Source organism: Rhopilema esculentum, chromosome 21 (genome assembly GCF_057945365.1).
Source record: "Rhopilema esculentum isolate cy_ngs chromosome 21, ASM5794536v1, whole genome shotgun sequence".
NCBI classification, from domain to species: domain Eukaryota; kingdom Metazoa; phylum Cnidaria; class Scyphozoa; order Rhizostomeae; family Rhizostomatidae; genus Rhopilema; species Rhopilema esculentum.
The window spans coordinates 3,462,353-4,039,068 of record NC_142835.1 but is presented as its reverse complement, the minus strand read 5'-3'; the positions used below and the strand labels follow the sequence as shown (position 1 = coordinate 4,039,068).

Below are 576,716 nucleotides of genomic sequence, written 5' to 3'. Positions count from 1 at the left end.
TCCGAAAATTGTTTGTAGTTACTTTTGCTCCTAGAGACTAGGAATATCCACATAAAATTTGAAAGGTAGTGTGTAAGAATGGACATTTTCCAGGGCCTCTGACGATGGGAAGGAATACGGTTGAGCCAGACCATCCACTTTTTGTATAACAGAAGATCTTTTTGCAGAATCTTTTGTTGCCAGCCCTTAGTGTGCCTTTGCCCCCTTTTTAAACTCGCGTAGGAGCCCCTGTATTTGTATGGTTAAAATTATGACACTCTGATACTCAGATTCCAAATAGAAAACATTGATAATTGCAGATGTTATTTGTTTATGTGGATGGTGCTTCTTTGGCTTAGGACTAATATTTCCAGAAATGATTCTGTGAAAAGGAAAACTTTCCCTTGCATAATCGGTTGAATTATGAATAAGAATTGCTCAATCTTAATCTCATCTTGTAACTGCAACTCACTTATGTGCATTCTTTAGTTAAATATAGCACCACAATGTGATCTCAAGTTTCTTCCCTTTTTATTTATATTCTTTCCTCATACTTTATAAAATCGATTGCTAGTCGTTTAGGAACACACTTTGAAACAGTTTAGAAAATTTTAGATAAAACGAGAAAGCTGCATAAGAGACATGTCATAAAACTTTAGATTAAGAGTAGTTGGTCTAAAAAACGTTCAAATTTCACCAACCTTAATATTGCCATTTCTTATTCTGTGGTACTGATTTTAGGAAAAGAGGTGAAAAGCGAAGAGACATTCGGTGCCCTACCGATTCACGTGAGAGGCCATGCCCATATTTACGATGGTCTTGATGCTGCCATGGATAATAACGAAATCAAAACGAATGATGATAACTCCGCTGGAAGTTCTTCACAAGAGGTACTGGCATTAACTTATACCTACCCTGGTTTGTTCCCAGTACTCGAAGTGTAAACATCTATTTCATGATTTGAGAACCTCTTTTCAAGCATGGCTGACAATTTGAACTTTCAGCTTATAAAGGAATTTTTTCTAAAGGAAATCTTCAAGCTTGTGCGTAAATGATCAAGAGTTTTAGAATGACATGAGTAAGCCACAAACAGACGCGCCAGCTCCCCCTTCTCTAGTTGTACTAGGACTCAATTGCTTATCACGTGCCCAGGGTTTTAGTGGATGCATGTAAGGGCTTGCTAATTAAGACTGTAAAGGGGATTTGAGTTGAGTAGAGCTCGAGCGTAAAAGAAGCTGAGGTGTTATTAAATTATCAATGAAGACCCTTCTTTACAGAAATCTACTGAGGTTAAACGTGGATGAGTGACGTAACCAGGTCACGATCAAGCCTGTTTTCGAGTCCTGGAAGTGTCAATCACTTGCTTTTCTCTCGCTATATGTTATGAAATGTTAACTTTGGTAGCCGAAGTTTTTCTTAGGCCGAAGCCTTATTAAGACTGCTTTGCCACGCAGGCTCTCAATTGTCAATACTGACAAAGTATTTTTCTTATTCATTTGGGCTGTTTATACGAAGCATTGAATCTTGATGTCCCTTTGATGGTGGAAAATGCAACAAGCATTGCATATTGAGCCTCGAAACTCAAAACACAGCTTGCTCTATTATCCGTTTCTGAATTGTGAAAGGACAGTCTACAGTGTCTAAACCACAGGGCTTGATTGATTTGCTTATGATTTTGCAAAGGATGATTCAAACTAGCATAATGAAAAGCGAAGATTACTTTAATTCTCCGTATTCAAAACGATCTATTTGCTTTGAACGTCCAAGCGTTTTCAAGTATTTGTTAAAGTCTTCGGATCCAAGTATCATGCTTTATTTCCTAATCTGTTGAATTGCTCTGCAAACAACTTCAATCTATCAATGATGTCTTTGTTTCGGAGAGAATTTAAAAGCCCAGTTACCGCGAGTAGCAAAACCTTCTAAACCATTCTCTTGCATAGGAAAACTTTTTATCGTAATTTTTTCTCTCCATTTAATCTTTACTGAGTTAACCTTAACACAAAGTATCCCCGTCCGCACGAAAACATCGTTTTAATTGGTCATTTCGTCTCCAATTGAATTTATATTGGAATACCACTGAGATGATGTCCGCAGACAGGGTTCAGTAGGGCAAATACATGCGATAACTGAGAAATTTAAAACTAGTTTTTATCCTAATTGTTTGCGGGAATGGGAAAACTCGACCCAGAGATCAAACAATCCTGCTCAGTAAGTGCTTTCAAAAAACAACTATTAGCAATTATCCATCCACCTCAAAAACTAGTCTACAACATCCACGACCAGAAAGGTTTATCAATTTTAACACAACTTCGTGTTGGACTTAGCAAGATGAATTTTCACATATTCAAACATAACTTCAGTGATACCTTGAATACTTTATGCCCAGTAAATGATGGTATTGAGGATACGGAACACTTTGCTGCTCTGCCATGCTTATGATACAGATAGGCGTGATCTTCTCGACAATGTGAAGGTGATCTTACAACCCCATGGATTAACAAACCTTACAAATGCATTTTACTGCATATAATTCTCTATTCTCTACGAAAAATTATCTTTGAATTCGAATAGAAAAATTCTCGAGGCAACATGTATTCAGACTTCTGAAAGGTTCGAATAAGTAGTTTTAGAAATCTTCTCTTCGATGTAATTTGTCTTTCATTATTTTCGTTTTGTTTTTTCAATGTAATTTTTTTGTGTAACTTGATAATTGTGAGTGTTGTTTTTTATGAGTAATCTGTAACATGTAATTTGTAACATTTAATGTAAATCCAATTTGAAGTAAATATGTTTAATTTAATGGTCACAGGGTTGCCATGCTCCTTGAGGCATCTTCTTGTTGTTAGTTTGTTTTGTAAAGTTTTCATGAGAATATATATAAAAATGATGATGTTCAAAGCTTAAAGATTTATTTCGATTTTGTCAACAGCATTGGTTCACCCACCTTCCTCCTGTACTTACGTTCGAATTATCAAGATTCATTTTTAACCAGCAACTTGCGAGAGCCGAGAAAATTCACGACCCATTTAGAATTGAGCAGACAATCCATTTAGCAAGGTATTCGTTATTTTGATTAATCGTTGTTAATTTTTCGTAGATTTATCCTTTAGAAATGGTTTTATCTTCTGTATTTGCAACATATTGTCACAACTTTGCTTACGACTGTACAACATGAAATGCTTGCCAAAAGTACTTGAAATACCCAAGCCCCCTTCACAACACCCCCCCTCTGCCTACAAAGAAAATGTTGGAAATACACGAGACTGCTAATAGGACAGAAAATGATGCTGTTGGTTTTCCAAGACTTTTTGCAGGCATTACAGATCATTCATAGAAATGTTCAGTGATAAATAACTTTTTAAACGTAGGTATATGGAGCAAAATAAAGCTTTAACTAGAGAAAAAAGACGGCTTGTTGACAGAGCTAAAAGGAAAAGGAAGGAACTCCTAACAAAACTAGAGGGGTGAGATGAATTTTTTTCATTTTTTCCTGCGATGACAATTACCACATCTTTTTATCTATATTTTTTCATTGTTTGTTCAATCGTCTTTCTGTTGATTTGACTCTTACGTATCACGACTTTTGTTTAGATTTTAACACAAAAAGGTATTATTTTCATGACATCTCTCTTACCAAAAATCACAGACTGTTTCGTTTCATTAAAGAAACTTGGAATATTGCCTACAGAGCTTTTGGTTTAAATCTTTTGTGAAAATAATTTGCTGACGGACTTTTGTTAAATATTTCTTTGCAATGCGCCTTTTAATTTGTCTTTTAAAATAGTAAAATTTGTCCTCAATCATTTTTTGAGGAACTTGATGATAAAAACTTTGTTATCATCGAAAATGTTTGTTACCCAGTTTTTCTTGAAAAATGCCTACCTTATCAGTACCTTATCTTTCACATGAATTGCTCTCAACATCTTGTTATTTTTATATTGTAGATACATGTCATTTGGCTCTGGGCCTAAGAAGAGCCCAATAATATCCACATTGGATTCAACCCTCGAGTTTGTTCGAATGGGACTAAACAAAGAGGAGGAGGAAACCCCTATGACAATATCACCCAGCTCTTCGCCAAGCTCCAGCACGATGCAGGAATCCATTGAATCCTCGTCAATCCTTGCGACTGCGGAGAGCATTGAAGGCCCATCACCAAAAAACATGACTGCGGTGGAGGGCAATACGTTGATCGATTGTCTACAGCGGTTAAAGGAAGAAGTTCAACAAGAAACGGAAGGTCTGTACCTTGATTGAATGTATAAATGCAATATAAATGCAAATGGCAGAATTCAAAGGAGTATAGATTTTGGTATTGCCAGTGAAATGTTGCTGCTCGTTTTGTTTGCCAAAATACTATGGGGAAGAGTGTTTGTTTTTGCATAACTTTGTAAATCGTTCCCAAATGAAGTTTTCTTCAAACAGTCCCTGATCTTATCTTTCTTGTGATTGCTCTTTTGAAGCCGCCCAATATATTATTTCTCAGCTTTAAAATCTGTCCTCAGGACCCGAGGACAATGTTTGTCTACCTTCGTAGTAAACTGTACATTTGCCAGTATCGAAGCAATTTGTAGGTGCACGTGAGTTCTCTAAAAGAATTATGTCAAGCAACACACATTGGTATACGTGTTCAGTTCAATGTTCTTTTTTCACAGCACTCAAAGATGCAATTGAATATATCGATCGTGAACTGCACCATGCATATGATGAAGACATCTTGCAGCAGGTTTGGCTTGCGATTGATCATTTTATATGAAATCAAGTTTAAATTAAGTTAGGGTTAAAGTAGAGATAAACATTGTTTATATCGTGCTATCATTGCTATCATTTTAAATGCATTTCACGATTAATATGCCCTTAAGATATTTCTCAAGATTTTTATACGGGAAATTATGATACTTGCATTTAACCGAATATCTGCGAAGCCTTTCCAACCTCCAGCTTTACAGTTTTTCTTTACCCAGACATTCAAGCAGCATCTTATTTTTTGCTAAAAGAACAGTCCTATTTACACATGGCAATTGCTCCTGCCAACTACTCTTGCAGAGATTTTCCAGCTAAAATTTTCAGTTTAGTAATGACGTCACACTAACAACAGGTGCCGTACAGACTGCATGCCATCCTGGTACACGAGGGGCAAGCCAACGGTGGGCACTACTGGTCGTACATATTCGATGCGCAAAAGAAAATATGGCGCAAATTTAACGATGTGACTGTCTCAGAGACAACTTGGGATGAGGTACAAAGGGAGTCAGTTGGGGGATACAGAAATGCTACCGCCTATTGTTTGGTGTATGTTGACGCCCAACGAAGTGATTTGTTTCAAGTGGATCCTGTGGAGGCGGGGGCGTCACTAGGCTTTTCAAATATGCAGAGATTCGCTGCATCGGATAATGAAAATTTTTGCAGAGAGATTGAGGAATGGGATGCGAAACAAAGGAAAGTAGAGATAGCAAAAGAAAAGGGTACGTTTAATAAGAGCATTTTTCGTAATGGATCCATCCATAGTTATTTATAAACTTTACACTGTTTTACAATGTAGACCATAGTGGTTTTGACACAATCGTTCTCAGAATTCTTTTCCTTTTGATTATGCTGTGTATTTTTTGTAGAATTTGAAAAAATATCCAGGTAAAATGCTACGTTTAATCTAGCAAGTTATTTGCAAATAGTAGAACGGTGCTAATTAGCAATGAGTCAAGACAGTGTAGCACAACGAGCCAAATATGGAGTAATAGTATGACACTTAAAAGTCATTTGCCACAGCGTTTCCTTGCAACCTTTCTACGGGCTTTTTCTATTTTTGTGATGGGTGTGGATTTGTGCAGTTTTGTAGCATTGTAAGTTTATGTTAAACTAAGCTAGTACAGTATCGTAGTATCAAAAATCCCAGTGTGTGTCAAGATTTCTGTCCTCAGTACAAAACTTAATGTTATTTTGCCCCAGGCTGTACCTCTTTGAAATTGTCAGGTATTAGGTCAGGTGCAAGGAGTTTTTGTATAGTAAATTGATAAAATTCTTATATATTATAATTATATTGTTTTTATTTTAGTTCAGAATAACGATAAAGAAAACATTCCAATGGCAGTTGATTCAGCAAAGGTTTCACCAAAAATGTCCTCGTCTAGCGATGTGTCTTTGGAGGAGCAGCTGGATGCCTTCTATTCTGACCATCGTCAAAGAATGTCAAACTACATTGCACAAAGGAAGACGTATGATCCAGATGGACGTTTGGAAAACTTTGATTTGTATTTCTTTAATTCAGAAGCACCTCGTAGCGTATTAGACCAAGGATTCTTGGAATGGTTCACGGAACATTTCAGCAACAAGGAACCAAAGTAATTATTAAGACTAGCATTCGTTTAATCACTGATTCCTACGTCGATTAACCTACCCTGCAGGGGATGACATTTTGAAATCATCGTCTATTGGCTATTGAATAATTTTTGTTCTATCATGTGTGTACAGTTAAGGCCTTGTAGTGAATCTGATTGGTTAAAATAAACTTGGCGAAATCAAAGGCAAATGGAATCAATGGAACAAATGGAACAGTAAGAATCCGAGTCACGTGTCAAAAACGAAATCTTTCAGTAGCTTTCAGTCCGTGTTTTAGACTCCCCATGAACTAAACAGTAGAAGGGTTTTCAATTTGCCGTACCCTTGAAATCAACTGTTGTGCCTATAAATTTTATCTTGAAAAATAGTCTTTACGGGCAAATCAATAAATGTCATAATGAAGCATTTTTATGAAATTATTTGTTGTTTATAAGTAAATTCGTTTGCTTCATTCGTTTTTTTCCAATACGCCCTTGATATCTCATTTCAGAAGTTTGTTATTACAAAAGCATGCAAAACGGAAACTGAAAAAGATTCTAGAAAGTGCTGGGGATAACGAAGAACATAAGGTTCGTAATTAATTTTAAAGAATTGTTGCTTTATCAGGTTCAGTAGTCGGTTTTTGCATGTTTATGCGAGCTGGACAATAAACTTTGATTCAGAAAATTTTTAAGTCGCAGCAAAAAAATAAATAAATGCAATTTGTTTTCATAATAGTTCTAGCTTGCCGTGTGTCAGTGTCAATGTTTATAACATTATTTGCCTTTATATTTTCACATTTGTGCTGTTTGAGTTTGTTTATTATTTAAAAATTTCATACTGTGCTGTGTTGTATATAATTTTTGATTTATTAATGTCACTTAATACTAGAAGATATTTTTTGCAAGCAGCGTACCAAAGTTATAACACAGTCTTTCATTCTACAATTTAGAAATGGACAAAGTACTACAAAATGTTCTTAAAATGCAATGCCTGTTTTGTAACTGGAGTCGAAGAATATTACAATAAAAGGTAAATTTTATAACTTTCTATTAATTCTTTGCATGATGCATTTTCAGTAGAATTCGATTATTATTCTCCATTGAAAATAATTCAATATTTTATTGCAAGTTATCAAACCTAGATTTGCTTGATTTTTATACTTCAGGTACTTTGCTTAATTATTAATATAGTTTGTCAGGTGAAAAATTGAAGAAAGCCTATTTTTAGGGTTTCTTTTTCAGATTTTGGCAGCCATTTATTGTTATTCTGAAGATCATTTCTTTTCGTCGCTTTCAGAGCTATCGAGGCCTAAAAAATTTTAAGAGCAATGAACTGTTTTACACAAACAGTTGTTGCTTATAGGATACTCGACGAATAATTGCAAGTACTAGATTGAACAGCCTGTTGGATATAATTTTAAGGCATTTTTAATATTCAATATTTCTAGAATTTTTACATTTGGACCAAATAGCCCGAAAAAGCATTATAAAACACCTCTAAATAATCACAAACATAACTGTGTGGCAAATTGACTGTGATATGGTTACATAAGCAACGGCTCTTACCCAATCAAATCTCTGTAATTTGGTCTTGGTTAAAAAAGCTAAGAACCAGGCCAAAGAATAATGGCGTGTTAGCAAAAGACAGTTCACTAGCTATGTTTTTTGTCAGTTTGCAATATATTTAACAGATTTTGCAGTGTAAAGGTTTTTTCAGACTATCTCGTCAAAAGTAAAAGTTTTGAAAATATATAATTGATAATGGCACAAATTAGCTGAAACATAACAGTATTTTGTGTCCGACACTCTTCGGCATGTGTATATTAGTAAGTAACAAATATAAATATATGTTTCTGGTGACGCCATGCTTTGTCACTCTAAATAAGAAAAATTGTATACATTTTTAATGGGTCTCCTTTTGTATACATTTTTAGTGATTTTTGAACTTAATTGATTTTTACACACTCTAAGCAAAATATCTCAATTTAAGTTATCCTGGTATAACTTGGAATCCAGTAAAACAACTTGCTCTTTGCTATTTTAGATTCAGAGGGGCTCTTCCGTGCTTTATTCATGCGATAGAAATCAACAAGAGGTTGATGAATGCTGAAGGCACTCCGGGACACGTCGATAGCGCCTTATTGTCATATTTTAGAAGGAGCTGTTTACAAGTATGTTTTCCACATCTTATCTGATGTACGCTGTTTTGCTTTTCTTTTTAATGCAGCCGGACTGTGATTGTGCCTTTTTAGTGAGTGACATCCTATTGGGGGGGGGGGGGTATTTTAAAGAGGACTGGGGTAGAATTTCGTAATAAAACTTTTCACTTGTTTGTTGGATTTTTGTTCGTATATACAAGACGTCTGAATATGAAATCAGTGTGGATAGATGCGAATGCCTTGTATTCAACAGGCACTTAAAGCATATTTATTAATCACAATTTCAAATTTAACAAGACTTGACACCTTTCTAACCACATTAAGGCCTTTTTTCATGACTTCTTGTTAAACCTTCTATGACGCTGATCTGTTGACAATGTCGATTTAATATCCAAAAATAAAGTCGCAAAGCTTTTTCTGACCCGAGATTAAAGTCCCTCAAGAGGCAACAGTTTTAACTTCAAAATCGTAAAAGTTTTAACCGAAGCCGCTTGACAACTACAAAAACAACATTGTATGGTAAATAGTTCTCTTGAATACAAGTTAAGAAAGATTTGATGTGCATCTTCATGTATAACTCAAGCAATTCATTGCAATTCGACTCAAAAAAAGCTCTCTTGTTTTGTAGCACGTCAATGAGGAAGCCTCGACCAGCTTCCAGAGTGACAGCGAGCAAGATGTTGAAGAAGGTTGTGCTTTGATGAGGGAACTTGTCATTCCCAGCTTGGCCAGCTTTACTGAAACAGACGATCCAGACGATTTGCTGATTGGGGAAAGTTTAAGGGGTCGTTGGTGTGCATTTGTTGGCTCCCCAGAAATTCAAGGTTATTTATTTTGATTATATATATTACATAACTTATCTCATCAAATTATATTATATTATATTATATTATATTATATTATATTATATTATATTATATTATATTATATTATTTTATACTATATTATATTAAAGCCATGTTGTGTTATGTTGTGTCATGTTGTGTTATGTTGTGTTATGTTATGTTATCTTATGTTATCTTATGTTATCTTATGTTATCTTATGTTATCTTATGTTATCTTATGTTAATTTTTGTTATGTTATGTTATGTTATGTTATGTTATGTTATGTTATGTTATGTTATGTTATGTTATGTTATGTTATGTTATGTTATGTTATGTTATGTTATTATATCATATGGTGTCGTTTCTATCATATTATATTAAGTCAGAGCATCATCCTTTCCCAGGTCAGAAAAATGAAATGCTGGAAGAGATAATAATGGGTTTGGTGGACAGTTGCACAAAAATGACAGTTAGAGAGCCAACCATAAAAGGACCCATTAACGGGACACACCTTTCCAAGAGATATTCTGATGTCATGGAGCTCCTTAAAAGTGATGAGTTACTCCCACTGCAGTGAAAGAGGTACGTTTAAGATTTACTAGGAGAGAACCTGCTTTTCAGCCTACACATGAAAGTGCTTGTCGGCAGTTATGCTTGTTGTAACCTGCCTGTATCTAAGGTTTAGACTAGAAAATCGCGCCATTTGCGAAAAGAACAGAACAGAACTGAACTATAATCATATGTGATTACAACAACAACAGCAGCAGCTTAGAAGGGGGTCTTACTTGTGACTAACGTGAATACTACAATGCTTGTCATAGAATATAAAGGACTTTAAGGTTAAGGAAACTCAGAAAAAGACAACGTCCCATTATCATTTGGCGGTACCAAAACTTCTTTTTTTCAATAGTTTTTGTTTTTTTTATTTCTAAGCGAATGAAAAACGTGTAAGGGATCAGATTGCATGTTTCTATAAGATAGTAATTTATGCTTTATATCACTATGAATTATTCATTTAAACTTTATCCTTTTCACATTTCACATGTAAACTGTCATCCAGTGGCGGACACTTGCGGGGGCGAGGGGGGACGACCGCCCCCCAATACTTTGGAGGACAATGGTCTTTTGTTCTAAAACAATGGGAAATGTGACGTCATCTTATTAAAACAATAGGCTTGCCCCCCCAATATTTGATCAAGTGTCCGCTCCTGCTGTCATCGCACATTTCTCAGTAGATTTCAATTGTCCAAGGTCTTTTCCATTTTGTCTCTGCTCTTCTTGTTAACTAAAGTGATGCATTTTTTCACAGGAACCGATGTTAATGGCTCGAGAATGTTCCTGGCATGCTCTACCTTTTAAGATTACCGTCACCCGCCTGCTGTTTGTGACTAGGGATCTGAACATTTAAACGTAAGCATGTTTTGATCTTTTGCTCAAATGTCTCCATCAAATGGTTTAGAGTAACAGTCTTCAAGCACCACTTGTTATGTCCTAAAAGTCTTTAAAGTTTAAGTAAGAATTTCAACGCTCGTGTACAGATAAAATTGTAACTATATAACTTAGTAAATTACTGATGATTTAAAAGTGAAAAGTTTATGAGAGGAAAAGCTCTAATGTAGAAGACACAAGGAATTTGGTTTTTAAGACACCTATCTTGCTTAATTATGGCGTGTTCTTTATCCCCCTTCACTAAGAATATTCTTGTCAAAATCAAGTGACTGAAATGTTAAAACAGCACAAACTTTGTGCTATCCAGTGAAGAGGTTTCAACAAGAAAACACTGAATAATTTTTCTAGTATCCTCAGTATTCTCTTTGTTGTAAATGGTATACAGAAAATATTTATATTTTTTATAATTATGTTACTGTTTGTACTGTGGTAAATGATGAATAACAAAAGTAAGTGGATTGTCATGTACGTCTCCAAAGAAGTTTTTGCAGCAAAACTGCCTACAAAACCTGTCGACAAAGACTCAGGAATAATCTCTCCCGTTTTACTGAGCTTGGCAACAATATTATATCAACTAGATCGCTGGTTTTGCTTATTGCACTTATTGTTATTATTACAAAAGTAATCACAGCCCAACTGTTTTAGCGTGCTAGCAAATGTTTCCGCGTACTAGCAACAGAAACCAACCTGTAACAATTTTTTGTTAAAGAATGGCGTTTGTGGGATAGCGGACATCTTATTATGAACAAATTCGTAAAGGTTAAGTAAAATGCACCTAACATTAGCTGATATTCCAAAAACCGGCTTCGTCAAAGAGTCTCTGCGGTTCTCCGCCGCTTGCTCATCTCTACGATTATCTGCCACATTATTTTTATGAAAAAGGCAAGGCTATAGGCTATGAAAATTACCACTTTTTTGAGGGGAGTATTTTTATGAAAAAGGCAAGACTATAAGCTATGAAAATGACCACTTTTTTGAAAGGAGTATTTTTATAAAAAAGGCAAGGCTTTAGGCTATGAAAATGACCACTTTTTTGAAGGGAGTATTTTTATAAAAAAGGCAAGGCTATAGGCTATGAAAATGACCACTTTTTTGAGGGGAGTATTTTTATGAAAAAGGCAAGGCTATAGGCTATTAAAATGACCACTTTTTTGAGGGAAGTATTTTTATCAAAAAGGCAAGGCAATAGGCTATGAAAATGACCACTTTTTTGAAAGGAGTATTTTTATAAAAAAGGCAAGGCTTTAGGCTATGAAAATGACCACTTTTTTGAAGGGAGTATTTTTATGAAAAATGGCAAGGCTATAGGCTATGAAAATGACCACTTTTTTGAGGGGAGTATTTTTATAAAAAAAGGCAAGGCTATAGGCTATGAAAATGACCACTTTTTTGAGGGGAGTATTTTTATGAAAAAGGCAAGACTATAGGCTATGAAAATGACCACTTTTTTGAGGGGAGTATTTTTATAAAAAAGGCAAGGCTATAGGCTATCAAAATGACCACTTTTTTGAGGGAAGTATTTTTATGAAAAAGGCAAGGCAATAGGCTATGAAAATGACCACTTTTTTGAAAGGAGTATTTTTATAAAAAAGGCAAGGCTCTAGGCTATGAAAATGACCACTTTTTTGAAGGGAGTATTTTTATGAAAAAGGCAAGGCAATAGGCTATGAAAATGACCACTTTTTTGAAAGGAGTATTTTTATGAAAAAGGCAAGGCAATAGGCTATGAAAATGACCACTTTTTTGAAAGGAGTATTTTTATAAAAAAGGCAAGGCTTTAGGCTATGAAAATGACCACTTTTTTGAAGGGAGTATTTTTATGAAAAATGGCAAGGCTATAGGCTATGAAAATGACCACTTTTTTGAGGGGAGTATTTTTATAAAAAAAGGCAAGGCTATAGGCTATGAAAATGACCACTTTTTTGAGGGGAGTATTTTTATGAAAAAGGCAAGACTATAGGCTATGAAAATGACCACTTTTTTGAGGGGAGTATTTTTATAAAGAAGGCAAGGCTATAGGCTATCAAAATGACCACTTTTTTGAGGTAAGTATTTTTATGAAAAAGGCAAGGCAATAGGCTATGAAAATGACCACTTTTTTGAAAGGAGTATTTTTATAAAAAAGGCAAGGCTTTAGGCTATGAAAATGACCACTTTTTTGAAGGGAGTATTTTTATGAAAAAGGCAAGGCAATAGGCTATGAAAATGACCACTTTTTTGAAAGGAGTATTTTTATAAAAAAGGCAAGGCTATAGGCTATCAAAATGACCACTTTTTTGAGGGAAGTATTTTTATGAAAAAGGCAAGGCAATAGGCTATGAAAATGACCACTTTTTTGAAAGGAGTATTTTTATAAAAAAGGCAAGGCTTTAGGCTATGAAAATGACCACTTTTTTGAAGGGAGTATTTTTATGAAAAAGGCAAGGCAATAGGCTATGAAAATGACCACTTTTCTGAAAGGAGTATTTTTATAAAAAAGGCAAGGCTATAGGCTATGAAAATGACCACTTTTTTTGAAGGGAGTATTTTTATGAAAAAGGCAAGGCTATAGGCTATTAAAATGACCACTTTTTTGAGGGGAGTATTTTTATGAAAAAAGGCAAGGATTTAGGCTATGAAAATGACCACTTTTTTGAAGGGAGTATTTTTATAAAAAAGGCAAGGCTATAGGCTATGAAAATGACCACTTTTTTGAAGGGAGTATTTTTATGAAAAAGGCAAGGCAATAGGCTATGAAAATGACCACTTTTTTGAAAGGAGTATTTTTATAAAAAAGGCAAGGCTATAGGCTATGAAAATGACCACTTTTTTTGAAGGGAGTATTTTTATGAAAAAGGCAAGGCTATAGGCTATTAAAATGACCACTTTTTTGAGGGGAGTATTTTTATGAAAAAAGGCAAGGCTTTAGGCTATGAAATGACAACTTTTTTGAAGAGAGTATTTTTATGAAAAAGGCAAGGCTATAGGCTATGAAAATGACCACTTTTTTGAAGCAGTATTTTTATAAAAAAGGCAAGGCTATAGGGTATGAAAATGACCACTTTTTTGAAAGGAGTATTTTTATGAAAAAGGCAAGGCTATAGGCTATTAAAAGGACCACTTTTTTGAGGGAAGTATTTTTATGAAAAAGGCAAGGCAATAGGGTATGAAAATGACCACTTTTTTGAAGGGAGTATTTTTATGAAAAAGGCAAGGCAATAGGGTATGAAAATGACCACTTTTTTGAAGGGAGTATTTTTATGAAAAAGGCAAGGCAATAGGGTATGAAAATGACCACTTTTTTGAAAGGAGTATTTTTATGAAAAAGGCAAGGCTATAGGCTATTAAAAGGACCACTTTTTTGAGGGAAGTATTTTTATGAAAAAGGCAAGGCAATAGGCTATGAAAATGACCACTTTTTTTAAGGGAGTATTTTTTATGAAAAAGGCAAGGCTATAGGCTATCAAAATGACCACTTTTTTGAGGGGAGTATTTTTATGAAAAAGGAAAGGCTATAGGCTATGAAAATGACCACTTTTTTGAAGGGAGTACATTTTATGAAAAAGGCAAGGCTATAGGCTATGAAAATGACCACTTTTTGAGAGGACTATTTTTATGAAAAAAGGCAAGGCTATAGGCTATGAAAATGACCACTTTTTTGAGGGGAGTATTTTTATGAAAAAGGCAAGACTATAGGCTATGAAAATGACCACTTTTTTGAGGGGAGTATTTTTATAAAGAAGGCAAGGCTATAGGCTATCAAAATGACCACTTTTTTGAGGTAAGTATTTTTATGAAAAAGGCAAGGCAATAGGCTATGAAAATGACCACTTTTTTGAAAGGAGTATTTTTATAAAAAAGGCAAGGCTTTAGGCTATGAAAATGACCACTTTTTGAAGGGAGTATTTTTATGAAAAAGGCAAGGCAATAGGCTATGAAAATGACCACTTTTTTGAAAGGAGTATTTTTATAAAAAAGGCAAGGCTATAGGCTATCAAAATGACCACTTTTTTGAGGGAAGTATTTTTATGAAAAAGGCAAGGCAATAGGCTGTGAAAATGACCACTTTTTTGAAAGGAGTATTTTTATAAAAAAGGCAAGGCTTTAGGCTATGAAAATGACCACTTTTTTGAAGGGAGTATTTTTATGAAAAAGGCAAGGCAATAGGCTATGAAAATGACCACTTTTTTGAAAGGAGTATTTTTATAAAAAAGGCAAGGCTATAGGCTATGAAAATGACCACTTTTTTTGAAGGGAGTATTTTTATGAAAAAGGCAAGGCTATAGGCTATTAAAATGACCACTTTTTTGAGGGGAGTATTTTTATGAAAAAAGGCAAGGATTTAGGCTATGAAAATGACCACTTTTTTGAAGGGAGTATTTTTATAAAAAAGGCAAGGCTATAGGCTATGAAAATGACCACTTTTTTGAAGGGAGTATTTTTATGAAAAAGGCAAGGCAATAGGCTATGAAAATGACCACTTTTTTTGAAGGGAGTATTTTTATGAAAAAGGCAAGGCTATAGGCTATTAAAATGACCACTTTTTTGAGGGGAGTATTTTTATGAAAAAAGGCAAGGATTTAGGCTATGAAAATGACCACTTTTTTGAAGGGAGTATTTTTATAAAAAAGGCAAGGCTATAGGCTATGAAAATGACCACTTTTTTGAAGGGAGTATTTTTATGAAAAAGGCAAGGCAATAGGCTATGAAAATGACCACTTTTTTGAAAGGAGTATTTTTATAAAAAAGGCAAGGCTATAGGCTATGAAAATGACCACTTTTTTTGAAGGGAGTATTTTTATGAAAAAGGCAAGGCTATAGGCTATTAAAATGACCACTTTTTTGAGGGGAGTATTTTTATGAAAAAAGGCAAGGCTTTAGGCTATGAAATGACAACTTTTTTGAAGAGAGTATTTTTATGAAAAAGGCAAGGCTATAGGCTATGAAAATGACCACTTTTTTGAAGCAGTATTTTTATAAAAAAGGCAAGGCTATAGGGTATGAAAATGACCACTTTTTTGAAAGGAGTATTTTTATGAAAAAGGCAAGGCTATAGGCTATTAAAAGGACCACTTTTTTGAGGGAAGTATTTTTATGAAAAAGGCAAGGCAATAGGGTATGAAAATGACCACTTTTTTGAAGGGAGTATTTTTATGAAAAAGGCAAGGCAATAGGGTATGAAAATGCCCACTTTTTTGAAGGGAGTATTTTTATGAAAAAGGCAAGGCAATAGGGTATGAAAATGACCACTTTTTTGAAAGGAGTATTTTTATGAAAAAGGCAAGGCTATAGGCTATTAAAAGGACCACTTTTTTGAGGGAAGTATTTTTATGAAAAAGGCAAGGCAATAGGCTATGAAAATGACCACTTTTTTTAAGGGAGTATTTTTTATGAAAAAGGCAAGGCTATAGGCTATCAAAATGACCACTTTTTTGAAGGGAGTACATTTTATGAAAAAGGCAAGGCTATAGGCTATGAAAATGACCACTTTTTGAGAGGACTATTTTTATGAAAAAAGGCAAGGCTATAGGCTATGAAATGACAACTTTTTTGAAGAGAGTATTTTTATGAAAAAGGCAAGGCTATAGGCTATGAAAATGACCACTTTTTTGAAACAGTATTTTTATAAAAAAGGCAAGGCAATAGGGTATGAAAATGACCACTTTTTTGAAAGGAGTATTTTTATGAAAAAGGCAAGGCTATAGGCTATTAAAAGGACCACTTTTTTGAGGGAAGTATTTTTATGAAAAAGGCAAGGCAATAGGCTATGAAAATGACCACTTTTTTTAAGGGAGTATTTTTTATGAAAAAGGCAAGGCTATAGGCTATCAAAATGACCACTTTTTTGAGGGGAGTATTTTTATGAAAAAGGAAAGGCTATAGGCTATGAAAATGACCACTTTTTTGAAGGGAGTACATTTTATGAAAAAGGCAAGGCTATAGGCTATGAAAATGACCACTTTTTTGAGAGGACTATTTTTATGAAAAAGGCAAGGCTATAGGCTATCAAAATGACCACTTTTTTGAAAGGAGTATTTTTATAAAAAAGGCAAGGCTATAGTCTATGAAAATGACCACTTTTTTGAAAGGAGTATTTTTATAAAAAAGGCAAGGCTATAGGCTATGAAAATGACCACTTTTTGAGAGGACGATTTTTATGAAAAAAGGCAAGGCTATAGGCTATCAAAATGACCACTTTTTTGAAAGGAGTATTTTTATAAAAAAGGCAAGGCTATAGGCTATGAAAATGACCACTTTTTTGAAAGGAGTATTTTTATAAAAAAGGCAAGGCTATAGGCTATGAAAATGACCACTTTTTGAGAGGACGATTTTTATGAAAAAAGGCAAGGCTATAGGCTATGAAATGACCACTTTTTGAGAGGACTATTTTTATGAAAAAGGCAAGGCTATAGGCTATGAAAATGACCACTTTTTTGAGAGGACTATTTTTATGAAAAAGGCAAGGCTATAGGCTATGAAAATGACCACTTTTTTGAGAGGACTATTTTTATGAAAAAGGCAAGGCTATAGGCTATCAAAATGACCACTTTTTTGAAAGGAGTATTTTTATAAAAAAGGCAAGGCTATAGGCTATGAAAATGACCACTTTTTTGAAAGGAGTATTTTTATAAAAAAGGCAAGGCTATAGGCTATGAAAATGACCACTTTTTTGAAGAGAGTATTTTTATAAAAAAGGCAAGGCTATCGGCTATGAAAATGACCACTTTTTTGAAAGGAGTATTTTTATGAAAAAGGCAAGGCTATAGGCTATTAAAATGACCACTTTTTTGAGGGAAGTATTTTTATAAAAAAGGCAAGGCTTTAGGCTATGAAAATGACCACTTTTTTGAAGGGAGTATTTTTATAAAAAAGGCAAGGCTATAGGCTATGAAAATGACCACTTTTTTGAAAGGAGTATTTTTATGAAAAAGGCAAGGCTATAGGCTATTAAAAGGACCACTTTTTTGAGGGAAGTATTTTTATGAAAAAGGCAAGGCAATAGGCTATGAAAATGACCACTTTTTTGAGGGGAGTATTTTTATGAAAAAAGGCAAGACTATAGGCTATGAAAATGACCACTTTTTTGAAAGGAGTATTTTTATAAAAAAGGCAAGGCTTTAGGCTATGAAAATGACCACTTTTTTGAGGAGAGTATTTTTATAAAAAAAGGCAAGGCTATAGGCTATGAAAATGACCACTTTTTTGAAGGGAGTATTTTTATGAAAAAAGGCAAGGCTTTAGGCTATGAAAATGACCACTTTTTTGAAGGGAGTATTTTTATGAAAAAGTCAAGGCTATAGGCTATGAAATGACCACTTTTTGAGAGGACAATTTTTATGAAAAAGGGAAGGCTATAAGCTATGAAAATGACCACTTTTTTGAAGGAAGTATTTTTATAAAAAAGGCAAGGCTTTAGGCTATGAAAATGACCACTTTTTTGAAGGGAGTATTTTTATGAAAAAAGGCAAGGCTATAGGCTATGAAAATGACCACTTTTTTGAAAGGAGTATTTCTATAAAAAAGGCAAGGCTTTAGGCTATGAAAATGACCACTTTTTTGAGGGGAGTATTTTTATAAAAAAGGCAAGGCTATAGGCTATGAAAATGACCACTTTTTTGAAGGGAGTATTTTTATGAAAAAGGCAAGGCAATAGGGTATGAAAATGACCACTTTTTGAAGGGAGTATTTTTATGAAAAAGGCAAGGCAATAGGGTATGAAAATGACCACTTTTTTGAAAGGAGTAATTTTATGAAAAAGGCAAGGCTATAGGCTATTAAAAGGACCACTTTTTTGAGGGAAGTATTTTTATGAAAAAGGCAAGGCAATAGGCTATGAAAATGACCACTTTTTTGAAGGGAGTATTTTTTATGAAAAAGGCAAGGCTATAGGCTATCAAAATGACCACTTTTTTGAGGGGAGTATTTTTATGAAAAAGGCAAGACTATAGGCTATGAAAATGACCACTTTTTTGAAAGGAGTATTTTTATAAAAAAGGCAAGGCTTTAGGCTATGAAAATGACCACTTTTTTGAGGGGAGTATTTTTATAAAAAAAGGCAAGGCTATAGGCTATGAAAATGACCACTTTTTTGAAGGGAGTATTTTTATGAAAAAAGGCAAGGCTTTAGGCTATGAAAATGACCACTTTTTTGAAGGGAGTATTTTTATGAAAAAGTCAAGGCTATAGGCTATGAAATGACCACTTTTTGAGAGGACAATTTTTATGAAAAAGGGAAGGCTATAAGCTATGAAAATGACCACTTTTTTGAAGAGAGTATTTTTATAAAAAAGGCAAGACTATAGGCTATGAAAATGACCACTTTTTTGAAAGGAGTATTTTTATAAAAAAAGCAAGGCTTTAGGCTATGAAAATGACCACTTTTTTTGAAGGCAGTATTTTTATAAAAAAGGCAAGGCTATAGGCTATGAAAATGACCACTGTTTGGAAAGGAGTACTTTTATGAAAAAGGCAAGGCTAAAGGCTATTAAAATGACCACTTTTTTGAGGGAAGTATTTTTATGAAAAAGGCAAGGCTATAGACTATGAAAATGACCACTTTTTTGAGAGGAGTATTTTTATGAAAAAGGCAAGGCAATAGGCTATGAAAATGACCACTTTTTTGAAAGGAGTATTTTTATAAAAAAGGCAAGGCTATAGGCTATGAAAATGACCACTTTTTTTGAAGGGAGTATTTTTATGAAAAAGGCAAGGCTATAGGCTATTAAAATGACCACTTTTTTGAGGGGAGTATTTTTATGAAAAAAGGCAAGGCTATAGGCTATCAAAATGACCACTTTTTTGAGGGGAGTATTTTTATGAAAAAGGCAAGGCTATAGGCTATGAAAATGACCACTTTTTGAGGGGAGTATTTTTATGAAAAAGGCAAGACTATAGGCTATGAAAATGACCACTTTTTTGAAAGGAGTATTTTTATAAAAAAGGCAAGGCTTTAGGCTATGAAAATGACCACTTTTTTGAGGGGAGTATTTTTATGAAAAAGGCAAGACTATAGGCTATGAAAATGACCACTTTTTTGAAAGGAGTATTTCTATAAAAAAGGCAAGGCTTTAGGCTATGAAAATGACCACTTTTTTGAGGGGAGTATTTTTATGAAAAAGGCAAGACTATAGGCTATGAAAATGACCACTTTTTTGAAAGGAGTATTTTTATAAAAAAGGCAAGGCTTTAGGCTATGAAAATGACCACTTTTTTGAGGGGAGTATTTTTATGAAAAAGGCAAGACTATAGGCTATGAAAATGACCACTTTTTTGAAAGGAGTATTTCTATAAAAAAGGCAAGGCTTTAGGCTATGAAAATGACCACTTTTTTGAGGGGAGTATTTTTATAAAAAAGGCAAGGCTATAGGCTATGAAAATGACCACTTTTTTGAAAGGAGTACTTTTATGAAAAAGGCAAGGCAATAGGGTATGAAAATGACCACTTTTTGAAGGGAGTATTTTTATGAAAAAGGCAAGGCAATAAGGTATGAAAATGACCACTTTTTTGAAAGGAGTATTTTTATGAAAAAGGCAAGGCTATAGGCTATTAAAAGGACCACTTTTTTGAGGGAAGTATTTTTATGAAAAAGGCAAGGCAATAGGCTATGAAAATGACCACTTTTTTGAAGGGAGTATTTTTTATGAAAAAGGCAAGGCTATAGGCTATCAAAATGACCACTTTTTTGAGGGGAGTATTTTTATGAAAAAGGCAAGACTATAGGCTATGAAAATGACCACTTTTTTGAAAGGAGTATTTTTATAAAAAAGGCAAGGCTTTAGGCTATGAAAATGACCACTTTTTTGAGGGGAGTATTGTTATAAAAAAAGGCAAGGCTATAGGCTATGAAAATGACCACTTTTTTGAAGGGAGTATTTTTATAAAAAAGGCAAGGCTATAGGCTATGAAAATGACCACTTTTTTGAGAGGACTATTTTTATGAAAAAGGCAAGGCTATAGGCTATCAAAATGACCACTTTTTTGAGGGGAGTATTTTTATGAAAAAAGGCAAGGCTTTAGGCTATGAAAATGACCACTTTTTTGAAAGGAGTATTTTTATAAAAAAGGCAAGGCTATAGGCTATGAAAATGACCACTTTTTGAGAGGACTATTTTTATGAAAAAAGGCAAGGCTAAAGGCTATTAAAATGACCACTTTTTTGAGGGAAGTATTTTTATGAAAAAGGCAAGGCTATAGACTATGAAAATGACCACTTTTTTGAGAGGAGTATTTTTATGAAAAAGGCAAGACTATAGGCTATGAAAATGACCACTTTTTTGAAAGGACTATTTTTATAAAAAAGGCAAGACTATAGGCTATGAAAATGACCACTTTTTTGAGAGGACTATTTTTATGAAAAAGGCAAGGCTATAGGCTATGAAAATGACCACTTTTTTGAGAGGACTATTTTTATGAAAAAGGCAAGGCTATAGGCTATCAAAATGACCACTTTTTTGAAAGGAGTATTTTTATAAAAAAGGCAAGGCTATAGTCTATGAAAATGACCATTTTTTGAAAGGAGTATTTTTATAAAAAAGGCAAGGCTATAGGCTATGAAAATGACCACTTTTTGAGAGGACGATTTTTATGAAAAAAGGCAAGGCTATAGGCTATCAAAATGACCACTTTTTTGAAAGGAGTATTTTTATAAAAAAGGCAAGGCTATAGGCTATGAAAATGACCACTTTTTTGAAAGGAGTATTTTTATAAAAAAGGCAAGGCTATAGGCTATGAAAATGACCACTTTTTGAGAGGACGATTTTTATGAAAAAAGGCAAGGCTATAGGCTATGAAATGACCACTTTTTGAGAGGACTATTTTTATGAAAAAGGCAAGGCTATAGGCTATGAAAATGACCACTTTTTTGAGAGGACTATTTTTATGAAAAAGGCAAGGCTATAGGCTATGAAAATGACCACTTTTTTGAGAGGACTATTTTTATGAAAAAGGCAAGGCTATAGGCTATCAAAATGACCACTTTTTTGAAAGGAGTATTTTTATAAAAAAGGCAAGGCTATAGGCTATGAAAATGACCACTTTTTTGAAAGGAGTATTTTTATAAAAAAGGCAAGGCTATAGGCTATGAAAATGACCACTTTTTTGAAGAGAGTATTTTTATAAAAAAGGCAAGGCTATCGGCTATGAAAATGACCACTTTTTTGAAAGGAGTATTTTTATGAAAAAGGCAAGGCTATAGGCTATTAAAATGACCACTTTTTTGAGGGAAGTATTTTTATAAAAAAGGCAAGGCTTTAGGCTATGAAAATGACCACTTTTTTGAAGGGAGTATTTTTATAAAAAAGGCAAGGCTATAGGCTATGAAAATGACCACTTTTTTGAAAGGAGTATTTTTATGAAAAAGGCAAGGCTATAGGCTATTAAAAGGACCACTTTTTTGAGGGAAGTATTTTTATGAAAAAGGCAAGGCAATAGGCTATGAAAATGACCACTTTTTTGAGGGGAGTATTTTTATGAAAAAAGGCAAGACTATAGGCTATGAAAATGACCACTTTTTTGAAAGGAGTATTTTTATAAAAAAGGCAAGGCTTTAGGCTATGAAAATGACCACTTTTTTGAGGAGAGTATTTTTATAAAAAAAGGCAAGGCTATAGGCTATGAAAATGACCACTTTTTTGAAGGGAGTATTTTTATGAAAAAAGGCAAGGCTTTAGGCTATGAAAATGACCACTTTTTTGAAGGGAGTATTTTTATGAAAAAGTCAAGGCTATAGGCTATGAAATGACCACTTTTTGAGAGGACAATTTTTATGAAAAAGGGAAGGCTATAAGCTATGAAAATGACCACTTTTTTGAAGGAAGTATTTTTATAAAAAAGGCAAGGCTTTAGGCTATGAAAATGACCACTTTTTTGAAGGGAGTATTTTTATGAAAAAAGGCAAGGCTATAGGCTATGAAAATGACCACTTTTTTGAAAGGAGTATTTCTATAAAAAAGGCAAGGCTTTAGGCTATGAAAATGACCACTTTTTTGAGGGGAGTATTTTTATAAAAAAGGCAAGGCTATAGGCTATGAAAATGACCACTTTTTTGAAGGGAGTATTTTTATGAAAAAGGCAAGGCAATAGGGTATGAAAATGACCACTTTTTGAAGGGAGTATTTTTATGAAAAAGGCAAGGCAATAGGGTATGAAAATGACCACTTTTTTGAAAGGAGTAATTTTATGAAAAAGGCAAGGCTATAGGCTATTAAAAGGACCACTTTTTTGAGGGAAGTATTTTTATGAAAAAGGCAAGGCAATAGGCTATGAAAATGACCACTTTTTTGAAGGGAGTATTTTTTATGAAAAAGGCAAGGCTATAGGCTATCAAAATGACCACTTTTTTGAGGGGAGTATTTTTATGAAAAAGGCAAGACTATAGGCTATGAAAATGACCACTTTTTTGAAAGGAGTATTTTTATAAAAAAGGCAAGGCTTTAGGCTATGAAAATGACCACTTTTTTGAGGGGAGTATTTTTATAAAAAAAGGCAAGGCTATAGGCTATGAAAATGACCACTTTTTTGAAGGGAGTATTTTTATGAAAAAAGGCAAGGCTTTAGGCTATGAAAATGACCACTTTTTTGAAGGGAGTATTTTTATGAAAAAGTCAAGGCTATAGGCTATGAAATGACCACTTTTTGAGAGGACAATTTTTATGAAAAAGGGAAGGCTATAAGCTATGAAAATGACCACTTTTTTGAAGAGAGTATTTTTATAAAAAAGGCAAGACTATAGGCTATGAAAATGACCACTTTTTTGAAAGGAGTATTTTTATAAAAAAAGCAAGGCTTTAGGCTATGAAAATGACCACTTTTTTTGAAGGCAGTATTTTTATAAAAAAGGCAAGGCTATAGGCTATGAAAATGACCACTGTTTGGAAAGGAGTACTTTTATGAAAAAGGCAAGGCTAAAGGCTATTAAAATGACCACTTTTTTGAGGGAAGTATTTTTATGAAAAAGGCAAGGCTATAGACTATGAAAATGACCACTTTTTTGAGAGGAGTATTTTTATGAAAAAGGCAAGGCAATAGGCTATGAAAATGACCACTTTTTTGAAAGGAGTATTTTTATAAAAAAGGCAAGGCTATAGGCTATGAAAATGACCACTTTTTTTGAAGGGAGTATTTTTATGAAAAAGGCAAGGCTATAGGCTATTAAAATGACCACTTTTTTGAGGGGAGTATTTTTATGAAAAAAGGCAAGGCTATAGGCTATCAAAATGACCACTTTTTTGAGGGGAGTATTTTTATGAAAAAGGCAAGGCTATAGGCTATGAAAATGACCACTTTTTGAGGGGAGTATTTTTATGAAAAAGGCAAGACTATAGGCTATGAAAATGACCACTTTTTTGAAAGGAGTATTTTTATAAAAAAGGCAAGGCTTTAGGCTATGAAAATGACCACTTTTTTGAGGGGAGTATTTTTATGAAAAAGGCAAGACTATAGGCTATGAAAATGACCACTTTTTTGAAAGGAGTATTTCTATAAAAAAGGCAAGGCTTTAGGCTATGAAAATGACCACTTTTTTGAGGGGAGTATTTTTATGAAAAAGGCAAGACTATAGGCTATGAAAATGACCACTTTTTTGAAAGGAGTATTTTTATAAAAAAGGCAAGGCTTTAGGCTATGAAAATGACCACTTTTTTGAGGGGAGTATTTTTATGAAAAAGGCAAGACTATAGGCTATGAAAATGACCACTTTTTTGAAAGGAGTATTTCTATAAAAAAGGCAAGGCTTTAGGCTATGAAAATGACCACTTTTTTGAGGGGAGTATTTTTATAAAAAAGGCAAGGCTATAGGCTATGAAAATGACCACTTTTTTGAAAGGAGTACTTTTATGAAAAAGGCAAGGCAATAGGGTATGAAAATGACCACTTTTTGAAGGGAGTATTTTTATGAAAAAGGCAAGGCAATAAGGTATGAAAATGACCACTTTTTTGAAAGGAGTATTTTTATGAAAAAGGCAAGGCTATAGGCTATTAAAAGGACCACTTTTTTGAGGGAAGTATTTTTATGAAAAAGGCAAGGCAATAGGCTATGAAAATGACCACTTTTTTGAAGGGAGTATTTTTTATGAAAAAGGCAAGGCTATAGGCTATCAAAATGACCACTTTTTTGAGGGGAGTATTTTTATGAAAAAGGCAAGACTATAGGCTATGAAAATGACCACTTTTTTGAAAGGAGTATTTTTATAAAAAAGGCAAGGCTTTAGGCTATGAAAATGACCACTTTTTTGAGGGGAGTATTGTTATAAAAAAAGGCAAGGCTATAGGCTATGAAAATGACCACTTTTTTGAAGGGAGTATTTTTATGAAAAAGGCAAGGCAATATGCTATGAAAATGACCACTTTTTTGAGAGGACTATTTTTATGAAAAAGGCAAGGCTATAGGCTATCAAAATGACCACTTTTTTGAGGGGAGTATTTTTATGAAAAAAGGCAAGGCTTTAGGCTATGAAAATGACCACTTTTTTGAAGGGAGTATTTTTATGAAAAAGTCAAGGCAATAGGCTATGAAAATGACCACTTTTTCGAAAGCAGTATTTTTATGAAAAAGGCAAGGCTATAGGCTATTAAAATGACCACTTTTTGAAGGGAGCATTTTTATCAAAAAAAGCGAGGCTATAGGCTATGGAAATGACCACTTTTTGAAGGGAGTATTTTTATCAAAAAAGGCAAGGCTTTAGGCTAAGAAATTGACCAATTTTTGGAGGGGAGTATTTTTATTAAAAAAGCAAGACAATAGGTCATGAAAATGAACCTTTTTTAAGGGGAATGTATTTATGAAAAAGGCAAGATTATATGTTATGGAAATGACCACTTTTTGATGGGAATAATTTTATGAAAGAGATAATGTTGTAGGCTATGAAAATGATTACTATTTGGAGGGGAATGTTTTTTACAAACGGCAAGGTTATAGGCTGCTAGAGTATATAGTTTTTGAAATTGAATTTATCATTGCTCTAAACCGAGGAAGCTATGAAGATTTTTGGTCTTGTAAGTTATTTCAGAAAGCAGACTCAAAGTAATATGTTTTCTTTTAAGTTCCATCTGATTTAGCAATAATACAACATTATAAATCTTGAAATTGAACTCGTGTTACTGGAAAAAATAAGGCCATCTTGATACTTGATTTTTTTAAAGAGAACTTGAGATCAAACCAATAACCTTCAAAAGTTAATAAAGTCCACTGCTAGTGAAGTTATGTAGAATCAATAACAATTTTTTCGTTTTTAAATAAAATCTGATCAAGGAGAAGTATTTGCAGAAACATCTTTAACAAAAGTACATGCTCAGGAAAGATATCATTTGTATGATATGTTCTGTTTTGCATAGAATTATGCCACCAAGTTCGTTCTAGGTTTTCACATACAATAATCACTACAGAAAATAATACATGAATTCTCTTGAGCTCAGTGCCCGAGGTCTCCCTAGGAATTAACTCGATCGTTGCAGATGAAGCTTAGGCCTCATGGAGATTGTTCGAGGGGACAGATATTTACATCATCGACCGTCAACCTCAAACGAAGTCCGGAAGAAGCGCGATTTCAGGGTGTAAAAAACTGACAGCAACGCTCATTTTTTACTCTTCTTCCTTTTCTTTTTACTGCTGCTGCTCCTTTTTGGTGTTGTCGGTGACGTAGATCCGGACCGAGACCTCTTGGATTTATGTTTGCGACTTGACCTTGAAACATCACGCTCATCTTCGGATGACTCGTCCTTTTTAAGTCAGAAAATTATGTTACTAAAAAGGGCTCATTTCCGACGCACAAAAAAGAAATAGCTCGGTAAATACAAAATGAAAGATTAACAAGTGATTGCACTTGCTTGTAACTGCTTGATTATGAAAGAACCAATGTCAGTGCGCGATGCTTCACGAATAAATGATAACCGAAAGACGGCTTCACGGGCAAAAAATTAAAAATTGCATCGTGTTTAATGATCGAGTTTCTGTAGGTTCGCTCAATTTTTTGAACATATTTTATTAAGTGCAAATCCATTTGAAATTATTTCCTCAATAATAACAGATCTGCAGTTTTTACAATTACAGATCCATAATTACCATTTACAACTCCACAAATTCATTAATATCCACGCTTATTTAAGGCGCTGACCTATTCCTCAAAAAAGTGTATTTGTTTCATTTAGCCTCAAGCTTTGGCCTACGTTCAAGCTGGGTTTTTCAAAATATTAATCCTTCGTTTTCCTCTTTGATAAAACTTCCCCTATTACATAAAATTAAGAGATATGAAAACCAGCTTTTTAAATCACCCAAACAGTGCATGGTGCATTCAAGAAACCTTTACATTTTGTGTCTTTTGAGAAATTCGCCTATTCAATGTACAAACGAGAAGGTAATAGCCTGATAAAGACCCTGGATATGCCAAAAAGTAAAACTGTGTCAATTGAGAAAATGAATTTTATAGAGAAAATTGAAATAAGCCTATATTCAGTTTGTTCTTCTAAAATCCCTGCCAAAAGTCTTTAGCAGTTTATTTTCCGAAAGCAGCGGAAAGGGGCATTCCAAGGATAACTGTTAAAGGTTTTAAGTTGATTCCAGAAATAGGGCTATCCTACTGGTGCAAACTCGTTTACGGATTATAAAATTAAATGTTTAGAAGGGAGTGTGATCTGTGTGATGAAAAAAACTCATGCTGTTTTATCAAAGTGAGATCTGAAATGTCTCTGGATAATTTCAATCTGTTTTTTGAAGTATGTGGATGTAGCAAAAGCTTGCCTGGTAAGAAAATGTGTGTGAAAGCTCATAAAATACAAATAAAGTGACTCACACTTATCGATCTTGATCTTGATCTGCTCCGGTGACTTCGCTTTTTTCTCGGACTCTGAGCATTTCGAATAGGTGTTGCATTTGGAGACGAAGAGAGACTTCGATCCCGTTTTCGATCTTTTCCCCGCTTTCGCCTTTCTTTTTCGTGTTCCTATGATTTAGAGACAACAGTAAAAATCATGCGAAATAGCTAAATAGAAGACAGGCTTCATAGTATGTTATACTTCCTTTTAAATTGTAAGTGGTGAGAGGAAGTTTAAAACTATGAAAACAGCAAATAAAGTTGGTTACCCCTGGTGCATTAATTATGGTAACTTCCAAATAGCAAAAGCAGGGGTGGAAGGGGTGGGGGCGTGTGGGAAAAAAAGTAAAAAAAGGAAAGTAGCACCAAAAACCTTAATTCAGGGTAAGTGGTGTCACCAGCTACTATCCCTTTGTAACCACTTTGTAGCTTCGTAACACGAATTGATAAAAAATTGGGAAAACTGTTCCTTTTTTAATCCATCCACTGACAGTATTATTGTCGATGTTTATTATCGAACAGAAACTCCATCTCGACTGAGCAGATCTAAATATGTTGACAATACTCACCTCAATAAGACCTTGTCTGTATTTTTCTAACTGATATTGAAATGAGGAAGACGACTTTGACATTCCGTTTGCTTCTAGTTTGTCGGCATACCTCATAACTTTTAATTCGACTTCACGGAGTAGTTTCCTCCGTGGCTCATCAACCTCACCAACGTGTACAGCAGGCGAGTCGTGTGCCGAGGAGCGGGAATCCTCATTAGAATGCCTGGGAGAAACAAAATTTATGTCGGTAAGGTACACAATGTACTGCAGTAAATCCTTCAATCGATAAAACATTCATCAAATTTCATATCTAAATCAATCCGTAGTAGTATCAGGGCAAGATCTCAGTCAATATTAATTTCGGTTCATAAGACCAATTTTTTATAATGTTTCGCTATATAGACAATATTTAAGCTAATAATATATTTTCAATGTTTCCCCAAACTTTTGCAGTGCCAGAGGCTATTTCAGTGTTTCATTAAGCCAAATTAAAGATGAAATTACCTCTCTTTTGGAGAACCTGTAACCCTCTGCCATTTTGAATTGGCACTGTCCTCCACATTCCATTTGTTTTTACTTCCACCATCATCTTCGCGTTCCCATTTCGATTTCGGCATATCTGGATCGTCGCTCTCCTCTTTTGCCCACTTTGACTTTCTTAATGGAGAATCTGGGTCAACAGGTTCCCATCTTGAGGCTTTCATTTTGCCGGCTATAGACAAAGGCATTTCAAGAAGGTATAATATCAGATTATAATATAATATAATATATATAATATAAGATAATATGATATGAAATAATATAACAAAATATGATATAATATAATATAATATAATATAATATAATATAATATAATGTTAACACATAACAAAACATAACATAACATAACATGTTATATGATATTATTTTATGTTTTATGATATAATGTTATATGACAAAATTTGATAAATTTCAAATAATCCAACTTCATATAAATTTATATGTGTTGGAAACGTACTGTTAAAAATTTTCAAGCAGTGCAGCACTGCATTTGTATTCGTGATCATACAAAAAAGGTCAAGAAGAGAATTTAATTATTAAGCTTCTAAAAAGTCTGTTACTTACTAGATTGCTTTTTGATGTCTTCAACTGAATGAATATAAAAAATAAATCCTTACAAGTTGAAACACGTTTAATAAGTTTAGCAAATGAGTACAAAGAAAAAAATCAAGAAAGCAATCCTAGTTATGCTACTGAACAGAACATAAATCCGCTACATAAAACTGAACGAAACAGTAAAACATATTTATTTATGTGTAATGATGCATAGAGGAATGATGCATAAATAAGCGACCTAACAGAAAGATAACTCCTATTTGAGTTCAGAAAACGCCTCAGCCTTCCTCCCGATGAAATTTCGTCCCATTTTCCTTCCTCGGAAGTTTACTTCTACCTTTTCAATAAAAGTTTCATAGCGAAAATGGAGCTCAAGTAAAAATCATTCATGGTTCGGTCTTTACGCTTTGTGCGGAAAACAGAAATGTTCAAGCACAATGGTAAATACTTCTCACTTTATATACTTTTGTAAAGTTATGTATTGGCCTTTCTCAAGGCTACTACATTTTTCATAACCTTCCTCCGGCCAATACATCACAGTGGTGGAGCCGTAATGTTTTCTGGACTGTGACTCTTATGAATTTATTTTTCAATGCACCTCCTTAAATATGTATTAAAATTGCATAATAAAGACAGATTGTCTTAACAGGAAAAAATAAGGGATTTTTATGATATTAAGACCTTTCAAAATAGTACACATCAAATGGGGGGTAAATAGTTCAGCTGTTGAACAAAATATGAATCCAATAGAAACAGAAAGCTTCTAAATCTTAAATTCACAAATGGAGAGAAGTAACCGTGGTATAGGCAATGTGAAGACAAAAAATACAAAAACATGCATACTTGGGGCCCCATCGATGTCACCACCAAAGGGGATGCCATCGATGTCTACTTCGGCACCTTTTGAAAGGGGAAACCCATCTAGGTTGTTGTCTTGATCATCTATAGGGATACCATCAACGTCATCTTTACCCACAGGGTGACCATCTATGTCTTGGTCTTTTGCCAACGGAAAACCATCGATTTCATCTTTCTGTTAGGGATTGATATTATTTTAGTTAAATAAAAAAATCATGGCAGAGCAAACTATTACAACTAGTTTTTTTCATCCTGTCATTAAATATGGTCGATTTGAATATAAAATCTTAAGCTACACCACAAGCAACGCAACTACAAAGTCTTCTTCAACAATCTCCTCTTATCTGAAAGTTTACCATAAACTGAATATCAGGCACAAATTTTGACAATGACAAATTATAATCATAAATTACCCGAGCAAACGCTGTAATCATTGCCGTCTTGGATAATTTCTCATGATAACAGATTCAAGGCACAGATAATAACACACAGGTCAGATAATAGAGTAGAAAAGTTTATAGTTTGTAGCGTGCCTTGTGTACCTAAAATAATTGTGTGTACTATTTTTTATTCATTTCCATTAAAAATTCATTCATAGAAGAAGTACAATGCTACAGTATTTTACCATACCCCATTACAACCATTTTAATGTGTCCATTGAACATGGTGGAGTGAAAACTGAGAAAACTGACAATATCTTATCAATATGAAGACCCCCTCAAAAAGCGGGTTGAACAAACCATGGTTTCGGCAACATTCAGTTAAAACTGCGGGTAAATTGGCTGGGGTCTTCATATTTAAAGGGTCCTTAACTCGTTGATTGATCAACCATGAACATGAATAGACTCAATGGGCATTTTCGGAGACGGTACCTTGATAATAAACATGCATTAATTCATAGTAATAGACTGTATAATAATAAAATGGACCCTTAGAAATGACATAAAGATCACAATCACACAAAAATCATGTTTACCTTTTTATCTGAGAGCCCGACAAATGTATTTTGAAGTTTGATTAGAAAACCAGGGGGGTACAACGACCAATCCTGCCAAGCAGCCAAGCAAGACAAAACTTGTTTCTAAAAATGAACAACAAAGTGAGTCTGCATTATTTCATTAGATATTAAACAAGATCGCTAGAAAAAAGAAACTGACCAGCATGGAAGTTAAAAATGAAGTCCCTTCTTGCAGCTTGGGTCTTGTCGAATATGACAATCAAACTCAACAATCGAAGGGAAGTCGAGCTCCAATTACAATCGAATTTGATTTCGAGGCATTTAGAGCGTTGTATTCGAAATTTAACACACATTAACCCCGTTTACATTGGATTCAAAGAATATACTACTATTTGGTTCCGTTCTGATGAATCTTCCATTATCCAAACTACTGTTTTAATAGCAACTAATTCTCGCACATAAGTTTACAGCAACAATATATTGCTTTCCAGCAACAAAATATTGCGTTCCAGCAACAAAATATTGCTTTCCAAATAGTCAATAAAAAACACTCACTCTAAACTTTTCCGCAGTTGATTTACTTGATGCTGATACAAGTGCTGATCTGAGATGCTCCATGACTTCAGAAAGTTTATTTTCAAACCTATAAGGTAAACATACGGGTCTCATATCTATTGATCAAAAGAAGGACTTTCGTGAACCATCAGATGTTACTTGACAAACTTCCAAAGATTGATATCAACGTTGCTGAATTTGATATTTTTTAAATTGTATTTGCATACTTCGTATGTCAGAAGCATGAATTGTGGGACTTCCTCAAGGCTGAAGCCGTGGTCCATTACTGTTTTAATACATACAAACGATCAATCATACGCATTACGCAAAGAACACGTGAAAATGTATGCAGATGACACGACAAGTTTTCTTTTATCTGGAACCCTCTTAAAGTGAAAAAAAACTTGAACAATAAACTAACCGGGCTACCCATGCAGATGGAATTTAAAACGTCCACATAGTTGACCGAAATTTTGGGATACTTCTCGAGATAATTGTCATGCAATAATCGCCATGCAATAATTGCCGGATGACTGTGCAAGCTCTCTGCTAAGGTTAATTGGTGGCTAGTTAAAAATTTAAGAAACTGACCACAGCAAGGGACACATAATCCAGATCTTTCTCATCAGTGTATGTAAATCTTTCTCGACTCACTGCATTTAGAAACCACATGCAAATGTCTTAAACGAAAAAAGCATGTACTTACCCCCGTCTAAAATGTGATGCGTGGTGAATTTTAGCACTCGAGTTATGCAAAATATCGCTCACAACATACAACCGCGCAATCTAAAAACCGAAAGATTGATTGAATAACAAAAAATATTGCCATTTCAACAAGCATTGAAATTGCTAGAAGAAGGGTAAGACTTAAGCATATTTTGTCTTAATTTTCTATCTATTTAATTTTAAAGAATCCAAGGAAAGACATTTATACGTAGATACAGAGGCCGTTGTTAACACGAGGGTCTTAGGGTTAATGACCAACAGTAAACAAATTCTCATTCATATCAAGGTCTTTACACTGAAATTCACCAAGGTTGATCTGTCTGAGATTCTTCGTATTAAAAATCCAATGACATCATGAATGACATCATGCAATACCTCTCAAATGTGCAAAATCAATTAAATGTGTTTAAAATTGGCTGAGATATGGCCATACGAGCACCCGCCCTTCCCCATCAAACCATTGTAATTTGGGCTCTGTTCATAACTTTCAGAGCCAAAATAACAGAAATCCCTAAACAAACTTCAAATTATCCATTGTCCATATTTAACCCAATTATTAATACGTTTAGCGTAATTGAAGGCATTTCATGGTATTTTTAGGTTATATGATCAAAAGTTAAAAACAATAAAAATATAGAACTTATGAAATCACACCATACAATTTCATTGGCTACTGAAAGAGCTTTATTAGAGCTTCTTTCCTTTTAAACATAGTTTGTCTCTGTGTTCATGGTAAACAAATTATTATACATGTCAATATGAACTGCGATTCCATGTATTATATCTTACCTTGGTCGGAATTGGCGTCTCGAGTAAAGAAAGCGATTCAGTGATGCACTCAACGATCTAAAAGCATTACAATACAACGGTGAGCCTTATCCAATAAAGGATTTTACTATTAAGAAACAAAATTTGGTCCATTATCGGGTGCCATAAAACTCCAAAACAGTTAAAATTGGGGCTGTTATTCGCCAATTGACTGCCATCTCGGGTATAAAAGAAACCAACATTCACTACAATAGGAAAATGAAAAAATAGTAAACCGCTGGCCCGAATTCTGTTTCTCTGTAAAAGCTTGGCAATGGAAAAACCATACACCACATTGCATGTTGTTGCGATGTCGAGTTCCGCATTCAGAATATGACCGAATTTTCCTATCCACAGAAGAACAATTTATCACAGAAAATGGGTGCAGAGACGATTTCAATCATCGTTGCTCAAAAATTGTTGCTTGACTTACTTCATCTGCAAAATCAGCGTGATCCAAAGACCAGACCATCAGTTCTCCGACTTTCCGTCGGTCTGATGTGACTGTTCTTAAAAGGTCTTCGAGTTTGTCTCTTTGGCTAAAACAAAAAAGGACGATTGCCCCTTTAATGACATTAAAACAAAGCATGACAGAAGTGATGAAGTTGCAAAAAGTACAATAAAAACGGACACAAAGTACTTCAAGTTGATTAAGTTTGAAAATTGGGGATTGAGGTGAAAAGGAAACAAAAGAGTGAAGAAGAAAGGATTAGGTGTTCCCTTGAAAAGTTGCCTCCAAGTCAACAATTTTTCATTTTTTTGCAAAGACACTTGACCATTCTAAAAGGGCCTATTTCTATTTGCAAAGGATTGCTTTGTTGTTCTCAAGATTTTTTCGATATCCAGAGGATATTGAGCGTAACAAAACTCTCGTGAAACAGGGGAGTCCTCTCCATCTTTCCTTCCATGTCCATGGGCAAAAAAGTTAAAGCTCACTTCAGATCTTCCAATCATTGAACTAAGTACCCAGCAACTACATTGCAATTAAATCGTCTACGAAGAAATACCATTAACTTACCTGTCAGTTAGTAATTGTTTTTTCGTTATCTCTTGTGCTGGCTCTGTTTTTTCTTGCTTGGGTAAAATAATATTGGAAGCCACAATTGCTGACGATACCGCTGCCATTGCCTGGGATGTTTGTGACACTGTTGACACAGCGTAAGGGTTCATTGGAGGGGGCCTCCAGATCGAACCCCCATCGAACATTCTGAATTCCACCTGGGACCACTTTTGCGGTGTATCTCCCTGCCAATGGATTTTAAACATGATTAAAAAGGGAAGATTTCAGCATGCTTTGAGATTTCAGTTCACTAGATTGATGCAGTTTTCCCATTGCATCAACCTAGTAAACTCAAATCTGTTTAATCTGAAAAAAACTACAAAAATATAGAAGTATCACACCGCTCAAAATCAACCTTGCGTTGGGATGAAATTGTCTTGTGTGATGGTGAATTGCTTTGTGAATACACAGGCAATTACATTTGCACCTAGTCTTGTTTTTCCATACGTTCTTAACAAGGGGTACTTTTAGCTGTTCAGGAAATATATTAAGCAAAGAGTGTTGATCGAAATCCAAAACGTTTCAAGAAAAGAAAAACTTACTTGAAGAATAGAAAACAGCCGCCATCTGTAGTATATATGCTCGTGGCCTTTGTTATCAAACAAAAATCTATGACAAAATTTTATAAAAAGAATTAAATACAATAACATGACCCTTGCTTTGCTTAAGTGATTTTATCAGGATATTAAGAAATTTTACGATGGTGTCAAAATATTTCTCTGTAAAAATATACCATTGAAATATCAGCACTTTTATGTGCTGAGAGGAAAAAGAAAACATGAAGTTCAATATGGAAGCCGAAGATCATAAACATGTTACCAAAATCAGTTTTAAGCAAAATCTATTGAAACATATAAAGGTCATCAGGCTCTGTTTAGAAAACGCTCATCAAAAACTAGTTCACCACCCCTAACAAGAAGTAGAAAAATTGCGCCCTAAGAACTGTATGCAATCATTATAAAAAGAATAACAAGTTCTCATTCCGTAAAAGACACTTACCTGAACATTGGATTGTTTAGTTCCTTGTTCATAATCATTGCTTCAAACATAGGACCTTCTCGCGCTACAAACTCCACCATTCTGTGAATGACGGCCAGCTGACTCCTAGGATCAGAGATTTTGCAACAGAACCATTTTTAAAACGAGGATTTCACTTGTGGTTAAAGGTCATTTCGAGAAAAAGTGTCAAAAATTTCCTTAATAGTTCACGGGATTGGTTTAAAAAAATTAAGTGAAAATGCTATTTGAAAAATATCGCGCCGGATTGGAAAACAAAAAGGAAGAAATCCTCAAGAACGTGTGTCGAAAGTACAAAGTTTTGAAGGAAAGCTTTGAAGGGTAGGATTATCGCAGAGTCTGGAAAGAAAAAACCAACCTCGTATGGATTGATGAATTGAAGATGGACGATAACAGTAATCAAGAAACGAAGAAAAAGACTCTAATCTATAAAGTTCTGAACAACTAGATTAATGGACACGTGTAGCTAAATTTAATACACATTTCAGTTTTATAAGAATATCTTGAAAACTGTTTTCTGAAAATCAATTAGATTTACAAAAATGGTATTCCTTGAAGTAGTTTAAGTTCTGAGTAATGACAAAAAATTTTTATGGCTTGTAAAACAAGGGAAATGAAAGAAAGACTGTTTACTGAGGACTGTTTAGAAGAAAAGACCATGAGAGAGATCCTGCAGACAGCAGACGAAATACAGTTTGCAGAAGAATGAGTTAAAAACGGCAAAGGAAAGCGCATTTAATACAATAAATGATGCAATCCACCAGATGTCGCGATGATGGATTCGTTGACGCTGCAAAGAGGCTCTCTATCAATGTAAACGAGGCTGAATGCAATACCTTTCCATCGGGATAACAACCTTGACAATGGTATTCTCTAATTTCTATGAATGAACATCAAAATCGTAAATATCCATTCCATTAAGCATCTTACATGTTCGACTATTATATAAAAGCTACTTATAGCATAAATATAAACATAACTTCTATGTTAATTAATTTTTAAGAATACTTTTTCACAGCAGGTACATTACCGTAATAATTCGAATAAGCCTAATATGGGTGATTCAAAACTCGGGTCTAGAGAAGAAAGCCTATTCAAAAGCAGCAAGCTTCGTGGCCCGAAAAGCTGCACAAAAAGTGAATTAAAGGTTTTTTCAGCTAAAATACATGAAACTAGCCACACATAGGGGGACTAATGCAAAAAATGAAGAAGTTCCAATTAAACCGCTTTTTTAAAGAGGAGTGGCATCGGCGGCATCATTTCTTTTTCAATACTCGATGCTATGAGAGTGGTGATGGGTGGGAGGGGGGTTGGGCTTAATCGAAATATTACGGTAGACTCGTACTTTATAACATAAATTGAACCTTCCAAAGGTTGTTATGCGTTGCTTATTATTCCAGATTTAACTTCTATATACTATAACAGTATCCTCTTATATCACTTTATTTTGAGGATTCGCGAGTCACAGTCAAAAAACTTCTGGAATTTATTCTGGTAATGTTATTTAAAAAATACTAAAATACTAGCGTCGCAATGGACGCTTGCATTGTGAATTTTCTAAAAAAAGTTATTTTAAATCTCGAAGATGCTTAGTTGATTAAAAATATCAATTTTTTCTTTTTTACGTGTGAATATCAAGGTAACAGAGAGTGAAATATTATGAAAAATTGACTATAAAAGATGTCACTAGCACCAATCAACGAGATTCATCTTTTTTAAAAGCTGTATTATTTATAAAATTTTCTCTAAGAGATGCCTTAGATTCGTTGCTTTGGGGGGGATGGAATCCTTTTGTTTTCGTGGGATTGGCCTAAACCAATAACAAAAGTGCCCTAACTGAATGACAAAATACCAAGTAGATTTGCCAAGTAACTTCAAAGTGAAAAACTTTTAAAAAACACACCACTCTGATAAATGTCTTTCTTTAGTAAACGCCTATCAAAGTTTTACTTGAGAATATAAAGGTAATCGACAGATACTAGAGTGAATATGGCAACCTGTCAATCAACATCAGCCAATCAAAAGGCGTGTGAGTGGTTACCACGCTCACTGATGGCCAATTGTTGATGGAAAGATGGTTTGGTATCTGTTGATTGCTTTTAAGAAACAACCCCCGCGTTAGCATGAGGAGATAAGGCAGGCCTTCATTAAGCTTATCAATACTGACTTCTTTATAGAATTATAATTACTATGAAATAAATGAAGATCGAAATAATATGCATAAGCAAATCAAAGCATTTTAAGTTTACACAAGTACAAGGGATGGAGGTAGGTGGAAGCAGTTTAAAGAAAGACAATTCAATATTGATAATGGACCCTCGCAAGGATATATCTAAAATGTTTAATTAACGCGCCACGTTGCATTTCTACCAGAAAAACACAACTTTAAAAAATAATTTTCTTTGCAAATCAAATAAGCAAATAGCAAAAAGTTTGAACTTACACCATCAAATTGCTTTCCGTCTCTTCCAAGCTTTGCGGACAACTGTGCGTTGAAAGGTAACCCTGATGGAGGTGGGGGCTTTTGCGCCTCGATCATTTCTGGGGGTACATATATTGGCTGTGGGGGGATTGGAACACTCTTTCCCCATCCCAGCCGCATGTCAAACCCCATTATATCTTTACCTAAGATAAATAAAACAAATAAGTCACTAACTAGAACATTTGGCAGTGTTTTGCAGTGTTTGATAATTTTGGCACCGATACCAATTGCAATGTGAGGTATATTGATTCAGTTAGACAAAGCTGGTGAAGAAGGCCACAGCTGTTCAGATTTGAGTATTTAATGATGATCCAGTGCAGTGATTATACCCAACAAAGATTGTATCTTAGCTTGCAAAGATCAGCTGAACAGCTACAAAATATTATGCTTTACTGTCTCTAAAATGGCAACAAGGTGAAGCTTAGCGGAGAACCAAATCATTCTTTACTGTCTCTTGAATGGCACTATGCAAACGTCAAACGGTCACCATGCAAACGATCATGGTGCAAACGTCAGATTTAGTTAGATTTTGTCAATTATTAATAACATTGAGAAAGGTTCGTGAATAGAAGCTATTTCGAATGTAGAAAACTACACTTTGTAGTCTAAGAACTTATACAATTGAGCTTTTTACAATACCATTTGCAGACTAGCAACTGGATAAGAAACGTTTAAAGAATGGAAAACGGGAATAATCTGGTAGTAACAAAACATCTTTTTGTTGGGAAAGGGTATCAATGTTTATTCAGAGCCAATCACGGAATGTCAAACTATGGTATTATATCAAAGAGGATGGTCCCAATATGTTTGCTTTATGATCAGAGGTAAGATTTTTTGTACAGGATCTTGAACATGGTATTAAAACAACAATAATTCTACTTTGTATACTAACCCGTTAAATCTCTCAGTGCTTTTTCCCCATCTCCTCGGTTCATGTAAGCAACAAAACCGCAATTTCGATTCCTTGCTTTCTCTTCATCAGTCCTTGGCCACATAATTTTTACACTTGCTAAAGGTCCATATTGCCCAAAAAGTTTACACAACTGTTCTTCAGTCATCTAAAGCAGAAAGGAGTTAGGTATGAGAAGAAGCAAAGCACACCCCGATCAACATAACAACCAAATCCTGACAGGGTTTTTCATGAGCAGCTAAACTTTGAAAATGGGATGGCTTTCCTGTACAATTGTAAGGAATCAGGTATTGCTTTCAAAAATTCACGTAAATGTTTTCATAGCATTCAATGGCATACCATAATAAAGACAATCAAGACCTTAGTATAAATCATTAGCCTAACTCTCTCTAAATGAATTTGTTAATTGCATAAAGAAAAAACATCTCTAAACATGACCAGAACCTACCCACATACGAGAAATTATTAGCATAAAATGTCTTTGCAACACAGGACTCTGTCTTCTTTAGATGGGAAGTAAGCTTGAATCACTTTTTTAAAATATCTTACCAACAAGATCATAATTGTGAGCATTTCTGAAGTCAAAAGATGCCAAAAGCATGATAAACGTTCTAATATACAGTTGCTCCCGATTTTGAGATCAAAAATATCTGTAATGTCCTTGCTTGACTTTGTTTAACATAACCTGATTTCTACTACATACTGTTGCAGAGATATGAAATTATTAAGATTTTAGGACTGATAAAGAAATGTGAGGAGAAGAGAATATTTTTGATAAATTTACATAGCGCTTTATGATCAAAATAAATACCTTTGGATTAATATTGCCAATGTAAAGATTTGTGGTGTTTGGATCTCCATTGTCCATTGAGCCAGACTGGGTATCATTGTCTAAAAAATTATTTTTCAAATCAAAAACATTAAAAACATACAGAGAGATACGTCTTTTCATTTCTTCAAAGAGAAAGGAACAGAAACAAGAAGGCTACTAATGTCTCCAAGAACATGCATCAAAGAAAATATGCTTTCCTTGAACATAGTTTTATTAAATCCAAGTATAATTGAGCTTGTTTCAAAATTTCAGCCTTGTTTTGTCAAATATTCTCAAGAGAATGTTAACACAGCAATTTTGTCAATAAATATTTAGAAATACCAGTCTGAGACCATTGATGTGTTGCAAACTAGTGCATGATAAACAGAAAAAGTCAAAATACTCATCTACCATCATCAAACTTTGGTGGGGGCCAGTCACCTCTGCTTCCACCACACCCACTGCTTGTTGAACCAGTCTTAAAAAAACTTGTTGGCAGATTTTTGAGAACATCATCTGGGATTCCAGAAAACTCCCCTTTCTTGATTTTGTGTCTTATTTCTCTTTCTTTCTGAGATCTTATGAAGAGAAAGAAATTCAAAATAAATACACTGCCACAGAAAGACACATGTTTTCCCCTATCACAAACCCAATCACAGCCAAGAAATATGTCTAACAGTTCTAAATCTTATCACCTTAGACCTAAAAAAACTTCTACAAACATAATTGATTTTGCTTTGATAAAATAATAACCAAATAACAAAAAAGTACAACAAATAAATGACAAGAAAAGAATTATTTATATATATTTCCTAAATAAAACTGAAGAAAACTGTTAACCTCTGTTGCTCAATAGCTGAAGTTGCTTTATGGACAATTAAATACTTATCAGTTCAGTTCAGTTTCATGTTTTAAATTCTCTACATACAATTTGTTCACATCAACAATAAATAGTAACTGATATATACAATTCAAAATTACGCAAAGTCATAACATTATCATCAAAAATTAATACAAAATTTAAATACAAAACAAAAAGAATGGGACAAATTGTATGGAGGGAATTACTTAAAGGGCCTCTCCAGCCAAAAAAAAATTTTTTTGACTAAAAAGTTAGCATCTGGTGGGTGTATAATGGCAAAGTTGTTGTTTTTGCGAAATTCTAATTAGTTTAGAAGTTATAAGCCTTTAAAGTTGCACCTTTCTGAGAAAAAAACGACAAAAGCCGAATCAGTTTGGTGACATTCTGACGTCACAATGTGCGGCTCTCGTTCGCCATGAATTTCGTATATCTTCCACCGAATTGTGAAGAAGTCATGGTCACACATTGATAACTGCGTGAGCTTTTTAGGATCGAAAAATATCAAATGTTTACAATCATTCTAAGTCCGCGGGTCGGAATGTGTCCATGCTGTGTCACGACTTTGTTTTTATCTCCTGTGTGGGCCCACAAAGCTACGGCTTCATGTTCCAGCTCTTCCCTGGCATATAATTAATCAAAATTGATACTTGTGTTGTTCTCCAGAAAGGATGAACAACTAAAGGCTTCAGAATTGGTGTCTGAAATGCTCAAACTAAAAGCCGGTGGAACAGAACTGAGAGTACCATCACTTGCAGTGTTCAATTTGCGAATTGCCGACGTTCGATTCGGTTTGAGGCGAGACTAACATAATACACTGTGACGTCAAAATTGCATCACACTGTCACCAAACCGAAAACTTTTTGTTGGCTAATTCAATTCAATTATCAAAATGCAAGAGCTTATATCTCACAAACTGTAAAAAAATATCGAAAAACAAATAACGAATTCGTGATCAGCAGGTTCAACTCCTTTAGATTAGCCAATAAAATGCAAGTGCAAAATTTGGCTGGAGAGGCCCTTTAAAGGAGGAGCTCTCTCAGTAGTTACACTAATCGAGGAGAGAGCACCCCCTGCTTAAAATTTGTACATACGTTTGGTTCAATTAAGGAAAAAAGCTATGTGTAGATCATGAATTACTATATCAGAATTTTTGCGTTCAAACTTGGTAGTGGTTTTGAAAGAGGAAGGCTTTGAGTTTTCCTCGAAAATTACTACTAGATGGTGATGTTTTTATATGTTTGGGAATTTAATTCCAGCATTTAGCTCCATAGTAGCGCACTGACCCGATACCGTATTGCAGAGTATTTTTCTGTGCTAGGAGAATATCATTTTTGGTAGCTTGCCACATACTATATTGATGAACAGATCCAACAAAATCAAAGAAAGAATGGAAACAAGAAGGAGAGTTCCTATTCACACAATCACAAACAAAACTAAGTAGTTTCAGCTTGAAGAGATCATGTAGTTTTAGAATTTAGAATCTTATACATAACTAGAATTCCAAAGTACCTTAACCATACATATTCAAGTTTAAAGAATTATTTAAGGTCCAAAATCAAGCATACAAAAATCATTGCCTGGCACAAATTCAAACATTTGTAGCATACTTATTATACATTTAAACCAGATTCTGTTCTTGAAAAAGCAACTTTTGAAATGGTAGTGTAGCACATTTCAACCCTGGAGGGAATGGTTAATTACACTTTTCCTGAGCAACAATGCTAGCAAAGAAAGTCCTGATAAATATCTTTACAGCTCAGAATTCAGAATATCATTAAAACTTTGCATTGATACAAATAATAGTAAGAGCTTTGATTATCTCACCTTTCAAGTTCTTCTTTGAATAACTCTAAATTACTCTTCTTTTTCTCTTTTTCTTTTTTCTTTTTTAAATCCTGACAAAATCATAACGAAATCATTCTTTAATCAAGACAGTTATCTTAGCAACATACAATGAATAGTTAAAACAGTCAATCCATATTTGAGAAAATCCATAAGCTCTAAAAAAATGTACAGCAGAAAGTAGGAAAAATACTGGTCTTAATAAACACGAGTGTAAAGCTATTGATAAATAGATTCAACAAAAACAGCCAATTTTAGATTGAAAAAAATATAACATTAAAACATAAAATGGCAGCCTTTTAAAGTTGACCTTAGTCTGTGACTTTCAATAATTACAAAACTAGATAAAACTAATTTAAGACTAGAGACAATATAATGGATGAGGCAGATGTTATGGAAAATTCACTGGCTTAAATGACATTGCTATCAATTAATATTTTTGATTAAGTGAACTGAGTGCTCATCTTGGCAACAAATCTACAGCAAGATAATTGGGAATGGTGCAAAAAACTTGATTTCCTTGATGTACAACTCTACCTTTACTATCACTTTAAGTTTGGAGTTGAATGTTTGTAATAAATACAAAGCAATAGATAAAAATCAGAGCTATACATAAAAGCGTATTTCAGAGGCTGTTTCTCTACTGATCAAAAGGGCATACATCAAGAGATATTTGTAGCAACTGAGAGCAAGTATAAATTGTAGCTTTTAAAAACATGGTTTTTTGAATGAAATGCAAAAAACTTGATTAAAAACTATATACCACTTTTTGTGCTACTGATTGGTCCTTGTGCTTCTTGAATTCTTCAGCAAGCTCTGCCAATTTTGAAGTGTTTTTGTGATATTTGTGGTTGGTTTTCTCATTTACTGCAAAAATTTTAGAAGCTTCATAAACATGTGGTAATCAACATAATTGAAATTGACATACAGTTGATCACAATGAAAGGCAAACATGAAATATTCACTGCAAAAAAACTTGAAGAAATGTTTTCATGAGTATAACAAAATGATCAAGAAAACATACTTTCTTCATCTGCATTTATGATGTTTGCTCTAACAAAGGTTTTCCCAACAGATGCAGATTCTTGAAAACTTTCAATGTATTCTGCATATACCTCTGCTGTAGCTGCTTCTTCAGCCTATCACACAATAAATAAAGAACATTAAATGTTGAACAATGGCTAACTGTTCAAAAATATAAGGTTACTGTTTTCTTTTAGGATACTTAATCACCTAACTGTTGGTTGCATCATATCTTGCTTTATATCTTGTTTCTGCCCTGGGTTGCCAGATTGAATTCACAAACGAAGGCTAAACTGGTGAGCAGTTCAAGCCAAAATGCTCATCAAAAGGCCAAATCAAAAACTTTCTCAAGAATCCATGGAGCAGGCACTGGTTATATTTCTATGCTTGTGTCTGTTAGATAATTTCTTAACTTAGATAAGAATCTTACTTTTTTCCAAAACCCTTTGCTAATATCAAGATAATATTTAGGCTAGGTGATAAAATTTGAAATTTGGTTAACACTTTGTAGTTAACTACTAATTATTCCATGAATGTAGTAATTACTCATTAGTTTTAGACGCTCTGCTGAAAAGGCCAACAAGGTCAAATTTAAGTAGTAAGCAAGAAACAATTTTTCCAGGCAATCTAGATCTAAAAATTTGTCCTAAAAAGCCAATCTGGCAACCCTGGACCAAATTTGTGAATTATATCATCCAGTCTTCCTGTTTCGTGATGACGAGCACTTTCATTTCAAATCTGTATTTCAAATTTCCGAAACAATCCGGCTGGAACCGGATTTTAAAAAAATTAGCGATTGGGTGCCGGATTATCCGGCCTACCGGATATCCAGTACATCCCTAATTTCTTATCCAGACCATGTATTATAGATAAGAAAATACAAATGTTGATACTATTTTAAGTGAAAATGAATAGTTTGCTTTTATTGATTATTTCTAGATACATTGTCATTTATAGCTTTGATCAGGATCTTCAAATACATCCATCAGTATTGATTGCTATAAAATAGGACAACTAACCTTCTTTTTCTCTTCTTCTTTTAACTTTGATGGGGCTTTTCCTTTTAATGGGTTGCGCCCCATTTGAAAAGCTTTAAGCTTTGACTCTGGAAGACCCTGTAATTAATACATCATTGGTAAGGACATTTTTTGCTTTGTTTTTTTCTCTCGATAAATTCCTTTTATAAAACACAATCGATAATAATGCTAAAACTATTTTTCTGTGTACTCAAAAAACAAGCAAATAACAAGCAAGTTTGCATTTCATCAAAGTGCAAAAGGAATCCCTCCAAACATCATTTTCCACAAGACACCACATCTTTAAACTAAAAACTTGATAAACTGATATTCAAATTCAAACACCAAGTTAAACTTTTCAGCTTGAACTGTCAACAGCAAGCAGAACCAATTTGCTGAAAAATGAAACTGAAAGAGATGATTAAGAGGATATTTGGTTGCAGATCAGCTAGACTATCTGTTGTAACCTGAAAGCTAATGCATTTGAGCTTCCAGCAACATTGACCTTAGTATATATAGGTGGGAGTGCAAGAGATCCTGGCTGCGACATGTAAGTGTCTATCTAAAGCGTAGCTTCGAGCATGTGCAAGTTTTCCAGCTAGCCTGGAGCAGTTGAAAACAAATGCAAAATTTGCTTTAAAACCAAGATAGAACTGGCGTATATAAATTAGAAGGTAGAAAAACAGACAAAAGTGACAAGAGGGAACTACTACGAGCGGTTGACAGTAAGCTCAAAATCGCTGTTACACATTTACATTCATAACAGTAAGGAACAAATATCACTCATTTCTACTTCGATGCATCAAACAGACCTTGCAGAAATGTAGGTCAACCTGAGCGAAATGTTTCTTGAATGAAGGTGTGCTCTCGCGTGCTCAAGTGTCAACCAGAAGACCTAACAAAGATTTTTTTAAAAAAAAAACAGAAAAGATGCGGGAAATTTGTACAACATGTAAACAAGTGATTGAATTTTACCAACCTTCATGGAACTTGGTGCCAGCGACTCGGGTTTCAGGCCCCATGGTAGCTTCTTCGGTTTATCATCAGCCATGTTGATGTCCACTTCTCATGAGTGCATTGCGATCGTAAAAGCAGCGTGAATACACTACTGCGCAGCGCTGGAAATCTACTTCACAGCGGCTTTCTGAATTCAAGACAACCAAATTGCGAGAAAATGATATCTTGGTAAGGATAAAGAAAATCAAAATGTTGATCTATGTAACGGAAGATATAAGTTTCCCTGCATCTGTTTCTCAATCTTCCTCTTGAAAATAACAGGAAATACAAAGAATGAATGTCCAGACTCTTTCCAGAATGCTTGATAGCAAAGATCCTGTAGAAAGTACTAAATTTGTCCCCCAATTTTGAAACTCCTGTTATTCTTAGTTCATTTTACAGTTCCTGATCACTTATGCGTTTCCCAAAAGCTATTAAACCGTTCCTGAATCCAAGTTGAAATACATGGCAGTTCCTTATTCCCGTGTCAAGAATGGGTACCCGCATTCGAATCCTAACTAATATTCCTGGAATAAAGGGATTTTGTCGGACCTTGTTAAACATGACCTCCCTATAACATGCCTTCTTTTTCTTTCTTAACCTCAACAAACAGATATTCCAGGAAATCAACAATATCATCAAATCAAGTGACAATTTTTGAGATGAAAGTCAGTGAGATGAAAGTCAGTGACGAGACCCTATCTACATACCTACGAATATCATCAATCTCAATACCTGATTTCAGTGCAATTGAGTGTTAAGTTTTTCAAGCTAAACCACTCAAATACTGAGATAAAGGCAGGGGTGTAGTGCCAGGGAAAAAAAGGGGGTCATCGGAAACAATTTTATCGAAAACAACATCAAAAATATAATGAGAGCTATCGCATAAACTAAGGGGCTCAGCCTCCTATCACTACCCCTAACACAGGTTTTCTGATTCGCTTCTGATTCGCTCTTTTAAACAAAAGACATATTTTATATTGAAAGATATACAGGAACAAAGCAATACGACGACGAGAATCCAATGTCACGATATAAAATTTTCAAAATAAATTAAATTTAAAGAATATACTAATATTTCGCCCCGGCATACAAGGCTTCATCAGAGTAAATGAAACGAACGAGTGAATGGATTTGAAATGCGAGATGGTGGTGCCGGATTGGTGGATGTTGATTTGTGTGAATGCAGCGCAGTGGAGAAAAAATGGGATGATGGAAGTGGGGTAGGGAAGGGTGGTGGGTGAGGGAAGGGTGGTGGGTGGTGTAAAGGGATGTGGGTGGTGCTTATTTTATATTGACAGCCATTAGACTGCGCCTTTTCAAACTTTCATCACAAGATGTTCAGAGAGAGACTTCTCATAAAAGAAAACGCAACCAGTATCGAGAGGATTCTAATTTGGAAAAAAATTTTATTCATGTAGCAATAATTAATTCAGGATCAAAATATCAAATCGTTAGAATTATACTAATTTTTGATTGTCTACGGAGTGCAAAACTTCTAATTCGACGATCAAAATATTATAAAAGATTCATTCTATTTCAATACATAAGTGAGTTTATCACTACTAAAGTTCACCGACGGAGTATGCAGGACGAGAGGCTTTCGCTACGAAAGAGTGTTTCCGATCGAAAAGTCGTAATGACTAAGAGATTCGGTTGTATGGGGCTGCAGAAAACAACAGGGGTTCACTACAGGGGTTCTTTACCATAAGATAAGAGTTGGCACAAAGGTGTTTAAGCACTTCTTTCAGAACATGCTTTTAAAATACTATTGGGTACGTAGTTACATTCCAATAATACTGAGTCAGGACCGTAGCAAAATGAAAATTATGTGGGGGAGGCGCACAATATTATCCAGTATCATCTTAATAAATAGGCATGAAAGAGTACACTATAGTCTATATAAATTATTGGTGGAAAGGCCAATCCACAACTCCCATAGGTGCTACAGGCCTGTGATTTAGATCCCTATTACAGGAAAAATGTTCTACCTTCTTTGATTGGCGGATACTTTGCTTGGTATACGAGAATTTCAAAATTCTTCATTAGCTGGTTTACTTTATTTACTTAAATTAAAATTATTTACAGTTTTGTGGGATTCTACTGTGTCTGTGGCCTTGTACCAAATCAATTCAATGGGAATATGTTACTGGGTATGAGGTTCTTGGGAAGTTCAAATTGTTTGATTCTTATGCTTATGTGAATGCTCTACCTCGCTTAAGTAAAGCTTACGTGAATGCTTCCTGATCGGGGAGAAGAGGCTGAAAAGTAAAGCTTATGTGAATGCTTCCTGATCGGGGAGAAGAGGCTGAAAAGTAAAGCTTATGTGAATGCTTCCTGATCGGGGAGAAGAGGCTGAAAAGTAAAGCTTATGTGAATGCTTCCTGATCGGGGAGAAGTAACATTAGAAGTAATCAAAATAACAGTTTTCAAACGTAAATACGAATCGAAAAATCAGCTCAGGTTTACACAGCTATGGTCTCCAAAATCAACACTTGTTAACGGATCTAAAGAGAAATAACAAATAATAGGAAACCATAAATAATCACGAGAAATATAGTAATTACCAAATATCTTATATCCCGGCGCAAATTAAATCCAGTTAAAATTTATGTAGCATTAAGATAAAATATAATTATTTAATACCAATACACCTGGCATTTGCGACGACACATTCAAAACGTTCGCTGCAATAAATACCAATAAAATACCACCAATAAATAATACAGAACCCATGGTTAAATTAAAAAGTATTTCATAACTGCAGGTATCATCAAAATATACTGCTTTAATCATAAAAGACAGAGAAAGTTATGTGGTCTATCTTCTTACCTATTGAGCTGATCAAATAGAGAGCCAAAATATCTGAAGCTCTCCTAAGCTTCTTTGAACCTAGAGAAGCTTTTTGATTCTTAATTGTGAATAGAGCTGTTAAGTACCAGCCCTAGCATGACAGCAGTGACGCCTAAACCTTCCTGATCGGGGAGAAGAGGCTGAAAAGTAATACTTCTGAAGAAGATTTTGATGAAAAAATTCATAAAATAGTGCGGGTACCATAACTGTCAGATAAGTCCCTGTCTATGAGTTTTAACAGATTTTCAAACTTTCGATAACCCCATTCAAACAGGTCCCTTGGAATGACAAACAGCAGTCAGTTCAGAAAATTTGCCTTTAAATGTCACAAGATAAGGCTGCTGCACTCCTAGCTTTCTCAAATGGCGTTTTAATACTCCGGGTCGCACTAAACAACAACAAGGGAGCACTTAAAAACTCAATCAGTGCAAGTTTTCCCTGTGTGCTGTTCTGACTGTTTCAAAATCTGAAGGGGGCAGGCAGAAGAAAAATTTTTCGACAAATTTTGGCATAAGGGTTCGAAAAACAGTGAAGTTCCAGTGCACGCCAATTGTTCTAAAAACTTCTACAAAATCCGATGGATTGTACTACGGAACGGCCTATGCCTTACCCTTGACCACGACGCCACTGTCAAACGTGCTACCAATAAAGGCCTTCTTTTAGTACCCTTAAAGTTGCCTACGTCAAGCAATTTCTGGATTTAATGCAGGAATTAAAGTAACACTTAAAATACCTCTAAACTAATACGCTCAAAGTCAAAAATGTATTTCCTAAACAGATTCAAAATATGATGATACGCTTGCATCAGAACCGAACTGGTTGGCATCCTCTTGGTTGACTGAGTAAAAACATCCTACTTTCTGTGGGAAATTGTCCCTCGTATTGTTGCAGTTTTCCTCTGCTTGTTCATGTTCGAAAGCATCTGCGATATGTATGACGTCAGCAGATCATCCATCTTGTATCCCTGTTGGGGAAGATGATAAGAAGCCATGAAAATCATGAGAAATTCAAATATCAAACAACAGAAGCAACTAGTTATCGCTCCAGACGCTCCAAGCAAATACCGAATAAATGCAAAGGGCAGATCTATGATTTTAAAGTTGATATCATACCATTATTAATCTGTCGGTACTTCGTTTAATGCCACAATGTAGGGGAGCTTCATTAAGAACACTTTTTGTTTATTTCAATCCACGAAAGAAATTTTAGGATAGATCTTGAAGAGCAACGCACTGATCACCAGGACGAAATCAGCTGATTTTTTCTTTAGACCCCGTTTACACTGTCCCGTGCAAGTTTGGAACCGTGACAAAACTGTCGCGGTTCGCCCTTGCGTTTACACTAGCACTGTGGAACCGTGACGATTTTGCTCTGCTATCCGGAACAGTTTTGACCCTGCTTTGAAAGCGAACGAATTTTGTACCGTCACGGTTCCGTTTTTGAACGGGACAGTGTAAACACCTATCCGAGACGATTTTGTCACGGATTCACAAAGAGGTCTTTTGTATGGCTGTTTCAGGTAATCGAGGCTTTGATTGTGGCGTAACTACGTTCTCAAATTCTGAAGAAAAGGAAATTCTGAAGAAAAGACGACCACAGAAAAGGCTTGTAGTGTTTCCCAGTCCAAGCCTTGATTGGACTTGGCAGTTTTGTAGTCTAAAATAACATTGAAAATTAAAGCCACCTTGTCTTTCGTCCAAGTAAAGTTTTAATCGGCCTTCCGCTCCATTTTAACTCACAATAAAAATTCGATTGTTGACTTCAGCGGCAGAATAAAAGCCTTGGTTGACTAAATACAGCTTCTTCTAAACAATGTTCTACCATTAAATTAAGGTCGTACCGGTACAGTGTAAACGGAACGGCTAAACGGAACAATTTGGAACCGCGACAGTGTAAACACTTGCGAACCGTAACGGTACAAAATTGTCCCGGGACAGTGTAAACGGGGTCTTAGACACAATGCTAAAAGGGACTTTATGTCCATTTTTGATACGCTATAGTTTTCATTAATCTTTTAATAGAAATCGGAAAAGATCAAAGCCTGAGACCATTTCATCTCTGCAATTTCCTTATTTGCAAAAAGCAAAACAAGATCAGCTGACCATTTTGTCAAAAAGTCAAGAAAGCATATGATCTCCATTGCCAAAACATGTACGACGCCATATTTTTTCTTTAAGAGAGCAACATTAATACAGAATAGATCAAACATGAAGGGGGGATTCAAAATACAGAATAGATCAAACATGCATGGTGACGGGTACTCGTTCATCAAAAAATGTGTACAATACTATAAGGATGATTAAGAACGTTTAAATGCGTGATTGGTTCCTTCAATAATATGAAACTTTTCTCCATAATTTGCAAGAATTTTCGAGGACTAAAAAGTCTCAAAAGTTTATTCGCTTAGTGCTTACTAAGATTAAAACCAAGTGAAGGATGATGAAAAAAGTTACAAATACTTGCCAAGTTTGTTTCGCACAGAAGCTTGGTTCCTTTCACGAGATTACCGATTGTCATATGGAAGTAGCTGTTTCCACTGCTCCAGTTTGAAATTTTTGTAAAAGGGTATGTCGTAAAGTTTTCCTATTAAATAATAAACTTACGATGAAAATTTACATGTTGCAAAAGCAAGTTTCAATGAATGTGTTCCTTTACTGAATTTTGCAGAAACTTTACTGTCATATAACTATTTCAAGAATTTATCTATACGAAAAATTATTTTTTTCCTGAAATCGATTGTAATAATGAAAAAGGATTTTTGTTTTCTGACCTAATATTGAATGGTTCCTAAGTATTGGCTAAAGAGGAAACTGTAAAAGGAGCCGAGTAACAAGAAACTCTATTGTTAAGAGCATCATATAATCCAACATAACAGAAATTTCCTGAATAAACCCAGTGGCAAACTGAGAATATGGAGACAATATTTCTCTTAACTGAATCAGTTTTTAGTAAAATTATTGTAACAGACGAGAAAAAGAAAAATGGGCTAAAAGATTAACAAACCTTTGAAATAGGGTCAATCAAGTTGACACCATTTTTGTTTATTGCAATCAAAAGATTTTCAGGGTAATTTGGATCCGTCTTTTGCTGAAATGAAAAAAATCCACGTAAAAGCGATTTTCTTGGATAACTGGGAAGTTAAGAGAAAAATATCAGTCATAAAATAAAAATATGAAGAAAAAGTTCAGAAAAAGCAAGACAATGGTTGTTAGATCATGTCAACATAACTTGAAACTAAGGTTAAATTGAACAAAGAAAATAAGTGCGACCCTTTAAAACGACGTTCGAGCAAAGCCCGTTCTCAAGTGAAAGCCTGTTGTTAATTCAAGACAATGAACTGTGTGTGGGGTATTTCTGCCTCGATTTATAAATGTAGGGACACATTTTAAATCCAGTTTTGTACTTCGTGGAAACGAATTTCACCAGGAGATCCTGGAAAACTCTACCAAAAGAACGACATGGTTATGATACGTCAGAGATTCAAGTTGAGGGGGCACCTCAAAACTAAACATTGGATTGCCATAAGATGTATAAAGAATCATATGATCATCTACAGCGAATGCTTTGAAAAAGTTTTAAAAAAGATTATGGTATGATAAAGCTTGTAAAGGAAATTATTACATACTGTGACTTCAAAAAATGCTGATCCAAATGTTGGCAATTTGGAAAGGATTTTCAAGAAAACAGTTTTGCATTCCAGCTTTGTCTTTCCGGCTAGCTTGTTGTACTGATTCGATATATTCTGTAAATAATAAAATTGCATGGAAATTTTTGAAAGAATGCCTTGAAAAATCAAATAAACTGCATACAAATCTTGAGAAATTCTGAGCAACAATATCCTTGATACCATCACATATCCTTAGATAAACTGGTAGCAAATTATTCGGAGACTGACAGGATGACAATGAAAACTGCATATAAATACACTAGAAGGAAAAGAATCGTTTTTTAAAAAAATACAGTGTTTGTTGTCTAGAGATGGCTTGCACAAGATCTTCAATCGTATGGGAAATTTACATTTGCTTGGCCGTTGATTAGTTAATTTAAGGTGTTCTTAAATGAAAATTTTTCTGTATTTAAAATATCAATACCTTTGACCAGTCTTCAAATGTGATGTGATCAATTATGTCATTTGGAACCAGAGAATGCAAAATTCGACTGAAAATGAAATGACAATGTCAGAAACATGTTGATCAATTCAAGACTAGATCCTTAAAAGGTTTTTGAATGTAAGAAAATCTTAACAACTTCCAAAACATTTTAATATTATATAACTTAAGTGGCTATGAAGAAACATCAATCGATTTCAAACAATTTTGCTTTGAATTAGTCCTAAATACACCCCGATTCTCTTTAGTGTTAAAATATCAGCATTCAGAAAAGTGTAACACTCAAATGAAACGACGTCATTGAAATGACAGAAATGGTTAAGTATTGCAAATGGGTTTCTCTAGCACATGGCGTCAAATTCGAAATGATATGATTCTAATCAGGGCATTTCACAACAAACATTTATGAAATAATCTGAGCAATGATTATAGCACTTTTTGCATCTTTGTAAAATCTCAAGGACTTTTAATTAGCAAATACCAAGCACAATTTTAATATAAGGTTGTCACAAAAATAGATAAGTAAGGACTTAAAAAGGGTATCCCATCCCCTCCCCCTCTCCCTATATATATACACGATACAACAAGTTAAAATGAATTGAAATGATGAAAGCGCCAGCCTACTTCAGACTCTGCATTGGAGCACGATCGTCCCCGTAGCGGATTCGATACTGAGCCGCAGCCAGTTGGAACGCTTCGTCAAGGCTGACTCTGTGATAGCCACGCAACAACTTGGGTAGCTCCTAGGAATAAATACGATTAAATGTCATTTTCCAGGTAGCAGTCATTATATTCTCTGCATGATTTGCCTGGAGGTCTGGGCGTTAACTCCATAAATCGAGACAACATTTGCAGCTATTCCGCTTAACGTTACTGTAAATTATTCCGTTAATCTCCTTACAGTTACACCCAACTTACAGTAAAAAATGTTCAAGCTCTCTTAGGTGTGACTAAAATTAGAGTAAAAATATTGTATAGGTTCATCTGTATAACTTTGTGGTGTAAAACTCAATCAGAACAAAAAGGAACAAATGTCAAAATTCAAGTGGTGAATGATGGTAAAATCTCCATAGAAGGAATCAGGTATCAATTTGAACGACTGAACAATTTTTCTATACTACAATGATATCAACAATGCATTCCCAACATAGATTAAAATAAAGATAAAGACATGAAATGTAAACAAAGTTTTGAAGCCACCCAGAGGAAAGCAAAAACAATTGTGTTTTATCCAAAAAACTAAATGTTGAATTATCAGCAGAAACTGCAAAACAGTAGAAGACATGTAGCACGTGTGTAGAAAAAACTGACCTGATGATAATGAAATATTGAATCAGCATTGGGATCTTTGCCAACGACAGTTGTAGTCCAAAGTTTCTTCATAAAGAACACTTGATAATTGACGTGCAGTGTTGTATTCCCTTCATGATAAAATAACAAATATAATTTTGATATCTAAGAAAGAGATAACCCTGGTGATAACAAATATCCTAATCCTTGACTTCACTGACTCGCACTTTGAGATAAAGGTCCTAGGCAGGCAGCGAATGTATCCTTACTATCCAAGAAGAGCAAATACCACTAGTTCAATCACAAGTGTATTATGGTTTTGCACAATCAAATGCAGTGCCAGTTATGGCTACAGCAATGGAGAGACAGTGTCGGCTGTAAAAAGCTGAGGGATGAAAGCAGGATTTCTTACACCAAGCCACGTCACATTTGTGACATTCATATGCGACCCAAGCCTTACCTTATGCCCCCCCCCCCCCCGCTAGGAATTTAGGTTGTCTTCGGATTTGAAGGAATTTGAACATCATCAGTTTTTATCCTAAGGAACTAGAAGTAGAAAACTGCTATACTGCTCTTTCGTTTCGACCTTAAAATACACTTTCACTGCTTCCTTAAGATGCAATTTTAAAACGATGAATAACAAAATTATTATGCTAATAAAAATATCTTTTTTAATCTGTGCAATACATAAAAAAGTTGAGAATCTCTTATCTGACATGGCTGCTCATAATCTCAGCGGTAAATTACTGGATATATGCGCTGCCAGTGGATATCAAAGCTCCTGTATCCAGCCTATATACGCTCTGCTCCTTCGTGGCCTCACATTAGGATAATCACAGTATGGTATTTGTAGATTAACAATTTTCTCATTAAAACTTGCAAAAGAAACGATTATTTCCTGTTGGCTTCTCAATCAAAATTTGACAAAGACGAACAGTATCCAAGCATTACGATGACCTGACAAGCTCAAACAGCGAAAACGACAACTTTTATCTCAATTAAAATGAAAGAAGCAGTGATGTTTCAAAACAAGAAAACAAGAGAACAGATAAACGAAACTTACCATCTCGTTGATGGAGGGGTCTCGCTTTCTTCAGCCATTCACTCAAGTGACGCACGAAGTCAAAGAAGAAATCGCTTTCGGGAACACTGATCACTGCAAGACGAAGTTTAGGCCAACTGTAAGGCTATTTATTATACTGACATTTCTAGATCATCACTGTGACACAAAGAAAAGCGACTAGAATATTTTATTGAATCGTCACTTCTCAATGCAAGTGCAAAAATTGCTAAAAGAAATCCAGTGTATGAAAGTGTATGTATCGCCACGATATTGAATTGAACAAAACTGCATAGCAGGTGAGCATTCTATCCTTTAAAATATTGTTTTCAAAATTTTAGAAGGTCTAAATTGCTGTATTTTTGCCTAGAATTGCATTCCTCTCCCACACACAGTTAGGGGTTACAAATAATACAACTCAAAAGTAAACAATTAACCCCGTGTCTCTCTGTTTGGTATCTAAATAATATGAAAAATAATGGTAAGTAAACACTTAAGAAAGCTACATCCATGTAGTTCTGATTAAGGATTTGCTTATATGAGAATCATCAAAGCCAATTTCAGAGCATCAACACTCACCTTTGTCAGCAATTTTTAGAAACAGACTGAATCCATCAGCTGATTTCAATTTCAATTTCTTTGCAATCAAAGTACACATATCCTTGGCTCGTGTGCATGATTCAACTTCAAAGTCCTGTTTGAAATCAAGGTAGCATTTATGTTACCAAAATCAAGTGATCAATGTTGGTAATTGATTCATGATTCCTTAATAGACCAACAAAAACATGTTATTATATAAGGATCGACTCAAGATATACATATAAAGCTCAAATAGAACTCAAGATTGGACGACTTTGTTCTACTTATTCAATATCAGCTAAAAAATTGTAGAATCAACTAGGTGATTGATAAGCGATTCTTGATTGACTTACTGATTAAGTAAAACTGACAATATTCACAGCAAAATGGCTCTTAATCATTCACACACAATGATGTACCGATCAGTCCAACAAATACAACCCAAGAATATCTGAATTTGTTTTGTGCTACTTACATTTAGGCATGAAAACTAAATGATCTCGGTAATATTATTACAGTAGGTGTCTAATTTAACAAATGTAAAACCAAACCTCAGTTGTGTCATCTGGGAAGTAAACTTTATGAAATATTCTTGTCATGCTCCCCTGCAAGAATATACGAGGTATGACGTTATAATATTATATTCAACCCTCTCTATCAAAAAAAAGACGTCAATATTTGATAAGGAAGTATCGCTAATTCAAAAAGCTTATATTTAGACGCCATTTCGACTTTTCATTCACTGACAGATCAAAAGTTTAGCTATTCGATTCAAGTTATTATTCTAAAGTTGTTGAAGGTAATTATAATCTGCAGTGCAGGTGGAATTTCATACGTACAAAAATTTTCTCGCATTTTCTGACCAGTCTGGGTGTGATTTAGACATCTCCTAGCGCAATTAATTCAAGCAATGACCAGCCACGTATCATAAATCTGATGTTAATACCTGTGCTGCCTCAACCTCAAATAGGTGAGGTGGATATTTCCTAGGTCCATGTCTTATAGTCTTCAGAAGTTTTGCATAGCAGTCTTGGGCGATCTTCCATTTTCGACTTCGGAACTTGAGGAAAAGCTTAACATCATCCAGCAAAATCGAGCTGTTTATTAAAATAAGAAAGTATCAAGATACTGGATAACAAAGATAATAAATATAGACAAAGAATTAAGACATAAACTTTTGCCCATGCATCAAGACAGGCAGTAGATTTAATGAAATATGAGTTAGGCCTAGTTCGAAAATAAAATTGAAGAATATCATACCTGCAGGCAAAACATCCAGTTAAAAGCCACATTAGTTCCCAACCTCGATCTTCACTCCTCTTCCGCCTTTAATTAATAAAGAGTTCATGTCAACGTGGTAGCTAACGCATATACAATGTCTTGAATTTTCACAAATAACTGCATATATAAAATGCTGTATGACCAGTCGAGAAGGGAAACTTTCAGGATTGGAATGGTTATATTTTCTGCTGCCAATGTTGACTTGGCAATGCTGAACCATTTCTTCACTCTTTATCAATTGATTATTTATTACAGTTGCTTCAATTGTATTCAAATACTAGGATTCCAAAGACATCATTTGCACTTGCAAATAACCTTTGAAACTGAAGATGCGAGGAATATGCCTGTAAAAGACGGCGCAAGAGCCACAAACAAGCCAAGAACCTATGGTATAATCTTTACCACAAGCTATGCTATTTATATTGGAGCTAATAACAAGGTATAGATAAATATAATGCTTGCCACTCTTGACAAGAGAAGAATTCAATAACTATAGCGAGGCTAAAGGTGGTTGCGAGGTCATGCATGGAGGAACCATTTGTGACGATTCCCGTTCTTGTGTATGTTTCATCTATAGTCTTAGTGGCACTATCCGAATGGTACTAAAACAGGAAAGATCTCACAAATAATACGGATAGATTTCACGATTATTATAAAGCACTTAGAATGGATTTTTAGAAAAGGTTGCAAATGCTACTCACGGGTTGTCTGTTAACTGTTTTATAATCTGGCAATAGACTTCATCTCGGAGTGGTTCCTGAGCAAGAAAATGTAATGACAGGTTGAGAAACGTTCATCACGCCTTTTCACTCTTCAGTTCTTTAATGAATATTTCCTTGAGACTATGTTATATTCACCTGGGAGGATCTTACAACAAAGCAGTAAGCAAAAGCAAGCTCAAATTTTCTCTGGACTGAAAGATCAAGTAAAATTCTGCTTTCGTACATTGGTACGAGAGGAAGGGGGAAATTATTTAGATTTTTAAAGCAGGTTGAAAATTTTATAATCTACTTTGCCACATATTTAGTAAATATGCTCAAATGGCCATGTCACCCAATTCCCACTGTAAACTTATTCGAGACCAGCTTTGAAAATAGCGGGTAGGAAGATTTGAAAAAATGAAAATTGTGTAAAGCATCCTAAACTTGAGCAGCTCCAGCTATGAAACAAAAGCTAGATGACTAAGTTGATTATAATACTCACATTGAGCAACGGCGCTTCAAATATGATATCTGTCAGCTCTGTATTTCGCCTTCCTTGATTTTTGGTTGACGAGTAGTCACCCATGTACTTTAAAATCGGTGATAAAAGTCAAGGAATAGTCATAAACACAAAGAAAAAGGCTGCTAAAAGAATGGAATTTTGGCCTAAAGGAACCTTTCCCAAAAAAGGGATATTGGAAACTGGTTGAACGATAACAAATGTCTCCCATCATTTCCATGATGACGAATCAGACTATTAATCTGTTGACGTCTTTGCATTCCTCTTCTCTAGGGTTTTCAAGCTTAGCAATCTTACTTTGTTATCTTCGATCAAGAAATCGATCTATCATATAGCTATGTTATATTCATAATTTCCCTACGAAAAGCGAACGGAAGAAATACAGCATTGATTACAAGGCAGAAAAGGATATCAAGGAATGTCTGCTTTGCTTTGTGACACAAGTCTTCAACATCATTCAGTCTTTTCATCAATGGCTGCTTTATGGGATCCTGCAATTAAAATAACAAACTTGTCGCTGGCATCTCTACATAAAAATGAAAAAAGGAAAAACCAAGCTGAAGAAAAAAATATAAACATCGCGAAGAGGAAACCTTTATTTTTTTCTGTGTGATAATGAATGGTAGTAAACATAACTAAGGAAGAGGGAAGACGGGGATATTTTAATGCTTTCAGTGGAGACGATCTCTACAAAGTGTTTTTCTTTATCAAGGTTTGTCTTGTTTGCTTAGGCAGCTTAGAAAAGAAAGTCTATAGACAGTTAATATTTTCAAATGGTCTTGCCTACCTTGGAGTACGACCATGGGAAGTCCCTCTCTCTTTTTCTTAGAGAATTAGCTAAAGCCTTGCTTAGCGTTCTCTTTGGCAACGTGTTGAAATGCTGTAGGGAGAAGCTTTCAAGAGTGTGAGGCTCCTCTGGCACTGGCGTATCGTCAATTTCAATTGCTAAGTCAAAATTAGGCCCAAGCTTGTCCGAGTAAAGATTGCTCTGATTGCTGAACAGCTCCTGAAAAAAAAAACGTCAAAATAAACATGAAAATTTGCTCCTGGTATTTGGGAATATCTCTCATTCATAAAATATTGCGCTAGAGCCTCAACAGGTGAAAGCAATTTCAATTTTCTGATGCGGAATTTATTGCTGAGCGCACCACAGAAGACATCTGTTAACACCTCGAGTTTTTAAAATTTGTCAGATTTCTATCGTGGTTTCAGAAATAAGGCCTAGACTGTGTTATTTTCCATGTTAAAATAGTCCTGTTATACCAAATTAGTGATTGATTATTGAAATATTTTTGATGATATGGTAAATTTTCACGGAGTAATTCTGACAAAATTTGAATATATTTTAGCAAAAACAATGCATTCTGAAAAATTTCCAAACATTACTTTTAGTGACTACACACTGTATGAAGCTAAACTAACATGAAAGTAAACTGACCATTATTTCCGTTGTGGGTTTGTCCAGTGTTGGTATCACATAAACAGCCTCGCATGGAAAATCACCTGTTTGACCAGTCCGCTCTGAGGTTCCTTTGCACCAGCTAGAGGCCAGCACACTTTCTCCAGTCTCGTTTTCGAGCACGATTAAATCACCCTTTTGCAAGGCTAAAAAGTTGCTCTCTCCTAAAAGAAATTATTTGCTTTCTTCTTGAGGCTGCATTTATTTATAGATATATAGTCAGTAACATAAGATTATTACGACAACTTTAACATTAGTCATGAAGAGATGTTAATCTATTCAATGTTTTGTTTGCTAACAAAAAGCTGACCTGGTTGGGGATTTTTCCACTTTCTAGACAAGGTGGAAATGAAACCCCCTAGCATAACTGACCAACACTTATGGTTAAAGTGTAGTGTTTTGAAAAGAACAGGGGGGTTTTGCATAAAACATTTGGTATACCCGAGCATCCCTTTCCCCCTCCACCAGTACTAAATCCCTGCCTAGGGCACGCAGCTCTTTAACAATTAAGAGTTTACTAGAAACTCGGCGATTTTACCTATCACTAAAATAAAATAAAGAAAATAAAAACTGTGGATGATGAATTACCTTTATTGTCGTAGTCAACCATAGCAATAACAAATTTCGATCTTTTCCTTAGTCCATCTAAGAAATATGAGATAAGTTCCCGGATGTCTTCTGCATTCGTGGATGTGAACGTGTATTCGTGTCCCGCGGTTGTCAAGGTAAAACTTTGGCTTGGTGCATTATTTCTGGAGAAAAAGGTATAAACAATTTTGAAAAATAAAGGAAAAGTTTCTAGAGGACAGAGCGAATAGGTAGTTAATTCAAAGGCTATTTGGAATTGCAAGCTAGAGGAGTCAGAAGTTCTCTGTAAAGATACATATCTTGCCTGAGATAAATATTAGAAATAGCATCCAAACAATATTCATCAGGCGATCCCAATAAAGGCAAAACCCGAGTACAAACCTTCCTTCACCGACTGCTAGCACCTCAGGGAAGGCGCATTCCACTAAGACCCTTTCCTCTGCATCTACGATATAAACTCCGGTCCAATTGATGGCAATTATGACATCATCACGTGGAAGAATTGGACCCGAGAATCGATGCGCTTCATAGAATCGAGAGAACAGCAGCGGCCAGCGATACTTGGCAAAGATGACAACATCTTGTTTGACTTTGGAGGACTCATAGGAAGCCTTGGCATAGTACCCCTGTTTTTTGAAAAACAAAAGAAGGGGATGTGATGATAAAATAACAAGGATCGTCTTTAACTACGATCATTTCAATGTTTATTCGTTTCAATTCCATACCCTATAACTCTTTTACCCTTGAGTGCTTTGTATCTTCGGTTGTTTCAAATGTGTGCCTTACATCTTATCCTGGTGGCTGTCCATAGTGCTTTTTAAACAAATCTTTGCAACATTTGTAAGCGTCACCCAAAACAAGCTGTAATTTACACACCCCAAAGATTAACAGGAATCAAAATGGCCCCAAGTAACTTTTTCATGTGACAGAACGATGAGACTTCTGACAGAACCGGACAATTGACTTACTTAAATAGAACATCTTATAATATTGTGATTTTGAAACAATCTACTTGCATTAGAGGTGTTTAACAGGGCATTAAACTGATCTCAATGTTATCAAATATGTCGTAGCCGTGTAACTCCTTGACTTCTTTTTGGCAAGGTATTATTTTCTTCTTGTTTTCATTAGGTCCCTTGAAAATATGAGTCTTTAATGAAGAGTTACAAATTCAGAAACGTCAGGATAAATTGATGAAATAGAAAGACTCGAACCTTTTGAAGGTTTGATACAATGAGGTGAAACCACATCTCTACGGCTTTTGGCGGTTGTAAATAAGAGTCCGGAATGTAAGTCGGTATCAGTTTCAACAAGCGGTCCGAGGTGATATCTGACTGGTACTCCACGTAATACTGCTTCGCGGCTAGATCGGCAAATTCTTCTTTCTATAAGACATTTAAATGGGTTTAAGTATAAACAGAGAAATGTTAACGTGATGCTTTTTGGTTATCGTTAGTTGCTAGCTTGGCGATCTGACTAGGACTTTAGAGATGCAATTCTCTAAGAAACATGGCTCGTTTAGAAAGATCCATGCAAAGATTAAACAGAATAGATGTAACTTCACAAGCAAGTCTTAAAAATGGTACACTTAGTGCTTCTCTGCAAAGAATTGGTAGGGAATAAACATGCAGTATGTATTTATAAAGGCATTAGAGTTGAACCCCGATTAGTTTAAATATTTAAAGGCATTTAATTTTTAAAGGCAACAAAAAATATCGAAATATTCGACTTGTCCGTAGTTCGACTTATCCGGTGCAACTTCTGTACATAAAGCATATCAAAATCAAGGGAGGCGAAAAAACGTTGGAGTTGGCGGGAATCCGAATTAGCTGTGGTCGACTTATCAAGGTTCAACTGAATTATCTTTCACGATAGCATAAGAATCCATTTCTCTCTCAACCTACCGTGTTGCAACGGTATTCACCAAACTTCACTCCTCTAATGATTTGCTGGTAGATCAAGTGTGTTCCCATCGGATCAATTATTGGGTCATGCCACGGTGAGAATATCTCTTTTCTAAAAAACAGCCTCCAAGGTGCATTCCGTTCTTGGCCTCCACGCTCTTTGGCGTATTGCTCGCATTGGGAGACAGCATCCATCACGTGGTCACGGCCACTACCAAGACTGGAAACCTACCAAAAGAAGAAAGTTATGTTAACACAAATACTTAATTGAGTCTTTGGATCTTCCAATAAAGTGCTATTGTTCAAATTTCCTGACACAATTTCTTTTTACCGAATATTGAGAACATTCCTTGGTTCAAGGGTTTTCTCCTGGAATATCTTAAACCCAAAATATCGCAAGAATTCAGATATATAATATGAGAAAGGATCACCTTATCATAGAGAGATATGTAAACAGAAAATCCAAACTGGTCCTTCAAGTTAGTCTTCTCGGCGAGCTGTATGCAAAGTTCTCTTGAGGTCGTCGCAGAATCAGCCAACAGCGTCTTCGTATTGCCATCCATGAAAGTGATAGGAAGCATCAGCGGTTTCTTTGACTTTGTGGCCTAATCGGAATTAACAGTGATCTAAAATTCATCGACTTCAAGTAAAAAGTAAATTGCACTTATAATTTAAGTATTTAGATTCTGGTTAAAAAGAAGTAAATGATCTTACAAGCAATTACAGAGCCTGACTGAGATCGATGACAACTCCAAGGTTTAGACGAAACAATTACTCTTATCAGGATAGAATTCAGAGAGCCTAATACCCAAATAAGGAAAGTTCTTACTGCTGGAGCGAACGTCTCATGTTTTCAACTACATTTCGCGTGAAATGTTATGTACCAACCAGCTTCTTATTCAGTGCTCTGATACCAGGCACAGAAAATCAGAAAATGTCCAATACATATAACACCCAAAGATGAAATAAAAAAACAAAGGGTCACCCTAAAAAAATCCAGGTTGAGTACTCTCAAAGAATGTATGGCTGATAGAAGTCAGGCATAAATTTCAGTCTTCTGAAGTTTACTGAATCTATACTAAGCATTTAATTAAGAAATTTCATCCAACCTGAAGCTCGAGCCAACTTGGTGGCTGATGACGAGTTCCGTTTTTCAGCGTTCGTCGCAGCCTATCAAGGTTATACGCAACGGTATTCTGGGGTGCCTCTTCTTTAATAAAATTCTGCAAGTACCTGGCAAGCTGGAAAAAAAATAAATGTCAAAAAAAGGAAAGTACTTAGTAAGTTCAAAAAAGAGCATATCTTCATCATAACTGTCCATATTAGTTGTGATAAAACCCCGAACTATTTAGATACATATGAGAAAACAAGAATCATAGTTACAGAAATTGACACAAATCGGTAAGAAAAATTTTTTTTAGCTTCTTTTATAATTTCGGTATAAAGCCTACATTTTTGAGAAATACCCTGCTTTTATAGAGATAATTTTTCATGCTAATAAATTCACAATCACGGCCCTTTTTACACTTAATCAAGATTAGATGGCAATGCTTTACTTAAGTAGAAACATCTGATAAATCACCTTCTCTGTCGGAGCAAAGCAGCCAAGGCAAAGAGACAGCAATATCCATCCTTTTCTTGCACTTTCCTTGTTTTGATTTCTTAGCAGCTGCTTGCAAATTTGGCAATAAATTTCATCTCTAAATGTATGAAAAAGAGTATTGTTCCAAACTGCTATACACGAAATTGCATTTAAAAGTGACCGATCCGAGATCAACTTCCAATTTAAATGATAAAATTTTTGATTGGACTAATTAAGTTGCGCACCAAGAGTAACTTCGTGCTCTGATAGAAAAAATGTCTTTTTTATTTAAACATTTACACTGAAATCACAAAATTCTGGCTTGAAAAATCTGTCCTGCAAAATATATGGCTTAGTAAACAGGTTTTCAATGACTAAGTTTACATCGAAGAAATATTGAAAGCTCAACTCATGAAACAAAATTTTTATTTTATCAGAATCTCCCAGAATTTTCATTTAATCAGAACTAATTTTAAATATCCCACCCCTACTGCATTGGCAGCGTTGTTAAAAAATCCTTAAAAGTTCTAGATTTGCATATCTTGTAATGAATCAACATTCTATCATCTAATTTACTATCTACATTTGGTTGATCCAAAATTGTCTCGCTCACTAGGAATAAAAACTCTATTTCTCAATCAACAGAGCAAATATTCACTTAGTCAAAAATTAGAGTACCTTAAGGACGGTCTCACAATGGCATGCCCGATGACAAAATGCAATTTTTCTAAATTTGACGTTGGCCTATCCTCTGCCCTCAATGCGCCCACTATTTCAATACTGTCCTCACTGCGTAATCTCGAGGCAACTTCCTGTGAATGCAAGCAAAATCAGTAATTCTGTCTACATTTTTAAATTGTAACCGAGCAGATACCTGTTATCAAGAAATAATGTTTATAAAGCTAATGTGCATTCCTTAATTGGATAATAATAACTATTTCTCAGCATGGCCTACAAGGTTTTCCTCTAGACTTCCAAAACTTTATTTCAATATTCTTTCTAGCTCTCGATTCCTCGTGTGATACAAACATATCTTCAAATTGAATGACTATCCGCAGTCTGTTTGCAAAGTGTTTAATATCCTTTTTGCAGAGTACAAAGTGCTTTATGTTCATTAATATGCTTCTTCGAGTTATACTTAACGCAACCATAGGCAAATGTATATTCAATGCGAAAATAAAAACTTGTTCTTGGCTCTTAAATCAGCCAGAAGAAGTCTACCTTGGTTATTTTTGACTTTTTCTTCAACGTCATTGAAACGATTCGGTTTCTCAAAGTTTCTCTTCTTGCAATCTTACTTGGTTCCTCCTATGAAGACATGAAAACATGGAAAATTAACTACACAATACAGCAGTACCAAATCTTCATAACAGTATACTGCAATGCATAGAAAACACTATTACTATTACCAGAATCCTTACAAACAGACACATCTGATTGACATGCTAATGTCACGTGATTATAGAGTATGATTATGCGGTGGTTAGGTTCAGTTGAATAGCAAAATACTTGATGTGTTTCTGGCGTTGTGTCTATCTTGAGGCACGGGATTGACTATCTGTCTCACAAATAATCTATCTGTTCAACACTAGTCTATTCATCTAACTAATAAATATATTGAGTAATATTTTAATAACAAATCAATACACGCCATTGAAAGATGCAATTTCTAATGGCTCTACTTGAATACATATCTATTCTTCTCAATGACGAGATACATAAAAAACAGTAGATATATTTCGACCAAAATCGAATGGACTGTAAATAAAGCATACGTTTTCTCTGAAATGAGACAGCGTTCCAGACTTCGAAGCTGATCTTCCAAGTGTATCGTATATCTTGTTCATTACTGGTGTATTGTCCTAAAAATCCAAAAAATTAACGAGAAAGTCTTTACTATATGAAATGTTTCGAACCAAATTTAAAAGCTTCTTGAAAAGTCTTGCTCACTTAAAATGTAGCATGATTTAAACATTGGACGGCTTTGAAATTTTCAAACGAAACTTGCTTAAAAGAGATGGAGACTTATTTTAGGAAAGTTATTGTATCCACATTTCTTCTCTCAGTCTGACTGATTCTCCTGAGTCAATTCTGATTCAAAGTACTGCCAATTCTCATATAGGCATTAATGCCAATGAATCTCAGGCATCGAATCCAAATCTTACTTGTGCATCATAAAAAGGAATTTATGTGGAGAATGCCCGAATGCACTTGATTTACTGTATAAACATATTGCGGATGACAGTTATAAGCAGATAAGAGTTGCATACCTTGTGATTGCCAGCTGAGTAGTTGTACTTTGGTTCTGGTTGGTCGCCCATAAAACGAAGGATTGTTATGAACACTGCAAGAGCAGCCTGGAAGTAAAAGAAATGCAAGTCAGAATAAGGACTTGTAGGATTCAAAGTAAACAACATTCAGGACAAATGCACCATTCCAATGTCACTTATTTTTTCTACAGGTAGTCAAATAATTCAACTGCCTGGTGATTTGAATTTTACCAACTTCAATTTTTTAATAATAATTCCTGTTGTACTTTTGATTAACATAAGCCCACTTTTGAACACTTGAGTTACTTAATGCGATTTAAACAAATCTCACTTTACATGAGTACATATGTATCTAGCAATCTAAAAATTTTGCAAAAATAAAAAAAATTTGTAGCAGACTGAGGCGAACAAAGACCAGAAAAAATTAAAATCGCAAGATGAAATTTTTCTTTATTTAAAAAGTCTCAATGCCTACAAACTTCCGAATTTCATTCAGTGTAAATTAGTGTAAATCAACTTTTTACAACACATCCAGCAATTCTCCTGTAAGTGGTAAATGTTTCTACAGGATTCTTTATTTTAAATCCAGTTCTTCGCAGATTTTTTTCTGAGTTTCAAACTTTTGTGGTCTCATGACATGACACATGCTATTTTGACTCATAAAATTTTCTTGAGAATGACACTGAATAAAAAATACCCATGGAAAACAATGAAGAAGAAAGATTTATTAAATTTATCCAAATGGTTTGCACATACCAGTTTATCTGTCTCGTTGTCATGAGCTAAGAGCGGGCGATCGAGGTTCTTTGTTATGTGATAAGCAGTTGCTTGGCCTTCGAAATAAGTGGCGGCGAATTTGGAAAATTTAAATTCGGAAAAGTCATCTTGGTCCTGAAATTAGAAAAGCATATTTGCACATTAGTAAATTATAGGTAAGTAGTAAAGAGTGAAGGCTCAAAGACAACTGGATTATTTATTTTGTCGTCCGTTAAAATCAACTTTTAAAATTTCAAATCAATTTCAATGTACAAAGGAAACATTTTCCGGTAGGCCTGTGCTACAATGCATTATATTTCATGACATGTGTCAAATAGGATTGCTTGATATTTCAGCATCTACACATTTACAAGCATCAAGAGTAATAGCAAATTCTTGCAGAAGCATACGGGATACATCTTTGGACTAGACAAAACTTTTAGTTACCCCTGTTGCAACATGAATTTATGATATTCCTAGATGCTGTCTACGGATCTAGCATCTTTTGCCCCCTTTTCTCGTCCGAGATCTATCAGTTTATTTATGCTCGCATTCCAAATAAAACAAACGTAGAAGAATTGGCCAGGTTTAGAAGTTTTAGACCCACTTCAGAAGGAAAATTAGATCTGCACTGTCGTAACGAATCACAAACACTTTATGCACAGCCCCAGTACTGCATGTCTTGTAAAAGATTAGTGCTAGTCTAAAGTGATATTTCTCTTTAGGCCTTTCCCTGTCAATGAATATGTGGGCGCTTATTTGAGTAATGAGACGCTCATGGAGGGAGGGGGCGCTTATTCAAGGAGTGACTGCTCATTTAAAGTTCGATTGTTGTAGGAGACGATCTTTCAAAGGAAAGCAAGGAATTACGGTAACCTTATTTAACACGTAAACTGCGGTGGGCCACTATAGTGGCCCAACCAAAACGAGGCCCAGGCCACTATAGTGGCCCAACGCACCACTATTGTTTAAATGAGTCTTGTTTCAAAAGAAAGTTTATCACATGACTATTTTCTTGTTTTTTTAACCAATCATTGCACGTATGTCCTTTGAAAACAACAAAAGCGGTGTCCTTCCTTACAACAATGCTATATTATGGCAGTTGAAATTTGACTTAGGCCAACCGCTTACTAAAGTTCGATCAGCTGATTTTGAATTTTGAATTTGTGTCTTCGCGTGTCTTTGGCAAGAAAATAACAATTAGCACTGAGAATGTCCGATAGCGGGGAAGACAGTGATTATATTCCTTCCGACTTTGATGTGGAAGATGAAGACAGTTCGGAGGAAAGTGGCAGTAGCGACGAGGAGGATGAACTTTTAGGCCTACAGCAGCCATGTTGGCTACCCGTTGGAAATATTGACGATGATATTTCACCAGATTGGCCTTCATTTACTGCTGCAAGTGGACCTAAGCATATTGCCAGGGAGGAAGCAGACCCCCTTGTGTATTTTCAGTACTTTGCTACTGATGAATTTTTCAAGACACTGCTTGATTTTAGCATCAAGTACGGAGATCAGATTGTTGCAAAGAAAGAAATTTCAGCGAAGTCTAGGTTCCGGCTCTGGCAAAATATGAAAGCAGACGCTGACCTAGACACCTATAAGGCATTCTGGGGCCTTTTTTTAACATGGGCCTTATTCAAAAAGCAAGTTTTGAGGAATATTGGAGGGAAAGTGACTGGTCCCAAGCCACCCCTCAGTTTTCGCAGGTAATGGGTCGTGATAAGTGGATGATTTGGCTGAGGATGTTGCAAACATTCGATGTCACAGATCCAACTGTTGATAGAACTGATCCAGGTTTCAGGGTTATATACCCTTTGAATCACATGAACAAAATGTTCAAATTTCATTACCAGCCAATCCAAACCTTGACAGTCGATGAAGGTTTATGTGGCTTTCGTGGTAGAGTTCCTTTTAGACAGTATATTCCAAATAAGAAGCACCACCAATTTGGGATAAAGATGCAAGAGTTGTGTGACACAACTGGCTATTTATGTAAAGTGCTTTTGTACTGTGGTTCCAAGCAAAAAGTTCCCGCTCGTTTTCATCACAAATATCCAAGTGATCCCAAGAGCATTGTGATGACTTTGGTGAATGACTTGCAACACCAAGGATACCAGCTGACAACAGATAACTGGTACACTTCATTGGAACTTTCTAAACAATTGAAAGAAATTGGGATCACACACATTGGGACCATCAAAAGAAACCAGGCAGCTGGCTTTCCAAAAGAAGTGGTGAATGCAAAGTTGAAGGTTGGAGAAAAGCTTGCATATCGCATGGATGATAATGTTTGTGTTGCAATAAGGGACAAGAAGAGTCAGACAAAACCACTCTTGATGACCTCAACAAAATACTCTGCTTTTTATGTTGATGGGGATGGTCACAAAGTCAGAGAGGAAAACCATGTAGCTGACAAAAAGTACAAATGTCAGCTAGTTTGGGCTTACAACCACTCTAAATTTGGTGTTGACAAATCAGATGAGATGGTATATTCTTATGAGGTGGAAAGGAGAACCAGACGCTGGCCTGTCAAAGTGCTGCTAAGACTGATGCAGAAGGCACTGCTGAATTCATATGTTTTGTATAAGGCATTAGCAGAAAAGCCAATGAAGCGCTTACGCTTTTATGTGAAGGTATTTGAGGGGCTGATGAATCCAGCCAGAAACAGAAGAATCAGGCCTCAGTATTTGAGACCAGACATTGAGGGAAAAATTTGTCAGATGGAACAATTGCCAGGAGGAAAAAGAAAAGATTGTATGGTTTGTTCCAGCAGGCAAGAGGGCAAAAGGAAGAGGACAGCATTTCAGTGTGTTCGTTGTCAAAGAGGATGCTGCCCAACATGTTTTCATCAGCATTTTGACTGATTTTGAGCCCTTCTTAGTATATATTTTATTTATCATGTAACTTTTCTTACATTATAAATCCATATTTGTACAAAAACTGCCCTTGAACATGTTTGATTCAAATTCTTACAGAGCAGCTGCCATTGATACTTTTTCTGAATTGCGTCATTACATTACTTTCAAAATTAAATTTTTTCATACTTTCATATACAATTTGAAAGCTAAACTTTGATATTTTGACTGAAAATGTTAGACAGAGAGGACTTGTTTGCAAATAATATTTATATAATGTCCATAAAGACCAAGGTTTCCATGTTTGTGGCCTTTTGGCTAAGATATAGCAAAATGGTGCCTATTTTTCTAGTTTTTATGTTTATTCAGTTTGCAAACTTTTTTATTTTATTGCTAAAATTTTGTATTGTGATTGAAGATTATAACTAGGTTGTAGCTTGTAAATTGTGCAATAACAAGTCTTGGTATTATATCCTCCTGTCATTTTCTGGCTCTGATTTATAGAGAAATATCTGTTTGTTAGAACTTTTCCTGTCTTCGTATTCAGTATAGTTTCAAAATGGCCTTATTCTCATTTTGTAACAAACAATTTCAAACCAATTTTGGTCTAAACCCTGTAAGTGTAGTCTTAGATACCTTGATATTACAAAAATGGTGTAAATAAATGTCAAAATATGCCCCAAGCTCTCTAAATAGGTAAAGAAAACTTCCGAATGTCTTCATTTTCGTCTTATGTACATTTAAAATAAGGTGTGGCTTTTGTTGCTATGGTAACAAATTTCTTATATTTTTGTTTGAAAAGTATATTTTGATCCTAATGTTCAAGAAAATGTATAGTTTTAAGTAATTCAAGTAGCCTGTTTGCAAGAAATCAATCAAAATGCTATGCTGCAACTTAATTGACGTTTTGGTTCTTCCGGGCTTTAGCAGTTAACAGAATAGCCTTTAGCAGTTAACGTGTTAATTAGATCGTATAATTCAATTAGGAAAAAAATGGCTGAACTGCTTTCTGTCACTCCACGATTCGGATACTTTCATCACTTATATATACTTTCTCTATGTACGAGTGGCATACAGCATTCGCAGTTAACTCTAACTTAATTTAATAGTCCTTACCGAGTTTTCCGATATAATATCCTTGTCTGAAAATCCGTATTGTTTATCTGAAACTTTCAAATCCTATAACAAAAAAGATTTGGATTGCATTAGTATAACTTTAAGCATTAGGGTACATCTGAAATGTAAATACAAAAATTCACAAATCATTAAAGAAGAAATAAATAGAAATTTATAGTCAAGAAAGAAAGAACGCATAATTAAACTTGATAGGTGATAGAAAAAATTAGATTGAATCACCTTAAATGCAGTTGGGACTTGTCCCATTTGTTTGTCGTCAGAAGGAAGGAAGCCAAACATTTCATCGACCTAAAAAACCAAATCAATCGATAAGCTGAAAAGAAAATCATCACCCAGTCTACTATCTTGGTTAATCAATAAAAATGAATTTCAGACAAATAAAGACATTAAACAAAGTGGAAATTATGAGCTTCAAATAAATAATGCTAAATAACAGCCCTTTATATCGTGCCTAGCCAGCCCTTTGACTGATATTGCTTGTAAATTTTAGTCCAGTCACAAACATGATGGTTTTCACCAACTCTTGATTTACAGCATGAAAAAAAACTGCATGGATGGGATCACACTAAACTGCATGGATGGGATCACATGGATGGGACAGAAAAACTGTATATGGGATCACACTAGGTTACAATGTGGACTAAAGAGGATTCTTGGTGCTACATAAATGGCAGGGTAAGACAGCAAGACTTATAAGCAGCGGAAGTTGCAACCTGCAACCAGTGTATTCTGTTGTATTAAGATTATTATTATCATGCTGTTTAGCATCAAAACGGTAGCTGTTTTGGTATCGAAAGAAAATTCAGTTGGCTACACGTTTCTGGAAACGAGGCCTGTTCTCATTTGTCCACATCTATTGTTCAACCTTTAACTGATTCAACATATTCGACGCAATGTGATCATCTCAGCAAACTTACAATTTTAGAATCGTCGACATCTTCTTCTCTTCTTCGTTTTGCTTCTGCTTCAGCTTCTTCGATTTGTATTTTCTTGCTTTCAAGAAGTTCCTTTCTGACAATTTCTTCTTGCAGTTGTTCGGCTTCGATTTTCGCCAACCGTTCCTTCGAAGATTAAAACAAAAATCAATGACAAAACGATAATGAAAAATCTTGGTTTAACCGATTGGTTTAAAGGGGAGAAGTGGTTTCACAGAAACACAAAGCTGTATTGAAAATAAACAATGTTTGGATATTCATCAACTTTTTGCATAAACTTAGCTTCCTTAAAGTTGGAAACAACGTTATAGAATATTACGTGGCTACACTATACAATATATTCTTTTCTGGTGCAAGATGTACAGATATTGCTAATAGCTTTTACAAATGCATTCTTAATTGCGATGAACTTCCGAAAAGAAAATTTAAGAAACCTTCATAAGCCTTTCTGCTTCTTTCTTCGCCTTCTCAGCAGACATTCCTTTCCTCAGTCTGTTTTCTTCTTCCTTTCTCAGCCTTTCCGCTTCTAGTTTCAAAACACGCTAGAAACAAAAAGATGATGCTTTTATATTTCTAACAAGCTTACTTCAGTATCCATTTACGAGTAGATCAATATTTATGCCTTTTTGCAATCTTCAAGATTAAATTAAATTTCTACATTTTGAATTCAATTTCAAAGATTTATTTTTTATCTAGGCTTGTGAAATTGCAAGCAATAATACTGAAAAATTTAACTGTAAGCAGGCAAAAAATAAGTGTTTGTAAAAAATTAAAGTTGGCGTAAGAAAAACAAATGAGCGGGATTCTGTAAAAAATGACAGTTTGCACTTTTCAAAGAACTAAGTGCATAATTTTCAGGCAAAAGCAACTACGCCCAGATTGGCAACAAATATTTACCTCTTTCTTTCGCTTCTGTAACTCCTTCTTTGCATAGAACATTTTAAAACCTGCTTGAATGGTAACAATGGCTCCCATTTTCATCTTCAACTCACGGCGCGCCATTGCACCTCTGCAGCAGGCTTGGAACACTACAACGCGTCTTCGCATCTCTCTGTATGACGTCAGCAGCTGGCGTGTGCGTACCAGGGCTTGAAGACGCTCAAAGCCAAGTCGCATCTTAAAAGGTTGTGGAAGAGAGGTCACAGAAAGCGAAAAAATCATAAATTTTTCAAACCTTTCAAACATTCACAAGCAAGACCTTAGAACGTCCAAAATTTGTTTGTCCATGTCTGCAGCCATTTCTTTGGAAACATCTACCCTTCACTTAGTCAATCATTTAAAGAATGATATTTGGTAACAGTGATCTTGACAATGGACAAAGGCTTAAGGTTTTAGAACATTAAATGATAACATTCTATAACAAATATTTGAATATGATTTAAACTACAGAAGAAAATGTCATTATTTGAACTTGATAGTAACCATTGCAAGAACAACTCTTGTAGAAAAATGGAGTTTATTGGCTTAGATTCACTGTCGTAGCCCCTCGGATTTAATGTTAATACCAATGCTGAAGCTCTCCATGTCCGTAGCCAGACAAACATTTTGACATTAATCAACTCCTCCCTTTTTGACATTGATAATGAGAAAAAAGCATTGATAATGTTAAGGAGAAACACTGCAGTTTGTAACGAGATAATCATCTGAGCCAACCCCATCTTTTTTTATACACAGTCTAAAAAAGTACTTTTTGCAAGAACAAGATTACAAAGACGATGCAAATGGGAGCATGATAGGCATGGTTACCCATTGACCTTAACAAAAAACAATACAGTAGCACCAAAAGCTATACCAAAATCCTGTTTAGTCCGTGCGGATAGCTGGTTCGATCAAAAGATAAAGAGGCTACAACCCAATCTGAGCCAACCCCATCTGAGCCAACCCCATCTGAGCCAACCCTCACTGAGACAACTCCTACCGAGACAACCGCTTACGATGTAGAAAATCTTGGCTGTGTGCTTATACTTGTAAGTGATTGCAGTTTCATATTACTCGATGTAAATAGCTAGGGTACAATGTAAAATTTACACGTACCTTTCTGTACTTCCTTTTTGCAGCATAAGCCCTCCAAGCTCTTTGGATCTTCATAGTGTTTTCTCTCAAACTCAAATACTGCTTCCGTTGATAATATCCGCGAAATGTTTTTTGAATAATTACTACGCCCATTGTGATTATCTTGTCTCTCTTTAGTTCAAGCTCCTGATCTTGAGCATCCTAAAAGAGAAAATTGCCCACTTTAAAACAGGGTCTTTCTATAAGATCAATGCAAGAGAATCGTGTTATGACACATTAAAAGTTATGTAAAATTATGCTATCTTGTGTAAAGAACAGGACAGTTCTAAGTTAATACTCCGAGTTTCACGTTTAATGTGATCATCAAGTAACGAGTTTCACGCGTAATGCGAGCATCAGGAGTTACCTGATGATTGCATTAAGTGTGAAATTCGGAGAAGCATATTAAAATGGTCCTGTTCTATACATCAAATTGCGTGAACAGCTCTGCCTATATACGGCAAAGAGCACTTTGACAGACCGGGAAACATTAGTTTTCATTAAGGTTAACTTAACTTAAAATAAACTCTTCAGTTAACTTGAAATTTTCAAAAAATTAGAATAGTACAAAAACAGACAATCGTTTTCAATTTAAGCAAATTCAACACACCTCTACAAATCACTTCTGTCTCATAGCATTGGTTTCTAATCTTTCATTGTTAAGGATAACGGGGAAAACAGACAAAAATAGGAAATTACCTTAAGAAAGATTTTGGTATGTCCAATTTGCCAGTCAGAGTCACTAATGGCATTGCGTGCAATTATCTTTGTAGCCTCTTTTGAGTTTTCAGCAACCATGCGACCGAGGCCGATGACCAACATATGATATCGAACGGCAAACACGTCGAAAGCGTGCCGGATAGGATATCCCGCCCGTCGAATCCTGAAACATTGAAAAATAGATTATCATAGGAAGTGTAGATTAAAGTTGATCAATCAATTAGGTGGTAAATGCAACTTGATCATAATGGTAAGCATGATTTTCATGCATGCAACTAACTGAGATAGGTCATAGTAAGTATTAAGAGGCAAAGGGACAAAGTGGTTCGGGTCTAAGCTCAGCCATTGGACCATACATCAACACAAGGAAGCGATCGAATTTCTCCATCTTGAGACCTCTCGCGTCTAAAGCTTTGGGCTGTCAATTGTTAAAATGGTGCACACACACAGTGCTGCGCTTTAAATTGTGCATTAATCATTAAATTCTTAAATATTCTAAGAGAAAACAGGCCTAGGAAAATAAGTGAGAAGTGGATTAACCCTCGCCCACACATCGAATATGGGACTCACCATTACCTTTACGCTTATTTAGATCGATAGACCTTAAGGTCTTTTAAGATTAGAAGGTATGCTTTGCTCCCTGGGCCGTTATCAACCATGGATAATACGAGGAAATTCCAGCTGCCATTTGCTCATGAACACTTCCTTTTTCTCAAATTTTCTATTTTTGATTGCTTAGTTCACTATATCGAATTAGCCGGCCTATTTTTTCCTGTCATCGTCCCTGCCCTTATAACCAGTTTCGTGAAACAAAGCCACGATTTTCATCGGCACGAATTTGATTGACCCAGGCTCTTTTCGTCTGAAAGTATGAAAAGTATGAAAGTATGAAAAGTATGAAAGTAAGAAAGGACGGTTGTTGTAAAGCAATGACTAGGATACCCACCTGATGGTTTCCATCATTCCAGAATATTTCAGTTGTCTACAGCATAGCACCCGGTCAAACATCTACAACAACAACAAGTCAATTGATAAAAAATACCTACTGATTGACTGCTGTGTTATGGGATATGGTAAATGATCTATAATTTAACTGGCCTGACATACGAAAGACGAGCACAGTAATAGCCAGAGTATCACGTTTGAGAAGCTGATATTTTTTGTATACCAACACATCCTTTGTATCATCATCAATGAAATGGGAAATGGGAATGCAATAAAAAACTACAGAATTCTTTAATTCAAGACTGAGTAATAATGGTTAAAAATAACGTTTACGTACCAATGGTCTTTTGAAATCGTTTGGTTTAATGCAACGAACAAAGAAAGGATGACGGCTATTTAAGGTTGCCATCAATGAGTCAAGAGATTTCTTAAACTGCGCGCCTAAAGTTGGTGATCTCTTTCTCGTCTCGTCGCCCTGTATACGAAGAAAAGTGTTAAGTATCGATTGGACAAACCAGAAAGAATTCACATGAATATAGAAATTCCAAGTCCTGAAATTTTCTAAAGTTGAATTGTTATGAGATTGTCTACACAAAAATGCCGGATAATTTGTTCTCACTAAAATTCATGTAGTGCACGATCAAAATTCGATAAATTCTTTAGCTAAATTGGCTTACCATTCTCAGTTCTCTTCGAAACAAAGTCAGCAAAAAGGGGCATTTGCTTGTGGCAACCAAATCGTTAAGGTCTGCATTAAAGGTGTCACGATTCTTGTCGAGGAAACCTATAAGATATAAAAAAGGTTATTAAGAATGAATACAAATACTGAATGTATTATCGATACAAAAACCAATACACAAGGGCCAAGTAAGATAGATGTGCACGCCTCACTGGGTTCGCTCGCATTTGCTAGGAGCTGCATAAGTAATGCTGTTAATCTTTACAGGCGGCACTTCTCTAATGAGCAAGCGAGAAACCAGTTAACCAAGAAAACGTTACCAGGTGGGTTTGCTGGGTTAACCAGTATAAAATCTTCCACCAATGCCAAACCAAATACATGCAAAAATGATATTCTTTATTTGATGAAGAGATCGACCAGCATAGCCAGTAGCTTATTTTAAAGGGCATATGTCGCGTTAGCAATTGGCTAATACAAAAAATGCTTGGAGTGCAGTTCCATTGTTTCGTGGCATTAAGTTTTACTGCTGTTAAAATTCATCGTAGATTTCGTGCTTTGTACTAGTATTGCATTAGCCAATCAGGCTCACGATACATGCCCTTCAACGCAAAGGGCAATGCTTCTCGCTAAAACGGACCAGATGATTAGAACTTGATCCTATACATCATAAAAAAGTTTCAATAAAGTAGATTCGTTGTCCTTTGATACAGGAGTCACTAAAAATAGACATACAAAATTGTTTTTGATTAAACTTCGTGCTTGATTATCTTACTGGCCAAAACTGTTCGAGTTGATCAACTTCATGGAACAGGACCATACAGAGATGGTATGTCTAAATTCCGTCAATTCGAAATCTTCCTCCAGCTCCAAACCGCGCGGGACGACCCGTGCTGCGCAATGTTTACGTATTTCTTATCCAGCCCCTTTAAGAGTACACAGTACTATGACATACTGAAAGCATACAAAAAAGTGTTTCTTGAAGTCCTATACCTCGAATGTCGTAGTAAACAGAGCCAGCGAAATGAACGATGCCAAATGTTTTGGCAGCTTGAGACTTCATTGTGAGGAAATAAGGACAGCTGCCATGATTAGCCCGTAGTTTGTCTAGCATAGTTTCATCTGTTCCCTGCAATATCAACAATGTTTCACGTATAGTGTACCATATAAAGGACACAAAAGTCTGTTTTAGGCTTCAAGAATAGATCTTCTATAAAACTCAAGGCAATTTCAGATACCCAGAAATTTCCCAAATTATTCCAAGCCACGATTCTCACTGAACAGGAAATAAAAAATCAAATCAAAGTATACTTGAGTTATATGAACAGTACATCATCTCTAACTCGTAGAATAAGGTAGCAAAAATTGGCTTGTAAAGCTTGCAGTTCAGACAAGTAAAGGACGTTTAAGGAGAGTTTTTACTCTAAAATGGGCACTTCTCCAGACATGAAACTGCTGATACCATTCGAAAGCTCTTGTGTATGAAAGAGGTTTTTCAGAAAAGGTAAGTTAGTTTCCAAGGAAGCTATTTTCTTACCTTAGGGAACCTGCTCTCTTCATCTATCAAGGCAATGATGTTCATTGGTCTGTGTGCTAGCATATCAAGAGTTGCTTGATTGTCCGTAAATTGAATGTGTTGCCAACGGATACCCTCTAGGTCATACTCTTGCTGCAGAAAAGATAAAGATACTTTATTGCATGGTATGGTTTGGTGTGGTTCGGTTTGGTATGGTATGGTATGGTTTGGTTTGGTTTGGTTTGGTTTGGTGTGGTTTGGTTTGGTTTGGTTTGGTTAGGTTAGGTTAGGTTAGGTTAGGTTTGGTTTGGTTTGGTTCGGTTCGGTTTGGTTTGGTTTGGTTTGGTTTGGTATGGTATGGTATGGTATGGTATGGTATGGTATGGTATGGTATGGTATGGTTTGGTTTGGTTTGGTTTGGTTTGGTTTGGTATGGTTTGGTTAGGTTTGGTATGGTTTGGTTAGGTTTGGTTTGGTATGGTTTGGTTTGGTTTGGTTTGGTTTGGTTTGGTTTGGTTTGGTTTGGTTTGGCTTGGTATGGTTTGGTATGGTTTGGTATGGTTTGGTGTGATTTGGTATGGTTTGGTATGGTTTGGTATATTTTGGTAAATTTTGATATAGTTTGGTATGGTTTAGTATTTTTTGGTATCTTTTCGTATCGTTTGGTATCGTTTGGTATGATATGGTGTAGTATTGTTTGTTATGGTATATATTGTATGGTACAGTATGGTATAGTATGTTACTTTATGTTTGATAAAGAAAATCTTTAATTGATTGAACTTACCTGCTCCAATTTAAAAATGTGTTGTACAAAAAACTGTTGAAGATTTTCATTGGCAAAATTGATACACAGTTGCTCGAAGCTAAAAACAAGCAAAAATTGTATATTAACTGTTACTTCTACAAAAAAGCTCTCTTTACTCGCATTGCTTGCATTAACGTATTATGTTGTGGAAAGGCTGGTAATGATTATAATGAGATGTATTCTAGCATAAATAAAAAGATGGGAAGAAACTTTGAATGGTCCCTACAAACGTGTGTAAAAATGTCGTGGGACTTTGTGAGGGACTGCGGCTTTCATCTGACAACGACACTTTCAAAGATTTAAAACATCAGAACAGGTTTTTTAAGAGCTACAAAAGAAGAGCTACCTGTTTCTTTGAAAACTTTCAAAACCAAAAATATCCAGAACACCAATCGATTGTCGAAAGTGTGCCTGTTGTTGCTAAAATGAAAACATATAACTAAGAAAACTACAAATAACAAGAGAAAATAGTATGAATAAGATAAGACAGTCATTAATAGGAGCTTTAAGACTGAGGCTAAGAATTTTCAGAAGCAATATTATACATGCTTTCTGAATGTTTCGTTCTTTAGAACTGTTAATAAATCTTACGATATCATAGCCAATTCTACAAAAACAAGCTAACACGTTTCACTGACATGGACAGCCGCGATAGTTTTCTAATATAATATAACATTAAGGCAATCGCTAACTGTAAAAAGTTATAGCTAAAAGCATCTATGATATACACGTTCCTTTTTTTCTCAAATCAGCAAAGAATAGAAGTTTGAAGCATGAAAATTATAAAGATGAGAATGTAACTTCATTGTCAAATGAGTATAGATGACATTGTAACTTCATTGTCAAAAATACATTTTATCAATCCTAGGGAACGCTGAATGGAACATATCACTTTTGACATTTTTTCCTCTAATGGTAGATCAATTTTTGCAAACAAGGCATTCCATATGTGATAGGATACACAAGACAAATTAGATATAAAGGATAAGTTTAAACCTTGCAAATATAGAAGAGAGGATTGATTAGTTGGACAAAATGTTCAATTGTTGTAAGAGCACAGGATTTGAAAGAACGAAAGGACTAAGCAGAATATGTTACACACGTATGCCCAGTATTGCTGAATATATGATGAAGTGATAAGCTGTTTGCAACATCAGGTGTGAACAGAAACACTTACCAAAGGTGTATAAACTGCATTGTTGATTTTTCCCACAATCCACTCGAATATCCTGCCATAAATGCCCTTGACAAATGCATCTCGCACGTGTACTGATTGCTTAGAAACCAAAGGAGACACAATCATTTCGCCACGTGCAAAGGTTGATCTGCTTGTTAGCACCTCCATCAGCTTGTCTGCTGCTACCTGAAGGAGACAGATAACACTTTTCACAACGAGACCTCGTTAAAGCAAGCCTATTGTCTAGCAAGCAAAATAGCATCTTAATTTTCTAACTCAAAGATAAAATTTTTGGATCGCCTCCTCAGAATAATGGGCAAAAGTTTATGATATTTTTCACAGCTGCGTTTTTTGATATATCAGTTACTCGGTGTTTGTATCTTCAAAGCGCTCTTCTCCATCCAGGGCCTCCCCTTTCTGGCTATGGGTATACACGGGTTGCATGGGATTGTCCTAATGATTCCTTCACGGAAATACTTCCGACCTCAAAAAATCTTAGTGCATCATTAATGGGAGTTGCAAAAGAAATGTAAAATGAAATCAGCCAATTTTTCGATATAAACCAGCATCTTAGCATTTTTCGCAGGTTTCTGAGGAGTTGCAATAATAAAACCAGAACATGTCACATTGTAACATAACGAAAAAAAATGGACTTGGAATAGCCATCTGAAAGTTCTTGGCATCATCTGAAAAATGGACTTGAAAAATTTATTTTCTTTGAAGTCTTTGAAACGATCCTTTAGCAATCCCTTCTTCGTGTAGTTAAAATGCAATTGGCATGTATCAAAATTACCATTGAGCATAGTCTATGACTACAAGAACGAAGGTGGTTTCATTGTTGAATGTTTTTATTTTCATCCCCTCAACAAATTCACAAAAATACCTCGAGCATCTCAGCAGCAACTTCAATCATTTCAATGTTTGTGACTTGAGATGCATCCAAATTCGATTCTGCTTTGGCTGGAAAATAGCATTTCATCATGATATCGATAGATCTTATCATTTTAAGCAAAAAAATATGTAACAGAAAAAAGTTCTGTCTTAGGTCTGTCTTAGAGTTGAAATGAGTAAACTGATAAATCTTCCTCGAAAAAAAACTTAACTAAAAAATTACAGTCAAACAATGTATGCCAGTATACACAACCAGAGAGCTCAGTTTAAAAAAAAGAGCTGTTAAAATGTTACAACGCTGATTTGGAAGGTCTGTCCTAAATTGGTAAATTCAGCTTGGATTCATATTGGAAATCCGTAGCAAATCTTAGACAAACCATACAACAAATTTTACAACAATTCTCTCAAATGCAATATTCCATTATTTGCCCACTCATGTTGCACTTGCAAGATGCTGCACTGAGTTTGAAAGCAGGCAAAATTGTTGTACAGTACACATATTTCGCGCCACTTAGCCGCATGCGTAAATTGGAATCTCCATGTCAAACATTACCCCTGGACTTCTGAATTGGTTTATTTTCCTATCAATTTGTTCAAACAGCTTTTCAAATATTGTTAAATTCCAAAGAAAATAGGAACAAAAGGGAATAAAATATCGACTTGAACCAAGGCCTAGATGTTGGACCATCTGTGCAGGGTTGGCCCTGGGTATTGACTTATCAGTAATTACGTCATTGTCAAAACACTCAACACATACCTTCAAATTTTATGTTTCCTAGATGTAAAATTGCAGACAGGAGTTTGAAAATGTACCAAGTTTCATCATCCGTAAACAACAAAACCTTTAAAAATTGAATAAAACGACATTGAATAATATGATTGACAATACAATTAAAAATCGAATAAACACTACACTCTGATAGAACATTTGCTGAATCAAGAGGAGAGTTAAACCATGCCGAGAGAGATCATAGCGGCAGCAGCAAAAGTAGATAGCTTAGAAAATTAGAATCTATCACCAAAAACGGGCACTGATGACATCAAGATGTTCTATTTTTGCAAAAATAATATGTTAAGCTGTGATGTAGTAAAATTCACAAACACAAACCTTCATAGCTCCTCTAATGACGGCAAAATTCTCTTTGTCATCAACACCATCGCATTTAAGGCAGTTCCCACGAGTTAGATAATAGTAATCCTTTGCATTTGTAAGCTTAAGTTTTGCTTTTTCAATCGGACTCATTCCGACCAGCATTTGGTAAAAAATATGGTAATTTCTTTCATCCTTGGACTAAAAAAGAGTCATTTTGAATTTTGGTAACTAATCGTATGACTGAGCTCTCGTTAAAATTCTAGGCAAAGAAGAGTGGAAAAAAGGAAAGAAGCTGAAGAAGAGCCCTGAAAAGGATGCAAAGTTAGAGGTAAAAGAACCAATTCGAAGATGTAAAAGAAGGAAGAAAACGCTAATGATGAAGGAAGGTAAAAACAAAGAAGAGAAATTGGAAGCAGGAAGAAGAATAACAAAATGAAGAGTAAGGGAGTTAAAAGAAGTGTATGACAAGTTGAATAGTAAAAAGAGGAAAATTGATATTAAGAAAAGAGATGAATACACATAAGCAGGGAAAAAAGAAGAGAAGATGAAGCAAAGGAGAAAATAAAGAAAAAAAGAATAAAAAACAAGAGGAAGAAAAGAAGAAGAAAAATGAGGATAAAGACCTTGAAGAAGGAGCAGAACACAAAACACAAAAACTTTAGAGAAAATTGCTAAAATGGAACAGAAGGTGGTAATTAATTCCTTCTTGAACTTTTCAATAACTTGCTGATAATCATAAGCATTAAAATGGAACGAGCACAGGGCACCAAGCAAATAAGAATCAGCTGGTAGTGTAAATATCATAAGAAATTAGCGAGTGGCAAAGATGGTTTGTACCTATTAAAACTGGAGCTGCAACTTTATATTTTTTGAAAAAAATCGAGCTAGAATGCAACTATGATTACTAACCTGGGCGACAATGCGTGATTTCTCTAAAAGATATTGTTCAATTTTGGCTCCTTCTATAAAACCTGACTTGTCAAAATGAACATCGATGTATTTGCCAAAGCGACTTGAATTGTCATTTCTCAGAGTTTTGGCATTTCCGAAGGCTAAAATGAAACAAAGAATCGCATTGAAATTGAATGAAAGTCGCGTTTAAAGACATATATAAAGCATCTTTCATATGGTGAAAAGAACAGGCAAAGAAACAAACGTCACCGGATGCTGGCATTCCCAGAAAAAACCAGAGAAAACGTATACGTCCAAAAGAAAATCTTTATGGAAGAAAAAAAGGTGAGTTTTGAAGGACTGCTGCCATATAATTTGATGCAAAGTATTGATACTTGTAAGTAATAGCTGCCTATCGCTATAAAATGTTTTTAAGACCCCCTTAACGGCTATATAAAATTTGGCGGGAAAAATGTCACGTGATGCTGTGACGTTGAGATTGACAACCTCCTAATCGTACCTAGTGTAAACCAGTCTAGGTTTGTCACGGATACGTGATAATTTGCGTCCATAGCTCCCTCAAAACAAGATTTTTTACGGAAAACTTTAAAATCCTAAATTTTGACCCGTTTTCCAACCTAGTCATAAATAAAATGACCAATAAAAATAGGTGGCATAAATCCTTTAAGCACAGAAATTATTGATTTTGATCATCACTTCAAAAAGAAAGGAGTATGCCACTAAAAATATGCAACATTGTTGTGCATTGCAAGAAGACTACAGGCTGGCGTTGCACTCTCAAATGTAGATGGTTGTGAAGCCTGGTGTAAACGAGTGCGTGGGAATACAATCGAAAGCGTGCATAACGACCTACCTTCCATCACAGGATTTGCCTCTAATATCTGCTGTTCAATCCAAGAATGCTGACCACTAATGGCAGCTAGATATTGCAAGATCAGCTTTGTTGATTCGGTTTTACCGGCACCGCTTTCACCACTGGAAGTTAAAGACACTAAACAATCTAACAACTGTTTCTGATTACATAATCACAATATAGCACATGTACTGGCGCAAAGGCCATCCTTGCTTTGTTGAAAACTGACGGCCCGCCCATGCTTCTATATGATCAACAGAACAATATACCTGATTCTTAGTCTCTAATCCCTCTACCTTTTGCTGAGTAAGGCAAAAGTGAGACCCCGTGCAAGAAAAAGGGATGCCTTTTGCAAAATTCTATGGTAATTAGTCTTAAAATATGCAAAAAATATATCCCTAGATTTGTGTCTCTGCCGCCTTGACTAAGTAGTTTCCAAGAATTTACAAACAAACGATATTAAATCGAAAAAGGGGGGGGGGTCTTTAACAGCCATGCAGTTGAACAAAGTTTGTTCAAAACACCGGATAATAAATAAAATTCTATATCATCACAAAAATGAATCAGCCTCGTTTTTTGTAAGCCAAAGGAGGTTAATAATACTCACCTTATTATAATACACTGATTATCTGCCTCTCTCTTCATGTGATAATAAGCATTATCTGCAATCGCAAATATATGTGGGGGTAGTTGGCCAATCTTTCTACCTTGGTACTTTTTGATGTACTCTGCATCATAGATCTGGTAAATCTGGTAGGGATTCACAGCTACCAAGATCGATCCAGTGTATGTCTAATAGAAAAAGCTTTAAACAATTAGCTCATTTGTTATGAATAGAAAGTGTAAGAAATTTTTTTGGTTAATGTTCATACTGTCCTGCCTCGTCCTCTGTGTATTTGCGTGGCAACACGTACGAGGCTTAGAGCTAGGGACATTTTCAATCAAGTATCAACAAAGTTTGAAAAGTATCAAAGTCAAAAATTAAATTGTTCTACATTAGAGAAATTTCAATTTTTGATCACAGATTTGCCCAATGTTGAACTCAAGATTGAAAGAATTTTCAAAACACGCGAGTAGAAGCACTACATCAAAAACAGCATAAAACATTACCTAAGCTTCATCATAGAGTGCAACCGTAAGCAACATTACTTTTAGGACACATTCTTGAAAAACATCATCAATTTATGAAAATTACACAGAAAGCAATGCTTAAATTGAAGGATCCCTCCTTTCTAAGATGAGCACACACTCTAATAAAAAGAAATTAAAAAAAGGATATTACAAAATCTTTCTTTATCCGCAACGTATGAAAACCCCACAATGCATTAAAAAATTTGAAATAATTTGCAGAAAACAGAAATAATAAAAATGGTGTTTAAAAGGATTTTTTCAAATTCTGAATTTATATTACAATAATTTGGTATAACATGACTAGTAACAATTGTTCTTTTTCTAAGATGATTGAAATCTCGAAATTATACATATTTTTTAGAATACTTGTGACAATTGTGATAATGCATGAGCAGAAACAAGTAATTTCTCACCAACCTTAACCAAGATTTACTAGAAGGATAATTAAGAGACATGAAATCTACGCTTGGCGACGTAATTTACCATAATTTTTACATTTTAGCTCAGTTTGGCTATTAAATTGAAAATATTTATACGTCTGTGTTGCAAGCATGGTTGATGCATGGGCTCTTGTCTGCAGCTATTTAAAATATCAGCCGCAAAATTGAAAGAACGCAATATTAACTTGCAAGTTGAGATCTTGGTACAATCTGATAGGATGTAAATGAATTCGGACGGTAGTCCAAGGGAAGGGAGGGGGGCTTAGAAAGGAAAGCATGTAGGAAGGGGAGAAAAAGTCGGATGGGGATGGGGATGGGTTTAGAAAGGCAGTATTTGAGGGGATGGAGACAAGGTTCGGAAATATTTATTTTAGAAAAAAATGTTTTTAAAACATTAGTGAATCTGTTAAGTTTTTTATCACGCAAAATGTACCAAAGTAAATTTATCAAATGCGACAAATTTTGACTTCCATTAAAGATATCTAACTTTTATTTTGCTGTTTCTAATCCCACCAGTTCTACAAAAATGATATTAATGAGATAGAGGTTTATCGTAAAAACATGATTGGAACAATAACACTGAAATGATTGAAATGAAAGGCCTCATGTGAAAGGGCCTACTAGCAGCGGTTTTAGTTGCATTTTATACGCAAGCAGTTTTCTTTCGAATGACCAGTAAACCTATATCTTATCAGCGACTGCTTAAATTAATTTTCCATGGCAAGGTGACGTTCCTCTACGTCTAGATTTGGAACTACAATCCTTACCAAAAGCATTGGTACACGAAGCTAAAATTTCGCATAACTTCAGTAGCATCCCCCTCTCCCCCTTGAAACAATGTTGAATAACAACAGTTTCAAAGCTTGAAATTCGTCCAGTGTCACTTTATCAGCTAGGGTAAGTAATGGGCTTTTAAGCCAACATTGTTTTTTTTGGGGGGGGGGGATATTTCTGTATCTTACAGCCGGAAACCTTTATTTCTTCAAAATCTTTCATTGGTCGCAGGGAGTTCCAAGGACTTTTGTCAAGGATTGTAGTTGTTAAATGAATGAGTAAAATAAGATTGTAGAAAATAGGAAACACCGCAACGCGCCGAGAATGAACAATAAACACAAGCAACTATTAATAGAGACCAAGCAATAAACACCGAGAATGACTAATATTTCACGCCGGCATAAGCTTGATGAATTCACAATGTCAAAAATACTATGATATAAAATCAAAGCCGAGATGACAAACAAGTAGTTATGATTCCTCATCAATTACAAATTCTAAAAAATTCTGGGGTAATAGCAAAGTTTCAGGACCCAGAGATATGAATAAAACATGACAAAGCTAAGAGTGGTTTTTCTTAGAATAAAAGTTCGATTGGGTGGTACTTTGAAAACGGAAATGGTTCCTTGTGTTGACCGCTCCGCCTAAGAAAATTCTAAGACAATAACTATTTAGGCTACGCGATGAAGAATATTGATTTCATTAGATTACACAATAAAGTATATTTAAAACCAAAATTGCCATTGAAATAAAGATTACAATATCAGGTAAGCTTGTGTGTTTATATCTCACCGTTCTTTGCAAGCAGTCATTAATTTTAATTGGTAGTTTGATGTATCACAAGGTATTTTGTGGTAAAAACGTAGGCTGAAAAATGTCTGATTCACTTTTGACATTTCAAACTTCACGAAGCCAGTCATTAACATTGATAGCCTATGAATTTGTATATGCCCATGCGCAAAGGGACGCATCGTCAAAAGCTTTACAACTGAATTGAAGGAGGTATGGATTCGAGGTATTTGCAGCCTGTCACAACAAAAAGTGACTGTATGCAGACTGAGTATGCGAACTTTTCAATGACGATTCCAGCACAGCAAGTAAGAATGGGAAGATTTCCTCTCGAACAACGGCATACTGTACCATGGGAACGACACGATAGACCGAGTTTTGTACCACAACCTGTACCACGAAGCCCGGCCATGTATGTGCCAGACAATAGGATGTGTCGCTATACTGGACCCAGTGAAGCATCACGAGTACCAGATTTTATACAAGGTCAAATAGGGGAGAGTTTCTCTGAAGTTGACATGTTTTTAGTCACGGAAGAAACATTAATACCGGATGAGCGCAAGTCCAGTGATTTTACCAATGATGAATTTCCACGATCGTCATGTGCAAAGGCAGATTTTGTTGACACTGAAGAAAAATCAGAAATCGAGAAGAGGGAATGTGAAGAACTATCGTTGAAAAAAGCAGCAACAAACGTCGAAGAAGAGAGCGAAGAAGCACGTGCGTTGAGAATAAAAGAGAAAAACAGAATCGCAGCGAAAATTTGCAGACGACGGAAGAAAGAATATATAAGATGCCTTGAGCAGAGAGTCGCTTCTTTGGAGAAACAGAATGAGGCACTGCTTTTAAAACTTAAGTTCTTTAAAGATATATATGACAGAGAGCATAATTTTGGATGCTAGGCCGTTGGTACAGCTGAATCTAAATCTTTTTAAAAGATTCAAAACAAAGCCTTGTAAGAACAACAGCATCTTGTGGAAACCTTGTAAGAACAACAGCATTTTGCGAAAGTCAAATTTCAAATTTGATTCAGATAAGATCAGTATTTTGATTACGCAGGAGAATGCACAGTGGTGACTGAATGTTGCACCATTTCCATTTTGAAGCAAAGTTGAAAAATTTTCATACCGAGTTCAACTTTCTTACAAAGCAAAGATTTCGTACAAAATCATCACGCATTTCTCTATGAACAGTCGTCGTGCAGAAGTAGAAAATTACAGACTGGTATTGTGAACCAACTTGGTTCCACCAAAACATAACATAAATATGTATTTGAAAGAACAATGCTGATTCATTGTAATCATATGGCAGTTCATCTCCTTGGTTTATCAAACACTGTTCGTCACAAATCTGGAAGATCCAAAGTAATTCATATGACAAACAACTTATTCTCATACGCAGAAGAAGATGACGTACAGGCAAGATAGACGTAACGTTATTTAAACTAGAGTTAATGCCCTGAATATTTTAACTAGCTGGCTGAACAAGTGGTTAAACATAATAAGAACAAAGCTATCTTTCTAATTATCAACAAAGCTAATAACTGGTGGAGTCTATCGATTATGTAAAGCGTGTTGCTTTTGCATAATATGTATTGAGTTGCTGAGCTGAAGATAGAACACAAATTAAACTTTCAAAACTGATGTTTAACACTTTTTCATAATTTAGGAAAATGTGTAAGAGAAAATAGCAGAAAAATGAATAGGATAATGATAACAATAAGCAAAAGTGCATGATCCTTTGAAAGGCAAATAGAGCTTACTATGCCCTAAGACAACTAAAAATTTCTCAGCTGAATCTAAATTATTCTCAGATCGATAAAAGTTCAAAAGAAATTTTTGCTCGAAAAGATGGGAGAGGTATGCAAATATGGGGAGAATCAAAATTGCAATTTTGTAGAACTGGCTGTTGGAATAAATGGAAAGTTTTGAAAATATTGTAAATAAGGAAAGACAGCTCGTAACAGAGGAAGGAAGTTGGCCGCTCATAACAATTTAAATGAAAATTTAAACCAAACAAAAAAGCAAGGGAATGCTTGAGGCTCAATACTAATCAGGATCCCAAGGGAGTCACTCAGGCTTTTTATATACGGGGAGGTCCATCCGTGGTTGTTAAAATTCACCTAAAAGTATCAAAAACAAATTTAACAGACCCTAAATTGTTAGCTAAAGAATATTGATAACACCCAGAAATACTAAAATACAATATCTTGTTGTTGAGCACAGAAGATACCACTAGTTATAATAATTTAGACTGTTCCCTTTAATTTCTGTTTAAACACATCTGCTCTTTTATTTCTGTTTTTGATATTATTGTTATGTGTTAGTTAAACCCATAAGTATCAAAAAGGTATGTTTTTAAATCAAGTACCCAAAAGTATCAGATCGCAAGAAAAATTCTCACTCATAATTGTCGGATGAGCCCCCTTGTATATAAAAGTTCAAGTGACCCTGCTAGGATCAAGACCAGGTGAGAAATGAAAACTTTTGTGAATAATTTGTGAATAATGAATACGATTTGCAAAAAGCATAGATTTGAGCAATAAATTGTAGAGAAAGTTTTTGGGTTAATTGGAAAAACGATGCTAAGTAAAACTCATCATTGGAATGAACACTACATGATAAAGCAGTATCCGGATCTCGGTTGAAGCTAAGATTCCTTTAAAGAAGTGATTATATTCATTGAAAAATACAAATTGATAAATAATACATCAGATTGTTGTTAAAACGGAAATTTTACTTGCTCAAAAGTAGGTTGCTTATGTTGAGACAGTAAAATTGCAAAGGATTAATAGCGTCATTGTAGGGTTTTTCTCGCCCCAGTGTGGGGTTTTTCTTGCCCTATTGTGGGGTTTTTCTCGCCCCACTCAAAGTGTTACAAGCCAGACTGGACAAGCGTGATAAATCCAAAACACGTTCAGATACAAAAGTCCCAATGCTTCTACAGCAATCAGTTCCTGTGTTAAAAATCTGTATAAAATACATCTCAGCTTCTATTTGTCGTGGATTTCTTTTGATTGACATCAAATAACCAAATTAAAAAAGGCATTTTCCTCTACTCAATAATTCACTCGTCTACAAATATAAACAAACCCATTTTGTGAGGAACTTACGTATATCTGGCCGTTGTAATATCTTCGGTATAAATTATGTAAAATACCAGCTTCGTTTAAATCCCCGAGGCGTATCTGAAATAAATACCATTAAATTCAATTAGCAAACAAAATGCTATATCTGCATTTTGTATGTGCTACATATTTGCGATTACAAGTACTTTGAAAGTTATCAAAAATGTATGTCACTTCAGCTGTGTTTTCGTCCCTAGGGTTAACAAATATAGCGTCGATGAAAGCATAAAGACATGGTCTGAGGAAACACGATAGAGTTTCAAATAAAACCAGAATAAATGGCCTATGTAGAAGTTTCTGAGTATTTTTCTCTTTTAACAAAGTTTTTAATCTTAACACTAGTATTTCTTATTTTTCTATATTATTCTATTTTTTCTCCAAACTGTCTCGGTGTTCTTCAGATACATAGAGGCATTTTAGGCATGTTAGGTTGTGGGTTCAAACAGAACGTATACCAAAGACACTTTCTTCAAGATGCTCCTTGGTAGGCATGAACATTTGATGGACAAACTGAATGACTGCTAGATCAAAGTATGGGGTTCCTTAACATTGAATAGTTTTAAGACAACAATTCTCTCTTGGCAAGATGAAAATAACACGCTTTTTATGTGTCCTCACAAATGCCAAGTCAAACCAAACTTAAAATTCCTTTCTTCAGAATAAAAAAACAATTTTAAAAAACGTTTTTGTAAAGATAACACAGATACGCAAATAATATGTGGTTGAATGCAGTGGGTTTAAGGAATCCCTAGGTATCGTTTTTAAAGTAGATTTCAAACCCATTCTTGGCAACAAAAATTCCTTCGTGGAGACTTATCGCTATTTTGAAAGCAATCGATCTGCATGGTGAGTAAAAGAATTCGCAACTTTGGATAGCTATCGCGCTGGATTATTTTATTCAAAAGGCAATGCTACACTAGACCAAAAATGATATGATGAACCATTCAAAATTCAGTTAAATATTTTGCTTGGTTTGCTAAAGTGCAGTTTCATCAAATTTTTATAAAGAGATGGAAAGCCCATTTTCGAGATGGTCAGGGATACGAGGCTTTTCGAAAAATAGCCTGTGAAATTTTTTAGCAATAATCGTATGCTGATCGAACAAAATAATTTAATTATCTTGGAATTCATTATAATTTACCTGCCTATAAATTGTAAATAAATAAACATTTCTATTTGCCTTCATACTTTTCATTGATGTGGTTAAACTTAATCAATGAGAAACAATAAAGGAAATTTGAAAGCACTGACGGGACTTGGGTGATAGCACGTGCTTAAAAACGACCCTTCTTTTATCTCATCAAACTTTGTAGATCATAAATATTTCATTAGAGCATTTACAAACAAAATTTGTGGTTGCTGTTATCGAAGAAAAAAAGAAAAATTCTGATTTAATTTTGAACTAATTTGGTAAAAAGAGGTACCATGCAATGTTATTGAAAAGAAATGAAGAAAATTGTTTTAACTTTATCTCCATATGTCTCATCATAGTCCTGAAGCCTATCTATTATTAATTGAATTTCTACTATGAAAATGCCTATGATTTAGAAATGCTTTCAGGGGTACAATAATCTGCTGATTTCAAATCTTTGAAACCCAGCAAAAGTTTTTTGAAACACGCTGAAGTTTCAAAAGTTGGACAACCTGATACTTGTTCTACAAAACTAAACAAACAATTTCCAATGGTCTTTCCAAAGACCGGAAAAGTTTTAATTTATCTTATAACAGTATTCCAGTGATAAAAAAACTAAAAGCTACAATAAAAATTAGAGCCCTTGACATTAAGACTAGCAAAGCATCAATTAGCCTTGAAAACCAACAAATAATCCACTTGAAAGTCCTGTTGTTTAACCATAAAGATATAATTAGCAGCTGTGCATTTTAGAGATAATGTTTATCATAACAAACATCCCACATCCCACAAAGAAAATGCAAACAAAAAGAAAGAATATATAACTTTTTGTCAACATTGGTGCTAATTATGTAGGATTTTGGCAAATGTTCCACCTTGGCTTATGTTGTAATCGTCAATCTTAAACAAAATTATCATGGAGGAGGTAGGTCAAGATTCCTGCCAAAAAATTGCATTCTCTCTTTGCCAGCAATTATTCACAAAGTTATTCAATTCTCATTTAGTGTTAAGAAATGCTAGAAATAAATGCTTTAATAGAAAGAAACAGTTTGTTTCTGCTATGGATGGTATAAAAATTTGTGTCTTTGTTTAGCTTTGTTCTAGTTTTAAAAAACATACCATGTCATCAACACCTTCAATGCTTGTTTGGTGCATAAGTCGTAGTTTTGAGACATCTTTGGTATGGATCCAGTGCTCCTAGGACAGATAAACAGATTTAACAGATTTTCACCCTTCTTTGCACTGAAAAATACAATGGTAGTGCTATCAGAAGACACATATCTTTACGAAGTTTTAAACTGCTGGAAGGCAAATTTGAAATCTATTTAGCCATACCAGCTTAGACAGCAAACCTATAATCTACAAAGGGGGTTTGAAGCTGATTCAATAAAAAACAATACAAAATGGCACTATGGGGACACTATGATGTCATAAAAAATTGAAATATGAAAAATCAAATCAAATACATTACCTCCCCTTCATCATCTACTAATTTTGTCTTTCCAGACTCTTGATAGACAACTTGTGCCCCAATGGGGACATGAAATTCTGAAGTTCCACCATTAGGGATCCAAACATGATCCCCCTAAAAAGGAAAGAAAACACAAAATATTATCAGTATACTAACCAATCAAACTTTTATCTTAATTTGATAAAATTTACATAATAATGACAAAAGTGAAAATTATACATTTAAATGGTCAAAATTTTGCCAAAATCAGCATCACTTGATACTTACTTTTGTCACTATAGGCATTTTGGCAGAAAATCTTGCTTCTTATGCCACCTGGAAAATGAAATCATAATACATGACATAGAGCCAGCATATATAAGACCTGTTAATAAAATTTTAAAAATATCAAAAAGTAAAATTCTAATGTGGAGACTGTCAAGGCAAGTAGATTATCCACATTATTTCTTAAGTTTATTTATAATATTAGACATAAGTAGGACTTGCATAAGTTAGACATTCCAAAACTAAGACAAAGATGCTTGGTCCCTGCCATTTGGTATAAAAGGTATGAATTTCATTTGCATATTAAGTCAGATATTTTCATAATTCGTATTATTTTATGAAGTCCCTGATGAAATTGGCATCACATAAGTTGGTAATTTGCAGCAAAACAAAGCTATTGTCATCTCAATGGCTTCTTGAGACACAATTTTGAAAGGAACACATAGTTAAACAAATTAGGTGTTAGTGTTGATAGGGACAGCAGCCTGGTATTCAAGCCACCTGTTGAGATAAAAGGGGTGGAAAGTTTGATTTGCCATAGCCAATGATGCATCTTCAGATGGCCCATCTGCTATGATGGCTTTAGCTTTTTAGACTAGCAGAATGGAATATCTAATAATTTATTATTAGTTGCTTATACAATTTATTAGAGAAATCAGTGAATATTTTTAGATACTGAACAGACATCTGATTAACATTTATGCATGTGAAGACATATATTCTTCCATTCTATATATTCAAAATCTATTCTATATATACTTAAGGTGTGATGCTTGATATCGTAAAACAATTTCAACTTTCCCAAACTTTGCATAAGTCCAAAAATATCAACTTATGTGTAAGTCGATTTTGCATAAGTCGATCATTTTGTATAATCTGAGGATATCTGACCTATGCAGGTCTGACTGCATAAAGTAGGTGTAAGGTAACTCTCTTCCTATTAATATATCTACCTAGGTAGCACTCCTTAAGAATACTGCTTTTTTCTCCATCTATCATTAAATTTACCATCATTGTAGTTTTTAGAACTTGCTGCTGTAACTTCACATTAAACTTTAAATTGTTGTCAGATAATGGATGCATAGTAGAGTTTGATGCATAGTAGAGTAGAGAAAAATTCACACACACACATACACTGATGTCTGCAGAATACAGTAGATGCAAACCAACAAAATAAGAAATTGCACATCAAATTGACTATAAGTGCTAATACATTGAACTTCTGATTGTACACTATATGGTTAGTAAAAGGAGAATTGCATTTGGAAAATGTGCCTGGAATGACTGTCGACACAAGATCTCGTCAAAAACTGACATGCTCTGCAGCCTCATCCAAACTCATGCTCAATAGAGGGAGGGCTAGTCAAGAACAAAGTTTAAGTGTGAGCAGGTTAGGATCACAGACTCAAGAGCAAAGGGTCTAAGGAAGGTGTCTCTGTAACAGCAAATATACCAATAATATCAGAGTTGAGAACTTTTTGCTTACTTATCCAACTAAATGCAAAGGCAATTCTTTTGTTTCTAAATATCAATTCCATTTGTCAGCATAGCCAAGACTAATAGTGTTTGAATGCTTATTCTTAAAACCTGTTAGTTTGCAGCCATAAATGCATGATAAGCATAGCAAATCATTTACATATGCTAATAGATGTCGTCGAGAGCTGCTAAAGTACAAGCAAGGTTAATTGCTTGCTAAAGGCACGAGCTACAACATGAAATAAATCATTCTACCTTGCATTTTATTAAAGGAAATCGACAGTAAAACTGAAGTAGGCTTACTTTATTCTGTTATAAAACAATGTGTTTTTGAAAAGGACACGCATATTGCTAAAATTTTGAATAACAAAGTAAATAACCGGCAACTCGAATACTTGCAAGCGAAGCAATATAAGAAGTCACTTAATCGTAATTATGGCGGCGTTTGATTATCGTTAAATTTCCACAAAAACTTCCTCAAGTTGAATCCATAAATAATGAAGTCTTTAGCATCTATTAAAAAAGGTGCTGAGAAATCACAATACGGTTGGGCCCATGCAAACGAAAATTCAAACCTGGATGACTTCAAAAACTCTAACATCTGATCTGTGCGTTAAGCTAATTTCTTTTTCTCCACTAGATTGAGCAGGTCGTATGCAAACAAACTTGCCAAAGTCGAACAGAGCAAAATTTTGAACTTGCTTGGGGTATGATAAAAGTTTACGTACCTGCAGCTAATGACTCACAATAAAATTATCATCAGGCAGCAATTTCTACTCGACTCCAGGTCCATACTTCTTCGTGTGTAGGCCAAATTGAATTTAAGCTATAAACTAAATGTCGTTAAGTCCTGAGCAGAATATCGTGCATCATTTAAATGGGATCGTTCTTGTTGAAACAAAAACATGCGACGCAAACCGGCCTCAGAGTGATGGGGTTATAAAATATTCAAGCTCAATTAATTTTTTATAAAATTCCACAACTTTGCCCATATTTCGATTGTTTATGAATGCGGTGGAGCGCTTTTGTACTTCATGTAAAACTCACTATAACAACTCCCCTTGGTACCGTGTTGACTAGAAGGTTCTATACATTTTCCACGAAGATTAACTTTATAAATTCCCCTCTGATTTTGACCTGAAACCTAATGTATTGAAAACGATTTCTTCGCCATCTTGACAAATTTCAAGAATTTGGTAAAAAGTCATTTTGCCAGTATCGGTCTCATTTCAAATTACAGTTTCCGTGGTGATAAGAACAACCATGCGGCATTAAATAAAGGCTGTTTTAGTTTCAACATGAGGACCTCAGAAAATTACACTGTCACGAAACAAAGAAACAATGCTGCTTTAAATCAAAACTTCTTGTAACTTCCTTTTTAGAAATCAATTGTTTCAAAAAATCTAAGCCTTTCGACTTTTGAATACTTGGCGAAAAGTCAATATTCTTATCAAGGCCGGCGGGTCAGAGAAAGTGTCAGCCTTCAATTGTACAGGTTAGATAGTACAGATATAGTGAATTAAAAGGGTGTTGTTTCCTACATTTATTGAAAACATCAGTCCAATCCGTTCTGTTAACGTTTGAATCGTATTCCTTGCTTTGCTAGCAATGAAGTAGAAAAGCTCGCTATTTGTCGTCGCAGCAATAAAAGGAGCATACTGAATGGGGTTCTGGAATAAGATGATTCTCGGGAGTCGTTTTACCACAACCAGCCTACTGCTAGGGAAAAGTTTCAGCACTTCCATGGACGTACAGCCAGCATCTAACAATTAGCGCTTTACCTAAGGCTTTTACGTGGAGTGTGTCACTAAAGACTAAAGTGTCAAGATAAAGATATCATCAGTCCTCTGAAAACATGGTCGTTGCCCGTACCAAAGCCAATTTTTCTAGAATCTGCAAAAGAGATTCATTGTGTCATTTTTGCAGCCATACTTGCGGGCTTTACATGATCATCGAAATATCCCCCAAGTGAAGAAGCTACTATTTAAAGCTCACTCGACAAAGAGTTCAAAGGTGGCGGTTGAAGAGCTCCCAGCAGCAGACTCCTTTTTGAATACTTTTTGTTTATTGGCATCTCGTAGCACATTAGCATAGGAAATAAACTCTGGATATGAAAATGGAGGCTGTTATGAATGAAAACGAAATTTCAAACCTTTCCGAGAAGATAGCAATAAGCAATATGCAGAAAGGGTTACACTTTTGGAGCAAATCCTATAGCAAATCTGTTTCTTTGGCCCCCAAATAAGCCAGTTTCGTATGGTTCCCCAAAACCATATCTCGTCGAAAAGAATCAAATTGAAAAATTAAAACAAATAAAACATCATCTTTAATCTTAAAGGCAAAAGAAATCAGCTTGTGAAAAATCAGATATTTCAAATTGAACTGCTTCTATTTCATTTCAACAACACAAAGTTTCGCTTTCTGCTACTTTTGCTTCTCGGAGAAAATGAAATTTTCTGAAGAAGCCTAAATGACACGTAACGTACTACCTCGAACAGGCGCCCCCCTCAAATAAGCGTCCCCGTCAAATAAGCGCCCATCCTTCAACCTTCAGAAACGGGCGCTTATTCGAATTTTCGAAGACAACATAATTGATACACCAAGGCAATTCACCATAAAAGATTGAATGACCGACACAGTTTGTTGTAGTTTTCATTCTCTTTTTTTGCCTTTCCATCATAATAACATGCTTCAATTGTAAACACATTTATTTTTTAGTCACTTCCAAATCTATTTTTGAAATAAGCGCCCCATCGATTAAGCGCCTCCCTCGAGTAAGCGCCCACCCTGGAGCCTCAAAAAATAAATAAGCGCCCGGGCGCTTATTCGAGGCATTACGGTAGACGAAAAATATTACAATTAAATGTTTCTTTACAAAACTCAATTTTAAGATTGGGTTCAAAATAGGGAAATTTTAGGACAATTTCAAATATAAGAGACCTACATAACAGACAATTAAAATAATTTGTTTGAAATATTTAAGAAGCACAGTATTAATTGTTTGGCATGGGATTATCAAAACGAAAAGTTTTCCTTATATTCTCGTGAACAGTATGAAAAAGCTCTATAGACTTTCCACTATCAACAAAATCCCATGAATAACACGAGTCTGGATTCAGTTAAATGATATGAAATGAAGGTCTAAAATCATCGCAATTATTGACACAACACATGAGTGATTTGTAATCTAAACAAGCAGATTTTCAATACATGCATTCTTTAGAAAACCTACACGAAAGTTGTAATAGAAATAAATCAGGAGATGAAGCAGTTTTATCTTTGATGGCACGGCAGTAGAAGAGCTGTCCAGATTTTGTGTACACTGATGGACCGGATGAAATCTTGGACTGATAATTAACGATATTATATTTTCAATCTTTTCTAATTCTGCTGGGTAAACCTTTTCGTTTCCATGTTCCTTACTGCGGTTCTATCCGATTGACATTGGAATCTCCCGTGCTTGTGCTTCGAAAGAATTCACAGTGGACACTGCATCCTTGTCGGAATCATCCCCTTCATTTTCTGCTAAAACCCCTGGCTCTTTACTGTTATCAAACCGTGTTTCTGTTTCCATTTCAACACGCTGGGAACTTCCAACTGAGGCTGCAACACGCTCTGCATCAGCACCCGATAAAATGCCTCCAAGGCCAGTTTTGAGTAAATCTCCAGCTATGGTTTGACTAATACTGGGAACACCATTAGAAGAGTGAAGATGTGATGCGGTTGAAGCCGAGATCTGCTCCTGTGATACATTTATCATTGGCTCGTCGTTAGGATTTAGGGAGTTTTCACCTGTGTCGATTATTAGGCCATCAGTATCAAGCTGAAGGGCTACAGTAGTTGACGCAAACTGCTTTATTGCACTGGCATCGGACGCTTCAATATGTGGCTGATCAGTAATGCCTTCTTCAAGCCCCGTGTCTTGCATTCGCACGTGCTCCCCGTCCATTGTGATCATACTTGGTGCGTCAACAGGCTGTGTCACCACCATCGTCCTGTGCTCACTTTGACTGCCTGGGTTTAGCCCTAGAGCAGCAGCTACCTCGGGAAAATTCAAAATATCAGCAGCAGCAATAGTATGGCTTCCATGCAGAATTTGGTCCGGGTTGTCGATAATCCCAGCTTGAGCTAAAGCGTGCGCCGTAGCGACGGTATCGCTATCTGTGGAGGAGCTTATACTCTGTGCAAGTGACACGATTATGTCATTTGAGTTACAAGTGGCAACAATTGCATCATGGGATGACGTTATCGTTGCTATTGCCTGCTGTGCAGCCTCTGTTTCGTTGCTTTCATCTTGAGATCCATCAATGAAACTTTCTCCAGCTAATGACGAGTGCATTCTTTTTACATGTTTGTAAAGAGAGGATTTTTCTTTGAAATTTTTCGCACAGTGGGAGCAAGGATATGGCTTTTCATCAGTATGGGATAACTGATGACGTTTAAAATCGTAATTTCTGGAAAATTCTTTGCCACAATGATCGCATGAATAAATGGTAGGTGCAAGTACATCTTTGTCTGGCTTTTCCGGCTTCTTTTCACAGTTGAGGAAGTGCTGACGTAAATCGCTCTTTCGATTAAATTCTTCATCACAAAACTTGCATGAAAATAAATTATACCTGGGCGTTCCTTTCCCACACACATTTCGTTGATGCTTTCGAAGATGCGACATTCTGCCGAAATTCTTGCCACAACCTTCACACGAAAAAGGTTTCAGATGATCGTGTCGAGTGCGGATGTGCATTGTTAGGGTAGAATCGTGTCGAAACTGAGCGCCGCATCTGCAAACGTAAACAAAATACATAAGCAATAGGGACAACAACAGCATAATAATGGTGGTCAAATCAAAATAAAATCATCTTTTTACAGCCAATTAAATACACCAGTACCCTATATAATTGAAATATTCAAAAGAATCAATCCTCTCATAAAATACTGTATAGGTAACTGCAGTGGTATTTGACATGTTTTATCAAAATGCTGTGATTTCTTTAAACAAAATTTTCATCAACAATACAAGATCTTCAGGTATGCTTTAACCATTGTAGATTTTCAGTTTAGAATATAATGACTCAGTGGACTGAAGAAAAGAAGACGAAAAAGCATTGGATCACAAGGAAAGCTTTCTCGAGAAAACGAGCAGAAAAAAAATTTTAGGAAGTTTTTTCTGTGCATGCACAAGAAAAGATGTGCATCAAAATAGATAATTAAGCTAGAATTCCTACAAACTTCTTGCATTAGTAGCTTAGTGATTGGTTTGCATGAATTAAACTAAAAGACAGCAAACCGTGTTTCCTTGATTCTTTTCGCTAGAAGTTTGATAAAACTTATAGTGTTTCCAGGAAAGGGAAATTTCTTTAGTAATTGTTCAAGAAGTTGCATGACAGAAATTTTTAAAAAGGTACTTCACCTGTTACATGAGTAAGGTTTCTCCCCACTGTGTATCCTTTTATGAACATTTAATTGGTGAAGCCTTCGGAAACATCGACAACACTCATCACACTGAAATTTCTTCATATCTGTAAAATAACAGCAAAATTGATATTATTTCGAGAAAAAGGCTACGATAAAAACATAATCACAAAGCCATAAGGACTTATGCAGTGGTGTTTTGCAATATTGCTGACCAGACAATCTCAGAGAAGTATGTGCACTTTTGTGTATCACTTGGTATTGTTTTCATACTTGAACTTTAGTTAGAACATCTCACACTTAAAAACAACTGACGCCCAGTTTCTAGAAGAACTTTAACCTCAAATCAATCTTTGAAGGCAGAGCCATACTAGAAGTGGGTACAACTGCTAAAGAAATCAATTGTTATCACATGCTCCTGGTATGGAATCTTAACAAGAATCGATCACTAAATTTTACATTTTAATTTTCATTTGATATATTACTTTGTTGACTTCCAATGCAGCTGACCACACAGAATTTGTGTGAGTTAGATAAAGAGACGGAAATACAAACCTGTGTGTATTTGAAGATGCTTTTTCAAATCCGACGGATACTTGAACGATCTTCCACATTCATCGCATGTCCTGGGGTCGTTGCTGAGACGCCTTCGTGACTGCGCAGAAGCCGCCACTGAGACAGCATTCTGTGCGCTTTGAACTTGCTTCTGTCCTTGCGCAGGAGGGCTAGGTGGTTGTATGGGGACGGGAACTAACCAATTCAAAAGAAATATACTATTTCAAAATAAGTTTTAAACCAAAAGGGATTGTGTTTTCTTAAAAGTAAACGGCTCTCTTCAGGCATAAAAAACACCCTAATAATATTATTACTTCAACTTGATTTCTGGCTGTATAAAGTTATCAACAATGAATTCGTTTACTCCTAGAGATATCATTTGGAAGCGTGGTTTTTTAAATGAAGATCTATAAGTAAAGAAAACCATTTATCAAAAAATTATAAAAACTTTGCACGGAATCAGTTTATAATTTGCATCACTTTACATTGAACTTCATAAGGAACATGTAAATAGATGGTAACGAGTCATGATAGCGAAGCATACTATTTATATTTTATTACTTGTAGCCAAAGCTGCATAATAAATTATCAGCCTAACTAAAAGAGGTTACAGGGATTTCAGCCATGAATTTGTCAGCTACCAGGCAACATCAAACTTATATCAAACGTACAACAAAGAAATTATTGACTAACCACCAATGAGGTTTCCAGCAATAGTTGCTGCTTCCTTGGCCCTGATCCTGACAGAATTACCATTATCCAATGTCTCTGATTCGTCTTCTGCTACAGCCATCAATACTTGGGTGTGTCCACCACTCATTGAATTAACTGGTTGGATGTATGTTATTACACCACTTCCGGTCGGATCTCCATCACTGGATGTAACAAGATGGCCGGATGCAGGAATATACATCTACAAAAAAAGTTTCATTTCGTCCTTGAAATTCATTGCTTCTCAAATTTCACAATTTGAGAAGAAAAATCGGAAAAGTGTGTTTTGTATGACAAAGTTCACAGTTTATAAAACAACCAACAGTAAAAGAGAGGTCTCGGGGTAGTGAGGTGCTAGAAAAATGTATAGAATGTTGTATTTTGTATAGAGTTGATGTAAAGGTATAGAGCTTATGTATTCATCTCTGATTTTGGGACATCATCTTGGGTTCTTTACTGTAAGATTAACCAATCCAATCAACATAAATATGATAAGGTAGACAAGTACTGGCATCAGAATTTCAAATGTTCTAGTTCAAATGTTCTTTTGACCAATCTTTGATAATACTAGGGATTAATACTACCACCTTTGCCCGCATCTAATAAAAAAACTTGAAATTTCTCTCCCTCTACCATTCCCCTATACTGTTAACTTTTGCAGCAATATGAATAGAAACGGAAAAAGTGTGTGACTACTTGTTGACTTCAAAGCTCTGTGCCAATTGTGCCAATCATAATTTAATACCAAAAGCATTTGAAGTACCTGTGAAGAAGCATCAGATACTGAGGACAACTGTAGTCCTTTGACATCTGCCAAGGAAACATGAGGATTGAGCTCCAGCGAGACATCACCAGATATACCTGATTGTGAAAAGACTGCTTGCTGAAGATTAAGACCTTCAGTGGACAAAGCACCTGTGATTTCCTGACCTTCCACAGAAACTGGGTGCAGTGTTATATAAGCCTGTGGAAATATTTCACAAATAAGTTGCTGACAAAGATTGATTGCGTTAAATAAGAGTAAAAAAACTAAAGTATTTTCTCATCATTTCTATGTAGATATAGCTCCTTGTATGTCTGAATACAAAGCCTTACTACCTCAAAATCTTTCATCACTCTTTGGATCCAAGGGGCTCAAAATTATTCAAAAGTTTGCATAAATAATGAGTTCTTGATTTTCAAAAGGGAACCGAAATGGTCACATTCCGTAACAGGCCAAACTTCAAGTGGCCAGTTCGCCACAGCTTGCCTAAACTCAGGGACGGAAACTTGGTTGAATATTGTGAGGGGGGGGGGGGGAATTTATTAAATTTAGGGGGATGACTGCTCCCCCTTGCCTCCCAGGTGTCAGCCACTGCCTAAAATTATGCATCAATTCAGAAATTCCTTTATAAAAAACGTGGATAAATAGCATAGCATTTACTTGGAGTTAAATGATTCAGAGAAAGATACCAAAGCTTTAAGTTGAAATGCTTCTTAATTTGCTAAAAATATGATGATATAGATATCAACATAATAAGGAAAACAAAATGCTTGCTACTCTAAGACATAGACTGTAGTACATGAAGTAAATGCTCCTATATGTTCTTCAATGTGCCAATTTAAATCTTGAAGCTTCAGCCAACATTAAAATTCATGCTTATGCTTCCTTGTTAAAGAATGACCCTCCTAAGTGGCTCTTTTTCTCTCTTGATATTTCTCTTATTCATACCTGTGAATCCTGTCCTGATACAGAACCTGTCTGCATAGCAAGGAATACCTGGGGCTGTCCATTGCCATCTTGGTCCCCAGTTGTCTGTAAAAGCACATATGTTGGCTGTTGCTGATAAAGCTGTCCTCCTTGGTTCTCAATTGCCTGCATTGTGACAACTGGAGTTTCTGTTGACTGAGATTCCTGTGAGGTTGAGATTACTGATGCATCAGATAATATTTGCATCTCTCTGTCATCCTGTACACTAGATTTCACCTCAGCATCTGTGAAAAGTTTTATAATTCAGTGTTTACAAAGTTCTGGAGTTTGGAAAAGAACCTTTGGAAAAAAAATTGTTCCATGTGCAAGATTTACATGTATTGTTCAATTCCTATGCTCAATCATACATGAATTGAAAGGACTCATGGCAGTCAAATCCATTAGCTTGCAAATGACACAAGCCCTTTTTTATATATACCAATAATTTAATGGACCACTAACACTTTCAAAAGACAGTAGAGTATAAAAAATGTTTTAACTTGCAACTTACTGAAAAAAAGTCAAAAAAAGTCAGTTAGTGATTCAATTCAATTTATAAATGTGTGATCTCCTCATTAATTCTTCTTCAGTAACACTTGGGACTGGTGATCAAAAACTAGGCCTGCAAAACCATGATTATATACCCAAGCGATCACCATGATGACATATGAGTAACATGCATGGTGACAAATAGCATCGACTTGGCAGCATCAATGGATACAGCAAGAGCTAAACCAAGCACTTTGCCAATCTAACATCTAAAGAATGGCTTCAAACACTCCTTCCTTTCTAATTGCATACCACTTTTGTGAAATTTTTCAAACATCAAACTTTAACGAAAGCAAAAATTTGTTATAGCACCAAGAACCTTTCTTACATAATATTTGGGAATGAATCATTTGTTATTGCTATCAATATATATATGCTAACATGATATTGATTTTTTTCCCTTCTTACATACTGCTTTCACAATACGACCTTCAATGAATTTATGATTTTAAAAATGTGCAAATCCAAAGATTCTTAAGTTTGGTATCAGTGGTAAAAAATCAACCAATTAAATGCAGATTCTTACCTGACAAATTAAGCCCAGTTTCATCAGAAGTAACTTTGTTAACATCAGTGCATGTGTCTGCAGCCACTGCATCATTTCTGTCTTTTAAACTACCTGACAGAGATGATTGTGGAAACTTGCTGTCTGGGGTTGCCAAATAAACATCTGCTTCCTCTGGTGGTGTGTCAAGCACATGAGCATTTGTTGAATCTTCTTGAAATGTACCAGTGAACAAATCAGGTGGCTGTTGGCTTGCATCAAGAGAGCCATGCTCAGAGCTTTCTTTTTCCTATAGAACACATCATAATAAATTAAAAAAATGGCAGTAACTTGATAAAATGGGGCTCCAACTCAATTGTAACAAATTTCTATTTCTTAGACATTGTTAAGAACAAAATGACAAAGATAGAAACATATGGAAAAATCAAAGTTTTAATTTCTGTTTAGTAAAAAAGGTAGGAATTTCAAATTGGTGTAAAAAGCATGCAATAGAAATTGGGAAATCAAGAACTTTTCACTTCATACCTTTCCAAGGGCATGAGACCTCAAATAATGATTGAAAGTTTTAAAAAAATGTATAAACAGGTCTAGAATAGAAATAATAATTAAGCTGGTGTCCAATTGACAATAAAGAAATAAGTATATAGCTTTTTAGCTTAAGTAACCTGAGCCTTAGAGTCTTTTCTTAAAAACCATAAAAACAATTTACAGCTTTGGAGGGTGTATGCAAAGACACCCATTCAACAAGGCACCAGAGCCTACCTTAACATCACTTGATTCATTGTCTTTAATATCTGGTTTGATATTTTCTGAATCTTCGCACTCATCTGTTATCATCAATTCATCTGGGTCCTGAGTTTCAAGACCATCTCTGGTTGATAAATAGCTTTTATTTTCTGCTTGAGCTTCTTCCAAATCATCTTCTGTCTTTATTTTAGTGGGCTCCTGCTGTGAAGCAGCATCTGCAATAAAGAATTCTCAATCAAAAGGTTTCCTGAAGCCAATAGAATACTAAAGAACAGGATTTAAGAAATAACTTCAGATTACTTGCCACGTTTCAAATGTTCCAACTGTCTCAATATCAACAAGAAAGTTAAGCAACAATTCCTGACCACCTGACTTGGTCTCCTTTGTTTTTGACAGGCAAAATCAAGATAGAAGTTAAAAATTGACTAATTAAATGTGTCTAATGATTCCTTCCATTCTTGTTTTTGTGTTTTTAACAATCAAACGGTTTTATTTTCATTCTGGTACTCTATTTATTTGCTAACTATAATATCATCATTTTACATCACTCTCAGCAATTGTTATGTCATTTGTTCATTTTTACATGCAATTCTAGTTCATGATTATATTGATATACTGCTTTCACAAATCCAAGAGTACATAACATACATACAATCACACATACACATACATACTAACATAGGTTTTCAAAGCCAAATTCAGCCATCCCCCTCTCCCCCAAGGAACAATGTTGATTTACTTTAGAAAAAAGAAAGGTGTTATGGAGTACACTTTTTCTTGTGGATTGTTTGATATTTTTCTATACTTTCAACATTGTTTTGGGGGGAAATGGGGCGGAAGTTGTTGTATGCAAGAAAATAAATGAAAAATAGAAAAGCATAGCGCAAAGTGTTAGGTGTTTCAAGTAATATTGGCAGTGATTGTAGGTGGGAACTCAGTATAAGGCAACTTGCCATTTTTCAGACTTTTTAATGAATATAAGTTACCCTATCTTACTCGTGCATTTCTGCTTGCAGGCAAATAAATTCGAATTAGTCTTCAATATCAGTTTTACATAGTCAGATGTGCAGCCACATAGTGAGGCAAGATGGAGCAGTTGCCCTCCCAATGACTGAAAATCTCTTTGGAAAAGGGCATCTTCTAGCATTGCAAAAGGCTTGGACCTGCATTTTTCTCTGGCCCAATTTGCTTTTGCCCCTCCAATCTCACCACCCTGGCTACTCTTATACAGATGTACTGATTTTTCACTGCACTAGCCCATATATTAGCAAACTCTCAAGTATTAAGCTTTTAAAAACTAGTATATTGGTTTAGGAAGATTGTCTGACAATAATAGTCATATTAATTAAAATTAAAACTCAAAATCTTTTTCAGCAAGCAAACAAGTTAATTACAATATACTGATTTAAAATACAATTACTAGAAATTTAAAATTAGAACAATAAGTAAGATCAGAAAATCAATTGGTAATTTATAACGCTGAAGGACACACAAAAACTCACGATGAGCTATCAAGTCACGTGCCCTGTTTGACATACTTAATACAATTATGTATAGATTTTAGTTTGAATTGAACATAACAGAACAGTAAAGAAAATTGAGAAAAGAATAATAATAATAAGGTCATAAGTAACCAGTAAAGGTGTAGGGAGGGTTGAGAAGTGTAATTAAGGTTTTAGGTGGTTAAAAGTTTTGTATCAGGTAAATTCTCATCATTCTTTTGAAGGCATTTTTGTTGCGAGTAATTTTAAGTTCCTCTAGCAAGGAGTTTCAGAGCTTAGCTCCATCAAATGTTACACGACACTGTTTAAATTGCATGACACTGTTTAAAATTAGTCTCCTACAATTGTTTTTTCACTTAGAGCTCCTTCTTTAAATAATTTTCTGTATACAGTTAGTTCCCTTGCTTTGTTTTTTGTATCAATTACCAGCTGATTTACCTATTGACTATATTTCTTTGCCTTACTTGTACCTTCTTCTTAAAGTTTAGTTATTTGATATTACAATTATTATACTAAAAATTTTGCAAGCTGTGAATTTGAGACATGTGAAGGAGAACTATAACTAAGCAAAACCGTTTGACATTTTCTCGTGTGATAATCATTTGACGCAAATATATTATATGTAAAAATTAATGATTAATAATTCCAGGTTTAATACGGTAGGAATTTGAAAACAAACTTGCAAATCCTAAGGACTCATTAAAGCACAGCGGAGAAACTATATTTTCTCTCTTGAATTCATTGCCTTTCAAACGTGCCTTCGACCGATTCTCACCCCGTGCTTTTATTCGAGTCCTGGGTAAAAATCCGCGTTCCCTTTGCAGAGTCTGGTGAAGAAATGGCGCGCCGTTTTCCAATGGCCTAGAAACTAGAAAACGGAATCTGGGTTCCATTCCCTTCCATCCCCATTCCCCAAGAAACTACGCATTATTCTTAAGGAAAGAAGAAGGTTGTGTTGATTATGTTTCGAAACGCCTTACCTTGAAGAGTCGCCATCTGAGCTTCCTTCAAGCGGATGGAGAAACCCCGAGTACTTGTTCGAATTTGTGATGTGCGTGTAGTAGGAGAAGACGACAACAATGGCAATCAACGCAGCACTTCTTTTCAACCAATTCCGTGGCCTTTCGACCGGCTAACTCGTCGAAATAAAACTTTCACCTAGCTGCGATACTGCTCTGAAAGAGGGCCAATAGATCACTCCTTTTCGACAAAATAACGATGTTTTAAGCAGTATTCGTTTTGGATTTTTGAATCAGTTTCAAATGCAAATGGTGGCCTTTCAAAGAATAACGGCATGCCAGTGTGACCACGTGACCTATGAATAAATTATGCAGGTTTGGTTTGTGGCCTCCCTCCTAAATCTTTGGGGGTGTATTCATTTCGTTGTATCCCGTCACGATAAAAAATGTTCTTTTTTTGTTCTGCCTATCAAACACAGTCGTTACTAATATTTTTCTTTTCTGCCTCCCAAAGGATATTTGGGGGACAAGAAATCCTTTGTATTCAATGAACAGTTCTTTCTTTACCTTTGTTCTAAAACAATGGTGCCCCAATAATTCTATCCTTCCTACAACATTGACAATTGTGCTTTTCTACACCTTTTAAAGTTTCTCTAACATCAATCACCGCAGGTCAATAAACAGATGTTATTAAGAGGGCTTGGCAGGCACCGCGCAGCGTTGAGAAAAGAGGGGGGTCTAAGAAAGTGTGGGGGGGCTACAGAATAAAAGAGGCATAAATGGTGATTCATTGTCAAGTTTTTGCAGTTTCGAAAGCCTCTAGCCCTCTTGCTACGTGATGCCTGTAGGGGTGTTCTTTTCAAGATGATCGTCCAAAAGTGGAATCAAGCAAATTGGAGGTTACTTATGTTCTGGCAAAGCTTTTGCTCTGAAAAAAGGGGTAAAGAAATCCCTGGTCCAGGGGAGATAATTATGGCAGCTCTCTAATTTGTATGTTCAAGTTGGGGCCAGTGGCGGCGCCAAGGAGTGGTATGGAGGGGGAGGGTAAGACCAGGGAGGGTAATTACCCCCCCCCAGTTTTCTGACAATATGGTCTATATATTTCTTTAAAAAATGGAATAAAAAGCGCTAGGGGCACGGTCTCACTGGCCGCGCCCATTACCCCTTTTATTCTGTGATAGCTGGCGCCGCCACTGGTTGCAATGTTTAGGTATAGCTCCCGTTTAGTTTGCACACATCGCGCATTGAATAAATGCGTTTTCATATGTGCTTCAGTTTGAGAATGACCCAATGTATTTGGGATCTTCTTTTTGATTTTTCATTTCATGCAGATTTTTTGCAATAGAATGTTTTGATTTGTTTCAGTTATTTGTGTGTTTTTCTTTCACCTTTTTGTATTTCTCCAGACGAGTTTCCACGAACCATTTCTTTTCCCACCAAGGCATCCAGGTCTGCTTTCATAATTTTTCATCTTCTACTGTAGTTAAGATTGAAAAGATATCTTGAAAAAAAATTATGCAAAGTAATTTCAATGCAGATCCATGTAAATAAAGGTTATCAGTAAAGGGCCAAATCTACATTTTTACCTTTACTGTGAGGTCATTGATGCATACCAAAATTAACATTGGTCCCAGTACTGTACCCAGCGGTACTCATTAAGTAGCTCCTGAGCAGGTAGACTTCTTGCCAGTTTTTAACATGAATCACTCATTTTCATTTCACTGAGTCTTGCGTAATAACTAAAAATCCCCACACACTAATGGCGTAATAAAAAAAAATCTAAAGGGTATGAAGTCACCTAGATATAAAGAATCCTTTTTTTGCTTTCAACAAGTTGAACTGTGTCTAAATCAACGTAGGGAAGTGAAGATATAGCTTTTTCTGAGCTTTTATTGCCAAACCATTCTACGAATTTACCAGGGGATATTGATATATACCCACCCATCCCCACTGGTTGTGCCACTGCTAAAAGAACGAAGACCTGATGACTTTACTAAACCTAAATTTATATTTTGCGTTTCCTAGGGCAAATAAAAAGATTGAAAAGATGTCTTGAAAACAATTATGCAAAGTAATTTCAATGCAGATGAACTAGGCAGATGATAATTTGCACGAGATTCAGGCCATCTTTAAATGTTTCCAAATTCATTTCTGGGTAAGATTTTTTTGACTGGAAAAGTAATATCCTTAAAAAAGTGCATCTTGGCTTTATGCAGTCTTATATTTTTTATTTCTTGACAGTTCTGAGGGAAACGTTTTTACAATAGCTTCTAATTGAACCACGTCTCAATCAAACAGGGACTTACTACACGCTTTGCGAGAGGTTTAAGGTATATCAAAATGAGACAGTAGTGTAAAGACTGTTCACGACGAGAAATCAATATTCATAACTATTGCTACATTAAGATTCTTTGTTTTGTTGCGACAAGCAACACAACTTACAGTGTAAAACGAGATTACGGTATATTCCAGAGTTTTTGAAAAGTACAGCTGTGAAACTACAAGTTCAGAAAATGTCAAACAAGGCGGTCATCTATGATAACCACTTTAGCAACCAATGCCTAAATTCTAACTTACAACTTAATATTGTGATAAATATGCCATTTCCTTGAATTTTTCTAGGGTGACAGGGTCAAGATATGACGTCAATTATATAAGTTTTATAATCTATTCAAAGCAATTATGCAAAGTTAAAGGGGTATTATTATTATTATCATTATTATCATTATTATTCGCACACTGCATTTTGTGTTCGATTAAACCTACTCAAAGTTTCGACAAACGACAACTTACTAAAATCGGGAAGTACTTGAACAACTAAAATAGTTGTCCCAGTTTAAATAAACCCAGTGGAATTACTGGAGAATTGAGCCTAAATTGTGTACGCCTCGCCATCAACACAAATAGTTCATTGAAAGTATTTCGAAACACTCTAAAAGATTTTAGCACTCAACAGTTCAAACTAAAATGATGCAAGCGGAATAACAGTTTCAATTTTGTACCCTAGATAAAGCAAGTGACATGAAGGAAAAAATTAAATTAACAATAAATCGTCTATTCAGACAAAATTTTTTACTACAACAACCTTTCCAGATTCATAACTCATAGCTCTTATATCCGGAGAACGGAAAATAATGACACTCGAGACAATGATATATTTCGAGCAATTATCTAGCGGGAACCAAATTAATCCGATTAGGTCTTATGAATAAAAGTACGGTAGACATGTAAAGCTTCTGGCGATAGAAGCAAACCGAAACTAGTCTTTCAAACCGACAAAAATTTGACATTCGAAATAAATTTCAGCCTATTTTGTTAAGTCAAATCAACGGTATAAAATTTGCAATGAAATATCAATAACTAACTTCCGACCTAAGTTTTAAAATGAAGCAAGTCACTTCGCTGGTGAAGCAAAACCTTTCAAGATTCTACGTGCCAACGCAAAGTTATTGTCTGCAATAACTAACGCCCTGGTTATCTGTTCCCTGGAGTAACCTTGAGCCATCAATATGTTAAAATCTTCCTCGTAAAACTTAATGTGTCTCTCGTTATTGCTAGATTGTCCGGGCTGAAAGAATCTACCGGGGCCGGCAACAATGGTTTGCCCGGTTCTCTGGTCAAAAAGGGAATCTAGCCTCTCTTCAGTAGTAGCTTCGTTGCTAGTTAATACTCGTTTGTTTGACCGTGCTGATCTTGTGGGCTGATTGCTCGGTGGCGGGGCAATAGAATCCCGCGCATCTGGCTGCGGTGGCAATTTAAAGAATTCATCATCGTGAAAAGGATCGTTCACTGTGTTGTTAACCGTTGGAAACATGCTGGAGAAATCGTCCTCAAACCCTAAGCATCCACTAGTTCCATTTTCCCCATTAGTAGGCATCGGTGCATTTATCACCTTGGTGGGCGATTCGTAAAGAGGAGTCGCATTCTCCCCGTCATCCTCATTGAAGAAATCAATTTCCTTACTCACCTCCTGAAGAGGTGGGATATCTTTCGGCAGGGTGTAGTATACACCGTCCTTTTCAAAACCGTCTCTTGATCCATCAACTCTACGTGGGCTGGCATTCAGAGAAAAATCTTCCTGTATTTTGTCGTCGTCCTTCTTTTTCATTTTCATTGACTGCCTTTTCTTAACTGGAAGAACTGGTGCAGGTTGGTCACAATCAGCAACGGCTGGGTCAGCTCTCGAAAAATCTGTTTTCCAAACTTCAGTGCTCTGTTTATTACTGTCCCAAATTGCTCCGTTTGTATCCGATTTATCTTCAGAATATCGACGCTGCAGTTCCATTAATGTCTTCCCTGGAGGGATGGGCAATGGCTTGTTAAAATTGGGTTGATCGCTAAGGTGCTCTTTTCGGGTTGGTTTCGACCGGTCCAAAGTTGCACTTCGATTCCAATCATTTACTTGATCTGGACACTGCTCTACCGGAACTGGACAGGAATGTCTTCTATCCTCGCTTAGAGCTAAAACATGATGGTTAAAGGGGTTGGGGACTGATTCTTCAGCCAAATAAAGAGGTTCGTATAATTGAGTGGGAAGCAACGAAGACTCTATCTCTTGGTTATTAACTATCTTCTTCACATCTTCATCTCCACGAAACTCGGAATTTTGGTCCAACAAATTTCCCTTTTTCTTGTCCGTCGTTTGTTTTTGCTTTGCAGAACCTCCTTTTGAGTCCTTACTGTTTATCTTGTTCTGAATAGGTTCTCGTGCAGGCCGTAGCTTCACCGAATTATCCGATATATCCTTCGACGTAATGTTTTCGACGGCTCCGAGATTTCGAGAATTAGGGTTAACAATTTGACTAGCAACGTCTAGTTTCTTACAAGCACCATCTGGAGGCATCCGATGGAGAGGTATTGGTGGTGCGTCCAGAGCCACGTTGTCTGTTTCCAGACCTTCAATCATGTCAAATTGTTCTTTCTCGTGTGGCGATGTATCCTTCAATTTTTCATCTTCAATACATTCACCGGCGACATGAATCTCGTCATTGCTTGCAAAATCAGGTTTATGGAAGTAAGACGAATGTTCTGACAACGAATGAGAAATCCTTGCATCCTCTTCTACACTAGTCACTGGTAAAGGATCATGGGATTTTGATAACTGTTTCCTTATCAGATTTTCAGGTATACTTACTGCACTATCTCCATGGGGATTACTATTTACGCGTCTTGACCGGTACGTTTTCCGCAATTCTGAGAAAGACGGCTTCGGTGGAATTACGGGTGGTTCCTCGTTTTCATTTGGGTAGTCTGAAGGGGGCAGTGGTGGCGGCATTTTTCTAGAAACATTAACGGGGGACCCTACTGGAGAAGTCTTAGGCGAGGTAAAGGGTGACGTTCTGGGAGATTGAGCTGGGGATGTAAATGGGGAGCCACGTGGAGAACTAAATGGAGACCGTCGACCAGGCAGTGGAAACCTAAATGTAGCTGGCTTGCGATCAGGTAGTGGTGGGGGTTGGTCACTGTTCTCGGCGATTGGGGTTTGTGGAGGTGATGTAGGTGATAATAAATTTGGATTCTGTGACGATGGAACAGCCGAGCTGTGGCCGAACTTTGATCGTGATTCGCTAGTATATGATTGATCCTAGAGAGAGGGAGAGAGAGCAAAGAAACTTAAATGCTGGAGGAAAGATGATCAATAAAAACTAAAGATGAAGTAGTACTAAAAATTTGAAGTCGAATGATCCGAGGGGAAGAGATCCGAGGGGAAGATACTGCTGGAATCCACTGGTCCGACTTAGACGAGTTTATCTGAATGTGCACATGCAGAGGTACCAGGATTCAATCTAACAATCTCCAAAAATCCGGTGTACGTGATAACGGATATCATCAACTTCAACGCAAGATATTACCTCAGGTGATAACTGAAAAAATTACTACTCAATACAAAATTTAGGCCCTTTGTTCAATTACAGGTCGGTATTCCGTTTCATAAAAGTGGATCTCCAACCTCCACTAGACGATCGTCAACCGCGCGACGAACGTTGTTCTATTTGTAGAAGCGTGTATCGCAGCATGCCCAAACAAAATGATGGCTACCAAACTGCCACAGCGTTTTCATGATCAAGGTAATAAACGAAGGAAATATCGAGTTTAGGTATTTTTACTTACGTTAATGTGTTCCCTTTTTTTATTTTTTTCAATATTTATTAACTTTCCTTTATCATTACACAGACCCTGTGAAATTATTCAATGTTTGCGGAGTCCTAAATCTGCAACGTTGATGGTGATGGCCTCTCATATTTTACTGAGAACTTAAGCTTCAAAGTAAACGGTTTAACACTGTTTGAGGAAAGACGGTTTCTTCCATTTATCTGTACTGTGAATCCATTTCACGTTGACAAAAAGTCTGAAAATTTTTTGAATTCTATTGGCTAATATTGTGATGATCGTCAAAAGCCTTGACATTCGTTAAGATAATATTTTCACGTTTTCTGACGATCGTCTTAAAAATCGTCTAGTGGAGATCCGCCTTAAAGAGAGTGAGAGATTTTGACGACAATTTTCTCCAATAAATGTTTAAAAACTAAAATTATTTTTACCTCGTTTTCGTCGTCTGAATAATGGCCAGGTAGGTTCTCAATAACTGGCCTTTTCTTTGGATCAGTTTTATGTTGCGGCATAGGGTCTATTAAAACATGCTCGATGCCCTTTATTTCTGATCGGCAAAATGGGCATCCTGAAAAAGCAAAATATGCGATGACACTGAGATGGATAGTCAGTGTAAAATTAGATTCTACAAATCATGTTGAAAGAAAGCGGCAAAAATGGGGTGGTGGGTGGAAGGGAGATTGTTTACCCTTTTAACGAATTTAACATATTCCAAAATTTTGTACTTTACATTGTTCGGGTAGAAAGAAGGAAAGTTAATCCTAACATTAATAAATGACATGTTCTAGCAAAATCAAAAGGCTTGTATATTTAACATTAATCTTTATTTGCAAAGCAAATGTAAACAGTGATGAAATTATGATAGGGAAAGACAGAATGCAAAAGTAGCTAAAATGCCCGAAAATATTCTTAAAAATCTGACATTCTTTCAATAGAGCTTCTTCATTTCTATAAAAAGACCAATGGAGTGTGCAAGATGAGACTCTTTTCTATCAAGAGTATTTTTAAGAAGAATTACTGTGCAAAACCATGGAGAGTTCAAGGGCGGATTCAGAGGGGTGCGAAGGGTGCTCGAGCACCCTTCGCACCCCTCTGAATTTGCAAACTATTTCTTTAGCGATTAATAGCCTATTCTGTTCAGTTTTGTTTATTGTAACTTACGCTACCTATTATCTGTTATACCGAGCCCTCTGGTTTACGCAATATGAAAGGGAGGGTACGATCTGGATGACTAAAGGAAGGGTACAATCAGGCAGATTGGAATCAGACGAGACAGTGGTAGAAAGAATGTTTTCTCTGTCAGGTGCAACAATACGAGAGAGGTACTTCAATAGAGGAATCCAATGTCAAGAATTATAAAAAGATGAACCATACCATCACCACCCGATTCTTGCCATTGCATTAGGCACATGTTGCACATAAGGTGACCGCACGGCTCTATTTTCACGTTTTTATCATTTTCAGCACATATTTTGCATTGTTGAAAGGTCGATCCCATTTCAACATAGAGTTCGTATTGCTCCTCCGTTACCTTGATTACATGTTGAGATCGTGGTGTAAGATATTCTTGCAAATTTGGGTTGGGCTCACGTCCATTCGGATACAAATAACTACAAACAAAGCAATTTTTACCGCTCTTAAATACATTAAACTGAAATTTTAGATATGAATAATATCAAAATTACCAGTCTACCGGATAATTCAATTAACCTCCCACTTTAACCAGGCTAAAAATTGATATTATATTTTCTTTGTTAGAGTCTTTGTGCAAACAAGACAGGTGTGGCTTTCACGCAGAAAATTGAGCTTCACTCTTCAAGTTGGTATGTTTCATCCTCTAAAATGTTTCCACGATGAAGGAAAACAGTAGCAAAAATTAAATTTTTACGCCATTATTATCAAAACCACACATTGTTTAACTTAAGAATGATCCGATAACAATCTTAGGCCCACAATAACAAATTTGAATAAATATCGAGGCTCAGCAAAAATTAAATTATTTGTTAAAGGTATATTTCGGCATTCATAACCCATTATTATTAGTTTCTTTTTCTCTCCGTTTGGGATACCCAGAACATTAATTTAAGTCACTTTCTTTAAATCCCTGGCAAGGTGAATGCCAGTTATGACAAGAAAATAAACGCTCCCAAAAACATGTTTCCTAGGTAATTTCTGTTGGGACGTTTCAAACCAAAGTTTGCTGTCACAGATACTCAAGTCTCATAGATTCAGTAGTGTGCCAAAAAACGTTTTCATGATCTACATATAAGCCAGTCCATAAACAAATAAGAAATTATAACTTCTTGTTAATAATTTGAAAGCAAGATGCCTTTGAACTGGCGAATGATTATAGATAAAAAAATGGACTGACTGAAGAGGCAGTTAATGGTTATGATTGACTACGTTCCGGAAACTGAAGGGTTAGTTGTCCATTAAACGATGAGGAAGTTATGTTTACAGATGTCAAAAGCAGTCTTGAATGACACTTTGGATGTTTTGAAATGGGCTTTGCTCAGGATTTTGTATCATTAACTTTTTCCTAGCCAAGCCTCCTTCCTGAAGTTTTATACGGATGCCTTGCCTCAAACTACGTCTTGTCTCTAATCTCATTTGTGTGTTTCTCATTGTGTAAAGGATCAAAGAATATTGGAAGCAGTGCTGAGCAATTTAATCCGAAGACCCGCTTTGCGAATACATGTCAAAACGTGAACTAAGAACTCTTTGAACATACAACTAAGTGACAACGACGATTAAATAAAGAACCAATGGTATTTAAATTAGGCAAGATTTTCAAGAAGTGTTTGAAAACCAGTTACGTAACTTTAGAAGAACGATTGGAATTACAGTAAACAGTAGTAGGGTTAAGAGACATGCTAGGGAGGCTGTGTCAAAACGTAAAATAAACTACCATGTTGAGGTCAGTACCAAAATACATCAAACGTTTTGGGCACTGCGTGGACACTGACCGGTCAAAATAAATCTGAACATTGACAGACAACATGGGCATCGTGGCGATAGGATTCCAGAGGAGGGCAGGGAGCAAGGAGACAAATTCTCCAGCAAAAAAAAATTTTTTGATTGTAGTTCTGTTTAGAAATTGCTCATTCAAATTTCACCAGAAATCTGGAAAAAGGGGAGCCTCTGATGCAACTTGATATTTTCAAATATTTATCTATTTAATATTTATTTCGTGAAGGCATTTGTTAGCCTCATCCCAGAACCGATATTTCACCTTGACCTGCATTGATATTCTTTTTCACTTTTACAGTTGTATGGTAAATTGACAGTGTCTTGAAAAACCACAACCTTTACATAACTTGTTATCAAAAATTATAATGTTTACATTCAGTTCAAACACTAATACAATAAAACATTCATGTCAATAAAGGAAGAAATGGCAAACATTATTGCTGTCTCAACCTTTGAGGTACCATTAAGAGAGATGATGACAATTATGCATTCCTTTACTGACCTTACTCAAACTTTTGATGGGGATATCATAGAAATACTCACAATAATTCCCTCTCCCCATCAACAAGAGCCTGCATCAGAGTTTTATTTTGAGGGATTGTCTGCAAAATGGTTCCTTGCGTTGTTACATAGCCAATGGCCCATTGACCCAGCCTTGTACAGCTTTGCCGAAAGACATAGCTGAAAAAAGTAACTTGCATTAGACATGATCCAAGAAAACAAGATTAAATCTATTTAGAAGGACAAAAGAATGGGGTATCTGGTCATTAACATATTTTACTTATCAGAAAGGCTTAAGTAATAAGAATGTAGTCTGCAATCCAATTTATTGAGCCCCTTATCTTTACAGACACAATAGAAGTGTTAACCCACATGTCAAGGCAGTGTTTGTTTGTTAGGCCTTTGTCATTAAAATGTTACAATAATACTCATAACATACAATATATCTATATCTAAACTGGTTATTTTGCTGGAACTTGTCTCGTAATTTCAATGAGGAATCATCAACTGGTTCAATCATTATTGTATGCAAATATGAATATTAGAAATCTCTGCTTTTGTGTGTCTGTGGTACAGTGCTCAATATGTAGATATGTTGAGCACGATTTATGTAATGAGCGGAAGAAAAAATCCATGTAGATTGATTTCCTCATCAAACAGGCTTGTAGAGATGAAAAAAGTTTGTTTTTTCAACTCTCAATATATAAATAGATGATATATTTATTCATTAGGCCAAGGTTGACATAAGGATGATTTTAAGCAAGGGTGCTGCCCCATGGTAATTACTAGATTGAAAACTACAGTTTCCTGAGTCAAAAGCCAATGATCATTACATTGAACCATAAAGTTCAAAGAAAACAGTGTTGGACTTTTCAAGCCAATCCTGGCAATTTCAACACATTCTAGACCATTTGCTCAGCTCCTCAGTTACTGCAGCGAAGCTTTCTAACAAAGCTCACAGAAACTTTACCTCCAACAACAACATTGAATTTTATAAATTAAAAAATATTTAGTTCCTTGTGTATGGTTTATGGTACAGAGAATGATTTCATAAACAAAAAAAAGATTAATAGATCATGTAAAGCTCTCATTTCAAAAAGTTTTTATATTCTGTTAAAATGTTTGAGCAAAAATCTTGAAACAAAGGCTAAACAGTAAGTGGGTGGAAACAACCATTTCATCCCCAGAGGTTGACAGTATTGTTTTTAACATATGATATTAAAAGCGTCCATAACAACTCAACCTAAGAAATTTCATGGTTGAAAAAATATCTCAAACAATTCACTGGCAAAAAACCAGGGTAAACTAAAATACAAATTTATATGTACATATAAATAAAAAATTGACTACTAGAAAATGAAAAGTGGCTATTCAATATCCTAAATATGAAATGAGCTTAACACAGAACAGAATAAGAAAAAAACTAAAATCACAAATTTTAATAGTTCAGAGATAAATCTACAATCAGAAATAAACCATGAATTTAAATAGCTCAGGGATTTAAACCCAAAACATTTTATAGTTACATTTTTTACTTACCTTCCAGGTTTATCAATAAATTGAGACAGCCGTTCTTTGACTTCATCATATGTCAAAAATGCCATGTAGCCCGGATGAGTAACAGCTAGCACATTCCAGTTTTGAATAATATTTGACCATGGAGCAAAAAGTCTGCTAAATACATCAAATTCAAATATTGAAACATGTTCATTTCCTGTCAAATCTATGGTCCTCTTTAAGGCAATGGCTTCAAGTCCAGACTTAATTGGGTTTGCCATTTGCAGCTGTTCACGAAAATATTTCCAAGGTACAATAACCCTAAAAGAGATATTCCAAATTAAGTATCCAAGCTGTTTTACTAAGTATCAATTTTGGTAACGTATCTATTCAAAATCGAGATAGCAACTATGACGATTTAGGTATTCTTAAATATAACGAAGTCATAGTTTAACAAGGTTTGTCCCTAAACGATTTCCAAGCTACTTATGAAGTAATCGTCATATTTGCTTTCTCGGCTTCATTTATCATTATTAGGACTAAGGCTAAAACAGACAGCGTTTGCTAAAATTTCAGCTTTGTAGAATCCCTTGTCAATCGGCCGATTCTTTATTATTACAGTTTCACGGGTTTCGTTCAAAAACTTCCTCTGACTGTCAACAAAAGACGTGTTGTTGTTAGGCCATTTTCAAAGTGGCAATTAACTTATTTTGAATTTTCAAAAGGCGAGATAAACTGGTTTCTTTTTCCAAAAGAAAACTTTCATAGCAACGAATCACTTCGTCTGATAGTCCAGTATTGATTTTTAAAAGGATATAGATAATATATCAACATTTCAATATCATGAGGAATGGTTTGATGCACATTCGTCTGCTGAACTGACTCATATCTAATTGGTTCAGTGTGACTAATCGCTTTTCGGAGGTGACCGACGGAAAGTAAATTGAAGTTACCTTTCTCCGAACGAACTCTTCCAGAAATCTGCAGCATCCTGCTTCGTGATTCTAAAACCTTTACCAATAAATTGTCCATTTGGAAAAATTGCTTTTAAGTCGGCAAGCATGTGACTAAAAATCAAGCTCAGTTTTATAAGAGTCCTACGATAAGGCGAGTGATCGTCATACATCTTTTCCTTGCCCTCTCTGAAAAGCTTCAAAACTTGTTTGCATTTATTATTCAAGTTTTCCAAATAAACCCTAAAGTATTCACAGTCATTGAGCATCGACATTCGTTCTTCGTAATACTTGACGATTAATTTTAAATGCTGGTAGGTATCCGGTAGAATCTCAAGAAGATAAGGGGGACTGTTCTTCAATCCTAACCGCTGGGTATTACATTGTTTTCCCACTTTCTCCATAGTTCTCCAGCATTTCTCGATGGCTTTTCGATCTATCACCATTCTGCTCTGTCCAGTGGCATGAGAAAAAGCTTCCTGAAACCATGATAACAGTTTGTTGTTGTGCTGCCGCCCTTGATCGCCAGAAGTCGCCATCTTTCCCTCTCCGTTCTATTTCTTTTCCGGGTGAAACCTTATGCTGGCTCCTGCGTAAGATATTTGTTACGCAGCTACGAATCCAGAATTATCCCGAACTCTTTTGTAAAGTAGCTCTATTTTAACGCAGGAAATCACCAGGATCCAAATTTTTTGATGATTGAAATACCAATAACATTTGTTCTGATATTCTTTCTCTCTAAATCAAAAAGGAATTTTCTAAGCTCCAATTCAGTGGCCAAGGTTTTCGCTGTCAGCATTTTGTACTGTACTGTCACGCCTCTTTGAATTTGATGTTAAATTTATCGTCCTAACCAAAAAGGAACTCGACGAGCTTTAGTAGCTTTTACCTAAATACCGATTTCCTATGACGATATTACAGACATGTTATGTTGACGTCAGAACTTGCAAGTGTTCTGTATAAGGAAAGGTCAGGACACGAGAAGGCAAATTAAGGCTTCTAGGACAAAAAGCTACATAACAGTTGTCAGACGTTTCTTTCCAAAAAACTCTTTGAAAACCATGTTTACAGTTGGCCCCTAAATTGTCGATATTGATGCTCTGCTTGGGGCTGCACCGTTTCAGCCGAAGTTAGTAGGTTGGTCATGCAATTTTAACAAACAGCAGCTGATGCCCCTAAAAGTCCACTTATCGAAATTCCGGGGTGGAAAACCGTTCTGGGTCTTCTTCAAAATGAGTCTCAAACAGCGGTTGTCACACCCTTCCATGTGTTGGTGCCGTAATAATTGTTACCTTTCCACCATGAGCTCACAGTGCTCCTCTTACTACCCTGGGTACCAGAGCCGCAAAAATTTAACGGCAGCAACGGCTCTGGTACCCAATAGTATCCTCTTACAGACTCTATTATACTGCTGCATGTTGCATACGGCTACCATTCAAAAGAATTTGTGAATAGAATAAGTAAGTGGATAAAAATTCTGCCCCTTTCGGGGAGCAAAGATGGAAAAGTTTCTAACCCTATACTTAAGGATACTCTATTGACTATGGCCTAAGCAAGCATCATCTCTAAATTGTTTAAAATATAATTAAATTTATATTATCCTTTGTAAATATTAGCACATTGTAACTAGGATTTTAGATTGCAAATAGGTTTTTAGTATTATAAGTTTTAATTATTTCGTTGCAGCTCAATCTTAATTTAATCAATTTTATTTCATAAAAGGACTGATTGAAAACCAGCACATGTGCTAAGGGGCTAGATGGTATTATAAGCAAGGTACCAAGAAAATAGATGATTGCATTCCCCACAGGCCCCTTAATGTACCCATTCTTCGTAAATAAAATTGAAATCAGATTATCGTGAACATCACACCAGTAATTGTTGCTTTTCATATTACAATACAGTAAATATCCGATTTTTTGATAAGAAACTAAGGCCCGGTGCTGGTAGGCAGTTTCCTAAATTTCTGGCCATTTTGCTATCAAAAGTTTCTTACATTTTTTTGAATTTTCTTAGGTAATGTATTTTTTAAACGTGCTTCCAAGGTAAAGTAAATAGTTAACTCACATTCAGAGATAAACTAACAGTTAAGCTCATTGAACTGCATCAATGTCAAATTGAAGTCAAAACAAATATTTAAATGGAAACTTCTAGTGTGCAGTTCACTGAGAACGAATGCAAACTGCATGTGGAGTGTAGTGTTGCAATATACAGTGATATTCAATGTCAAGACTGTTTCTAGTGTCAACTCGGAAAATTAAAACTGCAAATTATAAAAGTTTCTTAGCTTTTTTCAATTTAGGTAGGGTTGTTTCTCAACTTTCGAAAAATTGAGCCTACCGTTTCTAATAACCTGTTTCTTATAAAAAAAATGAGTATAAATCATACAACCTTGACATGGAGATAAGAATTTATTTGGAGATCACGCAATGTGCAAATTGAGACAAATCATACGATCGTCTTGACTTCGCCTATATTTTGAAAAGGGCAGTCTGATCACGCCCATCTTTCCCAATATGGACACCTTCGAATGATGTTTGAAAGGTTAAGAATATTTCTCGAGAATATCAATTTCCTTTTTGACAGTGAGGGAAAAATTCTAGAACAACAATTTGTTTCTGGAGAAAAGGTGGAAGTTTCAATCGACTTTGCTCTGTTCTTGAACTACCCGATCAAGACTTCGCATCACAATTGTAAAAATACTGTCGAATTTTGCGTAATATGTATTTGAAAATAGGCTAAACACAATTCAAAAATCTTTTCAATCTGTTGAAAAAGTTTCAAAACAGCAAATTATGATTGCTAACTAGATTTGGTTTCGATTTCGAAACATTTCCTATTTGGTGACACACCTGAATTCTGAAACGATTAACCAGCCCACATGTGGATATACAGAAATGACGTCATGCGGATAAAGACGTCGATCTTTTTTGGATTGGCAGCTAGTTTCAAGCTTAGGATTCTTTTGGTAAAATTTTCAACACACAATTATTTGAACACAAAAGTTGGCCAAAAAACCACGCGCTTTTAAAAACTGGCGCGCTGTTGATTCCAAAAAAGCTTTTCGTGGGTTGCGTGGCACGAATTCTCATATGAAAGAAGTACTCTTGTTTTCTAAAAGGTATGAAACAGGTATAAACTACATGGTATAAAAAGTATGAACCACATTTGTATTATTAGTAGAATAAGACAGTGCGGCGAGAAGAGAAAGAATGCACCTCTGAGGTAGTGTAGCATAAAAGTATTCCTTCAGTAGTAGGTGGTATAAAGTATCGGAGTTAAGGGTTGCTCTTTTTTTAAAATTGGAGGGCTGCTACACTGTCCCTGGAAGCTACTTAAGGACCAAATAACCAGATGATGCGGGAGGCTGCTTGACTTTCTATACCATTTGATTCAAGTAATAAAATTCAAAAGCTTGGTTCTCATCCTAACCAGCGACACAAGCACAAACGCTCGGGTGTTCTTATTATTGTATACTACCATATTCCAAGGTTAATTTTACTACACAACAGATCTGCAACAAATTTTAAGCTGTACAGTTGATTTACCGATAAAATTTTCTGTTTTGTAAAATATTCAAAAATATGTCGAGTATTTTTCTAATTTTTCATTTAATTCTTCACGGTCCCAAATGTTCTTGATATTTCTGGGGCAAATCGAGTCTCGGCTTTTTTAAAATAGAAAGTGCAATTTGCTGTGCCATAAAGCGTGTCTACCAAAATAAAGTACGTATGTATACGCTTTTTCAAAAGGATCCTAAGCTGACAAAGGAGTTATGTCATAATACTGATCCCCCCTCAACCTCGATACATATTTTAGCTTTAAACATGTCCAAGCTTGTCTGAAAGCAGGACCAATTCTGATTAAAGCTAATGTGAAGTGCATAAATAGAACTTGACTCCTTTGAAACGTATTATTTTGTTGGTAATCACCTGCAGATGGCTGGGCACTAACAACTTGATATGACAAATATTTTGAGAAGCTGAATTAAAGGGTGTAACAGATACCGCCATTTTTGATTTTCCATCGGCAAGGGTCCTTGCTAAACCTGCATAATGGTATGGTTTACCGTAACGGTGCAACTGCATTATTTGCATGGCGCTATATCAGCGTAAAAGATGCCAAAAGAAGATACTGAGAAGAAAAACAACTGGCTGGTATATTCAGGTTGGAGTGATTTTCTCGATTTCATGATCGTGTTTACGTTTCGAAAATTTTATCATAGTCAAAGACGATGCTACACCCACAAAGCAAGCGGAAAATTTAAATAGGGACTTACGCTCTAATCTTCTTGAGATTAAAGTTAAACCTTTTGATGGATAAACTTTAACCGCCATATTTTCACAAACTATTTGAGCTACATCACGTTCTTTGTTTAACATTAGATGCCTGTCTCAACAAGGTTGTAAAACAGGATAAATTGAGTGACAGAAATCTCCGAATCCTAAGAAATTCTGAAGAGAGGATACCAAAATGTGCAAAATTGGAAGGGGATGGCGCGAGAGATATATTTCATAAAGGACGCAAAAAGAAAACTTTCATAAGAGGGGGGGGGGGGGGGCGTTGTGTTAAACTTTTCTACAAACTTTGTGGTTTTAGCTGATTGGATACACGGTGAGATCAGTTGAAAAACCCTACTTGAAATACTTAAACCTGAAATACTTCATAGCATCAAGTCAAGCGGTTGAAAATATGGTTCTGCCTTTGGAACACATTATTAGGTTTTTTAAGTTTTCGACAACAGCCGACAGGTTGAAGATGAATTTTCAGGGCTAAGGTCGAGTGACTGGTAACACGGGTGACAGAAAGAAACATCTGTTGAAAGACAGAAGGAAGGATTTTTGGTTACATTGCTTGAATTTTGATGACATGAAGTAAATATATTCAGAGTTCTACGTCCTTTGTCAACTTACCAGGAATGAAACACAAAGGCATTAGAATACGGTTCGACATCTGCAAGAACAGGGGCAGTGTAACCACTCAGAACAATGAACCATGAAATGAACTACCGTTGTCAGCGAGAGCAAAGTCAAAGCCAACTTTGACTCTAGCGGTCAGTTCACGTTCACATCTACATTCCTGAGGGCAATGAGTGTCAAAGAACAAACCAGAGGATTTTCGCTTGAGATTTGGCAAACGGTTCAAACTGCATCGAAATAAGGGCACGGGAAAGCTGAATCATTGTATTACTTCAGGGTAACAGGCCAAAACTGAAAGCGAGAAATACATCTGAAGTGTTCTCTGACAGCTCTTATTCGACAAATCCGAGTTTGGGCATCTTACCAAAAAAGGTGATGCTTAGCGAGTGACGACTGCGATCTTAATGGTCATCTGTCAATATATGACATATACAGGGCCTTTTCTAAGGCAAAAACGCGCGAATCCACGCACGGATGCGGCTTTCGGGGAGCCAATTCGTTTTACTGTGCGCAGGGAGATTTGCTCGCGCGCATTGTCAATTGTACGCAAACGCATAAGCCGCGCGCAAAAAAATCAGTTCAAGGAACCTTGATTGACTCCTGAACAAACTGTTCAAAGGTACAATTTTGTTTGCAAAGAGTATAGCGCAAAGATGTTTTGACAAAACTGCATTACGTCTGCAAAGTTGTGCAAAAACCACTTGGCAGAACGACTGCTTCAGCAAAGAATAGTTTTCAAAATTCAGACAGCTCATTTTACCCCTTTACCACTGGGTCATAGGAATTGAGCTGTGATCTTGTAAATTCAAGTCTGGCAACATAATGCAGCAATGTAACTGCTAAGTAATAGCCAGAAGCAAAATACGGACCGGATTGGCCTACAGCGAGAATCCACACGAAGTAGATTGTGCCTCTATTTTAGACTAGTTTATAAAAAAATAAACTAGCCACCGCAGAGATGGAGTTTTGCAACTACATTCAAAATACGGGTTGGATGAGGCTGGCCAAAAATCTTCATATCTGCTAACAAATATCGAATAAAATCCAATTTTGCTAGTTTGCATGAGGGCTTATGCATCAATTTGAAGCCCTACATAAAACGCAAGATGCCGGCAAACACACCTTCAGAAAAGTGTGTTTCTCAACTACCCATAATTTTCAGGTTTGCAGGACTGCCGGCAAGGGTCGCTGCTTAACATATTAATAGGTAGAAAACGCAAAATAATCACCGTAAAACACTGCTCACTTGATAATCAGGCTTGGCCGGCCAATGGAAGTTCTCCCCTCTTTGGCAACACACTTATTCTCAATGCCATATATTGTTACCCACAAAATATACCTCCTATTCAACACTATACCTCCTATTCAACAAGCCGATAGGCCCATTTACAAGCAGAGCAATGTTTTACACGCAAGCTAAAATCTAAATTAAACTCGCCCATTATACCTTTAAAGATACCGCTTACAACCCACTCTATGCATGCGTTTATCACGCATAATACACTCACTAGTAAGAAACAGTCTTTCCTGTAAACGATAATTCCCCCTATACTGAGCTAAGCTCAGATTACCATGCTGTTAACACGGCTACCTTCGCTGACATACAAAAATAAGACTAAAGGAAGAATGGGCTAATAAACAAATCAAAGGAATTGAACTCGAGCCTTCACGCATTTTGAGACTGTTCCTCGAATTCACGGTTGCTAAAAATTTTCGAAAGAGCACTAGGAATGTTTTCCTACGGTTCAAAACTCAACATTTACGGAAACGTTATTGATACATTTAAATTGTCTTGAGCTGGCCAAACAAAAACTAGTTTTCTATAATAATAATTGACCGAAAGAAGAAAACTTGAAGGCTCGGTTCCATGTACGTTTGTAATCTTGAGTAACGGAGGCCTTCTTTGAAGGCCTATAGCTCTATGGTACAATTTCAACAGCAATTTTGAGATGAACTGCGTCGTAAACTATAATTATGTTCAATATATATTTACAATGATTCTAGATAATATAAACGACTGACTCATCCGCAGGCGAACAAGAATGCAAAGACGTTTATAGAGAGACAGTTTCCCGTAATATTGTAGCGAAAACTTGTTAAAAAAGCCTGCACCTCAAAGTCGGTCTAAACACAAAAATTGAACACTTTCAGTATGGAAACGTCTTTCTAATAACGCCTTCACAAAAGTGCCCTGCTGACTTTGGATCGTTTATTATGAATGTTTATAGCTCACGTGATCAGAGCTCCCGCAAACCATTTGCAGGATAGCCCAAACAACAACAACAACAGCTCGAGAATATTCCAATGATTCTTGCAAGGAAAGATAACGAAACTGTTTTCAATGCAAAACCAATGACATAACTATGTCTCAAATCAAAAAAGCGCCAGTTCCAAGACATGGGCACTGGGGGAAGCTTCTGATCACATGAACAGCAAGTTGAAACATGCAAGGAGACTTCACATAAAAGTGACAAAGAAAGCCCCAAAACAATTAACTAAACCAATTATTGCACGGCTGGATAGAAAAAACTCTTCAGCGAAATTATTTGGCTAGCGGAGGGCTATTTGTCACTTCTTTGGGAAGCACCTTTATCAAATACAAATAAATGGCGGACGAAAATGCCAACAACGACACATCAACACTTACGCTTTAAAACTTTACATTTACTGTAGCTTGGTTCTTACTTCTCTTCTTCGCCCTCCATTTGGAATGATGCAACATACAACTTCTTTTCAATGGTTGGTGGGATGGGCTTGATTTCTGTGCCAAGCTCTTGTTCGATTTTGAACAGGTTCAAACGATCTTCATATGTAATGAGGTTAATAGCAATACCTAAAAACAAAAGTGCCCTATGGTAAAATCACCTTAAAATAACAAAAAAATCAAACACCGTTTTACCCATCGACCAATATAGAAACATAACGGTCTGTGGAACTTCCTTGTAGGCCTGTGGTTAACATACTTTCTGGTGCGAGAAAGGAATTCATGACTGGATTCAAATTCAAAGAAACTTACCCAAGTGGCCAAATCTCCCTGAGCGGCCAATGCGATGCAAGTAGGTCTCTGAAGTTTTCGGGAAATCGAAATTGATTACCACATTCACTGCTTGCACGTCAATACCACGGGTAAACAGGTCTAGGAATAACATACAGACATACTCAAAGTGGATTCAAAATTTGTCATCTACTTTTTACTTGAGTCACAATTCTTTGCTCTTTGTTTGCCCAAATTCTTGCTAACAATGAATTTGTTGTCTTTGGGCAGGAAAACAAGAGGCCATGAAAACAAGAGGCCAGGTTACACGAGAGGCCAGATTACATGAGAGGCCAGGTTAAACAAGAAGCAAGGTTAGTCTTACCAGTGCATACAAGGTTTCTAAACTGACCATCCCTGAAGTTGTGGAAAACACTGTTTCGATGCTCTTGCTGCATCCTTGAATGTATGAAGAAACACGAATAGCCAAGATCTGCGATCTTTCGTGCAAGCAGCTCAACACGTTGAACTGTGTTACTGAATATGATGGACTGGTTTATCTGCAACTAAAACCAAAACCAATCTTCAAATTCCAATTTCAAAATAAGAGAGTTTGGTTTGACATTGGAACCATGAACCCTTGTTTGTTTATACAAACATGGTATTGGAAATAAACTCATGTTGTAAGCGATTAAAATACTGTAAGAGACTTAACGTATTAAAAATTAGCAAGGTGTCGATACTTTACTAGATACAAATGTTCTGTGTAGTGCAGTATTTTAACACTTATATATATAAATAAGCAAAATAAAGACCTGATTACACAGATAAACATACCTTAAACGCTTTCTCCTTAGATTGACTATTCTATAACTACTTCTACAACAATTCTCATGCATTTTAGGTCCGGACACTGAGGGACATTTAATCTAAGAAAACAAACAAAGGGTTTTAAAGCACACACACATATATATATAGCAAAATATGATCCATACCTTTGAGAACAGTGTATTCAGGCAATGAACTTTTTGTCTTTCCTCGACAAAGGCATAATACTGAAAGAAAATTGACAATATTTTAATGTGGACTATTCTCCATAAAACTGTGAAAATTTAGAACAAAACATTTTTTTTCACTTCTAGAGGCACATATAAAGCCACATACCTGAGTTATGCCTTTCAAAGTCAGCTCTTCCATAAGGTTTATTTCATAAGGCTTTGTAAGGTATCTTTCCTGGAAAGAGGAAGTGATTTTGTTATGACTTAACACTGAACCGGGAACAGAAAGTAAAGAAATTAGTTGATACTGATAGTTTTGCACTATCCATCACACCATTAATTTATGACAAGAAAAAAATCTAGAACATATTTTCAAAACCAATGAACTTAAAAATGATTTGAAAAAACAACACATCTTTAAATTTTATATATACATATATAATAAGCTTACATCTGGGTACCACAGTTTTGGGTCACTTATACAGGATTTCCTTTTTAAATGATCTCAGATGTCAGGTATTCATAGTATTAATATTTGTTCTCAAAGGGACATTGATCTGAACCTTAAGGAAATTTGCTCTTGTTGAGAAGGCCATTGAGACCAATATGGAACTGGGGGTCAATTTAAAAAACATTGCTGGACAACTTTATGGAGATCATATTTTCAAAATTTAGCATATTACAGAGATGATAATCCTGACAGGGGAGAAATTATAATTTCACACAATCTCAAGATAGATTGGTATATTCAAATCAAGACTTGTTTACAGTAGCTGTAATCATTAATATAAGACAAATACCTTGAAAGCTTTGACAGACAGTGGAAATGTAGCAGAATATAGTAAGATTTGTCTGTCTCTAGGCAAGTGACCAATCAGACTATCCAAAACATTCTTGAAGTCGATTGAGAGAAGCTTGTCAGCCTGAAAGTAAAATAGAAATGATTGTCAAAAATTTATTTTCAAAATGATTTGCAATCTTGGATGGATCTGTTGAGACAAACCCCAAGTCAAATCACATCCCTGGCAGCATGCATGTCCTGTCAAGCCTCTACCCCACTCACCCATCAAAAGTTGGGTTGCACATCCTTTTACATCAGTCATATCAACATGAAAGTAAGGGGAGGGGGTGAAAAATCTAAAAACATGTTCCGTCCAAGGTTGTAGATCAATTTTGTATAATAAAGTTTGATAATAAAGCTTAAATTTGTATAATTAATCTTAACCAAAATTCTTTTGGGTACTCTTCTATAACCTTTTTAATGCTGTTTTGATTTTTAAAGTAAGTTTTCCAGATATAGAGCCATTTTGTAGTATAGGCTGGAACTAATCCATCATTTTTATCATTATTATTAGATAAATTCTATAATACATCTTATTTCCATTTTACCATTTTCCCCTTTGTGTCTAAGCTCTACCAAACACATTACAGAGCTTCCAGAATCTTTACATATTCATTTCAATCATGAGAATGCAGGGAAAAACAATACTTTATGAGGTGCACATTAGCAAACAACATTGGAAAGAAAAACTCAACAAATTGTTTCCTTACTTCATCCATAACAAGCATGGAACATCTGTCCATTTTTGCAACTTTTTTATTCATCAAGTCAAGGATTCTTCCTGGTGTTGCAATAACAATATGAACTGAAAGAAAACAAAAACCATTAAGACAAATTAAAGTAAAAAAGGTTACAAAACTAAGGACAACATCTGACATTACATAAGAATTCATTCAGTGAAAATGTGTGTCATTCAGTGAAAATTTATCAAGACAGCAATAATGTCAGAGAATGCTGACTAGAATCATTAAAACCAGGTCTTCAATTTAAAATGAAGAAAATCCACCATACATTATGCTGAATATTTGACCAAATTGATCAGATATCTTCAATGTAGCCAAAAAGGTAACATACCTGTTTGGTAAAGTCTCATAATATCATCCTTCAGACCAACACCTCCCAAAGTCACCATAACTTTAACATTCATGTGTTTGCTCAATTCCTTGCAGGTGTGTGAAGTTTGTAGAGCCAGTTCTCGTGTAGGAACTAATACAAGAGCTAAAACATGAAAGAATAACTTTCACTTGATTGTTTTTTATCTTTGCAGAATATATAGGTTGAACAGGGGATGTAAGAACATATCAATGATTTCAAGTCACTGGGTCAAACTATCTCATCAACCAGAAGTCTAAATCTACAATTTCATGTTTAGTTCAAATATTTAAATAACATGATGCTCCATTTATCAACAATAGTAAGAAAAAGCCAAAAGTCAAAACAGCCTTGCGTCATACTGATTCAGTATGATATCTTCTGTATTACTGAAGGAATTTTAGATCATCATGTAAAAACTAAGCAACAGGTTTAAGACTTAGGAAAAATACTATACTATAGAAAAAAAGGAACATTGTGATCCAAAAACATGGAATCAATATTTCAAAATTTGCAAACTTCAGCTCAAACACCTCCAAATAGAGATGCAGATGATGCGATATGAATCAATGAGATTTTTTTCAAATTTCAAATTTTAAAACCCTGATGTATATGAATGATTATTATGACTGGAATAAAATGTTAAATTCTTTGTTTGATAATGATGATGACTGTAGTACATCAGGCCTGGCTCACCTACACGCTCCTCTTGCAACCTGAGATGAGCTGTGAAATGATCTCCTTAACAGATCCAAATGAAAAATTGCTTCCCAAAAATTTCTAATCATTTGCCCTGTTTGTATTCACAAAACCCCAAAACACTTGTGAGGGTTAATTGGTTTATTTTTGTAAAAGCAATTTCTCTCATCATTACATTTTTTGCAATTAATCTTTTGCCCATCAGATGTGTTTTTGTTATGATAGTCACAAACTTCAATCTATTTGGAAAACAAATAAATTTTGGAAATTTTCTTGCATTTGCTGTATAATTCAGCTGTACAACAAAAAGATTGTTTGGTAACAGAAAGAGTCTGTTCTTTTTGCTACCTTTGGGAAAGGAGGTGACAGAGCCACATTTAAAGTATATATAAACTGAACAAAAAAACAGCAAACTCCTTGACTTTAAGACTATTTTAAGGCAATCAAAAGATATGTCAAATGCCGCGCCTTGTACATTACTTTCACGCAATTTTAAGGGCAACTCTCTGATTAGTGAATTAAAAGTTCTTGAAAGTTAAATTCTTTGATACACTGCGAAAATTCCATGATGTCAAAAAATTGTATTTTTAGGTTGGTGTTTCAAAGTGGTCCATCTAATCAGTGATTTGGCCTGAAATCTGCTAAGATAATGACAACATTGACAATAATTGCTATTTATGATTATGTTTTGAAAAGCAAACCTTGAATATAGTCTTTTGAAATATCAATTCTTTCCAATAGTGGCACAAGATATGCTGCAGTTTTTCCTGTTCCATTTTTGGCCCTTGCCATGATGTCCCTGCCAGCAAGGGCTACTGGAATACTCTCTTCTTGAATTGGTGATGGTGTTTCATATCCTTTTTCAAATATTCCCATCAGTAGCTCTCTTTTCAAACAGTAATCACAAAAAGCATGTCCTTTTGTGCCTGTCACATCCTAGGAAAAAGCAAACTGCTGTATACATCATAACATCAAACTTACAAAATAGAAAATTTTTCACACTTTCAAGGAAATTCAAAAATTTGTCACAATTTCTTACAATCTACTGGCTAATCAAACATCATGCCAACCTTTGTTTAATTTTTGTTCAGATATTGTTGATCAAAGTTTCAACAGTCTATGGGGGTGGGATGGTGAAGGAATGGTCCTGTTAGAGTAAAGGTACTGCCAAGGTTGTTTTGATGGAATTGTACTGCACAACAAAGTGTTTTTGGCAGCAAGACCATTCTTGGATGGGTCTATGTAAAATCACAAGAGCATTTTTATCAATGCACAGCTTGATTCTAAGGAGTCAAATTGATGACTTATCATAGCATAAGTGCAGAGTCATGTGACATGCAGAAGTGCGAGGGTCAAAATTTGCTGAAGTTCCTCTGGTTTTTTCCTAAATACAAGACATCAACTGCATTGCAATAGGAATGTGTGTCCTTAAAAAAGGATGGAGCTCTTATGTCTCAAAACTACACAAATGTATATATACAATTTATGTTTAGAAACCCTCTTGTATTGAATATTTGAATATGTAAAAGGGTGATTTAGTGAAGTCCTGCCGATATTCTTAAAGTCAGCACTATATGATACTAGATGTGAAAATGTGTGTGCATATATATAATTAACATTATATTGTTTCTAACTGTGCAAAAATAACACAAAGTTATGAAACGAGTAAGCAAATATCATCAGTTCAAATAAATACTATATATATGACAAACCTCTGTTTTGATTCTTCTATCTTTTTCTGGTAAACTGAGTTTACTTTTCCAATCATTTGTTTCCTTTCCAGTCATATTTGTCTTTGCAGAGCTTTAAGGATGGAAAAATTTCTAATTAGTAAAACTTCATTAAAGTTATGACAATACATTACTAAGAAATTTACAAAACAGGACTGAGTTTATCTTGCACAAAACATTTAGCATGGAAATTTGTTCATAATCAATGCATAATAGGCTTTATTCATGATGTCAACTGTGTTTTGAATTCTTTAAGTAGACTGGCAATTTTGAAACAGTACATTATGGGAGTAGGCCAAGGGCAGCTGGGAGTTGGGAAATATTGGTTTTAGCCTGCTCAATTTGTGTCACAATAATTCAGGTTGTACAACTATTTAACAGCGGTCAGAGATTAAATTACATGTTTGGAGGATTAAGCAGGTAGCAAAAAGACCTTTCCAACAAAAAAATTTGCAGTCACTGACCCCTGGTGAGGCTGATGTTCCTCTGATTGAAAATTTTCTTTTTATATTTTTAAATTTAGTTTTATGGAAAGGTATCAAGCAAGTTTTGGGTGAATGATGTCTCCTACAAAGATACAGCAGTTATATGCCTGGTACTTGAGCCCCCAAAGTACCGTAAATTCTCTTTTCAGCCCCTGGGGGCCTATTGTTTCTCAGCACCTTAAAGGGGGGGGGGGCAGGCCTTGCTCTAAGCAAAATGAAGGTGCTCCATAAAAAGAGCCTCTTAGAAACTCTAGGCGCTCCATTTCGAACCTTTAAATAAAGTATCCTTGAGAGCATCCTTCAAGAGCTTTGGAAGATCGAGAGCTTCATATCGAAAGCTTTGGAAGAGTGTTAAAAAAGAAATTCAATGGTGATACCAAAAAGCACCATAATATGAAATAACAAAACATGCAGCAAACACTATGTTAATACAAATATAGAAATATAGGAAAACGCATGGCTTTAAGTCGAACATCAACTTTGTTTCCCTTTTTATGCTATCCATTCTATAAGACACACTAGAACATCTACTACCCGCGAAAGCAAATGCAAACTGAAAAGCAATGCGATAATTTGGACGGAAATGTGATCTCTGATTTGCAATGGTGATTTTAAATAATTAAGAAAAAAAGAAAATAATACTTCAACAGATAATTAACGCTTGCTCGAAAATCAAATAAATCTGACGGAGAATACGATTGATGGCCTGTGTCCTTGATGGTTATTAGAGGGTTATTAGATTAAAAATGATATCAAAAACCCAAGGTTGAATTTGTTGAATTTTTTTCTCAAGGGGTAATCTTACGCAAGTCATAATATTGCGGTCTATTGGGAAGATTGTTTATGCTTGATCAAGTTTATTAGACAAAGGCCAAAAAATTAATTTGCTCCGTGGTAATATTGTTTTTACGTTTTGAGGCGCTCTATAAATCGCTCTCCAAGGCTTCTTTTGGGTGCGCTCTAGGCGCGCGCGCTCGATCGAGCGCCTTTCCGGGCAAGGCCTGGGGGGGTGTTATAAGAGAGGAGGGCTAAATTGAGGGGGCTTAATAAATATTTTGTAATAAAAAACCATTTATAGTGGTAACATTTTTTGTTAGTTGCGAAATAAAAAACATCAAATCAGCCTTCTATATCAATAATATTGTCATTGTCATCGCCAAAAATTATTAATTCTAGAGGAATGGTGTGAATTTTGATTTGATGCGGAGAATTGAACGACCAATGTATAAAACAAAAATATCTGTTTTTGTCAAGTTTACTTATTTCAGCATCAGTGAAAATTTGGGGACTAAATTGAAGAGGGGGTGGATTAGACAGAAAAGCATATACAGCTCAGCCCTTTCAACATTGAACAAATTGTTGTACAAAAGTGGCTGGGTGGCAGCGCACAGAATGGCAAAAGAATTTTTTCACGAGTTTTGAGCATGAACGTTTCCTTTTTTTGAAATTAAGATTGGTTTTAAACTAATACCTTTTTAATACAACCCGACGATACCCCTGGAGTAGGCTGAAAAGCAATGGTAATCTCTTTCTTGGATAAAGATTCATGGACAATTACCATAATGCCTCGAAAAAGCGCCCCTTGCAAATAAGGGCCCACCCTAGAGGTGAAGTTATTGAATAAGCATCCCCCTCGAATAAGCGCCCAACCCTTGAATAAGCGCCAATCCTTCAACCTTCAGAAACGGGCGCTTATTCGAATTTTCAACGAAAAAATAATTGGAAAGCAATTCAACAAGAAAGATTAATGAGCAACACAATTTGCATCCAAATTTACTTTTTAAATAAGCGCCCCCCTCTATTAAGTGCCTCCCTCGAATGAACGCCCACCTTGGAGCCTCAAAAATTAAATAAGCGCCTGGGTGCTAATTTGAGGCATTACGGTATAAAATTATTTTATATATTTTACCATTTTACCATTGTGCCATTTTTAACTTTTCCATTATATCACATGCTGAAAATGATGACAAAAATCAATAAAAATCTCCTGTATCTAAAAATCTCATGTACAGATTTTGGATGCTTTTTGTAGACAAAAAACTAATAATAAACATTAGTAACCAGATATTTGGATGGTAGCAGCATCGTCTTAAAGAGGCACCAACGCAAAATTTCAACCCTCAAAAATTTTGGTCATATGAAGTGGGGACAAATTTTCTACTGAAAAATGGTTTTACATGCTTTGTATCACATACATGTTGTGAGAAACAAGTGAGAGAAACATGTATGATTGAATTTTTAGGTAACCTAGTATTTTTACAGTATGTTGGTCATAAGCAAATAATTGATTGATCATTTGATATCAGAAAATAATTGTGAAAGGTCTAAATCAGTCAAGAATAGAGTGTTGAACCGCTCCCAAACGGCCTCTTCTAGGTATTAGATGCTAAACTTTCCTGTTATAAAATGAATATTATGGTTCTCAAACCTATGTATGATAGAATTATACTACTTGCTAACCCTCAACCTTGCTAAGAGCTTGTCCAGAATAGAAAACGTTTTTTACTCTTTCCTCCTTTTTGCGCCTTGTTTGTTCAAAATTGGTTTGTTTTCAATTTTCACGGAGCATGACAACAAACATGTGCCCGTTAAAATCTTCTGATATCAGCCTTCAGACGACCAGCGCTCGCAGGCACTCATACCCTTGCTCGCTTCAAATTTTTTCCCCAAAAATAAACCCCCTTTCTGTATTCTAGACAACATTGAGCCTTTTTGTGATAGTCTTTGCTGTTCACACAACAAACTAGAATGACAAAAAATGTTTTTTGGCGAAAGCCAATTTTTTTGCGTTGATGCCTCTTTCAGTGATCACCCTAATACCGTCAAGGCATTACTGTGAACTAAACTGCCCTTTCATGAAAAGGTTTCAATACTTGTCTTAAACTCATGATTAGAAGCTTTCTGGATAAATTATATAGTTTGTGGCTGGGCTTATTGTTTCACTTCTGCCTATTCTTTCTGGAAACAAAAAAACTTTGCAAAGTTTGCACCTGGCATATTCATTTCATTTGAATGAAAACTAGCATTATTACCTGTACAACTTATACAGATTCTAGATGGACAAAAAATGCTGCTTTAAAATGAATCTTTTGTGAAAGCATAGAGTTTTTTGATCCATTTTCTGACAGTTTTACTCTGAGAAGTGTTAGACAGAAAGCCTTAGTAGCTTGTTTCAAAGTGCTTGCTTTGTTCAAAGCTTCTTTGAAATATTATTTATTTTTTTCATGATAGTAGAGCTGTGTAAGCTGTTTTAAAAAGGAGACTGACCACTTTGAGAAATTAATTTATTCAAATGATGTAACTGCCAAGGCATGCGAAGGCAATAACACAACATGTCAAAGCAGAATTGTTATTTGATGTTTCTGAATAAGCGCTTTAGTGGGAAGTTCCTCTAAAAAAACGAAATAAATAAAAAAATAAGAAGAACCTTCACTTTTTGGTGAGCTAGAAGCCTTCATATTGGACAGAATTAAAGGTGAACTGACACGCAAAACTATTTTTTGATATAATGCAGAAAACGATGCATGGAATCTTAATTTCAAGTTTTCGGTTAATTATTATTGTCCGTTTTGACGCAATTCCGCCCTAAATGTCATGAAATTATCGTTGAGTGTTCGACCATTGTCGGCATTTCATGTGACCCAGTGCGTGTGACGTCACAAACACCATGTTTTGATTCCTTGAATGGAAATCACGCATGGACTGGGCAGTTCAGTTCATCTTGTTCAGTTACTATTCGAGGAGATATACGTAGCCTTTGGTCCAAGACTCATGAAAATTCGAGGCTAATGAAATGTACGAAGGATATGTGCTGGCTGGTACTGCGTTATATTAGGTTTGTTTGGAAGGAATAGGCACTTTTAGCTGCTCGAAGAAATTCTCAATTCTGAAGTCAATCATGCGGACGAATGTAAGAATCTTTTCATTTTATCATGAATCTAGCTTCTTTTTCGAATAAATTCAATATATTATTACTTCGATATACATCCATATAAATCATGAACGTTATTTTATTTTGGGTTTGCAAACTCATCGGTTCACTCTAGTTACAGGAGGGCAGCGGCCTGGGAGATAAAAATTTTACTAAGTTGTTATCCTGCAAATAGCGAAGCGATCGTACCAGGTGCATAACCCCTGAAAATCTTTCATGTGATTGAATAACAAATATGCCGAAAATGAGCGACTTTAATTCGAAATCTTTACTGCGTATATTGAAGTAAACCAGGATCAAAGACCAGAGATTAACTTTTGGGGGGAGGGGGGAAGCCCTGATAAATAAGTCAAACAGCAGCCGTATTTAACAAAATATAAGTATTTTACTTAGGTTTCCAGAAAATAAAAAATCCTGCCAATATTTTATCGCTACCATTATTCGATATGTTGGCCCGTCACACACTGGGTCCTGCAAGACGGAGGAAGGGCCTCAAACGCGTTGAATAATACGATATTCTTGCAAATCTTGTTATGAAAGGTTTGTAAAGAAGTCATAATCTGTTTTCCAATCACATTGTCAGAATGGAGCCAAAACCAACTCAATTAATGTATCGATGCTCATCCGCAAAGTCATGAAAGTACCACCCTCCAGACTGCCGTGTTGTTCAAGTGATGTGAACATGGTGTTTGTGACGTCACGATTATGCGGAAGGCTCGGGCAAACTCGTCCGTGCTCGGGAAATGTTCGGTAGCTAACTTTGACGCTCAATAACTCGAAAACTGTGTTGAATATTAAAAAATAATAATGTACCAGGTATTTTTGCTCGATATGCTTTCATTTGAGGTCAAGTTAATTTTGCGTGTCAGTTCACCTTTAATCAGTTTTTTTAAATTAATCTGAAATCTATACAGTTCATGATACTAATACCCTTGAAGAAAGAACAAAGATTGCTTTTAAGTGCTTTTGAGTACAACTTTGCATGGTGAACAAAACCTTAGCATTTTTGCTTACAAAGGTTGTTTCAAAAGGGACTTTATTTCAGTTGATTCCACATTTTACTTAGCCCAAACAATATTTGTGACGATAGACCTCACTGGTAAATGCAAAAAAATCAATAACACAAGAAGCATGGACATATTTGTCAGCTGACATAATTACTTAACAGCTTGCTTTTTACCAATTGTTTTAATCATGAATTATAAGATGTTTGACTTTTTAGCTATAATACTGAACTAAATTCTTTTCTTAACAGCTCAAACTGTTACACTTGAGTGAATCTTGGCATGGTATTCATTCAATTTTCTGGCACTAAGTTTTTCATTGACTTTCTTCTTTTCAAAAGCTGTTTTAAAATACTTTTTGCTGTGAATTTAGCCCATGTAATAATTTCCAATGACTACATATATATATAATATTTGGGTTCATAACAATTATTCTTATCTTGAATCAAAGCTAGCATCCAGTGTACGTATGTGCTTGCATAGAAAAATTGGATTATCTACAAGATTTCAAAAGATGTAACGGAAGAACTAATAATCAAATTAGGTTTGATAAATGGCTTACAATAAAAAGTAAGTATCTAAGTACCGAACCGCTTGCACAGAACTACAAAGGCCTAACCTCACTTTTAAACCTTTTCCAGACAAAATTATGAAAACTGTCGATATAATATATTTAAAGAGCGCTGTCAGAGAAGAATTGACAAAATGAGCAATTTTGCATAAAATAATTTAAAAAATAGTTCAGAAAAATGTCTAGCACATTATCAAGACATACAGAGTGCAAGTGTCAGTCACTCTTTTGTGCCCCTGACATTGGCAGGACAACCTTCCCTCTCCATTCGCATTCTGTTTTACTATTGTGGTAACTTTCATGCGTAACCGTTGTTTTATAAACATATCATAAAATGGGAGACTTACATGGCTATAACAGGCTAAGCACAAAAGATACCCAAATTTCCTGCCAAATATTTACCTTTGTTTCATTTGCGGGCCTGGAGCCTGAGCGGTAGCAGTAGTCGCCATTTTCTTCCGTTGGCTAGTCTTCGTTTGCCCCCTTGATTTCTCGCAAGGGAGTCAATAGAATGACTGCGGAAAAGCTTATATCTGCAGCTAAATATATATTTCAAACTTCTATAGTAAATTCCTAACTTATCATGCAAGGATTGATGAGATATCTCAAGATTTCTTCGTCTGACTAAAACGTCTCCTTCGGCTAACACAGCCAACAATTCGCCTACCTTCCAACGAACAACTGTTGTTGTAAACTGACAGAAGAGAAGCGCATGCGCCGACAACATCGGGATTCCACAACATAGGTGACGTAAAAGGAGATTCCCTAAGAGAGCCAGAGCCGGAAGATGGTACTGAGGATAGATATGGCGACGACAAAGAAAAATATATTGTTGGCATTTATATCGGGCTTTATTGAACAGAAAACAAGCTATTTATTTTCAATAAAACTTAGATCAATTTGCTTTTCTAACCATCTATCTGCTCTTTTTGTTGCATATGATCTGCTTGTCTGGGTGCCAGAGCCCTGCCGAACATTAGAAGAGTGGAGTCGAACAGTGGAAAGCCGTAAAAGAAGGGGAGGAGAGACGAACACAAAAAATTATTTTCTCACCTCTTAAGGACTTCCACTGTTTCACCCCGTTCTTCTAATGAGGCTTTGGAACCAGGGTAATGATATATATATATAGTGACTATGTCGAACCGTAACAATGTTTGTCACTACCAAGGGGGTGAGTCACCTCATTGGTCAAGCAACATTGTCTCTTTCTAGCTCAGTGTTTTCTGCACACTAAAAAAATCATAATAACCACTGCACCATCAACAGAAGTGAATTGTGATAACCATTTAACATTACCAAGCGTTCCTATTGATGTGCAGACAAAATAAAACTACGCACGCCCCCTAAAAAATCGAAAATCAAAAATTTTGAGACACTCCTTCGAGGATTTACAGTAGGTCAAGTGACCCGAAGTTCCTGATAAATCCCAAGATGTTGGGGAATTTTTCGCAGTACAAAAATGAATGAGTACAGGGTTCTTGTATTTTTAGCATTTGGCAAGCATTTCAAACGCAAGTAACAAATGCCAGAACAAACGGATGCTGGGCAGAAGAAGGCTTAACATGAGTTAGAAGATGTTTCGAATTGTAAACTGATTTACCATCGACTGTGATTTTGTGACAGAGAATGTAAAATTAAAGACCGGATTGACTTATACCCCACATAAAAGCAGATAAACGATTGTAAAACTGCAAAAAAAATGTATGACAAGATTGAATAGCAGATTATAAAGACGTATGTGAAGAATAGCACATAATTATCCTTGAAGATTTCAGTTACAAAACTAGAGATCGAATAGAGGGGAATGATCAAGAGATATCCAGAGAAGATGAAATTTTGTTAAATTTTGGATCAAGTTCTTTTGCATGGTTACTCAAAAGTAGCAAAATGTGTTTACCAAAGCAGTAAGGTGTTTACTGAAGACGTTAAACTTTGAGCTCCATACAAATTATTCTAAGAAGATTAAATTGGTTGATCAAATATTTTTTTAGCATAATGTTATAACATTGAATGTGAACCGGCTAGAAAATGAAAAGATCACCAAAATGTAGAATAATACCGAATATGAACTGACTAAACAGTTTGAAAAGCAAAGAAAAGATTGTCAAAAAGGAAATGAAGGAAACAGTTCTAAGAAATTCAAACAAAGAACGATTGAAAGCACCATAACTATCATATGGCAAGATCGATCTGAAGAAACCGTCAATGAGAAAAGCATGCTGAGTAGAATACGGAAGTGAAAAGATTGGCAAAAGTTCAGTTACTAAATGATTATCAACAAAAGAACGCCTTCTAAGAATAAAATAAGAGAACGGAGAGACAGAAACCAAAGAGAAATATAACAACTAAAGAAAAAAACTTGCGATCATGGAAGTTGACACAATTAATTGTCCCATTTCTATTTTTGAGGATAACAGCAAATCATTTTAAGGGGAAAACTAGAAGAAACGGAACAGAACTGAAACAATAGACCTATCGTAAGCTGTGAGAAGTACAAGAAAATGTCCAAAGCACAGGCAACACACAAGAGATTAAAATTGAAAGTATAGCGTTGTATGTTGAAGAAATAGCAATACAAAGCCTTGAGCTTTGGTAAAAGGAGGGCAAGCAACATTTTATGTTTTGGGTCTGCACTTAAAAAGAATAGCTCGGTGTTACAAATGAAGAGGACTCTGGAAAAAACGATAAAACCACAAGAAAACCACGAGAAACAATGAGTAACCACGAAGTGGAAACCCTACCAGTCCCGTCAGTAACCAGCTTGTAAGATTTTTGACATCGGTTTAGCCCCAAGCAAAAGCTTCATTCACAGCAATAACATATTTCATTCAGATCAACCCCCTATCTCTGACCTGGTTCTACGATTTCCCTTTGGGTCAATGTATTTTGGGCATGACGTGGCCACCCTAACACTAGTCCGAGTGTAGACTACCTGAACATTTAATTATGTACTGCTAACTACATATATTATTGTTACCTGGACACTTGTCGAGTATTTCTAGGGGTGATCATCTTCCGGCCACATATGTTCGACTTTCTTAGAACTTTTACCACGACATTTTTATAAAGTATAGAAGTATCTACAGCAAAAAGCAAAGGTCATCAGTACTGATCATGGCTTAGCTCAAAACACTTTGTTCATAACAAGAAAAAACCTTTGGGCTTTTACTTTGAAATGTATTGTTACCACGAATCTAAACGGATTTTGTTCTACAAAATGTCGAAACTTAGTACGATAGAGATATGAATCGCACAAGGTAGAACTATCATTGTAAAAAAACAAGAAACCAGTAAACAATTAAGTATCTTTATTGGCATTAGTATTTACAAATTGTATTACAAAATAGGACGACATATTGATTAAACAATATTTGAATCAAATAAAGGGATACTTTGCGAAACTAGAATCTCTTGAATCATTAATCCTAACGCATCACTAATTTCCTAACGGATGTTCAAGGTTGCATTACATTGTTCAACTAGATCGTATATCAACTATGATACTATGATAAATATCAACGTATATCAACTATGATACTATGATAAATATCAACGTATATCAACTATGATACTATGATCAATATCAACGTATATCAACTATGATAAGGAATCATGCGAGGTTAACAATTCAATTAGCACAAAGCATTTATCTTAGCATTTTTGAATTCAAAAAGGCCTGTTTCTGGATTTCGATCTAATTACGGATTAAGAATCTGGTTTCGGATTTCGATCAATTATGAATGAAAACAAGATCTCAAGGCCTCAATCCTTAGGATTCTCGCTCAAGGAAATTCTTTGAACTCAAGACAACACAAAGTATCACTACTGCTTGGATATCACAGGCGAGAAATAGAGCTTAGCTCATTAACGCGAATGTAATGAATGATCACACTTGGACTTAAATCACTTAGCTAAAAGCTGTTTAATGAAAACTAGCGTCGTAAAATACGTTATCTGTTTTGCTAAGAGCTTAAGGTAACAATATTGTGTACGGTTAAGCAATCGATAAAATGATACAATAAACTGATTTTACTTTATAATTAAATACAAAATCATTTCAACGAAATTCTCTTTCTTTGATAATATAACTATGATACATAAGTTTTATTTAGAGGGTTCTTTGCAAATTATAAACGTGTTAAGCTTATACCGACCATCAATTAACTTTCTTTTAGTAATGACAGGCATTTAGATGTGTTAGATTTTGAAAAAGATATTCTTACGCTATTTATTGGAATAGCATCATTAGAGAAATCGATTGCATGGAGGTGGGATGACACACAGTAGAACTTCAAGTACAAGTGTAGACAAAGAGTCAAGTGGTAAATTTAAATTAATAAGCGTTTAAAGTCACGGATAGACGTATTGCATCATTTCTAGGCAGGTGAACGTGAGAATTTGCTGAAGTTGTATCTGATCTGTGACAATTTCACTATTAGATGATACAATATTGCATCAGAGACCAGTTTTAAGCGTGGTGGGTGCAAAGGAGCGTGCAGGTGTTGGGAAGCAAAATATGACGCAGTAAGGGGGATTCCACAAATTATGTGAGCAGAATAGAGCACAAGCCTTGCATTGTAAACAGCCTTGAAAATATGGTGTCACGAAAGGGAGCAATTTCGCAAAATCGAGGCAAGCATTCTTTGTGAATGGTCCGTTCCTGGAACTTAATACCATGGAATTCAAGGATCAGCAAGTTTAAAAAAACGGCTAGTGAGCAAAAAATTTACAGATAACATTAAATTACGCTAAAAAAACAGATTCCTTAAAAAGTCAAGTTGTTAAGCCAAACGAAAAACTCAAATACTTTTGGTGGATTAGAGGAGACGCTGTGTTGTTCCACAAAGAACTTTTTAGTTATCATAGAGGCAGAGTCCAGAAAATTTTGTTAACCTTCCTCCGGACAAAAACATCCCAGAAGGCAAACCTTCCTCACAAAACAAAAGAAAGTGGGCGTGGCTTGGGTGAGTTATAGGAGCTTCTATTGTTTTTCTTGGACCTTCCTCCGCTCAGTAATCGTGTGACCGTAATGTGTTCATGACTCTGCATAGAGGCACACTGATTTAAATGTGAGCATTGGAGAACATAAATAACTCTTAAGAGAGCAGTAATTATCTCCTTTCGCTTGAAAGGTTATTGACAATAAAGCTGGCCCTTTATTTGGCTTTTTAAAAATTTACTAGGAATCACAGATTTTAAACATGCCAAAATGCAGTATCAAAATTTTGCAAAACAGTTCAAAGATTGAAAACTAAAAACTCTCTCTTCGGGCAATACAGGAGGACCACACTTTTACTTTGAATCAATTTTTTTTATTTGTAACTTTTCAATTCCCAAAGTACATAAAGCTTAAGCATTAGACTTGGTTGTCCCCAAAATTTTTCAAAAATGTATACTGACCGCAGTCTATGCGAGCAGAGAAAAAAAAGTAATGTTTTTAGCCTTATATTTTTGCCATATGAAATACTAAGGATAAAGTCTATAAATCTAGGTCTTTGAAAAGTCGACAGAATTTGTGCATAGCAAAACTAAATGAACAGCAACAGCACATAACAGCCTTCACCTAAACTCCAAGCAGATCGGGCATTTGAAGTGAAAAGCTGGTACTATCTAGCTTGTTTATTTTAAACTTAAAGCTGTAAATTTATACACTCAAGTTTGTACTACTCTGCCGCCCGCGAGGCGCAGCAGCAATTAGCGGGGTCCTTTCATTTACCTCTTCATCAGTATCGTGTCTACTTGCCTCGTCGTCAGTTGGAGGATGGCTATCGATCGTGACTGAGCCGCCCGACGATGTTGACTGCTCTTGTCGCTGTGATTTCTTAGCTACCAAAACTGGACGATTACAAACAGGGCATGACTTTTTGCCACCAGTTAACCAAGGATCGACACATTTGCAATGGTAAACTGCAAAAAACGAAAAGGTGTTTTCAGTTTCTTTATTTCAAAACCAGAAAGTATCATTATATGAGCTGCCTTACTTTTGTTAATTCTAATCGTATGTTCCATGACCATGTATTTAGGTTTTTTTGGGTTGGGGTTTAGTTTGTTTGGTCTTGTCCATTCTGAGATGTTGAAAAATTCATGTTGTCCCCTTTGAACTAATTTTCTCATGTTGTCTCATGTAAGAGCCACATGTGCATCACCTTCACTCATAACTTTCCTTGAAAATGTCAAGATATATTATAAACAAGAGAGAGCCTAGGAAAGGGGCTTTAGGTATACCAAAGGCCACTCTGTAAACAAATAATTAAATGCAGTTAAAGAATACTGTTTCCTTTTGCTAAGGTCAGAGGTAAATCAGTCACCAGTGATCCATCTCATCTCGTTTACCCGTAATTTCTCTACCATTATTTTTTATCGAAAGTGTCAAATGTGCATGGTTCCTTGATGCACTAGATGCACTTCCGGTACTCTTAAAACAGGTAGGCGGTTAGAAAAAGGGCAATGTTTGGGTAACCTTGTAAAATTGTCCTATTTTGCATAGAGAAAGGCTTTTCATTCATGACAGTTTATTGTTCAGATAAAGACCGCCTAGATATCACGTTCACATGTTCACAGGTCATAAAACATTCAAAACACACAGTTCACAGGTCATAAAACCTTTTGTGGCCATGCCCCCACTTTTTGCGAAACAAGTAGTTTTAAAGCTGCAGTAAAAGGGGAAAGAAGCCTTGGTCCCCTACTTTTTCTAGCCTTAGCCCCCACTTTCAAATTCGTGGCGTGAGTACTGTAGTAGAAAATATACCGCACGGTGTAAACATTTCCTTAGACGTCGTTATCTAACATTTCATTGCCAAGGAGCGACGGAAGAAGTTTCTATCGTCAAGCCTATGCGATCATATCATATCCAAGCGTGCAACCTAAAGGCCCCCGAAAAAACAATACAGCGGAATTTCATGTTATGAAATTGTAAACATTTGGCGGTCTTTTTGAGTCAGAAAAGCGTCCTTTTAGTCAACGAATTCTCACGTTTTGCCTTTGGAATAAGCAAAAAAAGATCTGCTTCATCACAGTCATTGAGTAAAGTTGTGGTCCCAGTACCAAGATGAAGATGCTTGACTGGATGAAGGAAAGGCTGAAGATGAGGAAAGATGTTGAGATTTGGAATATCGCAAGAGACAGAGAAAGATGGAAAAGATCGGACAGACACTGAAGGAAACCCATGAACTTCTACAGTATATGCTATGGCACAAGAAGAAGAAAAAGAAGAAAATAAAAAAGAAGAAATAGAAGAAGAAGAAGAAGAAGAAGAAGAAGAAGAAAATAAAAAAGAAGAAAAAGAAGAAGAAGAAGAAGGTGAAGAAGAAGAAAATAAAAAAGAAGAAAAAGAAGAAGAAGAAGAAGAAGAAGAAAAAGAAGAAGGAGAAAACCAAGCCTTATTCAGTACACTGCGTGCAAAGGATTCACGTTTTACGTCACACTCTTGAATGATTAAGTACATTTGGTACTGTTACCGCTTTTACTAACATCTTGAAATTTCACTAACAATCTTATGGAGACATTCCCAGCTAAGTTTGAAAAGAAAAAAGGCATACAACACCCGGTAAATGATCTTATAGCATATGGTAGATGTTCACTCACCGTGACTGCAAGGCAGTATTCTAAGCTTTTCTCCTACTTCGAATTCTTCTAAGCAAATTGCACAGATATCGTAATCGTCTCCTGTCAAGTAAGTTAACTTCAGATAAAATGGATGGTGTAATAACGATAGGCCATGAAAATGATCTAAACATTTTGCTAATTACTATAACGGTAGGGGGCGGGGAGGGAGGGGTGGCCAACTTTTTGGCAAATGGCATTTTAATACCCTGGGAATCCAGCACTATCTGACAGACATGTAAACGAAAGGTATGTATCGTTTGAAATATTCGTAAGAAACAAAATTACGAACAAAATTCAATGCCAAAGCCCGACAAAATGTAGATATATCACAAACATGGACAGGGACGGATACAAAATCATTCTCTAGAATACTTTTAGCAAAAACATCAACATTTGTATCAAAATTTTTTCATCTTAAGACCTTCCTGTTTTCAATTTGTGTCTACAGTAGCATTTGTGCTTGCGATAAAAAGCTCAACACAATTTCTGTCTTTTGCACCGCTAAAAACATTGGCAAATTGATCGTAAAATGGGGCAGCATGCAGTATTTTTTATGTGTAAATTTTTGTTAGCTTGTGTCCCTTAAAGGGTTTCATTCAAAGAAGGGGGCTGGAAGGTAACAAATTTCAAATCTTTTGGCGGTACAGAACTTGAAAATGGCTTTGAAAAAGCAAACATTCTATCACATACTAAAAGCTTTTTCTTCTGACACTTCTCACAGTATAAAACGTCAGAATAAGGGTCCAAAAGAACAGATATAAAGAACAAATATATACCCAGTTGTGGATCGAAATAGGCTAATCAGAAAAACAAGCACCTGATCACTTTAGTTGCCCAATCAGTACCGCGTGCATTTAGGAAAAACACCACTGGAGTCCAAGAGAAAAAACGAGCTCTTTCTGTCTACACAATAGCAGCTTTTTTGATTGCATGTAAATTGATTCCAAAACTGCTACAAGAAAAGACAACCGGCCGTCTTTTGAGCTATCTAAAATGGGCTATCTAAAAGATGCTGTCCGATGGCAGAATCACTTGATGTTTCTAGACCGAGGATGGTATAGGCCGTTTGATCGCGTTTCTCTGGTTGGACTATTTCGATGAACAACTGGGTATATAATTTCCATCTTGTTCTTTCGGAACCTTATTCTATCGTTTAATTCTCTGAGGAGTGTTAGACCAAAAAGCTTTCCGTATATTGTAAAATGTTTGCCTTTTCACATCCATTTTCAAATTACAAATCAGGAAACAACATGAATTGTCGTTATCAAAACACCTTAAACGAACCTTTTTTAAACTTTTTAGTTGGAATAGACTTCAGACTTTCTCTAGAAAGTCGTGAATTTCGAATGTTTCTTCTTTGTCGACAATAGCGACCAACCTGAAACACGTGACGGTGAATTTTTGTTAATCTGATGTGATTTATGATGCTTAACAATCTAAAGGATTATGACAATAACATCAGACTTTATAAATCATACGAAATCGCAACTGCTTTGATTTCAAAGAAAAGCTATCACAGAATGTTTACAAATTTTCTACAAAGATTTGCAAAAAGCATTCCTTACACAAACATTCCATCAAAACTTAAATCTGACTAACTTCGAATAATGGGACATTTTTCTCAGTTAAACTAGATACAAAAGGAAAGTTTTGTTGTGAACGACCAGGGTGCCTAACCATGCTTGATTACCCCAGAAATTCATTGCTGGGTTTTTGGGACTACAACCAATCATAATAAATGGGTGTATAAATTTCAGTTTTAATGAATATCGAGATGAACAAGTTCGTGCGTTGTGGAGAAACGTCATTGAAAAACACACTGTTAACATTCGTAAGTATCAGGAAAGACCAAAAGGAAGTGCAAAAGAACAAAAGTTGAGTATCTAAAATAAAGCTACGAGCAAAGGTATTTGCAATAAGAAGGGATTAAAATTATGGTGGAGATTTGCAGTAGGATGTGGTTGGAATAGGAGACATGAGGTGATCGCCAAGAAACGAAAATAAAGAAACAAATTGATCTTAATCAGGTTAAATATGGGGTTATCAAAAAAGCTTCGGGGTTACAATCATACAATTAAGATTATGTAGAACATGAATGAACCTACCGAAAATAGCGCCATGAAAAGAAAGCACACGCCAAAAACAACCACAAATGGTATCAGGTAGAGTTCAATTGGAACTTTCATGCTTGGTTGCAAATAAATGTGTGCACTGCAGAAAAAATGGGTACCGTTATTACCAAGCTTTAAAATAAAAAATAAAACTAGCACCAGGGGTGTAGTATTAAGAGCCTCCTTCTGGTTAAAGTCCACTTTGAGTCATAGCCCCCTTTGAAACCGAGCCCTTTCGTTAACGTTAAAGTATGACCAAAATATACTTGCTCCATCATTTCTGTATAATTTTTTCGATAGTGCTGTTTTCGTTCCTTTTATAGAACATAATGAGATGATGGGATACAATATGTTTGGATTTTATAATGGGTTCTCAAATTGAAGAAAAATTGTAGAAAACCAGTCGAAGTTAACAAGATACACACCTTTTTAAAAAAATGAATTTCATAAGAAGATTCCAATTGGTGACCGACCACCCGATCGATCGACCGACCGACCGACTGACTGACCGACATACCAACCGACCGACCGACTGACTGACCGACCGAACTGACTGGTTGGAAGTGCTGAGCAATTGATAATAAGCTATAAGAAACTTACTGTGTTTTGTAGTCATAATTTTTCAAACTTTCGCCATCACTCTGAAAAAGAAATAAAAACCCAGAAATGAGGGGAGTTGCTGACATTCGATTTTGATAAGACAATGTCAAAATCATATCCTCTACAAGTTTCCTGATCTGTAGGAAATACTGCAAATATAAGCACATAATCTTCATTGGCTAGAGTAAATGAAGTACATTATCTCACATTGAAATATATGATCAGATGGATGATACTAAAATCAATTATAAGTTTGTCACTAAATGCAAAAATACTTAACTGAGTAATAGCAAAGCCAACATAATTCAAGCTTAAGATTCAAATCAATAGCAGTCACTTCTAACTTGTATTTGCCATGTCACTTTCAAGTATGTTTTACAAGAAATTCTTATTAATTTGTTAATTCTATGCAAATGACATGCATAATCACTTATAAATAATTGATTATAAATCTTAGAAAGGATTCCATGACAAGATGCTAAAACTTTTGAATGTTATCCATTATTATCATATTCTAATAACTTTCTCTGTTCTTTTCTTTGAAATATTTGGTTCCCAGACATTTACCAACGAATTGCTCTACAATCCTTTTAGATAAAGCACAAAAATAATAACCTCCAATAAAGAAAAAGGTATTGATTAACAACATACTTTGCCTATGTTGACAGAAGGGATGAAGATTTTACTTGCAGCTAGAAGAAAAGATTTGATGTTACAAAGGTAAGAAGAAACATTCTAAATTCAACCACTGAATTATGTTTCACGAATTATGATTCACGTATTAAAACTTTTCTTTAACTGTACATACATTTGTTTCTTAATTTTGTAGGTTATGGAGAAGTATGAGTATACCCTGCCAAATATTAGTTATTAAAAATTAATTTCTTGTTATTTTTGCTTACTCCTGGTGGGTTGTGGTGTTCTTAATCATTTTCAGATTTTTTATACTTTTTATATGGTTAACTGGTCTTACAGGTCTGGTACCATCTTTGCTGCTCCAATCAAAAGAATCTAAAAAAATGAACACAGCAATAATAGGCCTTACCTTCCCCCCCTTCCATTACAACAGGTGTATCAGAAAATTTTTCATAGATTATTGCTGCTCGGTAATTTGAATTCTGAGCCATAAGCACCTTGAAAGCAAATTGAGCAAAAATGAACGAACAAAGAATTATTTTAGAATTATGTGTGAAAAATACGATTTATTGACACATAAATAAGTGCATAGTTGCTGAAGGATGTTATTTGTATCAAACAAGAGAATGAAATTTGATTTCTGGGCTGTCAAACCAATAGTACAAACTATACACTTATGTACAAATGAACTGAATAGAAACAATTTAACTTGATTCATGAAAGGATGAATAACAGAACTCTAGTAAATCAGAGACACCAAAAAAATTTTCTTAATAGTTTAAAAACTACTTTCTATAATAGAAATGAAAAATTCATTTCAAAATTGAAAAAAAATCTTGACTTTCATTTACATACAAATTGACAAATTACCTTCTGACTGTAGTCACAACCAGACTCTTCAATTAGAGCAAAGAAATTAACATATCTAAGCATAAGTCCTTTTGGAGGTGGCTGTATTGGTATACATGCATTCAGGGGTTTTGCCACAACAAGATAGCCCTAAAACAGAGATGTAAAACTTTACCCCTAGAGAAAGGGCAAATAAAGCTTGATTCTATTTGGACTTTGAATTGCTTAATATGCAATAACCCATATTCATTCTTAAGTTGCTTATGCAATAGCCCCTATAAAAACATGAAAATGAATTGGTATAATGAGCACTCATGTACATTCCCAAACATGCAGTGGTGTATCTAAGATATGGCACCTAGGGCAACTTCAAAGTGGGGTGCCATTCCATATAAAAAGACCTTGCAACTCTTCAATTTAATTGTTTTTCTTAATTATCACATCCTTATCATACACTCAGTCTTCAATTCCCCAATTGCTATCAGTTTCCCTGTTCATAAAAACATTTGGACTCTCCTTCTTCTAAATAGTTCTTTCTATATAATTCTTCTGAATAGTTCTTTCTGAATAGTTCTTTCAAATAAAGCTAAATGTTTACCCTTCAATTAGATTCAAAATTTACATTTTGTTAAAAATCAATAAACAGTCAGACAAAGAAACTCAACACTAATAAATAAAATTCAAAGAAATCAAGCATAATTGAGTTCCAAAATATTAAAAGATTAACTTATTAAATAATCTACATTATAGTGCATAAGGAGAAACTGAAAACAAGGGATTTTAAGAGCTTAACTTCACAGGCCTAATAAAGCTTAAATAAGCTTAATGCAGCAGTGGAAGGCTTTAATATTCTTCAATTGTAAATTTGTGCCAAACATTTGCAGGTATGGGTAAGCGAAATAGGCACACCAGGGTCCCAAAAGCATGGAAACAATGGCTAAAATAGGAACCTACAGAAGCCAAGGGCCAAAGCTGTGAGGTTTCTGAAAAAAATTTCAATATGAATGAGTCTTGTTCCTTCTGAAATCATTATAAGGGATTTCTACTAAGTGTAGTTAATTTTGCTAACAATACACAGTGCAATTAAATTACATATTGCATGAATGTTTAAAGCTGACTTGTAACAGCAATATAAAAAAAAGGTACCTCCATGCCATTTTCAGGCAGCGCTCTTCCAAATTTTGCCTCTTGATCATCAATGGATTTCATACTTGCATTGAATTCCTGAGCAAACAAAAACATAAATTTTAGTTGACTCTATGTTTTATATTCATATTAATAAACTCTAAAAAAAGATTTCCTACTAACGAGGCATTGTTCGTTCAAATTATAATTTACTATGAGCTCATCAACCTTAATGTTGTTTGAACAGTTATGGCAGCTCATACTTAAATAAGTTGTTTCTTAAATCATGTAAAAAACCTTAAAGTACTGTAAGGCAAAGCCCCCAAAGTAATGACTTCAGACAAATAAAAATGACACCAAGGTTTAATTTATACAATATTAACCACAATACTGTAAAATTTGAGTCAGTCTTTTCAAAGAAAATTTTACGATTAAAACAAGATGCTGAAAAATTAATATGCATAGATTAAATGCAAAATATTACCACAATGACTTTTGCACTGATGACCATTGCTTGGATCAGGTTTGATATCCATAGCAAATATATAAATAGAACAAGCCGGCCAGGCATTTTTGGCATTTCCATCTAAAACAAAGAAAAAAATCTTATGCAAAGATCTAAAATTAGGATTTTTCAGAAGAATCTAAATTAAGTTTTAGAAACTTAAAGTGGAACCTTTAAATAAAGCAACAATGTTTATGACAAAAAATTGAATCTTAAACCAACCAAAACAACTTAATTTCCTGACATCAACATAATGCCACTAAAGACATTGTGTACCAAAATTTGAAGTACTAGTTGGAGGAGAGGGAAAGTTTCCTCAAAGTAAGTTTTGTTTTGTATTTTTAAATGCTAAAGTTCTGCACCATTGAAATTACAACATTGGGGCCAGATTTCTTACCCTGATGTCCTAACTAGCCATGCTTAGAATCCTTCAATTTAGATTAAGCTTTCTGCCACAAAGTCATGAGACAGGCTTTCAACATTTTCAAGGTTCAATCCAACTTAACTGATTCCATACAATGCAACCTAAAATCCAGCTGAATTAGTTGCATTGTTTGGATAGGCAAAATTACTTGAGAAAACACAATTGAAAGGCATCATTCCAATTAACTAGGTGGCATTATTGCATCATTAATGGTCACTTGACTTTCAGGTGGAATCCCTTGAAGTTACATCCAGGTTTCAACATATGGTTCACTTTCTTAGAGAGGCAGAGTTCACCTAGATCATTGATGATTGAACTTTTAGGACTTTCAAACACATTACAGCATTCATGTCTGTTTTGGGCATAACCTGTCCACTAAGCAGTCCTTTTCGTGAGCAAAATTACGCGTGTGTGGCAAATCGCACATGTAAAAAAATTTGCGCGTGCGATCGCACTTGTAAGAAAATTTGAAGTACAAACCTGATAAAATTGGTAAAAGGAGCAAGATGGGAAAAGCCACTCGAATACGTGCAAGAGCAAAACTCAATTAATCAATACATAACAGATTTTGTTGCCCTTAGCAGCCATCTTTTAAAAGTCGTCGTCACTCTCCAAAGTTACAAGAGCAAGTAAAAATTGTTTCCAACAGCTACTTGCTTTCAGGGCCTAATTACGTTTTGACAGGAAATCAGTTATTACACTTAACATGCTAATGGCGACTTAGCTGAAAGACGAGACGCTAAGTTGAATGGAGCACTCAGTCAAAAGCCAAACATCACTTCCGAAAATTGGAAAAATCATATTGTGGTCAAAAGTGCGAATCAAGTAACAAGGGAAAGGATAAACAATCATGAGACCATGGGAAATTGATGTTAAAGGGCCTCTCCAGCAAAAAAAAAATTTTTTTTAATGACTTAAAAGTTAGCATCTGGTGCGTGTATTATGACAAAGTCATTGTTTTTCCAAAATTCCAATTAGTTTAGAAGTTGTAAGGCTTTAAAGTTGCATCTTTCCGAGAAAAAAAAACGACAAAAGCCGAATCAGTTTGGTGACATTCTGACGTCACAATGTGCGGCTCTCGTTCGCCATGAATTTCGTATATCTTCCACCGAAGCGCGAAGGACTCATGGTCACGCGTTGATAACTGCATCCAGTTCCAGTTCCTGTTCCAGCTCTTCCCTCGCGTATAATTAATCGAAATTGTCACTTCAGTTGTTCTCCAGAAACGATGAACAACTAAAGGCTTCAGAATTGGTGTCTGAAATGCTCAAACTGAAAGCTGGTGGAACAGAACTGAGAGTACCATCACTTGCAGTGTTCAATTTGCGAATCACCGTCGTTCGATTCGGTTTGAGGCGAGACTATCCGAAATACACTGTGACGTCAAAATTGCGTCACAGTGTCACCAAACCAACAATTTTTGTCGGTTAATTCAATTCAATTATCGAAATGCAAGAGCTTATATCTCACAAACTGTAAAAAAATATCGAAAAACAAATAACGAATTCGTGATCAGCAGGCTCAACTTCTTTATAAAAATTGCCAATAAAATGCAAGTGCAAAATTTGGCTGGAGAGGCCCTTTAACAGAAAACTGCAAAAACACCTGTTTGCGCGTGTGGTCAAAAGCACGCGCAATTTAACTTGCGCGTGTGCAGGCGTGTGCGGGTGCGATCGCACGCGCTAAACGAAAAGGACTGACTAAGATTATGTATTTTGGTACAAAAAGCATAAGCTTAAAGCCAATACTAGGTGTGGTGATACATAGGGCCACAACAGTTTCAAAATTGTATCAGATTATATTGTTTTGAGAGAGCTTTGACTTTCAGCTGCCTACTCAGCAAGCAGAGCAAGGAATCAGTCAGCAGAGAACTGCAGATGCAAGCATAGTGTAGTGCTGCATACTAACATTTGAAATAAAATAGAACCTCTGTTCGCAAATTGATCAGTAATTTGCACCCAAATGACATTCAAATTCATTTTATATTTAGAAACTTAGTGAAAAATTAAAATCAATAAGGTAATCATATATTAATTTACAGTCCATATAACCAATAGTTTTAACACAGGAACTGGAACGCAGTACAGTTCTCGAGCTAAGCACCCTAAATATTGAATAATGTAATCTAATAATAGTAATAAAGAAAAATCAAGTATATTTTGAATGGTAAGCAAATTGTTAAAGATTACAAGTTATCAATTGATTTGAATTCTATATCAAAGCAAGAACAGAACAGTATAATAAGGGTTAATATAAAGAAATAGAATATAAAAACGATAAAGTAATGCCTGAAATGATAATGCAAAAGCAAAAGCAACATCTCATCAAGAACTGCCATAGAATTTCTCTGCTTTTCAGAAGGTTCAGAATTGGTAGAAAATTTTCACCTTCAATCCCCTTCCCTTAAAAAATTTGACCCCTGCTAAGCACCTGCTAACCTATAGTGACATATTCTTGTCTTCTGACAATTTAGTTAGTTTCTCGTATAAACATATTGCCATGTACATCTTAAAATGGCATATAATTTTAAAGCATTAAACCTAACCTTTACATTAAACTAAGGTGTCATTTATCAAATAACAGCCCCAAAAACAGACATCACATGGACTTTGCTTGCAATAGGCATGTAAATATTCGGCATAAACAATTTGTTTATGGATGGACATTGGGGAAGGCATAAAAAGAATACTATATAAATATGAAAAGAAAAGGCCTTGGTCCATTACGATAAAACCTGCTTGCTTAGGCGTATTGCAAATATAAAATGTGATTTGGCCTATACCTAAATATAAAATCGTTCCCTGGTGATTTTAATCGGACGTATGGTCATACTTCGCAAGCCAGTTAACTTTGTAATTTTACGCATTCAAAGAGTCGTTCCTGTTAAATTGTTTAAAATGTATTTTTTTTGTATTAATGACTAAAACAGTTTGGCTTGATATTTCATGATATTTCATGCCGCAACAGCATTAACCATCCCAAAACTGAATGAGGATCACACCACTTTGAAATTCTTTAGTGGAATTGTTCATTCATCAGTAACTTTTTTAGGTGAAAATTATAGAAATAACACGACAATTTTCAATCCTGTGCTCTCTGAACATGTAACTCGATCTCAGATTTCATTGATGCATTTCGTTATGCAATAAAATCATTAAAACATCAAACCAATCTTTTTGAACGTTAATGTTATAACAAGGCCTACATAGGCAACTTTAGACACTAGTTTAGGCCTTGATTGACACTTACCAAAATAGTTGTCTCTAGGAGCAAACCAAACGTTACTACACACCAAGTCTTGCGACGAGCTGATAAGTGATCATAACTTTAGATCATTTCTCTGAAACCTAACAGAAATATTTAAAACATATGTTTGCTAAACACAACACAAAACGTCATACTCTCGGTCCTTTCAGCATCGTTCCACTATGTTATCGCCAAATCACACGGACACGGGGGCCCTAACAAACATGGCTGCTGCCGTTGGTGGCGCATTCGCAACAACAAATGATTTAGATAGAATTTGTCTAACCACGCAGCAGCTCTTTCCTCTCAATATCAGATAATTTAGCCAAAATGTTTACGCACCCAGACAAAGACTTTTCCAAGTGATTGCCCTTGCAAGTATTTATTTCAAATTAAACAAAGACTAGGTGACGTGATACCACCGAGGTGACATCTGGATTGCAAGCATTATGTCACTCTCTCCTCTGAAGATCTTGTTGTTAAAATGTTTTAAAATCGTAAAAAACTGAAAATGGACAAATAATGAAGAAAATAGCTCCTCTAGTGATTAGACAGAAATTAAAATCAGAGCACCGATGGGATCAATTATGGGGCCTTTACTAAACAAGAATTTTCAAACATGCTGACGGTACCACTTTCTTTGAATGCCATGCTGAATTTGATAGAATCAAGTGCGGAATTTCTAGGTGTGGATCAAAAGAGAAGTGAAGAGTTGAATGATGCATTTGATAAGTTTCTTGTTTTTGACTCCTCTTTTCCATGCTATCTTGAAATTAAATGAAACCAAACTATGAAAAATAGATTCCACCTACTTATATAAGCACACCGAAACAATATTTAATATTGGAATTTCGACATCAATGGGAGTGAATAAAAGAAACTTATTAGTGTCAACCTTGTTAAAAGTTAAATTTTAAAGACATGTCAAGGATTTGTGCAAAAAAGCCAACAAAAACTTACTCACTTATTCACATCTCTAGTTGAAATGATTCTTTCAGGTCACAAATTTGATTAAAAGCTTTACTATTACAGAAATTTCCATTGGTGTTACATGATAGGGAAATCAATTCTACCCTTGATCACATCTTTGAAAGAGCAAGGAATTTTTAAGATGAAAATTAATCCTAAATAAATTAACTGAGAGAAGTAACCCCGTACAATTTGTGAAATGAAAATCATTTACAGTTGTCAAAGGTGAACACAACAACAAATGCAAAGTGCATTTAGCGAAAGGTGCAACAACGAATGCAAACTGTATTTAGTTTGTTGATATTAATCAGCTTTTAGCTATTTTTGTAGCCAACTTTGAAGACATTGGCAATAATAATGGTAATCTAGATTAGGCATATGATAGCTCCTTTCTTAAGAATCAACTTCGTTGTGCAGGCCAATAAAACTGTCAATGCTTTACAAAAGCTCTCGATGTTGATAACCCTGAGCGAAAGGCTGTACCGATTTTCCAGACTATTTACTTGTCATTGATGAAATTTGTTTAGCATTATGTTTAGGCTACAACCGGCTTTAAATTCCCAGCATTCTCAAATGATTGGGAATACTGACAGACCTTTGAAAAACAATTGAATTTTAGCAAAAATAAAATTCAGCAAGTTTGCTTCCTTGATGAGATAGAATCAATGATCAATGTTCTAGTTAAAGATCTAGTCAATGTTAAAGAGAATGGGCTCAAACAGTGATCACTGTAGAACTTACAGTGCTCTGAATAAAAATTGCTCTGAATGATATTCCTACAAACTGTTCCCTTTCTTTCGTGGTAGAAAATTTTCAAACTGAATTTTTCTTGAATCAAACTTTGCTAGATAATGGGGATATAGGAGTGCCACAACCTCCTCCCCAAATTTGCATTCGATGGTCGGCAAAATCATTGGATTGTTTGCAAATTATCAAAAGGTATTTGTGGGAGGGGGGGTTGGGGAAAGAACATAAAGGACATAAAAAGCAATGCTCAAACATTTGGATGCATATTTCATGCTTCTTTAGAGTATATTCTGTTGCTGATCTTGGCGTGAAATAAGCGGTTGGTTATCTTCAAGGAGCATTTGCCCCCTTTCCCTGTTCAATTGCCATTATTCAAATATAAGTATAAGCATATAAAATCTATCAAACTACACAACTGGCTTAAAAAGTGCCCCTTGAACACAGAGTCCTTGCTGAAGACAAAAATTCACCTCTGATTACTTTCTCGTCACCAGTAATTTACGTCAACAATTAATAATGACAATTTACTATCCGATAGGGAAAATATCTTACAACTGCACTCTTTCATTCAATTTCGGCTTATTAATTTTTATAAATATTTCAAAAATGAAATATTTCAATTACTATTTATCTAACATACAAAGCAACAGGTTGCTGCGGAATTGTGAACGAAATTATTAATCTATCAATATGGAAGCGATCACAAAGTAAAATAAATAGATTCGAAATAAATAAAGAAAAAATGTTGTCGATTAAGCCAAAGGGAGATGTACAAAAACCCAACCTTTGAAGTGTTTTTGGGGGTGGGTTGAATTCTGTTCGAGATCAGTTCTAGGCTCGTTGTTAGCTATTGTGCTCAAGATGGGTTTCAAAGTCCCATTTGCCGAACAAAATTTTCCGAAAAAGTTTATTGGTGAGCCACTCCTTATTTGCCGACAAGTTTGGAAATCTGCCAACTAAGCACACCTAGATGGCAAAAAACTCCTCGTTTTTGCAATGAAATTTTTTCAAGGGATTTCACACCCTGGGCCTGGACAGCTAGACGACAACGGAGGCAACAATTGGGACAGTCAAAATAAAAGGAAAATTGAACTCTGAATTGAATTAAAAGGAGAATTGTTATTCACTTGAATCTGAAATGTTATCAGCTACACTAATAATTGCATTCTAATTGTGAGGAAAAGGAAAGGATGTAAAAATAAATCGATTATCTAAAAATATTTCTAAGAGCCTTTTCAGTCAGTAAAAGTGGATGTTTCAAAAATCATCTATCTTGTCTAAAAATCTAATATTATGCATTGTGTCAGTGATGAGTATTAAAAATAGGGTTGTGTAAAAAGCATGATCTATGGAAAAAAGAAACGAACTAAGAAAAATGAAATGTTTCACAAGTTCCATAGACCTTTACTAGAATATTCTTCATTTGTTATCGCAAAAGGCATGGAATGGCTTTTTATGAGAACGATGTCCACCTGTAAACATAACTGGACCAGCCGGAAGGATCTTCCCCCTGATCAGCTTCACCTGAAACAAAATGAGTTTATATTAATTGTTTATTGCCCTTCGTCGGTTAAATTGTTTGGTTTGAAATTTGGGAACTTTAGATAAATGGGAAAACAAAGAGCAAAAAAGAGCAAAGTAGGGCCCCCAAAAGCAGTGAAGGGGCACAAGAAGAAAGGTGCGTGACATCACCTAACTTCACATTTTTGGTACAGATGTTTTTCAAAGCAAATCTTTTCGCCAATGTTATACTTTGTACACCTCTCGATTGCCAGAAACTCATCTTCTCGATCTCTCGATCTCATGAATAATATATACGCCAATAAATGTTTGCAAAATGAAATCAGTTGTACGAGATCAGGAGTCAAAAGGAGACGGGATAAGTACAAATTAAAGAGGAACTAAAAACCATGGTCGTAATGAATTGCGTTTAGGTATTCTTAAAAATCGGGTACCTTTGGCAAATTCGGTAATAAACTGCTTTTCTTCTTGGTTCAGTTTGAGCATCGTAGTTAAGACTGGGACCATACACTCTCTCTCAGTTGCACCACATTTCATGAACTATATAATATGGAGCAAATTGTTAAAAGGAATGAAGATTTTGGAATCCTCCTTAAACATCACCAGGAGCAGAACACTGTCAAGATAGAGAACTTTGGGGACATATAGTGATCACGTTAATGAGGAATGAAATTTTCGAAGAAATTTTCTATCTAAATTATCGGTAAAGGATAAAGGGTAAAAGATTTGAGAATACAACTTAAGAATTAAGGCACCGTGTAAGTGGCAACTCACTTTGATGATGACATTTTTAAGGTACTCGAGATTGCTCAATGCTTCTTCTCGTTCCTGATTTTGTTGCATGCTGTTGGAGAATAAAGCGTGCTAAATGGGTTCCAGAAAGCACTTAAAAAGTAAAAAAATAAAACACGCAGAGGGGCAAACAAAGGGGCTGGACGGAGGAAAGCGAGAAGAGAATAAGCTTATAGCAAATGTATACATCATGTTTTTAGATTGCTAAGATTTAGGGATGGAAGCAGATTAGTTCCCTGGATCGCGATAACTTAGCATTTGATTAACAGAAAAGCATGTTAGTCAAATATCTGCAGCCTAGAAAAAATGGGACTAATGATTCAGCTTTGGTATTGACTGATTAACATCGATTAAAGGCTAACCCCCGGAAAACTGGAGTCCCTTGCTTCCAACTCACTTATCTTATCCTGTTTTCTCTCTGCGATTGGCATTAAGTGATGGTAAAAGAAACAATTCTAATTGATTAGAATGTCTGAAGTCTTTCGTTAGTATGGTATTCATGACACTAAACGGAAAATCGTTATTAACTGGTCACTTTGATGAGTAGTTATGCGGAAATTATTAGTAGTCTGGAATTATAAAGAGCGAGCATATTGCGGGTAACAAATATTGAACTCAGGAAGTTATTTACTATGAAAGTTATTACCGTCTAATTTCTGTCTTTAATACTTTTATTTGCTCTGATAACCGAACATTGCTCCCCTCAGTCTCGGCCAGTAACTATGAAGAAAAGTTCATTAAACGCTTTGAAAGAAAGGAAGTAAAGCCACATTCTAGGAGGTGGGATTCGTAACAAGTAACGGATGGTTTGGCATCTTTCAACTTATTCAATACAAACAATATGCAATCAAACAGGGCGACATTCGAAAAAACAGAAGTCCAACAAATCAAACAGGAAAATGAGAGAAATCGTAACATACATTTTATTTTGATATAGACAAATTTTTGTTACTATGTCTTCAACCTAAGAAAATTTAATCAACAAAAATCTTATATAACTGGTGGAAAAACCAAAAAACAAACATACAACTGAAAGATGCTCAACATTCTTTTCCGCTGTTGCTAGCGTGGAGCGTAGTTTCAGGCCCTCCTCCTTAGCGGCTGTTGGAGCTGCGGAAAAAAACAATAATATTTTTAGGGAAAAAGTCGGCGATCAAATCGAAAGAAGAAAGGCCGAATGAATATTTCTAGCCTTGCAACAGTAAATTATTAAATTTTCTTACACGTTGGCCATAGTATTTGGGTCTGCTGCTCCGTCGGCGATAAAATCCTTTCTAGAATGTTTACGGCCTCCGTTGAAACTGGTGTGGCGGGCAATGATGACTGCAAAAGCAAATAGCAGTTATAATGCAGTCCAAGACGTTGATTATAGGTATCGACATTGAAGCGATCAATTTATTGTGTTTAGAACTTAATAAAATAAAAACATAAAAAATAAGAACAGAGAGAAAGGATTTTAAGAGTTCCAAAATCAAGGACCCTACAAAGAAGTGGTGAGCCTGAAGGAGTGAGCCATGCATTTAACATAAAATATCATGGTTAAGAATAATTATGAAAAGATATCATACTGTCACTTTTGGCCCAATTTAATTAGAAAGACTTTTTGACCTTGCTGCCATGGCAAAATGGTGATTGCAAAAAGAGTGGAGAAAAAAAGCCTACCTTGTCAATGGCTTCTAGTTCACTTGAATCCATTCCCTGTAAACAAAAACATTTTATTTTAAAGAAGAGCGTCAAAACATAGAGATAGTTCAAACGCAAAGCCTTTACCCCAAGTCATCCCGATTTAGGTTAACACTATTCAAACATGGGCACAATTTTTGCCAAGAATCACTTTTTGCCAAAATAAGCTACATTGGCCGTCACCATTCTAGCAAAGCTGTCAAAAACCCACATATAGGCCTATTGTTTACATACCTCGGCCCCAGGCCGCTCCACAAGCCCGTTTGACCCTTCAGCTGTATTTTCAAAGGACAGCTTTAATTTTTCCGGTGTTCCTTTATGCTCTTTCACACTTCCATCTGAGACATGTGTCTTCTTGTCTTTGCTGCTGACTCGTTTTGGACTCTTTTGCATCTTTCGTATTTGATCTTGCAATTCCTTTATTGTCTTCTCGTAATCTTGAGCCATTGCTTCATACTCTTCGTTACCCTGTAAGAATAAAGTTAGATTAAATTTCCTAATTTTCGCATTTCTTTTTTATAGAGTAAACACGATGGTATAATTAAAGCACTTCCAATAAATAAATTGCAGATAAAATTGTAACATATTCTTATGCATTATTTCAAAATTTAATTTGAAATCAGTTACAGGAAAGAAGCGTTAATTTTAAAAAGCTCAGCCCTGCAAACTTCAAATCTTTAAGTTCTGTAGCAGCAAACGTTTGATTTGCTTTAATTGAAGTCAAGATCGATCGATTAATGTCGATAAAAATGTTTGTAGTGACCACTGCCAATCTTTGATCATGTCCTTCGTTGAATCTCTGTTATCTACACATTGCATTGTCTTCGTATCCACAGTAACGTAATCAATAACATATTCGTAGCGTCCAATCATTTTTGTGTATACACTCAGTTTTGCATATAGAGACTTCAGTCAGAAAAACCATCAAGGCTCGGTGTATTCTGCACGTTAAACAAGACCACAAAATCGACAGCACTCTCAACAGAAACAAAATATAGGAAGCAATCAACACGAACAAGCGTTCGTATGAATTACATCATGGGATTCTCTCCTGCTAATCTTACACCATCATACACATAATGAGCATTTAATTTTACATCAAACTTTCTACAGGCGTGCTATTTACATATGAAACTTAATACTACTGCAGTCTACAGATTGAACTGTGAATCATATACGTATTTCTATAAACATAAAACAACACATATCTTTAAAAACCAACTTTGATGACAAACTGGACTCACTTTGAGCTTCGTTTTCAAAGAATCGTTTTCTTGGGATAAGCTTGCAATTTTTTCCTCATTTTCAGCAAGTTGCTTTGTTGATCCTTTTTGAAGTTCGGCAAACCTGGTTACAGAAAAACTAACGTCAGTAAAGAAAACAATTTTCTATTAAGTAACTGTATTTCATTTCAGGTATGAGCAGAAAAATCTGACTTTAATCTGAAAAGATATTTCACAAATTGAAATTGCTTACCGTTAATTTCAAAATCAGAAAAAGATTTCAAAAATCTTATAAAGATAAAGGCAAACAGATTTGACGGCTTTTAAAGGGAATTTTGCAGAAAAAACAAAGTTGCCAAAGCACAGAATCACGATATTTAAATGACTGCAAGTAAGATAACCTGTTTCTCCATTCATGCTCTTTTGAGTTTGTAACTTCAACAAGTTTGTCGTAATTTCTCTGTAGTTTCTCGTGTTCAGCTTCCAACTCCTCATTTTCGGATGTTGTCGACGTTAGTTTTGTGTTCGCTTCTACCAGCCTCTCTTTTAACTGATTTAAAGTATCCTCGAGCCTCGATCTGTCTTGAGCCGAATGGGATTCACCATTATCGGTATTCTTCATTTTCTGTTGCTTCAAAACATTCTGTGCTCGTATTTTGTAGCTTTCGAATTTTTGTTTGCAGTTATTGTACGCTTCTTGCAGTAAGCTTAATTCTGTACTCGCTCTAGAAAATTTCAGTTCAGCAGATTGTACGTCTTTCTGGTGAGCATCCTTCTCTTTCTTCAGCTGTTAGAACAAAAATCGACACATAGTACAATACAAACACAAGTTAGATTTTCAATGTACAGGATCCAGGTTAAAATTCAACTAATGGCTACCATATTGGTATACAGAATTTAGACGTCAAGAGCATTTTCAGGCTAGTATGTGATTCCCATTCAAAGGGTCTAAAGGAGCCTAGGAATCTAAACGATATTTGATGCCAACTTGATATCGATAAATAGGTTTAAACTGTAATTTTCTGCATCGATTATACATGTAAACGAAGATCACCTGCAGCAAAGCCTTTTCTCTCTCTGCTGTCAATTCCGATATTTGAATCTAAAAAAATAATAACATCTGTGCAAGAAAACAATAATAAATGAATACATCAGATGTCAGTTAATTTTTCTTGAGATCGCTGAAAGTATAAAAAACATAGTTGAACAAAACAAATACTTTTCTGAAACACCTATAAAACGAAAATGCTTCAAGAGGACAGTACACAGGTATCAATTACAGGGAAGTAGTACAAAGGCTTTCTTCTAAGAAAACAGTGCAATGGTTTCTTCTACGAAAGGACCGGATTATTAGCGTTTCATCAAAGTTACAAGAAACGTAAGGCCAAACACGGCTGATTTTGGTAACAAACCACCATATGAATTTAGGGAAAATCTAGTTTGTTTATTTCAAAATTAAAAACTGACATTACCATCCCTTCTTCACATTTTCTCGATACATCCTCGATATTTTGCTTCAATCCATTTTCTTTACTTTCTAATTCTTGTTTCTGCAAAAAGCAAAGCATAAAGTAATAGTTTAAAAGAAGAAACACGTTAACACTTAAAGTTTCAATTGAACCAGGAGAAATCGAAATCAATGTATCGATCGGATCTCTTTTTTCGTATTGCAAACAAAGTTTTGGTTCTTATTTTAATCTTCCTAATTTTTGTTTATAAATTTGACATCTGAAAATCTATACCTAACTTTACTGAAAGAACTCAACCATCAACTTGTAACATAATTTCAACAGACAGACACACTAGCTCTTCAACTTGCTTTATCTACCTATATAATCGGTAGATTTTTCGTTAATTTCACTACTCTTTTCAAAACTTCATTATCCAACCAACCTCGATCAATAGTTTTGCTAATTCGTCCTCTCTTTGAAGTAGTTGTGATGTAAGATTCGTTATCTGTTGGCTGACATTGTTGTTTGTGCCTTCTAAAGACGCTTTATAAAATAAATAAAAAACAAGATCAACAACATGAAAATATAATTTAGGATAAACAAATGAAACTCAGTCAGGCATAAAGCATTACACAGGCCACAGGGGCATCGTTTCTTGCTAAAGGTCTTGCCCATTTGGGGCGTCGCCACTAATGTTTCGTACGAAAAGTCAGTATTTAGCATCAAACTGCCAATAATCATCAAGTTGATGCTGTTCTGGCAAAATCACAGTAATCTGACTTAACGCAGAAATTCTACGCCAGAAACCTAAATTATTTACTAAGAGCAAAATCTCAAAAGAAAGTCAACAAACCTATCTGTTTGTTTAGGTCTTCGATATGTATTTGCAGTTCTTTGATCTGCTTGTTTGACATTTCACATTCATTCTCGCGATCGGCCAGTTTGGCTTGCATTGATTCTACTGTTCTCTGGTAGTCTTCCATTTCTAAACTAATCATCTTCATTTGATGAACATTCTAAACAAAAACATAACAATTTTAATGCAAGCATGCTGTCTGCAATTACTTTCTTGTATACAAAATGAATAACACATAAAAATGGACAAAGCCTGCAAGACAAACATCCCTAAAACCTCGCAATTAAAGCAACTTCGGGTTTATAACAGCAACAAGTTCCAAACACATAACCAAACTAAACATTTCGTCTTTTTTATTCAAGATACAGAGGCCTTCCTGGTACCTCTTGTACTCAGATCGTTGCTTGTAGTGAGGTTCGAGCTTGTACGGTTTTGCCCTATGTGACGAGACACAACCATGTTATCTACTTTGCTACAGGGACAGATTTGAATAATAACTCGACTCACTTTCTTCGCGATTTCATACTCTTCGAGAGATTTTGCTAACGCAGATTTTGTTGCTTCGTGGCCTTCTTTTTCTTGCACCAAAAGCTGATCCGTCTTGCTTTTCTCGCCTTTTGCCTATTGAAATAGGATATTATGAGTACAGTTTTTTAACATTTAGGAACAGAGAAATATGTCTACAAGAAATATTAAAAAAGCAAAAAGAATATCTGAATAATTGCTGCAAAAACTTAGTTGAAACTTATTTGCTACGTACATTTGATGTCAAGAGCACTACGAAGGTCTGTTAAACAGAGTCGAAATTTTGCAGTAATAGAATGGCGACTTGCTCATTTACTATCTTGCAAAGCAACTATTAGGCCAACTTAGTTTAAGGTCTTCTAACATGACAACGAAAGAAAATCACGAGCCATTTAGAATTGGGTAGCTGTCATCAATGTAAGTGAGCCACTCTTAGAACAATAAAACTTAAAGGTTGTAAAGCTTACAACATAGAGATTAACCAAAATAATGTATAATACATAACACAGTGTTTGTTAAAGTTACTCATCACCGGCATAGTCAAAAGCCGGTTACATCTGTCAAATCAATATGACAACGAGGCCCTACCTCGTTCAGTTGTGATGCAAGTGCAATAGAAGACTCTTCCTTTTCTTTCAGGATCACTTCGAGGCTGGCCTTCTGATTTTCAAGTGAGGCAATTGAAACTTGCAGTTTCTAAAAAATATACGATGTCCAAACTGAATTTTTTCCAAAATTCTTTTCAAAATTAGATTCAAATTCGTTAAAATCTGAAAATTTGATGAATTCTTAGCATATTCAATCATTCCTCTCACATTTTACACTTTGAAGAGTGTCAGACGAAAAACTTCAGTATGTCGAAAAAATTGCTTTTTTCAAAGCCATTTTTAAATTTGGTTCCACTAAAAAATATTTCGAAGAAGGATCTTTCAAGAACTACTTCTCTTACATCGACTTCAGCTGATAAAGTCTTAATCTGCTCTGCATACTCGAAACATCTGAAAAAAATACAAGATCTAGAATAACCTAGGTCAAAGTAGGTAGAAAACCAAAATGCAAAAAGCTTAGACGAATGTGATGGGAGAGATCAGGACATGATTCGTTCTTCCTCTGTTGAAAGTACACTAAAGCTCCAAACAGATATATTGGCCAGCGCAGTTGTTTGGGTCTCGATACACAATGCTTGTCTCTTAGATCGATGCGTTCTTTTTCAATAATTACCAAGCAATATCATTTCAAGGTAAAACCCTGTGGTAACTTGACTTGCTATTGGGGATGTAACGATTAAGCAGCCACTGTCCAATTGCCAGTCAATGTATTAGCAACTATTAATATATAGCAGTGTTTGTGTAAAGGGTTTTTTCTGAACATCCAACAATACAGTGGCTTTACATTAGAAATCCTAGCAATATAACATAAAATACCTGTTGCTTTCTTTATCTGCATTTTCTGTCATTTCATTCAATTCTTTCATGACTTCCTAAGTGCAGAAATTGAAATATCAGCAACAGATGATAATAATCGATGATAATAACATTCAAAATGAATATAATGAAGTCTGGTATGATATCAAAATTCACTTCAAAGGTTTCCAAAATTCCATAGGCCGTTTTGACTTTAAAAGCTTTTATTGACATCGTCTATTGAAAACTGAATGCTTAAAACCCAAATGCTGGAAAAGCCCAAGAAATGGTAAACATTAACAGTGGAAAGACAGTGCATTGCTTTGACTGGGGGCCTTTCTTTAAATACAGCCTTCCTTTTAACGAATCAAGACATAGCGATACCAAAAGAGTTAATCTAATTGACAATATTCATATAAAACAAACCTCATATTTCTGCTTCAAGCTTGCCAGATCACTGCTTTGATTTTCAAATTCATCTTTGTGACACTGGATATCCTAAAGGCGAATCAAAGTTTGATATACAGCCTGAAGGACAGTATTCTTGCTAAACCTAATAAAACTAGAGAAGCCAATAAATACATCTAGGTGGTAGGATTAGTTCAAATATCTCAGATCTGCTAGAAATGCAGTCATACGGTATAACCTCGTTATCACGTACTCGGTTATAGCGTACTTCCGGTTATAATGTACTGTAACGTACTTGGTCCCGGAAAAAGGTCCGCACTTAACATTAAGAAAGTACCCCGCTTATAACGTACTCGTTTATAACGCACTTTTGGATAAAGCGTATTGTTCCTGCAGTCAACAAAATGTGGATACTCAGAAATGTTTTTCAGACTTCTTCTAACTGGGCCTATAACAATTTAGTTGAAAGTTTTTAATTCTAGTTACATTGTTTACAACTTGGTTATAATCACTTTTTCCTTACCCTGTTTACAACGTATTTCGGATATAACTTACTTAATCCGCCGGTCCCTTAAAGTACGTTATAACCGGACTATACTGTACATGCCGAAGTAAATGTCGTTTTGGCTTTTGGCAAAGTTTTCAATTACAGAATCAAGGGATAACTACGGCAAAAAAACAGTTAACGATAGGGACATTCCTTAAACTCGCCTGAGTGCAGCTTAAAGTCGCCTTAGTATGGGGGTGAATAAAAAAATCAAAGACAAAGAGTTAGTGCCAAGCCGTTCTTGAAACATCGGAAAAATCCTAACTCAGAGATAATGACAAATCGGAAAAGATATTACATATGCTGCGAGGAGATGAACAACAGTATTCTCATAAAGGCGATAATTATCGTTCTTACCTTTTTCAGAGCCAAAATTGTGTCTTCCAACTGCTGCTTTTCATTAGATGTCTAAATCGCAGAAGTGTTTAAATATAAATCTCAAATTTACGGGAAGGCAATGAGTCCATTAAGATAATATTAAATGCCGATAACAGAAAAACAAACACGGGAGAGAAAAATTTCAAGGGATTATGATATTATTTATCTTGTCTTCAACGAATGCCTCTTCACTAAAGGCCTACTAACACGAAGTCCTACTTGAGAATATCAATTTACCTTTTCCTTCACAGAATCGATTTCCTTTTTAGCCTTTATCGCCACTGATTTGAATTTTGACACCTTGTCTGTCATTTGTTTGTTACTGGTTTCCAATGAGACTGAAACAATCAAACAATTATTAAAAACAATTAATTTCAAATTTTAACATATTTATAAAAGAAGAATTTTTTAATATTTACAAACATTTTCAACTAACATTTCAAAAAAGTTCTAAGCAAATTCGAAATTGAGCCAAAAATTCGATTGCAAAATCGAAACTGCCAAGGTATATTTGGGGAGCCCGGGGGGGGGGGGGATCTAGGTTGAACTGATGAAAGTTAGAATAGCGAAACAGAGCAGCTGGCTTTGTAAAAATCTGAATAGGGAGCAAAACAGAACAAGAAACATTTCAAAAACCATCTCTAAGTATGAAAAGAATAGCACATACAGAGGAGATAGAAAGTAAAGAACCTCTTGTGCAAGATTGTTTAATACTGTAGCAAAGGGTCGATAAGACCAAACATTATTGATCTTTCGCCTCTAACACAAAAGCACGTCCAATATAGATTGGAATGGCATAAATGTTTCTACATATTCATATCTTGATTAGAAACAAAGGACGTTGCACACATCCTTGAAAGGGAGACTAGTTATGTGCACCCAAAGTGAAAAATGTCCTTTTTTAAATGTTTATTAAATGACCAGTCCATTTTTTGGTAGCGTGTGAGACAAATTGTAATTGCACAAAATGCTGACATGCAACGTTTTCTATCAATTGCTTTATCCAAGATTACTTACCAATTTTTTCACGCGCCTTTCTTATCTCCTCATCAAGAGCAACCATCTTTTCCTTTTCACTGTTATTAGCCATAGATTCTTTTTCGGACACAATACTCGCACTGGCAAGCTCCTCTTTAGCAATGCTTAAACTTTCATTCTTTTCTTTTATTAGTGCTTCATAGTCTTTAATCTTTCTATCTTGCTCATCAAATGCAGACTTAATAATTTCAAGTTCATTTTTTAACTCTATAACTTTATCGCCCTCTTCTTTTGATACTTTCAATTCATATTCAAATTTCTCTGTTTCATCCCTCAGATATTTCTCCATCTCAATCTCCTTTTCTTCAAGTGAAGAAATTCTTTCTGATAATCTAATAGATAATTCCTCTTTTTCAGACAGCAGTAGCTCGTTATCTTTCACACACTGCTTTAGTCGGGTTTTTTCTGCATCAAATTCTACTTGTTGTGAGCTGCAATGCTCCTCTAAATTTAGCAGTCTGTTTTCTAGGTCAATAATTTTTGTCTGCTTTTCCTGAAGCTCCGTCTTTTGCATCTCAATTTCATTTAAAGTCCCTTCCAATCTTCTTTGAAGATCCTCTATCGTCTTCTTTACTTTCAGAAATTCATTTTCCTTATTTTTATCATTTTCTTTATCTAAATCTTCAAGTACTTGGACTCGATTTTTTAAATCTACGGTATTATTTTCTTTCTCCTTTATATTTTCTTTTAGTTCTTTGATTATTAAATAATTATCATTGTTTTCAATTTCAATTTTACGTTTCTTCTCTTCTAAATGACTGAATTTTCTTCGTTCTTCATCTATCGATCTCGACAGGTTCTCTACGTGCTCTTCAACTCTAATTAATTCGTCAGCCTTCTTTTTCAACTCCTCCCTTTCCAGTTCAGATTCTCTCAACAACATATCACGGTTACCTAATTCTTTTCTTACTTTCTCCAGTATTTTTTCTACCTCTTCATTTTCCCGTGTGAGTTGCTCTACTTTTGCTTCCAAACCCGAACACTTTTGCTCGTATGCTCCACATTTTGCGCTTAGCTGACTAGCATCTTCGGTCTTTTTTGCTTGTTTTATTGTCTCGGCGTTTAAACCCTCAATTGACCCATTCTTCTCAGGCACTTCGTTTTTCTCGGTTAAAGCACCTTCACACCCACTAGCCTCTTTATACTTCTTCAGCTCATCTTTCAACTGGGTTATCAATAAGTTCTTTTCATTTATGATTTCAGAATACTTGCTATTTTCAGTTTCTTCAGACATGCCTCCATTTAAATTCTGCGAAGTCGACATTCGGTCTGTCACGTCTTTTTTCAGCTCTTCTAACTCAACATTCTTTGCCTGAATTTCTTGCTTGAGTTTCTCATTCAGCGCTCCAACTTCGTTGAACTTTTCTTTGATCTTCTTATAACCTTTTTTGTACTTATCGGGCTCATTTGAATTTCGATGATCATCCTTTTCCGCCAGTCCCTTCCATTTGGCTACTTCATCTACTAAATTAGACTCTTTAGCTTTTACCGCATCCAACTCACTCTCGAGATTGCCTATTGCAGCATCCTTTTCCTTGACATTTTCACTTAATTTTTCAATCTCTTCAAGTAATTCTCTCTTTTCTTCTTCAAGTCTTTCAGCATCATGATCGCGTTCTTCTTTCTTTGCTGTTAGACAGTCATAACTACCCTTTAATTCTCTCAACTCTTCCAATATTTCACATTTATCCTTTTCAACACATTTAATAGCTGCCTCTTTTTCATTCAAAGTAAGCCTCAATCTGTCGATTTCTTCCTGGAGAGAATGAACGCCCGAATTACTTTCCTCGAAGCTTTGCTTTTCACAGAGGGTATTTCGCAAATCTTCCAGCTCAGCTCTAAGAAGTTCCATTTCTTGTTTACTCTCTTCATTAATATTAGCAATTTGCTTTTCATTCTCTTCGAATTCTTCTACAGACGAAACTTTTTCTCTAAAGTTTGATTGCAAAATCTTTATTTCCTGCCTTTCAGTTTCCAATTCGTCCACCATCTCCTGTATTTTTGAATTCAATTCGCTTATAATTTGACACTTTTCTGCTATCTCAGCTTTCAAAGTAGACGTTTCACAAACTTCCGCGCAGTCCTGTTCAGTGTTGACCTCTACATCTCTAGTAATTTTCAACTCTCCACCTGACTTTAACAGTGACAGCTGAATGATAAAATTAAATCTTTCTTCATTGAAGTCAAAAGAGTCAAATAAGAAGGAATAACATGCTCGTAATTTAAAATACAGATGGGGGTGATTTTTATAAATCAGAATTTCAAGCTACGTAGTTCACAATATCCTTAGTTCATCCAATCTGAAAACAGAGATCTTGGAATAAAAATATATCTACAACGATAATAAGAATAACAGAACTGAACATATAAAATCTTTATTCCAAAGTTATATGATAGATAACATAGAAACATAGATAGATGTTCAAAAGTTTTGACCTTTCATTAAAGCGTAGGTTAAGGCCAAGAATAGAAAGCCTACTTTTTTTATGTGATATAAGAAGACTCTCTTTATGATAAGATAACAAGCCAAAATATATTGCAAGGAACCCATCCAATAAACACTACAAGAGCCTTTTAAAGCCATGGAAGGTCTATCTAAAGAGCATAGATAAAAATGGAAATGTATAGGGCAGACTTTTGTTGTGCTACTTTTCCCATTGATACTACAAATTTCCATCGAAAAGTAAATGTAAAAAAAAAAAATAAAAGATGACTGCAACAAGACAGCTAAGGTTATAAAAATTCCTACCTCTTCATTCAAAACCTCAAGAGAGTTCTCTTGCTTTTCTAACTGTTCTTCAAGGTTCTTGACTTTCTGCTCGCTTTCCTTAAAGTTGATTGGAAATCATTCATGAAAAGGTAATGAAAAAACAAGACAAATATTATTCTTCATTCTTCATACATCAATTCTTCATATTTTATTATATCACGAAAATTTTGTAACTGGAAACTAGGAAAACCATATTTTTCCATACTGCCGTTCAGCCAACTCTGAATTTCTATATGTGACTTTGTTAACGATGGACAGGTTGGGGCACGCAATATGTCTTCAATTTAGGCAATGTTTGAATCATTCTAAAGACAGGTTTACTGCATCGTGAGTCTTAAAGGCACTTTTGATCACTTTCAGTTGCCAGCAAATATTTCAAACAAATTCAATTTATCTTTTCTTTGACTCAACGTAGGTTACCTAGATTTCATTTGATTCGATTCGAAACTCGACTTGAAATTCCTCTTACAATTAAAGAGCGGAATGAAAAAGATGAGAGAAACGTACAATATAAGAACAAAAGCGATTTTAGACTTAAACAGTGTTTGTCAAAGTCAATCCTCTGCATATCATGTAAAAACAGACACAAAAACATGGTTCATGGACGATCATGGACGTAACGAAGAAGACTTTAAGCGAGGTTAGCTTACTAATATGAACTTTTGTAGGACAGGCTAAACGAAAAGACAGCTGTTAGGTAGACCATAAACTTGTAAAATAAGTTAAAATGTGCTACTTAATAAAATGAATCAAATCTTTTACTGTTAACCTTATCCATTCCTGGTCTGGATTCGCCTATTCAAATTAAAAAAACGAAAACATACCATTTTACTTCGGCATTCATTGTCATATTTGACCTGAAGTTCGTCGTGAGTTTTAAACAGTTCCTCAATTTCACTTTCCTGATGCTAAGGCAATAACAGATTGTTGTTAATGAGGAGACAACAAAAGAAAATGCTGATCAACAAGTTTGACACAAAATTTAACAAGTAACCATATTAAAGTTAGGGGAAAACTTCCATTAACAGACATTTCCAAACACCGAACATCTGACACCTCCGAATAACAAACAAATTAATTTGTCCCTAAATTCCCTATATATTGCAGTAAACACATCCCTTTATCGGACAGCAGTTCTGATCCAACATTTTGTCCGGCATATAAAATCTTTGCTGCTTCATATCAGGGTTATTATAAGGGACCGCAAATCAGCGTGATTTCGTCTTTTGATGAGAATAAGTTTATGTTTTCTTGACAAAAAAATCCTCGAAACCTAAAAAATCACGACTCATAATTTAGATATCTGGGCGAATTCGGTCTCTGATGGAATATCTCTGAGAATGTTCAAAATCGGTTGAATGCGTTAAAAATTGACTGAGATATGGCCACGCGATCACTCTTGCCCCATCAAACCTCTGAAATTTGGCATTGGATAATAACTGTATGAGCCAGGCAAGAATACACAGTGACCCCTAAGCAAACTTGAAATCTTCCATTGGCAATATCTCACCCTATTGCAAATATTTACTGATTTTGCGCTTTTTGCACAAGCGGTACTTTACGCTGATCTTTCAGATATTTGATGACGTCAAAATTTGGTACTATGGAAAAGTTTCTTTTGGTTGCTCTTGATTTATTCATATGAAAAGAATTTTTAGCCAAAGAAATGTAAGATGTATATTGTATGTGATATGCTCAAATCTACGTTTACTCCATAGAAATTTTTTTCAATAACGAATGCAAAATATTTTTGCCTACTTCATTCGGTTTCATGCCAAATGATAGAAGAAGGAAAAAAAGTAAATACCATTTTTTCCTCGTTTAGAGACTGCAGAGTAGAAAGAAGTTCGTCAACTCTTGATTGAAGCTTCAAAGACGACGCTTTATCATCCTGGAGGGTGAAAAAGATAAAAAGTTGTATACGCGTTCTTTCGATGTAAGCTTTTCACACATCAACTCTAAAAGTTGCAAGATGCATCCTTATCTACAGTAGTGTCCAAAATGCCAATGTCTTCAGAGAGATGAGCTTTAAGCCACGTCCAACATGTTGTATACAAGTACCACCTAATCAGCCCCTTGCCATTCACCAAGACACTTAAAGGCAATCGAAAGATACCAAAGTGGCTATGCCAGCAGTCAATCATTATTAGTCAATCGATAAGCGTGTGAGCGGAGTCACCCTCACTGATTGGTCAATTTTTGACTGAAAGAAGGTTTAAGATCCTTTAGTATCTGTCGATCACTTTGAAGCATCATAACCCGAACGGTACTCTCACAAGAAGAAAAATACTTGCTGCTAGCAAACAATGAAGTGCTAGCGAGGAAGTTCATCAACTCGTTTGACGTTTTGCTATTACAATCTACAAAAAGGTGTTTTCTCCCTGAAATTGTTATGATTTTTAGCTTCGAACGGCTTTTAGCTTTGACTTTACATTTCCCATCTCCTTAACAAATGAAAATACAGTAATATCAAAATAAGCTGTTTTTAAAAGTAAAATGAAATTAATATTAAGATCTAGTTTAAAAAATGAGTTAAATTTAAATATTATGATATAAGAGCCAAAGAGTTTAACTTTTTATTCCGAAAATTAAACAAATTTTAATTTAACCAAAATTAGCTACCTTTAAATAATCCAGACGTCCAATTTACGAAATAGAGGGAGAAAATAACTCCAAAATCGTTTTAACTTATATTCCATTGTATTCATTAAATGCGTTTAGAGTATAGTATTATTCAATTTATTAAATTTTATGTCCAGCTGACTATTAATTCTAAGATATTATGTAGATGAATTTAAATTTTAACAGAATAATTACCTCATTTTCTAATTCTCTTTTCGTCAGATCTTTTTCTGTATCAATCAGCCGTTCCTTAATGATTTCAAACTCTTTGATCATGTCAACTTTTTGTTTCGTCAAATCCTTTTGGAAAATCATTTTGAATTTACAGAAAATAGTTTATTTATGAAAATGTTACAGAAAATTATCAATTAATTTGCTTGTTTATATATTCGCCAATTGAAGGACCACAGAAATTCAACATTTGTAATAACAAATTTAAGTTGCACATTAGATGATATAAATAATTTTAAAGTTTATGATATTAGAAGAAATATTATTTTTCATTTAAATATTCAATCATTAAAATATTTATTTTAAAACGATTTATTTTTATCAAAGTATCACAAAATGCAACAGGGAACAGGGAAAATTAACATACTCAAATAATCAAAGTACAACAGGGAAAATTAACTCACTCAAAATAATGTACGTACGTGTCTGATGTACGTGTCTAAAATACCTTTGGTAATCAATTTGGTTCTAAATAAATACTTTGGGAACAAATGAACAAAAAAATTCGACAATGACGAAGTAACTACCTGGAGTTTTATTCACCTCTTCCAGTCAATTAGAAAGGACTCGACCTAGCACTTGCATCTTACCTTGACCACGTTTTCTAAACTGCCAATTTCTCCTTCTTCAATCTCAAGTTTCATTTTCAAAGAATTTATTTCTTTTCTCAATTCTTCGTTCTCTACTTGCAAATTCTGGTAAAAAATTATTCAAAAATGTGACAAAAATGAAGGTAAACAGCAAGTTCAAATTAGAAAATTTGTCAAGCATTGGTCTAAAAGTCTGACTCGCGTAAACTGATCTTAATGAGAGAAAAAAAGTTGTTAGAGTGTAGATAAACCACATTGATAAATACAACATGTAAAGCGCACTAACAATCACTAACAATACAAAACAGCAAACCTTACTACACCAAAATGCAACAAACATTGAAACAGAATTCATTTCAAATAACGACAAATGAATTGTATTGTCTTGTACTGTATTCTATTGTATTGAGGTGAAATATATTCACTTCAAAAGAACAAAATTGCATTGCTTGTAATATATAACGTACACTTGTGCATAGCTGCACCAGGTACAAATGTGTCGTGTCGTGCTGTATGGTGTGTTTTATATCAGTAAGATGGATGACACAGATCGATATGATCCCCAGGTGAGTTGAATTTCAATCTATAGAAATGCTCTTCAAACTGAGGTGAACGAGTCTTTGTGCGTCATGCCCATGCAAGCGTTGTAATTCACATTTAGTTCAACAGTGTATTCACTACATGAAAGAATATCGGTTGCAAAATAATGTGGCGATTTGTGTTTCGTCGCATTCATATGCAATGTGTGTAAATGTTGTTGAATGTATACATTGTGGTAAGGATTTCCACTGAAGTGCTATGTATGTCATACTGTTTTAAAAGCTCTGTGTGTATGTGATGTTGTATAAAATTGAGATTCTTGGTAGTGTAAGAGAGTGATGATGACCAATATGGCGTTGCATTGCGAAATGGAATAATAAACAGCATCAAGATGCATTTAAATTGCATTTTACTGTTTGCAAGGGGACCCTATCATTTCGATGTGTTCACAGATCTAGTTAAAAAAGCCCTGTGTTGAATGTAAAGAAAAAGAGGCTAAGTTGTTATGGCTACGAAGAACAGTGCCCAATCACGGACCTGGTCTCCATTCATTTCTTCCAATGACGGCCGCCTACCAGAATTCATTTTCATCTTCTCTTTCAGTTTCTAAAAATCAACCCATTTTTATATTTTTAAAGCATATGCATCATAAAATCATTAGTAGAATTTAAGGTTGATATTAATTTTAATTCATTATTCATTCAATATGTCATCATTTATGAATCATTTAGCTTGTCTCGCACACATTACAATCGTCACATATTACAATTATATAATTTTAAAGTAAAATAAAGTAATTGATTGAAGCATAAAAATATCTGCGAGGAATGCAAGACTACAACTTAGGTTTGCAAGTGTTTGGCAATGTACCAAGATTAGCTAAAATTTGAATGTAGTGAGTTAGGGGATTGTAATATAGATATTGGTAAGTGATTAATGATTAGCGTAAAGTGATATTGATGAGAGATTGATGATGAGTGATTGACGATGAATGATTGACGATGAGTGATTGCCGATGAGTGATCGACGATGAGTGATTGACGATGAGTGATTGATGATTAGGTATTGAAAAAGCCAAAAAAAAATGGCGGAGATCGATTAGTGTTCGGGAGGAGATGAACACTAAGGCCACCCATCAATTATCAATATTAAGCACCAAAATTGATCTAAACGATAAATTCTTGATTCAATAAAGAGCAAGCTAACAAGAAGAAATGTGTATAGGCATTTCAAATAAAGCTAGGGGATGCGAAAGCTATACAGAACTAGAAACGACAAAAAAATAAGACAATTTGGAATAATCAGGTACATTTCAATTATCCGAGAAAGTTAAATTTGGCTGAAATGATTTAAAGGGCATCTTCATTGACCAAGTCCAAAAAAGTATAATTTGGCAAACATTCAATATTATTGACAAAAAGACATAATTTAGTGCATGAAAACATTTTGTAGAGAATAATTCTATCTTTTAATGGACAGTAAAAATGAAAAATAAGGAACTGATTTTTCTGACAAAAATATACGTAGCGATTGGCTTCATAAAATGTTAACGTCAGTAAATTCTTGTATATCATTAGCTGGAAAGAAAGTCAAACGGCAGCCCTAAAATAACCTAGATCCACTAGTAGATGTAATATTCCTTTTTGAATAAAAAAGCACTCACTTTATTCGACTGCATTATTGTTTTCTTTTCACGCTGCAAGTTCTTCACCATCAACTGAAGCTCACTTTTCTCAGTCAGAAAGGAATTCAATTGGGCTTTTAGCTCCTATTATGGGTAGAAATACGCATAAATTTGCATTAATTACCCCATGTCATTCATTTTAACGAGATCAACTTCTTTATCAATGAGGATTTAGTTCTTGTAGTGCAATAGGTCAGAAAACTTGGAAACATGATACGAAAACAATATATTAATATAAGGCCTTCAAAATGATAAAGATGTAGGTACTTCTTTATGTCCCCTATTGGTGTGGGAATAGAACCTGGTTCTTATCTCATACTTTTTGAAATCAATATTCTACGGCCGTAGAATGCATTTTCTAGTCTCCTTCTTCATCTATCACTACGAAATGCATAAACGTTCTGAAAGAGATCGAAAAACTTATAACTGAAAGAGGGAAGTCTGAAACTAAGACCATGTTAACAAAGTAAATGAATGCCTCATTATTCTTCTATAGACATTCTAGAAGATCTCAAATTAGCAGCAAAAGATAATCAATCATCTATACTGGCTCATAAAAAAACCTTGATCTGAAATGTATACAGCCAGATTTAAGTCTATTTAGATATTAAGATATATCTGGATCTAACATGTAACCAATAATCATCAATGGTCATACCAATGAAGCCTAGTTATGAATAAGAGAATTTACAATTCGTGGCTCCTACCTCTTCATGAGTGGCAGCCTTCTCCAGCTTCCCTTTGGCCGTTCTTACTGATCGTGCCATCTTGTCTTTCTCTTCCTTCAGCTTTTTTATTTCCTCATCAAGTTGCTAAAATGGAATAGGTCAAATATCAAGATAAGGAAAGAGATCAATAAGGGTTTATTTCAACGCACAAATACTTGACATTTTACAATATAACTGTGAAAACCTTAAGGTTAGATATGATGATTTAAACAGAACTATTCATGTTACTGGATACAAACTTATATTGGATGATGCAGTAGGCAAGAGTTACCTTTGAATATGTGTTGCTTTCGTTTCTTTCTGTACTGAGCATATTCACATATTGATGAAGTTCCTTTAAAAGGAAAGTACTACGTCATACCACGAAAACAAAAAAACAATACAATACAAAACAATGCAATGAAATGCGATACAATTTAATACAAAACTTAAATAAATAACTGGATATAATATGACAAAATGAGATACAATAAACAATATAAGAGATAATCAATAATAATAAGCTATATGGTAAAATGAAATGCAATAAATATAGTAATTTGTTCCTCAAAATCACTTCTTAAAACTTACCTCATTTTTGGCACCAAGTTCATCACATTTCTTTCTTAAAAAATTAAGTGACTCATTCTGTGCCTTCATTTCCACACTGTCTGCCTCCAATTTTGTCCTAAGTTCCTGAGTAAAACAATAATTGCCAAAATTAAATCATGACATCACATCTGAGATAATAGGAATGTTGACCAAAACCTACAAAATGTGAAGAACATCATAAATCAAGTACAACGGTACAAAATAAAACAAACTAGTTATATTATGGCACAGGTAAGTCAAGCAAACATGGAGAGAGTACATTGAGATAAAGAAGATAACTGAGATTTTAAAACTCTTCAAATTAACACTACATTTCATGTTCTATTCTGTTGGCACTCTGATTTTATCTCAAAAATGGTGTTAGATGAAGAGTTTGAAAATTCTTATTTTGGTTGGTAAAATCTGTATAGGTCTCCATTAGATGTTTGTCTTGTTTACTTTGAAATTTTGAAAAATATTTTCTAGACTTCAGGTGGAGATTTTGTAGCAGTAACATCTGAGTTTGCATGGTTTAAGTATGGTATATTTTACCACAGTACACAGCATTTCGTTAGCTGAAGCTTTAAACACTAAAGAGAATCCTTAGGCATGTTTTTTCTTGAATAGGATGATTAATACAGCCACCCAATATATAACTGCTATAGTTGGGATTCATGTAAAACATCCACATGCCTGTTGATCATTTATAGCTATCCAGGACTTTTCAGATGTATACTTCACTAACAATTACCTGATTTTCGGCAATGGTTTCCCCAGCGGCACATTCCTGCTTTGCAAATGAGTCAAGCTGCTCTTGCAGCTCATCAATCTTTGTCTGCAAGGCCTTTGGTGGAAGATGGAAATGCTTTAATACTTTTCAAATAAAATTTGTTGCATGTAATTTCTAATATTTCAATATTTGTTTCCAAAAATTTTGAGTGCACTACACGAACAAAATTTATCCATGTATTCATACAGATAAAGGGTCTCGTGAACAGAAACTAAAAATTGACTTTGTTTTGAAAACAATCATTTCCATAAAGCCCTTGGTATTGTCTGTGCATAAATTCAAGCTTTTTACAAAATGACATATTGCATACATCGGCCTGATTCACTGATATTGGCTCACAAACAATAATTAATTCTTCAAGCAACATTTAATTGTCACATTGAAACAATTCTTACCTTATTCATTTCGTTCAGTTCTGAATTGCTGTGGCTGGTCTCAGCTGATGTTCCACTAAAAGTACCTTTTTGCAGCTCCTTTAGGATGAAATAAACTGACTTAATTACAAAAGTTACTCTGAGCTCATCAATAGAATCTAAATTTCATAATAAATGAAAACGATATCATTTCCTTCTCATAGCAAAAATAATGATTAAAAAATAGTTAGAAAAATGATAACAGAGGTTAGAAGCTACAACTTTAATGCTGCCAAATGAGTCATTTCACCATGACCTGTTAAATACATATATATATGTATCTCGAATTTTTGTGCATTCAAAAACTTGAATGTACCAACTATGCTCTACAAATACTTCTAGAACTCAGATACAGAGAAGATTGCTTTCAATTATCCAGCAAAGCAGCATCTTCACATTATAAATCTTTGTAAAACATGCAAACAGCAATTGTGCTATTGTTTGCCTCTCTTATAAGATCTGACAACCCATCTTCCCTTTCCAAAACTATTTGATTCTTTTTTTCTTCTTCTTACTCAATACCAAACATTTGAGAGAATTTGAACAATGACAAGACGTTTTACTACATTGTTGGGCAATGCAAAGCTTGTTGCCTGTGTTAAGTCTGCTTTCTATCAGCTGTGTCAAGGTTGAGAGGAGTTATGAGCCCAAGCAAACATTCAATTTAGAGGTTTTCTTTTGACTGTCAGTGACAAGAATTACACCATTTACTGATCCAAAAGCTCAAAATTAATCAAAGTTATAAATTGCTGCTGCTAGATTCACAGGGGTTTCCTATTACCCAGTTAAAATATCTTTGAAAAAACCCAATCCGGTTTTTCGAAAAAATGTAAAAACATATTTATTGAAAGAAGCAGCATCAAGACACCATCAATCCCAATTTACCATTATAGCTTCCTTCAGTTTTTGGGTTTCTTCCTCCCATCTTTCATGTTCCTTATCATGATCTGCAGCTGCCAATTCTAAGGCATCTTTCAGTTGCTATGAAATAAGTATATTATTATTTGAAATACTAGAAACTGTATTCAAAATAGATAATCAATAGATTTTCAACAATGGGCACTGTTACAGCTCCTTAACAATGTGCAGGTGTAGCAATTTTTGTGCTTATACACAAATAACACAAATACACAAATTAGCATTGAATACACAAATAAAAACAATGATTTTTGTTAAGGCAATCTGATAAAACAACAGAAAATAGTAAATAAAAGAAAGTAAAACTGTCTCAATAATCTTTGAAAATTTGAAATTTGCCTATGAACTAAAGGTTTACAGTTACCCATGCTGAAACTATTTCCAAACATCAAAACACAGAATGGCACAGTCTGACAAATGTTGAAACAACTCACCTCAAATTACAAATACCCATATATGGCTTATATTTTTCATGCAAAAACTTTATTTTTTTCTAATATTTATGCCTTCATATGAGGTCATCGGTATAATTGATTCTATTAAATTCATTCCTAATCCCTTAAAAGCCAGTTCTACTTGCAGAACTTTTGGTAAAGAATGTATATGTGGCTCTACAAATTCAAATGATTGCCCTGCAGAAATGCTGTGTTATAAATGACCATACCCTGAAAAGAAGCTTCCCATCAAATGCACTAGTGAGGATATAGGGCACTTGACTAACATGATTCAATAATTTTTGATTCAATTAAAGCAAATGTACAAACATCCCTTTCATTTTTGTGCTTGTTTAGTAATAATGAACTTTAGTCAATGTATGCAAAAAAGGTTAAAACAGAGCTTAAACTGAGCTTAAAACTTAATTTACTTCTGTATTTCTTACCTGAGCTTCCATTTTAGCTTGCTTGTACTCAGACTGCACCATTACCAATGTTTGATCTACTGTCTCTTTCTCTCCATCTAACCGAGCAATTTCAATACTCATTTCCTGTAAAAACACATTTTTTTAGATTGAGTTAGTTTAAAAGTAACTAAAACTTGTACCAGGTTAAACAAACAAGAAAAATATAACTTCAGGTTTGTTTTGCTAAATTTTGTGGTCCTTAACTTAATGTGTTCACACAATTTACTGATTCAGTTACGAAAAAAATCAGGAAATAAAGTCATTGAGACAACTATGAATATTATGAATTATAGTAGATGCATGAGTCATATTTCAGTGTTGATGTGATGTTGTCCTTGGTAAAGCAGTACTTGATGTCATGAAGAAACAGCAAGATTATGGTAACTGGATGAAGCTTGGAATAAATCTCATTTGATGCCATAACCTGAGCTTCAAACACTTAGAGATCACGAGACAACACTTAATAAACACACATTTCATAAAACTCCCAGTAACAACCCAAAATTTAATTTCATTATGGGTCATTCTTTGTTAATATATATGTATATGTTATTATTGATATATTTCATATTTAACAGGCATGTTTCTATCAATATACCTCTCTCATCAATTTGTTTTCTTCTTCCAACTCAATACATCTGTTTCTAAGTTTGTCATTTTCTTGCAACATTTGTTGGCCAAGTTGGGCTGCTATTTGCAATTCCCTTTCTTTCTTTTCCAGCTCTTCCTTCTTCTCAAATTCAGCTGACACCCCCCTGGAAAGCCAAGCTTTTTGCTCTTGTTCTAACTTTTCCATCTGTTCTTTTTGGTGCTTCACTGTTATAGTCAAGTCTTATGAAAAAATAATAGTTTCAATTATAACAATTCTGATTGTGGAATAATTCTACAGTAGACTCAGTCACATCAATATTTGCTTGAAAATTTGCAGCATTTACACATATGTGACTGTAACCGGAACTAAATTGAATAGTTTTGGCCCAGCATTTATGGTAAACTGATTTACAGGCAATCACCAGTCATTTATAATTTTTCCTTACTTATAAACTGAAATTTGCAGCAGAAAAATTGCTATGTCATTTTACATTTGAGTGGTTTAGAATTTAACAAGACCTGATTAAATCATTTCATTCTTCAATTTTAATAGATTTTGAACAATTTTTTTGCATTTCACAAAGCAAACAAAAGAGAATCGTACCAGGCCTGTTAAACAAAAATATGCTTTATACCCTCAAATGCAAAAAGGTTGCTTTAAAATGATTTTGATAGAAGATTTCATATTATTCAACACACAAAGTAAATGATCACTTCTATGCCCAAAAAATAAATGATAACAGAAAAAGATAACATTTGCTTTTAATGCAATTATTTAATGTTTTAAAAAAAAGTTTATGGAGTTTGAGTCAAATACCTTCATTTTTCCTTTTGAGATCTTTCATCTGGTTTGCTTGTTTTTTGACATATTTTATCAATTCTTCCTTGGGCAGGGTATCTAACTTTCCAGCCATTTTTGTTGGTGTGACAGATTCCTTTCAAAAAATAATTTTAACTTTTTTAATTGAAATGATAAAATTATGTAGCCAAGCTTGATCTATAGATTCAACCTAACACATAGGTTTATGATGTATAACCAGCAATAAAACAAGACTTTGAAAAATTGTTTGACAAAAGAAGTTTCAAAGTAAGGCTGGCAAACTTACATACATTTTATTAAATTTAATACAGATCATAATACAAACAATAAACTTTAATTTTTTCAGCTATTCTATTTATAATGACAGCATGAGCCGATTAAATGAATGCAGGTTTGGAGTAATCTGTAGGATAACCCTAGTAAATAAATACTAAAAAATCTTCGCAAAATTATCATTATATTTTACATTATATTATATTTTATCTTAGCTAGTCCAATCATTCTTATTCATGAACCAAGTCACTGACAGTTTCGAAAATTCTAAGCAGAGAAATAAATATCTTATGCATCAACGACAACTCGTAATCATATTATGACGCTCTCACATCGATCATTAATCTTCATGGTTCAAAGGAATGTCAGTAACAACTTGTGACATCAAAAACGAAAAAAACAACATACAGCCATTATGTCCCTCCGAATGAAACTTTTGATGTTCAGCAACCGTTTGACAACTTTTTATGTAAATATCTCTTACTGATTGGCCTATACAAGAGAAAAAACAGTTAATTACGATCTTGACTATAAACATGCTAGGCCATCATTATTCCCTTCTCAGTGGTCTCAAATTAAGGACACGGGCACATAAAAATGAAATGAAAAAGCTTATAATGAAACATATCATATCATTATACACTTAGTAAAAACATCTTTTAAAAAATCTCAATAAAGCTTTCACTCACCAAAACGTGTAGATTTGTGATAACTTCCGCCATGTTTGATGTACCTGTGCCACATCAAAATATTCGAAATTTTGGAATAAAGAAGCCTGGGCTCCGGAATTGACGTCATAAATACCAGCGTAAATGTTTTTACACGCTGGCGAACAGGGAAAATACACGTTTTATATAAGAATGTGTTTGATACGAAGGTTATGGTCGGTTCATCAAATAAAGTTCAGGGTTGGTCTTTGAAACCTAAGAAAGTTGAACAATTTAGATTTTCAATATTTCAAAGGAAATTGCCGTGCAACAGTAATATACTTCATTTATGTGACAATTATGTGTCAACCAAAGAATTCTAAGGTGTGAAAAGTGTCTGTACAGATATTTTGCAGAGATTAAGGACGAAGAAGAAAACAGTAATTGACCATAAAAAATATCTCACCGAAACTCGAGACCTGGTCAGGAAATTCCCGTGTCTTTTGGGAGCATGGATGGTGTACAGGCGTGGCAACAATGTCAGAATGGCAAAACTTCGGCTGGCATTCGAGGATGGTTCCGATAATTATATTGATTATTATATTCCGATGATAGCGAAATTGACGGTGTCAAAATTATTTGCCTATGGTTAAAAATTTCATAGTTATTTCAGTTTGTTGGGTTTTCTTTGAATGACCAATAGAGCCCTGTTGGCTGGGTTTTCTTCGATAGTTGAAGTTGATGCTATGACGTTGAAGGTTTTTTACGAGGAATATGGCATATCTATAGCATTTCATCTTCTAGATCACTGCGCATGCTCGTCCATGAAAACAATTTGCGATTTTACGTTAAACAAGTGTTGAAAAGGTTTTAGTGCTGAAATTAGGAAATAGCTAAGAAAGTCTGAAGGCTGGGCTGAAAGAAAACTTTCTTATAAATGACGTGTAGGTACAAAAAGCGTAAGAAAAAAGTTTTTTCGCGAAACGGTTTTTGTTTGTATACATGGTTCTAACCAGAAAGGATCTTAGCATTTCATCAGGCATTACATCAGAAAATATTATATGAAAACGCCAAACTATTGCCATAGATTTCTCTTTAATCTAAAGAAAAAAGTGTTTAATTCTTCTTCTCTGAGTGATCTGCCTTTAAAGCAGGCTTCGTCTCAACTAGGCAGGTTTTCCTTTCATTCTTCTTTTTCTAGCAAATTCTCATGTCTGATTGTGTGTGCGAGCCATTTTTTCTTTTCCGGATATCTATTTTTCTCAATAGGCACCTTTTATCTCCTATTCTGTCTAAGACAACATAATTTCGGATTTTATCTCTCCAACTGATATTTAATTCTTAATTTTAATTCTGTACAAAGGCAAATCACTCCGCGGAAATTTCAGACATATTACGGAGAAATCCTATCGTTTTATCTAAATGTCTTTAGAAAACCAGTTGCTTCGTTTTATCTAAATGTCCTAAGAAAACCAGTTGCTTTGGTGGAAATCTCGTAAGCAATCGCAAGAGTGAATTGCCCCTCGGCAAATAATTCCAAATGTGGATACATTCATGTTTCCTAGGTCCACAATTTTGAAGTAGAGCTCTTCCATCAGGTTGAGGATCTGGAGCACAAGACATACTCTCAAATGCTAAGCATGTTGAAATAACAATTATTGAAATAATAAATGGAAAAGTTTTCTTTGCAAACAATGTTTTGGCTTGAAATTACGAGTGATGTTTGCTAAAATTATTTTTCAGCTGCTATACGGCCTTTCCTCGTGCACTCTTTTGGATATACTAATTAGCAAAAGCACGAGAAAGCATGGATTTTACCATCAATTGAGCGAAATTTGTACTTTTATTTGTTTGGGTCGTATTTACCAATAAAATGCGATCGTAGAAGGAAGATCCTGCTCTTTGTCTTAAAAAAACATGCATTAATGCCGTACGTGAAATATACAGACCGCAAATTTTTGAAAATTTTGAAACACGGGAATTGACGAAAAAGCACATAAATTTTCAATTTGCTATGCTTTTAAATTTGAGGCAGATAGTTTTGTATTTTCATAGATATACTTAAACAGGTCCCAGAGTGATTTGAACAACTTTTCGTTGAATTTGGCGACAAGTGAATGTAGTGCAATTATCGTTGCTTCTCTCATTATCAGGGACGCCAGAACGACCAAGGGGAAAGAAGGGCAGGCTTAAGTAGAAGGGGCACTTGAAATTCTACTTTTTCTTTATTAACTGTCATTTTACCTCGATCCTCTTTAGGTATCTTGAAAATTGGCTTACTTTTGACATGATAATTTTTATCCAAGTTTTGAGAAATTTGTTATGAATAAGGCCTAAAGTCAGAATTTCACAAGAACCTCCCCGGTAATTTCAAAAGGGTAATATTCAGAACTTTGATGAATATTTTCATAATAACAAATGACTGATATCAAGGGCACTTCTATGAAAAGTGCATCTTAGCCCCTTGCCCCTCTTATCAAAAGGTAACAAGGGCGGCTCATCCCTCGCCCCCTTCTCCGGCGTCCCTTACCTGTTTTATGTATGCTAAAGTAAGATTTGCTCATTTGCTTACGAAAGATACCCAAATATATCAAATCTGACTTTAAAAGACAAGTTTATCTGGATGAAGTGCCAAGAAGACATTGAACTATCCATAGTCCTAGCAAAGAAACAAAAATGCATTCCTTAAACTCGAAAACTACTTGAGCAATAATAATTAGCCCCATTGAAGTATACTATCTATTAACTGTTCGAATATTGATTGTTATCTATTCAGAGACGGTGCCACGAAATCGAACCAGGGGAGGAAGGGGGCTAAGAATCAAGTTTAGTGAAATAGGATGACCCATCATGGTTGGGTCTGATGCAAAAGAAAGTTTTTGAAATCAAGCCTTATAGAATGGTTAAAAATACATCTCCCAGACTAAAATTTAACAAATTACTATACCGCTCAGAATAGACAATTCGACGATTTTCAGAAAAGCATTGATTATTGAATTTTAGAAAAATTTGGGAAGGGAGGATCAATGCGTCTTGGAAATGTTAGCAACAAGAAGGGCCCAAGCCCCCCCCCCCAGTGGCACCGTGAATGACTATTATAATCTTTGTTAATTAGTTCACTATTATTTGTACTTATAATAAATGCTATTAATGTTTTGATTCGTTCTATCATTAAAATATAGGTAGATGCGTATATCTTGTCTTCGTTATATCAAGGGTCATTTCGGCCTCTATAGGGGGCCTATTATAGGGGGTCCAAAAGCCGCCAAACCGTGCAATAATCAGCCAAAAGCCGCAATCCGCAATGAAAAAAGCGCAAAGACGCGGCCGCGTTGCAAAACGGCCAGAGACACAAAAAGCCAATTACTCGCTAATAAGAAAAAAGGATACATTGCTAGAAGTTGCTGTTTCTCAAGTTTCGAGCTTTGTTTCACAGCAAGCTATTGTGTCAATCTTTGTATTTGTCTGTACCCAAGTATTTTTCACATACCGTGAAACATTTGAAGACGCTAAACTTTTAGTGATGAATGGGTCAAAGTTCGAGAACAGAACTACAACTTACAATTTAGCTCTACTGAATAAATCGACCATTGAACCTAACTGCACGACGAAACGGTAATTTCGAGCCAACAAGGAACAAAGCCTCTCTCGCAAGAAGAGAGAATATCATAGAAGCCGTAAACCGTTGTGAATTTACACCGAAAGACGCAACGCAAGACGCATCTTTTGCTGAAGCCGCAATCCGTAAAAAAAAATCATAACAAAATCCGGAGGCCGCGCGTTAAAATAGGGTACAGGCCGCAAAGCCGCAAACCTATAATAGGCCCCATCTATATCTTTATCATATGTGACATGAAGTTCTACTACGCCACTGGGCACAGTCTCAACGGGGAAGTTCCTGTTTCGTCTAACAATGACGTTAGGGCATGTGTTTGGCTTAGATTGCGTAGTGTATTGAGAAATCCTGGAACCATTGTTTGACTTAGAACAGGTATATCACCAGTCTACATTTTGCAAAGCGGAAAAAAACAACGAAAGACTCATGGCAGCTTCGATTTTAAGAAGTAACGCTGTAAAAACAATGGAACTGACACTAAAAAGGGGAAATAATTTCAGCCAACAAGAAAGTACAGAAGACAAAGGTGAGATGCTTGATATTAGCAGAGCAGCAGATACCGCTTCAACGACGATCCTTCACCTTAAACATTCGACACGATCAAAGCGATTGGCTGTTGTAACTGTGCTTCTCATTGCAACTGTCGGTCTTGTGCTTGGCATTGTTATCTGGCGCCTGTCATCGAAGAAGGACAAGCAAGGTTATTAGACTTTTTGCTGGTAGTTTGTATTGAAAGGGGAATGGTACATGCAGAGGTGTAGAACTGGGGTGGCTAGCCATTATCTACTTTTTGCAATTGTTATTGGAGACAATTTTCGCGAGGGCCCTACAGCTCACTGTAAAAGGGCACAAGGGGCACCAGAAGCACAACCAAGAACAGGAACTTGAAGAACATGGACAAAGGGGGTACAAAGGTTTCTATTGTCTGGGTTTTTAATATCAAACCTAAAACAGTGGGTGTTCTTCATTCCTTTTTGAAAGTTCTTTTGGCTGAAGCCCTTAATAGTTGAAATATTAGCGTGCCGAAAAGCGAAAATGCTCAAATAGAATTTAAAACGAAAACAGCCAAATATACCATCAACCGCCACCAACTTTGCAAAGTAAGCACAAATAATGCCGAATCTGCCGAGTAAAGAACCGATCATAACTGTTTACTGTTGGGGGGGGGGGGGGGGGGCGGACACCCCCATACCCCTCGTAGCACCGCCCCTGTACAGCGATCTTTATGCAATTGTTGCTAGTACCTCATTAGACTCAGTGAGCTGGGTGGATTACACTCTACTAGAGAAGCCATGTCGGGGTTGTTTAAGAATCGTTTCCACACAGCTCTTTTTCAAATCAATTACATTTACTTTTGTGCTCTTTTCGAGGCGGCAGAGGAAACACACTTCAGCCTTCAAAGTCTCCTTTTGGTATGTATATCATGTTTAAGGATTTGCATTTATTGACTTTAGGCCATTTTCTTGGAAACGAAGAAGCATCATTGTTTTTTTGTTTACTTTAAATGTGCAGGTACATTTGGAGAGCCCTAAAAAACATTTGAAGCTACAACGTAAGCCTAGCGCTTTGTCGTCATCGAAAATTGCTTAAAGAAAATTGCTTAAGTTAGCAAGGGCAAAGGGGCATCCGCCCCCTGTGCCCCGTGCTCCAGCGTCATTGCCTCTCCTTACCAATGCAAAGGAGCTTTCGACAGAGCAATCTTGTGCTCCCTCTTTGCATACCAGGAAGTGCATGTGCAGCTGAAAATTACCAACTCGTTGTTGCCTCTTGAGGGCCTACTTTGTTCCCAGCCTTATATAATCTGAAATAATTTATTCTCCTGTCAGGAATAGATCTTTATTTGTCTACTTTCGTACTTATAGGGTGTCACCACAGTTTTCTGTCGCATTCTGGCAATTTCACGTCACCTGGATATCCAAAGTACCCAGTTAACCAAACATGTCGATATCGCCTTACTGTACCAATAAACAAAGGGATCAGAGTCAATTTTATTGTCTTCTCATTGCCACAGTCTGTTGCTTGCAAATATTATGGGTCAGTAAAGATATATGAAGATGGGACCCTTAAAGCAAAACTTTGTGGCAATGGATCAAGGATATTCCAATCCTATAGCAACAGCGTGGTTATTGACTTGCAAATAGGATCTGATAATGTTAAAGGATACAGCGGGTTTCAGGCAACTTTTACAGCTACTGAAAAAGGTAAGCGCCCTATCTGCAATTTTCTTGATAACATATAACTTGTTGGCAAAAATATTTTGCTTGCAGGGGCGTAGAAAACGTAGCTAAACCGAGACTGCTTTTCGTAATTTTGAAAATAGATTGATGTTTTTAACTATTCTAATGTGGGAAATTGGCATGGTCAAATAATTCTTTGACTGAAAGTATTCACGTGGCCCTGACCTGATTGTAACTCTTCTTTTCCAAATTTTTCCCACGTCCCTGTCCACATGAAATACGTGGATGTAGTATTTTTCAAAGTTGTGTACAGTATACAGTTTTGCTAAAGTTGCCTTTTTGCTAACTATATTCTTAGGCAGCACCCTCTTTTTGCTGAAGATGTAGCCCTTATGTAGCTGATGTAGAGACAAGCTTTGAATTCTGCTTACACCAGGGGCGCCGTCCTAGAAAGTTAGGAAGGGGGGTTGTGCTGTAGACAAATTCAAGATACCTTTTACCACACCCAATATACTTCCATTTCTGTTAAAGACTCGTGTCAAGGAATCGTTCAAACTAGTCAATAACACAAAAAGACTGATCAGAAATTGCTCATTCATAAGAAATCTATAGTAAATTAAAGGGTTGCCAACACAGAATTTGTCCAACGAAGTATGAACTCACCTGTTTAGGAGGTTGCTTAACTCCAGAAATCTCCCTGAAAGAAGGAAGGGGGGTTAAGCCCCCCTGAGCCTCCATCTACGGCAACACTGGCTTGCACTAGTTATAACATTGTAGCCATCAGCCTTACTAAAGCTGCATCGGGCCGCCCTGCCGAATCCAGCCCCCGAAGAAACAACTAAAACAAAAAAACAGATATCCGGGCAGTAGATGCTGATATACAATGTCTGCCAAAAGTCTTGGTACACTAACGTCAGTTTTCAAGGGCAAATTTATTTGTCTAAATCTCAACATTTTCAAAGGGAGGAGGGAGGGGAGGGGATGCAGAAGTAGATGTTTTCAGGATGACTTTACAAGTATCAAAACACAACGCAAATTGAACAGTATTCTAATTACTTTTTGTTGGCATTGTACGTGCATCTGATGTATTAGAATCAATAAACTGTCAGCAAGCGAAAAATTCTTAAGCCTGTAGCCCGTTCCAAATCAAAAGTAAAAGTTGATACAACAATGTTAAACAGTTGATCATCAGTCCTTTCCCTTTGTGAAAATCGATCAGCGAGTCCTTTGCCTCCGTGCAAAACGTTGGATGGGTCCCTTCCATTTGTTCAAAACGATGGATGAGTTCTTTCCATATGTTTAAAACGATTGATCAGTTCTTTGCCTTTGTGCAAATCGATCAGCGAGTCCTTTGCCTCCGTGCAAAACGTTGGATGGGTACCTTCCCTTTGTTCAAAACGATGGATGGGTCCCTTCCCTTTGTTCAAAACGATGGATGAGTTCTTTCCATATGTTTAAAACGATTGATCAGTTCTTTGCCTTTGTGCATATCGATCAGCGAGTCCTTTGCCTCCTTGCAAAACGTTGGATGGGTACCTTCCCTTTGTTCAAAACGATGGATGGGTCCCTTCCCTTTGTTCAAAACGATGGATGGGTCCCTTCCCTTTGTTCAAAACGATGGATGAGTTCTTTTCATATGTTTAAAATGATTGATCAGTTCTTTGCCTTTGTGCAAATCGATCAGCGAGTCCTTTGCCTCCGTGCAAAACGTTGGATGGGTACCTTCCCTTTGTTCAAAACGATGGATGGGTTCCTTCCCTTTGTTCAAAACGATGGATGAGTACTTTCCATATGTTTAAAACGATTGATCAGTTCTTTGCCTTTGTGCAAATCGATAAGCGAGTCCTTTGCCTCCGTGCAAAACGTTGGATGGGTACCTTCCCTTTGTTCAAAACGATGGATGGGTTCCTTCCCTTTGTTCAAAACGATGGATGGGTCCCTTCCCTTTGTTCAAAACGATGGATGGGTCCCTTCCCTTTGTTCAAAACGATGGATGAGTTCTTTCCATATGTTTAAAACGATTGATCAGTTCTTTGCCTTTGTGCAAATCGATAAGCGAGTCCTTTGCCTCCGTGCAAAACGTTGGATGGGTACCTTCCCTTTGTTCAAAACGATGGATGGGTTCCTTCCCTTTGTTCAAAACGATGGATGGGTCCCTTCCCTTTGTTCAAAACGATGGATGGGTCCCTTCCCTTTGTTCAAAACGATGGATGAGTTCTTTCCATATGTTTAAAACGATTGATCAGTTCTTTGCCTTTGTGCAAATCGATCAGCGAGTCCTTTGCCTCCGTGCAAAACGTTGGATGGGTACCTTCCCTTTGTTCAAAACGATGGATGGGTACCTTCCCTTTGTTCAAAACGATGGATGGGTCCCTTCCCTTTGTTCAAAACGATGGATGAGTTCTTCCATATGTTCAAAACGATTGATCAGTTCTTTGCCTTTGTGCAAATCGATCAGCGAGTCCTTTGCCTCCGTGCAAAACGTTGGATGGGTACCTTCCCTTTGTTCAAAACGATTGATGAGCTCTTTCCATATGTTTAAAACGATTGATCAGTTCTTTACCTTTGTGCAAAATGATTGATCAGTCCTTTGCCTCCGTGCAAAACGTTGCATGGGTTTTTTTCCTTGTGCAAAACGTTGGATGGGTTCCTTCTCTTTGTTCAAAACGATGGATGAGTTCTTTCCATTTGTGCAAATGATTGGAGGTTCCTTTGCCTATGTGCAAAACGATTGGTGAGTGCTTTGCCCTTGTGCAAAACGGTGATTGGGTCCCTTCCCTTTGTACAAAACGATTGGTGAGTCCTTTCCCTTTGCGTATGTCCGCTGCCTTTGAGCAAAACGATTATTGAGTCCTTTGCCTTTGTGGAAAACTATTGGTGAGTCCTTTCCCTTCTCATACAACAGAGTTTCTAGAAACAGCCTTTAATTAGCGCAGAAGCGATTTGTACGGAAATTTTGAGTGAAAGAGAGACTTAATTTTGTGCCTTGTAGTGGGAAACATGCATATTAGAATCTTTCAAACATCATTGCTACCTTTTCACTTTTTGTCTACCTCAAGTAATGCTGTTACGAAAGGGAGGGTCAAATGGTTTGGTCAATTAATTTGAGTAACATACACCTACGAATAATAACACGATTGTGAAAATGTGGCAACAATTTAATGGAATAGAGAGAACTTTTTAAAGATGATTGTATTTCAGCTATAAAATGAGTGTAATTGAAACGGGAAAATAATTGATGTATGCCTTCTCTTCTTTTATAGTTTGCAATTACACTCTGAGTCTTGGGTCTCCTTACTTCAGTTCACCAGGATACAGTCGTTTCAGTTCCCCTACTAGCAACTATCCAAGCAACATCAATTGCTATTTTCATATTGACACTCCAGTTTCACACGTAGTACGTTTGAACTGGCAACAAATGGATATCGAATATGGAAAATACTGTGGATACGATTCGATTAAAGTTTACGATAACAAGACTCTAGGAAAAACTCTGTGCGGAAATTACGCAGAAAATTGGATATCAAAAAGCAGCCGTGTGTTGGTTGTTTTTAAAACCGATGGGTCAGACACTGGCAGAGGATTCATAGCAAGATACAGTCAAGTACACAGATGTAAGTGAATATTGATAAGAAAAATATAGCACTCTATTAGTTTTATTTTTTCAGTCCTAAAAAGGGGCTTAAAGGAGAGGGGGCTTAAAAGAGAGGGGGCTTATCGTTCTAAGAGTCACTAGAATCAATTTGTATCCCCTGGGACATTTTCTAAACAAATTTCGACTGACTTCTAAGGCACACAAGTAAATATTTACATGGGCTATATTCAAAGCACACAATCTTATCATCATCACACCTTTCAGGTGACCCACTCTATGCATGTGTTTTCTTTGTTTGACATCAGGGGTTAAAGAAGGGTCTTAATAGAAAGGAGGCTTACTTTAAATTTTTGCTTGGTAAAGGGGGGGGGGGCTTAAAAGAAATGGGGGCTTAATAGAGCTTTTATGGTTTTTTGAAAACAGATCAGCCTGATGTTTATATTTGCTGTGTTTATTCTAGCTTCAAATTCTCGCTTATTTTAGTTTTTACCATTATCATCATCACCGCCATCATTATTTCAATCAGGATTTTGTTCGAAAACATTTTTTCATAATTACAGGGCCCACGCCAACGTAGGGGCCGGGGTGGCCCTGGCCATCCCACATTTTTGCGCAGCAAATGATTTCAAAGCTGCAATGTAAAACAAAAGGAGCCTTGACCCCCCACTTCACTTAGCCTTGGCCCCCCCACATTAAACTTATTGGCGTGGGCCCTGAATTACTATTATCAGCATTAGCATAATATGAAAATTAAAGTTAATAATCAACAATTCCTTATTACTTTAGCCTGCTTTCAAACATTCACATCTGAGACGGGCAGCTTTACATCTCCTTCTAATAACAAGAATCCTGATGGTTTAAACTGCATTTATCGAATCAACGTACCCAAAAACAAAAGCGTCAAGATTAATTTTGAAGTCCTTGGCTTGCCAAATAATTGCCGCGAGGCTTCTGTGGTTCTTTACGAAAATAATCCAAGGCCTTCTTATAAAACTGAAAAGGCAGTTTTTTGCGGCTGGGGACCACGGACGTTTCAGTCATTAAGCAACGATGTGTATATCAAATTTCGACCATCAAATGGCAACTTTAGGAATTTTTATGCAACTTACGAAGCAACAGAAAAAGGTATGATAATTACATTTGCAATCTGTAGCTGGAAAGTCGTTATTGGTTCACATGCATCTTTATACGCCAAGAAAGAAAATGACATATGTCTCAGTATCATAAAGTTTTAAAGCGGTAACGTCACAAAACATTTTAATCTTGAATTGGTAAGGAATAAACTAAAGGGAAATCATGGAAGGTCTTGAAATGTGCTATTATCTACACGACTTATTCCCACCATAGCACTGTAATTTGGTCTTCGTTCTTAACTCTTTGAACCAAGCCAAAATAACAGTACACGTATTTTTTTTATAAGAAACTAAAGTCTGGCACTTGTAGGCAGTTGCTTAAATTTTCTGGCCATTTAGCTATCAAAAGTTTCTTACGTGTCTTTCAAATTTCTTAGGTAATGAACTTTTTAAACGTGCTTCCAAGGTAAAGTAAATAGTTCATCACATTCAGAGATAAACTAATTTTGTTTTCCTAGAATGACTTACTCTGTTGGGATCTGTAAACAGATCGAGAAATTGAGCCTACCGTTTCTTATAACCTGTTTCTTATTAAAAAAATGAGTGTAATCTGCTGGCAAACTTAAAATTATTCATTGTCCCTGTTAACCAAATTGTAAGCATGCAGATTTTACTCATTTAACTGATTTTCTTTGTATTAAGGTATCTCACTTGTAGGTTATGGATTCAGATATTGGAAAGCGCAGCTTGACAATTAAATAGATAATCAGCACGGCGAAAAGAGAGACATCTAAATGTTTCCACTCTAGCTAAAATGACTTTTGTCTAGCTGATTATTCTAAATGGTTTTTTCCTCTGTTAAGCCAAATTGATATGCCTAGCCTGGATTGTAACTGATTGTGGGATGTCTCACCGAATTTGTCAGTTTTTAGCTATTGATTAGTCGTCAATTGGTCAAAAGATGTCGAAATAGAAATTCTAAAATATGTCTCTCTTTGTCGCCGTGATGATTATATATTTTAGGTTATGTTGTCAAAAATCACAAATTCTAAAAATAAATTTTTATGACGACACACTTTAAAACTCTATTGGGTATCTGAACATACCACTAAATTTCCTAGTACATTTTCTTAATTATGTCAATGACATGATAGAAGATGTTGTTTCAAGCATTGATGTTTTATACTGAACTGCGCGCTATATCTCATAATCAGATCGAAAGATCATTCTGTTGCCTTGCAAAGCGATCTTGATAAAATCATAGTTGGTGCCATGACCAGAGAACGATGATTCAGTACCTTCAACACTTAAGAAAAATGTCGTACAAAATGAATGTGAAAATCTTATCTATAAAGGCGATCGAGAAGGTCAGTTCATACAGATATCTTCGTACACACATTTCGGTTGATCTGCGTTAGAATAAAATTTTAGATGACACTGCCTTGCACTTCTACGTTCTCATCTAGAATATGCTTGCGAAGGCTGACTCTCCCATAATAAGAACGTAAAACCCGAATAGAAATGGTCCAAAGAAATGCGCGCTTTGCAACGGGCGACTTTCACTTTGACCAAACTAGAAACAAGCTTTGCCTAGACTTCTAGACCAATTAAACTGAGATTCCTATGATTAGAAATATATCATTAAGAGGTGACATCTCTAAATTTGAAGATATTAGGCCAAAGGATTTAAAATCAATCTCTTTCGTGTCTGGGTGCTTATTGTCTTCGTCTACTGCAAGTAACAAATGAGGCAAGCCAGAACATTCTTTAAATATATATATTTGTTCTTTTTGATGTTTTGAAAATTGAAAATTGAGCAAAACTTTGTAATTAACAAAATTTTTCTGCTTTCAATTCTTAGTTTGTAACTACACTATCAGCATTGATTCGCCAAGATTCTCTTCACCCAAGTTTCCTGACAACTATCCAAACAATGTTTATTGCCAATATCACATCAAAGTTGACTATACCAGTGTGGTAAGAATTGACTTCGAAAAGTTTTACCTTCAATATAGTCCATCTTGTGAAAACGATGCTGTTATGATATTTGAGAATGGCGTTCTAAGAGATAAGTTTTGTGGATACTATTCTTCAAAGAGCTGGTATTCTACGAGTCATTCTGTCACGGTGGTGCTGAAATCAAATGGTTCTACAACAAGATCCGGGTTCATTGCTTCGTACAGACCTGAAAGAAAATGTAAGCAATTACCATATTGTACTTTGTAACAAAGATTGCAAAATTAACATGTTTGATTCAGGGATGTTGGAACCAGTGGCCCTAAGCTGCTGGAAAGTGCCCTTTTCATAGAATCTGTCTCTTTGAGACTTTTGGAAAAGCACCCATTTTCTAGGCTCTTTTCTTACCTGTGCTTTTCCAAAGTTAAACGCTTCTGATATCGACAAAGCCCAGATTACTCAAAATACATTCAGTTAAGGTACAGTCTCTTATCTTGTTGGCTTTTTCAACACTGATTTGTGGCAAGCCGATACAGCCGATACTAGCCGAAAGAATGTGAAGGCTAGATCTCATATGACAAAGTGATGGAAAACTTTACATTATAAGTCATAGTGGTGACAAATTTTCAATAGCAATTTCTTGTGAAGGAATATATAGCAGGAAGCTAGTGAAGCTGGCGTATAATAAGAACATTTCTTGGACTCAAGGGAAACAGCAGGCCAGTATAACTTGATAAATGTCTTGCAAAATCGTGTGAAATACCTTTTAAGCATTGTTAGCATACCATTTCAAACCTAGGCGTCTTTTAACCATGTCAGACTATGTCATTTAATAAACCACAATATTGCAAAAGCGTTAACTATGAAATGACTTTTAAAATAATTCAGAATTTGAAGATGTTTTATGCTGAAATTAGATTTTTCCCTAAAGAGAAATCCAAAAAGAAAAGTCTAGGTTAATAGAAAAGACTCCATTGGTCCAGGCCATTTGGCTCTGGTAGGCTGATTAGGGCCGCGCTTCCATCACTCACAAATGAAGACTGTTATATAGTTGCTATCATTTGGTATTTAATCTGATAGAGGTCTAGAAATTTAATCTACCCAAAGAGCTAGCACCTGCCATGGATTAATTTTCTAATGCTGAAGAAGTTTTGTTAAGTTAAAAACATTAAAGATATTGGCATTAAGTGTAATTTTCAATGACTTGACTTTATTGTTAACGAAATGTACTCTTCACAGACATCGATTACCTGTTGGAGTCAGTTTCCGGCAGTTTCACATCTCCTGGTTTCCCTGCGAATTATTCAAGCAACGAGGGAACTAGCTACCAGATCATAGTACCAAATGGGATGGGAATTCGAGTCGACTTTACAACTTTTTCTCTTCAGCCATCAAACTCTTGCCAATATCAACACGACCAAGTAGATATTTACGAAATATTTGGAGGAGCTTTCAATTTGAAAGAGAGAAACTGTGGCCAAGGAGCTAGATCTTTCCTCTCATACAGCAACAAGGTGCATGTGTATTTCAAGTCGTCGCCAAAAAGTGGCAATCGCTTTCAAGGGTTTTATGCCACTTTTAATGCAACTGAGCCAGGTAGGTCATCGAAGTCTCTCCATTTCCAAACTTCGCTCAAACTTAAATTGGTTCATTCAGGGGCACAAACGAACTAATTTTTTGCGGGTGGGAGGGGGGAGGAGGGGGGAGAGATGAAAGTCATGACAAGCTAGACCGCCTTACATATAAAATGGACTGGCCGTTTCAAACCAATCTAAACAGAAGAACTGTGGTGATCACTGGTAATTTTTAGGGGAATGTCACTACATTCCCCTAAAAATGTTGTGATTCCTTTGGTTTATACTTTGTGAAGGCCAAAGTTGGGTTCGTTGGCCTGCATTGAATCGAATCGTTGGCGGTTATTTTGTTTATTCTGTTTTAAGCATAGGTATTCTGTGATCTATAGTCAACCGAAAAAGAATATTGTTTTGACCATTGGTTATCCCCTTTTCAATTGACATATCTCAAGTCATATCCACGAACATAGAGTCTTAGGTGCATAAGATAACAAGTAACAATACTAAAACAAAGTGCATGCAGATCTAAAACTATTATGATGCTCTTCAAGAAAGATGAATAAGAGATATTACCATAAATATTCCCCTTTCGTCTTCATTATTCTAACGAGTAGATATTATATCATACTGACTTCAAAGTTTTGTGAAAAAGTTAAAGATGCTCGCCTTATTCGAGGCTCTTTACGTGTGCCTCTCAAGGAAAATGTCACAGGTGCAGGATAATTTGCATTTTGGTCTTCTTATTTGTTCAAAATAAGAATAATTTTGCATGGAGTCGCATCTCTATGTTTTTCACTGATTAACTAATTGCAAAAAATTGATATTTCAAAATTTTCAAGTTCTTGTTGACTTTAATGGCCAACGTTAGCAATAATGAGTCGGCCTTAACTCGTGCCCTAACCTATACAAGTGTATTAAGTATTGATAAGCATACGCATACCTATGTAGATATTACAGTAGTATCAGGCGTTTCTGCGGTATGGAGCCGTATACGGAAGGCAAGTAAGGCAGTGAGACATTTTGAGAAGAAATTGTCTAGCAGTTGGTCATTTTTTGAAAATACTGGCAAAATATGCAAACAAGCAAGCTAAAATTGCAACCGTACGTCTTTACTTAAAAAGGCATCTAGGCTATAGTCTCACCAAGAGTCTACAAATATTCCTCCATCGACCAAATAAATTGCTCAAATATAAGCAGTTAATTAAAAATGGAAAATATTTGTGAAGTTTTTAGAAATTTCAACTTTAAAAGCGCTTGTGGAGGCCACAGTCCTTCCACCTTATGTGTTAACAGTTCTCCCAAACTTTCTTGTGGCTTTTTTGATATGTTTGATTTATTATGGCTATTCACTTGTGAGCCTTCTCTGTTGATGATTCCTTGTCCCCAGATCCTGTCTTCTCTACCCCTTAAGTTTTCTTAGCATTGCAGAGCCATTATTTCAACTCCTCTTTTCTTCTTTAGTCTGCAATTATAGCTTAACTGAAACGTCTACAATGTTTACGTCGCCCGGTTATCCCGACCAGTACCCGAGCAATGTTTCTTGTCGATATCACATCCGAGTTCCTGATGGCAAGATTGTAAGAATCCATTTCGAGACGTTTTTGCTCCAGGCTGGAATTTTTTGTGCTGAAGACTCAGTTAAAATTTACGAAAACAACACACTGCAAGAAACACTGTGCGGATACCAACCGAAAACAGTATGGGAGTCAAGAGAGAGCCAGGTTTTGTTGGTTTTCAAATCCGATGGCTCCATTACAAGTAGAGGATTTAGTGGCTACATTACACTTGCAGACAAGCGTGAGTTACTTCAGCATTATTCTGATTAAGACCTGAGAGAACTTAACCTCTTGACCTTGACCTTGACTTTGACCTTGACCTTGACTTTGACCTTGACCTTAGCCTAGCCTTTGGAACACTGATTCATCAAATCACAACTTGCTGATGGGTTGGTGGATAGAAATTGGTAAGACAGCCTCACTAGCATGATATGCAAATAGTATCAATTCAAATAATATGAAATCAAACCACTAGTGCTTGCCATGTTCTCAGTCACAATTCAAACATTTATTGGTCACTTCGCAAGAGCAATAGGATTCACTGTGAGAGAGTAAGACTGTGATCTAATTTTTTTCAATTCTACAGAATCTGTCGAATTCGTCTAGAGGGAAACCTAGCTGAATGCAAAAATTATATACTGATTTAGAAGCGTTGGGTATCTTAGTGAATTATTCATTTTTCTTTGAATTCACTGCAGCATATTCACAATACCCAGTCTTTTGATAGTGAAGAGGCAACATACTATAATCAAATAGGATGATATCCTAAATCTATCCAACCTGTTCTGAACTAATTGCAATTATTTCACCACCGATTTTAACTTATTCTTATTGCTTAATTCTTTTAGCTGTTTATCTATCATTTGTGGCAAATTCTGGAAACTTTTCCTCGCCTGGTTACCCTGGGAATTACCCAAAGAACGCCCGATGGATATACCACGTGACAGTACCAGTAGATCATGGAATCCAGATCGAATTTCCTGTTTTCTCGTTACGACCTTCACTTTATTGCCAAAATGATTCTGTAAAAATTTACGAGGGGGGCAGATTTGCCAGCAGTGACAAGGCATCGTTTTGTGGCAATGGACCAAAGCAATTTCATTCGTACAGCAACAGCATCTATGTAGACTTTCGTTCTTCTTCCGAGCACAACAATGTGTATAAAGGCTTCCATGCAATATTTGGCGCAATCTCGAAAGGTACTGCTTTTCAATCATATATTAGCACCCACTTGTGTAATGCATCAACAGGGGAGTGGAAGAAAAGGTCCAGGCCAAAGTAACTAAAGCCCGGTCAAAAATGACTAAACATCTTCGTTGGCACAACTCGAGTTGATTAACCCAGGTTAAACTAAACTGTGTTTGTAATGCGCCAGTTCAATGTTGATTGGCCCTGAGTTGTTGAAAATCAAACGCATACAGTCGAAAATGGAAGTATTCAACGTTTGCACGCATGCATGATAACAAAATAAAATTATAGAACAATTATTTTATTCTTGATGATAAAAAATGGAGCCTTGATTCAACAATTGATCACGTTTACACTAGAATTCAAGCTGTGATTAATCCTTTAAGGTGGCTTTTGCACTACAAAATAGTTCGCTTCTGTTTTTCCATTTACCTAGGCTCGTTCAGCATTGATTCAGCCTGGAGAAACTAACTTAATTTAGCCAGTCCAAGGACATAAAAGATGCTTCTGTAGGTTGATGTTTTGCATTTCATAGCTGAGTACAGTATGAGTCACACAATTTTTCAAGACAGTTTATTAAAGTATTTCTCTAGCCCAGAAGGAGGTAGACCCTACAATTACTATTAAGGGTGGGTCTATCATGTCAAACTAAAACGAGATGCAAGTTTTCTTCTGTTCTTAACTACATGGAAATGATCTTTGTGATTTTGTCTCCAATCTGTTCTTTAGCATGATCTATCCCTTAAGACTCCACTTAACTAATTTATTAATTGATAACTTAATAACAGATACTTTTGAGAGGTAACATTTCATGTTATGTTGAGAAAGTTCTCCATTTCTTATATAGCGTGCAACTACACACTGGCCGGAGCATCAAGGACATTTGCTTCTCCTGGCTATCCAAACAACTTTCCGAATTACGTTTACTGTAGCTATCACATCAAAGTTCCAATCAACAAAGCAGTGAAGATAAATTTTTCAAGTTTCTTGCTACATCAAAAGTCCACTTGCAAAAATAACTCCATCGCAATTTTTGAAGACAATATCCTAAAGAAAACACTAGATTTATGCCGCTCTCCAGTCTCTTGGGAGTCCAGAGATAACCAAGTATTGGTGGTATTTCGATCCTCCACAGGAGCTGCATTTCATGCTTCATACAGCGCAGTGGAAAAACGTGAGTGTATGAGCTATAAATGGCGAGCATAGGCAAAGGGGGCGTAAGGGCCGGGGGCGGGGATGCTGCAGCACCCTTTAATCAAGCAAAATGTATCGCATTTCAGGCACAGTAATTCTCCACAATCTAAGTTTGGCTGAAAGATTTTTCGTCCGAAACATTTAGTTTCTAGTAAAGCTAGAGAAACATAAAGGAATGCACTTGATAATACACCCCCTTTTCTTTTAAACACTGAAAATATATGTTGCAAGAATATGATATGCCCGTCCCCCTAGCTTTTGTATACCTATATAGTTAGTTTAAGTAACTTTTAATTGATTAAAGTAGATCTACAGCTGATTTTACCACATAATTTTGAAACATGCATAATATATTTGTCTAAAAATGTTTTGTCCAAAATTATTTAAAATGCGCCCGAAATTTTTTTCGAAAGATTTTTAGCCGATACTATCCCGTCTGGAGGTTTTCGATTTCAATGTCTCTCGAAATTGGCTACAGATACAGCAAACACGTTTGCACAAGAACATGTGATTTTGTCTTTATTTTGAATAGGTTCTTTAGTAGTTTAGCAGTTTGGCCTAACTTTCTTAAAGTTGTTCTAATTTTACTCTAAGGTTTGAGCCATTGTGCATGTTCAGAATTTTTAAAGTATCATCACCCTCTACATTTTTTAATAAACATATTTAAATGCTTTCAAATTTTGTATCGCCTAAAAAAAGGTTCACATCATTTAAACTTATTGGCAGAAGAATGCCCAAGTTTCTCCAATAGAATTGATACTGTTCAAACAAGCAAGTTTTTACTGAAATTCAAAAATGCAGAATGTAGTAGGTGAAGCTTTCGAACGAATATAGAGATCTCTGTTTCAAGACGTCTTCTCATCTAGCGGTTATATTGATAATATGGTATCAAAGATTTGAATAACATTCATAGCACCCCTGGCGAAGATTACGAGCAGTGGGGTGGGAAGATGTAAGTGGAAGTTTACGCGACAGGCTTCATTTAAACTGAGAACTGTACAAAAATAGTTTACATTGCGGAAACATGACTTAGTTGCTCCTTTTTGCAATTTTAATTTTCTTTTTCCATTTCCTTCAGCTTGTTGGTACAAAATAACTTCATCTTTTGGCAAATTCACTTCACCCGGCTACCCTGGCATTCACTCGAGTATTAAAAAATGCATCTACGAAATAACTGTTCAGCCTGAAAATGGAATAATAATCAACTTTCCCATCTTTTCAATCCACGAAACAATGACATGTTATGATGATTCAGTCGAAATTTTTGAAGAAAACATGGAGGTTTATAATTTAAAAGCAACTTTCTGTGGTCAAGGGCCAAGGACTTACCGGTCATACAGCAACAGAGTTTTTGTCGTATTTAAGACTTCTTCAAAATATGGAACGCAGTCCAAAGGTTTTTCTGCCAACTTTGCAGAATCTAAAAAAGGTATGTTTTACAAATTGAATATTGGGGTAACTACATACACAGTTGCAGATTGGAATTCTATAAAATCTGAATTGACACCATTATATTATAGCCCCCTATTAATCTGAGCCACTTTGGTAAGAAGTTTTGCATTTTTTTGCCTTTTGATTTTTGCTTTTTACATGGCTCTGTAGAAACCAGTGATATCAACTATAGGCTATCCATTTAACGATTTTTGAAAATAAACGAAAATTAATGATCCATAATATTTTGTACTTTATCATAACTGTAAAAATTGAAGGGATGAAATATATCCACGTTAAGCATAGCTTTAAACATGATAGGGTTACATCTATTCTTATAAACGGACTCTTTTTATTTGCAGCATGCAATTATACAATATCGAATGGATTATCGTACTTTACTTCCCCTGGCTACCCAAGCAGCTATCCAAACGATGTGAAATGTCACTATCACATATTAGCTCCATATGACAGGGCAGTTTTCTTGAATTTTGAGAAATTCTCACTGCAACCTGGAAGATCGTGCTCAAACGACTCACTAACAGTTTCCGAAAAAGGTTTTTTTGTGAAAAGCTTCTGTGGAGAGAAGGGTGCCTTTACATGGACATCACGAGGTAGCTTAGTAACAATGATATTCAAATCGGATTCCTCAAGTACCAGTTCTGGGTTCTATGGCTATTATTCAACTGCTCATAAAGGTAAAAATTTTTAAGGGCATTTAGGGTTCTTTATTTCTCATGTTATAAAATTGCCTTTGTGACAGTTGTAAACCGAATTGTCAACTACTGTCAGTACATTCAAAGGAGTTGCTATGCCGTATTTCAAGAAGCACAAAAATTATCTGTATCACTGTGTGGCTTGTCAATTTTTCTGCAACATTTTCTTACGTAGCAAGGTCGCCCGAAGTAAGAGAGGACTGGGGATACTCTCCAAATATTCTCTATATAGTAAGACCAAAGTCAGGTAAGACTCATTGGGAAATGACAGATCGTTTGCTATGGGTAGCCCACGGGCAACACAGAGATGCAGAAAGCTTCATAATGAGGCAGGGGACAGGAACTGCAGAAAGGGCACCTTGGGGTATCAAAGTTTACTGGTGAAGCTAATCGGGAATCGTCGTTTAGTCAGTGGCGAAGCCTGGTTGCAGGTGAAAGCCCTGTCCATGGAGAAAAGGTGGGATGTCTGGGGAATATTATTACATGAAAAATTATATGAAAAGTTACACAAACAATTACATGAAAAAGTGATCAATGCGAAATGCTACATTTTTTGTTTGCAAAATGTTTATTGACATCTCACATTTAACTTGTAGTTGATGTGGAAAAAGTTAATAAGTATTTCTGCATGCTTAGATTGTAGCTTTGACTTGTTCTGTGCAGCTTCGTAATAGAAACGTCGGCTTATAATAATGAGAAAGTATGCCCAATAATGAGACTGTGTGCCTAATAATGAATCATAAAGATTTAGCGGGGACGGCACTTCATAAGAATAAATACCAAATTGTTAAACAACTTATTGACCTAACTCGGGCCACAGAATTTGTCCTCCCGGGCCATATCTGGCCCGCGGGCCGTTTGTTGGAAACCCCTGTCATAGATGTGACGTCTGTGCACCTTTTATCAGTGTTATTACATAGAAAATTTGTACTGTCTCATAGAAAAACATTTTCTTTATCAATTTACAGCTTGCTACAAATCTTACGAATCAAAGACTGGTACATTCACTTCTCCTGGCTTCCCGGAACATTATCCAAACAGTGCCACTTGTGAATATCTAATCACAGTCGAAGAGCGAAAAATGGTCATGATCGTTTTCTCTGAATTCGATTTGCAGTACGTTAGCGAATGCCGCAATGATTCGGTACAAATATTCGATGCTACAGAATCCGGCTATACGCCAGCAGCAAAGTTTTGTGGAACCGGGAAAAGAGAATTCCGGTCCAATGGAAATCGTGTCCTGGTCCGATTTACCTCTGATTTGACGATTTCCCGTTCTGGATTCGCAGCTACATATTATTCGCTTGAAAATAACTGACTTACCCTATTCACCACGCAATACAAAGACTAAAAGAACTAAGGGAAATACTTTTTTAGCTTGATTGGTTTTACTTAGGAACATACAATGCGGCAAGAAAGGCGAAACAATACGACACACAAGCCATCAAGTGCATAACTTTTATCTTAGTAGCTGGATATAAACGCTTCATAGATAACTATTTTCTTGCTTTTGCTGGCTTACTTTTAAAATATCACGTGGAAACAACTTTCAATGTTCTTATCTATCATTTGTCTGATCTGCTGATAACCACAGCGTACATACAGAGTACCGAAGTGTGACGTCATCAAAAACTTTTTAGAATATCATAAATTTGACCACACAATCTTAAAAAACAGAATAAGTTGCCTCTAAATATGCCAAATCAGTTAGCTTTATTTGAAATTGCGTGAGATATGGCCAATGCATTTTGCTAATTCGAGTTTGCTACGGATTACTGTTTTTCTACCCTGGGTACCAGACTCACTATTTTGTTATGCTTGAAGACTGGAAACTCAAATTGGACAATGATTACATTGTCGGAGCAGTACTAATGGATTTATCAAAGGCCTTCGACTGTATTCCGCATGACCTTCCTATTGCAAAACTTCATGCTTATGGTTTTGATGAAAGTTCTCTAGTCCTTATTTACTCCTATTTAAAAAGGCGCTTACAAGCAGTTCGAATAAATGATACTTACAGTGATTTTCAATCTTTTTAATCAGGGGTACTGCAAGGATCAGTCCTTGGCCCTATTCTTTTCAATTTCTGCATTAATGACCTGTTTTATTTCATTAAAAAGGCTTCTCTTGTAAATTACGAAGATGACAACAAATTAACATATTTTTAAAATGACCTGCCTCAATTAATTACCGTCTTGGAAAAAGAAGCAAGCATCGCCCTTGCCTGGCTCAATCAGAATGAAATGATTGCTAACCCAGACAAATTTCATGCTCTTCTAGTCAGAAAGAATAAAAAAGTACCATTGGACATTTCTATCCAAGGGAAAACTAAAAATTCTGAAGCTTCAGTAAAGTTGCTTGGCGTAACTATAGATCACAAACTTAATTTTGACATTCACATATCCGAACTTTGTAAAAAAGCAGCAACCCAGCCAAATGTGCTCAAAAGACTTAAATCTGAGCCTGATGCTTGATTGACGTGAAACTTTTGTAATTTATGATAATTATTTAGCTTTTTCTTATCATTATGGGATAAAACTAACAAGGATATAAACAAAAAAAATACAAAATTCCGGTTAAAGAGTTTCAAGGAATTTTGAAAAATTTCAGCCTCGCTTTAAGGAAGTTAAAATTTGAAAAATGGAAACACTGGTGTGATCAGATCCCGCATAATGTTATGCTTTTGACAAAATAATGGCCAAAAATCACCATTTAGCATAATTTGGAATTTATCATAACTCTGGCATAAGTTTGATATTTTCTATTAAAAAACATTGTTTCCATTGATCCGTTGTCTATCACTACCACTTCACTTCACACCAGCATCTGTGGCTATCATTTTGGAGTATATCGTGACTTTACACTTTCAGGGTTGCAAGATTTTTGGAATGATTGGTAGCTAAATATTTTCACTTGCCTTTATCTGTAATTATCTGTTAGCTATTACTTTGTTTGATGTTTTATCTTGACATTTCCGATTTCAAACCAACAATTTTGATATAGCTGCTAACACGAATGGCTTGAAAATGAATTTAGCAAATTGTATCGTTTTTCAATATAGGACTATGCCAAAAGTATCTTTTTGTAGAAATAGGTCTAGCCAACGGTTTTATTTTCGCAAAAATTAGTCTAGCCAACGTTACAAGTTTTAATGTGCTAACAGCAGACCTCTACCCGAAATTTAGCCAATAACCCGTGATTTTTAAATCAAGCTTTAGAGACAGCAACATCTAACAATACCCGGGGTACCAGAGCCACTTATAAATTCGTGTGCGGAATGGAGACAGGAGTTGAGAAGCAGTACAGCATCTAACTGGGAAGAAGAACAATATAAGGTAAACCTCACCCATTGTCGTTCTGATGTCTCATTGTATTTTTCAAATAATGATTCCACGTAAAAGTCGGCAGACCGTTGATTTTTGGCTGTCTTTATCACATGTCACAATGGCAATGAGCTCATGTCACAATCACAAAGAAAGATCATGAACTGTAACAACCCATATTTTGTCACTGGACAGAAGACAAATAATGAGGCAGTACAGATGAAAATAGCATTTAAGGTATGGTATAACTACAAGTTGTTGAAAAGTCTTTTGTTGAAAAAGAGAAATAACTCAATTTTTTCATGAATAATTAACCATTGAGGATGGAGACCGAATCAAGGCGTAGCGCCTTGAAGACCGAATAGTTTTTATTCACCAGCAACGCCAAAGGTTTTGGATGGGCCGGAGCGATATGTTTCATCAATTTTCTTACAATTTTCTTCTCTAAAACATGCTTTTGAGCATAACTTAAAAAGTACACATGTTTCTGGCACAAGAAACCCATTATAATTGTATTTATAATTGCATTGCATGTCTTATTTTTCTGTATTATTCAAGTTTCGAGCCTACATTTTTTATTTAAAAAAAAAGCAAATCCCCGTCAAACTGTTAAGCAGAAGAAGCAATCTCGCACGGTGACTGCAAGATTCACCTGCAGTAAGTACAAACATTTTCAGCGAATAGATTTTCAGACAATAAATTGCGGGCATACTTTTGGCATTTAGGACAAACAAAATTTCAGACAAAAACAGTCTTATGGATGTTTTAAGCAAAACCACAAAAGGTTATAAACCACATAATGTTAAGAAACTTTCAATAACGAACTGGCTCAAATACAAAAGCGAAATCCTCTTCCGAGATCAAAGTTTATTAAGAAATGGAAGAAGAAAGAAATCACAAATTTTCTTGTTACCGTTCATATTTATTGTCACGTGTTTAAAAGTGAATGTTCTTTTATTTGTTCACGCATTTCAATCTTCAGAAGGGTCGTTTTGTTTTTGTGGTGAGCATAGCGGACAAATCTTGATTGGTTGTTGGCGAGGTCCCCTTCTTGGGAATCCTCCAGGCAATACACCAATCAAGATTTGTCCGCTATGCTTTTGTGGTGGGAATTCAGATTCATACCCAGGGTACCAGATCCGGTTCTACATTTTTAAGTAATTTGAAGCAACTCTGATGGATAGACCATGTTTTGCCAGCGGTTTTTACATCAAAAAAATTCGAACAAAATTCAAATTTCACAAGCAAATTACGGGCCAACGGGCGTGGTAAAATCGGTTAACGTGATCCTATGGACCGTAGTCCCTTAATTCTTTGATCCAGTCAATACAAGGTTTTTGGCTAACTCCGCCTCTGGAAGCTCTGATGGGCAGACAACACGGAATTCCCTAGACAGTGCTTCCAAAGCGATGATAAATAGCAAAGGGCTTAGAAAAAACCCTTGATGAATGCCCCCGGGGGTCAAACTTTCAGTTATAGGAGCAAACGCTAGCTATTACTTTGGGAACTAGTAGAATGTAAAGCAGTGGCATGGTGGCTCAAAATAAGCTAGCTACAAGGCATCGGTTCTTAGCTCCCCATAGCTAAGTATGTCCTTGGAACAGCTCTATCAAGGCTCTTGTCATTATGCCAAATAGCTTTATTAGTGGTTTAAGGAGCAGCTGTGTCCCCTAGGAATAATAACAAAGAAAAATTGTTGCTGGGGGCCCCTAAAGGTTCGGGACCGTTTGTTATATGACTAAAAGTAACTTTGTTCTGTTACTCCACTGAGTTTTATCTGTTTAACAAAAATGATGATGAACATGGTTTTCAACAGAAGAACTAAACTTCTAAAAAATAAAAGTCTAATAGCTTTGTGAGGTTGATTGGTAAAATTTTCCATAGTAGTTATGTCTTATATCCAACCTCCGTGAAATCAAGCAAATCATTCTGTTATACAGAATTTCAAGCCATGCAACTTTGATAAGCAATATTAGGTAGCCAAGGTATACTGAGATGGTAATGGGCTGATCCTGCGCACCTCACCGCAAGAAGGTGGATCTTCGTGATAATATATAGCAAATATAGAATTTAAATGATTGTCAAGAATGAGTTTTTCTTGGTTACTACAGAAATCTTGGTAGCTCTTGGTTTTTACTTGGTAACTTATTAGAAAGTTCCCAAAATTCCATAAATGTCCACCTCCGTTACAAACCAAAACGCTTATCGGGGCCCCTAGTTTGTTAAATAAATGCAATAAAGATAGCTTTGAGGAAAATAAAGAGAGCAACACTAACAAAGTCAAAAAAAGATTGAACAGCTTCGGAAGAAAACATTGAAAAAATAATAGAAACTTTTGAAAAAACTGGGGGGGGGGCAAAACAAGGGCCAAAGAAAATTTCCAGGGGGCCGTGACCCCCCTGCCCCCTCCCTGAGAAACGCCACTGTACAGCTTTTAGCACACGACTTGTACGAGGGATCTGGAGCCAAAAACATGGAGATCTTTGAATAAAGTCTAAAAAGCCATGCTTCTGCTTGATTACTTGCTATTTTATCCTGCCTGTGAAATCTTTACTATTTCAAAATGAATTGACTGGTTGATTAATTGTTATCAGAAATTCCTTCGATGTATTTCATCGACAAACCTTCTTGTGGATTGGCTTAAATTTTTTCAGCTTGCAAACGTTTCATTCTGAGAGGAAAACTTAACCTGATATTTTTTTGTTCAACAACTGTAGGTTTCAATGGAATTTCGAAAAACAGTTTTCAATTGACGTTCTACAATGCAGTTCTACCGTATTGCATAAGAAAACAATACGTACAGTGCTTCCTGATTACCCTACTACAAGTTCCTAATATTTTTGGCCATATCAAAAGGGAAAACCATAACTGTTTTATATTTTAAAAGAAATATAAAAAGAAATTGCTCTTTCCAAAATGTGTAGTATGTATTTGTGATTGCAATTCACTGATTAGAATTATTCTGGTTTTTATTGAAATGTTGGTATTTACACTCTTTTATATTTAAACCTTTACTTATTAGTAGTTATTCAAAACTTGATTTTTTATTATATTTAGGCAAAACCTGTCAAAAAGTAACCCAAATGCTCAAAGCATTATGGATCACTCGGTCATTGAGGACAGTCCAAGTGAGCAACAAATGAAAGAAAACCGTAAAAAATGGAGAGTCACATGCAGCTGGTTACCCAAAAGATATTTGCTGGCAATCCTAAGCTTTTTGGGATTGTTAAATCTCTATTCGTTACGAGTCAATCTCAGTGTTGCCTTAGTTGCCATGGTTTCAAACAAAACGATAACCAACACTTCTGGCTATGTTGTTTGTACAGTAGGTTCATTTTCTCTAACTTACTTACCCCGAGTTTTTGCTTTGAAGCATTTTTTTCATATTTATGTTGAAAGAAAACTTTTCATGAAATTTCCTTTAAATTTGCACAGTTAGGTTTGCTATTTTCAAACTTGTAATCTAAAACCAATTCAAGGGTACAATAGATTTGTGTAACCTGTGAGATGTTCTTTTGCTTATAGAATTCAGATTTTGCGATTATACAGTTAAAACAATCTTTTTTGGTTTAGGAGTATTGTCATTAAAATTTTGCAGTTTGAACCAATAAATAATTTCTGATAATTTATATTTACATAGGCTTGGTATGGTATTTTGTCTTCTCAGAATTTCTGATTTGCTGTTTACTTGAATACAAGCTAAGTGGTCTGTAAATCTTTTTGCTAGGAGCCAGCAGACTTTTCTTGGAACACAAAAGAACAAGGTACTTGAATTTATAATGAAAAATTGCTTGTAGTAACTTATTCAATAGTATGTTATTTCCAAACATTTTATTGCTCTGAATTGTAAGTGGCAACTGCGACTTTATTACACCTCTTTCTGGTGTCAATCCTGAGATTGAACTGCAAAGTATTGCAAGAACTTAATCAATGTTGCCAACAGATAAAAAATTTCCCTTTCAGATGAGAAATGCTTCTGGAGTTGGATGTCTATTCCTTGAAAACGCTTAGTAGTGGATATTAATTCTTAATACATAACTGTCAAGTCTTAAGATTTTCGTAATTCTTTCGCAATGTCGGTGTCTTATGGCGTAAGCTGAAAATCTTTTCTCCACTTCCGATGTGTTTATTTGCAACATTAATTTTGATATGTCTGTTTAAAATCATATGAAGTATTTTCAACGCCCCATATTTAAATTTACGAGAACGTGCTGGCTAACCAGTAAAATAACCATTTTCTTTTTGACAAAGATTGAAATTTGAAACTCAAGGACGTTGGTCATTGCAATTTTGTCAAAACGTCTCTAACCAGATTAAAGTTTTGATTAGTAGTTCTTTTAATGATCCTTGCGAACTCTACTGTTTTTCATTACGCAATGTTCACAATGAGTCGTTTGTTTTTGGTATTTACATTAAATTATCACGTTGGATTTGTTTTGAAACCATCGAATAACGAATAACAAGAATTACCGTTTTATTATGGTTCTATTACCGTTTTTACGCAAAATTTTAGTTTAGAATGCAAAATCTTACGGCAGGACACCACAGTAGCTTGACAGGTATGTTAATATATGTGGGTATTAATGATACCTTCTGATTCAAAAGCTGGAAATTGGGATGGATGTGGTATTGCTTGGCTGCATCTCGTGCAGATTTCCTTTGTTTTCATTATAAATTCATTTTTTGGCTTGACAGGTATCATCCTGAGCTCTTTCTACTATGGTTACATCATCACCCAAATACCTTCTGGATATCTTGCAGCCCGTTTTGGTGGGAAAAACCTTTTTGGTGGAGGTATTCTAATGACAGGACTGTTTACATTACTAACACCATTAGCAGCAAGAATGAGTATTAAGTTTCTCATAGCTGTTAGAGTGTTGCAAGGATTATCTCAGGTACGCTGACATTCCAAATTATTTATCTTTTGAAACTTTTTAAGTTAGAAAGTATTTCTTTCGCTAGTTTTTTGTGTAATCTAGATTTTAGTTAGCTTTGATTGACAATGGCAGTATCCCATTTAAAATTTCCCACTTTATCAGAGGGACCAATGTAGTCTTTTTCTTCATTTCCCAATTAACTACAGTCTAATCTTCACTTCACAGGGCGTCACTTTTCCATGCATGCATGCGATTTGGAGCAGATGGGCTCCACCAATTGAAAGAAGCAGGCTGTCAACGATATCTTTTTCAGGTATGGCATTTATATATGTATGAAATCGGTCGTTCTTCACATCTTGCTTGCAAGTTCTGATTGGAAATCTCTGTTAGCGTGCTTTTTGCCTATTAGCTGGCCCAGTTGCTGTCTGTAAAAGCATCTAGACCTTTTTGTTTGCGCCATGTTTAAATAACGAGGAGCAAGGGGAACAACTCAGTAACAAGCGGAAGAACCCAGTAACAAGTGGAAACGGGAATATAAACAGTAATAAAAATATTTCTTTATACACGATGCAGCCTTTCAGCTACATTAATGGAAACTGAATAAAGTATTAATTCTGTGGCATAGTGTATCTACCCAAAACTTTGTTAACACAAAGTAGTTAAACTTTTGTATCTTTACACTTTTTGTACCATGTTGTGTCAGAGGATCATTTTTGCCTGATTGTGCTATTTTGAGGTTAGCACGTTAATATTCACCAGGTCGACACAGGGCCGCTGCCAGGATAATTTAAGGGGACAAGCCTTTGTTATTACATAAGAGGGACAAAAAAAAAACGCAAAATAATTTCAGCAAAAAATAAGCATGTCGAGTCCTCAATATTTCTAAGCTACTGACGAAGAAACCAACCAACCAAGCTCAAGATTGCCGATTTCTACTGCTTGGAGGCATCTACAACTATACCCAGCAGCAAGAGATGTGTTGCAACAGCGATGTACACCAACACAGCAAATATTGGCATCTGCATCACCATTATCCGATGTTGCAAGTCCTCCTCCAGCACAAACCCCAACGCCAACATCCGGGAAGGAACAAGACGACTATAAAAACCTCTCTGAGGCAGTTGTTGTAACTGTACAAAATTATCCATGTGTCTGGAATACCAAGCTTCGATCGTACAAATGAAAGACCAGGCTTGGAGGGAAATCGGTTCGAAAATTGAGGAACTATCGAAAATGTTAAAAAAAGGGAATATAAACTTAGATCAGGAGCTTGAGGGGGCAAGCTTCTCTCGTGCAATATTTTCGAGCAACTCTCTTTTCTTAGAGACACGCTAGTGAATAGAGAGGCTGAAAGCAACATTGTAATCCCAAACGAACAAAATTTTCAAGACGATGAGACACAAGTAGTTATGATGTTCAATTCTCCAAGTGTAAAAAAAAGGAAGAGCGAAGAGGCATCAAAACTGTCAATTTTGGACACCGCCTTGGTGCAAACTTTGTAGAGGGTAAACCGACCAAAAGAAGCTAAAGATGCTGATGAACTTTCCTGTTTGGGTTTGGTAGACAGCCTTAAGGCTTTGCCAAAACAGAAAAATGTTCTAGCAAAAATTAAAATACAACAAGTTTTGTACGAACTGTAATTCGAAAATTAAGCTTGTTTAACTTTGAATAGAGCTTGTAAAACTTGTGTTTAAACATTTCAAATCATAGATACCGTTTACATTTTGTCCCTATCTATCTGTTGGCTAAAGACATTAAAAGATACATACTGTTTTCTGGTCAAATCTGTTCAATGTTCGATGAATATGATCCCATTGGAGGAAACTGCACCTATTTCAGTTTTAAAATAATCAGCAAAATTATCTCTGACAAGCTTTGCGTCGTCAATTATTGGAACCTACTCTTGAATCTGTCACTAAGCCTTGATTTCCGTAGATGTCTTGACACCAGTCACCTCTTCTATCATCTGTATCTGCTAATCTTATAGGACAGTAACCATTATCAGCAATTGTAGAAAACATCCTTCTTGGGTCCAATTTCGAGGCCAGACGTACTAGATACGCCCCTCTGGCTGAAGGATTAGAATTACCAATGGGTTCAAAATGTTCCGAAGATTCAAAAAGACAAAAAGGAAGATTAAATATAAGAGGACTGTGTATATTAACTCAAAAAGAAAGAGCAATTTAAAACATAAATTTCATATTTTCTTCTTTGTTCAACCTTGATGGTTCATAGGTGAGTTCATCGTTCATAGGAAATAAGAGCTCAAAATTTCTATCATCTGAGAGTTCTTTCTAATCTTCCTTCGATTCCTTCAATTTGCTTTAATTCCTTGAATTTGCTTCCGTTCCTTGAATTTGCTTCGATTCCTTGAATTTGCTTCGATTCCTTGAATTTGCTTCGATTCCTTGAATCTGCTTCGATTCCTTGAATTTGATTCGATTCTTTGAATTTGCTTCGATTCCTTTAATATGCTACGATTCCTTGAATCTGCTTCGATTCCTTGAATTTGCTTCGATTCCTTGAATTTGCTTCGATTCTTTGAATTTGCTTCGATTCCTTCAATTTGCTTCGATTCCTTGAATTTGCTTCGATTCCATCAATTTGCTTCGATTCCTTGAATTTGCTTCGATTCCTTGAATTTGCTTCGATTCCATCAATTTGCTTCGATTCCTTCAATTTGCTTCGATTCTTTGAATTTGCTTCGATTCCTTCAATTTGCTTCGATTCTTTGAATTTGCTTTGATTCCTTCAATTTGCTTCGATTCCTTCAATTTGCTTCGATTCCTTGAATTTGCTTCGATTCCTTCAATTTGCTTCGATTCCTTCAATTTGCTTCGATACCTTCAATTTGCTTCGATTCCTTCAATTTGCTTCGATACCTTCAATTTGCTTCGATTCCTTCAATTTGCTTCGATACCTTCAATTTGCTTCGATTCCTTCAATTTGCTTCGATTTCTTTAGACAGGGAATTTTGAAGAAAAAACCAGCAAACTGCCTAACCTCAAATTTTATTTCATATTCTTACTAAATCGACCATGGAGATTCCGAATTCAAGATGGGCCAAAAACAATTATCACCGGAAGTTACTGTTTTTCATGACGTCATCAAAACAATGATAAAAAATCTTTAAAAATCAGCCAAGGACTTGACCTCAACTTTTCTTGCATTTTTGCACTAAATTAACTAAGCAAATTTCAAATCTGAGATGAAATGAAAATATCTTGAGCGGGAGTCAAATTTTTTGATGACGTCATCAACTTAGAGAAAATTCAATTTGAGCCTTTTTAATTGTTTTCTCGCAACTATCATTGTCAAATATGTTCCACATTCGAATAGCACACATTCGGTGCTTTTGAAAGATGTATTGAATTACTATTATGCTTACTTTTGAACGTTCTTTAATGACGTCATCATCATTTTATGACGTCATCTTCCTTTAAAGGTAATTGAATAACACGTAAAAGAATGCATAAAAATCTTTAGCTAGTTGAAAAAGTCATTAAAAATTAAAATTTCGTTGTATAAAAAATGATATGGAATCCATTCATCCTTCATCACTGTCTCCTTTGCTGGAACTCCCAAAGAAATTGTAGTTCCACGCCCTGGTCCTCATTGGTTACGGAATTTTTTTCAATTTCAGCACTAGAGCGCTGCAGATCTTGCAGATTTTTAGCGGAGGGTGTGCGGGGTCCTGTAAAAGATGAAAATAATATGTGTAAAAATTATTTTGGGAATTAGTTGGCTGACTCCAGTATTTTCTGCAGATATTCACAGCTTTTTTAGCGTTGACGATCGAATATTTTTCTCATCAAGCCGTTAAGAAATGTTTTTCTCTGTATACCCTCTCAGTCCCATTTTCTTTATTCATTTATCAAATGTATGTTCAAAATCAGAATATATAAAGAAATTTTGTTCTTTTAAACCACACTAATACCACCTGTAGGCCAGATCATTCTTTCCATCGTATGTCTAACCAAAGCTTAAAGGCAATTTCTCTCATTTTTGGTAATGTCACCAATAGTAAATGCTTGTGTCAACCAGTATGGATCTGGTTCTAGAGCTTCTGATTACCTGTTTTTCATTGCCTTGCGAAGTCTTATTCTTATCTGCACAAATGTTTCGTCACATTTCCCTTTGTATAATTATTTTTGCACAAATTTGATCGCTTTCGCGAGAATGTCTTTGCATATTTCCTGTCTCATCGTAACTCTCTCGAGCAATTTTTCCTTTCCAGAACACTCCTAACGCTTTTTAATACGTTAGCTTTCCTTATAACAAACATTACCGGTGTTGTTTCGCAGCCAATAACTGCATGAATAGCCGGTAGATTTTTGGAACTATCTAAACCCAGATAAAATACGACTTTCCAAAATTAACGTACTTCTCGTTGTCAATCTTTAAGGTGACAAGTTATCAAGTGGGAACCGAGTTTTGTAATGGCTTATCGCAGAGATAAAGTGTTATACCCGCACCAAACCTATCTTATATTCCATTCCAAGGTTTTTGTTGCTATTAGTGATACTTGACAGTCTACAAAGATCAAGATAATCCATAGGCTTTACTAGCTTACAACAAACCTTCAAGATAATCAAAAATTCCACGACATACTTGCTTAATTGCAGCTATGAAGAGGCTGGCAACCACTTGATATTCCATACTTGCCTCATCGATAAAAATTTATTAGTTGTCGGAAGGACACTAATGTAGTTCTCTGCTTATTGTGTGAAAAGCCTTCAAGGAAATATTCCTTAAAGATTGACAACGAGAAGTAAGTTAATTTTGAAAGTCGTTATTTCCCTGGGTTTAGATAGTTCCAAAAATCTCCCGGCTATTCATGCAGTTATTGGCTGCGAAACAACACCGGTAATGTTTGTTATAAGGAAAGCTAACGTATTAAAAAGCGTTAGGAGTGTTCTGGGAAGGAAAAATTGCTCGAGAGAGTTACGATGAGACAGGAAATATGCAAAGACATTCTCGCGAAAGCGATCAAATTTGTGCAAAAATAATCATACAAAGGGAAATGTGACAAAACATTTGTGCAGATAAGAATAAGAATTCGCAAGGCAATGAAAAACAGGTGATCAGAGGCTCTAGAACCAGATCCATACTGGTCGACACAAGCATTTACTATTGGTGACATTACCAAAAATGAGAGAAATTGCCTTTAAGCTTTGGTTAGACATACGATGGAAAGAATGATCTGGCGTACAGGTGGTATTAGTGTGGTTTAAAAGAACAAAATTTCTTTATATATTCTGGTTTTCTTAACGGCTTGATGAGAAAAATATTCGATCGTCAACGCTAAAAAAGCTGTGAACATCTGCAGAAAATACTGGAGTCAGCCAACTAAATCCCAAAATCTTTTTCACACAAATTATTTTCATCTTTTACAGGGCCCCGCACACCCTCCGCTAAAAAACTGCAAGATCTGCAGCGCTCTAATGATAAAATCGAAAAAAATTCCGTAACCAATGAGGACCAGGGCGTGGGGATTAACGATGATCAGCTTGAAGCAGACGATGATGAGTGGAACTACAATTTCTTTGGGAGTTCCAGCAAAGGAGACAGTGATGAAGGATCAATTGATTCCATATCATTTTTTATACAACGAAATTTTAATTTTGAATGACATTTTAACTAGCTAAAGATTTTTAGGCATACTTTCCCGTGTTATTCAATTACCTTTGAAAGAAGATGACGTCATAAAATGATGATGACGTTATGAAAGAACGTTGAAAAGTAAACATAATAGTAATTCAATACATCTTTCAAAAGCACCGAATGTGTGCTATTCGAATGTGGAAAATATTTGACAATGATAGTTGCAAGAAAACAATTAAAAAGGTTCAAAAGGAATTTTCTCTAAGTTGATGACGTCATCAGAAAATTTGACTTCCGCTCAAAATATTTTTCATTTCATCTCAGATTTGAAATCTGCTTAGTTAATTCAGTGCAAAAATGCAAGAAAAGTTCAGGTCAAGTCCTTGGCTAAATGTTAAAGATTTTTATCATTTTTTCAGTGACATCATGAAAAACAGTAACTTCCGGTGATAATTTTTTTGGCCCATCTTGGATTTGGAATCTCCATGGTCGATTTAGTAAGAATATGAAATGAAATTTGAGGTTAGGCAGTTTGCTGGTTTTTTCTACAAAATTCCCTGTCTACTTCAATGTGTTTCGATTCAACTCTGTTTATAATTCATGATACTTTCACTCCTGGGTCACGTTCGATGAAAAAACCATAAACCATTCATCGTCAATCAAAATCATACGAAAAAATGCAACTCAGTAAAAGATAGTATGTAAATAAAAGGAAAGGTCAAGAAGAAAGCAAGGGTCAGGGGCCACTTTTTCCCAAAGCAATCAAGAAATTTTGCAAGGCAACGACTGCCTTAGTAAAGATGGTTACTTTTTTAGGCGAACTTAAAATAGGCCTTCGGAATATACGAAACCTCGAAGCCATTATCCCAAAAGCATTTTCTATCACTCGCCGGGCTCTCGACAGACGATAGTTAAAGATTCGTTTCCTTTCATCTAGAACTGCACAGGAATAGGGTTTCATCATGTTTACTCTCAAAGGGAAAGCCTCATCCCCAACAATAACAAAGGGTAACTCGATAGTACTGTTTGGGAGAGCTCGTGAGAGTGTCATGTTCAATAAATTATTTGTTGAAAAATGACCAATGTCACTTGCAGAAAAACACTGCCATCGCTCTCCCTACCAGTATCTCCAATTGAAACCAAAATAAATTCATATTTGTGAGTGCAAACTGCTAGCAATACGATGCTATGGGTCTTTTTATAGATATAAAAGGAGGAGCCAGATCTTGGGGGTGCTTGGATGACAACATGTTTGCCGTCCATCGCGCCTATGCAGTTGAGAAAGTCCCAACAAATCTCAAACCTTCAGCAATCTTGAGCCATTCATCATGTGTGTCCGGTGCCTTTATAACCCTCCCCCCTCTTGCATGCTCTCCCATATAGATTTGCAAGTCTCTTTTATTATCCGCGAAACTGTTGTAATACCAACACGATAGCTACCTGCAATTGTCACATGCGAATCACAAGTCACAAGATAACGGAGTGTGATACAGAGCCTTTTACCGGGGCTCAAAACTCATGGTCGTGCATTTTAATTCCTTTATTAGTACCTGGTACTCTCCTTCCCGCTTTCTCTCCGTAAAAATCTTTCGCACCCATGTACGATGCTAGCGGTGCTTTCGAGTTTTTTTGCATAATTCCTTTCGCTTAGTCCGCCACTTGAAATTTTGTTGCGGGCCGGGGGTTTATTAAGACTGATTTTGGAATTGTTTAGACGCTTTGTTTTGACCTGTCTTCATTGTTTCTATATTTTTAGGAACAGTTGCTGGAACGGTTCTTGGAATGACATTGTCGGGAGCGATGGCCTGGCCCGCTGTTTTCTACTTCTTTGGTAAAGATTCAAAACTTTATTGCATAATTTAACTGTACATTGTGTAGAAGCCAAGGCCTCTGAAACGAGGATCTTGTGCAAATTGTGATAAAAGCACGAAAATCTGCACAGCTACATAGTTTGATATGCTGAACAAGATGGAGTCGGGACCCAGTCTAAGAAATGCCCAAAATGCTATTTTTAGAATGCTTAATTGCTCCCAGACTCCTAAATTGATTATCTCTATAACTTTGTTGAAATAAAGTCAATAACATGAAAATTAGTATAAATGCTAATCATAACCCGGAAATGAGATTTAGATTCACACCCATCGTCAAAATGTCCCCAAATGCTATTTTTAGACCATGTACTCGTTCCCAGACCTTTAACACGCTCATTTCTACAACTCCGCTGAAAATAAAATCAATGGCAAGCAACTTTATTTAGATACTAATTACAACACACTGAAAGGATCTGGATCGACAAGCATCTTCAAAATGCTCCACATGCTGTTTTTAGAATGCTTAATTGTTCCCAGAACCCTAAATTGATTATTTCTATTAAACTTTGTTGAAAATGAAATCAAAGACATGAAATTTAGCAGGAATACTAATCCTAACAAGCAAGAAATTTAGAATGATTTGGATTTAGACATTTAAAGGATTTACTTCTATCTCCATATTGCTACCCGAATGCTGTTGTTGGAATGTGTAATAGTTCCCAGATCTCTAAAGAGTTCTTTTCTGGAATGTCGCTAAAAGCCAACTAAATGTTATTAATCTTGCAAAAATACTTATTTGAAAGTACGATTAACACGATCAAATTAGCCTTGATCACAAATGATTTCTCGTTGGGAAAGATAGTCTTCAGTACTCAGTTTGACGGAACACTTACAAAAAGGGCACATAGTTTGTAATGAGTCGAATCTTTGCAATCACAATTGTATGTTTGTACAAATTTTAATGCTTTTATCACGATTTGGGCATTCATCCTGCTTATCTCCTACACTATCAAAGCTTCTGATACAGTGGTCAAACTACAATTTCAACCCAAATGACCTGTGTGAAAATTCAACAGTAACTGATGTAACAAATTATTCTAAAGAGCATTCAAGCATCGAAAAATTAAAATCCTCTAAAAAGATATCTTCACCTCGAGCTCTAAACAAATCACTAAAAAAAGCCAAAGACCAATTATTGTGAAGATTAATCACAACAAGGCACATGGAAATGACATGACAAATGCAACATCTAAATATCTCAGTTGGTATCATCCTGCAGCCCCTCTTGAACATCATCATAGATAAATGCATTATCAAAAGTGTTTTTCGAATTTATCGTAAAAGGCGATAGTTTGACCTATCTGTACGAGAGAAGTTTTTCAAAAAGAAAATCATATCAATAAGTTTACTGACAACACTTTCTAAGGTTTTTAAATAAACAGTAGGACAGAAGCTTTCACCATATCTGGAAAAAAATTATAAATACTTATGCGCATATAGCAAACACTCTTCTTCCAAGCACACTCTTGTTAGACTTATTGAAGACAAGAAACAAGGAATTAAAAGAAATAAACACAATGGTTATTTAGCAAACTACCTGCCTATGGTGCAGAGAAATATTCTCTTGTAATTATACAAAACATCTTTTTAATAGAAAGCAAAGAGTCATTTAGAGCAATGAAATGTCATTAAATCTCCTTGGACAAGGAGTGCTCCTTGGATAGTTACTAGTAAATTTTTGGTTACTTGAACCTCTTCTCGTCAATATTTTTCTAAACGATATTTTTACAGCCTCAGTGAGGGAATTTTATGTAATTTGCTGATGGCAATACGATATCTGTCACCTTAACAAATATTGATGAATTATTACAAATTAGAAAAATCATACACTTATAAATGTATTCATTGGTTTAAATCAAATGAAATTATTGCAAATCACTCCAAATTTCAAAGCTATCACAATCGTCAACAAAGATAAATGCATAAGTCAGTTTGAAATTGAAAAAGAATTGGCAACTAAGATAGAGAAAAATGTTACCTTGCATAGTGATGAGATCGATAAAGATTCAAAATTTGATGCTCATATCGATAAGGTTTGTGTTTGTTAGACCAAAAATTGGCAGGACTTATGGGAGAAAACATAATTATGAATTCAATTATGCTATGTCTTTACAATTATTGGCCATGGATATGGCTATGTGGTAAAGGAAGTCAGGCAGGATAAGCTAGAGAAAATTAACGAGCAAGTATTGTGCCGATTTGGACATTTTAGTTTAGCCTCGTTTAGGTTTCTGAGCACGGTTTCTGAGTCTATATATCACACAAATAGTATTGCGACTTGCCTAGTCGGACTCTCCATCTTCATACAATGATTTACTAACTCGTATAGTAAACCTGGATGCTATGGTTCAAGTGTGGTACTCGAGCGTCACTCATGGGCGTAGTAGATGCTACACGTTTAGGGGTTTAGTACGATCTTGCCCAAATATTGTTGCTTCACTAAGATAAAACTGGCCGAATTGAGAATGAAATGCCACTTTGCCTGATTGGGGGGGCTACAGCCCTCCTAGCCCCTATGTCTCCTACGCCTATGATGGCACTGCATTGATTGATAAAATCCCTCTCCTCGGCGGTTTTATGAGACAGCACTTTTAATCAAGTACAATCGCAAGTTGTGATTTTTGTTTGTATTCTTCGCAGGCCTTGTTGCAATTATTTGGAGTGTTTTTTGGTTTTGGATGGCTACTGATTCTCCTTTCGATCATCCTACGATTACAGATAAGGAACTTGCTTATATCAAACAGGAATTATCAGACGATAAGACCGAATCAAAAGTGAGTGAAATCTCAAAACTTCAGAAGCTTCAAAACACAGTTGCTAGATCGTACGAATGGCAGTTTTGATGCCTCTAGCAAACCCCTGATTTAGAATCTAGGCTGTAAAACTGTCAGTGACCTGATTGAACACGATAGCAGGACAACTGTATACAAGTCTTTAAACAATCTTGCCCCACCCATAGACCGAGATACATCTTTTTGTTTGGCCCCTCTTGCCCCCCGGTATCTTGGTCCTTGTGCCCCTAATATATGAGCGAGATGTTCATAAGGAATTCTCAAAGTGCATCTTGGCAGCTACGTAATACAGACACTGACGTAAAGCTTCTAAAGAAAAATGCGCAGAAATAATTTATCTTTAGGGGCACTAAAGTTTGGAATAACCTAGATTCCGAAGCTAAAAAGGCTACATCGCTTAGGAAGTTTAAAACTTTGTTCCAATTTTTTTTTGACAGCTGTGTTTTAATATCTTACTTCAGGTTTTTAACTATTGTATATGTATGTATACATTATAGTTCTTAATTTTAAAATAATGTAAAAGGGTATCAAAAATTCTGAGGGTGGGGTGGGTTAGAAGGAGTTGCGTAGCGTATTTTGTGAACTGTTGTAGCTTTTTACTTTATTCTAGTTTATGTTAGTTTTTCCTTTGGTTTTGATGCATGGCCCCTTGTAAACCAGCATTGTTGAATGGGCTACCATGCTTAAATAATTGAAATGAAGTATAATCAGCAATCACTTTTCTCAGTTATCTAATCTTTCCCTCCCTGTTTGGTTTAGTCCTTTCTCTGAACATCGCTAATTCAAACATCTCCCTACCCCTCTATTTTAGGCCTTGTGTTAAATAGATTTAGAAAATATTCCCCTCCTCATTTTCACTTATTCGATCCAGAAACTCGAGTTTGTGTTTTTATGAAAATGTGACTTTTTGATAAAACGAATAAATACTCATGGACTCTGATACAGGTTGGAAAGTAGAAAGTAGGAAAAGAAAATACAACACATAACGAAAGATTTTGATAAAAGCTCTATTGTCGTGGCAAAACTGAGGGCAAATGTTCTCTAATGTCAAATAGCAGCTATCGATTTCTTTATTTTTCAGTTAACAACGGTTCCGTGGAAGGAATTGCTCTCATCTGGTCCCGTGTGGGCAATTATAATCGCGAATTTTGCAGGGAGCTGGGGCCTTTGCATACTACTTACGTCACTTCCGACTTATCTCAAGCTGATGCTAAAGTTTGATCTACAAAAGGTACATTTCAGATAATGAGTGACTTGTTCTGTTCTTCATCTTTTCACAGAATTTGAAAATGGATTGTTTTTTCGACAGCAAGTATGTCAAGAAAGTCTGCTATCACCGTTGTCTAAATGACCTGTTCTATTTTATCATCTTTAATAGATACCTTGTCCGGAATTCATTACTGACATTTATTTAGCATCGATAAGAATAAGCTGTGGGTAACTTCTTTATTAGGCCATCTACGCTTGGCTTTCTTCTTGCCAATTGAAATTGTCTTCTTGTCAAAATTTATAAACCATTTGCGCTGTTACAAATTACGTTTTTTCAGCTCAAACATTTAATTGGTATAATGAAGCATATGTATGAGTCTTATTGGTCTTTTAAAAATACTTCGTTATTAAACTTCATATATTTTTGTAGGCAGGATTTCTGTCCGCTCTTCCCTATCTGATAATGACCATAGTGATTCAGTTAGGGGGACAGCTTGCAGATTTTCTACGGTCTTCGGAAAGAATGTCTACCACTACTGTTAGAAAGCTTTTTACTGCAATAGGTTAGTAAACCTTTGTATCATTTTATGTATTTATCCTACAATTAATCATATATTTTATTAGAACAGAACTTTTTCTGTTAGTTCAGTAAAATTATTTCGGTAGACTAAAACAATTGTTTTCGTAGACCAATGCTGTCCTTTTTTTAGACCAGAACTGTTATTTTTGTTGACCAGTAGTATTGTGTTGCTAGCCCACTACTATTGTTTTAATAGACCAATTCTATTATATTGGTAGACCAGAATTGTTATTTTGTTAGACCAGTAATATTGTCTTGGTAGACCACTACTATTGCTTTGTTAGACCTGTGATTTTGTTTTGGTATCATATCTCCATCATTAAAATTTTCAAGCCGTGTACTTGATTTATAGGAACTGCCTTGTTAGAAATTACTATTTGTCTAAAAGCCTGAATTCTATCCTTTTTTTGTCTTGAACAGGGTTCATGTCCCAAGGACTTTTTGTGATAATCGTTGGGTACAGTACAAGCAAAAATCTGGCCCTTTTTGCTTTAGTCATGGCTGTCGGATTCGGTGGCTTTGCATGGAGTGGTTTCATTATCAATCACCTTGATATAGCACCGCGCTATGCAAGCCTCCTTATTGGAATGAGCAACAGTTTCGCTACCATTTCAGGAATCGTCGGTCCTCTTGTTGTTGGATTTGTCACTACACACGAGGTCTGTAACTCTAATATTATAAATATTATGTGAAACTCTAATTACTTAGACTCGAAATTCTTATGATCTTCATGATCCACAAAGAAAACACTTTTTTCAACGTTTTAGGCTATTTCGCAATGATCAAAATCAGGAACGGGTGGAATTAGATGTTCTTCAAGTTGAGCAAGGAATTTTGGTGTAGAGCGACACATATATGCACTTACATTTGCAATCCATACACACACACACACTTCAAATTTGTAGTGCCTGAATTCTTCACATGCAGTGTATAGCTTTTTAATGGATGATATTTCCTTACCCAGACTAGAGAAGAATGGCAAATAATATTCTTCCTGTTAGCGGCAGTTTACGGGCTTGGAACTCTGGTTTTCATCATCTTTGCCTCCGGTAAGAAGCAGCCATGGGCTGATCCGTATGGGCACCAAAGTATTTCTGAAGACAACGATGATAAAGACATGTTGATGAAAGAGGGAATCGAGGATGAGAAAGGCACCCCATTGGCTACCAATGAAACTTTTGAGAAGAAGGAAGCAGAAACTCTCATGCCAGTTGTTGTTGTCAGTTATGGTTCAGTTTCGTTGGACACATCTAAAGACTTATAAACTTGTACTTTCGAGACAGCTTTATCTAAATTTGCTTGTTCCCATTTCCAATGAGGTGCAGTTCAATATTTTCAATAAGCTACCAATAAAACGGATAAAAGGGAAGAACCAGAATCTCTAGAAATGAAGGGAATTTCGAATCAATAAGTGATTCTTTTCAAATATCTAGTTATTTGCGTAAGTAGGTTTTATCTCTTTATCTTAAATAGATGGGGGATTATACGAGCAGTGCTGTGTCCAAATATTATTAATAAGATGAATACAGAACGCAAATTAACAAATAACAGTGTAAGTATCCTGGTCATAGACTCTTTTTCACAGTACCAGTTAGTTTAAGTTCAGGCTTGCTGCTAGCTAGTGTGAACTAGAGGGGGGGGGGGGGGGGTTAAGCTTTATTCGCCAAAAGATTGAGTAAGGGGTGTAAAAGAGAAAACTATTACTACTGAGACAATGGATTGTAAAGTAGAACGCCCAAACTTGGAATTTGTCCATATTCGGGGGTCTTGAATATTCGGGGGTCTTGAATATTCAGGGGTCTTGAATATTCGGAGGTTTTGGATTTGAAAGATTTTAACAATCAGGGAGTGGGGAGTGAGTTACGGTGATAAAAAATTTATTAGATATATTTTCTTTATATATTTTCAATTTCTATGTTTAAAAAATAAAACTTGCCATTTTGAGTTTTTAAGAACAAATCCATTTCTACGCATGCGCTAATGTATATTATTGATAACAGGAGCCGCTTGTGCCTTACTGGGAACATGATTACGATTAACCACGAGTCACCAACGAGTTACCAACGAGTTACCATATGGGAAACTTTCTACATTTGCAAAGCTGAGGCCCTGCTCACACGATACCGGATTAATTTCATATCGGATCGATTTCATATCGGATCGCTTTTCATATCGGATCGCTTTTCATATCGGATCGCTTTTCATATCGGATCGCTTTTCATATCGGTTCGCTTTTCAAATCGGATCGCTTTTCATATCGGATCGCTTTTCATATCGGATAGGCCTTCTGTTCACACGATGACGCTTGAATCCGGTACGATATATGAATCCGATATCTATATTTACTGAGAATGATAACTCTTCGTATTCCCAAATGACAAGTACCATTTGACATGGTATTGCAATATTACTTTATACATTTGCAAAGCTGAGCGAAATATAGAGCGAAAAAGGAAAAAAAGCTTTTGCTTTGTAGGTTTGACTTCAATCACTTCACTTTCAATTTTTCCTGGGAAGGATTAGCTATTTATCTTTTTAACTGGGATTCCTTCTTTAAAATTTATCAATAAAGAGGTCTTCTCCGTGCTTGTTGCGTTCATAACGGAGGAGTAAATTGTAGCCTTCCATGGAGCAATCGGTTATGTTAAAACTACTATCTTATTTCGTTTTAGCGATTGGTGGAATATCGGTATTTCTAAAGATGGTAGCTTTTAGAACTTCTAATTTGTTACTGATAGAATATGTGTTTAAATAGCCAATCATTATTCGTTTTTGGTCTTTATTCCTAAGTCAAGGAGAGTTTCTTTGGCACTTCTTGTTCTAACAACAGATTAATGTCGGTTACTGTCTATACCTGATATTTCAAAGGAGTTCTGGGCTGTTGAAAAACGTTTGCTCTTGATATTCCAATCTAAGGTGAGATCTATTATGCTAGTGCAACCATTGTGGTATTTCTAGGTTCCTAGACTGTCTTCGCATCGATTTATCTGGAGTTGACTGGAGCGTTTCAATGACTTGTCGTGGATGTATTGCTATGCTCGTAGAATACAAATCTTCATGAAAGGACTGGTTGGTGGCTTTAGCCCATTACTGCCCGAACATTATCTCCATAGTAAGACCATTGTCAGGTAAGACTTTAGAAATGTAGACAGATAGATTCAAAACTCAACAGTCATGTGCTCGCGTTTCTGGCTATTTCGATACACAACTAGGTATACATATTTCCTAGCGAAGATATTTCGGTCTATGTTCTGACGTTGGCGTGGTCTAGGTCTTGGTTTCTAGACAACACGGCCTCCCTTCCTAACTTTGAAGGACGGCACCTTGGTATAGTCAGGTGTATACTTGTTACGAGCTGTTTTTTGGGCGAAAACACAAACTTATTTTGAGAAACTTTGAAAACTCTCGTTACATAAAGTGTCTTTATAAAAAATGAGTTTCGCAAAAAAATTTTACGATCTTGTTTTGGCATAGATTCACCCCACCTTCCATGTGATTTTGTTGTAATGTCTCAATTATCATAGCATGGCAGAGGGAGGTTCTTGACTAAATTTTGGGTAGGGGAAAGCCGAGAGATTATTGAAAATGGTACCGTTGGCTAGACTAATTTTTACAAAAATGTTTCCCTTGACTTGACCAATTTTTATAAAAATTATTTCGTTTACTAGTTTATTATCAACAGAAATGGATTGTCAGTATGAAATTCCTAGTTTCAAAGACTTTGTTGAGAATGAAAATTTGTCACAGCATCAATGGACCTGAATTACATAAAAGTATACCCTTGGCTAGACTAGAAGCCCAAAAGAGTATACTTTTCCTATTAACATATATTGACTACGTTAACTGAAGTTAACTGATATGGTTTGGTTCATAAAATAACCAGCTTTTATTGTCGCAGTGGCTCGTTATAATTCAAAGAACGAAGATAATTTCAAAATTGAACACATTTATTCATGTTAAAACAACCAAAACAGGATATCTTTAAATGTCGCATGAATTCCCAGGGCAAGCTAGGTGGAGATTATGGCCTACAAAAACGGTGATTTAAGGACTTGCGTGCATCACCCAGGTTTTCTTTGACTGCGTTTCCAATTAGATCAACGCATGCTACTTCTTATGCCACTGCATTAGGTCGCATGTGCAAGTCGCTAGGTTCTCCAACGTTTGGTGCGAACATGGCCTACGATAATCAAAATGTTTGTTGTTGTTTTATTAAAGTTCAGCAATTTCACTCACCTTGTCGGTCTTTTTAAGGCAGCACGAACATTGAAGAACTTTTGAATTGCTCTCTCCCACTGTAAGTCCAAGTTCCTTATCAAGCATTGACAAAGAAATTGTCAAGAACCGTTCAGTAATCGTTATCAACTTAGGTTGGAAAGTATATAGACACATGCAAGAAATTCATTTGCCATGCTTTTGTAACTCAACATCACCCAGCCGTAGCAAGTGCTTGGGGTATTCTCTGGAGAGAAGGTTTTCTGCGATGGTTGCCAATGTTATTATTCATCAATCAAATAACACTTTCGGACAAAGCTTCATTGATAACGATACGTTGGATCGTACAGTTTGCTCGCAAAAATATGAACACCTGGGATTTCATTAAGTCAGGTTCTCACAGTCCCGAAGAGTGAGGCAGAGCCAATATATTCACTCGTCACTTTGAGGACATATCGTCCTAAACCAGAAAAACTTTATGAATTCCTACCAACCGAATGGCATTACTATCGTCTGACAATCGCATAAACACAAGGTAGTTAAGAAGCCCTCCTTTTCAGTGGCGGCCTGGCAGGGGGGCCGGGGGGGGGGCAGGGTCCCTCCAGCTGACATTTTTATAGGGGTGCCAAAGCTTGTTTAGGGCGCCAAAAACTCAAAAAAGTTTCATACGACCGACTTGTCTGGTTATTAGGTCTCTAGGAAGCAAGCAAAGACAAAAAGGACGCCATAAAATTTTTATTGGGACGCACGCCCCCATACCCCTGGAACTTTCTTATTTAAAGGGCACGTCTTTGTGCCTCTTCAGTACTGTGTTATCCAGACAAAACATTTGTACTTTTCGCACGGGCGAAAAAATTGATCAATTTTTTAGAGGATTATCAGGATACTTACGTAGTTAAATTCTTTCGAGTGGAGAACACAGCACTCATAGTGCACATAGACTGTGTTTAGTGTGTCGGGGGACAGTCTATGTTTAGGGTGTCCGGACTCCTGTCCCCCTTCCAAAGAAAATTTTGATTTTCGATGAGTCTCTTTGGCTCTGCTGGCCTTCAAAGACCTGCTCATGTGGGGGTCAGTAGATTTTGTCTCATTGCTTCATTTCTCGTGAAAGGACCAATTTGTCTCGACGATACAAAGATAGGATACAAAGTAATGAAATCCATTTTAAGACTGGAATCAATCAAACGTGCTAAAAAGGATACCTCAAAAATAGCAAAATTTTTAAACGAGTTCAACAATATGACTGCAAGAAATATTTTGAAATGTATTTTAAGCCAATCTAAAGGGCGTGGTCGCAAAAATTTTCTGCTCGCAGGGGCCTCTGACGACCTCTCGCCGGCCCTCCCCGGACATTATTTTTTATAGTCGAATAAAGCAATTAACTCGAGCCCCCCCCCACTTTGAATTTCTTGGCACCGCCCCTGGATCGCCAATATTGTCAGGAAAAAGACAATAGTGTTAGTTATGGAGGGCGCCATTTTGATGCTGGCCCCCCAGGCGAAAAGGGCCAGGCCACCACTGCTCCTTTTAGAATTGCTTATTTCTGACTTTCGCGCATTCGGGGTAAGCCATCATTGCCATGGGAGAAAGAGTCCAAAGGTGGGAGCTCCCTAAAAGACAACCAAGAAATATAATTGAAACAAGGCGGGATTTGGGCGAGGCACTTTAGTTTCTTTTGCTTAACTGGCCCTCTTGGCCGTCATTGACTGTATGTTCACCATTTGTCAGGGCTCTGCAGTCCCGAGAACTCTAAGGACCCGAGCGTGAATAGCCATTTGGACGATATCATCATCTTTCATCTAGCCATATGTACCACGATATGAGACCACGATATGAGAGTGGGAGCCAGTAGTAACTTTTTGGGTTCTGAGAAATCTCCTTACCACAGAAACCCCCTGAATCCAGGCATATAAGCAATCACCATTGTAATTTTCAGAGCTACAAACAGACAAGAGCCAATAAATGAAAAAGAAAATATCTAATTTTATATATCCCCACTGGCGTATAGTTTGGCCACAAAAACACTGCAATTTTACATTTAAAAGAAAATTGCTTTAAAAATGCAAAACTCTTACAAATACGAATTGTTTTCTTTCTATTCGCTATAACGATGCAATTCCAGCCTGCTTCTTTCAATTGGTGGAGCCCATCTGCTCCAAATCGCATGCATGCATGGAAAAGTGACGCCCTGTGAAGAGAAGATTAGACCGTAGTTAATTGGGAAATGAAGAAAAAGACTACATTGGTCCCTCTGATAAAGTGGGAAAATTTGAATAGGATACTGCCATTGTCCATCAAAGATAACTAAAATCTAGATTACACAAAAAACTAGCGAAAGAAATACTTTCTAACTTAAAAAGTTTCAAAAGTTAAATAATTTGGAATGTCAGCGTACCTGAGATAATCCTTGCAACACTCTAACAGCTATGAGAAACTTAATACTCATTCTTGCTGCTAATGGTGTTAGTAATGTAAACAGTCCTGTCATTAGAATACCTCCACCAAAAAGGTTTTTCCCACCGAAACGGGCTGCAAGATATCCAGAAGGTATTTGGGTGATGATGTAACCATAGTAGAAAGAGCTCAGGATGATACCTGTCAAGCCAAAAAATGAATTTATAATGAAAACAAAGGAAATCTGCACGAGATGCAGCCAAGCAATACCACATCCATCCCAATTTCCAGCTTTTGAATCAGAAGGTATCATTAATACTCACATATATAAACATACCTGTCATGCTACTGTGGTGTCCTGCCGTAAGATTTTGCATTCTAAACTAAAATTTTGCGTAAAAACGGTAACAGAACCATAATAAAACGGTAATTCTTGTTATTCGTTATTCGATGGTTTCAAAACAAATCCAACGTGATAATTTAATGTAAATACCGAAAACAAACGACTGATTGTGAACATTACGTAATGAAAAACAGTAGAGTTTACAAGGATTATTAAAATAACTACTAATCAAAACTTTTGTATAGTTAGAAAGGTTTTTACAAAATTGCAATGACCAACGTCCTTGAGTTTCAAATTTCAATCCTTTGTCGGAATGAAAATAATTGTCTTACTGGTTAGCCAGCATGTTCTCATAAATTTGAATATGATGCGATGGAAATACTTGATAATTTTTAAACAGACGTATTCACGTAGCAAAAAAAACACATCGGAAGTGGAGAAAAACGTGAGATTTTCAGCTTACGCCGTAAGACCTTAAAATCACCGACGTTGCAAAAGACATACGCAGAAACCTGAAGACCTGACAGTTATGTATTAAGCATTAGTATCGACCACTAGGCGTTTTTTCAGGGAATAGGCATCTAACTCTGGAAGGATTTCTGATCTGTAGGCAACATTAATAAAGTTCTTGCAATAATACTTTGCAGCTCAATCTCAGGATTGACACCAGAAAGAGGTGTAACAAAGTTGCAGTTGCCACTTACAATTCAGAGCAATAAAATGTTTGGAAATAACATACTATTGAATAACATACTACAAGCAATTTTTCACTATAAATTCAAGTACCTTGTTCTTTTGTGTTCCAAGAAAAGTCTGCTGGCTCCTAGCAAAAAGATTTACAGACCACTTAGCTTGTATTCAAGTTTAAAGTAAATCAGAAATGATCAGAAGACAAAACTCCATTTCAAGCTTTCGTTAAGATAAATTATCAGATGATATAAATTGGTTCAAACTATAAAATTTTTTGACAGTACCCCTAAACAAATAAAGGATGTTTTATTTGTATAAATGCAAAATCTGAATTCTGTAAGCAGAAGACCACCACAAAGTTTACACAAATTTGTTATACCCTTGAATTGGCTTTAGATAAAAAGTTTGGAAAAAGCAAACCTAACTGTGCAAATTTGGAGGAAATTTCATGAAATGTTTTCTTTCAACATAAATATGAAAAAATGCTTCAAAGCAAGAAAAAATAATTTGGGGTAAGTAAATTAAAGAAAATGAACCTACTGTAAAAACAACATAGCCAGAAGAGTTGGTTATTGTTTTATTTGAAACCATGGCAACTAAGGCAACACTGAGATTGACTCGCAAAAAATAGAGATTTAGAAATCCCAAAAAGCTTAAGATTGCCAGCAGATATCTTTTGGGTAACCAGCTGCATGTGATTCTCCATTTTTTATGGTTTTCGTTCATTTGTAGCTCACTTGGACTGTCCTTAATATTCGAGTGATCTATAATGCTTTGAGCATATGGGTTACTTTTTGCCAGGTTTCTCCTGAATCAAATAAAAAAATTAAATTTTGAATAACTTCTAATAAGTAAAGGCCTAAGTAAGAGTTTTACAGACCAACATTTCAATCTCAACGAGAATAATTCTAAATAATGAGCTGCAACCACAAATACATACTACACATTATGGAAATAACAAGCTCTTTTTATACCTTTTTTAAACTTAAAATGTGACAGTTGTCCCTTTTGATAGGGCCAGTGGTGGTTTTAGGGACTGCAGGGCCCGAGGCTAAAAACATCTGTGGGGCTCTTGTCCTTTACAATTTTTTCTTAGGTGTGGGGCCCTTTTTGGCTAACATAAGCATGGGGCCTGGGGCCATGGCCCCCCTTAAAACCAGCACTGGATAGGCCCAAAAGTAGTAGGAACTTGTTGTAGAGAAATCAAGAAGCACTGTACGTATTGTTCTCTTACTCAATACTGTAGGACTGTATTGTAGAATGTCAGTTGAAAACTGTTTTTCAAAATTCCATTGAAACCTACAGGCAGCATGCAAATAAAGACCAGGTTAAGTTTTTCTCTCAGAATGAAACGTTTGTCAGCTGAACAAATTTAAGGCCATCCAAAAGAAGACTTGTCGATGAAATACATCAAAGATCAACCAATTCATTTTGAAACAGTGAAGATTTTACAGGCAGAATAAAATACCAAGTAATGAAGGAGAAGGATGGCTTTTTTAGACTTGACTTCAAAGATCTCCATGTTTTTGGCTCCATATCACTTGTTCAACTTGTGTGCTAAAAGATGTGCAAGAATTGGCAATCCCCGCGGGTGCACTTGAATTGCAATACCACATACATGCTTGTCCATGGTGGAATCATAAATATACCCCTTTCACTGTCTATCAGTTTGAAATTTAGACCCCTATCACTGACCTACTGCTGTTCTTTGATCTGTAAAAGCCACTCTTACAAGCCAACTTTTCTGAGGATACAACAAGTAAAGTATGGGCAGATTTGTTCTTAAAAAGTATCATCAAGAAAACTTCAGAGTTTGATCGTTTGGATAATCCATTTGCTACTATAAAAGAGAAAATATGTAACTCATTTTGACAAGACCAGTTTGAAGGTTTTTCAAATTTTTGCTAAAGCACTTAGTTTCCGAAAAAGTTAAGATTAGATGTTACAAAGTAAAATCTTAGCTGTAAAAAATTGCTTAACTTTCTATTTTTTAGTTGATAGTTCTTCTGTTGATATTTCAATGTTTTTTATTAATCCGTGTTTCATTAATTTTTTTCCCTCATCTTATTTCGGGTAATTTTAATATCTAGAAAAGGTTAATATCACAAGCTATATGATAGTGGTTATTCTAAAACTTTGCAAAACTTTTCTATTTCAAGTTAACATCACAATAGACGCGACTATGCCACACCTTCAGTCAAAATTAATTTTAGATACAGTTTCTGGCCATCCCTAAGACACCATAATTCTAAAATTTTTCTTGCCGCCAAAATGCTTTCTTGCGGCCTTTCCTAAACCCTTTCAAGACTTTGACATTTTGGCCCCTCCACTTTCAAATACGTTTCGCCGGCCCTGTATTAAGCATGCCACTAAACTTTACAGTTCTTCTTTTAAAACATACTTAACCAATACTGCACTTTACAAAATCTAGTAGGGTATTTATAGGACAGGAAGGACATGACATAAATACAGAGCAGCGTTGGCAGCGCTCGGGTCAATTAGGGAACGGGGTCAAATAGGGAACGGGGTCACATAGGGAAATCGTTAATAACTCCAAAAATTGGACTGGTATCTTAAAACAAACCGCAGAATCGGATTCGGCATGCTTCAATCTACCTTTGAAATGCTTTTTTAATTCGACTACGGTAATTTTAGCAGTATAAAAATGTTTTTCTTCAACGTTTGCTTTAGGGCTGGCTCCTTCATAGCTACGGGAGCAATTAGACAAAACTCGTTAAAGGGCCACTCCAGCCCAAAATTTTTATTTCAGAACACGATGTAATCAGACCTCCTGAAAACGAATCTGTTATTATTTTTTTCATATCTCTAACCGTTTTGTAGTTATTAGCGTTTGTAAAATGGTCATTGAGTTGAATTGTTTTTCAACCGTGTTATCGGAGATCTCCGGATTGACGTCACAGGCATTTTCGGCCTCGGTAAGTTCACGGCAAGTACCATCGGCTGTCCAAAGGGTCAACGAGAACGTAGCGAAATGGCAGACAGGGCCTAGCAGCGGCATGTTTGTTAGTAGGCCAGACTTTTATCTGGAATCGATATAAAGAGAGAAGTATCGCTCATCAGTCTTGATATTCTGATCGAATATGGAAGTTTTTTATCGCACGAATCTTTCTGACAGAGAAGTCAAATTGTCAAAGTAGGCCAGCGAGACAGAGACATGAGGATGTTGACAGACTTTCGTGGAATGTTGCTTTTGAAGCAATTTATATTGGCAGGCCAGTTCCCTGATTTTAAAAAAGAAGATTCGCGCTTTTTCATCAGCTCTTCCTTTAGTGCAACAGCTGAAAAAATCATCGCGCAATTAATTCGAGAGGAAAGACCAAAACAAAACCAGTATACCGGGAATGAAAGCTGTATGAATTGATACCACATATTCATTAGGATAAAGAGCTTCATATCAACATGACTATGACTTATTAGAAATAAACCAGGACAATCGAGGGCATGGACAAGAAAGTATACAAACTTTCAAGACAAGACTAAAAACCTACCATTAGTCATGAGTCAAACAACTTTTTCAAAAATTATAAATTTGTTTTTATACAAACAAAAAAGGGATTTGAGATTATATTAATAATTCAACTTTTTCAATATACTTGTGTAAATATAATTTTTGTATTTAACCTTTAAGCTATTACAGGGGCCTTGTCAGCTTCTTTAAGCTGTCAGAATTTCAACCTGCTATATTTATGAATAATAAATACATGTTTGATGTATTTAAATACTTGGCTACATTGAATAATATATTCAAATATCTATACAAATATCTGAACTATCTAGAAATTTGTAATTTCTATTGCACATGAGAAATGTTCTTATAAAAGTATCATGAAACAATAATCTATTGCAAAATTTCTAGAAAATACCTATAGGTTGTTACTAGTTTTAAATAATAACTGTTGATTCACAAACATTATATAGATATGACCAAATTATATATAAAATTTTGATAATTTTAAAAATAATCTCCTTTGTAAAAATGTTAATACAAAAACAGAATAATGTGTTGAGGTCTTTGTGGTAACTCTTGCATGGAAGAGAGGGGCAAGTTATCACTCCCACAAAGCCAGTAGCCAGATAACAGAATGCATGTAATCTCCAACCTTCATCTAGCATTTTTTTGCAAGATCCTTTCTGCTGAACCATAAAAGAGTTTGTTACCTTTTTATGCCTAGAATAATAAGGTTGACAGGGATAAATACTAAAATACCAGTGAAATTTACTTTTGAGTCATATTAAAACATAAAATGATCAAAGAAACTTGGACACTCAGGGGCATTCAGAGTATAGATATTTAAAAGGATCAAAGAGAAATTTAGGGGTTAAAGGGCAACCACTGTTACTATAGCAAATAGCATCTAAGGATATTAACTTGAAGTAACACAAAGATGAATTTAAATGATATAGGCCATGCTTATATGAATCAATGCTAGAATAGCAAAGGTAATTTTAACAAATATAAACAATTCTGCCTTTAAAACATTAGAATGAGGATATGACACATCTTTTTTCCAAAACCAAGGGTGTAAATTCCATGTTTTTTCTTTGGGGTAGTAGATCTTTTGCCCTGGATATTGATCTGGCAAAATTTTGAAATTGTGAATCAATTCTATGATGAAATAGGCAGAATTCCAAAATTGAAGGCAGAACATGGTAGAACATGAAGAAAAAGGGTTCAGGGAAACATCAGACAAACCCTGGGAAATTTTACACATCTATACCTCGGGCAAAGGTGTAGTGCACAGATCATTGGCAGGGATGTAGTGCTAGGAGGCTCAGGCCCCCTTATTGGTACAAAAAAGTAGCAAACTTCTACTTTTGGTACTATTTTATGTGACATTTTGCTTGAGAGCCCCTGTTGTACTTTTCATATTACCACATTTCTGACTATTTGGGGGACAGTTCACAAGACTGTTAGAAAACTTGTATTTAGAGTACGAAGTTTTTCTCAAAGCCTGGCAAATTGCTTTGCTTAGGGGGTGCGTGTCACACCATCCCCAAACCCCCTCCAAACCTCTACACCCTGCAGTTTGGCCTAACATTCAACATAGTAAAATGATAATAAGGATGAATTGTGACTTACGGGAAAGTTTCCATCTTGTGAATGGGGTTCTTCTTCTAATGCGGTGAGACATCAATTATTATTCAGCTCCTTGGAAATTCCTGAGATGACACGACGATAAGAAATGCCTTCGGTCAGAAATCCATTCACATCTGAAAATTCGTGAAGCATTCCATATTAAAAAGCTTGCTTCAGGTTGAAGCTTCGATCTTTGATTTGTCGAATTACTAGTCCATGTTGGCTGGAAGCCTCCGCTGAACATCAATCGCAATGAAGGAAAATAAATAAAACGACAACCGAGATTCCGACATGAATCGCCTCTCCGAGCCTCTACCGAATCGTGCGAATTTCAGTGCGAACGTATAACAATAGCGCCGAATGTTGAAACAATGGTCCCTTCATACGTCACAAGGTACTTTTTCCGAAAAAAATTTTGTCGTATTTTTACGGTGATTCTCAACTTTGAGCGTCTATATCTGGAAAACGAGTTAAGCTTTTCGAAAAAAAATTTCACGATAGCTTCTTTTTCTCGACTAACTACCAATTTATGCAAAAATCTCAGAAAAAATGTTTGGGCTGGAGTGGCCCTTTAAAAAAACATCGTTTTGATTCAAAATAAATAGCAAAAGGTAGAAATTGCAAAGTAAATTACATACTTTCTTCATATCAATTCAAATTTCAAACATCCTGCACCGAGGTTACCAGATTTCTCGAAATAAATCAGCTGAGTGATCGACGCGCTCGGGGTCAAATAGGGAAATCGCCATTTGGGGTCAAATAGAGAAATCTTCAAAAACAGCAAAGAAAAGACACGAAACAGAGAACTAACCTCATTTCTGCACGTAAAATCATCCAATCTGTTGTTTAATTCATTTTGCTTGTTAGAATCAAGGGATATCACTAGATAAATTCATATCAGACAATGAATCACACAAATTTAGGCTCTTGTTCACAGAGAGCTCTCCTTCTCAGTTTCTGGGTCAAATAGGAAACAGCTACCGGCGAGAGAGGGAGAGACCTGACCTCAAACAATCAGGGCGTTTACAAATAGAAAGAGCATTATCCACTCGTCTTTCTTCGGTCGAACGAAAACTTGCCGAGATTGAAAAAGCCAAACAATATGAATCCTTCAGGAAGGAAGTCGGGAACGCTTTAAAAGTCAATGGAGAACTGAAGGCCGAAAATGAACTTCTATTAAAGAGAGTGAAAGACCTATAAAAAAAAGATTTACAGAAAGCGAAATCGATCGATGATCTAGAACAGTATGGCCGTAAAAGTATGATTGAAATATCTGTAATACCTCGCTCAGAAAATGAAAAATGCGATTCAATCATGATTGTAGATACATAAAAACTGTTAACTTAATTTGCTGTGTAGTGATTAGGCTGAAACTACAAGTCAAAACTCTCCTGTTTTCAGTTAGACTGCAAGAAAGAATGATGTTTTCTTAACAGTCATACTTTGCATACAGGATTTCCAGAAAAACAACTGTTGAGGCGTCGATTACCCGTCGATTACCAAACTTTCCTTTCTGGAAATCTAATCGTAATAAGTGTCCTTTCTTTTAATTTTTCATTAAATTCCATAAATTTTTCAATAATACTCCGCTTGCTTTATCCCGAGTGTAGTCATTCATCGTATCTGAGTTGTAAAGTAGATATTGTTTTAGAGTATAGTTATGTAGTATTTCTGATTGTAATTGAATTGGTTTATAAAAAAATGGTCTACAAATATTCCTCCATCGGCCAAATAAATTGCTCAAATATAAGCAGCTAATTAAAAATGTAAAACGTATGTGAAGTATTTAGAAATTTCAACTTTGAAAGCGCTAGGGGAGGCCACAGTCCTTCAGCCCTTTGCAGGTTGCCATCTCACGTGTAAATAGTTCTCCCAAACTTTCTTGTGGCTTGTTTGATCTGATTGATTTATTATGGCTATTCTTGTGTGAGCCTCCTCTGTTGATGATTCCTTGTTCCCAGATCCTGTCTTCTTTATCCCTTAAGTTTTCTTAGCATTGCAGAGCCATTATTTCAACTCCTCTTTTCTTCTTTAGTCTGCAATTATAGCTTAACTGAAACGTCTACAATGTTTACGTCGCCCGGTTATCCAGACCAGTGCCCAAGCAATGTTTCTTGTCGATATCACATCCGAGTTCCTGATGGCAAGATTGTAAGAATCCATTTCGAGACGTTTTTACTCCAGACTGGAATTTTTTGTGCTGAAGACTCTGCTAAGAAACTTCTGTGCTAAAATTTACGAGAACAGCACCCTGCAAGAAACACTGTGCGGATACCAACCGAAAACAGTATGGGAGTCAAAAGAGAGTCAGGTTTTGTTGGTTTTCAAATCCGATGGCTCCATTACAAGTAGAGGATTTAGTGGCTACATTACACTTGCAGACAAGCGTAGAATCTACAGAATCTGTAGAATTCGTCTAGAGAGAAATCTAGCTGAATGCATAAATTATAGACTGATCTAGAAGCGTTGGGTATCTTAGTGAATTATTCATTTTTTTTTAATCCCCTGCAGCATATTCACAACACCCAGTCTTTTGATAATGAAGAGGCAACATACTATAATAAAATAAGATGATATCCTAAATATATGCTGCATCTATGGCAAATTCACTTCACCCGGCTACCCTGGAAGCCACTCGAGTATTAAAAAATGTATCTACGAAATATCTGTTCAGCCTGAAAATGGAATAATAATCAACTTTCCCATCTTTTCAATCCACGAAACAATGACATGTTATGATGATTCAGTCAAAATTTTTGAAGAAAACATAGAGGTTTATAATTTAAAAGCAACTTTCTGTGGTCAAGGGCCAAGGACTTACCGGTCATACAGCAACAAATTTTTTGTCGTACTTAAGACTTCTTCAAAATATGGAACGCAGTCCAAAGGTTTTTCTGACAACTTCGCAGAATCTAAAAAAGGTATGTTTTACAAATTGAATATTTTGAGCATACAGAACTGGTAGAATCATAACACGATTTTGAAAGCGTACCTTTCTCCAAAAATGTCTCTTAGCTGAATGTAGTTTGATTAATTACTGACATCGTATCATCATATTGTCCTTTCACCCTTGCCCTATTACCTTTCACCTTGGCCGGTTCACCATTCACCTTGACTGTTTAACCTTTATTATGTGACGTACTACTTTAAAAAATTAACTACATACACAGTTGCAGACTGGAATTCTATAGAATATGAATTGACACCATTATATTATAGCCTCTTTAATCTGAGCGACTTTGGTAAGATGTTTTGCATTTTTTCGCATTTTGATTCTTGCTTTTCACATGGCTCTGTAAAAACCAGTGATATCAACTACAGGGTATCCATTTAACGATTTTTGAAAATAAACGAAAATTAATGATCCATAATATTATGTACTTTATCATAACTGTAAAAATTGAAGAGATGAAATATATCCACGTTAAGCATATTTTTAAACATGATAGGGCTACATCTGTTCTAATAAATGGACTCGTCGGAGCATTACATTGTCGGAGCAGTACTGATGGATTTATCAAAGGCCTTCGACTGTATTCCGCATGACCTTCTTATTGCAAAACTTCATGCTTATGGTTTTGATGAAAGTTCTCTAGTCCTTATTTACTCCTATTTAAAAAGGCGCTTACAAGCAGTTCGTACACATGATACTTACAGTGATTTTCAATCTGTTATATCGGGGGTACCGCAAAAATCAGTCCTTGGCCCTATTCTTTTCAATTTCTGCATTAATGACCTGTTTTATTTCATTAAAAAGGCTTCTCTTGTAAATTACGAAGATGACAACACTTAAACATATTTTTAAAATGACCTGCCTTAATTGATTAACGTCTTGGAAAAAGAAGCAAGCATCGCCCTTGCCTTGCTCAATGAGAATGAAATGATTGCTAACCCAGACAAATTTCATGCTCTTCTAGTCAGAAAGGATAAAAAAAGGACCATTGGACATTTCTATTCAAGGGAAAACTATAAATCCTGAAGCTTCAGTAAAGTTGCTTGGCGTAACTATAGATCACAAACTTAATTTTGACATTCACATATCCCAACTTTGTAAAAAGGCAGCAACCCAGCTAAATGTGCTCAAAAGACTTGAATCTTTCATTGGCTTTGATGAGAAAAAAGTATTGGTCCAAAGCTTTCTTTTCCCTAACTTTAACTACTGCCCTTTAGTGTGGTTCTTCTCCTCGGCTAGATCTATGGAGAAAATCGAAAAAATACTGGAACGAGCCCTACGATTCCTTTACGTTGACCATGATTCATCTTATAGAGATCTGCTTTGCAAATCACAAAAATGCACAATGCATGTAAATCGGCAAAGGAACCTCTGTATTGAAATTTTCAAAACTGTAAAAAGGTTAAATCCTGAATTCATGCAAAATATTTTCGAACAAAGAACCTCTGCTCGATCCTCACGTCGTCCACAAGACTTGCAGCACTACAGGCCAAACCAAACAACTTTCGGTACAAACAGACTCAGGTCCCTCGGACCACAAATTTGGAATGGCTTACCACAGGAATTAAAATATGCAGAAAATCTGATCCAATTCAAAAGATTAATTAGAAACTGGGACGGGGCAACCTGTACATGCAACGTATGCAAAACTTAATGATTTTATTGTAAATTTGTGTTTAAATTACTAACTCGGGAATACCAATCCAACATAAAGGGCATGAAGCTCCCTCAGAAAACTGCCATAGACATCAGAAAGGTCAGTCATGAGGCTACGTTCCCACATCATCGAGAGCGAGTTGGGCCGTTGGTGCATCGGCGCCAATCGCTCAACCTACCATATAGGGGTCACTAAGGGAAGTTACACAATAACCCCCAAATATGGTTGATAATTGGTAGGAAATGGACAGGAAAAGCTCCTTTTCCCCACTAATAGCCGATGCACCAGTCCTACCTAATAGCATCCGAAAACTCTAAGAAGCATAAAAGATGCCTAAAGGTATGAGAGGTTTTAACGATGCCATAAAAGAAAATCAACACGCATTTACTGAAAAACAAAAGTTATACTGAAAAGGCATTTAGCATAAAGAAACAAAATGAGGGAGGGAGGGCTGGGAAAATACGATGAAACAGCCTAGTTGTATTGTGACTTCACCAAGCAAGATGAGACCCACGCTATGCCAAAATCTTAAATACCCCTAGATTAACCAGGGGAATGAAAACGCCACGAAACACACATCTTACCCTAGTTATACAAATCAAATTCACAGGAGGCCGAAAGACTCCCTGCATTGCCCATAAACCAGTAGAGCAGATACAAGCAAAAAGCGAGGAAGCGTGGCACAAGAAAACATAACGAAATAGTAATAATAACAATCTAATGCAATTTAGTTAAAGCTCAAAAGCCCCTCGTGAAATTAACTCTGATTAAATTTCATTTAATCATCATTTAAAAACTATTAAAAAATGTTAATTTAATTTGTATATTTTGTAAATAATCGAATTAGACAAGTTACGGCTGTGTAGCTTAAAATTTATATTTTCGATTTAAAATAAGAATACAACAACAGCAACAACAACAATTGCAAAAATGTATACCCTTGGCTAGACAAGAAGTCCGAAAAAGAATACCCTTTCTTGCGGCACACCCCCAGCTTCCTTTATTGCGGAAGAACACACACCCCCTGTTTCAAAGTAACATGAGAAAGTTTTGCCTTGTTTGTGCTCCAGACCCCTAACTTGGAAGTAGAGGGTCTGTGTAACCGAGAGCATAGTTGCGTACGAGGATTGAATAGAATTGTTTGCATAATTATCACAGGTCGGTGTAATCCATAGAGATGGTGTAATCATGCAAGAAGAATCGCTAGTTTTTTTGATCGGTCGTGGCGGTATGATATAGATTGATTTGTTAGAAGATTGTGCTGCTCAGCTATTTGATGTTGAAAATCTTCGTTGTGACATTTCATTGGCTGTGGCCAAAACATAGTATCGGAGGGGCTGTGGGCCAATTTTGCTCATTTTACAGCGGTTGATGGGATCTGCCGCAGCAATCGCGTGCTGTAAAAACTAGATGTGTCTTGGATGGGCTTTCGACACATTGAACATTTGTCAATTATCCGACGAAAGCCCGAAATTTCCGATGAGATCGCTAATTCGGGGGGCCTGAGCCCCCCATACATACCCCTATATTTTCTCTCACTGTATTCAGGTTGCCTCCTTGAAGAGAGTTTATGCGAAGTAAAGATCTCACGCCCTCAATGCCAGCCTCAGTGGAGAGATGAAATGCCAAGATTATTGGAACAATGTTTTCAAGGACACCAATAGTGCTGGCACACTTTTACAGACAAACTCGCCTAAATTCATTGCAGAACTTCTGTCATTTACATTTTCTAATGCTTTGGTCGAAAGAGTTTTTATTCAGTTGAAGCTCATTAAGAATGATCATCGCATACCGCAAAAACATGAATATCTTCTTGCTCTTATGCAGACGAAGTACTTTCTGAAAACAAGGGATCGCACGAGGCTGCTTCATTATAACCTTCAAAAGAGATGATTGCCCTGCATAGGAGAATTGATGGAAAAGCAACTGAGGCTGATAAAATAAAACTTTGGATAAAATTTACAACCGAATTGTAGACTTGATCTCTATGACATAAATTAATCTTCTTGCCTTATATTCATTTTATATAATTTTATCAATAATCGCTAAAAATCAAAATTAGCATAAATATGATATATTTTATCATGCAAAGATCCGCTTCTATTTTTTCTTTGTTGTTGTCGTCCTTTTACCTAGTACTACTGTACAGTTCTGTACAGTAATATCTGAGCCAGATGCTTGATTGACGTGAAACCTTTGTAATTTATGATGATTATTTAGCTGTTTCGTATCATTATGGGATAAAACTAACAAGGATATAAACAAAAAAAATACAAAATTCTGGTTAAAGAGTTTAAAGGAATTTTGAGAAAATTCAGCCTCGCTTTAAGAAAATAAAAATTTGAAAAATGGAAACACTGGTGTGACCAGATCCAGCATAATGTTATCCTTTTGACAAAATAATCGCCAAAAATCACCATTTAGCATAATTTGAGATTCAGCATAACTCTGGCATAACTTTGATATTTTCTATAAAAAAACATTGTTTCCATTGATCCGTTGTCTATCACTACCGAATGCAAAAAATTCACACCAGCATCTGTGGTTATCATTTTGGAGTATATCGTGACTTTACACTTTCAGGGTTGCAAGATTTTTGGAATGATTGGTAGCTAAATATTTTCACTTGCCTTTATCTGTAATTATCTGTTAGCTATTACTTTGTTTGATGTTTTATCTTGACATTTCCGATTTCAAACCAACAATTTTGATATAGCTGCTAACACGAATGGCTTGAAAATGAATTTAGCAAATTGTATCGCTTCTCAATATAGGACTACACGCTTTTTTTTTTATAAGGAACCGTTTATAAGGAACCTACATGTAGAAGGTCAAAAAACTTAAGGAACTTTTACTACTAAAGGCCAAATCCCTAAGGAACTTTTTAATTTTGAATATATTTATATTTCCGCACAATTTACAATTAGGAAGCCGGTTCCATTGATTTTCAGTAAAACCGGCCATGCTCATGGGGCCAAGAATCAACATGAGAAATTTCCGTTTTAACTCACCTCACATGCAGCTGTGCTTTGTTGTGAATTCACACTTTAGGTGTTTTAGTTTTAGTCAAATAGGTTAGTCACAACAAAATAGAATTCTTATTCTGTGTGTGTGGCTGAGTATTACAGTAGTTGCAATATGGGAGATAAGAAAAAGCAGTCAACGTTGTTCAAGTTCGGTTTTTCTAAAAAGATACCTCATCGAAATGAGTTACAAGAAGTCCCTGGTCGTTCGTTTGTTGAGGATGATGATGTAAGTTTGTATCGTTGTGACACATGCAACAAGCATTTCAAAAGTAAGTCTGGCCTTACGATGCACGTGTCTTGGTGCACTTCGAAAAAAGACAGTGAGAGAGAAAAAGAACAACCAACTAAAAAAATCGATGAAATTCCATTGATCTTGGAAAGTAGCGCCGAGGCTGTTGAGCCACAAAAAGAACCAACTGCTATTGATGTGGATGAGAACATCGAAGAAACTGTAGAGGAATGTCAAGAGATAGAGAAAAGTGCTAGAGCGTCAGAAGCAGGAGAAAGCAGTCAGCACCATCGAGAGAAGAAGAACAGACTATCTTATGACACCGAATTTAAGCTAAAAGTTATCGAGGAAGCAAAGAAAAACCAAAAGAATGACGTTGCATTCAAATACAACATCTCTAAATCGATGGTATCGACCTGGGTTAAAAATGAGAAGAAAATTACTGATGCAGCCGCCGATAGCCACAGGAAAATGATGAAAAAGATCAGACCCAGCACAAGGCATAAGCAAGTCTTCGTGATGCTTCACGAAAAGTTCCTACAAGCAAGATCAAAGGGGATGCGAATATCTTTTGCATGGCTGTACGCAAATGCTAGGAAGATTAACCCCGAATTCGACCAAAGTGCCCAATCAGATATTAAAGCTATCCCGAAATCTGCAGTCTTCAACTTTATCAGGAAGTACAAAATCAAGTTGAGGAGAATTCAGCGTAAGAAAAGGGCTGAGAAAACGAGCTTCTTGCCAGGCATGATTGGTTGGCACACAACTTTGCGCGAAGGCTTGATCAAGACAGGAAACGCAAAGCCTTCCTATGACAGCAAATGGGGGAGATTCCGACCATCTAAACGCTTCAACGTTGACCAAGTTCCTATGCCGTTTGCGGTCGATTGTAAAACAACATACGAAAAACACTTTCCGCGCGGAGAACAAAGAAACCATCGAACCTGGGTCAGGTAAACCGCTTTCTGCTTTTTGTTTAAACTCTTTCCAGACTGGGCCTTTTAAAAAATTAATTTGGAAATATTATAAAAATTGGGGGGCTGCTCATTTGTCCACTCCTTCTAAAATTGCTATCTTTAATTCTTTTTCAGCACACCGGGACCGGGACTTGATAAGCGGCAGTGCACGTTACAAATCTGCTTTGCAGCCGAAGGACCGCCAGTCAAAATTGCAATTATTTTCCGTGGAACAGGGAAAAGAATCAGCCAGGATGAAATACAGGCATACCACAAAGACGTGGATGTTTACTGGCAGACAAACGCCTGGGCAGACATCAATTTCAGCATCGACTGGGTGAAGAGAACTCTGAAACCAGCTGTCCAAAATTCTTCCGAAACAGGTGAAAATGAAGAATTCGTTCTTTTCTGCGACAACTTAAGTGCGCAAACTAATGATCTGTTTCTGAGTGAGGTCAGAAAATTAAATGGTGTTGTTTGGTTCGGTTTGGCCGGTGCGACAGACATCTGGCAACCTGTAGATTGTGGCTTTGGAAACATGCTGAAGTCTTTGGTTCGAACCCTCCAAGATGAGTGGCTGCAAAGTGCCGAAAATATAGATCTTTGGCTTGGGAACAGTGTTGAAAAACTGGATGTCAAGAAGCGAAGAATTCTAATTACACACTGGGTTGGTGAGGCATACAATAGGCTTTCCAGTGAGAGCTATGCCTCATCACGGTACAGATGCTTTGAAAAGACAGGCTGCTTAATAACGGCTGATGGGTCGGAGGACAAGAAAATTCAGCCTGAAGGTCTGATTGGGTACTAAATACCACCACCATTGCCTGTGACTGGCCCGAAAATCCACTGTCTGTACAAATACCAGAGGCCTCAGCAGCCTGTGAGGAAGATGTAAGTGATGAAGAAGATGAAGGGGATGAAGAACTTGAGCCTGACGAGCTTGAGCATGAAAGAGTAGACCATGTAAAAGATCGTGTCTACGAACATGAGTTGATTAATAAAAAAATACGCGCATTCTACGACGAATGGCACACTGGACAAGTGAAGTGGTTCAACACCAAGCTGGGAGAGTTTAGAGTTCTTTTCGAAGACGGTACTGAAGACTACATTGTGTCAGACGACATCAATGGAGTGGATATGCAACTTCTTTAATGACTATTATTATTAATTTTATATTATATGAAGCTTCTTTGTGTTTTAACTTGTTATCTTTTCTTAAGTTTATAGCAAAACGCTGAATTTGATTGTTTTTCTTGCGTCTGTACTAATTATTGTCCACTAAATGCCAACTTAAAATTAAGGAACTATTAAGGAACTTTTAGAACTACAAAGTGGTCAAAACAGGTCTCAAAATAAGGAATTTAAAGAACTAGGCCCGAGCTAGGTTCCTTATAAAAAAAAAAGCGTGTATGCAAAAAGTGTCTTTTTGTAGAAATTGGTCTAGCCAACGGTTTTATTTTCGCAAAAATTAGTCTAGCCAACGTTACAAGTTTTAATGTACTAACAGCAGACCTCTTCCCGAAATTTAGCCAATAACCCGTGATTTTTAAATCAAGCTTTAGAGACAGCAACATCTAACAATACCCGGGGTACCAGAGCCACTTATAAATTCGTGTGCGGAATGGAGACAGGAGTTGAGAAGCAGTACAGCATCTAACTGGGAAGAAGAACAATATAAGGTAAACCTCACCCATTGTCATTCTGATGTTTCATTGTATTTTCGAAATAATGATTCACGTAAAAGTCGGCAGACCGTTGCTTTTTTGCTGTCTTTATCACATGCCACAATGGCAATGAGCCCAAGTCACAATCACAAAGAAAGATCATGAACTGTAACAACCCAAAATATTTTATCACTGGACAGAGGACAAATAATGAGGCAGTACAGATGAAAATAGCATTAAAGGTATGGTATAACTACAAGCGTGTATTTGTGTGCTTTGCATGAGCAACAGATCTCGAAGGGTTATCAAGATGAATTGCTTTTGTTCTTTTAGTGTGTTGTGCAAATTACTACTCCACTATTGTTCATACTCTACAGTCGGTTTCTGCACTTTGTTATTATTTAGGGAACATTTCGAATTTTCTTTCACTTCCTAAGTCATATAAAACGTATAATTTTGTTGAAAAAGAGAAATAACTCAATTTTTTGATGAATAAATAACCATTGAAGATGGAGACCGAATCAAGGCGTAGCGCCTTGAAGACCGAATAGTTTTTATTCACCAGCAACGCCCATGGTTTTGGATGGGCCGGAGCGATATGTTTCATCAATTTTATTACAATTTTCTTCTCTAAAACGTGCTTTTGAGCATAATTTAAAAAGTACACATGATTCTGGCACAAGAAACCAATTATAATTGCATTTAAAATTGCATTGCATGCCTTATTTTTCTGTATTCTTCAAGTTTCGAGCCGACATTTTTTATTTTAAAAAAAGCAAGTCCCCGTCAAATTGTTAAGCAGAAGTAGGAATCTCGCACGGTGACTGCAAGATTCACCTGCAGTAAGTACAAACATTTTCAGCGAATAGATTTTCAGACAATAAACTGCAGGCATACTTTTGGCATTTTGGACAAACAAAATTTCAGACAAAATCAGTCTTATGGATGTTTTAAGCAAAACCACAAAAGGTTATAAACCACATAATGTTAAGAAACTTTCAATACCAAACTGGCTCAAATACAAAAGCGAAATCCTCTTCCGAGATCAAAGTTTATAAAGAAATGGAAGAAGAAAGAAATCACAAATTTTCTTGTTACTGTTCATATTTATTGTTACGTGTTTAAAAGTGAATGTTCTTTTATTTGTTCACACATTTCAATCTTCAAAAGGGTCGTTTTGTTTTTGTGGTGGGAATACAGATTTATACCCAGGGTACCAGAGCCTCACAAATCCGGTTCTACATTTTTAAGTAATTTGAAGAAACTCTGATTGATAGACCATGTTTTGCCAGCGGTTTTCACATCAAAAAAATTCGAAAAGAATTCAAATTTCACAAGCAAATTACGGGCCAACGGGCGTGGTAAAACCGGTTAACGTGATCCTATGGACCGTAGTCAATACAATTACCGTAGTCAATTACATTATTGACCGTAGTCAATTCTTTGATCCTGTCAATACAAGGTTTTTGGCTAGCTCCATCTCTGGAGGCTCTCATAGGCAGGCAACACGGAATTCCCTCTAGACAGTGCTTCCGAAGCGATGATAAATAGCAAAGGGCTTAGAAAAAACCCTTGATGAATGCCAACCTTTACCTCCGGGAGCCAAACTTTCAGTTATAGGAGCAGACGCCAGCTATTACTTTGGGAACTTGTATAATGTAATGTAGTGGCGTGGTGGCTCAAAATTAGCTGGCTACAAGGCACCGGTTCTTAGCTCTCTATAGATAAGTGTGTCCTTGGTACAGCTCTATCAAGGCTGTTATTATTATGCCAAATAGTTTTATTTGTGGTGTATAAACAAGGAATTTAGGACAGGGATGTTAAATAACCACCAATATACCCAAGGCTTAAATTGACGAGCAACCATCATAGAAGTCATATCCACTTCAAAAATTTCGGTTACCCAGTTTGCTAGATTGTTACAAAAAATTCCCTGTCTAGTAAGGAGCAGTTGTGTCCCCTAGGAAGAATAACAAAGAAAAGTTGTTGCTGGGGGCCCTAAAGGTTCGGGACCGTTTGTTATATGACTAAAAGTAACTTTGTTCTGTTACTCCACTGAGTTTTATCTGTTTAACAATAATGCATCATGAACATGGTTTTCAACAGAAGAACTAAACTTCTAAAAAATAAAAGTCTAATAGGTTTGTGAGGTTGATTGGTAAAATTTTTCCATAGTAGTTATGTCTTATATCCAACCTCCATGAAATCAAGCAAATCATTCTGTTATACAGAATTTCAAGCCATGCAACTTTGATAAGCAATATTAGATAGCCAAGGTGTACTGAGATGGTATTGGGCTGATCCTGCGCACCCCAACAAAGTCAAAAAGCGATTGAACAACTTCGGAAGAAAACATTGAATTTTTAATAGAAACTTTTGAAAAGACTGGGGGGAGGGGCAAAACAAGGGCTAGAGAAAATTTCCAGGGGGCCGTGAACCCCTGCCCCCTCCCTGAGAAACGCCACTGTACAGCTTTAGCACACGACTTGTACGAGTGATCTTGAGCCAAAAACATGGAGTTCTTTGAATAAAGTCTAAAAAGCCATGCTTCTGCTTGATTACTTGGTATTTTATCCTGCCTGTAAAATCTTTACTGCTTCAAAATGAATTGACTGGTTGATTAATTGTTATCAGAAATTCCTTCGATGTATTTCATCGACAAGTCTTCTTGTGGATTGGCTTAAATTTGTTCAGCTTGCAAACGTTTCATTCTGAGAGAAAAACTTAACCTGATCTTTTTTTGTTCAACAACTGTAGGTTTCAATGGAATTTCGAAAAACAGTTTTCAATTGACGTTCTACAATACAGTTCTACAGTATTGCATAAGAGAACAATACGTACAGTGCTACTACAAGTTCCTAATATTTTTGGCCCTATCCAGTGCTGGTTTTAAGGGAGGCCATGGCCCCAGGCCCCACGCTTATGTTAGCCAAAAATGGTTCCACACCTAAGAAAAAAGATGGAAATTGTAAAAAACAAGAGCCACTGGCCCTATCAAAAGGGAAAACCATAACTGTTTTATATTTTAAAGAAAATTTAAAAAGAAATTGCTCTTTCCATAATGTGTAGTATGTATTTGTGGCTGCAATTCACTAATTAGAAATATTCTGGTTTTTATTGAAATGTTGGTCTGTACACTCTTTTACATTTAAGCCTTAACTTATTAGTAGTTATTCAAAAGTTAATTTTTTATTATATTTAGGCAAAACCTGTCAAAAAGTAACCCATATGCTCAAAGCATAATGGATCACTCGGTCATTGAGGACAGTCCAAGTGAGCAACAAATGAAAGAAAACCGTAAAAAATGGAGAGTCACATGCAGCTGGTTACCCAAAAGATATCTGCTGGCAATCCTAAGCTTTTTGGGATTGTTAAATCTCTATTCGTTACGAGTCAATCTCAGTGTTGCCTTAGTTGCCATGGTTTCAAATAAAACGATAACCAACTCTTTTGGCTATGTTGTTTTTACAGTAGGTTCATTTTCTTTAACTTACTTACCCCGAGTTTTTGCTTTCAAGCATTTTTTTCATATTTATGTTGAAAGTAAACATTTCATGAACTTTCCTTTAAATTTGCACAGTTTGCTATTTTCAAACTTGTGATCTAAAACCAATTCAAGGGTACAATAGATTTGTATAACCAGTGAGATGTATAACCAGTGAGAATTTAGATTTTGCGATTATACAGCTAAAACATTCTTTACTTTTTTAGGGGTACTGTCATAAAATTTTATAGCTTGAACCAATTCATATCATCTGATAATTTATCTTAACGAAAGCTTGAAATGGCTTTTTGTCTTCTCAACATTTCTGATTTACTTTAAACTTGAATACAAGCTAAGTGGTCTGCAAATCTTTTCGCTAGGAGCCAGCAGACTTTTCTTGGAACACAAAAGAACAAGGTACTTGAATTTATTGTGAAAAAATGCCTGTAGTATGTTATTCAATAGTATGTTATTTCCAAAACATTGCATTGCTCTTTTCTGAATTGTAAGTGGCAGCTGCCACTTTATTACACCTCTTTCTGGTGTCAATCCTGAGATTTAAATGCAAAGTATTATTGCAGGAACTTTATTAATGTTGCCTACAGATCAGAAATACTTCCGGAGTTAGATGCCTGTTCCTTGAAAACGCCTAGGGGTAGATACTAATGCTTAATACATAACTGTCAGGTCTTCAGGTTTTTGCGTATGTCTTTTGCAACGTCGGTGATATTAAGGTCTTATGGCGTAAGCTGAAAATATCACGTTTTGCTCCACTTCCGATGTGTTTTTTGCTACATGAATACGTTTGTTTAAAAACTATGAAGTATTTCCATCGCGCCATATTCATTTACAAGAACGTTCTGGCTAACCAGTAAGATAATCATTTTCTTTTTGACAAATATTGAAATTTGAAACTTAAGGATGTTGGTCATTGTAATTTTGTAAAAACGTTTCTAACTATATTAAAGTTTTGATAAGCAGTTCATTTAATGAATCTTTGTAAACTCTATTGTTTCTTATTACGTAATATTCACAATGAGTCGTTTGTTTTTGGTATTTACATTAAATTATCAATTTGGATTTTACGCAAAATTTTAGTTTAGAACACAAATTCTGACGGCAGGACACCACAGTAGCTTGACAGGTATGTTAATATTTGTGAGTATTAATGATACCTTCTGATTCAAAAGCTGGAAATTGGGATGGATGTGGTATTGCTTGGCTGTATCTCGTGCAGATTTCCTTTGTTTTCATTATAAATTCATTTTTTGGCTTGACAGGTATCATCCTGAGCTCTTTCTACTATGGTTACATCATCACCCAAATACCTTCTGGATATCTTGCAGCCCGTTTTGGTGGGAAAAACCTTTTTGGTGGAGGTATTCTAATGACAGGACTGTTTACATTACTAACACCATTAGCAGCAAGAATGAGTATCAAGTTTCTCATAGCTGTTAGAGTGTTGCAAGGATTATCTCAGGTACGCTGACATTCCAAATTATTTAACTTTTGAAACTTTTTAAGTTAGAAAATATTTCTTTCGCTAGTTTTTTGTGTAATCTAGATTTTAGTTAGCTTTTATTGACAATGGCAGTATCCCATTTAAAATTTCCCACTTTCTCAGAGGGACCAATGTAGTCTTTTTCTTCATTTCCCAATTAACTACAGTCTAATCTTCACTTCACAGGGCGTCACTTTTCCATGCATGCATGCGATTTGGAGCAGATGGGCTCCACCAATTGAAAGAAGCAGGCTGTCAACGATATCTTTTTCAGGTATGGCATGTATATATATATGAATTAGGAATGTATACATATATATTTAACATAATTGCAGTTGCGTCATGAAGGTTTAATGTGGTTTCTGCTTCAACTATTCTGCAATTTATTTCTATAATGTTTCTGCCAGCTCCAAGCTTTACGGTCTTGTTCTGTCGATCTCATCTGGTCAAAATCTCCTTTGTTCTTGATAGTTGGTACAGGAAATGATATCTTTGTTTAATGTTGCTACATGCTACGATAGTTTCTCGCAGTCTGCCACTGAATCTTTTTTCTGCTCTTCCAAAGTAGAATATCAACGCCTTTACTGCTGGTTTCTCGATAGATAAATGTAATATGTGACCAAGCAATCGATATCTACCTTTCAGGATGTAATCTGAAATTGGTCGTTCTTCACATCTTGCTTGCAAGTTCTGATTGGAAATCTCTGTTAGCGTGCTTTTTGCCTTTTAGCTGGCCCAGTTGCTGCCTGTAAAAGCATCTAGACCTTTTTGTTTGCGCCATGTTTAAATAACGAGGAGCAAAGAGAACAACTCAGTAACAAGCGGAAAAACCCAGTAACAAGTGGAAACGGGAATATAAACAGTAATAAAAAATATTTTTTTCGAGCAACTCCTTTTCTTAGAGACACGCTAGTGAATAGAGAAACTGAAAGCAACATTGTAATCCCAAATGAACAAAATTCTCAAGAAGATGAGACACAAGATGTTATGGTGTTCAATTCTCCAAGTGTAAAAAAAGGAAGAGCGAAGAGGCATCGAAACTGTCAATTTTTGGACACCGCCCTGGTGCAAACCGACCAAAAGAAGCTAAAGATGCTGATGAACTTTTCTGTTTGAGTTTGGTAGACAGCCTTAAGGCCTTGCCAAAACAGAAAAACGCTCTAGCAAAAATCAAATTACAACAAGTTTTGTGCGAACTGCAATTCGAAAATTAAGCTTGTTTAACTTAATTTCATCATGTTTACTCTCAAAGGGAAAGCCTCATCCTCAACAATAACAAAGGGTAACTCGATAGTACTGTTTGGGAGAGCTCGTGAGAGTGGAATGTTCAATAAATTATTTGTTAAAGAATGACCAATGTCACTTGCAGAAAAAACCCTGCCATCGCTCTCCCTACCAGTATCTCCAATTGAAACCAAAATAAATTCATATTTGTGATTGCAAACTGCTAGCAATACGATGCTATGGGTCTTTTTATAGTTATAAAAGGAGGAGCCAGATCTTGGGGGTGCTTGGAAGACAACATGTTTGCCGTCCATCGCGCCGATGCAGTTGGGAAAGTCCCAACAAATCTCAAACCTTCAGCAATCTTGAGCCATTCATCATGTGTGTCCGGTGCCTTTATAACCCCCCCCCCCTCTTGCATGCTCTCCCATATAGCTTTGCAAGTCTCTTTAATTATCCGCGAAACTGTTGTAATACCAACACGATCGCTACCTGCAATTGTCACATGCGAATCACCAGTCACAAGGTAACGGAGTGTGATACAGAGCCTTTTACCGGGGCTCAAAACTCATGGTCGTGCAGTTTAATTCCTTTATTAGTACCTGGTACTCTCCTTTCCGCTGTCTCTCCGTAAAAATCTTTCGCACCCATGTACGATGCTAGCGGCGCTTTCGAGTTTTTTTGCATAATTCCCTTCGCTTTAGTCCGCCACTTGAAATCTTGTTGCGGGCCGGGGGGTTAATTAAGACTGATTTTGGAATTGTTTAGACGCTTTGTTTTGACCTGTCTTCATTGTTTCTATATTTTTAGGAACAGTTGCTGGAACGGTTCTTGGAATGACATTGTCGGGAGCGATGGCCTGGCCCGCTGTTTTCTACTTCTTTGGTAAAGATTCAAAACTTTATTGCAAAATGTAACTGTACATTGTGTAGAAGCCAAGGCCTCTGAAACGAGGATCCTGTGCAAATTGTGATAAAAGCACGAAAATCTGCACAGCTACATGGTTTGATATGCTGAACAAGATGGGGTCGGGACCCAGTCTGAGAAATGCCCCAAAATGCTATTTTTAGAATGCTTAACTGTTCCCAGACTCCTAAATTGATTATTTCTATAACTTTGTTTAAAATAAAATCAATGACATGAAAATTAGTATAAATGCTGATCATAACCCGGAAATGAGATTTAGATTCACACCCATCGTCAAAATGTCCCCAAATGCTTTTTTTAGACCATGTACTCCTTCCCAGATTTAGATACTAATTACAACACACTGAAAGGATCTGGATCGACACGCATTTTCAAAATGCTCCAAATGCTGTTTTTAGAATGCTTAATTGTTCCCAGAACCCTAAATTGATTATTTCTAAAGGTTTGTTGAAAGCAAATTCAATGACAAGAAAGTTAGTATAAATGATAATTATAACACGGTAATGTGATTTAGATTCACACCCATCATCAAAATGCCCCCAAATGCTATTTCTAGACTATGTACTTGTTTCCAGACCTCTAACACGCTAATCTTTACAACTTCGCTAAAAATTAAATCAATAACAAGCAACTTGATTTAGATTCTAATGATATCAATGCCAAACAGGCTTTAATTCGCACCTGTCATGGCAGTGGCTCTGAAATATCAAAACTGGGGAGGGGTTTAACTTAACTTTCTACTTACCCTCCTTTGTATACTGCCAACAATGTGCAAACTTTGGTGACGAACCATTGTATCAACGCATGCAGGGTCGTATTAACTATTAAGCAGACTAAGCATGTGCTTAGGGCATCACAGTCAAAAGGGGCATCACATTGTTGAGAAATTGGTGAGAAGAAAAGAAAATAAGGTGGAAAATGTCAAATTGGCAACGCTGATGTAAATTGATCAAAATATTTTGTTTCTTGTTTAGGTTATGTTCCCTAGTAAATGTAAAAGAAATTGACAAAACTATTACAGATTGATGTATATTTTCTGCTTCTTGAAGAAGACTTCGGCCTTTGTTGGTCAATATGATCTTTAACAAAGTCACATTTTTCCTGTGAACTCTCTGTCTAAGGCGTAATGTGTACGGTATCCGTGATATGCTACTGCATTAGTAAGAATATACCCATCACCTTCTTTGATTCTTTCTCTAAATTCTAATAGATAAGTATAAGCACTTAGTATAAGTAGTTATCTTTAACTTTTGATGTTATTGACTTCTTTTGTATTTGCAGAGTGATCTCCTGCACCTTTAGGGTTTTTGATTTTGTGTAGCAGAAAACTTCGTCATCCAAAACACCACATGTATGGTTTGTAACGCTCTATTATTATGTGGATTGACAGCATTTTCTCTGATAGGTCTAATGCCATGATTTCTTGGTGCATTGCTCTCATACATGGGTTGGCGCTTCCAAATCTTTTTTATGCCTTCTCGACAAAACCTAAATCCTTACAGTAAAATACTTTTTATCTCATCAATAACTTCAACCTTACAAATCTCTGCAACTTCATTCTCCCCGGCGTTCTATTGTTAAGCAATCCCTTTTTGACAGTTACTTCCATACACATTGCTACCAGGAGATCTGATCTTTTATTGCTGATTCCCCAAGATATATTCTGAATCCTCCTCGTCTTTCCTTCCTAGAGTAGAGCTTGTAAACTTCAAACTCTTTGGAACGTCTTCCTTGCACCCCAGATTCTTATAACCTGTTTTCTTAAAACCAAAATCAACAAACCTGATATCATCTTCCCCAGAGGCGTTGTGGCTCCTAGAAAAGGGCCGTGACAAAATGATCATAGCGGGGCCAATCACAAACCACAGGTCGGCAAAAATGGTACGTACCTGGAAATTATGCACCTATGAAAAATGACAAATATGCCAGTTTTTATCATTTTTAAAGGTTCGTCTGCTGTATTTGTTGGGGTGTATCCCCTTTTCTCTAACCATAGTCTCTTTTAAGACTGCAGAAAGTATGGAACAAATCCAATGCTGTAGTGCACACTTTACGCAAACACAAACATGACAGAGCACTTACGTGCACGCCATGCCCTTTTAATTAACTTGAAATACATTTCAGAATATTTTTTGCAGTCGTTTACCACGGAGTGTGACACCCCAAATTCTCGATGAGTTGGTCGCTGAATCATCAGATTGTCTACAAAAGCTTTGCTATGTCAATATAACCCTCTATTGGAAGTCAAAATAGCACAATAATTTTTCTTCAAGGCTACACACTGGCTGTAGGTCATTTCGCTTCTTGGATAGATACCAATTTTTACATGAAAACAAGGATTGAATTGGCGATAAAAGGTTATGATAGGATTTATGATAGTGGCAGTTGTGAGGTATCATAAAGCAGTTTTGATGAAGATTTCAAAGATAATTTTCTTGTATCTTCATATTCTGCTGGAGATAAACCTGTTGCTATGAACTAACCTACGTACTAGTCCTTATAGATATAGCTCAATGCAATTTTCCTTGAAAAAGATGATCCTACTTTTACCAAGATGACATCACCAAAGTCGGAAACCCCTCTCCCCTCCCCCTCTCTAAGTGTCACCTTCCATCACCAAATCCGTAAACCTCCCTGCTCTTCTGCGAGGACGTCATTTATGCATCGCCCCTTAGTTGAAATTCAGTTCTTAAATTGGACTTCCTTGCTTCAAGAAGCTTTAAGAAGACCTCGAGGCCCTGGGGCAGTTTACCCCTCCTTGTCCCCCTCTCGGCGGCATTGTTCATATTTCACGCATCTCTTTCACGCGGGCCTGTTTGTTTATGCTGGCCTCCTCTAATTCTGAACTGTGAACTTGAGTCTACATGTAAATGAGGAATTTTCTCGTCAAGGATTTTTTTCATATTAAATATTTTCCGGGGTTTCTAAAAATTCACTTTTAAGGGACCCACCGGGAAATTTACCGGTATCCCGCCTAGCCACAACGCTCCTGAATCTTCCCCTTTTCTTAGCCTTTGTTCATTGGTAAAAGGAGGGGGCACCCAGTTCGATGAGTGCTTGGGCACCAATGAACCTCGATCTGCTCCTGAATGCAAAGTTCTTGTCGGTTAGCACTAATGACCTGCTCGAAGACTTAACTTCTATGAGGAAAAGACTTCCATGTCTGCCACGCAGTAGTCCTCCCTCTAGCAGCAAACGACTTAACTGTATCAAAAACAGATGGTGCATACCGAAACATGAAATACAGTATCTCGCGATGCCTACATGAATATGTTGGATCGGTATCCCCTGTTATTTTTTCCAGTAGCCAACTCTACTCAAAGCTTTTCGATATATTAAAGCATGTAAATTTAGCAATTACGATGATAAAAAAGTCTACCAAAAATTGGCTTCCATCTACCTCCTCGTGATTGCAAAGATTCGACTCATTACAAACTGAGTGCCCTTTTTTAGTGTTCCGTCAAACTGAGTACTGAAACTATCTTCCCAACGCGAAATCATTTGTGATCAAAGTTAATTTGATCGTGTTAATCGTACTTTCAAATAAGTACTTTTACAAGATTAATAACATTTAGTTGGCTTTTAGCGACATTCCAGAGAAGAACTCTTTAGAGATCTGGGAACTACTACACATTCCAACAACAGCATTCGGGTAGCATTATGGAGATCGAAGTAAATCCTTTAAATGTCTAAATCCAAATCATTCTAAATTTCTTGCTTGTTAGGATTAGTATTCCTGCTAAATTTCATGTCTTTGATTTCATTTTCAACAAAGTTTAATAGAAATAATCAATGTAGGGTTCTGGGAACAATTAAGCATTCTAAAAACAGCATGTGGAGCATTTTGAAGATGCTTGTCGATCCAGATCCTTTCAGTGTGTTGTAATTAGTATCTAAATAAAGTTGCTTGCTATTGATTTTTGTTTCAGCGGAGTTGTAGAAATGAGCGTGCTAGAGGTCTGGGAAGGAGTACATGGTCTAAAAGTAGCATTTGGGGGCATTTTGACGATGGGTGTGAATCTAAATCTCATTTTCGGATAATGATTAGCATTTATACTTATTTTCATGTCACTGATTTTATTTTCAACAAAGTTATAGAGATAATCAATTTAGGAGTCTGGGAACAATGAGTCGTTCTAAAAATAGCTCTTAAGGACATTTCTCGTACTGGGTACCGGTCCCATCTTTTTCAGTATGCCAAATTGTATGTTTGTACAAATTTTAATGCTTTTATCACGATTTGGGCATTCATCCTGCTTATCTCCTACACTATCAAAGCTTCTGATACAGTGGTCAAACTACAATTTCAACCCAAAATGACCTGACTGAAAATTCAACAGTAATTGATGTAGCAAATTATTTTAAAGAGCATTCAAGCATCGAAAAAAGTAAAATCTTCCAAAAAGATATTTTTACCTCGAGCTCTAAACAGATCAATAAAAAAAGCCAAAGACCAATTATTGTGAAGATTAATCACAACAAGGCACATGGGAATGACATGACAAATGCAACATCAACATATCTCAGTTGGTATCATCCTGCAGCCCCTCTTGAACATCATCATAGATAAATGCATTATTATAAGATTTTTTCAAATTTCTTGAAAAAGGCGACAGTTTTACCTATCTGTACGAAAAAGATTCTTTCAATAAAGAAAATTATATCAATAAGTTTACTGACAACACTTTCTAAGGTATTTGAATAAACAGTAGGACAGAAGCTTTCAACATATCTGGAAAAAAATTATAAATAATTATGCGCATATAGCAAACACTCTTTTTCCAAGCACTCTTGTTAGACTTAATGAAGACAGGAAACAAGGAATTAAAAGAAATAAACACAATGGTTATTTAGCAAACTACCTGCCTATGATGCAGAAAAATATTTTGTTATAATTATACAAAACATCTTTTTAATAGAAAGTAAAGAGTCATTTAGAGCAATGAAATGTCATAAAAGCTCCTTGGACATGGAGTGCTCCTTGGATAGTTACTTGAACCTCTTCTCGTCAATATTTTTCTAAACGATATTTTTACAGCCTCAGTGAGGGAACTTTATGTAATTTGCTGATGGCAATACAATATCTGTCACCTTAACAAATATTGATGAATTATTACAAATTAGATACAATCGTCAACAAAGATAAATGCATAAGTCAGTTTGAAATTGACAAAGAATTTGCAACTAAGATAGAGAAAAATGTTACCTTGCATAGTGATGAGATCGATAAAGATTCAAAATTTGATGCTCATATCGATAAGGTTTGTGTTTGTTAGACCAAAAATTGGCAGGACTTATGGGAGAAAAAATAATTATGAATTCAATTATGCTATGTCTTTACAGTTATTGGCCAAGGAAATGGCTATGTGGTAGTCAGGCAGGATAAGCTAGAGAAAATTAACGAGAAAGTATTGCGACTAGCATAGTCGGACTCTGCATCTTCATACAATGATTTACTAACTCGTATAGTAAACCTGGATTCTATGGTTCAAGTGTGGTACTCAAGCAGCACTCATGGGCGTAGTAGATGCTACATGTTTAGGGGTTTAGTACGATCTTGCCCAAATCTTGTTGCTTCACTGAGATAGAACTGGCCGAATTGAGAATGAAATGCCACTTTGCCTGATTGGGGGGGCTACAGCCCTCCTAGCCCCTATGTCTCCTACGCCTATGATGGCACTGCATTGATTGATAAAATCCCTCTCCTCGGCGGTTTTATGAGACAGCACTTTTAATTAAGAGCAATTGCATGTTGTGATTTTTGTTTGTATTCTTCGCAGGCCTTCTTGCAATTATTTGGAGTGTTTTTTGGTTTTGGATGGTTACTGATTCTCCTTTCGATCATCCTACGATTACAGATAAGGAACTTGCTTATCTCAAACAGGAATTATCAGACGATAAGACCGAATCAAAAGTGAGTGAAATCTCAGAACTTCAGAAGCTTCAAAACAGAGTTGCTAGATCGTAACGAATGGCAGTTTTGATTCCTCTAGCAAACCCCTGATCGAGAATCTAGGCTGTAAAACAGTCAGTGACATTATTGAACACGATAGCAGGACAACTGTATACAAGTCTTTAAACACTCTTGCTCCACCCATAGACCGAGATACATCTTTTTGTTTGGCCCCTCTTGCCCCCCGGTATCTTGGTCCTTGTGCCCCTAATATATGAGCGAGATGTTCATAAGGAATTCTCAAAGTGCAGCTTGGCAGCTACGTAATACAGACACTGACGTAAAGCTTCTACAGAAAAATGCGCAGAAATAATTTATCTCTAGGGGCACTAAATTTTAGAATAACCTAGATTCCGAAGCTAAAAAGGCTACATCGCTTAGGAAATTTAAAACTTTGTTCTAATTTTTTTTTGTCGTGGCAAAACTGAGGGCAAATGTTCTCTAATGTCAAATAGCAGCTATCGATTTGCTTATTTTTCAGTTAACAACGGTTCCGTGGAAGGAATTGCTCACATCTGTCCCTATGTGGGCAATTATGATCGCGCATTTTGCAGGGAACTGGGGCTTTATCACACTATTTACGTCACTTCCGACTTATCTCAAGCAGATGCTAAAGTTTGATCTACAAAAGGTACATTTCAGATATTGAGCCACTTGTTTTGCTCGTCATCTTTTCACAGAGTTTGAAAATGGCTTTTTCTTTGACAGCAAGTATGTCAAGAACGTTGTCTAATAGACCTGTTCTATTTTATCATCTTTAATGGACACCTTGTCCGAAATTCATTACTAACATCTTATCTAGCATCGATAAGAATAACCTGTGGGTAACTTCTTTGTTAGGCCATCTACGCTTGGCATTACTTCTTGCCAATTGAAATTGTCTTTTTGTCAAAATTTATAAAACATTTACGCTGTTACAAAATACGTTTTTTCAGCTCAAACAATTAATTGGTATAATGAAGCATATGTATGGGTCTTATTGCTCTTTTAAAAATACTTTGTTATTAAACTTCATATTTTTTTGCAGGCAGGGTTTCTGTCCGCTCTTCCCTATCTCATAATGACCATAGTGATTCAGTTAGGGGGACAGCTTGCAGATTTTCTACGGTCTTCGGGAAGAATGTCAACCACTACTGTTAGAAAGCTTTTTACTGCAATAGGTTAGTAAACCTTTGTATCATTTTATGTATTTATCCTACAATTAATCATATATTTTATTAGAACAGAACTTTTTCTGTTAGATCAGTAAAATTATTTCGGTAGACTAAAACAATTGTTTTCGTAGACCAATGCTATCCTTTTTTTAGACCAGAATTGTTATTTTTGTTGACCAGTAATATTGTGTTGCTAGCCCACTACTATTGTTTCGGTAGACCAATTCTATTATATTGGTAGACCAGAATTGTTATTTTGTTGGATCAGTAATATTGTCTTGGTAGACCACTACTATTGCTTTGTTAGACCTGTGATTTCGTTTTGGTAGCCTATTTCTATTATTTCTCTAGCATTAAAATTTTCAAGCCGTGTACTTGTTTTGTAGAAGCTGTTTTGTTAAAAATTACTATTTCTCTAAAAACCTGAACTCTGTCCTCTTTTGTCTTGAACAGGGTTCATGTCTCAAGGTCTTTTTGTGATAATCGTTGGGTACAGTACAAGCAAATACATGGCCATGTTTGCTTTAGTCATGGCTGTCGGATTCGATGGCTTTGCATACAGTGGTTTCATTATCAATCACCTTGATATAGCACCGCGCTATGCAAGCCTCCTTTTTGGAATGAGCAACACTTTCGCTACCATTCCAGGAATTGTCGGTCCTCTTGTTGTTGGATTTGTCACTACACACGAGGTCTGTAACTCTAATATTATTAATATTATGCGAAATTCTTATAATTTTCTTGATCCACAAAGAAAACATTTTTGTTCAATGTTTTAGGCTATTTCGGAATAATCAAGATCAGGAACGGGTGGAATTAGATGTTCTTCAAGTTGAGCAAGGAATTTGTTGTAGAACGACACATATATGCACTTACATTTGCACTCCACACACACACACACTTCAAATTTGTAGTGCCTGAATTCATCACATGCAGTGTATAGCTTTTTAATGGATGATATTTCCCTACCCAGACTAGAGAAGAATGGCAAATAATATTCTTCCTGGTAGCCGCAGTTTACGCGCTTGGAACTCTGGTTTTCTTGATTTTTGCCTCCGGTAAGAAGCAATCATGGGCTGATCCGTATGGGTATCAAAGTATTTCTGAAGACAACGATGATAAAGACATGTTGATGAAAGAGAAAATCGAGGATCAGAAAGGCACTCCACAGCTACCAATGAAACGGATGAGAGGGAAGAACCAGAATCTCTAGAAATGAACGGAACTACGAATACCTAAGTGATCTGAGGATGGGGGATCATTCGAGCAGTGCTGTGTCCTGATATTATTAGTAAGATGAATGCAGAACGCAAATTAATAATTACCAGTGTATGGATCCTGGTCATTTTATAAGTGAAACACTCTTTTTATAAGAACCAATTGATTTAAGTTCTGGCTTGCTGTTAGCTAGTTTGAACTAGGGGGGGGGGGGGGGGGTTTAGAGCCTCATTTGCCAAAAAACTGAGTAAGGGGTGTAAAAGAGAAAACTATTACTACTGAGACAATGGATTGTAAAGTAGAACGCCCAAACTTGAAATTTGTCCATATTCGTGGTTCTTGATTATTCAGGGGTCTTGAATATTCAGGGGTCTTGAATATTCGGAGGTTTTGGATAAAAATTTACTAGATATATTTTCTTTATATGTCTTCATTTTTATATGTTTAATAAATAAAAACTAGCCATTTTGAGTTTTTAAGAACAAATCCAATTCTACGCATGCGCTAATGTATACTATTGATAACAGGAGCCGCTTGTGCCTTACTGGGAACATGATTACGATTAACCACGAGTCACCAACGAGTTACCATATGGGAAACTTTCTACATTTGCAAAGCTGAGGCCCTGCTCACACGATACCGGATTAGTTTCATATCGGATCGCTTTTCATATCGGATCGCTTTTCATATCGGATCGCTTTTCATATCGGTTCGCTTTTCATATCGGATCGCTTTTCATATCGGATCGCTTTTCATATCGGATCGCTTTTCAAATCGGATTGCTTTTCATATCGGATCGCTTTTCATATCGGATAGGCCTTCTGTTCACACGATGACGCTTGAATCCGGTACGATATATGAATCCAATATCTATATTTATTGAGAATGATAACTCTTCGTATTCCCAAATGACAAGTACCATTTGACATGGTAACTCATTATGGTAACTCGTTGGTAAGTCATTGGTAACTCCTTATAATTATAAAAATTAGATTATATATTGCTGCCGCTCATTATCAGAGCAGCGAGGACAATTTGGAATGTTTTTCTGTTCATCCGCTTGTATCTAATGGGAAAACTGAAATATTTTCCACCTTACGGCCATCATTTCATTTTCTCTCTCGTCAGGTGTACTTTCCCAAATACTGATGGCTCCTTTCCAGTAGCAAAAACAATGTTACTCTAAATGGCCGATTTCCTAGTTTTTAGCACGAGGCGACCATTTCTTTTGGCCAGGATTGTAGTTTTCATTAATGGCGATTAATGATGATATTATATAAAATAAATATAAGGCAAGAAGATTTGTTTAAGTCACAGAGATCAAGTCTACAATTCGTTTGAAAATTTCATCCAAAGTTTTCTTTCATCAGCCTCAGTTGCTTTTGCCTCAATTCTTCTATGCAGGGCAATCATCTCTTTTGAAGGTTATAATGAGGCAGCCTCGTGTGATCCCTTGTTTTCAGAAAGTACTTCGTCTGCATAAGAGCAAGAAGATATTCATGTTTTTGCGGTATGCGATGATCATTCTTAATGAGCTTCAACTGAATAAAAACTCTTTCGACCAAAGCATTAGAAATCGTAAATGACAGAAGTACTGCAATGACTCTGGACAAGTTTGTCTGTAAAAGTGTGCCAGCACTATTAGTGTACTTGAAACCATTGTTCCAATAATCTTGGCCTTTCATCTCTCCACTGAGGCTGGCATTGAAGGCGCGAGTTCTCAACTCCTCTTCAACTTTCTTCAAATGGCAACCGTCTGTATACCTCAGCAAATGACGACATGCTGAGGCTGACAGCTTTTCTGGGTCCATGAAACTCAGAAAATTGAATTTAGAGCAATTCGCAAATCTAGATTGTATCTGTTGAATGCACCCAACCAAAAAGCTTTGCAGTGTTTAAAAACAACCGCAAAAATGAATCTGGAAAGTTCATAAGACCCTGTACCCTTGGTACCAAAGCCTCTAAAGAAGGGAGTCGAACAGTTATACAAACTAAGGCGTAGAAGAGATCAAAAGGTTGAATATAGGAAATATAGAGCGAAAAAAGAGAAAAATTTCATTAAGTTTAATCTCAATTTCATTAAAAATCAACTTCTCGTTTAACGATGGGGGTCGACAAATGATGAAATGGAAATGGAGCCATTTTTGCTTTGTGGGTTTGACTTCAATCACTTCACTTTCAATTTTTCATGGGAAGGATTAGCTATTTATCTTTTTAACTGGGATTCCTTCTTTAATATTTATCAATAAACAGGTCTTCTCCGTGCTTGTTGCGTTCATAGCGGAGGAGTAAATTGTAACCTTCCATAGAGCAATCGGCTATGTTAAAACTACTATCTTATTTTGTTTTAGCGATTGGTGGAATATCGGTATTTCTAAAGAAGGTAGCTTTTAGAACTTCTAATTTGTTTCTGATAGGATATGTGTTTAAATAGCCAATCATTATTCGTTTTTGGTCTTTGTTCCTAAGTCAAGGAGAGTTATTTTGGCACTTCTTGTTCTAACAATAGATTAATGTCGCTTACTGTCTATACCTGATTTTTCAAAGGAGTTCTGGGCTGTTGAAAAACGTTTGCTCTTGATATTCCAATCCAAGGTGAAATCTATTATACTAGTGCAACCATTGTGGTATTTCTAGGTTCCTAGGCTGTCTTCGCAACGATATATTTGGAGTTGACTGAAGCGTTTCAATGAGTTGTCATGGATGTATTGCTATGCTCGTAGAATACAAAGTTGCTTTCAGTGCACATTTTTTCGACGGTAACTCATATTTCCCGCAGTGAAGTATGAGTGAAGAATCTTCATGAAAGGACTGGTTGGTGGCTTTAGCCCATTACTGCCCGAACATTATCTCCATAGTAAGACCATTGTCAGGTAAGACTTTAGAAATGTAGACAGATAGATTCAAAACTCAACAGTCATGTGCTCGCGTTTCTGGCTATTTCGATACACAACTGGGTATATATATTTCCTAGCGAAGATATTTCGGTCTATGTTCTGACGTTGGTGTGGTCTAGGTCTTGGTTTCTAGACAACACGGCCTCCCTTCCTAACTTTGAAGGACGGCACCTTGGTATAGTCAGGTGTATACTTGTTACGAGCTGTTTTTTGGGCGAAAACACAAACTTATTTTGAGAAGCTTTGAAAACTCTCGTTACAGAAAGTGTCTTTATATAAAATGAGTTTCGCAAAAATTTCTGCGATCTTGTTTTGGGATAGATTCACCCCACCTTCCATGTGATTTTGTTGTAATGTCTCAATTATCATAGCATGGCAGAGGGAAGTTCTTGACTAAATTTTGGGTAGGAGTCTACCGCGAGATTATTGAAAATGGTACCGTTGGCTAGACTAATTTTTACAAAAATGGTTTCCTTGGCTTGACCAATTTCTACAAAAATTATTTCGTTTACTAGTTTATTATCAACAGAAGCGGATTGTCAGGATGAAATTCCTAGTTTCAAAGACTTTGTTGAGAATAAAAATTTGTCACAGCACCAATGGATCTAAATTACAAAAAGGTATACCCTTGGCTAGACTAGAAGCCCAAAAGAGGTTACTCTTGCTATTAACAGATATTAACTACGTTAACTAAAGTTAATTGATATGGTTTGGTTAATAAAATAACCAGCTTTTATTGTCGCAGTGGCTCGTTATAATTCAAAGAACGAAGATAATTTCAAAATTGAACACATTTATTCATGTCAAAACAACCAAAACAGGATATCTTTAAATGTCGCATGAATTCCAAGGGCAAGCTAGGTGGAGATTATGGCCTACAAAAACGGTGATTTAAGGACTTGCGTGCATTACCCAGGTTTTCTTTGACTGTGTTTCCAATTAGATCAACGCATGCTACTTCTTATGCCACTGCATTAAGTCGTGTGTGCAAGTCGCTAGGTCCTCCACCGTTTGGAGCGAACATGGCCTACGATAATCAAAACGTTTGTTGTCGTTTTATTAAAGTTCAGCAATTTCACTCACCTTGTCGGTCTTTTCAAGGCAGCACGAACATTGAAGAACTTTTGAATTGCTCTCTCCCACTGTAAGTCTAAGTTTCTTATCAAGCATTGACAAAGAAATTGTCAAGAACCGTTCAGTAATCGTTATCAACTTAGGTTGGAAAGTATATAGACACATGCAAGAAATTCATTTGTCATGCTTTTGTAACTCAACAGCACCCAGCCGTAGCAAGTGCTTGGGGTATTCTCTAGATAGAAGGTTTTCTGTGATGGTTGGCAATGTTATTATTCATCAATCAAATAACACTTTCGGACAAAGCTTCATTGATAACGATACGTTGCATCGTACAGTTTGCTCGCAAAAATGTGAACACCTGGGATTTCATTAAGTCAGGTTCTCACAGTCCCGAAAAGTGAGGCAGAGCCAAAATATTCACTCGTCACTTTGAGGACCTATCGTCCTAAACCAGAAAAACTTTATGAATTCCTACCAACCGAATGGCATTACTATCGTCTGACAATCGCATAAACACAAGGTAGTTAAGAAGCCCTCCTTTTAGAATTGTTTATTTGTGACTTTCGCGCATTTGGGGTAAGCCATCATTGCCATGGGAGAAAAGTCCAAAGGTGGGAGCTCCCTAAAAGGCAACCAAGAAATATAATTGAAACAAGGCGGGATTTGGGCGAGGCACTTTAGTTTCTTTTGCTTAATTGCTGCTTGTCAATTCAAGAATAAATTCAATTGGATTTAGGCCCGGACTTGAAGGTGGTATTGACAGAGGATCCGAATTTGATTCCTGCATGACCTTTTCTTGCTTGATGAAAACCAAATACTCATGGTTAGGCCAACCTTTCTTAGATTGCAACTATTTTGGGTTGCAAATAATGATACTTCTGTATTAGATTTACACATTTTCATCAGCTCCTTTTCCCCTTGTAGTACAAATATGATAAATTTTGTCACGAAAAGATCCGCCTCTATTTTTTCTTTGTTATCCTCCTTCTTTTACCTGGTATTATAATCTCGGAGCCTGATGCTTGATTGGCATGAAACTTTTATAATTTATGATGATTATTTATGATGATGTTTCTCATCATTATCATTTAATTGGCCATTTAAAACAGAAAATGAATGAATTATTCATTAATCATTGAAAACTAGTAGACGCATGCTAACATGACTTGTTTTGGGGATAAAACTGATAAGGATTTATACAAAAAAATAAAATTCCGCTTAAAAAGTTTTAAGAAAATGTTGAAAAATTTCAGCCTTGCTTTAAGAAAATTAAAATTTGAACAGTGGAAACACTGGTGTGACCAGATCTAGCATGATATTATGCTTTTAGCATAATAATGGCCAAATATAGAAACTAGCGTAACTTTGGATCATGCAAATGTACGATTAAACCAAAGCAACGACTTGAAATGTGAAATACTCTTACTGGCCGAGCAAACCTGACGTGATTGTTTTAGAAGAGTTGGCTAGCACATCAATTACTATTTTATAGTAGGATCGGGGTATCTTTGATGCACACAGCAAACCTTATATCTTTAGTAAGCCCAAATCATTAACAATGTTATAACTTGGTATGATTATAAAGAAAACAGCGAATGCATCGTCGAAAAAATATACGTTCCTGGTCCTGGATCCTGGGTCCTGGTCCTGGGTCCTGGTCCTGGGTCCTTGTCCTGGGTCCTGGTCCTGGTCCTGGTCCTGGTTCTGGTCCTGGTCCTGGTCCTGGTCCTGGTCCTGGTCCTGGTCCTGGATCCTGGATCCTGGGTCCTGCTCCTGGGTCCTGCCTTAAGGTAGGGCGCAAGGCGAAAACCTAAAATCTTCATTTTATATCATATTTGTGTGATTTTTGGTGACAAAGTAAAATTCAATGCGTAGATTATTAATTCAGCTTCAAAATCTGGAAATTTAATTAGTCACCATGGAAACGCTGAAACAATAGACAACATACCAATTAGCTTGGCAATAAAATTAGGGGTAGAAAAGAAGTTCAAAAGTTACTTATATATACATCATTTTAAAGGTCATACTCTGTAGAATGCAAGTATCTACTTTAAAACTGAATATTGGTAGTTTATAAAATTTTTTTAGGCATTGAAGAAAAATGAGCGAATTTTCAGATGTTGTCTTCATTTTTCATGTTTATGTCAAAGTTACAGGCACTATATCCATGTTTATAGCATAGATACTTGCATTCTACTGCTTCTAAGGATCAAATTGGTATGCAGTTTGCCACATTTTGTAATCATTTTCTATGTTTAATTCTTATTATTGATTATACCGTTTAGCGAAAATCACAATGCTAGAAAAACAACGATTAAACATATGGTTTGGTAAAATGTCTATCATAAGACTTAAAAATTGTTTTAAACTATTCTTTAAACACTCATTTATGACTAAATACAGTCAATGTTCTACTCAAATGAGCCAGCTTTATATGTGTCTCCTTCTTTGACAATATTTTTCTGTTCTGCCTTTGATTTTTGATATTTTTGCTGCTTCCGCTTCTTTTTTGTATCTTTACATGAAGCCTTATCAGACTTCAGCAACCTTTTCTGATCTTTTCTTCTGGAAAAGTCTTGGAGATGTCTACCAGGGGCAAAACCAAGCACTTTACAAAGGACCTCTTTAAATGTTGAGCCCATTGAGAACTGCAAAATTGCCATGCAAACTGCATTTTCCACCGTCATTCTCCCTGCAAAAATTCTCTTTGGACAGAATGACCAAATCAAATTATGCAGTGATTCATTATTGTTTTGGGTTCTATTTGAAGAGCATCTACTCAGAAGTTTTTCATCTGTAAGTCTCTGAAAAATAGGAACCATTTTAGTCCCTATCTCAGGAGGCAGTGTTTCATGGTCCTTGTGCTTGCTTGGAGCTTCACCTTTAGCCAGGGCCCTTTGCCAAAAACACCATGATTTTTCTCCTGCTGGGCAGTGCACATGTTTTGGCATTTCATCGGTGGAGCTCAAATGATAAAGGATAGCAAAAATTCTTTTCTTCATGAGAGCCACATCAGATGCATTGTCCTTTATCGCCCGCCCATAATAATTCTGTATTTTTATTATTTTATCTTTTGTTAACTTTCCTCTCCCAGAAATAGAAAGTTTTTGTGCCTTGCTTTGGGCGACTAAGTTATTTAAAGCTGTTCCCATTCTCTTTGCCACATGATTGACACACTCTTCCTTATTAATTTGGATGGCATCACCATACACTTTCTTTTGCACAAGATTGTCATAGGTTTTGCTATCACCATCTGATAAAATCGTTGTGTACCTGAGCTTGTGTTGTTGTTCTGATCGTTCCCAAATCCTTCTGGCACACTCCATTTCCATAGAATTGGCAGACCCTGCATAGTTTTTTGAGCAATGTTCAGAATGCTTTTGTAGCCAATCATCAAAGTTTTCATCCTCACTAGAAGGAGCAAGTTGGCACTGGAGGCAAAAGTTTGATAGTACCTCAAAATCAATGGGTAATCCTGTAAGCAGGTCAATGACAACACCAATTCCTGTGTGTGAAGAATGTCCTCTTTTGTGCCAGCTCCCATCATAAGAAACACCAATTTCTAGTATGCCTTCACAATCAGGTTTGACACCAACTTCCTCATACGATTTGACAATGGCCTGCTGCACGGTTTTGCTAACTTCAAGGAAGGTCTCCTTGGTAGCCACATTCAATTTTGACTGAACAGTTTGATAGGCAGTGTGACTCAAGCAATTTGGCATGTTCATTGTCCCACACCAGCTTTGCATTGCAGACTGGCCACATCCAATCCCTCTAAAGGCTACAACTGCCCTTGTATTAATTTCAAATGGAGCACGTGAAGTTGCAACAGAACCGATTCTCTCACACATGTACTGTTCAATGATAACATCCTCACAAGTATCACAGATGACAACACATTTTACAGCAAACCCACATACATTGTTGTCAGTGACGACGAATCGTAGTCCAGAAGAGAAACATTTTGGACAAAGCACTGTCGCTATCAACTTGCACATTGAGCTCTTTTGCACAATCAAATAGCAATCATCGTCAAAACTTTTACATTCCTCATTAACATCTAGTGATATTCCAAAAAAGTCAAGCTTTTTAGCGCTGGTTGATGTATGTGGCTTGTCAGACGCTTGTGACGAAGGGTTAGGCCCAGCGATTTGGTTTGGAACTTGTGCAGTTTCTAACAAGTTACTAACAGAAGACTTTCTGTAAGAACGCCTTCGGCGGCCACGATAAGCATTTGAAACTCTAAACTTTGCTTTTCCCATCTCTAAAACCAAACGAATTCATAAGCCGGTAGATTGATAATAATATACGATCGTTTGAGTTCCTTGAGTTCGTTGGAATGAAAAAAGCATGGTTGTTGTTACAGGCTCACAGCTGATACGTTTCTACCAATCAGTGGCCAAGGATTTTTCTAACAGCCAATTAAATCACTCAGATCGCATAATAGGCTAAAGGGCTGCTTCTAGGTACAGGTAATAAATTGAATAATAACTTGAAAGGGAGGATGTTATTGGTGGAAAGACATTGATAATAAAATTCTTCACAATGTGAGCTATCTTTTGATATATAGTCACATGATCTTGCGGCAAGAGAAACATGGCCGACGGCCTGAGAAGAAAGCCTACTTTCCCTCGATCGTTTCACGTTTTCATTAAAACCTCCTCAAGTAGCCCGTAATAAAATTAGAAAATTTACATAAAAAAGGAGAACTGACAAGTATTGAACTACATTTTCTGGATGGTGAATAATTTTAACAAATTTCTAACCAAAAACAAAAAAATCAAAATTTTGACTAAAATATTCGATTTTCGACTTGCACCCTACCTTAAGGTCCTTGGCATCTAGCGTAAGTTTGATATTTTCCATAAAAAAACATTGTTTCCATTGATCCGTTGTCTATCATTACCGAATGCAAACAATTCACTCCAGCATGCGTGGCTATCATTTTGGGAGTATATCGTGACTTTACACTTTCAGGGTTGCAAGATTTTTGGAATGATTGGTAGCCAAATATTTTACGGTTTGCGGTAATCAAAGTTTGCTTTGTAGGCTTCACTTGCCTTTATCTTAAATTATCTGTTAGCTATTACTTTGCTTCATGTTTCGTCATTTGCATTATTAAAATTATTTCAAATACGGCCAATTCAGCCAACTTTTGCTTCTTCAGCCAAATCAATTTATGACGGCAGAGGTTTTGAAAAACGGCCAAAACGGAGAAATTTTGTGTACGAAGACTGAGAACACTGTGTGTTAGATGAGTGGTCAAAAAGGCCAAATGGCAACTCTAGCCACGTTTGCTATTCTGAGCATGCACTAGCCTCTTTTTCAAACGGGACTGCCTTCATTTGAAATTTAGCATACCGTTACAATGATATATAAGCGCTTCTATATCATTATACGCTTATAAGATCTAGCATAATTTTATGATATTTTGCTTAATTCCAAAATCGAAACTTGGTCACACTGTAGTAAAGGTACTTTGGGATATGCCGCGAGCAAGAATATACTTTTTGGATTTTTGTCTAGCCAAGGGTATACTATTTTGCAATTTTCGTGAAGCCAAGGTCTATCCAGAGGTATCATATTTGACAATATTGGCTTAGGGAACGGCTTACCTTTTAGGGTAGGAACTTCTTTCTGATCACCCATTTTTATTGCCAGTAAACAAGTAAATGGAAACAAATCGACCTTTCCAATTTCTAATCAACAATTTCGATATATCTGCTAACTTGAATGGCTTGGAAATGAATTTAGCCAGGGATATCATTTTCAATATAAAACTATGCCAAGAGTATCCTTTTGTAGAAATTTGTCTAGCCAAGGGTACTATTTTCGCAAAAATTAGTTTAGCCAACGTTACCACTTTGAATGTACTCACGGCAGATCCCTACGCAAAATTTAGCCAGTAACCCGTGCGTGTAAATCAAGCTTTAGAGACAGCAACATCTAACGATACCCGGGGTACCATAGCCACAAATAAATTCGTGTGCGGAGTGGAGACAGGAGTTGAGAAGCAATACAGCGTCGATCTGGGAAGAATGACAATATAAGGTAAACCTCACCCATTGTCGTTCTGATGTCTCATTGTATTTTCGAAATAATGATTCACGTAAAAGTCGGCAGACCGTTGCTTTTTTGCTGTCTTTATCACATGCCACAATGGCAATGAACGCATATCACAATCACAAAGAAAGATCATGAACTGTAACAACCAAAAATATTTTATCACTGGACAGAAGACAAATAACGAGGCAGCACAGGTGAAAATAGCATTTCTACAAGTTATAACTACAAGTGTGTATTTTTTGTGCTTTGCATGAGCAACGGATCCCGAAGGGTTATCAAGATGAATTGCGTTTGTTCTTTTAATGTCTTGTGTATATTAATGTTGTTTGCTCAGCCTTGTACTGATTCGGACGATTCGCTTTGACGATTCGTTCGCAAACTACCCTCCAGTTTTTTCCTACGATAACTTTTGACTGAATTCATCCATAAGACTGACCTAGAACTTAAACATCACGTCGTAAGAAGGGGAATTTTTCAAATTTTCTTAGACTTCTTAAATCAAATAGAACGTATATTTATTTCTGAAAAAGAGAAATAACTAAATGTTTTGATGAATAATCAATCATTGAAGATGAAGACCGAATCAAGGCGAAGTGCCTGGGGCGACACATCAACTCGGAAAAATTCTTGAACGAAAAAAATAGTTTTTACGCACCCGCAACGCCAACTGTTTGGGATAGGCTGCAGCGTGCTTTTGAGCAGCGTGATCTTCTCTAAAACTTGCTTTCGAGCATAACTAAAAAAGTACACATGATTTTGTTACAATAAACTCATTATAAGTGCGTTAATAATTGCATTGCATTTCTTATTTGTTTGCATTCTTCAAGTTTCGAACCGGCATTTTTGATTTTAAAAACAACCCATCAAATTGTTAAGCAGGAAAAGCAAACGCACACTGTGACTGCAAATTTCATCTACAATAAGTACAAAAATTTTCAGAGTGGAGAAATTTTTTCTGTGGAGAAATTTTATGCAATAAACTGTAGAGAGAATTTTTTGCGGACATTTTTTGGCATTTCGGACAAATAAACTTTCAGACAATCTGATGGATGTTTAAAGCAAAACCATGTAATGTTATAAACCACATAATGTTAAGAAACTTTCAGTCCCGAACTGGCTAAAATTTTTAGTTTCTTATAGAAAATACGTGCATTGAAACTCACCACGTTTTGGAGCGAAATCCACTTCCCAGATCAAAGTTTATAAATAAATGGAAGAGGAAAGAAATCACAAATCTTCTTGTTACCGTTCATATTTATTGTCACTTGTTTAAAAAAAATTTTCTTTTATTTGTTTACACATTTCAATCTTCAAAAGGGTCGTTTTGTTTTTGTGGTGGGAATTCAGATTCATACCCAGGGTACCAGATCCTCACAAATCCGGGGGTTCCATATTTCTAAGTAATTTGAAGCAGCCCTGATGGCTAGACCACGTTTTGCTAGTGGTTTTCACAGCAGAAAGTTTCGAAAAAAAATCAAATCTCACAACCAAAATACGGACCAATGGGCGTGTTAAAACCCATTAACGTGATCCTATCTCCCGCAGTCCCTTAACTCTTTGCTCTAGTCAAGGTTTTTGGCTAGATCCGCCTTTGGAAGCTCCCAGGGCAGACAAAAGGGAATCCCTAGACAGTGCTTCCAACACGATGATAAATAGTAAAGGACTCAGAAAAGACCCTTGATAAACGCCAACCTTTACCTCGAAGTCCTCGCTATATGTATTGCCAACTCTTGCACAGCTGTTAGCACATGACTTGTACGAGTGAGCTGGAGCCAAAACCTTGGATATTTTTTAAGTCAAGTCTAAAAAAGCCATGCTTCTCCTTGATTCCTTGGTATTTTATCCTGCCTGTAAAATCTTTAAAGTTTCAAAATGAATTGACTGGTTGATTAATTGTTGTCAGAAATCTCTTCGATGTATTTCATCGACAAGTCTTCTTGTGGATTGCCTTGAATTTTTGAATTTCATTTCGAAAGTTAATCTTTTATTCGATTTAGAAAAAAATCTGGCAAATAGTAACCCATATGCTCAAAGCATTATGGGTCACTCGGTTATTGAGGACAGTCCAAGTGAGCAACAAATGAAAGAAAACCGTAGAAAATGGAGAATCACATGCAGCTGGTTACCCAAAAGATATCTGCTGGCAATCCTAAGCTTTTTGGGATTGTTAAATCTCTATTCGTTACGAGTCAATCTCAGTGTTGCCTTAGTTGCCATGGTTTCAAATAAAACGATAACCAACTCTTCTGGCTATGTCGTTTTTACAGTAGGTTCATTTTCTTTAACTTACTTACCCCGAGTTTTTTGCTTTGAAGCATTTTTTTCATTTTTATGTTGAAAGAAAACATTTCATTAAATTTCCTTTAAATTTGCACAGTTAGGTTTGCTATTTTCAAACTTGTTTCCTAAAATTAATTCAAGGGAATAACAGATTTGTGTAACCTTTTTGATTGTCTTTTGCTTATTGAATTCAGATTTTGCAATTATACAGTTAAAACAATTTTTATTGGTTTAGGAGTACTGTCATAAAATTTTGTAGTTTGAGCGAAACAATAATATCTGATAATTTATATTTACATAAGCTTGGTATGGTATTTTGTCTTCTCAGAATGTCTGATTTGCTGTTTACTTGAATACAAGCTAAGTGGTCTGTAAATCGTTTTACTAGGAGCCAGCAGATTTTTCTTGGAACACAAAAGAACAAGGTACTTGAATTTATAGTGAAACAATGCTTGTAGTATGTTATTCAATAGTATGTTATTTCCAAAACATTGCATTGCTCTTTTCTGAATTGTAAGTGGCAACTGCAGCTTTGTTACACCTCTTTCTGGTGTCAATCCTGAGATTGAACTGCAAAGTATTATTGCAAGAACTTTATTAATGTTGCCTACAGATCAAAAATGCTTCCGGAGTTAGATGAAGGTTCCTTGAAAACGCCTGGGGGTAGATACTAATGCTTAATACATAACTGTCAGGTCTTCAGGTTTTTGCGTATGTCTTTTGCAACGTCGGTGATTTTAAGGTCTTACGGCGTAAGCTGAAAATCTCACGTTTTTCTCCACTTCCGATGTGTTTTTTGCTACATGAATACGTCTGTTTAAAAATTATGAAGAATTTCCATCGCGCCATATTCATTTACGAGAACGTGCTGGCTAACCAATAAGACAGTTATTTTCATTCTGGCAAAGGATTGAAATTTGAAACTCAAGGACATTGGTCATTGTAATTTTGTAAAAACTTCTCTAACTAGACCAAAGTTTTGATTAGTAGTTCCTTTAATGATCTTTGTAAACTCTACTGTTTATATCATGTAGTGTTCATAATGAGTCATTAGTTTGTATTATTTACATTAAATTATCACTTTGGATTTGTTTTGAAACCAACGTATAACGCATAACAGGAATCATGATTTGTTTCTATTACCGTTTTTACGCAAAATTTTAGTTTAGAATGCAAAATCTTACGGCAGGACACCACAGTAGCTTGACAGGTATGTTAATATATGTGAGTATTAATGATACCTTCTGATTCAAAAGCTGGAAATTGCGATGGATGTGGTATTGCTTGGCTGTATCTCGTGCAGATTTCCTTTATTTTCATTATAAATTCATTTTTTGGCTTGACAGGTATCATTCTGAGCTCTTTCTTTTATGGTTACATCATCACCCAAATACCTTCTGGATATCTTGCAGCCCGTTTTGGTGGGAAAAACCTTTTTGGTGGAGGTATTCTAATGACAGGACTGTTTACATTACTAACACCATTAGCAGCAAGAATGAGTATTAAGTTTCTCATAGCTGTTAGAGTGTTGCAAGGATTATCTCAGGTACGCTGACATTCCAAATTATTTAACTTTTGAATCTTTTTAAGTTAGATAGTATTTTTTTCGCTAGTTTTTTGTGTAATCTAGACTTTAGTGAGCTTTGATTGACAATGACAGTGCCCCATTCAAAATTTCCCACTTTATCCGAGGGACCAATGTAGTCTTTTTCTTTATTCTCCAATTAACTTTAGTCTAATCTTCACTTCACAGGGCGTCACTTTTCCATGCATGCATGCGATTTGGAGCAGATGGGCTCCACCAATTGAAAGAAGCAGGCTGTCAACGATATCTTTTTCAGGTATGGCATGTTTATAGGTATACATTACTGACGACTAATGAAGTCTTCGGTCGAAACGTTTAAAAGAAAGTGTTTTCTTTTGAGAATCTGTTATATATATATGTAACATAGTTGCAGTAGCGTCCTGAAGGCTTCATGTAGTTTCTGCTGCTCTGCAAACTATTTCTGAAATGTTTCTGCAAGCTCCAAGCTTCACGGTCTTGTGCTATCGATCTTATCTGGTCAAAAGTTAATTTGTTCTTCATAGTTGGTATTGGAAAGGACCTTCCATTAATCCCGCTCTGGTGATATCCTTGTTTAATAGTTTCTCACAGTCTGCCTCGGAATCTTTTTTATGCAATTAATACACACTTAATAAAGTTTGAATTCTGTAGCATAGTTTATCTACCCAAAACTTTGTTAACACAAAGTAGTTTAACTTTTGTATCTTTATACTTTTTGTACCATGTTGAGTCAGAGAATCTTTCTTTGCCTGATTGTGCTATTTTGAGATTAGCACGTTAATATTCATCCGGTCGACTTGATGCGCTTGAAGTAAATTCCAGGGATGACGAAATGTATTTTAAAGAGGGGCCAAATGCAATGATTGTGTTTGTGTTAAGAATGCTGCCACCATGGTTTGCAGGGTGGCCAGGAAATGCATATAAAGTTGAATAATTATCATTATTATGGTTCAAATTAATTTATTTACAGTTGGCAAGAAAAATGCATTATATCAATACCTTATAAAAGTTTGTTTTTGTTTGGTGCTTGGATAAAAATATTCAAAAAATAAAACTAACATTTGCTACATAAGTTTAACAAATCCTGTGATTGCATGTGTGTCCATCACATTTCTTTATCTTTCTTTCATTTCATTTATAGTTCGAGAGCTTTTCCATTCATTAGGTATAGTATTCCATAATTTACATCCAAAAATGAGACTGTTTCTATAACATAAGAATTTTTCAACGCTGGGTAGCTGAGTTTTTTAGCATGTTTTAGTGCGTAATGCTGTTCTGCTATCGGAAAGAGATCTTTTTTTAATATTTAACAGATCCAATACAGTTGGCTTTTCACTGTTAAGTTACAATACCCAAAATAAATTTTGTTTTTAAAAATATTTACAGAAAAAAAGGAATGTCTCTTGAATTAATTACATCGTTCAGCTCCATGAACTAATAATTTATATCAAAAAAAAGTGCTATAGGTTGAAAAGTTTCTTATTGTCTCTGGCAGGGAATTGAATAGTCTAGCAGCATTTTCTTGAAAAGTTCCGCTCTCTTTCTTTTTTTATTTCCAGCGATATGTTGCCATTTGATCTCAGGTCTCGCTTATTTTCTCCTATTATAAGTTGCAAATAGTCAAGTCACGTTTCCGAGTTCAATGCCTTGAAAACTTGCTTAAAGAGATTGAAATCACTTCTCTCTTTTATAGGAAGCCATCCTATTTTCAAGATATCTTTTTTGCTCTTTACATAGTGAACAGAAACAAACGATGCGGCTGCAAACTGTACTCTCTGTAGATCTTTTTGAAGCATCACAGTTAGCGGCGTATAGACCTGTTTGCCATAGTCAATCTTTGCTAAAACGATTGATTCTGAGAGCTGCTTCCTTAGACAAAACGGGGCAACATTCTTTAATTTTTTTAGAAAAGATAAGGTTCCGTACCATGAGCTAGTGTTCGTTTTAACATGGTCCTCCAATTTTAAGTGTTCGTTTATAATTACCTTATCTATTATAATTACCTTATCTTATCAATAGCTTATCAATAGCAATGTCTCTGCTCTCTCCATCTTCTTTTCTTTAATATGAATTTCTAGTTCACTGTCTTTCAGGCCATGTCTCCTCGAAATTTCTTGTGTTGACAGTACCATGAGCTTAGTATTTTCCCTTTTTAATGCAAGATTGTTGTTGCTGGCCCATACTCATAGTTGCTCAATAGATTGATTGGTAGTTCTTGGCAGGGATTCGAGATTTTTGGGCTTGTCATGGCACTATAATGTTGTATAGTCAGCATACTGATATCCTTTCATTTTCATTTTCATTTTTTGATTGGAGGTCAGCTACGTATATGTTGAACAGCACTGGCCCAAGGATGGATCCCTGAGGTACTCCGAATCTAACTTTTATTTCATCGGATGCCTCATCTTCAATTTGAACAAATTGCTTTCCCTTCGAGACATAGTTCAAGGTCCACTTTAAAAAGTACTTCGAGAAGCCCAAATGACTCAATTTCTTGAAAAGGTTTTGAAATTTGATTGTTTCGAATGCCTTGGAAAAGTCAGCCAGGATCATGTTACTTCTCCACGTTGCATGGCTTTTAAAATGTCATCACAAATTGCTTGTAAAACAAAGATAGTTGATTTGCCTTTCCTGTATGCCATTTCCTGTATATTACTCTCCATTATCATTTCTCCTTCAATAAAATTCGTCATTTGTCTAAAAATTAGTCTCTCATATACTTTGGATAATGCTAACAGGATAGATATTGGCCTCAGACCTCGTTCACTGGTGACTTGATTCCCTTTCGGGATAGAACAAATGCGTGCTGTTTCCAATGCTGTTGGAAAGTCGTCCTTTCCAATTGCAGTGTTTATAATATTAGTCAATGGAGAAGCCAGAATATCAGCGACGGGCGTCAACATCTTGACTGGTATCTGATCTGGACCCGTTGTTCAGTCATTTCGGAGCTTACACATAGAAAACCTTTTCAAAACCTCCTCACAGCGCACGGGTCTAATGTCGAAGCTTTCCTGTTTGACAAAGGAAGGCTATCAATCAATTTTTTCAATTTTCTCAAAGATTGTAAATTGATTAATCTTTTTATTCATGTTTCTATCATGTTTCATCCAAGTCAGAGAAATGTACCCAAACTGTGATGTCATAAAGGCTCTTACAATTTTTCTAAGCTTTCCTGTATTCATAAATATGGAAGTTTTTGACAGGTTATGCAACTTTTGGTAAGCATTTTGCAACAAGTGATGCTATGTACCTGGAAGTTTAGTTTATCATCTAATAAAAAACCCATGAGAATTAAACGGGAGAAAATCCAAGACAATATCCCTAAAGCCTTTTTATAATTAGATTCCATAGTTTTATTTGTTTCAATGTTGACAAGAAATGGAAGGGTCTTGCAAACTTTTGTTATAGCAGCTAATGAACTCATTTTTAACATTTGAACGAAAGCAAATAAGATGGAGAGGAGAAACAGATAAACGCAAATGTCCAAGTTGCTGCCTAAAAAAGCATGAACTTCGTGGACTAACGATAAAATCTGCTCTCGGGTCTTGGATCTCAGAAATTAGAGGTATGTGTACTACCTTTTACTGCAGAGCAATATCATTAACTATCCTAGCAGACAAAAAACAAAACTAAATCGAACTCCAATTTTTGAAAGTGTAAGCCAAAAATATTTTTGAGGTAAAGACATTCGGTGGGCCGGACGAAATCTTGTTGCGGGCCAAATTGACCCGCGGGACCGAGTTGGCCCCCGGGCCGGAGGATGTGTGACTGATTTAGAGTTTGTTTAGACGCTTTGTTTCGACTTGTCTGTATTGTTTCTTTATTTTTAGGACCAGTTGCTGGAACTGTGTTTGGAATGACACTGTCAGGAACGATAGCTTATAACCAAGGATGGCCCGCTGTTTTCTATTTCTTTGGTAAAAAGTTACAACTTTATTGCAAAATTTAACTGTTCAAAGCTTTTGATACAGTGGTCAAACTACAAATTCAGCCCAAAATGATCTGACTGAAAATTCAACAGTAACTGATGTAAAAAGTTATTTTAAAGAGCATTCAAGCATCGAAAAACTGCCTAACAAAAATTCAACCTTGATCTCTTAACAGATCACAAAAAGAAGCCGAATACAAATAATTGTGGAGCTAAATCACAAGAAGGCACATGGGTATTACATGATAAATGCAAAATTCTTAAATATCTCATTTGGTATCATCCTATTGCCCATGGATATGGATAATGGTTATGCGGAAAATCGTATAGTATAGTAAATCTGGATGCTATGCCTCAAGTGCGGCACTCGAGCAGCATTCATGGGCATAGTAGATGCTACACTTTTAGGGGTTTAGTATGGATCTTACCAGGATATTGTTGCTTCACTGAGACAGATCTGCCTGAATTGAGCATGAAATGCCTTAAATTTTGCCTGATTGGGGGGCCTACAGCCCTCCTAGCCCCTATCTCTCCTACGCCTATGATGGCACTGCATTGATTGATAAAATCCTTCTCCTCGGGGGCTTTTGAGACAGCACTCTTAATTAAGTACAACTGCATGCTGTGATATTTTTTGTATTCTTCGCAGGCCTTGTTACAATTATTTGGAGTGTTTTTTGGTTTTGGATGGTTACTGATTCTCCTTTCGATCATCCTACGATTACAGATAAGGAACTTGCTTATCTCAAACAGGAATTATCAGACGATAAGACCGAGTCAAAAGTGAGTCTAACCAGTAGGCACTTCTCTCAGTTATCTAAAGAACGTGCCTCTCTTAGTTATCACGAAACCAATGTTTAAGATTTGTTTAATAATCTTTTCCTTCCCGTTAGGTCCAGTCCTTTCCTGAACCCTGCTAATTTGAACATCTCCCTACCCCTTATTGTTATGCCCTGTGTTGAAAAGATTTGGAAAATATTCCCCTCCTCATTCTCACTTATTTTATAAAACCCCAAATTTATGCTGTTATGAAAAGGTTTGATAAAGAGAATTAATACTCATAGGCCCTGTTACTGGTTGGGAAGGGGGAGGGGCAAAAGAAAACAAGCAAATATAACAGCTTTAACAAGAGATTTTGAAAAAGCGCTATTGTCGTGCCAAAAATGAGGGCAGCTATCGATATCCTTATTTTTCAGTTAACAACAGTTCCATGGAAGGAGTTGCTCACATCTGTCCCCGTGTGGGCAATTATAATCGCGCATTTTGCAGAAAACTGGGGCTATTACACACTACTTACGTCACTTCCGACTTATTTCAAGCTGATGCTAAAGTTTGATCTACAAAAGGTACATTTCAGATAATGAGTGACTTGTTTTCCTCTCCATATTTTCACAGAATTGAAAATGGGTTGATTTTTCGACAGCTGTATGTCAGAAACTTCTTCTATCACCATGGTCTAATAGACCTGCTCTATTTCATTTTCTTTAATAGACACCTTGACCGGATTTCATTACGGACATCTTATCTAGCATCGATAAGAATAACCTGTGTGTACGCTTGGCTTTCTCCTTGCCAGTCTTTTTGTCAAATTTTTTATACCATTTACGCTGTTACAAATTACGTTTTTTCAGCTCAAGCATTCAATTGGTATGATGAAGCATATGTATGAGTCTTATTGGTACTTTAATAACACTTCATATATTTTTTGCAGGCAGGGTTTCTTGCCGCTCTTCCATATCTGATAATGACCCTAGTTGTTCAGACGGGGGGACAGCTTGCAGATTTTCTACGGTCGTCGGGAAGAATGTCAACCACTACTGTTAGAAAGCTTTTTACTGCATTTGGTTAGTAAACCTTCGTATCATTTTATGTATTTATCATACAATTAATCATGTATTTTGTTAGAGCAGAATTTTGATTTTCAACAGTTTCTTGGCGGTACAGAATTTGAAAATGGCTTTGAAAAAAGCAAACATTTTACAACATATTAACTAAAAGCTTTTTCGTCTGACACTCCTCAGAGCATAAAACGTCAGAAGTAAAATGTTTGCTTTTTTCAAAGCCATTTTCAACTTTGATTTTGTTAGATCAGTAAAATTACTTTGGTAGGCCAGCACTAATTTTTGTGAGACCAGTGTTTTTGTTTTGGTAGCCCACTACTATTGTTTGATAGACCGATTCTATCATGTTGGTAGATTAGAACTATTGTTTACGTAGACCAATAATATCATTTTGGGTAAACCAGAATTGTTATTTAGTTAGACCAGTGCCATTGTCTTGGTAGTCCACTACTATCATTTTGGTAGACTGGAACTATTGTTTCCGTAGACCAATGCTATAATTTTGTTAGACCAGAATTGTTATTTTGTTGGACCAGTAATATTGTGTTACTAGCCCACTACTATTGTTTCGGTAGACCAACTCTATTTCATTGGTAGACCAGAATTGCTATTTTGTTAGACCAGTGATATGGTCTTGGTAGCCCACTACCATTATTTGGGTAGACAAACTCTATTGTTTTGGTAGACCAATTCTATGGTTTTTGTAGACCTGTACTATTGTTTTGGTACAGGAGGATCCCGCTGAAAGAACCTAGGTTTTTTTCTGGCAGCCTGAATAGGTTCTTAATTAAAAAGCGGCAATTCTAAATTCAAGCCTGTGAGATTGTTTCTGTAGACATAGACCAGAAGTATTATTTTGGTAGACCTGTACTATTGTGTAAATAGACCATTGCAATTGTTTTGGTAAATCAGTTCCATTGTCTTTGTAATACCATAAACATCGCAACAGTGTGCTTTTGATCCAGAGAAAAAACTTTAATGCAAATTCACCTTAAGACATTTTCAGAACCAACTGGTGTATCTTCAGCATTGACATTTCAAGCCGTGCACTTGTTCTGTAGCAACTGCCTTGTTGAAAATTACTACTTGTCCAAAAACCTGAACTCTGTCCAATCCCTCCCACCGTCTTTTCATCCAGAACAAGTTTTTTTTACTCTTTGACAAACCCACAAAGTAGAAGCGATTAATATTTATACCTTTGCTAAGTTTGATTTCATGCATCCCTCCTCTCTTCTGAACAGGGTTCATGTTCCAAAGCGTTTTTATGATAGTCGTTGGATACAGTACAAACAAACATCTGGCCCTATTGGCTTTAGTGATGGCTGTCGGATTCAGTGGCCTTGCATGGAGTGGTTTCATTATCAATCACCTTGATATAGCACCGCGGTATGCAAGCCTCCTTTTTGCAATCAGCAACACTTTCGCTACAATTCCAGGAATTGTCGGTCCTCTTGTTGTTGGATTCCTCACTGCACACGAGGTCTGTAACTCTAATTACTTGGACTCGAAATTCTTATAATCTTCTTGATCCACAAGGAAAACACTTTTTATTCAACGTTTTAGGCTATTTCGCAATAATCAAAATATGGAACGGGTGGAATAAAATGTTCTTCAAGTTGAGCAAGGAATTTTCTTGTAGCACTTTTATGCACTTACACTTACATTTGCACTTACTTACACTTACTCACACCACACATTTATGCACTTACATTTGCCCTCCACACACTATGCATTTATATTGCCTGAATTCTTCGCATATAGTGTATTGTTTTGTTAATGGATGATGTTTCCCTACCCAGACTAGAGAAGAATGGCAAATAATATTCTTCCTGTCAGCGGCAGTTTACGCGCTTGGAACTCTGGTTTTCTTGATTTTTGCCTCCGGTAAGAAACAGCCATGGGCTGATCCGAATGGGTACCAAAGTATTTCTGAAGACAACGATGATAAAGACATGTTGCTGAAAGAGGGAATCAAGGATGAGAAAGGCACTCCACAGCTACCAATGAAACGGATGAGAGGGAAGAACCAGAATCTCTAGAAATGAAGGGAATTTCGAATTAAATAGTGATTATTTTCAAATATTTAGTTATTCGTGTAAGTAGGTTTTATCACTTTGTCTTAAATGGCAGGAGATGGGGGATCATTTGAGCAGTGATGTGTCCAAATATTTTTAATACGATGTTGCATGTCCGCTGCGTCTTGATGAATTTACTGACTAACTACAATTTAGGGCGTATACACATAAAACGAGGGGACGCTACAAATGTGTTGTTTATTACGTTACGTGGATACGGAGACAATGGAAAGTGTTAATGACAGAGACACAATGGAGGACATAATTACGTTTAAATAATGGTCACTACAGATACAGCTAGCCTTTTTCCCTTAGTTCTTTGAAGCTTAGTAATATTTTTCTCGAATGTGAGACAGCTTTTTGTATGCAGGTTCACTAAATATATTTATGATAGCATCTTTTGTTACTAGATGTGAACTTAGACTTTGTCTATGAATCCCAGGGGTATAGTACGGGGGGGGGGGGGGGGGGGCTATCGGAGGCTGATCAATGAGCTAGCAAAAGATTAGATAATCCCTCAACAGTTAATGCAGTCCTCGACGGCTCATAATTTTCAGATTTCTTATCCTATATTTGCACAAAACTTACAAGAAAGTTAGTTTTTGACTGCACCACCCCCCTCCCCTTTATTCAAGTATGATTTTTAACCTTGCAGTTAAAGTTTCAACAACATTTCAACAACAATGTAAGTGGCAAAAATGTTTAGTGAAGATTCACTATTACTGATGAATCAACTTTGGGGTGAATAAGTGGTAACCAAATTCCATTCTTAAATCAAAACACATAGAATATTCAAGTAGTTACGTGATATTGCCCTACAATTCTGAAAGCTAAATCAAATCCAAAATAATTGTAAAGATCAATGGAAATAAAGCCCTTTAATGTTGATCTAGCTTTATGCCTACAATCGAAAATACATTTATCTTCTACCGTGCTTTGCAGAAACTGTACGTTAGAAGAGCCAAATATGATCTAGCTAAAGGTACAAGACCACATAGATATGCCCAAACATAATCCGATGGATTTTGGATTGGAAAGAAAAGACAGAAGAAAGTTTGAAGATTTTAATAAAAGAAAAAAATTTTTCTTAGCGTCCCGTTTAGGTCATTGAAGCTCTTTGTAGAAGAAGAGATCCTGTTTACCTGGCAGCTTTTTAGACCAAACGCGTATTACAAAAGCTAAACACGGATGTATTTCGAAAATATTGTACTGTTTTGGAAAGCAAAGATGACAAAATGGGGGACCTATTCTAAGTGTCCCCACCTGAAGTCGTGTTTATTGTTTATATATGACATGTTGTATAGGACATATGGGCAAAACGAGAAATGCCTCTCTATAGCTGGCTCCAGCGAATCTGCTTATATATTAGTCATTTAAGATTGTGAGGAGAAAGAAGAGAGAAAAGTAATTATAAATAATAAGAAAGTAAATCATGGACATTTGCAGTTGCAACTTCAGTATTTTTCAACCTGGGGTAACGCCATTTAAAGAGGAGAGATTGTTATATTTATCGGCATTTTACGTAGGTTTTAACATGGATGCAACAAGATTCCATCATTAGCATTTCACCTTTCTAACTAAATTGGTAAAAATTCAGAACTGGCCAATACCGCACACTGGGCATTGAATTCACTAAAAACCTTTCACCGCCAATTTTTCAATAACCGAAGTACCGCCCAATTTGAAGAAAATTACCGAATTAACGACGAAAAGGCAAATACCACAATACCGTCAAACCCAAAGATCCCCCCAAATTAGTAGGGTGTAGACAGTGCAATTGCTAGTTAGTATGCACTAGGGGGGCTTCAGGTTTGTTTGCCAAAAAACAGGGTAAAACACTCCTCGTTTTTGAGATAAATTGTTTAAAGGGGGTTTCACAACATAGTTAAGAACTGTATTTTACAGTAGCTCAGCCTCAGCGTGTTCTGGATTTTTCCAGCCTCAACTTTTGACCAATTATGAGGCTCGTGTTCTAGAAAATTGTTCTTGTAAAAAAGACTTTTTGGTTAAAAAGGTGACTGAGAACTTAGGAGAAAATGCATGCTTAAAGCATGCATAACGATCGAGAAAGCAAAGGCCTCTCTCCTAACTGACGATACATTCAGGTAGTTAAAAAGAATAGAAAATAAATCGTTTATCAACCCCCCAGATAAGAAAATCATTTCAAAATTTTTTAATTGTGAAAAAGCGCTGTCCCCATTTATTGTGGGGGCTAATAAACTCCCTAGTGTTTGCTAGGGGAAAGGTGGTATGTTGCAAGCTGAATAATTTCATTTCTAGTTATGTTAATGTAGTTGTCCTCCAAAACACAGTATTTATTTTTAAACGGAACTGCATCGTTAAAGAAAGTAGAAAGAATAAATTCGTATTTTTGATGGTGTTTGTGATACTAAAGCAATTCTCTTTAAAATGTAAAATATCAGTGTTTGTGTGGCCAAACTATACGCCAGTGGGGATATATAAAATTAGATATTTTCTTTTTCATTTATTTGCTCTTGTCTGTTTGTAGCTCTGAAAATTGCAGTGGTGTATGCTAATATGTCTGAATTCAGGGGGTTTCTGTGGTAAGGAGATTTCTCAGAACCCAAACAGTTACTACTGGTTCCCACTCTTACCTATGGCTGGATGAAAGATGATGGCATAGCCCGAAGGGTTGTCCACACTCGGGTCCCTAGAGTTCTCAGGACTGCTGAGCCTAGACAAATGATGAAAATACAGTTAATGACCGAGAAGAGGACCGGTTAAATAGGGATGTCATAGAGAAAATTATTACTACTGAGACAACCCTACCCAGACTGGAGGGGGGGGGGGGGGGGGTTGGCTCCACATTGGTAGATTCAATTAGTACGATGCCTTTTGACTTTTAATGTCTATTTATATGAAGTGTGGATTTGTTTAAAAATAGTTTTAAAAAATAAATTGGGGGGAATCTGGGTGTTTTTTCACAGTGGTCAAGGTCAACATCTACGGAATCTTTTGATGTACTTAACTCAGGTTCATCTCATAATAATTTTATGGAATCCTTGTTACCTCTTATATTCATGATAAGTATGGTCTTTTATATTTTTCTATGTACAAAAGTTCAGTCGTGTTTTACGTGACTTTGACAGAAACGTTTTGTGTACTCTTGTCATTGTCTTGAATAATAATGAAGTCATTTGGTGGTTTTTATTAACATAGACCAAGGAACAACGATTTTAGAGTGGGCAGAGCTGAATGAGCCCCTCCTTAGTCTTCTAGCAGCTCAAAAAACCCGGTCTGGATAGGGTTAAAGGCCCAATGTACTCGCGGGTACCGTAAAAGGTTGTTGTTGGGAAAATGCTGGCCTAAGTCACCCTGACTTGGCAATTATTATGTTCAAGATATTCGTGTAAGTAAATGGCTTGGAAAGCCACAATCTCAAACATAATCTGGATGCTCTACCTATGTTGCAGAACCCGTTTCCAACTATAACGATTTTAAACGATGGCCAAAGCATAACTCGAATCCTCTTTCTTCGACGCGGGCGACTCTCAAATCTTTGAGCACGTGATCTTACGTCAACGGTAACAAAACGCTATTTTCTACAGTTGTTGGCGGGTTTGTTTAAAGTTCAAATTTGTTCATATTCGGGGGTCTTGAATAAAAGCAATGGAATTTGAAAGATTTTCACAATAGGGGGAGGGAGTCAAGGTGATAATGATTTACTTAATAGAAAAAGTGACGGTTGACAGAAAAAGTGGCGCAACTTTAAGTAACGTTGGTTTACCAATAGCACAGTGTGCTATATGATTGTTCACAAATAGGTTTCGTAGCCGTGGATCTAGAGTTTGTTGCTTGTGGACTCTCATTCTAGCTCTAAAATTCGAGATTTCCCCGAAATATTTTCTATCGCATCCTCCACATTTGATTAGATATTGAATAAAATATTGTCAAAGCACCAAAATTGTCAAATATGATACCCTTGGCTAGACCATGGCTGGTCCCAATTTGCTAGACTAGAAGTCCAAAAGAGTATACCCTTGCCTTTAACATATATTATTTATATACAATACAATAAAATGTCAGAATTTTCTAACAAATTTGTGACACAAATTTTTTTCTTTCCAGGTGCCGGTACTGCCATGCAATACATCAATTCAACTTACAGCCTCATTTTGAAAAATTATCCAAACCTTTTTATTCAAAATTTTTGACCTCAGATTCGGATAAAAAGCACGATTTTAAGTCTTCTTAGAAGTTTTCATTATTACGAAATTGGTTTTATGATGACATAAAGATAACAATTTTATAAGGGATTTGACCTTGATTGGTGACTAAGGGGGTAAAGTTTCACCCAGAGGGATTATTGTAGTCAAATCCCTTACAGGTTATCAAACTTCACTTCTCTATAAAATCTAAAATACACGCACAAAAAATATAAAAAATTGCATCCAGCCTGAAATTATGGTGATAAAACAAAACCCGAGCTTTAAAAAGTCGTACAATGAAGTTTGGAGTATTTTCCAAAACGAGGCCGTAAGTTGAATTGGTATATTTAAAAACTTAGATTCTAAACAATCTTTTGGTGGTACAAAACTTGTAAATGGCTTTGAAAAAAGCAAACATTTAGTAATCTAAAGCTTTTTGTCCGACACTCTTCAGAGTTTAAAACATCAGAACATAGATCGAAAACTCTACGCTAAGAAATATATATACCCAGTTGTGGATCGAAATAGGCCAATCAGAAACACGAGCACATGACTGTAAAGGTTGACCAATCAGTGCCGCTTGCCTATTAGACTGTTACCAGTGGAGTCCTAAGGTGAAAACGAACTCCTTTTGTCTACACAGTAGCGGTTTTTTCGTGCTTATGTAGATGGAGTTCGTTTTGCCCAAAACAAAGAAAAATCATTAATCAAGTATAAATAAATGCCTTCCAAAAAACAACTTTATAGTCTTATAATGTTTTACCATAGCAAAAGAAAATGACCTTTGAATCTCTTCAAATCGCAGATTGATTTGTCAATAGAATAACGTCTTTAGACGTAAAAATGAACTGAAATGGTTTGATTCATAGAAATCACCAGCTTTTTGTTGTTGCAGTGGCTTGTTGCAATTCAAAAAACGAAGATAATTTCAAAATTGAAAACGTTTACTCATGTTAAAACAACCAAAAGAGGAAATCTTAAAATGTCGCGCGAATTCAATGGGCAAGCTAGGTGGAGATTATGGCCTACAAAAAACGGTGATTTAAGGACTTGCGTGCATTACCCAGGTTTTCTTTGACTGCGTTTCCTAGTAGATCAACGCATGCTACTTCTTATGCCACTGCATTAGGTCGCATGTGCAAGTCGCTAGGTCCTCCACAGTTTGGTGCGAACATGGCCTACGATAATCAAAACGTTTGTTGTCGTTTTATTAAAGTTCAGCAAGTTCACTCACCTTGTCGGTCTTTTTAAGGCAGCACGAACATTGAAGAACTTTTGAATTGCTCTCTCCCACTGTAAGTCCAAGTTCCTTATCAAGCATTGACAAGAAATTGTCAAGAGCCGTTCAGTAATCAACTTAGGTATCAACTTAGGTTGGAAAGAATATAGACACATGCAAGAAATTCATTTGCCATGCTTTTGTAACTCAACATCACCCAGCCGTAGCAAGTCCTTGGGGTATTCTCTGGAGAGAAGGTTTTCTGCGATGGTTGGCAATGTTATTATTCATCAATCAAATAACACTTTCGGACAAAGCTACATTGATGAACAAACTTTAGATCGTGCCGTTTGCTTGCAAAAACTTGAACAATTGGAATTTCATTAAATCAGGTTATCACAGTCTCAAAGGGTCAGGCAACGGTCTTCACTCGTCAATTTAACGCCCTCTCCTCCTATTCACAACTCCCTTATGAAATAATATGGACTGAATCGCAAACTATCGTCTGACAATCTTATAAACACAAGGTTGTTAAGAAGCCCTCTTTTTAGAATTGTTTATTTGTAACTTTCGCGCATTTGGGGTAAGCCATCATTGCCAGAAAGAGTACAAAGGTGGCATCACCCTAAAAGGCAACCAAGAAATATAATTGAAACAAGGCGGGATTTGGGCGAGGGACTTTAGTTTCTTTTGCTTAACTGGCCCTCTTCACCGTCATTGACTGTATGTTCACCATTTTTCAGGGCTCTGCAGTCCCGAGAACTCTAAGGACCCGAGTGTGGACAACCATTCAGACGATACCATCATCTTTCAACTAGCCACATGTACCACGATAGAAAAGTGGGAACCACTAGTATTTTTTTGGGTTCTGAGAAATCTCCTTACCACAGAAACCCCCTGAATCCAGGCATAATAACATGCACCACTGCAACAGGTATGACAAAGCAACTGACCTTGACTAAAATAATCTGACTTATAAAATTACCAAAGAAGTTTATTTCATAAAAATTACTAGCTAGACAAAAAGGTTGCATGCAAATAGCTTAGAGAAATTTAATTCCGATAATTTGTGGCATATAATGCTACTTGATACAAATTAATCACGGCTCAACGTTATAATAAAGGAGTAAAGAAGTAAAGAATCGCCATTGAGGCAAGGGGGTAGGTGGTTCAAGATCGTGAACATATTGCACCTTTAGAAAAAGAAAAATGAAGGAGTGGTCATCGAAACACTTAAGACAGTTACGTGTGTATTAAAAATGTTAAAGTTATGTTTATACATCAATTTAGCTGCAACCATCTTAAAGCCATTTTTCTCAATTACGCCCCTATTCCAGGTGGGGTTTTAGTGGGATAACCCTCCAGCCAAACAAGGGTTCAATGGAACCATAAATTTCTTGAAATCAACGCATTTCATTCTCTTAGCATTTTTCTTGAGTTTCGCTCACCTCTTTAACCAAAAAGTGACACTGACCGATGAGAAGAAAGCGTTTAGCGAATTGAAAATGGACTACACTCTTTTATATAAGAACAATTTTATCAGATCAAGAGCCTCAAAACTGGTCTATTGTTAAGAGCGTTGAAAAACAAGGTGAGTCTGTGCTACTGTTAAATACACGTTTTAGCAATGTCGTGAAATATCCTTAAATATTTCATGTCAAAAACTTATTGGCAAAGAAGGGAGTTCTCATTCACTTTGTTGACAAATAAGGTCTGAACATTCCTCTAGGGAACACTAGCTAGCAATTGCACTGCCTACATCAGAATAATTTCGAAAAAATTTCAAAGCAGCCTGAAATTCGGTTTATTGGTTCTGAGAAAAAAACTAGGACCAGGATGATTATATTGCCGTTTGTCAATTTGCATTCTGTATTCATCCCTCATTCCTAGCCATTTTAAAGGGATAAAACCTATTTACAATATTATACCTAAATATTTGAAAAGAATCATTATACAACTTGAAATTTCTTTCATTTCTAGATAGACTAGGCAACGCTTAGCATACTCTTCTGCGCCAAGAAGGTTTTTCGATGCTTCTGGACTCACTAACAACCAGTTTACCAGAGCATCCTTGTCACAAGCAGAAGGGCCCCAGAAGGACAATTTGTATACTACGTTGAATGAGAGTTTGGAAAAAACTGCAACTCATTGGAAATGGGAACAAGCAATTTCAGATAAAGCTGTCTGGAAAGTACAAGTTTACATAAAGAATTAGACTTGAGATGTGTCTCTCACAACTGACCCATAACAGGCAACACCACCTGGCATGAGAGTTTCTGCTTCCTTCTTCTCAAAAGTTTCATTGGTAGCCGATGGGGTGCCTTTCTCACTCTCTTTCATCAACATGTCTTTATCATCGTTGTCTTCAGAAATGCTTTGGTGCCCATACGGATCTGCCCACAGCTGCTTCTTACCGGAGGCAAAAATCAAGAAAACCAGGGTTCCGAACCCGCAAACTGCCGCTGACAGGATGAATATTATTAACCATTCTTCTCTAGTCTGGGTAGGGAAATATCATCCATTAAAAAGCTATACACAGCATGTGAAGAATTCAGGCACTACAAGTTTGGAGTGTCTTTAGTGCAAATGTAAGTGCATAAATGTGTCGCTCTACAAGAAAATTCCTTGCTCAACTTGAAGAACATTTTATTCAGAGGCAGTGTAAGCGCAAGCCACAATTTTATGGATTATCTCAATTACGTAACGTTAACATCTCACAGACACATTCTTGCTATAAAAGTCTTCTTCTTCTGAATTAAGACAATATCAACATGGCTACGAGACAATATCAACATGGCAAGTGGCGGATTAACCAATACCAGGGCCGGGGGTCTAACATACTTCTGTCATCTGGGCTGACTTCTGTCAACAAAAAGAATATTACATCATGACAAATCATTAAGGTCATTAATGAATATTGCAAAAACTTTCATTACCAAGTTTAGATGTACGACAATTACAAATAAAGATGAAATGTAATGACAAACATGCCTTGTATCAACATTTTTTGGATTTTAAAGCTGCAAAAGCCAGAAATAAAGTCATCCATCGAAAAAACGTCCATTACACCATGCTCGGTGTTGAGAAGACAAATGCTACCCAATCGATTCTGACCTAAAGTTGATCGCAAGCAATTCTCTATGCGTTTCTTGCTTTGCAAAAATGTAAATCTGCATGTCTGACCACCGAGATTCGACATTCCAGTTCAACTTAAACTAATCTATCAAATTATTTTCAATCGCAGTCTTACTGTAGATGATGCGATTAGTTGACGATTCGTATTGAAAATGACTTTCCATAAAATACTTTATTTAAAATACTATATTTAAAGATAAAATGAATTATTTTGCATTTAATACATTATAAATGAAGAGAGATGCCACTCGTTCCAGACTTTTTATAATTCTGAAATAGCCTGAGAAATTGAAAAAAAACGCTTTCTTTGTGAATCAAGAAGATCATAAGAATTCAAAGTCTAGGTATCAAGTTACAGACCTCGTGTGTAGTGACGAATCCAACAACAAGAGGACTGACAATTCCTGGAATGGTAGCGAAAGTGTTGCTCATTCCAAAAATGAGGCTTGCATAGCGCGGTGCTATATCGAGCTGATTGACAATGAAACCACACCATGCAAGGCCACCTAATCCGACCGACATGACTAAAGCAGAAATGACCATGTATTTGCTTGTACTGTACCCAACGACTATCAGAAAAACACCTTGGCCCATGAACCCTGTTCAGAAAAGAGGAGGGATGAATGTAATCAAACAGGCTTTTGATCATAAACCTATTGAGGCTGCATGAAAAAGTTCATTTAGCGGGATTCTTCTGTACCAAAACAACAGTACTGGTCTAACAAACAATAGAACGTGTCTACCAAGATAATATCTAACAAAATAATGGTACTGGTCCAACAATATAACATTACTGGTGTAACAAAATAATGGTATTGGTCTACGAAAAAAATAGAAGTAGGCAGCCAGAATAATATGACTTGTATAACAAAGCAGTTTACCAAGACAATAATACTGGTCTACCAAGACAATAGCTCTAATCTACCAAAGTATTGGTCCACGAAAAAATAGTTCTGTTATACCAAAATAACTTTACTGATCTAACAACATAACAGTTCTGGTCAAACAGAATACATGATAAATTATAAGAGAAATAAGTAAATTGATACAAAGGTTTACTAACCTATTGCAGTAAAAAGCTTTCTAACAGTAGTGGTTGACATTCTTCCCGAAGACCGTAGAAAATCTGCAAGCTGTCCCCCTATCTGAATCATTATGGTCATTATCAGATAGGGAAGAGCGGCAAGAAACCCCGCCTGCAAAAAAATATATGAAGTTTAATAACAAAGTATTTTTAAAACACCAAGAAGACTCATACATATGCTTCATTATACCAATTAGATGTTTGAGCTGAAAAAACGTAATTTGTAACAGCGTAAATGTTTTAAACCATTTGACAAAAAGACAATTTCTATTGGCAAGCAAAAAGCCAAGTGTAGATGGCCTAATAAAGGAGTTACACACATGTTATTCTTATCGATGCTAGATAAGATGTCCGTAATGAAATCCGGTCAAGGTGTATATTAAAGAAGATAAATTGGAGCAGGTGTGTTAGCCAACGGTGATAGAAGAATTTTTTGACATACTTGCTGTCGAAAAATCAACCCATTTTCAATTCTGTGAAAAGAAGAGAAGGAAAACAAGTCACTCATTATCTGAAATGTACCTTTTGTAGATCAAACTTTAGCACCAGCTTGAGATAAGTCGGAAGTGACGTAAGTAGTATGAAATTGCCCCAGTTCCCTGTAAAATGCGCGATCATAATTGCCCACACAGGACCAGATGAGAGCAAATCTTTCCACGGGACCGTTGTTAACTGAAAAATAAGTAATCGGTAGCTGCTATTTGACTTTAGAAAATATCTGCCTTCGTTTTCCGCACGACAATAGAGCTTTTTTCAAAATCTTTTGTTATGTGTGTTATATTTTTTTATTTTCTTCCCCCAATTCTCAATCTGTATCAGAGCCCATGAGTATTCATTCGTTTTATCGAAAAATCACATTTTCATAACAGCATAAACTTTGGTTTTTTAGAATAAGTGAGAATGAGGAGGGGAATATTTTCTAAATCTTATCAACACAGGGCGTAAGATTGAGGGTAGGGAATTAGCAGGGTTCAGGAAAAGACTAGACCTAACGAGGAGGGAAAGATTAATAAACAAATCTTAAACATTGGCTTCGTGATAACTAAGAGAGGCACGTTCTTTAGATAACTGAGAGAAGTGTCTACTGGTTAGACTCACTTTTGACTCGGTCTTATCGTCTGATAATTCCTGTTTGAGATAAGCAAGTTCCTTATCTGTAATCGTGGGGTGATCGAAAGGGGAATCAGTAACCATCCAAAACCAAAAAACACTCCAAATAATTGCAAGAAGGCCTGCGAAGAATATAAACAAATATCAAAACATGCAATTGTTCTGAATTAAAAGTGCTGTCTCATAAAACCCCCAAGGAGAGGGAATTTTTATAAGCGTAGGAGACATGGGGCTAGGAGGGCTGTAGGCCCCCATATCAGGCAAGTTTAAGGCATTTCATTCTCAATTCAGGCATTTCTATCTAAGTGAGGCAACAATGTTCCTGTGTAAAATAAAAAAATAAAAAAATTCAAAATATTTTTTCGATGCTTGAATGCTCAATAACTTGCTTAATAATTTAAAATAACTTGTTACAACATTTACTGTTGAATTCTAACTCAGATCATTGAGGGTTGAATTAGTAGTTTGACCAGTGTATAAGAAGCCGTGAACTGTTAAATATTGCAATAAAGTTGTAACTTTTTACCAGAGAAGTAGAAAACAGCGGGCCAGCCTTGATTATAAGCTATCGCTCCTGACAATGTCATTCCAAGAACTATTCCAGCAAATGGTCCTAAAAGTAAAGAAACAATACCGATAGCTCAAAACAAAGTGTCTAAACAAACCCTAAATCAGTCGTTCCTAACCTCCATCCCGCGGCCCAACTCCGTCCCGCGGGCCAACTTCGACCAGCAACAAGATTTCATGCGGCCCACAGAATGCCTTAGCCTCGAAAATGTTTTTGGCTTACATTTTCAAAAATCGGAGTTCTATTTAGTTTTATTTTTTGTCTGCTATGATATCTTATGACATTTCTCTGCAGTAAAAGGTAGTATTCCTACCTCTACTTTCTGAGATCCGAGACCCGAAACCAGATTTTATTGTTAGTTCACGAAGTTCATGCTTTTTGGCAGCATTTGCGGACTGGGACATTTCCAGACTGGGGAAAAGGTTAATCCTTTACTGCTAGACTTCGTTTAATCTGTTTCTCCTCCCCATCTAATTTGCTTTCATTCAAATTTTAAAAATTTGTTTATTCGCTGCTATGCCAAGATGGTTCTTAAAGTTTGCAAGTCCCTTCCATTTCTTGTCAACATCGAAACAAATAAAACTATGAAATTTGATATAAAAAAGCCTTAAAGATATTGTATTGGATTTTCTCCCGTTTAATTCTCCTGGGTACTATATTAGATGATAAATGAAACTTTCAGTTTCATATCACCACTCGCTGCAAAAAGCTTGCCAAAAATTGCATGCCCTTCCAAGAACTTACATCTTTATGAGTACAGAAAAGCTTAGAAAAATTGTAAGAGCCTTTATGACATCACAGTTTGGGTTCCTTTTCTCTGACTTGGATGAAACATGATAGAAGCATGAATAAAAAGATTAATCGCATACACGAAAAAAGGCTCTACAATTTATGTATAATGGCACAGCTACGGATCAAGATACTTAACTGCATAAAGATAATTTGATACTTTACTGCATAAGGACAGTTCAGTACCCATACATATATATAACATGCCATTGCTAATGATAGGAATTTTCAATCTTTTAACAAACTTAACCAAACATTCAGGGGAGATCTTTTTCCAATAGCAGAACAGCACTAAAACATGCTAAAAGGAGTCAGCTACCAAAAGTTAAAACAAAAACCTAAGTTACAGAAACCTATGTTACGTGTCTCTTTTTTAGGATGGAAATTATGGAATGCTACACCCAACGAATGAAAAAGATCTCGAGCTATAAATGAATTCAAAATAAAAATAAAGAAATGGGATGAACACACATGCAATCGCAGGATTTATAAAACCTATGTAGCAACTGTTGGTTTTATTTATTAATTATATTTATACCAACACCAAGCAAAAAAGTTTTTTTATTATTTATTTTATTTAAAAAACTACACTCTTTTGTTTGAAAACAAATACAATAATTACATTTTGGCCCCTCTTTCCGTTTCCACTTATTACTTGGTTTTTCCGCTTGAGCATCAGGAACTACACGAATCCTTGATAACACGACTGCAATTATGTTTATCTATATATACAGATTTTCAAAAAAAACACTTTCTTTTAAATGTTTCGACAGAAGTCCTCATTAGTCATCAGTAATCTATACCTATAAACATGCCATACCTGAAAAAGATATCGTTGACAGCCTGCTTCTTTCAATTGGTGGAGCCCATTTGCTCCAAATCGCATGCATGCATGGAAAAGCGATGCCCTGTAAAGTTAAGATTAGACCGTAGTTAATTGGAGAATAAAGAAAATGACTACATTGGTCCCTCTGATAAAGTGGAAAATTTTGAATGGGATACTGCCATTGTCAATCAAAGTTAACTAAAGTCTAGATTACACAAAAAACTAGCGAAAGAAATATTTTCTAACTTAAAAAGTTTCAAAAGTTAAATAATTTGGAATGTCAGCGTACCTGAGATAATCCTTGCAACACTCTAACAGCTATGAGAAACTTAATACTCATTCTTGCTGCTAATGGTGTTAGTAATGTAAACAGTCCTGTCATTAGAATACCTCCACCAAAAAGGTTTTTCCCACCAAAACGGGCTGCAAGATATCCAGAAGGTATTGGGGTGAAGATGTAACCATAAAAGAAAGAGCTCAGGATGATACCTGTCAAGTCAAAAAATGAATGAATGATGAAAACAAAGGAAATCTGCACGAGATGCAGCCAAGCAATACCACATCCATCCCAATTTCCAGCTTTTGAATCAGAAGGTATCATTAATACTCACATATATTAACATACCTGTCAAGCTACTGTGGTGTCCTGCCGTAAGATTTTACATTCTAAACTAAAATTTTGCGTAAAAACGGTAATAGAAACAAATCATGATTCCTGTTATGCGTTATTCGTTGGTTTCAAAACAAATCAAAAGTGATAATTTAATGTAAATAATACAAACAAATGACTCATTGTGAACATTACGTAATGAAAAGCATTAGAGTTTACAAAGATTCATTAAACGAATTGCTAATCAAAACTTTGGTCTAGTTAGAGAAGTTTTTACAAAATTACAATGACCAATGTCCTTGAGTTTCAAATTTCAATCCTTTGCCAGAATGAAACTAACTGTTTTATTGGTTAGCCAGCACGTTCTCGTAAATGAATAAGGCGCGATGGAAATTTTTGTTAAAATTTAAACAGACGTATCAAAATCAATGTAGCAAAAAACATATCGGAAATGGAGAAAAACGTGAGATTTTCGGCTTACGCCGTAAGACCTTAAAATCACCGACGTTGCAAAAGACATACGCAAAAACCTGAAGACCTGACAGTTATGTATTAAGCATTAGTATCTACCCCTAGGCGTTTTTAGGGAATAGGCATCTAACTCCGAAGCATTTCTGATCTGAAAGAAATATTTTTGATCTGTAGGCAACATTGATTAAGTTTTTGCAATACTTTGCAGTTCAATCTCAGGATTGACACCAGAAAGAGGTGTAACAATGTCGCAGTTGCCACTTACAATTCAGAGCAATAAAATGTTTAGAAATAACATACTAGTGAATAACATACCACAAGCAATTTTTCATTATAAATTCAAGTACCTTGTTCTTTTGTGTTCCAAGAAAAGTCTGCTGGCTCCTAGCAAAAAGATTTACAGACCACTTAGCTTGTATTCAAGTAAACAGCAAATCAGAAATTCTGAGAAGACAAAATACCATACCAAGCTTATGTAAATATAAATTATCAGAAATTATTTATTGGTTCAAACTGCAAAATTTTATGACAATACTCCTAAACCAATAAAGATTGTTTTAACTGTATAATCGCAAAATCTGAATTCTATAAGCAGAAGAACATCTCACAGGTTACACAAATCTATTGTACCCTTGAATTGGTTTTAGATTACAAGTTTGAAAATAGCAAACCTAACTGTGCAAATTTAAAGGAAATTTCATGAAAAGTTTTCTTTCAACATAAATATGAAAAAAATGCTTCAAATCAAAAACTCGGGGTAAGTAAGTTAAAGAAAATGAACCTACTGTACAAACAACATAGCCAGAAGAGTTGGTTATCGTTTTATTTGAAACCATGGCAACTAAGGCAACACTGAGATTGACTCGTAATGAATAGAGATTTAGAAATCCCAAAAAGCTTAGGATTGCCAGCAGATATCTTTTGGGTAACCAGCTGCATTTGACTCTCCATTTTTCACAGTTTTCTTTCGTTTGTTGCTCACTTGGTCTGTCCTCAATAACCGAGTGACCCATAATGCTTTGAGCATATGGGTTACTTTTTGCCAGGTTTCTTCTAAATCAAATAAAAAATTAACTTTTGAATAGCTACCAATAGGTAAAGGCCTAAATATTAAAGAGTTTTAGTCAATCTCAACCAGAATAATTCTAAAGAGTGAGCTGCAGCCAAAAATACATACTTAACATTAAGGAAATAGCAAGCCCTTTTTATACTTTTTTAAACATAAAATGTGACGGTTGTCCCTTTTGATAGGGCCAGTGGCAGTTTTAGGGACTGTGGGGCCCGGGGCCAAAAACATCGGCGGGGTTCTTGCTTTTTACAATTTCCATTATTTTTCTTAGGTGTGGGGCCCCTTTTGGCTAACATATGCGTGGGGCCTGGGCCCGTGGTTCCCCTTAAAACCAGCACTGGATAGGGCCAAAAATATTAGGAACTTGTAGTAGGGTAATCAGGAAGCACTGTACGTATTGTTCTCTTATGCATTACTGTAGAACTGTATTGTAGAACGTCAATTGAAAACTGTTTTTCAAAATTCCATTGAAACCTACAGTTGTTGACGAAAAAAGATCAGGTTAAGTTTTTCTCTCAGAATGAAACGTTTGCCAGCTGAACAAATTTAAGCCAATCCACAAGAAGACTTGTCGATGAAATACATCGAAGGAATTTCTGATAACAATTAATCAACCATTCAATTCATTTTGAAACAGTAAAGATTTCACAGGCAGGATAAAATACCAAGTAATCAAGCAGAAGCATGGCTTTTTGGACTTTATTCAAAGATCTCCATGTTTTTGGCTCTAAATCACTCGTACAAGTCGTGTGCTAAAACTGTACAAGAGTTGGCAATACATACGAGGTTTGCGAGGTAGAGGTTGGTATTCATCAAGGGTTTTTTGTAAGCCCTTTGCTATTTATCATCGTTTTGGAAACACTGTCCAGGGAATACCGTGTTGCCTGCCCCTGAGAGCTTCCAGAGGCATGAGATCACTTTATTAGGGGCCGTAGGATCATGTTGACCGGTTTTATCACGTTAACCGGTTTTGAGGGGACTCTAAGGAGATCGGATGGAAAGTTTATATTTTTTTTTGCTCAACTTATTCTTTGGGAACAACTTACCCTGGGTACCAGAGCCGCAAAAATTAAAATTAAAAAATAATGAGAGCTCTCATTATTTTTTAATTTTAATTTTTGCGGCTCTGGTACCCAGGGTAGGAACAACTAAACAAATTTGAAACATATATGAACCAAAACTAATAGTCTTAAGTCTCTTGTGTAGAGGGTACAACCTGAAGGGACCCACATACATGCCCAAGAGCGACACTGTGCAGAAGGATTTTTGAATTTTAGGGCATTTTCTTTGGCTCTGCTAGCCGCCTAGAGCCTTAATAACCAGTAAATTCAATTATTTAATCGATTCTTCATACTATAGTCATACTGTTATTTCAAGTCACTTACAGTGCATTTGATAGCAAGAAATGATGCCCTAACTAATTCAGCGGCGTGCTGGCAGGGGGGGCAAACAATTGATCAATTATCTGGGCGCTAAAATGAATTTTCACGTTATAATGGCTACAGAACTAGGGCAATTTACATAAAAGAATACAACAATACGGAAGGCAGACACTGTATAAAAATCCACGATAAATCGCTTCGAAGAGAACAAGAATCACCTTGTAACATACCACTTCTTTTTCCTTACTCACTATGATGTACAGAGAAACGATCGTCAAACACCCTCTCAAGATCCCACGCTAAATCTAAATGATTTTTACACAAAGTAGATACAATGGGCGTACCGAGGTAGGGTGTGGGATTTTTTTTAAGGAGCTCGTCAAAAAAAATTTGGCTTGGAGGTAGAAGTTCAGATAAGGCGCCTTTTCATAAAAATATTGAGAAGGTGCAAGAAATTATGATATACTTTCATGAAATGAAATTCTAGGAAGAAAAAGCGGCGAGATTATGTCCCAATCTGAAGAAAATTGTGTTGCATAAGCTTAAAGATTTAACAAAGACACGGGAAAATCGATTAAAAGCATCAAATAGCTTTCAGCCTGTGGATATTTATTGAAGAGAAAGCTTGCGTTATTGAAAAAGTGCTTCAAAAAGTGCATTTTCCAGTAGACTGAAAGCATTAAAATTCAAAGTTTTCCCCTTCGGCGGCAACCATGGTGCCGCCTCGGACAGTGTAGTTATATATTGGGCTTGTTCCGATATATGGATCTAAAGGGTTGGGAGGTCTGATTATAATATGCAAATAAATGTTGTGAATCGACACAATGTATTGCGGATGATGGTTTTCAACCCGGCAAATTCGAGTAAACCCAAACAAGGCCTGTCTCGCTACGGCCTTGGGGCCATATTTGGAAGAAAGCTTTTAGGTATTCTCAAGGATTTTCCATGAGTCTATATTGATGTTGTACATGTTTGGATGCATTTTCCGACCATCCCTAGCACGTCTACTTTGCAAGTTTTTGCCGCCAACGATGGTGGTCGCCTTCACCAAACTCCTGAACGATCTTCCCCCCCCCCCACCCTTCCCTACCCCCAACCTCCCTCAATAGTGACGTTCCTGATTATCATTGTTGTACAGTTTGATGATACAGCCGCTACAACGATACTAAAAATACTGTTAAGTTTTACAAAGAATAACATACTCTATCTGAAAATTCTCTATCACGTCCTGTCAGTAATTGCCTACCCCCTCTTCCCTCATTTGAAGGTCTTACAGTACCCCGCAGATAGATAGATATAGATCGGCGTGCTTCCGAACTCTTGTTCTTTTCTGCACATTTCCAACACTTTGAAGGAAAATTGGAAGATATGTGGGGCGCCATTTTGAACATTTTCCCCCTTGCGATATCATCCCCAGCACGCCACTACTAACTATACATGTTCACGCGAAGCTAAAACTAAGAGAAATTAACTCTTTTCGATTTTGTAAGGAACAAATCGTTATAAATACTAGAGATTGCCTACATGTTTCTAAAGATTAGATATTTTAGATTTTTTTTCAAGGGTTACCCATCGAGTTTGAAAAAAAGTTGGAGTGGGCCAAACTCTTTACGATTGCATACTTGTGGCTTTTCATATTATTTCCTTGTAATTTGATCTTATATTGTTATTTCGTCATGCGTCATGCAAAATTTATTGAAGTTGGTTACGTGATTTTCATAAGTATTACGTGCTTCTTCTAGTTTGTACAAGGTAAGAATAACTTCGCAGAGAACATATCTAGCCTCAGATGCTCACAGGAGACCCTCCTCTTTATGTCTACAGAATGTTCAACAATTTCCCCTTGTTTTGGGGTTTGTATAGAAAAGTCCTTCACTTTACTGAGACATTCCCAATAAAATAGAAACTAAAATGCTAAAGCAGTCCAATCCTTAAAAAAAAACTGGATTCGGAAATGCTTGTCGTGGATTTAGTTCCAAGGAGAGCGGACTTAGTTTAAAACATATGAATACTGTTTATCATTTTTAGATATTTGATCACAACTTTTGGAAATCACTTTTCAAAATCCAGGCTATAAACGTTAGTGGAATTGTGGAGGAAATAGACAGCTGTAGAATATGGTCAGCCACAAAACGCTACATATGACGTTGTATACAGGGAAAATGTCGCGTAAAAAAGCCATAGCTTTTCCAAACGCATTTACAAACTGGGTTTTTTTTCCCGAATTCTTATGGGTCTGGTGAGCAAAAATTTTCTCCACTTTGTCCCACCAATCTTCCAACCCTGGCTACGCCACCGCTTCTTATCGTCTTTATCTTAAAGTTAACAACTAGTGAACATCATTTACCAGTGAACTGAAGGGCGTGACACCGAAATTAGGGTCTAACACCCCCCCCCAAACATGTTTGCTTAAATCCGCCGCTGATCATTTATTTTACATGGGAATTTTTTATCTACGAAAATACAAAAAGACAGTAACCTATAGCATTTGTGATGTATAACGAATTTAGACAAAACTTATCGAAGGAAAAACCCGGAGGGTAGTTTTTGAACGAATCGTCAGAGCGAATCGTCTGAATCAGTTCTAGGCTGAGCAAACAACAGTAATATACACAACACATTAAAAGAACGAGATAAATTCCTCTTCATAACCCTTCGAGATCCATTGCTCATACAAAGCACAAAAAATACACACTTGTAGTTATAACATACCTTAAATGCTTTTTTCACCCGTGCTGCCTCGTTATTTGCCTTCTGTCCAGTGATAAAATATTCTGGGTTGATACAGTTCATGATCTTTCTTTGTGATTGTGATATGCGCTCATTGCCATTGTGACATGTGATAAAGACTACCAAAAAGCAACGGTCTGCCGACTTCTACGTGAAATCATTATTTGGACAATACAATTAGACATCAGAACGACAATGGGTGAGGTTAACCTTATATTGTCCTTCTTCTCGGATAGACGCTGTATTGCTTCTCCTCTCCTGTCTCCACTCCGCAAACGAATTTATGTGGCTCTAGTACCTAGGGTATCGTTTGGTGTTGTTGCTATCTCTAAAGCTTGATTTACATTTACCGTTATTGGCTACCGTTGGCTAGGCAAATTTCTACAAAAGGATACTCTTGGCGTGGTCTAATATTGAGAAACGATACCCTTGGCTAAATTCATTTCCAAGCCATTCAAGTTAGCAGTGATATCGAAATTGTTGATTGAAAATTGGAAAGGTCGATTTGTTTTCATTTACCTGTTTACTGTCAATAAAAATGGGTGATCAGAAAGAAGTTCCTACTCTAAAAGGCCGTTCCCTAATCCAATATTGTCAGATACGTTACCCCTGGATAGACCTTGGCTTCACCAAAATTGCAAAAATGTATACCCTTGGCTAGACAAAAAGTCCAAAAAGTATATCCTTGCTCGCGGCATAGTGTGACCAGGTCTCAATTCTGGAATTACTGTAAAAGTTCTAAGCCACCCTCTCTATTAAGGCCCCCTCTCTATTAAGTCCCCCTCTTTAATAAGTACCCCCAACTTCTAGCAAAAACTTAAAATAAGCCCCCCCCCTCTTTTTTAAGACCTCCTCTCTTTAGCCTTTGATGTGAAACATAGAAGTGGGTCTCTTGACGGGTGTGATGATGATAAGATCGTGTGCATTAAATACTGCCTATGTAAAGACTAACTTGTGCGACTTACAAGTTAGTCGAAATTTGTTTAGAAGATATCCAAGGGTTATCAATTTATCCTGGTGATGTTGATGAAGATGAGGACCTTATAATTGATTGATTAAACTTTAAAAGCTGCTAGCAAAGTTTGTATGACTTTCTCATAACAAAAAAGGGCCAAGGGCATTTTTAGCACTTCTTTTCCTTCAAATTTGTAATAAGCCCCCTCTCTCTAATAAGCCCCCTCTCTCTAATAAGCCCCCCGCTTTTAAGCTCCCCCCATCTAGGACTGTAAATGATAAATGAGCCCTCGGGAGCTAGAGCTTTTACGGTATGCCAAATTTTTCATAAAATTATGCTAGATTTGCAAACACTATGCTAAATTTAAAATCAAGGCAGTCCTGTTTGAAAAAGAGGCTAGCGCAGGCTCAGAATAGATTTTAAGACAATAGATTTTGGGGGTTTTTCTGGCATTTCTTTAGAAAACAGCAGTTTCGCGGGAAAAATAGGGTTTAAAGGTTTTAGTGGAGTGATATGCCCCTCGGGATGTCTTGCACAGCCATGAGGGCACAGTCAGAACCTTTTACCACTGGCCTAAACGAGTTCCATAGGTACTCATTAACTGGTGGCCAGAATATTTCATCACAATTTTCGGGAATGAGGTATTTCACCTCGATCTGTTTTCTTTGGCTTTTTTCTAGTTCAGTTTCAAAACTGGCGTTACCGAGCGTAGCTTAATCAACAGAAATTGGTAGACCCAGGGGCGGATCCAGAACAAATTTGAAGGAGGGGCAGTTGGTAATGGGGACGCTGGAAAATTTTCGAAATTGGTGTCGAGAGTACGCTATATACAACAATTTCAGATACGTTTCCGGAATAAACAACATAACTTTCAGGTAATTCTTGAAGCAAATTAACCTATCGGTCTCAGAAACTTTTTCACCTGATTCTCATTCTTCAAAAGGGGTGCACAATTTCCAAAAAAGGGGCGCCAAACTTGCTTCAACTCGTTGAGGGAGGGGCAACTGCCCCTAGTGTCCCCCCCTTAAATCCGCCACTGGGTAGACCTTATGGGGTGCTAATGATTGTAGAGTTAAAAAGGCTCTCGAGGAACACATCTGAAAATGCCGGTTCCTCGCAATTGTGTGCAATTACCGCTTCGGTAGGAGCCCGCTCTTCGATCTCTCAATCAATAAGATCATCTTCTTTGCAATTAACGTGATGATCTTCCTGATATATATCGGGTCCGCCATACAAGCTGACAACATCATCGTGAAGGGCGGATTGTTGTCGAGATCAGTTGAAGTAGCCGCTTAAGAATATAAAGGGCCACATCCAAATTCAGCAAAATGTAAAACAAATTGTAAAAATACTTAGCTAGTGAAAGCAGTGATAAAAATCTCATATACCATACCAGCAGCAATTCGGCACAAAGAACGTGGAGTTGAAGGCGTTCCATAAACGCTGCAAATTTAGAGCTCTCTCTCATACTCCTCCATAGCGTCATAGTCGATGATGAAATAGAATTTTGAATAGGCATTGGGTTAAAGAGATTTGATGCTGTGTTCATCATTGCAACCATTGGTCTTGTGTTTGGCATTGTCTTCTGGCGCCTGTCATCGAAGAAACAATCAGGGTTATTAGACTTCTGGCTGGTAGTATGTCTTGATGTTATAGGACAGGAACCTAAATACTAAATTATGTTAATCATGCTATGAATTAAGTTTAGTGAAACATAAAGGGCCCCCGATCAAAAGGGGCCCCAAACTATGTTTGTATCCACATTTCTAAGACTTCGCTCAAGTTAACCTTATTTTTAAAAGCTTTCTAAGTTCTTCAGCTGAACCTTTTATAACTCAGCTCCCCCGAGCTAACAAGGAACAATTATAACTTTTCCATCCTGCCATTGTTATAGCAAGTGGACTTTCTTGCAGTTCTTTAACAGAGGCCTCCATCTCAGTTTTTTCCGTAGGGCCCCAGATGCCTCCGTTACGCCACTGTTGGGAAGGGGGTGCAAGGTTTTCTATTGTCTTGGTGTTAAGAGCAAATCTAAACCAGTTGGTGCTCTTCGTGCCTTTTGGGAAATTCTTTTGGTGGAAGCCTTTAAGCAATCCAAAGGGCGAGCCAGCCCCAACATCGTGTACAAGATTTAGAGATTTTAAAATGCTCATGGTAAAGGTAGAGATTCTGGGATTTTTTAATAGATCTTGGTACTTTTATTAAAATCTCTATATGGTGTTTGACATTTCATTGTGAAAGAAAGAATCTTAAAGACTTTGGGATTTAGGAGGAAAGTTCTGCAATTTAGGGAGTTCATGGTGACAACTCTGGTTTTCGGATGACACTCTGTTACCGAACAGTGCACTGTAAAAAGTTAGTTCTTTGTGCAATAGCTTTTTGGAACATATGCACCAAGACAAAACAAACTTCTAACAAGGATGACGTTGCTGCTTCCAAGTAGCTACTGGTGAAGCTATCAAGGATTTAGGGCAAAAGAAAGAATTCGTAGCACCTTATATACTAAATTTACATGAGTGAACCAAACTCAGTGTGATCGATCATAGAAGGACAATTCTGTCATTCTTCTTTTCATTTTATGAGCACTGAACAATATTGAATCGACTGCACTACATCACAGTTTGCCTTCAAGTATAAAGTTGAGCCTAGTTGGGAGAAAAATTCTCGTCATGTGATAATGTCAGAGTATCTCAAGCTCTAAGAAACATGTATAAAAAATGAAGGAAACCTATGAGAATCATGGGTATGGAGCATTCACTACTCGCCGGATCATATGACTCAATTGCACTGCGACCAAAAGGCACTTTCCATCCCCTCCTGTACCAGTGAAACGCCTGGTAATGGACTCTTTTAATGTCTTGTATGACCTCTCTTTTAAAGCAAAGCTTTTAAAGCACGATGTGATGCTGGGCGAACAAAGTATTCCAGACCAAGGGAATAATCGAGAGCAGCCAGAGAGTCAGCTCCAAGGAGATACATTGATCAGACTGGTTAACGAATCCAAAGCAAACGTTTCAAAAGATGAGTGCTATCCAGATTTTATATGTAAAGCTGCAGGGGACTATTGCTTTGTTGTCGAATCCCAGCTTCTTGAAAAAGTAATACAGAAAATCTGGAGTTCATTTTCTAGAAATTATAATGCTTAGAAGTTTTGTTCTTCATTCTACCACTCTGTTATTCTTAATGCAACAAAATAGTTTATTTCCCTGGAGAACCCTGTATGCACATTGATTGCAATGCGACTTGCAGACAAGTTGATTGCTTATTTTAATCAATCTAAGAAATCACCAATGGCATCCAGTAAACCTATCACAGAGCGAGAAATGGATGCTTTGCAGTACCTATCGGGCTATGTCATGAATGCATTGGTTAGAAAAGTTTATAAATTTTCAGACTACAAGTCCAAACAATCTCAAGAAATATTATCATTGCTCTATGCTGCCAAAAATGATAATGTATCAGCACAAAGGATAGTTGCGTCACAGACAAGAGGTGGCTTGTGGTCAGTAACACCAGAATGCGTTCAGGTTTTTAAGCTTGTTGAAGAAGAATTTCGAAAGATCACCTCTGCAGCCCATATTCCAAAGATTGACGTCAAAGAAATATCACATAATGTCAAAGAGACTCTAACATCCTTTTTCAAGGCCCCCTTTACTCTTATGTTATGTTTGAATGCTTTGTTCTAATTAAGGACGTTCTAAATTACGTTTTTTCAGCTCAAATATTTAATTGGTATGTTGAAGAATATGTATCAGTCTTATTGGTCTTTTAAAAATACTTCGTTATTAAACTTGATATATTTTTTTGCAGGCAGGGTTTCTGTCCGCTCTTCCCTACCTGATAATGACCATAATGATTCAGATAGGGGGACAGCTTGCAGATTTTCTACGGTCTTCTGGAAGAATGTCAACCACTACTGTTAGCAAGCTTTTTACTGCAATAGGCTAGAAAACCTATTTTTAAGTCGTTTACTTGTTTTATAGGAACTGTCTTGTTAGAAATTACAATTTGTCTAAAAGCCTGTCCTTTTTTATCTTGAACAGGGTTCATGTCCCAAGGTCTTTTTATGATAATCGTTGGGTACAGTACAAGCAAAAATCTGGCCCTTTTTGCTTTAGTCATGGCTGTCGGATTCGATGGCCTTGCATACAGTGGTTTCATTATCAATCACCTTGATATAGCACCGCGCTATGCAAGCCTCCTTTTTGGAATGAGCAACACTTTCGCTACCATTCCAGGAATTGTCGGTCCTCTTGTTGTTGGGTTTGTCACTACACACGAGGTCTGTAACTCTAATATTATTAATATTATGCGAAACTCTAATTACTTAGACTCGAAATTCTTATAATCTTCTTGATCCACAAAGAAAACACTTTTTTCAAGGTTTTAGGCTATTTCACAATAATCAAAGTCAGGCAGGGGCGAAACTACCGGGGCGGTGTGGCGGGGTGTGACACCCCCCCCAATCCAAAAAATAGTCGATTTCGCAGGACAATCGAAGATTTCGCAGGGCGCCAAGAAGAGCTTTATTGCCACGCAGAAATGCCACCTCTGAAGTTCGTAAAAAGCCGTTTAGGAATTTTGAAATGGAAATATCGTATATCGTAAGAACCAGAATCTCTAGAAATGAAAAGAATTTCGAATAGCTAAGTAATCTGGGGAAGGGGGATCATTCGAGCAGTGCTGTGTCCAAATATTATTAATAGGATGAATACAGAACGCATATTAACAAATAACAGTGTAAGGATCCTGGTCATAGACTCTTTTTCACAGTACCAGTTAGTTTAAAGTGCCTGTGACATGATTTTTTTTATTCTCTTAATTGAAACGTTTCACTGCTCGTACTAGATCTGAACTATTTTTTTGAAATAAAAGCGTTTTGATATTGGAAAAATTGGAAGTGAGGTGATTGAAGTCAAACCTACAAAGCCAAATCTTGTTTTCCTTTTTCGCTCTATATTTCGCTCAGCTTTGCAAATGTAGAGAGTATCCCATATGGTAACTCGTTGGTGACTCGTGGTTAATCGTGGTTACTCGTAATCATGTTCCCAGTAAGGCACAAGCGGCTCCTGTTATCAATATTATACATTAGCGCATGCGTAGAAATGGATTTGTTCTTAAAAACTCAAAATGGCAAGTTTTATTTTTTAAACATAGAAATTGAAAATATATAAAGAAAATATATCTAGTTAATTTTTATCACCGTAACTCACTCCCCCCGATTGTGAAAATCTTTCAAATCCAAAACCTGTCAAAGAGAAAACTATTACTACTGAGACAATGGATTGTAAAGTAGAACGCCCAAACTTGGAACTTGTCCATATTCGTGGTTCTTGAATATTCGGGGGTCTTGAATATTCGGGGGTCTTGAATATTCGGGGGTCTTGAATATTCGGAGGTTTTGGATTTGAAAGACTTTCACAATCGTGGGGAGTGAGTTACGGTGATAAAAATTTACTAGATATATTTTTTTATATGTCTTCAATTTCCGATTTCCTAGTTTTTAGCACGAGGCGACCATTTCTTTTGGCCAGGATTGTAGTTTACATCAATGGCGATTAATGATGATATTATATAAAAGAAATATAAGGCAAGAGGATTTGTTTAAGTCACAAAGATCAAGTCTACAATTCGTTTGAATATTTCATCCAAAGATTTCTTTCATCAGCCTCAGTTGCTTTTCCATCCATTCTTCTATGCAGGGCAATCATCTCTTTTGAAGGTTATAATGAGGCACCTTCGTGCAATCCCTTGTTTTTCAAAAAGTTTTAGCCATGTGCGAGAATTTGTCAGAGCACCAATGGACCCAAATTACAAAAAGGTATACCCTTGGCTAGACTAGAAGCCCAAAAGAGGTTACTCTTGCTATTAACAGATATTAACTACGTTAACTGAAGTTAACTCATATGGTTTGGTTCATAAAAATCACCAGCTTTTATTGTCGCAGTGGCTCGTTATAATTCAAGGAACGAAGATAATTTCAAAATTGAACACATTTACTCATGTTAAAACAGCCAAAACAGGATATCTTTAAATGTCGCACGAATTCCAAGGGCATGCTAGGTGGAGACGATGGCCTACAAAAACAGTGATTTAAGGACTTGCGTGCATCACCCAGGTTTTCTTTGACTGCGTTTCCAATTAGATTAACGCATGCTACTTCTTATGCCACTGCATTAGGTCGCATGTGCAAGTCGCTAGGTTCTCCAAGTAGGCAAGACGATAATCAAAACGTTTGTTGTTGTTTTATTAAAGTTCAGCAATTTCACTCACCTTGTCGGTCTTTTTAAGGCAGCACGAAAATTGAAGAACTTTTGAATTGCTTTCTCCCACTGTAAGTCCAAGTTCCTTATCAAGCATTGACAAAGAAATTGTCAAGAACCGTTCAATAATCGTTATCAACTTAGGTTGGAAAGTATATAAACACATGCAAGAAATTCATTTGTCATGCTTTTGTAACTCAACATCACCCAGCCGTAGCAAGTGCTTGGGGTATTCTCTGGAGAGAAGGTTTTCTGCGATGGTTGGCAATGTTATTATTCATCAATCAAATAACACTTTCGGACAAAGCTTAACTGGCCCTCTTCGCCGTCATTGACTGTATGTTCACCATTTGTCATGGCTCTGTAGTCCCGAGAACTCTAAGGACCCAAGTGTGGACAACCATTCGGACGATATCATCATCTTTCATCTAGCCATATGTACCACGATATAAAAGTGGGAACCAGTAGTAACTGTTTGGGTTCTGAGAAATCCCCTTACCACAGAAACCCCCTGAATCCAGGCATAATAGCATGCACCACTGTAATTTTCAGAGCTACAAACAGACAAGAGCCAATAAATGAAAAAGAAAATATCTAATTTGATATATCCCCACTGGCGTATAGTTTGGCGACAAAAACACTGAAATTTTACATTTAAAAGAAAATTACTTTAAAAATACAAATACTGTTACAAATACGAATTGTATTCTTTCTATTTGCTATAACGATGCAATTCCATTTAAAATTAATATTGTGGCCTTGGAGTAAGGAAATTATTCAGCTTGCATCATACCACCTTTCCTCTAAAAATCACTAGGGGGTTTATTAGTTCCCACAAATAATGGGAACAGTGATTATTTGTTTCCACAATCAAGACAATTGGAATTATTTACTCAGGGGTAGATTAACCATTTATATTTTATTATGGATCATACATTAGCTTTTCGCCGCACAAAAACTCTCCCCAAGAAATAGACAGTTGTGTATATACCCAATTATGGATCAAAATAGGCCAACCAGTGCCGCTTGCCTATTGAAAATGTCACCAATGGATAATTTTTTATTCGCTTTAACCTCGCAAACGTCTGATCAGTTCATCAATGTATGATCAGTTAATCAGTGTATTATCAGTTAATCAATGTCTGGTCAGTTGATCAATGTATGATTAGTTAATCAGTGTATGATCAGTTAATGTATGATCAGTCATATGGGAAGCCTTTGCTTTCTCCATCGTTGAGGGCGCTGCTAGTTAGTTTGTCTTCCCTGGTAACAGGCAATATCTATGATTTTTTATAGTATAAGGAAAGGTTTTTATTTCTTAAATAACAAAGCAACAGGTATGACAAAGCAACTGACCTTGACTAAAATAATCTGACTTAAAAAATTACCAAAGAAGTTTATTTCATAAACATTAATAGCTAGTAGACAAAAGGATTGCATGCAAATACCTTATAGAAATTGATTTCATTTTATTGGCATTTTTCTTGAGTTTTCGCTCACCTCTTTAATCAAAAAGTTTTCGCACTGACCGATGAGACGGAAGCGTTTTGCGAATTGAAAGTGGACTACACCATTTTTTTATAAGAACAATTCTATAAGAACAACTGGTCAATCATTAAGAGCGTTAAAGAACAAGATGAGACTAAGCTACTGTAAAATACAAGTTTTAGCAATGTCGTGAAATATCCTCAAATATGTTTATCTCAAAAATTTATCAGCAAATAAAGGATGTCTCACACATAAATTTCAGAACAACCTAAAATTCGGTTTATTTTTTTTGAGAAAAAAGTCTAGGACGAGGATGATTATACTGCCGTTTATTAATTTGCATTCTGTATTGATCCCCCTTTCCTAGCCATTTAAATGGTATAAAACCTACTTATGTTAATAACCAAATATTTGAAAAGAATCACTATTCAATTTGAAATACCTTTCATTTCTAGATAGAGTAGGCAACGCTGAGCATACTCTTCGCGCCAAGAAGGTCTTTCGATGTTTCTGGACTCGCTAACATGCCACTTGACAAGTTTACCAGAGTAGCCTTGTCACAAGCAGGAAGACAACTTGTACACTAGTTAGAATGAGAGTTCAAAAGAGCTGCACCTTATTGGAAATGGGAACAAGCAAATTGAGATGAAGCTGTCTCGAAAGTATAAGTTTAAAAGTCTTTAGATGTGTCCAACGAAACTGAACCATAACTGCCAACAGCACCTGGCAAAAGAGTTTCTGCTTCCTTCTTCGCAAAAGTTTCATTGGTAGCCGATAAGGTGCCTTTCTCATCCTCAATTCCCTCTTTCAGCAACATGTCTTTATCATCGTTGTCTTCAGAAATACTTTGGTACCCAGACGGATCTGCCCACAGCTGCTTCTTACCGGAGGCAAAAATCAAGAAAACCAGAGTTCCAAACCCGTAAACTGCCGCTGACAGGATGAATATTTTCTGCCATTCTTCTCTAGCCTGGGTAGAGAAATATCATCCATTATCAAAACAATACACTACATGTGAAGAATTCAGGCACTACAAGTTTGGAGTGTCTTTAGTGCAAATGTAGGTGCATAAATGTGTCCATTCTACAAGAAAATTCCTTGATCAACTTGAAGAACATTTTATTCAGAGGCAGTGTAAGCGCAAGCCACAATTTTATGGATTATCTCAATTACGTAACGTTAACATCTCACAGACACATTCTTGCTATAAAAGTCTTCTTCTTGTGAATTAAGACAATATCAACATGGCTACGAGACAATATCAACATGGCAAGTGGCGGATTCACCAATACCAATATAAGAAATAAAGTCATCCACCGAAAAAACGTCCATTACACTATGCTCGGTGTTGAGAAGACACATGCTACCCAATCGATTCTGACCTAAGGTTAATCGCAAGCAATTCCCTTTGCTTTCCTGCTTTATAAATGAAGAGAGATGCCACTCGTTCCAGATTTTTGATAATTCTGAAATAGCCTGAGAAATTGAATAAAAAACGCTTTCTTTGTGGATCAAGAAGATCATAAGAATTCAAAGTCTAGCTATCAGTTACAGACCTCGTGTGTAGTGACGAATCCAACAACAAGAGGACTGACAATTCCTGGAATGGTAGCGAAAGTGTTGCTTATTCCAAAAAGGAGGCTTGCATAGCGCGGTGCTATATCGAGATGATTGACAATGAAACCACACCATGCAAGGCCACCCAATCCGACCGACATGACTAAAGCAGAAATGGCCATGTATTTGCTTGTACTGTACCCAACGACTATCATGAAAACACCTTGGCTCATGAACCCTGTTCAATAAAGAGGAGGGATGCAGGTAATCAAACAGCTTTTTGATTAAGAACCTAATGAGGCTGCCAGAAAAAGCACAAATTCTTTAAGCGGGATTCTTCTGTACCAAAACAACAGTACTGGTCTAACAAACAATAGAACGTGTCTACCAAGATAATATCTAACAAAATAATGGTACTGGTCCAACAATATAACATTACTGATGTAATAACAGAAAAACATTACTAATGTAATAAAATAATGGTATTGATCGACGAAAACAATAGAAGTGGGCACCCAGAACAATATCACTGGTCTAACAAAGCAGTCTACCAAGACAATATTACTGGTCTACGAAAACAATAGTTCTAGTCTCCCAAAACAATAGTATTGGTCCACGAAAAAATATTTCTGTTATAACAAAATAACTTTTCTGATCTAACAACATAACAGTTCTGGTCAAACAGAATACATGATAAATTGTGAGAGAAATAAGTAAAATGATACAAATGATACTAACCTAATAAAGTAAAAAGCTTTCTAACAGTAGTGGTTGACATTCTTCCCGAAGACCGTAGAAAATCTGCAAGCTGTCCCCCTATCTGAATCATTATGGTCATTATCAGATAGGGAAGAGCGGCAAGAAACCCCGCCTGCAAAAAATATTAAGTTTAATAACGAAGTATATTAAAGAACCAATAAGACTCATACATATGCTTCATTATATCAATTAAATGCTTGAGTTTAAAAATTGGCAAGGAAAAAGCCAAGTGTAGATGGCCTAATAAAGATATTACACACATGTTATTCTTATCGATGCTAGATAATTTGTCCGTAATAAATTCCGGTCAAGGTGTCTATTGAAGAAGATGAAATAGAGCAGGGCTATTAGACAACGATGATAGCAGACGTTCTTGGCATACTTGCTGTCGAAACAAAAACCCATTTTCAAATTCTGTGAAAAGATGAAGAGCAAAACAAGTGGCTCAATATCTGAAATATACCTTTTGTAGATCAAACTTTAGCACCAGCTTGAGATAAGTCGGAAGTGACGTAAGTAGTAAGAAATTGCCCCAGTTCCCTGCAAAATGCGCGATCATAATTGCCCACACGGGACCAGATGTGAGCAAATCTTTCCACGGGACCGTTGTTAACTGAAAAATAAGTAATCGGTAGTTGCTATTTGACTTTAGAGAATGTCTGCCCTCGTTTTCGGCACGACAATAAAGCTTTTTGCAAAATCTTTCGTTATGTGTTGTATTTATTTTCCTACTTTCCACTTCTCAATCTGTATCAGAGCCCATGAGTATTCATTCATTTTATCAAAAAATCACATTTTCATAACAGCATAAACCTCGGTCTTTTTTAGAATAAGTGAAAATGAGGAGGGGAATATTTTCTAAATCTTATCAACACACGGCGTAAAAGTGAGGGGTAAAGAATTGCTTGAATTAGCAGGGTTCAGGAAAAGACTAGACCTAATGAGAAGGGAAAGATTAATAAACAAATCTTAAACATTGGCTTCGTGATAACTAAGAGAGGCACGTTCTTTAGATAACTGAGAGAAGTGCCTACTGGTTAGACTCACTTTTGACTCGGTTTTATCGTCTGATAATTCCTGTTTGAGATGATCAACTTCCTTAGCTGTAATCGTGGGGTGATCGAAAGGGGAATCAGTAACGATCCAAAACCAAAAAACACTCCAAATAATTGCAAGAAGGCCTGCGAAGAATATAAACAAATATCAGAATATGCAATTGTTCTGAATTAAAAGTGCTGTCTCATAAAACCCCCGAGGAGAGGGAATTTTTATAAGCGTAGGAGACATGGGGCTAGGAGGGCTGTAGACCCCCATATTAGGCAAGTTTAAGGTATTTCATTCTCAATTCGGGCAGTTCTATTTAAGTGAGGCAACAATGTTCCTGTGTAAAAAAACTGTTTACAATTGACCGCGGGGAAGGAGCGTGTGGGTACGAGGAGCTTTAGAAACACGACTTTTATTATTCTTGAGCGAGCGATGAGAGTATATAGCCAGCTTGTTATTGTTTTGTTACCTTGAAAGAAGTATATAACGTTCTATTTCGCGTTTTTGTGAGTTTATCGCTTTACAACATTCTAAGTTTGCGATAGTTCGGGCAAGATCCGTACTAAGGCCCCTAAACGTGTAGCATCTACTACGCCCATGAGTGCCGCTCGAGTGTTGCACTTGAACCATAGCATCCAGGTTTACTGTACGAGTTAGTAAATCATTGTATGAAGATGGAGAGTCCGACTAGGCAAGTCGCAATGCGCTCTTTTGTAAATTTTCTCTATCTTATCCCCACTTCCTTTACCGCAAAGTCATAATCAATATACATGATATCAACTGATGATATTTGAGAATTTTCCATTTATCATGTCATATCCATGTGCCTTGATGTGATTTAGCTTCAAAATATTTTATTCGATGCTTGAATGCTCAATAACTTGCTCAATAATTCAAAATAATTTGTTACAACATTTACTGTTGAATTTTAACTCAGATCATTGTGGGTTGAATTAGTAGTTTGACCAGTGTATAAGAAGCTGTGAACTGTTAAATTTTGCAATAAAGTTGTTTCTTTTTACCAGAGAAGTAGAAAACAGCGGGCCAGCCTTGATTATAAGCTATCGCTCCTGACAATGTCATTCCAAGAACCGTTCCAGCAAATGGTCCTAAAAGTAAAGAAACAATACAGATAGCTCAAAACAAAGTGTCTAAACAAACCCTAAATCAGCCGTTCCTAACCTCCGTCCCGCGGCCCAACTCCGTCCCGCGGGCCAACTTCGACCAGCAACAATATTTCATGCGGCCCGCCAAATGCCTTAGCCTCAAAAAATGTTTTGGCTTACAATTTCAAAAATCGGAGCTCGATTTAGTTTTATTTTTTGTCTGCTATGATATTTTATGATTTTTCTCTGCAGTAAAAGGTAGCACTCCTACCTCTACTTTCGGCGATCCGAGACCCGAAACCAGATTTTATTGTTAGTTCACGAAGTTCATGCTTTTTGGCAGCATTTGCGGACTGGGACATTTCCAGACTGGGGCACAGGTTAATCCTTTACTGCTAGACTTCGTTTAATCTGTTTCTCCTCCCCATCTAATTTGCTTTCATTCAAATTTTAAAAATTTGTTTATTCGCTGCTATGCCAAGATGGTTCTTAAAGTTTGCAAGTCCCTTCCATTTCTTGTCAACATGGAAATAATATAACTATGAAACGTTGTTATAAAAAAGCCTTAAAAATATTGTATTAGATTTTCTCCCGTTTAATTCTCCTTGGTACTATATTAGATGATAAATGAAACTTTCAGGTTCATATCACCACTCGCTGCAAAAAGCTTGCCAAAAATTGCATGCCCTTCCAAGAACTTACATCTTTATGAGTACAGAAAAGCTTAGAAAAATTGTAAGAGCCTTTATGACATCACAGTTTGGGTACATTTCTCTGACTTGGATGAAACATGATAGAAACATGAATAAAAAGATGAATTGCATACACAAAAAGGCTCTACAATTTATGTATAATGACACAGCTACGGATCAAGATACTTAACTGCATAAAGATCAAGATACTTTACTGCATAAGGACAGTTCAGTACTCATACACGTACAGAGCCTGCAGTTGCTAATGATAGGAATTTTCAATATATTAACAAACTTAACCAAACATTCAGGGGAGTTCTTTTCCAATAGCAGAACAGCACTAAAACATGCTAAAAAAACTCAGCCCAAAGTTAAAACAAAAACCTATGTTACAGAAACAGTCTTATTTTTAGGGTGGAAATTATAGAATGCTATAGAATACAAGAAATGAAAATGCTCTCGAGCTATTAATGAATTCAAAAGAAAAATAAAGAAATAGGATGAACACACATGCAATCGCAGGATTTGTAAAACCTATGTAGCAAATGTTGGTTTTATTCATTAATTATATCTATACCAACACCAAACAAAAAAAATGTTTTATTATTTATTTTATTCAAAAAACTACACTCTTTTGTTTAAACACAAATACAATAATTACATTTTGGCCCCTCTTTCCGTTTCCACTTATTACTTGGTTTTTCCGCTTGTTAATGATTTGTTATTCTCGCTTCTCGTTTTTTAAACATGTCGTTAACAGCAAAGTCTAGAGAGCATCAGGAACTACACGAATCCTTGATGACGCGACTGCAATTATGTTATCTATATATACAGATTTAAAAAAAAACACTTTCTTTTAAACGTTTCGACCGAAGTCCTCATTAGTCATCAGTAATGTATACCTATAAACATGCCATACCTGAAAAAGATATCGTTGAGAGCCTACTTCTTTCAATTGGTGGAGCCCATCTGCTCCAAATCGCATGCATGCATGGAAAAGCGACGCCCTGTAAAGTTAAGATTAGACCGTAGTTAATTAGAGAATAAAGAAAAAGACTATGTTAGTCCCTCTGATAAAGTGGGAAATTTTGAATGGGATACTGCCATTGTCAATCAAAGCTAACTAAAGTTTAGATTACACAAAAAACTAGCGAAAGAAATACTTTCTAACTTAAAAAGTTTCAAAAGTTAAATAATTTGGAATGTCAGCTTACCTGAGATAATCCTTGCAACACTCTAACAGCTATGAGAAACTTAATACTCATTCTTGCTGCTAATGGTGTTAGTAATGTAAACAGTCCTGTCATTAGAATACCCCCACCAAAAAGGTTTTTCCCACCAAAACGGGCTGCAAGATATCCACAAGGTATTTGGGTGAAGATGTAACCATAAAAGAAAGAGCTCAGGATGATACCTGTCAAGCCAAAAAATGAATTTATAATGAAAACAAAGGAAATCTGCACGAGATGCAGCCAAGCAATTCTACATCCATCCCAATTTCCAGCTTTTGAATCAGAAGATATCATTAATACCCACATATATAAACATACCTGTCAAGCTACTAAGGTGTCCTGCCGTAAGAATTTGTGTTCTAAACTAAAATTTTGCTTAAAAACGGAATGGAACCTGAATGAAAATGATTATCTTACTGGTTAGCCAGTACGTTCTCGTAAATGAATATGGCGCGATGGATATACTTCATAATTTTTAAACAGGCGTATTCATGTAGCAAAAAACACATCGGAATTGGAGAAACACGTGAGATTCTCAGCTTACGCCGTAAGACGTGGTTGCGTAGTCGATTAAGGTTTTGGTTTAGTGTAATTAAGCCTTAAAATGTATCTTGTGACTTGGTGACGCAGCTTTTCTGTTTACCATATTTTCTAATTGCTTCGATTATAATAATTACACTTTCGTTTGAGCCAACTGACGTAAATTGAATAGAGCATCGTCATTGGTAGTTTATTTTGGATTAATTAGTTTACAGTATATATATAGAACGTTGAGATTTTGTTATTGTGTGCGTGCAACTGGGGGTGGTTGTGCGAACCCAGCTGTGATTTGCTGAATGATATGAAATGTGAAAAGCTCAAATGACTTTTTCTTCAGTGTTTTCTCTGGAATACAAAGTTTAAAAAGAATCAGCAAGATAGATCCTGAGAAGTCTAAAAACCTGAAGACCTGACAGTTATGTATTTAGTATCTACCACTAGGCGTTTTCAGGGAATAGGCATCTAACTCCGGAAGCATTTCTTATCTGAAAGAAATATTTTTGATCTGTAGGCAACATTAATAAAGTTCTTACAATACTTTGCAGTTCAATCTCAGGATTGACACCAGAAAGACCCAGCGGGCTCAATCAGTTGGTCCTAACCCTAATCTCTGATTCTTGGTTGCGTGAAATGACCCCTTTTCTCTGACTTTGGAAAAAATTTTGTAAGCCTTATCACGGGGAATTCTCAAGCTTGAATAAGTATTTTTGAAACCAGTTCATGTACGAACCATTCTATTTTTTAAACTTATGTCTGTAATGAGTACAAACTAATAGCCATTGATTTGCCAAAAAATTATCTGTAACATCATATCTGTAAGTTTCTTCACTTTTTGTGGTTCCTCTGACTGATGAAAAACCAACCCTATTTTCAAAGCTCCATGTCCCAGAAATTTAGCTTTCAGACAACCCTATCTCGGAGTTTTTCGGAACTCACTTTATATACGTTTGATCAAATTACTGAACCCGCCGGGCAGAAAGAGGTGTAGTAGGGTCGCAGTTGCTACTTGCAATTCAGAGCAATAAGATGTTTGGAAATAACATACTATTGAATATCATACTACAAGTGTCTTTTAATAATAAATCACAAGTACCTTGTTCTTTCGTGCTCCAAGAAAATTCTGCTGGCTCCTAGTATAGAGATTTAGAGATAACTTAACTTGTCTTAAAGTAAACAGCAAATCAGGAATTCTGAGAAGACAGAATACCGTACCAAGCTTATGTAAATATAAATTATCAGATGTTATTAATTGGTTCAAAATACAAAATTTTATGACAATACTCCTAAACCAATAAAGATTGTTTTAACTGTATAATCGCAAAATCTGAATTCTATAAGCAAAAGAACATCTCACAGGTTACACAAATCTATTGTGCCCTTGAATTGATTTTAGATTACAAGTTTGAAATAGCAAACCTTACTGTGCAAATTTAGAGGAAATTTCGTGAAATGTTTTCTTTCAACATGAATATCCAAAAATGCTTGAAAGCAAAAACTCGGGGTAAGTAAGTTAGAGAAAATGAACCTACTGTACAAACAGCATAGCCAGAAGAGTTGGTTATCGTTTTATTTGAAACCATGGCAACTAAGGCAACACTGAGATTGACTCGCAATAAATAGAGATTTAGAAATCCCAAAAAGCTTAGGATTGCCAGCAGATATCTTTTGGGTAGCCAGCTGCATGTGATTCTCCATTTTTTAGGGTTTTCTTTCATTTGTTGCTCACTTGGACTGTCCTCAATAACCGAGTGACCCATAATGCTTTGAGAATATGGGTTACTTTTTGCCAGGTTTCATCTAAATCAAATAAAAAATTAACTTTTGAATAACTACTAATAGGTAAAGGACTAAATATAAAAGAGTTTTAGTCAATCTTAACCAGAATAATTCTAAAGAGTGAGCTGCAGTCACAAATACATACTTAACATTAAGGAAACATCAAGCCCTTTTTATACCTTTTCAAACATATAATGTGACGGTTGTCCCTTTTGATAGGGCCAGTGGCGGTTTTAGGGACTGCGGGGACCGGGGACAAAAACATCTGCGGGGCTCTTGTTCTTTACAATTTCCATCTTTTTCATAGGTGTGGGGCCCCTTTTGGCTAACATAAGCGTGGGGCCTGGGGCCATGGCCTCCCTTAAAACCAGCACTGGATAGGCCCAAAAATATTAGGAACTTGTAGTAGGGTAATCAGGAAGCACTGTACGTATTGTTCTCTTATGCAATACTGTAGAACTGTATTGTAGAACGTCAATTGAAAACTGTTTTTCAAAATTTCATTGAAACAGTGAAGATTTTACAGGCAGGATAAAATACCAAGTAATCAAGCAGAAGCATGGCTTTTTAGACTTTTCTTCAAAGATCTTCATGTTTTTCGCTCCAGATCACTTGTACAAATCGTGTGGTAAAAGCTATACAAGAGTTGGCAATACATACAAGGACTGCGAGGTAAAGGTTGGCATTCATCAAGGGTTTTTTCTAAGCTCTTTGCTATTTATCATCGTTTTGGAAGCACTGTCTAAGGAATTCCTTGTTGCCTGCCTATGAGAGCTTCCAGAGGCGGAGCTAGCCAAAAACCTTCACTGGAGCCATGATATCATGTGATTAGGGGCCGTAGGATCACGTTGACTGGTTTTATCATCTGAAGACATCAGATGGAAATTTTATCTTTTTTTGCTCAACTTATTCTTTTGGAACAACTTAACAAATTTGAAACATACATGTACCAAAACTAATAGTCTTAAGTCTCTTGTGTAGAGGGTACAACCTGAAGGGACCCACAGACATGCCCAAGAGCGACACTGTGCAGAAGGATTTTTGAATTTAAGGACATCTTCTTTGGCTCTGCTAACCGCCTACAGCCTTAATAACCAGTAAATTCAATAGTGTAATCGATTCTTCATACTATAATCATACTGTTATTTCAAGTCACTTACAGTCTTCTGTGCATTTGATAGCAAGAAATGATGCCCTAACAATACATGTTCATGCGAAGCCAAAACTAAGTGAAATTAACTCTTTTCGATGTTCTCAGGAACAAATCGTTATAAATACTAGAGATTGCCTACATGTTTCTAAAGAGTAGATATTTTAGATTTCTTTTTCAAGGGTTACCCATCGAGTTTGAAAAAAAGTTGGAGTGGGCCAAACTCTTTACCATTGCGTACTTGTGGCTTTTCATATTATTTCCTTGTAATTTGATCTTATATTGTTATTTCGTCATGCGTCATGCATAATTTATTGAAGTTGGTTACGTGATTTTCATAAGCATTACGTGCTTCTTCTAGTTTGTACAAGGTAAGAATAACTTCACAGACAACATGTCTAGCCTCAGATGCTCACAGGAGACCCTCCTCTTTATGTCTACAGAATGTTCAACAATTTCCCCTTGTTTTTGGGTTTGTATAGAAAACACGTTACTGAGACATTCCCAATAAAATAGAAACTGGCGTCGCTGGCGACAAAAATCGCTAGTGTGCCCTAGGCTGAACCCTTCGAGATGCGTTGCTTATGCAAAGCACACAGATACATACTCTTAGTTATAACATACCTTAAATGTTGCTTTCACCTGTACTGCCTCGTCATTTGTCTTCTGTCCAGTGATAAAATATTCTGGGTTGATACAGTTCATTATCTTTCTTTGTGATTGTGACTTGGGCTCATTGCCATTGTGGCATGTGATAAAGACTACCAAAAAGCAACGGTCTGCCGACCTTTACGTGAAATCATCATTTGGACCATACAATTAAACATCAGAACGACAATGGGTTAGGTTTACCTCATATTGTGCTTCTTCTCGGATAGACGCTGTATTGCTTCTCCTTGGAATTTATGTGGCTCTAGTACCCAGGGTATCGTTTGGTGTTGTTGCTATCTCTTAAGCTTGATTTACATTTACACGCACCGGCTATTGGCTACCGTTGGCTAGGCAAATTTCTACAAAAGGATACTCTTGGCGTGGTCTAATATTGAGAAACGATACCCTTGGCTAAATTCATTTCCAAGCCATTCAAGTTAGCAGTTATATCGAAATTGTTGATTGGAAATTGGAAGGTCGATTTGTTTTCATTTACTTGTTTACCGTCAACAAAAATGGGTGATCAGAAAGACGTTCCTACTCTAAAAGGCCGTTCCCCAAGCCAATATTTTCAAATACGTTACCCCTGGATAGACCTTGGCTTCACCAAAATTGCAAAAATGTATACCCTTGGCTAGACAAAAAGTCCAAAAAGTATATCCTTGCTCGCGGCACATCCCAAAGTACATAGTGTGACCAGGTCTCAATTCTGGAATTACTGTAAAAGTTCTAAGCAACCCTCTCTATTAAGGCCCCTTCTCTATTAAGTCCCCCTCTTTAATAAGTACCCTCAACTTCAAGCAAAAACTTAAAATAAGCCCCCCTCTTCATTAAGACCTCCTCTCTTAAGCCTTTGATGTGAAACATAGAAGTGGGTCTCTTGACGGGTGTGATGATGATAAGATCGTGTGCATTAAATACGGCCTATGTAAAGACTAACTTGTGCGACTTACAAGTCAGTCGAAATTTGTTTAGAAGATATCCAAGGGTTATCAATTTATCCTGGTGATGTTGATGAAGATGAGGACCTTATAATTGATTGATTAAACTTTGAAAGCTGCTAGCAAAGTTTGTATGACATTCTCATAACAAAAAAGGGCCAAGGGCATTTTTAGCACTTTTTTCCCTCCAAATTTGTAATAAGCCCCTCTCTCCAGTTTGCCCCCCGTTTTCAAGCCCCCCCCCCCCATCTTGGACTGTAAATGATAAATGAGCCCCCGGGAGCTTAAAAGAGCTTTTACGATATGCCAAATGTTTCATAAAAATATGCTAGATTTGCAAACATTATGCTAAATTTAAAATCAAGGCAGTCCTGTTTGAAAAAGAGGCTAGCACAGGTTCAGATTAGATTTTTAAGACAATAGATTTTGGGGGTTTTTCTGGCATTTTTTTAGAAAGCTGGAGTTTCTCGGTGAGAATAGGGTTTAAAGGTTTTAGTGGAGTGATATGCCCCTCGGGATTTCTTGCACAGCCACGAGGGCACAGTCAGAACCTTTTACCTCTGGCCTAAACGAGTTCGATAGGTACTCATTAACTGGTGGCCAGAATATTTCATCACAATTTTCGGGAATAAGGTATTTCACCTTGATCTATTTTCTTTCGCTTTTTTCTAGTTCAGTTTCAAAACTGGCGTTACCGAGCGTAGCTTAATCAACAGAAATTGGTAGACCCAGGGGCGGATTCAGAACAAATTTGAAGGAGGGCAGTTGGTAATTGGGACGCTGGAAAATTTTCGAAATTGGTGTCGAGAGTACGCTATATACAACAATTTCAGATACATTTTTGGAATAAACAACATAACTTTCAGGTAATTCTTGAAGCAAATTAACCTATCGGTCTCAGAAACTTTTTCACCTGATTCTCATTCTTCAAAAGGGGTGCACAATTTCCAAAAAAAGGGGCGCCAAACTTGCTTCAACTCGTTGAGGGAGGGGCAACTGCCCCTAGTGTCCCCCCCTTAAATCCACCACTGGGTAGACCTTATGGGGTGCTAATGATTGTAGAGTTAAAAAGGCTCTCGAGGAACACATCAGAAGATGCCGGTTCCTCGCAATTGTGTGCAATTACCGCTTCGGTAGGAGCCCGCTCTTCGAGCTCTCAATCAATAAGATCATCTTCTTTGCGATTAACGTGATGATCTTCCTGATATATGTCGGGTCCGCCATGCAAAATGACAACATCATCGTGAAGGGCGGATTGTTGTCGAGATCAGGTGAAGTAGCCGCTTAAGAATATAAAGGGCCACATCCAAATTCAGCAAAATGTAAAACAAATTGTAAAAATACTTAGCTAGTGAAAGCAGTGATAAAAATCTCATATACCATACCAGCAGCAATTCGGCACGAAGAACGTGGAGTTGAAGGCGTTCCATAAACGCTGCAAATTTCGAGCTCTCTCTCATACTCCTCCGTAGCGTCATAGTGGATGATGAAATAGCATTTTGAATAGGCATTGGGTTAAAGAGATTTGATGCTGTGTTCATCATTGCAACCATTGGTCTTGTGTTTGGCATTGTCTTCTGGCGCCTGTCATCGAAGAAACAATCAGGGTTATTAGACTTCTGGCTGGTAGTATGTCTTGATGTTATAGGACAGGAACCTAAATACTAAATTATGTTAATCATGCTATGAATTAAGTATAGTGAAACTTAGTTCGATAATCAAGGGCCCCCGACCAAAAGAGGCCCCCGATCAAAAGGGGCCCCAAACTATGTTTGTATCCACATTTCTAAGACTTCGCTCAAGTTAACCTTATTTTTAAAAGCTTTCTAAGTTCTTCACCTGAACCTTTTATAACTCAGCTCCCCCGAGCTAACAAGGAACAATTATAACTTTTCCATCCTGCCATTGTTATAGCAAGTGGACTTTCTTGCAGTCCTTTAACAGAGGCCTCCATCTCAGTTTTACGCCACTGTTGGGAAGGGGGTACAAGGTTTTCTATTGTCTTGGTGTTAAGAGCAAATCTAAACCAGTTGGTGCTCTTCGTGCCTTTTGGGAAATTCTTTTGGTGGAAGCCTTTAAGCAATCCAAAGGGCGAGCCAGCCCCAACATCGTGTACAAGATTTAGAGATTTTAAAATGCTCATGGTAAAGGTAGAGATTCTGGGATTTTTTAATAGATCTTGGTACTTTTATTAAAATCTCTATATGGTGTTTGACATTTCATTGTGAAAGACAGAATCTTAAAGACTTTGGGATTTAGGAGGAAAGTTCTGCAATTTAGGGAGTTCATGGTGACAACTCTGGTTTTCGGATGACACTCTGTTACCGAACAGTGCACTGTAAAAAGTTAGTTCTTTGTGCAATAGCTTTTTGGAACATATGCACCAAGACAAAACAAACTTCTAACAAGGATGACGTTGCTGCTTCCAAGTAGCTACTGGTGAAGCTATCAAGGATTTAGGGCAAAAGAAAGAATTCGTAGCACCTTATATACTAAATTTACACGAGTGCACCAAACTCAGTGTGATCGATCATAGAAGGACAATTCTATCATTCTTCTTTTCATTTTATGAGCACTGAACAATATTGAATCGCCTGCACTACATCACAGTTTGCCTTCAAGTATACAGTTGAGCCCAGTTGGGAGAAAAATTCTCGTCATGTGATAATGTCAGAGTACCTCAAGCTCTAAGAAACATGTGTAAAAAATGAAGGAAACCTATGAGAGTCATGGGTATGGAGCATTCACTACTCGCCGGATCATATGACTCAATTGCACTGCGACCAAAAAGGCACTTTCCATTACCTCCTGTACCAGTGAAACGCCTGGTAATGGACTCTTTTAATGGCTTGTATGACCTCTCTTTTAAAGCATGATGTGATGCTGGGCGAACAAAGTATTCCAGACCAAGGGAATAATCGAGAGCAGCCGAGAGTCAGCTCCAAGGAGATACATTGATCAGACTGGTTAACAAATCCAAAGCAAACGTTTCAAAAGATGAGTGCTATCCAGATTTTATATGTAAAGCTGCAGGGGACTATTGCTTTGTTGACGAATCCCAGCTTCTTGAAAAAGAAATACAGAAAATCTGGAGTTCATTTTCTAGAAATTATAATGCTTAGAAGATTTATTCTTCATTTTACCCAATATTTTATTTCCCTGGAGAACCCTGTATGCACATTGATTGCAATGCGACTTGCAGACAAGTTGATTGCTTATTTTAATCAATCTAAGAAATCACCAATGGCATCCAGTAAACCTATCACAGAGCGAGAAATGGATGCTTTGCAGTACCTATCGGGCTATGTCAAGAATGCATTGGTTAGAAAAGTTTATAAATTTTCAGACTATAAGTCCAAACAATCTCAAGAAACATTTTCATTGCTCTATGCTGCCAAAAGTGATAATGTATCAGCACAAAGGATAGTTGCGTCACAGACAAGAGGTGGCTTGTGGTCAGTAACACCAGAATGCGTTCAGGTTTTTAAGCTTGTTGAAGAAGAATTTCGAAAGATCACCTCTGCAGGCCATATTCCAAAGATTGACGTCAAAGAAATATCACATAATGTCAAAGAGACTCTAACACATAATGTTGATATATGGTCAGTGCCTTTGATACAATGGTACATAGGTACACAGACAATGTTACAAAAGAAACCAGAGTGGTTTTGCTTCAAAAAATGATTCAACTATACTTGAGGGTTAGAGTATTTTCTTATGCAGAGAGTAAAACAAATTTACAAGCTTCTAAGAAGTAAGGACTTCGCAAAAAACTAAAAAAGGAATCTGAAAGTGACACTTGCAAGTAAATAATAAATATCTCCCTTGGTCATTAATTTTTTAAAGAAGAACCTTAATATGACATCCTTTTTCAAGGCCCCCTTTACTCTTATGTTATGTTTGAATGCTTTGTTCTAATTAAGGACGTTCCAAATTACGTTTTTTCAGCTCAAACATTTAATTGGCATGATGAAGAATATGTATGAGTCTTATTGGTCTTTTAAAAATACTTAGTTATTAAACTTCATATATTTTTTGCAGGTAGGGTTTGTTGTCGCTCTTCCCTATCTGATAATGACCATAATGATTCAGATAGGGGGACAGCTTGCAGATTTTCTACGGTCTTCGAGAAGAATGTCAACCACTACTGTTAGAAAGCTTTTACTGCAATAGGTTAATAAACCTATTTTCAAGCCGTGTACTTGTTTTATAGGAACTGTCTTGTTAGAAATTACAATTGGTCTAAAAGCCTGAACTCTGTCCTTTTTTGTCTTGAACAGGGTTCATGAGCCAAGGTGTTTTCATGATAGTCGTTGGGTACAGTACAAGCAAATACATGGCCATGTTTGCTTTAGTCATGGCTGTCGGATTCGATGGCCTTGCATGGTGTGGTTTCATTGCCAATCACCTTGATATAGCACCGCGCTATGCAAGCCTCATTTTTGGAATGAGCAACACTTTCGCTACCATTCCAGGAATTGTCGGTCCTCTTGTTGTTGGATTTGTCACTACACACGAGGTCTGTAACTCTAATATTATTAATATTATGCGAAACTCTAATTACTTAGACTCGAAATTCTTATAATCTTCTTGATCCACAAAGAAAACACATTTTTCAACGTTTTAGGCTATTTCGCAATAATCAAAATATGGAACGGGTGGAATAAAATGTTTTTCAAGTTGAGCAAGGAATTTTGTTGTAGAACGACACATATATGATAAAAATTTACTAGATATATTTTCTTTATATGTCTTCAATTTCTATGTTTAGAAAATATAAACTCGCCATTTTGAGTTTTTAAGAAAAAATCCAATTTTACGCATGCGCTAATGTATACTATTGATAACAGGAGCCGATTGTGCCTTTCTGGGAACATGATTACGAGTAACCACGAGTCACCAACGAGTTACCACATGGGATACTTTCTACATTTGCAAAGCTGAGGCCCTGCTCCACGATACCGGATTCATTTCATATCGGATCGCTTTTCATATCGGATCGCTTTTCATATCGGATCGCTTTTCATATCGGATCGCTTTTCATATCGGATCGCTTTTCATATCGGATCGCTTTTCATATCGGATAGGCCTTCGCTCACACGATGACGCTTGAATCCGGTACGATATGTGAATCCGATATCTATATTTACTGAAAATGATAACTCTTCGTATTCACAAATGACAAGCACCATTTGACATGGTAACTCATTATGGTAACTCGTTGGTAACTCATTGGTAACTCCTTATAATCTGAAAATATTCAAATAAAATAATATAAAATTAGATATTGCTGCCGCTCATTATCAGAGCAGCGAGGACAATTTGGAATGTTTTTCTGTTCATCCGCTTGTATCTAATGGGAAAACTGAAATATTTTCCACCGTACGGCCATTATTTCATTTTCTCTCTCGTCAGGTGTACTTTCCCAAATACTGATGGCTCCTTTTCAGTAGCAAAAACAATGTTACTCGTCCGATTTCCTAGAAAAGGCCGATTTCCTAGTTTTTACCATGAGGCGACCATTTCTTTTGGCCAGGATTGTAGTTTTCATTAATGGCGATTAATGATGCTATTATATAAAAAAAAAGGCAAGAAGATTTGTTTAAGTCACAAAGATCAAGTCTACAATTCGTTTGAAAATTGCATCCAAAGTTTTCTTTCATCAGCCTCAGTTGCTTTTCCATACATTCTTCTATGCAGGGCAATCATCTCTTTTGAAGGTTATAATGAGGCACCCTCGTGCAATCCCTTGTTTTTCAAAAAGTTTCAGCCATGTGCGAGAATTTGTCACAGCACCAATGGACCCAAATTACAAAAAGGTATACCCTTGGCTAGATTAGAAGCCCAAAAGAGGATACTCTGGCTATGAACATATATTAACTACGTTAACTGAAGTTAACTGATATGGTTTGGTTCATAAAAATCACCAGCTTTTATTGTCGCAGTGGCTCGTTATAATTCAAGAAACGAAGATAATTTCAAAATTGAACACATTTACTCATGTTAAAACAACCAAAACGGGATATCTTAAAATGTCGCGCGAATTCCATGGGCAAGCTAGGTGGAGACGATGATGGCCTACAAAAAGGGTGATTTAAGGACTTGCGTGCATCACCCAGGTTTTCTTTGACTGCGTTTCCAATTAGATCAACGCATGCTACTTCTTATGCCACTGCATTAGGTCGCATGTGCAAGTCGCTAGGTCCTCCACCGTTTGGAGCGAACATGGCCTACGATAATCAAAACGTTTGTTGTCGTTTTATTAAAGTTCAGCAATTTCACTCACCTTGTCGGTCTTTTTAAGGCAGCACGAGCATTGAAGAACTTTTGAATTGCTCTCTCCCACTGTAAGTCCAAGTTCCTTATCAAGCATTGACGAAGAAATTGTCAAGAACCGTTCAGTAATCGTTATCAACTTAGGTTGGAAAGTATATAGACACATGCAAGAAATTCATTTGTCATGCTTTTGTAACTCAACATCACCCAGCCGTAGCAAGTGCTTGGGGTATTCTCTGGAGAGAAGGTTCTCTGCGATGGTTGGCAATGTTATTATTCATCAATCAAATAACACTTTCGGACAAAGCTTCATTGATGACGATACGTTGCATCGTATAGTTTGCTCGCAAAAATGTGAACACCTGGGATTTCATTAAGTCAGGTTTTCACAGTCCCGAAGAGTGAGGCAGAGCCCAGATATTCACTCGTCACTTTGAAGACCTATCGTCCTAAACCAGAAAAACTTTATGAATTCCTACCAACCGAATGGCATTACTATCATCAGACAATCTTATAAACACAAGTTAGTTGAGAAGCCCTCCTTTTAGAATTGTTTATTTGTGACTTTTGCACATTTTGTGACTTCGGCCATCATTGCCATGGGAGAAAGAGTCCAAAGGTGGGAGCTCCCTAAAAGCCAACCAAGAAATATAATTGAAACAAGGCGGGATTTGGGCGAGGCACTTTAGTTTCTTTTGCTTAACTGGCCCTCTTGGCCGTCATTGACTGCATGTTCACCATTTGTCAGGGCTCTGCAGTCCCGAGAACTCTAAGGACCCGAGCGTGGACAACCATTCAGACGATACCATCATCTTTCATCTAGCCATATGCACCACGATATGAGACCACGATATGAGAGTGGGAGCCAGTAGTAACTGTTTGGGTTCTGAGAAATCTCCTTACCACAGAAACCCCCTGAATCCAGGCATATAAGCAATCACCACTGTAATTTTCAGAGCTACAAACAGACAAGAGCCAATAAATGAAAACGAAAATATCTAATTTTATATATCCCCACTGGCGTATAGTTTGGCCACAAAAATACTGAAATTTTACATTTAAAAGAAAATTGCTTTAAAAATGCAAAACTCTTACAAATACGAATTGTTTTCTTTCTATTTGCTATAACGATGCAATTCCATTTAAAAATAAATTTTTTGTCCTTGGAGTAAGGTTATTATTCAGCTTGCATCATACCACCTTTCCTCTAAAAACCACTTATTAGTTCCCACAATTAATGGGAACAGTGCTTATTGGTTTCCACAATCTACACAATTGGAATTATTTACTCGGGGGTAGATAAACCATTTATATTTTATTATGGATCATACATTAGCTTTTCGCCTGACAAAAACTCTCCCCAAGAAATGGACAGTTGTGTATATACCCAATTATGGATCAAAATAGGCAAAACCTTTGGGTCATGGGTTATGGATCAAGGGGTTAATCAGTTAATTATCAGTTAATCAATGTTTCGTCAGTTGATCAATGTATGATTAGTTAATCAGTGTATGATCAGTTTATGTATGATCAGTCAGATGGGGAGCCTTTGCTTTCTCCATCGTTGAGGGCGCTGCTAGTTAGTTTGTCTTCCCTGGTAACAGGCAATATCTATGATTTTTTATAGTATAAGGAAAGGTTTTTATTTCTTAAATAACAAAGCAACAGGTATGACAAAGCAACTGACCTTGACTAAAATAATCTGACTTAAAAAATTACCAAAGAAGTTTATTTCATAAACATTAATAACTAGTAGACAAAAGGATTGCATGCAAATATCTTATAGAAATTGATTTCATTTTATTGGCATTTTTCTTGAGTTTTCGCTCACCTCTTTAACCAAAAAGTTTTCGCACTGACCGATGAGACAGAAGCGTTTTGCGAATTGAAAATGGACTACACCCTTTTTTATAAGAACAATTTCATAAGAACAAGAGCCTCAAAACTTGTCAATTATCAAGAGCGTTAAAGAACAAGATGAGACTAAGCTACTGTAAAGTTTTAGCAATGTCGTGAAATCTCCTCAAATATTTTTATCTCAAAAATTTATCAGCAAATAAAGGATGTCTCACACACAAATTTCAGAACAGCCTAAAATTCGGTTTATTTTTTTGAGAAAAAAGTCTAGGACGAGGATGATTATACTGCCGTTTATCAATTTGCATTCTGTATTGATCCCCCATTCCTAGCCATTTTAATGATATAAAACCTACTAATGTTAATAACCAAATATTTAAAAAGAATCACTACTCAATTTGAAATACCTTTCATTTCTAGATAGAGTAGACAACGCTGAGCATACTCTTCTGCGCCAAGAAGGTCTTTCGATGTTTCTGGACTCGCTAACACGCCACTTGACAAGTTTACCAGAGCAGCCTTGTCACAAGCAGAAAGACAACTTGTACTCTAGTTAGAATGAGAGTTCAAAAGAGCTGCACCTGATTGGAAATGGGAACAAGCAAATTTAGATAAAGCTGTCTCGAAAGTATAAGTTTAAAAGTCTTTAGATGTGTCCAACGAAACTGAACCATAACTGCCAACAGCACCTGGCAAAAGAGTTTCTGCTTCCTTCATCTAAAAAGTTTCATTGGTAGCCGATGGGGTGCCTTTCTCGTCCTTGATTCCCTCTTTCAGCAACATGTCTTTATCATCGTTGTCTTCAGAAATACTTTGGTACCCAGATGGATCTGCCCACTGCTGCTTCTTACCGGAGGCAAAAATCAAGAAAACCAGAGTTCCAAACCCGTAAACTGCCGCTGACATGATGAATATTTTCTGCCATTCTTCTCTAGTCTGGGTAGAGAAATATCATCCATTAACAAAACAATACATTACATGTGAAGAATTTAGGCACTACAAGTTTGGAGTGTCTTTACTGCAAATGTTTCGCTCTACAAGAAAATTCCTTGATCAACTTGAAGAGCATTTTATTCAGAGGCAGTGTAAGCGCAAGCCACAATTTTATGGATTATCTCAATTTCGTAATGTTAACATCTCAAAGACATATTCAAAGACATAGTGAATTAAGACAAAATCAACATGGCTACGAGACAAAATCAACATGGCTACGAGGCAAGTGGCGGATTCACCAATACCAATATAAGAAATAAAGTCATCCATCGAAAAAACGTCCATTACACCATGCTCGGTGTTGAGAAGAGACAGGCTACCCAATCGATTCTGACCTAAAGTTGATCGCAAGCAATTCTCTTTGCGTTTCTTGCTTTGAAAAAAATGTAAAACTGCATGTCTGAGCACCGAGATTCGACATTCCAGTTCAACTTAAACTAATCTATTAAATTATTTTCAATCTCAGTCTTACTGTAGATGATGCGATTAGTTGACGATTCGTATTGAAAAATGACTTTTCATAAAATACTATATTTAAAATACTATATTCAAAGATAAAATGAATTATTTTGCATTTAATACATTATAAATGAAGAGAGATGCCACTCGTTCCAGATTTTTTATAATTCTGAAATAGCCTGAGAAATTGAATAAAAAAACGCTTTCTTTGTGGATCAAGAAGATCATAAGAATTCAAAGTTTAGGTATCAAGTTACAGACCTCGTGTGTAGTGACGAATCCAACAACAAGAGGACTGACAATTCCTCCAATTGTAGCGAAAGTGTTGCTGATTCCAAAAATGAGGCTTGCATAGCGCGGTGCTATATCGAGATGATTGACAATGAAACCACACCATGCAAGGCTACCTAATCCGACCGACATGACTAAAGCAAAAATGGCCATGTATTTGCTTGTACTGTACCCAACGACTATCAGAAAAACGCCTTGACTCATGAACCCTGTTCAGAAAAGAGGAGGGATGCAGGTAATCAAAAAGCTTTTTAATTAAGAACCTATTGAGGCTGCCAGAAAAAGAACAAGTTCTTTTAGCGGGATTTCTCTGTACCAAAACAACAGTACCGTTCTAACAAACAATAGAACATGTCTCCAAGATAATATTTAACAAAATGATGGTACTGGTGGAACAAAATAATGTCTACGAAAACAATAGAAGTGGGCAGCCAGAACAATATCACTGGTCTAACAAAGCAGTCTACCAAGACAATATTACTGGTCCACGAAAAAATAGTTCTGTTATACCAAAATAACTTTACTGATCTAACAAAATAACAGTTCTGGTCAAACAGAGTACATGATAAATTGTAAGAGAAATAAGTAAAATGATACAAAGGTTTACTAACCTATTGCAGTAAAAAGCTTTCTAACAGTAGTGGTTGACATTCTTCCCGAAGACCGTAGATAATCTGCAAGCTGTCCCCCTAACTGAATCACTATGGTCATTATCAGATAGGGAAGAGCGGACAGAAACCCTGCCTGCAAAAATATATGAAGTTTAATAACGAAGTATGTTTAAAAGACCAATAAGACTCATACATATGCTTCATTATACCAATTAAATGCCTGAGGTGAAAAAACGTAATTTGTAACAGCGTAAATAGTTTAAACATTTTGACAAAAAAATAATTTCTATTGGCAAGGAAAAAGCCAAGTGTAGATGGCCTAATAAAGAAGTTACACACATGTTATTCTTATCGATGCTAGATAAGATGTCCGTAATGAATTCCGGTCAAGGTGTCTATTAAAGAAAATGAAATAGAGCAGGTCTATTAGACCATGGTGATAGAAGAAGTTTTTGACATATTAGCTGTCGAAGAAACAACCCATTTTCAAATTCTGTGAAAAGATGAAGAACAAAACAAGTGGCTCATTATCTGAAATGTACCTTTTGTAGATCAAACTTTAGCACCAGCTTGAGATAAGTCGGAAGTGACGTAAGTAGTATGTAATTGCCCCAGTTCGTTGTAAAATTCGCGATTATAATTGCCCACACAGGACCAGATGAGAGCAAATCTTTCCACGGGACCGTTGTTAACTGAAAAATAAGTAATCGGTAGTTGCTATTTGACTTTAGAGAATGTCTGCCCTCGTTTTCGGCACGACAATAAAGCTTTTTGCAAAATCTTTCGTTATGTGTTGTATTTATTTTCCTACTTTCCACTTCTCAATCTGTATCAGAGTCCATGAGTATTCATTCATTTTATCAAAAAATCACATTTTCATAACAGCATAAACCTCGGTCTTTTTTAGAATAAGTTAAAATGAGGAGGGGAATATTTTCTAAATCTTATCAACACAAGGCGTAAAATTGAGGGGTAGGGAATTGTTTGAATTAGCAGGGTTCAGGAAAGGACTAGGCCTAACGAGAAGGGAAAGATTAATAAACAAATCTTAAATATTGGCTTCGTGATAACTAATAGACACGTTCTTTAGATAACTGAGAAAAGTGACCCATGGTAAGACTCACTTTTGACTCGGTCTTATCGTCTGATAATTCCTGCTTGAGATAATCAAGTTCTATATCTGTAATCGTAGGATGATCGAAAGGAGAATCAGTAACCATCCAAAACCAAAAAACACTCCAAATAATTGCAACAAGACCTGCGAAGAATATAAGCAAATATCACAACATGCAATTGCTCTTAATTAAAAGTGCTGTCTCCTAAAACCCCCGAGGAGAGGGAATTTTCAAAAGCGTAGGAGACATGGGGCTAGGAGGGCTGTAGGCCCCCATATCAGGCAAGTTTAAGGCATTTCATTCTCAATTCGGGCAGTTCTATTTAAGTGCGGCAACAATGTTCCTGTGTAAAAAAACTGTTTACAATTGACCGCGGGGAAGGAGCGTGTAGCTACAAGGAGTTTTAGAAACACGACTTTTATTATTCTTGAGCGAGCGATGAGAGTATATAGGCAGTTTGTTATTGTTTTGTTACCTTGAAAGAAGTATATAACGTTCAATTTCGCGTTTTTTGTGAGTTTATCGCTTTACAACATTCTAAGTTTGCGATAGTTCGGGCAAGATCCGTACTAAGGCCCCTAAACGTGTAGCATCTACTACGCCCATGAGTGCCGCTCGAGTGCCGCACTTGAGCCATAGCACCCAGGTTTACTATACGAGTTAGTAAATCATTGTACGAAGATGAATAGTCCGACTAGGCAAGTCGCAATGCGCTCTTTTGTAAATTTTCTCTATCTTATCCTTACTTCGTTTACCGCAAAGTCATAATCAATATACATTGGCAAAAGGATGATATCAACTGAGAGATTTGAGATTTTTGCATTTGTCATGTCATACCCATGTGCCTTGATGTGATTTAGGTTCAAAATATTTTTTCGAAGCTTGAATGCTCAATAACTTGCTCAATAATTTAAAATAATTTGTTACAACATTTACTGTTGAATTTTAACTCAGATCATTGAGAGTTGAATTAGTAGTTTGACCAGTGTATAAGAAGCCGTGAACTGTTAAATATTGCAATATAGTTGTAACTTTTTACCAGAGAAGTAGAAAACAGCGGGCCAGCCTTGATTATAAGCTATCGTTCCTGAAAATGTCATTCCAAGAACCGTTCCAGCAAATAGTCCTAAAAGTAAAGAAACAATACTGACAGCTCAAAACAAAGCGTCAAAAAAAAAACCTAAATCATCAGGAACTACACGAATCCTTGATGACGCGACTCAAACTATGTTATCTATATATACAGATTTAAAAAAAACACTTTCGTTTAAACCTTTCCACTGAAGTCTTCATTAGTCATCAGTAATGTATACCTATAAACATGCCATACCTGAAAAAGATATTGTTGAGAGCCTGCTTCTTTCAATTGGTGGAGCCCATCTGCTCCAAATCGCATGCATGCATGGAAAAGTGACGCCCTGTAAAGTTAAGATTAGACTGTAGTTAATTAGAGAATAAAGAAAAAGACTATGTTAGTCCCTCTGATAAAGTGGGAAATTTTGAATGGGATACTGCCATTGTCAATCAAAGCTCACTAAAGTCTAGATTACACAAAAAACTAGCTAAAGAAATACTTTCTAACTTAAAAAGTTTCAAAAGTTAAATAATTTGGAATGTCAGCTTACCTGAGATAATCCTTGCAACACTCTAACAGCTACGAGAAACTTAATACTCATTCTTGCTGCTAATGGTGTTAGTAATGTAAACAGCCCTGTCATTAGAATACCTCCACCAAAAAGGTTTTTCCCACCAAAACGGGCTGCAAGATATCCACAAGGTATTTGGGTGAAGATGTAACCATAAAAGAAAGAGCTCAGGATGATACCTGTCAAGTCAAAAAATGAATTTATAATGAAACAAAGGAAATCTGCACGAGATGCAGCCAAGCAATACCACATCAATCCCAATCTCCAGCTTTTGAATCAGAAGGTATCATTAATACTCACATATATTAACATACCTGTCAAGCTACTGTGGTGTCCTGCCGTAAGATTTTGCATTCTAAACTAAAATTTTGCGTAAAAACGGTAATAGAACAATAATAAAACGGTAATTCTTGTTATGTGTTATTCGTTGGTTTCAAAACAAATCCAAAGTGGTAATTGAATGTAAATAATACAAACAAATGACTCATTGTGAACATTTCGTAATGAAAAACAGTAGAGTTCGCAAGGATTATTAAAATAACTACTAATCAAAACTTTGATCTAGTTAGAGAAGCTTTTACAAAATTACAATGACCAACGTCCTTGAGTTTCAAATCTCAATCCTTTGCCAGAATGAAAATAACTGTCTTACTGGTTAGCCAGTACGTTCTCGTAAATGAATATGGCGCGATGGAAATACTTAATAACTTTTTAAACAGACGTATTCATGTAGCAAAAAACGTATCGGAAGTGGAGAAAAACGTGAGATTCTCAGCTTACGCCGTAAGACCTTAAAATCACCGACGTTGCGAAAGATATACGCAAAAACCTGAAGACCTGACAGTTATGTATTAAGCATTAGTATCTACCCCTAGGCGTTTTCAAAGAATAGGCATCTAACTCCGGAAGCATTTCTTATCTGAAAGAATGTTTTTGATCTGTAGGTACCCTTGGTGCCAGAGCCTCAGATAGTCAAAGGATGAAGAACGGGGGAAGGGAGATGCGAAGGAGAATGGAAATTCCTTCGCAATTCCTTTCCCCGTTCTTCATCCTTTGACTCTCTAAGGCTCTGGCACCCAGGGTAATCTGTAGGCAACATTAATAAAGTTCTTGCAATACTTTGCAGTTCAATCTCTAACTAGATCATCTGTAACTAGATGATTTGTAAAAGCTTCTCTAACTAGATCAATCTCAGAATTGACACCAGAAAGACCACCTATATCATGTGTGTTCCTTAACGTAGAAATGGGACCCTAATCTGTGATTCTTAGTTCCATGAAATGAACCCTTTTCTCTGACTTTGCAAAAACTTTTATAAGCCTTATCACGGGGAATTCTCAAGCTTGAATAAGTATTTTTGAACCAGTTCATGTACGAACCATTCTATTTCTTAAACTTATGTCTGTAATGAGTACAAAACTAATAGCCATTGATTTGCCAAAAAATTATCTGTAAGTTTCTTCACTTTTTGTGGTTCCTCTGACTGATGAAAAACCAACCCTATTTTCAAAACTCTATGTCCCAGGAATTTAGCTTTCAGACAACCCTATCTCGGAGTTTCTCGGAACTCACGTTTGACCAACTTACTGAACCCGCCGTGCAGAAAGAGGTGTAGTAGAGTCGCAGTTGCTACTTGCAATTCAGAGCAATAAGATGTTTGGAAATAACATACTGATGAATAACATACTACCAGTGTCTTTTAATGATAAATTACAAGTACCTTGTTCTTTCGTGCTCCAAGAAAATTCTGCCGGCTCCTAGTAAAAAGAATTACAGACCACTTAGCTTGTATTCAAGTTTAAAGTAAATCAGAAATGATCAGAAGACAAAACGCCATTTCAAGCTTTCGTTAAGATAAATTATCAGATGATATGAATTGGTTCAAGCTATAAAATTTGATGACAGTACCCCTAAACAAGTAAAGAATGTTTTAACTGTATAGTCGCAAAATCTGAATTCTATAAGCATAAAAACATCTCACTGGTTATACAAATCTATTGTACCCTTGAATTGGTTTTAGATTACAAGTTTGAAAATAGCAAACCTAACTGTGCAAATTTAAAGGAAATTTCATGAAATGTTTTCTTTCAACATACATATGAAAAAATGCTTCAAAGCAAAAACTCGGGGTAAGTAAGTTAAAGAAAATGAACCTACTGTAAAAACAACATAACCAAAAGAGTTGGTTATCGTTTTATTTGAAACCATGGCAACTAAGGCAACACTGAGATTGACTCGCAATAAATAGAGATTTAGAAATCCCAAAAAGCTTAGGATTGCCAACAAATATCTTTTGGGTAACCAGCTGCATGTGATTCTCCATTTTTTACCGTTTTCTTTCATTTGTTGCTCACTTGGACTGTCCTCAATAACCGAGTGACCCATAATGCTTTGAGCATATGGGTTACTTTTTGCCAGGTTTCTCCTAAATCAAATAAAAAATTAACTTTTGAATAACTACTATTAGGTAAAGGCCTAAATATAAAAGAGTTTTAGTCAATCTCAACCAGAATAATTCTAAAGAGTGAGCTGCAGCCACAAATACATACTTAACATTAAGGAAATAGCGAGCCCTTTTTTACCTTTTTAAACATATAATGTGACGGTTGTCCCTTTTGATAGGGCCAGTGGCGGTTTTAGGGACTGCGGGCCCGGGGCCAAAAACATCTGCGGGGCTCTTGTTTTTTACAATTTCCATCTTTTTTCTTAGGTGTGGGGCCCTTTTTTGGCTAACATAAGCGTGGGGCCTGGGGCCATGGCCTCCCTTAAAACCAGCACTGGATAGGGCCAAAAATATTAGGAACTTGTAGTAGGGTAATCAGGAAGCACAGTACGTATTGTTCTCTTATGCAATACGTTAGAACTGCATTTTAGAATGTCAATTGAAAACTGTTTTTCAAAATTTCATTGAAACAGTAAAGATTTTACAGGCAGGATAAAATACCAAGTAATCAAGCAGAAGCATGGCTTTTTAGACTTTTCTTCAAAGATCTTCATGTTTTTGGCTCCAGATCACTCGTACAAGTCGTGTGCTAAAAGCTGTACAAGAGTTGGCAATATATACAAGGACTGCGAGGTAAAGGTTGGCATTCATCAAGGGTTTTTTCTAAGCTCTTTGCTATTTATCATCGTTTTGGAAGCACTGTCTAAGGAATTCCGTGTTGCCTGCCTATGAGAGCTTCCAGAGGCGGAGCTAGCCAAAAACCTTGACTGGAGCCATGATATCACGTGATTAGGGGCCGTAGGATCATGTTGACTGGTTTTATCATCTAAGGACATCGGATGGAAATTTTATCTTTTTTTGCTCAACTTATTCTTTGGGAACAACTAAACAAATTTGAAACATATATGTACCAAAACTAATAGTCTTAAGTCTTTTGTGTAGAGGGTACAACCTGAAGGGACCCACAGACATACCCAAGAGCGACACTGTGCAGAAGGATTTTTGAATTTTAGGGCATCTTCTTTGGCTCTGCTAACCGCCTACAGCCTTAATAACCAGTAAATTCAATAGTTTAATCGATTCTTCATACTATAATCATACTGTTATTTCAAGTCACTTACAGTCTTATGTGCATTTGATAGCAAGAAATGATGCCCTAACAATACATGTTCATGCGAACCTAAAACTAAGTGAAATTAACGCTTTTCGATGTTCTCAAGAACAAAAAGTTATAAATACTAGAGATTGCCTACATTTTTCTAAAGAGTAGATATTTTAGATTTCTTTTTCAAGGGTTACCCATCGAGTTTGAAAAAAAGTTGGAGTGGGCCAAACTCTTTACCATTGCGTGCTTATGGCTTTTCATATTATTTCCTTGTAATTTGATCTTATATTGTTATTTCGTCATGCGTCATGCATAATTTATTGAAGTTGGTTACGTGATTTTCATAAGTATTAAGTGCTTCTTCTAATTTGTACAAGGTAAGAATAACTTCGCGGAGAACATGTCTAGCCTCAGATGCTCACAGGAGACCCTCCTCTTTATGTCTACAGAATGTTGTTCAATTTCCCCTTGTTTTGGGGTTTGTATAGAAAACACGTTACTGAGACATTCCCAATAAAGTAGAAACTGGCGTCGCTGGCGACAAAAATCGCTAGTGTGCCCTAGGCTGTACCTTTCGAGGTGCGTTGCTTATGCAAAGCACACAGTTACAAACTCTTAGTTATAACATACCTTAAATGCTATTTTCACCAGTACTGCCTCGTCATTTGTCTTCTGTCCAGTGATAAAATATTTTGGGTTGTTACAGTTCATGATCTTTCTTTGTGATTGTGACTTGGGCTCATTGCCATTGTGGCATGTGATAAAGACAGCAAAAAAGCAACGGTCTGCCGACTTTTACGTTAAATCATTAATTGGGCCATACAATTAAACATCAGAACGACAATGGGCGAGGTTTACCTCATATTGTCCTTCATCTCGGATAGACGCTGTATTGCTTCTCCTTGGAATTTGTGTGGCTCTAGTACCCAGGGTATCGTGTTGTTGCTATCTCTAAAGCTTGATTTACATTTACACGCACCGGTTACTGGCTACCGTTGGCTAGGCAAATTTCTACAAAAGGATACTCTTGGCGTGGTCTAATATTGAGAAACGATACCCTTAGCTAAATTCATTTCCAAGCCATTCAAGTTAGCAGTTATATCGAAATTGTTGATTGGAAATTGGAAAGGTCGATCTGTTTTCATTTACTTGTTTACTGTCAACAAAAATGGGTGATCAGAAAGACGTTCCTACTCTAAAAGGCCGTTCCCCAAGCCAATATTTTCAAATACGTTACCCCTGGATAGAACTTGGCTTCACCAAAATTGCAAAAATGCATACCCTTGGCTAGACAAAAAGTCCAAAAAGTATATCCTTGCTCGCGGCACATCCCAAAGTACATAGTGTGACCAGGTCTCAATTCTGGAATTACTGTAAAAGTTCTAAGCCACCCTCTCTTTTAAGGCCCCATCTCTATTAAGTCCCCCTCTTGAATAAGTACCCCCAACTTCAAGCAAAAGCTTAAAATAAGCCCCCCTCTTTATTAAGCCCTCCTCTCTTTAGCCTTTGATGTGAAACATAGAAGTGGGTCTCTTGACGGGTGTGACGATGATAAGATCGTGTGCATTAAATACGGCCTATGTAAAGACTAACTTGTGCGACTTACAAGTCAGTCGAAATTTGTTTAGAAGACATCCAAGGGTTATCAATTTATCCTGGTGATGTTGATGAAGATGAGAACCTTATAATTGATTTATTAAACTTTCGAAGCTGCTAGCAAAGTTTGTATGACATTTTAATTACAAAAAAGGGCCAAGGGTATTTTTAAAACTTTTCTTGCTCCAAATTTGTAATAAGCCCCCCTCTCTCTAATAAGCCCCCTCTTTTAAGCCCCCCCCCTCTGAAATGTAAATGATAAATAAGCCCCGGAAGCTTAATTGAGTATTTGCAGTATGCCAAATTTTTCATAAAATTATGCTAAATTTCAAATCAAGGTAGTCCCGTTTGAAAAAGAGGCTAGCGCATGCTCAGAATAGATTTTTAAGATAACAAGATTTTTGAGGATTTTTTGGCATTTTTTTAGAAAACTGGAGTTTCTCGGGGAGAATCGGTTTAAAGGTTTTAGTGGAGAGATATGCCCCTCGGGATGTCTTCCACAGCCTTTCAGCACCTTTCACCACATCAGAATCTTTCACCTCTGGCCTAAACGAGTTCCATAGGTACTCATTAACTGGAGGCCAGAATATTTCATTACAATTTTCGGGAACAAGGTATTTCACCTTGATCTGTTTTCTTTGGCTAGTTTATAGCTCAGTTTCAAAACTGGCGTTACCGAGCGTAGCTTAATCAACAGAAATTGGTAGACCCAGGGGCGGATCCAGAACAAATTTTAGTGAGGGGCAGTTGGTAGTGGGGGCGCTGAAAAATTTTCGAAATTGGTGTGGAGAGTACGCTATATACAACAATTTCAGATATATTTTCGGAATAAACAACATAACTTTCAGGTAATTCTTGAAGCAAAATAACCTATCGGTCTCAGAAACTTTTTCACCTGATTCTCATTCTTCAAAAGGGGCGCACAATTTCCAAAAAAAGGGGTGCCAAACTTGCTTCAACTCGTTGAGGGAGGGGCAACTGCCCCTAGTTGCCCCCTCTTAAATCCGCCACTGGGTAGAACTTATGGGGTGCTAATAATTATAGGGTTAAAAGGCACTCGAGGAACACATCTGAAGATTCCCATTCCTCGCAATTGTGTGCAATTACCGCTTCGGTAGAAGCCCGCTCTTCGAGCTCTCAATTAATAAGATCATCCTCTTTGCGATTAACGCGATGATCTTCCTGATATATGTCGCTTTCGCCATACAAACTGACAACATCATCGTGAAGGGCGGATTGTTGTCGAGATCAGGTGAAGTAGCCGCTTAAGAATATAAAGGGCCACATCCAAATTCAGCAAAATGTAAAACAAATTGTAAAAATACTTAGCTAGTGAAAGCAGTAATAAAAATCTCATATACCATACCAGCAGCAATTCGGCACGAAGAACGTGGAGTTGAAGGCGTTCCATAAATGCTGCAAATTTCGAGCTCTCTCTCGTACTCCTCCGTAGCGTCATAGTGGATGACGAAATAGCATTTTGAATAGGAATTGGGTTAAAGAGATTTGATGCTGTGTTCATCATTGCAACCATTGGTCTTGTGTTTGGCATTGTCTTCTGGCGCCTGTCATCGAAAAAACAATCAGGGTTATTAGACTTCTGGCTGGTAGTATGTCTTGATGTTATAGGACTGGAACCTAAATACTAAATTTGAACAGTTTATTGGCGGTACATAACTTGAAAATGGCTTTGAAAAAAGCAAACATTTCACAACATATTAACTAAAAGCTTTTTCGTTTGACATTGCTCAGAGCATAATACGTCAGAATAAAGGTCCGAAAGAGCACGATGAAAAATATATCCCAAAACATAGAAATTTTGAAGAGCTTCCTTCGGAATAGAATACAGTCAGTAATGGATCGAATGGAGCAATGTACCCACATGGATAGGCTATTTTATATTTTAGCACAAGTGAATTTATTTTTCTGTAATTACATCCCACCAGAGATTGAGAATAGTTTGCAGATAGCAAGAGAGACATTCGCATTCTCAGGAGATATTGAGCACGGGCAAGTTTTTGAAAACACTGGAAGTCGAGGTCGCCCTACTTTACTTATTTCCAAGGATTCTTTAGAAGTATATCTAAGTTATGGAGACTCGACTGAGGAAACTACTAGTTGTGGCATTGGTGTTTGCCCTACTACCTCTGGAGGCACTCGGCCTAGGGCCTACTGGGGCAAAACTTGCTGCAGTCTGTTCTGATGCTGCTGCTGATGCGTGCATCGTCGTGACTATTGTACGTGTATCAGTTGAATTCGTGGGCACATTTGATATTGAATCGATACGTTGCAAAGCATTCTGAAGGATGCTTCGAATTTCTTCCATCTCGTCTTCTTGCTACATTTGGCGGGAATTCACAATGATATGGAAGGTCTCTTCGCCAAAACGAGGTCGACGCCTCGACGCATGAGGTTAAGATGGTGGGAATGCGTCGAGTCGTTGACTTGTTGGTCGAGTCTTCGACTTGTGCGTCGACTCGTCTAAAAGCAAGGGGACTAAAGCGCTAAACAACGTTGTCGGGCAGCGACTCGGTGCATCGAATGACTAAAACGATTCATAGATTCCACGAAACTCAGTGGTGAGGTGCCGAAACCACGACTCGATATTTTTATCCAGGATCTAACTTCATATCCAACTGCCACCATTTTCACATTACTCCATAACTTCAGTTACATTATCAAAAAATCTTTTTTAAAATGTGTCCTGATGTAGCTGTGGCTCGAAAATGAAGCAATCTTGACCTGATTGTTGAATAGATCGACCCTCCAGGCGGAAAACCTCCCCGTCAGAACTTGAAAGAAAACCTCCCCGTCACGAATTTAAAAGTGGGGGGGGGGGGGGCAAGGCTAAACAATTTGGGGCCAAGGCTTCTTACCTCTTTTACTGCAGCTTTTAAACTACTTTCTTCGCAAAAAAGTGGGTGAGCCATGGCCATTCCATTCCCTCCCCTGTGGCGCGGGCCCTGTATTATGACTTGACTGCTAGCATTTTGAATCGTAGATGTGTTGGGGATGCGTTGATACATGGGTTTAGCATCGGCAATACTACTGTATCATTCTTGACGTCGTTTCAAATAAAGCCTTTTCCCGATTATGAAGTCTTCTATGAGTCTGCTTACTGTCAAAATTTCATATGGATAAAATTTTAGTAGGATAATAGGATATGTTTCCAACATTTTTTGCTTATGTTATTCCGAGTTTAGATCTAAAGGGAACGGAGTGTTTGAAATAAAAGACCTTCGTTTTGCGAAAAAAAAATCATGAGTCGAAATTACTGTAAATCCTCGAATTGCCCCCCCCCCTCCCCCTCGAAAAAGCCCCTCTCGAATAAGCCCCCACCCTAGAACTACAAATTGTCAATAAGCCCCTCGATTAGGCCCCCACTACTACTGTAGATCCTTGAATTGCCCCCTTCAATTTGATGATTTTGCCATTTGACGTTTTATTGAATTATCTCAAAAAATCATACTTTTGATAATAATCAATTGAATACTCATAGAAAAATTCCTACTAAAATAAACGAGGTCTTTAATAATGTCTTCTTAATGTCAAGAATAATTTTATAAGCCTCTTCGTATAAGCCCCTCCTCCCTTGAATAAGCCCTTATCTAAAAATATAAAAAATAGATAAGCCCCCGAGAAGCTAATTCGAGGATTTACGGTATCAAAATGGAGCAGAAAAGCGAAAGAAAAAAGAAGGAACGAGCAGTCAAATTTGAAGGTGAAACATTATCTATGCCCAAATCGTGGCAGTTGGTTTCAAACCAACTGCTTGTAATAATTCGGAAGACAACATCGATGAAAGGACTGCACCGGCAGTAATAAACTATGAACTGGCCTCGTCAGCTAATTTTTTGAACAACGATGACGCTGTTGATGAGGAAGGGGAAAGGAAGGACGAGAAAAGGTATTTGGATGATTTAGAATGTAGATGCAGAGGTGGAATAGATTATGAGGCTACAGGAATGGATGAAGCAGATTAATCTGAAAGTAACAGGCACATTGAGCTCCTCCCCAAAGTTGCTGCACAATGGACTTCCATAACAGATGATTTAAAATATTATTGGGCCTCCCGAGGGCCTAAAGAAGGTCAAAACTGGTCCTCTTCATATGATCGTTCTTGTGCAGATTTGGACATTTTAGTTAAGCCTCGTTTAGGATTTGGAATATGTTTTCAGGTTGCTGAGAGAAGAGTGAATCGCTATTGAGTAATCAAATCAAAAATGAGTTTAAATATCACACAAATTGGTATATAAGTGGCGACCCTAGCAAGACACTTCTGGTAAGACTAGATTAACTATTATTTTTCGTTTGTAAGAACCTTATTTTTATGGCCTAGCCATAGCAAGGTCATCCATGATCAGGGGCGAAACTACCGGGGGGGGTGTGGGGGGGGTGTGACACTAGTCGATTTCGCAGGGCAATCGAAGATTTCGCAGGGCGCCAAGAAGAGCTTTATTGCCACGCAGAAATGCCACCTCTGAAGTTCGTAAAGAGCCGTTTAGGAATTTTGAAATGGAAATATCGTATTTGTTATGAACCTCCCTTCCTGACATTGCATTATAGAGAACGGAACAGGTATGTAAGGAAAAGCTCCGTTATTTGCAAAGCGAAAGCATTTCTTACCGAAAGTCATAGCCAATGGATGCAATGATTGATGCATATGTTTATGAGGGCAAGGTTGAGTCATGCAAATTAATTTAAGTTTTAAATTATTTTCATGACAAGCACGGCGTCACTGGGGGGGGGGGGGAATTAGGGGCTGAAGTCCCTCACTTTGGTCAAGATAGGAATTTTTTATCATTTTTTCTAATACCTTTTAACAGTGCATAAAAAACATCGTTAAGATACCGATTTTGTTTCATCTAATTGCTAACTTTTCACGTATATTTTTATTATTTTTCTTTTATTTGCATTAAGTCAGTAAATCACTTTCTGTATCATTGCAATGTTTTAATTTTGGATGGCCTTCTTGATACAAGAAACTGCACATTTCTGTTCAGGAAAAAAATTCTCCCAATCGAAACAACATCTTCCTCTGTCATTCACAACTACGTGCAATCTGAAACGAGCGGTTGCCGTTTCTTTCCTTCCCCAACGTCTAACATTAAGAGTTTTAGCATGACATCCCCCTCCCGTTTTTTCCCAATTAACAATAATATTTTCAATAAACAATCAATTCTTTTAGTACAATAGTATTTTGCTAAATTTTTGTCTGAAAGATGCTTTTTAGCCCTTTTTACAAGGTATAATTTCAAAAAATTTCTTCACGTCGGACCCAACCATGGTGGGTCCTCCTACCTCACTAAACTCGACTCTTAGCCCCACTGGGTTAAATTTCGTTCCGCTGTCTACATCATTACCCACCCCCCATCCCCCCAATTAGCTGTTTATTAGCTTAATTTTGCAAACCAACATTAAATGAAGTGAATATAAAAAAACAATTTACGCTCACGTAGAGAAATAGAAATTTCATAGGCAATGAAGTTTCAAGTTTGTTTTTTTTTTTGCTTAGAGGTTTGTCCTTGGTAAAGACCAGTGTACACTGGTAGAGCTTTCACTAGTAACCTATAGACAAACCGTTGCTACGAGGTCTGCAGGGTACCACTCAGTTTTGCAGGGCAGAAACCCTTTTCACCCCCCCCCCCCAAACTATTGGCCAAGTTACGCCCCTGTCCATGATTAACACTTTAGTCGAGTAAAAGGGGCCCCAGTAAGTTAGGATGTCTCTATCTAATACTAGTGCTCAAGGAGAGGTTGAGAACGGCCGGGAGGTGACCGAAGGTGTAATTAGAGAGAAAAATTGACATTGAAATAACGAAGCTAACATTTTATTCGGAGCAAACCGACAGGAGTGGCGGCATGGGGGGGCAAGGGGGGGGCTTTAGCCCCCCCTAGATTTTTGATAGCCCCCCCGTCGGCAGCCAATCAATTTTTGCTTTCTCAATACCGTCGGCACTTGATGGATGTCACCCGGTTTACATGATGTTTGAATGACATAAATAATCGAGGAGAAAACTGCACTGGCTGGTTTATGGTTTTCTCAATGGCTTTTCTTCGGCAATTTTACTATCATAGTGGCATTATATCCTGTCGCTTCCGCGAAAGCCGTGACTTAATTTCATGGTGCTCCTTCGCATGACCCACAATACCATCGTGCTCCTCTAGGTTGAAATCCCTGTTGCTGCTTAAAATTCATGCGAAACGTGCAGAGATGCTTGATTTGGATCATGTTTTGGAAATTTACCCTAACAACAGCAAAATCACGCTGTTATAAATAAAGTCTTTAATGAATTTTCTTCTTAAGGGATTCTCTTTTCGTTTCAAGAAATTATTATTGCCAATGAAAACATTTCGATCATGAGCACATTTTGCGTAATAAATTTTTCAAAAAGCACTTCTTGTCCTTTTTCATCAACTATTTTCCAATAGCATTTTTCACCGCATAGCTCGCGACAAACAAATGGTTTAGAGAAAACCGTCGATTAACTTCTTCCAACATAGATAGGAAGAAGTATTCAACAATAGGCAATATTTGTGCATTAAGTTTCTTACAAGGCACAAATTGCCGATAAAATCTCGTGGACTCCGACACAGGTTGAAAAGTGGGGGCGGGGAGGGGGAATTTTGAAAGGGAGAATTTAGCACCCACAACAAACGATTTTGGAAAAATGCTCTATTGCTTGCTCTATATGCTTGCTTGCTTTTGGAAAAATGCTCTATATTGGTGCCCCTTCATTGGAGGTGCTGCTCAGGGGCGTCGCGACTGGGGGGTTGTCACACCCACCCAAATAGTATCTCAATAGGAAATTTCAGGTAAAATCCGCTCGGTGGAAGAAACGCTTTAGGTATTTCAGAGACCTTCCTGTCATAAAATCAATAAAGGATCAAGCAATCTTAGGTAAAATTGTGCCTCGTGTCCATTTCTCCTAAAGTTTCTCAGTAGAAGCGTCAACTGCAAACACTATGAGCTCCAGATTTTTCTTAACATTCATAAGGCATGCTAAGATGGAGAGAGGAATCTAAATTTAAAAGTAACTGACAACCTGGTATTTTTCAAGACCACGGCGAAATTGTTGTTTTTATCTGCTGTAAAAAAGTTTTGCAAAAAGACAATAATTTTCAATAGGATTAGGAGGATTGCTTTAGTGAAATCTGCTTAAAAGAGGGCATTTTCAAGGGAACTAGAAGCATCACGATTCGAAAATTTCCTGCCCCTTCGGCGGCAACCATGGTGCCGCCTCAGGTAGTAACTATATATTTTGCCCGTCCCGATATAGAGATTTGACAAGACTATTAGGAAAGTTGGTTATTATCATACAGAGTTAGATTGACAAAATGTATTGCAGAGTTTTGTGACACCAGCTAAAAAGTTTCAGGCAATAGTTTTTTAATCAGGTAAATTTGCATTCTACAACCCCCCCCCCCCAAACGAGGCTTGCCTCGCGACGGCCTTGCCTGCTATATGGGGCAAATCGAATTTTTTTTCTGTCGGCAATTTGACACACCCAGCGTCGGCAGTTACGGAGAATATAAACTTCGGCACCTTAAAGGTTTGTCTCTAGCGCCACCCCTGCAAACCGATGACCTGATTCAGGAAAATGCTATTGAAGAGGTCAAGGTAGTTTCGGAAAGAATGGAAAGTTTACAAGGTAAAATATTAACCTTATATCAAAATCAGTGAGGGAGAAACAAGTGAGACAATGGAAAAAGGACATTAAGGAAAGGTATACGCCATTGATTGAGCAGAAGGAAAGGCTAGTGAATGTTTTGAAAGAACAGCAAAATAGGCAATTACTAAACAAAGAGAGAGATATCATTAGGGAGTCACAATTCAAACAGGAAACTGAACAGCGAAGAATAGCGGAAGTTCAAGAACAACAAGCGAAGTTTGAGCAAAACAATAGGAGACAAAGGTTTGAGCTAGAAAAAGAATTATGGGAACAGAAAATGAAAGCAGAGCTCGAGATCGTAGAAAAGAAAATGGAGATGGAGAAAGTCATCAAATTGATCAGGCAAAGTTACCAAAATTGAAAATAACAGCATTCAATGGTACAGCAAGTGATTGGGTAAGGTTTGAAAATATGTTCATTACACAGGTGCATAAGAAAAATGTAACAGACGAAGTGAAATTTGGCTACCTACAAGAGATGGTATGCCCAAAAGAGGGAGCAGTGGTGTATGGAAGATCTAATCGAGAATCTTGGAAAATGGCTGAAGAGAGATAAACCAGATTAGCAAATGGACAGTTCTCCAGACACAACAAAGAGAGAAAAGCACTGGTTTTCCAAAGGGGAGGGAAGAGCTTCAGTATTAAAGCCAAGCAGACAAGGGCCAAATTGTATGTTTTGCAAAGAAAGCCATTGGGGAGATGCATGCCCAACATATGACACCCTGGAAAAGAGAAAGAAGTTCTTTGTAGAAATAAGGTTATGTTTCAATTGTGGGCACAGAGAAAATAAATGTCACAGCAGAGGCTGCTTTAAGTGCAAATCAAAACATCATACAAGTCTATGTGACATGAGAGAACAAGCCAGCTCAACATGGTGCACAAAACAGCGCCAGTTGACTTGTCCATTGAAGAGAAAACATTGCCAGCCATTGTCCCGTTGAAATTGTAGGGTGAAACTTTCTGGGCACATTTAGACACTGGTGCAGGAAGAGATTTTATTTCAGAGGATGCTGCAAAGATGCTGCAAAGATGCTAGGGCTAAAGCCAATGGGGTATGAAGTGGGCACTTAATAATAGTAAATGGAACAAAGAAACAGTCATTACCAATTTACCAAATAACAATTAATTCATTGGATGGGATATTAAGTGAGAGAATTGAAATGACAAGAGTAGATTTGCCAGATTTCACCACCATTGAAAGGCCAAGTATAAAGGAATTGAAAGAGAGGTTTAAACATACAAGGGATAAAATATTTTACACACACGCAGGAAGCAAATATACTACTCTATTGATATTGGGGGATAATACTTATTGCAAAATAAAAACTGAATAAGTTTGTCAAGGCAAGAAGGGAGAGCCAATAGTAGAGGGCACAACATTCGTGAATGTTATTTATGGAGGTGACAGAACAAGTGGCACGTGCATGTATGTGAAAGACAGCAAAGATTTTGAGAGACTTTACAGTCTTGATATTCTTGGAATAGAAGATAGGAGAGAAGACGACCTGTCAAACATTCACAGAGAATTCCCAGAGAATTATTTAATAGTGCGCATGGTGTTCGATGCAAGTGCTAGGCCAAGCCCAATAGGGAACAGCCTTAATTAATGTATGTACACTGGCCCAGCCTTGCAACCACAATTATGGGAAATCATTGTGAGAGCACGAATGTCTGCACAAGTGTTGAAAGGAGACCTGCAATAGGCATTCCTACAGAAAGGTATAGCTCAACCGGATAGAGATGCATTTAGGTTTCAATTTAACATCAATAGCAAAGAGGAACATCTACGCTTTGCAAGAGTGCCATTTGGAGCAGAAGTGAGCCCATTCATTTTAGGAGCAACACTGAGGTATCATATTGATCAGTACAGAGACATTTATGAGGAAGCAGTTGAAGATTTGCTAGAGAACACTTACGTGGACAACCAAATGACAACAGGACACTGCAAAGAACAGTTAGATGAATTCAAGATCGAAGCAACATATATTCTAGAGAGAGGGAAGTTTCCCGTCCACAAATGGGAATCTGACATCAAGGTGCTAGAATGTGATGGAATGCAAAATCCAAGCAAGATATTAGGCTATACGTGGGATAACTAGAATGATTCTATTTAAATCCAGGTTCCAAACAAACAAACCGTGAAATAATGACAAAGAGATCAATGTTGCGTATGTTAGGGAGCATTGGGGCTGATGTCACCAACACTTGCTGAAGGAAAGAGTATCTACAGAGAGGCATGCGAGGAAAGCAGTCAATGGAACAAGGAAGTTTCTCCGTCTGTAAAAAAGGACTGGATCAAATGGACAAGTCAGTTGCGCAGTGTCAAAATTCAAAGAAGCTTTACAAAGGATATCATGAAAGTCATCTTCATACATTCGCTGATGCAAGCAACAAGGCATGTGCAACAGTCACCCTTGCTGTAATCGAACATGGAACAGGCAGAGTAATGGGATTGTTGAACTCGGAATCAAAGATCGCAAAAAGAAACACTAGTATTGCAAGATTAGAACTTATCAGTGGTCACATGAGCGCAAATCTAGTAAAGAACTTATGTCAAGCATTGAAAAATTTGCCAATTGCTTCTATTACTGTGTGGATGGATAGCATGGTGGCACTGTACTGGATAACCAACTCAGGAAAAACTTGGAAAACCTTCGTATCAAATAGAGTGAAAAAAATATCACAGAGAACTCAAAAGAATTCTGTTAAATAGAGACATTATCATAGCGAAAAGAATGTTGCTGATCTCGGAAGTAGAGGAGCCTCTATGGAGAAGCTACAAAAAGGAAATTGGTTCCAAGGACCAAGTTGGTTATTGGATGAGGAAAACTAGCCAGCACAGCCAGTTCTTAAGAGTTCAAAGCAATCAAGTGAAGTCAATGAAAGAAATTGTTGCTCTCTCGAAGGAAAATGAAGTGTTGATAGATGAGTGGGACAGTTTACTAGAACGTAAATCCTATTGGACTACCCTGCGAGTAACAGCCTGGGTATTGAGATTCGCAAATAACTGTAAAGCCAAGATTAACAAAACAAAGAAAAGAAGTGGAGCATTAACAACATCCAATCTATCTTGAAAATGGAACATTCGCACAGAAGTTAATTCAATATGAACACGAGAGGATAAAGCATTTTGGTTTGGCTAGTACAATGGCAGCAATTAGAGAGAATTGGCATATTTTGAATTTGAGGTCACTAGTCAAGAGATACATACATAATTGCAAAATATGCAAAGTATTTTCAACCAAACCCTATCGAGCAAACTTAACTGCACAAATGCCAAAATCCCGCACAGAACAGAGCCGCCCGTTTGAATTTACTGGAGTAGATTTTGCGGGGCCGATAATTTACAAAGTTGGAAAGAAAGAAGAAGCAAAGGCCTATATTGTCATATTCACTTGTGCTGTAATGAGAGCCATACATCTGGAAATGACAAAATCCCAGACTGCGGAAGAATTCAAAAGGAAGTTGAATGTATTCATTGCAAGGCAAACAAGACCAGCAGTCATTATTTCTGATAATGGGGGAGCTTTTAAAGCCACAGCAGAGTGAATCGAAAAGCTTCGAAAGAGTGAATCTTTACTTGACTTTCTTGCTCGACAAGAGATTAAATGGAACTTCAATTTGAGTAAAACACCTTGGTGGGGGGCAATATATGAAAGGATTATCAAAGACATCAAGGCCACCCTTCACAAAACGCTCGGTCGTTCTCACCTCTCTTTTGAGCAACTAGAGTCCATGAAATTGAAAGTGAGTTTCGGTGAGGGTAAGGTCCTCACACCAAATAGTATATTGTGGGGACAAAATGCTCATACCCTGGATGACATAGAAGTAGATTTGGACAGTGTGTCAAAGTGTCAAAGACGACTTTAAAATGCAAGAACACATGCTTGGACAAGATGGTCACGTGATAATGTCAAAAACCTGATGGACTATCATAGAATCAACAGAACAGAAGCAGTTGTACCAGAGATTGGTGAAGTAGTGTTGATTGTTGGAGAGGAAAAAAATCGTGGACTATGGATGTAAGGGAAAGTTTTGCAAAATGTTACAGGAAGAGACGGTGTTATTCGAAGAGCGGTTGTATTACACAAGGGAAATCGTCTGGAGAGGCCTTTACAGCATTTATGCCCTCTGGAAATCAGAAATGAGATGCCTGCAGAGAAGAGGTTCATTCAAGAGGAAGCAGAGTAGCCGCAAGAAATGCAGAGACAAAAACTAAACTGATTTTCGACGATGAGCAAACTGACTGTTGTGGTTAAAACTTTAGTCTTAGCTAAACTTTTAGGGGAGTGTGTGCCGATTTGGTCATTTTAGTTTAGCCTCGTTTAGGCTTTAGAGCATGTTTTCAGGTTGCTGAGAGAAGAGTGAATCGCTATTAAATCGTGAGCAATAAACAATCGTGAGTAATCAAAAGTGAGTCTATATATCACACAAGTTGGTATATTCTTAAAGATTTTCCAGCCAGAGAAAGAATGAAGAAAACTCGCTACATTCACAAATCGTTGCTAATAAAGCAGCTGCCAAATAGAGAGTCAGTTGAGAGGAACTTGCTTTTGTACTCACCCTGAGAATCCAGAAAGATACATAAAGTCTTTACAACACTCCTTTCTGGAAATAAAGTTTCGATGAAAGATAAAAAAGGCACATACAAAAAGCTAAGGAAAGAAAGGGAACAAAGATCGCTTTCAAAGAACAAGGTTTTTTGCCGAATTCTTATTGGAACTTATTCTTGAGAGACATGCGGCATTCTTCCAAAAGAAAATGATTTACCTATGAAAATAGTTCTGTCTGGTCAATGGGATCAGTTTAAAAATTGAGAAGATAGATGTTGGTGTGCCCCAAAGCTCACGTCTGGCTCCCCTTCTTTTTCTTATTTATGTAAATGATCTGTCAAAAATTTTGTCGTTTCCATGTATGCTGATGATACTAGTCTGTGCTACCAGTCCACGAATATAAAAGTCCGTAACGCAACCAGGAATGCAGCATAATTAAAATATTTGTAAACTGCCATATAAAATCTCAGAAAACTCCTTTAAGATTTTACTAGGTGGGGACATTATAGGCGATGCTTTTTGACGTTCAAGGACATAAGTTCATTGGGCCTGATTGTATGGAAGCGGTCTGGCCCGGTAAGTGGGCTGGGTTGTTTACCGAGACGGAATTTACGTTGGTATTATATGTGAAAAGAGTTGTCTCGTCAAGCGGGCCAGCTCGGCTGTATTTGCCTGCGCATAACAGTTTTGCGCGTTGTATGTTAAAAGGCGGGAAATTTAGAAGTAAATGTAAAATGACGCGGCATTATCGTGGAGGAATTAAAACAATGCTGATCTTGAATATTTCCAAGATGTTTAGCCTTTGGCTTGCTTTAGCCTTTCAAATGAATGGCTTGATTTATTGCTACAGTTTGTACAGGAAAAGTGTAAACGAAATCTTATCACGGACTGAAAAGAAGTTTGGTGTTAAAAAAAATTAAAGGCAGAGACATAGTCAGTTAAGTTTTGCAGCAGCAGCAGCAGATTTACTGACTTTGTCGGCCATTTTGATTCTTGTGTGTCGAAGAAAAGAAACTGCGCATGCTTCAGTGTGTGTTTTCAGCCCGCTTGCCAGGCTTGCTCGGTTTGATGCGATTACATGGAAACGAGCCAGTCCGTTTGGCGAGCCAGCCCGCTTACACCAAAGCGAGCCAGGCTGGCTCACTTCCTTGTAATAGTAGCTCACTTTTCACGTGTAACAGACCATAGACGTGAGCTGGCCCGTTTCCCGAGCCAGCCCGTTTACCGGGCCAGTTCGCCCCATATAATCCTTTGCTAGTTGCTTCACTAAAACTAAAAGCTTATAGTGTGTGAATAAAGGAAAGGCCACAATAGCAGGCTGCTCGACGGATTCCGAGGGAATACTTGCGGCAAAAAATCGATAAAATAAAACCCCGTATGCCGGAGCGAAATATTAGCCATAACTGATTTATGAGTGTTTGTTGCTGTTCATTCTCGTCGCGTTGCGATTTCCTTATTTACTTCTATAAAAGCCTATAGCTTGAATTGTATTTATCTTTTCTGAAAATATTGGTTTTAGGGTTTTTCCAGAATTTTCGACTGTCAGCTACATCCTTTGCGTTCAGTGACCAATAGTAATGAAATTTTGCTTTACGTAACAATGAGACAGATGTGTTTCTTTCCTTCTTATAAAGTAAGTAGTTTTCTTCTGTTAGGACAGTGCCTAATCTAAGGGTGATTTCCAAAACAACTAAAATTCTTTGTTGGTCTATGGAAACATTTTTGTGGCCATGCCCTTTAGATTTCAAACTTTTGTGGCCATACCTATGCTAAATTAACACACGAAACAAAATTCAGCGCAGTACTGTTGTTATCAGTGGCGCAGCGTCTATGTATGCTAATAAATACGTTGTAGTGTTAAAGTCAATGCATAACATTTTCTGCAATAAACGGCTCTTTTTCTGATCATGAGCAGCATGCAGTGATTTCCATTGCCAACATGCCAATTGGCTATTTTTCCAAGTAAAGAGATTGCCAAAAATTGTGAAATTCGAAAAATCAAAAAAAAAACTGAAGCCCCCCGACATCACTCTTTTTGCCTGCCTGAAATAAGAGAAATATGCGATGCTCCAGTGCTGCTTGAGAGCAGTGGCCACAATCAAAGTCTCGATTACCTGAAACAGCCATACAAACGACCTCTTTGTGAATCCGTGACAAAATCGTCTCGGATAGGTGTTTACACTGTCCCGTTCAAAAACGGAACCGTGACGGTACAAAATTCGTTCGCTTTCAAAGCAGGGTCAAAACTGTTCCGGATAGCAGAGCAAAATCGTCACGGTTCCACAGTGCTAGTGTAAACGGAAGGGCGAACCGCGACAGTTTTGTCACGGTTCCAAACTTGCACGGGACAGTGTAAACAGGGTCTGAGAGCAGTGAGAATTTTCCGGACTGGAGCTTGCGGTCAGCCTTAGCTCAAGCATTCCCAATGTTTGATAATCCGCAATATTATTCTGCCTATAAGCTGCTTTTTGCGAATATTCCTTGCGTGATACATCATTGGAAATCTAGTTATTTTCCATTCTCTACTTTGTGACTGTTAACCAGAGAAATTATTTCGTCAAAGTGGGGTCAAAGTCTATTTGTCATGATTCGCATTCCGTAATTCAAGTCAAAAGGCTTGCCAGTATAGTCAGAATTTACGGACCAGGGCATGCGGTAGACCTGAGAGGCCCTATAAGGGGTATTTGAAATATGAGATAATTGAGATTTTCGGGATTAAAATATAAATATTTAGGTTTTTGAGTCTTGAAATATGAAATAACTTTGGCTCCCAGTATGAAATGTAGAATAACAAAATAACTTAATAGGTTACTTCTTTAAATGTTGTGTGAGAATTATCTACTTGATAACAGCATTGACTTTTTATACATTCCAAAAAGTTACATAACAAGTTATTGTAATACCTTAACTACACGCTACTTTACATACACTACAAAGACGATACCCCGGGGAGAATCAATTCTGTCTACCCCGGGGCCATAACATAGAGAGGGGAAAAATGCACGTTTGTAATTAGAAATACTTGAAGATATAAGAGACTATTGATCTCAAGCATTAACTCAAGTGAATATTGATCTGTAGACCTGTTTAGATACCAACTATATTACACCTGGTTGTTCTTTTAATCTTCTCAATCTTTTTAGGAGTTTAAAAGGCTTTTCATACCAATAGGAAAAATACCAATAGCATAAAATCTACCGCAAATACTTTTGGCTTATATTATCTCATTGAAATAGACGAGAACATCAAATAACATCATTAACATATTTTTATCTATTGCTTATTCCACATATATACTTACTAGCCATTCTTCCTAAGACCACTAAACCACTGTTTTGTAAGCTATTTAAGATGCAGGATTGACTTGCTGATAATAAAATTCAGAAAAATATTGTTCGCTCTTCAATTCTTTTATCTGGAGCTAACATGTTCACCGGAACGTTATTCTAATCTTAAAAATGTTGTGTCCGACCATATCATTTTTGTTTCAGTTATGCTAAAGCAAAAAGTAATGCTAAAAGTGATTATAAGCTGCGCAAAAGGATCAAACAATAAAGCAATATTATGAAAAGCCACAAACACGCAACCGCAAAGGGTATTTGGTCCACTCCAACTGTTTTTTCCAACTGGATGGAAGTTTAAATCATAAAAGTAAAGGCCGCTGATCTTTTCAAGCCTTGGAAGCATTCTGGTAATTGTCCAGCAGTCATTTTACTGGAAGCATGAAAATTGCACGGTCAGCAAAATTGCGACATTCGAATTTCTCAAAACTGATGTTATCGTCAAAAAAGCTTGTAATGTGGACGTGACTTCCGGTCTTCTGCCAGAAAGTTCCCAAGGCTTAATGATTTAAACCTTTAAAATTTCGGTAAGGCTGGTTACTAAATGGTTATGCAAAATTCCCTGTCTATAAAATATCTACTCTTTAGAAACATGTCGTCAATCTGCAGCATTTATTTTGATTTTTTCTTGAAAACGTCGTAAGAGTTGATTTCACTTAGCTTTAGCTTCGAATTAATATTATTTTAGCATTATTTCTTTCTAATGAATGCACCTAAGACTGTAAGTGACTAAAAATAACAGTATGACTGTAGTATGAAGAATCGATTAAAGCATTAAACAACTGAATTTACTGGTTGTTAGGGCTCTTGGCGATTGGTAGAGCCAAAGAAGATGTCCTAAAATTCAAAGTTAAAAAACCCTTCAAGCTTATTGTCTCTTCCAGGCATGTCTATAACTGGCCCCTTCAGGTTGTACCCTCCACGCAAAAGACTTAAGACTATCAATTTTGGTACATGTATGTTTTTAGAGTTTCTTTAGTGTTCCCAAAAAATAAGTTGAGCAAAACAAAGATAAATATTTCATCCAGTGTCCTTAGATTCCCCTTGAAAATACCAAATGATTCCACAGTTCCAAAGAGAATCAATTCCCCACTTTTACCCAAGTACGAAATCCATTTAATTTTTTATGCACCTATTCTTTATACATTTTCAATATTCGTAGCTGCAAAATTGGTTTTGAAGACTCGGTCCATTTTGTATGTGAGTCGGTCCAACTATTTCTGACACCTGGAGGCAGAATGGAACATTTGACGATTCTGAAATACTTTGCTTTGTTAATTTTGAAATATGAAATAATTTCAAGATATCATCATGAAAAATGAAATAATGTCATCCCCTGATAGGGCCTCACCTGAGCGCAAGCCTTGCCAAATAGTTGATGATTTGCAAGGAACAACTTTCTGAAACCATTACACATGTAAGCATCTTCATTTCTAACAACTCTCACAGCTCATTATTGTCATCTTTGATAACTATAAAAGTAGAAAATGAGAGTAGAAACTTTTGCTCCTGTTCACCTAGGCTCTGCAGAATCCTCAGCTGCATTATAGCATAAAAAATTCTTACATTATGTCGGCATTAGATGATGCCTTTTTTGAGCAGTATGAATAAGAATGAGATCTTTTGCGAAACGATTTTAGCATAGGAGCTATTCTGAAAAATTTTTTAAAACAATTGAGCTTTTTTCAAAAACATTTCGCATGGGTGATAATTTTTCCCTTGACCCCATTCACTTTCCAACCTGTGTCGGAGCATCTGATGCAAAGAATAGACACCTTGATTGATTAGAATTAAAGTACAAACGATTTGTTAACTTCAAAATCAAAATTCATTATCACGATTATCATTAATTACCGCTTGTATTTTCAAGAAGTTGAAATTACGATTACATTCATTCAATATGGCCGTATATTTTATGTTACCGTATGCCTTAGTTCTGCGCTCATGCTTCGCCACTGGTTGTTATCTTAGGCTGAAATCAAGGGTAGCTTAAAGTATTGATCGCGTTAAAGTAGTAGAGAGAGGGGAGCCTATGGGAAAATGGCAACTTTTCGGGAAAACAGGTAATATTCACCTGTGATTTATTATGAAGCTTGGATCGGGCCTTGTTATTGTTTTTTTGTAGTTGCGAGCGATGCATGATGGCTTAGCGGAGATTTTTCTTCAGAAAGGGTCCATCGTTAGCACTGCTTTGAATTCATTGTAATATGTCTCAATCTACATACACGTATTTTTTATAAGAAACTAAGGTCCTGTGCTGGTTGGCAGTTCCTTAAATTTTCTGGCCATTTTGCTATCAAAAGTTTTCTGGTATGTTTCTTAAATTTCTTAGGTAATGAATTTTTTAAACTTGCTTTCAAGGTAAAATAAATAGTTTACTCACATTCAGAGATGAACTAACAAAGTGATCAAGGAATTTTGTTTTCCTAGAATGACTAACTCTGTTGAGATCTGCAAACAGTTAAGCAGAATGAACTTTGTCAATGTCAAGTTGAAGTCAAAACAAATTTTTAAATGTAAACTATTTGAGTGTGCAATTTACTGAGAATGAGTGTTGCAATATACAGTGATGTTCAATGTTTCGAGTGTCAAATTAAAACTGCAAATTATAAAAGTTTCTTAGCTTTTTTCAATTTCAGTAGGGTTGTTTCTTTACTTTCGAAAAATTGAGCCTGTTTCTTATAAAAAAATGAGTGTGATTTGTGATGCTCTATTAGATATATCATCCAGAAGTTTGACTGAGTCGAATTTCTTGTAATCTTTATAATGGATTGTCCAGGTCCCCCTTTAATAAAACTCTCCTTTAGAGAAGTAGCAAATAATGAATAGATGTCCAACAATCCAAAAACAGTTAAGATTAAATCAATGCACCGTGCATGTCGGTTCTTTAAACAAATTAATCATATCAAAGTCAATGAAAGTGTTGACTTAGAAATAGAATTTTCCCCAAATCAAGAATTAAAATTGACAACGAAAACAGGATTCTCAAATTTCTAGAATAGTAATCTGCTCTCTTATCAATTTCATTAAAAAAATTATCATTTAACCACCGTGGTCGATAAATGCTGGAAGGGTGCCATTTTTGTTTTTTGGATTTTATTCCAATCACCCCACGTTCAATTAAAGCTTCTTGTGAAACTTCTTTTGGAAAACGTCTCTTTTCTTCATCCAATGAATTCAAAATTAACCAAGTTCTCTATCTAATACAGTTTTGCACCTAGTGTTCAGTTTTCGACACATTTTTTAAACATTGCACATCAACAAAGTATAAATAAATGTCTTCCAAATAACATTTTCATAGTCTGATAATGTTTTACCATAGCGAAAGGAAATGACCTTTGAACCTCTTCAAATCGCAGATTGATTTGTCAATAGAATAACGTCTTTAGACGTAAAAATGAACTGAAATGGCCTGGTTCATTAAATCAACAGCTTTTATTGTCGCAGTGGCTTGCTGTAATTCAAGGAACGAAGATTATTTCAAAATTGAACACATTTACTCATGTTTAAACAACCAAAACGGGATATCTTAAAATGTCGCGCGAATTCCAAGGGCAAGCTAGGTGGAGACTATGGCCTACAAAAACAGTGATTTAAGGACTTGCGTGCATTACCTAGGTTTTCTTTGACTGCGTTTCCAATTAGATTAACGCATGCTACTTCTTATGCCACTGCATTAGGTCGCACGTGCAAGTCGCTAGGTAATCAAAACGTTTGTTGTCGTTTTATTAAAGTTCAGCAATTTCACTCACCTTGTCGGTCTTTTCAAGGCAGCACGAAAATTGAAGAACTTTTGAATTGCTTTCTCCCACTGTAAGTCCAAGTTCCTTATCAAGCATTGACGAAGAAATTGTCAAGAACTGTTCAGTAATTGATTTATCAACGTGGGTGAAAAAGAATATGGACACATGCAAGGAATGCATTCGTCATGCTTTTGTAACTCAACATCACCCAGCCGTAGCAAGTGCTTGGGGTATTCTCTGGAGAGAAGGTTTTCTGCGATGGTTGGCAATGTTATTATTCATCAATCAAATAACACTTTCGGACAAAGCTTCATTGATGACCAAACTTCACATCTTACCATTTGCTTCCAAAAACTTGAACAATTGGAATTTCATTAAATCAGGTTATCACAGTCTCAAAGGGTCAGGCAACGATCTTCACTCGTCAATTTAATGCCCTCTCGTCCTATTCACAACTTCCTTATGAAATAATATCAATTGAAAACAACCTTTTGGCGGTGCAAAACTTAAAAAATGGCTTTGAAAAAAGCAAACATTTGAGTAAACTAAAGCCTTTCGTCTGACACTCTTCAGAGTTTAAAACGTCAGAACATAGATCGAAAACTCTACGCTAGGGAATATATATACCCAGTCGTGGATCGAAATAGGCCAATCAAAAAGTCGTGGATCGAAATAGGCCAATCAGAAACGCGAGCACATGACTGTTGAGATTTTCGATCCACAACTGGGTCCACAGCCGCGATAAAATTGGGAACCAGAGTAACTGGGCTCTGAGAAATCCCCTTACCTGAATCTTGGCATATTAGCATACACCACTGTAATTTTCAGAGCTACAAAAAGACAAGAGCCAATAAATGAAAAAGAAAATATCTAATTTTGTACATCCCCACTGGTGTAGTGTATAGTTTGACCACATAAACACTGATACTATACATTTGAAAGAAAATTGCTTTAATAATACAAATACCCTTACAAATACGAATTATATTCTTTCTATTTGCTATAACGATGCAATTCCGTTTAAAAATAAATATTGTGGTCTTAGAGGACCACTACATTAACGTAACTAGAAATGAAATTATTCAGCTTGCATCCTACCACCTTTACTCTAACAAACACTAGGGAGTTTATTAGCTCCCACAATTAATGGAGACAGCGCTTATTCACAATTACGAAAATTTGGAATTGTTTACCCGGGGGTTGATAACTGATTTATTTTCTATTCTCTTTAACTTCTCGAATGTATCATCAGTTTGGAGAGAGGCCTTTGTTTTCTCGATCGTTAAGCATGCTTTAAGCATTTTTTCTCCTAAGCTCTCAGTCACCTTTTCAAACAAAAAATTGGCACTCTTTTTTATAAGAACAATTTTATAAAACACGAGCCTCATAATTGGTCAAGAGTTAAGAATAAATCAAGAACAAGGTGAGGCTGAGCTACTGCAAAATACAGTTTTTAACAATGTTGTGAAACCCCCTTTAAACTTTGATCTCAAAAACGAGGAGTTTTTTGCTATATTAGGCGTGCTTTTCGGTAAATTATCGGCAAACAAAGGATGTCTTACTCAGTTTTTTGGTAAACGAAACTGAAACCCCCCTAGTGCACACTAGCTAGCAATTGCACTGTTTACAACCTAATAATTAAAGAACAAACTAAGAACAATCCAGCCTCGAATTTTCGAAAAAAACAAAAACAGCCAGCCTGAACATTAATTAACTGGTTCTTAGAAAAAGAGTCTATGACCAGGATCCTTACACTGGTATTTATTAAATTGCATTCTGTATTCAATCTAATAATAATATTTGGACACATCACTGCTCGAATGATCCCCCATCTCCAGCTATTTAAGATAAAGAGATAAACCTACTTACGCAAATAACTAAATATTTAAAAATTATCACTATTTAATTCGAAATTCCCTTCATTTCTAGAGATTCTGGTTCTCCCCTCTCATCCGTTTCATTTGTAGCCGATGGGGTGCCTTTCTGATCCTCGATTCCCTCTTTCAGCAACATGTCTTTATCATCGTTGTCTTCAGAAATACTTTGGTACCCATTCGGATCAGCCCATGGCTGCTTCTTACCGGAGGCAAAAATCAAGAAAACCACAGTTCCAAGCCCGTAAACTGCCGCTGACAGGAAGAATATTATTTGCCATTCTTCTTTAGTCTGGGTAGAGAAATATCTTCCATAAAAAACAATATACTAAATGTGAATATTCCAGGCACAACAAATGCATAGTGTGTGTAGTGCAAATTAGTTGCATAAATGTGTCCGTTCTACAAGAAAATTCCTTGATCAACTTGAAGAGCGTTTGGCTCTTAGGTAGTGCAAATTTTAGACAATAAACCAAGGTAAGGATTGTCTTACACTAAATAAAAAGTATTATACATAATAGCTGATAACGTAAAAATATCACAGATGTCTTTCTAATAATTGCATCTATTGGTTATTGCGAAAATAGCCCAGTCTAGTTATCTAGTTACAGACCTCGTGTGTAGTGACGAATCCAACAACAAGAGGACTGACAATTCCTGGAATGGTAGCGAAACAGTTGCTGATTCCAAGAAGGAGGCTTGCATAGCGCGGTGCTATATCGAGATGGTTGACAATGAAACCACTCCATGCAAGGCCACCGAATCCGACAGCCATGACTAAAGCAAACATGGCCATGTATTTGCTTGTACTGTACCCAACGACTATCATAAAAACGCCTTGGAACATGAACCCTATTCAAGAGAAAGGAGGGATACATGAAAGAAACTTTGGCAAAAGTTCAAACGTTAATCGGGACCAACATTGGGATTTGACAAAGAGTCAAGAAACTTAATCTGGATAAAAAAGGTGAGGCAATCAATGTACTGCATGGATAAATTTAATTCTGGGGGATACATCATTTTGCACCAAAGATATATTGAGACGCATTGGCAAGAAAGTTTTAACACTACATTAAAAGCACACTGTTGCGCTTCTTCTGGGTCTACCAAATCAATATTACTTGTCTACCACGACAATAGTACTGGCCTACCAAAATAGTGGTGTTGGTCTAAGAAACCAAAACAGCGTTATTCGTGTATCAAAACCATTGGGTTTGTTTGCCAAAACGATTGGTCTTCTTTAACAAAACAATGCGTCGTGCTTGCTATGTTTTACTGTACATCGAGATTCAACCCCTAACGACCAATTAAAATAACAATGCAGCAACTATTTTTTGCACACTTCATTTTAGGTAAAAAATTATTTCATTCGACAAACTACTGAAGATTGAGCTCCCAGCGTGGAACTGTTTCTCAAAAAATTGTTACAAATTAAATTTCCCATTTTATTTAAAATGACGCGTGAAATAAAAAGCATTTTCAAAATCAGCAGCTTGCTGGTGTTTGTTGAACTTGAATATTTTTAAACTTAACTTATTGCATTATTGTTCTAAAAAGCAACTGAAAGAAATCATCTATGTATTTGAGATATTCAAAGTTCATGGCAAATTAAGCATATTACCATAGAGGCGGAAAAGAACAGAATCATTAAAAATGAACGTTTTGGCCATCTTGAAGACTGAGACTTGTAGCACGATGAAAATTTTGCAAAGATACAAAGTTTTTTGGATTACCAGGAAGGAAGTGCTTTGCAATGTAAATCACAACAGTCTTCCGTTGCAAATGATTGACTTACAACTATGTTTGGTTGCAAGATAAGTGCATAAAATGGTGCGAAAGCGTACTAACCTAACGTGTTGAAAAGCTTTCTAACAGTAGTGGTTGACATTCTTCCCGACGACCGTAGAAAATCTGCAAGACGTCCCCCCGTCTGAACAACTATGATCATGACCAGATATGGAAAAGAGGCGAGAAATCCCGTCTACAAAAAATATATGAAGTGTAACAACGAAGTATTTTCAAAAGAGAAATAAGTCGCACATATGACCCATTATACGAATTAAAAGCTTGAGCTGAAGAAACGTGATTTGTAGCGGCGTCAATCGTTTAAAAATATTGACAAAATCCAAATCTAACTGCCTTAGACAGGGTTGGAGAAGTATCACACCATGGGACGAAGGGTCCCAGAAAAAAATTTGGGTCAATGATCAATCGGTCATAATATCAATAAGGCACAAATATCCCGAGAAGGTGTAAGATGCAAGGTATTAAACCAAACAAACTGCTGTGAGTATTAAGTTGCTGCAAAATTGGCGTATAAAGGTTTTGAATCAGTGGGACACCTTATCAAAATTATCAATTTTGTTGCATTGTAAACTAGAGGAGCATATTAAATATAAGCAGCAGCTTACTGCAGAATAATCTTTGCAAAAGTCAACGGAAATGAATATTGTCAACAGTAGTCAATTGCTCAACAGACCCAACAAATGTCTAGATGTCTATGCGACTAGTTTGTGGCACAGAAAATATTTGTTGTTTTTTGGCAGGCCCAACTAGAAACAAATTTTTGCCATCTCTGGGTATCGAGAAAGCAAAAGAATATGGCCCAAGAAAGAAGTTAAACACAACTTAGTCATCAATATAAAATGAGAGCTATGTCCAAGGTGTCCATGAAAGAAGATGAAATTGAGCAGGGGGCCTATTAGACCTCACCGCTAGAAGAAATCTTTGGCATACATGCTGTCAACAAATTAATCCATTTTCAACTCTGTGAAAATATGTGAAGGAAAACAAGTCATTTATTAATTGATGCGTACCTTCTGTAGATCAAACTTTAGCATCAGCTTAAGATAAGTCGGAAGTGACGTAAGTAGTGTGTAATAGCCCCAGTTCTCTGTAAAATGTGCGATTATAATTGCCCACACGGGGACAGATGTGAGCAACTCCTTCCATGGAACCGTTGTTAGCTGAAAAATAAGGAGATCGATATTTGCTTTTCAATTTTACAGAATAATTAGCTAAGCACTTAGTTGAGGATTTGCTTTTTAATTTTACAGAATAATTAGCTAAGCACTTAGTTAAGGATTTAACTAAGGATGACGGTGCATACCTTAGTCAAAAGCCATTTAAAGGGCATGACCTATACTTGAGAGTGCACATTAAAAATTTACGAAAATTCTTAAACAGTCTCGAAAAAGAGCACATTTGCCGTCCAAATGACACCGAAATTTCCATCCTGGACACATGGATCTACATTTCTTCGCAACAATTCATGATCATGATTCTAATAGACTGGCCAATTAAAATTCTGAAAGTGACAGAGATTTTTTTCGTTTTATTGAGAAATCACTTTTTCATAACTGCAAAAACTTGGGTTTTTGTTGATAACTGAGGAAGAAGAGGAACATATTTTCTAAATCTCTTCAGGAAAGGGCATAAAATAGAAGGGCAGGAAGATGTTTGAATCAGCAGGGTTCGGGTAAAGGCTAAACTAAACGAGGAGGAAAATAAAGTCAAGGATATCTGTTCGTAAATCCGAGAAGAAATAAAAACACTGAAATTCTCTGTCATCGTACAAATTTACATGTGAAACATTGGCTTCGTGATAACTGAAAACAAAAAACAGGTTTGAATAAGAGAGGTGGGATGATGCATGATTTTTTGACATAACCGAGGGCTGCGAACTAAGAAAAGTGACTACTGGTTAGACTCACTTTAGATTCGGTCTTATCTTCTGATAATTCCTGTTTGAGATAATCAAGTTCCTTATCTGTAATCGTAGGATGATCGAAAGGAGAATCAGTAACCATCCAAAACCAAAACACACTCCAAATAATTGCCAGGAGGCCTGCGAAGGATACAAACAAATATCACAATATGCGGTTCGATTGTACTTAATTATAAGTGGAGAGGAATTCAATAAACGCAGTGTCATCATAAGCGTAGGGAAAATAGGAGCTGAGAGGGCTGTAGGCCCCCAAATCATCAAAATGTAAGGCATTTCATGCTCATTTCGAGCAGTTCTATCTTGATGAAGCAAAAGCATCCGGGCAAGATCCGTACTGAGCCCCCTAAACGTGTAACATCCGCTATTCCCATTAGTGCCGTAGGGAGAATAAAGTTATTGGGGACACCGTTGCATGAAAACAGTAGAAACAAAGGGATTGGTCATTGGAAACAAAAGTTTTTTCTGGGGGGAGGGGGGTTGGTGATCAACAACAATAGTAGCTATGGCCCTGAAACATATTGGGTGTAGGAGCGTCCCCAAAATTTTACTTCAAAACGGGGTATATATACCCTGACATTCTTTCTAAATTCACTTCCAAATATTTAACAATCGAAAATTTTTTGTTTTTATCGAGCATCGCTTTAGCTTCAACCCTCGTAAAACTAAACTCTTCCAATAACCATTCCATTTCAGGTGTTGTGGGTTCCTGTTTTCTAACCTCTTTATAAGGTTTTTAAGAAAGAAACATCTTACTCTCTTCGTGTAGATAATTTGGCACAAGACACGGCATGCTGTTATAGCGTTTCTGTCAATATGAGTCTTAATGCTTACAGTTTATAGTTACCAGTAGGTATGCAAATTAATTAAAATATCTTGAGGTAAGTATATTTTTCTTTCTGATTGGGCAACATAAACTTTCCTTTTGCAACACGAAAAAACCATCTTTATTCTAAAACACAACAGACTGTAATAAAAGCATTGAACTGCTAAATTTTGCAATAAAGTTTTACCACCTTACCAAAGAAATAGAAAACAGCGGGCCAGCCATGGTTATGCGCTATCGCTCCTGACAATGTCATTCCAAAAACCGTTCCAGCAAATGGTCCTAAAAAGTTAGCGGTAATGACAGGTCAAAACATAGCGTCTAAGCAAACACTAAATAATGTTCTTTAAATGCAAAAATATGTCGTTCAGATTTTGCTTCCCCTCACCTGAAATGTGTCCAGGGGGAGGTGTACCTTACTGTTAATGTAAATAATTCACAAATTCTTGATATCATTTTTAGATAAATTGGATAAATTTTTGCAAGATTCTCTTTTTCTGTTTTCATTGTACTATACTCATGCTTCTTCCTGTCTAGAAAGTTGGTATCCCTTTTGTTAAAATAAATATCTCCAAATAGGGGCCTACTGACCGGGCAGGGACAGCCGACGTGGGCCAAGGGCCCGGGTGCTACAGGAGGACCGGTTCTATTTGTCTCCAGTCCTTTATTGACCGCACAGGGCCCATCAAGCGATGGATAAAGGGGGACCTGTGACGTTGCACCATATTGGCGAGTACCTGGCATGCATCTTTAAGGGTATTCATCATTAGTTGTTTGAATCTAGGGATTCCTATCGAAAGTAGATCATTTTTTGTAAGGCAGCAGGTTGCAAGGGAAACTCACAAGAAAAATCTTACATTTGATGTACTACACTAAAAATACTTATTTATGATGAATTCAAACAGTTAATGTAAAATTAGGGATAAATGGTCAGATGTAAATAAGTAGTAAAAAATTTGAGGAATAGAACATTTTTTTTCATTTTTTTAAGTCCAGTACAGTGGAATCTCGATATAACGAACTCTGAAGGGAACAAGAAAATATTTCGTGATATCGGGGGTTCGTTAAGCCGGGTGAAATTTTCTTGAGTTCTTTTCACAGTGCACGTGTCAATAAACCCACCCGTTGGAATGTTTAGGCTATCCCCAATTTCTGTGCACATTTTACTCAAAACAAACAAGCTGGATTCAAGAATTATAATGGTCAGTGATCAAAAATGAAAATGTTGTTCTTCACACATTACAATTTGGCTTTCTGTGCGTTGGCTTTTTCACTGAAATTTTTGCTTTGAAATAATGCTTTGAAAAGGTATTTTAACTTATGCACGCATCTCATCTCCATTTTCAACTCATAAAAAGTGCATGTTTTGCCGATGTATGTTTTTACCGCTGACAATAACGATTTTCCTTGAGAGAAAGTGATAAATGAACACTAGAAAAAAATAAATCAAAATAACAGATGAAAATTTGTTATAAAGTTTGTTATACCGAAGGTATTTATGAGTCAGGGGCCTAACATTTTGTTCGCAGGAACGATAGTTCGTTATATCCGAGGTTTGTAAGGCAGAACTCAAGGGACCAGATATAAAGTCCTTAAACCGGGAAGTTCGTTATATACGGGGTTCGCCATATCGGGATTACACTTTATTTTAAAATCTGCGAGAAACATGCTCAAATCATAGTCAATTTATGCACAAATCAAAACCTGCTTTCTTCCTTGAGCCGTTATGCAGTGTTTTTAGATGATGTTTTCAATAATTGTTCTTTGTTAGATTGGAGCATGTGTCGACAGCTGAATACAAACATCAATAATTCTTGACATCAATGATAGCCCTCAAACTCAATTATTTTAAGACAAAAGTATAATTAAAAGATTGCTAGTTTCACGAAAATACGGCCGGGTCCTTTGCAAAATTTAGGAGAATTTTGTTTTTAATCTGCCATGAATTACGTAGGTAGCCGTGGGCAGAAAACGCCTTTGCAGCAGGTGGAAGCGAAACAGAATGCATGGCTGTCTTGCCTAACATCTTGCTTCCACTTGGAAGGAAATTTCCTTTTAAAAGGAAATTTGAGAATTGGGAGGAAAAAGAAATGAAATTGTAAAATATCAAAAATCCAAGAAAATGATCACAATGTTCTAAATATCCTTTGCCTATTTCATCAGACTTGAAAACACTGCTTATTTCTTTGTCAGTATAAACCAGAATCACTGATGTTGAAATAAAATGCAGATGTTGATGTTGTATTTTGACAATGGCACTTACTAACTATAAAAAGGAAACTTTATGTGAAAATGAGATTCCTTTGGAAGCAACTGTAATAGATCATGTGTCATAATTTGAAAAAAAGGTTTATATGCAGAAAATACAGAAAGAACTTGGTGACTATAATAGTGATAGCACTGTCTCGTTTTTTTAATTAAAATATTTTTTTTTTTCAACATATAACCACAAAGAGCTAGGGCATAGGGGATACTGGGGACACATGTCCTCAACTTTTAAATCATGGAATTTGAATCCAAAATGGAATCATTTTACAATCCGAAACCATGGGATAAGCTCAAGGTAGGTCAGGTGGCTTTTTAGAAATTCAATAGCAAACCTACTGCTACTGGCTGGTCAGATGTCCTTGCTAAACAATTAAGAATGGTAATTTTGATTTATTTTTAATTCAATATCCTCATTAAAAGCTGGGGTTAGAGTCCGAATGAGATTATTATTAATGTTATTAAAGGTAATAATGTGTCCATATAAAAGGACTGCGTATACCCAACTTGTCAAGCCACCCATCAAAATAACGGTTTGCAATTGGTTAGTATTCTTGCGATGCAAAACTGCTCACATGAAAAGCTAACCTCGCAGCAGTATAGATAAACAAAACGACCGTAATGGCTGGGGCGATGACATGAAAAATCACATGTTTCCAGAAACCCCCGCAGAGTCGCTTGCTTTAGCTGGACACATTACCTTTAAGATACTTTCAAGGAGGCTTGTAAGATAGGAAACCTTTAAAGGCTTGCTGCAGCTGCCAACATATATGGCAACTGTGTATCATATCTGTAATGGGAAATATTGACAATGTTCTATGAATGCAATAAAGAAAATTATATGTACTTTAATCCATATCTAATGCTTTTTAGGTTTATTTAGGTGGATAGAAAGGGGCCCCAGCATTGGGTCTTTCCTGGGCCTGGGGTGGCTCATTTGTCTGTCAGTAAGATTGTCTGATCTGATAGTAAGTAAAATAGAAACAAAATTGTTTTAACATACATCATTGTTTGTAAATTTACTTTTTAGGATGCTCAATCACATAGTCTTTTTAAAGATCAAGTAATGGTGTAGAAAGAACATATTGTGCTTTCACTGATTTATAAATAACATACCTGAAAAAGATATTGATGACAGCTTGCTTCTTTCCATTGGTGGAGCCCATCTGCTCCAAATTGCATGCATGCATGGAAAAGTGACGCCCTGAAAAGTGAAGACTGCAGTTATTGGAGAATGAAGAAATAAGACTGCATTAGTCCCTCTTATAGAGTGGGAAATCTCTTGGTATGGTAGTGTGGGAAAATCAACCTACAAATATCCTAGTTTATTTTAATTGTTTTGATATCCAAAATTAAATTGAGAAAAAATTGAAGTACAACTGTACAAAATGTCAGCTTACCTCAAAAAATCCTTCCAACACTCTAACAGCTATGAGGAGGTGCATACTTATTCTTGCTGCTAATGGTGTTAGCAATGTAAACAGTCCTGTCATTAGAATACCTCCACCAAAAAGGGTTTTCCCACCAAAATGGGCTGCAAGATATCCACCAGGTATTTGGGTGATTATGTAACCATAAAAGAAAGAGCTCAGGATAATACCTGTCAAGTCAAAGAATGGATTTGGGATTCAGCTTTTCAGAAGGTATCATTAGCTTTTAGAGATACTAAGAATTAATTTCTAGCATCAAGCAGTTAAAAGGAACATGCATCTAAGTTTAAAAGAATTATTTCATATATGAAAGCAACATTGAGTTCTTGCAAAACTTTACAGCTCAACTTGTAGCAACAACTGTAACTCAAATTCAAAAGGCTTATTATCACAAATATTAATTATACTGATATCCTAATCTCAGGATTGACACAAAGTAGAGGTGTAATAAAGTCATGGCTTCTACTTGCAATTCAGAAAGAAGCAATACAATGTTTCGGAAATAACATACTAATGAATAACATACTACGAGTGTCTTTTAATCACAAATTACAAATACCTTGCTCTTTTGTGTTCCACGAAAATTCTGCTGGCTCCTAGCAAAAAGATTTACAGACCATTTAGTCTGTATTCAAGTATAAAGCAAATCAGAAATGTTGAGAAGACAAAACACCATTTAAATATTTTGTTAATATAAATTATAAGATAATATAAATGCATGACAGTACCCTTAGCCAGTAAGAATGTTTTAATTGTATAATTGTGAAAAATGAATTCTATAAACATTTTTTAGAAAGGTAGACAATCAAACAGGTGAACAAATCTATTTTACCTTTGAATTTGTGTTAGATTTCAAGTTTAAAAAATGGCAAACTTAAATATGCAAATTCAAAAGAAATTTTAATGACATGTCATCTTTGAACACAAATATGAAAATGAAATGCTTCAAAACATAAAACCGCAAGTTTAGAAAATTATAGGAAATACACCTACTGTAAAAAGGGCATGGCCAGAAGAATTTGTTATTGTTTTATTTGAAATCATGGCAACTAAGGCAACACTAAGATTGACGCGTAACGAATAGACATTTAGGAACCCTAAAAAGCTTAGGATTGCCAGCAAGTATCTTTTGGGTAACCAGTTGCATGTGACTCTCCATTTTTTACGGTGTTCTTTCAATTGTTGCTCACTTGGACTTTCCTCAATATCCGAGTGATCCATAATGCTTTGAGCATATGGGTTGCTTTTTGCCAGTTTTCACCTTTAGAAATCAAATAAAAAAATAACTTTTTAAATAGCTCTAACCAGTAAATAGCTAAATTCAAAAGATTTTTAATACTTCTTACAGACTAGCATTTCAATCTGAACAAGAATAATTCTTTTTGTAGTCAACTGCAATCAAAAACATACTTTTCACTTTATGCAAAAAATAAGTTCATTCAATATCATTGTTGCGTGTGCTGCACTGCCTATACGGTTTTGAGCACTTTGAGCCAGATCGGTAAATAGTAATTTTCATCATAAAAATTTTCATTATCTATACTGGACTGAGAGACAGAAATACCTTTTACATCAAAATGAAAGCTTCTTGTCACTTAAAGCAATTATTTTCACTACATGCCAACTACTCTCGGGGGATGTTATCCATCCGTAGTTTCTCAAATTATAATGTTCCGGGCTGCATCACATTTGCAAATTGACTTAATTTTAAATACTTTAAATTCCACCTGAGGTCAGCTGTCATTATCCTAGTTGAAAGCTGAGCAAACTGCAAGAATATTATACAATATAAAAGAACGAGAGAAATTTCCTTTGAATAGGCCTCTCTTTACTCATGCAAAGCACACAAATACACACTTGTTGTTATACACTTGTAATTATACGATACCTAAAATGTTATTTTCCCCTGTACTGCCTCATTATTTCTCTCCTGTCCAAAGATAAACTGTAACTTTTTTTTCTTTGCAACATGGACTCATTTACATAAAGTTCTTCCGCTCATTTGGTGTTGTTGCTGTCATTGTTGACATTTTTAGCAGGTACTTGACCTCGTTTGTAAGTTTGGAAACGAGATAGGTAACTTGTCGAAATACGACAAACCCTCGAACTTGCCCCCTTCTATAAGCCCCCTCGTCCGTGAATTAAAAATTGATAATAAACCGCAATCCTAGAATAAGCCCCCACCCTGACACCACAATGTCTGCCTTAAACACTCTTTTATAAGAACCAGAAAATTGAATGCTGGCCAATTTCAGCACATATTAGGAGCAAACTTGAAGCAGCTGAAATGTGGTTTTACCGGCGCATGTTAAAGATTCCATGGACAGACCAAGTTACAAATGAAGAATTTCTAAAGGAAATAGGAACTGAAAGGAAACTACTGCCAACAGTTAGAAAGTGGCAGTTGGAATTTTTGGGGCATGTTATGAGGAAAGAAAGTTTGGAGAATTTCTCTCACGGGAAGCATTGAAGGGAAGAAAAGCAGAAGAGGACCACTGATAAAGTACTTGACTAGTTTGAGCACATGGATGGCAGAACATGTACCTGAAGGACAAAGAGGGAGAACGAAAGAAATGCTAAAAAGAACAAAGGAAAGGAAGCTGTGGAAAGCCATGATCGCCCACGCCTTGAAAGAACATGGCACGGCACATAGAGAGAGAGAGAAAGTAAAGTTAAGTTCAGGCTGACTGTTCTTAATTTTTTCGAAAATCTGAGGCTGAATTGTTCTTTATTTGTTCTTAAATCAGTAGTGTGCAAGCTGTGCAATTGCTAGCTTTTTCGTTCTAGGTAGGTGTTCAGGCCTCATTTGCCAACAAAGTGAGTGAGACAACCTTCATTTGCCGACAAGTATACAGTATATATTCACCGAAAAAGCACCCAAACATGGCTTAACATCATCGTTATCGAGATAGAACGTTGTTCAAAATTGCATTTTACAGTTGCTCAGCCTCAGCTTATTCTTAATTTGTTCTTAACTTTTGATCAATTTTGAGGGTCGTGTTCTTAAAAAATTGTTCTTATAAAGAAAAAGTGTAATTAAACAGGAAAGAAACTCGATCTATCAAACAAATAAAAATGTATTCAGTGGAGAATGAAAATATATATCAATTTTAGACTAAATTACATTTTACAGTTGCTTTAATTTATACTCTCATTTGATAATTTAAATAGATTGCAAATGAAATGAACTTGAAAATTTCGCTAAAGCTACAAAACGAGCTATTTGTAATGAAGCAATTCGGAGACGATTTTTTAAGTACCTCCACGTATAACACCCTCGAATTATCCCCCATCAAAACTTTAAATCAACAAGTCCTAAGCGGCCTAATTTGAAGATTTCAGTCAGAGGCGAAAATTCGTTTTTCAGGTGGGGGAGGGACACAACATCCAGAAACGAGCAAATTTGTCGACCTGGGGGCTTTCGTCCCCACATCCCCGCAATTTCTGTCACTGTTTATAGTGGTCAAAGTTGATCTAAACATGGGGTAGGAACTATTCAAAAATGAAGCCATGCACTTTTACGGGGGTTTGGAGCATAACAATACGTGACAAAGATAAATAAGATCTGAAGATGAATTAACTCGGCCAACACTTAACTTATTTGAAATGTGTTGAAATGGAATAGTCACACCCTTGGTCTGAAACGAAGATTAATGTACTTCTTAATTATGAATATCCTAACATCACAATAAGTTCCACCAAATTGTCTAATGCTTTTTAATTTCATATGACTTCACGACAGAGGGATCAGGTGCCAGAAGGACCTATTTTGTGAGAAAGTATGACGTAAAAGTTAGGGGTCAAATTTGTTGAAATTTAGCATGATGTCCTTTTTCACGGCTTCACACATCTGAAGCATGCCTTATTCGATAAAGGAAACAATGGGATCTTCAGGCAAACACAATACCCCAATTCCTCGTTGGCACATTTTGTACTGAAGCCCTGGCGACGCCACTTCCAGGGTGGGGTATATGTAAACCTCACGCCAGACATAGACCGGTAAATTTTGAAGCTTCGCCGGTTCAACATTTTAATGCTAACGCCAAATAGTTACATCGCCAAAAACGGTTGCTTTAAGTCATACGCTGCCCCAAACACAGGCAGACAGCCCATCTACCTTTTCACCAAGCATTATTATTTCTTCGTTCAAATAAATAACAGTACGCGAAGCGCGAAGGACTTTATGAAGTCCACGCCGGATACCTCCAGTAAGTTACATGGATTACACCCTGGCGCCACTGCAATCTGTCTGCAAAATTAAAGCAAGCCTAATGGTTGTCAGCAAAGAAATATAAGTTGGTTAAAAATACCGGATAAAAATTTTAGTTAAAAAATTATTTCAATACTTCTAATTTATTTTGGTGATAAATAGTGGGCACCTATAGTGTTAATCACAGAATGGGTCTGGGTGTTATTTGCTTAGGAAGACGTAAAATATTTAGAATATTACCTTGATCATGAACAAAACAAAAAATCTGTGCTGAATTCTTCTGTATAGGCAACAGTCTATTGAGCAAGCAACTCTATAGGATAATCAAGATTATGACGTTGTGTTTTTGCATTCACTGTATCTAGCGAGCTGGTCAAGATTTGTTTGGCAGTGACAGCGTCTCCATGAACAGTCTGAAGATGAACAAGAACCTTTCAGAAAAGTTGATGGAAAGTGATAGATGAATTTCGTAGTAAAATGCAAGGCCTGGAATGGCCTTTTAGAATTAAAACAAAGACACTGAGCCGGCAACAAATACTTGTAATCATACTTGAAATTATATCACCAATTATGACTGAAAATCGAATGTTATTAAATGTGCTCCTGTTGCACTGCAGCATCAATAAAAAAATCCCTACTTAACCATAAATTGGGTTGCCCAAACAAAATAACTTATTACCTCATTGAATAATGCGCTGGTTCAAGAAAAATTTTCCAAGTCCGTATTTTCGCTATGAATGGGATGAAACATCTGCCTCCGAATCACCTGTTCCTCTCATTGAGCAGCCTTTCGGATTGAAAATGCAGAAAACATTGGTTAGCTGAATGGCGTTATTTGATCAGGAAATCAATTCCTTAAAGTTGATCTGAAAACAAAATTCAATTTATCATAGATTACACATACCAGGCACAATCCGGAAAAAGGCTACTAATTCTTCACAGACTTAAGTTCCACCTTCTGATTTACTTTGCGTCGACACATCCATTCGCGAATACTGTTCTTTCATAAAAATCTTCAAGTTCTTGAAGTTTCGTTTTTATAAATTTTTCTTCTATGCTAATGCTCCCTCTTACAAAGGGGACTTCAAGCTAGAAAAGGCTCTGTCAAAAGAATCAATGAATTTAAATATTTCTTGAATGGCAATTCTTGACCATACTGTAAATGTTTTTATCAAACTCTCATCTTTCTCATCCTAACGAACGCTATACGACAAAAACGCTCTTTAAGGTTTACAGGTTTGTTCTGGAATACCTTAAGATGACAAAAATCTATTTCAGCGAAGAGAAGCTGGTTTGAAGACGGTACTCGAAACCAAGGTCAGGTTATTCAAATAACATATACTTTGCAGTGTGGATGAGCTAAGTTTATAACGATCTACGATATATAAGTTTATAATGATATAACGATAGGAATTCTAGATTTTAACTTCAGTATATGAATATTGTCCAGGGACAAGATGTGATGTGATGGTGTCCCACATTCAGAAAGACTTCAGAATACGATCAGAAAAATCAAATTTTTTCCAATATCGAAAAGTATTAATTATCAAATGTTGGACTGAACAATCAAAATTATCCGAATCTCCAAACTACCAAGCAGTTGAGTTATCAGACCTAATGCATGAAAAACTCATTTGGTATATAAGACCCTCTTAAGCGATTGATATACACTTACAGGAAGATGGAAATGTATGGAGAATCCTATGTTGGGCGCCAGTAACCTGTTAACAATCGAGGAAGCAATGTAAAAATAATTAAAAAATTGCTTCCCTCTGCAAACGATGAGAGCATCGTGCAACAAAAGAAATAAAACAAATATACCATAATTTAACAATACAATTTTCACACATCTGTTGTAATGTTATGTTCTGTGCTAGCTCCGGGACAAATCTAGGTACGGTTAAACTAAACGATATGAATGCAATCTTTCACAGTTAATACTCAGAAAACCAATCTCACAATCAGAATTTTACAATTACAACCGTAAAACTAATACTTACACCTCACATGCTTTTTTTCATACGAACTACAGTTTGTATTAAATACACCCACAACAACTTCAATTTACTAAAGTTATCCACGACTCATTTAGCCAGTCTGCAGCAAATATATCCAAATACCAAAACGATATGATTGATAATTCAGTTTAAATAAAGCAGATTGTACCGCCAGATATTTGCAGAAAATAATCTAAACAAAGCTTACTTCACCTCATTGCATGAAAATTATAGGTTTTGACAATCCCAAAATTGCAATTAGGATTAACAACCAACAACAAGCCTATCTATCAAAAAGAGTCTTGTTTTGTTTATCAACGTCGCGCCTGCTCACATTCCCTAAAGTACGTCATATAATAGCCCAGTTAACAAACGGGAGGCTAAATGGTGCCAGTGCCAATAAGACTCACATCAAAAGCATTTAAGAACTTGCTGTCTACTAAAGAAAATAATTTTTCATGAGCAACCATATCTATGTTATACCAACAACTAAATAATTCTAATAACCTAACAACCTAAAAGAAATAATCCAATTTTGGCTAATATTTTCCATTAACAGCTTTAAACATAATGCTAGTTTATATTTATATATATATATTACTTTAACTTTTATTTCCACTCATATTTGATTACCATTCAGTGTATGCCAAGATATGCATGATTTTGATAAAGTTACTGCGAAAGTCAAATTTGGTTTGGATGTTCAACCCATCCTCCCACATCACCACGGCAAAATTCTCATGATGACAATTTCAGACGTCTGTACTCCAAGGATATTCTCTAAAGGTAACAAAAAGTAGGGAATGCATGTCTAATAAGCATAGAAATTTACTGGAGCAGGAAAATTTTTAATAATCATCGTTAGCAAAAAATTAAGAATCCACTGGTGACAAAGTATTTTGCAATTCGATTTAACTAGTTATACTGCAAACGTCCTACAGTGCCAGAAAATTTTAGAGAAGGAAAGAGAAAACACATTTCCTGCATACCTATGGTGGCCAAAATTTGACAAATTACGGAGGTAGCTTCGACAATATATCTACAATCTTGGACGATACTATTGTGACGAAATATAAGTTTAAAAATTCAGAAATTAATTCACCGTTAATCAGAAATAACACTACTTTCCCTAGAAAGACCGATGCTGGCCTCATCTAGAAGTCAAGTAAAGTGAGTCGACATTGAATTGACGGAAACAGGCAGGAAACTGCAGGTTTTATTTAAAAAAATCTCAGCCATTTTTGCCGAGGGTTGTAGCTTTGAAAACAGTTGTCCTTTGATAAGAATACTCAACTTTTTACACTCTAACTTCAACTTACAAAATATCTTCACTGGTCTAAATATAAATCTAATTGTCATAAAAAGAAACAACCATGCAAGACCCACTGCAGAAACCAACAGCAAAGTTACCAAAAGTTACAAAACAAAAATAGAAAGAAATAAAATAACTTTCTTGACGATAATACTAGTACACCTCAGCTTTCATTTTTACTTACATATTTAAAGCTGGAAAACTGCTTTCTTCGCAGACATGGTTGATTAATGTGTGACATCGTTTATGTGTTATGATCTTGCAATCTGCAAAAATATTACAAACCTGAATCATTAGAGATGTCAAAGTTATTCACAATGTCGTGCTGTTATCAAACTTCAAGCTGTGAGCACAAATCTCATGTTCTTCCTATTATCAAACACAGGTCAATTGAATATCTCTTAATTGCTTCTCTAAGACTAATAGAATGCTACGTGTATTACCTCTGCATTGGTACCCTTGCTTGCCCATTCGTCTTGCAAGTGGAAGGCTGCAAACAGCGCATGGAGGCAGCCTGATAGATCAGAATACAATCAAAATCACTAGACAGGCACATAAGCAATGTTCACAAACACAAAAAATTCAGAACGTTTAACAAAATGGGTCGAACCACATTAACTTACAATGCTAAAAAAATGATTCCGGCCAGACTAGAAGTACCTTTTAATCAAACCTCTGCTGCTTCAAACATCTAGCCATCCCCCCCTCCCCGGAAATTGTTCATTTTTAACTCAGTACTAATATAAACCTTCCAGCCGTCTAAATAGGATTGTCAGCTAGAAAGCATGAAATAAGGGCGAGGGGAGAGGAGGGGTGCCGAATGCTTAAGTTTGTACAAGGGTTTCTATAAAATTGAAAAGTAAATCACATCTAGCAATTTTTGAAACTTTTAAAAAATCCACCAATTTCAATTTACAAGAAGTGAGTATTTTTCTCTGTTGCAACTTGAATCTCTTGAAAACGCAAATTAGTGCTGATAAGCAGATAATGCTTCAGTGCAATGTTAATTCTTGTCATGTAGAGAGCACCAAATGTGCATTAGGTTGTGCAGTTTATCAGTTATCAACTAAGAAAAAAGTATCTACGATCTGATAACAGAGATGTGAGATCAAAGACAAGTAGAGGCATTATGCAAGAGCTAGGAGACTCACGGTTTGTTGAAGTGCTGGGCAATGAAAATGTGTCCACTGTAAACATGAAGCTTAACTCCATGTTGCTCGTAGGTCCCTTTTCTTGCTACAGCAGGAGGCACATGGAAGTACCTGTGGCAAAAGTACATTAGTAAGAGTGTTGTAAAATGAAAATGATAGGGTATGTTACTTTTGAGGAGAAAATAACCCCCGAGAGGTCTCAGATAGCAACATAAATAACGTGATTGGCCAATTACAGGCATATTTTCGCTTGGGCTCTTGAACATAACAGCAAAATAAGAAATACGAAATATATTATAAAAAGTAGAGAATAGTTTCATGGAAATAACTAACCGTTTTTTACCAAGCTCATCGGCTTCAATTACCAATGCAGATGGCTTGCTTGGGCTGTATCCAACTGGTGACGTCAGTGACCACTGACTGGTAGCGGATCCTGCAGCAAACCAAGGAGTAAAACTCTAACGTCAACATCTATCTTTTGAATGATTCAATCAAAATCTCTACAGTTCAACTGCCCGATAATTACAATTAATTTCGGACGCTAATGATGAGTTTGAATTATCGGACGCTGTTTCTATAAGAATTGTAATCAATGGAGCCAAATTGCGATTACTGAGCAGTTTCAGGTAATACAAAGTTTTCCTAAGAGCAAAAAGCAGTTCTCGAAAAACTTGGTAATGCCGGTAAACTCGCTTGTTTTTTGAAAAGCTTTTTTCACAGAGCAAAACTGAATTGAACGTCCTTAGATTGAGTCACAGATAAAAGGATGGAAGACATAGCAAAAACTTAGTAACACCTGTTATCTCGGGTTTGCTTATTTGAAGAAATCAGGCCGGTGATGTAAAAAACCACTCTCTTTAATCGTCAGATAAGCCTTCTGTTCATCGTATGCGCTTTGAAAGTTTTTTAAGACAATCATCCCAAGCAAGGACTTTGTAGCAGGTCTCTGTTATACCAGAGATTGAGGTCTTACAGTGGAAGGTTTAAAACAGTTGTATGCTAATTTTTAGCAGCCATGTATCACAGCAACTGTGTTCAGCAACTGTAATAATTTTGAATCCGTAATAATTGAGTTTTCAACGACGCTACCCAGAGCTGAAAAAAATATTTTCCTTTCTACGAACCTGGGAAACATGACACAAATTTTTCTGTGAGGTGAAAGTATTGTGTACTATAGCTCTCCAAATAGTACGCACAAATTTTTACACAAGGGCTTCTTATTTGTTGGGTCTAGAGAAAATTTATAATAAGATGTCGTAATTTGGTTGTTTATTACATCTTTTTTTGTATTTGGCAAATACAATAGATGCCAACTTCAGGGGAGATGAATCTAGTTACCTGTTCATACTTACAAGTCACCTTTTCTAGCCTTTCATTTTATGTCATTGTTGATGTAAAAACAGCTGTCACTTAACAGGTTTTGCTGAAAATTTTCTGCCAAGTGAAAATTTTTTCTTGGAATATAGTTCCCAGGTTCCGATACTTTTTGCAACTCTGCTACAGACTAACGATATAAACTTGAAATTTCTTGAAAAACATTACAAAACTTTGTAGTTTTTCCAAGGCAGAAACATATCACCAAGCTAATCGATACCGGTAATTAACTGTACTGTGGAAAATATAAATATATAGACTTACGTAACATTGTACTATTTGATCTTTTTGGGGTGACAGCTAGAATAAAAATGATTATTAAGTAATATAGTATCGGGAAAATAATTCTGTTTCACGTCAAAATAGCGAACAGTAAAGTAACAGATTATTCCTGAAAACATAATGTCATTTTTCCAAGATACTAAGATCCTCGATAGGAGAAGGTCAACCACATGCATTAATAAATCACGGCTTATTATGTTTAGGAAAAAATATCAGTTTCAAGAACAGTATGGTACATCATAAGGGTTGAAGATCGAATAGGCCTGAAATACCCTAGATAGTGCAAATATTTTGATTTTCTCAACAGCTACGAGATATCATTTATCCTGAAACAGTACTGGGTTTGAAAACATTCCACATATTTATGGCAAGGTAATATATAAAATTGAGCAGTTTATTACAATTATTTACAAAAGTATGCTTCAGCAATATTTTGATCCTTTGAAACTAATGAAAACACTAGATTGGCGAAAAGACGTTATTTTATAGTTTTGCATAAAAATCTAATTCAACATTAAATAGCCAAAGTTCTTTCACCGTTTTCGCCTTTCAAAAGTTCAATCTACTCTTTGACTCTTTTACTTTGTACCTGAAGTCTGGTAACAGACTATACTCGAAATTTCGTTAACAAATTCGCTATTTTTTCAAGTACTATTGTACTTTAATTCCTAATTATATACCTTCTGAAATCGTCTGAACTCGAAAAAGATTCAGGTCCGAAACATTTCATGAGCTATGATTAATAAAACACAAAACATTCTCATGAAATAAAAAGGAAATTGCTTCTTTATACCTTGTCTATATCAAAGTATCTTAAAGCTTTTACTCACCAATCGACATCATCGACTTTGAACCAAGATGAAACGTATTAACTCTCCCTAACTTGCTTTTGCTACTCTTCTCTGGTGACAATGACTTGTCGCCGAATCTTTCAAAATCTCCTTCCGAGTCACATTCTTCACGATCCAACTCGTAAAGACTTCTAGGCCTAGGCCTTCGTCTATCATCCCTTGAGCTTTCACTAGACGACGGTGAAGGCGCATCTTGTTTTTCCTCCAAAGAGGTAGACTGTATATTTGGCATTTCTTTAGTTTCAACTTCTTCCAGAGGGGTGACGTCAGTCTTTTGTGGCTGTTCCACCAGTATTGCAGGAGCTGAGCCAATGGTATCAAGAACTTGGTTGTCGCTTTCTGTAGCTTCAATTTTCTCCTGTACAACATTGCTAATTGCACTTTCATCGCTGTCTGTTTTTGCCGACATTAAACTCTCCACTGGCGTTTCCAAGCATTTAGTTTCACCCTCGCCAAGTGACAAATAGCTTGGTACTATGTCATCTTTTATCGGATTTTTAGGAATAAACACGCCTTGATCGATTGCATCATTTAAAGGTGTTGCTGGCTGCACTGTGATCTCTGGAGTAGCAATCATACGTTGCGAGGGGATTTTGATTTTTGGCCCACGACACTCTCGCTTTGAAATCACAATCCGTCTCATATTTGCTTCTTCAGATGCAACTTTTGCAATGGCCGAGTCTAAGTCGGTGACGAAAATATGCCTTTGAGTTTCTAGAATTAATCAAAATTCCTAGAATCACTTTAGAGTCTTTTAAAGAGAAAAGTAAAAACTAACACATTATTAATTACAAAAAGTGAAAATCAACCGATGACAAGAGAAATTATTAGAAGATGATTTCTCGTAAGATAAATGCATGTTAACTGCAGGTTGGTGTTTGTTAAAATTCCTTTGATTTGACTTGAGATGTAATACTATCATTTTGATATGTAGCGTATTGATGCAACACAACAAAAAACGACCAAAAATCAAAAGGAAAAATAGTGAGAAAATACTTAAAGAGAGTGGATGTTGTGACAAACAAATCAGATGAATTTTGCGATAATCATTTCAAAATAATATTAGACAAAACAGATTTTAAAAGAGATTACGATATCTTTGGACCACTTTAGCATAAGATATCACAAAAAGGATCTTTAAGACCAACAACAAAAATACCCTTGATCACTCATGATACAATAGAAAATGTAATGCAAATAAATTTTTACCGGTCTGTCATAAAGTGCCCAATGTCGTATAGGCAAAGCTGTGCACGCGTTGGTCTATAAACAAGACGACTCTAAGTTGCTACTTCGAGTTTCACGCTTAATGCAATCGTCAGATATCTGTCAAAAACTTAACACTCGGAGCTGCTATTTAGAGCCGTCTTGTTCTATACTCCAAAGCGTAATATAAAATGTATATACATAATAATTGAGGAAATTTTTTGAAGGATCGGTCAGTTTACAAAAGAAACAACAAGGATAAACTGAAAAACAACATAAAACGTTAGTGTGTTTTAACATAAACGATTGTTGTGATCAAATGAAGAGCTGGATAAATTGGAGCTGTTTAGAAGATTATATGTACCAGGATCAGTTATGAGTATATGAGCAATCATGTCTGAACAATCAAAGTCAACTCGTATCAAAAAGATTCACCATCTTGCATCAAAATTTACCAACACTAACACTGGAAGTTGATCTCGAGATATTCTCAACGTGCATATGTGTATAGAGTTGTGTTTTTACTGAGAAATCAAAATCAAACAACCTGCTTAGGGAACTATCTAATATGTGTTATCAAAACAATGAAAGGGTAAATACTGTTTTTTTCTGTTTTATGTTCATAAAAAAGCTCGTAGCTACTTATTAACAGAAACCCACACGGCAGCTCAGTATGAAAGAACAACAAGAGTACGAACTCACCCCAGCTCGAGCACAGGAAAGACTATGAGTTATACAGGCCTTGAAAAACACCACGATCAGGTGCTGTAAACTTGGAAAGGACCGCAAATAAAGTTGACAAATAATGAATCAGTGTCAAACGTAGTGACGACAGATGTGCCTATTCGCACTGATTGGTCAGGCACAAATACCTTATTTTTACTCGTTTCAACAACTTTAAGTGATCTTCTCGTACATAATTGATCGAGACAAGTCTTCGAAGAAGAAAGACTAACAAATAAACCGTATTAGGAAGTCAACAAAACAAGGAATATCGAAGAACGTAGTGGCCGGCATATGTTCTTTCTCATTGACGTAAAAAATGGATCGAGCATTGTTACATGGGAAAAGTTAACTTCAACAGATGCATGCTAAGAAAATAATCAAAGTACACGGTTTTGTATCTTTCGCAAAACATATTTTGATGTACAACCCGCGTTAAGCCCGCAGAAGAAAAACCATATTTTGTCTGTATATTATTAAAACTATATTATTATAAATTTTGTCTGTATACACTAGGAATCTCTATACGCACGAGTTTCTAGCAGCCAAGATAGTAAGAAATATGTAAGGTATAAAAGCCGAATACCGTCAATCTCATCTTCCTCTGCTTGTGTTTCTTTGGTTTTTGCCTCTATCTTTAGCTGAAATGAATATAAGTCGTATTCGTTATCAGCCATAAACTCCTTTCACAAAACTAAAGCAATGAGGAATGGCAAAAAGAAATTTAATAACAATGATCAAATGATAAAAAATGTCTTCAGAATATGAAATTAACTATGGCTAGGAAACTAACCTTCTACAGACCACGAAATGAGGTTAAATTCATAAATCGTCCATTGGCATACATGGGATATAAGAAACATAGTGTAGCTCCTTTGTAGTCATGTGCAAAGATCGTGAAAACAAGCCAGAGAAAAATCCCTATTTTCTTGACACTCGAATGTAATCAGGTTTAATTGAGATTTTTATTTGCATTAGAGAACATAAAATTATGATAAATTTTGTACTCAACGATTGCTAGTGATAAAAAAGACTGACACCCGAATAATTTATTATGTTTACTATGTTGAAATTATGGATAATTTATTCAGACTTTTGAATATATCTAAAAACTAGTCATTTTTGAATAAATAAGGTACGTTTTTGAAAGGAAGCTGTTTAGAAACAATCTATATGATGCTAATGACAGAATATATAAGAACACTGACTTCTAGTAATGATGATTATAATGAATGAAAGACAGATAAATAGTTACTTTACAAAATGTTTGCAGGGAAGCAAAGACATGACGAGAGTGCCTGGAGCATTCGGTGTGCCTAGGTTAGCATAAACAAAGAAAAATCGGTTCAGACGCATTACCAAGAAGCAGTTAGATGCGGAAATAGAGGCTGCGTGATAGAAAAACCACCTTTGAAATTTAAGCTGACTGTAAAAGCTCAAAGTCTTTTTAGTCTAAGTGTGGGCAAATTTAAAGTTGAAAGTTTGCATTTGCAGTTCCGAATATTACATTGAACACGAGCACCACTGGCAGTGATATATTATGCATGAGTGATGCGATTCTTGCCACATACTTGAGGAGCATTTTGACACGAGAAACAGAGCACTGCTTTTGGAAAGCATGAGAAGAGCAGAAACAAAACAAGAAACACTTTAATAGTCAGGGTGCGAAAATGCATGGAAAAGGCAGGTGCAACAGATCTAATGTCAGCTTTGCTTTCAATAGGGCTTTTAAATCAATACAGTGAAAGCCTCATTCTTTCGACAAACACCCACTAAAACTAACTGACAACTGATAAGCAACGATTTAGTCTCAGAAGCTAATAAAGTCTCAGCCCCCATATTACGTTATTCAGCGTGTGCTATGTTCTTGCTAACATTGACTTCATATTCATTTATGAAATAAACAACAGCGTAGCAGCTGCTTATCAAATATGCAAGAAAACAAGAAAGATAATTATGTCTCGTTGACAAACGCAGCGCGTAAAGGCCGACCTCCACTTGGCCGCGCGTACGGTGCGATTAAATTGGCGCGTGCTCAAAGGCAATAAATTGAGAATCACGTAGACAGGTCAGGCGGCCGTCCGTGACAGTTTTCTGCACGTAAGACAGTCAAGCTCAAGGCGACTTTCAGAGCGGCCGCTTGTTGTTCACTGACATTTATCCAATCAGATTGACTGAAAAAACTTCCGCTCATACGATAGTTGCCAGCGGTAGTGTTGAATGCGTCATCCTTTTCAAGGAAACGCAATGTAACACACACACATTCAGGAGGCTGAATTGGTTCCCTTTTTATCGATTTCCGAATCAAATGAGGAGCAACATATCTTAATAATTCTTCAAAATTTGAAGCTGACATTCGAAACATCATTCAAATTAATTCGGTATCCGACACTTGTACTTGTCGAATAAGAAAATTGTATTCACCTTCAACTTTTTGTTGCTGGTTAATTTCCCTGACGCAATACCATCCCTCTCTGGCTAGTTTCAGATAGAAATGACGTTCTATTTCTTCACTTTCTAACAACAACTTTCTTCACAGATTTACAACTGCCATGTTTGTTTGCATATTTTCGCTGGTGGTCATGCTATCTCCAGTTGAATGTATGTACGTGGTTTCGGTTTCCTAAATCTTCCGTACGCGCGGCCAAGTGGAGGTCGGCCTTAAGCAGAGACTTAAAATACGATAATGTTAGATGCATGACCAGCTTCTATTGTATCAGTTCTGATGCACATATTTACATACACATTCTTATTTTTATCATTACGCCAATCTCGTTATAACTATACAAAAACGAGGCTTGGAAATGCTATTTTTGTTTAGATTACAGACAAACAATGTCAAACTTGGTTTCTCTATAACATAATAAAAAGTCTTATTACTATCTTGCTATAACCTGCAGTAACGGTATTAAACAATGTTTAGGTCAGAAACAACATGTGAACAAACACATGCACATAAAAACAGGCGAAACGTTGTACAATTCAAAATGGCAAGAAACAGCGGAAACATAACACATGATTAACTGAAGGATATTTTCAAACACTCGTCCTAGCGTTTTGATTGGCTCCTATGCCCTTTCTATATCACCCTTGTGCAATGTAACTGACAGTGTGTGATGCTATCTAGGACCAGGGATCTTCTTCAAAACATGGTACACAAGCTTCAAGAATTTTGAAAAACGAAAAAAATTCAAGTAACTGACAAAACAATGAAACCGAAGTAAAAATTTTACGGCCACATACAATGGCATACAAACCTCTTTTTTCAAAATTCCCTTAGTTATATCAAGACTGACACTGTTTTGCAACGATTTCTTAAACGCGTCTTTTATAATAGCCATGTCATTTTCATTGACTTCCTACAACAAATTTACATGCACCATGACAAATTAAAGGGTTTTGCAATTGAGAAGATTTACGAACAAGTAAGGCAATAGACTGCTCCCTCAGGATGCATAATGCATTCCACATTAATGCACTCTAATCCTCAATAAGAGGTAGTGTAAGATTCAAGTAACTCTGAATTCAGCAAATAGCTAGCAAATCTAGGGACAGATGGAGCTTCGGGATTTAAATTGATAGAACACAGAATGAACAAACTTTCAAAAAGTAAAATAAATTACACATACCTTTTCTATTGAAATGTTGCAGTCATTTATTGAAAATCCATCAAGACAAAGTGAAACCTTGGGCTTTGAATTTACATTGACCAGTTTAATGTGAAGCTATTTAAGAAGATAGAAAGATGCTTTAAAATTTACAAACAGTGTCATGACAGGTGTGGAGGAAGGATTTTTGTCCTGTTCCTGAAACGTGTTTGGTAATAAAGAAAAATACAATTTCTTCCAGTTAAGGATCACAACAAATATAAAGTGGTAGGTGAGGAGTCAATGCAAATAAATTTCAACTCAGATAGGAATTGATACCATAACCTTGAACCATAAGAATTGGCACCAATTCTTCGATCCAAGTGAAATTTTTGGCTGTTAATCAAATTCTAGTGGGATCCGATCCAGGAACAAAATTTTGACAGTTCTAGTAAGTTTGGGTTATTTTATGATGAAAACATTCTTCAAATGACTCAAATTTTGAAAACATTCTATCAAACGTCCACAAGAAAGGGGCAACTCGGGAGAGAGGGGGAGGGACAGCTGGTAGCAGGCCTATGCCAATGTATATAAAGAAAAGTGTAGGACTTTAAGCAGAAAATTATCACTCCTGACAAAAAATATTGATTCCATTACTACAAAAGAGACATGAGCTGGTAGGTAAATATTTTAGCAAAAGATGCATAAACGTTTCAACTGAAGTCTATTATTTTAGTTACCTAAACAGTTAGGAAAGATTACTGCTTTACCGGCCTGTTTTACGGTGCAGGACACAGTGTGTTAAAAATGAATTGTAAAACAGGATGGTTCTTACAATAATATATATAGCAGCTACCCCAAACAGACATTTCTCTAAAAGGAGCCATGAAAAATAATGCAGGATTGATTGATTGTCAACACACCATGTCAACAGATTCATAGAGGCAACACACCTTTTGCCTTTTTTATCTGACCAACGAAAAATTGCAGTACTAACATATTAGCTGGAGACAGAAGTTTAACAGAAAGTTGAACTTAATGTACACTAACAGATCTAAAAATCACACACTGTTTGATAAAATTCTTTCTATGGAAACAAATTTTACAATGGATAATCAATAAATGCTTAACCTTTAGCTGGAATGGGGGCTCAAACTACTTAATAAATAAAAATAATACAATGCAAAGAATTTTCTTTCTACATACCACAGAGGCAATTGACTGAAGTTTCAGCTGTGTGGACAAAAATGGCTGATCTGCACACATGTACTGAATTTGCATTTTCAATTCTTCAACATGAAGCATAACCGCAATATTCTATAAAAAAAGAGAAAAATACAGAAAAAGTTGTTGTGCTTTCTCGGGAACATCATGTGCAGGAAGATTGTTTCAAGGGAACAAACACTAGCTTATTTGGAAGGAAAAGTAGGAAAAACATCATTAAGAAAGGAGAAGTGGACGTACAGATGATACAGTCTTCTTTAAGATACCAGGCCATGCTGGGAATGGCGTGCGATCGCACGCCCACGCCTTGGCACACGCCTTCCATTGCTCAGAAGTGCAGTTTATCGCACGCCTTAAATAATCTGAACACTTTATTCTTAAGTGACCAATATGGCCCAATGTAATTTTGTTATCATAATTCAATTATGAACGAAGGTGATAATCACGCAATCGTTTCTATTTGATTTCTACTTGACGGAAAATTTGGCGAATATTCTAATTTGCTTAAAGTTATGGTAAACGTTTTCTGGATGAAAACATCCATTTCTCGATTTCTTCAGATTCTAGTAGCCAGACTTTCAAGGCACATGATGATACCATGTTTAAAACTAACAGAAGTTTTGAAAGTGGCGAAAAACCCCTGTAAACGAAGGTTTCCATAATTTCTTTATCAAAGTTTTGAGTTGAGGTCTGAAAATCACTCGACCTTTTAAGCTGATAATCCTTGCTTTGCGGTTGTGATCGCTTATCTCATTTGCAATAGCTGCAGTGGAATCACGATATAACGAACCCCGGATATAACGAACTTCCCGGTATAACGAACTAAATGCCTGGTCCCTTTGATTCTGCCTAACAAACTCATTACAAATTCTCTCGGTATAACTAACCCTGGATATAATGAACGCTCGTTATCACGAACCATTTTTAGGTCCCTTCATCATAATTACCCTTGATATAACGAACTTTCATAAATTTGTCATCTGTTATTTTTGTTTATTTATTTTCGGTGTTCATTTATCATTTTTAAAATCGCAAAACATGCCGATGATACATTTCAAGTACTGGCTGATAGACTCAGACCACGAGATGAAAGTTTGATTGCGTCAGAAATTACTGCAAATGAGTACATTGACACTACTGAATACCTTTTTACATATGAGACATTGGCAATGAGAGACGACAAAATTTTATTGAGAGACCCAGATGGAGAAGCAGAAAAAGACAAGTAAGAATGTGAAGTAATCGAAGACATCATTCAGGCACCAACTAGGAGCGAAGTGATACCAGCTTTGCCAATCTTTTGGTCCCAAGTTATAAAAGGAACATTAAGATTTTCATTTTCAATGACCAGCCAGTTGTATTATTTGAATTCAGTTTTTTTTTAGTTAAATGGTACATGTATGGCTGGAGATAGCCTAAACAAGCCCACCACAGGTTTGTTAGGCGTGAACTGCGAAAGGACCCCCAAAAAACGTTATCTCTCGGTTTAACAAACTCCCGATATACAAACTATTTTCTGGTTCCCTTCAGAGTTCGTTATATCGGGATTCCACTGTAGTTACAACCCCATGGCATATGTAAGGCTTTGTTTATTTAAACAGGCTTATTGTTCTTTAAGCTTTAAATGATTTGACCCAGATTACACTGATTTACGAGTGTATCTTGCAAGTGCGATCAGTAAAATCCCGTTTTCTCAGGACTCACAATTCCTCTATATACAGTTTACTTTATGTGCATTTTTTCTTATCTGTATGCAAATCAAAACTCTTTAGAAACTTTTACTAATAAAATGTGGTCAAAAATGTTCCAAAATTAAAAGACTTTGAATTGTGAGGATTTAGCTACTATAGCTTTCTTACAAAGTATAAACGTGCAATTAACTATTTAATTCGTTCTAGCACTAGTCAACAGATAAGTTTTCTTTATGGCGAAAACACAGTTAGAATTCTTAAATTTTGAGAACGAGATTGTCAGGAGAAGCAGACCAGAAGGGTTTATAAACTGCAGGATTACATATTAATTAACCTACCTCATTGTTAATGTTTTTCTCTTTAATATGTTGGGCTTGCATTAATAAAGCTTGTTTGATAAAATGTATTGATTGGACTAGCCTTGTCTTATGTTTTCTTATGATAAAGTTATGTAGTCTAGTTCATATACAGCTGACTGTATTATTAAGTACTTTCGTGCAATAGCACACCATTGCACGCCTTGGCACCACAAGGAGTGCGATTCATTGCACCTCTGCCATTTTATTCCCAGCATGGCCTGAGATACTGTTGTGCAACTTGACATGAAGTCAATTGATGTGTTTCAATTCACAAGAGGGAATAGGTGTATTAGTTTGAGCTTGGGTTTAAGTAAAGCTTTGATTAGCATGTTGGTGTTGTTGCAAATTATTTTTATCCACTTAAACACGATAGCTAACAATATATTTATATAATTATATAATATATTTATATTTATATACAAGTTAGCTGATAAAAATAAAAATACTTATAGAGGAAAATATTTTCAAATGAATGTATAATATGATATATTTATAATAAATTAGCATGTTTAGTGAATATACACATGATGTCAAATGTATTTATTCATTAACATATATACATAATTAAACACATGATGCAAAATGTATTCATTCATTTACATATATACATAATTAAACACATGATGCCAAATGTATTCATTCATTTACATATATACATACTTAAACAACAACAAATTTCCTCAGATAAATTTTTTGGTGCATAAACTTTGTCAGAAAGAATTTTGGACAATTTTTCAGAATTTCATCACGACAAAATTTCATCGTAGATTTTTAATACAGAGACAGCAACATATCAAAAAGTCTTAACAGGCAAACACACAGTTTGCTTTTCAATAAATCTCATAGGTACTGACTTTGTGGAGACTTGGGGGCTTCAGCATCATTTCGGAATTTGGCTCAACTCCCCCCTCCCGCAGGCAGCTTTTTTACACAGAACAGCATGTCAGGAAAACCAAATTAAAGCGGTATATTTACTCAGTTTATGCAAAGTTGGGGTCAAAAGAGATTATTTAAGCATTCAAAGAATCTCTATCTAAATGGTATGAAGTTCATAAACAAAGTATAATTAAAAGTATAATTGAATATAAATATAAGATTGGGAGAGCATAAGATCATTTCCAATAGGAAAATTGGTCAGGAAATTTGGGTTGAAAAGTGCAGGTACCTTAAACGAATGAGGTCGAATCTTTTGAAACCAGTGACAAAAGACAGTTATACCAGTAGCATCGCTGTGGGATTGCGGGACAAAGACAAGTTGAGCAAGTAACAAATTGGGGCCTAAACCATTTTAATGCCAGAAAACACCCTTTTTCAAGGATATTTTTTGCCATTGGGGGAGGGGGCTTCCATCCCATCTTGCCTCCCCCTTGCTACACCATTGATTAAGAATTATTTTTATCAAATGATGGCAAAAACGGAGAGCCAACAATGATGATGATGATTGTGATGATGATTATGATGATGCCTTCATTAAAGATAATTATGAAGATGATGAAAAGGGATAAAACGGCTTAATTGACATTGAAAAGATTAAAAGGATACATAAATTTGATTCCTGGCTTAAAGCAATAGTTTTTCTATGGGAATTCTCAAAAATCTTAAAGGCAAAAAAAAATTCAAATTTCATGACCAAATTTCGTCCCATTTTGAATATAGTCGAGGAAAATTTTGTCAAAATATTTGTCAGAAATTTTGTCACGATAAAATGTTTATAGTTAATGTATCTTATATATATTTTTTAATATTTTGAAAAAATGTAAAATACCCATACCATTTGACCATCTTTGAGTGACTGCTTTGAATTGATTCCTGTCACTTGAAACCTTAAAGATTCTTTGTCTATATCTTCAATATGAACCTTTGCCTACAACAAATTTTGGAATTAGAATATTTTGATTTCATATAGGAAACAAATATCAGTGCAATAATTTTAAGAAGGCCTAGAGGCCTAATGCAAAACTCAGTGTTAAGCAGGGGGGCATACCGAGAAAGGTGGTTTATTCAAAACCCAGCATCAAAGCTTTTTGAACCCAGCATCAAAGCGACAAGATTTGTGGAAAAGTCCTATCAAATTTCTGAAACTACAATATGGGTTTTAAAGGAGATGCAGTCAATTTGCTGCTTTTATCAAAATCTGACAAGATAGTAGCGGAGAGCTTATTCAAGAGGGGGCATATTTAAATCTTGATACAAAAAGAGGGCAGAGGGGTTCTTATTTGAGGGGGTGAGTAATCGAATTATTATGGGGTTTAAGTTCATAATTTATCTTGATGTCATATATCATAGCCACATGTCACATAATTTTCATTAAAGAGCATCTTTATAGAAATTCATAGAAATCACAAAAAAACAAAAAAAAACTGTGATCGAGTAAGATTTTGCCAGTCAATTTTGGAAGCCATTATTGGGTTTCAGTTTCTGTTCCACAGGCACACTGAAAATGGCAAGGTGAATAGTATCACGCCCTTACCGCACTTTCAACATGGTTAACAGAATAAACTATGCATAAAATATGCGATTATTGTTGCTTGTATGCAGCAGCACTTACATCAATAGTGGTCGATAGCAACCGTCCGTTCATCTTTGATCTCCAAGCATCAAACGTGTTGTTTACATAAGATGTGCTATTTTTAAGTAGCCAAAGTGCAAGCTGATTAGCCCATATGAAATTCCGCCCATCTTGACTTTTGATTTTGTCGGTAAAACCTGCATTTTTTCGTGCAACGTGATCATCTCCAGATCCAGTTGCTGTGGTTGATGAAGGCCTAGCCCTGGAGTTGCAGGCACGCTTCCGAATCGAATAAATCCCAAGAAAAAGAAGCAAAACATGAACGGAAAAGAAATAAGCCTTTTCGTAAAGATTTGTCAGCTCCCATGCACGCAAGATATCAAAAGATATTTCCACCTGCCCATCCATTTTGGCTTTTTACATCTCAACTTTTTGAAACACAACTCAGTGATGAAAGAACCTGATTTGTTATTTTACCGCTTCTGCGCCTCCACATTTACTACTCTTAAGTCAGGAATAAAATGCACACCAACCACAGAATAAGAATCCAAACTTATTAATTTTTGCAAATACCCAGCCGTAACAAAAAGATATAATCCTATCTCTAGGCCCGTGATATCCTTATTCCAGACCTGCTGTTTATCATTTTCGAGCCTCCATTAAGAGACTTCAAGGTGTGTACAACGAAGCTCGTTGTAGCGTGAAAAAGCGCATCAAGGCAAAAAAGAGTGAACACATTAGAAACTGAATAGTTATATTAATTAAAAGAAAACAGATTTTAAGAAATCCTTTTTACATTCCATTAAATAAGCGGCTAACCAAACACTTAATTGCTAGCGGGGGTTTCTTTTACCAGCCCTTTTATTCCAGACGATTTAAGGGGTCATGGCAAGGAGCAGGCAAAAGAAAGACAGACATTTTGGATAATATTGTCCGATCTAAATACCAGGCAGATCTTCACCAACAGGAATTTCGATTTCAATTCACGGAAAACAAGTGAAATTTCTTCCATTCCTGTGAGAACTACCTTCTCCAACTCATTCCTGCGCATTAAATGCCCCAGAAACTCAATTGACCCTGCCGGATGGTTCTCGTTAAATTTCTAGCTGTTCCAGCTATGTTCAAAACGTCTTTATTTGACACCACGGTACAGTAATCCTACATATTCATCTATAAAACCACATCTCTGCAGCCAATCTCCAAAGAGGTTATTCTATAGAATTTTTATCACTGCACTTTTTCAGGAAAGACAAAGCAGTCTTCAGAAGGAAAGCAGATCATTCTAAGTCAAATCTTATTTCATTTTCTATTCTTGGATTTACTCAATGTAAGAAAAGCATTTATTCATTGTAAAATTCATACTTTTTAGGACAAAATCTCTTTATCTTATCTTTATCTAAAATGGCAACTGCAAAGATTGATTATAAATCCACGTTGAAATATCCCAAGAACCTACATGTTATTTTAAACCTCTTGATATTATCAAAGATATTTACGATATGCTAATTTCATGCTAAGTAAGATCTAACATCAAAACTGAGCGCGCTACATTAGCAGAATATTTTAGGCAGTCCTCAACTCAGTGACTCCAAATCCTCTGCTGTTCCTTTGCTACACAAAAATCAGTTTGCTAACTGTTTATGGAATTTTTAAGTAACATGCAGTTTTGGGTTTAGGTAGTTTCAGCAGAGTGGACGTTCTTACAGGGCAAGAGAGGAAACAAGACGAAGACGTAAAGAAGCTCCATCGACTTGTAAAGATTGTAGTCGTTTGATGTTACGTGTTAAAGTAGAATTTTTTGCGGTAAAAAATTTGAAAATGGCTTTGAAAAAAGCATTTTAAGGTTTTTTCGTCTGACACTCCTCAGAGTAAAAAATTTCAGAATAAGGGTCTGATAGAACAAGATGGAAAATAGTTGTGGATCGAAATCCACCAACCACAGGTGATCTTTCCAATGAACAACTAAACCGATTGGACAGCTTTACCGGGCATGTGCTTGCATTATCACCAGTTGTGAGATTATCATTGATATGCCGTTTTCTTGAGAATTGATTAATAGAGAACTCGCAGACGCTAAGCTATTAACAAAGCAAGTATTTGATTAACATATTGGTGCCAGTGGCGCCCCGTGTGAGGAAGAGTATCTATCCCGTATGAGGCACAAAATAATTTTTCTGTAGAACTCCCGTTTTGTGTTTGCTAGTTATCATGTCGATCGTTTATGACTGATTTATGGGAGACATTTCGGAAATCGAACGAAATTAAAAGATATTCATTCCCGCTAAGAACACTGACTTTTATCGTATCGGTTTAGCAACATTTTGAATTCGTTCTGCCAATGCCTGTTATCAGCTTTTCGTTGTTTTGTCCATTGATATTGGTATTAACGTAATGGATACCATTGGGTTGGTAAAATTCGCTGTCAAAGAGCTTTGTAGAAAGTTTAAAAATTGTCAAGGTGTTATGGTCAGAGAAACATCTTCAGAAATAGTACTAACGTCCATCGAGTGGAGGACGGAAGACCGATTTGCTATTGTTGTTTACACGTAGGATATGTAACTGAATATTGCTGGAACAGAAACTTTCATATTGTCATCCCAGAGAGTTTGACAGACAGACCAACCTGAAATAGGTATCACTACCGGCTCAGAATATAAGCGTCTCCTTGAGCTATCAAGAGTCCACAATCTAGTGGCTTAGCACAATCCCATGCTAGGCACTCGGTTTGTTCTTCTTAATACCGTCTGTCTGTTACAGGGTCTGGTATCATGGTCTCATATACAACCTGCAGCAATGCCTCTGGAAAAGTACTATCCCTAATGCAAAACGTTCTCAACAAGCATATTTATGCAGTACTCGGCCGGTGCTCCTCAAGGTTGTATCCTAGGCTCTCTAATCTTTCTGATTCATATCAATGACTTGACTGATGGCTTAAAATTCAATGTGTGTGAACTCTATGCCAGTGACACATCCATTTTCACAGTTGCTCGTGATCCACACGAAGCTGCAATTGATTGGAACCATTATCCGAAACTTTCATATAGGAATTGGCGACTGTTCTTTAATTCTGATTCAACTGAGCTAGCGATGGAGGCGACTTTGCAATTGGATAATTCCAACAAACCATCCCTCCATTTTTTCAATGGTATACCAGTATTGAGTGCTACAAACAACTTAGAATCATACTTGATTCTAAACTATCCTTCACCATTAAATCAGAAAATGTAGACAAGGGATAGGGATGATATGATTATTTTCACAATACTTGCCGCGGCATGCTCTCAATGAATTGTATGAAGTCTCCTCCCGCATCTTGACTATGATGACATTATATATCACGTTGCACAAAATACCAATGATTCAATGAATGGACTCGAGTCGGTTCAATTCTCTAGCGCATCGGCAGTAACTGACGCTGTTAGAGGTATATCTTGCCAGAAATGTTTGATGAACTTGGTTGGGAATCGCTAAACCTCTGTCGATGGAGTGAAGTGAACGCCCTGCTCTCTCCATGATGACCCAGAAGTCACAATATGACTCATGATTACACAAGAATTCCTGTGCCTCGACATCAAGGATGGTCTAAAGTCATCGCAGACGGTAAATAGGAGTGAAAGCAGAGAGGTATAAAACTACCTTCTATCATAACTGTTCATCGGAAAAAGAAAAACTTGACCCTGAGATCAAACAATCTTGTTCGGTGAATGCTTTGAAGAAACATCTAGTAGCACTAATCAGTCCATTTTCAGAAATTGTCTACAACATTCGCGACCAAAAGATTTATAAATTTTAACATAACTGTGTTTCGGGCTCAGCAAACTGGATTTTCACACATTTAAACATAAGTTCAGCGATTCAAATTCGTTATGCTCTATAAAAATTTAAGGTACTGAGGATGCGGAATACGTTTATCTTCTGATACAGAGAGATGTGATCTTCTTGACAATGTAAAGGCGATATTGCTTCCATGTGGATTAATAACCCTTTCAAATGAAGTTTTACTGCAAATTTTCCTGTATATCTACGAAAAGCTAACTGTAGACTAGGTACAAAACTTTTGGTGGCCACATTCAAATATATGTTCAGGCCTCCGAGCAGTTTCAATGATAAAAGTATTCTCCCTTGTGTAATTTGTCTTGTCTTACATTTGTTTTTGTTAATGTAAACTTTCATGTGTATTAATGTAAGTGCTATTGTTATATGTGATTTTTAATATATAATTTGTAATATTTAGATGAAGTATCAATTCGAAATTTTGCACTTCTAATGTTATGGTCGCAGATTTGCTATATATTTCCATGCTCCCTGTGACATTGTTTTGTAGCAAATTTATTGTAAATTTTAAAGGGAAAAAAATGTTTTTCTAGAGTTTCGGACCGGAGATGACAACCAAAATTTGCTTGTGGGATGAAAACCAAAATTGACAAAGAAATTTGTCAAGGTTACAAAACCTCTATTCCACAAAGCATATGACGAAGACGGCTGTCGGTGTCATAACAAGGCCTCAATTGATTTTCCATCTGGGAAAGAATGGGTTTACTGTATGATGCATTGCTAGAATGATCGTCTTCAGAAAGAGTCTGTGAAAAAAGACATGGAAGGTATCATGCGACAATGTAAAACATATGGTATTGATGGTAAAAAATTAGACAAATCTGAAAAGAATTTATGTGACAGGTGTCCAAACTGTGGAAACAGACTTACGTAAGGCTTTAGAAAAGAGAATCCGTGAATCAACACATTGCGTAGGCCCTCAAAGGAATCATTTCCTTATCCAGGCAGTGTAATTGTCTACAACGTACCGTCGCCAGGAGAGTGTTCCTCAGATTTTGGCCTTATGACACATTGATGGCCACAATAATCTGATTAAGTGTGTAGTTCATCACATGATTACTTTCATGCATCCTCTTTATTAATCTGGGCCATTTTGTTGGCGAAAACTAAGCACTTTATTAGAAAGGTTCTCATAATGACAAATGTTTTAAGGTTCTTTTGTTCATTATGCGTCTTCGAGGAAATTCCACAGTCAATTTCTTGCCAAAATATAGGTTTCTTTCTTCATAATTGTATAACAGAGTTTCATGAACCCCATAAATTAGGATGAAAGTTCGTGATACATTGTAATATCGATGGCTTCTGTCGTAAAATAGCATTTCTTCAAGCAACAAGAAAAAAACCATTAGAGCATTTCAACAGGCAGTTTCGATAAATACGGACTACATTTTAGATTTAGAGGGGATGTTGGGTAAAAACAGGGGCGCTGCCAGCTCGAAAAGTGTAGGGTGGACAGAGGATTAGGAAATTTGCTCTGAAATGTTTTTGGTGCGACGCCCTCTTGAGTGCTCGAAACTCCCATTTTTCAAAGTTTTTATATAGCAAACACTGCAGTGCAGCATGCTCTTTATATGATAAAAAGTGGAAATTTTCGGCGACCTGCATTTTCATATTCACGACATTGTCAAGCTCTGTTCCAGCCACGTTCCAGCCCATGTCACGTTCCAGCCAGATTGGAAGAGGATTCCTACTCTTAAATCTGGCATTGAAGCTCGAATTTTGCTATCGATTATAAGGAGCAAGGTCAAAAGCACACGAATCAATCCTCTCCTTTCCATTTTTTTGTCAATTTTGGTGAAATAAAAGATAATTCTTTGAAAAATGTGGGGTGGACATGTCCTTCCTGTGGCGCCGCCCCTGGATGATAATGTCCTTGTTGCAAGGTACATGTTCAATCATCCCGACAGTGGTAGCTACATTGCCCCCCCCCCCCGGACAAATCAAATGATTGAACGTCTTTGGATGATGTGTACTTTGGGGTTGGGTCGACCACGTCTTCAGAGGGCGGGTCAATAACCATGTAATTTATTTGTAAGACAATCCCATCCTAAACCGTCCACAAAATGATGATAACTTTTATAATTACCTCTGTAGAGTTAAATCCTTGTTCGAGAGATGATTCATGCCCGTCTTCCAGACATGCACTAGCCCCCGTTTTAGAGTCATTGCACATGCGCATTATAACTTGAAGCCCTGGCAGGAAGTTTAAGAGTTCTGTGGTCACAGACAGAACGGTTGAGCGAATACTGTTATTAATGCGTCTGTGCAATGACCCTGCAACACTGAATGGTTTAAGACGGTATTGTTTCAAAACAAAGGACTAATGACCCTGCAACATTGATTGGTTTAGACGGTATTGTTTCGAAACAAAGGACTAATCCCGAACAAATCCCATATACAGTTTATTCTTAACTAGAAATTTCTGGCTATGGGATATGTGGATCCATCACTCAATCTTGGAATACGTTGAACATACAAGTATTTCATGGCTGTGTCGCACACTATTGAGAAAAGATTGAAATGGGTTTAAATTTTATTGATTTCAAACTCACGATAGGATATGGTCCAATTTTCCTGTCTGAAATGTTCTCGTGTACAGGAGCAATCGAATGCTCCCCCACTCATCCACGATGGTGACCATCATATTCACCGTGGGTTACCTTCGATTTAGCAGCGAAATCTGTCACAAATAGCTGGTGGGTGCCCTTCAAATGATCCTTGACAACAGTTGGATTTGCAAAATTCGATAAACTCTAATGTAATATAAGAAAAATAACTAATTCTGTTTAGCTTCTGGTGTAGACTAACAGTAACAAGATTTCATTTAGAGCCATTCCGCTGGAAACGACACTAATTTTGTGACTCTTGGGTCATCTGGTGCATACTTTTCTAATGCGGTATTTGTCCTTCTGAATTCGTCTTCTTGGAATACTGTGTTTATTTATTGCTGAAATGGAGACTGGAGTTGGCAAAAAATAGAGACTTAAAATTCTCAATTCGCACAGCTTGGTATAAAGTGTTATAACACTGTTCATTTTTGGATACTTCATTACATTCTTTTGTCAAATTTTAAAAGCGAGTCATCCAAATGGGGCAGACATTTTCAGCTTTTAAAAGTCTAGGGCAATTTGCCTGTTTTGTTACAAGCAATGAAAATTGCCCGGCTTTCCACATAATCGAATACTTAACCAGCACAATTGCATTTGGACACTCCAGGTTAACAGAAAATACCCATCTTCATCTAATTCTGTCTTAGCTCTTTCGATGATTTGGCCTACTTAAAATAGGGCATAGAATAACATTTCAAAATGATCTTACAAATTACTGAGTATGAACTTAAGCGCAATCAAGTGTCAGGCGAGCCTCTTTATTCAGCTTTTGGCTATTTTTAACTTTTGTCTTGATTCATCATTCAGCTAAATTCATAGAAGCTACAAGACCCTAAACGCATAAGCATAAAGGTGGGAGGGGGTTATTTGATATTTTTAGATGAAACATTTGTACAAAATGATATTTTAGGATAAGAAATAATAGCAGATACGATTCTCATGTTTCTAGGTTTTAAATCTAGAAAATTGAATTTTTTTGGTCTTGAAAACAAATCTGGATTTTAATCAAATGTGCTGTTAACGTCTTTTTTAATGGCAACACTTGATTGAACAAAGGTCCTTGTCATAGGCGTACGGGACGGGATGGGGTGGACTAGATTTGGGCAGCTGATTTTTCCGGGCAAATTTGGGCAGTAGCCTTCTCCAAAAACAAAAAGTATAAGAAAAACTACACTTTGAACATGCTTAAAAATCTCTGAGATGAAAGATCAAGTGGTCGTAATCGTGAGCGCTTTTGGAAGTAATGGAATATGGTAAAAATCTATTGGGTGAAAAAACATGAAAAAGTGACAAGAACAGCAACAGCCCAATTAGTGCTTGAAAAGATTGTCGAAGAAGTAAAAGAAAGTGGTTGTAATACTGTCATAATTAATGAAACATCTTACCCCAACAGTCTAAAACACGTATGTAGATTAAACACGTTTGTAGAAACTTGCTGGCAAATGCTCTGACAGTCTAAAATGAGCGGTACAGCTGAGGGCTTGGCAAAGCGAAAGGAGGACTGCTCTCCGCTGGGGATTTATGTCCACTGCCTTGGCCATTAGTTGAATCTTGCAGAAAGTGAGTCAATGAGAAATGGACTGGGTGTTGTTTAAGGTCTTTACAATTTCATTGAAGCCAACACCAAAAGACATGTAATTTCAAGAGAAAAATTGAACATGAACCGGCATACAGCTAATAGGGACAAAGCGCAACGCACTGGGCTGGCCAGAGGCAGTAGGCAGAACACTTATTTTCTTTGCAAGGATAAAGACCCCAAAACCCATGCAGAAAGCAGAGCTTTGTTCAATTGTTTCTACAATGTAACGGATACAGTTTTTGGAGAAATCTATGAGCGATTTAGTGGTACTGACTATCGCATTCTGTGTGCTTTGGTGTAACGGAGGCTCCTGGGGCCCTAAGCAAAAAACTGCTATGAGACTTCTATTCACGGACAGCAAGAAGATCACATTAAATGGTGTAGAGCATGTCAAACACAACAGAGGAAGATAAAAATGAGAATTATTTTCACGTTAGCTAGGGAGAACTGACTTTTAAAGCTTCAGTTGAGGAACTTTCAAAGTTTTCAAAAGTTATTTGAACTTGAGCAAAGCTTTAAAGATCTAGACGAAAAAGCACCTTGGGCCCCTTTTGGTCGGGGGCCCTTGGATGTTTTCATCCACTGTGTCACGACACACTAGCGTGCTTTGAGGTATTGCCTTGTGTGCCGTGGAAAACTCTCTAATTTAACTAAATTGGACTATAAAATTGAAAAAAATCGATACCTATCCTCAGATAATGTGCTGTGGATAGAAAAGGTTGAAAAATGCTGAATCAAGGTGCCTGTGTTACGCCGAATCAAACTGTGTCACTCCACTGGCCCGTGATTAGGGAATGCAAGCGTGAATGCTAACCCTTCGACAGAAATCATCATAAAGGTTTGCTCCATCTACTAAAAGATTATGAGTTTCTGACCTCCTAGAAATGGAACACAAACTGTTCAATAATCACAAGAATAGGAAGGTAATCAAAAATGTGCGTGAATTGCTGAAAATGATGCTAATCATGTTCGCAAAAAGACATCGATAAAATAATCGATATATTTGGTCGCTGTCGTGGAAGAGATGCGCTTATTTTAATGAAGATGTGTGAAGTTTTAAAAATGCTTATTAGTTAACATTATTTGAATTATGTTGCATTTTAAGCTTTTGTTGACTAATATTAGAAGCTCATATGTGTTAAAGTATACTCCTTAAAAATTTGGGCGTTATCATTTATCGAGCAAATCAATTTCAACCCTTCTTCCTGAACTCACCCCATACGTCTATGGTCCTTGTGTAAACTTCTGTTATCGTTGATTGCAATTTGTGATACTATTGGGTATATTGTTAACAAATCTATTCAAAAAACCTTTCACTGACTTCGTTTAGTCATTTCCCTCAGTGGAAACCAATGTCAGTAACTGAAATCGGGCAGCACCCTTATTGCAAATATTTTCTCTGCCAGTCTTGGCATTTTTCAATGGGGTTTTCAAGTAATATCTTTTTTGCTTTTAAAAGAGTTATTTTTCTCTTTCTTTATGACTATCTTCTTTCTTGCTATTTTTCCAAAACACGTTATTCAACTTTGAAAATAACAGATCGTTTAGTTATGAGATGTTTTACCGACTTAATGACTGCACTGTTTGCACAAAATGCCTACCGGCAATTCTGTGTTTGATACAATGTTTTATTAAAAAGACATTTCTGAAGACCTCTATAAACAATCAATGCTTAAATAAACATAGCTTGCCACGGAAAATAATCGGCCTAAAAAATGTTTATTGCCCTTTTGTAATTCTGTAATTTGACAAGACAAAAAGTTTACATATGAGTTGCAGATTAGTTATTTTGAACTCAATTTAAACGCAATATTTAAACTTATTTGAATTTAAACTATGTTTTAAATAATAATGGTTGAACAGCTTATCAAATCATGTATTAATTGAAACAAAAACTTAATATCCTTCAGCAAACTAGAAAACTTTGTTTTGATAAAGATGACAAACTGATGACGTCACTAGAATATTGTAGAAGAATGTTTCAATTCCTGGCGTATAATTTGAAGGAACATCATAGAAAGACTCTAATCAAATGATTCTGTTACAAATTGAATGAGATATGGCATGCGAAAGAAATTAAATTTACTGAAATGATGGTGTTTTTGGCTTGTAGCATAATATTTTAGAACCAGATTACAGCAGTTTGATAGGGATGGACTTTATACCCAAATTTGGATGTATTTTACATTTCTGCCCAATGCATGAGAGGTTTATGACCTTTTCAGATAATGCAATCCCAGTCTATGCCCTTTATAACATACATCCATGACGTCATAACTTGGCCATTCTGTTCAATAATATAACAAGATAGAATTCATAACAGGCGTGTAAACCAGAAATTATGTGGGCATTATTTTTTTTGGGATAGGGTTGTGGGAAGTGAGGTCTGAAGTTTTTTGTTAACCGTAACTTGAGCCTAACAGCCGTTCCTTAAAAAAGTTACATTGTAATGCGTGAAAATTGCCTTGAAACAAAAAAAGCAATGCTAAATAATGAAACTTCCACGTGTCAAGGATTTGATCATAGAACTTACAGATAAGTATTATAAATATCATACGTATACGATCCAGTAACAGTTTTCTTGACAGGGCTAACACAATATAACTCAATCCGGATAAGAAATTTGTATTGTTTCTGTGATTCCCGTAGGCAGTGAAGCCTGGTCGTATCTTAGTAGCCTATACTTAAAGGATTATATCAGATTAAATGTTTAACATTGCGAGTAAGGCACTTCGCGTAAATTGATACTCCCAACATTGGGTATCGTACCTTTTTGCGAGTTTCCTTTTTGTTAGTTCAAATCATTGTTCCATATTCCATCTTTTTGCGCCGGTTTCCTTGATGAGGCGGTTACAGTTCAGTCTGCCTTTTTTAGTTCTTTAAATATATTGGATACAGGCACCAAAAGTGTTGCAAATCTCAAACTTCTATAGGAGCAGTAAAATGAGAGCTTACATACAAATCACTTGCAAAAATCAGTCTCTCGTCAACTTTGATAACTGCTGCAAACTTCCCTTCACAAAATGGTTTACATGACAGCTTCCAGCAATGATCTGGAAGACTTAATACGTTGAAGGTGAGATTGTTACCAGAAGAGTCGCTCAAGACTGCATTAAGGCTACCCGGTAGTAAACTGCACTGGTTACTTGCTTTGCAACGTTTGCGTACAACAATTTCTACTTTCTCGTCTACTACAAAGTCAATTTTGATTAACTCTATGTGATAAGAATGATCATCTTCGCTGCAGTTGGGGGTCTTTTCGAGAATAACATCAAATTTGACTCCCTTTTTGCGCATAGTACTTGCACAAACAAGATTTGCAGGGGCAGAAACAGCAAGTTGATCAGCAACCATGGGATGTGTGTTCCTTCTAAGCTTATTATCCCCACCCCTGCTTTCATCCATTGGTACACTTCCTCCTGCTGGCAGTGACGTTCTTCTCAGATTGAACTGTTTCAAAAGCGCATCATCTTTTAGCTTTGCGACCTTCGCAGTGGCTTGTGAGCCATGTTTTGGTTCATTATCCAGATAATCGTGTACGTTGGAAGAGTCCTTCAAAACAACGGTGGAAGTGGGATTCTTGTGATTTCCTAATCCATAAACGATGTCACTGCTGTATTTCTGACTTGTTATCTGGTAGCGATCAAGGATGTCTGCAATTCTGTTTACCATAAATGCAGTAGGTAGTGAGACAGGATCTCCATTTTTTACCTACAATAAAAAAGTTAATGAAACAAAAGATAAGCTGGGTAAAATATGACACACTTCTGTTTAATTTGGCAGTAGGCTAGGAAGATACCAATACGTTGTCTAATATGTACCATGACGTATTCCAAGGGGCATTTGGCATATTCCGTTTAACTTCCTTGCTAGGTCTTAATAATCAGTGTTTAGCCCTTTTAACAAAGTGCTTAAGCTAACTCAGGCTGTACAAGCATGACTTCTTTAGAAAATTAAGACGATCTATGCAATACAATTCCGGCATGTCAAGCTCCATGATATCGAACAAAAAGTTAGATGCTCTTGCACACCTTTGTTTCTTTTCTACACTCAGGACAGGTTATGGATCCATTTTTTTGACAAACCATTGCTACGCAGCCAGCACAATAAGTGTGCATGCAAATCAAAGCTTTCGGGAGTTGCATTTTCTGGAAACATATTCCACACATTATTTCAGCTTCAAGATCTTTGAGCATTGGTCCTAATGACAACGTTTTTACTGAATCCATATCCTCTATGTCCTAGCAATGGCCAAGTACTCACCACAGGATAAATCATGTTCTGTGTCTACACGGAGGTGAAAACATTCGGCTTGAAACTTCCTTGTAGTGTTGTAACAACAATTACCCGGAACCTCGAAATCAGTTAACCGTTGGAACAATGTAACAAAGGCAAGATACATTGTAACATTATGGTGGAGGTTTGGATCTCTATTTTGTCAACAACAACTGATTTGGTCAAGTTGCCGGGGGTATGGGAGGTAAAACATGACTTGCTCATGATTCCAATAACTATTACGTTATCTAATCACAAATTTATTTAATCGCAGCAAAATGTTTGATAGAAGAAACAGAAATCCATGCTATGCCAGAAACGAGAGGTGTTATTTGCAAGTTATACACCTGTCCTTCTCTATCATAAGATTTCGGAAAAATTTTGAGAAAACCGGATTCGGACATTTCAAAATTTTTGTTACAAATTTATATTGGCATAATCTCATGTTTTCTCTCACAGCAAATTGTTCATAGGTTGGATATGCTTTCAAACATAATCTCAGCTGAGGTCTTATAGACAGGGAATTTTGTAGAAAAAACTAGCAAACTGCCTAACCTCAAATTTTATTTCACATTCTTACTAAATCGACCATGGAGATTCCAAATCCAAGATGGGCCAAAAAAAATTATCACCGGAAGTTACTGTTTTTGATGACGTCATCAAAAAAATGATAAAAAATCTTTAAAAATCGGCCAAGGACTCGAACTCAACTTTTTTTGCATTTCTGCACTAAATTAACTATGCAGATTTCAAATCTGAGATGAAATGAAAAATATCTTGAACGGAAGTCAAATTTTGTGATGACGTCATCAACTTGGAGAAAATTCACTTTGAACCTTTTTAATTGTTTTCTCGCAACTATCATTGTCAAATATGTTCCACATTCGAATTGCACACATTCAGTGCTTTTAAAAGTTGTATTGAATTTCTATTATACTTACTTTTAAACGTTCTTTCATGACGTCATTATCATTTTATGACGTCATCGCCTTTTAAAGGTAATTGAATAACGCGTGAAAGGATGCCTAAAAATCTTTAGCTAGTTAAAAAAGTCATTCAAAATTAAAATTTCGTTGTATAGAAAATGATATGGATCTATTCATCCTTCATCACTGTCTCCTCTGCTGGAACTCCAGAAGAAAATGTAGTTCCACTCATCATCGTCTGCTTTAAGCTGATCACCTCACCATAATTTTTCCCATGGCCTAGTCCTCATTGGTTACGGAATTTTCTTCGATTTCATCACTAGAGCGCTGCAGATCTTGCAGTTTTTTAGCGGAGGGTGTGCGGGTCCCTGCACAAGATGAACATAATTTGTGTGAAAAAATTTTGGAATTATTTTGCTGACTCCAGTATTTTCTGCAGATATTCACAGCTTTTTTAACGTTAACGATCGGATATTTTTGTCTTCAAGCCGTTAAGAAACGTTTTTCTCTGTATATCCTCTTCGTGCCATTTCTTATTTATTTATCAAATGTATGTTCAAAATTAGAATATGTAAAGAAATTTTTTTCCTATAAACCACACTAATACCACCTGTAGGCCAGATCATTCTTTCCATCGTATGTCTAACCAAAGCTTAAAGGAAACTTCTCTTACAATCTTCTTTTGAAAATGTAACCAGTAGTAAATGCTTGTGTCAACCAGTATGGATCTGGTTGTAGAGCTTCTGATCATCTGTTTTTCATTGCCTTGCGAATTCTTACTCTTATCTGCACAAGTGTTTCGTCACATTTCCCTTTGTATGATTATTTTTGCACAAATTTTATCGCTTTCGTGAGAATGTCTTTGCAGATTTCCTGTCTCATCGTAACTCTCTCGAGCAATTTTCCCTTTCCAGAACACTCCTAAAGCTTTTTAAAATGTTAGCTTTCCTTACAACAACATTACCGGTGTTGTTTCGCAGCCAATAACTGCATGAACAGCCGGTAGATTTTTGGAACTATCTAAACCCAGGTAAAATACGACGTTCCTAAATTAACGTACTTCTCGTTGTCAATCTTTAAGGAATATTTCCTTGAAGGCTTTTCACACAATAAGCAGTAAAAACTACATTAGTGTCCTTTCGACAACTAATAAATTTTATCGATGAGGAAAGAATGGAATATCAAGTGGATGTCAGCCTCTTCATAGCTGCAATTAAGCAAGTATGTCGTGGAATCTTTGATTATCTTTAAGGTTTGTTATTTATTGGTAAACACGAGTGCTTTCAAAATTAACTGCTTTCCTTCTTAGCCCTGGTAGAGCCTTGAACTAGCTTTAGAAAGTAAGTTTGATACAGCAAGAACCAGACCAGATCATACAAAATGTTATTGACAAGTTATCAAGTAGGAACCGAGTTTTGCAATGGGATATCGCAGAGATAAAGTGTTATACCCGCACTAAACCTATCTTATATTCCATTTCAAGGTTTTTGTTGCTGTTAGTGATGCTTGGCAGTCTTCTGCATTACAAAGATCAAGATAATCCAAAGGCTTCACCAGGGCTAAGAAGGAAAACAGTTAATTTTGAAAGCACTCGTGTTTACCAATAAATAACAAACCTTAAAGATAATCAAAGATTCCACGACATACTTGCTTAATTGCAGCTATGAAGAGGCTGGCATCTGCTTGATATTCCATTCTTTCCTCATCGATAAAATTTATTAGTTGTCGAAAGGACACTAATGTAGTTTTTACTGCTTATTGTGTGAAAAGCCTTCAAGGAAATATTCCTTAAAGATTGACAACGAGAAGTACGTTAATTTTGGAACGTCGTATTTTACCTGGGTTTAGATAGTTCCAAAAATCTACCGGCTGTTCATGCAGTTATTGGCTGCGAAACAACACCGGTAATGTTGTTGTAAGGAAAGCTAACATTTTAAAAAGCTTTAGGAGTGTTCTGGAAAGGGAAAATTGCTCGAGAGAGTTACGATGAGACAGGAAATCTGCAAAGACATTCTCACGAAAGCGATAAAATTTGTGCAAAAATAATCATACAAAGGGAAATGTGACGAAACACTTGTGCAGATAAGAGTAAGAATTCGCAAGGCAATGAAAAACAGATGATCAGAAGCTCTACAACCAGATCCATACTGGTTGACACAAGCATTTACTACTGGTTACATTATCAAAAGAAGATTGTAAGAGAAGTTTCCTTTAAGCTTTGGTTAGACATACGATGGAAAGAATGATCTGGCCTACAGGTGGTATTAGTGTGGTTTATAGGAAAAAAATTTCTTTACATATTCTAATTTTGAACATACATTTGATAAATAAATAAGAAATGGCACGAAGAGGATATACAGAGAAAAACGTTTCTTAACGGCTTGAAGACAAAAATATCCGATCGTCAACGTTAAAAAAGCTGTGAATATCTGCAGAAAATACTGGAGTCAGCAAAATAATTCCAAAATTTTTTCACACAAAAATTATGTTCATCTTGTGCAGGGCCCCGCACACCCTCCGCTAAAAAACTGCAAGATCTGCAGCGCTCTAGTGATGAAATCGAAGAAAATTCCGTAACCAATGAGGACTAGGCCATGGGAAAAATTATGGTGAGGTGATCAGCTTAAAGCAGACGATGATGAGTGGAACTACATTTTCTTCTGGAGTTCCAGCAAAGGAGACAGTGATGAAGGATGAATGGATCCATATCATTTTCTATACAACGAAATTTTAATTTTGAATGACTTTTTTAACTAGCTAAAGATTTTTAGGCATCCTTTCACGCGTTATTCAATTACCTTTAAAAGGCGATGACGTCATAAAATGATAATGACGTCATGAAAGAACGTTTAAAAGTAAGTATAATAGAAATTCAATACAACTTTTAAAAGCACTGAATGTGTGCAATTCGAATGTGGAACATATTTGACAATGATAGTTGCGAGAAAACAATTAAAAAGGTTCAAAGTGAATTTTCTCCAAGTTGATGACGTCATCACAAAATTTGACTTCCGTTCAAGATATTTTTCATTTCATCTCAGATTTGAAATCTGCATAGTTAATTTAGTGCAGAAATGCAAAAAAAGTTGAGTTCGAGTCCTTGGCCGATTTTTAAAGATTTTTTATCATTTTTTTGATGACGTCATCAAAAACAGTAACTTCCGGTGATAATTTTTTTTGGCCCATCTTGGATTTGGAATCTCCATGGTCGATTTAGTAAGAATGTGAAATAAAATTTGAGGTTAGGCAGTTTGCTAGTTTTTTCTACAAAATTCCCTGTCTATTAGGAAAGATCAAGTGAATCGTGAGCTTGGCAGGTTGGGGGTCTCGAAATAGTAAGTGGTCGGATGCACAGGCAACGGGTAATCAGATCTGTATCAACCATAGAGTCTCTACCTCGGGTTGTTTTCAGATATACCCTCTTTTTGTGGTACTATATGACATCACTTTAATTTTAGGAGCTTTGTTTGGGAAATGACGGGGGTATATTTGAGAGAAAATGGTGCCGAAAAGTTATTGACCTGGCTACCAATGTTCTAGGTGAACGCACTGTAGAATTCGGTCTCTATTTTTCCCTTTCAGTGGTTGAAAGTGCCCAACGGCTTGTGAAGAAATATTGACCTTTACCTCATAGCTGAATACAATTTTTGCAGAAGAAATTATTGAAAAGCCTTGCCGATAGCTGGTTTTTAACCTTACACATTTTTATTATTTGAAGCCCTCTATAGTAAACTGAGCCCTAAGATGACCAAGAAATGAGGAACCATCGTACTAATCACCCTAAACCCGTAAGAAACACATCCTTGCGAAGATGGGGTGGAAATTATTCTTTTCGACAATGAGGCACCTATTTTCTGCAAAGATGAATAGAAAGAAGACTGGTTAGGTATTCTGTTTTATGTCTTTTATGCTACGTCCATGCTAGAAAATAGCTACCTAGCTAGCATTTTGTTAGCCGAGAAACCTTTAAGAAATGTTCAGTACTAAATTAGAAAAACTTTAGTACTAAGATTTGGTACTTAAACTGAGTTTCATTTCCTACAAAAATGCGTGTAGTCAAGCTTGGTATCTTTTTGTCAGCAGCCGTTTTAGGGACTGCGGGGCCCTTTTTCTTTTCAACTTATATTTTTTCTTGGATGCAGGTCCCCTTTTGGCTATGAAAAGCGCGGGGCCTTTGTCCACGGTCCCTTGGCAGCACCCTTACAGGCACCGCGGGACGTTGAGAAAAATTTGGGGTCTAAAAAAGTAGGGGGAGCTAAAACCGAATAAAAAGAGACTTACTGGTGGTTCACTTCTTGATATGATGCTAAAGCCCCCAGCCCCCCTCTGCTCCGCGGTGCTTGCCTTAAACCGATACTGCTTTTCGTGAATAGATGGAAGGAGATAGGTCAATTTCTTGATCGATTGAGTTTTCAAACCTGTTGTCACTAGCACGAGAATGTAAAGTTATGATAAACAAGGACAAATTATTTTTATGAGAATAAAATGTTATGATTAAACAACATTAAAATAATTGGGTGTTTAAGAAAAGTTGGTAAATTTGAAAAAAAACAATTTTATGAGATTCAATGCTAAAGCCTGGCAAATCTTAAAAGCAGTAAATATTGATATGATGTTGAAATTTAAGAATCGCGGTTGAAAGCCCAAGGGATGCTCGTAGATTAACGAAGGTAACTTAGTTGTTTATGTAACTGTAATATAGGTACTTATTTCATTTTAGGTCAGTCTTGCGTTTATGCTTATATTTGTTCATGCTTCTCTTTGTTTAGGATATATTAGTTTGTCGCGTGTTAGTTTTTCATGTTTTCCGGTATAGTAAAATTTTACATGCCCTTTTGCTCTACAAAGTTCCCCCGCGTATCCTATATATCTAACACCTCCTACTAGTTCATTTACGCATTGCACGATAGATACCGACAATAACACCGGCAATTATTGATATTAGTTTGCTATATTGTAATGCTGTTATATAAAGTAGAGTACGGAGAAACAGAGTTAGTTAGTTAGTTAGAGAGAGAAGCGTGGTGCTTGCGAAAGGCCACTGCTATCAAACATGTAGACACTAACTCACACACACACAGAACGGTAATGGATGGAAAGGCTAAGAGAGGGCTGATGGCATTCAACCCGAGTGGCTTGTGAAAGCACTCGAGGTTTCGTTTCATATATATATAATTTAATGGCGTAACAGTGCTTGTGAAAGGCTGTTTAGTACCTAAGTTTCGATATTGTGTAAAAGTACGTCTTAGCTTTGGATGGAACAAAAGGAATTGATTTTGTGTGTCAAAACGTGTCGTTTATTCGCTCGGTCAATCGCTCAAACAACGAATGGTGTCAGAAGTTTTACAAATATATAGCAGCAAATTTTACAATGGTGACAGGAGTGGGATTATATGGTGCTGGAAACAGACCAGAACCCAGATTCACGAATCAGTTTAGGACATGTACCTCAAGATGGAAGGCGACGAACAACTGTTCACGAGACGACAGTTCGAACACCCTGCATACCATCCAGAGATGCATAGTCAAACCAAGTAGCTGGCAAATATCTCAATCACAGGACTTGTCGATTTCTAGTTTACGGACACAAAATATTCATTGGACGTTTAATTATTTTTCATTAGATTCACTTTAAGAATCGAGGACGATTCATTTTCCTTGATAGGGAGGTATGTAATATAGGTACTTATTTCATTTTAGGTCAGTCTTGCGTTTATGCTTATATTTGTTCATGCTTCTCTTTGTTTAGGATATATTAGTTTGTCGCGTGTTAGTTTTTCATGTTTTCCGGTATAGTAAAATTTTACATGCCCTTTTGCTCTACAAAGTTCCCCCGCGTATCCTATATATCTAACACCTCCTACTAGTTCATTTACGCATTGCACGATAGATACCGACAATAACACCGGCAATTATTGATATTAGTTTGCTATATTGTAATGCTGTTATATAAAGTAGAGTACGGAGAAACAGAGTTAGTTAGTTAGTTAGAGAGAGAAGCGTGGTGCTTGCGAAAGGCCACTGCTATCAAACATGTAGACACTAACTCACACACACACAGAACGGTAATGGATGGAAAGGCTAAGAGAGGGCTGATGGCATTCAACCCGAGTGGCTTGTGAAAGCACTCGAGGTTTCGTTTCATATATATATAATTTAATGGCGTAACAGTGCTTGTGAAAGGCTGTTTAGTACCTAAGTTTCGATATTGTGTAAAAGTACGTCTTAGCTTTGGATGGAACAAAAGGAATTGATTTTGTGTGTCAAAACGTGTCGTTTATTCGCTCGGTCAATCGCTCAAACAACGAATGGTGTCAGAAGTTTTACAAATATATAGCAGCAAATTTTACAATGGTGACAGGAGTGGGATTATATGGTGCTGGAAACAGACCAGAACCCAGATTCACGAATCAGTTTAGGACATGTACCTCAAGATGGAAGGCGACGAACAACTGTTCACGAGACGACAGTTCGAACACCCTGCATACCATCCAGAGATGCATAGTCAAACCAAGTAGCTGGCAAATATCTCAATCACAGGACTTGTCGATTTCTAGTTTACGGACACAAAATATTCATTGGACGTTTAATTATTTTTCATTAGATTCACTTTAAGAATCGAGGACGATTCATTTTCCTTGATAGGGAGGTATGTAATATAGGTACTTATTTCATTTTAGGTCAGTCTTGCGTTTATGCTTATATTTGTTCATGCTTCTCTTTGTTTAGGATATATTAGTTTGTCGCGTGTTAGTTTTTCATGTTTTCCGGTATAGTAAAATTTTACATGCCCTTTTGCTCTACAAAGTTCCCCCGCGTATCCTATATATCTAACACCTCCTACTAGTTCATTTACGCATTGCACGATAGATACCGACAATAACACCGGCAATTATTGATATTAGTTTGCTATATTGTAATGCTGTTATATAAAGTAGAGTACGGAGAAACAGAGTTAGTTAGTTAGTTAGAGAGAGAAGCGTGGTGCTTGCGAAAGGCCACTGCTATCAAACATGTAGACACTAACTCACACACACACAGAACGGTAATGGATGGAAAGGCTAAGAGAGGGCTGATGGCATTCAACCCGAGTGGCTTGTGAAAGCACTCGAGGTTTCGTTTCATATATATATAATTTAATGGCGTAACAGTGCTTGTGAAAGGCTGTTTAGTACCTAAGTTTCGATATTGTGTAAAAGTACGTCTTAGCTTTGGATGGAACAAAAGGAATTGATTTTGTGTGTCAAAACGTGTCATTTATTCGCTCGGTCAATCGCTCAAACAACGAATGGTGTCAGAAGTTTTACAAATGTATATACCAGCAGCAAATTTTACATAACCGTCTCCTTCGCAATTTAGATTTACCCTCGCAGCAGCACATTATACTCTGGGAAAGTCTAAAACTATGGCTACAGGGCGTTATAGGGCCAGTTCATGTGGGGGATTGTATTTAACCCACTGGGATAATACTGTAATTAATACAGTTTCAGTTTGTGCTAAAATAAAGAAGATTTTCATTTCGCTTGCCTTTGCCGAGGTCGCACAATAGCGTGGGCAAGTTGCCTTCCCATATGAACATAAAAAAAAGGTAGGCAATGAAATTTCACTATATTATCTTTAAAGGAATTATATCTATTTATTTATCTCGATCCTTAGAAGGAGTATTTTGTGATTCAAGAGTGGGTGGATGGTAGAAAGGCACGATGTTGAGGGAAGTTGGCAAACGTCCTTATGAAAACCGCACTAAAGCCAAACACGAGGGATTTCGGAGGCGTAAACAAAATACATTTTAATCACCACCTCCACAATACAAACCTCATTTTCAACGTGGTCTACCATTTCAAATGATATAGAAGCACCGACCATTTCTACTAGCAAGTGCAATGATGCATGATGTTTTCGAAGACCAAAAACTTTATTAACAATAATACCGATCAGCCTCAATTCAAAAATCCTTCTTTTAGAGATGATTTCTTTCGAAGATTAGGCACTTATTTCCAGTTTAATTGGCATAGTTAAATAGAAATAAGCGCTCCTTGTGATTGATTTTGTTTTCTATTTCCATTATTTTATTTCATCTAAGGCTATGTTTACATTGCTCCGTATTCGTTTTTATTCGTTTTCATATCGATCCGTTTCATCTGTTCACACTGCTCCGGATACATTTGATAACGGTGTGAAAACGATGAAGCTTTCACATTGCTCCGCTTTGGATAAAAAGGAAAACGCCACCAACTGGTTTAAAGACCTTGCGACTGCTAATAAACTTTTCAAACAACCCACTGCCACTAATATTCCTCCAAGTAGTGTCCTAACTTTGAGTGAAATCAGCCATGTTAGGAAAAGTTGTTCAAATTGGCGCTGTCTAAGCATCTTGTTGTGTTGTTGTTGTTGTTGTTGTTGTTAGCGTTTTCAAAAGTATCCGTTTTCGGTGTTCACACTGCGTTTTGCGTTTTCAAAAGTCTCCGTTTTTAAGATGCGTTTTTAAAAGTCTCCGTTTTCACAGCGAAGCAGTGTGAACGCAAGGTGAAAACGGATACTTTTTTATCTGTTTTCATTGGAATCCGGAACAATGTGAACGGGGCCTTAGGGCCTTAGTTTTAAACACTGATGTCAACAAAAAACTTAAAAGACACTGAATGCTAATCACAAATACCTGGGTTCATAAGCTTTTATATACTGGCAGTGGTGGCGGGGCCACGGGGGCAGCTGCCCCTATTGCCTAGTGGGGTGGGCAGCATGGAGGCAGCACGAGGGTAGCTTGAGGGCAAAAGACCTGTTAATGCGGCCTCCCGTTAATACGGCCAGCGGCCACATTTTGCGATCCCAAACAGACAGATTCTTTATAATTCCACCCCGTTAATACGGCCATTAATATCGTGAGGCAAAAGGAGAGAATGACACAGCAGACGCCCTTTCAGGTGTGATTGCATCAAAGATGATTGCATACACTCAAAGTGATTGGCTAGAACGCAAAACGAACCAGACAAAAAGTCACCGATTTTCTTGCAAAATCATGAACATGATTTGTTGATTAAGGCCCAAGTACCCAGGACTTCCGTTTCGTTTTGTTTGTGGACTAGCTATTTAACATATTTTTTATAACTTTATTTACATTTCCAGATGTCGATTTGAGAGAAAAGTTCCTTAGGATGTTATTATTAACTTCTACCCTTTAAACTCCTACCTACAATTTTTGGTAGCCCGTTGGTGGCCGTATTAACGGGGTTCCACTGTACTAATAGAATCTGGGTTTCAAGTGTCTTTTGATACAAGAGGAAAGACAAGTTTTTCCGTGTTGATGAAAACTGAAAAACGATTCGCAAAGCATTTTGAACAAAAAATATGTGTTAATCATTTTTCTTTAATCTTCATGATCATGCTGAATAGATTTCAGTTTGCCACCAATGATAGCTAGCATATGTTCCATATATCAGTCAAGGGATTAAAGATGTCTTAAATTCAGGACGTTTTATTCAAGAAGATTTTTAATCAAGCGGTTTTCATGCAGCGCAGTATTCATATTCGAGGCTTTTAACGTACTGACTGGTGGGACAACTTTCCAGGTGGACAGGGGCGTCGCAGGGCGGGGGAGCGAGGGTTAACCGCCCCTGTTGCCCTTTGATGGGTGTGGCAAGGGGCTAAAGATCCTTTTTACCTAAAAGTGCCTTTGACACCCGCCGTTTGTAGTTATCAAAAGATTCATATGAAATTCTGACTATACTTCCATATTCATGATGACATTGCTCAAAACTTGTACAAAAATTTCTCATACCAAAAGTTAGCCGCTTTTCAAGATACCTACAAACGATCGAAACAAAATGACAGTTACGAAAGAATTGCTGGTAGCTTGGAATTATGTTTCAAATGCTCTTTTACTCAAGCCTGCCCCTAGCCCCTTGGTCATTCCGGCATCCGTGAGGTGGACCCTTGTCCCAGTGGGCCCTTTAGAATTTCCACACTAGTTGAAATTCCTAAAAAAAATACCCTGAAGACTTAGCTTGAATTTGGAAAGCAGTGCTAGAATGCACACTTTTTCTTGTGAGCCAGTATTGAAACTTCTTAAAGTCTTTACATTTTTTAGTATAGAGTTTCTTTTGAGATCCTTATGAGATCCCAATCCGAAACCTTGAAGCCTTTCCAAAACTGAGTTGTTTCTCGTCAAAAGTAAGAATTATAGAATGATATGATTCCTTTCGCTCTCACGATCACAGTATTTTCAGAGGAGTTCCTAACGTTATTTCAAGCCATGAATATGAACATCAGAACAACTATTTGTTCTTATGTAAAGTAGGATTGAGTCCAGCCTCCCTTAATGGTTGATTTTTGGTTGAAAGAAATTTCAAGAATAAAGTTGGTCTGTAATCTTTTTTTACATGAATTCAGCACTGTTTATATACCGATAGGCTGCCGGTTTACAAAATGAAATGAACATACAATTAAGTAACAAGCATAATGTTTTTAATTAGTGATGCTAGATAAATTGTTTCTAGTGTCAATGTCACCCATTTCACCAATAGGGACAGCATGTTGTCGGGACCTAGAACCTCTTATACAAATTACTGCAGTTCTAAGTAAGCAAAAACTCAGCTTTCTTTTGATCCAAGCAGAGGTTTTACTAACATTTTGGTGATGTTTTTCAGCAATTAGTTCCGACAGGTTTCCTTTGGAGATGTAAGAAATTTTCTATGATCTATTTAGCATCTCTTTGATCTATAGTTCACAAGAGTTGGTTGTTAGCACTAACGATTAATTTTGTACCTGTGAACTTCCGCTTGCGAAGCACGTGCTTTGTGCAGATAGCCGCAATTTGTTTAGGAAATTGTTTTTATTAAGTTGTATGCGGTAATAAAAAACCCCAATCAAGTAATCAAGAATGCAAAGCACAAGAACAGTCACCGATGCCCTAAAAATAAAAAACACCTTGTCCCATTTTAGGATGTCTTTGCAACAATTTTTTTTGTCGTTTGCTGATTATTAGAATTACATTAGGTATTAGAATTACATAAGGCTGCATGAACATAACGCAGCTAGGGAGAGTCTCCCTTCCATGACCTGTTGTCGATTTGGTCCTTACTTCATCGAGAGTGAAAATTTGAAATGTTGCTGTTGCTGCAGATGCAGAACTCCAAACCTATGTGTAGCAAAATCAGCCAACCTAGGCCTAATAATGCGGAGTTTAAGTACATCATTTGGATGTATTTTGAGAACAATGTCGCTCCCGCCTTGTTTTTATTCCCTTCATTCGCTTCTAAAGTTTCAATCTTAGACTATGTGCATGGAGAAGGTAGCTGAAACCATGAGATTCTTTTTAGGAGAGAGTTTCGGTTGAAGTCCTCAAAGGTCAGCTTTGTTTATGTTATCAAAGTATATTGTAACTGTGTACGATGTTTTTTCGGCGAAGCTCTTCACCTATTTTATGAAGCTGCGGTGGAGCTGCGGTCCTCCTTTTTTCTTTTTCTTCCCCATCTCCCTCCTAATAGCCTCTGTGGAGAGGGGGGGGGGTGCCTTCCCACTCTCTTGTTGGGAAAGATTGGCTATTTTCCCGTAAGATATCGAGCGTAAGATCGAGATCGAGATCGTAGATCGAGAATGTACGACAAAGCAACTTCACAATATAGCACAGCCAATTGCGAGTAGTCTTTCTAGCGCACCGTTGTGGAGGAAAAACGCTGCTATGTCATTCTGTGGCTAAGTTTTTACAGATGAGCTCGTGTCGAGCGTGTATCTACCAACAAAAACCATGCGTGCTGTTCGTGCTATCTTAGTTTCCACTACTTTCAATAACTTTTAACAAGATTCCCTCTCCCGTTTTTGATTCCAATTTCTAAGTTATCAAGTATTCATATTGTCCTTCAAAACCTCAATACGGACACTGCAAAGGAGCATCTAAAACCCTGTCATAACACATTACCTTGGATCGTTAAGATAAAGATTCGCTCAGGTTCAGGTGTGAAAAATCTTCTTCCAAAAGTCTCGTAAGGCACCCTAAATGCCGGATAAAATATTACGTAAATTACTTTCTGCCTATATACCATTAGCATTACACTTCTCACGAAACTGGGTTTTCAGTTTTCTGTAAGAAGAATATCATCATGCAAAAAAATTAAACACAATACATAGCAAACATACCTTTGTATTTTTTCTACATGTAGGGCATCGAATCTTCTTATTTTTGCCGATGCTTCTTCCTATGCATGCCGAGCAAAAGACATGGTGACATTTAAGTGTCTTCGGAGCAATCATCCTCTCAAAGCAGACGATACACGTGACTTCTTCTACAATCGAATCATAGAATGAAATTTCACGTCGATCAGGCATTGCTGTTTAATGAGTAAGAAGGGCCTTCTGTTGTGTATTTTACTGGGATTTTACTGCATTTGAGATGTTGGGCTGCTGCACTCGCCATCCAGGAAGTTGCCCGTGTCTTTAAAGCAACACCACATTCGCAGGACAATACATATTGGTTTTGCTAATGACACTACAACACATGTTAAAACCAATGCGATATCCGATGGAACATGCCATATTTCCTTCACCATGGAGAAGGAGTGACTATATAACCATTCTTTTTCCTCCTAACTGTGAGCTCTGCGCGAAAATTTACACCGCTTGCTTGCTGTTCATTAAGGTTTTGCCGCGAAGACACTCTTCTTGAACAAATACAAGACAAAACATATGAAGCCATATGCATAGAAGGCTTGTAATTCTTAATCACCTTCATGATTACAGTGCTTTGGTTAGCAATTTAAATTCAAGTTGGTAATTTGAAAGTGAGGCAGCGAAACTTGCTTCAAATATGCCAATTTTCAATCTCGTGGTTATGCATAAAACATGGGTTGCGGAACTCCAAGGAACGACAAAACTCCGCTTTGACTATTAAAATTTTCCATCAAAAATAGAGTTTTGGTTCGGCTTAAGCTTGCACGACGATCAAAACAGAAACGGCTTTATTCACATGCAGGCTTCTTTTTTTATAACGGCGTCCATTCTATATCGTTTTTGCCAATCCTACGATGATCTGCCGTCTTACAAAAGGCATTTGACATGCGTAGACTAAATTAATCAGAGCACGCACTCATGAAAGGAATTGAAAAATACTCACGTAAAACAGTGTACAGATAAATGACAGAGAAAAAAGCTAATGGACACTTTCAGCTTGTTCACGCCGATTTATAATCTTTCACAATGATATGCAAACACTCTTTTATATAAGAACAATTTTATAAGAACACGAGCCTCAAAATTGGTCAACAATTTAGAACAAATTAGGAACAAGCTGAGGCTGAGCTTCTACAACATTTTTTCTCAAAATCGAGGATTTTTAGCGATGTGTGGATGCTTTTTTGGTGAATATTCAAATTTGTCAGCAAATTAAGGCTGTCTCACTCACTTTGTTGGTAAATGAGGCCTGTACATCACCCTAGAACAAAAAAGCTAGCACTCGCACTGCTTACAGACTACTACATTAAATTAAGAACAAAATAAGAACAATCCAGCCTCAAAGTTTCAAAAAAATTAAGAACCTGAACTTAAATTTACTGGTTCTTATAAAGGAGAGAGTGTATTTAGCCCTGATCATCAGTTCCCATTACGGGTCAGAAACCGTATTGAAGAAAGCCCCCGTTAAACGTTAAACGTGGCGTTTCTTGAACTATACACCATCGAAAATCAATATTTTGGATTTAAAGCCTGATTTACACGAGACGAATTTTTTCGTGCGAAGCGAATTTTATCAGGCTTAAAACACAACTGTGATGACATTCCTATCCCTTGGGCAAGCAAAGTGTCTCTGTTGACATGTTTCTGATAATCAGATCTCTTTAATGTACAATTTTGTAGCCAATCAGTTACAGTAGCTGCTATTTTGCTTTTATCATAACTGCCTTTATCATTTATTTAATCAATAACTTTTCACTGAGGAATTAGGCAATGGTATAGACCGGGAGTGTATTTGAGAACTCGGCGTACTCAGGATCTGCCGTCAGCCTCGTTAAGACCCCGATTCCTTGGTCCCTCGTTTCCATTCCACCATTTTTAGGTGGCCTGCAGAGTTTGAAACACTTTTATCAGAAGGTAATCCAATTGCTATAAAATTGCATCATTTGATTGTTTACGATAAACTATTTACATGAAAATTGCATTTTTAGGTATTTCCTGGCTCTAATGAAAAGCCTATTGTAGAAGAATATTGCTGCTTTAACGAGATATTGCAAAGAGAGCAAATCTCATCAAATAGTCAATTTTTGCTGATGACCATTGGAATCGGTTTTTAAAATTAAATCATCCTGGTTCATGAGCAGATCCATCGAGATCCGTTTATAAGGCAGTAACTAGGCCCCCTAAACCCCCTTAGAAAGATCCCTATGACCACATCTTTCAGTTTCTTAGAGAACTAGGGAATCATCGCCCCCTTTAGATATTATTGTTGAAAATGTTTTTGAAGGATTCTCAACAAGATTGTGCAAAAACATTACATTCATGAATACAGGACATTTGAACACGTTTTCTGCGCTGAAATAACAGGGCTGAAATAACACGTTTTCTGCGCTGAAATAACAGGGCTGAAATAACACGTTTTCTGCGTTGTAAATAGATATTTAAATAGATATTATAACAATCTTATGTTAACATTGTACAAGCCTATTACAATTCTCGGAACTTTTGCCCCCTCCTAACCCCTCCTCCCCTGACGCCCCTGGGCTTGAGCATTGAATATTAACCTAGCACAAGATGGCTTTAAAAATCTCAAGCTTGTTACTGCAACACTGTAAAGTGGCAAAATCACTGGGGCAGGAACCAGGGAGGGGATAAGGGGGCACGGGACAAGGAATTAAGGTCTGCCCCCATTTACTTGACCAATTTATTAAATGCAGATATGGCTTAAAATTATTAGCCTCGATGACCTCTTACCCAAAAAAAACATTAGCTATACAACTAGCTTAGAAGGCATATCGACAAAACAGTTATTATCACCTATATAATACAAAGGAACCTTATAGATTGGCCGTAATCTCCTTTATTTGCATATATTCATAGCTGCTGTGGAGAATTCTTACCGAAAAAGGGGGCTTCCTGAGAGGAAAGTAAGGGGTTTGTCATTTCTCTCTCAAGATTCTGTGAGAAGAAGACTTCTCTTTCTCTCGACCGTTCATCTCATTTAGTTATCTGCTGATGCAAATATGGAAATGAATCTTAATCTTAAACACAAATCTTTCCTAATTTTCCTAACTTTAAAAATATGTTCTTTCTCTTGTGTCGTTGACAACGGTTTTCTGCTGATGTTGATGCATAACAAACTCTGCTGATAGAACCTCCGAATTTCGGTTTCCTGGTAGAGTTGTAGGGGTAAACCCTCTTCGTTAGTGCCGAAAAGAAGCCGATTCTACTTATGCTTCTGCTTGTTTTAGGAATTTGCGTGAGAGCACCCGACCCATTTGCTCTTTTCACAGCACTATATCCCTGTGTTATAGTGAACCAAAACAAATATCAGTTGTTTTTCTACCTGGGTAACGGAGCCTTATAAAGCCGGGATAAAGTATTGTAGACAGCTGCTGTGACAAAGAACGCCCAAGAAATATTTTCTGTGACTAGTTTCTAACTGTCTTTCTCCTGAGACTAAATCATGGAGACTCAGTACCCAGGGCATTGCTTCTCATATGCAGCCAAAATTGCTTTGGGAGAGCGTTTGTAAAAAGGGAGGCCTGGGGAGATATGGAATGATAGAAATTCTACAGCAAAATTATTATTCAAAAGGAGTAGAAACAGCAACAAATTTTTCTGAAGTGAATTATTTGGCCGCATTGAAAAAGTGAGCATATCTACATTTAATTCGCTACCAATTCGCTTGCCGATTCACCCTGTTGAATCTGCCATAAAGGTGATGATGCCCTGTCAACAAACGACATACACTCTTTTTTTAATAAGAACAATTTTATAAGAACACGAGCCTCAAAACTGGTCAAAAGTTAAGAACAAATTAAGAACAAGCTGAGGCTGAGGTTGAACAACGTTTTTTCTCAAAATCGAGGATTTTTAGCGATGTGTGGGTGCTTTTTCGTCGAATATTCAAACTTTTTGGCAAATGAAGGTTTTCTCACTCACTTTGTTGGCAAATGAGGCCTGAACACCTCCTTAGAGCGAAAAAGCTAGCAATAGCACTGCTTACACCCACTTAATTTAAGAACAAATTAAGAACATTCCAGCCTCAGATTTTCGAAAAAATTAAAAACAGTCAGCCTGAACTTAAATTTACTGGTTCATATAAAAAAGAGTGTATAAGTTTTAAAAAAGGGTGATTCATTCTAGAAAGTCACGACCCGAAGATTTCAAAGGGTTGTGTCTTGTCGTATTTTCCCTCTGTGATCAAATGCAGGCCTGACAGCCAACTTCTTTGCAACTTATTTATCTTTCGCTTTACGCCAAGGCCATTTCAAGGAAGCTTTTATTTACTGTTTGTTTTTACAAATTTTAAAAGGAACTTGTTCACGTATGGCTGTTCAAATATGAAAAAGTTTACTTTCAGGCTCATGGTGTAGCTATCTGCTTCTGCAGGTGTCCCACCTCGGCATTTCTAGCTTTGAAAAGTAAAATTACCGTATTGTATCATGGGTTTGCGCGAGCACAAATTTAACTGTGTGTTTGGAATAGCTCAAGCAAATTACCATGAGTTTACAGCATATCAAGGATTAGGATGGAAACAGCAGAAGTAGCTTTCTGTTTTATAATGGCTAAATTGAAAGGTTGTTATCAAGACAGTTTTTAATCTAACCAGTAATCTTTACATCTAACCTGGAATATTCTTGTTTAACAGCGAACGGAAGGATGCACAATTAAAAGAATGAAATGAAAGAGGTTTGCAAAATCGACACAGTGAAGAGAATGCTGTAATAGAAGAAATCGGAAAAGATAATAGAGATTCAAAACTATTAAAAACGTTCAAGGCTGAAACATTATTCAGTATGACATCATTCTTTCTGATTGGAATAGACATAAAATTAGACGCATGTTCAAGACAAATTTAAAACAGGGGACAAACTGAATCAATCGACCAACTTGAAGAGCATGCAATTAGTAACACCCGGCAAAAACTATTTAACACAATAAAAGAGAGGTGCATACTCAGTGGCGTAGTTTGACCTTCCAGAATAGGGGGATAGAGGGTCATGAGTAGCAAAATTTACCGACGAAAACATAGGCACAGACAAATTTTGGTACTATTTCACCTACTGATAGACGATTCTACCGACAATACAGGGAACTTTACCGACAAATTCATGAAGAATTTAGGGTGTCACACCCCTCTACACCCCCGCTAGCTACGCCCCTGTACACACTGCATATTTGAAGCAACCAAACAACAAATAAGATGAAGAAGATTGAACATTAAACTTACTAACAAAGCAAGGGTTCAGAAAAACTAGTGAAGTTCTAGCGAGAGTCGTCATAAAACGTCAGAGTACACTGAGATTCTACAAAATTGGCATAACTCTGCTAGGTGCAGATCCATTCAAAGCCCTCAAATCTGTATCTAACTATCCTCTAGAATAACAAAATGAATTCTGGCTACTGTAAACTCTGATTTAAATCCTAGATTTTAATTAGAAAAGGAAAGTAACATTGAATACCATGTAGCTAGAAATGGCTTCTGGATTAGATTAAACGACAAAAAAAAGCTTCTCAACATTATAGATTTTGTTTCAAAATAAAGTGATTAATATGTAAAGTGACTTGAAATGACATCTACACTGATTGGAAATGAAGGAATTTAGAGAGTTCTCTTTTCTCGAGAGTTCTCTTGATAAAACTACCACAAAATATCTTGCAAAAAGAAAGTTGATGAAGTAGTTATCTTCGTTTTTAATTATCAACACCGACCTTTAAGAAATCTTTTTGTAAATATTGAGAGCAAGCAATATGCATTATAAGGCAAGAAAATCCTTTTGATTTATTTAGAATACAAATTTAGAGACGTTTTCTTTTGTATCTAGGTGTGTAAAATAGCAATTAATCTTAGTCCTAGAATAAACTGCAAACCAGGTTTGCGAAACATGGGAAATTGATTTCTAACTCAACTCACCGTTCTATACAAAAATGTGCTACATTGACAAAATCTAGCGAATAGGAAAGGATATGTTTGAGCCGTGTTGAACCAGCTGTATGACGGTTTGTCGTTCAGATCAGACTAAACAAACAGTGAAAATTTATAACAGAATAAATTTATGGAAACCACTCAAATTGAACTATTGGGTTATCCAAAGAAGATCACAACTGCAGGGTAAGGTTTTTCGTTGAATCTTAGAAATCAGACAACAATTTTCAATGCCAAACTTTTTTTACCTTTTTGCAAAAGGGAGATATGATATTTGACTTATTGCGCGAATAACATAAATAGCATTTACCATTTTACGTTATTTATCAGTATAACTGCATAAAATAAATAAAAACTTTTACATTAGAATATAGATTTTTTTTATAGTCAGGTATATTCCGTTAAAGATGTTGATGCAATGATAGAATCTAAGAATACAATTTTTAATCTTGGTCCCTCTAAAACATATAGCAAGTGCAATTTGCTTTTAAATGGCATCACTTTAAGGATGTGTTCAACACCATATTCCATATCAAACAATACAGCTGTAAAAAAAATTTCGGCAATTATTTGGTGAGCCCTGGATGGAAAGGTACAACAAAGCTTTGTTAAAATTAACAGACTGCAGATACAGGTTATGTAAATTAGGATACAATGAATATAACTTTATTCCAGAGATTCACGTTGATTCTCTTTCAGTGCATGGATGCCAACAAGTTTTAAATATATTAAAGTCGTTAACATATTGTTCTCATAGGATGATGCAATATCACACAATATTTCTCATAGCAGTTGCGACTGGATTAGCAAAAGGTAGGAATCATATTATTTTAAAACGTATACAGTATTGTTCAAACTTGCCTTTGACAGTTGGGCCTCTAACATAAAGCTTCGAAAAAATCATCTAAGCCCTCTAAACATTGTCTAAATAACTGTAATTTTACTTTTTTTATTTCAATTTTTTGCATTAAACATGTGCTTTTATCCTTCGACATCCACATCATTTATTGTAGAAGGGGCTTACCCAAGGGAGTGCTTATTGCTATTTTGATTTTACTAGGAGCCTTTTGGAAGGGATGCTTATTATAAAGATACATCCAGTAATTGCGGACTTACGACATGGCCTTGGCCTAAAGATGCAAGAAAACAATCACTTGCAAAACACTGTCACTACTTTTGCAAAAACTTGGCTTGAGATACCGCTAGACTGAGAAAAACATTTTTTGGTTTAATTTCATCACAATGACCTAAAGTTTGTTAAGCTACGAGCATTTTAACTAATTTTTCGTCTGTGTCCAAGTTTCTACCTTTCTCTAAATCAATTTCTTTCTTTTTTAATCACTTTTCTAATCATACCTACACCAAGCTAATGCTATTGAATGCCGATGAGAGAAATTTATTGCGTCTCTTTGGAGGTTGCACTTTGAACTAGCAATGCAAAAAGGCAGGATCAAGATTTTGCCATCATAACTACTCCCACTTCCTGCACCCTTCAACCCATTGAAAGCTAAAGAACAAAATAACTGTTATGTCTTAGTATTACTACAGATTGAGAATGACCTTGGAGTTCTTTTGCTAGGAAAGAGTTATTTCTGACATTCAATACCCAAAGGTTTTAGGTATTTTGCATTCCGCTCAACAGGGGCCTGGGCCGAATGACGTACTTTGATTGCTAAACAAGATAATTTCATCACAATCATAAGTGATAATAGAATAGCTTTCGTATGGTATTTTGAAAAAAGCCAGTGAACGAAATGAGTTTTGCCAAAAAGTTGAACACTTCTGCCGAAGCAAGTTGACACTGGTTGCAGATTGGCAAGGCGTTGTAATAAGCAGTAATATAAATTAAATGATCAACACGAGGAATGTGTAAATGTTTAGTCATGCTTATCATTGTTCACGATATTTGATATGATAGCGTCAAGGATAATCATTTTCTTTTAGAAATTTGCAAAAATTTAATAGGGTTGAGGGTACTGCAATCCTAAGCACTTAGCAATTGCTGAATCACCTGTGATGTCTCTTTTCGTGTTTATCAGGGCAAGATCACGTGACATGCAATCGCACTTACAACAAGATTGGGTGCTTCGAAGAGAAGAGCATCGTAACTACATTATTGGTTAATGATCGGGAAAGTGGCAGCGACAAGTCACAAGGACATACCATAGATTGGACAAATATCGACAAGTATCTCCATAGGTAATAGAAGCATTTTAAGTCTTTGACAGTAGTTGTTTCACAGTCTATGAAATTGAATTGTTGAGGAGATGGTGCTACTGTCTCTTCAACAATTGAGCTTTTTGTCCTCAAAAGATTTGACCCAATAGCTTTTTAAGATTCAAAAGAATGCTTTTGTGTAAAGGAGCCTCTTGATATTAATATCTTTAAGTAAAGAATGATGAATTTTAATCGACGAACTCACGCAGCTGACTTTTCCTTACCGATTTGTAGGTAACCATTATGGCAGATGTTACGTCTTATAAAAAAACTAGGCAAGGAAAAATAGGCCCCTCGTAGTTGGACTTTTTATAAATTCATCTTTCTAGATAGATACATGTATCAATTGGATATCTCTATACAGTTATTCGTTAGTATCCAAAACATCGCAGAATCAAAGTTATGCTAGAGCTTAGCCCAAGGATTTATAATTTATTTCAGGTTTATGGCAGGCTTGTTTAAAAATTTAGCCATGTTCCAACTTTTGAACCCTTTTCATGTAGTATTGACATAGTCGGCATACTTGTCAAGCTTATCACCCACAATATCTTGATAGAATTCTGTTTCTCTAGCTTAGCATGCCGATGTAAAGTAGAGGCAGAAAAGCACGGCTTCAAGTATTTCGGAATAAGATATTTTGGAGAATGCTATGGAGGCAATGCAGGGACAATTGACAATGCAAGAAGCTCAAGCAGGTGTTTCCAAGGTGCGCATTATGGCCCGTGCAATGATGAAGTTGAAGCTGAATGTGGGGGCCAAGACTTGGCAGATTATGTGTATTCGTTGAAAACAAGCGGAGAAGAAGGTATTTTTAGTGTTGTATGTGCGGTGGTGGTGTAGTGTACCCATCATTCGGATATGCCCAATCGCGGGGATGCCCTGTCAGGCTTAACAAGATATTTGACAAATTTCATCATCTTTGATTTGAGCAAATGAGGCCATCGGAGTGTAAAATCAAAGTATTACAATTTTTTTTTAAGATGAACTAGGATAAGTGTGTCAACTGTCAGCTCCTTTTGGCAAGTGTTTTGAGTCAGAAAGGCATGCGCAATACGTTCATATGTGATGCAACAAATTCAAAATTTATTAAGCAAAGGGGAGTTTTGTCATCACCGACAATCATACCCTATCATAGTTTCACATACAGTTGCCAATGCCAGAAAGTACTGGCGGTATCAGCCACTAGGCTACGGGAAAGGGTCGAAAGAAAACCTTTCAGCCCGCGCCCCTTTACTGTTAGAAATGCCACATGGAATAATGGCCAAAATTTTACAACCTCCCCCAAGCATTTTCTCATCGAGTATAGACGATATACTGAAACGATCTTGCCTATAACGGGAGGACGTGTCCATCTCGTGGTGCCGACATGGCCAGAAAATGTTAACAATTCATGACCTTTTTAAAAAGGAATAATCAAATATGAATTGAAAGTTGAAATATTGATTGTAAGCCATGGTTTCATTGATAAGAAAGTTAGGCCAAGCTTTTATTTAGACCAATTATTTTGCTGTTATTGCCTAAAGAGTGAATCAGATTCAGCATTAATGCAAAATATTTTCAGCCGAAAGAAACAGTCTATTTTTCAACTTATACTAATGATCTTGCATTTCCTGAGAAATACATTTTTCACTGCACCAAATAAAATGTTTACGTTAAGCAAAATTTATGCGCAAGATGTTTGCTGCAATGATCAAATCATGCAGAGCCTTGTTGCTGTTGGCTTATCGTTTTTATAGCAACAAAGTTTGCTGGCACGTCTCGTTTTTGTTCTTAGTAAACCTGAATCAGTTACTGAAAAACATTGGATAAAAATACTATGTTTACTGTAGTTTCCATTATATTAGCATGAATAACTAAACAATTTAATAAGAGAACTCGATACACTAAAGAAAGTTATACGATTTGCTGATATTTACAAAATCCCCAAATAAAACAAAACTTGGCATAAAAATATGTTTTGAAACAAGGACCGGCTAGGATGATGCATGAAGGTATTCAAAGATTTGATGCAGGAAAAGATATTTATGACCTATCAAGAGCTGATTGTTTTGGGTGAATAAGAGCTTTTCTTGAAAATCACAAAAATTGAGATCACAAAATCAGAAAATTATATAGGGGAAAAGTAGAAATAGCATACTTGAAAGAAAGTTTGCATAGCCAGAAAGGGCAGTCCAAAGTTTAAAAGTTTAAATGAATTTGGTGTTTCAAATTGCCATTGTTTCTATTGTTGTTGCGGTTGTTGTTGATGTTGTAAAGGGTCAGTGAAGTAAATGTCCAGAAGGAATAAAGTTCATGTCTCTTTTATAATTACCAAAAAAGACCTTCCTTTATTTAAAATTGATATTGAATAAACAAGTCTTATTTTTTAAGAACTCTTTTGGATACTAGTTTTTATCGACATGAGCAATGATACACAAATCACAAAATCTTGCATTGATAAATTTCGGACACCACTCTCTGTAAACATACTTGAAGCTTTCTTTGAAAAAAGTTACGCAGCTTTCTCGAATCCTAGCGTTTGGCACATATACCTAATTTCTATAATGCAGTGATAACCACATTTTGCAGTACATAATAAGCAAACAAGCAATAGATTATGAAATCAAAACTGCCAGCTAATTATCTAATTGATTTCCATTTCATAAAAATTGACAGAATTTTCAGCAGAATTCTGGTAAAAAAGTGGTTTTCAAATTCATTTCCTACTGAATCGGAGATGATAATGAAACTGAGTCATAAAATAAGCAAAAGAGAGAAAAGAATCTACCAATGTATAGGGTTGCGAGGTGCCACAGTTTTCTGCAGAATTCTGGTGAAAAAGTGGTTTTCAAATTCATTTTCTACTGAATCGGAGATGATAATGAAACTGAGTCATAAAATAAGCAAAAGAGAGAAAAGAATCTACCAATCGATAGGGTTGCGAGGTGCCACAGTAGGTATGAAAAACACAGACAAGATAAAAGTATATTTTAAATGTCTTTTCAGATAAGACAAAAATTATGAGTTTTTCTGAAATTCTAAACTTTACATGAAATGCTTCTATTTGATTAAGATAATTCAAAAAAATTTTCTCGGAGAATTTTTATTTCTAGCTTAACAACCACCAGCCCCCCCCCCCCCCTCCTCCCTGAGAATTCATTGGCTGCGACGCCCCTGCATTGCGCAGATGTATTTGAAGCTATAAAGCATACTAAAGCCTTTTCCGAGAGAAGAATGATGTTAGAAATGGTTAAAAAAATCTATTATTGTTAAATTGCAGATATCGACGGTGGTTATAGCGAATGGACCCAGTGGTCCCAGTGTTCACAAGAATGTGGAGGAGGAAAGATGTTCCGATCACGAGCATGCGATAACCCGGAGCCAAAAGGCCAGGGCAAAGATTGTTTTCAACTTGGGAACGACACCGAGTCTGCCAATTGCGGAACAGCTCCGTGTCCAGGTATACGCTAAACTGCAGAATAGAATTCTATAGTGAAGATTTCTAAGTACATGCTACCCTTCAGAAACGAAACGAGAAAGGAAAATCTGTGATTGCTTGAAAATCAGGTCATACGTTTTGTCCGATAATCTGGAACATTGATGATGAAGGGACCTAATTGCCATGTAATACGCGCCCCCTTCCCAACTAAACATCAGATCGTAATCTTGTCTTCAGCGTACAAATCCTTCCAATTTAAATAGCGACTTTGTACAGCATTTTCATCTTCTTCTCTAGGTGAGCGAAATTCTCTTTAGCAAGATTGTTCAATGGCTATATTGAGAAAACATGTTAAACTTCTTTCTTATAAGATGTTGGAAGTTTTGCTGACGTTTCGACTTCCGCAAGTACCACAAGAATTAAAGAAATCTTACTCACCTTGATTACAAATCCGTCTCGATTTGATCGTATCGGTGTAACGTTTCAATTTTAGTGGATGGTGGATTCACAGAATGGAGCCTCTTTGGAGAGTGCAGTAAGACATGCGGAGGAGGAATCATGACAAGGACACGTAACTGTACCAATCCCGAGCCAGCCAACGGAGGAAAGGACTGCGATGGAGCTACGGTGGAGAACAAAGCATGTAACGAGCAAGCATGTCCAGGTAACATCGTAGCAGCGAGTGATGTGACGTTGAAGAAATTTGTGAGCCTTAAAATTGTCAACATTAGGTGGTAGAAAGCCCCAGATCTGTTTTGTGCCAGATCGTATCGTATGCGCCTTCTTGTCTATGTAAGGAAAATAATCCTAATCATGCTCTTGACAAGAAACGTAAGTTAACGTGTAAGTTCAACCACATAGAAGGTGCTTATTGATGTAGATTGATAAGATGGCAATTGAGACAGCTTAAAGTGTTTGGATTCTTGGTTACGTAACAAATGCGTATGTTCTTTTGCAGCCAATAATCTGTTAGATGCAACTGTTCAATTTATATGTTAATCTTTATTGATGTACATTCGGAAGCTTTTAAATAGTATCAATTTCTATCAAAAATAGTACATATCTTGACGCTTTATCAGGACAGAAATTGTTAGAAGTTACTGATTATGTACAAATACTTTCTGAATAGGAAAATTCAGAGAATATTGACAACTAAAAGAGAAATGATAATATCTGGTGGATCAATTTTATTGCAGTTAACGGAGGATTTTCAGAATGGTCCGATTTCGGGTCATGTTCTGTGACGTGCGGTACTGGAATTCATCGCCGAGAACGATCTTGCAACAACCCACCCCCTTCAAATGGTGGGCTTGATTGCACTGGACCATACATAGAGACAAAAGAATGTGATGCCGGTGGATGTCCAAGTAAGCATTCAGCAATTTCAAACGTTTTAACTTGTTTTAAGGCGGTCCGAGATGAAGTTGCTTACTCAAGTTCAGTCCATAGCTTGAGTAAACATTCTAGTCCGCTGATTCTGCTCCCAATTAAAGGATAAGACCCGGGTTAAACAAAAACGGGTTAAAAGTTATCCGTTTCTGCGTCGCGTTCCCACTAACCCACTTGAAAAATGGATAAGTTTGATAACAGGTCTCAGAGTGGGTCAGTTTTAAGCCGGGTAAATATCTTTTGACCCACCTGTGAGTTAATGGAAACGCCAAAACCCGGATAACTTCTGACCAACTTGCAACAACAGCAACGTTTAAAGAATTGAGATGGCGCAAAGAATAAGAAAACAAAATCATCGATGTCGATGTTGCTTCCATTGGCCTAGAACGATGAAAATTGAAGGATTATTGATGCAAATACTGATTTCTCTTACAACTTTTCACCCCTAATACACTTAGTGGAAACAATCAAAACGGATTAAAAACGGGTCGAAGAAGAATGCCGTTTCCATTGACTCACTTAAAAAACGGATACTTTTTAACCCGGTTTATTTTTAACTCGGGCTAGTGGAAAGGCTGCCTAACTGTCCCATTATTCTCACAATAATTAATTTTACACCACTATCACAAAAATTAGTGTAAGGGGAAGATATCATTATTCAAAAATTTCGACAAATGTTTTTTCGCGAAAAAAAAATACCGGATATAATATTCTGGCAGCAGTTTCTCTTAAATTTTGTAAAATTTTGGCAATTATTTATAAAGTTGCTAAATTTCAAAAATTTTCTTACAACAGTTATTCTTCTGGGAAGCTATAAAAATCTTTGGTACCCCCTCCCCCTTCCCCCTGGCAACTGCTCCCCTGGTAGTTGTTTCAAGATTTGCTATTGTTTATAGCTATGTAAAGATCTTACTATGCCAAAATGGCAATTACTATGCCAAAATGGCAATGTTCATTTGAGCAATAGCGCTTTCGTTTACGATTGGATAAAGATTGAGACGTAAACATTACATTTTAGTTAACGGGGGATATGGAGAATGGAAGGCAGTAGGAGAATGCTCTAAACTCTGTGGAGAAGGAGAACAAACATTTCAGCGAGAATGCGACAACCCAATGCCTCAAAATGGTGGCGCAAACTGCTTTTCAATTGGACCTGCAGAAGAAAAACGAGTCTGCAATACACACCCATGTCCGAGTTAGTAAAGGCATTTCAAATTTGATGTTTTGCAATAAACATAACTTAAATATTGCTTATTGTTAAAAGCAATTTTATCGGATTATATTAAGCTGGAGGAAGGATCGAACCTTTCACGTTGCAAAAATTGCCACGGAAGAAAGTAGGGCTTCCTTTTCTTGTTTGTTTGCGATCTTATTTCAGAATTCTAAGCTACAATAACGTAATTAATCTTATTCAATAATTCCAAAGATACAAGTAACAGTAATTTTAAATCATTTAATTATGCAAATATTACATTTGCAGGTGGCCCTGTCTCAGTTTTCAATTAATCTCTTGAATTGAATCAGGTTTTCTGCAGATTGTATTCCGCTGGGTCCAAACCTATGGTCCAAGGGACATAAGACTGTTTAAACCAAGAGTTGCTTGGTTGGACCTGTAATGTTGCAAGTCAAGTGGACAACGTAATTTGTTTCTAAGAAGAAAAGAGGATTTTACAATAGGGTTGTCAATTGATGACGTCACAAAAATATATTTTTAGAATTTTTGAAATTTGTCCCCATAACCTGAAAGAGCATCATGAAATACCTCTGCAAAAAATCAGTTAAAATATTACGAATTGGCTGAAATATGACCAGATGAGTACAAGCTCTGGCCCTATCAAACCTCTGTAATTTGGTCTCAGTTCATAACTTTATTAACTGAGCCAAAATAACAGTAATCCGTTGGCGAACTGAAAATCTTCCATTGACCATAGGACACCCAATTTTTGACAAATTTAACTGATTTGGCATACAAGGGAGTATTTCATGGTGTTCTTTCATGTTATGTGGTCAAAATTCGAAAATTCTAAAAATACGTCACACTTGAAAGCTCTATTATATTCTTAATAAGCAAGTAGTTTTTACACTGCTGGTTGAAAAATGTGTATTTCTTTAAACAATTGTTACATGTTTCATGCTTAATGCGATCATCAGGCAAAAGCAAAGCAAGATAGGTGCTAGATCACTGAGAAGAGCTGATAGTCCCTGGCTGGTCGATGCCAGACCTATTAGAATTTAAGTGATTGGTTTGAATTTTAGTTGACGGCGGATTCTCTGAATGGTCTCGGTTTAGCAACTGCAGTGTTTCATGTGGCATTGGCTTCAAGTACAGAAGCAGACAGTGCAATAACCCCGCCCCTGAGAACGGTGGCAAAGACTGTGAAGGAGAGCTTACTGAAGCAGCCGAGTGCAATCCCATCCATTGCAAAGGTAACTGTCAGGTATCATTTATGTTACGATCATAAAAACATTAATCTTATGAAGTTTTTCAATTCGATTGATATGGTTGTGGCTATTAAAGCATTACATCAAACAAGCACTCTTACTTATGGTACTAGAGCTACGAAGTGCTGGTGCGTTGTGGGTAATGTGAAGATACCCAGGGTTGTACAATCAATTTGCATCGTCAATCTTCAATGCAAGTAAACGCTTTGAGGTGTTCGTAATTTCTGCCACTTAGGCCTAATTAGAATTCTCATTAAATTATTAACAAAATGCCCATTAGAAATTGTTATTTTCACTAAGAGAAGAGGGTTATTGAATGCTACATACAATGTCAATGTTAGTAATTCAAGCTTTTTGGCGACAACTGTGCACCATTTTGTAGGCAATCTGGCATATCACAAGTCAACGAAACAATCCTCGACCTTATATGGTGGTGATCCATCGCGAGCCACTGATGGCATCAAAACCGCAAACTTCGGGAATAACTCGTGTACCCTTACAAGGAGGGAAATAGTGCCATGGTGGAGAGTGGATTTGGGTGCACGTCATCGAATTGGAAACATCAGAATCACAAACAGAGGTGACTGTTGTGCCAGCAGACTTAAAAGGATTGACATCAGAGTGAACGATGCTGACAATCTGGATGGAGAGTTGTACGTTGATTCTGATTTTCGGAATCAGGGTTTTTATTTTGGCATTTACTTGCTCAAATTGCATTTAGATATAGCGTTTATTAAATGTATCATAGGCCAAAACGGGCATATTTCTAACAGCTTGTTTTGTTCTTCCTAGATGCACACATTACCCAGGAACCTTTGGTGCTGGTGAAACGAAGACCTTGTACTGCAAAACTCCTTTAAAAGGCCAGTACGTCTACGTATGGCTGAAAGGAGAAGACCATTTAACCCTCTGCGAAGTCGAAGTTTTCTCACCTGACCCAAGTATGACTCCTTACTATTTCTTAGTAAGACCCAAATGTGATTGACACACTTTATTGTGATTGACAGATGGAGATTATCCAACGATTGCATTTGCGACAATTTTACTGGGGGAAGATGGATATTTCGTTCTTTAATGAGGTAGCTCTAGGTCAAATCCTTCACTAGCCCTCAGTTGGTGCACCTCCTCCTCTGACTATCTCAAGACAAGCTTTTTGGGTCACTGTAGAAAACAACAGCCCCGCCTCAAGTAGCTTGTCCCAAAAGCATTGTTATAAATTATTACTAATTTATGTACATAGTGAATATTACGTCCGGCTTAACCTCTGTCTCCAAATGCATGCATTACACCATCACCCCGCCCCCTAGCCCCACCCCCAGCCAAATATTTTCATTATAGAAATTTTTGGTATAATGCATTGCTTTTGTTTATGTTTACATTTACCACTAATCTGATTCCTTTTTTTGAATATTTTTCGTAGCTAATCTCGCTCGTGGAAAACCAAGCAAGCAATCGTCAACAGCAATCGGCGGGCCATCTTCAGGAGCCGTCGATGGCAATAAGGACAGTAATTTTAGACACGGGTCGTGCACGCAAACGCTGAAAGAGCACAATCCTTGGTGGAGGGTTGATCTTGGTGCCACAGAGCCGGTGGGTGAAATTGCAATAACAAACAGAGGCGATTGTTGCTCAGACAAGCTTCGCAATGTAGAAATAAGAGTTGGTAACAACACAGAAGGGCCATCCAAAAACCAAATGTAAGTATTGAGAGTAGCTATTAGGATAGCCATATGTTCACACAGGTATCCAAATTTTGATATAAATAACAATCAAGCCATTAATTCATGCAAAGTCGTTAAAATTTCGTTCATTTTAGAATAACCACCAAACGAACACCTATAGCCATGGATATGTATTTCTGCCTTTTCAATTCTGGACTGTGGTCAAGAAATGACATTGCTTCTAATAAAAGCACAGAATTTATGCACTTTTCAAGCAACATAAGTTTCTCTTATTCTTAGAATCAAGAAAAGTATTTATTAATACGATAATTTCTCTGAAATTTGACTCAACTACATACAATATAGAGAGATACAGCACTTTCTGTCGATTTGAAACTTTAGGATAATTTTCTATGTTGCAATGCACCAAATATCTGTTAGAAAAAGTTCGTTTATTCAGGCTTACATTTTTAATCATAGACAAATTATATATATTGTGTTGTAAAGTTGTCAATTCTTTGGAATTTAGAAATTGTATTTGCATTGTTTGCAAGCTGTGTTCTGTGCAAGTTATTCAGTGCAATCTAAAAACAATGTCAAAACCAGTATGACTGCAACCAATGAAAAGAGGTTTCATTGAATCTTCAAAATATGTCAAGCTACGTTCAGAATTGATTTCTCTGTATAGGTGCATTTACAACCATGGAGCTGTAGGAAGTGGAGAAAGAAGAACGTTTTACTGTGAAAATGTAATCACTGGAAGATTTGTTTACATTACACTGAGGGCAGAAGAGCAATTGACTTTATGCGAAGTTGAAGTTTTCAAAGCTAATCTTGGTAAAGTATACATACATATGTGATGATATTATCTTACCCCAGTATGTTTATTTACACTGTCGTGAGCTGTTACTTTAGTTTTACGCAAAATGAGCAACTAGTGTTTGCTAGCTCGATATTAAGCTAATGACGCCCTGGTATTCGGCTGTCCTTATTTCTTAGTTTAGTCTTGACTTGGTCTTGCAGACATGACACACGACAAAGCCAAATAAATTGATTTGGTGGTATGCAAATGTAAAAATTACGTAGAAAAAGTTGGAAGAAAACGATCTTCCTCCTCAATTTAAACATTGACATTATTTCGATGCACAATTTCACCTGAAGAAAAAAGTCAGCGCTTTTACCCCCGTAAGGCCCCGTAATTTTTTTCATCTAAGGTGCAAGTCGTTAGAGATTTTAGGAAACATCAAAATGCTTTGTGTTGAATATTCATTAATTATGTGCCGTTATAATTACAGAGATTCTATTCATCTAAGCATCTCACAAATTTTATTTATAAAAAGATTCAAGAAAATTCAGAGCTTGCAACGAAGAAGTTACAAAATTATTGTATCCCTATAAAACTATAGTAGAGGCTGCAAATGATATAAAAATTTTAAAATCCAGAAAACTATGCAAGAGGAAAACCAACTCGCCAGTCATCTACAAGTCATAATGGGTTATCGGAAAGAGCAGTTGATGGCAACCCGCATTCAAACTACGGAGAAGGGTCGTGTACACACACTAATAGAGAGCCTGGAGCCTGGTGGCGAGTGGACCTTCTCGCTTCGAAAACAGTAGGCAAGATTGCTATTGTAAACAGAGCAGACTGTTGTTCGAAGCGTCTGAAACAGGTTGAAATCAGAGTTGGGGAGACAGACTCACCAGATAAGAACACGCTGTACGTGATATAACTTTTCATATTTAAAATTGCCTTCTCTTTTGGATTTTCAAATCTTTTTAATTTTTAAGCGACCAATCGTATGAATGTTTTAAAGGGCATATGTCGCATTAGCAGTTGGCTAATAAAACAAATGCGTTTGGAGTGGGATTCCATTGTTTCGTGACTATTCATTTCTTCTTAATTAATTTTTACTTTTTACTCGATTCTATGCTTTGTATTAAACAAAAGAGTTGATTGTATTGCATTAGCCAATCATGTTCACGACACATGCCCTTTAAATGTCAGCAGCTATGCAAGTTTTTGTCCAATACCTAGCATTGATTGAAATCCTGATACATTTTTTCGCATTCTGTTGCAATGTTTAATCGACAGTTTCTTCTGCTGCTTCATGATGTTTCATTTTCTCCTTAAAATTATTCATTTTAGATGCCACTACCACGAGCTACCATTTTTACCAGGGATCAAAACCTTTATCCACTGCTCAAAACCAACTAATGGGAGATATGTTTTTATAAAGCTGAAAGGAAGTGACCATTTAACGCTATGTGAAGTCGAAGTCTACGCTTTGAAACCAGGCGAGAAGGGTATGGCAAAACGTTTTCATCGGTTTTTGCAAGTTAGGCCAAATCATAAGTTCCGATACGACGATGTAGGGTCTTAAATATTGCATATCTGTTGGGTGGACAAACAATGAAATGGAATATGATATGATTGAAATAGTGACTGGAAACGATATATTTAGAGGCAGGAACGTAATATTAAGCAAGAGAGATATTGCAGAGACAGGACAAATTTCATTGCATCGTCCATTGAAAATTGAGAACGACACGTTACCAGACCAGCTAGATATAACAGCTATTACCGTCTGTATAACAGCTAGATAGCACAGAAATATATTAATGTTGTAACATGGTTTTAGCAAGTTCAATGCAAACAGTGATCTTCTTCATTTCAGTTGATGGTGGTTTGACTCCATGGTCAGAATTTAGTGCTTGCAGTGCTAGTTGCGGTGGGGGTGCTCAATATAGTACAAGAAGTTGCACCAACCCCTACCCCGCAAATGGGGGCATTGGTTGCGTTGGAGATACACGGAGGTCTAGCGCTTGCAATACCCACAGCTGCCCAGGTATCGTTTTTCACTTTTAAAAGAGAAATGAAGCCAAAGCAGCATTACTCAGGTTCCTATGGATAGGGGTGTCACCACGGGGGTTTGGGAGAATGAAACACCCTACAAGAGTCGTGAAGCGGCCCTTTACTCGGCAGACACGGCATTTTTATGCTTACTCGGCAAATTTGGTTGTCAGCATAAATTAGAAAAATTAATGAAAATTAGTAGAATGTTTGACTGTGATAATTTCAGTTTGATTCACCGCAGCACGTTCTTGTAACTGCACGACTTATGCTATCCAAAAACATATGGTTCCTATTCTGTTTGAATGTTCGAATGAAGAAAGTTTTGTGATGATGTAAAGGGCGCTTCAAAAGTTTCGCAAAGAAAGCTTAAAGGTTAGGAATGAACGGAGTGGGTTTTAAAACATGGATCAAAAAATGCTATTTACACTGACATTTGTAAATTCATTTATCTACACTGTAATTTTTTTCAAGAATCACAACGATAACAATATTGAATTTTAAATAATATCCATTGAGACAAAAGCAGATTTTCAAAAATTAATAGATGGGGAAGAGGGTCCCTTCAATATTTGACCACGGTTGGAGTACGCTCTTATTTGATATAAATTGAAAAATCTCCTACTCAGCAACTTGACATTGGACACGCCCTAAATAAATTTTCCAGCGCCGCTTCTGCCTATGGGGCGCAGGAAAATGGCTTGCGATTGGATAATTCTAAAGGGGCTAGGAGAATAGTCATACTTCGTTATTATTTCAAAGTCAATTTAAAAATAGGGACTGCAGAAGTTGAGATGTAATGGGCTAAGAGTTCTAAGGGTGATATGGGGCTAAGGTGGCTAAGGAGGCTGTAATATAGGTACTTATTTCATTTTAGGTCAGTCTTGCGTTTATGCTTATATTTGTTCATGCTTCTATTTGATTAGGATATATTAGCGTGTCGCGCTTTAGTTTTTCATGTTTTCCGGTATAGTAATATTTTACATGCCCTTTTGCTCTACAAAGTTCCCCCGCGTATCCTAATATATCTAACACCTCCTACTAGTTCATTTACGTTTTGCACGATAGATACCGACAATAACACCGGCAATTATTGATATTAGTTTGCTATATTGTAATGCTGTTATATAAAGTAGAGTACGGAGAAACAGAGTTAGTTAGTTAGTTAGAGAGAGAAGCGTGGTGCTTGCGAAAGGCCACTGCTATCAAACATGTAGACACTAACTCACACACACACAAAGAACTGTCATGGATGGAAAGGCTAAGAGAGGGCTGATGGCATTCAACCCGAGTGGCTTGTGAAAGCACTCGAGGTTTCGTTTCATATAAATATATAATTTAATGGCGTAACAGTGCTTGTGAAAGGCTGTTTAGTACCTAAGTTTCGATATTGTGTAAAAGAACGTCTTAGCTTTGGATGGAATAAAAGGAATTGATTTTGTGTGTCAAAACGTGTCGTTTATTCGCTCGGTCAATCGCTCAAACAACGAATGGTGTCAGAAGTTTTACAAATATATATACCAGCAGCAAATTTTACAATGGTGACAGGAGTGGGATTATATGGTGCTGGAAACAGACCAGAACCCAGATTCACGAATCAGTTTAGGACATGTACCTCAAGATGGAAGGCGATGAACAACTGTTCACGAAACGACAGTTCGAACACCCTGCATACCATCCAGAGATGCATAGTCAAACCCAGTAGCTGGCAAATATCTCAATCACCGGACTTGTCGATTTCTATTTTATGGACACAAAATATTCATTGGACGTTTAATTAATTTTTCATTAGATTCACTTTAAGAATCGAGGACGATTCATTTTCCTTGATAGGGAGGTATGTAATATAGGTACTTATTTCATTTTAGGTCAGTCTTGCGTTTATGCTTATATTTGTTCATGCTTCTATTTGATTAGGATATATTAGCGTGTCGCGCTTTAGTTTTTCATGTTTTCCGGTATAGTAATATTTTACATGCCCTTTTGCTCTACAAAGTTCCCCCGCGTATCCAAATATATCTAACACCTCCTACTAGTTCATTTACGTTTTGCACGATAGATACCGACAATAACACCGGCAATTATTGATATTAGTTTGCTATATTGTAATGCTGTTATATAAAGTAGAGTACGGAGAAACAGAGTTAGTTAGTTAGTTAGAGAGAGAAGCGTGGTGCTTGCGATAGGCCACTGCTATCAAACATGTAGACACTAACTCACACACACACAAAGAACTGTCATGGATGGAAAGGCTAAGAGAGGGCTGATGGCATTCAACCCGAGTGGCTTGTGAAAGCACTCGAGGTTTCGTTTCATATAAATATATAATTTAATGGCGTAACAGTGCTTGTGAAAGGCTGTTTAGTACCTAAGTTTCGATATTGTGTAAAAGAACGTCTTAGCTTTGGATGGAATAAAAGGAATTGATTTTGTGTGTCAAAACGTGTCGTTTATTCGCTCGGTCAATCGCTCAAACAACGAATGGTGTCAGAAGTTTTACAAATATATATACCAGCAGCAAATTTTACAAGGCTAAGGTGGCTAAGGAGGCTAAGGTGGCTAAGGTGGCTAAGGAGGCTAAGGAGGCTAAGGAGGCTAAGGAGGCTTAGAAGGGTAAAAGGCTTAGTCTCTGATAATTTCAAAAAATTATTTAAAATCATACAATTAAACATTTTTCTCTAAATTTCTGCAATTTTAAAAACGTTTGGACCAAATCCCCCAGCCCATAATCCGTGATTTGCTCCGCAGTAGAGATCCCGTATCCTTTCTTTCCTGTGGCTAATCTGTTGCATAATATATTTTTGACTTGAAAGTAGATAGTGAATTTCATATTGCTTTTTATCAAGGAAGGCTTTTAGAACTTTGATTACATTTTATTTCAATAGCTTTTTAGAATGATAAATATATTATGTTTCTTTAGTTACTGCAAGTTTGATTCTATCATGTTTGTGAATTTTTCTTTCAGTAAATGGTGGATTTTCCGAATGGTCTTCTTGGGGTAAATGCAACGCACAATGCGGAGCAGGACAGCAGTACAGAACACGGTCATGTAATAACCCATCTCCAAGCCATGGGGGATTCCCATGTAGAGGAGTTAGAAAGCAGCCCAGACCATGTCAGTCTCGTCCCTGCCCAGGCAAGATTTTCCTTTATTTATATAGAACTACAATTCATTTTAATTTTTCATAGCTTATCTACTTCAAGATATTGAAATCATTCTGTTGTCCCAGTATAATTAAAAAGATTCAAGGCAAATCATTCTATCAAACTTATGTTTTAAACGAAGGCAAGTTTTCAAGATTTGGCAAATCTCTTGTCTTGACATCTTTGCATGGTTTGGGAAATGAATAAATGCAGGACAACAGAGTTTAAATGTGATAATAATACCAAAAAAATTGTAGAATCATTAAATTTGAACCGCATAACCTAAAAAATATTATGACGAATGTGCAAAATCAACTAAGTTTGCTTCTCTGAGATATGGCCGCACGACCACAAGATCTTTTCCCATTAAACTACTGTAATTTGGTCTAGGTTATGTAATCTATGAACTGACGAAAACAAAAGTAACTTTTTAGTTCAAGTTTTGTTCAACTTAGATTTGGCTACATTTGCTAATCATAAATAGTGCGCCAAAATATACTGTGTGACAACAATTTCAAGATCGTCGGGCCATCAGGGGCGTCTTTTCATTTAGGTGTTTCGGAATCTGTCTACATGAAAACAAAGAATCACGACTTGTGTAGCAGAAAGAGTTCGCTCGGACTCTCTAACTAGGAGAGATTCCAGCGGGGCTATGATTGGCCAAAAACACGAACCAATCAAACACTCTGTTTGTCCTCTCACATTACCTTCGAAACAAATCTGGATAAAATTTTCTGCCTACCTTTGGACATAACCTGACGAGTGTCAGACAAAAAGTACTTTAGTTAGAATATCGTGTTTCGTACGTAAATTTCAAATGTTCCAAAGCTGTAATAAATCTAAAGTATCATGTTCATCTGAATGAAAAAAGGTTTTCTTTGAAATGTTTTATAAAGGTCATATGTGAAAGAACTATTTTGAGAAAAACAGATAAGATTGATGATACTGCAATGGAACTGAAATACTGGGTTTGAAAGGCTAAAACCCACTATGTAATTACTTATTTCTTTTGCTTTCATAACATATGACTTAGTTTAACAGACCAAAGCGAGGCAAGATACAATCATGTGGCTTCTTTTCAATAAATTAAAATTCCTTTTCTGATTACAGTGGATGGCGGGTATGGTCCTTGGACGCGTTATAAGCAGTGTAGCGTTACATGCGGTCTCGGGTTCCAAGTGCGTACTCGCGAATGTAACAACCCAAAACCTGCGCATGGAGGAAAGAGCTGCAAAAGACTGGGAACGACTTTTGAAATGAAGTATTGCAGAAGGCCTAGATGCCCAAGTAAGTGTTGGCTTGAATTGTTCTTGCGTCAAAGCGCTGCATCACAAGATGAAGTTGGGTGTAGACAGAGATTGATTACGGGTCTTAGATGTAAAGGATGCTTCGAAGTGAAGGCTTAGCAAAATACGCATTCTTTTATAAGCACTGTGACTGTGCTGGTACTGGCAGGGGTGGCGCTAGAGACAAACCTTCAAGGTGCCGAAGTTTATATTCTCCGTAACTGCCGACGCTGGATGTGTCAAATTGCCGACAGAAAAAAAATTCGATTTGCCCCATACAGCAGGCAGGGCCGTCGCGAGGCAAGCCTCGTTTGGGGGGGGGTGTGGAATGCAAATTTACCTGATTAAAAAATTATTGCCTGAAACTTTTTAGCTGGTGTCACAAACCTCTGCAATACATTTTGTCAATCTAACTCTGTATGATGATAACCGACTTCCCTAATAGTCTTGTCAAATCTCTATATCGGGACGGGCAAAATATATAGTTACTACCTGAGGCGGCACCATGGTTGCCGCGGAAGGGACAGGAAATTTTCGAATTGTGATGCTTCTAGTTCCCTGGAAAATGCACTCTTTGAAGCAGATTTCACTAAAGCAATCCTCCTAATCCTATTGAAAACTATTGTCTTTTTGCAAAACTTTTTTACAGCAGATAAAAACAACAATTTCGCCGTGGTCTTGAAAAATACCAGGTTGTCAATTACTTTTAAATTTAGATCTCTCTCTCCATCTTAGCATGCCTTATGAATGTTAAGAAAAATCTGGAGCTCATAGTGAATTGCAGTTGACGCTTCTACTGAGAAACTTTAGGAGAAATGGACACGAGGCACAATTTTACCTAAGATTGCTTGATCCTTTATTGATTTTATGACAGGAAGGTCTCTGAAATACCTAAAGCGTTTCTTCCACCGAGCGGATTTTACCTGAAATTCCCTATTGAGATACTATTGGGGTGGGTGTGACAACCCCCAGTCGCGACGCCCCTGAGCAGCACCTCCAATGAAGGGGCACCAATAAAGAGCATTTTTCCAAAAGCAAGCAAGCATATAGAGCAAGCAATAAAGCATTTTTACAAAATCGTTTGTTGTGGGTGCAAAATTCTCCCTCCCCGCTCCCACTTTCCAACCTGTGTCGGAGTCCACGAGATTTTCTCGGCAATTTGTGCCTTGTAAGAAACTTAATGCGCAAATATTGCCTATTGTTGAATTTTTCTTCCTATCTATGTTGGAAGAAGTTAATCGACGGTTTTCTCTAAACCATTTGTTTGTTGCGAGCTATGCGGTGAACAATGCTATTGAAAAATAGTTGACGAAAAAGGACAAAAAGTGCTTTTTGAAAAATTTATTACGCAAAATGTGCTCATGATCGAAATGTTTTCATTGGCAATAATAATGTCTTGAAACGAAAAGAGAATCCCTTAAGAAGAAAATTCATTAAAGACTTTATTTATGACAGCGTGATTTTGCTGTTGTTAGGGTAAATTTCCTTGAAACGGTCCAAAACATGATCCAAATCAAGCATCTCTGCACGTTTCGCATGAATTCCAAGCAGCAACAGGGATTTCAACCGAGAGGAGCACGATGGTATTGTGGGTCATGCGAAGGAGCACCATGAAATTAAGTCACAGCTTTCACGGAAGCGACAGGATATAATGCCACTATGACAGTAATATTGCCGAAGAAAAGCCATTGAGAAAACCATAAACCAGCCAGTGCAGTTTTCTCCTCGATTATTTATGTCATTAAAACAACATGTAAATCGGGTGACATCCATCAAGTGCCGACGGTATTGAGAAAGCAAAAATTGATTGGCTGCCGACGGGGGGGCTAACAAAAATCTAGGGGGGGCTAAAGCCCCCCCTTGCCCCCCCATGCCGCCACTCCTGGGTACTGGTGATTAGCACAATTTTCATAGTATGCTGGTTTGCGTTTGAAATACTTTAAATTCTCTTTTAAACCCCCCGGGATGTATTGTTTTTCAGCACTTTGAAGGAGGCTTATTAGACAGGGGGACCAAACTGAGAGGAGCTTAAGAAAGTTTTTGTAATAAAAGCCATTTATGACGGTAAACTAATTTTTTTATTTGCGAAATAAAAAACATCAAATCAGCTTTCTATAGGTATCTATAAAATTGTCATCGTCATCGTCATCAATGTCGCCTTCTGAATCGAGCATTCGAAAAAGTCGACTTCATCCCTCCTAATACCAACGGCGGGGGATTTTGGTAAAAGGCTCTCACATGACCCGTGCTTAATGCACATCAGATCAAATCTTTGTCTTCGGATCTGTCATGACTGGAAGAGAGATTGTGTGAATTTTAACTTGATGCGAAGTATTGAACGACCAATGGATAAAATGAAAATCTGTTTTTTATCAAGTTTACTTTAATTTACTCAAGTTTATTTCGGCATCAGTGAATTTTTTTTAGAGGGGGGATGGGTGAATTGAGAAGAGGGCTAGTTTGAGAGGGGGACTAATTAAATTTTTCCTTCTGAAAATGGGGGCTAATAAGAGAGGGGGCTTAATTGAAAGGGAGGCTTAAAAGGGAATTTACGGTAGGTCATTTATCTAAATTTCAAAAGTCAGATGAAGAGAACTCTTAGGAAAGACAGATTTAAGATAGTTTATGGGAATCATGATTTTGCTAAAACAGGCCTTCAGAGTGGATTCATTTCTAGTGAAGTTTATGACATCGAAAATTTAGCTTATGCTCTCCATTGATAATTACCTGCAAAAACTAGCACAGGCATTAATGCTTGGAATGTACTAAAATGTGGAATTTGGACTGAAATACAAAACCAATTTCATCTTTTGCATTCATTAGTGCCAGTTTCACCACCCTTCTATCACCGCGTTTGTGAGCATGGCACACTGAACATCGCATGTCCTGTTGGCAGCAACATTCGAATAATGCGTGCATTGTACGGACGAACAACAAGAGCATACTGCAAGCGTGGCTGGTGGACCAATTTTTACCACAGAAACTGCAGAGCGAGAAGATCGAATAGGATAGTGAAAAGCCGGTGCAACAGGAAGACAGCATGCTCAGTTCCAGCTAAGAACTGGCTTTTTGGTGACCCATGTTTTGGTACATTCAAGTACCTTGAAGTTGTATACAGATGCTTTGGGTATGATACTATGATATGCAAAAAAACATTCTATCACCATGCTTTTGCTTCACAGATGATTCTGCAAAATCTTAGTTATATATTAGAGGCCAAAAAGCTATTAAATGCGAATCAACGACCCTATGATTATCAATAATATCAATTAATTCTTTGAAAGTGAGTCATATCTTAGAATTGAGAGAAACTCGTTCAACTTCACTCGTTTTGTATCAATGACACCTCGCTATTTTTGGTGCTAATTTTATTGCAATTTTTTTCAATCATGATGCAAGTATAAAATTCTTTCTTTCACAAACTACAGTCTATAAAAAAAGGTGTGTAGGCTTTTCTTCAATTTTCATTGCTTGCAGTCAATATTTTCTACTAGTTTTTAATCCCCTTAGTTTCTGAGCCTTTAAACGTTTGGACTCGTTTGGAACAAACTGCAATACATCGACAAACTTGTTGCCGTTCATACAAAATTACCCCTTATTTTGTAGAGCCTCTGCACCACATTTCAATGTACGGATATGCGAGCACATGAACAAAGTGATATCTTGCCCATTTGGACGGCGATTGAAAATAGATTATGCCATGTATGGGCGTCTGAGCCGTCGACACTGCTCAACGTACGCTCCCAACTTAATCACTAACTGCAGCGCAACAAGTAGCCTTGTGAAAACAAAGGCAATGTGTGATGATAGAACGTGGTGCGTTCTAAGTGCAAGGAACGGCGTTTACGGTGATCCATGCGTCGGAGTCTACAAATACCTGAACGTTCGCTACCGATGTATCTGGTCAGTCAATCATAATTTTAATTTTTTCTTTACACTTTTGGTTTGCTTTTCTATCAAACCTTTTGCTATTTACTTATATCTTCTGGAAACATTTATGGAAGGGATATATTGAAAAACAGGCTAGAAATACAATGATTGCTAAAATTACTTGGAACGCCAAACGACATAATATCTATCTGCTTTTGTTACGCTAAATCTTTTAGGCTGGCAATAATTTTAAATTATAAAAAACTCCTTTCAGCCCTAACTAGATATGTTATTTACAAACCTTTTTCGCTCGTGTGTTCTTTTGGTAGCCTAGCCTTAGTAAACCATTAATACAGCATTATTTTTCTTGTAGATTGCAGCAATGCCCAAATGACGTTAACATTATAATAAACAGTTTGCATTTTTGAATTAAAACATTAAGGTTCAATGATAATTCTAATGGTTAACAAACATTGGGGTGATTTTGTAAATGATTGGTTAATAAGTCAAGCTACTGTAATTACCACGATTTAATAAAAGCATAATCAACAAATTATGTCACAATTTCATGTATATGTCACACCTCATAGTTTTCTGTGCAATCGAACAAACAGACAGGAGTTCATTGTATAGTTTCTCCTATGCAACCCAAGTTCTCTGCTCACCCTAAATTTTTTAAATCAAAATAGATGTTTTTTTCTTGAGTCTAAGTAACTTTGCTTTAGTGATAATTTCAGCAACTTTCTTCGGTGGCCAATTGCAGTGTGATGCAGACGAATGACGTCATAAAAATCTATTCTTGGAATTTTATAATTTTTACCGCATATCTAGAAAAGCACAATAAAATGGGGTTTCCCTATGGCTCCAAATAAGTCCGTTACGCCAGTGCCCCCAATCCCGCCAACAGCATAAAAAATCCTTGCTGTCAAAACAAGAAATCGATCAAGCCAATCATATAGCCTCTGTTCCATTCTCAAATATCTCTCTAATATCATTTTTCTTGATCGTCAGTTACAACACGGGCTCTCAGTTTCGACAAATAGGGGGTAAGGATCCGAATGGCAGTCTAACTCGCTTTTTATAAGTACAAAGGTCGATGTCGAGTACTCCAGTTTCTTAATGCTCTGGAATTTTAATACTCATTGTTTCTTAAGAGTTTCCTAATTATGCCATGCAGGGCCTATCTTAATGTGCAGTATTACACATTTTGTGCAGTATTAATTTAAAAACGTGCAGTATTGATTTCGAAAATGTGCAGTATTCAATTTTGGGATTTGTTAAAATGTCTATTTGCGGCTATTCCAGATTCCTGCTTTGTTCACAAAATTTGAATTTTCCCCCTCAGTTCGATATAGATGTCATGTATCGTAAATATCGTATGACCATCGGAAAGACTCTCTTATCAAAACTAAAAAACGAAATGAAATGCCCAGAAATTTCCAAAAATTGCAACAACAAAATTTTCTATAAAAAAAAAATTCTAAATGTGCAGTATTAAAAATTTCTTAAAAGAGGCCCTTATGTCATGAATGATAATGTTATGAATGTTCGTGACCTTTTTTATCACGCCAAGAGATTCGCTTCTGTTTTGATGCTCTATCTAGATGTGGAAAGTATATTTGTGTCCCTTATGTCCCAAATTCTAGGCCAACCGGGCAGTCATGTTCTTGGATTTTACAAAGTTTTGTTATTCTCAGTTTTATCACGATTTAATAGTTTCTTAGTTTTTTGCTTCGAGCACTGAAGTTTCTTGATTTTTTCTGGCTGTCCAGTACTCGTTTCTTACAGCCACTTTTCCTATAAAAAATTGAGTGTAATCCTTCAAGTTCTATAAATTTTGAATGCAGTTAACGAGATTTGCTGAAACCTGACAGGAAAAACTTGCGTCACCATCTTCTAGATGTTAACTAACGTAACTCAGTTTCTTTATAAATTACATCTAGCTTCCAGAAACAATCCTTGAAGATAATAGAACAAATATTCCCAAAATCGAACTATCAGAAGCCCCGCATCGCCTTGTCTTGGGCATCCTTGTATTTGCCCTCATTTGAGTTTATAGTTTGAGTTTATAGCAACCTTCAGCTCTTAAACTTGCTTATGTACCCTGGCTGCGAATATCCTTAAAACGCACTCGACCTTGCCTTTAAAAGTACACTTCATGCAAGCACGCGACTGCATTGCTAGGCCCAGTTTAATTAACTCCAAATGATGACCATGTTTGTAAACGCTACAAGTTCTGGACGCTATATATACCAGTTTTCGTACATAAAGAACAAATGATTATCTATTTGACAGACATAAATAAATATTCTAATTTCAAATAGAAAGGAACAGCACTTACAAACATTGTAGCCACCAGCGAACACCACCGATTCGTGAAAGAAAAATTCAAATTCTGACAAGCGACCCTTGAAAGAATGCATGCTACAAAAACTTCCCCTTTGGGAATGGAGGGTATCATCCGTTTCAAAGAAAAGAAAAAGAACCAAGCTTGACAATTCCCATAAGAGACAAAGCGCCATTTGCTGATGTAACCCTCGGTATATATGGGTATTTTTACCCTATGCGCAGGCTCGATACAAGTCATAAAGACTCGACATGTGTAAAGCTCATCTTTACTTCACTTGAAAAACATAAAACTTGAACGAACGTGTGTTATCTTAACAACGAAACTTGACTACGTATGTCTACAACTTCTGTTTTTTTATTATGAACACAATAGGCCATAAGCATCTTTTATTGTTTATTCAAAAGGTTAAAAGGTCATGTCCTTACACTGAAAAATTTTTGAAAAAGAATCTTTTTCATGTGCAAGCTTTCGAGTAAGATTGTTTAGAACTGGAGGGACGGTTAGAATCTCCCTCTTTTTCATTGCGATTCATGAAAATTTGATAGGAAACTTATATATAGCGGTTGGAATTGGGTTACATATTGACAAAGATATGGTCAAAAAGAAGGCAAAACTTTTCTTCTGATACCATTTTTATACGGCTGTATTTGCAAATCCATTTTTTGACTTTATATGTAATTCAAGCTTCGTTTTTTCATATTCTCTAAAAATTAATCTAGCATCTCATGTACTATGAGCGTCTTTATCATAAAAAACGATAGAGCAGCATTTAAATGGCAGTAGAGCAAATGGCAAAAATAAGACTAAAGTACGATTTATGTATAATTTTCATTCGACAAGATATCCAGTTACATTGGAGCTTGGCAGAGCATCGACTTTTGGAGTTAACTCGTTAAGATTTCCCTGCAAGCAAAAACGACAGCGATAAAAAGAGGAAGAATTATAATCTTGGTTGATTGCATTTGCTAATATTGACAGTGGCTTGAGACAACTGGGTGACTTGCAGCATTTCGGTTCTTGAATTCAATAAATGTTCCATCTTCTAGTAGTGTTCCATCTAAATGTTCCTTTGTAACTGTCATTTTATTTTGATTTTCTGTAGGCATCTTGAAAATCACCTAGCTTCTACCATAAGAACTTTTTCAAAACGGTCTGAGAAACCTCGTCATAATTAGGCACTACAGTCAAAAATTCATGCAAATTTCTTTGATAATTACAAAATACTGATGTCAAAGACAGTTTTATGTAAAGGACACTTTGGCCTCTCCTCGCTTCTCCTATCAAAGGGCACGAGGGATGGTTGACCCCTGCACCCCCTCTCCTGCGTCTCGATGGGGACAGGTTGGTGATTATAAGTACAAACTTAATGTTCTAATTATAAGTAAGATAATGCAATTGAAATGATGAAAACGTGAAAGACAGTACTGATTAAACCTGTTTAGGGCGAACCCTCTTATAGAAAAAGACTGCTACTTCGACGTGAGTATCTTCGACGAAAATACTAATGAGGAGGATTGCAAAGATTAAAGAAAAGCAAAGATTGCACCTACAATAATCTAAGTAAGGATAAATTCAAGTTTTACCATAGTAGCACCAGGGTCCACGACTAGCTGCTCCATAGCAGCAACTCATATTCTCTTCGCATTTCTCAGCAGTTATTCCAGAATACCCACAATCCTTGCGGTCACCCATCCGCACGTTGCAGTCTAAAGGTGAAGGGAGGTATAAGCTTGGCATTAATAAATGTACCATATGCATAAGAAAAGATGGTACAGAGAACGATTTAAAGAATATCAAGGTAGACGTAGCATAATTATGGTACATTGACCGAATGGTCAGGAAAGATTTACAGATTCGTATAATGAATTCTCAAACGTCCTTGAATGGCAACTTAGCTTTAAGACAATTTCTCAAATAAAGCAGCTTTCTTAGCTACATAAAATTGTTATACATACTAGATGTTGCATGGTAATAGCAACTTGGTGCACCCCAGGCATCTCCATAGCAACAGCCGCGATCTTCGCATGTTTTGCGGCTAATACCCCACCAACCGCATTCGAATCGGGTAGGTCCAGCAACATGACATCCTATGTCACGAACAGACATCAATGATAAGCAGGAAGAGACACATGGCTATAGTGGTTTATTAGAGTTGCTAAGTGATAGAGTCATCAAAATATATTTACAGTTGTAAATTTCGACCATTTAATAGTAAATAAAACTACGAAATGTCTCAAAATGTGCAAAATCAGTGGAAAGTATGACAAATTGGCTGAGATATGGCCAAAACAGCACTTTCCTTTTCCTTTTTCCTGTCAAATCAATGTATTTTGGCACTTTGGCATTCTAGTTGTGAAATTTGGTTGTGAAACCCAGGAAAAAGTAAACTTGTGAAACATAGTGAACTTATATAATTGTGTTTTTTAGGATATTTCCCCCACTTTTAAAGATTTGCAAATATAAATTTTGAGAATGTCATCCCTTGGCTTCCAAGGTCAATCGTCACGGGGACATACATCGCTTCAATGAAAAAAGAAATTCGTTTTAACTACGAACTAGATGATGTAGCCTTATCCCTTTTTAGACATAAACAAAGTAATAGCCCAGGTAGTTTTTATTTATTCTGGCCAAACGAGAGTTGCGTCAAGAATAACAGCATAACTAAGCACCTAATGGACACAGCAAAAATGATTTCAAAAATCTGAGTATCATGTAAATTAAAGCTTGATTTACACGAGACGAATTTTTTCGTGCGAAGCGAATTTTTCGCCGCGAATGCGCAAAAAATATGCGCAGAAGTAGAGATTAGAAAATTTGCAGCGAATTTGCAGCGAATAATTCGCTGCGAAAAAGTAGAAACCATTCCTACTTTTTCGCTGCGAAATTTTTCGCCTTGTAGAATAAATCAATCAGAACAGCAATTGATGACAGCTGACACAAAACCAACTAGTGAACAAGAGAGAAACACTCTTTTCACAACAAATCTTTGTCGTCGACGTGAAGATGCTATGCAATGTAAACATATCTAAATCAAAAGTATGCAAAACGACAGAAAACTACGCAAACAACAACATGGGTGAAGAATGAGTAACCTATGACTAGGCTTAAACAATGCTGGGAAAATCCCGCACCTATAGCATAAACAATGGAATGGGACGTTTCTAGCAACAGGCGGCTTTGGTGCAATAAACGACAAAAGCTCCTTATATGTAGTTGGCGAAATTCGAAAGTATTTATTCCTGGTCGTGTAAGCGTAAGTTCCTTACCAAAAGATGAAACTCCCCCTTCTGCAGACGTTTTAAAAAAAATTTCGAACCAGGTACTCCTTTCTTTGCTTTTTTGCTCGCTTTTTTTTAATAACAACAATCTTCGAACAGACGCCATTTTCTTTTGCATTTGCGGCGAATTCGCAAAAGAAATTCTGCAAGTGGAAATTAAACTTCGAATTCGCAGCGAATCCGCAGGCGAAAAATTCGTGGCGAAAAAGAAGGGGGAATGTTCCAGAAAAACGTCGAAGTCGCTTATCGCGCATGGCCTAATGTTTTCAATTTGAATATTTTTCAGGAGCATCTCCTACTACTCCACAGCCAAGTAATTTTTACCCTTCAATTTGAACCCAATAGGGTGCATAGACTTAGCCATCGGGTAAGTATTCAAAGGTCTATTTCATTCAAAATAATATATAAGTCAATAAAACCGAAGCGATAGATAAAGATATATCTAAATTGAGACTTGCTTGAGCTGGTTTTCCTGAAGCACGATGGTCCAGACGCGGTTGGTTCCCAGCAACAGTCACGACTCACACAATCCTGTTGACTGATGCCCCACCATCCACAGTCCAATCTCTTTGAAATGTCACTTGAGCATTCTACAATGAAACATAAAGAAAAAAATTGCAATGTGTTTGCTTTCTTTACTGTATTTGAATTCAGTGCTACGTAACAAAAAACTATATACCGTTTGCTCTATTTCTGCTTCGGAGTATTATCAGGAAAAGGTGTAGTGACTCTAGGCCTAAAGCCACCCCTCGGCAGAGCACGATTGCCCTCTATCCAGAAGGTCGAGATCATTGTTATAAGCTTGTTAATAGGGATATATTTATGCCCCTTCTGTCGGAGGGCCAAGCCCTTTCGTCGGGAACTAGCTGGTACATCACTGGCAGTGATGTCAGTTCCCCAGTACAAAGAAAGGGGTTGAAACCTACCTTGAACAGGGACATCAGTTTGTGCCAGAGGATTCAAATCTGTTGAGAAATAGATTATATGTGTTAGACAAAAATGGAGGCTGTCAAATAACTAAATGTAGTAAAAACTCTAAATCATTTCCTCTTTTTATTCTAATACCATTATCATTCACTGTTACTCTAGCGGAAAGAATGTTATTAAGATCAAATTTTACATAAATTACGGCAATCTTACCTTGGTTCCCAATCCAGAAAAAAACTGCGACAAGGATTAGTTTCATTTTTTCTTTCGACTAAAAACCTAGGACTGAAAGAAACATATGGCATTTTTACTGTTAACTATAGAATAGGCTACATGGTGCTATAACACATCATAGTTACTGCAAAATATATTTCTTGTCTTAGCAAAGAATTGGTTATGTTATGAAATTACTGTTTTGGAAGGTCTTGATCAAACATGTCCACACAACGAGTTCCGTTATCACGACTTTCGAGCAACACTACAACAAAACAACTGTTACCCTTCCTACTTTTTGAACTGACGAAATAAAATATGAGGTATTTCACATGGCGCGCCATTGCGGCAAAAATGATAAATTTTTGTGCATGCAGTTTTAAAAAAAATGTGAATGCACATTAAAAATTTGGTGGATGTAAACATAAATTTTTGTGCTTCCAAGTTTTAAAGTTTGCTAAAGCACGTTAACAAATATGTGTGTGTATCAGGTAAAATTAATTTTTGTGCATGTATGCTTACATTTCTGCGTGCGAACCTTGGTTGTGAAATTGTTGTGTGTGTAGGCTTCGCTGCGTGTCGCAATCACATAATTCGATATGCCTTTGGCATTTTGCTATCCCGCTGGGTTTTTACCTTTGTCCTGTCAGTTTTCGCAGCCGCAAAATAATCCTTACGTTTTTACATTTCCTTCCTCCAAAAGGTAAACGTCGTCACCAATCCTAATCCACTCAGAATCAAACTGATGAATATCAAGACTAAATATGTTATTCATATTTTCATACGTTCGTAGAAACACGGACAGAGAAAATAAAGGTGGATTTCCACTTCACGGTATAGACGGAAAACGGTAAACGGTTCGAAAAGTTTCCGCCCGTCAATTTCCACTTGGCTTCCTTTCCATTTCCATTTCGTGCAAAATGAAACATGCCCGAGGAAGGGGGAAGAAGGCGTGTTTAAGCCTGGTTCCCATAAAATCGTAAGAGTCGGGAACGTGTTGTAATACAAGTTTAGAATAAATATCGTTGCTCTATTGTTCTTAATATCATTATGCTGTCCGTAGTCGATATTGGCTTTAAAGCACGCTTAGCTGCATCTTGTTGTGTTAAAGTAATTGATTAATGGATTCATTGTTCAGCTCAGTTGGAGTTGGGAGGGGCGTGCTCAAGTTGGAGAGGAGTTGGTGATCGAGTAGTTTGAAGTGAAGTTTCTAAGTTGTTTAAAGTTGTCAAGATCGTTCGTTGTCAAGAATGGAATTAATTATAATAATAACAACTTGTAAATAGTATAGATATATATATATCGTGTTAATTTCATTGTGGATTTTGCTACCATACACCGACCAGCCTTAAAAAGCACAACAGACGTGTCGCCGATCCCTTCTTCCATTTTCCATAACGATCAAAGATAAAGTGTTCCCATGACAACAAAACCACAGCAAGCAAAAATGTGCCAAATCATTTTCCTTTGATTGATTAATAAATTACATCCAAGTGATTGTTTCTTCACAATAGTGGATCGGTGACGTCGGCGACCCGTGTTCCCAGTTGAACTCATATAAACTCTCCCCACCCATACGATTCACAGTCGGCGCAGTCGTAACGATCGGAAGGAAGTGTTCCCATGAAATCGGGAGACCAACGCAGACTGACGTAGACTGTCGCCGACGCTCTTACGATTTTATGGGAACCAAGCTTTATGCTAAACAACTTAATGATGCTTTTTCTTTTGAAAAAAGATTGAAAAGTTTAAAGAGAAAGAAATACGAAAAGAGCGTAAAAGTGTAAAACACGTTTCAACAAAACTTATGAATACTGTTTTTTATTTTTAGATATTTGATTACAACTTTGGGAAACCACTCTCATCATGTTTTGCAACACACACATAAATTTGTAACAGACACACAAAACAGTTTGACAACCGAGGTTCGCACGTAAAATTGCAGCATTATGATAAAGTTTGTCAAACCCGATATTCTCACGCCAATTAAAAAATTTTTTTCAAGATTGACAAAGTTTGTCAGACTTCTTGTTCGCATAATAGGGCCATAGGCAAGGGTTTGTCAGGAAGTAGTTTAATTGGTAGAGTGCGAACAGCATAATCTGAAATCTGACAAATTGTAACGTTTCAACTAATTGGTCAAAGGTTCTGTCGTAGAGCTCTGGAGCATCACAATATCGTGAAAATCTATGATAACCAGCTGGTGACTCGACGGAGATGCCAGAATTATGTTAATACCAATAAAAAAGCCATGGGTGCTATTTGAAATTAATCACGATTTAAAAAGGTACAATTTCTTAATGGCAACCTGATAACGTGTTAGATAACAATACAACATCTCAGAAAACTGCCAAATGCGAACAGATTTCTGACAAACTTTGTTAATCATGAAAAAGTTTTTTTAATTGGCGTGAGAATATCGGGTTTGACAAACATTATCATATTTGCAGTGCGAACTTGTTCGGGAGATGAATCATGCCCGTCTTCTAGACATGCACTAGCCCCCGTTTCAGGATCACTGCACATGCGCAGAATCGCTTGAAGCCCTGGCGGAAAGTTGTGTGGTCCCAGACAGAACAGCTGTGCGAATACTGTTATTAATGCGCATGTGCTATGTCCCTGCAACACTGATTGGTTCAAGACTGTATTGTTTCGAAACAAAGCACAGAAGGTTTCGTCTCCCGAACAAATACATGCACAAAAATTAATTTTACCCGATACACACACATATTTGTTTATATGCTTTAGAAAAATTTACAACTTGGAAGTACAAAATTTAGTTTGCATACACCAATTTTTGAATGTGCATTCATATTTTTCAAAAACTGCATACACAAAAGTTAATCATTTCTTGCCGCAATGGCGCGTCACAATTTCAGAACTTATCACGAAGAAAATCTCTTATAGTAGCAAAAACGACAAAAAATGCTCACTATGAGAAAGAAAGAAAAAATGTCGACGTAAAACAAGCTCAAACTGGAAAATAACGAAAACGATACCTTTGTCCTTATTCTTTCTTCTCTTCTTCACTCCAGCGTAAAAATGAAAATGTGACGTTGGTCTGCCTTATATTTGTTTCTTTGTTTAATGTTTTTAAGAGCCAAACAAGGTGAAGTAAACACATACGATCTAGTTTATTTATTTAGTTGTTTTGCTCCATTAATACTTAAAGACCAAGTAATCGATTGCAAATACTTTGAAACAACCATATTTACTTGGCTTTAATACACGATGCAGCTGATGAGCTTAAGGTAAATGAAGAGAGAAAATTATTTCCTCAAAAACATGCTGAAATTCAATATGTTATCTACAAATGACAATTTTCTGTCTGTTGTGCTTGTCTGTCATATAGAGAAATATATTCGACACTTAACTCAGGACATGACCTGGGCAATTCAGGAACTGATCCCCACCTATGCATCCACTTTTTGAAGTAGAAAAAGCGCTTCACTAGACATACAAATTTATTGTGCATCTATACAACTTTAGGAATAAAGTTCAGATGCATAATGGTCGCATTTTTACGAAAACTGGGTAGAAATACAAGTATTGTACAATGGAGCAAAATTTACTTTAATTTTAGCGAAAATTTTCTGAAGGCAATTACTGGCATTTGTTTGAGCAGGTGGGATGCATCTATCTTAAAATATTTGTTTTGACATGAGTGGGTTGTACAAATTTGGTTTTTGAAGTGCTATTTACACCTAAAAGTGCCCATTAGCAACAAACGGTACACATCTAGCTTCATGTCTTCACATTTCAAAGCAGAAAAATGTTGCACTTTCCTGCTTTAGTAAAAAAGCAATCAATCACAAAATTGCTAGCAAAATGAAAGGATTTTCGTATGTGCCTTTCTTTAAACCTAAATCTTAGCTTCAACTATATAGGCATTCTAATATTTACCAGAAAGTGACCTACGTTTATTTATTTGACCAAGCTAGAATTTAAGACACCCCTTCAGGTAAATCAAATCTAATATTTATTCCAGGTTATTAGTTACCGTACAAAAACCGTTAGCAAATAAAGGTTAGAAGGTCCTCAGAAAAATCGGCCATTTTCAATCCCAAGACTGAAGGTGGCGCTCTCTCATCATTTGGACCATTTATTTTTGGGCCATCGGTGCGCCAATTGCGAAGACAGCCATAAATAAAACCCGAACCCATTCGACCATTAACTAATGCACAAAGAAAAAGGAAAACAAGTTAACATGCCAATGAAAACCTTAAATTACCAAGACATGGGTTAGATGGGCAGGGTTGCAAAATAATTTGCTTTCCACAGTTCAACTTTAGGTTGTCTTGCAATGTAAGAGGAAGTAACTACGCCAACATAAAGGTCAATGCAAAAATGCACGCTTGTTTGTTTTGGCCGTAAGAATAACACAATGTGATGCTTACTCGAGCACTGCTACCATGGGTTCAAACCCACAATCGTGCTGTCTGTGCCAAAAACCCAAAAGGCACCAAAAAAGCGTACCATGTTTTTTTTAAAACGTGATTAAACTTCAGTCAACCAAGCTTTACTCTTTTCAAGGTGCAGATGATAAAAGGAAGAAACAATTAATTATTAACTTATGCCTTTAATGCAACATATAAATTTTAAAATAAATAGTACCAACTATGTAAACGTGTTTATAACATAATTACAAAACTACATTACATCGATCTTGCAAACACGAAAGAATGATTATTTATAGCTATAAAAATATCCCGGTCGGTTAAGCTGCAAATTTTACATCCATCCTGAGAATATTTACATCAGTACCGTGAAAATGTTCAGGTTGGGTTAAAGATTTGAACCTTGCTGACCAAATAAATTTAGGCTGGGCGTAAATTTAGTCCTTTTAAAGTTCAATATAAGGCACTTTGCCGTTTTATTCTTCACCGTTGTCAGCTTTGTTAAATTGTGGATTTAAATTCATCAAAATGAAAGCTTGCAGATATCTACATAAAATGAATGAAAATGGATGAGAGAAATGCATGGAAACGTGAATGGGCAATTGGAAGCTGTAAGGAAACGTTATGGCTAAAATCAATAACCCAACAGAACCAGCACATGGTCGATCATTAAAATGATTAATCATACTAAATCACTGTGTAAAATCAACAAATCACTTGGTGCACAATTACAATACTTTCTCACTTGGTGCTCAGCTCAAAACACACATTCGCTAAAACAAAAAACTTTTACTTATAAATTAAACCCCTTTCTCTTTTCGCTTACGAGCGATTTGCGCCTCTAAAGACTTCAGTTTCTTCATTAGATTATCCTTCTGCAACTGTGTGTCATTCAGTTGTTGTTGTCTTCGTTCAATCAACTCCATACCAACATTTTTCTCTTTGAGTTTCTCAATATTCAATGCTAAATCTGACCTTGTTTTCATCACTGTTGTCAGCTCAGCATTCAAGTTATCGACTCGGCCTTCGAGCTCTGATATTTGAATATCTAGAAGCTCTGTGGGCGTCATTAGTGTTGGTTTTAAAGACGAAACTCGTCGAACCCTAAAAGAAAAAATTGCAACAGTTGTATTGCTATGAAGTGTGACTAGTTAGAGCAGAGCACATGGTAACATCAGTTTTCTGCCTGTAATGCCGTCAGGAGATGACGATTTTGGAAAATATCTTCTCATCAAAACAACTTGCTAACCGCAGTCTCAAACCGTTAAAAACTGACAATAAATACGATAATATCTCATATACTCACGGTTGTTTGGGGGCAGGCTGCAGCGAGGGCCCACTGAGCTCCTTTAGCCGCTTCTGGGCGAATTTATCTTCCTCCTCCGTAGCTCCTATACCAGCAACGCTTCGCAGGTACGCTCGTAGCTTTCCATTGTCAATGAATTTATTGCTCTTTGAAATCCGCTGAATGACAGCCTTAAAAAGAAGATAACATAGACAGATAAAAATCAAGCTAAAATGACAATTTACAGGGAAGCGTCATTGATTTATCGATAAGTTGTAAGAAATGATTAACTTAATAATTTATATTGTTAGCCGAAAAGAAAAATTCTTCACTGTTCTGCAGGACCGTACTTATAAACTTGATATAAATTCATATAAATTTGATAAAACAAACAAATGATTCGTCTTCTATAACGCCAAAAAATCCTAGCAGTTTTCAAACTCAAGAGAAAGACCGCTTTCCATAGTAACACAATTCATTTTCAAGTAGGTTTCAGGGACATTTTGACAATCTTGTTTATTCATTAGAAGTGCTGTCAAGCTGGGAAAATAATAAGTACAAAACACAATACGTAGATCCAAGGCTGAATATGAAATTTGATTTCCATTGTTGTTTGTTAAAACCGCTCACCTCATTCGAAATGTCTTTCTCCAGAGGCTGGTTAACTTTGACATTAAATAGTTCTTCAACGACATTAAGCCTGTGTCGAGTTGTTTTTGTGTGTCTGAATGCATTTTGCAGAGGGTTCTGTAAAGTGACGTTGTCAGCGCCCTGCCTTGCGCCAGTCAAAGCATTGACCGTTGGCGACGATCTTGACCGGCCGAAAAACATGTCTTGGCAGCAGATTCTTAGCGCCTGTGTACAAAATGCTTCAAGGGTAAAATATTTAAGCAAATCTTCTGCATCAAAATACAACATTTCAACAAAATTGGGGGGGAGGTAAAACGTAGCGAAATTTCTAGAAAAAAGTAAGAAGAAAAAATTAATCAACGACAACGAGGTTTCATGGAAAAATAATAAAGAATTAAGATTAATCACCTTGTAGAATTCTCTCAAGAAGAGTGGGTTGTTGTCATCAGTGAGGTTGTCTATTTTGACATGTGCCATGCAATGCAAAACAACAACGATAAAGTCACCCACACTTTCCATCCTTTCTTGCCTGATAAATAAAATTCTTCTCGAACGCTCAAAGAAGAATGAGTTTCTAAATGCATTGTTGGCATAATTATTTGGTGGCAAGCTGGATGCCAATAGCAAGGTGACCTCTGGGATATCCAAGTGCTGCTGCAAAAGCTGGGTGACGAAGACACCGAATCGGTAGACGACAAAGTGTGTTGGACTGAGTTCGTTTATGTCAACTGGAATTAGCTCTCCCTTGCACATCCATTGTGCGTCCTGGAAGATAGCAAGATAAATATAGGTGAAACAGGTTTGAGTGTGATAGGCAACTTTAAATGATCTGCATGGTAACTTTAAAAGGTTGGTGCCAGCACCAAAGCAGTCTAGCATTGTACACGAAATTCCCTGGTAATTCAGAAAAATTGGTACAAGGAGGGGTTGACAGAGGAATTTATGCAATATCACCGAAATGAAGTCTGGCTCAGTTGACAAGGGGAGCAGAAACGTCTTACTTTAGGAAGGGTAACATTTTAGGGATGTAACGGATATCCGGTAGGCCATAATAATTGAGATATCCTTTTCAAAAAAAATGTTTTCTATCAAACCTTTTAAAAGAATGACAAGATACTAAATCGCAAACACGAGCGTACCTTGATGTCAATATATGGTCGTCCTCCCTTTGCTCCAGCAATGCCCGCATCGCCGGTGCCATTCTTGACCATGTCTTCAATCTTGTTGACAGTCTCGAAGAGGGGCGATCCCAAAAGCATGCTCAGCCAATCTTGCTCAGTCATTCCTTCCGGCAAGCCTGCAGTTACTACGGGATATTCTAAACCAAAGAGAACGAAAAATTACAAATATTTTGCTGCTTTGAACAATTTATTCCTTAAAACAGCTAGATATCCTTGAATTCAAATTAAATCTGGCAAAAATTTTCAAAATGGAAAATCTTCTAAAGACGATCGAAAGAGATTTCAGGAGTTCAAGAGGTTTCAGGGTAAGAAATCTAAAGAGTCAGTCTTAGTTCCAAACTAACATATACACTTGACTATAAGTCAATATTGTATTAAGCAGACGATCAAGACAAATTGCAGTACATTCCACAACTCATCTAAAGCACCTTAGTCCCGTAGGGCTCAAAACCTGCAGAAACAGGCTTAAAGCAATTTAAACAAAAAAAATGACAAAACCCACCCCCACTTTCCATTCTCTGTGTTAATGGACCTGTCGCTGATTTTACGGGCGTTTGTGATATGCTCCTTGAACTGTCTTGCAAAGCAGCGATCTTCTGTGGTGTGCCAGTTGCACTAAATGATTCCTCTCCACTCAAGGCTTCTTGAGACTTAGCACCTTCAGACTGCTTTCTCTTTCGTCTTCTTTCCTCAAGTTTCTGACGCAATGCCTCTTTTGTTCTTGCCTGTTCTTTCTTCAAATTTTCTTCAAATTTCGACATATTCTCGAGATGTTCCTTCATCAATTTCTATCATTAAATTAAACAGAGCACATTTGAAAAGTTTTCTTGGCACATTTATACAATGAATAAGTTTTATAATGAGATTTAGGCCACGATGGGGTGTTTCCAAAATGAGGGAACCGGCCTACATGGAAGCTCAGTTGCAAAAGTGTTAAGAAAATATCATCAGGTCTTGCTTTGCTGACACCGCCAATTTCTTTTGAAGTGCCTTACACTGTTATATCGATAAATGATAACTTGTGGACTATTGAAAAGGATTTTAAAAAAACTCCAGAATTTCTCAATAACATTTTCAATAATGCCAAAAGTCATACAGAGTCAAACGATGAAAGAGTTCAGCGTCATAATTTTGCGCAACCGTACAAAAATAAGACGAAAAGACCCGATAAAGTGATAAAGTGATGATAATTGTCTGTATTGAGACATCTTTTTAAAGGCACTGTATCCCGATGCACTCCAATGAACACCAAATTCCAATTGATTAGACTATACAAAAGACCTATTTTTGCGAATCTAATCGGCAACGGAAGACTAATTCCCAAGGTTTTCTCAATCATAAACGCGTCGCAACGCCTGTGTTAAATCTGATGCCTAAATGATTATCTAAATGCATGAAAATCATTTAGAACGGAACACCATACCTCCTTTTCAGACTCATCAACCTCTTTCTGAGCTTGTTCCAGTTTCTCCGCTTGTTCTTTTCGCTTATTTGAAGCCTCTTTTTCAGCTTCCTTGTCAGCGGCCTTCAAAATTTCTTTCTCGCGTTCATCTTCAAGCTCTTGTTCTAGTTTCCTATTCAGAAACGAGAAACCGGTTATTCAGTATTTCTTCAAACAAAACAGATGAATGGCTTAGTTATTAGGAAACATGAAATCCAAGCATCCTTGATATTCACATTCTTGTGCTGATAACGAATCTTCCAAACACCTGACTAAAAAACCGGGAACAATGGATATGCACAACATTACAGATATCGGGGGTATGGGGTCAGAAGGGGGGTAATGATACCATTTAAACAAATGATAGACATAGAATAGCAATTGATCAAGCAAAAACAGAAAATAATGAACAATATGAGATATCAATGTATCAAAATAAGGATAAAAGATCATCAAGTAACAGTTACAGAATATGAAAGTACCTGAGCTCAGCCTCCATTCGTTTCTTTTCTTCTTCATTTTGAAGTCTCATATTCTTTTTCATATCGTCAATTTTAGAGGCGATTTCAAAGGAAGCATTTTCACGGTACGCCTTCGCAGCTTCGGCTGCCTTCTCCGCCTGCTCATTATACTGTTCAACAAGCTCCTAGGAAGAAATGAAATTTAACATTGCGATGGTACTAAGATGGTAAGGTTGTAGCAATAATTGGAATAAATGTAGTTTGATATTGTGACGGAATCGGATGGTAATAATAGATCGATGTGAAAGCAATTAATCGAATTTCGAAAATCCGCGGAGCATCCCCTCAAGTAAAATAAACGGCTAATTACTCTAATGATTTGACAAGTCAAAACATACTAATTGCTCTAATGATTTGACAGGTCAGAAAATACTCATGGTTTGAAAACTTTTCAAAACCCTTCGATAAAGTCCCCCAAACATGTTCCTTTAGGACGGCAAGGATGACCCTTAAGTCTTACCTCTTCTGAAGTAAGGTCCTGCATTGATCCAGCAAGCTCCGTCATCTGCTTCTCGCGCAACTCCAACCGCGCATGTGCATGTCTTATCTCAAGGGAAGAAAGGGGCTCTGTCTCCGTTTCTCTTAACTTCTCTTCAGACTCTTTGTCGAATTCAGCGAGTTGTTTCTAAGAAAACATTAACAAGGATTGCTACAAATATTCCGTTTCTTTGTAAATCGAAAATGGACTTCTAATGAGAACCGATGCAATCCATATCATTAAACACTTATCACGAATCACTTTTTGTGATAAATTGACTGCTGAACAAATCGTGGACTGCCCAATCATGAACAAAAGATGAATCAAGATCCAAGCAATAGGAAAGAAGGAATGCTAACTTCTCAGAACAGAAAAAATGAGTATTCAACTAGGTGAGCGTTGATAGCTGAGAATATAAAAAATCCACCAACATTACAAAAACGAAAAACATGACAAATAGATTTTTAGTTTGCATCACTTATCTTGGATACAAAACTGCCTTTCTGAAACTGAATTTGAATACAAAATTTCCCCACATCTGTGGTTTGATAGCTTCTTATCAGGGGACTATAAACATTGCTGCAAGCCCCCCCCCCCCTCTCCGACTCTACCCGTTTCCCGCTGCAACATGGCGCCTACTATACTGCCCTGAGTTCCCTAATGCATTCTCTCCCTTAAAGTACCCTTGTCCTCTACAGTATCCTTCTTCCTTTACTGTCCCAATGTCCCGTAACCATGAATTAAACAAAACTGGACATCTGGTATCGCATAATGACAAACCTTATGCTTCAGTTTAAGCTCCGCTTTCCGCTGAGATAAATCTGTACTGCTCAAAGATCCAGCTTCAGCAATTAAATCCATAAATTCCTAAAACAAAATTTCACTGTTAACAAAATAATGCGTTATATGGTGAAAATTTGGGTCTTTTTTGGCAATTAAATGTTGATCTTGAAAAGAAAAAAAAATTCTTTCTTATTTAGGTATTCAGCGATAATCTTGAAAACCATCCATAAACGCACGATAGGAAACTACTATAAAGCAACTACTTTACCTTCTCTTGCTTGGCGACAAGCTCTTCTCTCTCGGCTTGCCTATTCTCCTCCATAGCAGCACGTAACTCGATGCGAGCAATCTCCTTTTCCCTAGCGAACTGCTCCTCTTGTTCTGCCCGCTCACGCATGTGCCGTTGCTCAAGGACTTTGTAAATAAGATTTTCAGCGTCCTTAGGATCACCTCCAGCAACGTGCTGAGCAAGCTTTTCATTCTGAACTTCTCGCAGCTACAAATCATAAAAAAATCACTTTAAAAGAACTCCTTGACAATATAAGGTATCAAATACAGCAACCTTGAAGCCAAAAGACAAAGGTGGCGGACATGAATTTAAGGGGGTATACAATGTACAAGTCATGATTGTAAAGCTTGCCGCATTTAATATGGCTAGCAAGGAAAATATGTCAAGGGTAGCAAATTGGTGATTAAGAAGCATACCTGGTCATTCTGTAGTTTGCTTCTTTCCTGCTGCTGTTTCATCATTTCCTTTGCCATTTCTGCCTCATGTTTCATGGCCAAGGCAGCGGCCCTCTTTCGCTTCCTTTCTGCAATCCTATCCTGCAATGTCGAAATCTGCCTGCTTTTCTCTGAGTCCATATTCCTCTCGAGCAAGTCAATTTGTTGTTGGTGTTCACTCATCAATGCATTCAGCTGCTCCTCCGACAGATCTTTCTTGCGCTGTTCGAGTTCTTTCTCGAATTTTGCACGCCTCTCCTCCAAGGCCTAGAAAACAAAAACGATGGAATTTCAAAGATGCATTAAAATCCAGCTTTACCTTGTAAGTTTCCCGTCCTCTTATAGGCGCAGCTAGACAAAAAAATATCCTTTTACATATGATCAAAACATTCCTTGACTTAAAAGATTGAAAACAAGTTGAAGGAGAGCACACTCATGGGTCTAATTTAAACAAAACTTTTTATTCCACAGACCTTGGTTTTCTGCTCATCCATTTGCGAAACAATAGAGCCCTGTGCCATTTTCGCGTCGTCGTCCAATTCCTCTTTCATTTTGTTGACATCCGCTGCGTGGCTCAAATCCATCTTTACCTGCTTCTCCTCTTGCTTTTCAAGCAGTTCTTCTTGCTGTCTCTTTTGCTCTTCACTTACTGAAGAAGAGGCTATCTCCTTCATGCTGGAGCTATCTGTGCCACCCATTAACTCGGCCTGTAGAGAACAAAAATGAAAGTTTTGAAGAAACCTATAGCGAGGACTTGATACATTATCACGATAACCTCTCTATTTTAGATTTGAATGGTTTTAGATAGCTATCAACCGTTCATTTAGTACGCCAACTTTAAACAAATTATTTATTATTATTATTATTATTATATTCGTTATCGCTTTAATCATTTATCTAGGAAGAGCACATATGGCCTTGTCAATCACGTCTTATTTCACGAAATCAAGCCAATTCTCAAGCAACAATTTGCACTTTTAACAATATGACCTACAACTAAGCAATTGAAGTGAAAGCCCGATCTTGAACATTCGATTTCTTTTCAGACACGATGTGCAAGCTCGGTACACTGGGCAGCGATGCAAAAAAAATTACATGTGAAACCCAATCGCCTCCTAACTTATTATACCTTATTTTAACTTTCATAGTCGCAGGAACAAGAACTGTTGCCTAACCTATCAAAACTAAATCACAATGAAAATTACCTGTTTTGCAGAGAGTGCATCCAATTCTTTCTTCAAAGCGGCCTCTTTCAGCTTCTGATCACGTAGCCTCTTTCTGGCGGCTAATTTCGCAGCAACAACAGCCTCACTGTACTCCTGTTGATTCTTGAACTTCTCTTCCATTTCACTGGCATCTGCAAGAAACTTCTCTACCATTTCTCTTTTTTCGTCATCACTCATTTCAGATTTCTCTCTTACAATGCTTGAAACTAATTTCTTCTTCTCTTCATTATCAATTTCCAAAATTGCTGACATAATGGTGTTGTCAGCCATTGTGTTGTCTACATCCTCCTCCGCAGCTGCGGTTGCAAAAAACTCAGCCTTTTCCTCCTCTGTCATATTTGCTAGATCTGCACTTCTATGCTTTCGCCTTTCCTTCCTTTCACGTAGTTTATCTTTCAAACTTTGCTGTTTCTTTCCTTGGTTCTAGAATGGAAAAAAGTCGCTTGAAAAAATTTTACAAAACTCGTTTGCTTTTTTACATCTAAGAAAAAAACTTTCTCACAAAAAAAAGATGAATCCCTATCAGAGGATACTTCCTTGAGGGAAGCAGCAAAGAAATGATTGTTCTCGCAGGAGAATCAAGGGATCAAGGAAACCTGACTAGCAAAATGCATCTTGAAAAGCCAAATGTTTCGGAAACTCTTTGCAACATCTTAGCAATAAACCAGTCACTCATACTAATCTACTGATAAAAAACTAAAAGAAGAAATTTACGTTTCTGAGATCATTCAACTGCTCTTCAGCCTTGGGGTTGTTCAAAATATTCAGTTCTCTCGCTTTTCTCTCCATTTCTTCGTTGAGAGCAGCCCTTCGCTCACTGCTCTCAGCCTCCATGTCATCTTGGTAGGCCTTCCTCAGCTCTGCGATTAGCTTCTCTTGTTCTCTCTCGAGATGCATCAACTCTCTTTCAAGCTCATCTTCACTTGGCAATTCAAGATCAATAATGTCAGCAACGCCGGCAGCTCTGGCTTCTTCCATATGTTTTCTGGCGACGGGAAAGAAATGGTTACATATCTTCATCCGGTTATTCACGGTGGCTTGTATTTTGTGATTAATGATCTGCCATTTCATACAGCTTAGATATTACTTAGAGAACTTTTCGAGTCTCGACTAAAAAGATAAGCTTTACCTTCATCGTGTCGAAAATCACCTAAACTTTCAATTGAGACCATGATCTTAGTAGTTAAAAAGTTGAACTTTCGACCAACATGGGATAAACTTCAAGCTCATATAGGTAACATGCTGTTCTTCAGGTATTACCGTCGATTAACAAAGAAAATACTTTCAAGGGTCGGAAAAGGGGCGTTCTCGTACAAAAAAGCAATCTCACACTGTTAGCTTACGTAGCTGATTATACAATTGCGAATTTTAGTTAATGACGATGCTTTAAAGGGCAAACCTCATGAAATTGTCGTTTTCCCTTTTAGTATCATTCTATATGAATTCTGGTTTAATTGTCAACATACCTCATTAATTCACGCCTTTTGTTCATTCGCTCTTGTTTAAGCTTCGCCCTTTTGTCCTTGAGCCTTCGTTGTTTTTCATTATGTATTGCATTCGTTTCATCTTGCAATTTCTTAGCATATTCTAAGATAATGTCTTCCCTTTCCTCCTCCGAGGCTGAACGCAGTTTCTCTTTCAACTCGTCCTTCAGTCTAGCAGCAACCTTTTCCTTTTTGCTTTGAATATCTTCCAAAACTTCATTAATCTCCTTAATTTCCGCCTGGCGCAGGCCACTTTCAAGCTTCGCTGACTCCATCATATGCTTTTCAACTATTGCCTTCATGATCTCCTTGCGCTTCTCTTCCGTCAATTCCCCTGATGCAATGACATCCCTTATATCAACTTGGTGGCTTGCAGTTGCCTCACCAAGCTTCGAAACCTCAATTCTAGATAAGATCTCGTCAGCATTGAATGACTCTTTTGTTCGCTCTGGCACTCCAAGGCGATCATGAGCTCGGCCTAACGCGGTTTCCCGCGTTATTCTACCTTCTGCATTTATTATAGATGTTTCAGTGATGCTGTATGTTTTGCCTAAAAGTTAAAGGTCAGCAGTTCAACTAAAACAGCTTTTGGAAAGTCTTTCCAATTGGATAAATACAATTCTGTCATATTGTGGAATAGTTTGGTAGGTTTAAAATGCATCAATTCTTAATCAGGTATCAGACCTGAGATTAAAAGACCAAACATGTTAAACTCGTGCATAACAAATGTGGATAGAGGAGAAGAAAGGACATTGCAGTGAAATTCAAAGGCATAAAAGCCCAAGCACTAGACCAACGGATTCTCATTTGGATAAAATAACACAATAAACAGAAGCATACATCCTTTACAGTTAGTACAGTTGGTTAATGACTTTCTTCTCATTTATCTAAGACATCCTTGGGTGGCCTATAGTTGGATACTGATGATAAATTACCTGTCGTAATGTTTGCACCAGCATACTGTCTTTCTGCACCAACAGGCATAGGTCTAGCACCACTTGCTTCACCAATCACCCCAAGAGTAGTGCCACCAATCAGAGGTGCCAGTTCTACAGCACTTAAAGGCCCGTTTTCACTTATGACTTTAATAAGTTTCTGCAGCAAAGCAATCAATTCACGACTTGATTCTGAAGTGGCAATGTTATCACCATAAGAACCAGGCAAATTTGCATCGTAATCGCCAGCGTGGTAGACAGATGACGTCAGCAAACCCTAGATAATCAGAGATAATCTTGTTTATTAGAAAGGCTTGGGAAAAAACCCTTTTTTCTGCTTCTGATAGAGAACGATTGGTGCAGTGTTAGAGAAGGGTTGCAAAATCAAAAGTGAAAAGGCATGTCAGCCCAAGTTCACCACTACTAAAAACATTTTGTGAATGGCCAAAAACATAGCCAAAAAACATCACAATACGCCTTCCAAATAAATCCCAATTCAGCTTTCTGTGACCTTATCTTCAAAAAGATGAAATCATTTCATTTCAATAAAATAGCACATTTTTACCACCATTCAACATAAATTTGAATACAGAAAAAGCTGAAAATATCCTTTTATTACAGGTAAAAAATTAAAAATAGATAATATATGACTTTTCATGAAAATTTTTGCACCACTAGTACATATCGATCACCCTTATTTCATACTTAAACCTGAATCTCGAAAGTTTGACTTGAATGTTGGTTACTATATGTTAGCTGCTGTCAAAGTTAAAAGTCAAAAGCAAGCAATCTGCAGATAATATGGCATATCAAACAAATTATACATGCCTTTGCTTCAGTTCCACTGAGATCAACCAGTTCCCTTGTATACTCGAGCGATTCGTGCTGTTCATCAAGGGTTTCCATCCTCGTTTGTAGCTGATCTTTAAGATCATTTCTCAGTCGTGATTTCGCATTCCTGTATCTTTCAGCTATTGTCTCTTCTGCATCAGGATTCATGGCGCCCTAGAATCAAAAGAAAGATTCGTGAAACAACTTGAATTTATAATCAATCCTGAACTAGTCTTCTATTGGCCAGCACTTCGACAAAAAGTTCTTCGGATTCTTTAGTTGGTTAAGAGCTAATGTAGCAAGATATTAGGTTAAAATAAAGGATCTAACAAACATAAATAATTTTTTGCTGAATTCTTGATTCAGACTTATTTCCCGATTGAAAAAAACTCGATAGATCAGGACCTAGCTCAAAAGGGCTTGATTTATTAGCAAATTCCTTTTTCCTTATTTGTCAATATCGTACCTCAAGTTCTTCCATCCTTGTCTTATACTTATTCTCTTCCGTTTGCAATTTGTTAAAGAATCTTTCAACGCATTCCCTAAACTTGAAATGCGATTGTTTATGTTGCTCTTCTCTTTCTCGCTCTTCCGCATCAAACTGCGTCAACACAGCAACAACATCTGGTGGTAACCCAGAAGCATGCTCAATGGCAGCTTCGCCTCTTCTCTGCAATTCGCGGTTGCAAGCTTCGACAATAGAGGAAATACCTAGAAGGAAATAAAAAGTAATTTTTAACAAGCTGAAGTTCGTCGTTCATCTATAAAGTCAAAAAATCTAGAATGGTCGCTAGAAAATTTCCAGCATGCATACTTGTTTTTTTTACAGACAATTACAGTTTCAATTTGCCTGGGTTGGGATATTACGGCTACACACAATTTACTATTTTGAGATTTTAGGGCTTGTGTCTGCCTGGGTGTTTCAATAGCATTTAAATCTCGAATTAACCAACACCAAAATGTTGGTAAGCTCGGTTGACAAATTGTTTTTAACTAAAAGATTCGACTTCAACAGAAATTGTGTTTTTTGAAGGGTGGTCTTAGGCAATCTTACTCAAGTTACCTTTTTCAGCCAAGTTAGTCTTAGTCAATAGGCAATCTTAGTCAAGTTACCTATTTGAGCAGTCTATTTTTTATACTTCCAAAGTAACAATACCCGACTTTAGAGATGAATTAAAAGAGATATTTAGGATTTGGAGGGGGAATCTTCCCACACCCCTATGGCTTCCATAACAAGGTTTAAACTGCATCACCTTAGCTTTCTGTCTACATGGAATATGATTTTGCCATTCATGAACAACCTTGACTAAAAAAAGAAAGACGAATCCTTACTCTCATTTATCATCTCCTGTTTCTCAATGACTATCTGTGCAGTGACATTCTCGTCCTCTAGCATTTGTTTTACAAGCTGAGTCTCGACAGATGTCAGCTCATCCTCTCTATGACGCTGTCTTCTCCAGTAACTTCTGCGGCCAACCAATTCTTCCTCAAGCATTTGAAGCTAAAAGGCGAAGGTAGTAAGGTTATAATTAAATTGAACATTTAATAAGCAACAGTTCTACCACGGGCAAAACTCACAGCAATGAAATCACAGTTGTAACTTAAACAGGTAACAAGCACAGAAGAGCAACTAAATGACTGAAAAATTTGAATAACAAAGCAAAAAGTTCTAAAAATACATCTTTCAGTTTAGAACTCTAAAACAACAAATACAGGGAAATCCCTGGTTATAGAAGAAGACAGAGCAAACCCCAATACGTAGATTAAATGTACACATACAGATCCATGTGGTGGTTTCTTCTTGCGTTGATTTTGACTTGAAAGTGATGTCACTGGCTCCGTAGCCCCTAACTCATGGTTGTATCTTGCAGCAACAACGGTCGACAACTTGCCCATAACTGGATCAACAATTTTCTCACCAAGCTGGATAGCAACCAACCCTTCACCATAAGGATCCTCAACTGACCCGCCAAGCGGTATTATGCCTTCTCCACTTTTGTCTTTCTCTACTCCCAGAATTGGCACATCAAGCCCAGATCCGAAAGGATCTTTCATTGAGGTTCCAACGAGAATTGGCAGCAACTGTCCCGTTGTGACATATTCATACATTCCAGGGGATCCCCCATTTTCTTCAAGAACAGTTGCTCTTTCCTGCCTTCTTGCTAGATCAAGACGATCTCTTATTTGCAGCGTTTTCATGCGGTTCCTTGCCTTGCCAAGGTCTTTCGAGCAGGTTTCAAGAACATTCTCTTCGTGCCTTCCAGAAGTATGCTCTGTTCCTGTCAGGCCATCATTCAAGTCACGCAGAGCATCAAGTACCTTTGACTCATGAAACAACTCATTCACGTCTGTCAGTGCTCTGAATCCTCCAGCAAACCTTTCTACACATCCTTCTTCAACATCAATGAATCTTGCACTAGTAACTTTGAGCTCTTGCTCAGAGGAAGCTTCAACAAAGCTGTCATAAAGCAACACGGGTATGGCTATTGGAGACTCTTGGTCTTCCAGCACTGTTCCACCTACAGGGATCACTGTTCCCAAGAACGGATCTATTGTGACGGCAATGATGGGTACAGGCTTTTCAGTAATTTTGTCAAGCATCATAGAGCCAAGTTCAATGGCGACAGGCAGGCCAGTGACAGGGTCCTCGTGGCAGCCACCAACAGGGAATGCATTACCTTAAAAACAGACAAGTTATGGATCAAGAAAAGTTATGGATCTTGTCATGTTGAAACAAAACATCTGTCTTTCCATCGAAAACTTTTAAAAAAGTCAGAAGACGTCTTAGTTTAAAAAGAAATGTTTATTCAGTACTCTGTGTCAGTAAAAAGCGATAAACGAAGAAGAGGGGATCCCGTAAAACAATAAAGGGAAATTTCCTTATTCTTTCCCAACTGTCCGTTACCTATTTAACTGTATTAGAGATAAGAGCTCTCCCCCGTGGAAATAAATCTGGCGATACAGAGGATCACATAACCTTATATACATGTACCCTTTAAAACTGGCATTCGACTGGAATACAAAGCTTTTTGCCTTACCTGTGACAGGGTGTATCGTCATTCCAAGTATTGGCACTGGCAGTCCTTTAGTCGGATCTGACATTGAGCCATTTAGTCGCATATCGCCTCTTTTGTCAAGCGGAGACAGATGGCATTCAACAGGTTGCCCCGTATGGGGGTTGATAGGGTATGGTACGTACGGTATAAGTGGCTCTGAAGAGTTCGTAGCCTCGCCATTGGCACTGTCGGTGGTGAGTATGAGGCGCGATGACACTGGATCGTAAGCAACGTTTCCTAGAAAAAGAAAGGTTATTAAAGCAAACAGTTGGGGAACAACATACAGAACCAAATTAGATGTTAAATAGAGCGGGGCGGGTAGAAAAATTATAGGGTATAGAATCTGTAATTTGGACGGGTTTACAAACAGTAAAAATGGAACTGAATCTAAGAATACTGAATATTCAATAAAAATTTTGTTTTGCAAGAATAGAAAGATTATCCTAAGACATTGTGAGACTTTAATTAAATATTTTCTTGGCATAGATAGAAGGGGAATATACGTTTTTAAACTCCCAAAAAATCGGCTAGCCTATAGCAAACACGCGTTCCTTGCCTGAAAGTATGCGAACCTACCTTCAATTGGCATTGCTCTTGCTGTAACTGGATGAATGAAGAAACCAGGAGGTATCTCAACTTTGCATGTATCACCGCCTCTTTTAGCGTCAGGCAGCCAGAGGAATAATTCCAACGAGTTGGGCATTATCAATCCTGTTTTAGGGTCAAGGAATACAAGGTTCTCGTCTTTTACACTACCATCAGCATTGAAGAGCCTCTCTCGCAGTACAGGCTCCTCGTTTTGATCAACAATCATGGCGCCGGTACACTGACCAAGTAGGCCCCAGCATCCACGTCTTCTGGCTTCACTTGTTAGCTCGACAGACAATCTTTCAATCAAAGCTTGCACTCTCGCACCGACCCTGAGACAAATGCACAAAATCAATTCAAAGTTCACGAGACTTTACACACAAAGATGATGACTTTAAATATAACACTTTAGCTTTGAATACTGTGATCAGACATTTCGGGCAGAACCCATCATTTTTTCACTGTCTATTGTAGTGTTCGAAAAGCAAGAGTGGAAATGACTTCGAGAGCCGTGTTTAACAGAATGGCTTTTACTCCCCGAATAAAATCACAAAGCCCCTACCTATGCTGGAGGTTTTCATCGAATTCGTGTTCTGGATCCAGTTCATCTGCTTTTCCTCTGCTATGTGCGTAGTCTTTTAGAATTCTGACAGCCTCTCTCAGCTGTGACATAAATGCCACTTGGTGAGCTTCACGAGCTTTGTTATCTTTATCAAAGACGTCTCCTTGCTTATCCAACATTTCAAGGAATGAGGAACCAACTTCTTTTCGGCGTTCTAATTCTCTTTCAAGCTGGAAAACAAAACTTAAAAAGTCAGGAAACATAAATTACTATTGTACAAAATTTTCACAAAACATCAAATCACTTTCGAATCAAAGTATTGAGACCGAAATGCGGTCTAAATTTTAATTGAATGAAAAAATGAAAATAAAAAAATGAAAATCACCTCTTCCCGTTTTCGCTCAAACTCCTGCAAATCCTCTTGTGTTGCTAAGGCAGACCTTCCTTTCAAGTTCAGCTTTGCTACCCATAATCCCTTAAGGGATTCGGCTTGGCTCTGAATCTTTTGGTAAAGCTGCTTGACCTAAATAAAATGCAAAAGAAATGGTTTATCATCTCGATTGAAGATGGAATAATTTCTGAGCGATTGAGAAAAGGTATTTGAAAGAGTATGAATGAAATATTACATTAGAAGTATTAAGAATTCAAGGAAATGGATCGGGGGAGGTCAAGGATTGTATGTTGATGATGCATTCATCTTTCAAATCACAAGCAGCTGTAATGATGGATTATTCAATACGTATTGATATATGATATTGATATAAGTCAACATATGATATAAAAAAAGGGTTGAATTAGCTTAACGATTTTTAAATTTCGCGTTAAAATTTCGCGCAATTAATTAAGTTTTGATTGACTTTTATCAATATAACTTGCAAGGTTGCAAAGTAAAAAGCCATAGAACTGAAACGAGTAAAACGATTTTTGATACAGAGTTTGAAGTGCGAATTGAGAAATACAGCTTGGGCTTACCTGGTCTTTTTGCTTGGCCAGAGCTGATGTGACGTCACTCGACTGTTTGGAAAGAGTTGAGTAGAAATCTTTGGTACTGAAAGCTTCTAAATCAACTTGTTGGTTGTAATCCCAGAATTCGTCACCTTTTATTTGGACATCATCCACGGCAACAACTTGGCCAGCTGAAGTTCCTTGAATTATTTTAAGACAAAGGATTATTGATCAATTAATCACAATAAATATACAAAGGCTATATAAAGAATGTACATAGAGTCCTTTCAGATTTCCATTGCTGTACAAAGGTAACCTTAAACCAACTGGAAATATTGTTATCTAAGATCTTCTTGGCTTGAAAACGGCTCTTAGTAGAGTCACTCGGTGCAAATCTTGTGCTATTTAGGGGTAAAGTCATGAAACTTTGCACAAAGAAAGTTTTTTTGCACCAGCTCCCCTCACTATCTAGAGCAAAAAAGCAATAACTGATATCGAACTTCTTAAATAGCATTCAAATATTTCCCCCCTACAAAGGCAATTTTATTCCAACAGGGAAATATAATTCATTTTTCTGGTTATTGAAAATGGTCGACTCTGGCACAACTAAACACTTTGTTTTCTAATCGTATCTTGGTTTTTAAATCCAGGTTGAACACTAGTTGAACATAATTAACATGATATGAAAAATCATTGTGCATACCGAGAAACATAACGACTATCAAAATGAAAATTTGAGTTGCATAAAAATCCCACTAACTAACATCTCCAAAACAACAAACGTACTGCAATAATTTTACCGCGAAATTTCTTCCTCTCTATACAGCTTTATCTCACAGAGGAAGGACATACCCCCTGCAATGTAACCCAGGCCCCGCAATTACTAGCTATATTGACGGTATACGGTAGTGTAATTTTCAATAATAAATTACCTTCTGCAGCACTAGTGATAGCCGGGGGTGCCTGCTCGTAAGCTCCCAGGATTTGATTGTGAATATTCATCTTTTTGACGGGGTGAACTGCAGAGCCTTTTGAGGAGTATTTATCGAAATCGTAGGCTGCAGCTTTCGACCGGTAGCGAGGGTTCAAGTACATGATTTTCCTCCAGCCATGCTTGCGGAATATCATCTTAAATATAACAAAAAGAAATTGATCATTAAGGGTTTTATGTACACATTGGGTCCTAATACCAAACCGATCGTTTCAACACAACCATAGATTCTTTCTTTACTTTGAAGCTTCTCAATTTGAAAAAATCAAGCAAACAATACTTTAAGCTGCAAAATATTATTTGTATAAATTGACACAAGATGAATAAAAGTTTTTTGGCTGGTTGGATTTTGTAGGCCATCTAAGATACATTTCTGACAGTTAGAGAAAGGGGATCGAAACTTGGAAAGAAATAAAAAATAGCCACATCAACTATTGAAAAGATTCTAAACTTAAAAATCTGAACTCAAAATAACTAACATTTTGAAGCTGCGTAAAATATCGCTATTGGGGTTTAGCTGTATAACGATAACACGATCTGAAATAAGAATTAGCAGGTTTGAAACTGAAACAAAAGCATCCTCACCAATGCAATTGCAAGTACAATCACAAGAAGGAAGAAACTGCCAAGCATTAGTCCGATGTAAAGCCAATCAGGTGTGATAAGGATGTTGCTGTCGATGGCAATCCCGTTTTGGATGATAAGTCGCGGAGTGGTCGGAAAGAACGGACCGTCTTCGGCGCACTGGGCTCCCTTCGCCATCACGCGAATGAACTAGAATGGAAGCCACATATAACAATGAAATTTTTTTGATAAAGACTGCTTATTTCTAAGTTGATAGAGAATAGTTGTTGTCAGAATCTGGAAAAACCTTTATGGAATCAAAAAGGATGGTTCTATTCTATAAAAGCCAGTCGTTTTTCGTAGAATACAACCATCTTGCATTCGTAGAAGACATCTTGCATTCTACACAATCATGGATGAAAAGATCGTGACAGAACCGCACATCGAAGCATTGGCTTAAACAATGAAACTAGCGGAAAAGTTGTTCAAAGAAAACAGTTATACGATAAACCATTGGAAATGAAAGTTGTATAATGTCTACTTCAACTGTGACAATCACCCGACTCTAGCTAGCTACGTTAATCATTTATTCTTTCTGCCATTAAGATACACAAATTCAATTATACAAATGAGCAGCAGAACTGAAATGAGGTTCTTCCTCACTCACATTGAGCCCAAACACAAAGAAAGCCTCTTAATCTTTTGAAAACCAATGCCAATACAATTTTGATTATATCTAATATATATAATTTGTCGGAAATTTAAATAGTGTAGGTACGTACCATTTTGCTGTCGGAATTTGAGCTAAGCATGAAAACATAAACTCCAGCTTCACTGAATTTGAAGGAGAACAGAGTCGAATTGGTCTTCATGAGTCGATGTTTCTCGGCCATGTCCTTAAAGGCTCCAAAATCAAAGTTCGGGTTAGTATTGTACAGATTACCCTCATCGTACTCTGGGAAATAATTGTTGTTAACACCAAACAGCATAGGTTCACCATGCAGAAGACAGACAGTCGGATTGGTCACACCAGTTAAATTCGTGCTGGCAGGTGCAACTGTGGTGGAAATTGCCCTTCGTCGACGCGATGGAGCGGTTGTTTGTGGTGCTTCCGCATTGAAGTTTAACAGGGCTTCCAAAATGGCTGCTGGAGGATCGTACACACCTTCGAATCCGTTAGCTGTAAAGAAACATCGATAACAAAATATCAGCAAGTTGTTGTAGGGATTGCATTAGAATAAAAAATGGAGGAACAAAAATAACTTTAACCAACTTGTGGTTAACTTATTTCTTGAGCGCCAAAGTACCCTGGCATGTTTTTTACATGTGCGTATGACACAAGTTTTAAAAATGATCAAATGGGGATGATCACTACAAAGTTTGTAGCTTGCGACACTTTCTAGGTTGAGAAAGGTAAGAACTAAAAGGAAGGAGAAAGCATACAGGCAAAAAACGAAACATAAAGTAAGTGGAAACAGAATGCACGTAAGAGACGGAAAAGTGATGTGACTGTAAAAAAGTTGGAAAGGTTTTAATACGTTTAGCAGCATGTTAAAACAGGCTGTGACTATAAGCCACGTAATATAAGCAAGGAACAAAATTGCATGGTCTGGTGTATCATCATGTCGCTCAAAGGACAGTTGACCACCACTTTGATTTCCAGAGGGAAGATAATTATTAGATGGTATCTTGTATCCACTTACCAGTCAACTGAACGAAGTAGCACGGGTAAGCCTTGTCGTCAATCTTTTCGCATTTATCAACGCTGAAACTATCCTTCAAACTAGGAACAGCTGAAATTTGGCTATAGGTGTATTCCTTGATCTACAACAGAGCAAACAAAATTATCTGCCAATCGAATTAAGATGACAGGTTTTATAATCAAATCATAAATAGCAAGAAATCAATAAATCACTCTGATCACTCACCCAGTAATCGACCATTTCGAAAATAAGAATTAAAACTTTAAGGTAAATTGGCTATCACTTCTGCAAAGGTCATGATCGATGGTTAATAAGAATAACAATCAACGTGAAGCCAAAAGGAAAACGACCGTACGGTCTCCTAGAAATCGACTAAATTCGAAGCAAATTGAAAGTTAAACTGAAACTAATGTGAATACGTATCATTGAAGAGACATTAACTTACAATTGAATTTCCAGCGCCAGTGATTCGTAGCTTTGGAGGAGATGAGCATACATACTGGAGACGTTTCTTGTTATTCACACGACAACTTTTCCCGCAAACTTGGTCGAGGTCCTCCACCTGAAATTGAGAGTAAAACTGAAGTTAATTCCGACTATACAAAAAGAAGGAAGATTTGTTAATAACAAGCTATTTACGCAAATTTTTCAATTATTCTATACTTTAAATTTCTTAGCAGCTTTACCAGAACTACAAAAGTCTGATCATTTATCAATAACGTCAACGAAACATGTAACAGTTAAAAGCCGCAAAAGGCAGCTGGAGCTAGAGCATGTGACGTCATAAAGCATTCAAATTCTTTATGCTGTATATTCAGTTCTGTCAAGTCGATATCGAAATAGATGGCATTTACTCCCCAACATTAAATATTTGTTCTAATTATTCATTCATTCTAACTAAACATTTGTGAAACATTTATTCTAATCAAAAATCAGCGCTCAAACAGAATGAGCATAGATGACGCTGTTTCTTTTCATAATATCCCTCTTATTGCTAAAAATCGTACTAAATAAAGTAGTCCCGAGTCAGATTCGAAATTCTTCGCTCACAAGTCTTTCTTATGAGTATCTACATACCACGCATTTGCACATGCCAAGCTGACGATCATATCCAAGATACTCCGACGTTTTGCAAACCTATCAACATGAAGTAACGCTTATAAGAAAACAGCAAAGTACTTTCCTACAGTGAACCTAAGACAAAATTGCATTGCAAAAGACTGTAGCAGTATTCAGCGCATTAGGGTTTACGAGCCTTGGGTATATCAAATTCAGAAAATGCATGCAGAAATTAAAGATTTAATAAAAAGAATCTATTTTACAGAGAGTTTGCACAATTAAACTATCTTACATAGTTAGATACTTTGCGAATCGATTTCAATTTATGTGCATGACAATAAACCGAAAACAAACATTGGCTACCTCGGTACACCACCCGGTTGCTATTCCAAGTTGACACGGAATATTTTCATATCTTAAAATCTGTAAATGAGCTAGATAATTGCAGAAAGAATTCACCTTTGCTTTGCAATGTTGCTCCCATTGTTGCTCCGTGAAACATTGGCCATCTTGTGTTCTACTGGTTCTTTCCGGACAAAGTGGATAAAACTTCCGGACACAATCCTGTTTCCTGCCGGATAGTACCTGGTAGCCTTTCTCGCACTCGCATGTCTTATCACTTGGCTGCAAACAAAAAAGCGGGAATTGTGTGAGGAAAAAAATCAGCAGCATAAAATAAAAGCAAAGTTACTGAAATCTAAAGAAAAATACTTACAAGACGCAGTTGGATACAAAAAAGAAAGAACATAAGAATAAAATGGGGCTTTGCCGTATATTTAATAAATAATTGGTTGATTACGTGTCTGAAGACCTTCTTACCATGAAAACTCGATGCAGCCCATTACAGCGACACTTTTGTTGACCTCTATAGGGCTGTGTAGCTTGTCCTCCGCAATGGAAACATGCAACCTGTCCCGTCAGATGATTATAATGGTTCACTGCACATGGCAAGCATTTAGAAAGATCACCAGCATACTTTTCGCTGCTATATGTGCCGTTGGGACATGGCGTTGGTAAAACAGTGCCAGATGGACAGTAGTACCCAGGTGGACATGGGTACGATTTGGTTCTTTTAACTCCATGCACCGTATCGTTAGCTAACGGATAATCAGTGGTTGCTCCTATAACAAGAAGATGAAAACGAATTGTTTAATAATTATCATAGAGACAACAATATTTCGCAGTGTTTCTAATGAGCTGAGGAATGATAGATCCAAGTTATTACTTTCCCCATTCGTTCTTTCTATAAAAACATGACACGACTATCGTACAGTTAGCTACAGGCACCTTTCTGTTCCAAAAATTGGCCTAGGTGTTATCTGGGGTCTTAATATGGCTGACAATAATGGCTGACAAAATGGCTTACAAATTTTCGTAGAAATTTATCAAAACAAACCTTGGAGACAAATAACGCCAGCTCTGCATCTTTGACATTCTGCTCTATCTGACATATTACCAAAAAATCCCGGTTTGCAGACCTCGCATGTGTCTGAAAACGTATGCCGTAAAGCTCCATCTTTTTCTCTGTATCCTTGTTAAACAAGAAAAAACAAAAAAATTATGGACTAATTACATTAAAGTATCGCAGACTGTTAGATTGGGGAAATCTTTTAACGTAATCTTGAATATCTGATACCGAGCTCTCCTACTTCTTCAAGAAAAATAAACTAAATGAGAAATGGGACGGCACGTACGTAGTCTTGCAGAAATCTTAACATACTACTGCTAACAATATACCTGCTGGACAAATTTTTGGTAAAACTGTGCCGGCCCGGGTGACGTTGCAGGTATTTCCTCCTTCACAATAATGACCTTTCGGACAAGGTATTGCCTTTTCTGATCTTTCCGGACAGTAAAAACCTGGCGCACAGGGGAGCTGTAATTTAGCCTCTGGACAATAGAATCCAGCAGCACATGGTCTTGGTTGTGCAGTGCCATTAAAGCAGAAGGAGCCATTTGAACAAGGGATGTAGAAAGTAGAACCGTTCAAGGGGCAGTAGTTTCCAGGTGGGCAGGTAAAGCAATCGTTTATGTTACGGCCTTGTGTTTCATTGCGGTAGGTGCCTGCTGGGCATGGTTCAGGAACCAAGACACCTTCCTCGCAGTAGTGACCAACAGGGCAATGGTTCTGGGAATAGTCAGCAGTTCCTGGAAACCAATATAGAACAATCATGTCAAAAACACTTTTGATTTATTTAATCATATTAAAAAAGTTGTAATACACGAAACCTTATCCGTTTTTAAATTTGAAACACGTTATAATCACATATAAATATATAATTGTATAAGGCGTAATAGTCAACAATAAGAGGATTTAACAGCTCTTATAGGAGTTGGGACTTTTCTAGCTCTGTAAATAACTTTTCAGCTAAATAACTTGAAATAAGTTAACATTCAAATGAATGTAGTTCTAGACCATGGCACGGGTATATGACAAGCTTTTTCGATAAAGCAAAGCTTTGTTCTAAGTAGTGCTAGAAGACCTAATTTGTTTCTAGTTTTAAAGCTAGAAATTTGCGACTACTTAATAAAGTTTTCATTAGCTTATCAATCTAGTATGAGGGCGGACATTTTTGAAAAATATTACTAAGGTTTGGAAATAAACATAACTTTTTGAAATAAATTGGATAGATATACGAAATAAATTTGTAATCAAAGATTTTGAAAGCATGTCAGATAATATAACCTATAACTAGAATAAAAAGAAATTATTTTTTGATGTAATAAATCTAGACGAGATATCGAAACACTGACCAATAAGAATTTTAGAATTATCTTGCAATCTAGCCTTTAACATGTTATTCATACGCAGTAATATTATTAAGCTAACAGCTTACCATTTAGTCTGCACCAGTATCCAGCAGGACATGTTTTACAGAAAGATTCATCTTCAGCAAAAGAATAATTGTTGTATGTTCCAATTCGACATGGCATTCTGTCCATGTTATATGGGCAATAGAAGCCGCGTCCACATGGCATAGGAACCGTATTATCATCCGTACATATAAAACCAGGCGCACATCGTTGGCAATCAGATATATTAGCTCTACCCTTTGTAGTTATGACAAGGCCCCTAGGGCATTTGATTTTGTCTATAGCCCCTGGAGGACAGTAGAATCCAATGGGGCAAATCTCACCAATTTTTGGATCAGTAGGCCAAGGGTCGGGACTGCCGCGTCTGCAGATATAGCCACCGCTGCAAAGACCTGCGATTATTCCGCGTTGGCAGTAATGACCAGGTATGCAAGATCTACACTGTGCTGGTGAGTAGAGTCCGGTTTCATTAGCATATGTGAACGTTCCATTTGGACAAAACTCTGGAACAATTGTCTTATTAAGGCAGAAAGTATGTGGTGGACAAGGCTCTGGCATTGAGGTGTTACCTCTGCAAAACTTACCAGATGGGCAATCGAGACATTCCCAAGATCCCTCTGAGGGTTGGTATGTCCCTGGAGGACACCCTTTGGGCACAGAAGTGCCGCTTCCACAGTAAAAACCTCTAGGACACGGGTAGCTTGTTGGATTTGCAAATTTGATCTCGATAGACTCGGGGCAGTAAAATCCTTGGAAGCATTTTCCAGATGGTTGTTTGAGTCCCGGTGTTTCACAAAAGTGGCCTGGATCACAAGGTGCACAATCATTTCTTGACGCACCCCCAACGGTCTTTCTAACTGTACCAGCAGGACACAAGGTGGCATTCAAAGAACCTATTTCGCAGTAGTGACCGGTTGGACATTGTCCTGAAGCTGGATTTGGTACAGTCTGGCCTAGCGAGCATAAGAAACCAGCATGACATTCCCCTGCAGGCGCGGCAAGCCCAGTATCATTGCAAAACTTACCCGGAGGGCATAGAAGACAATCAGATAGTCTAGATCTATTGAGCTTCGGCTGAAAGGTACCCTTGGGGCAAGCAGTTCCTGATGTAGTCGATGTTCCATTGCCACAATAATGACCAACAGGGCAAGTCTTAGGATAAACAGTCGCAAAGCCAGGACATGCGAAGCCCTCTCTGCATGCAAGACAGGAGCCTAAACCAGGTGTAGGACTATACGTTCCTGGATCACATGGTTTTTCTCTCAAAGCTCCGGCAGTACAGTAATGCCCGACGGGACAAACATAGCCACCTCCAGTCAGATTGGTTGGTTTTGGAGTAGTTGCACCTGGAGAAAATGTAAAATTCATGAAAACACATGTACAGCAAAGGGCAAACATTTGACGGAAAAGATTTGGCACGACCTTAGCAAACAATATTCTCCGCCGAACAAAAAATTCGGCTAATTTGGTCATATTTTCGGCAATTTTTTTCAGCAATTCGTTGTGCTTTTCAATTACCACAATAAAATTTGTCGTCAAAAAGGAAAAGCAAAAGAGATAAACACAATTCATACACCGAATATTCTTTACTTTTAGGTACCCTTTAAAACAAACGACAAAACCAAGATCAATGCAGTTATTTGTTTCCCGGTCAAAATTCTGGTTAGCATCTAGTTAAAACGTCAATTTGCCGCCCTTAAACAGACAAAAAAAGATAGAAGTCACAACTTCTATTTGAGATAATATGGTATTGGCATTACTCTGACAAAAGTTTTCAACCTTGAAATGGATCTCATCGACATCCATTTCAACTATCCCGGCTTAAACTGTAAACAAATTCTTTTTTAAAAAACTTTTAATCTTTTCAAGAAGCACTAATGATTTCATAGTTATAAGTTTCCTTTAGAAATGCATATGAAACTATAATCATTCTCATTAACCCGTGTCCCCGTTCTATAATTATTGACGTACCAAGAACACAGATGAATCCTGGATCACATGTTTGTTCAGTCACCCCAGCTCCTGCGTTGGGGTCACACCATTTACCTGGACTGCAAGGTGTGCAGTCAGAAAGATTTGCAGAACCAGTTCGATTTGCAAAGTAGCCACGTGGGCACGGCTGTGGCAGGTAGGTTCCTTCTACGCAGTAATGACCAAGGGGACAACGATTCGCCGGTGGGTCGGGCCTGCTTGCTGAGCCGTTGCAGAAGAAACCTGGCAAGCAAAGGCCTTCTGGATTGCTTAAGCCTCGTTGCTGGCAAAAATACCTTAAGTGAAAAGAAAATAGAACTCGATGAAATGCATACTGCCGAGGGAAATGTTCAGAAACTGAAATAGGCCACCAGGTTCTTAATATTACGCAACAACAGCAATTGGAAGTATGTGTGCAAAGAATAATAACAAATAATTACAATTGTGAAACATTAATATAAAGTTTTAAAGAACAAACATTTAAGAAAAATAGCCTAAAGAAAGCTATCCAGTTGAAACAGGAGATATCGCTCAATGCTCGATAACAGACCCATTGAAGCACACATAACGAAACTTTGGTATACTTTCAAGCGTCTGAATAGAATAAAAATATTAACCAGAAATAACAGATGATGCAATAGTTACGAAAGCTCGTCTAGCCTCTGTATTGTACATTACCTTGGTGGACAAGCATCGCATTGTGATGGATTGACTAATCCAGTCCGGTTGGACCAAGTACCAGGTTGGCATCCAAACTCTGTCGCATACCGCGTTCTAGTTGGACAGTAAGATCCGGGTGGGCATTCCCTACCGGTCAGTGTGGTCACTGCAGTGACAGTATTATCGCAATAGTACCCAGCTAAACATGCCTTGCATGACGTCATTCCAGTGTTATCTTGATACGTTCCATTTTCACATCTCCTTGGTAGACTGTAGCCAATTTGACAATAATGACCTTTTGGGCAGATAAATGCTGGAGGATATTGAAGATTCTGTCCGGAAGGACAGTAGTAGCCATTTCCGCATTGCCCATCTGGGCTTGATAATGCAGTGTTGTTACAGTAGAAACCGGCCGTGCAGTTCACACATTGACTAGCATTATGTGCACGCAAAATTGGCTGATACGTGCCGGGTTGGCATGCTTTTGGCGCCGACGTGCCTTTGCCGCAATAATAGCCACGTGGACAATCTACTTCAGTTCTAGATATCGAGCCATTAGGGCAGTAGTAGCCTGCATCACATTGGTCTCTGGGGTATGCTAACTCAGGAGTGTCACAAAACATGCCAGACAAACATGGCTGCATCTGAGCTGATCCTGTGGGACAATAGAACCGGGGCTGACATTGCCTAAACCGGGCATTGTCTGCTTTTGAAGGGCAGTACCACCCAGGATCACAACTGTTTGTGGGCCTGGAATTCCCAAATCCTTCGCAATACTTTCCACCTTCGCAAGGGAGACAAGCACTGTCATTCTGCATTCCAACCTTATCATTAAAAGTTCCAGGAGCACATTTGAATTGGTATGGCTCTTTCGTTCCAGCAGGACAGTAGTGTCCTTTCGGGCAGCTATTAACAAGGTAGTTTGATGTTTCGTTGAGGCAGAAATAACCAGGTGGGCAGGTAAGGCATGCACTCAGGCCTTCCACGTCGGCATAAGTTCCCTGAAGGCAAGCTGCAAAAGAACGTTTGATCATAATGATTCAATACATTCGCAACAAAGAATACCTTTTACATCCATACTTTCAATTTGTTGCAGAAGGCTAAGATGTTAAGCAGACCATCCATGGCAAAACCAAACAGTTGCCATTAATCATATTAAATCGACATAAGCATTACTATCATATTTTAAAACACTGACGTATAAATACAATGAGTGAAGTCAGCAATATTTCCCAAACCTTTCACTGTGCAAAAGAAATTTCTCAAGCAACACATTCTTGAGACAACACAACGGAAGTAGCAGGACAAAACAATCTTGAAACTTTTCTATCTTTGGACTCCAAAAACAGTGAAGATTGATCAATAAACTTCAAATCCATGAAGATTCACAAGACCTTGAAAAACAGGTTTGAGTTATCAATTCCTTTTTCATGATTTCTAGTATATGCGTCATTTGTAGGGACCATCAACAAAAATCTAGTAACTTCCTCACCATGATATGATTTACTTCCGACCGGACAGTAGTTCCCTGATGGACATTTTCCTCCAATACTCAAATGACTAAACGTGGCTGGACAGTGCGTAAGGTTGGTCAGCTGTGGGGTAGCTGTATGCGATCCGGACACACAATAATAGCCCGGATCACAGTCTCCACTTACGGTCGTCATATTCCAACTGGCACAGAACTTTCCTGGATCACATGGCATACATTCACGTTCCTCCTTCAAATTCAGGCTGTTGCTGTATGTTCCCAATGGACACGGTCTCCAGTTGTTTCCAGTACCAGCCGGGCAGTAGAATCCTTTAGGACACGGGAAGATACCGGATTCGTTTTGGCCTGAAAGATAAGTAAAGAATAGTAAATAAGTCAAAACTTAAACATACAATAACACACGAATTGAAATTGGATACGAAATTCCAATATTGTTAAAAAACGTTGAAAGTAATAAAAAAATGCTAGAGCAAAAGTAGAAGGCCTATAAATTAACTATCCTAATTTCAGTTACATATATGACAAAAATAAGAAGATAAGCTGGAAAAAAATTGAAACTGTCTTGCCTGCTAAGGATTGTAGAACCAGACAACTGATGCGGTTTGGAATAAGCTAATAGTTCAATAAACTTTCATTCATAACAGTTACTGATTACCCATCCGTTAATAACAGCTCGAAGCTGTAAAGACGAAATTTTACACCTTTTGGTATAACGACAACGCAGAACCTTCTTGTTCTACATACCAAAGCGCATTTTTACTTCTTAAAAAACCATTTGAATAATTTAGTCCTTGTTAATACAACTAATTAAAGTAATTCGTACCTGGAATGACATGTTTCGAGATACAGTAGTAGCCAGCTGGGCAAGTTGCGCAAGAACTCGCCATCGGCCAGCCTGTGTAGTTTCCATCAGGGCAGTTTTGTGGTTCGGCGCTACCCAGAGGACAGTGCATAGCAGAGGGGCAGACAACGGCTTTGTCGCTACTGCTGCCGGTTGGACAATAATAACCAGCTGCGCACGGACCGGTTGGCGTCGTTAGCTTAGTTGTAGCGCAGTAATACCCTTTTTGACACTTGGGACAATCGCTCGAAGCAGCAAGGCCGGTTCCATTTGAGGCGGTACCATTCGGACACTCTTGTGGATATTCAGAGCCTTGTACACAAAAATGTCCGGGTGGACAGATGATCTGAGTCCGGGAGGAGGCGCCTATCGGGCAGTAATAGCCTGCATCACAATCACCGGCCGGTTGAACAAGGCCAGTAATGTTACAAAATTTTCCACCTGTGCAATTGTGGCAGTCTTCAACTCTTTTGCCAAGATAGCCTGGTCTGAATGTGCCAACAGGACACTCGATTGGTTCATCAGTTCCTATTGACAAAAGGAAAAAGCTAATGAAAAAGGCATTTGAATTACTGGGTAACAGCGCTCAAACAGATAAAATAAGAATGGCATTAAGAAAACACACTGAAGCTTTTCGTCTGAAACTCTACCGAGAATCAAACGTCAGATTATTGGCCGTGAACTTTAAGTTAGGAATATTACCAAAAGAGTCCATGGGTAAAAAATCATTCTGTCTACAAGATAGTGATTTTTTTCATTTTTATGTACAATGATTCTAAAACTGCTAGATCAAACATCAATCGGGTTCTCAACGTTATCCGAAACCTGTCGCCCTTATAATTTTTGGGACAATCTGGTTTTTAGTTTTGGTTGTTGTTTTAGATCTGCAAGGCCGTCGAGGCTGTGGTCTCAGGGGAAGAGATATGTTTCTAATGTTGGAAGGAACATACTGTTTTACCATATCCCCCAATTAACAAGAAAAGAAAGAGCCATTCTTCAATATTTGGGGCTTTATAAATCACCGAGTGTCATTCTCGGTAAAGTTCTTTGCACATTGCCGAGTGAGCACATATTTTTCTTCTTGTAACATTTTGCTTTCTCCTTGAGCAGTCATTTCCTAAAACTAACCCTAAAGATAAGAAAAAGGTTTTGGAATCAAAACACACATTATACTACGTACCTTGGGGGCAGTAATGACCAGGTGGACAACGGTCCCCATCGGTTCCAGCCCTCGGAGTCGTTGAATTGACTCCCCGGCGACAGTAATATCCACTGCTACACAATCTCCATGGGCTGGCCAGACCTGTGCTGTCACACACAAACTGGCCGATGCAAGGAATACAGTCTGCATCTGATTCGCCTTTCGTTCTATTTAGGAAAGTGCCCAAGCCACATGGGTACTCAGTTGAAAATTTAGTACCAGGCGGACAGTAAAAGCCCATAGGACATTCATATGAACCAAAAAGAGACACTGGACCAAAGGTAGCGTTGCAATAATAACCAGTGGGGCACGTCTTGCAGGTCCACTTGGCCCATTCGTTTTGGTACGTACCAGACGGACATGGTTGCTTATCAGCACTGCCAGCGGGGCAGTGGTATCCAGGGGGACATTGGTATTGGGTGGCATTGTTAGCGTTTGAAATGCAGTAATAGCCTTGGTTGCATTTGTTTGTAGGGACAGGAAGACCCATTCCTCCGCAGAACCAGCCAGGAGTGCATGGTTGACAATCGGAAATATTTCTAATGAGCATAAAGATAAGAAAATGTTACAAGACAACAAGTCAAAATATTCCATAAATAACTACACCATAAGTGCTGGTAGCTGGCCAAAATAGTTGCTTTTCATTCGCTATTTTCTACAAGTCTTCCAAAACGTTTTTGAACATAAACATACTTGGACATTACACATAACTGTTTCTATCTTTTGGTGTTCCCCACATTGTCTCCATTTCGTATTCACATTATTAAAATATTTCCTTCATTTCGTGTTAACATATTTCATATCGGTCGCGTCTGATTTTATGCCATCTAAGACATTTTAAAGTCATGTTTGCCCGAAAAGAAACAAATTAAGGCTTCTTTCAGTTGTGCATTGTGTGCGAGTATTTTTGAACCAGAATGAACTGCCGAGAAAGGGGCAACTATTATGGCTTCTGTTCAAGTCAGTATACATGCAACGTGCAATTCGCTAATGAATTCCCCTTCAGTTTATGGCTTCTTCTTTACAGTTTTTACATGGGTATATTAGTAATTTATAAGCTATGTTTCTCAGAAAGGTCAGGTTTGAAAGATACTTGGCAGGCATTTTACTCTAAAAATTTGTTAAGTTTATTTGAATAGACAAAATAAAAAGCAATTTTTTCAGGTGCAGAGCTGACTAAATGCATAAATCACACTTACACATTGCCTGTTGAATTGAGGAAAGTCCCGAGCGGACAGCTCTTGGGCACTTCAGTTCCTAATGGGCAGTACTTTCCACGGGGGCAAATGTTTCCAGTGGTACCATCAGTGGGTGTGGCAGAGCTGGATCTCAAAGTGCAGTAGTAACCGCCTGCACACTCGTAGGTTGGAGAAGATTGCCCATCGTGAGCACAGTACTTCCCCCCTGGGCATGGCTGTTGACTAGAAGAGCCATTTGGACAGAAATGACCAATGGAACACTTTATCATGGTAGCATTTCTAGCACCGCTCGGACAGTAATATCCCCCATAGCAGTCTGCAGTGACGCTCGCTAAACCATAGCCATCGCAGTATTTTCCGGGATCACAAGGTAAACATGCTGATGAATTTGTCTGAGTTGTGTATGGGTTATATGTGCCAGGCCAGCATTTGTACTGGTAGGGATCTGTTGTGTTCAGCGGGCAGTAATGGCCTTGTGGACATCTATATGGGCTGTACAGTGTGGTGTTTTCGTAGCAGTAGTAACCAGCAGGGCATGCTTTGCAGTAGGTTTTGCCTGTCTCGTCTTGGTAGCTTCCCGGTGGGCAGCCCAAAGGCCTTACAGAGCCGACAGGGCAATATCTGCCAGGAGGACACACGCCGCCAAAGCCTGAAACATAGTGCATTTATCTTGGCGTTTTATCTAGATTCATTCCAAAATTCATTTAACTCAAAAATTTCTAAATTTATACATAATAAAGAAATGGGAGGATTTTATTTAGTAATAGAGGTCGTGAGGTAGCGTGGAAGTAGCCACACCCAGACTACGCTTAGTTTTCATTTTCATTTCTGAGAGCTTCTGTAATTGTCACAATGCTTTTTGATAACTAAAACAACAGATGTAGTTTTCATAGGAAAAAATGATTGCCAACTGTGCCTACCTGTATGGACTCCTCTTGTGCAATTATTGACAGTCACGGATCCGTTTGAGTAAATAGGATCCCTTCGATCAACCCCAGACTCGCAATAATAGCCGCCATCACAATAGTCACTTGCCTCTAGGGCATTCAGAGCCGCACAGAATTTACCTCCAGGACAGTCCAAGCACTGGTTTGATGTTGATAACCCGGTGTTGTTGCTGTAAGTTCCCCTTGGACAGGGTAGCCAGTTCAGTCCGGTCATTTCAGGGCAGTAGTACCCTCTTGGGCACGCAGCAATACCTGGGTAGGGTGTTACACTTGTGTTGATTGGAACACAGTAGAATCCAGCTGGACAAGGGCTGCATACAAAGTTCCTTGTGGTGTTTGTGAAGTAACCCGGCGAGCATTGCTTGGGGGTTTTGCTTCCTGCAAATTGGAGTAAATCGTCATTCTTATACACTTTTCCAAAACAAATGGTAATATAAAATTAGAAAAACACTAACTGCTTAATACGAAAATCTAAATATCAAAATTCTAACAAAGTACAGAGTGATAGAAAATCTACAAAAAAGATTTGATAGAAAACTGACCAGTAGGGCAATGCAGGCCAACAGGGCAATCGACCGGATTATCGACTTTTGATCCAATCGGGCAATAATAACCCTGGCGACATGGACCACTTGGCTCAGTCAAACCATTTTCAGCACAGTAAGATCCAGTTGTACAGTTAACACATTGATCTTCTCTCCACAACTGAGTATTGTTGCTGAATGTACCCCTTGGGCACAGCATAGGTGTTGCACTTCCTTGGGGACAGTATCTTCCAGCAGGGCATACAATTTCCTGGGCACTCTTGGAACCATTCGGGCAGTAGAAACCTTGTTGGCACGGTCCAGAGTCATTGTACTTGCCTGGTATGTCACAATACCTTCCACCAAAGCACAAGGTGCATTGACTTTCCATTGTGAGTCCGGTTGATAACCCAAGGCTACCTATCGGACACTTCTTTGGCTCAGCAGTTCCAACCAGACAAAAGTGACCAAGTGGACATACGTATGCATTTGCCCCTTCCATGGGCGTCGATGTTTTTGCCCCTGTGATATGAAATTAATTTTACCCTGAGTTTGTAATTTTAAAAGACCAGAAATCAAAAGCCGTATCACGGTAAGGCCGATAAAATGGAATCGCTATTAAGATAAGGCCAACCAGAAGAAAAAAGTTTGATCATCATTATACGCTTGTTATTGATCAAAAACTTGATCATCAGTATAGGGATTTTCCGTTTGAATTAGAATAAGGGTCACATTTATAAACTTAGGAAATAATACTAAGGTTTATCAGTAATGATCTTAGCGTGGTTTCTTTACAGTTAACTTATAAACAAACAGCTTAAAGGAATCTGACAACTGCGGATGGTTTTTACTCAGCTTCAAAAAAAATTGTCTCATGTTCTATTAACAGTCGATTCTCTTGTTCCGAGAATTGTCGATTCTCTTTTTCAGATACTATAAAAGACACAAAGATGATTGGAAAAATTAAAATTCACCTGATTTGCAAAAATAGCCAGCATCACAAAGGGTATTTGGGTAGGAAAGTCCTTTTTGTCCGCAGTAATAGCCACCGAGACAGCTTGCACATTCTGATTGATTCGCAATTCCTGTTACATTATTGAAAGTTCCAAGGTCACATGGGTATTCTGTGCTAAACTTCGTTCCAGCTGGGCAGAAATACCCTGAGGGGCAGATGTAATGCGTGTAGTTGACCACCGGCCCAAACGTAGCATTGCAGTAGTATTGTTCCGGACATGTTTTACAACCGGACTGTGCCAATTGGTTTTGATAGGCGCCAGAAGGACATGCTTCAGGATGACCCTTTCCCCCAACACAATAGTGCCCTACAGGGCAAGCAACAGCAGTTTGAGATACTTGACCAGCCGGACAGTAATAGCCAGGACTGCAGTTGCCTGATGGCGTCGGCAAACCACTGCCATTGCAATACTTCCCTGGGGTGCAGATCTTGCAAAACGATACATTTTTGGCAAGTTTGCTGTCCAAGAAGTAACCAGGATTGCAAGGGATAGCAAAAACAGTGCCCTCTGGACAGTAATACCCTCTTGGGCATTCGTCTCCTTCACTTATTCCCACCGGGTTTGGTACTTGTGAGCGAAGATTGCAATAATAACCTGCCGAACAATTTCCGGTCGGACTGGCCAGCTCATTTGAAGCACAGTACTGCCCACGTGGACAAGGTAATGGTTCTGCCGAGCCAGTTGGACAATAGTAGCCAGCCAAGCATCTGCCGCCGTGAGTAAGTGTCTTGTTGGTCGTCGCACTGCCATTGCAGTACCAGCCGGAGCTACAATATCCACTCGGCCAAGACAAACCATAGTTTTCACAGTACTGTCCTTGAGGGCAGGCCCTGCATGAACTTGCATTCTTCTGTCCATTTTGACTATTGTAGGTGCCTGGTGGACAAGGGTACTGGTTTGGCTGTGTTGTGTTAGCTGGACAGTAATAACCACTTGGACAGACGTTGGGTAAAAAGCTGACTGTTGTTTCTGGGCAGTAGTAGCCAGCTGGGCACGTCACGCATATACTTTGACCGGTCTTATTGTTGTAAGATCCAGGCTGACATGGTATCGGACTCGAAGAACCTTCCGGGCAATAATGTCCTGACGGGCAAATATCTCCAATGCCTTTGAACGTCTGACCAAGAAGGGATCCATATGGACAAGTGTCATTCGTAAGATTGTAACTTGAAACGTAGGGCTGCGACAATGATACCCCTGCAAAAAACCATTTTCATGTTAAGTAAAAATGCCTATCCAGACACATGAAAATGTTCCAGGGGGGGTTAAAAGGGAGGAAGGGTTTTTGCAGATTCTAATATTTTAGAAGATTTATGGACATTGCGGAATCATTCTTGAATAGAGCTCATTGTGTCCTTTAAAAAAAGCCATCACCCAACATTATAGGAAGATTAGAACCGTAAATATTGGCAATTTTGGTCTTTCGGGAGTTGCTGAAAGGGGGGGGGGTTGTCCTCAAAATTTAAGTGCCCACAACTCTGAAATGGAATAAGATAATTAAATGAAATTTTCTGGATTTTCTATTTGCATTGATCTAAATTGGACCACTAAGTTTCATTGATATCTGAGAGCATGAGGTAAAAAGTGATATCAATTTGCGTTGATTTGATGCGGAATGACCCAATAAGGACTTCTTCTACGTCTAATAATATTTAGATAATGTTAAAAACACATCTTTGAGAAAATAATCTAGGGATACGGTGGGAAGAAACTGGGTCCAAAGGCTTAATTCTATTATTCTCATCTCACATGTATTCAAGCTGGGTGAGGCAATTGTGTATGAACTAGGAATAATCTTACATGCTTCAATTGTGAAATTGTTCATCTTAGGAGAATATTGCTAAAACTAGCAAAAATACTGCAGATGTGCATTATACAAATACGATGTCTTTAAAGGCTCGAGTCTTTAAAGGCAAATTATAAATCAAATAGTTCTTCATGAAGTCGATGACATACCTATTTTACAGTAGTATCCGGCTGAGCATAGACCATTCGGTTGAACAAGTATAATGCCATCACAATACTGTCCAGGGTCGCAGCTCTTGCACTGACTGACATCATGAAGTCTCGTTTCATTACTGTATGTGCCAGGTGGACATTTTTTCCAGTCAGATCCTGTACCAGCCGGACAGTAATAGCCACGCGGACAATCGTGATAACCCACAGCTGTGACATTGCCACCAGTGAAATTCAGAGGGAGGCAGTAGAAGCTGTTTGGGCAGATGAGACACGAAGAGGCACCGGTGAAGTTTGTATAATATCCATTTTGACAAGGTTGAGGTATAGCACTTCCAGTTGGACAATGGAAACCTTTGGGACAAGTGATTGGTGCGGGTACTTTTGAACCAGCAGGACAGTAAGAGCCATTTTGACACGGATTGGTAACTTGACCAAGTCCTGATGTTTCACAGTAAAATCCTTGGAAAATAAAAAGGAATAATACAAATCATGGACTTGCAAGCAATGAAGATTAATATACAGTAAGTTATGAAAAATACGGTAACGAAAGAGGTAGACAAAGATTGTTCAAAAGGATTGTTTCGCAACTACATTATTAAATTTTGGCTTTTTATAACATCAAATTGTTAAATAAAACAAAAATGCATAATTAAACAAGCACCTAAGACCGTTTTAATACCAATGATTTTTTGCATTCGACCTTAGCTTGACCTTAATTGAATGGTGGAATATTCCTTATTTAACTAATTGTATTGTAATAGAAAAAGGGTCTCAAAAATGGAATTTACCTGGGGTACACGTCTGGCACTGAGATTTAAGCCATCTTGTGGAATTGGGCTGAAATGTGCCTGGTTCACATAGGGTTTCTTCGCGAGACCCAGCAGGGCAAAAGGTTCCAGGGCCACAAGGTATTTGACGGGAACTTGATGATCCTTCTGGGCAGTAATGGCCAATTTCACACGGTCCACTCGTCCTGTTTAAACCGGCTGACCCACAGTATTCTCCAGCAGTGCAGTTAACGCATTCCGAAACTAACATTAGGCCTAGAAAGACAAAGAAAAGAAAACCATAGATGCAAATAAACGACAATGTGTGTTGTCAGTCTTCGCCAGCAGAAATACGTAAAGACAGTAAGACACTGGAGACCCGTTAGTCACCATTAATGATAAATAAATCAGAAAGTGCATACAAATATTATACCAATTCATTTGCATTTACAGATGAAAACAATAGGTTCAATTTGCAAACGATCTGATTATATTATTATTAACCAAGAATAAAAATACCAACCTGTTTGATTGCTAAATGTTCCAGCCGGACAATTCTCAGGTTCGCCGGTACCTTCCGGGCAGTAATGACCTTGCGGACAAATATTTGCATCAGTGCCTTGGTTGGGAGTTCCCGATGTGGCATTTCTTCGACAGAAGTACCGTGCAGCACAGGTCTTATTAGCGCTTGGTAATCCTGAAAAAACGACAGAAATACTCATTAGTAGAAATTCGCAAACCATCAAGAGTGCATCATGTACATCGCTGTATCCATCCAGTAAAGGGAAGCAACACAAACAATATTTCCTAATACAAAAGTAACATGTGAAAATCTAGAGGCAGGTGTTCCGGAAGGGATAATCAGGCAAAATAGATATAAATATTTTCCTGTTACTATTAAACGAAAGGAAATCTTGACAGATAAACTAAAACACTATTGCTTTTATAACCCCATGTCCAAAAAAGCTGTTTAAAGCAATACAAAGTAGTAAAAATAATTGACAGAAAATATTTTTCACCTGTTGACGGACAATATTTGCCTGGTTGGCAGCTGATGCAGTCACTAATGCTAATTCTTTTGGTTTGATCGTTGTATGTTCCTTTCAAACATGGAAATTCTGTGGCTGTTTTGGTTCCATTGGGGCAGTAGTGTCCTTGAGGACAAGGATAGCTGTGGTAGTCCGTCATGTTCTCATATGGACAATAATAACCTTCCATACAAGGGTAACAAACCGATAAACCTTCGATTGGAGAATATGTCCCTGGTGCACAACCCTTTGGTAAAGTGGTTCCAACAGGGCAAAAATGACCAACCGGACACTTGCCACCTTTTCCTGTTTCTCTTCCATCGTAATAAAATGGACATGTTTCGTTGTAAGTAGCATTGCAAGCAGTAATGTTAACACCAATGGGATTCGCTCTGTCTATTCCATACAAACACCAATGCCCTGCGTTACACGGCCCAGTGTAATTAGTAGCATGTTCTAGTGAGCAATACTTTCCCGCGGGGCAGGGTTGGCAGTCTTGTAACTTGCTATACTGTTTCTGGACCCCAATAGTTCCACGAGGGCAAGCACGCAAATCATGTCCGGTGCCTGCGGGACAGTAAAAACCTTTCGTACACGGCAGTGGCACGCCAGAAACCAAACAGTAGAATCCAGCAGGACATGGTTGACATTGGTGTGCCCCTGTGTAATTGGCCATCATGTTACTTGGGCAGGGTTTTGCAGCAGCGGTACCGCCAGGACAGTAGTGTCCAACAGGGCAAATATTCGCAGGGGGCTCTCGCATGGAGCTACCCACTGGACAGTAGTATCTAAGGAAGTAAAAGTTTCATGCCAATTCGTCTAACAAAGATAAAAGTGAATAGCCAGATGCAAAAATTAACAAAATCTACAAATTAAGACAGATAATTGCAAGACCATGCTAGGATTACCGTGCCTAGTTCACTTAAATTTGCAACTGTAAAAGTGATTGCTTTTAGCTTTTAATTAGTAATAGAATATGAAACTGATACTTTTTGGGATGTTATCAGCTACTGGAAATCTGAGCCAACTGCAAATAAGCAAGCTTACTAACACTTTCCCAATATAAATCTGGCTTATGGCTAACAAATTGTAGCTAATTTATAGCTAATTAAAACTCTAGGCACGTAATCGGAAATAACTCAATGGCATTTTCAACTAACAGCTCTACGGTTCCAAAGAGCCTGTCGAAACTAAGCAAAAAGCGGTGCGATCCAGCAAGTCTGAAAATAGGATGTAAACTTACCCTGGAGCACAATCCCCTGTGGGGGTACTAAGACCGGGTGTGGCACAGTATTTTCCACCAGGGCAGGACCAGCAATCAGTGAGATTCTTTCCATTGGTTGTATTTCTGTAAGTCCCATTCGGACAGTTTACAGGCAAAATGGTTCCAACATCACAATATTGACCCTCCGGGCAAGACATCCATTCACCTCTAGCAGCTCCAGTAGGACAGTAATATCCGGCCCAGCATGGACCACTTGGCTTTGTCAGGTTCATTTCCCCACAAAATTGTCCTGCGGTGCAATTGTAGCACTGGCTCTCGGACTGTAGTTTCAACTTGTCACTGTAAGTGCCACGTGGGCACGGGATTGGCTCGTCTGTCCCTAGTGGGCAGTAGAATCCTTTGGGACATGGTCCTCCATTTGTAAAATTGAAAGAGCCAGCAGGACACTCGCATGTTGGACATGTGCAATTTGTCATATTCCTGAAGTGGTCAACTCCAACGGGTGTTATCATCTCTGGGGTTGATACAAAAGCCCCGCTTCGACAGTAGTAGCCTTGGTTGATGAGAAATAAGTTAGAGAATTTAGTAAAAAATAATCTTGGGTAAAAACTCGAAGAGCAGTGTAATCATTATTTAAGTGTTATCATTTCATAGTGTATAGTATATATAGCGTAATCATTATATATTATTAAAAACTGTTGCCTATGAGAATAACCATGCACATCAAAAAGGGTAAGCAAAAATAATATAAATTCAAAACATAGATTCGATTCGATAGATTCAAGCGTCAGTTTTCAAAATTTGAGGGCTCTAAAATAACAAGTCGTCTAAAGCTGTCCTACAAGTATCCATAATACAAAACACTATTGGAAACAAGTTGAGATATGACAGATTAATGCTTTAATAACAATAATAGAGAAGAGTCTCTGTCTCTTCCGAATCTACCACAAAAAGTACTTTCGAGAACTACTTAAGGTACCAAAAGGGGCCTTGTGAAATAACAACCCGTTTCTAAGCTTTCTAGTTATGGCCAATTGGGTCCAAGCAATCAAAGGACTATTTCTGTTTGGTATGAGTCGGAGATAATTGAAGGTTTTTGGTTGGAAGACTGCCGTGAATATGGTTTCTCCATATAACAATGGTAGCAATTATGAATGGAATTGGAATAAAATCACATGCTCGAATTTCCAGCTTTGCATTCTATGGCAAACGTACCTGGACTGCACAGCTTAGTGTACCATGTTTGTCCCTCATAATCACAATAATACTTCCCAGGGCAAGGTGTACACTGAGTGGCAAGGGATATTCCAGTCACGTTGTTAAATGTTCCTCGCGGGCATTTGAACTCGTTTGCAAACTTGGTACCCGCAGGACAAAAGTGACCACTCGGGCAGACAGAGGCGTTGTATGAGACCAGTGGAGAGACAGATGCATCGCAGTAATAGCCAGGAGGGCACGTCTACAAAAAACATATACCATGCAACAATCAACTAGATTTGAATAAATTGAAAGAATCTATCGAGCATTGGAAAGCTGAAAGCATGGATTTATTGCTTCTATATATAAAATTCGATTTTCCGGTCTATTTATCAGATACCTCATGGTCTCTAACACCCTAATTTAACAAGTGCACTAGCTTTTAAAAAACTAAACTCGCCGCGGAATGTTTTGAGACATGTACTTAAAAGTCGGGTTCCTTAAAGTGTTACTTAAAATATCTTAAGGAAAACCCCAACATCTCCCTTAAAAATGGCATATCCCCTTTACTAGGGAACATCCCAAGCTTCTCCACAAAATAGCATAAGTAAGAAACTATACAAGAATAAGTAGTAATCAAATGCATGTTAAAATCCGAAAACGAGGATCAAACCCTACCTTGCAAGTTGATTTCTGGACCTCATTCTGGTACGTCCCAGACGGACATGGTTGTGGGCTTGTAGCCCCTGATTCACAATAGTATGCTTTCCAACAGTCAAATGATGGTGGATCTGGACGGCTCTGTCCGTACGGACAATAAAATCCAGCGCTACATTTAGCTGTGGGTACAGTATTGCCCCAGCCCATGCAGTAAGATCCTTCTGTGCAACTCAGGCAGTTAGTTAGATTAGTGTTTCCGGTTATATTCGAGAATGTTCCTGGAGGACATAAGGTGTAATTGTGACTTCCAGCCGGGCAGTAGGTACCAGCCGGGCATATGTTACCGGTGACACCATCTGTGGGATTCGGCGATGACGCACCAGCAAGACAATAATAGCCCTCGGAACAATTTGCAAGTGGTAAAGCGAGACCTTGGTTTGGACAGTACTGTCCTGGTTTGCAAATCAAAGGTTGTGGACTGCCCTGGGGACAATAAGATCCAAGTGGACAATGGCCACCACCTTGGCTGAGGGATCCTGGTCGGGCAGCGATTGATGCATTTGAACAAAAGTAGCCAGGGTCACACATTCCAGTGACTGCACTTAAACCTAAAATAAAAATGATACCGTAATGAAACAATTTGACTTGTTTTGAAAACTATCCTTTATTCTAGCAAGAATCTTTCGGTGTAGTTACCTTAACAATAGTGGAAAAGACCTTATGTAAAACAAAAGCACTATATTCATATTTAAGGGGTGTCTTGACTGGAGAGTGTAACTGAAATTTTGGGAAAATTGATGTGTTATTGAATTGTATTCCTGGTTTTCTAAATGAATGAAATTGATGTTGAAATTGAACACTCAAAGCCTTCATGTAAACGTTGCTTAAATAATGGATTGAAACGCAACATGATTATAAAAATATGAAAAAATATTTTGGTCGATAATTAACAGCTTAAAATCCTCAGCACACGCGCCTTTTTATAATACGATAAATTTTCACTTGTGCATTCAAGATTTGTCGTAAAACTAGACACTAAGAAACATCCCGATTGTATTATTCAACTTGGGTCCATACCTTGCAGTTCACAGTAATATCCTGGAGTACATTCTTGGCAGTGACTTCTATGCCATCTTCGAGTAAGGTTGTTGAAGTAGCCGGCTGGACACGGGTTCGTATCAACAACAGTGGCACCTTGCTCACACCAGTAGCCGGATGGACAATCAATAGGATATGTAGAATTAGCAGGACAGTAAAATCCCTTTGGACAGGTAGAGCAACTTGCCTGGCCTGAAATGTTATTGTAAGTACCAGCTGCACATGGTATTGGCCAGCTGGATCCTGGCGGACAGTGTGTTCCCGGCGGACAAATTCCACCATATGTTATGTTGGTAGGAGCCTTGTCTGGGGAGCCTTTGTTACAATAGTAGCCTGCAGAACAAGGACCGGACACGACTGTTTGGTTGCCAGCAGCACAGTAGGACCCGGCTAAGCATAGATCGCAATCAGCTTCTTTAGTTAGCTTGAACTTTCCACCAGGTGCATAGGTGCCTGGCGGACATGGCGTTGGGCTCACGGAGCCTTGGACGCAGTAGTAGCCACCAGACGGACAAGCACCAAATCGTTTAGGATTCTGAGTATCTTCAGCTGGACGAATGCTAATTGCACTTTCCCTGCAAAAGTATCCGGCATCGCATGGTCCAGTAACACTATTTTTGGTAATACCGTCACAGTATTTACCCCCGGAGCATTTACTGCACTGCGACTCTAGGGACAAGCCTGGTGTTGCACCAAATGTTCCTACAGGACATGGCTGCTTCAACCCCAGAGACTTTGCATCATTGCCTATGTGACAAAAATACCCTTGCGTGCAAGGCATTGGGGTAACCGACCCGGGTGCACACTCAAAGCCAGCAGGACAGATGTCACAAGTCGACTTTCCAGTTTCATTTGTGTAATAACCTATGACGAAACAAAGCAGCTGTGAAGACCTAGCAGAGAATACTTTTAGTATTTTTTATACATTCCGCTAAAACGTTACAATACATACTACAGACTACAATACTAACAAAAACTACTATAAAACATTACAGAGAACGATACCCCCGGAGCAAAAGGCTGTGACTACTCCGGAGCTATTATATTTAGTTAAACTACAATTGACTATCTCAAAACAGTTTTTATCATTGTTTGAATCGTTGCTTTAGGCATGAACGTGTCCATTAAAAGCACATTTTAAAAGTAATTAGAAAGACACCTGAGATTTATGAGAGCTTGCAGGCTTACGAGCAAGGTATAGAAAAAGAGAGCTTTTTACGCTTTTCAAGAAGCAAAGAAGAGATTGTTTTTTGAAACAAAGAGATAAGCATTCGTATATAAAAATGCATACCAATGTCGCAGGGAATCGGATTAGTAGTCCTCTGTGGACAGCGATGGCCCTTGTAACATGGTCCACCAACTGTTGCATTATTCGGATTTGGCATTCGGTTACCTCTCTTGCAATAATACCCTGCAGAACAGTCGGCGGTAGGTGCAGTGTTATTGGTGCCAGAGCAATACTTCCCTTCGTCACAAAGATGACAGTCAGCTTCGGCTTTACCCCCAGATGTCCCCCTGAAACAAAATTAAAAATCGTCAAAAAAGTCGTGATGTGACAACAAATAGCAAGAAACTCGGCTGGTTGTAAAAGTAGGGCGGCCAAATGGGATCACCTCAGATACAAAAGAAACACTTTCAGATTTGCTGCATCATACTTACAGATAGGTACCCTCTGGACATGGTCTTTCGTACGTAGTTCCAGCAGGACAATAATAGCCTGGTAAACAAAGTCTCCCCCAGGAAACACCGTCTGTTGGGGTGGCATACGTTGCAGAGCCAAAGCAGATGTGACCAGCGTCACAATTACCTACGAGAGATTGGAAGATTACAACCATTTTAAAGTAGACGCGCTACTGGTCGAAACATAGTCGAAGCTACCTCTGAATGCATGGACTGAATGCTACCTCTTGTCATTGCAAAGTGAAAATCAAGCATAGAAAACCCGACCTGGCTTTGTGCGAGCGTTGATGAAATAAAGTAAATGTCAGGTATAGAACAAGGAAGATTTAGTCCTTGGCCTACAAAATTCACAGTCAATTTTTCTTGGTAGTGAAAAATTTATAAATTGCTTTGAAGCAATCAAACAATTTAAGACATATCGAGCCAAAACGTCATAATCGAAAGTGTTAATCTAGAAATAGTTCGGAGTAAGAGTCATAAAAATGAAAGAAACCATCACTACCTATCATCGGCCGCCTACCTGATAGATATCAGACTTGTTTTCACGTAAAGGAATATGAGAAACTCTGAATGCTCGGTTACAAAATGAAGGAATGAATCAAAGTACCTGTTGGGTATGTTTGAGCTGAGGGACTACAGAACTTTCCTTTTGGACATGGAAGACAAGCAGATGACAAATTCTGCACAGTGAAGTTATTGTATGTTCCGACCGGGCAAGCTATCTCCACTTCACTTCCTTCAGGACAATAATATCCAGCACGACAGGTCTTAGTTGTGGTTAACTGTGTTGTGTCACAATAATGTCCAGGTCTACATGGGAGACAGCTCCCACCACGCTTAAATGGCTGATATGTTCCGACCTGGCAAGGACGTTGCGATGATGATCCAACCGGTGCATAAAATCCAGCGTCGGCTTCAGTTTGGTTCGGTCGGTCTGATCCTGAACTGCAATAAAAACCTGCCCAGCAAGGACCTTCCGGACTAGGGCCACTAGCTTTCATACAGTAGTAGCCCGGATCACATGTGCGACAGTCCTTATCGTTGGTGGCACCAGACGTATTGCTGTATGTTCCAGGGGGACATGGTTTCGATACCCAGCTTCCCGTTGTACAATATCCTCCAGCTGGGCAAATGTTTCCGGTTGTCCCGTCGGTAGGGGTGCTCGTGTAGGCACCTCCGGTACAAACGTAGCCCGGGTCACATTGAGCTCTTGGGTTGGGAAGCCCTTGAGCATCACAGTACCTACAGAGCGAAATTTATTTCATTCAGTGAAACTTTCGATGCTTTTTGTGTTATGTTAAGATGGATATGGGAATGCGTTCAGAAAAATTTCAAGTCTTTGAAAATCAAATGTTTTAAACAGTAGGCCTCTCAGATCCAGTTGCCATTCAAAGGCTGGGGTAAAGAGTGGATAAACTTGAATTTATATATACGCATTTGATACTCCAATTTTCCCATAGAGACGATTTACAAACAGTGGGAGCGCAAGCCTCTTGTAGAACATCTGTGATTTTTGATACGGATGAATAAAAAGTGACAAATGAAGCAATTTTGAAGCCCCTCTGGCTTTAAAATTTGAAAAAAATGAAGCAGTAACTCACCATCCCTTATCACATTGTGTACAATTCTCTCTGTAATGCAATCCAGTTTCGTGGCCATATGTTCCGATCGGACAAGGCTGTGGATCCGAAATATTTGCTGGGCAGTAGTAGCCTCGTGGACAAACAGTGGGCGTGGCAGTTCCCTCTCTGCAGTAATTTCCAATGGTGCATGTTTTACAGGAGCCCACATTTTGCGTACCATAGACATCAGTGTATGTTGTTTTTGGGCAGGGCATTTGCTGAGGCCCGTATGAGCCGATAATTAATGCAGAGACACCATCCGTTATGTTGGTGGGACAATAATAGCCTTTGTCACACTGTAGGGTTGGAGTGACGGTCTTTTCCAAGCAGTAGTAGCCAGCCGTGCATGGCTTACAGGCAGCTATACTTGGCCCATTTTCATCCGAATTGTATGTACCCACTGGGCAAGGTATTTCAACAGGGGTTGCTAAAAAGGAAACAAAGCTCTCAGGTTGGTATCACGTCCTCTGGACAATGCTCCAAAAGCAATGGAAAACTGCATCGTGTTTGATAAAGAAGGATTTGTAGTAAATATAATACTTACTAGATTTGTTACTCACTCGGTTTGTAGTAAATATAATAGCATACAGGTTTTCGTATAGGTTTAAACAAACAATTCCAACCCAGTGATGATTTCTAGGGAGAGTGCAGGGGGGCAGAGAATCTTTCTGCATTTTGGGGGGCTCTGCCCTCCTCCAACAATTCTGCATTGAACTCCCTTTTCCTTAAAAGGTCTATAAATGCTTAATTTGCAAAGATCTTGACGTAGAGTAGACCCTCGTAATTAATTTTCTGGCCCTAGCCCCCTTCCACGTAGTTAAACCCCGATAAATCGTATCTCCTAAATAATGCTGTTTTACTTTGACAACAAAAAACGAAAAAGTCGTAGTAGCATGCTCAAGCATTGCATTAATTAATACAATTGCATTTATGAAAACAATGGCATGGTCATGAATTCGCCCTGGAGCCCCCTTGTTAAATTTTTTAGAAAAAGCCCCTGCCCAACAGCATAGTGAATAATTAAAGCAAAAGAAAATCACTACGTTTTATTTAAATAAAATTAAGTGTATGAGATAAGACATTTAGGGTATCAATTAAAGTTCCAGAAATCAATAACCCTTGCACAAGGATGCAGTTAGATGGGTAACAAATACTCGGTTAATACGGTCTTAATTTTTCGTCTGGAAACGTATGAATGGTACTAAGCAATCAATGCAGTTTACAACCCTCCGGTTTCACATGATGCTCACCTGCCGGACAATAATGAGCAGTGCTGCAATTGGTCGCTTCGCCTAGATCTTTCAATCCTCCTCCACAATACTTCCCTGCAGTGCATTTCTTGTTCGCATACATATCAAAGTCTGCAGTTGTTTCATTGTCACAATAATATCCGGGCGGGCAACGCTAGAGGAATGAAATCTAAAATTAGAATTCTTGGACTCATTTAAATATGAACACGTAGGGAATACATATTATCCTTCGCAAAACCAATTACTTCCACTTTCTTTAAACTGTTTTCAAAATCCTTTATTCCTGAAATCTTCTGACCCAAACTTATAATAACGTATATTTATACTCAAGATTTAATCATAGATTTGAATCCTACAGCTAGTCTAAAAATCTACTCGATTATAGGAAGATTTTTTAATGAGAGTGTTTGTAACATGAAATCTACACAACACCCCTCTTTTGAAATAAACAACCAGGTAAAATCCCTTTCATAGTTTTGAAAGGCTGTACTAGGGAAAAGAAGATATACTTTGTCCGAAGAGACATACTTCTCATCCAGCAGAAAAAGGTATTTAGCCACTAAATAATGCTCAGAAAAGATACCTGACAAACTGACTGGCCAGCCTTCGTGTAGAATCCTTTGCCGCATTTGAAAGGGGTTACTGTAGCATTGAGACAATAAAACCCAGCTGTGCATGACAAACAATCTGCCTGGTACCCTGCAGCTGTGCCAACACTTGAGCCAGACGTGCTGTTGTACCCATATGGCATGTATGTGCCTGAACAGGTAATCATTAGTTTTGGTAAATCAGTTAAATGATAATTATAAACAACTTTTTTGCTTTGTTTGTAGAATATAAATTTGAAGATGCTCTTCACGCCAATTTGAAAAATTCGTAAAATTCTTTTGTAAAACAACCATTTTAAGGAATTGATCTACAAAATCAAACATGTAAACAAACAAAGAAAGAGCTTATAAAACTACACGAAACTTAATAAATTGAGAAAAAATTTAATCATTTGTGAAAAATTTAATTTTTACGAAAAAAATTTCTTTTTAGTTTTGCAAACAATATATACTTAACATAACAAGCTGAAATATACTACAGTGACAAAAATGAAATTATCAGCATGGCAAGGTGGAAACACAGCTAAAAAGTCATTATTAATTCTGAATACATCATACCTATGGGGCACTCGTATGGTGTGACGGTTCCTTTTTCACAGAAATGTCCTTGAGTACATGTCTTGCATTGTGACTGGTTGAAAAGACCCCAGTCAGGATTATATGTCCTGTTCGGGCATGGAAACTCAGTTGCTAACCGGGTCTTTGTTGGGCAGTAGAATCCTGGTGGACATAAATCTCTAGGCGCTGCTTCACCCCCGGGGCAATAGTACGTCTGATAGCAGTCTGTACATTGGCTCTCCATGTAGAGACTTGAGCTATTAGTGAATGTGCCAGGAGGACATGGAAATTTAGTTGGTGATGGTGTACTTTCCGGACAAAAATGACCTTGCTGACATGGCTGCCACGGGCTTGTGGGAAACCCGGTTGCCCAGCCACACGAAAATCCAGGTGGGCATGGTGTACATTCCTCCGGTCTTGTTAAGCTTGTACTATTGGTATATGATCCAGGAGGGCAGGGAAATTGAGTATTTGTTATTGTACCATTAGGACAGTAATAGCCTTCCATGCAAGGATCAGTGGAAGCATTTTGACCAGCTCGTGGGCAAGAGAAACCGGCCGAGCAAGGTCTGCAATTGAGGATATGTCCGCCTTTAGTATATGGATTATAGGAACCAGGTGGACAGGGTAACGGAGCTACAGATGCTTGTCCATTTGTACCATCCGGACAGTAGTGGCCGACAGGGCAATCAATACATTGTGAAGCATTCACGAGTCCACTTAGACTGGAATAGGTACCCAGCGGACAGGCAAATCTAGTACCTGCGCCAGTTCCAACCGGACAAAAGTAGCCGGGCGGGCAGAGGTTAGTAAGACCAGCAGTGCCTTGGGGGCAGTAGTAGCCGGGTGCACACACTACACATGCGTCAGACTCAGATGTTTCCGTTGTGTTCGGGCCGTATTTTCCTGCGGGACAGGGAAATTCGCGAGCAAATTTTGTTGCCTCGGGACAATAATGACCTGCCGGGCATATAGATGTATTGTAGTTGATTACACCAGGGCCAGTGCAATAGTAACCGGGTGGGCATTTGACGCAATCTGACGGTGCTTTTGATCCTGTGAATAAGTTGTATGTTCCGGCCGGGCAAGGATAAAACAGTTTACCATCACACCATCCACCAGCTTTGCATTGCCCTGAAAAATAAGAATGACGTAAGACTTAGTACTAAGAGTGCTTTTATACGTCAAAGTGGAAGAAGCTGCCCAGTCTTAACATTCAAGTTTTAAAGTCACGACGGAAGATGGTGCTTTTGATATGGATGGCAGTTCTTTATATTAAAAACTTATGTCTGATATATTGATGACAATATTATACGGTTGTGCTAAAAACGTAAAACGCAGAGAATGATTTAATACAGTAGCGATGATAACGGACGTGTCGTTATGGCGACCAATGATCACAATGAAAACGACAGTGATTTAGATCAATCATATTGATGGCAAGGCAATGGCAATGCTGATGATTCAGATTACGTGATTGGTGAGCATGGCAATGGCTAGCACAAACCTGATGAAGGCGTCGAAGAGTTTGATCCGGCAGCGCAAGTGTACCCGGTGTCACAAAGTTTGCAAGCAGCCCAACCAGGTTGCGAGTAGTATCCAGCCATACATTCCACAGGATCTGAAACAAGTAAACATGTCTATTTACTACAAAATTAATTTTCAGCAAACAACTGCAAGTAACAAGATACTCATTTCTAAAAATTCAAGAGCGATAGGAAAAAAGGGATGTACTAGTTTTCCATACAAACTTTACAGGCAGAAATATCATACTTTTTAATGGATACATGAATTATCAAAACATATGAATGTTTTTGCAAAAATATTATCTTAACTCTTTATCCTCCTTTTATAACCAATTCCTACTACCATCCGTAAACTTTAGGTAACGTAAATTATGAAGTCAACTATAAAGCCCTTTTCTCAGTAAACATTTCCTTTCCTGCTAAGTAAAAATCCATATCAATACAATGCCTAAAATAGCTGTTCACATTTTAGGCCCATATAGACAAATTTATTTTTAGCGTCAAGAATTCCCCTTATTAATTATTCACTTTGTAACAAATCTCTTTTCCAAATGGCTGATGTTGATCAGAAAAAACAAATATATTGACCGACGATCTCGAAGAAAATTGATCACAATTTTTGACAAAAGCATGTTTTCTTCCACTTCACATTAAATCTTTTCAGGATGAAATGCTTTTAATGCACGTCCATCAAATATCTCTCTCCACCAAAGACGTGCTCTTTCCCGGTCATTCACAAAACTTCAGTTCTAAAAAGATGAACCTTCCAAAGGAAGTTGCAGACGTCATTCGACTGAAAGCAACTGTGTTCGTTTTCTATCAACTAAATATCTTACAAACAAGCACTAAGATCGCTTAGAAAAATTATAATTTTTCAAACTGTTACTGCCTTCTACTACCAGAATAACAACGTTGGAGCCAACATACCTGCGGGGTTGCTACACTGAAAACCTGCCTTGCATGTCTGACAGGTCACGGAGTTTATGACTGAAAATTGACCAGGATGGCATTGAATTGGTCCACTTGTTGTCAATGGGCACCTAAATCCAGGCTGACACTCTGTGCATTTTATCTGACTGCCGAGAGAATATGTGCCATTCTTGCATGCAGTCCTAAGAATAGATAATGGGAGTAACGTAGAACAACTTTACTGGTGAGTGGAAGTGAAACGTTGAGGTTTAAGTTATATTAAAATAAAAAGTTGAGTAAATATGTGAAAGCGTTATGTTAAGATTTAACATTTCGGGTTCATTGCCCATAAAATTCTTGTTGAAAAATAAAGAGAATAAAATTGATCACATGACAAATGTTTGGAATATAATGCTTAGACATGACATAAGAATAGGTACTTACATTGTATCTGTATTCTTGTCAGGACATTCATATCCAGGGGGACAAGGAGTACATTTTGTTGAATTTGCCAACGAGAAAGTCCCCTCTGAACAGGCAAACTCCTCAAGCGCATCAGTTTTTGGGCAATAACTGAAAAACGAAAATTAATTATCATCCAATACTGCCAATTTTGATACTACGCTGAAACATTACACCTCTACCTTAAATCATTAAATGAATCTATCAGGCCAATAGGAGCTGTTTTCGCACATAGATTAAGCCTATAAGAATCTAGACGATTTCACAAGGAGAAATTAAAACCATTCACAGTAAAATAGGAAAGTAGCCTACTTAACAAGCCCGCAGACCATAGCATATCAACTACATACAACCCAGCTAGCTACATTAACAGTATATCATATTCAAACCTAAAATAAAATGCTACCTCGAAACGGGGTAAAAAACGATGCCTACACTTTTAGGGTACTACCATTCCTAAAAATAATCCATATTCTATATAATCCATAATATGGATGACTTATCGATGAACTTGATGAAATGAAAAAAACTTTAAAGAGCACCTTTAATTTCAAAAATTAAAAAAGTAAATTTATTAGGATTAAACAGAAGCTAACAGACGGCCTGTGGCGAAAGTCCTCTTTTCTTAATCGATTCAATAATGTTTATCTTAAAAAATATCTTCAATCAAACTTTAGCCATTCTCGTAACATATAAAATACTCACAATCCAGCCCTGCACGCTGTACATTGTGTTCGACCTTGTGTTGCATAGAACCCGGGGTCACATTTTATCATTTCATCTGTGGTTGTATTCGGACAGGCGTTGCCTTTCGAACAAATCGTGCACTGGGCTTGACCCCCGGTGCTGAATTCTCCTGGCGGACAGTTCACTGGAGTTGCAGTGGCAGATGTACACTCTTTTCCTGCGGGGCAGCTCGTACAGCTACTGGCTGATGCGGAGGAGTATGTACCCGGAGGACAGTCAATCTCGATATCAATACTGATGAATAAAGAGACGGAAAGGAAATTATAATGCGAAAAATGGGATAAGGAACCTAACAAAAATAGATAAATGAACATATTGAGATGGGAAATAAATACTTCACAAATAATCATGAAAAAAAGAAAGCAGAATTTTGTGCTTATACGTCAAGTTGAAAATATATTTCTTTTTTAACTGATTGATCGTGAAAGTACTCATTCTCCAAAAATCAATGAAAAATTCGTTAAATTGAGAAATTCAATTCAAACACACCGTACAAACTGTAAATTGGAAGTTAAATGTTTTGCTAATTCCTCGACGTTGCTAACTTTTAATTAATGTAATCTATTTTTGATGCATGCAAGAATTGATAAAAAAAGAAAGAAGAAATTAAAATAGGAAAAACTAAACAAATTTCCTGTTCCTGGGAAGATATGAAAGATACTTATAGAAGCCAGCTTTTAGGTGCATGTTCATTGATAATGTAAAGTTGCTTGGATAAAGACCTACTTGTAGAAAGAAAGTAAGAACAAAACAATCAAACTATCGTTTGAAAACACCTACCTTGTATATGGGCAATATTTTCCAGCCACACATGGGGTGCAAATCATATTACCGGCAATAGAGTATGTTCCATTTTGACAGGCAATATTCTGAGCCGGATTTGAAATATTCGGACACGCAAACCCGGCTGGACATTGAATGCATTTGGTTACTCCTGGTCCACTGATTTCCCCTAGAAAAAGGCGATAATACGATTTAAACTTCTTTCTTATGATAAAACGCAATCACAAGATAAGATAAAGATTCTTCAGAAAAAAGAGTTTTCTTGCAACAGGTCATCGCCGATCTCCAAAAGAAAACTATGGGGAACAATACATACCTGCTGCGCATGGCTGCGGTGCCGCAGTAGGATCCGGACATTTATAACCACCCGGGCATGTAAGACAAGTCAATTGCGATCCGGTATTTTGATACTGTCCAGCAGGACATGCTTGTGGATAGCTGGAGGTTGTTGGGCATTTGTTTCCGACAGGACAAGGAATACATGCTGTAGCTCCAGGTTTTGAGTATTGTCCAGGACTGCATGCCAATTCATCCGCTGTCGGTGATGAACAATAGTACCCGGCACGGCATAGCAGGCAACCGGTTCCGTTGGAGCTTGGGATTTGTCCGGTCTGACAGGTAATGGGCGGTTTTGAGCTGGATTCACAGACCTGGCCTGATCTTTTTTCTGGGCACACCGAACATGTTTGCACTGTAAAATGAAACAAATTAGTTATATATACATCATAACATTGAAAGTTAAGCAATAATCAGTTCATTCAAATTGGACTGAATCCAAATTTCTGTTTTGCTTCTTTTGTTAACTAAACTATTATCGATAAATATGGATCTACAAAAATTAGACTTACCTTTAAATGTTACAAATTTATCAATAACTAAAACTTTTAACAAGTCCTTTCATCGCTGTCAGGGATATGCTAGCTTTCTGATAAATTAAGCTCTTAAGAAAGTACCAATATTACATAGGCCGAATCAAAGACCATATCAAATACTGATATTCAAAATTGATTGTTTAGCAGTCATTTTTACATGGATGTCGGTGATTTTCACCTAATTAGATAAACTTTGATTAAAGATTACGGTTTTCACTCTTTTATCTTAAAAGCAAATTTGGGACATGGTCACTGATGAAGAGTCATGCCAGAAACGTCTTTTAGTTATACTGATCGAAGAAGCATTATACTCATAGTTGTTGCATTGTTGTGTCTTCGTAGAACAATATCCGCAAATACAAACATCAAATATATCCTAACAAAAGTCACTAAATTTACCTCAACACAAAAATAAAGGAGCAAAAATCATTAAAAGTATCGAGTAATCTAAATTGAAAAGGATGATACGAACCCCAGTCGAAGTAAACAATCTATTTTATATTTCTTAGAATTGCAAGAGAAAGCAGATATTGGAAATTCCATCGTTAAAACTTACTTGCATCTGTGCTGTAATAAAATCCAGAAGCTACGCTGTATGGGCAAGGCTCTTTCATCGTATTGTTCAAGCAGCTGAACCCAGCTGGACATTTGAGACATTCGGTGCTGTATTCCGGAGCATACGTCGCTGAAAAGGTGGAATAAGTTAAAGTTACCAAAATATTGGTAATATTCTGAAGGAGAATCCGAAGAGAAGAAAAAAGCTAAAAGTCAACAAGATCCACCAGGCCCCCTTGCTTTTAAAAGCCTTGAACTGAGGGTGATATCAATCTACGGTCTGCCTACAGGACAAGGTTAAGCAGTCATATTTGCAGGGTTAACAAGCTACCTTTCTACAATTGCAGGTTTAAAGAAAAAGGGATAAAATTCTTCGAATTTTCTACGTTAGGTCAGGACCCAAAAGATAAGTTTTGTCTATGATAATGAGGAAAAACGATCAAGGCATTTTAATCATTTTTCTTCGACAGTTTTAACCGGAGACAGAACAGTTATGCATGGCGCAATTGAAATGTCATTGTGGTTGGTAATTTTGCATTTTATACTAATATAAGTAGATGTTCATCGTTTACTGCCTAAAGCAAACCAACAATACCCATCCAATAAAAAATATTCATACAAAGATCACGTCTGTGGACAACTAAAAATACTGTGGATGAAGTGAAAAGTAACTAATTTTGAAAATTCAGATAATCTTTACAGCTCCCTTAAGAAAACAGAATAAAGTTTTTCAATGAGAATATCTTAAAAATATAATTTTATAGAAACTGTGCCTACATACCTCCACTGCATTTTGCAGGAGGAGACGTTGGTTGTGGGCAGGAATATCCAGCAGGACATGCTGTGCAATTTGTTACAAATCCACCAAGAGAATACGTTCCAAGAGGGCACTTGATCATTGGAAGGCTGTGACATAAATGAAAGGTGCATGAGTTGCAATATTTATCTTGAAGCAGTATCAAGATCGCTTCTGCGTGTGAAACATATCACGACAAGGGTATCAACTATTAGTGGAAATTTCAATGTAGCAAATGAGATGGAAATACACTTCAGAAAGAATAAATACTTTATAGAACCGAAAAACAATCCATCCTGCAAACCCGTTTAGTATAAAAATATTTATGCATAATGTCAGTCCTACATATAACAATAAACAACATAAGATAATATTTTTATGATAGATTATAAAACTGTATGAAACAAACCACTATTCGAAGGTTACTAGTATCATATTTAAGAACAGTATCAGTAGTAGTATTCGCTCCTCTTTGCAAGCCCCTTTTATTAAGCACTTACAACATTTGAAATAAAACTCCAATTAACAAAATTACATGGCTCTTCCTTTTATAATGCTTCGATTTCGCTCTAGGATATATATAATTTCATAAGCAGATACATTTACTAGTTGATTGGTTCCATTCACCTTTGCTGAATCAAGCAAAACAATAAAGTATGTAAACAAACCTTGGGCTAGGGCAATAATACCCTGCTGCACATGGCTCACATCCTGTCCCATTGTCAAATCCATGAAGCCCGGTGCTGCATATTTGACATGTTGCTATGCCACTTGGAGAGTAATATCCTTTTGTGCATGGAACTGGGTCTTGGGCAGGATCGTGACAGGACATCCCATTTGGACATGGTAGGCATACTGCTGCCCCTGCCAAACTGTAAGAAAAATATCAGAGATTTGTGCTGGGTATTATTCCTGGGTATTGTGCAAAGTTCCACCAAAAGTGCATAAAAACAAAAGAAAAGATACAGAGCAAATGTGAAAGCATTTCAATTTTATAGTAGGACCATAGATAAATAAGCTTTAAAATTTTGCTAATAGCTCCATTAAGATACATAGCTTACAGAACAAGCCAGCAATCAAGAGAGAGTTTTGATATTATCAAGTTTGGGAAATAAAATAAATAGATGATACAAATAACAGAGAGTTCACCACTTAGCCACTATCACCCACTGCTTATTACAATCAAGTTGCCTTTGGCTAAAGTGACTAAAAGTCATGTTAACTACTTTCTGTGAATAGAGAGCCTTTGTAAAGTTTAACTCTACATTCTTACTTGAAATAAAAAATTTAACAAGTTAAAATAGATGCATGAAATCGATATTTTAAGATATTTTAAATATTTTTCATAAAAAAGGTATTTTTCATACCTGTAATTTCCTGCCCCACACATTGAACAAATCATTGCTCCTTGAGGGCTATAATACCCTCTTGGGCATTCAGTGCTGTTAGTTTTGGTGGCACATGATCTTCCTGCTTCACAAATAGCACAGCTACTTTGGCGTGTCGCACTTGCATAATATCCATCTGGACAGGGTTCTGGGGATACATTCCCAAGAGTTGGGCATTTATGCCCTAAAGGGCACTCTGCACAAACCCCACTTGCAAAAGTAGCATATTCGCCTAAAACATGAAGAAGACTGGCAAATAAAAACAATGGCAAAGCAGATCTGGCAGTTTGTAAAGATAAAATAACAGTATGAAGTACAAAAGCATTTGGCCTTTAAAATCAATATACCTTTCATCATCACTTAAAACAATACAACACAGACATTCAACAGGGATGTATCACTGTTTTGTAAAAAAAACCAAAAACATAGTGGATTGTGCCTTTTCAACTTAATTTATAAACTGTATTGATTGTAGAAACAGTGCTTTTGTTAACTTTATTAATTGTATGAGTATTAGAAACAGGGCCTAGAAATTTGTATAGGCCAAGTAATCCTCACTCATTTCAAGGCTAAGATATTCTGTTGTTCCGGGGGAACTTTTGTGTAATCAGTTATATTACAACACAAAGGTCGCTTCAAAGTTATCCTGCAACCTGACCAGTTGCTTAACTGTGACATAATAACATAGCATTCTGTGGTACATTCTGTTAAACAGCCCATGTAAACAAATAAAGATCAACTAGGTTACTGTAAAAACTGAACATAAAGACATGCAGTTACACTCAAGCTTTTTCACAGAGAAGGAAATTGTTAAAGCAAACTTTTGCAGGAATCCTTAAGTTTTCCATTTTCTTGAAATATTGGCACTTACCTATGGCACATTGAGATGGTGAGGCACCATTGACACATTTATGACCAGCAGGGCATGGAGTACAAGTAATGTTACCAGCTGCGCTATAATAGCCAGTGGGGCAGGCAGCTGGCTTTGATGATGCTATTTCACAACTGAATCCTTCAGGGCATATAAAACAGGTAGTGCTACCAGTGATGTTTGAATAAAAACCAAGAGGACACTGTTTTGGAAGCTCCCCTCTGTTTGGACAATAAAATCCCGCAGGGCATGGCTAAAATAAGAAAAAAATTTTGAAGATGGATTTAAGTTAACTGTCACACAAAGTGACTGTCACACAAAGTTAGAGGCTTCGTGATACAGAATTGGCAGACAGTCTGTTACGGCAGCAGTGTTTGTTACTAAAGATTTGTCATATAACCTTTATGGCATTAATAATCTTGTTTTGTCTAAGGCTAGGACAAATTTATATGGCATCAATACGATAAGGTTTGTTGGTCAAAAATCAAGGCAGATTCTGCCAAGGAAAATCAAAGAGTCCATCAAAACTTTTGGCTGCAGCTGTAAACTGTGTAAAACTTTTTATTTCAAAATTTAGGTCTTTCATAATCCAACTTTAAATACATTTTCCATAGTTGGCCTTGAATAACTTATCACTGTTGTCTCTGCAAACTTTAAATAAATTGTTTATTATTTTTTATTGTTACTAATATTCAAGATGTTAACAAATGTGGAAAAGAGGTTTGGCATGGTTTGGCAAATTACCAGGTTTGGCATTGGAATGTTCAAAGTTCTATGATATCTATTTTTAATGTGATATATTAATGAGAAGAAACAATACCAGATAAAAAAATAGCGATAAACAGTATTTATTCACAAATTAATAGATCTTCAAAGCAAACATGTTTTATGAAACAACTTGATGATTTGAAGTATAAAAAGGTACCTTGCATGCTGCCAAATCTGCTTGGTTAGTCAGGTTGTTATAGTAGCCAAGGGGACATGGGACAGAGGTGTTTTTGTCACCTGGACAGCTAAAAATAAATATATGTATAAACAATGCTTAAAAATTACAACTTCAAGAAACTTTGTATAGAGACCTAAAAGCTTAAGAAAACTACGGACCGACAAAAACTTAAATGCTGTACAATATCTTAAGCTGGAGACCATACAGGGACAGATGTTCTCCACACAAAATAGTACAGGCTCTTAATAAAAGAACATTCATGTTAAATGATTAATGAAACTTCAAAAGACCCAAAATAAACTTTTGACAAAACTGAAGTCTATGGTGGGTGTTTAAGGAAACATAGAGTGACAATATTTTCAATAACATATCTTGACATTTAAATAAGTGCTTAAAGTGACAAAAACAGTGAATCTGTTCAACTGTCACATATCACCACATGTCAAACATACAATGTTTTTTCATGGAATACTAATTCTTTTATGGATTTGACCTGCATAGAGTTGTTAAAAGTATTTTCTAAACCAAAAACTCTATAAATTTAAAAGAGCTGATATGAATAAAAGGGTTCAGAGCAGCCTAGTCAATAACCCATAAAATATAAAAGAAAAACTGGAAACATCCTGACAATTTGCATTGTAGTTAATTATCAAGCAGCAATGAAATTCTACACATTTAGAAGTATTATTAACACCATTACTAATCCCTCTAGGAATAATAAAAGATCCCTTGACTGTTGTTACCACTTTTCGTTCACAATGGAAACAATACAATCAATCATGTCGACACAAAGAAAGGTGTTTTTAAGATTCTATCTCAACCTCCTTCCTACATTTTATACTTTTATCATAGGAGGTGAACTTTTGTCTTAAAGCTTACTGCACAAGGAGGCTTTCCAGAGTGTGCAGAAGAACTATTTTTGACTTATTTCTTTAATCACTTTATTGATGGAGCTTGAATTTTTGATGATTTTCAAACAAAAATAAAGCTAAATCTTTCCTCCCTCTCTTCCAAATCTCTTCTCCTTTCCCTTGTAACGGCTTAGCTAATAGGCTCCTGAGCTATTCTATAACATTACCAACTGATTTTCCTTTTTAAACATTTTTCAGTTTTAAAATGAATAATTAAATCATCATGAAAGTTGTGACATTATTTTTCTGTTAAAAGCTCTATATATTGACCAAGCTCCATATTTCATCTATCGCAAGTCTCAAAGAGCCATCTCAAAGAATTTGATAGAAAGAAAAACTTTCCTCCTCATTTTAAACATTTTTCAGTTTTAAAATGAAAATCTATAATTAAATCATCATGAAAGTTGTGACATTATTTTTCTGTTAAAAGCTCTATATATTGACCAAGCTCCATATTTCATCTATCGCAAGTCTCAAAGAGCCATCTCAAAGAATTTGATAGAAAGAAAAACTTTCCTCCTCATTGGAGTGAAGTTTTAAAGAGTTTAAAATCTGATGTCATTAAATTGAGCATAATTTTGTGACTATGAAATGTTAAACTTTAGTAGAAATTGCTGTATAGAGCAGGTTTTGCAACTGAAAGCGCTTAATGTGATCATCAGGTATATATAGGTAGAGATGCTTTTCAAGTCCAAAGCACAATAAAGCGGTACTGTCGATTGCTAAGAATTCCAAATTGCTGCAGCATACCTTCTCAAGCTCTAAGTAATTAAGGCAATTGCTAAAAGAAGCATACCTTGTGGGCATCTTTAATAGTTACTGATATTTTTGCAATTATGGAGATCATGAATAGTTAATCAACCTCATCATGAACAGAAATAGCTTTGTACTATGATCTAAAATGTTTCTTACTAGTGTCCAGGTGGACAATCATAGCATGCCCAAGTTCCATTACTGGTGTGGTAGAATTTCCCTGGTGAACAGCTGCTTGCAGCTAAAAGAAAATAAAAATTACAATGACAAATACAAAACAAACCTTCTGTTTGAAAGTAATGTCTTTTTCAAAGAGACCTCTGATGTGCAAGGAGGTTCTCTTATAGTTTTAAAAGTGTCTCTGTCTCCCAAGAAATGTCTTTTAAATGTGACGATCTAGATAACGTACATACTTTCCCCCTCCCCCTGAAGTTTTCTCATCAGGTTTGCAAGAATCTCAAGATCTAACTTTCTGAAAAAGTGGAGGAAACTAGTCCCCCCTTAGAAAATGGGAATGTATCGATGTATCGAAAATGTGTAAAAGCATTTTCAAAGTTTTGGAGGACGCATGACGATAGTTATTTTACACTACTTCAACTCCACACCCACGGGATTTTACATCTCTGAAATGTTAATAATTAATGCTAGTTTATATTAGAAGTAATCTAAGCAAATAACTGTAGCTTGCGATTCTTAAAGCGTTGAAAAGAAAATAAATGGTTCTAAATGCACTCAAATTTATCAATCAAGACACCATTCCGTTAATAAACAAAACAACATTTTTCTCACCATCAGCATGCAGAAAGTATAACATAAGGATAAACGCTCCAGAAATCATAAACTCTTTCCATAGTTTCTGCATACTTTAATTCTTTAATGAGCAAGATAATATCCACTATTTTGAAATGTCTTTTCGTAAACTAACTATTTCCCGCTTTGTTGCACAATCAAAGTTCAGACTCCGTTCTTTACATCCATGAGAAAAAACGATCAACGCTTAATCCCGGAGCTTTTGCAGAAAGGACAAGTCGCCTTTAAATTATCTACTGGTTCTTTCACTCCTGTTCTGCACTTTTGGTACGTGACAATAAAATTCGATATTAATCTGCATATTTGCAGAGAGCAGCGTCGTCCATTTTGAAAATCACATTCAGACTGAGTCGAGAGTAGTCCCCGGGGATTATCCGCGGGCAATCCGCGGAATTGACAATAGCTTCGATGCTAAAAACGTGGTTTCCTTGGAAACTTTGTGTTTTGTTGTTCCTCCTCTAGCCCACGCTGAGGAAGGTTTTTGGTCGACTTGTTTTGACGACTTTTTGCTGTTTTTTTCGCATATTAAGAGCAAATTTGTTGGGATCTTATGTCAAAATACTTGTCAAGATTTATTTGCTTCAGAAGACTGACTTGCTTCCCTGAAACCCTCAATGTCCAAGTTCAATCTTTTTGACGGCTGACCACGTGATACCCGTGTTGCTCTGCAACAAGATCAATATTTTCCCAGAATACCGATTAGAAGAATACAGCAAAACAGAACAAAGAATCGGGGGCTGTGACAAAGAGGAAATCCGTAGCAGAGGGACTCCTTCAGAACGAACGACTTCTACCTTTGACGTAATTGTTACGGTTCTGGAAACAATGAAAATGACATAAAGGGTCCATTGAAACTTTTTTAAAGACAGCTTCAAATGTATTTTTCTAATACACTGGGTTCGCAAAAGTATGGAAACGGTAGCTAGGTCAAGATGGCGGCTTACATTGAGGGCCTAAAGCCTTGGCCAAACGATTCGATTTTTCGCTCGATTTTTCACTCGAATTTTTCTCTCACGCCAACAAAATGAAGGCTGCCGTTCTTATCGTTAGCGTCATAAGACCCTGTTCGTTCGTTTTATGCAGGAACCATCATTAAATATTCAGGCATACTTTTGTTTCGTTTGAATAATTCCATTCCTAACATGGAACTCATCATTTTAAGAGGTCCCCTGGTAGTATGCTTCCCTGCCCCCTTTTGACCACCCCGCTCTAGAATAGATTAATTCTTTTAAAAATAACTAAGCATAAGATATGACAATTGCGCACGCGCTCACTCGACTCACTCTACAAGATGGCCAAATGATTCGATTTTCATTCGACAACACAACAATCAAAATATTGAACCAAAATCTTCAGCGTTAATTATGCTCTTGAAATTAATGAAAAGAACCATCTACACCCAAAGCGTCGATGTTAGCAAGCAAACTATTTTGATCACAAAATGACAGTTTTAGAAATTGTTTACCTGATATCACTTTTAACAACCTAAAGCCTGGTATCTCAGCCAAAATAATCTTCTCGGTAATACATTTGAAGTCAGAACAAAATGCACGTATTCAGTTTCAAGTTTGATTAAACTATCTTATACTTATCAGGTATTGTCTGTACTTTGAGGCATTTTTTATCAATCCTTCGAAAATATTTTCCAGAAATTTTCTGAAGCACCGGTCCAATGTTTCCCTGACTTTTCACCCGCAAAACAGTAAGGTAATCTTTCAAATTTATTTTGATTCAAAAGCCATTGGAATTACGCAGAAAATTCCGTGGCGAAAGCGTTCGTTACAAAAACCCCTTGGCGGTGAACTTCTGTTTTAAAAACCTGTCGGCTTAGGCCCTTTGCTCCTGTGAGCCGCTATTTTTAGCAACGTTTCCATACTTTTGTAACCCCAGTGCAGTCTTTATCAAATATCTCTACACTTTTTCAGATAATGTCTTTCTTATCCTCGCACTTCTGCACTACTAATCTGGCACGAATTGGAACAATCCAGCAAACGCTTGGATGGGCTCCGACGAAGGTTGGAAAGTAGTGGGGGGGGGGGGAGATGGCCAAGAGAGCTTTTAACAATTAAAACCAAAGATTTTTTAAAAATCTCTATTGTTTTGAAGAAAAGTTGGGGCCCCCAGTCTTCTTTCCAAGTGAAAAGAGACTGCTTTAAAATGTGCTCGATAAAGAGAAAACGGAATTCAAATCACAAAGTATTCAGAGACAGGAAAACAGAGATGCGACTTTCTGTATGAAATGACTGCCGATGTAATAACCTTAGATATAATTAGAAATCTCATACGAGCAAACTTTTCAACAATGAGGTAAACTACAACCCTAACAACAGTCTGAATAAAAAATCAGAAATTAACTTCCCTCGTTTGTCACAAAGCCCCTTGTCTTTGAGTAATGGGTGTTCAAACGAGTAAATAACCTAAGGTTAGTAGTTCCTAGACCCTTACGCGGACAATATCATGTTATCTTACACAAAGCTAGTTTTCTAATCCAGCGCACCGCCATTTACATCCCTGTCTCGAGCAACGAGGTTAATTTTTCATTCGAACAGAAACAGTTTTGGCTAGATGATAGTTATAGAACATGTCTTGATGAAAAACGAACGGCTTTTTTTAATTATGTTGGGATTACGGTAGGCCTTACGCCCTAGCAAACAGCTCCTAGCGATTTAGTTATGAATAATGTAGATTAAAGTGGCAGGTCAGTCTTTTAGGCATTTAAACCTACCCTATTTCACTGCAAAATAGGCTATGAATAATTAAAACTTGCACCGTACGCTACTAGCATTCATTTTGCAGTCTGACGCGAAAACAAAATGACCTTCATATATAAAAGAGCATGATTAAGGTTGTGTTACACGAACTAACTAAATAATTTACTTTAAAATCGAAAAATGTGGACCTGGGGAAACTTCGTAAACATAGCTAAAGATATATAATTCTATTAACTTTGGAATCATGGAATAAAACTGCAATCGTCGAATTTGGACGGGTATTGGAAAAATACCTCATTTTTTTCGAGGGAGCAATAGATTGTGCAAAAAGGGCTGCATGTACAACAAGGCAGGATTTAAAGGGTTTAGCTTATTGCGAAAGCTCTACCAAAATTTCCTTACATCTAAACACTACTATCAAAGAAACAAGCTTCAAAGAGATCGGTATTTCTGGGTTGAGGGCCACAATCAGAAGCAACTGAAACAAATACGAGTTAGCTTAAATTTATAATATAAAAGCAATATATTAAAATCATTCTCATTCTAAAAGAATTAAAATCAACTTAAATCATAAAATAGATAAACTTAAAATCTAGATATAAACAGTAAATAAAAATATCAACAGAAATAGCAAAGTGCAAAATATTTCGATCAAGAAGGGGAACAACATGAACGGCTTCTTAATAAAGGTATTTCAAGACATCTCTAGGTAATCACCAAATGTTCCATAAAGATCTTGGTAAAATGTGGGGGAATAGCTTATTCTGCCCTACTGATTCTGGGGTACTGAAGTACTAAATCATAAAATGTTTTGTGGAAATGATGATGTGGAAAGAAATTCCCACTGTTGATACTTTCAAATAAAATTTTTCAAGATACTTTCAGTTCATTAAAATGATTTAAAAACGAGTTTTTCTTCTAGTTTTCTGTATTTCTTCTTCTTCAGGATAGTTTTAAACATTTACCATAACATGTTTTTAAATTAGATAAGATATATTTTTGCAAAAACATTTTTCACACCATTGAGTGTCTTATTACATTATCAGTAGATAAAAAGCTTACACAAGATTCTTAGAACTTGGAAGGGAAAGGGAGGGGCTTGAATTTACAAAAGTTGACAATAAATTGTTATGCTAGCGATGGAAAAATCATCTTCAAAGGAGATCTTTTAGAAACAGTGCCACTTTGACGGTTGAAGCATGCCTATAAGGATCTTAAAAAACTAAGAGAATCACAATAAAGGTGGATAATTATCTCTCAAAACTACGTCATACACAACAGAGGCCCTTGCAAAATGTTAGTGTTAGTTTTAAAATTCATTGAACCCTCTTAGCAAATGCAATGAAAACTCCCTCAGTAAAAACATACACGAATCTATTTTCTATGCAAATATCTACGAAAGTGAAACTCGATCAAAACAAGTATTTCTACAGTTGACCAAAACAACAAAAATTAACAGTTACATTTCAGAAAAACAAGTCGATTTTCATACCCGTGGACTCTCCAAGGTTTAATTCATAAGAGGTGTGGAGACTTTAAAATGCTGCGAATGTCTCATTCGATGCGGGCGTGCGCTATGTGGGGTGCGCAATGTGACACGTGCGAACCTCCTGCTTAGCAAGGTCTGTGTATTAATAGCGCTACATTGACAATTGTAAACATATCTTCTTCGTACAAAATTCTCAAATTTTCTGTACATCAAGCCACCGCGATGAAGAGTACAGGCATCAAGCCACCGCGATTTCTAACTTTTATCTTGGTTTATTTTTAAATTACACATCTATATCCGGCTTGATGGCTTAGTGAAATCACTATCTATGAAAACCAATGTGATTTTAAAAATCACACACAAATCTTCATACAAGCCATTCGTGATATACAGTTGTTTCCTCTTCGCAGACACTGTTGCTTCTTTGAATCGGAGGCAAAACCGGCTTACTTCTCAAATAGTCACTAACAGCACTCTGGCTGCGCTTCAGATTGCTAGTCCTTGGTAGTGAAGAAGTACTGCCTTTATTCCGTTTTAATTCCTCGAGCAATTCTGCGCATCTCCGCGTTTTCTCGCGCTCTGTATAAGAACTAACTTTATCTGTAAAAGATGATGGAACATCTGAAGTGTAACCGTCACGATAAAACGGTGTTTGCGTGTTACCCACAAGACTAAGGTTCGTGTCCTCAGACAGATTCTCCCAGGAGTCATCTATTTCAACCCCCAGCTGTTTCTGCATTTTCATGATCGATTGGAAAAGATCCTCGTTATCCATTGAAAGTCTATGATTTTGATACCGGTCTTTCCTTAGTGAGTTGTATATTGGACGCCCGTAAGTTCTCCGTTTTGGTATATCCCATTCATAATGCTCGTCGTAAGAACCGGAGGGCATGGCACGGCGAAGCGGTCCGGGAGAACTACGCGTTGAAATATCACTCATGACGTCATAATCTTTAAATCTGAAACCAGACGTAAGTGGCGGCATTGAGTTGAGGACTGATTCTGTGTCTGAGGTTGATGGTGGTTTGCCCTCAGACTCAAAACCACTGGAGCGAATTTCGTAGGACCGCAGCGAATGCTTTTCAACCGAGTCGTTGCTGGCTCTCGGCGATTCCTTGATTGCCGTCAAAGCGCGATCTACTGTCAATAGCTTCTCATTGCCAATATCATCTGGGAAGGGAGAACGAACAGCGTAGCCTGGCTTTGCCGATGGGTGACGTAATCTTGATGCTGGGCCGGCTGCGAACGGCCGACGATCACTTTCTGCAGTTGAATTCTCTGAAGACGCGTCATTTGGGTCTTCAAATACGTTCTCCTTTGAGCCCTGTGGTGGTGATCCAGAATCACTGTTAGCATCCTTATTCTTAACAAGTTCATCGTGAATTTTGCCTCGGCTGGATTCAGTTGGACTATTAGATGCCTCAAGATTGCATTGATCCGCTTCTGTAGGACTTATCAATCTGACCTTGGCTTCATCCTCGTGCGGAGATACATAGAAATCAACATCCGATTTCTTTGTTTTTGGCGTTGAAACGATATCTTTTGATCCAAAATCACTCGCTGATCGGCAGAACTGGTCATACGAATCGATCATTTTCGACTTTTTCATCTTTGAGAATTTTCGATCGATTGTCGGAAACTTTGAATCAACGAAATCTTCATCCTCAGTGTCATAATCCTCGTCTTCAACCATCGTTTCTGTCGTTCTATCCATACCATTTCCACTTGTCATCCCATTGGGAAGTGACGCACACTTATAGAGACTCGCCTTTGGTGCCTTCATAGGCCTTGTACCAGGCTTCCTTGGCAATGTCATACATCTTCGATACTCACACTCGCATTTCTCGGGACTCTCCGAAAATATCACATGCGCGCTCGATTCAAGAAGCAGTTTTTCGTATTCTGTGCCATCATAATCACTAATGAGTTTGATCGGGCAGTTGTCAAAATGAAACGGTTTTGCTTTCTTTGAATTCTTTTTATAGAATGCTTTATCTCCAACTACCTTTAGGCCATTGGAAGCTTTGCTATCGTTGCCATTCCTAGCAAGACAAAAAACAGAAAACTAACCTAAAGCTTGCAATCTGGCAATCAACTATCCAAGATATGCCTGTAAATCAAGAGTTCGCTAGTTTAGACTAGATCAACAATTTCGTTCTGCGTGCAGAGCCAAGACAACATGACGATCATATGGTCAACAAATACGAGGAGGCTCAATTGAAAAAAAATTGGAATGCCACACCCCAACCCCGCCTATTTTTCTTTCTTTTTCAGAGGAAGTTTTCCAGAGCTTAAAGACATTGTCCACAGGAAAAATAAACATTTATCTGGACTCTGTTTACGTGCAGTTCGTCGTTTAATACGCCATTTAAATGCACGACATGCATATAACTTTGTGTAAGATATAAGTTTGACGCTTCGCCTATTAACATACTTATCATTGAGAAAGACTTCTTTAAATACGCATTAAAACCAAATTCCATAGTTGCAAAGAATTGAGAGATCAGAAATTATTGCTTCCGAACAATAATTCTTACCTAAGTGTTCCGTCGTTTTCATTCTTTTCATCTAACAACTCTTCTACGGAAAAATCATAATACATACATCACTGACTGAACAAAATTGACAAAATTGGCATAGAAACGAACAAAAAATCACAGTCAGTTACTGGGAATCTAAAAACCCTAAGAAGCTGTTAGAAGCTAGAAAAGCAAGTGCTATTATTATTTAGTTCAAAAAAATAATCGTTTAGTTCAGAAATAGTCAAACACTCATAAAGAAAAGATGAGATACTTGAAGCAGGGGAATGCAAATCAATAAGGATGGTGAGTATTTCAAGTTTTAAAATAAGAGAAATACCACTTCAAGGGAAATACCACTTGAAGAGAAATAACACTTCAAGGGAAATACCACTTCAAAACCTGACCTCTGTAAAAGTTAAGAAAATTTCATTTTAAAGAACAAAAGTAGGGGAGTTATGGGAAATTTTGACTCACACCTTCACAAGTTTTAGGCTACAGCTCCTTTGAATTTTCAACAAGAACTTGCTTTGTAATTAGAAACAAATCATAAAGACCTTCTATGGCTCGATATGAAACTCCAATACTGCATGTTTAAGAATTTTCCCCTTTAATTCAATGAGATATTGTTTCTTTCTAGGTTCTTGGAGTATCTGCTTGCTATTGCTAATGCTATTGAGAGCGACATACAGCAGATGTAGCATTAGAGTGAAATGTTTTGGTGCCCTAATAGATAGATCGCTTTGGTAGTGCCCTTTAAATAAAGCCAGGAATGAAGCCATGACTTAAAAAATGAAGGTAAATTGAACAAACCTCCACAATTTCTACGAGAACGAGAGCCACCAAGTCTGCCAGTTGCACGCAAGAAACACAACAGACTGATAATCAAAATCAAAACAAAAACAGAGAAAATAACTCCAAGAATGATCGCAGGCCAAGGGTCGTCCTTTTTTCCTTTTGATTTTGCAGCAACGATGGGTGGGATGCGTTTCTTCTCTGTTACTACGGATGAGCAAAGAAAAGCGTTTGAATCAAAGCTGTTTATGAGTAAAGAACAGTTTATATTTGTAGTTTGAAACGCATCAAAAATGTGGCCGTATCGTCTTTGGCAATATCTAGAGAATTCCAGTAACAAAACGTGTATCTTCAAATTCAATTACGAATGTAGAGAATGGCCTTATAGTAGTATACAAATTTATAAATTACAATTTGAAGATAAGTGTAATGCCTCGCAACTAATAAAATTATGAACTAAAATCATCGTTCTGCTGGATACTGCCATTTTAATTAAGAAGAAACCAGCCTTGTTTATGCTCACAGGGCTCACAGGGCTTAAAATAATCATCCTCGTGGCACCAATAATCGAATTCCTAAACAGACTGCGTTTACTTCTGAACAATCCTTACTTTTCTCCTCCTTGAATACTGTTGGTTCCACATAGTCACTTCTCCATACACCAACTGCATACATCTTGAAAGTAAAACCACGATTGCTCGCTTTTTCACTTGGAAGAAAGTATTTATCAACATTTCCATTCACTTTAATTGCAGTCCACGAGCGATTTCCGTCACGTCTCTCGATTACAAAGTAGTCCGGTGACGGACGACCGGGTGCGAAGACGTTCTTCCAAGTGAAAAGAAAACCCTTACTGGTTTCATTCACTTGTAGCCCATACGGAGCCATGGGCGTTGCCTCTGTAAAAAGAAAATGCACGAAAAATGAAATGGTTATAAATTGTAGTGAATTCGAGAAAACATATATACTGAAATATCAACTTTTGGCAGGGTTTGTTACGTGTGTTTTATGAAAGCCCAGCCATGAAATCATAGAGTACTTGAGGACGTTGAAAACAATAACAGTCGTGATACATAAAGTGAGTTGTACATGGTTGATTTTAGTAAGTTATCAAACGATAATGCGTAAACCATGGCAAGAATATTAGTTGAAAGGGACTAAGGAAGACATCAGTCATTGTCTGAAGTCCCTTCATGCTGTAAAGCTCCTAAATCAAAACAATTAGGCCCTAGCGAAGATATGTTGCTGTCAACAATGAATGGCTGATTCCATCAAGAAAATTTGCTGGCCAACGTTTTCTGAATCTTTGAAGCCTGTAGAACAACTCGCTGCTACTAACAATCAATTCCACAACTTACAATTCATATTATTCATTTGAATTTATTCAAAAAAAAAAACAAAAGCTTCAACAATTGAGTAGCCTTAGTAAAGAACGTGAAGCAAAAAAGCCTCGTATTGAACTCAACTTCCTCTAGGTATGAATCCGTAACACATGCAGTTTAAACGGGGTGTAAATAAAAATTCATTCACCTTTTCTTTCATCTTTCACTGCCTCAATGCCGGTTCCATTCTTAAACACAATATATGCATCACTAAATGGGCCTAAACCCTGCGGGTTTTTCCCTCGCATTCTGAAGATGACATCATTGCCACTCAAGATCCCCGTGATATTGGCAGTCTCGCTGCCAAACTGCTTGAATAAATAAATCTGCCACTCATACTCGGTACTATTCAAAGGGCGATACCACAATTCGAATTCTTCGACAATTACACCATTAGCATGTGAGGCCCAAGATAATGTTGTGATGTTATAGAAAGATTCTGTGGTGATATTTACTGGTTTATATGGCGTTGCTGAAAAGAAAAAAAGAAGGCTTTAGCGATGTTTACAAAGGTGAAAAGATCTATTTCTTGTCAAGGATGTTTCTAAAAGACAAAATGAGTCTGGATGAGAGAAGCGGTTAACCAAAGATGCAATGTAATGCATAGCTTCCTTTAACGTCAGCGATAAATATATATCACGTATATTATTGCATTCTTTCGAAATTCATTATCAGATCATCTTGAAACAAGATTGGGGGGTCCTAAAAAATAAGATATACAAAAACATAAGACAGTATCACTTTGACACCATGCACAGTCTACTGAAAAAGGAGCATATAATGAATTACTGTGCATCTATCTATCAAGTATATTCAGCTCGCACTTACTTTTAAGAAACAGCATGAAATCCCGTGAGGCAGTCCCAGCAACAGACGTTGCGTAGCATCGATATCTCGCATGATCAGAAAGCCTCACATTTCTGATAGTTAGTACTCCATCTTTTGATGTAAACACGTGTTCAAAAGCCCCTGATGACTCGATTGTGTACCACGTGATATTTGGCTTTGGAAACCCTCGGGCCATGCAGTCGAACGTAACATTCGCTCCAATTTCGACATTTTGTGCAAACGACGGCGAGTTGATGAATTCAGGAGGAACTGTAATGAACATGGCAAATATATTGAGCAATTTTTACTAAAAACATACATTAAAGGGTACGCCATCAATACTTTTCGCTAACGAAGAAACACACCAAGTGTAGATTGGATTCGTTCGGCAATAATCATAGAAACAGGCACAGTGCCGGAAACTTCAAATTGTGTCCTGTTCTTAGTGCTTATGAAGGGTGCTTTGAGTGCAAAGAAAAGGGCTTGTTGTTAACTTGCTTATTAGGGATCAAGGTATTCTGTTCTCTTGAAAAACTAGTGTCAATAACAACTTCCTAATATTTCTCATATTGTTTTTAGTCTAAGTCTAATCAGTGAGGACGATTTGTATTTAGTGCGAGAAAGTGCGAACTGATTTGTTATAAAAAAAAGCTAAAAGTGCCAAACATGTTTAAATGCATCTCTTTAGAATATTCTCACGGTCAGCAAACAATTTTAACTCTATCGCTATAACAAATCGCTACAATAATAAAGTCTTTTATTTGAACATTATTGTTTTAAATACCATTGACTAAAAATGATAAGAACAAATTGTAGAACAAATATGAAATTCTTGACCTTTATTTCGCTATAAAATTGTCAACTCATCATAAACAAGAAGAACTGTGATGTGACGTTACTGGCATCGGTTCTTCTCTCACGGCCATTAAGCTGGGTGACAAACATATTGATGTAGCGCTTTAAAGGCTTGAGTTTTTCTGGGTTAAGTCTGACCAACCTTTTAACAGTAATTCTGCATAAGGCATACATTTTGGTTCATTTTCAAATTTACTTTTCGATTTGCATAAAATAATAAATAGGCCTACGGGGTTAAAAAAACTAAACGAACGCATGTCAATTATAAGCAAGATAAATACCTAAAACTTGCAGCGTAGCATGTTTCTTCTTTCCAGTCCATTTATTGATGGGTGTGCACGTGTATATCCCTTCGTCCTCGCGCCGTATGTCCTCTATTATCAGAGACCCATTGCTATTGATTGTAAACCTTGGGCTCTTCGATAACGGCTGCCCCTTGTGTTGCCAAGAAATGTTTGCAGCTGGGTTTCCAATGGCAACACACGGAAAATATGTCGAATCCCCCACGAGAGCTGTAACTTCCGGATAGAAGTAAATAATTTCTGGATGATCTGAAACATAGAACATCGGGGTTACTTATGAAGGCTCAGGTTGAAAATTGAATCTTCAAAAGTGAAAAGAATTGAAACCTGGAAGGCTTTACAATAAATGTGCATTAAAACAAATATCACTGGTTCTATATAAATCTTAAAACTGAGAATAAATTCAGTATAGAAAAAAAGTAATGTCTAAAAGCCAAAGAAAACAAGGAGTTTTATTTTCTTGTAAAAGCAGGTTTCCACTGACTGCTGAGGGGAGTGTGAAAGCTTGTCTTGATTCTCGTATGCCCGCTGGCTGTTTCGTTTTGCAAACAAAAAAGAGCAAGATATTTTTAGGAAAACATCTTTCAGTAGCATTTTAACAAAATTGTTGATAAGTTTTGAGTCTTGGCTAATTAGAGGAACCTTTTTAAAAACAAAGTCTTTAAGCTGACATTATGCAAATATCATTGGGAAAACATTTGAGAAACGAGGAACCCTTGAGAAATTCCAACTTCAGCCAACAAGCCAACAAACTGAAAATCATTGTCTGATAAATAGTCTGATCTTTCCCTGGAGCGAGTTCTTCCTTGATACCATGTCCGACCCTAATGAGCAACAACAAGCATTCAGTTCATACCATTCTTTTTTAATGTAAAGGACAGATTCAAATAATCGACTTAAATATTGAAGCGGACAGTCACTTATGATCAGCCCCTATAAAAGGGGTCTACAAAGGGGTTGATATCGGCCATGGGGGTCGATTTGACTATCCAAAGGGTAGTTAGATATGTATGGAAACAGATCTTTCTTTTGTAGTTATTTTTGGAGTCGATAAGAAAAAAGGAATTCATGAAAAAGGGTTCGATTGTTATGAAGACCATTATTCTATAGCGAATACGATAAGCAATTCTAGCAGGTAGGGTGCTGACGACTGCATAAAGAAAGAAAACTAAACCAGGTACATGTTATGTTTCAACTCTATCACAGTTGGTGGGCAGCATATTTGTTCATGTGTTTAATGAAAAGAATCACCCTAAGGAATCGCTTCTAAAGATAGACCTCACGGAACAAGGTTCCTAACTTGCCAAAATTTTCAAAGATAAATCTTAATAAATATGTTTTGAAGCCATGTTAGTGAAGATTTATGTAGTTTTGACCGCATTTATATCGACAAATCACAAACTCTTAACGCATTAAAAAGGTCTTGTAATTGGATTAAATTAGGAGAGACGCCGACAAGCAATTGTAAAAATTGTGTGCATTGTGCCGTTGGCTTTCCAACAGCAAACTTAATAAAGAGTACCGTGTCAAACGACAGTTGTAAATTGTCGTACCAGAACAAAGATGACAAAGGTATGCGAGGTCGTGAGATTTTGGGCAATGGCATACCGAATAACTCGAGGTTGTTTTGCAAATTCCGACACCTGAACACGAAAAATGATATCTAAATATAATAAACTGATTGTTACCATGAGCAACAATTAAAATAAGCTTAGTCTTCAAATCCTTTTCAAATTTGTTATAGTTCATGGTGAAACATTGCTTTCATATGAAAAATAACTATATTTTCAACTTTCAAAAGCTCTTCAGTTACAAGCACTCTGACCTCACCCTTGCAGATTCTACGTGCATTTACAGGGCGCTATAGTGAAATTATCTTATTCACATTTAAAAAATGACTGCGAAAAAAGCCTTTTATAAGAGACCTGTATTCTAGTGTTTTAAACAAGAAACTTGATGGGCAAAAAAGGGAACCTAGCTCTTTTAAATGTTTGTTTTTAATTCTTGTTGTTTTGCACAACAATAACGTTCTACATTGACTATGCTTTCAATAGATGTTTTCTGCAGTTCCGGTGTTGGCCTAGCAATTTAAACACTAGGTAAAGTTCTTGTGAGAAGTAAACAACTTTGAAAACAGATTGTTTACTATTCAAGACGTTTCAAAGTCCATTCCAATCCGTCCGTAATGACATAGGCCATCCAGGCTGGGTTTGCCCATTCCATTACAAGCATTTGAAATAAATTAAACGATTGTGACTTAACAGACAAATTTATCTAAAAATTTGATTTAAAAATTTCATTGTTGATATAAATGCACATATTTTCCGTAATCCCTGAGAACTTAAAGGGCGTAAAATCAAAAATGGAATTTCTTGAAGCTGAACTCCAAGACCCTTATCTTTCTCTATTCGTCTTGTTTTTGCACACAGGGAACGTCCATAAATATACTAAGCTTACAAATTGCAGTATTCAATACAAATTGCAGTATTCAATGCCTACTATCATGCGAAAAGTTGGAACAGGGGTTCCTTTTTGACTTTTGAAAGCAAAAAAAGTTTGTATCTAAAGCTAAAACAAGGCAAAATATGTTCCAAGTAAAGAGTAATGAAATATTTCTGCAGCAAAGTCTTCTTTTGGAAGTAGATCGTCTACGAAATCGCAAAGGGCCAATGTTTCTCAGAACTTTGGTACAAAGAGGCATGTGGTAAATTACCCAAGCAGCAGGTGAATGTGATGGCAATGTTTCTAAAACTCTTACCATGTGGTACAAGCGGCGGCTCAATGGACGGAAGATTTGTCACGAGCTCGAGGTCACCTGTAAGGAATCCTCTCTCTTCGTGTCTAATCTGACTAATGTGGGGTCAGATTCATTAAGATAAAGCTTATTACGGGATAAAAGTAAGTGTAGGATTGTCTTAACCAGCTACATAGTATAATAGAGTTTTTTATAAGGTCTTTCGAATCACGTTCGAGGGAATACACAGGGGCGGTCCTAGAAAAAGATCGCCAGGGGAGAAGGAGATTTTTCAATAAAAGAAAATAAAGCCAAGCTTTGCTGTAGAGAAGAGAAGGGACCTTCTCCCTTGTTAACTAACCATTGATTTTTTTCATTTTTGAACAATTTTCCTACTGTTAGTGTAAATGAAAATATAAAGTTTTTCATTTATTTTGAAGATCGGCGCGTTTTTTGAAAACATCCGTTTATTCCCAACATTAAAGTACCATATCTGAATAATACCTTAATAATAGAAAACTAAAGCCACACCTAATTAAAAAAATTAGCAGCTTGAAAACTTACATTGCACATTGAAAAACATCTCATATGTGGTGATTTTAAATTCCCTGCCTTCTATCTTCATGATGGAACAATTGTAGGACCCAGAGTCGTTTCGGTCCGCGCGATTAATAATAAGGCCACCAGTTGCTGTGTCCAGCGTGAACCTAGGGTTATTTGTAGCCCTTGCACCATTTCGCCCCGTCCAACTAACTGTCGAACTTGAATCAACACGTGTCCTGCCGCAAGGGATCGTCTGCATTTGGTTCTCAACAGCATTTATATAGTGACCAGGCAAAACAGAAGCAGACGCTAGAAGGAGAAGGGTTAAATCTCGATTGAATCAGATGGGATTAAAAAGTTACAGATACTAAAATTCTAAATTCATTCATGTAAAACACAGTGGATGAAGGGACAGTTTTAGTAAAGACGGTCGCAATCGCAATCCACTGTCATAAACTGGCGATTGCGATCGTAAGCTACCACCTGGAAGGAGCAACTCACATGTATTTTATATTTTCTATAGTTAGTGAAGGAAGACAGGCATGGGTGACAAAAAAATTATTACAAACATCGAAAAGTAGGCAAAACATAAAAAATGAACACATAAGTTGTTAGTGCAATACTTCTGTTAATTTACACATACAATGAATACTTACTTTTCACGATCACCTCTATCACGTGAGCATATTGCCCAGCAGAACTCGTGAGCGTAACCTGGTAACTCCCACTGTCCTCTCGATGAAGAGACTTGATAGTTAGGCCTTTTGTTGTCACCGTATGGCGACCTTTAGGTAAAGGCCCACCGTCTTTCGTCCATTCGATCTTAGGAGGAGGGTTGCCACGCACATAACATGTTAGAAGAACTGTGCTTCCTAAAACTTTGGCGATGAATTTCTCCTTTGGACCATCACAAGTTGGTGCCTCTAAAAAAATTGAAATGAAGATTGTCATGAGTAAGACAGTAAGAATCATACCAAGTACATTAAAAGATTAAGTTATTTTAGGGCCAGAGTCAATGGCTTTATTCTCAAGATGACAAAATGTGATGTTGATATCTTTGTAACTGTGACAAAATGCTATGTAACTGATGGCTTTCCAATAATTTGATTCAAATCCTAAATATATCCAAATATAGCGAACAAATCTTTATATTTTAATTTCAAAAAGAACTGCGAGACCAAAACACAACTAGAAACTGCTTACGCAAAATCCCCCATAATACTTTATCTGGGCGATCTTTGCTTTAGTCCTGATTCTATTCAAATCAGTATCAACCTCCTTACTAACCTCCTGGCCAGAAGACAAACTCTTTAGTCTATCTCTTTCTTAACAAATTGACGTTTTGGCCTGGAAATACACTTCTGCCGCAACTTAACAGATAACTGATAATTTTTCATTGTAAAGGCTTGTTACTGGGTAGTGACATTTCGGTTCTGTCTAATTGAATTCGGCCTAGCGCTTGCAACGAATTCTTGGGACAGACAACCATTTCTATAGCAACGCAACGTAATGACATATACTGTTGTTCCTTGGGCCGAAAAACAAACTTTCATTCTAGCGTTTCGATTCCAATCTATACGAAACTAATATGCCGAAACAGAAGTCTATAAAGTGCCGTACACTGATCTGACAAACGATTTGCAGCTTTTAGCATGAAAATGTTTGCATGCTCTTCAGGATTCCTAAAAGACTGAAATTATCAATTTCTTGTTGGTTTTTCCTCTTTTCGCTTGTCCGCCGATGGACTTTATTTTGCACCGACAAGCTAAACACTCTTTAACAGGGAATGGTCGAAATGCACTGAGAAAAAGCTTTGCACTGAGTGAGGCAGACAGAAGATCTTACCGGAATCATAAGGAATCTGGATCTAGAAATATCAAGGAGTTATAATCATGGAAGTCTAAATAGTTAAATGCAACTGCTCCAAAATTATCAAACAAAAAAGGGTATGGTGTAATTATGAATAATCAAACACTTAAAGGCTATCTTGAGAAATTTACTGTGCTTTCAATTTTCATGCAGTACGATATTAGGCCGGTTTGGGAATTCTAATCGCAAAGCATGCCGGTTGCGCAAGAGCTTTTAAGCGATGTAATACATAAATATCTTGGATTAGATTCTATACAATGGGATGAACGACACAATCTAAATCTTTTCTTTGTTCTCAAATGTTAGGTTGACATCGATATCGTGATTGAGGAAATGCATGATTTATCAATTTTAATTTAACTGGGCCATCCACTATCCTAATTAACCATACTGCAAGATATGAATGTGTGAAGTATGAAACAAAAGATTAGTCATATTTTCAAAGATTTACATTTTTGGCACAATCACGTGCAGTTCTCAAAACTGGATTCTAGCAGATTTTCCTACTAAGCTATCGCTCGCCTTTTCACAGAAAAAAGAGCGTGTATTTGATGTATTGATATCTTTAATTGAGCTGTTTCGGAGCTGACGGGTCTAGCAACCCGCACAAAGAAATAAGTTGTTTCTGAAACCGTTAAGAACGTTATTCTAACATAATCGTTGACGTGTGTGGTAGTATATGCCCAAGAAAAGGCAACGCTACAATGAAACGAATGACTAACGAAGACGCTGCTGAAATCAAGAATGTTGCGGTGGAGAACTAGATAAAGAATCGCATGTCAACATTACAATTGTAATGACAGATCGTCTTCCTTTTAACGATGCTGTACCCTTCAGTCGAAGAAAGTTGTAAGGTTATGTGAAGAAATTCTTTGGAGGATTCAAGGACCATTTGATGAAATCTTACAAATCATAGCTTACAAAACTTACTTGACAATGACACACATGGAACTGGCATTGTGTGAATAATAGGTGCTACAGAATTATCAACCTTTCTTTGATTGTTATAGTAACTTTTAAAAACAGTTATTTTATGACGCCACTTTTCAAAACCCCAAAACGTGCTTTGATTCCACAAATCCAAAACAAAGTCGACTAAAAACATAGTAAACAATTAAAAATTATATCGAATTTACATGGCACAACGGAGCTCTATTCAGTCACAGAAATCACCTGATAGTTTTATTCAGAATCAAACGATATGTGAAATTTAACAGAGGTACTTGTCATTGTTATCAATCATAATATTTGCATTCGTTCATTCCCAGACCAAAGAAATCAAATCAAACTGATAAAATGCAATTTCCATGGGCCTATTGCAGTAAATCTTTCAAGAATTTCTGCGGGTGGCCTTTTCTTAACTGTATAAAGAATAGTGCTTTTTAGATAACAGTTCTTGTGGGAAAATATAACGATACCCTAGCATAAAATGGACAACTGTAACAGATATTAATTTGAGGAACCTAGGCAACAACAAAGATGAATCTCGCACAAATACTGAAAAAAGTAGCAGCTCCGCCTAAATGATAAAACTTTATTGTCTCTTTTTCATTTATTATTGTTCTTTCAAAAATCAAAACTGGCATAGGAATTTACTTGAACAAATTATAACTCGGAAATCACTATCTTTTTGAATAGGAAATAATAGATTTGTTAGGACAAATGCTAAATTTTCATTTTTGCTGTATCCAGTCTAAAGTAAACTTAATTCTCTTTTGTGAGGCTCATCCTACAACAAAGCAGAAAACTAATTCCCTGAAAATGCCTAGAATCGGCATTAAGCTGATTAGCATTTTTATTGCAACAAAATTTCATAAGAATTTCACTGTCTTAGCTGATCACTATAAGATTTCCACAATGTCCCAGAAATTGAAGAACAGAGCAGTGCAAATAGTTTATGTCAATTTATAATCTTAATTTTCAGTTTTATTTAAATCTTACCAATTGGTTATAAATTTAGTCTTACACCATTATTGTCTTCTAGAAGTGAATAGAGACAACTTTTATGTGCTTCACTTTAGACAAACAGGCATAGAAAAAAATTATTACATAATTTACAGTTACTTACCCATAACCTCCTTCTTAGGTTCTTTACTTTGAGATTTATCTAAAATTGCAAATTTTTAGAGTATTTGTACATTTTTTAAGAATAAATTTCAAATAACCTTTTTAAGTTTAAGAATTAGGGTTTATTTTTAGGGCTACATGACATCTAATGGATATTCTAATTAAGATTAAATTACATTTATTGTGCTGCTCATTAGTATCATATCCCTGAATTTGTGCATAAGGTGAACAAAAAACTTGAATATTGTTAGTAACTGATAAACAAAACCAAAAGGACAAATCATCTTAAAAACCACCATAAATTTTATTGATAATTAATATGATGATAAATTTTTAGAGAAGAATTGACTTTTGAATTGTAGCTGCAAAAATCATTAAGCTATGTTTGATATGGGACAAATGTTTACAGCAGCTTCTGGTGCAAACTTCCCAAACCAGATCTGTGCTAAATATCTGTCTTCTGATATTTCGATTCAGGAACATCAAAGATAATTGATGACAAACCATGCATATGTGTCATAAAATTTCTTTTCTTTGTCCCATCTTCAGTGTTTGAACACATACATACAGTACCAAAAATTGCAAAAAAGCTCTTTCAAATTGTAGAAAGTGGGAAGCTTTCAATAACTTGGGCAACTTTAATTAAGTAAAACACCCATTACCCTAGAGGCAAAAAGGTGGCAAATAAATTTACATCAGCTTCTTACTTTTGCATTGAAAAAGGAAAGTCTGAAGACTCAGGATTTAAGTTCAAAAGAGATAAAAAAAGCAGAAAGTAAAATGCTAACTAATATAACAATAATTCCAAACACAAAAGCGGCCTGACAAAATGTGCTACCATTATATGTGATGCCTTCAAAAATATTGGATGAGATTGAAGAAATTTCCTTGGGTTTTTGGCAATTCATTTCAAAAAATTGGCCTTGAAAGAAAAAAGTAAACTTGGCCAAGCTTCTCAAAGAACTGTCCTGATTTAGGTTCTTTAAGGCCTTGACAGACTTAATGTGTGGGCCTAAGATCAGTATTTTGGTTACCGTAATGCCTCAAACAAGTGCCCCCCTCAAATAAGCACCAACCCTAGAAGCGAAGTTTGAATAAGCGCCTTCCCCTCAAAAAAGAGCCCCCTTCAAATAAGCGCCCACCCCTTGATTAAGCACCCATCCTTCAACCTTCAGAAATGGGCACTTATTCAAACTTTCAACAAAAACATAAATTGGAAGGCAATTCAACAAGAAAGATTAATGAACACAATTTGCACCCAAATCTACTTTTTAAATAAGCACCCCCCCCCCCTCAATTAAGCACCTCCCTCGAATAAGGGCCCACCCTGGAGCCTCAAAAATTAAATAAGCGCACCGTTGCTTATTTGAGACATTACGATACTTGTTTGTTGTAAAGGCACTATGCCCCACCACATTTCGATTGCCATTGGTTGGAATATAAAAAGGACCTATTGTTACAGATCCAATCAGCAACATAAGACTAATTCCCGACATTTTTCTCGATCATAAAGATGCTACAGACAGAGCATAGTGGCTTTTATTAACAACCACATAATGTTTATTACTCTTTAGTTCTGAAACAGATCACACAAGCAACTTGTGTTTCTATTTCCAGCCCAGATTTAGGAGAGTCCCTTCAACAAATCTTAATAAATGCTAGCCAATATTATACATCAAAATTGATTCCTTTTAATTTTGCATAAAAATGATTTGATTAAAACATGTTTTTATCAAAAATAGACCCCTCATTTGCTGCCCATTTTTCAAACCAACACACGAAAATTAGTAGTCAAAATTCTTTTCATATAACTTGTCTAAATATATATATATATATAAAAAAACATACCATGGACCAAAAGTTTGATTGGAGAACTTTGTGAGGTAGTTCCAGATTTTAGACTAACAACTTTGCAGAAATAAGTGTCTTCATCTCCAAGGTTCAAATTTGCTATCTGCAGATTCTTTCCATCTTTTAGTGTCACACGATTTATATATGACACATGTACACTTGGACGGAAATTTTGATATTGAATAAAAATGTCATCACTTGTATCATTCCTCCTCCACTCAACCAAATCAAAGACAGTCTCACCAACGTCACATATCAAAGTTACTGTGGACCTTACAGTGGCTGTAACTATTTGCCCTGTTGGAGTGGCTCTTTTGTCTCTTGAGATTGCAGAAACTGAAATAAAAAGGAAAAAACATTAAGAAAATAATTTCAAAAAAAGGTAGTTATAAGCAATCATAGATAAAAGTATGATAACATTGGAGTTGCTTTCATCTCATCAATTTGAAAGATCTTTATTCATGTTATTTGACTTGGAATCTAACTCTAAAAATCCTATTCAGATGCCAAAAGAGTCCTATTCAAAACTGTGCTCATATGCTTTTAACAGGCTTGTGTTTATTGAAAAAAAACTGGCAAAAATAACCACAAAGGCAACGGTAAACAATTTTCCCAAAATTGCAAGTCAAACAAAAAATGTTCATAAAGAGGACCCTATACTATTCTAGTACCCTATATTTTATAACTGGCAGTTACAGGTTGCATCTGCTTGCCAACTTTTTATAAAATTCAAGATCACAAAAAAGCCTTTTCTCAATTTACCAAATATCATTCTATCTGTTTATAAGTAAACAAAAACTATTGAATATAAGCTTTTATACATATATCAGAAATACAGGGTGGAAAAAGCAATAAGCAGCTGAATGTTAGAAACGACAATAAAAAAATTTAAAAATCTTAAATGAAAAACCTCTTAAAGAACTTTTGAAAGCCAGCGGATTCTATTTCCACAGTTTTCATGATAGCTGATTCCATGTTTATGATTCAGATTTAAAGACATGTAAATAAACCTTATCACCAAACTCAATGATTCATTGTTTACATGTGCATGTTTTATTAACCAGCATACATCAAGCAAGCTACCTGCTATACCATAAATTTACTAAGCATTTACCAAACTGCTTCTCTTTTGACTTTTCAACAACATTTTTCTTTCAACAAATTTTTTAAGCTTTTTATTAGATTCAGGCTAAGTCTGTGTGGTGCATCGAAACTACAAACCATGTTGTTTTAAGGTTGATCAATATTTTTTTCAGAGGAAACTGATTGTTCACATAGGTTCTTTTTTATGCAGCCGTTTCACAACACACGAATCTTGTTCAGGAATCAGTATCTTCAATTTATTTTGAATTAGAATATTTGAATATATAGAAAATCAATCAAAAAACTGCTTACCATTTACAGAATAAAAGCAACCACTCATTACCTTCATTGTGAAATTTAAGAAATCTATCTCCTTTTTTCAGTATAATTATTCATTAAGGCATCAATAAAGGCTTAATCGTTAATGAACGCTACCGAATTTAGCTTTAAAATCGTCACAAAAGCAATAAAAGGTCTTTAAATATAGCCTCATCTTAAATATCGATTAATTTGATCCTTATATCTACGGTTCAAAAACTATCATGTTTGAAAACATCAACATTTACAGACTTCCTTCAATTTCATGATACAATTGCATAAAATAATTTTTTACAGAAATCTTTCATTGTCTGCAGATCAAATCGGATCTCAATCAGGCCATAAACTGGCAAAAGAAAGATGACTTTCATCACTAGTGGTTTACGGTTAAACTGTGAATCAAATTAGACAAGAAATTCGGGAGGTTAAGCAGCCAATCAGACAAAAAAAATTGCCGATATTGCCGAAGAGTTAGCTTATAATTGTATTATAAATAATCTGCCGTACGCAAGGATGGAAAACAATGTGTAATCACGACTTTGTCGGCCATTTTTGTAATTCAAACTCAATTTTTGAATAGAAATCTATATTATCGATTACATGAAAATTGGGTTAGGATTACTGAAATGGGCTTTAGTGCGGTAAAGGAGGTGGTGCTGTTTCTAGATATACTAAGAATTGTAGATGGATCTGAATTTTCATTAATTCGAAGATTTTAAAATCTGGCAACCAAACCAGGAAGGCAAGCTCGGCTTGAGTGCTGTTGTCAAGTGTAGAATTTCCTCGCAGGCTTAGAATACAGTCAGAGTCGTGATTACATTCGTAATTGTAAGATGTTCATAGTTTTCCCTGAATCGGGTCAAAAAAACTAGCTCAAAGGCAAATCAGTTGCTTTATTAGAATGTAACAGAAGGAAATTTGACTCTAAGATTGTACAAAGACTGCAATTGACAATTCTTGGGCTTACGTAGCCTTTACAAACGGGTTTTATGATCTAAAACATAACCAAATAAATTTTTACATCTATCAATAAAAGTAAAATACACTTACCAACTGTAACGAGGCTTGAGATCAAGATGAAAGTTGTGAATGTCATCCTTTTAGCATGATTTGACCTCAATAATATCTGGAAGAGACAGATCTCGTCAGTCAATTGTACTGGCAAATCCTAAACGATATTTTGTCGATACATTAACCAGAACATCTATAATCCATACAATATACTGCCGAAGGTCTAAAATTGCTGTTTTGTTGGTAAATTCTTTGTTTTCCTGGCCAGAAGAACGATTAAAGCTGTTTCAAGTCACCAGAAATAACCCGCAGCGAAAGTCGCCTTGTTGATCTGTTCACGATTGGCTTCCTACAATGACCAAGGCGGACGGGGGCCAGACAGCAGTTGAATGGCGAAGTTATTCTTAAGCGAATTAATGAAGTCGACGTTTAAGCCCTTATGGGAAAACTTTACGAAACTTCAAATATTTCTGAATATTTTGACTAAAGTTGGACTCTAGTTTAGTTAGTTATTTCTGGATATTTTAAGCATTTTTTCATAATTTTTTGACTATGTGTTGTAAGGCTACCCCCGTGATTGTAGCTAATTTTGAATTATCACTACAAAAGAGTGAATCAACCAATTGAAGAGCAGCACTTTGACTCACTTCCTTTTATGATGCAAATCAATGCACTAGCCGACAGCCAATCCAATTCAAGAGCGCTTTTTGAACCTGTCATTCACAATAATAAGGGTTTGCGTACCTTTCAAAGCTTTAGAAAAAGGGAAGGTGCCAAATTTTTACGGAACAAAGACAGAAGGATATGAGACAATGAACAACAATCTTTTTAGCAAACAGGGAAACAGTCACGAAAGAAACAAATCAAGATAGAACTCAAATCAACAAAAAGGAAAATTAGTTTTTTCGCTTTTTGGAAGCAATGATGAACTGATGAAGAATAAAAAATTACACTTTTGAAACTACCGGCTATTCTCAGCCTTCTGGCCTAAATTATACCCATTCTAGCTGTACACCCCTAGTAAATCCTTATATGGGATGATCCCAATCTTGACAATGTGTTCCCATTGTGTCATCATTGATAGATGGTGGAAAACATATCGATAAAGGAGAGAGAAAAGTTAGATTGAAAAATAAATGCGACGATACGTGATAGTTACACGAATTAGAACAATTTTTATAAGAACGATTTTAAAGAATGACAGCCTCAAAATTGGTCTAATGTTAAGAACAAATTAAAAACAAGCTGAGGCTGAGCTACTGTAAAAAGCCATTTGAACAAAGTTTTATCTCAATAACGAGGACTTTTAGCCATGTGTGGGTGCTTTTTAGGTGAATGTACAAACTTGTTGGCAAATGGAGGCTGTCTCAGTCATTTTGCTGGCAAATGAGGCCTGAGCACCTCCCTAGGGCGAAAAAGCTAGCAATCACACTGCTTACACCCTATCGTGACCCTAATAATATAAGAACAATTTAAGAACGATCCAGCCTCATATTTTCAAGAAATTATTAAGATTAGTCAGCCTGAACCTAAATTTACTGGTTCTTATAAAAAAAGTGTGCAGTACTGGTGTAAACCAAAACAACTGCAAGCGGCATTGTCTTAATGGTTTTCATCGATTGCTAAGTTAATAAGATAGAATTCGTTAGCTTTCCTAAAAATCTTTCCTTTCTCTGTTAAACCTTGCTTCTTGAATTTTATTGATTATTTTCATCATTCAACTTCTAAATAAGGTTGGATTGTCTTTTCAGATCCTGATTCCCATCTATCCATGTCTATATATTTCCTATTTAAACAAGCACCGCTGTCTTTAAGCAATAATTGCCTCGTGTCTTGCAATTCTTATATTTTCATTGTAAAAGAATGAATCGATTGGGTAAAGAGAATATGATTGTTGATTGAACGATGCTACAAAGAATTCCAACATAACAGGTGCACAACAAGACTTTTAGGTGACCTCATTTAAAATTCTTTGATAGAATTTTTATTCTGCAAGTAGCAATAAAAATGCAATTCATGAAAATTTTTTTTGTTTCGTGATGGCGTTCATGATTTTAATGACCTTTTTCGTATGTATAAAAGCAAAATGTCTTCCTATTCGTAATTTTGTATGACTTTTCAATGCTAGGGTGGAGTGGGCCTGCTTTTTATAGAATCAACTTCACCTTACCCACTCTTGCCTAAAAACATAAATGGCACTTGTCAACACTTTTTAAAAGAAAACTTAAGGACCTAGAACACCACAAATTGCCAGCATGAAAGTCTCTTATTAAAGCAAGAACAGTTTATAGATCACAGAGGGTGGTTAAAGGGTATTTTGTAAAACGTGATCGGCGATGATCTTCCATATACGATCGGCTATAGCCTATAATATAATTTGCGAAACGACTCTTTAGAAAACTCTTTTGAAACATTATTCTTCGCAACTCACTGTTCTGAATTCCTTTTACCGCCCTTATTTAAAGGTTTGCAGCGGGCATTTCTGTCAAAGATACCAAAGTTCCGCTGTTCTTCAACCACAAACGTAGAAGACATGGAGGATTGGAGGGATGCAGCCCCCCTAATCAGGCAAAGATTGTCGCATTTCAGGCTCCATTTGGATAATGCTATCTCAATGGAGATAAAATATTCCAAAAGTTCCACGCTAAACACTTCTAAACCTCTAGCGACCGCCTCTAGCAACCGCCGCAACACTTTGCTCCAATATAAATATTCTACAATAAAAGCAACATTTTACATTGTATCCAGGTTTTGCTCGTTAATTACTATTTGATCACTGTTGTTTGGCCTTGTTCTAAATCTTTGGGACCAAAACAAAATTACAGTGATAAGATCAAATTGGGAAAGAGTCTCAGTTATGCGGCCATATCTAAGCCAACCTGTAATAGTCCGGTCTGAAGGCACAACAATCGTGCAAAATAAGATACCAGCATGGGGCCAAGTTAAATGTTCTAAAAATAGAGAATGGGGCAATTTATGGACCTTGTTGCTTGGCATGACATTTCACACCTTAGATTGTATACCAATTTTGCAAACATACACTCGTTGCATTTCTCGAAAATGACTTTTTCATTTCGAGGACTTGGACTAAGTTCAATGTTCTAAAAACAGAATTCTGGGCGATCTATGGACCTTATTGCTTGGCGTGACATTTTACACTTCAGATTGTATATGAATACCAAATTCTGCAGACATACATTCGCTATATTGCTCGAAAGTGCCTTTTTTTATTTTGAGGAGTGGGACCAAGTTAAATGTTCTGAAAATAGCTGTTAGAGGATTTTTTCAGCTTAGGTCAGTTTTGCATCATATTCTACATCTCACACTACAAAAATTGTGAAGATTTCATGCTGGTATCATATTTTGCACGATTGTTGTGTTAACAGACCTAACTATGACAAATTTAACTGATTTTGATCATTAATCTAGAGTGAAATATTCTAGAAATTGACTTTTTAGACGTCATCACTTTGAAGGACTTCTGAAAACCATTTATACTAGCCTCCATAAAATTTCCGCCGATCTCGACATATTGCAGCAAGGGCTTTTTGGATGAGATTGGAGGTAGGCTTATGAAAGTGCGCTATAAAATAATTTGACTGCATGAAAGAAGGTGTTCTTATGCATAAAAGATTCATAAGTTGATTAATCATGTTAGCACGTGGCTAGGCCAAAAACCAGGGTTTCGCTTGAACAGGAATTGATGAATCGTTGTAAAGCGGTTGAGATGTTTTAGTCAATAATTAATGAAGAAGTTACGCAGCTCTTTGATGAAAAAATCGCTGTCGAATGAGTGTGATTTTTCAATATTCTTTAGAAATTTAAACGAGAACTTTGTCCGAAAGATAACATTTTTCTGCTTATAGGGTTCTTGATGTAAAGGGTCAAGGCATGTGACCCAGGAAACTTTTTCCTGGTACAATGGCGTACTATCAAGATTTTGCGATTCTCCACTTCTTTGCTCTGCTCGTCTATTTCTGTGTTGCCAAAGATATTTGAAACCTAATTTGCGGTATAAAGATAAGAGATCCTAAGCAATTTGACAACAACAGAACAAGCACGGAGGTTTATGCAATATATGGATAAATCTTATGCTGTTCCTCAAGGATCAACACTTTGACTATTTGTTAAAGCGAGTTATCTTTTAATCAAGATTTTTCTTTGGGAAATGTCAGGTCAGGGTTTAGATTGCTTCCGAAAAGTTGCGATGGGGAAGTTCCGTGGAGACAAACCTTAAAAATCCTACTTTCGAAGTCGTGTCTCTATGGGGGGTTCTATTTATCTGGTACTTAGCATTTGACAATCCAAAATAATTAATGGAGGTTGAAAGAACAAAATTTGGGGCTTTCCTGATATAGTGAGAATGCCAAAGAGAAAAGATAATGCGTGATTAGCTTTCTCCAGCCCCAGAAGATGTTGAAAAGTTGTTGGCATGAATGTTTTAATATTCAGTCACCACGAATAAGGTTAGGATTTTGAACACAGATAAAATGTTGCCATCGGTGCTGAGTTAACAAATCGCGATCTAGGAGGTATTTGCCCCGGCAGACTGCCTCCTAAGATTCTCTGGCATTGTCGTGCGATGGCCGTACGTGACAAGACAAACCTACGCTAGAGATTATAAAAAGATCAATGCCCAGTCTCCGCTCTTTCCCTCTTGGCATAATAATGCAGATTTTGGTGAATATGCAAAGTTCAACTTTGTTAATTTTTCTGAAACATTTTAATTATGCAAAAGCCATTTAAGAGTCGGTTTTAGGCAGCCGGTTAGTAATCCAACTCTATTATGCCCAAGATCAGAAGGATTTTGCTCTAATCCTTGGATTTTCTTAGAACACAAGTTTCTAAACAGTTCTACTATGCTGAGAATCATGACATACACTGACAGAGGGAGCTGTGGTATACACAAAATCTAACTTTTTCGAATTACTTAGGGAACTGGATGTTGTTAGTAAAGTATTCTGGATTATGGAAAGCATATCTATTATTGCAACATCTTCCAGTGACAAGAACTCGCATTTCTTACAATGACGTTATTAATATTCATATATCAGCCAATAACAAATTCAAATATCAGATTTCTGCCCCTTTAACAGCCAATAGCTGCTAATCTGGGGCTTTACACTACGAGGGAGCAATCATCAGAGTTGGCCGAGCCTATAGGGGTGGTAAGGGGTCAGTAGGTTAAATTGGTAATGAAGACAGTGCATAGTTGTATTACACAGTTACCCTGGGAATCAGTCAATACAATTAACAACTGCAAAAATTGCAAGCAGACAAGGCGTATTTACATAGACATTGTGACCAACTTTGTAAGCGTACATTTCGTAACAAATATCAAGGGTACATTTCGTAACCCGGTCCTATAAGGAAGCCATTTTGCCACCCTTTGTTTATAAAATACGATCTGCAGAGCAGCCATTTCCCTATTTCTATCCTACATGCTAGTGCCCCACCGTACTGCAAAAACCATCGAATCTTCAATCTCAATGTCGACATCTAGCTGTACTAAATGTAATAGAGAAGACCAATGTTTTGTAAACCTCGCCTTAGATTTCTTTGAGTTAATACTAGCCCTAAACAGACAATAATCTAAGTTAAGTAATGTTTGCAGACATCTAAAAGTTTTAAGCAAACCTCTGGCTTTATTTTCTTTTATAAAAGATTCTCAACCAGCCTGATCACTGAACACAGAACGGCTAGGAAAAAAGCCAGCAAATCGAAAACGAATGGCAATATTGATGACAGCTTAACGCATGTTCCCTTATCTCTCTTTCATTTTCTAAACCCCACCTCAAACGGAACGGATGGATTCTGCATCCAAACCCACAACTTCAGTGGAGTCGCCAAAGTGGGGGTGCGGTAGGGGGGTGCGGTACCCCCCCCCCCAACAATTTGTCCGTCGGCACATTATGGTTTTTTGTCAGGAAGGAGAGGCAAATTTTGTACTCACTCTGAAACCTTTTTGCAACAATTATAACGTATTAACATTTCTGTATTAGCTGAACTTTCAAAGTATTGCACTGAAGTATAAACTTGGAAACAGATACACATGAAAGCAGCATATAAGAGTTATTATATTTTGACCACACCCCTATAGAGTGAGACACGCCCTTTTTGTCGGTAAAAGTATTACTTTACCCCTCCAAAAAAAATTTTTGGCCTCGCCCTTGGACAACTTTCATGCTTGTTTCAGTACCGTCGGAATAAAATAAATTTTGGGGGATGCCTATTTGTATTACTTCCATTTCAGTACACTTTTGAAAAGGAAAGAAAACACTGTTTAACAATTATTGGGAGAGGGGGGGCACCAGCAGCCTCGTAGTTGGTACCTTACAGAACGAGTGACTTACATTTAAAAACATAAAACAGGACATTTAGGGGCGATATTCCAAGTAGCCTTTTTTGTACTATCCCTAGTGAAACCAATGGCACTGTGGGGTAACAAAACTTTGGTTATTTAACAAATCTCATATAGCAAAAACTGAATTTGAATTCGTTCTTAACCTGTTGAAAAGAACAAGTCTTCACAAATATCTCAAACATAGTTTGTTGCTCATCAAACGAAATGCAATTAGGATGATGCTAGGATGGTGCTAGGGGACACTTTAAATGCGTTAATAACCATAAGCAGAATATACAATTTGCCTTAAAAATGTCTAGAAATAGAGAACTAAAATTCTGAGAGGGATACTGTTCTCTCAATTTAAAATCGTTTTGTATCCGGATAATTCAATCTTTCTGCTCAAAATTACATCCATTGGAAATTCAAATTATGCATCTTATATGTATTGTGGGATATGATGGGATGAAGGAAGCATTTGAAAATGAAAAATCATATTGCAACTGGGGAGCACTCCCTTTTTCTCATCAATTGATTTGTTTAGCCACACCCATTTTGCATTTCCTCCTATTAGCATGAAATGAATAGTTGACCAACAAATATGGTGTTGAATATGATCGAATGCTTTTTAATGGGATCTTATCAGAATAAAGGGCCTTCTTGCTTAATATTGGTATTTTTTGTAACTATTTAAACCATGATTGCTTTAAAATCCAAGAAGGGTCTTTAAAGATTTCCCACAACTATTCAGAACAATAAATTTATAAGTTGACTCACAGGATTCTTTGGTCTTGTCACAGTGAAGGGAAAACCCTTATTCTTTTGTTCTTCAATTTGAGAGGCTGTGAAGATATCACCATACTGTATGTCTTCATCGTTCTCAAATAATATTTTTGGTTTCAAAAACATGCTGCTTTACTGGAAATATATTATCTTGAATCAACTCCCTGTTATTACCAATTATTGAATTAATAGAAAACGTACAACAATACAAGATAACAGTGTTCATATCACTACTTAAACCTTTTTAATGTTCCGCTTAAAGAAAACTGCTCAAGCGTTTCAACTGCTTCTAAATCTATCAGCTCACGAGTCAATAAATATAAAAGCCCAAACAAATCATAGGGTTGATAAATAAATGCACTTTGTACGGTGCAGAATAATAAGAGTAATCTTTTTAGAGCAAGAAATTTGAGAAATTGTAAACTTGAAATACTTTTTAAAGACCTTTATTGGTAAAGGGTTGAACCCATTGTGATATTAAACTATTTTATACCACACAATATCCTACATAATCCATCCTTTGTTAAAGGCCGATTCAAATCCGGGATTTTGCTGCTAAATATTTGAGCAGAAGCTACAGAACGTTTACTGTTGAAAAAATCTTTATTGTCCCGAAGCAGTTATGAGCAGCTTTTCGCCAAAGTAAGACTCTTTGTAGAAACATGTGTGGGAAAATATTGGCATTGACTTTATTTGATTTAAAGATAAGATCTCGTTATGGTGCTCATGCGACCTCGTTTAGAAAAAAAACCGCGAATATCCGGGTCTTCGAGCTAGTGTTTCTAAACATATTTTCACACGATTATGTGAAAAGAATGCTATATGAGGGGTTATTGGTTAAAAGAAAAGGTTCTGTACTTTCTCTAATTAAGAACAAAAATTTGTTTGTGGTACATTACGTCAGTAATCTAAAATTAGTACAGGTCTAGATAAACATACGACAATTAGTGATTTTTAAAGACTTGAAAGTTTTTGAAGAATCACCAAGGCTTTATTGCAAGGACATTCAGCCATGGATGTCGAATTACATACCGTTGTTTGTTACATCATGTGTAATATCTACAACCCTGGACAAAAGTTAGGAGACATTTGCTGTTATAATCATTTATTGCAAAAGCACCCAATCCCTGCCCCCAATATCAATGTTGATGTTGATTTTTTAGGTTTTCTGGCTTCCACAATCAACTGCTATTACCCATCACCAACGTTGACATTGGGGGGAGGGGCATACCACTGGTTTTGAGGTCAATTAAGCAGAAAATCACGTAAAAAGTAATTGTCTCATAACCTTTTGTCCAGGATTGTAGTTTCCTGTACTTTTAGCAGAAATATCCTTTATGAAAATCACGCAACTTTGAGTCGAAAATATTAGATTTTTTTCCAAATAATTCTAACTGTCAGCCAAATGTCTAGCACTATTCTAATCATCCTTTTTTTAAAAGACATTTCTTTGCAAATTTATTTATTTCCAGAATGCTTCGTATTCTGAATTTTACCTCCAAGGCTTGTAACCCACTAATGAAGAAATGCTTCTATGCAAAAAAAATTATCAGACATGTTTAAATAGTTTGAAAGGTTATTGATACGTGCAAGTTTCAATCATATCTGGTGTCACTTTTTAGGAGCCGTTTTCGGTGCATTGGACGGGAGATATGCCCTAGGCTTTGTTCTGGGGTATCTGACAAAGTTATTGGTGACATTTGCCTTTTTCACTGCCATCTAGCCTACTGAATGTCGAGGTAACAGCCATAAACGTTATGTTCTGATGAAAATAGTACCGAAAGCCCCCACCCCCAGTTCACACAGGGGTTTCATTGCTTTAAAGAAGGTGGTAGCGAAAGCCTCAGGCTAGTTCCGACAGCTTGCCACATAAATGATCCCTTTTATCTAATGTCATTACATGGCTACAGGAAAATAGTTATATTTCAAGGAGAGGTTCTGCTATTTCCAGACGAGTTCATTGTAGTGTATTTGTCAAAGCGACAAAGGCTATTCATGTGTTCTTGTGTCTTGATTCTTGTCACCAGTTTTGTAAGGCTCTGAGTAAAAACAATCTCTATAGCATTAAAACAAAGCAGGTCTCTTCACTCGTCTTATATAACACGGCAGCGAATAACATACTAATCACGATGACCCAGCGACTCTTCTATTAGGCCTATTCAGTTTTTGTGAAACTCTTTTCATTAAAGTTGTATAGAGTTGTGATACTTCGAAGCTTCGAAACCATGAATGAATAAAGCGTAGTTTACTTATTCACTACAGGTGACAGAGCTTGAAACACGGGCTTAACAACTGAAAATATGACGTGGCTTTCTTATCACGGTAAAGTAAATCAGAGTGTATACAGGAACGGCTTTAGCTCAGAGAAATAGTAGACTAAACAGTACGCAACATTCTACTTTACAGCTAACTACTTTTCTTTAGGCCATGGTTGTTTCAAGAGAAACAAAGTTGATTCAACATCAGGAAAGGTTGAAAACTTACCATAAAAATACAGAAAGACTATCATAATGTTATTATTGGGAACCAAGTAAGTATTTTGACACAAATGCTGAGAAAATATCAAATTTTCGACCCAAAAACTAAGCCGAGACTCCCGGTGGTTGAGTATCCTACGTCACAAAATAAAAGATTGCTTGAAAATCTATGAATTGTTAGTATCTTTAAACATAATTTACTGTTAAACAAAATTAACCAAAATTTATTGAATTTCACTGTTTTGTATATTAAAAATATCGCTGTTAAATGAAAATTTAAATATCAAAGGTATCGTTAATTCATTTTGAAAGGTTCCTCAAAATCTGAAAATGTTTGAAATGAAATAAAGATACAGAGTATGGCTTGCCTGAGAATTTAATTAAAATGATTAAGAGGGTATTAGCATATTGAAATTTGGTAACATGAGTGATATTTTCACACACTTGTTTTTCATAAACAATAATAAAATGATTCTTATTAAAACTATGATAACAAAACGGAACGTAAAGTAAGGCTAATGCTATAAACACAATAAACAGTAGTATTTTTAATTAGTTTTAAAGCGATTGGCAGTTATTCATTTTGTTTATCAGAAACAAAATAATATTCGCCCGCAGTCTTAGATTCTTTCATAGTCAGTACTGCACGTTGAAAAAACTTTGGTTGAGGAAGAAAATGTAGACAGACAGGATGGGGGCATGGGTTGGAAGGCAGAGTGGCAGGGAGATTATAGTGCTATCAAAATAACAAGGGGGGCTCTTACAAAAAATGTTGCAAAAAACAATAGCAAAAGTAGAAATTTGCCAAATTTCGGCATTAACAAGGGAGTCTTAGCCCCCTGAGCACCCTAGCACTACATCCCTGCCTTTGTCTCTTTAGGGTTTATAATGACCGAAGTTTAGCAAAGGGGCCATCCTTTCACGTAAGTGTATGAAGGCCTTTAGACTGCTTAACTGAAATTATCAAGCAGACTAGGATTTATCTTTAATTAATTTATACCCTAGGTTGACTCGAATCAGGCGAGAAAAAATTTTCCAAAGAGTTTTCCAAAAGTCAACAAAGAGTGCTTTCAGTTACCCTCAGAAATTAAATCCGGTTTCAAAATTGATATGTTTTTATTTGCATTTTGAAAAAGAGTCAAAGTTGACGAAAATTACAACAGCCATTCATGCCAATGGTCACGACAACTTTAAGAATCTGAACAACCTATGTACCTATTTCGACCAGAGTCTCTAGAACCGGGGATAAATAATGAAGGCTCTGATATTCAGTGTACACTCATTTTTTATAAGAAACAAAGATCGATGTTGAGTACTCCAGTTTCTTAATGTTCTGGAAATTTCAATACTCACTGGTTCTTAAGAGTTTCTTAATTATGATATCATGAATGATGTTATGAAATGTTCGTGATCTTTTTTATCAAGTCAAGAAATTCACTTCTGTTCTGATGCTGTATTTAGATGTGGAAAGTATATTCTTATCCCTTGTGTCTCAAGTTCTAGGCCATCAGGGCAATCATGCTCTTGGATTTTACAAAATTTTGTTGTTCTCCGTTATATCAGGATTCAATAGTTTCTTAATTTTTTTGCCTCGAGTACTGAAGTTTCTTAATTTTTTCTGACTGTCCACTACTCGTTCTTACAGCCAGTTTCTTATAAAAAAATGAGTGTATTCAGTGTATAGAGGCATCCCCCTTCAAGTTTGTTTATGTTTTCCCTTACTTCATTTGCGCTATGGGGTCCAAAAACTATTTTCAAACAACATATCAGGTTTTCAGAGCAATTGGATTTTTTGGGTTTCTCGGGGGATTTTTCTCGAAAACAAAAGGGCTTTCGCCAAACCCTTGGTTTGCTCCTTCGCAACGCCAGTCTCGTATAACAAAACAGCTAGATGCACATTTGAATGGTTACTGCATAGAAAAATGGAGGTATAAAAACTATAGAAGATAAAGGATTGTGCTTTCATAAGAAATGCCACACAGCAAATAAGATAGGGGTTGAACTAAGTTTTTGTCAAACCTACATTGCTTATTTCTTGTAGAATATAGGTAAAGAAGGATGCCCTTGTAAATTCTTCTAGTCGAAAATGTTAATTACCAAGGCCGTTAGAAACGGAAGCTGGCGGGGGGTTGAGCCCCCCTCTAACTATATTTCCTTTACAAAAGTGTACTGAATGGTGAGCAATACAATGGGCACTCAGCCCCCCCCCCCCCCCCAATATGAATTTCGTTCAAACGGCACTGACTAAACAAAATGTACGACGCTCAACTTGTCTTTAAAAATTACAATGATATTGAGTAATGGAAGGCTCTAAATGCCTTGGAATACCCCCCTTTTATTCCATTTGTTTTTATAAATAGCCCAACGCGTATTGTCTGATTACAGGGGCAGCCCCACAATGGGCACTCCCCCTTCCCGCCACCCCTAATATGAATTTCGTTCAGACGGCATTGACTAGACAAAATGTACGACGCTCAACTTGTCTTTAAAATTACAATGATATTGAGTAATGGGAGGCTCTAAATGCCTTGGAATACCCCCTTTTATTCCATTTGTTTTTATAAATAGCCCAACGCGTATTGTCTGATTACAGGGGCAGCCCCACAATGGGCACTCCCCCTTCCCCCCACCCCCAATATGAATTTCGCTCAGACGGCATTGACTAGACAAAATGTACGACGCTCAACTTGTCTTTAAAAATTACAATGATATTGAGTAATGGGAGGCTCTAAATGCCTTGGAATACCCCCTTTTATTCCGTTTGTTTTTATAAATAGCCCAACGCGTATTGTCTGATTACAGGGGCAGCCCCATATAAGCCATTGTCGTATGACTGGAACCTAAATACATATCTATGTTAATTATGCCATTACCTTCTTCCTGCTTGTACATATTATAATCGCTTTTTAGAATCATTAGTCAATTGGGCAATGTATCGCGCTGAAAAAGTGCACGGGTCATGTCTTTCCCTAGGGTGACCCTGGATTATACCATTTCCTGTGTATCTCAAGGTTCCAAAAAATGCTTTGCTGCTTACCCTGTTGCCAACACAAATAAAGCCACCTTTTGAAAACGACGTTGCACTCTGTGCTGAAACTAAATTTTGCCGTATTTTGTTGTCCGCTTTAAAGTGCTTAAAAACGTAACAGAACTTCCATTAACATGTATAGCTAGCATCAAATCCTTTCAAAAGCTCAAGAAATATGGTTTAAAACCTACTTGGACAAGAGCTGCCTGATTCATGCAAAGCTAAACATTAGCAAATACACCTATTAATGCCGAGGTCAGATTCTTGCAGGTCTGTGGTTGTACTACTATCAATGATTTCAGGCTGCACAAAACACACATTTAAAACAGAAAACACATACCATAGTAAGGGAAATGCAGTCCTGTTCCTTTTTGTCTAAATAAATTTGTCTAAACCCGAGTTGTCTAAATAAAGATCCAAATTTCTGACACTTGATTCCCAATTTTCTACACCAGCCACGTTGTAATTGGAACCTAGCTTGGATCAATATAACCAGCAACCATCCTAATAAGCACTATTTCTTCTTCGTTAATTTGTAATCATCGACATATCGAAGCATTAATTCTATTAATATTTAAACAAGCGTAACTTTGCGGTTGTCGTACTTAAACGGCCACCAGATGATTGTATAACGTTTATTTGATGAGTTCAATAAAAGCTAAGCGTTTCCCCCTGGTTAAAGGCCAAATGGAGAAGTTCAGGAAAACGAGAACGTTGATTGCGCAAACGAAAATACATGTAATGCATTGTGTATATGTGGAGAAAGAGAAACAAAAGCCAAAGCAATATCTATTCATAGCTTTTCAAGAAAATGTTTTTTATCGTTAACGTCTTTATCCTTTATTTTGGTGAATTTAAAAGCTGTTTCTGCTGTGAAGGTTTTCATATAATAAGCAGGAAAGGCGGAATTTGCATTTGAAATACTAACATTGGAGGTCCTCAGTGAAAGCCCTATCAACGTACTTTCGTTCTTACAAAGACAGCAAGGGGCCTTTTGTCTCGTGGTCTTTTACCATAGGTAACCATAGGTTGCCATAACAAGATTTCCTACTTTTGCATATGATACATTCAAGAGAAATATCTCTGTTATTTCACTCATTCATTTACTGTGTACAATGTCCTGAGATATAAGGATGGCATTGCAACCTTGAAGGAAACCAGCTTCGTAAAATATTTTCCGTTTGAATCCTCAAAACAATGAAAAGCATTCCTTGAAGACAGAAAGCTTGTTCGCATTACGTGTATTCTCAACGTGTAATCTCGTTATTGCGATAGGATTTTTAGGCCAGCATAGCTCATAATCCTCTTTATCATTACAATTCTATAACAGTTTAAATACTGCTTAAATACAGACGCAGAAATGTTCTAGATTTGTAGAAAATAGACCTTTTATACGAAAACGAATGATGTGAACAGCTTAGCCAAATATTTTTATACAGTGAATTAAACTGATTTGGAGTTAAACTTTATGATAAGATTGTGGTGTCACGCCACTATCTCTATATTTACATTCTTAACTGCTGCAGCAACAAAATCGCGTGTCGTATCTGCAAATGCTCCGATTAAAAATGTTTTGTCACATTGCAAAAATCAAATGTCAGGAGAGATATCTTTTAGGGCCATAGGGTCCTTAGAAAATATGTTATTATAAAAAAAGGTCCTTATGGTCAGAAAGATTGCTAAGGCGAAATCTGTGATGTCATAACTCACATGCAAAAATTTACATCAACTTCATGAAAAGCATTAAGCATTCTCCTCGCATTTATAAGATATCGCGACATCGATGTCCAATGCAACGGCCGATGTCCGATGCAAAAGATCTCTAAAAGTATTCAGAGAAATGAAAGTGATGGAAGCATCTCAAAGCAATGTAATAGATAAACAGGCAACTTATTACCCTGGGTACCAGAGCCACAAAATTTCGAGTGCAGAAATGGAAATCCAATCGGAGGAGGGGCTCCACTCCTATCTTCTATTTCTGCACTCGAATTTATGTGGCTCTGGTATCCAGAGTAGCAAATCATAGGTAGTATAGGGAAAGAAGTTTGGAGGTTAATTCTATACATAGTACACCCGATTAACAGACGATATATAGGTAATATTGGAAAGGGGGTCTGGAGCCTAATATGTTTGCCAATTTGAATATTCTATCGCAACACTAACGCCGAGGAAAGTCTTTAGTTATTTGATAATCGCAATTTTGCAATCCATTGGTGGAGCAATAAAAACCAAAGATCCTGTCGCCGTTTGCTCTGAAACAAAAGCAAATTTATGAACAAATAACTCAGTTGAAAGAAGTAAGAAGGTCTATTAGAGTGTACGAAGTGACTAGGGGACTGCAACATATATGCTATTGATATGTTACGCGTGTGCTTGTGAAGATTCGGCATGGAACGGCTCGACTTCAGCACGGCTGTATAGAACTAAGTCGTTCCACTTGACGTATCATTTATAAACGTATTCAGCCGTTACTGTGCTGGAACCATTTCATATTATAAAAATTCTAATCGGACTTAGCTGAGTGAAACGGTAAACAATAATCTTAAACAATCAAAAATGTGGCTAAAAAGGCAAAAAATTTACTTTAAATGTTGCAAAACCTAATTCCACAAATCTTCCTGCCTAAAAACATATTTGCATAAAATTGAATTTATAAGTGGTAAGAGCTTGAAAATTTGTGGTCTAAAAGAGCTTGTAGAGGTCTAAAATACATGGAAAGCTTGCCTGCAGATTATCAGCTCTCTCTAATGGAAAGAACACATCAACTCGATTTCCACCAAAGTTTCTAGAGATGTTGGTTTTTAAACATGCCTAGCCCTTTCTGCCAAATGAAAACTTGAAGACTGATACTAAAGTTGGGTGGAGCCCCACTTTCGATACTGCTGCACTGTTTGGGGTTGTTGTGGTCCAATGGAACCCGATCAGTTCCAAGAACGTCAAAATACAAACATTTCAAATATCTAAGGCTCTTTCTAAATTTTCTACTTATATTCCTCTGCTTATGTTTTTAATAGAATGGTTCTTTGAAGTATTTATAAGTGTCTTTTATTTTGTGTGTATGTATTGTAATTAATGATTTAATACCCTGGGTACCAGAGCCTCAGTGGAAAATGACGTCGAATTCGAATAAGTTATTCCACTGCTCGAGTCGACTCCTTTTTCAGGCTCTGGCACCAAGGGTATTGATTCCTAGATGGCTCCTTGAAAATCAGCTTCGCTGAATGGAAAGCGTTGAAAAAAATGGAATAAAGGCATAAAAGGCGCAACATGATAGTCCTAGAATTGTTAAAGCAGCTGTTTAAATCGGATGGGCCTAACTTGCCAGTTAAAGCACGTATGAAAATGAATGATTCAGCCCTTGATTTGGATTTCAGTCTTAACAATTACCAGCTCAAACTTGGGTTGGGTATCAAAATAGTATACAAGATTTCACTTCAATTCGCTTGACTCTAAGTAACTTTAAGCCTTCCTTTGAGGACTGAATGTTTCATTTTCAGAGCAATGCTTTCCATATAACTATTGTCTGATCACGATAAAAACCCTTTTCGGCGTGTCTCAATAACAGGTAACGGCAAAAGCGGCAGATAAATGTTTACTTATTTTTGTCCTAAGAAATAATGACAAATTCTCCTTTTCATTCAATCATATTCGATGGGAATATAACAAACGAAGCACATTAGTAAATGTGCAGAGTTTGGATAAATATTTGCTTGTCTTTAAATCAGACATCGTCCCGCTGGTTGTCAAAGGTTACACGTTACTGGTTATGTTTAAGATGATGACTCATTGCCATGCCAACTGTAGGGGCTAGAGAGCTTCATGAGTAAGTTTCTATCATTTTCCAGAACGCATTTAAGGAAATTGTGGAGTGACACCAAAATGACAGGGGGGAAAACGTTTGGACGATAGTCTGTGTGTTGATTCACTTTTCAACTTTCGAGAACAAAAATGATTTCAAATCCACCCTCATAATAGTTATTGTAGGATTACCCCCCCCCCCCTTTTTTTTTTAAAAACGCGGCCTACATATTTTCGGACTAAAACGGATTAAAAACGCTATGTAGGGGTGGATTATATTTCCTAAGGAGAATTAACCCGCTACAAAGCACTGAAAGAGGCAAAAAAGGCGTTGTCTCATTGGAAACGCCTATTACCCTCCCACTCTGCAGTAGCTGACGCCACCACTGCTTCAGTCTTACTGACATTTCCCCTTTAGAGTTAGACAGGTTTTTAGAAAATATTAGGGGAGCCTTCCTTGTCTTTCTTCGTAGAACAATTTTAACGAGTAGTATTATAACCCCCAAATCTAAACATACGATAGTACATATTATAGATTGGCAAAGATTTCCAAATTACCAATTTTATCTGTAACTGTCACTTCCTTTATATTACAGTGTTGGCGCTAGAAATATTCCAATAGAGGGGCTTGATCTTCCGACAAGAGGGCTTGGTTTGCAATCAAAAGAAAACTCAAAAATTCAGAATTTTAGATGATCCACAGGACAAAACCAGATAGTTTAGTACGCCAGGTTAATTTGATGTAGGTGCCACCTGAAAGCGGACAAATTGCTATGGTTATTTTTAAATACCCAAATATGAAGGGTTTCAGAAAAATGATGGTGAACGTTGACCTGCTGGGACCTAAGGAGTGAAAACTGGGGTGAAATAGTTAGCACTCATACGTAATGCTTCTGCGGAAAAGAAAATGGAAAATTTCCTTTTGGATGCAACACAAGTTACAGATTTTGCTTCACGACAGTAAGTAAGACCATTTTTGAGTACATTCAATTGAAAACGTTCCCTTATCACAATTCAAAAGGGTCACCTGATCACAATTTATCCTTGACCTTATAAGGAAGTCTTGACTCCTTGTTGCAATGGATCCCAAAAATGCTGCTTTAAGTATTTTAACAACTTCAGTGGCTAGTTCACATTAAATTACAAAATTTCTCCAAATTCAGCATAGGAAAATTCTGTAGTTTAATGTGAACTAACCATTGAAGCTGTTAAAATACTTATAAATAGTTAGGCCCTGGAGGCACCGTATTGTGCAGTACTGCAATTAACCTGCCAACATGGGCCTTTTAGCTAAGGTACTGCTGGTGGTGCAAATGTTACATTACCTATTCAAAGTGGCCAACCACTCTTTTTAAAAATTCTGCCTCTAGCAAGCGAACTGGCTTTGTTTGTTTTAATATGATTTCCCGATAAAACATTCAAAATTAGTTATTTTCAACTTCAAAAATACATTGATAAGAAAAATACAGTTTTTGTCACCATATCATCCTCAAAGGGTGGGGGGGGGGGGGTTTATTCTTTGTGGTAAAATTTCCAGGTAACAAAACGTTGTGACAAATTTAGTAGGACAAGATGTCAGGAAATGTGTCAAATATGAAACAAAGACTGTAAGTTTGCCAATACTGTAGTGGATTTTACTGTCTATGATGGCATGATAAATGCACAAGCACTTAGCTATATCTGCCAATTATAAATATTTTACAGTAATAGAACTGCTCTACAGTCTCCAACAAGTGCTTTCTTGGATACAGACAAGATAAAAAAAGAGACACTGAGGGTGTAGCAAGATATTACAAAAGCTAGGCTGGGTGATGTTGCCTATCCATTCTACAATTACTCCTTCTATTTCAGGCTTCCTCGCTAAGATATTGACTATTTCAACATCTCAAGTATATGTACATGTACCATTTCCCCAATAACATGGTTTCCAATCAATTTCTTAAAAAAGGCAAAGTAATCCAATTAGCAAAAATGTAAGCACCATGAAGCAGTCTACTAAACGTCACTTTCAATAAATAACTGAAAAGTGAAACAGCTTATAAAAGTGATGTAAGAAAGAGGACAGTAATGTGATCTCTTAGAAAATACCAAGAGCCTAGAATGTTATAATACTTTCAATTCAATAGGATAAACTGCAAGGTAATTGAACAATTTTACCAATTTCTGATTATGAGCACATTAAAATCTTGCACGAACAAAACCTAAATGTTTCTTAGAACACTATACAATAGGGGAGCTAACCTCCTCTGATTGAGGGGTTGTAGCCCCCTCTGCCTCCTCTTTAGTGCTACCATAGTTCCTATATGAGTTTATAAAATGGAACTTTATGTACAGTGTAAACTTTTCTTTACTGTAAGAAAGACAACAGAAGCAAAATTGTAATATAGAAATCTACAAATGCAAGACCGTAGCATTCCTCCAACTTTTCTTTTGCAGATGAAGAAAAATGTTGAATAACATTACATTTGTACTCAGGAAAAGTAAAAAAAACAAAGGAATTATGCTTAAAAAAGAACAATAAGTGCATTCTAAAGATTTAACATTGACAGCTGTAGGTAAAAATAAGGAAATTATATCTTAAAACCACAACTTTTAGATTGTTGTACTTATAAAAGTCATGATTAAACTTAAAGCACTTACAAGTGTAACATTAACAAAGGTAAATGGGCTATTGTCATTCTGGTGTTAAATAAAATGAGGCATCTCGAGCTTAGATATCAGAGTGGAAGGTGAAACTTAACAACAAGAAACAAAACCTTTCTAATAAAATTGTGACTGGCTATCAATGAAAACCTAGTAAGTAAATAGCTTACAAAATATAATCTTAGAATCTTTACAACACAGCTCAGTGTTCTAACACTAAAACACTTGATAAAAAAATACTTCAAACAGTAGGGTTAAAATGCTTAAAACACATTGTAAAAACATGTAGAAAGTTTAAAAGACTATGCCTAGTTAGTGATACATAAAGAATTTCATACAGAGATACAGAGATTTCAAGAAAGTTTTGGAAGATAGTTTCAAGCTGCTTAGGATTATAGGAAAACTTAAGGTCTGGTTAAAAGAGCTCAATATCTTTGCTGTTCTACTAAATGTTCCAGATTTATGATTAATCTTTCCTATGGGTGAAAACAGAGCTGTTAGTCTCTCTGTAATTTATGAACAATACCTTACACTGTTGCCAGGTTTTTAGTGAACATGATAATTTTCAAAGGCCTTTTACATAACTATACACTAGCTCTTAATCATTTCTGGTATCCAGAAATAATATTAATATGGTTGCCCCAGCCTTCTACTCCCCTCTCCATAAGTTCCTCGTGACCTCCTCATGGGGCCAGGACTGTCATGAGGAAAATTTTGCTCTGCCCATTGAAGAGAGCTCTGACTCATGAGAGCCTGGGTCCTAAGGTCCAGCAAAGGTGAAGGCATACCTCCACTATAGGATCTGTGGAGTTGAAGCCTTCTGTTGCCAGCAAAGTTTGAATCAGGTGTTCTACCATATGGGCTGTTATCTACTCCAAAAAAATCAAGCTTTGGTGTTCTAACTGCCTCTTCATTCCTTTGGTAATTACTACTATCATCATCAGAATATGAAATTGCATGAGATGGACTTGGAGTTGCTTTTGGACTGTTAGATCCATTGTTTTGTGGTTTGCAGTTGATTGGACGACCAAATAGTTTCAATGTGTCAAAAAGCTCACAAGCATATGGAACTGAGCATTTGTCTTGGTAGACAACAAAACCAAATGTCCTTTGCTTACCTGTGTCTCTATCTTTGGGGATCCTCACATTTTCAAGCGGGCCAGCCTGGCAGAAATGAATAAACTTGTTTAACGCAAAAATCACTTAATGAGTAGCTCAAAATACCTATAATTATAAGTATATTTTTAAAAGTCGAAAAACCTATCATAATTTCAAATTTCATTGGAACAATTACACAAGAAGATATTTTTAGCTGATGATATAATGTTCCATTCTGGCACAGGTCATACCAAAAAGGTCATGCCTATAGATTAATTGTTGATATTGAACTCAATTTCAAAACACCTTTGAGATTGCTTGTTTTACGGCTTTTTTAATAAGGTATGTAAAATGATTTTATCTCTCATTTCTTTTCCAGTGTTTCAAGAAACAGGCTCTGCTGAGAGGACAGAAATTTCAACTTCTTGTCTATTTCTTGTCTATGTCACCCTGGACTAAATTAGATACACAAAACAAAACAACCTGCGCTGTCTTGTCTTGACTTTTACCTGAAGAAAAAGCTCCCAAAGAATTTCCTCTGTCACTCTAGAATGCAGTCCACTGATAAATATTGAGCGAGAGCTATCGAAAAAGGAATTGCTAGATTTCGATGCTTTGGACATGGTGGAAACCTCAAGAAATTTATAACGTGACGCTTTCTTCGATTATAGATACACAATATACAATCACAAAACAGGCCAAGTTCTGTGTGACTTTTGTGTGTGAGAGTTTATAATCCACAAGCCGATATATTATATACTTCGATCATTAACACAGTCTTTTCCTACCACCAATTCTGCTCATATAAAACTAAAAATGTAATGAAAAATCCATGAGCATACAGCACAAACCCAAAACCCAATGGCCTAAAACATTGCGAGGAAGAGGTTTCCTGTGTTCATACGAGGCATTCATCCAGAAGAGATCTCACAGAATCGAGGTTAATGGATATTTGTTGTGATGGTGAAATTTTCTGTTTGCAAAAGTAACAATCTTTCAGCGATTAATTATGTTGCCACAAGGACGACACCACTGACATGGCAATGGGTAAATTGGAAGGGAATGAAAAGTCCCAAAGCAAGTCAAAAAAGAAGGAAAAAGAACTGCTTCCTACAAAGGTAATCTACCATTGTTCGGTAATTTTTTAGTTAGATTATATATAATTATACGAAAAAAGGCCATGTTTGGAAAAAGAAAAAAATTGAGTGATGGTGAGTTTCATACAAAACGAAATGAATACTAAATCAACTTGTTTTAAGGTAGCTGTTAGATTTTAAAGTGGAGTTCAATCAGATGAAGACAGATTATCTTGACTTTGTTAACCTTAGCTCAACCAAGCCATATAATTTGTTTCTGATAATACCTATTAGCTACTGCATTTCTTTAAACAGACAAATGTCTGTTTTCAAGAAAATATTTCTTGTTTTTGCTGAAGTTTTTAGCTATGGATTTCTTGATGCTAAACTAAAATAATTTTTCATGCTTTTGGCATTATATAATAATGTATATATTGCAAATATAGCAATTAAGAAATTTTAGTCCATAAAAATGTTTGCCTTGATAAATATTCTCAATATGTTAATGTGGTTCAATGCTTTTGCTGTTATATTCAGGTGTGTCTGTTTGAAAAATTGGGCTAATTTAAGTCTCTTTTATCTAGCAAAACAAATTTAATTTCAGTTGATATTTGGTACTTTATAAATGACTGAAATGACAAATTAGCAATTTATGTTCTTTTTTATAATTATCTAACTCAAGGTCCACTTATGAGTAGACAAAAGACAATACTAAAAAAGTATCTAACAGTTACAGAGAACAGGTTTTCCCTCTTGGTGCCTTGAGACACCTTTTATTGGTTCTCTGTCTATGTAAAAGTAATAAAAGTAACCCTTGGTATTCTTTCTGAGCCACTGAGTATCAGATACTCAAATTAAAATTATAACACATTTTTTAGTTGGTGATAAGGAGACTCCCAGCCTCACTCACAGAAGCAGACTTGAAAGAAATCTTTGTTGGAATTCCAGAGCATGATCACTTTAGATTTGTGTCTCCTGATTATAGGTGGGTCATCTTTTGTTTGTAAAGTGCCATAAATTCAGCATTGCACACATTTATTATCCAGCATAATGGTTGGAAAATATTCCCCCTTTTCGACCAAACAGCTAGTTAATTTTTTAATGAAACATTTCTTTTAAAACAGCTTTTGATTGTTTAGACAGCTTTGTAATCTGGGTCAGCACTTGGCACTGCTGACATTAAAGCAAAGCTGGTTTGGTTATCTGTTCTGACCTTACTACCTTGTACTGTTGGCAGGGAAAGAAACAATTAATAAAATAAGTTGATAAAATGCTTTTGCTTCTTGTCAAGTCTTCGAAAAGGACTTGGCCACATTAATTCACCTGCCAAGTTTTACTTTAATCAAAAGTAATTGTCAACCACAATGCCAATCACAATGCCAACCTCAAATGCAGAAACTGAGAGAGTGTTTCATCTTATCTGATGTATGTTTTCAAAGATTGTCCAAACATTGGCAAAGAAAAATTCTAAAAAATTTAAGATTGCATGATTTAAGATAAAGATTGATTAAGTTTGTAATGTTTCTTCATTATGTTTTAAGATACATATCCTTTTTAACTTGGCTTACTGGAACTTTAATGAAGAAATGAAACAAAAACCTTTAAAAAAGAGTTGTACAGCCATCAATATCTTCTTCGTTAGAACTTGCATCCTAGATAACAGATGAATAGGGTTGCCTAAGAAAATTTGATTTAATCAGACATTTTGTTGCTTTGTTATTTTGCTTCCATGAAATTGCTTTTCTTTTATCCAAATCTAGATTATACATAACATATGTTGCACAATATTTAATCAGAGATGTAAGTAAAGGAGGCACAATTCAACTTTTATTGGTATGAAATAAAAGTTCTTTGTCATAATTTATTGTCAAATAATTTATTATCAATTTATTTTTGACAGCCTGTATCCACATTCATTTGCAAGAGCATACATAAATTTCAAAAGATTTGAGGATGTAACTCTGTTCAGGAATAAATTTGATGGCTTCATTTTCAATGCTGGAAAAGGTAGGTGAAGATTTCATGAATGTCTTTTGATGTATGCTTCTTGAATATCTAAAGGTACCAATCACTCCAGATTATGTATTTTTTGACATAAAGCAATTTAACTGTTGGCAAAGTTAAAAAAAAGCTAAAATATTTTCTGTTTTTAGGGACAGAGTAAGCAAAACAGTTTTTCAGAAAGATGTTGTAGTAAGATTGAAATAACAATAGCTATTAATAGCTTTATCCTAACTTAATAATTGATGCTTCCAATGAAATAGTATTTTCTTGAATTTTTTTGTAAGAATATCGATGAGAAAATATGCCAGAGCAAGTATATTTTTGCTTAGCACTATCTTATTGTGCAATTTAAATTTTTTTAGGAGATGAAAGCAGTGCTGTTGTAGAGGTTGCACCATTTCAAGCAATTCCAAGAGAGAATAGAAAAAGAAAGGATGTAAAGAATGGATCAATCACAAAAGGTCTGTTAAAATTTGAAGTGATTCAAAACACTCAACCTATCTTGAAAAGGCTAAATTTTAATGGTTTTACAGTGCATCTTTGATTATCAAAACAGCTTGGAAATGCAGAATGAATAGATGAAGTACTGATTCTGTGCCAAAAAACAATACAGATTCATTTATATGCCATATTGCTTTATGGCAATGAGTTTCTTTTTCTGGTGAGATAAATTTTGTTTGCTTGAAATTGTAGATATTTTTCACAAGGGTCCTTGTACAAGTACAGACAGAGAGTTTGCTTATTATTAGAGGATATTTAGCATCTTCTTTGTTTGAATGGTTGATCATTTTGTTTGTTTTCATTACCTTACCTACTAATCTAACTTCAAATAATTGAAGTGGTACTATAGTAACTTTTGGCAACTGGAACATTAGTTTAATTTCTTTCTTTGAATAGATCCAGACTATGAAGCTTTCTTAGAAAATCTAAGCAAAAAAGTAGAGCCATTACCAAGTGCTGAAATTTATGTAGAGCAAATGGAATCAACCAAAGCTGCAGGTGAATATTGTCTTGTATCTTTTATGATTTTCAAAATTTGAATTTATTCAGATGTCAACTTTGTCAAAGATTCCCCTCAAATTTTAATTTATTATAACAGTTTTATGCCTGCATATTAATTATTATATTTATTTAAATGTAGAGTTTTAGTGGTTTTTAAGGCTTAACCTTAGGTTGATATGCTCTTGAGATTGAAGATGTCCCAAGCAACACATATTTTTCCAAAAATTGAATTAACATAGGGAAATCAATAAAGTAGGAATTATTTTTCTAATATTTCTTAAAAAAAGGATTTTTTCTCCCTTTATAATCTTTTCTTTTTGTAAGTACATCAATACTGTTTTATATCATGTTGTCATTAAGGCTCTAAGGAGAAATCACAAACACCTCTTGTGGAATTTTTGAACAAGAAAAAGGCTGCTAAAAATGTTAGCAGACAGAATGCTCTGGTGAGTTTGTAACTTGTTTTTTAGGGGGCTGCTCTGATTGTTTGTGTTTAATATGAATGATAGTCCTCAGATAACATGGGAGACTTTTGGAGATTTTGAAATTTGACATAAGGAAATCAAAGTCAACATCACTCTGATAAAAATATATTCATGAGCTACGACTCCCCATGCAATGTTACTCATATTTCATACACAAAAACTTTAGCCACAAGCTAGTCAGTTACAAAAAAGATTGAATAATCTGTAAAAAGCTTATCATTTCAGGTCTTTTCTGCAATGAATTTGTTTGTGACTGACATGGCAAAAGAACCTCTGCAGCATTCCCTAATGATTAACAGCATTCTCTAACCGTTAAAAGCATTTCTAAAACGTTCAAGGGAAATGCAAGTATTCATAACATTTCCCAAAACTTTCAGCAAAAGCAAGTGATAACATCCTCCCTAAAAATTATTAGAAAGTATGGCTAATTCTTAAGCAAAAGTTTTTTTCTCTAGCTTTCTTTCTAGCTTTTTTGTTTTTATCCAATTTCACTTAATTGGGGAAGGTTGGTGTTGGTTGTTCTGCTTTGCTTACTGTTGAGCATCTTATAAACTAGCATCTTTGAGGGCTCAGACAAATCATAGAAGATAAATATATGAATGTTCTGTTTGCATAACCTCCAATGCTTGCAGATTGCATTTAGCGATAACTTGAAATCTTTCAAGAAGTTTATCTAATAACCAGATCCCAATTTCAAGAAAGGGATTGAGTAAGCAACCAAAGACTGTTCAGGTGGCGAAAAAATTGTCCCCTTTCTAAGCACACCTGCATGATGCAAAATATTTTTTGTTGCTTTCTGCTTCTTTCACACACCATCCTGTTTCAAGCTCTGGCTGATTTATTCTACTCTCTATAAGTTTACCAATCACTGGTTATTCTAGCAGTCTCCTTTTATTTGTTTCTGGGGAATTTTCAAACCTCCTGTTTATTCCAGTCACCCCTTTTGAAATTTCTGAGCATAAAATCAAGCTTAAAAATTGATATGGATTCCTAAAAAACATAAACTTTTAATATTGTGTCATGAAATTAAGAGGCCAGTAGAAAAAAACTGGAGAGTTAAATTTTGATAATGATAAAACACACATGCTAAGCGAAATTTATGATCTTGCAAGCGCGAATTTCTTTGAAACTAGCCTAAATTTAAGCTACAGTAATTAGCTACAGTAAACAAAAATGGACATATATGATAGAGTCAAAATTAAATAACACGACCAGTCTGAAATATACACGTAAAACCGAATACCAGTGAAATGACTTTATTCAAGAACAAAAAAGAAAATGGTTCTAGGGATATCTTGAGCTTCCTCTTTCCAAATAGCTTGGTTTTGACGTTAGTTCTTGGGAATACAACAAACTTTGCTTTTGCCACTAGCTTTTTTGGAATAGCCTTGAACATTTTAGAAATGCTTCTAGAAATAATAGGGAATGCTATGGAACTTTGTTTTCGCTGTTGCAGTTATGAAACACTGTAAATAACATTTTCTTTGCTTGCAATTGACTTCATTTGCTGGTATAATCTTTTCCTAGCAGATTTTCTGTATTTAGAATTTGAATTGCTCTCGATCATGTGTTGATTGCATTCAATTAGAAAAATTTCTGCGAGCTAGATCAAGCTGATACTATTTGTTTTCAGGAAAACGAAAGAAGAATGAGACGAGAAAAGGAATCTGGCAGAGACTCAAAGGTTTTCTGTGATTTTGTAAAGCAGCTAAAGAAATAACGCTTTCTGTTGCGAGTTGTATAAATTGTTCAGTTTCGAACAGTTCTTTCATAGATATGTTTCTTTACCAAAATTTACACTCAAGATTAGCATTTTAGGTTTTCAAACAAAGCTCTTGGTTTTAGATGATTTTCACGTACCATATGTTCCTTTGGTTTGAATGTGCGGTCAAACTTATTTTTTGTCTATACTGCTGCATATCTATAACAAAACCTTGAGGGATTATGATTAATTTCATGAAGACATCGAAATATACCACATCTATTAGGTGGACTTAACTTGAAAATGGAGCATTTAAGTATAAATGCCCCTCATTAATAGACAGTGTTTGGTTGTAGGTCTGGCCTTGTGCTAGGAAATATATGTCAGGGTTAAATATTAGGTGAAATGTAACCTATTTTGCACATGATACCAGAAACATACCAAACAGGTAAATATTTAATCTTTAATGAAAAATCAATTTTCAGTTTTCAAATGATGATCGGTATTCTGAAGATTCAAAGAGAGACAAAAAAGATGCGTAAGTCAAACATTATTGGTCGAATCTGGCGATCCTTTTAATCTAATTTGATTTAACCAATCAGCCACATTCAGGGACAGACTGCTAATTTAAAGTTTTTATTTTGAGTTGTTTGTGGTGGCTGGTAGGGTAGTGCTACGATATGAGCAAGGGTCCTTCTAAAACAACAAGATAGCGAGAAACTGAAGATCAATTTTTTTGTAGTGAATCTCCTTCAATGTATTGAGTCATTCTTAGTTAAATTATATTATTTTGAATTATAGGTAATGAATCCATTCATTATTCCAGTTTTGATCAAGTTTCATTTCAAGTTATATCCAATGAAGACGATCCTTCATCACAAAACATTTATTTAGATGTCGTTCAACAACATTTTGCGTGATGCAACTAATAAAATTGCAGAATTTTGAAACAAGACAAATACTCTCCCACTTGAGGTATTTCTAGTACTCGACGTGAAAAAATCGTCGTCTGTCAAAGGAAGCTTTTCTTCTTTTTCGTTATAATATATTTCAACTTGATACAGAACTAATTTCACTGAACGATTGCACTAGTTACAGGTACATCTGAGTGTGCCTAGTAGAGCAAAAGATGAATTTCGTATCGAAAAAATTTCTCTTGGAATGGCTTTAGCATAAAGTAAAGCTAAATGACGGAAGAGCGCCCCCTATTCATAACAGAATTATATTGATTTTGTCTTGTTTATCCTCTTCTAGTATATATTTAGCTTAATTTGTATCACGTAGAATGTATGTTATTTTACTCGTCATTACCTAATCTGCTACAACTGTGTTTTTAAAGACAAAAGTCGTACAGCCTTTGATAGGATCGTATTTTGCTTATTGCAGAAACAGTGACACAAAGGGATCCCAGGATAAAAGAGAAAACAAGAGAAAAGAAGAACGAAGGGAAAGACGAGTAAGATTTTATTTAAAAGCATAAATTCGAGTTCCACGTCGTTTTTTTTTCTTATGGCTGAACAACAAACGCCGTACTTCTTAACAGTGCTATAGTACATCCAGCTAATCTAGCACTAGCAATCCCTTTGTGTTACAGAATAAAAAATGGATTTGGAAAAAAGCAAACATTTTGAATCAAACTTAAGGTTTTTCGTGTGACACTCTTCAGAGTATAAAACGTCAGAACGTAGATCGAAAACTCTAGGCCAAATTTAAATTAACTCGAAAAGCTTGCGACTTTCTCCTTGGTGTGAAGTGAAATGACATCCTCTGGATAGCCTTTTTCCTCTTTCGTCTTTTGTTGGCCAAGTTTCGAGTCCAGAGTTTATATTCATCAGTGCCATGTGTGTTAACGTTTTGCTTTTTTTCAAAGCCATTTTTAATCTATTACTACTGTAATGTCTTCTGTAAAAATGAAACTGTCTTGCAACGATCTCGTAAAATACATGTGACTTTGATTGTGGCACTTTACATATCCACAAGATGCCACGCATTGACTGATTTCTGCTTGTTTATATTATCTTCTAACCTTTGGCCACCTTCTTTCCTTCCTTTATGACTGCTACTAATCTTATGTGTCAAAGCAGAATGCTCGTACTTATGTGATAAATAAGGCTAGCTTAATCTTTTTTGTATTTCACTTTATTTGACTTGACTTCCTATATTTTAAGTGCATTGCCTTAAATTTGCGCTGACTTTTAATCAGCCATTCGTATATAAGAAAGAAAATTACAATTCCAGTAAGAAGTTAATTGAGGCAGTGGTATCAATGAAGCTACATTTAGGTGAATAAAAAGGTTTTTTTTATTTTGAATATAATTGAAGTGAATATAAGTATAAGAATTTTAAAAGCAAAGATTTGTGATCGTTGCTGGTTACGTTGCATGTTATTAAGTAAACAATTTATTCAGGGCAATTCTGGAAAGAAAAACAGGCATGACCAGCGTGATCAGAAAGATTCAAGGGTAAGTGTGACGTTTTAATGTATTCGATTGCTTGATAGTTTTGATTTTGTATCACTTGGTATTATCTTTCAGTGCAGCTAAAATTCTTGCCAAAATTGTTAAAGCACTTTCACAGTGCTGAAACGTTTTCTGAAAAAACACCTTACCTCCGTTTGCAATGTCACTCAATTATGATTAAGGTAAACATTTTGTCACTGAAAGCTGGACGAAGGAGATAGGTTTATAGTGACGTTAACACCTGGTTATTCATAGGAATCCAAAGTTGAGCGGTGTGTGTATATAGTACTGTGTGTACTTCCTCGTGCGTGAATATTTTAAAGGACAGTTTTGCAAATTTCTGAAGATTCTAGAAATAATTTTTAAGTTATATATGAACATTTAGATTGAGAATGAAATAGGAATCTTTGCTGATTTTTGATTTTTTCAATAGTAAACGCAGCTCTCCTCAACTAAGAATCTATGAATGAAATCAAGTAATACTAATGCGATATTTAACTTCAAAGTCTTTGTGAAAAGAGACTGCAAATTGTTTAGCACCGCTTTATCTACAGGAAAATAAAATGGTAAATGTGAAGAGTGAACATTCTTGCTACGAAAATGAAGTCGACTCCTTTGCCTCATTATTTCTGTTTGTGATTGTACATTTCTGTGGGTTTGTTGCTGTTGTTGTTTTTGCGGTTGTTGCTATTTTTGCTTTTGTTGTTGTCGTTGTCTTGTTTTTTTTGCAGCTTATTTTCTGGTGCAGTCTAGATTTTATTAGGAGTTATTGTTAAAATATATTTTTCAGGATCTCAAATCTCGAAAGCAAGACGATGATGATAAACCGCTAAGTGCCAGATCTGATACATCGGGCAGAAGGAGCGAAGGTCGCATAAACAAGAGAGAGGATAGGCGCCAAAGTAATGAAAGAAGAAATCGAGATGAGCGTAAGGAAGATAAAAATCAGAGAAGAGCAGATGATCAAAGTAAGCTCTGCTATTTTTACAAACAAACTTCTTGCCTGTAATATGGAGAAACCTTGAGTAAATAACTTATCTCGTGAGGAAGATATGTTAGTCCTTCAAAGTAGTTGTTCTCGTCAGTATCTTTCCAGTTACTTTCAAAAAGCAGTTCAATTTTTTCTCGAATGCTCTGGACAAAATTTTGTTGTTTCTAATAAAGTCCATACGAATCAGATTGACAGCGTTACTAGAATGTAAGGGGCTTTCATAAAAATGATTTTCAGTTTGCAAACAGTCACGCCAGCTTGGGGGAGTTATTGGGGTTGGAGGCCAACCCTATTCAGCGGGAAGTGCTTTTTTGTTTATGAATCGAAGAGAAATAGGCGCTCAGACAAGAAACTTGGAAAACTCACTGCCCCTGGCCCTCAAAGCTCAAATACCATTTCTGAATACATCAACCCCAATTTGCACAAAGAATTCCCAAACATTTATGATATCTGAACATAAGCATAATTTGAATATCTTGGTTTGCAAAAACTTTTGGCGAGACAAACCCCAAGATTATTGTAATTAGTTTCACAGACTCAGCACTCAAAAGTATGAAGAATGCTATTTGCCATTTTCCAAGTTTCGAAGAACCGAAGTTTAAGGGCATGCACATTTTAAAATGTTAACGTTTTGTTTCGCAGAGAAAACTTCAAGAACTGAGCAAATGAAGCAGGAAGAGCAAAGACCGAGAAGGAAATCAATTGAGTACGAGGATCCAAGCATCGTTGCGTTTGGAAAATCAGTCGAGACGAGCAAAGAATATGGCAAAAAAACACAAGGCAATGATGGAGTTAAAGGGAAAGAGGTTGCTGATAAATCGAAGGGGGAGGAGCAAGATAAATGGAAAAGCAAGGAACATAGCAGAGGTAATAATCAAGTGGATGACGGGGACAAGAAAGTAAAGAACAAGGTAAGATAACACTTAACGCCAATCTCCATTGGGTGAATTTTTTCACCTCTTCACCGGCGAAAGGTTATGAGCATGCGTATTTGAATTTTTTCATTTCCTGTGCTGTGCGCTACGTTCGCCTTGGAAGTTTAAACTATTTGAACTTTTTTCTCTGTCGATGGTGAATTTGACGTCCTATATACATAAAGGAAAATGTCTGAGTCAACTTCGTGTTGGATAAAGAAATATAAAATTTCTTGTTACAAGTACGTTACATTTTTCTTTTATAATCCTACCAACAGTTGTGGGGCTTATCCTATAGCTCAGTCCAACTGATGCATGCGAATCACCAGAAACAAGGGGTTTTAGAGTCACACATAGTCTCTCTTAGCAGCTATTGGTTTGCGAAACTTGATTCGTTCACTAGATATGGAACCACCAAAGACAGCAATTGTTCAAACTTTGCATACGAAAATAGGTAAAAAATCGTTGGTGGTCCTACAATTGTAGATCTATAACCAGATTTTTGTAAGCTCCGTTGCTTTCTCGCTCTTGTTAGAATTTGGTTTCTTTGTTTATTACGCTTTAACAACTAAAGCAAAATCAGAATATTTGTATTCTCATCCGACATCTTAAAATGCTTGGCACGCAAATATTTGCTTTCTATCTGGCACGTAAAGCTATTGTGAGCTGGAGATTGTGCGCCATGTAGTTTTCGCTTTTCGTCAGTGCAAAAGCGAAAAATTTCGCCCAATGGAGATTGGCCTTTAAGCTTCTAATAAAGAATCATCATTTTACAGAATTATTACTATACTTAACAGAAGAAATCTCAACTGCTGGCTTTTTTATTAAAGAATACCACGCGCATTGAATTTTTAAAAATTCTTTCGTTTCGATTATGTTGATGATTACCAACCAGATGCTCTTAAAGTGGTATTCATGCGACAGGGGTGGTGAGGTAAGCATTCCCGCCTACCACCACCGAGTGTCCATTCTTGATATGAAGTATGCTTCAACGAAGCTATGCCATTTCATTTATATCCTCTGCGACTTATGGAGAATGTTCGTAAACTGTCAAATAAATTTCCCACTGTTTCATGTTGGCATTAATTTCATGTCTTCTCTTGTTGTTAAGGAGAGGCCAGCAATGGCCATATACCGACCTCCGGTAGCAAGGCATGACAGAAACAAAGCGAAAGGTATAAAAACTTCACAGTTGTTGTTCAGGGTTTTTTTTATCTAATATAAACATTTGGCTGCATTTGTTTCTGCGTTTGTTTGTACAAACAGCTAATTTTCTGGACCTAATTTCTATGAGGCTTTTTTGAATGTTACATTAACCCATCTATGTCGTTATGTTATTTGCTACTAATTTTGATTTTGGGGTTTTCCTGTGTAGCAGTTTGTACTTGAGCGCAGATTGTATTTTTCGAATATGGAATCGGCAGGCATGCAGGCAAAGGGCTTGGTAAAGGTTGGGTCCACCTTCTTCATCACGATCTTCAGCAGAACGTTGTTATTTTTACTTTTCTCTTGTTAGAAAAGTTTACCAAGAGCGTATTCCATTTAAGTTGACTTTCGTTCATTGATTTAGAAAGGTAACCAAACGTATTGTTTTGCTCTCTCGTCAGATGACCGATCTAGCCCAGACAAAGGGAGGGTCAAATCTCCAACTGGTACTAAGTCTCCAGAAAAGAAGGAACGACCGCAAGAAAGAGGCTATAATAAAGACCGACCTCGTTCCTATAATAATGACAGAGAGTATGACAGAGACCGTAACAAGGAGAAGGAAAGGCGAAATAGGGAGCAGGAGCGTCGCGAAAGAGAACGAGAGAGGGAGCGAGAGAAAAGGAAAGAAAAAGATCGAGCTAAAGAAGGGACCATGAAATGAAAAAGAGAATTTGAACCGCCTTTGTGAAAGGTATGTAGCTAAAATTATAGATAGATTGCCTACTTTAATACTGACCTTGAAATCAGGAAAAAAATTAAAACCAATAATTACCTCGTTTTTGGATTGTTTTGATATTTTTGATGCTGAATAATTTTTTTTGTTCCCTATCTATTTCTTCTTAAAGTTTAAATTCCATCCTGTGTGACATGAAGCGTTCTATATGCCTACCTTTGTTTCTCATATTTAATGCCTTGAAACAAATGTAGGACTAACGGTTTTAGTATAGCCATAAATGGATCTTTTGCGGAAGTATGATGGCCCTTATGCTAGTTAAACGGTGCAATGTTTCTTGGATTTTGTCTCTCGATGAGGTTGCTACACAAGTTACTGGTCGATTGCACCGTATTACTTGTCATTTTAGAGTTGTGCAACACAGTTTTTGCTCTTGCAACGGTTGCCTGAGGTAGAGCTCAATTCTACTTTTCCAGATTCCAGATATTTTTATGGCCTTTTGCACCGTGTAAAATCGAGTTCTACAAATTGTGTTAACAGGAATAATTTCAGAAGGTTTTTGTTACAAAACTAAGTTCAATTATAACAAAAAATCTAACGCCAACCCTCGACAACAGCTTTGTTCCAGGACATTGTCCCATATTCTTACAGTCATGAGCCCTTCTTTCACTTAATGATTTTATCGTTTGTTCTAGGGACGTCAGTAATTAAAGATGACATGAATTTCAAGACATTGGAGAACGATGGTTTCGCGTTTCTTCCCTCGTTGCTCTGGTTATCATGAATTAAAAGAAATTTCATTATTTATCAAATTTGGTTTGATTCATGCAAATCCTAAGCCAGTTTGCTCTTCAAAGCTTCAGACTAGCCTTGGTATCTCGTCTGTAGGTTTTATTTGATGTTAAGAGGAGAAACTCGTCTCATGAATCTGTTGTGTTTTTGCATCGGTCTGCTATTGTTTTCATTCTATGCACGAAACGCAATTTTTGTCTTTTACTCCAGAATCTTTGAAGGTCTTTTGCACAGTTCTCGCCAGGTGTTGAAAACTACTTATATTAAAAATTCTGACTTACCTTATCCAACTATGACAGCTCTCTGTTCCCTGAAAGAAAAACAGCGTTTTTTCAACTGCATCTTGTTTGAATACGAGTTTACTGTATGCAAGGTACACCATCTTTTGTATGTCAAAAAATTGTAGGAAGCTTCAAACCATTTACAAGGAGCCTTGAAAATCTCTTTTTAGGACTTTTGATTTTCTAAAATTGAAAATAATCTGCTCATGCCTCCCCTGCAAAGGCAACTATAATGCATGCCAAAATTAATTGGAATGCAAAAAGACTCGATTCTTGTTTCTATATTGTTTATCGTTTTTCTGGATATTACCACTTTCATCCTCCATCCCACCGCAAGATATCGATAGTTTAAGAAAATATAATGCCAGTCACATTTCAAGCAAAATATTCCTTAGCTCTTTAGGTAAAGTCGAGTGGTGACGTTATAAAACTGCCTAATATTCTTTACTTTGAACTGTACAGTAGGAAAGCACACTATGATGCCCTTTTTGTAATGGGCTGAAAATGCTCTCACTGGGACTCAAGCAACCAAAACCACAAACACCAAATTCGCGTCTTCTGACATCGTTCTTATTTTTTTCGCTCGTTACGCCTGACCTACGTAATAAAAAATTCATCAATCACTGAACATTTATATGTCGCGTAAAATCATACTTTACTGTAAGTTCTCGAATGAGCCCCTGAAACATCTAGCAGTAACAAATTGCAACACGATGGCCACTACTCTCGTCGAAAAGCTACTCGAATAGATGGACAAATGTAAGAACTTAGATATAAAATGTGAAGAAATTTGAAAAAAAATAAAACGTTTCGTGTAAAATTGATCAATGAGTAAAGTGATAACTTTGAGATGTAACGAATATGAAGTTTTTTGTTCAAATCGATTAATACCCCATGGGGGCTTATTCGAGGGTGGGGACTTATTCGAGGATTTTTTTTATGATTCTAATGTAAATTTTCCAAAGTTGCGAAGACCTGGCGAAAAACTGAAAGATGATGCCCTAAACGAATAGAGAGCATTTGGGCAATCAACTTTTTAAGATTAGCTTAAAATGCATTTCAGAATATTTCTTGCAGTCATTTTCTTGCAAACCTTAACAACGTTTTAAATTTTTGGGCATACTTTTGTTACTTTTTATTAAATCCATTCTTGAAATGGAATTCATTACTTTATGAGGTCTCTTGGACTTCGAAGTCCTTCGCAAATTTTGCTTTCATTCGATGAAAATCATTTTTTGATGGTTAGTAATAATCAAATAGGGCCAAGATTTTACTTTATTTATCTTCTTTATCTTAAAGTTACAAACCAAATTTCAAAAATGGGAGCTTCAATCATTTTCCAATGATCTTAAGGGTAGGACACCAAAATCCAATTATTATCTCGCATTCCCCATCTTTGCCCCTTAAATCAGTCCCTGAAAGGTTGAGCAAATTGATCAACGATCGAATCGAAACCCCGGAAGAAGGATTAAGAAAGGCCTGCAACCAGCAACTATGAGCAACTTAAAGCAACCTTTAACACGCTTTATACTGTCACATTCTCTCGTTATTGGTCATCATAGAAGAAATGTGTAGCAATTTGTACCTGAAGATTTTAGTGTAAGACGTTTCGTTTTCGCTTCATCAGTAGCAACTTTACAAAATTAGAGGAGCCTACTTATCAACCTAAGTTAAATAGAACAATACAAGCAGTGCTTTTCTTAAGAAATTTTAAGTAGGGGGGGGGGGGGAATTTGAAAGGGACCAGATAAACAAGCAAAAATGGGAGAATAAGGGTACTTTATAGGAAACTTTTTATGATCCCATACTTCAAAGATATTAATTTCATATTTCAAATGAGATGAAATAGCTTTGAGTTGACATTTGAAGTTATAATATTATGCAAAAGTGAAAATATATGTTTTATCAAAGTCCCAATAAATCCATTAAAAAACCTAGAAACAAATTATTTTTTTTGCAAGTTTCTATAGTTGGCCTTGATTCACGACGATCTTTTTTTCTGAAAAATCTTGTTATAGCTTGCCATGTGTCAAACTTTGATGTTGGGACGCCATTTAACTGTTAACTTCCTAGTGTTGATTCCCTTGATTGTGAATATAAAATGTTGTATGCAGAAACACTTCTTTCAACGGTCATACTGTCAGATGATGCGACAGACACCACAGACACTTTTGAACGAGTCAAGTTCTAAGCATGTATAAAATCCTCTTTGAATAGTCTTGTTTGATCTGAAACCAGCAAAAGTATCAAAGTCCCTTTCACTTGATCCTCTGATATGCCTGGATTATTCAATTAAAACAGACACTCTAATAGGGAAGGTAGCCAAAAAAATCACTATGCTAAAAATCTCTTTGAAACTGAACTGTTCGAAGATGAGTGGAATGGGGACGAAACATACAAACCAAAAACACATCCAAATTTTGCTGTCTGACTAATTTTCTAAAGATTTGAATCCTACACTTAAGAATGCCAATATATATTTCATTTAGTTTTGATCCCCTAATTTCCTTCAGATTTTAGTTTTCGACTGCATAAAAGTCTCCCATGTAAACTTATGAAATCACTGTCATGTAAACACTTATGATATCGTATTCCAAATTTTTTCTATTTGTTATGGCTCCTGCAGGTGTGCCTCAGAATCCTACGAAGTGGCGGCGACAAACAAGGGACTATTTTCTGGGGTCAAAAATCTCTTGAGTGCGAGGGCAAAGTCGAGGGATGGTAGGGCAGTTGCCCCGCAGTTAGTATGTTAAAAAAGGCCTTGAATACAAGCAATAGCAACCTAAGGGGAACCTGCCTCATACAATACATAACGCAAATTGTTATTATTATCACTTCCATCCACTTACTGTAGTGATTACATCACTAAAACCTATGGACTTTTTTAGTATAAGCCCAAATTAAGCTTCCCTTTAAGGGTTGGGTGCTTACAAACCAAGGCCGCCTTAAGCATGGGCATGGAGCTGGTGCCCCCCCCTC

The 576,716-nt window shown here is 36.6% G+C and overlaps 28 protein-coding genes, 1 long non-coding RNA gene and 2 pseudogenes across 60 annotated transcripts in view; 12 read left to right on the top strand and 19 right to left on the bottom strand.

Annotated features, from left to right (window-relative positions):
• Positions 1-11,197, top strand: part of LOC135684483 (ubiquitin carboxyl-terminal hydrolase 25) — a 21,277-nt gene extending 10,080 nt beyond the window's left edge. Inside the window, exons 14-26 of the mRNA XM_065200064.2 lie at positions 721-869; positions 2,909-3,036; positions 3,348-3,443; positions 3,924-4,219; positions 4,635-4,705; positions 5,078-5,444; positions 6,032-6,317; positions 6,806-6,884; positions 7,247-7,326; positions 8,341-8,467; positions 9,084-9,279; positions 9,685-9,862; positions 10,590-11,197. Coding sequence (XP_065056136.2) covers positions 721-869; positions 2,909-3,036; positions 3,348-3,443; positions 3,924-4,219; positions 4,635-4,705; positions 5,078-5,444; positions 6,032-6,317; positions 6,806-6,884; positions 7,247-7,326; positions 8,341-8,467; positions 9,084-9,279; positions 9,685-9,857 — 2,048 coding nt within the window. The 3' untranslated portion in view covers positions 9,858-9,862; positions 10,590-11,197. The remainder of the gene's footprint in view (positions 1-720; positions 870-2,908; positions 3,037-3,347; positions 3,444-3,923; positions 4,220-4,634; positions 4,706-5,077; positions 5,445-6,031; positions 6,318-6,805; positions 6,885-7,246; positions 7,327-8,340; positions 8,468-9,083; positions 9,280-9,684; positions 9,863-10,589) is intronic.
• Positions 11,198-25,732: 14,535 nt separating this feature from the next.
• On the bottom strand, positions 25,733-45,212 carry LOC135684532 (U2 snRNP-associated SURP motif-containing protein). The gene is made up of 24 exons (XM_065200125.2): positions 45,067-45,212; positions 44,091-44,186; positions 43,073-43,187; positions 42,812-42,915; positions 42,031-42,101; positions 39,756-39,922; positions 39,345-39,424; positions 38,516-38,681; positions 37,585-37,766; positions 35,978-36,021; positions 35,124-35,228; positions 34,667-34,733; positions 34,083-34,309; positions 33,498-33,603; positions 33,047-33,103; positions 32,238-32,317; positions 31,532-31,619; positions 30,995-31,099; positions 30,004-30,193; positions 29,170-29,193; positions 28,570-28,777; positions 28,084-28,288; positions 27,494-27,643; positions 25,733-26,423 (listed from the first exon to the last, which is right to left on the bottom strand). Exons 1-24 carry the CDS (start codon positions 45,136-45,138, stop codon positions 26,280-26,282), a joined length of 2,853 nt encoding a protein of 950 aa, XP_065056197.2. The 5' UTR covers positions 45,139-45,212; the 3' UTR covers positions 25,733-26,279.
• Positions 45,213-46,459: 1,247 nt separating this feature from the next.
• Positions 46,460-95,373, bottom strand: LOC135684525 (myosin-VIIa). Of its 2 annotated transcripts, none has more exons than XM_065200112.2 (55): positions 93,938-95,373; positions 91,737-91,784; positions 91,470-91,583; positions 91,118-91,195; positions 88,852-88,926; positions 83,213-83,397; positions 82,606-82,727; positions 81,750-81,892; positions 80,856-81,038; positions 80,505-80,589; positions 79,740-79,816; positions 78,857-79,042; positions 78,026-78,099; positions 77,659-77,737; positions 76,896-77,027; positions 76,352-76,487; positions 75,360-75,466; positions 75,020-75,157; positions 74,684-74,745; positions 73,717-73,900; positions 73,000-73,179; positions 71,863-72,081; positions 71,400-71,507; positions 70,948-71,091; positions 70,250-70,318; positions 70,010-70,072; positions 66,036-66,170; positions 65,280-65,366; positions 64,785-64,871; positions 64,231-64,317; positions 63,688-63,821; positions 63,010-63,127; positions 62,537-62,668; positions 61,859-62,032; positions 61,428-61,655; positions 60,738-60,908; positions 59,905-60,149; positions 59,524-59,687; positions 58,915-59,099; positions 58,264-58,482; positions 57,889-57,967; positions 57,459-57,556; positions 56,957-57,012; positions 56,235-56,300; positions 55,921-56,071; positions 55,526-55,579; positions 54,975-55,089; positions 54,399-54,491; positions 53,357-53,466; positions 52,670-52,788; positions 52,028-52,094; positions 51,562-51,678; positions 50,940-51,023; positions 50,400-50,519; positions 46,460-48,900 (listed from the first exon to the last, which is right to left on the bottom strand). In XM_065200112.2, the coding sequence occupies exons 2-55, from the start codon at positions 91,752-91,754 to the stop codon at positions 48,790-48,792; spliced, it is 6,567 nt and encodes a 2,188-aa protein (XP_065056184.2). In that variant the 5' UTR covers positions 91,755-91,784; positions 93,938-95,373; the 3' UTR covers positions 46,460-48,789. The 2 variants fall into 2 exon arrangements, with proteins under 2 accessions (XP_065056184.2, XP_065056185.2); XM_065200113.2 differs by lacking the exon at positions 93,938-95,373 and adding an exon at positions 93,785-93,885.
• On the top strand, positions 66,109-73,046 carry LOC148957578 (uncharacterized). Its single transcript, XR_016145191.1, has 2 exons — positions 66,109-66,211; positions 70,565-73,046. It is a non-coding gene; the product is annotated as an uncharacterized LOC148957578 (long non-coding RNA).
• LOC148957577 (uncharacterized) lies at positions 84,393-88,133 on the top strand. The gene has a single exon (XM_089115053.1). It carries the CDS (start codon positions 85,955-85,957, stop codon positions 86,639-86,641), a length of 687 nt encoding a protein of 228 aa, XP_088971179.1. The 5' UTR covers positions 84,393-85,954; the 3' UTR covers positions 86,642-88,133.
• Positions 95,374-95,522: 149 nt separating the features above from the next.
• Positions 95,523-107,928, bottom strand: LOC135684528 (uncharacterized). Of its 3 annotated transcripts, none has more exons than XM_065200122.2 (9): positions 105,897-107,928; positions 103,430-103,629; positions 102,689-102,956; positions 101,596-101,858; positions 100,648-100,848; positions 99,867-100,086; positions 99,174-99,368; positions 98,617-98,725; positions 95,523-97,987 (listed from the first exon to the last, which is right to left on the bottom strand). In XM_065200122.2, the coding sequence occupies exons 1-9, from the start codon at positions 105,910-105,912 to the stop codon at positions 96,640-96,642; spliced, it is 2,820 nt and encodes a 939-aa protein (XP_065056194.2). In that variant the 5' UTR covers positions 105,913-107,928; the 3' UTR covers positions 95,523-96,639. The 3 variants fall into 3 exon arrangements, with proteins under 3 accessions (XP_065056194.2, XP_065056192.2, XP_065056193.2); XM_065200120.2 differs by lacking the exon at positions 105,897-107,928 and adding an exon at positions 105,596-105,871; XM_065200121.2 differs by lacking the exon at positions 105,897-107,928 and adding an exon at positions 105,692-105,871.
• Positions 107,929-108,252: 324 nt separating this feature from the next.
• Positions 108,253-121,911, bottom strand: LOC135684527 (uncharacterized). Its single transcript, XM_065200119.2, has 6 exons — positions 117,908-121,911; positions 116,997-117,275; positions 115,500-115,637; positions 113,361-113,596; positions 112,418-112,554; positions 108,253-111,459 (listed from the first exon to the last, which is right to left on the bottom strand). Exons 1-6 carry the CDS (start codon positions 118,444-118,446, stop codon positions 109,270-109,272), a joined length of 3,519 nt encoding a protein of 1,172 aa, XP_065056191.2. The 5' UTR covers positions 118,447-121,911; the 3' UTR covers positions 108,253-109,269.
• Positions 121,912-122,062: 151 nt separating this feature from the next.
• Positions 122,063-137,848, bottom strand: LOC135684529 (putative ATP-dependent RNA helicase ddx6). Its single transcript, XM_065200123.2, has 11 exons — positions 137,554-137,848; positions 131,143-131,233; positions 130,132-130,366; positions 128,714-128,857; positions 128,350-128,444; positions 127,599-127,721; positions 126,965-127,033; positions 126,796-126,855; positions 126,186-126,366; positions 125,843-125,962; positions 122,063-125,659 (listed from the first exon to the last, which is right to left on the bottom strand). The coding sequence occupies exons 1-11, from the start codon at positions 137,601-137,603 to the stop codon at positions 125,508-125,510; spliced, it is 1,320 nt and encodes a 439-aa protein (XP_065056195.1). The 5' UTR covers positions 137,604-137,848; the 3' UTR covers positions 122,063-125,507.
• A 2,594-nt stretch (positions 137,849-140,442) lies between these two features.
• On the bottom strand, positions 140,443-154,947 carry LOC135684530 (E3 ubiquitin-protein ligase RNF13). The gene is made up of 11 exons (XM_065200124.2): positions 154,256-154,947; positions 150,562-150,663; positions 150,099-150,176; positions 148,974-149,102; positions 148,513-148,600; positions 148,119-148,159; positions 147,468-147,508; positions 146,862-146,967; positions 146,041-146,134; positions 144,736-144,816; positions 140,443-143,058 (listed from the first exon to the last, which is right to left on the bottom strand). The coding sequence occupies exons 2-11, from the start codon at positions 150,661-150,663 to the stop codon at positions 142,796-142,798; spliced, it is 1,023 nt and encodes a 340-aa protein (XP_065056196.2). The 5' UTR covers positions 154,256-154,947; the 3' UTR covers positions 140,443-142,795.
• Positions 154,948-156,444: 1,497 nt separating this feature from the next.
• On the bottom strand, positions 156,445-183,033 carry LOC135684526 (uncharacterized). 4 transcript variants are annotated; one of them, XM_065200114.2, is made up of 40 exons: positions 182,924-183,033; positions 182,643-182,726; positions 181,959-182,076; positions 181,149-181,381; positions 180,530-180,634; positions 179,617-179,712; positions 178,714-178,791; positions 178,280-178,372; positions 177,529-177,633; positions 177,230-177,292; positions 176,938-177,042; positions 176,210-176,314; positions 175,084-175,152; positions 174,007-174,111; positions 173,381-173,485; positions 172,371-172,454; positions 171,388-171,471; positions 170,543-170,620; positions 167,773-169,942; positions 166,993-167,093; positions 166,735-166,785; positions 165,849-165,920; positions 165,444-165,499; positions 164,969-165,017; positions 164,608-164,715; positions 164,002-164,115; positions 163,492-163,654; positions 163,081-163,181; positions 162,660-162,737; positions 162,242-162,289; positions 161,589-161,974; positions 161,209-161,311; positions 160,199-160,432; positions 159,944-159,979; positions 159,505-159,604; positions 159,309-159,391; positions 158,928-159,001; positions 158,264-158,333; positions 157,924-158,029; positions 156,445-157,492 (listed from the first exon to the last, which is right to left on the bottom strand). In XM_065200114.2, exons 2-40 carry the CDS (start codon positions 182,646-182,648, stop codon positions 157,422-157,424), a joined length of 6,006 nt encoding a protein of 2,001 aa, XP_065056186.2. In that variant the 5' UTR covers positions 182,649-182,726; positions 182,924-183,033; the 3' UTR covers positions 156,445-157,421. The 4 variants fall into 4 exon arrangements, with proteins under 4 accessions (XP_065056186.2, XP_065056189.2, XP_065056187.2 ...); XM_065200117.2 differs by lacking the exon at positions 173,381-173,485; XM_065200115.2 differs by lacking the exon at positions 175,084-175,152.
• A 3,160-nt stretch (positions 183,034-186,193) lies between these two features.
• LOC135684537 (cubilin) lies at positions 186,194-204,503 on the top strand. Of its 2 annotated transcripts, none has more exons than XM_065200131.2 (13): positions 186,194-187,197; positions 187,868-187,909; positions 188,360-188,698; positions 191,938-192,288; positions 193,056-193,394; positions 195,204-195,539; positions 196,538-196,894; positions 198,334-198,669; positions 199,277-199,627; positions 200,464-200,790; positions 201,889-202,239; positions 202,604-202,939; positions 203,926-204,503. In XM_065200131.2, exons 1-13 carry the CDS (start codon positions 186,924-186,926, stop codon positions 204,273-204,275), a joined length of 4,089 nt encoding a protein of 1,362 aa, XP_065056203.2. In that variant the 5' UTR covers positions 186,194-186,923; the 3' UTR covers positions 204,276-204,503. The 2 variants fall into 2 exon arrangements, with proteins under 2 accessions (XP_065056203.2, XP_065056204.2); XM_065200132.2 differs by lacking the exon at positions 186,194-187,197 and adding an exon at positions 187,217-187,403.
• Positions 204,504-206,351: 1,848 nt separating this feature from the next.
• On the top strand, positions 206,352-224,639 carry LOC135684545 (vesicular glutamate transporter 2.1-like). 2 transcript variants are annotated; one of them, XM_065200150.2, is made up of 11 exons: positions 206,370-206,517; positions 209,338-209,605; positions 210,008-210,044; positions 210,976-211,175; positions 211,383-211,470; positions 218,518-218,592; positions 221,273-221,406; positions 222,506-222,655; positions 223,064-223,196; positions 223,634-223,872; positions 224,178-224,630. In XM_065200150.2, the coding sequence occupies exons 2-11, from the start codon at positions 209,378-209,380 to the stop codon at positions 224,475-224,477; spliced, it is 1,584 nt and encodes a 527-aa protein (XP_065056222.2). In that variant the 5' UTR covers positions 206,370-206,517; positions 209,338-209,377; the 3' UTR covers positions 224,478-224,630. The 2 variants fall into 2 exon arrangements, with proteins under 2 accessions (XP_088971135.1, XP_065056222.2); XM_089115009.1 differs by lacking the exon at positions 218,518-218,592 and having other exon boundaries at positions 206,352-206,517; positions 224,178-224,639.
• Positions 224,640-229,258: 4,619 nt separating this feature from the next.
• Positions 229,259-324,466, bottom strand: LOC135684543 (sialin). 7 transcript variants are annotated; one of them, XR_016145186.1, is made up of 13 exons: positions 321,973-323,138; positions 319,952-320,219; positions 319,516-319,552; positions 317,865-318,064; positions 317,570-317,657; positions 315,875-315,961; positions 314,856-314,989; positions 314,272-314,421; positions 313,788-313,920; positions 313,049-313,287; positions 311,935-312,462; positions 310,015-310,558; positions 283,550-283,587 (listed from the first exon to the last, which is right to left on the bottom strand). XR_016145186.1 is itself a non-coding variant. In XM_089115004.1 (11 exons), the coding sequence occupies exons 2-11, from the start codon at positions 320,177-320,179 to the stop codon at positions 312,163-312,165; spliced, it is 1,596 nt and encodes a 531-aa protein (XP_088971130.1). In that variant the 5' UTR covers positions 320,180-320,219; positions 324,326-324,466; the 3' UTR covers positions 310,584-312,162. The 7 variants fall into 7 exon arrangements, 4 of the variants coding, with proteins under 4 accessions (XP_088971130.1, XP_065056211.2, XP_065056210.2 ...); XR_016145185.1 differs by lacking the exon at positions 283,550-283,587 and adding an exon at positions 304,057-305,336; XR_016145187.1 differs by lacking the exons at positions 283,550-283,587; positions 310,015-310,558 and adding an exon at positions 229,259-229,366.
• Positions 229,362-237,468, bottom strand: LOC135684542 (sialin). Of its 2 annotated transcripts, none has more exons than XM_089115016.1 (5): positions 236,765-237,468; positions 231,396-231,663; positions 230,952-230,988; positions 229,824-230,023; positions 229,362-229,616 (listed from the first exon to the last, which is right to left on the bottom strand). In XM_089115016.1, exons 1-5 carry the CDS (start codon positions 236,785-236,787, stop codon positions 229,524-229,526), a joined length of 621 nt encoding a protein of 206 aa, XP_088971142.1. In that variant the 5' UTR covers positions 236,788-237,468; the 3' UTR covers positions 229,362-229,523. The 2 variants fall into 2 exon arrangements, with proteins under 2 accessions (XP_088971142.1, XP_088971143.1); XM_089115017.1 differs by lacking the exon at positions 236,765-237,468 and adding an exon at positions 236,592-236,750.
• Positions 238,179-270,718, bottom strand: LOC148957576 (uncharacterized). The gene is made up of 3 exons (XM_089115003.1): positions 265,880-270,718; positions 238,775-238,865; positions 238,179-238,204 (listed from the first exon to the last, which is right to left on the bottom strand). Exon 1 carries the CDS (start codon positions 270,133-270,135, stop codon positions 268,285-268,287), a length of 1,851 nt encoding a protein of 616 aa, XP_088971129.1. The 5' UTR covers positions 270,136-270,718; the 3' UTR covers positions 238,179-238,204; positions 238,775-238,865; positions 265,880-268,284.
• On the top strand, positions 243,343-245,926 carry LOC135681625 (uncharacterized). Its single transcript, XM_089115036.1, has 3 exons — positions 243,343-244,771; positions 244,910-245,445; positions 245,640-245,926. The coding sequence occupies exons 1-3, from the start codon at positions 243,702-243,704 to the stop codon at positions 245,924-245,926; spliced, it is 1,893 nt and encodes a 630-aa protein (XP_088971162.1). The 5' UTR covers positions 243,343-243,701.
• LOC135684550 (vesicular glutamate transporter 2.1) lies at positions 246,229-327,871 on the top strand. 5 transcript variants are annotated; one of them, XM_089115013.1, is made up of 11 exons: positions 246,234-246,680; positions 249,641-249,908; positions 250,303-250,339; positions 251,269-251,402; positions 251,610-251,697; positions 253,458-253,532; positions 259,355-259,488; positions 260,009-260,158; positions 260,555-260,687; positions 261,135-261,373; positions 261,655-265,880. In XM_089115013.1, exons 2-11 carry the CDS (start codon positions 249,681-249,683, stop codon positions 261,892-261,894), a joined length of 1,458 nt encoding a protein of 485 aa, XP_088971139.1. In that variant the 5' UTR covers positions 246,234-246,680; positions 249,641-249,680; the 3' UTR covers positions 261,895-265,880. The 5 variants fall into 5 exon arrangements, with proteins under 5 accessions (XP_088971140.1, XP_088971139.1, XP_065056231.2 ...); XM_065200157.2 differs by having other exon boundaries at positions 246,238-246,680; positions 251,203-251,402; XM_065200158.2 differs by lacking the exon at positions 246,234-246,680 and adding an exon at positions 246,696-247,280 and having other exon boundaries at positions 251,203-251,402.
• LOC135684549 (sialin) lies at positions 272,034-286,343 on the top strand. Of its 3 annotated transcripts, XM_089115010.1 has the most exons (11): positions 272,034-272,133; positions 273,937-274,205; positions 274,608-274,644; positions 275,566-275,765; positions 275,973-276,060; positions 279,614-279,700; positions 280,361-280,494; positions 280,908-281,057; positions 281,423-281,555; positions 282,794-283,032; positions 283,352-286,339. In XM_089115010.1, exons 2-11 carry the CDS (start codon positions 273,978-273,980, stop codon positions 283,589-283,591), a joined length of 1,536 nt encoding a protein of 511 aa, XP_088971136.1. In that variant the 5' UTR covers positions 272,034-272,133; positions 273,937-273,977; the 3' UTR covers positions 283,592-286,339. The 3 variants fall into 3 exon arrangements, with proteins under 3 accessions (XP_088971136.1, XP_088971137.1, XP_088971138.1); XM_089115011.1 differs by lacking the exon at positions 280,908-281,057 and having other exon boundaries at positions 283,352-286,343; XM_089115012.1 differs by lacking the exon at positions 282,794-283,032 and having other exon boundaries at positions 283,352-283,484.
• Positions 289,965-303,269, bottom strand: LOC135684544 (sialin). Of its 4 annotated transcripts, none has more exons than XM_089115006.1 (11): positions 302,772-303,269; positions 298,394-298,661; positions 297,956-297,992; positions 296,817-296,950; positions 296,522-296,609; positions 294,871-294,957; positions 294,333-294,466; positions 293,757-293,906; positions 293,214-293,346; positions 292,511-292,749; positions 289,965-291,514 (listed from the first exon to the last, which is right to left on the bottom strand). In XM_089115006.1, the coding sequence occupies exons 2-11, from the start codon at positions 298,619-298,621 to the stop codon at positions 291,227-291,229; spliced, it is 1,518 nt and encodes a 505-aa protein (XP_088971132.1). In that variant the 5' UTR covers positions 298,622-298,661; positions 302,772-303,269; the 3' UTR covers positions 289,965-291,226. The 4 variants fall into 4 exon arrangements, with proteins under 4 accessions (XP_088971132.1, XP_088971131.1, XP_088971134.1 ...); XM_089115005.1 differs by having other exon boundaries at positions 296,817-297,016; positions 302,772-303,154; XM_089115008.1 differs by lacking the exon at positions 298,394-298,661 and having other exon boundaries at positions 302,772-303,268.
• LOC135684554 (vesicular glutamate transporter 2.1-like) lies at positions 324,385-340,650 on the bottom strand. Its single transcript, XM_089115015.1, has 13 exons — positions 340,367-340,650; positions 338,346-338,613; positions 337,909-337,945; positions 336,168-336,367; positions 335,873-335,960; positions 335,582-335,668; positions 334,552-334,685; positions 333,970-334,119; positions 333,428-333,560; positions 332,787-333,025; positions 331,481-332,009; positions 329,227-330,174; positions 324,385-324,524 (listed from the first exon to the last, which is right to left on the bottom strand). The coding sequence occupies exons 2-11, from the start codon at positions 338,571-338,573 to the stop codon at positions 331,791-331,793; spliced, it is 1,515 nt and encodes a 504-aa protein (XP_088971141.1). The 5' UTR covers positions 338,574-338,613; positions 340,367-340,650; the 3' UTR covers positions 324,385-324,524; positions 329,227-330,174; positions 331,481-331,790.
• A 9,768-nt stretch (positions 340,651-350,418) lies between these two features.
• LOC148957574 (uncharacterized) lies at positions 350,419-355,570 on the top strand (annotated as a pseudogene).
• LOC148957575 (uncharacterized) lies at positions 350,429-351,103 on the top strand (annotated as a pseudogene).
• Positions 355,571-361,494: 5,924 nt separating the features above from the next.
• Positions 361,495-373,862, bottom strand: LOC135684548 (sialin). The gene is made up of 11 exons (XM_065200152.2): positions 372,649-373,862; positions 371,754-372,021; positions 371,320-371,356; positions 370,731-370,930; positions 370,447-370,534; positions 367,261-367,347; positions 366,229-366,362; positions 365,332-365,481; positions 364,364-364,496; positions 363,129-363,367; positions 361,495-362,807 (listed from the first exon to the last, which is right to left on the bottom strand). The coding sequence occupies exons 2-11, from the start codon at positions 371,979-371,981 to the stop codon at positions 362,544-362,546; spliced, it is 1,560 nt and encodes a 519-aa protein (XP_065056224.2). The 5' UTR covers positions 371,982-372,021; positions 372,649-373,862; the 3' UTR covers positions 361,495-362,543.
• Positions 373,863-375,211: 1,349 nt separating this feature from the next.
• LOC135684540 (uncharacterized) lies at positions 375,212-393,802 on the bottom strand. Of its 3 annotated transcripts, XR_010515886.2 has the most exons (14): positions 393,276-393,794; positions 392,499-392,591; positions 388,660-388,770; positions 387,496-387,591; positions 387,124-387,225; positions 384,453-384,507; positions 381,917-382,651; positions 381,069-381,104; positions 379,764-379,863; positions 379,431-379,541; positions 378,723-378,793; positions 378,464-378,545; positions 375,650-377,747; positions 375,212-375,383 (listed from the first exon to the last, which is right to left on the bottom strand). XR_010515886.2 is itself a non-coding variant. In XM_065200135.2 (13 exons), the coding sequence occupies exons 1-13, from the start codon at positions 393,642-393,644 to the stop codon at positions 377,720-377,722; spliced, it is 1,989 nt and encodes a 662-aa protein (XP_065056207.2). In that variant the 5' UTR covers positions 393,645-393,794; the 3' UTR covers positions 375,212-377,719. The 3 variants fall into 3 exon arrangements, 2 of the variants coding, with proteins under 2 accessions (XP_065056207.2, XP_088971128.1); XM_065200135.2 differs by having other exon boundaries at positions 375,212-377,747; XM_089115002.1 differs by lacking the exons at positions 375,212-375,383; positions 375,650-377,747; positions 378,464-378,545; positions 378,723-378,793; positions 379,431-379,541 and adding an exon at positions 380,783-380,864 and having other exon boundaries at positions 379,773-379,863; positions 393,276-393,802.
• A 9,955-nt stretch (positions 393,803-403,757) lies between these two features.
• On the bottom strand, positions 403,758-419,125 carry LOC135684551 (uncharacterized). Of its 3 annotated transcripts, none has more exons than XM_065200161.2 (2): positions 418,592-419,125; positions 403,758-404,969 (listed from the first exon to the last, which is right to left on the bottom strand). In XM_065200161.2, exons 1-2 carry the CDS (start codon positions 418,778-418,780, stop codon positions 404,178-404,180), a joined length of 981 nt encoding a protein of 326 aa, XP_065056233.2. In that variant the 5' UTR covers positions 418,781-419,125; the 3' UTR covers positions 403,758-404,177. The 3 variants fall into 3 exon arrangements, with proteins under 3 accessions (XP_065056233.2, XP_065056234.2, XP_065056232.2); XM_065200162.2 differs by lacking the exon at positions 418,592-419,125 and adding an exon at positions 405,522-405,630; XM_065200160.2 differs by lacking the exon at positions 418,592-419,125 and adding an exon at positions 405,290-405,588.
• A 5,547-nt stretch (positions 419,126-424,672) lies between these two features.
• On the top strand, positions 424,673-447,384 carry LOC135684538 (SCO-spondin). The gene is made up of 21 exons (XM_089115001.1): positions 424,673-424,736; positions 425,308-425,363; positions 426,590-426,749; positions 427,340-427,572; positions 430,027-430,206; positions 430,679-430,849; positions 431,382-431,552; positions 432,593-432,769; positions 433,831-434,001; positions 434,399-434,669; positions 434,809-434,957; positions 435,437-435,713; positions 436,366-436,514; positions 437,121-437,394; positions 437,824-437,981; positions 438,353-438,523; positions 441,494-441,664; positions 442,783-442,959; positions 445,782-446,085; positions 446,565-446,861; positions 447,202-447,384. Coding segments are annotated over exons 1-21 (3,774 nt in total). The 5' UTR covers positions 424,673-424,680; the 3' UTR covers positions 447,203-447,384.
• A 2,603-nt stretch (positions 447,385-449,987) lies between these two features.
• Positions 449,988-456,643, bottom strand: LOC135684552 (uncharacterized). Of its 2 annotated transcripts, none has more exons than XM_065200164.1 (7): positions 456,596-456,643; positions 453,597-453,668; positions 453,383-453,421; positions 452,915-453,046; positions 451,134-451,265; positions 450,762-450,884; positions 449,988-450,081 (listed from the first exon to the last, which is right to left on the bottom strand). In XM_065200164.1, exons 2-7 carry the CDS (start codon positions 453,640-453,642, stop codon positions 450,071-450,073), a joined length of 483 nt encoding a protein of 160 aa, XP_065056236.1. In that variant the 5' UTR covers positions 453,643-453,668; positions 456,596-456,643; the 3' UTR covers positions 449,988-450,070. The 2 variants fall into 2 exon arrangements, with proteins under 2 accessions (XP_065056236.1, XP_065056235.1); XM_065200163.2 differs by lacking the exon at positions 456,596-456,643 and adding an exon at positions 454,119-454,205.
• Positions 456,644-458,159: 1,516 nt separating this feature from the next.
• LOC135684536 (uncharacterized) lies at positions 458,160-518,249 on the bottom strand. Its single transcript, XM_065200130.2, has 75 exons — positions 517,605-518,249; positions 516,975-517,056; positions 515,131-515,218; positions 514,206-514,458; positions 513,314-513,566; positions 512,615-512,818; positions 511,932-512,056; positions 511,152-511,280; positions 510,040-510,414; positions 509,721-509,892; positions 508,899-509,174; positions 508,176-508,304; positions 507,750-507,934; positions 506,804-506,917; positions 505,297-506,430; positions 504,714-504,889; positions 504,131-504,284; positions 502,860-503,307; positions 501,866-502,500; positions 501,238-501,385; positions 500,870-501,093; positions 499,558-500,442; positions 498,499-499,088; positions 497,839-498,082; positions 496,642-497,176; positions 495,390-496,186; positions 494,894-495,067; positions 494,392-494,646; positions 493,601-494,062; positions 491,603-492,841; positions 490,647-491,150; positions 490,078-490,482; positions 489,158-489,806; positions 487,938-488,497; positions 486,740-487,285; positions 485,917-486,261; positions 484,443-485,436; positions 483,765-484,060; positions 481,817-483,139; positions 480,717-481,127; positions 480,376-480,510; positions 479,799-480,100; positions 479,439-479,603; positions 478,998-479,057; positions 478,366-478,482; positions 477,921-478,041; positions 477,000-477,397; positions 476,239-476,427; positions 475,595-475,790; positions 474,690-474,862; positions 474,103-474,240; positions 473,718-473,947; positions 473,144-473,487; positions 472,550-472,804; positions 471,291-472,189; positions 470,844-471,012; positions 469,978-470,222; positions 469,509-469,685; positions 468,681-468,957; positions 467,728-468,295; positions 466,976-467,246; positions 466,241-466,684; positions 465,509-465,742; positions 465,018-465,302; positions 464,581-464,808; positions 464,310-464,396; positions 463,512-463,676; positions 463,013-463,176; positions 462,513-462,663; positions 461,592-461,877; positions 461,048-461,226; positions 460,317-460,673; positions 459,909-460,133; positions 459,300-459,469; positions 458,160-459,097 (listed from the first exon to the last, which is right to left on the bottom strand). Exons 1-75 carry the CDS (start codon positions 517,675-517,677, stop codon positions 458,794-458,796), a joined length of 25,299 nt encoding a protein of 8,432 aa, XP_065056202.2. The 5' UTR covers positions 517,678-518,249; the 3' UTR covers positions 458,160-458,793.
• A 1,603-nt stretch (positions 518,250-519,852) lies between these two features.
• LOC135684539 (uncharacterized) lies at positions 519,853-553,827 on the bottom strand. 3 transcript variants are annotated; one of them, XM_089115000.1, is made up of 13 exons: positions 552,954-553,827; positions 540,022-540,097; positions 537,568-537,906; positions 535,721-535,759; positions 532,440-532,706; positions 531,805-532,092; positions 528,486-528,755; positions 527,350-527,619; positions 526,670-526,993; positions 525,751-526,038; positions 525,158-525,346; positions 524,363-524,405; positions 519,853-523,867 (listed from the first exon to the last, which is right to left on the bottom strand). In XM_089115000.1, the coding sequence occupies exons 1-13, from the start codon at positions 552,954-552,956 to the stop codon at positions 522,193-522,195; spliced, it is 4,071 nt and encodes a 1,356-aa protein (XP_088971126.1). In that variant the 5' UTR covers positions 552,957-553,827; the 3' UTR covers positions 519,853-522,192. The 3 variants fall into 3 exon arrangements, with proteins under 3 accessions (XP_088971126.1, XP_088971124.1, XP_088971125.1); XM_089114998.1 differs by lacking the exon at positions 552,954-553,827 and adding an exon at positions 547,103-548,522; XM_089114999.1 differs by lacking the exons at positions 535,721-535,759; positions 552,954-553,827 and adding an exon at positions 547,103-548,517.
• Positions 553,828-558,909: 5,082 nt separating this feature from the next.
• Positions 558,910-561,023, bottom strand: LOC135684642 (RNA-binding protein 7). The gene is made up of 2 exons (XM_065200275.2): positions 560,662-561,023; positions 558,910-560,218 (listed from the first exon to the last, which is right to left on the bottom strand). The coding sequence occupies exons 1-2, from the start codon at positions 560,773-560,775 to the stop codon at positions 559,682-559,684; spliced, it is 651 nt and encodes a 216-aa protein (XP_065056347.1). The 5' UTR covers positions 560,776-561,023; the 3' UTR covers positions 558,910-559,681.
• A 76-nt stretch (positions 561,024-561,099) lies between these two features.
• On the top strand, positions 561,100-573,744 carry LOC135684547 (uncharacterized). Its single transcript, XM_065200151.2, has 15 exons — positions 561,100-561,270; positions 562,107-562,213; positions 563,129-563,235; positions 563,595-563,693; positions 564,130-564,231; positions 564,595-564,680; positions 566,353-566,403; positions 566,907-566,959; positions 567,808-567,877; positions 568,830-568,883; positions 569,671-569,848; positions 570,514-570,782; positions 571,897-571,960; positions 572,393-572,682; positions 573,360-573,744. Exons 1-14 carry the CDS (start codon positions 561,190-561,192, stop codon positions 572,650-572,652), a joined length of 1,581 nt encoding a protein of 526 aa, XP_065056223.2. The 5' UTR covers positions 561,100-561,189; the 3' UTR covers positions 572,653-572,682; positions 573,360-573,744.
• The last annotated feature ends 2,972 nt before the right edge of the window (positions 573,745-576,716 follow it).

Excerpts from the sequence above, each read along its gene's own strand:
- LOC135684532 (XM_065200125.2), bottom strand. The coding sequence starts at position 45,138 with ATGGCTGATGATAAACCGAAGAAGCTACCATGGGGCCTGAAACCCGAG. Across the intron at positions 39,923-42,030 it reads TTCAAAGAAGAACTTGAAAG|ATCTCAGAAAGAAAGAGAAA; the intron begins GTGAGATAATCA and ends TCTCTTCATAAG. Across the intron at positions 34,734-35,123 it reads CTAAACAATCCAATGTTCAG|ATTTTTGTTTGATAACAAAG; the intron begins GTAAGTGTCTTT and ends ATTTTGTCATAG.
- LOC148957577 (XM_089115053.1), top strand. The coding sequence starts at position 85,955 with ATGGATTCGAGGTATTTGCAGCCTGTCACAACAAAAAGTGACTGTATG.
- LOC135684525 (XM_065200112.2), bottom strand. Across the intron at positions 77,738-78,025 it reads GAAAGTTTTCAAAGAAACAG|CTTCGAGCAACTGTGTATCA; the intron begins GTAGCTCTTCTT and ends GCTTGTTTTTAG. Across the intron at positions 75,158-75,359 it reads TTCGAAGAGAACTGAGAATG|GGCGACGAGACGAGAAAGAG; the intron begins GTAAGCCAATTT and ends CTTCGTATACAG.
- LOC135684528 (XM_065200120.2), bottom strand. The coding sequence starts at position 105,809 with ATGGAACCCAGATTCCGTTTTCTAGTTTCTAGGCCATTGGAAAACGGC. Across the intron at positions 100,849-101,595 it reads TATCAGGACAGGATTCACAG|GCTTATATAACACTGCACCC; the intron begins GTATGAATAAGA and ends ATATTTCCACAG. Across the intron at positions 100,087-100,647 it reads TATCTGATGCTTCTTCACAG|ATGTATATTCCTGCATCCGG; the intron begins GTACTTCAAATG and ends CTTTTTTTGTAG.
- LOC135684527 (XM_065200119.2), bottom strand. The coding sequence starts at position 118,446 with ATGGCGACTTCTGGCGATCAAGGGCGGCAGCACAACAACAAACTGTTA. Across the intron at positions 117,276-117,907 it reads AAGAGTTCGTTCGGAGAAAG|GGTTATTGTACCTTGGAAAT; the intron begins GTAACTTCAATT and ends TATCTCTTTTAG. Across the intron at positions 115,638-116,996 it reads TTTATTGATAAACCTGGAAG|CTATGTCTTTCGGCAAAGCT; the intron begins GTAAGTAAAAAA and ends TACTTTTTTCAG.
- LOC135684529 (XM_065200123.2), bottom strand. The coding sequence starts at position 137,603 with ATGGCGACTACTGCTACCGCTCAGGCTCCAGGCCCGCAAATGAAACAA. Across the intron at positions 127,722-128,349 it reads CCATGCTTGTTATGGATGAA|GCTGACAAGCTTCTCTCAAT; the intron begins GTAAGGAAACAA and ends TTTTACTTTCAG. Across the intron at positions 125,660-125,842 it reads AGGGAGATTTGGCCACTTGG|GTATTGCTATTAACCTCATT; the intron begins GTAAGTTTCTTT and ends TTTTGTTTTTAG.
- LOC135684530 (XM_065200124.2), bottom strand. The coding sequence starts at position 150,663 with ATGGAAATGCCAAAAATGCCTGGCCGGCTTGTTCTATTTATATATTTG. Across the intron at positions 150,177-150,561 it reads TCAGTGCAAAAGTCATTGTG|GAATTCAATGCAAGTATGAA; the intron begins GTAATATTTTGC and ends TTGTTTGCTCAG. Across the intron at positions 146,968-147,467 it reads AATTATGACTACAAAACACA|TGCACACATTTATTTGCAAC; the intron begins GTAAGTTTCTTA and ends TTTTTTCTGCAG.
- LOC135684526 (XM_065200114.2), bottom strand. Across the intron at positions 180,635-181,148 it reads AAAACAAATTGATGAGAGAG|GAAATGAGTATTGAAATTGC; the intron begins GTATATTGATAG and ends GTGTTTTTACAG. Across the intron at positions 158,030-158,263 it reads TTAAAAATGTCATCATCAAA|TTCATGAAATGTGGTGCAAC; the intron begins GTGAGTTGCCAC and ends CATATTATATAG.
- LOC135684537 (XM_065200131.2), top strand. The coding sequence starts at position 186,924 with ATGGCAGCTTCGATTTTAAGAAGTAACGCTGTAAAAACAATGGAACTG. Across the intron at positions 188,699-191,937 it reads TTTTACAGCTACTGAAAAAG|TTTGCAATTACACTCTGAGT; the intron begins GTAAGCGCCCTA and ends CTTCTTTTATAG. Across the intron at positions 192,289-193,055 it reads ATACAGTCAAGTACACAGAT|CCTGCTTTCAAACATTCACA; the intron begins GTAAGTGAATAT and ends TTATTACTTTAG.
- LOC135684545 (XM_065200150.2), top strand. The coding sequence starts at position 209,378 with ATGGATCACTCGGTCATTGAGGACAGTCCAAGTGAGCAACAAATGAAA. Across the intron at positions 221,407-222,505 it reads ACGATAAGACCGAATCAAAA|TTAACAACGGTTCCGTGGAA; the intron begins GTGAGTGAAATC and ends TTTATTTTTCAG. Across the intron at positions 223,873-224,177 it reads GATTTGTCACTACACACGAG|ACTAGAGAAGAATGGCAAAT; the intron begins GTCTGTAACTCT and ends TTCCTTACCCAG.
- LOC135684542 (XM_089115016.1), bottom strand. The coding sequence starts at position 236,787 with ATGATTTTACGTGCAGAAATGAG. Across the intron at positions 230,024-230,951 it reads TTGGAACACAAAAGAACAAG|GTATCATCCTGAGCTCTTTC; the intron begins GTACTTGAATTT and ends TTGGCTTGACAG. Across the intron at positions 229,617-229,823 it reads TGTTGCAAGGATTATCTCAG|GGCGTCACTTTTCCATGCAT; the intron begins GTACGCTGACAT and ends TTCTCTTCACAG.
- LOC135681625 (XM_089115036.1), top strand. The coding sequence starts at position 243,702 with ATGGGAGATAAGAAAAAGCAGTCAACGTTGTTCAAGTTCGGTTTTTCT. Across the intron at positions 244,772-244,909 it reads AACCATCGAACCTGGGTCAG|CACACCGGGACCGGGACTTG; the intron begins GTAAACCGCTTT and ends ATTCTTTTTCAG. Across the intron at positions 245,446-245,639 it reads TCTAATTACACACTGGGTTG|AGGCCTCAGCAGCCTGTGAG; the intron begins GTGAGGCATACA and ends TACAAATACCAG.
- LOC135684550 (XM_065200157.2), top strand. The coding sequence starts at position 249,681 with ATGGATCACTCGGTCATTGAGGACAGTCCAAGTGAGCAACAAATGAAA. Across the intron at positions 250,340-251,202 it reads TTGGAACACAAAAGAACAAG|GTATCATCCTGAGCTCTTTC; the intron begins GTACTTGAATTT and ends TTGGCTTGACAG. Across the intron at positions 251,698-253,457 it reads GTCAACGATATCTTTTTCAG|GAACAGTTGCTGGAACGGTT; the intron begins GTATGGCATGTA and ends CTATATTTTTAG.
- LOC148957576 (XM_089115003.1), bottom strand. The coding sequence starts at position 270,135 with ATGGGAAAAGCAAAGTTTAGAGTTTCAAATGCTTATCGTGGCCGCCGA.
- LOC135684549 (XM_089115010.1), top strand. The coding sequence starts at position 273,978 with ATGGGTCACTCGGTTATTGAGGACAGTCCAAGTGAGCAACAAATGAAA. Across the intron at positions 274,206-274,607 it reads CTGGCTATGTCGTTTTTACA|GAGCCAGCAGATTTTTCTTG; the intron begins GTAGGTTCATTT and ends TCGTTTTACTAG. Across the intron at positions 275,766-275,972 it reads TGTTGCAAGGATTATCTCAG|GGCGTCACTTTTCCATGCAT; the intron begins GTACGCTGACAT and ends TTCACTTCACAG.
- LOC135684544 (XM_089115005.1), bottom strand. The coding sequence starts at position 298,621 with ATGGGTCACTCGGTTATTGAGGACAGACCAAGTGAGCAACAAACGAAA. Across the intron at positions 294,467-294,870 it reads CGCTGTTTTCTACTTCTCTG|GCCTTCTTGCAATTATTTGG; the intron begins GTAAAAAGTTAC and ends TATTCTTCGCAG. Across the intron at positions 293,347-293,756 it reads TAAAGTTTGATCTACAAAAG|GCGGGGTTTCTTGCCGCTCT; the intron begins GTACATTTCAGA and ends ATTTTTTTGCAG.
- LOC135684543 (XM_089115004.1), bottom strand. The coding sequence starts at position 320,179 with ATGGGTCACTCGGTTATTGAGGACAGTCCAAGTGAGCAACAAATGAAA. Across the intron at positions 317,658-317,864 it reads TGTTGCAAGGATTATCTCAG|GGCGTCGCTTTTCCATGCAT; the intron begins GTAAGCTGACAT and ends TTAACTTTACAG. Across the intron at positions 314,990-315,874 it reads CGCTGTTTTCTACTTCTCTG|GCCTTCTTGCAATTATTTGG; the intron begins GTAAAAAGAAAC and ends TATTCTTCGCAG.
- LOC135684554 (XM_089115015.1), bottom strand. The coding sequence starts at position 338,573 with ATGGGTCACTCGGTTATTGAGGACAGTCCAAGTGAGCAACAAATGAAA. Across the intron at positions 337,946-338,345 it reads TTGGTTATGTTGTTTTTACA|GAGCCGGCAGAATTTTCTTG; the intron begins GTAGGTTCATTT and ends TCTTTTTACTAG. Across the intron at positions 332,010-332,786 it reads GATTCGTCACTACACACGAG|ACTAGAGAAGAATGGCAGAA; the intron begins GTCTGTAACTTG and ends TTCTCTACCCAG.
- LOC135684548 (XM_065200152.2), bottom strand. The coding sequence starts at position 371,981 with ATGGATCACTCGGATATTGAGGAAAGTCCAAGTGAGCAACAATTGAAA. Across the intron at positions 366,363-367,260 it reads CGCTGTTTTCTATTTCTTTG|GCCTCCTGGCAATTATTTGG; the intron begins GTAAGGTGGTAA and ends TATCCTTCGCAG. Across the intron at positions 363,368-364,363 it reads AAAGCTTTTCAACACGTTAG|GGTTCATGTTCCAAGGCGTT; the intron begins GTTAGTACGCTT and ends TCTCTTGAATAG.
- LOC135684540 (XM_065200135.2), bottom strand. The coding sequence starts at position 393,644 with ATGGATGGGCAGGTGGAAATATCTTTTGATATCTTGCGTGCATGGGAG. Across the intron at positions 381,105-381,916 it reads AAAGTCGATGATGTCGATTG|CTGTCACCCCAAAAAGATCA; the intron begins GTGAGTAAAAGC and ends TTTTTATTCTAG. Across the intron at positions 377,748-378,463 it reads AGTTTTCCAGCTTTAAATAT|AGAATATCCTTGGAGTACAG; the intron begins GTAAGTAAAAAT and ends TGTTACCTTTAG.
- LOC135684551 (XM_065200160.2), bottom strand. The coding sequence starts at position 405,487 with ATGGATTCAGTAAAAACGTTGTCATTAGGACCAATGCTCAAAGATCTT. Across the intron at positions 404,970-405,289 it reads AGTGTAGAAAAGAAACAAAG|GTAAAAAATGGAGATCCTGT; the intron begins GTGTGCAAGAGC and ends TTTTTATTGTAG.
- LOC135684538 (XM_089115001.1), top strand. The coding sequence starts at position 424,681 with ATGGAAACCACTCAAATTGAACTATTGGGTTATCCAAAGAAGATCACA. Across the intron at positions 430,850-431,381 it reads TAACGAGCAAGCATGTCCAG|TTAACGGAGGATTTTCAGAA; the intron begins GTAACATCGTAG and ends ATTTTATTGCAG. Across the intron at positions 431,553-432,592 it reads TGATGCCGGTGGATGTCCAA|TTAACGGGGGATATGGAGAA; the intron begins GTAAGCATTCAG and ends ATTACATTTTAG.
- LOC135684552 (XM_065200164.1), bottom strand. The coding sequence starts at position 453,642 with ATGAAACTAATCCTTGTCGCAGTTTTTTTCTGGATTGGGAACCAAG. Across the intron at positions 451,266-452,914 it reads CTTCAGGAAAACCAGCTCAA|GATGTCATGTTGCTGGACCT; the intron begins GCAAGTCTCAAT and ends TTCGTGACATAG. Across the intron at positions 450,885-451,133 it reads CTATTACCATGCAACATCTA|ACTGCAACGTGCGGATGGGT; the intron begins GTATGTATAACA and ends CTTCACCTTTAG.
- LOC135684536 (XM_065200130.2), bottom strand. The coding sequence starts at position 517,677 with ATGCAGAAACTATGGAAAGAGTTTATGATTTCTGGAGCGTTTATCCTT. Across the intron at positions 473,948-474,102 it reads TTGAGCGAAAACGGGAAGAG|CTTGAAAGAGAATTAGAACG; the intron begins GTGATTTTCATT and ends TTTGTTTTCCAG. Across the intron at positions 459,470-459,908 it reads AGAAAGACATTTCGAATGAG|GCTGTCATTCAGCGGATTTC; the intron begins GTGAGCGGTTTT and ends CTTCTTTTTAAG.
- LOC135684539 (XM_089114998.1), bottom strand. The coding sequence starts at position 547,234 with ATGTTTTTGAAACCAAAAATATTATTTGAGAACGATGAAGACATACAG. Across the intron at positions 540,098-547,102 it reads TGACAAGACCAAAGAATCCT|ATATTATTGAGGTCAAATCA; the intron begins GTGAGTCAACTT and ends TGTCTCTTCCAG. Across the intron at positions 528,756-531,804 it reads GATGTTTTTCAATGTGCAAT|ATCATCCAGAAATTATTTAC; the intron begins GTAAGTTTTCAA and ends TCTATGTTTCAG.
- LOC135684642 (XM_065200275.2), bottom strand. The coding sequence starts at position 560,775 with ATGTCCAAAGCATCGAAATCTAGCAATTCCTTTTTCGATAGCTCTCGC. Across the intron at positions 560,219-560,661 it reads TTTGGGAGCTTTTTCTTCAG|GCTGGCCCGCTTGAAAATGT; the intron begins GTAAAAGTCAAG and ends CATTTCTGCCAG.
- LOC135684547 (XM_065200151.2), top strand. The coding sequence starts at position 561,190 with ATGGCAATGGGTAAATTGGAAGGGAATGAAAAGTCCCAAAGCAAGTCA. Across the intron at positions 564,681-566,352 it reads TTAGCAGACAGAATGCTCTG|GAAAACGAAAGAAGAATGAG; the intron begins GTGAGTTTGTAA and ends ATTTGTTTTCAG. Across the intron at positions 571,961-572,392 it reads TGACAGAAACAAAGCGAAAG|ATGACCGATCTAGCCCAGAC; the intron begins GTATAAAAACTT and ends CTCTCTCGTCAG.